General features: G+C 45.1%; 1 protein-coding gene across 2 annotated transcripts; it reads right to left on the bottom strand.

The window, feature by feature from the left end:
* Window positions 1-113312: 113312 nt before the first annotated feature.
* Window positions 113313-538707, bottom strand: KYAT3 (kynurenine aminotransferase 3). 2 transcript variants are annotated; one of them, XM_086953965.1, is made up of 15 exons: window positions 538571-538707; window positions 485843-485922; window positions 396318-396414; window positions 369717-369775; window positions 322075-322219; window positions 312165-312314; window positions 252564-252650; window positions 234526-234654; window positions 234314-234434; window positions 192955-193031; window positions 177918-178007; window positions 165271-165457; window positions 146417-146490; window positions 123090-123176; window positions 113313-113771 (listed from the first exon to the last, which is right to left on the bottom strand). In XM_086953965.1, the coding sequence occupies exons 3-15, from the start codon at window positions 396411-396413 to the stop codon at window positions 113709-113711; spliced, it is 1365 nt and encodes a 454-aa protein (XP_086810091.1). In that variant the 5' UTR covers window position 396414; window positions 485843-485922; window positions 538571-538707; the 3' UTR covers window positions 113313-113708. The 2 variants fall into 2 exon arrangements, with proteins under 2 accessions (XP_086810091.1, XP_086810092.1); XM_086953966.1 differs by lacking the exon at window positions 396318-396414 and having other exon boundaries at window positions 538571-538703.
* Window positions 538708-576716: the final 38009 nt, after the last annotated feature.

Below are 576716 nucleotides of genomic sequence, written 5' to 3'. Positions count from 1 at the left end.
GAGCGAATCTCACGCAAGGTCCCTACTTGTTTAGCGATGCAAACCCCACGTAAGGTGGCCTTGAAACCTTCCCATAACGTGGCCCAGGAGGTGACAGAGCCGGTATTAATGTCCAAATAGTCGTCGATGGCAGTGCGGATGTCCTCTTTAAAAGTCGGATCCAGCAGAGCCCTACCAGGGAATTGCCACTGCCTCTCGTAGCCCCCCAATCTGGGGACCGCTAAAGTTAATGCAATGGGAGAGTGGTCGGACAGGGTGCGAGGAAGTGTGGAAAGGCCATCCACCCAGCCCGCAATGCCCGGGGAGAGGAGCCAATAGTCAATTCTAGTACTGGTATTGTGGAAGCCAGAATGATGTGTATAATCAGGTGTGAGGGGGTGTGGTCTAGCCTCTATGTCCAATAAGGAAAAGTGAGAGCAAATTTCCGCCAGTACTGAGTGGACCCTGGGTTTGCTGTCCGGAGAGGGAGAAGTACTGTCCCTGTCAGGATTCATTAATATGTTAAAGTCTCCCCCCAGAACCAACAAATCAATGTCAGAGTGAAGCAGCGTCATCTGTAGGTCCTGGAAAAAGCCAGGGGAATCCACATTGGGGCCATAGACTCCCACCATTGCGATCTTATATCGAAACAACACTCCCATTATAAGCACATATCTGCCCTCCTCATCAGTTTTACTGCCAGTCAATACAAAGGGGACACGTTTGTGCACAAGAATTGCAACACCTCTTGCGTATCTGCTGTAACAGGAAAACACACTGTGTGATCCCCAACCCCTAGCTACTGAGACCACGTCCGACTGCACCAAATGAGTCTCTTGCAAAAAGAGGACATCTACCCCATGTTGCGCTACATAGTTCAGTACCTGTTTGCACTTCCTTGTGGTGTTTACACCACAAACGTTCCAAGACATCAAAGTAAGTCTGGAAGGACCAGACTGTAAACCTATCCTGGCCATAACTCCACAGTAAAGATAATCTTCGGCATACGACAGTCTACTCCAATGATTCTCGCAATTTCTCACAAACATATATGTCCACTGAAACAAAACGTATCCCAACCCCCACCCACCGCCCAGCCTCCCAGAGTCCCCAGAGAGGCGATCCCCAAACAATTGCTGAACAGTAGTGCAAATTACAAAAATTAGTGACCATTCAAGGAAACAGTATTGCTGCAAAAAAAAAAATATGTTAAAGCCCCAGAAAATATAAACAACAAGGCCTGCGCCATAGGGGGTAGCAACGCCACGCCAAGCGGGTGTCCCAACAAGCGGTTTCCGAACAGGAGACCAGTCAATAAATGTTGGAAGGTCCACATCCAATAGACAATATGACGAGAAGGGTGCCAAAATTAGTTAACGTTAAGCGATCAGCCCTGGCCAGTTTCAGCAAAAAGGTCAGCACTGGACTGTGTGTCGCTGCGAGGTGGAGTATGCAGCGCTGAGCCAGAAGCTGCAGATGAGCCCTGCTTCTTGTAGCCATGGCAGAAATCTTGAGCTTCCGCTGGAGAGTCAAAAATGCGTAATCTACCGTTCACATCCTTCAACCTGGCTGGGTACAGCATACCGTATTTCAGACCTAAATTCCGGAGGGTGGATTTAACACCATTATACTTGCGACGTGCCTCCTGGACCATCAGTGTGAAATCGGGGAAAAAGGACAGCCTGCTGCCCTGCCACTGCACTTCCCCAGCCTCACGTGCCGCACGTAACACTGCGTCGCGGTCGTTCATGATTCTGGCGATAATGGGTCGTGGTAGTTGGCCAGGGCGAAGCCTAGGCCCCAGAGACCGGGGTGCATGCTCGACAACAAAGCCAGCAGTGAAGGTGTCTCTGCCAAATAGTTCAATTAGAAGGTTTTCGACAAAGGTGTCAAACCGGCCCGTGGCTGTCGTCTCCGCCACGCCAAGAATGCGAATGTTATTGCGTCGACTACGCGCTTCCAAGCCTTCGTTTTTGATGGCAACGTCTTTAAGTATTTTCTCAACCCGCTCCAGTCTCTAAGCGACTTCGAGGCGCCATCTTCTCTGTCCGATATCCTTGATTCAGCCACATCGAGCCTTCTGTCATGGGCCTGCACCTTGGTGCCCATGTCCGCAAGTTTTTGCTTTAGGCTGTCGAAGCGGGTGTCAAGCGCCTTGAAGCCGGCGCGCATTTCACCCATCATGGTGGCGACCAGAGCCGTGGCGTCCCCCAAGACTGTTGAGTTGGTAGCTCCGGTTGCCGGACCAGGTGGAGGGTCTGTAGCAAGAAGGGGGGTCTTATCGAAGCTAAGCTTCCTTTGGTTAGGGTCTCTCTTCCCCATCTCCGCGGTAGCCCAGAGAGTGTAATTGGGCTGGAAAAAACGTTTAAGGCAACTCGTTAATGGGGGAAAGTGGTAGAGCAACCTCAAAGCTCCAGACAGCTCCACAAACAGGTAAGTCTTAGCGTCTGACTGTAAGTGGCGGTTAATCGAGGTGAATGAGAGCCAGATCAGCCTCTCGCGCGGAGGGTTATGGCGTCAGGCAGCATCCGAGGCCCAGTTCCAAGTTGCAGCGTGGGCCTAGTTCCAAGTACGAAATGCACCCGCTGTGTTCAGTGGAGCGGGGAGTGACCCTCTCCTGTCGCTTAGAGCAGGAGGAATGGAGGGATTCGAAGATCCCCTCGAGTGCGTCCGAGGCGGGGCCACCGAATATCACTTAGGAGCGCCCCCCGGCCACCCAGCCGCCGCACTTCCCCACCTCCGTCGTCCCCCAGCGAGAGTACCCGCCCGCCGCCCAGCACCCGGCCCAGGCCCGCAAATCGAGGCCCCGGTCCCGGCACTCCCCCGGGCCAATAGGCCGCGGTCACACCAGGAACCGGTAGCCCCCACCCGGGAGCCCACAGCGGATGGGCAGCGCGCGAGAGACCCCGCAGGAGACGTTCGAAAGGGTGAAGGCCTGGCGACCAGGCACCGCGCGGCACTCACCAGCGATCCGGCGCAGTTAGAAAAGATGGCGCCGAGGTCCGAAGCCCTCGTTTCTCCTCCGCCGTGCACACTCCACAGGCCGCTCCCACGATCCCTCAAGTCACCCAGATGGTCGGGACGACATCAGTGTTCGGATCCGCAAGGATGTGGAGGACAGGAGTAGCGGACTACATCTCAGTCACCGCCGTCAGGAGCCCGCATGGAGGAGCTTCACGGAAAGGCGGCCATACCGATCGCCGCCCAGAATCCTGCGTACTTGGCAGGGCGACAACAAGGGTACACATGGACGAAATCTCCCAAATAAGAAGGTAAGGCACATTGCGCTCCTGCACAGCTCAGGCCAGTCCATAAATCGAAACCAGACGTGGCATAACCAGGGGTAACATCATCATTAGGGCGGTGGCCATAGCACCGCTAATATCTAGAACGCGCCGTACTCCAAAGACAGGTGTCTAGCCAAAGTGGGCCAGGGCACGCATCACAGAGTAGGTATTAAGACTTCATAACATGAACTCGTGGGCCTTTAAGCAAGGCTTAAGAGACATGGCTTAGTGAATCCAATGGGCCCTTTCATTTACCAGACACCTGCATGATAAATTGGCTTGGAGATAGCCTTCGATGTGGGGAGATACAACAACACAAAATAGCACCAAGCAGCAGCCATCTGTAGGAGCAAGTCTGACAAACCTCCCGCCTAGCCTTATTTAAAACCGCAACTAGGATTTACGGCAGAGAAGAGCGAAGGGAAGCATCCGATAGAGACAGGGGTGTGACCTTATCCGTGGAAGCTTCCAGGCTAGGTCCTGTTGCGTCTGTAGGTGAGGGGGACTCCCCTAAGCGCACGACTTCCTACACACATAAACCTGAACTCCCACAAGCATCTGGAGATACAGTGAACTTAGCGACCTATCATTAACCTCCACGAATAATCAACCACACCCCAGGTGGGGGCTGCTCATTTATTATTCACTGTACTCCATGCAAGGAGCACCCTATAATGCCCTAGGGCTTTTTAAAAATATAGTTTGTCTTACTGGTGGTGCCTCTAGAAGAGGTAGGGGCACCACCAACAACTTTTTTTCTTCTAATGTTGTGGGTCTGCAGGGTGTGTGGTAGTCCCCTCAACAACATTACAGAAACACAGTAATTCTCCTGGGTCATTGAATCCATGACCCCAGGAGCGCTTACCACATTGTTGTTATCACATTGTCGGTGCTCAAAATATATGCTTCAGCTGGAATGCAGGGAACCCTTGTGGATTCTATGATTGCATTTTGTGGCCTGAAAAACTCTTTAAAAAAACAGACTCAAAGGCATGTTTTTTTGGTAGGGGTTTATTGGAAATATTTTATGACTATCTCTTTTATTAAACATTGCAACGTGTACATTCAAAAAAAGATATATCTCATAGTTATTGGTGACTTTTTGACAAAGGGAAAGATATTCATTATATATGCTGATGGGCTGTCCCCTTGATAAAGCTAATAGACTTGCTTTTTAGGTCTCGCCTACGCAGCCCACATGTGCTGTTCTGCTAATTTTCGAAGCATATACTCATGCTTGTGGCGGCATCCACCTTGGGAGAATGAGCAGAAGCGCGCCACAAGCATGAGTATGTGCTTCTAAAAAGAGCAGACTGCAAGGCACACACAAGCCTGAGTGCCTAAAAACAGCGGCTGCTTGTTGCACGCACACCATTCGCAGGACGCTGCAGCTGCATTTGTAGCCTCGCTCCAAACCTCCAATCCTAGAATCGGCAGTGTGACTCAGCCCACTGTATGTTGTCACTCGCTTTAATTCTAGCTCTCCCACCTCCACACAAATTTATGGGACACCAGAATAAATTCCATTTCCAGCAATGAATATCAGCGCAGAATTTTACTGACAGTATTTTAAATGAGACTGCGGTCCTTTGTCACGTTATGATTCCCTCTGTCCCATCCACATTTGCCTAGAGCTGAGCTCAGCATAGCTATCCAGATGCTTATCTCACAAGCGTGGTGAAATTTAGGAAAAACATATTTTATGAGCTTATAAGAAGTTTCCTTGCAGTGGATTGGTTGTATGGAGGCTTGTCAAGGGGGTTTCTTGGAACTCCTCGTTGTTCATTGGCTGTTGAGCTTTACGGTTTTGAGATTGGCTGAGAGACGGTCTTGCCAGTTGTTCATTGGCTGCTATGGGATGTCACTGAGAGTGCACGTGCCCCAGCACAGTCTGCCTGCTGTACATCCAGTATTTCGTTAGTGGGCGGGGCTCCCTGGCTCTCTCATGAGTGACTATCACAGTCCCACTCATTCAGCCTGAGTCCGGGCAACTGTGAGACTGCGGTACTCTTTAGGCTCAGCACAGGTGAACCGACTCTTCGCCAAGAAAGTCAGACTGTTAGGATTCTGGCTCCGAACCCACCTTCTTCCCCAAGCCGAGGGTGGTGACTGACATCCTGTGCTGTCCCTCCGCACCTAGCGCTGCAGGACGGGGGCTCTACAGCCCTTTGTGGGGGCTGGGCAGCCCACTGCATCAAGAAAAGCGTGTGGTTAACCCCCCCTTTCAGAAAGCATTGCACAACCATGCAAGGGGTCCTGTGAAAGTCCACAGGAATGCTTTGCAGATGAGGGGGCATGGGCACCTTCTCTTTGGGAACTTAACCCTTTTTCCACTATATAGCACTTTGGGCATTTTTCAACCCTGATATGAGCCCCGGATAAAGTAACATCAATCATTTTTAGGTCGGAGATGACCTTTATAAATCAGTCTGCTCCTTTTCACTCATGCTTGTGCTGGCATCCACCTTGCGGCTCGTGCTTTGTTTGCCTCTGCTCGTGTTAGTGTTTTGTTCTTCAGTAACCTTTAGCTAAGAGGCTACTTTTCACCACTCCTAACGAGTTCACCCAAGGGTAGCTACTGCACCCACTCTCCCCCAGCAAAGCTTTGTGGTGTTCATGCATTTGTGATGTATGTTTTAAAATATATATATAACAGTGCGAACTCCACCACAAGGTATCGGAGCATGTTTCACAAACAACATTTGCATTTTTACCCACAGATGGTGTTGAGCCTTCCCAGGCACGCAATGCACATTGTGCTCAAAGGTCTTCAGCCACCCACTACCCCCCGTTGTGTGTGGCAGCCTGGGCTGAGACAGCTTCCCGGGCACACAGCCACACCCAAGCACTTCCCAGGTCTTTAAAAGATCATTTGCTTGTTAATGAGGCTCTGTTGTTTTTCACCCCTTCTTAGAGCCCCCACATATCCACTCTGTCGATTGCGTGAAGAATTAGCCACCCACCCCGAAATGTTTTCTTCGCCCCACCAGAATTTTGCTCTAGTTGCGCCTCTGAGCCTTCCTCATATACACAAGATCAGCATTTAAAATTGTTGTACTGCTTTGGAACGCACAAAGAATATGCATTCTTAAACAGCGCCAGCCATCTTGTTTCCAAATGCTGCAGTCCAGTGTAATAGATTGGTGCGTTATGCTTCCGGGGGAGGACACTCACATATCTTACACTTTGGCAGCACCTACTTTAAATCACTTTCAGTAGTGCTTTGAATTGCCCCTGCAAGAGGGCGCCGGACCTTCCCTACAAGTGTCTGCCTAACACTCACATGGGTTTTAGAATGGAGGCCTTGGAAGGGGCTTGTTGTCATAGGAGTTCGAGATAACATAATTCGGACGTGGCTGTGCGTGCACGCACCCACAACACCAACCCACCTCACTGCCATGCATGATATGAGCAGACCGGTCAGTTAATGCAGATGAGTCATTAGTGCCTGTATGTTCCACCATCCACTGCTGCTTGCAGGCATGTCCAATTTGCTTTAGGAGTTGCTGGGAAATCAGGGACCAGAGTTTTTGCCTGTGCACCAAGTGAGGAATCTTACCTTTGTGTTGATCCATCATTGGTACTTTTTACTTTATCGTTACATCACCGACTGATGCAGTTACTGACAGCAACATTATTTTTATTCATCATTTCAATTCCTTTACATGCAGACTTGTCATATCTAGGCATGAATTGCATTTCCACTGTTTATTAAATAGCATTTAATTTTTATAAATGTTTTTATTTAATGCATTATTTAAGCATGGACATCCAACCTTGGGTGTGTGGCCATTCACAAGTGGCACATGAAGTAACAGTAGATGTTGTAGCACCAAAGAACATGTGCTACATGGTTAAACACTTATAAGGTCCCAAAGGCGAGACCTATTGGCTATGCCAATGCTTGTTATATTTATGTGTTCTGACCCTTTGACAAAGTCAGTAGGACTGCCTTACTTCAAATGCCACGATTTCCATTATTACATCACATAGTCTGACATGTTCGCCAGAGTGGCCTGCAGCCATGCCTTGTGCCCAACCACAGGCGTGTGCAACTAGGGTTTCCCATGTATCTGTGGTTGATTGTTAATGTGAACCAGGCTACCCGTGAAGTTTCTGGTATCGGGTCGCACATAACATATGCATGCTACACCTAAGGGAGTTGTATCTGTGATGGCACTAATGATGCTTTATATTATTCTGAGCTATTTTGTACTTACTTTCAGGCCTCTTATTCTGTGCTAGTTTATAGTGTAATGTATACAAAAGAAGTTTGGACGATGTCACCAACAAGGTCATTTGAGATGTCATCAGTGATGCCATAAATTATGACATAGAACATGTGACGAGGGATGTAATGTGCGAGGTCATAAACAGTCAGTGGCCGGAGGTGCAAGTTATCATTAGCTGTGCTAACTATAACTGGTGAACATCTGTGGTTTTGTGAGTTCAAAACATTAATGTTGTCACTGACGTATTCACCTAACTATAATGTTACTTTAACCTCTTTTTTTGTGTGAATATATAGATTGCGCTTTCTGCTGGAAAATCTTTCTTGAAAGTGATTATGGATGCATGCCAATCTTTGCATGCCCTATGGACAAGGTGCTCTGCAGTCTACCCCAAAGCCAATGACCAGGCTAGTGTGCTCGCAACTTCTCTTTACCTGTGCTGCAGTCCCACCCACCCCAGAGAGATGGCTTGGAGCACATTTCGCTGTGTTGGCCACTCTCCAGTGGCGATACGTCCATAATTGACTATGGGAGACTGCTCCTTTCCAGGCCCTTCACATTTGGGTACACAGTTACAGGAGACTGGGCTTTCTCTGTGTGTTTTAACAGAGAGCAGGCTTACCGGAAATGTTAACGTTCTTATTCTCAGTTTCACCCTCTCGTCTTTTTTCAGTGCTGCATTATATGCCGAGTTTACTTATGTAAACGTATTTTCCCAAGAGCTGCAGCATGTAAAGCCATGTATTCACACATGTATATGTTTTCTGTTCTCTGGCCTCCTCTCAATCGTGCGTTGCCTGACCAACTTATTTTCCCCTTGCCTCCTACCTAAGTGATATTTATGCACAACCTTTTAGACCATACATTTAAAAACATAAAAAATTAGACCATTCAAAGCAAGCAAGCGGTATAGGTAAACTTTATCTATAATTTTGGCTCATTCGAGTTAACGCTTTAGCAGTTCAGCAGGTCCTGTGTTTTGCCGTTCTCCACCCCGGTCTTCCTAGAGAAACGGCTCACTTACCTCTGGTGCCTGGGGTCATTGTCTGGAGCCTAGTCCAGCCCTCCCCCATTTTTGGTCCCCAGAATCGTCTTCATGCCAACAATGCTTAATTTGTAAACATACTGAATAATCAGTCTTACAAACTCTTCTAGCAATAAAAACATTGCAAAAATGGTCTGTCGTATAACTTTGTACAATTTGCACAGATAATAGTATGTTAAGGTATATTTTCCCTTCAAGAGTTCCAAAGTGTAGTGTCCAAAATATAATTTTGTGAATACGGTATAATGGATTCCGTGATTATTAGAAATGATTTGATTTAAATATTTAAGGATTTTAAATGACTTCTTTCTAAGACTAGAACGTCGTAGATAGGTGAATTTAAGGAATTCGCTCTAGTCTGATCCTGTAAAAGTACATAAAATCAAGAGGTCTGCCACCTGTAGACCGAGCATGTAAAATGTTTGTAATGTGCATAATATAATAGCCTGATTATTAATCCCCGTTTAGGCCAACGGCCGTAATATCTTTCATAGTCAACCCGAGCAATTTGTTTATCCGCAGCCTTCGACACGGTCTGTCATAGCACCCTTTTACAAAACCTCAGAAACGTCGGAATCCAAGGAAAAGCACTGGAATGGATCACCTCGTTCCTCACCGGAAGAACCCAGAGAGTCCGCCTTCCACCATTCAAGTCAGAGGCCACTGAAGTCATCTGCGGCGTACCACAAGGATCTTCACTCAGCCCCACCCTCTTCAACGTGTACATGAGCCCCCTCGCGGTCATCGCACGCCAACACAACCTCAACATCATCTCCTACGACGACGACACTCAACTGATCCTATCACGTAGCCGAATGGATGAAGCACAGCTGTCTGAAACTGAACTCAGACAAAACAGAAGTCCTCATCCTAGGCACCTCCCCCTCCGCCTGGGATGACTCTTGGTGGCCAGAGGCCCTTGGAAAAGCACCCATCCCGACGGACCACGCACGGAACCTGGGCGTCATCCTGGATTCCTCACTCTCGATGAACAGACAAGTCAACGCCGTTTCTTCATCTTGCTTCAACATTCTTCGCATGCTCAAAAAAACATTTCGCTGGATCCCCACCGAAACTAGAAAAACAGTCACCCACGCTCTGGTCACGAGCCGACTGGACTACAGAAACACCCTCTACGCCGGTACCACCGCAAAACTCCAGAAAAAACTCCAACGCATCCAGAACGCTTCAGCCAGGCTCATATTAGACATCCCGCGTAAAGAACACATCTCTGGTCACCTGAAAAACCTCCACTGGCTCCCCGTTAATAAGAGGATTACTTTCCGGCTCCTAACCCACGCACACAATGCACTCTACGAAATCGGACCCGAATGCCTCAACACATGTCTGTCCTTCTACACCCCCTCCCGCCAGCTACGATCCTCCAACCAAGCCCTTGCCACTGTACCTCGCATCAACAAAACCACCATGGGAGGTAGATCCTTCTCCTACCTGGCAGCTAAAACCTGGAACTCACTTCCCACTCACCTTCGCCTTACTCAGAACCACCTAGCATTCAGAAAGCAACTTAAAACGTGGATATTCGACAAGTAATTCCCCACCCTTCTTCAAGCGCCTTGAGACCCTCTGGGTATGTAGCGCGCTATATAAATGTATTGACTTGACTTGACTTGACTTGACTTGACTTGATCTGGACTACTGGCATGGAACAGCATACAGAGGCAATACAATTATGACTCTTATATATCGATGGCTGTTTATTGTGGAAAGGAGATTTTAAACAGCATATGAATTTCTACAGGAATTAGGTGGGAGTACTATGAACCGGAGAACACTTACACTACGAGCTATATAAGTGTTACATACCTAGATGTGTGCCCAGAGGTCAGTGATGGCAATAAGGTAACGAGATTGCATAGAAAATAAAGAGCAGGCAACAGCCTGCTGCATGCCAACAGTCATTCTCCCGATTGCCTAAAGTGGAGAATCCCCTCCTTGGGGCAAAAAGGGATTGTAGCTTGGGTGAGGCACATGAAGCGGAGAAAAAAGGGTATTCTATTTATGGGATCGCAAAAGTATCAAGCAGAGTGAACGAGGCTAGGAGGGAAACACTATTGCTACCTATGGGCAATCAGGCAAAGCAGAGTGTCAACTGTAAATCTGCACAGATCTGTAATATCCAGGGTAAAAGGTGGAATACCTTAATTTGCGAAGAAACTCTGGTAAACTAGATTGGAGGTAATCCTAATATACATAGGAAAGGCAGTTTATTGAAAGATCAGGTGATAAGCCATTACAGAGTTAAGACTGGAGCTTGTATGGACAAGAAAAATAAATAATATTACAGTTATCTTAACCAAGCCATGCAGCAATAACAACATGTAATGCCTGTTTGCATAAGTGGATACAAGGAGAAGTTTACAGAAAGGTATATGTTCCTATACACCTTACAGAGTGTTTGTCCTAGATTGTCCATGCATGGAGTGGTTTGTGGGGAGCATTAATTTCCGAGTGAAAAAAGCTCCCACTCACAGACCCCACTCAGACACTAATGCACCCACTGACAGACCCATTGAGAGGAAAAGGTTAGTGATAACTCTAGACGTGGATATTTCATAATGATTTCACGATTTATCGCGAATGTGCATGCCAAAAGAAATGCTCTGATTGGGTGGACGCAACCTGAACAGAAAGTTGCAGCCGTTATTTTATCCATTCAGAATGGTTTCCAAGGCTGAACATTTGTGTGAAAGCTGACATAAGGGGTCAGGGTGGAGGTACTCTGACCCCATGTTTGAGAAACGGGGGTGTTAGTGACACAAGCTATGTGTGCAAAATGTATTTTTTTAATCATGAGCGATATTCGCGACGATAATGCGGTCGGCAGCTCAGCCCCCTATGTACCATTGCAGGGACGTCGCAACTAACGGCGTCATCGCGAGAATTGGTGAAAATATGTATTTTTAAAGATCTCTCTGTCTCACTATTGACCCATTGAGAGATTCATTCTCCCACTTGCATACTCACTGAGATGGTCATGCACCCAGTGACATACTTACTCAGACTCATGCACCCACTAACATACTCATTCAGAGACTCATGCACCCAGTCACATACCCATTCAGACACTTATGCAACCACTTACAGACCCACTCAGTCATGCGCCCACTCGCATACCCACTCAGACTCATGCACCCACTTCCAGTCATATACCCAGTGCACCAACTCGCATATGCACTCAGACACTCATCCACCGACTCACCGACCCACTAAAAGACTTATGCCCCCAGTCACAGAACCCCTTCAGAGACTCATACACCTACTCACAGACCCACTCAGACATTTGCAGACCATTGAGGGCCTTATGCAGCCACTGACAGACCCCCTCACAGTGACCCAGTGTTATTGTCATGCAGTCACTTCCTCTTCCTCTCAGATACTCATACACCCACTGAGAGAAATACTGATAGACTCATGCGTTCAAACACTTACTTACAGACCCACTAAGACACTGATGCTCCAAGTGATAGGCCCACTCAGACACTCTTCCACCCAGTCACACGCCTAGTCAAAGATAGATGTGCCAACTGACAGAGACAATAAGAGACTTTTAGTGCCACTCATATACCCACTAACAGTCCTAGTCAGACACTAATACATCCATTCACAGTTTATATTCACTGTCATGTACCCACTCAAATACCCATTAAGAGTCTGATTCGCCCACTCCGATAGTTATGCATCCACTGACACATCCGCTCAACACATGTATCAACTCACAGATCCATTTAGATCCTTATACACCCACTGAGAATCTCATTGACATGTTCATACAGCCAGTCATATAACCCAGTCAACCATTCATATTATTTAGATAGTGATGTATCTAGTGTGATGGTTATAATGAATTATATAGTTATACATTTTGAATGTGGTGATGGATATTGAATTCCTGCTTTTGTTGTGTGTTTTTGCAACGTATTTGCGATCGTCGCAGCTATCAACATCATCGCGACTCCCGGTGTCACTGTGAACATAAGAAATTTGTTCTAAAGATGGTTTTAATAGAAACTCACTAGAAAAATGACTTTAAACAGTACAGTAATAAATCCCTGGAGTCCAAAATAATATTAAGTGTGCATATACGTGTTTTACACTTTGTGAAAAAGGCGCAATCATCGTGGTTAATGAGATCTTAGCGGCTTCCGGTGTCACAGCGAAAATAGAAAATAGGTTTTAAAGATGGATTTTATAGAAACTCAGTAGAAAAACATGAGTTAACACATGTTTTTATACAGTCATGTAGATAGTAGTGTGTGTAGTGTAGTGTTTAGAATGATTTTTTGTTATAATTTATGAATGTCCTGGTGGCCGTTGAACGTGTGCTTTTGTTGTGCAATTTCACGACGTGTTCGCAATGTCCACAACATTGTTGCAAAGATTCCCAAAAGCTAAAATAAAAAAAAGGGTCTTTATAAAGAAAATGAACACTATTTTGGGCACTAGGGTAGCTCGGACAAGAGCCTTTGTGTTGATTGTGTATATATGACAGCAACACATAAAAGTGGATGCAGAGTTTAAGGTTGCTTAGAAACACCCAGTTGCCTTCGTTTGAAAAGTGCACTCCATCATTTCTATAGATTCCATATTGAAACACAGGGTGTTGTTATAGATAGAGCCCGTGTTATGGTCTCTGAGGACTACAGAAACACTTTTATTAACAGGTTTCCTGGCTTTGTCAATCTTCGGACAGAATGGATTAGACCACTTCCATTTCTACCTTTGGCATATGTTGGAGTACACAAAGACAATGTGAGGGAAAAGCATCATCAATTTGCAGAGGTATCTTTTATTAGGATTTCCAGTCAATTTGCGTGGGCCATTGCTACCACAGTGCACAATCATGAGGTATGGGGCTGGTGAATCCACAATTGTTTTAATAAAAAGCAAGAATTGATTATACTTTAATCCTCTAAATCCAAATAATGTCCACATTAGTGCCTGTCAACACTTCTCTTTCTTGCAGCCTCACCAGCCCAATAACATGGCTGTTGATCACAATCCACACTCTAAGCATTTTGAATGAAGGAGGAGTAGCACACAGGACAGGTCTGCAGCTGAATACCACAGTTGGTACAATGAAAGACAGTGACATTGCATGTGTGCTGGTGTTTTGAAAACAACTAAAACATTGATTGGATGGACGGAATATGGAGGTGAATAAAGGTAGGTAGCATTCGGAAATGATTAATAAATAGGTGTTTCATTGGCCCTGGTAAATAGAAAAAAATGTAATAGAGAGAAGAATATGCTTTACAGTATGTGCAGAAAACCACACCTGATGTAGTTCATGTTGTAACTAGTATGGTCCTACTGGAATGTGCTGTGAACTAGTGACCTACTGGTTCTAGTGTGTTTCTATGGAGAATGTGCTGAGGGTGTATTGGGGAAGGGTATTAAAGAGACAAGAATTACTTTTGACAACTTGGAGAGATTTAGGTTCATTGTTTTATAAGGCATGAAAGATTACCTAGTGAGGATTTTGCAATAAACTGTACTATAGTGTTAATAATGTATAACTATACAGGAAAGTAGGCTTTGAAATATAAAGAAAACGTATTAAAAAAAGTTAAGATGGTTTATAACTGATAGTATGAGTGTCTTTATATATCTAATAATATGTGAGTAAGATATAGGTTTTTTTTGGCATTTGATCGATTCAATTGGCAATTTATGTTTCAGACCCTCCAATGGTTTGGTTTTGGGTCCTCTTTTATTTCATATATTAAATTATTGCATTCCTGTCCCCGTGCCAGTATTTTTGTCAATAATCAGTTTTCCAAATACTTCTCACTATCCCGTGGTACAAGGCAAGGTTGCCCCCTCTCTCCCTTATTATTTATTCTATGCCTTGAACATTTCCTAGAGCGTATCCGCAATAATGATATGATTACTGGCTTTAAGTTCTCCTCTGCTCACACAAAACTTTCTGCATATGCGGATGATATCTTAGTTTACATGTGCAACCCTGTTGATTATTTGCCTCATTTCATGAATGAAGTCCAACTTTACTCCTCTATCTCTGGCTTTAAACTCAACTTATCCAAAACTGAAGTTCTGCCCTTGAACTCTGATTGCTCCCAATACATGTTTAATGATACTGAATTTACTTGGTGTCCCTCCAAAATTAAATATCTGGGTATTTGGTTTTCTTCTTCCCTTACAGATACTCTCAAATATACCTTTAATAATTTGATCCAGAAACTGCAAGCTCTTCTCCTCCTGTGGTCCCCGCTTTTTCTTTCCTGGTGGGGCAGACTAGATACTATTAAAATGATGATTACTCCCCATGTGTTGTATACAGTCTCCATGCTTCCCATCAAAATCCCTAATGTTTATTTCTCCCGCATAAACTCTATATGTACAAAATTCCTCTGGAATAATAAACACCCTCGTATTGCCTTGCTTAAACTTACTCGTCCTAAAACTGAAGGAGGTGTCCGATTCCCTCTTTTTAAAGCCTACCATTCAGCTTTTTACTTAAACAATCGTTTTCATTAGCATATGATTTTCAGACCACGCCAGTCCCCAAATGGGTTCTTTTTGAACGTTCCCTTTTGAAGGATTTTCCTTTTAAACAGGTTGCTTTTATGTCCAACTGTTCCTTTATATCTCAATACCCCATTTTGAAATATTCACAAATTCTTATCTCTAATACCTTTTCTAAGGATGTAAACCCCTTGCAATGTTTTTTATCTTCCATTATTTGGTATAATACATTTCTCAAATATAAGGGTAAATCTTTTTACTACAAGTATTGGAAGGAGAAGAATGTAATGAAATTAAATGAAATTAAATTAAATGAAAAATTCCACTTATATAGCGCATAACTGCCCGGAGGCCTCGCAGCGCTAGTGACTGATTACTGTGTTCGACTGCAGGGCAGAGTTAGTACGCTTTTGAGAACAGGTAGGTTTTTAAGTCTCTCCTAAATGACATCAGATTGTCATTTTGTCTAAGGGACAAAGGCAGGGAATTCCATGCCTTCGCTGCTGAGCAAGTAAATGAATGGCCACCCCAACGGGCTTTCTTGATTTTTGCCGTAGTTGCCAAATGCAGAGAGGCCGAACGAAGAGTTCTAGGCGGCACATAAGGCGGTACTAGGGGGAGCAGCATTGCCGGGCCAGTTTGATGAAAGGATTTGTGCAGAATGCACATGGCCTTGAACAATGTTCTTGCAGCCACTGGGAGCCAATGAAGCTCCTTTAGGGCAGTTCTCGCTGACTGCCAACGGGGGATGTTAAACAGTAAGCGCGCGGCACACTTTTGAGTGACTTGGAGTTTTTTTGTCACTGATGCCGGAGCCCCTAGATATAAAACGTTTAGATAATCCAGGCGGGAGAGTATCAGGGCCTGTACCATGACCCTACTCGCCTGGAATGGAAGTAAGGGGAGCACTTTCCTGAGCATTTTCATTAGCCCCACGCATACGGAGGCTGTTTTAGTGGCTTGAAGCGAGAAATCCAGTGCTCTATCCAGCCAGATTCCCAAACTCTTTATCTGGTCCTTTGGGAGAGGAGGGGCGCCGAGACACGAAGGCCAGTTCAACAGGAAGGTAGGAGAAGGGTTACCTAGTAACATGATCTCGGTCTTCTCCCCGTTGAGTTTGAGATGGGAGAGTTGCATCCACTCAGCAACAGCCTCTAGACACGGACCCAGGGTGTTAGACGAACCCTCCTTGTGGCCCAAAGAGACCACAAGTTGGGTATCGTCAGCGTAGGTGACAATCCGCACACCGTAGGGGAGAACAATCTTCTCTAGAGGCTGCATATAGACATTAAACAGTGTGGGGCTCAGGGAGGAGCCCTGAGGAACCCCACAGCTGAGCGGATGCTTGGATGATACCACCTCGCCCTCAAATACCTGGAAAAAGCGTTCCTCCAAAAAAGAGGTCAGCCACTTTAGGGCCGCGCCCAACACCCCCATGCCCTTCAAACGATGTAATAGGGTGGCATGGTTAACAGTGTCGAACGCGGCACTGAGGTCCAACAGTTTGATAGCAGTTTTTCCACCTTGGTCCATTATTGCTCTGGCCGCCTCTGTGACCGCCAGAAGGGCGGTCTCAGTGCCATGTTGAGGACGGAACCCTGTTTGGGAGACCTGTAAAAGTTTGTTGGACTCCAAGTAGTCCCCTAATGTTTTATTGATATGTCTCTCCAACAACTTACTCAACCACGGAAGCAGCGAGGTAGGGCGGAAATTGGATAAGTTGTTGGAATCCAAGTTCGGTTTTTTCAGCAAAGCCCTAACGCGCGCACACTTCCACGTAGAAGGGACAGAGTTGGAGGTAATGGAGGTATTCAAAACCTCCAGCAAAGACGGGCGAATAGCGCCCATTGCTTTCACTAGGGTCTGGGGCGGGGCTGGGTCGTTAGGAGATCCTGAGGTGAGCTTCTGGACCAAAGTATCTAAAGCATTAGAATCCAGGAGTGGAAACGTGACCAGAGAGCATGATACATGCGAGTCTGAGTCTGAACCAGAGGGGGAGAATATGCCATTGCCATTTGTCGCAAATTGGGAGTAAATGGCCTGAATCTTCTGAGAGAAGAAGGTAGCGAGATCCTCACAGCGGGCCTGTAAACCCTCTGATGGTGGTCTTTCAGATGGAGGTGATATCAAAGATTTTGCAATTTAAAAAATTTCCCGGGGGGAGTTGGCCGCCATATTAATTTTAGTTTCATAAAACTCGGCTTGGGCAAGAATGTATCATTTGTATATCAATTCCTCCATAATTTCAATATTGTTTCCTTCCAAGATTTGCAACTTAATTACCAACTTCCTGATGCTCTTTTTGGCGAATACACTATTATTGTGACTGCTATTCAATCCTACTTAGCTACTTTCACACTTCCAACTGAGTTTCCCATTGTAACCCCTTCATCTCCTTTATATCCTTTGTTCTCTACTCACACTCCTAAGGCTTCTCTTGTTTATAACATTTTGCTATCTGATGCTCAAACCTGTTCTAAATCAAATGTTGAACTTACTTGGGAAAACTATTTATCTGTCTCTTTTTCTATTAATCTGTGGGAGAAAATTTGGGCAAAGTTATTTTAAGTTTCTGCAGCTGCCTGTGTGACTCAATCTCTCTATTTTGTATATTGTAGAGCGGTTATTACTCCCGTTAGCATTTGTAAATTTTCTCCTAATTCCTCTCCCTTATGTTGGTCTTGTTCTAATGCTCCAGGAACGTTAATCCATTTGCTATATGAATGTGCTACGGTTTCTTCCTTTTGGAATTCAGTTTGGAAGGTTTGCATGTCAATTTTTAAGTTTAACAATGCTTTATCTTTTTTGCATGTTTTTCTAGGATCCCTTTCGCCTGAAATTGATATAACCTCATCTGAATCTAAATTGTTTGACCTTTTTATTGCTCTAGCCCTTAAGGTTATTCTATCATCATGGAAAGATAATTCCAAAATATCTTTATCCATGTGGTGGAACTTTATTTGTGATGAACATAGAATTGCTACTGTATCCTCTTCCTCCATTTCTCAAAAAATAAAATCTGATCTTCTATGGCTCCCCTTTGCTTCCTATGTTTCCTCCACTACTCTATCTCACTGAGTCTTATCTACCTTTTTTCTCTTCTCTTCTTTCTTCTTCCTCTTTTCTCCTCTCTCTTCTTTCTTTCCTTTCTTTCCTTCTTCCTTTCTCTCCTTTTATCTTATTCTCCCCTTCCTCTGCATCTCCCTTTTTGCTGCATTTAATCATATAATATTATGTCTGATTGTATCTCCCTATTCCTGTTCATATATTTCCATTTTTTGGCATGTACTCTGTTCTATTTGCAAACATTTTCAATAAAAATGTATTAAACAAAAAAAAAAGATATTGTTTTTTTCAGGTGCATATTGGGTGACTGTGAAGTTAGCTTACAAAGTGTTTCCATGGGGTTGTGTATTGCAGTTGAGCTTCTTTAGTCCAGTCTGTAAGTGATAGAAGAAACGATTGCATACTAATGGTTACAGGTATGTATAATAATGTACTATAAGATGTAAAAGTTTTATATGTGTATAAATGATGTGCTGGTCACTAAGAATGTTTTTATTTGAATTGTGGGATTTGTAGTTCTATTTGTAACCTTATAAACAAGCATTTGCAATGCAATAGATCTCACATTTTTTAGAGTTCGATATATTGGCGTTGTAAATCTTTTTCACTTCTGTGTTTTGTAATGGATGGATGTGATGGCAATTGTGTGTTTACAATTAATCTAAAAGGAAGTGTGTTGATTGTGGGTTCTGGTGTATAGGGCTTACTGGGATACAGTTCAAAGAAATACTGGATTCTTTTAGCAAATGGAAACTATGCAATTATTACGGGCACAACGAGAATGCCTTATTATATACAGGGAAATGCTGGGCATGGACATATAGAATCAAAGAGAATTGGGGGTATTTAATAGCGTTAAGCAGTATGATGGTGCTACCTTTACTAGGGTTTTAACACCACAGTGAGCAGCTTCTATGAGTTTGGTGGAATTACCGTCATGAAACCACAACGAGCAGAATAAAGAGAAAATTCCTGCATGTAACCGGTAGGTCTGTGCACAAACCAATGAAACATTGCCTGAGGTTCTAATGATGGGACGAGCATGGAGACAGATCCGTGGGTGCGGACACAGACTGAGGATGCACTGGGCGGATAGGCATGGGGAGCGGAGGCACGATGAGCAGATCTACATTGAGACAATGTGAGCTGAAGCAGACACAGGATTACAGGTTATGAAGGCAGCAATCCCATGTAGTGGGCACACACTACACACTGGGGGCACAAGGAGGAACCACAAACCAAAGGGGGTGCATTTGTGGGGTGGGCACAAATAGGGGCATGGTGTATCAACCAGGCATAAGAGGAGGATGAACACCCATCCAGGCACAGAGGTTGGGACCCCGTTCAGTGGACACAGTGAGAGTGGAAACGACTGGTGAGATCTGGCATATTGCATGGAGGCAGGGATACCAGTGGGCACATATGTCTGGTGGTCTGCAGATAATAGGCAGAGGACATGGAGGCTGGTGGTAAGAGACAGAATGGGGCTGAACGTGCAGCGGGTCATATACATAGGGCATTCAGGAAGCAGGTGAAGGGTGATTATACACTGGAGGCATGGGTACAGTGATAGAGGGAGTAGAGACAACAGATGTATTAAGAGTTTTACCAGATTCTGGAGAACAGATCTTGAAAGCAGCTATTCCAAACAGTAGATAGACACTCGGGGCACAGTAGGCGATTGGGCAAAGAAAGGACATTGTAAAAGAAAAACCCTGGGCTGGTGAATCACATTCTGAATGAAATGGAATCATCATGTAAACCTACCTTGTCAGTAAGGACTTTGAGGGTGGAGCCATGCCAGGTTTTCACAATATCCACCTGAAACATATTTACATGCGTTACTGAAAATGGAAACCAGAATGGGTATGTAGTCTTACCCTCATCAACCTGCGTTGGAAGACCCTGATTTATACAGAATTAGAAAGAATTATCAGTATGCTTCCTCAAGAAGAGTAGCTATTTTCTTTATGCTAATAATCATATTTAAAATTAAACTGACTTTTATAAATAAATAAATAATACTCTAGCTAGGAAGGCATGTTTTATTGTTATGTATTGAATGACTAGATAATTGTCTTATTAAAAACACAAACATTTTGAGAAAACAAGTTGCCTGCCAAGAGTGCTGGTTATTCCTTCCTCCTAAAGTGTCACACACTGCTCAACACTGATGGAAAAGTACCTGAACCCTGGAACTGGAAGGGATTTAGTGTGTGTCATCTATACAGATGGTTTATTTCATAAAGGTGAGTTTTTAGCATAACACTGGTTTGAGAGAATACTTCAGAGAAATTAGCATACTTCGGAACTCAAAAAGTTCGAACACCAGTGGGGCTGACTAAGACCCTACTTCAAGGGGCATGCAAATTTGGCTGTGATAATACTGCTCAATATCTAGGGGTGTAGGGGGAAGGTACCTGGTAGAGCCGCCCCCCACTCAATCACAAAGAGCCCTACCAAGTCAAAATGCATCAAAATCCTAGATCAATGGGGGGTTCTGATATATCATCAATGATCTAGATACCCTTAATGTGTAACTTAACACTATACCCAACGTCAAGATGCATAAACTTTTAACAACAATATATACACAGGCCACTCTTCACTTACACTAAATTGAAAAAAATCAAAAGAAATGAAGTGAACACAGAGAGTGCCTCACGGTCGTACATATTCGGTCGTGTGATAATACTGCACCAAAAAATGTGATACCGCAGAGGGCAGTATTTATTGGATGTAATATTACAACACTAGAGTGATATTTGGATGCCTGAATGGGATAACTTAGAAATAGCACATGTTTAGCACCATTCCAAATTCCTCAGTCTTGGAGCCCGGGCAACGTGTCAATTCGATTTGTACCAGCATTGACCTACCACAATGTGTTTGAGAAAACATATGTGGTGTAAGTAATTTGTACAACACTTGTAATCCCGGATTAAGAGCAAAAGTTCATTTATGTGTCGTTTGGGATCAGCCTGGGCCAATGACTGAGGACTTAAAGCTTTCATTTTTCAGAAGTGTAAAATAGGAATTCAACTGTTGGAGAATAACACTTATTTTTCACAAGATAATTACATTCTATGCACATTATACAGTACAGCTATGTGAATAAACTCAGCATCTGCTTTCTTTTAGCTAAGCATACTTGTCACAATAGCCAAATCCACAGAAGCCCGTGCCATAAAATAAAGATTTACTGAGAATTTCTATGCTTGTAGGAGATATTTTATTTTAATCCTTAGCACCAAAGAAACACAACTTTTTGGAAAGCACTGGGGGTAGTTACATTCAATGCAATTATTAAAAAGTGTAAAAAATAAAATAAAATAAACTAATTCAACAAATCAAGCATAAGTAGGACTGAATGCTTTCAAAATGAGTTATTTGCCAGAAACTTGTTGAAAAAACATATGCTTGCAACTCTGGTTACACCTAAATCCTGGGGCAGAATCCCTTTTTAGGTCGTGCAGTCGAGACCTCTTGTATATACTTTAGTATATACTTATTATATACTTATAATGTGTATATACTATGTGGGCTCTGGAGATCAGCTTAGGATTTATCTGCTTCTGCTTAGAGACTTTTTTTCTGTTCAACTGCCTCTATTTAACGGTCTTGATAGAGAACGGCCAGCAGAGTTCAGTAAAATACCAGAATTGCTCTCTGCTGAGAGACTTTCTTTTTTTAAATTTATCTGGGAACTGCCTCTATTTAACTTTCTTGATAGAAAACGACTAGCAGAGGTCAGTAAAATACCGGAATCACTTTAGCATTCTCTAGATTCCAGTCCATAGAAATTGTCTTCCACGAGCACCCGTAAAAAATAATATTTTTTCCATTTGTTTCCATACCTGGTGTGTCACGCATTTGATGCTTACTTTCCCTCCATGTTAAAGAACGGTAGATGTTTCAGCACCCAGGCTAATGTGCTGCATAACTAAATCGATTGCATTGCAAATGCTTGTTAAAGGCGAGCTCGAGTGGTGTACATAGTCACTGGATTAGCTGCCTAATTTCTCCAAGTCATTTTCAGACAGACCTGGAGCTTTAGCCACAAGCATGTTGCATGTGGTAAGTGTAGCTTTTTACATTGAACCATCTCAAAATCCCGGCATGCAACCCTAAAAAACCAGGACTGTTTCAGGATGTCTCTGATGCCAGTTTATTTACTTTATATTTCAGAGGGTTTTGTAGGGTGCTTATTAAGGTCTAGTGGCGCTACAAGATTTGGGAAATTGTAAAAGTTTCAGGCCCCAGAGAGGCCCGAGCAATACTAAAAAGAAAAAGAAATTAGTAAAACAATAGCAAAGTTATCAGCTCTTTCCAAAATGAGAGAAGGGGAATTATGCCTCGCAGCTGGGTTGTGAGTTTCATCTTCAGTTAGTCTAGACCTTTTAGCTAACAGCACTTTGAATTTTTTAATTTGTAGTTTTATTTGCTATATTGGAAGTACATGCTTAAAGAATATGTGTAGAAAGTGCTACTAGAAAGGAAGCCAGGACTTCCTTACAGTGTCATGCCTGAAATGGGTCACTTTGCATCATTTATTTATTGCAAGTACCAGGATGCATAGCAAATAAAGCACAAGTGTGTAAACTTGTTACACCTAACATGGATGTGTTTTGTGTTTTCCTGGTGAGAACAAAGGAATACATCTTGGCTTGTCTGCTGACATTGCATTGCATTCTGGCACATGAAGTTCTAACTTTTCCGAATAATGAACACATGACAATAAATAACAAAAAAACATAAAGAAGAGAGCTCAACAGCTTTGGCAGGGTGAACAGCCCAGCCCAGACAGAGGACAATCTGAGCACCCTCTTTTGATTTGGGTTGGTTGGCCACCTTGCTCCATGTCATCAAAGACAGTGTCTTAAGGCCTGGGCTTTTAACTTACTAATAATAGATTTCAGGTGGATTAGTGGAATTAACTCTATGAAAGAAAACAAAGATTTCAATACCCACAATGTGTTCGGTAAATGAAAGTCTGGGATTGGAAGCAGTCTCCATGAGGAATTCGAGTAAGGTGGCCGTCTATTTGGGGCAAACAGCACCTTCAAGTAGGACTATCTCGGGTAGATGGAAAGCAAACGTGCAGGAGAGCAAACCAAGCAGGAAAGCATCAGTTGGAGTGGTTGGGGAATGGGGAGGAGTAGCGCGTCACATGAAGGGGACATCTGATGTGCTTGCACATTAAAAGGGAGATAAAAAGTAGTCACCAGGCGGCAATGAACACTGTCACCGAGGGAGTGTGCGCCTTCTCTGCTGCAGTGTCCCCTGTAAGCAGAGGGACTCCTTTTTTAGTGATTTTTTTCTCTTTACTAGAAAAACTAGTTGGAGAGAACTCTTGTTTTACTTTTTTTTCCATAAATTATTGCTTTTATTTGTATTCAAGAGAATAACAATATTGGATTTTAGAGGAATAGTTTTTTTAGATTTACTGTTTTTTTTGATAATTTAGTTTACTGTTGCAATGGTTTTTAATTAACCACGCAAATAAACGTACTTACTTGCATTGCTAAGCTCAACCAGGATCCTTTTTAAAAAAAATTAAAAATGAAAACCTTTATTTATAAATTTTTGAGATATAGAGAATCACAGTAATTTTCACAGTGCATTATGTGCAACATAAATAACATTAGGTCATAATACCATGTCCATTTCGATTTCTTACATCAGTTGCAGGTGTCGTCTCTTATCCGTCTCGGTTATATATACCATCAGCAGTTCGCACTATACAAGACAGTAATGATGTACATGGGGACAGGAATAAGATGGTAGTTACAACGCATGACATTCCATATCATAAGATGTCCATCTTAACAGTCCACTATACATCAAAAAACAGTACAATTGGTTATGCAACCCAGCCATAGGTCCGTCCGGCAATAGCAGTGTCCATTCCAGTGAACCTATAACAAGAAGGTTACTCCGAACCCTCCCCAGCATCCAACACGTGAACAATCCCCTGTGATGACGTCTCTGATCCCCTATTTGCATTTCGTAATAGATTAGCTTGCAGTGGCCCCCATATATTTCTGGGTATAGAGGCCAGTGGTTGTTCTATATTGTCAAGAGCAGAATGCTATTCATGCAGACACACACCTCTTAGCCATGTCTTAAAATTCGGAGATCTCCCCCTACCCCAGCGACAGGCCAGTCTCCGTTTAGCTAGTAGCAAAGTAGTATCTAAAAAATTCCAACAATCTTCAGGTACCTGTGCAGTGTAGCCCAGCAGCATAACCATTGGGTCTCTCTCCAGTGTGGTTTCCAGCATATTCTCGAGGGCCACGTGTACTTGCGACCAGTACTCCCATATCCCGGGGCACTCCCACGCTAAGTGCAAGAATCCCGCTCCAGCGCTTCTACACCTGTCGCAGTGATAATTGTCTGATAATTGAAATCTATAATTTTTGGCGGGGTGTAATGTAGCCGTTGTAAAAACTTGTAGTGGATAATTCTGAATCTACAGCTAGCTGAGATATGCTCTGTGACCCTACAACAATATAGCCATTGGTCATCTGATATTTCACTTCCCAGATCCTCGCTCCAGTGTATACGAACCGAACTTTCAATCCCCGAACGATGTGCCCCGATACTGCAGTATATACCAGACACCAGATGCTTCCCATCTTTGGAGCTGAGCATAAGTTGCAGTGGAGCCAGCGTGTCCAGGTCTCGAGGGAAGTCAGGCAGGACTCCCGTCAACCCCGGTCTCAGCCGCACATATAAAAAACCTCCAGTGGCGCGGAACGCGTGTCCCTAAAAAATAGGTCCATGGACCGAAACATTCCCCCGAGAACAGATCACCCCATGTGGTAACATTAAGCCTCCTGCACAGCGCCTGAAACCCTTTTCCTACAATAATACCAATTTTGGGTGATAGGTGAGAGGGAGCCGCGGATAATACAAAAGTGGAACTTGTAGGACTTTCGACACATGCCGCCAAGCATCAACCGTACACGTTACCGTTGTGGGCGGTGCCGCTAGAACTCCGGCAGGTCCATGTATAAGTCCAGTTAGGGGGAGGGGGTGTGCCAGCCAGTTATCAGTTGCTGTCTGGGGCAAAAACAGCACAGGCACCATCCAATGATATGCAAAATGAGCTTGTGCGCTAATATAATAAACTAGCTTACCCGTCGCGCATTGCTGCAATCTCAGAAGAAAGGACATTTAAGGAAACTTGTTATGATAACATTCAATTCACATTGTGTAATGTTTATTGAAACTTATTCATTTTAATATGGAAAACATTTTAAAGTGTTGTTTTAATTCTGTTTATTTATTCGAGTGCTTGTGGATACATGGTATTTTTTGCTTTTTCATCTGGTGCGTACACAAATAAATCAGAAGGTTTTCCGGAGCGTGAGCTGACCACATACAGTTGTCCATGTGAGAAGCACGGATTCTCCAAATCTAGTTCACACACTTGCAGCGATTGTCCTTGTGCTTTGTTGATGGTCTTTGCAAAAGCGAGTTGCACTGTAAACTGTAAACGTTCAGTATTGGAAAGATTATAAGGGCCCTGGTGGGCCGGGGGGCCGATATTTAACACATTTTTCTTTTTCTTTTTTTGCCAGAAACCTTCGCGGGAGTGTACTCAACAACTTCCCAAAGTTTCATGGCGATCGGATGAATGGTGTAGTAATGCATAAAGGACAAACAGACATACTTTCGTTTTTATATATATAGATCTCAAAATCGGGAACATCAAACCCACCATTATCATAGGGTTGTGTAATGACCGACCATTTCAATCGTGGCTGCTTACTACCCCACAGTAGTCGAATAAGTTCCGTCCGCAGGGTTTTGAAAAAAAAAGGTACCGGGGTAATAGGGAATATTAAGAAATAAATATAAAAATTGGGGGAGAATTACCATTTTGATGAGCGAGGCTCAGCTTGCCATTGATAATGGCTGCGAGATCCTTCGTGTGACGTTGGCTGTCAATTTCGTGATCGCTGTGCCATAATTTAATGTAAGCATTTCCTCCCTGTCCCTAGAGACCTGTATCCCCAGGTACCAAAGGTCAGCGTGACACCATTTGAGAGGGAAATCCAGTGGTAAGTAAGTGACCGCGGGCGTGAGCGGGAAGAATTGCGATTTGCCCCAATTTATGTGGACACCGGAAAGCCTGCCAAACACCAGGAATTCTTGCAGCAGGGGGTTTATGTTCTGCTGTGGGTCTCTAATATAAAGCGTGACGTCGTCAGCATATAACAATATTAGAATTTGACACTGAAAACATTGAAACGCTCTGTCCTGATGAAGTTGTTGCAATCTACACGCCAGTGGTTAAATAGCTATAGCGAAAAGCAGCGGGGAGAGCGGGCATCCCTGCCGAGTACCCCGCGATATGGAAAGCGATGGGGACAGATGAGCGTTGATTAGCGCCCTGGCAGTAGGTTGGTGGTACAACAATTGCACCCATGAAATAAACATCTTAGGGAACCCCATTCTCTGTAGGACTGCAAACAAGTATCTCCATTCAACAGAGTCGAATGCCTTCGAGGCATCAAGAAACACTGCCGCTACCAGGAATTCCGGCGCCACAGTCTGTATTAAAGAAAACAACGTGCACAAATTATGATTAGTGGCCCTACCCGGGACAAAGCCAGACTGATCCGGGAGTATGATCTTAGTCATCAGAAGAGACAACCGAGTCGCCAACAGTTTGCCTAATATTTTTGTGTCACAGTTAATAAGTGACAGCGGGTGAAGGAATCACAGGCCGGGGTGGGGGGGTTTCCAGGTTTCAATAGAGACGTAATGACCACCTCACGCATCGATGGAGGGAGTACCCCCACCTCAAGGGACTCCCCGAAAACCTCCCGCAACACCGGCACCATAACATCGATATAGCATTTGTAGAACTCCGCAGGCAAGCCATCAAGGCCGGGTGCCTTACCACTCTTCAGTGACATAATAGTCTCCCTAATCTCGTATATCTCTATTGGGGAGCTCAGGAACTCCCAGTGTACATCACTGAGCCAGCAAAGTGCAATATCCCACATAAAATCATCAAGATATATCTCGCCAGTATTCTGTGTGGTGTACAAGCTAGCATAATGTGATGTAAAAATGTCCAATATCCCTGTGGTGTCCCGACACTTCCCTCCATTCGGTCTGTCAATCTCCAACACACTGGTGTTAAACCATGGACATCGTGTAATCTCAGAAAAAGCTTTCCCAGGCCGCTCCCCCTCCCCTTATCTTCGCGCCACCCAGTAACGCCCCCGAAATTTAGCTTCCCTGGCAGCCTCCTCCTCATATTCGGAAAGTTTGGCCCTGAAGTGCTTTTGTGCTTGTCCTGAGTCCCCTCGCACCATTAAGTCCTCCAACCTCCGCAGGTATCGCTCTAAGGTCCGCAGTGTACGCTGTATGTCTTTCAATACCCCGAAACTTTTAGACAGACAGGATCCTCGTATCGTAACTTTAAAAGCCTCCCATATCACCTCAACACTGTCTACTGATCCCTTGTTGCGTGAGAAAAAATCTGTAATCTCCTCCGCAAGCTCAGCCTTAAAAACTGTGTCTAGCAAAGCAGTCAGTTGCAAGCGCCATGCCGGCCTAGGCCTATCAAATCCAGGTATATTAAGTGCGACCTTAACAGGGCAGTGGTTCGAGTAGGTCCTAGCCAAATGTATAGCCGCGCAGAGGCCTGTACTCAACCCCCTAGAAATCAGACAATAGTCTAGTCGCGCCCAGGTGCCAGTATGTGATTTAAAGTGAGTTCCTTCCTTTCGTATAGGGTGCAATCGTCTCCAGCTATCCACTAGGCCCCCTTCCTCCACTATACCCACCAACATGTCACGAGATTTATTATGATAATGTGCTACACCATCTGCCCTATCCTGGGTAGGGATCATTGCAACATTAAAATCACCCCCCAGATAATGTGCATAGACCCTATATCCAGTATTTTACCCCACACGGTCGTAAAGAATTCTGGTGTGCCCACATTAGGTGCATAGCAATTTGCGATGGTGAAAGAATCCCTACCCATTCTCCCCCACACAATAACAAATCTCTCCAGGGGATCAGATATTACGCCAGCAAGCGCAAAGGGGACATTTTTTTAAATCAAAATAGCAGTACCTCTGGAGGAGAAGGAAGAGAATGAGCCGACACACGCCCATCTGCTGGCAAAGTTATTGTAGGATTGTGGGTGTATATGGGTCTCTTGTAGCAGTGCCACCTGTACCTGCTGTCTATCCAGGTAAGCCAATATCTGCCTGCATTATCTTGCATCGTTTAATCCTCTAATATTCCAGGACATCACAGTCAATGCCGATTCACCCCCGCCCCTGCCATACCGTCTCATATATTCATGGTGATAAATCTGCATCATAATGGATAATATTACACCTTTCTGCAACTTGTCGTATGGTAGAATTACGCAATGCACATAACTGTCATATACGCAACATTCTTCCCCCTTGCCACCTCCCCCCACCCACTGAAGCATCCCAATTATGCCAGTGACAACCCATACCACGCCCCTCCCCCTCAACAACCCAGAAAAACAATACAACAGGGGTATTCCCATTGGGGGATTCCCACCAGGTGACTAACGCGTACGTCGCGCCTATATAGGAGACCAACTGCACTGTTCAGTCCCCCCGTAGGCAGCAAGGGTGTCCGGTTCATCTCATCCGTCGTGTGACGCCCATCTGTATCAGATCCAATCAGCAGTCTACTATTATCATGCAGTCAGAACAGGAACAGGAAAGAAACAAAGAACCATGTTGATCCCCATGCATTGACAGTCTGCAGCTCACTTCCATGAGATCACAGGTTAACACAAATTTGGAATGTAGAAGATCTCTCCACGTCAGACAATTGCGCCTCCATCGTATCATTTCGTTTAGGAGTTGCAGCCTTTCAGCTCTTGAGTTTCTTCAGGAATTCCTCCACAGGTTGCGGCGACGTGTAGATAGTTTGCTTTCCCTTATATGTAAGCCAAAGGCGTGCCGGATACAACAGGGCATAGTCCACCTGCGCCTGCCTCATCTTCTGCTTCACACTGTTGAACTTTCGTCTCTCCTCCTGCACCGGCGTTGTGAAGTCAGGGAAGATAGTAAAGGAGACGCCATCAAAGTTGAGCTGCTTCTTCTCTCTCTCCACCCTCAGTACCGTATCCCTGTCCCTATAATTAAGGAGTCGCGCTATGATGAGTCTGGGCGTACTCCCAGGCGGAGGTCTCGGGCCTAGAGATCTATGGGCCCTCTCTACGATAAACTGCGAAGAAAGCATGCCTGCATCGGTAACCGCAGCCAGCATTTTTTCAACATAGACCTCCGGACATCCCGTATTGGTACTCTCGGGCACGCCTAAAATTCGAATATTATACGGCGGCTACGGGCTTCAATGTCCTCGTTCTTCGCGTGTATGATCCTCATTAGTTTGTCCATGTGGGTCACAGCAGTTTCCAATTGTTCTGTGACATCCTCCCCATCCGATATCCTGTGTTCCACTTCTTTCAGGCGTGTATTGTGGCCCTCCAACTTTTTTGCGATAGAATCCATTCGAGTAGTGAGTGTGTCCACCTTGTCTCCTATCGTTGCGAAGCCTTGATGCATTTCCACGAGTATTGTGTGCATATCACTGTTAGACCCAGTACTTTGTTCAGCAGACTCCTCCTTCGCGCCATTCCCCTCCTCCGTAGCCTGCTGTCTCGCGTTTTTCTTGGCCTCAATAGTGAGACGCAGTTGTCGTGAGTCCATCCTGCCCATGGTGCAGCGTCTGAACCATGGAGGGTGCCACCCAATCACGCTATAAAGACCACACTTAAAGGCGCATCACAAGTACTATTTTGTACCTCCAGCTGCAGCAGCACATCCACTGTGTTAATGAAAGTGATAGCAGGTTTCAGATGACAGAGGCCAGTATCACATTAAACTATCATCAGAATCCCCAGCATCCTTAGCTTCCAGAGCAATCCTGACGTCACAATGCGAAACAGCAGCACACTTTATAATCGGACACTGCGATCAGTTCTCCGCCGGCATTCTTAATGGACAACAATGCCCAAACAGCTCGCCCCTGAAGCCTGCAATTCCGCACACCTGTGAGGTCCAATTGCTTTTCTCCACAGGCCCCTAGGAGCACTGTATGTCCCTCAACTCCTGGCAGTACAGCTGCATATGCAGGCGCTTTTGTCCGTAATGCGTAAGGGCCCCTGGTGACCTATATTACAGTTCCACTCTGCACCCGCCAATTGCAGCGCCAATCAGCTCACACCCGTACCCAGTGTAATGTCATCGCACGCCTTGCTGTAGAGCCGTTAACAGCAGCCCGCAGCCACCGTTCTCGGCTGCCAATGTGTCCAGAAGGCAGCCTGTCGCCAAATGTCCCGCAGCAGCACACTCCAAGCCGTTATTATTGCCGCTCCGTCACAGCAGCCGCCATGTTGCCCCAAACGTGACAGCACTCACCCGGCCCAGCTCCGCCACTCAGCAATATCTACCGATCCTTCAATCCCCGCGTCCGCTTTTCATATACGTCCCGCCTCACCTGTCCTCCCTCATCAGCAGGCGCGGACAGTGTCTACAGTCGTACACACCCACCGACACACCTCGTGGCGTCCACGGTGCTTGAGTAGACCTTTCCTCCAGGTGCCGGCTCCGCAGCGCTAAAGTGATTGCCCCGCAGCTCACTGTGTGCAGAGATCTGCAGCCGCGTCTCAGAGGGCAATAGATTTAGCGTCGCTAGTACCTCCAGCGCCTCGCACACTGAAGTAGGCTTAGGTACAGCTCCAAAGGTAGACGCACACCCAGGATAATAGCAAGATTAATTACCGGGCGGCGAGAGCCTCACAAACTCGCGGCCATTCCGCTTGCGCGCTACCTAGAGCCCCTCAGCTGTTGTTTTACTTTAAGTTGTGATGGTGTTAGATTCTCATTAACTAAGATTTTAGACATGTATCAAAATAAATCATTCATACTGTTTAATTTTTTTTTTTATTGATTTTACCCCTTTTTTGTAAGGATAGACACAAACATCAGGCAACAAGGTTATGATACAGATCTGAACAAAAAAATAAAACAAAAGCGAAATACATAAAAAACGGAATTGAAACATATCTCATATACAACCAATGAAACACAAATCGAAATAGGAAACATGCAAAACAGAAATTTCATCCGCTTTAAATTCATGACTTGATCAGAGCAGCCTGAAACCAAACCAGGTTACACCTAAATCCATTCAGTTATGGGAGACCAGATCTTAGCTCCCATTGCGCTCTTCTTTATCCCTTTGGTTTTATATATTGAAAATTCTAGGTTATACATGGCTAATAGCCCTGAGTGCCAACTCCAGAAAGTCGGGGGATCAGGACTAATCCAATCCTAAGTTATACAAGCCCATACCACTGCCATACAGAAAAACAAGAAAGATATGTTGGCTCGCGATCTCGTCTGAGCTAAAATGTCCGACCCCACCCAATCAAAACCAATTCCCCAGTTATACACACAGAGGCTCCTGTTATTATGCTTAGAAACTGCTCAATTTCCCTAAAAAAATTCCCCTAACTTAGGACATGAAGAAAACATGAATTAAATCTGCTGCAAAAAGGCCACATCTATCACAATTGACGCCAACGGATGTCCCCCATTTAGAGATCTTGCTTGGGGTATAGTACAAATCATAAAGGGACATATAGTGCTGAGTGCGCATCCTCCCAGTCATCAAAACTTGATTTGCGAGCCCTAAAGAATCCCTAATGTTAACCTCCTCAACCTCCAATTTTCTTCCCCAGTTCCCTTGACATAGATGTAAATAATCAGGGAATATAAATGTGTATAGTATTGACCTCTAGGTGTTTTTCTCTTAATTTTTTCAATAAGCACAATCTTAAACTGATGTTCGTATCCAGGCCCTTGCTTAGTTAGGAAACTACGAATTTGAAGATATTTGAAGAACTCTTGTTTAGCTAGACCATATTTCAACTGCAAATCTACAAACAATACAAGTTGGCCATCTTTGCATAAATCACTTAGGCAGTGAATTTCCTTTGATCCCCATCTGTGGGCCACTTGATCACAAAAAACGAATGGAAGAAGCCCGGGAGCTGCAAATGGGGTATAAGCATTAAGCTTAGAGACACCTAGCTTGCGCTTGACTTGTCTCCAAACAGAATATGCTGCTCTAAGAATTTTGAATTTGGTTTTCTTGAAATAGCTTGGTTCTATAATTTTGAGTAAACATTCATTAGTCTCGTCACCCAACCCAAATTCATATATTGATGGACTATGACATGGCAACATTTCTGCACGATCACCAACTACCAAGGGACTTATACACTGCATCATTGCTGCCCAATAATACTACATAAAATGTGGAATACCCCAGCCACAGCGATCTTTTGGAAGCGCCATTTTCTTATAAACCCTTCTCTGTTGGCTGTACCCCATAGGAATCTAGAGGAAATCCTTTCCAATCTATTAAAACATAGTACAGGGAATTCTAAAGGAATTGTTCTGAACATGTATAAAAACTTTGGCAATAGCAGCATTTTCAATACATTAGATCTCCCATAGAGGGAGAAGTGTAGATGATCCAACCGCTCCAGCGTTGAATTCACCCTTGCCAACACTGGATTCATGTTCAATGCTGGAATATTCCCAACTGGCATTGAGATTTTGATTCCCAGATATGTGACTTCTGGAACAGTGGCCACTTCAGCCTGAGGATCACCACCCACATAGAGAACTTGGGTTTTAGAAATGTTTAATTTATAACCGGAGAAGCTCCCGAACTGGCTTGCCAATGAATTAATCGCGGGGAGTGCAGAGACAATATCTCTTGTAACGACAACAATATCATCGGCATATGCTAATGCTCTATACTGCATATGCCGCAATTGAACTGGTTTTATGTTTATATGCTGGTTCAATTTATTTAAAAAAAAAATCAATTATTTAAGGCAAATAAGAGGAAAACAAGGGCAACCTTGCCCTGTGCCTCCTCTACCTATCTTAAATGAACCGGACTCCTGACCGGATATTAGCATACTTGCTTCTGGTCAAATGTACAATGCCCGAATTGCTTGCCGAATCTTAGGACCAAAGCCCTTTAGTCTTAAAACCTCCGACATATATGGCCAGGAAACCCTGTCGAATGCCTTCTCGGCAAACAGGATTACCCCCAAAGTGGTCTTGGTTGCTTGTGCCCAATCCAAAAGAGAGATTACACGCCTTACGTGATCCGCAGTACCACTGCCAGGGATAAACCTGTGTTGGAAGTTAGAAATCAACACAGAGATAACTCCAGCTAAGCGTAAAGCAATGATCTAAGAATAGACTTTGCTGACAGAATTGATTAATGAAATTGGTCTATACGATGTAGGCAACAATTCAGGCTTATCCTTTTAAAAAAAAACAATAATAGTAGTTTTACACCAGGACGCCGGCGCAATTCCTCTTTGCGCTGCCAAGAATAAGGTCAGAAGTTCAGATTTTAGAACTTGGTGAAAGGTCCGATAGAATACAAGGGGATACCATCAGGACCCACGGCCTTGCCTACTGCCAGTGATGTTATTGCCGCTTCCACTTCCTCCCAAGTAATATCTTCATCTAATACATCCATCTGGTCATGTGTCAATTTTCAAACTCCATATCTGAACAAAACTCCTACAATTTCTCTTCTACTCCAATAATTGCATCCGCTGTATACAGCTTATGATAAAATTTACTGAACACATTGAGCACTTCAGCTGAGGTTTCCTGTACCTGCCCAAGATGATCCTGAATCTTATTGGCTACCTCTTTCTGATGTGTTTTTTTTGCTAACATTCGACCAGAGTTCTCACCGACCTCATACAGTTCAGACCTATATATAGCAATTTTAGAAGCTAATTTACAGGCAAAATTCTGATAAATCTTCAATTTTTTGAGTGACAATATCACTTAAAATTTGTTCCGTATTTTGACCCCTGATTACCACCCCCATGAGTTCAATTTTCAGTAACCTTAAATTATTCATCCCGCCTGAATTGCGGCGCAAACCTTCTGCTGTTTGTCAATGGAATAATTTAGCGTTTCCCCTTGAACACCCCCCCCCCTTAAATGCGTCCCAAACAATAGAATCTGAGGCAGAGCTCCGATTATTTAAAAAAAATTAAATGATCAATTTACTCATTTGTTCACAATATACAGGATCCAATAAAAGTTTCAGTTCAAAAGTCTAAGCTCTTGGTAAGCATCGGCTACTACATTCCAGTTCCAACACAATGGGATTATGATCTGATATAATTTTAGGCATAATATGAAACCTAGCTTTTCTTACTTTCTCTGGTGTTAAAAAGAAATAGTCTGAAGGCAGATGTTTTCTATGGGGTGCGGAATAAAAGGTTTCCCCCGAAGCTCCCTTACCCTTAACACACCATGCATCCACCAACCCAATTTCTTTAACTACCCCTCTGGTAGCTTTGCAAAATTTAGTTTTCTTCCCATCATATAATCAATCACTTGTTATATCAAAATTACCCTCCGAGTGGAGATTAAAATCCCCACACATAATTAACAGGGATGGCCATGCCGCTAACTCAATACTCAAAAAGTACAACATATCTGGATTAGCCAGATTAGGACCATACATTGAACATATCGTCATTGGGATTCCCTCGATCCAAAATTCAATGATAACCCACCTTCCCGAAACATCTCTTTAACACGCTTGCAGGTCCCCTAACCAAATTTTTTCAAAATCGCTACCCCTCCAGTAGTCGAACTCTGCCGAGTACAGCCAAGTAATTCCATACCCAGATCATTCAACCACTTCCGGTTGTTCCATGCAATGTGGGTCTCTTGTATACAAAGCAGATCAACCCACATTGTGGTTAGAATTTGGGCCATAATCCACCTTTTTACCATTTAGGCCACAGACATTCAATGAGCTCACTGAGAATTTACCCATCATAATAAAGCTTAGAACAAAACAAGTTGCACTTTACTTGCTCGGTCTGCCCACATCCTAAGATGCATTTCAACAATAAAAAAAGCATGATTGCCAAAAGTTTAATCACCATAACCTTGATGCCAAACACATACCCTGCCCGTACTGCACTAATACTTACCCCTCCAGCCACCCCTGCCACCCCAAAAACATCCACCCCGTCCAACTCCCACCCGAAAGAGGCATATGGACTGAATAGTCCTTTTGGTGATGGAGAGAGAGGATTGTGTACACTCCTCTAGCCCCCGACATGAAAGAAAACAGAGAAAAGAAAGAAAGTAAAGAACAGACCAACTTATGAGCAACAATCTCACTATATAGTACTATATAGTGCTTAAAAAACTCCTTTGTAGCAATCTCTGAAACAAAGAAAAGAGTTTTGTCTTTATCAATAATTTTAAGTCTGGACGGGTTGGGGAGGAAGGCCTGTGCACCTTTAGCTTGGAAAAGTGGGATCTGCTGGCGAAAATGCCATATCTGTTGGACAGTGGCCTGGCAATGATCAGGACGAACAAAACATTTGCAACCCTTCCCACTTATTTTCCGATCAGGCCTTGCTAAATCATACAAAGACTTCCTGAGCAGAAAATTATTTAAACAAATCAGAATAGCCCTGGGCTTCGCTTCAGGACCCCAGGTACCTCGCTGCGAATGAAAAGGGAATCTATGAACCCGCTGCAGTTCTAAATCCCACTTCCATTGACTCAAATCTGGAAAGGCCTCTGTAAATAAGTCAATGACAAACTGTTGTATATCTTTGCCTTCCTTTCCCTCTGGAACACCTAGTATGCATAGGTTGTTCCTTCTTGCACGGTTCTCTAAATCAATGAGTTTCCAATTGATATCGTCTTTTCTAGATTGTAAAGAAGTTATGTTGATCTCATCCTCAATTATGGAAATTCTTGCCTCTGCTACCCCAATCCGTCTAGACATTTCTGTGTAGGACTTTATAACACGGCGTACTGCATTTTGGAGTTTGCGGACCGCGCCCTTTGTCCGTAATCCCTCTGCTTGGGTCTCCTCCCGATGTGTCAAAATGGCTTGATAGATAGTAATCAGAGTAATCTCACTTTCTGCCAACACCCCGGTATAGTTAATCTCTCCGGATGCGATGGTGCTGCTGCCACCTAAGCCTCCATTGATCTCCCCAAGTTGTGGTGAAAATTAATAATGCTGTAAAGAGCAAGGACCCCCTGTTTAAGAAGAATAATCCGTGGTACAGGGAAATGAACAATGCGAGAGAAATAACATGATATCAACACAGAAAATGAGAGAGAAATTGTATGGAAAGCACACAACCAAAATAATTAAAAAACTAAATTGCATTTATTGTCTATTCTTATTAAAACCATTTCATAAAAATTCATATTAAACCAGAAATTACATAAGCAACTTAATGACAAAAATTATGTACATATATCACAATTACAAGATGAAAATCATAAATAACAATCACATGGAAAAAAGTCATAAAAAGGTGGCAAACAATGTAATTCGACGCGCGTTTCGGCGTTCTTAGAAACGCCTTCTTCAGGAGCCACAATAAAATCGTAATGATACGTCACTAGCAAGATATGTTGAAAAACGTCTCTCCAGATGCCCGACGCATAGTTATATTCTCATCCAGTCATTGTCATTAAGTTGCTTATGTAATTTCTGGTTTAATATGAATTTTCATGAAATTGTTTTAATAAGAATAGACAATAAATGCAATTTAGTTTTTTAATTATTTTGGTCGTGTGCTTTCCATACAATTTCTCTCTCATTTTCTGTGTTGATATCACGAAAATTAATAATGCCACACTAAGGACCCAGTCTTAGTAGATATTTCCTTAGAGGCTAAGATGGAGAGATCGCTTGCTTTCCACACAGTTCCTTTAGCACCAGAGACATCTAAGCTCTTTTCATCATCATCAACCTGCAAAACATAGCTAGCCTCACTTCTCTCGTCTACCCAATCTCCTCCAATACTCTCATTCTCGGAAGAGTTAGATGGCTCTGACATCGAGTAAAATTTACCACTAGAATCCACAGAGTCCAGATCTTTTATCAGCTCTTTATCCCCGTTCTGGAACCAGTATCTTGTAATATCACTCGAGAGTTTTCGTTACCAAGTATGTAGATGGTATGTAGATGGTGACAGAACTGCCTCCTGAGGATTAGCAGAAGAAACTACCCCTGAAGTATGCGGAGGCAGAGCCAATGTTTCCGGTGAAGCTACAATGTCACCTGAAAGCTTCTCCGAATTCAGATTTGCATTATTGCTCACACCAGAGGGTGTTTCATTTTGGAATATATCCGATCCAGTACATATATTGCTATGGCCTAAATCTGGTAAACATATAATTTCCTCATTTGCTGTTAACACCGTCGCCCCTTGCTGCATTGGGGATATCAGAGACTTTTGCTTCGCAGCCAGCTCATATGTAGCATTTAATGGCACTGATAGCATTACAACTTTGTTGCCGGATTGAGTTTTTGTTAAGGCCCCCGGTGAGACAGTATCGGGGCTCTTACCTTTCCCTTGCGCTTTTTTGAAAATTCCCGGAACTTTTACTGATTTTCCGGCGGTGCTATCTCCATTCCGTAATGTCCTGGGAGAAGAGTTGTTTTTTTCCTGTTGTACACTGACAGTACCGCCACGTTCATTGCCTGCGAGGGCGATCACGGACACTGCCGCCCGAGCCATGGGACCTTTAGCGGCATTCTTAGGCTCCATCGCTCTGCGAGTGTTCCGGACCTGGGTTTCCAGCAAATCCTCTGCCTGAGCCGCCAGAGCCTCGCGCCGCCGAGACAGAACACTTCGTAATTCCACAGATGTTCAAGAGACCCCCAGCGCTTGTGATGGACAGCTCTCAGAGACCGCGGAGACCCCTCAGGAAACAGGTAGCGCAACAACCACAGCATGTCCATTAGTTCTGAAATTGTTTCCCGCTACATTTGTCGTTAGACAGGGGGGGAGGGAGTGTGTGGGGGGGTAATGCCGAGGAGTGTCCACAGCCTGATCACACGATCGCTTCCGCGGCCGCCATCTTGCCTCCCTGCAAAAAAAATCATTCATACTCAATGTATAAATCTAGGGACACTGCCATAGGAAGTACAATAATACCACAGATAAGCACAGAGCACTAGCTGCAGGGAACATGTAGAAGAGATAGATACACTGACAAGATGCGCAGCAAATGGTGAAACATATCTGGGGAATGCAGTAGGAAGATGAAGAAGCAGTGACGACAGACAGGTGAATGTAACTATCAGAGGGAGAACACACACCACCTGTAGCACAATGTAAAAGTGATCACAGAAAGAGAGAATTGCAGTAAAGGGTGCCTTAGGAGAATGGACATGCAACAAGTGTTTTAGCAGAACTGTGCAGAGGGCACTGAGCCAATGATTATATGCAGCTGGCACACACTAGAAGTGTAAGGATCAGCTAAACCAAGACAGAGGTGAGGTAAAGGGGTATAGGGATAGGCAGGGCACTGGGCATTCTCAATAAGTAAACTCACTTTCTCCCACCACCACCTTCAGCACGGACGGCAGCATCTTCTTTAGTCCAGCTTCTCACTTCCAGGTTTGTGGGCGTTGCCTAGGCCAACCCTCGCATAATAACAAACTCATGAAAGGGAGTGTCAACGCCACAGCCAGGCACGGCCCCCTTGCTAAGTTAAAGAGGATGTACAATACACATATGAATAAAACAAAAAGAAATATTAAAACTCTGCACGGTAATGTTGTAGAAGGAGAGCTTTTAAAATGCTCATAAGAATGGGTTTGCACAGATTTAAAGCAGCCTGTAGCTAAATATTGAATTTAATATTGCATGGACTGGGAGGAGTGAGTCTCTGAATCCCCTCTCGTGAGAGCGGACTTGTCCCGGAGGCATCGTATCGCATAACAATGGGGTAATACCATAGTTGGAGCGAGCATCGCCAGTGCATAATGGGAGGAAAGCAGGGGGTGGAAAAGCAATGGGCGGACACAACAATAAAAAAAAGTTCTCCTAAAATAACAGAAAAGTAATGCAAATGTAACAACACTGTACCAGACCTGTGCTCCTCTGCTGAAAAACTGTAGTGATGTATGAACTAATTAGGAGGCAGCAAAGAAGAGCCACACAGGAGTTGAACCAATAGTAAGTAGTAGGCGAGAATATCATTGTATCATTGATTGAAGCTGGTCTTGCAGACCGCGCATGCGCGCTGGCTTGGCTCAAACTAAAAAGGAGTAGAACTCTTAGGAAACCACGCTATGTAGTGGTTTATTAATTATGAATACGTCAAAGGTCACACGTACGTATTATGTACTGCCTAGTGTTGCTTTTGGAAAATTGCAGGGCTGGTTTGCGTGTGCATAGATGGTGAGATATTTTCTTTAAAGTTATTCTGAATGACGTGTAATAGGACACTGCTAGGCATATGCTGTGTTTAAACATAAATTCAGGTTGCTAGTACAGAGTGAGGCTTTTGACTCACAAACAGCATGTTAAATTAGTTTTTCAAGTATTAAATTGATGTTTTGGTACATATACCTGATTTCTGACATATGCTGTAGGTATACCATAATGCATAGTTGTTTGTGGTTAAAAAAAGCGACACTTGTCCACTTGTGTTTGTGCAAGTTAGTCATCACGTGCACACTGTTATGCGAAGCAGTATATAAACTACAGCACCCATGATGCAACTGATAGTTGTTTTTAAAGCATTTAGACTGTGTCTCACCCACTTATGAATGAGACACAGACGGCTGGTCAAAAATAAGGTGGTTAGTGGACATAAAGAACTTGTTAGAAGAGCTGGGCCTCGGTAAGGCGTGGCACTCTAGGTCCGCACCCCCTAAGGTGGCTCTGAAAAGAGTGTACTGAAACTGGGTAATGAACAAGAGAAATAATGACCCCAATCTATGCAAATCCTCTAGCGATTTTTTAATGGTAAAGGATGTAGCCCTCCGGGAACCCTATCTCGATATTATTTCAAAACCTAGAGATAGGGCCTTATATTTTAAATTCAGATTAGGTGTCCTTCCTGTGGGAGAACTGACGGCACGTTGGAAGATTCCGGTGCAAACTGTTCCTTATTGCTGTTTCTGCCCTTCCAGGACTGAGTCAGTGCCCCATTTCTTGTTCGAATGCCCTGCTTATAAAGTGCCCCAAAATAGATGGTTAAAACCACAGTGTAATGATTTGGGTACTAGAGACCACAGTGTGGCTATGCGAATTCTAAAATCTGACACGCGGCCCCTGTTTGTTTGTGGTATGGCGAAGTTTCTAAGTTGGGCATGGCTAATTAGGTCAAAAAGGCTTTTGCACATTGTTTAATTTAGGTCATTTGGTCTGACCGTTTTATGATAATTTATTACCGCCATTTTAATTGTATCTTACTCGTATTCTGTTTAAATGTAATGTATGGCTATGTTTTTATTCTCTTATTATTACTGTAATATGTATGCACTGCTTTTCAAGATATTTTGCATATCGAAATAAAGCCAATTTGACTGACTGACTGATGAACAGAAGCACTTATACATTCAGTAACATAGTCACCAAGTAGATATACATCTAACAGTATCAAAGGCACTTATAGGTATGTTTAATCTGACACAGATTTCCAGGAAACCAGTCAGGCAGTAAAAAACCCACTGACTGTGATAAAAACATCTAAACATTCTTTGATACACAGGCATAAGTGAGATCTATATACCGTACTGGGAATGAAAGCAGTTGCAGTCTAACTTAATACTAAAAAATCCAGGAGTCAAATCATGCAGCTCCTTACAGACACATGTAGATAACTTTAGAGGTTATAAAGAGAGATAGTGACTTACATGCACATGTGATCACAGCCCCATACAGGGACCGAGGCATATTCATATGTCTACAAAAGAACGGACACATTCAACTGTAACATGCACAGAAGTAGCATCATGTTCTGGCCCCTGAAGAGTTTAGCATCTGGATGCAGTTTTAGTACTAGCGTCACCTCCATATTTTCAATTCCTTCACAAGGCATAAGTTGATCTTTTTTTACATATGAGTAACTACTGAGATAGGCTGTAGCTAGACCACAGGAAGCGTGGCATGTGCTTAAAAGGTAATACATGTTACAAACTCATATGCCCTATTAAACATCCAGTTTGCCAACCAGAGTTTAATGTGACACACCTAACTAGAAATGCAGACAGGTAGTAAAATATCCACTGACATACTGATAAAAGCAGCTAAACATTCACTGATATAGACAGGTATACATGATATCTATATACTGGTAATGAAGTTAGTTGCAGACACAGCTAAAAAAACGAATACTAACACACCCAGGAGCCAAACTATGCTGCTCCTTACAGACACATGTAGATAAGCTAACAGGTTATGAAGAGACACAGTGATTTCCTCACAAATTTACATGCACGTGATCACAGCCCCATATAGGGGGTGAGATACCTACTCATATCTACTAAAGGACTGACACTTTCAACTGTGACATGCAGAGAAGTAGCCGTTGCATTACGTTTTGAGCATTGTATAGTTCTGGATGCAGTTTTACTCATAGCCTCACCTTCATATTTTAAACTCTTTCACAAGACATACATTTATCTTTATTACATACAAGTCACTACTGAGGTAGGCTATAGCTAGGCCAAAGGGAGCTTGGTATGTGCTTAAAAGGTAATACATGTACTTTGAAGATTTACTGATCTATATGAACTCATACAAACTCATATGCCCTATTAAACATCTATTTTGCCAACCAGAGCTTAATGTGACACAACCTACTAGGAAAGCATACAGGTAGTAAAATACACAGTGACAGTGATAAAAGGAGCTAAACAATCACTGATTTAGACAGACATAAGTGATATCTCTATAGTGCTAATGTAAGCAGTAGCAGACACAGCTAAAACAACAAATACTCTGTAGTATATTCAAGAAGGACCGATGCAGTCCCTTAAAGATACATTTAGATAAGGCAAGAGCTTACAAAGAGATTTACCCACAAACTTACATACATAAGCAATCACAACCCCAGATATCGGTGAAACATTCATTCACATATCAACTAATGAACTGACACTTCCAAGTGTAACATCCATAGAAGTTGCTGTTGCATTATGGGTTGAGCCTTGTAGAGTTTAGCGCCTGGATGCAGTTATTCAGCTAGTTCAACGTTCATATTTTAAACTGCCCCACAAAGCATAAACTGATCTTTTATTAGATATAAGTCACCACTGAGGTAGGCAGCAGCTAGCCCATTGGGCAGGCTGGTATGCGCCTAAAAGGTAACACATGTAGTCTGAAGATTCACTGAGATATATGCTTTATACAAACTCATGAGCCCCATTAAATCCACTGTACCAACCAGAGTTTAATCTAACACACATTAGTAAGAAAGCAGATTAGGACTAAAACACTCACCAACATAGTGACAGAAGCATCTGAAGATTATCTGATATAGACAGCCTGAAGTAATATCTGTGTAGTGCTAATGAAGGCAGTTGCACACACACACCTAAAAATCTAGTACTCACTAAGACATCCAGGAGGCAAACCATACCGCTCTTTACAGACACATTAACATACCCATTGAGGTTACGAACAGATATGAGTGAGACATTCATTCACATATCTGCTGAAGAACTGGCACTTTCAAGACTAACATGCACAGAAGTAGCCTTTGTCATCATCTTTTAGACCCTATACTGTTTAGTTGCTGCATTCAGTTTTACTGGTTGCCTAACCTTTATATTTTAAACACTTACACAAGGCATAGACTGATCTTTTATTAGATAAATGTGACCTCTGAGGTAGGCTGTAGCTACGCCAGAGGGTAGGCTGCTATGTGCTTAAAAGGTAACACATGTACTGTGAAGATTCACTGAGCTGTATGTGTTCATACAAGCTTATATATCGAATTAAACATTCACCTTGCCGACCAGAGTTTAATCTGGTACTGCTTAGTAGGAGTGCAGACAGGCACTAAAACACCCAGTGACATAGTGACAGAAGCATCTATGTATGTCACGCTAATGAAGGCAGTTGCACACACCCAAAACACCTAATACACAGTAGCACATCCAGGAGACAAACCATGGAGCTCCTTACAGACACATTTAAATACCCTTAGATTTTACAAACAGAGATCGCACTTTACCCACAAACTTGCATACACATATAATGACAGGCCCAGATATAACTAAGACCTTCATTCACAAATCTGCTAAAGAATTGCCACTTTCAAATCGAACATGCACATAACAAGCCTTTGCATCATGTTTTGGGTCTTGTAGAGTTTAGTATCTGGATGTAGTTTTAGTTGTGGCCCAATCTATATATTTTAAAGTCCTACAAAAAGGATAAACTGATCTTTCACTATATATAACTCAGTACTAAGTTGGGGTGTAGCTAGGCCATAAGGCAGGCTATGTGCTTAAAAAGAAACACATGTATTCTGAAGATTTGTGGAGCTATATGCGCTCATAGAAACTAATGTGCCCTATTAAACATCGATTCTGTCAAGTAGGCTTTAATTTGACATACCTTACTATGAAAGCATACCAGTAGTAAAACACCCACTGAATGTGATGGAAGCACCTAAATACTGATTGATATAGAGAAGGACAAGTGCCATCTATATAGTGCTAATAAAGGTAGTTGCACACACACCTCGAAAACCTAACACTCAGTAGCATATCCAATAGCCAAACCATGCAACCCTTCTAGACCTATTTTGAGAAGAATATAGGTTATGAAAACATATATTCATTAACCATGAAATGTACATACACATGCACCATATATAGGGACTGATACACCACTTCACATATCTGCTAAGAAAATATACTTTTCAATCTAATGTCTAGAGAAGTATGTTTTTGGCCTTGTACAGTTTAGCCTTTACCTAAGTGTTGCACTGTATATAGGTTTCCTTTTAAGGCAGTTGTACGCACATATAAAACAATTAATACGAACACATCCATGCAGTTCCTTAGAGATACATTTAGAGAAATACGGAGGTCAGAAAAAGAGACATTCATTTACAGAGAAACTTACATACATATGCAATGACAGCTGCAGGTTCAAAGTGGGAAATGTATTCACATATATGCAAAAGAATTGACTCTTTCAAGTCTTCCATGCAGAGAAGTGGCCCTTGTATCATATTTTGGGCCTTGTACAGTTTAGCTCTATGTATCTTTATATGTAAAAAGGAGAGATAAACCCCTTGTTGTAGCCAAGGGAGTAGGATAGGGTAGGATACTCTTGACAAGCACAACAAATATGCCCTGGGGTTATGAAAGGAACAGGATACAAGGTTCAACTCACAACTAGGTCGTACCTCACAAGGCGCATAATAATACAATTCGTCAAGGAAAATCCCACCTAATATTTGAATCAATTGCTAAATAGCACTGAAGTTTTAAAACCTAAGTTTTACATAGGTTTTACAAAAATCTATTATTATTAAAAAAAATAGTTACAATGTTAACATTTCAATACACTTCCTATCTATCACAGTTTTATGCAAAACAATTGATAGAAATAATTCATAAAAACAATAAATGTAAAATCCCCAATTACAATCAGTTTACACAATATACTATGACATAAACATAGAACAATGGTTAGATAGTATACTTTGTCTTTCAAAAGGAACATATCCTATGGGACAGTTTAGAAACCTGGCCTGGATACACTCATTTTCGTATCTGCAGGTCCAAATTTTCCCTTGGATTATATACAATGATGCGTTGACGCGTTAAGATGGGTTTGATTATTATTCCATCTTAATCAATCAATCAATCAATCAATCAGAATACTTGTAAAGCGCGCTACTTACCCGTGAGGGCCCAAGGCGCTGAGGGGAGGGGGGGTGCTGCTACTGCTCGAAGAGCCAGGTCTTGAGGAGTCTTCTGAAGGAGAGTAGGTCTTGGGTCTGCCATATGTGGGTAGGGAGGGTGTTCCCGGTCTTGGCGGCGAGGTAGAAGAAGGATCTGCCACCGGAGGTCGTTCGTTGGATGCGGGAGACTGCAGCGAGGGCGAGGCTGGCGGAGCGGAGCTGGCGGGTAGGGGTGAGGAAGCTGAGTCTGCTGTTCAGGTAGGCTATCAACACAATAGTTAGTTCGTTTCTCTCTGTATTCCTTATTGCATAGCTTGGTTAATATGCCCGTATATAGCAAGTATATATATAGAGACTTTTTTGTTTAAATTACACAAAAATGCTAATTACAATGGCAATCTCAGTCTACAAAAAACCTTATGTTTTATTATATTTGCTTTGTTATGCACATCTTTAAAAACCAATTAAGCACCAATCAAAAACCAAAATGATTCTACACGATTGTTTTATACATGCAGTAAAACAACTCTAATTTCAACATTTGTAAATACACTGTGCCTCTATCTATAAAAAATGTAATTCATTGGAAAATTATGAGTCACATTTCTATAGTCATTGTCGAATGGATCTCATTATTACCCTAATCAAACCGAAATCCTTGCTAATTCATTACATAGGTCAGACCAAAAATTACACATCCAGCCACCTAGCTCCTTGATACAGGGTCAACTTGTCCCCCAAACTTGCAACATTTAGTTCATTACCTCTTGAGTCAAACTTTATAAGTGCGATCAGTTCTTCTACTGATTAGAACTGTTTTCTGTTTGATTTCTCTTCAGTCAATCCAATAAAGCACAAACTAAGCAGAGTAATTCTAAAGTTAGACTCTGTACGTTGCTCAAGTACTAATTATTACTATCTCACCTGCTTAGTGCACTCGATGTACTTATAAGTTCTAACTTCGTTTTGGCTGACCAGAGAGGTCGCTTCAACTTCCTGCCGAGTGGCTACTGTATTTAAATGCCTAGAAAGAGAAGGGGACTATTACTTTTGACCATAAACTCGATTAGGTCCCTGCATTCCTGCTCATAACTGCGCAATACCCTCAGCCCATGTCGTACCTTAATCAAGTATTCACTTTCTTGTACACTCTCCCGTGTCCGTTTGTTCACGAGGGTAAAGGGGCTTTTGATTCTACACCTCCTCTAACTTGTTGCACTAGAGGGCAAAATAAGAAGGCCCATTATATTTAGTACTGTGAATAACATTTCTACAATCTTTTATGTTAGTAGAAGTTCCATATTAGCCTCCCGCTCGCTACCTTCCTCAAAATAGACCTTTCCAATTCTCACCTCTTAAACTGCAGAGAATCAGCTAACGAATGCTCCTCTTCGTGGGCGGGTAAAGGAAACCCAGAAGAACAACTCAGGTTTAAATAATGCTACATGTCTTCTGATTGTTGCAATGTAAGAATAGGCCAGGATAACCATTTACATGTGCTGACTCTGCCTCTAATGAACCAGGATGTTTTTCTTTTTGTAGGTAAATTTAAATGTGCTGACTCTTTTGTAAGCAGATTTTAATATTGTAACCCATAAATACTAATACCGGACCAATCTAAATGTCAAAGGGCCTAGGCAAAGGACCGTGTAATTTATCTAACACATTATTTTTTAGTATCTAAAAGAATTGTGTGCATATATTTCTGGCACTTTCTGACTATCTCTTAGATTGTGTACTGATGTTTTAATTTTATCGAAATTAACATTATAAATGGGTCCATTATGAATGCTACTATAGATCTATCTGTCATCTTTCTAGGTGCCTCATTCTCTAAATTATCATAACTTCTACCCAATGTGGTTGAAGTGTAGTTCACAGTTACATAATGCTCTTATAGCAAAGGCAGAACTAACTCATTTATTTGAAAATAGAGACCAACCCGGTTATTGGTTAGCTACTATTTTCATTCAATCCTCACGTGAGTTTAGTCCAATATCTATTGTGTTTAGATGGTACATATACCACTGCTCCCGTTTTTAACTTATTGTATCCAATCACCTCCTCTTCTACTGATACTTATTTACAAGAATTAACCACCTGAATTGATTACAATCATGGTTCTATCTTGAAAAATGGTCTGTAAGCAGAGTATTTTCTTTTTTAGTTCTTAAGGCTGATTTGTGCTCCAGTAGGCGAGTGTGCAGTTCCCTGCTGGTCTCGCCCACATAGCCCAGCTCGCAGGGACATGTCAATAGATATATAACGTTTTTGCTACGTCCGTTGTTCAAAGTTTTCACGGTCAATGTTTTGCCTTCAAATGCCATGTCTTTTGCTTCAATGCAGTGCGGGCATATGGAACACGTTCCACAATTGTAATTTCCCACCGCCTTCTGTCCACCTAGTGTTCTTTGACGCTCTGACTCTGTGTTGTATGTTTTTAGTAAGGAGTTTCGAATTGTCTTATTCCGTCTGAAGGAAAACAGTTGTTTTGTAATTGTGTCACTGTTCCATGATTAAAATCTTCACTTTCTATTGACAATGTTTTTTTATTTTATTGCTTACGATGGAGAATGGACTCACAAAAACAATTCTTCTCATTTCTTTATCTTTTTTATCTTTATTCATGGGCTCTCTTGAGGGAGTGTTTAATAAGTCTTCTAGGATACCCTCGCGCTTTTAGTTTATTCTCCAAGATCTCTGAATGGTGGTAGGAGTCTTTAAGGGTTGTGCAGATACGGCGCAACCAAAGAAATTCCGAAAAGGGGATGTTGTCTCCTTGTGATTTGGGGTGGTTGCTTCCATAGTGCAACAAAGTATTTTATCAGTGGGCTTTCTAAATAGCTCCACATGTAATTCATCCTCTACACTTTTAACCGGATATCAAGAAAGTCCACACTTGTATTACTGAAATGCGCTGTGAATCTTACGTTTTTATCTCCCAGATTCAACCATTCCTGGAACAACTATAGGTCACTGCTGGCACTGTTCCAAATAAAAATGATGTCATCTATGAAACGATGCCAGCAGGTGACATTTTAGTAGTAGGGCGCCATTTCGTGGTAAATGTGGGTTTGCTCAAAGTTACTGACATAAAGACATGCCAGACTAGGGGCACATGTGGCCCCCATGCTGGTCCCCTTCGTTTGTTTATACAGTTCGTTTTTAAATAAAAAACATTGTTTTTTAAGACCATCGTGACGCATGCCATGATGAAGACTTTGTTACCTCCATTCAGATCTTCTTTATCAAGGATCGATGAAATCACTCGAATAGTATCATCCTGAGGGATGTTTGTGTACAGGGCCTCAATGTCCAAGGTGACCATAAGCTGGGTTACCCTGTCCCTAAAAAATGGATATGGTATGTGCTGTATCTTTAAGGTATGACCTCTATTTATTGACGTGTGGTTTTAAAAAAAATGTCTGCGTATTTACTCAGTGGCTCTAAAATCGAGCCTAAACTGCGGACAATTGGCCGCATTGGGGGATTTAACACATCTTTGTGTATTTTTGGGAGTCTATAAATGGCGGGAAGAACAGATGTATGTTCAATAAAAATTTCTACTCACTTTCATAAATCCATTCCTTTTCCTTACCCCGATATAGTAACTGAGCTACCTCGTTTTTAAGCTCGCTAATGGTAGAGAAATAATTAGTTTATAGTGGTTTTCTACATTGAGTAGTTTTCTCATCCTATTTTCATAATCAATGGTATCTAGAACCACTTTTCCCCCGCCCTTATCGGTGGGTTTGATAGTAATATAATCACATTCTTGTAGTGATTTAAGAGCTTCCCTGTGGTCTTTTTAGAGATTGTTGTTATAATTAAAGTTGTTCTCTCTCATATGCTTGATTTCGTTTTCCACAATTTTTTCAAATAATTCTACATTCTTGTCTACCTGGCACAAGCTTGGTTTGAAGGTTGATTTAGTTTTAAAACCTGTCACATTGGGTGCAGGTTCATATATTTTATCTTCAAAGAACCTATTGAGTATTTTTCTGAAGTAACTTTTTAAATCTTTCTCTAATTCAAATGTATTCGGTGGGGCTGTTGGGGCAAAACTGTAACCTTTCTTTAAGACCTCCTGTTCTTCTACAGTTTGGGCCTTTTGTTATAGGTTTATAATTGGAAATTAGTCTACCTCCAATACCGCTGGTTCCTGGTTTTGAGGTAATCTTGTGCTGTATGATTTTGAGGTGGCTGGTTCCTCCTAGGATTCTCCCTGTTGTAATTTCTTTTACCTCTCTGTCCCCAATTCTGGTGTCCCCCCTAAAAAAGGCTAGCGCTCAAAGGTGTGTACTGATCTACCTGCCTGATCTAGGGCCTGCTCATCCTCGCTGCTAGAGCCGGATGTCTCAGAGAAGGTTATACGCTTATTTCCCCCTCTGGAGTATATTGGTCTTTGGAGCTGAGGTTTTTCCTATCTCTGATCTTTCTTAGTGTTATAATATTCTTTTCCTAAGATATGGGTACACCCCCTCTGCACTAAATCTCTCCACATCCTTCCTCAATTTCTTCATCTTTATTGGTGAGGTACTCTCGATATCCATTCGATTCTAGTTCTAACTCTTCTATTTTCATCTTAGCATCTTCCAATGCTGTGCTCTGTTTAAATAAAGTTTCCAACTCCTCAATTTGCTTATTTTCTATAATGACTATTTCTTGAGCGATCTCAATAATTAGAATTAACCAGTCTCTGCTACAACTATTAGCTATGTAGGTCCAAGTCTCCAATAGTTTTAGTATTAGGCCAACCTTTACATTTCAAAGTCCTACACAATATATAAAGTGTTGTACTGTATATAAGTTTCCTTTTAAGGCAGTTGTATGCACACATAACAAACTTAATACCGACCAACACATCCCTGCAGTTCCTTGGAGATGTTAGAGAAAAATAGATGCTGGAAAAAGAGGCATTCATCTACAGAGAAACTTACATACAAATGCAATGACAGATGCATGTTCAAAGTGAGAGATTTATTCACATCTATGCAAACATATTGACCCTTTCAAGTCTTACATGCAGAGAAGTGGCCCTTGTATCATGTTTTGGGCCTTGTATAGTTTATCTTTATGTATCTAGACATAAGGGAGGTAGTTGCACACACACTTCAAAAACCCAATATTCACTAACACACCCAGTAGGTAAACCATGCAGCCCATTTTATTCTCCTTTAGAGAACCAGAGAGGTGACAAACAGAGGCAGGTATTTATCCACAAACTTAAAAGCAGATGCAATCAGAGCCAAAGATATTGGTGAGACACTCTTTCGGATATGGGCTAAAGAACTGACATTTTCTACTCTAACATGCACACAAGTTGCCCTTCTATCATGTTTTGAGGCCTGCTACACTTGTGCCACTGCATGATGTTTTACAGTTAGGACAACTGTCTGATTTAAAACTGCCACATAAGCCATTGACTACTCTTCTACCATATATAAGTTACCACTGAGGTACTCTGAATCTAGGCCAGAAGGGAGGTTGATATGTGCTTAAAAGGTAACTCTTGTAGTCTGAAGATTGAGTGAGCTATATACACACTCATAAAAATTAAATGTTTAAATAGTAAAACAATGGAATGTGACACTATATAATTAACTAGTGAATGTACTTCTGTTTTTCTGTTTTCAGACTATTTAGACTATTGCATATCTACTTAGCTACAGAGAGTTACAATGCCAGCAAAACCTCAGAGAAGAAAGCAGCAGCAAACACACCATCCTCAGAACTGAGAAACAAAAAGGGCAAAATGTAGAAAATGTACTCAAAGAGAAAAGAACCGCTGGTAAGAGGACAAAGACATTTCTTAAAATTATATGTGTACAGCTGGAAACAGTGCACAAACAAGTAAACAAAAATAAAAGTATTACACCAACTATCAAAGGAAAAAGGTCTCCAATATAATAAGTAAGGAATTGTCCAAAAAAGCAGAGGCTTAACCGGAAGGCAGAGGCAGTTCAAGAAATTCAGAGTTAGAATGTTCCGTACCTATTAGCGCCTATGAAGAAGTATAAAAGAAGAACACAAGCAATCAGACAAAAGGAATATGTTGAAGGTGTAGTCGATAGGTCGTTAATTCTGAAGAGGAAGCCATTTATCTTGATTTTTAACAAAATGAACACACTGGACAAAGTAGTACTGTGTATGAAGAGGCAGAGTCAAAAGAAGAAACTTGTTAATAGAAATAACTTTTGCAACGTTTTTAGTGGTGAATGGACACATACTTTGAGTAGCATGAAGAGGGTTAATTGCAAGACAACATATTAGTGTATTTCGTTGATGAATCTAGACAATATTATGATGTGAAGAATTGTACTGCTATTGCAAAAGAAATAATGGTACCTAGAAATGAAGAAGAATTGATTGCTGAAGAGGTGCAAGGGTGGCGTAGACAGGCCCCTATGTACAATCAACTGATATTAAGAAATTCCCTACATATCTTTTCATGCAGAAGTTTTAAACAGAAAATAAATATTTTACAAGGTTTAGAGCCATAAAAAGTAAGAAACTATACACATGTACAAGGGCACTCACTAGCTTGCCTATCAAAAAAAGTATGTCAAAGCACCTTGTATCATTTCAGAGTGTAAGGTGTACAGCACTCAAAAATGAGAACTTCGTTAGAAGGCTTTACTATGTTTAGGAAAAATTAATAGAGCTCTTTTGCAAAGTAGTGTAGTAGAAGTAGAAAATGTTTGTGATGATGTGCAATTCAGTTTTTTTGGTCCTGAACAGAAGTGTAGGGAAAACAAAGAGTTGTTAACAACAGGAGTTGTGGAAGACGACAAAGTTATTACTGTTGTTAGTTTTGAAATAGAGATTAGAAATGTTAACAGAGTCTGTTCTGAGCAACCAAACTGTGATTGTATATGTTGTTGAGACACTCACTACAAAAGTGAAACTCATAATGTTGATTTGTACATTAAAATTGAAAAAGATGGGGGAGGAGCCAAGATGGCGACCGGAGCGGACGTGTAGTCGCCCGGCTCCGCCGGCCCTTGAGCTCCGCAACGCTATCCTGACTATCTTCCTGGTTGACTCCGGCGGCGGAATGCGTGTGAGGACGAGCTGAGTGCTCCGTTCCTCTTTCGACTTTCTGGCGCTCCTAGGTGCTGGAGATACTGGAGGTACGACTCCCGCCCCGGACCCTCGCCTACATGGCCGCTTGTCGGCGGCGCCTGGATGCTTGAATGTGGTCGGCTCGGCTGGACGGTGCGGATAACTCAGTGGAGGCGCCTTCCCATCCGCGGCAATCACCACCGCACTGCTGCTGAAGTTCATCGCGGACTACGCTTGTACCAGAACGGCCGCTTTTGAGGAACCCGTCGGTGGTGTCTCTACTTTCCGCAGGGAAGGTGAGCGATGCACGGTATCTGGCGACCCACATCAGCGCAGACGATTGCCCTCTTCCCGCTGCTTAGCCGGGTGGGAGACGTCTTTTGGGAGGTGTACCTGATTTGACTTTGCCGCTGGTGGTCTCGAAGCTCCTCAGCGATACTCGCCTCTACTACACCCTCCCCAGTTCTGCTGCTTTGTTACCGGCGCCATGTCTCCCTTTGTTCTCCCGCGGCGAGGGAGAGCTACCATACCCCTGCCTGTGGACAGCCGAGCCCTGCCGGAGCGGCACACTGAACTGCGAGCACCAGCGCTGGCACCTGCCTTAAGAGAACATCAACCTGCACTATCCTACGGCATTATCCTGGCTGCCCTCCGTGATCTCCGGTCGGAGATGGTTGCTGGCTTCCAAGCACTGGGTGATCAGCTGGAAGCCATGAAGTCTACAGTGGCTCGCGAACGCAGCGCTTGCCCCAGCCGAGTGAGTGTTTGCCTTTGCCTCCCCATGATGAGACATTGTTTCCCTGCGCCTACTCTGCAGTTAGCCTTGTGGATGTCTCAATCGGAGCCGACGACTGGCAGCCCTTTCGTTCCGTGACTGCTACATTGTTTCCCCCTCCCCCTGGGCTTGCCTTCGTGTTGCCTGCACCGCCGAGTTCAATGGGTGACTCTGCTGAGCAACTCCTATCCTGCGTGTTGACTTCTGACAGGGGGCCTTCAATCCTCTCCCCGCTGAATCTGTACTTTATTGATGCCCTGACGGACCTAATCATGGAGGACAAAGGACTTTGTATTGATGGCTGGTGGCCATTTTGGGATCCTGCTTCTTCTCACAGGCAACCATGTTATCCTGATGTGCACGGGGGGAGGGGCTCTCCTGCTGTGGTTGGCGTGAAACTCCGTCCGCGCTCGGGCCAGGGCTAAGCTGCTCACTCACTGCTGACTGATTTTGCTGGCTGTAGGGGATGGGGTTGGATCTGACTGAAGTTTTTGATGGGCGCATATCGTATGATGTTTTTCCACACCCGCATTGTAGGCTTACTGGATGATGTACTTTACCTTAATAATGGCCGATGTTTCAACCGTGGGTCTCGGGAGGGCTGGGATATTAGGGTGTTTAGTAACGAGTGGGCTCCTCCCCGCCCTTTTCTCTCTGGGAATGTAGATTGATTTTCTCTCTCTCGCTCCCTATATCAAAGGTATTAATGTTCTTTTCTTTTTCTTTCCTTTCTTATTCTTTCTCGTCTATATTTCGGGTTTTCTGGGGCGACAGGCACTCTGTGGGGGGGGGGGGGGGGGGCAGGCCGTAGCCTCCACAATGTTGCAGGGTGGGTGGGGTAATTTGCTGTACTCTTGGTTCTATGGGCCTTTCTTTCTATTTTCTGTGCTTTAGACTCTGATTCGTTTCCGGGACTGGGTTGGGGTTGGTAGGGTTGGAGCGACGATGTTTGGGGTGCATGGTTGTTAGTAAATTGCTGCCAATGTTTTGCACCGCCACGATATACCTGTTGTTAACCTTCGTCGATGTTTTCAGAATATAACGTCGCCTGCCCGTAGCGTGAAGATATTGTGCGGACTCGAATCCTCTTATTATTCTTCCTTCACTGTATCTTTTGGTGAAAACGCTTTAAAAACTTAAAAATTAACCTTCCCTTCTCCTCTCCCCCGGCGATATGACTCATTCTGATGCAAAGTTCATTGCTCGCTAGTCTTATTGCAGCTGCTGGGGGGACCGTATTGCATGCACTTGTGCTGATGATGTTTCGTGGCCGGCCCGAAGGTTGTAGGCCCGTATTTGTTCTGCTGTTTATGCACAATAAAGGTTTGCAAAAATTTAAAAAAAAAAAAAAAAATTGAAAAAGATTATAATAATAAGTGGTGTGAATTTGCCTATTTGTGGAGGAACGGTTTGACTTATCCACCCGAAAAGCTATGTGTAAGTACTGCATTAATAAGTTAGAGGAAAACAAAATACCTGCTAGAGCAGTACACAACAACTTATAAGTAGTCCCTATTCTAGAAGTACTTAAAGATTTGAATGTTTAGGAATCCATATCAATATAGTCTATACATCAGTTTCAAGCTGTGGTTCATATGGAGCCAAATAAGAGGAAATTACCTCCAACTGAGCCTTAGAAAGGTCACAAAAGGTAAAGTTGTATAGTTGTCATTAGAATTGAAGAAAAATATTGAAACTATAGGGGTACAGAGAAATTTGGAAGAGGGACGTGTAATTTTAGTAAATGGTGTCCCTATGAAGAGTAAAAAGATATGGTAAGAGTTAGTTGATGCTAGTAAAGCTAAAACGGCAAGTTCATATCTAGTACAAAATAACATATATTACAAAAATGTAGATATTATTCAAGATATAACACATCTAGAGAACCACGATTCACCATCGACAGGTCAGATAGAAAAAGTGGATCGATCCAGAGTGGAACAAATTCATTAACATTATAGCATCCATCCCCCACATTCTAAAGAAATTGCTGATGACCCTATTGATCTAGATCAACTAAAACAAGCAAAAGGAGATCACTTAAGGGGATGGGGAAAAATGTTTAGAAGCTAGCTGTTTTCTACATCTCTTAACCTACTGGAGTAGATGGTAGGTATGATGCTCGGCCTGTACAAATACCAGATGCCGTGTAAAGGTCTGCTAGACTTTATTCAGAGGACCCTAGATTTTGTCAATGTATTCCTTACTTGTTTCGTCTATTTGAAAGGGACTTGTCTGCATTGTCTTATGCTGTAAATTACATTTTGAAAACAGATGTAAATCTACAAAAACCATCAGCAAGAGAATTCTTTGGTATGTCAACGCAGTACAAACAAGTATTGATATCGTCGTCATGGTGAGCTCAAATGTATGTTGCGAAACTTACGAGCTCCTTCATGGTTTCTAACACTCAGTTGTGCTGAGTATGCATGGGACGACCTTCAAGAATTCTTGTGAAAGGCAAATTCAAATATAAAAAGACATACATCTGAAAAACACCAGAAGAATTCTGCTCATTGGACCCTGCAAACATTTGCAGATATTTTAAAAACCGATCTCAAGCCATGATGGCTTTTATCTGCAATAAAACGAATCCACCTATTTGTGAAGTGATTGATTTCTTTTGGCGCAAAGAATACCAAGCCAGAGGTGCTCCACATATTCACATGCTTTTATTGGTTAAAAATGCCCCGAAGCTTGGAACATACACTGATGAGTCTGTGTTGCCTTTCATTGAGCAGTATGTGAAATTAAATTAAATTTGGATTTATAACGCATGCTAACACCCAGTGATGTCTAGGCACGGCTAATACCAGGAGGTGTCTAGGCGCGGTGACTTGTGTCTTCCCAAAGATGAGTGGTGACCAAATGTTAAGACAAGTTCTACTATTCCAAAATCATAGGTGTGGGAAATACTGTAGTAGGAAATACAGATTGAAAGGAAAATGTTATACAAGATGTCGTTTTGGATTCCCACGACCTCTGATCTCAGAAGTTAACAGCTTTTTGTCTGCAGTCAGACACACTCTTACATGGAAATCAATGAAGAACACATACAACCTCAGAAGAGCAAAAGGTTTAAAATCCATCAATGACTACAATCCTGTGATTTTGCAGATATGGAATATGAATATGGATATACAGTTGGTTGCACACAATTCAATTGCTGTTGCTCCTTATGTCCCTTCGTATATAACCAAGTCAGAGAAGACAGAGATGAAAGAGGAGAATTTGGCAGAAAAGAGTCTTACAAAGAAATTTTACAGTTTTAGTTTGAAAATGCTTTCCCACAGAGAAATAGGTTCTTATTAATGCGTAGGCAGGGTAAGCACAACTAGCTCATTATCTAAATCCAGAGGAGTCCTGTGGGTGAGTTTAGGGCTTGTTAACAGCCGTAATAGAGTATTGAAGAGTAGTGCAGTGCGAACGTTCTTGCCGACTTCCACACTTCCCCTAGACTCTAGAAGGAGAGAAGTTAAAGAACAACAAAACCCCTTCTTCTTTTAACAGAACTTTGATTGGACATAAAGTATTTTATCTTAAAATTGTATATATGGTTTTACTGGGTAATGGGTGCGCTGGGGGGGGGTGGTTGATGTTCCTTGTGTTTTATACTGTAAAGATTTTAAGTAATCGCACAGTTTAATAAATTTGATTTGATGAGTATTGAAGTATTTTCCGGAAATACAATATCTTGTAGAATTTCAGCCTGAGAGTACAGACATTCTGAAGACTAACAATACAGGAAAAGTACTATCCAAGAAGGAGTACTCATCTTGAAATATATGAAGTACTTCAACATTATACATATAGAAGTGATGTAAGTGAAAACATAGAAGAAGGACAATTTGCAGTCTTTGGATGTGAAGGACGTTTGGTCAGACATAACAAAGGAAATTGAATCAACCACAGAAAGCTAAGTTGGCAAAGCCCAGGCAAAAGAGAGTTTTTCTATATAGCACTGTTGCAGTTGTTCAAGCCATGGCATGCATAATCAGAGTTACTTGGACACTTTGAGTGTTAAGAAGACTCGTTCAATGCTGTAAACAACACCATTGAGTGTTCAGTGTTTCCAGTGTATCTTCAAATGTTGATAGAAGAGATTGGCATGAAGAAACAATTGCTGCAGAGATAGCAAGAGAGAGTTCTCAGAGCAGCCAAAGTTTAGTACCTGCAAGCCAAGATCCTCTTGAGAAACAATCATTCAAAATGAAGCTGCTATTGCTATGCGTGGGGTGGAGAATGCAGTTCAGCAGGCAAGACAAGAATCTGTGGATTTTGAACAAATAATACAACAACTGAATACCGATCAGAAATATTTTTTTATGAAGTAAAAGATAATGTAAAACATGGATTCCAGTTTGTGACTGTTCTATATATAAGCCAGTTCTACTAAACATAAGTGGTCAAGCTGGAACTGGTAAAAGCGTCTTGATTAAAACACTTACAGGTTATTTACAGAAAACTAGAGTCTAATTTATCATGTGTAGTTACTGCACCAACAGGATTAGCTGCATATAATCTTAAAGGAGTTACTCTTCATTGATTATTAATGCTACATGTTGAACAGGACAACAAATTAGAATACAATAAATTATCTGGTGATGCTTGTCATGAGGTAGCAAGAGTATTAAAGAAATTGAAGCTTTTAATTATTGATGAAGTGAGCATGGTGTCAAACTTAATGCTTGCTTTTAAACATATAAGGATGCAGCAGATATTGAAAACGGACTACAACGTACGTTTTGGTGGAAAACACTTGACAGTGTTTGGAGACCTGCTACAACTAACACTAGTGAAAGGACAACCTGTATTCAAGACACTACTACAAAATGAAACAAGGAATTCATTACGAAGTATTGGAAATGTACATATTTGGGAAAACTTTCAATACAATAAGTCAGTAAAAAGAATATGCCCAAAGCATCACATGTGCAATATGGAGATATACTCAAGGGCACAAGGGTGGGAGTTCTCACAAAAAAAGGAAAAAGTGCATTAGAAGGCAGTCTTATCAAAAATCTATTTTATGTAATGTTACAGCTGCTCAACCAATACATCTAGGGCCCTATGTATTAAAATCCTCTTTTGCGATTCTCAAACAACGATTTTTTGCGAATCTCTATTTGAGAATCGCAGAATGCTATGTATGTAGGATTTGCAATAAATTTTGCGAATCTTACATATTCCTTAATTGCAAATCTCAAATTGCGATTAGCAATTAAGGACTACCTCCCCATTCATTCCTACAGGCCTATAGGCCCATAGGAATGAATGGGAAGACATTCTCAATTTGCGATTAGCAATTAGAGAATCGCAAACTGAAAATGCAATCTCAACGATGCAAGGGTGTTAAAAGGACACACTGTTGCACCCTGAAATAGGCATGGGTGCACACGTGGCGCACATACATGCCATAAGGCATGCATGTGCTTCACATTGCACTTTGAAAAATGCAAAAAAGTGAATTTTCAAAAAAATCGCATATTACCACCAACTTGAAGTGGGTGGTAATTTGCGATTCCTTAAGGCCAAATTGCACTTGTTTGGTCCTTCCTACATTGCATTTAAGGAATCGCAAAATTTGCGATTCCTTAAATGCAATCGCAAAATAAGGAATCGCAAATTTTGCGATTCCTTATTTTGCACACAGATTTGCCTTCATACATACCATTTAGCAAAATTGCGATCGCAAACGTCGAAATTCTGCTTGATACATATTGCCCAATGTCATTAAAGAAGACAAATCTATAGTTTGTTTGATGCCAACCCTTCAAGAGTGTTCTAAATTCAAGGAACAATTACCACAAGTGAAAAAAGACAATATAGAAATTACAGCAACTGCTAAAATAGAACTTCAGGGAGTTACAGTAGTAATCACAGAAAAACTGCAATCAAAATTAGACACTTCAAGGAAGTCTGTTTCCAAAACTGCAGGATTAGAGAAAGGGTTACATGTCTGTAGAGAATGTCATGTAATCTTACCTCAGAATTTGAATGATGAAGAAGGGCTATTAAATAGCGCACTGGGTAAAGTTATAAAATGTATTCATTAACCAAACAGAAATGAAGTGGAATACTTAGTCATAAAATTTGATGAGGTCGATCTAGTTAAGCAGGTTGGTAGATGCATTGTACGTTTTTTACTCATGAAAGACATCCATGTCCAGCAAAAGCAGTTCCCACCATCTCTAGCTTATACTGTAACTATCCGCAAATCACAAGGTTTATGTGTAGCTGCAGCTTTCATTAATATTGGTTGCACTGTATTGAAAGAAGAAATGCCATATGGAGCATTGTCTGGTTTGTTTTTGATTAACTTTAATCTGGAAAAAAATAGTGCTTATGCTAGCTGTGCAAGGGAACACAATCGGTTAAGGAGTTTATCTGCGCCTCATATTGGCCAGTATCCAATTTATGAGAAACAGGTAATTCATCTAAAGTAAAAGAACAAAACAGAGTATAGATGATAATCAAAAGGAAGTACAGAAGAGAAATTCCCAATAATCAAAGAAGAGGAAACCTAATGATGAAGAATTTGTAGGTTTCCAAATCAACAACACTACAGGGATGAAGTGCTGTGTAAATGTTGTTGTCAATGCACTATTGCATTTGTCGATTTTGATACCAAAATCAAACAAAAAAGAGATAGGAGAGTATATAAAGTACTCTATGTTCTGCTGCACCATTTGCAAAGGGATAGAACTAGAATACATGCTGTTTCAGGACTATGACCTCTTATAGATATACAAAAGGGGGTGGTGATGGACGGAGCATCTGAACCAATCAAACACTCACACCCAGTCAACAGATCTGGGTTTAATCCATCACCGCTCTTTAGCCCACTCTGCCACCCCAGTTCAGACATGGCCATATGCAAATCAGTCTGACCCTGTGCCTAATGGGATTAGTCCAGCCCGAACTGCCAAGCCATGCCTTTCCTGGACTGGAAACAAGCTTCCGAGGACCGGTTTCTGGCATTTCAGCCGTCTACAGCCTGGCTTGCTTGAATCCAGTGGCAAAGTGAGCAAGGGACTCACAAAAGGGGGTGGTGATGGACTGTTCCCATGAGGCACAGGGTCAGACTGATTTGCATGTGGGTGTGAGTGTTTGGTTCAGATGCTCCGTCCATCACCACCCCCTTTTGTATCACTTGTTCGCCATAAGTTGCCAGGGTATGCTCAGACGTGAGTCCCTTGTTCACTTTGCCACTGGATTCAAGCAAGCCGGGCTGAAGACGGCTGAAACGCCAGAAACCGGTCCTCAGAAGCTTGTTTCCGGTCCAGGGAAGGCATGGCTTAGCAGTTTGGGCTGGACTGTTACCATGAGGCACAGGTCAGACTGATTTGCATATGGCCATGTCTGAACTGGGGTGGCAAAGTGGGCGAAAAAACGGTGATGTATTAAACCCAGATCTCTTGACTGGGTGTGAGTGTTTGATTGGTTCTGATGCTCCGTCCATCACAACCCCCTTTTGTACCTCTTATAGATATGTCTACTGGATCAATAGTATTTACTCCCAATATTCAACAAGATGCACAATAATTTGCTATGGTGATGCTCGGAGTATTGGAGGAAGAAGAAGTAAATATTAATTACCTATTTGGATGAATATATAAATGGGACCATAATTGCAAAGATTGTCAGTTCAGATCTCCTTCTTTAATCAATTCAGAACGATTCTTGACATTACCAGATTGTAAAACTGTGTCTTTTCAGCAACTGGCCGAAAAAAGCAACAAAATATGACCTGCCCAAACTGTAGATCAGACGTTTTAGCTACATTGTATCAACAAAGGACAGAAACATACATTGTAATAAAGTTACAAAGATGTAGAGCAGATGGTTCAAAACTGCATACTCAAATAACAAACTTTGTAGCTGGACAAACATACATTTCAGGAAGGACTTTTACTACTTTGGCAATCATCTTTCATGAAGAAGTAAATACAATGTTCGGACATTATAAAGTTTATTTAAGATACCAACCTAGATGGACTGAATGCAATGACACTAATCTAAAATTAAAACCAAGACTACCTATGAGATTACCAAACTATTATCTGCTATTTTTTCCAACTAAAGTTCTGAGGATTATTTGTAGATATACACTGGTGTACGGTATTGTTTAGTTAGAGCATTTATGGTCTATTAGACATTTTCAGCCTATTGGGGGTAATGTCATCAGAATATAGGAAGCACAACAGTCATTTTACGTTCAACAAAGGAGATTATACAACATCTAAATCCTACATTCTTTTATTACACTTAACTATTGAGGGATATAGTACAGTAACTGCACCCTTGATTTACCACCTAAAACTGTTTTTAAAAATAAAAAAAAACCTTTGTGTCACCAACAAGAACTTCTACAAACTGCTGTATGATATTTCGTGTACATGGATCATCACCATTTTCCATATTATATTACCTATAGGAAACAACGTTTTCAACAGCATTTGCTTCATAATTGTATGTCATATTGAAACCATATAAAAAACATTTAAAACCAATACTTCGTGGATAATTGTACTAATTTCAGAAAAAGCCAATAATTAGTGAAATATAGTGAGTGCTACACATAGTATTACTTATTTGAAAAGATGCACTATGCAGCATTGTTTTTAACAATCCATTGATTGCTTTTTCCCCACTGTTCATTGATGATGCTTCATACAGTGCACTGTTCATGGTGAACAAGTATGAAAGCTGAGAACAGTAAAAAGGAGAAAAAATGTTGGGTATATGTAGCAGCATACACAATGTATATTGGTATAATTTTGAAAAGAAAATGATTACAAATGTTTTCTTTTTCAGGCTAGAGTACAGCAAAATTGTAGGTTTCAAATCACTTTACTACAACTTAGGCCTTCGTTCAATAATCAATGAACTCATTCAATCATGCATGCCCCACTCATACCTTACTGATTCACTCATTCTTACATCAAATGCACCACTAATGCACTCAGTTAATCATTCACACACCATCCTTGCACTAGTTCAATCATCCAAGTACCACTCATATTCATTCAATTATCCATGCACCATTTATGCAGTCATTCTAACTTCCATGCACCACTCATATACTCATACTAATATCCCTGTACCACTCATTCCATCACATTTGTACCACTTATGCACTCAATCATCCATGCACCACTCATGCGCTCTTTCATGCAGCACTCATTGAACCATTCATACACTACTCATGCATTAATGCAATCATCCATGCACCACTCATGTACTCATACTAACATCCATACATGCACTCATTCAATCATCCATGCTCATCCTTACATCTGTGCAGCACTAACACACTCATTCAATTACCCATGCAAAACTCATTCAATAATTCAATGATCCTTATACCACTGATCCGCTGATCCACTCATTCAATCATCCATGTACCACTCATGCACTTCTCATGCACTCATTCTGACATACATGCACCTCCCATGCACTCATTCTAATATTCAGGCACCAGATACATTCATTCATTGATCGACCACTCATGCACTCATTCAATCATCCATGCACCACTTATGCACTCATTCAATCGTTCATACACCACACATCCATTTATTCCTACCCCACTCATTAATACTTCCATGCAGAGCTAATGCACTAATTCAATTACCCAGACAACTCATTCAATAATTCAGTCATCCATGACCACTGATGCACTCATTCAATCATCCATGCACCACTCATGCACTTGTTTAATCATCCATGTACCTGTCATGCACTCATTCAATCAGCCATTCACCACTCAAGCACTAATTCAATCAACCATGCAGCATTCATCCACTCATCCAAACATCAATGCAACTCTCATGCACTTATTCTAACATTCATGCACCACGGATGGACTCATTCAATCATCCATACATCACTCATTCAATCAACCATGCACTACTTATGCACTATTTCAGTCATCCATACACGTTTCAGGCATTCGTCCATACCCCTAACATTCTTACACCCATGCAGCACTAACACACTCATTCGATTACGCATGCAACACTCATTCAATAATCCATATACCACTGATGCACTCATTCAATCATACATGCACCACTCATACACTCATTCTATCATCCATTCACCACTCATGCACTCATTCAATCATCCATGCACTACTCCTAGTTATTCAATCACCCATACACCAGTCATACACGCAAGTCAAGTCAAACAAGCTTTATTTGATTTCATATATGAATCATAAAAGCATTACAGATATTATAAGACAAATATACTGACATCAGTATCACAATTAGTACGATTCATATAAAATTACATTATCATTTTGGTTAAAACAGTCGTCCCTTAAGATCTTCTTAAAATTAAATAAACAAACTGTCCCTCTTATCCATACCTCTTTCTGACTGCGATCACTCCTTTAATAAAATTGAGGACACAGTAACAGATATCAGCAGAAGCCAGAGAAAGAAGAAACCCAAATCTTTCAATATAAGACACAGGAGATGAGCCCTCAATAAATGGAACATAATCTATCTCTGTTTTAGACAGGGCACAAAACAAGGTATAGTGCTTTGTTTTGTCATGTCACTACATGGGCACAATGGAAGATTATTCGCCCATCTGCATTGCTGTGATCATACAGTCAATCAATCAGCCATGTCCCACTCATGCACTCATTCAATCGTCCATGTACCACTCATTGAAACATCCATGCACCACTCATCCACATATTCAATCATCCATGCATCACTCATATTAACATCCATGCACCACTCATGCACTAATTCAATCATCCATAAATAACTCATGTTTGTTCATTCATGCAGACCCCACCCATTGAAACACCCATGCACCACACTTGCACTCATTCAATCATCCATGCACCACTCATGCATTCATTCAACCATATATGCACCACTCATGCGATCATCTATGCACCATTCATGCACTCATTCAAACATTCATACACCTGTCATGCACTCATTCAATCATCCATGCACAAGTCATGCACTCATTTATTCATCCATGCACCACTAATTCAGTCATTCAAACACCTATGCACTACTCATTCATACACCACTCATGCAGTCATTCAACCATCAATACATAACTCATTCTATCATACATGCACTACTCATACACTGATTCTAACATCCATGCACCTCTCATGCACTCATTCTAACATGTATGCACCACTCATGCGCTTTCTAACATGCATTCACCACTTGTGCACTCATGCAATCATCTAGGCACCACTCATTTATTCATTCCTCTATGCACCACTCATGTAGCCATGCAATCAACTATACAGCACTCATTCAATCATCCATGCACCACTCATGCACTCATTCTCACAAAGGTGCACTTCTTGCACACTCATTCTAACATGCATGCATCACTCCTGCACTCATTCTAACATCCATTCACCACACATCCAGTCATCCACTCATTCAACCATTTATGCACCACTCGTGCAATCATCTATACAGCACTCATTCAATCATTCATGCACTCATTCAATCATCCATGCACCGCACATGCATTCAATCATTCTTCCATACCCCACTCATCCACCCATTTTTGATTTGAATTTGATTTGATAACTTGTAAAGTGCACAAAGTGCCCAACTGAGTCTAGGCGCTGCGCCGTGAGGTACCAGAAAACAGTGAGAGTGGAAAAAACTTTGTTAGTGAAGAGCCAAGCTTTTAGTGCCTTTCTGAAGAAAAGCAAAGTTGGGCGGTTTTTTATGTTGGTGGGGAGTGAGTTCCACAATTTCACTGTCCCCAGAACAAAGCTTCTTCCACCCCAACATGCTTTGTTGAATTTGGTGATTTGTAGGAGTTTGCTCTGTCCTGACCTTAGATTTCTGGCAGTTAAGTACTAGGTAAAGTGTTGTTTCAGGTACTGAGGACCATTTCTATGCAATGCCTTGAATGCTAGGCTTAAGGATTTAAATTCTATCCTTTTTTCCCCACTGGGAGCCAGTGTAGCAGTCTGGCCGCTGCGTTCTGCAGATGCAGTTTTTGCAGCCCATATAAAGAGCATTGCTATAATCGAGTCTGGACAGGGCTAGAACTGTCACCAGTGTTTTCACTGAATTTGGTGGAATGAAGGACCAGACTTTTCTAATTGTCTTCAGAATAAAGAAGAAAGCGGATGAGAGCTTGTTGATCTGATGTTGAAAAGTCAGGTTGTCATAAAAAATGACGCCCAGATTCTTCACCTTCTTTACTGGGACCGGGGAATCACCTAGACCGGCTGGTCACCAACTGTGCGACTAAAAGAGGTGTTGGAGCCCAGCCGGAGTACCTCAGTTTTTCTTTTGTTCAGCTTTAGGCAGTTGGAGCTCATCCACTGATTCACCTGGAACACTGGTTAAAGCGGTCTGCAGTTTCCTTCATATTACTAGAGATAGACACCACTAACTGGGTATTGTCTGCATAGGATATCAGAAGCCAAACTGCCTAATTATATAAGCCAAGGGAGTCACATATATGTTGAATAACGTGGGGCTCAGTGACAAGCCCTGAGGTACACCACAGGGAAGCATGAAGTGCTCGGATGAGGATGTTCCGAGCTGAACGTACTGAAGCCTATTGCTCAAATAGGATTTAATCAGTTTAAGGGTAAAATACTTTACCTCTGCCTCGGAAATTCTTCTGATCAGTATACCATGATTTACGGTGTTGAAAGCCGCAGATAAATCCAATAAGATCAGAGCGGCCTTGGCACCAATGTCCAGGATTGCTCGGAGCTGTTCGGCTGCCATGACTGATGATGTTTCCCTGCTATGCCTTTTCGGAAGCCATATTGCGAGGGATCTAGCAGATCCGCCGATGTTATAAAGGCTGTTAGTTGGAAATTCAAAAAAATTTCCAGAACCTTAGCAGGGAAAAGTTGGTCTATAGCTGCTGGTGTCTCACGGATCCAGATTGGGTTTCTTTAAGAGAGGTAGGATTGAGACGGTCTTCCAAGAATCGTCAAAGGTACCAGAACTGATCTCTCTGAAAATTATACCTAGTTGTTCACTGATGAGATCTGGTGCCAGCTTAAATATTTTTTGGGCGCACAAGTTCGAAGGTGCTCCAGACTTTGATGTTCTGACCACCTGGGGTATCTGTTCTGTATTCGGTGGGTCAAAGGACACCAATACATTGTCTGGTGTCGGAGATGTACCTGCTGATGTATTTCCAATATAGTCAGTGACATGGTCATTAATAGATCTGTACACGGTCTCCACCTTCTCCTTGAAGAACTGTACAAGTGAGCTACAAAATTCCTCACTGCTGTCCAAGTTGGTTGATTCTGGTGTTTTAACCAGACTTTTTAGTGTTGTAAAAATTACTTTGCTAGAGTTGCTAGCCTGCAGAATTCTATCTGATAAATACTCGCTTTTTTTCCAATTATAATTTTCTTGTAGTCACTCGGTGTTTCTGCATATAACGTTTTATCCGTTGCACTGTAATTCCTTTTCCATGATCTCTCTGACTTTCTACATAGTTGTTTCTGTACTCTCAATGCGTCAGAGAACCATTGCTCAGAGTATTTTTTTCGCCTGGTGGAGAAGGTTTTTTCCGGGGCTAGGGTGTCAGCTACTGCTTTGATTCAGTCGGTAAATCTACCGGCCGCCAGATTAGCCTCTGTTGTCAAATTGAGCTTTGAGTTGGACAAAGATGACCGCAGTATCGGAGGGTCAATATTCCTCCAATTGCGCCCTTCTAGTGATCTGCATGGATTGTGGGAACGAGGTAAGTGATGTGTGGTAGTTACTGTAAACAATATGGCTTCATGGTCTGACCAGGTGATTGGCAGAACCTCTACAATTTTCAAAGAAGGATTAGTTGTAAAAATGGCATCTAATGTGTGTCCAGCGTCGTGTGTGGATTGCTTGACCACCTGTCTCAAGGATACACTAGCCATCATGTCTACTAAAGAGGCGGTATTGTAATCCTATAATTTTTCTAAGTGGTAGTTAAAGTCTCCCAAGATCAAAAAGTCTTCTGAATCAATACTAGATTCAATAAAAGGGCTGATGACTTTCAAAAAACTGTTTTTAGGTCCAGGGGGTCTGTAGAACAAAAGTCCTTTGAATGTATAATTTTATTTTAGGGTAATTCTAAAAGATAGCAGTTCCCAATCTGGGCTACTTTCAGTGGAGGATCCCTTAAATGTCAAAGTATCTTTGAGGATAATAGCTAGACCCTCGCCCCGTTTGTCTTGTCGATCACCTCTGATGATAGTGAAGCCTGTAGGAATTGCTAAAAGCAGATCGGGGTTGGAGGTTCTTTTCGACCATGTTTAGGTGATAAAAGCCATGTCTATCTTATGAGTGGTCATCATTTCAGCGAATTCTACTTCATGTTTAATGAGAGACCTTGCGTTGATGAGCATACCCAAGAAGGTCTTGAGGGTGTCTGACGGGGACTTTCCAGGTTGAAACTGTTGCAGGCTCTTGTTTTTGTAAACTGCAGATTTAGTAAGCAGTGATTGCATGCTTTGGGCTCGCATGATAAGCCAGCAGGGGGCAACTGTGCAACTTGTCTGTTCTGTTAATGCTCATTAGTGCGCTCCTCGAATATATAACAATGGGTCTCTTACTAGGGAAGGAGCAGACATGGGTCGTGGCAATTGGCAAGGTCCAGGCAACACTCATGCACTCATTCAATCGACCATGCACCACGCATGCACTCATTAAATCATCCATCCACCACTCATGCACTCAAAGAATCATCCATGAACCACTCATGTACTCATTCAATCATCCATGCAGCACTCATACCCTCATTAAATTATCCAAACAGTTCTCATGTACTCATTCAAGCATCCATCCACCACTCATGCATTCATTCGTTCATTCATGCATTACTTATGCATTCATTTTAACATTCATACACCACTGCTGTACTTAAACAATTATCGATAAACCAGTCATTCACTATTGCAATCATTATAGATATACCTTTACAATCATTCATTCAGGTTTTTTTAAATGTAAAAATGGTTGGGTTTTTTTGGGGGGGGTTTGAGGTTTATTTTGTGATTTTTCAACTTTTACATTGTTTTTTCTTTTGAATGCAAAAACTAACTGCAACTGGCAGTGGGGCAACTTGATTAAGCTCTCAAAAACATGAGAATAATGTCAAGCACCCAATGACAAAATCAACATTCAACATCTGTGAATCTTGTCCGTGTTGCAGAAAGCAGTTGTACTTTGCTCACCAACACTAACCACAACGCCATAGTCGATACAATATGTTGCCATCCGGCTAAATTCTGGAGCCATATCTTCAGACTGTCTTTGTACTTCTGAAGGCAGTCTTTGTCCCGGTGTTGATGCACTTGCTAAAGAAGTAGATGGTTCTTCAGCCTCTCTTCTTTTTTTTTTGTAACATATTTTTATTGAGTTTTCTCTCAACCGTAGACATCTGGCACTGTACTTTACAATATTATGAGTCAATACAAATATTACATGGTCGTTTGGTGTGCTATCAAACCATTTCGTACATATACTCATTTATCACTCCAAATAGCCCATTCGTACCCATCTCCTTTTTCTGTTCTCTATGGAGCATCCAATATACCTTTCAGAATTTACTTCCTGCACACCCTCGACACATGGTGCAATAATTTAACCGATTAATGCAACAATGTCTGTATAAGCCAATTCTTCCCTGTTCCTCTCCCTAACCCTTGCCACCGGTGTGTACTCTTATAACACACTAATAAAGCAATCCACATTGTATAGTAATTACGATTAACGCAACTCTTCTGCCTCCTGTCTAATCAGCCCGATCCAACAGGTCCCTAGTTCTATACCAACGCCACTTGGGACGGTTTGGAGCTCACTATGCTCCACTTACCCTGGGTGTAGCTATCGGCATCTCCAGCCCTGGATCTCCATCAGACTCCGTGTCCGGCATCTGCAATGACATCACCAATCCCTCTCATGCCTTTGCTGTTCCTAGTGCCCTGTCATTATTGGACCGCTTAGTATGCTGGAAAAGGACTGTACTCTCGCTAGTTGCCCATTTAAGTAATTCTGCTTTCCAGCGCGCAACACTGGGCCCTCGTCTGGATTTCCAAAACATCGTTAGTTCTCTTTTAGTGAGCAACAACCCTAAATCCAAGAATTTACTCGTAACATTTGTGCTAGAGGTATGGGGAAACCACTGCAGTGTACACTTACCCATGTCCGGTTCTATCTGCTGGCTGTAACCTCGCAAGGCCTATCAACCACTTCCTCCCAGTACGTTCCCAGTTGTGGGCAACTACACATCATGTGAGGAAAGTCCGTCCCCACCAAATTGCAACGTGGGCATTGGGCTGAATTCAATCCAAAATACCTATTTATCTTGGCCGGTGTTAGGTAAACTCAATGCAATACATTGAAACCTAGCATTGCGCGTGCTCTTCCATGTTCTCTCAATTACTTCAGCCCATGTCATCTCAGGGATCTCTTTACCGAGATCTGCCACCCATTTCCATTGCAATTGGCTCAGGGGTTGCATCCCCTCTACGACCATCCATCTGTATAGACACGTTATAGCTTTAAAGGTCCACGCTGCCATCACCACATATTGGCATGCCAGAGACATCTGTGGTTCTGCTGAACCCTCTCCCCAGTGACGTTGGATTGCGGACACGAGAGCTGAATGCAAAAGGAAGTCACCCCTGGGAAGGCCGCACCTCTCCTGCAACACCTGGTAGGACAATAGCACTCCATCCTCGTACAGGTTGCACTAAACTTGCACTCCCAATTCCTCCCAAGCGGCCAGCGCAGTCCAATCACCCCCGTGTGGGAGAGCACTGCACATACCCAAAGGAATCTCTGGAGCGTATGGTCGAGTTATCCCAACTCTACTTTGGGTCCTGTTCCTACAGAGCCTCAACATCAGCTCTTCGTGAGTTAAAGACCCAAGATGTAGCCTTTTTATGATGCACAATAAAGGACAGTACATGACACGGAATCCACCGACCCATCCGGTCCGCTAAATTCCTGCACCACTGCCTGGGTAAACCATTGCAGATGAGCCGCTAAATAATATAATTCAAAGTCTGGGACGGCCCAACCACCCTCAGCTTAGGGTCGCATCTTTGTGGTCAGAGCCACCCAACGTCTGCCACTCCCCCACAAGAATCCTCCTATCAGACCGTGGAGCGTTTTGAAGAAGGAACACAGTATCCAGATTGGCAGCGTCCTAAAGTAGTATAACAACTGTGGCAGAGCCACTATCTTCAGGAGTGCAACCCGACCCGCTACTGATAACAGCAGCGTACTCCAGAACATTATGCTACCCTCAATCCCTCTCATAGCTCTACCTGTATTACCCTCCAGAAGGTCCTCCTGTGTATGATAGATGTTAGTGCCAAGGTAGGGTAAGCAGCGTGGCTCCCATCGTATACCTTCTGCCTGGATGGGGCTTGGCAGTGATATACCCACAGGAAATAGACAAGTCTTCGCCCAGTTCACCCGCAGCCCTGAAGCCTCACCGAATGTAAGCAGTAATGATGTTGCCCCTTGCAGAGCCTCACCCGTATTGGCCAGGAACAAATCTGCATCTAGTGATATATACTGCACGTCCATGCGTAGTTCTAGCCCAGTGTAGTACCTCCCGGACCTGGCTTTTGCTGCCAGTGGCTCGATCGCTAATGCAAACAGGGGAGATAGTGGACAACCCTGCCGCATACCCCGCCCAACCGAATATTCAGCCTCTCCTAATTTCTTATCAGCTTTGAATCAGTTGCTGTGGTAAGTTTTGATGTGGTAGAGCATTGACATTGTTCCACAGCAGATTTTACTTGTGCTTCTTGACAACGTTTTATCACAAATTGTTCATTGCACAATCTTAGCCACAGTTTTGGATTCTACAGATGGAATTGTGAAGAACTCTCATGTGATTCTGCTTATTTTCTGGGACTTCCCTCATCTTCAGACTCCTCAGAATGTACTTCCTGGTCATCCTGTTGCTGCTGGTCTCCCACCTGTTGTTGGTCTGGTGGCTGAGTTGCCATTTGCAGGACAAAGTAGAGAAAATCACACCAATAAATTACAGATACCTCCTCACACTACAGTACTTCCAGAGAATGAATCAGAAAGGTGTAAGGGTGTGTTTTTGCCACTCTTATAGTTGCAAAGTGTATCATCCAATCATATTCCTTTCTTTCCCAATCACATGATCTTTGCGACAATTGGCGTCTTCGTCAAGACTGGAAATTGAACAGAATAACATTTTATTTGAAAAGAACATTGCAAACATAAGTCTTAATTGTTATGTTATGTTATGTTATGTTATGTTACAGCGTTCTTTTATAGCGCACGGCTACTCGAAAAGAGTGTCCCGGCGCTTTCCACCTGCATCTCAGAATAAAAATAACACAACACAGCAAAAGAATGAGAAAAAGAACTGAAACTGAAGCAATAAGAACAGCCTAAAGATTAAAAAGCCAGGTCTTCAGGCTCTTCCTGAACTGGAACAAATTGACAGTGCTGCGCAGCGAAAGAGGAAGCGAGTTCCACAGCTGTGGGGCTTTGCAGCTGAACGAGCGCCCTCCCGTGCGGGCCTTCCTCACCCGAGGGACCACCGCTTTGTAAAGGGATTCCGAGCGCAAGGAGCGGACTGGTCGATAGAAGGCTAGTCTCCGCCGCAGGTATCCAGCCCCTGATTGACTCGTATTAAACCCTAAATGTGCATTATACAATGTAATATGTATAACTATGTATTATGTAATTCATCAAAAACACGCGTTCATCACCGCTAACAATGTTATCTCGACTTCTGGCATCGCCGCGATCACGCGAAACACCAAGTAAAAGGCATTTACTTAAAAAATTCTTACAAAGGTTAAGTTAGAAGAGTATATCAGTAACAACTTGTGTCAAATATTAATAAAAATATGTGTTCTTGAGTTTTAAAAAAAAGTGCACTTCACGACTACAGACAGCGCCACAGTCTGCAATCACCGCGAACACGTAAAACACCACAGTGAAGTGTTTAAAAAAAACAAAAAAACTCAAGTATAAACTCTACATTACTAAACAACTAGTGTCTCCTATTTTTTTAAATGTGTCTATATATGTATATACACATATATATATTTTTATATATATATATACACATATATATTGAATATTACAATCATAATAAAATGTTACTTGATATGATTCACCGATGCCTCCATAACAACAGATTTTTATATGATGGCACAATATACAGGCAAAAACAAGGTGTTGGTATGGGGGCATGCTTCTCTCCCAGTTACGCATGTTTACATGTGATCTTGTGGGAGGAGCATGTCCTCAGGAGGGAACACAAAGCCCTATATGAACGTCATGTTGTACGTCTATGGAGATTTATAGACGATATATTTATCATTTGGAAAGGCACAGAGATGGAGGCAATTAACTTTATGGAGGTTATTAATAACAACTCATGTAACTTAGAATTTACACACCATATTAATGCCACCACCATCAGTTTCCTTGAAATCCAGGTAAATATCATAGCAGGGCAAATTGAGACAAATTTGTTCCAGAAACCTACAGCAGGAAATACCCTGCTCCATGCAATCAGCTTTCACCCCAGCCACACCATAGCCAGCCTACCCTATGGCGAATTCCTCAGGGTTAAACGAGCATGTAGTACAACTTCTGCATGTGAGGAAGCACTCGCCCTAACTAAACACAGATTATTAGAGAGGGGCTATAAAGAGAAAAATCTAACTGCCACTTTGCACAAAGTTGCCTTAATTAAAAGAGAAACTCTATTACATCCTAGAGTAGAAAGCAATATTCAAGAAATTTCCCCTACTTTGAACATATGTGACGAAATAGAACGTTCCAGTAAAACTTGTAGGGTCATTTCAACCTTCAGTAGGCAATCTAAGACAATACGAAAAATTGTAAATAAGGAATGGCCAATAGTGATGACTGATGGTATCCTAAAAGATATGTATAGAAATAATCCCAATTTTACTTTTCGTAAAGCCCACTCAATGAAATCTGACTTGGTGAAAACCAGTCCTGAGACTTTTTGCAAAGATAACTGGCTTTCATCCCGCAACAGCTTTTTATTTAAGTGCTCCTCTTGCCGACCCTGTAAATTTGGCTCCAATACAACATCATACACAAGTGCATTCTCAGATCGGCCCATAAAGATAAAAGGGTATAATACCTGTAAAACTGAGTATGCTGTATATATTTTAACTTGTGTTTGCGGATTAAGATACGTCGGAAGCACCAAGCTTCCGGTACAAGCTAGGATCCTTCAACATCTAAGGGCCACAGTAAACTCGGACCCTACGTACCCTGTAGCCAGGCACGTAAAAGCTGAACACGGAGGTAATCTTAACGTTCTCAGCTATTTCGTGATAGATCATATTCCTGGTACTAAAAGAGGAGGAGACAGGGAAAAACAACTTCGCCGATTAGAAACCAGTTATATAGTGAAATTAGAGACCAAGAGTCCAGGGGGCCTTAATATTTGCATAGATTTACACCACTTCCTAGGATGATTCCGAGATAGTATGATTATTTACACCTACACAGGATCATTTTATATGTGGAGATAATTTTATGGATCAAAAGTTTTTATACTTTGTAATACATTGTAAATTTCTCACATTTGTAAGATAAGGTCTTAGTCTATTTATATATTTATTATTTTTTATACAGTGTTCTAAATTGTTGGGATATTGTGTAGCAAATAGATGATATTATTTATGGAAACCTTAGATGAAATACAGGTAATGTTATTATCTATTTAAAGGTTAAGTGTGTTAATCACGAACGAAAGCGATGTATATATCAAATGGTAATGTTGTGGTGATACATAAAAGTTTGAACTTAAAATGTGGGTGAATACAAGATTATAAGATGCATATCACAAAAGTTATGAGGTAGGAACCACAGATGTTTTTTCAGTTTATTGAATTGCACATTGTATTTGTACAGTTATAAATTTTAGCCATTAGATCTAAAATCATCTGCCTCCCCACCCTTGACCCCCTCTATTCTTACAAGAAATTTAGAAGCTCATATAAGACTTTACACTCCCGGCTGGGAGTAGGTATAATAGAACTTCGACATTTAATGTTTTTTTCAAATGTTTTGCACTTTGCACATATTTAGGTGAATTCCATAGACACATGAGTATTTCAAACGAAAAAGCACACTAATAGCTTTGAAATGTAATAGTTAAATTACACAAAACAGGCAACAAGTGATATAATAGGAAATGTAAAAAAATGTACAATTATCTATGTACAAGATACGTAAATTGCGTTTCTGCTCAGCCATTAAGTAGATTTTTAGCAGAGAATTATAATGTATATGAATTTATGATGTGAGCAGGCAGCATTTTAATAGCTGGAATCTGTTTTCTTATATTTTAATCTCTGTTGGACCCATTAATGCTTTGAAGTATTTTGTTTGTTTCCATTGTGTAACCTTGGCCAATCACATGGGTTTTAGTTCTTTTGAAAAGTAGGAGGGTTTTGTCACACAAATTACCAGCGAATACGGCGTCAGGGAATGCCGAAATGCGCTTGGTTTTTGGCACAGCAATGCACGACTAAAAATATGAAATAAAAATACCAGCGGCTGCTGAACGAAATAAGAGTCCGTCTCTCTCAATTCTTTGGAAGCGTGGTGGGAAAGGCTACGTGGAGAGTGGAACCTGGATATATATATATATATACACAGCCTGCTGGTCTTTGTAGTGCCTAAGTGTTGCTTCAGTGAGCTGCTCACATGTATATATATACATACATATATACATATATATATATATATATATGTATGTATATATATATATATATGCATGTGAGCAGCTCACTGAAGCAACACTTAGGCACTACAAAGACCAGCAGGCTGTGGGAGAGCCAACGCCCCCTGGGGCAGGTGGTGAGACTTTTATTAAGTGGTGCCTTTTGCAAACATGCGCTGTTCAGAACTGAAGCCTCTGAAGAAATGCGAGAGCGCATGAAACGCGTCAGGCTGTTTGAACTGTTGGTGGTTTTCCATCTACTGCGCTGTAACTTTTGCAAACTAAAACGGATGAATACCTACCTGTTTGTGCTCTCCTAAATGGGAAACCTGAGATGTGGATATATATATATATATATATATATATATATATATATATATATATATACACGTTTCTGACTTCCTCAAACATGCCCCCTTCTAATATAAAACAATATAAAAAATATACAAGAAAAAACCCCTAGTTTTTAATCCACAGAAGGAAATACAGGTTTAATAAAATACACGTTACAGAGCCATTAGAGATAGGAAATACAGTATAAAAACTTTAGAAATTCAATAAAAAAGTCATAGGTTGTAGGGACATTACAGTTAAGAAATAGAATTCTAAAAACTAAGAAATTCACTGGAAAAAAACCAAGGTTACAGGGACGTTATAGTTAGGCTCAGGTTTCTCATGTACAAAACCTGAGAAATGTAACAGTTTTAGTTACCTGAGCTAACTATAATTCTCCACCGTAATGCACTGCTTATGACCTCACATAATACATCACTCATGACATGGTCATTGACATCACTGATGGAATCTCAAATGAAATCACTGATAACATCATCCACAGAATCACTGACGTAGCACCACACACCCCCATTGAACCTTTCAAAGATTCACTCCAAGTCCCATAGAACCATTCACAAACCCATTCACACATCCATACCATTACTTACATATCAACTCACTGACTCATAGATCCAAACACACATCCCCTCACTCACCCATACAGTCACTCATACACTCACTGACTTGTTAATACAACCACTAACATCCACTTATACACCCACTCACGCACTTAGTCAGTCCCCATAGAGCTACTCACATACCTACTCACTCACCCATGCGCTTAATCTCACAGCCACTCACTCACCCATATAGTTACTCATATACCCATTCACTTACTTATACAGATAGTAACACTTACCTATACAGTCAGTGACACAAGGACAAACTCACCGACACAGCAACTCGTACATTCACTCACTCACCTATAGTCACTCATATATCCCATCAATCACCTATTCTGCCTTTCACATACCAGTTTACTCACTGGTATACTACTGACACATCCACTCGCTCACTCATACCTATGCTCACTCACTCATTCATACAGCACCTCAAACACTGCAATCACTAATCCATACAGCCACTGACTCACACATTCACTCATCCATATACGCAGTCAAACACACCCCTCATCCACACACACACAGACATTCAGAAACCCATACAGCTACTCACACAACCAATCACTCACATATACATATATACATACAGGCACTTATAGACCAACTCACAGACTGATAGACATTCCCTCAACCAATCACTCACCCACACATTCACTCAGCCATCTAACCCCCTCACTTATAGTCAGTCACATACTCACTGAATCATTCATACAGGCACTTACATACCCACAAATTCACCAATACACTTTGGTATATATGTTTAACACTCATAAACGTTTTAAAAACACCTAGTCACAGGATGATGTAATCAGTGATGTCATTTGAGACTTCATCAGTGATGTCACTGAACATGTCAAGAGTGATGTAATATGTGAGGTCATAAGTAGTGCAATGTGGGGGCGCAAGATATAGTTAGCTCAGGTAACTATAACTGCTGCATTTCTTTGGTTTTGTAAGAGGGAAGCCTAAGCCTAACTGTTACGCCCCTGTAACCTTTCACCTTTTCAGTGAAAATATATATCTTGAATCCAAACATATATTAAGATTCAATATAAAACTCAAAAAAGTCGAAAGAGCTACAAATAGGGACCCTGTCTACTGGCTTGCTTCGGGCACTAAGCAGGTGGATAAGGTGAAGGAAAACACTGACGGAGGAGGAAGTCGTCCCGAGCGATACAAAAGGGGATGATGGACGAAGCGTTTGAGCAAATCAAAAACTCACCCCCCTAGTCCCGAGACAAGCACAGACTAAGGTCGCACAGCTGCAAGAACAGGTAGCTGCCCTGTTGGATAGAGTGGAAGATGCAGAAGGAAAAGCCCGGCGTAATAACATCCGCGTAATTGGACTACCAGAAAAAAGCGAAGGGAATGATGAGACGACTTATATGGAACAGTGGTTTCAGGATCATATCACCAACGAGGGACTTTCCACGCAATATTGTATAGAGCGAGCGCACAGGACCCCTACTGGTCGCCCAAAACCTGGAGCTCCACCCCGACCTTTAATAGTGAAATTATTGAAATTTTGCGACAGAGACCTTCTCCTGCAAAAAGCCTGTGAATCATCCCCGATAAACTTTGAAAACACAAAATCTCACTATACCCGGATTACACAATGTTAGTTCAGAGGCAACGTTCCTCCTTCCTGGCAGTTAGGAAGAAGCTTAGAGACTTAGATCTGAAATATACACTGCTCTTCCCAGCTCAGTTAAAAATCCTGTACGACCACAAATCCTATTACTTTGAAAGCCCAGGAGATGTGGATTACTGTTTGGAAGTGATGGAACTAACGGAGGCCGCAAAGATGAACTCTCAAATCTCGGCTGCGAGCAGGAACAGCTCTGTGATCTCTACTGGAGGAGGGCAACGAAGAGTGCACCGTACTCACGCGCGACAGTATATCACAAAACAACAGATGCAACAGACTAAAACGAAGGCAATTATAGCGGCAGCCACTTTCACGCATATCTCGGAGGTGGCAGCTGAGTCCTCCTCGGCAGAGGAAGCAACGCACAGATCAGACTCTGAAGGCAATGTGGCTCTGATTCCGTCTGCAACCCCGCAAGTCATTAAAGACTTATATGGCTGATTGTACCCGCAAGTATACATTATGTGACTGCAAATTGATTTCCTGAAACATGTCCGCGGCACTGGCGGGTTTATTTGCAATGTATATTATCAGTTAGGCCCAGGTTCCGTAGTAAGCTTAACAGTATTGTTGTGTTGAAGTACGACACATGTGGAGCGCTAGCAATGTCCCCTATACGGCAAAGGCACGGTGCATGACCACTGAGTTTTTCCAATTGTTACAGTTAAGTTGCATGGTCCAGTATAGTTGGGCGACCAAACCGAGTATTGGGTCGTTAGGGGGGTGGGACGGTCTCACGTTACGGAAATGGATGGATGGGCTACTACATTTGCGTGCCACATAAATTTTCCTGCGAATACAAACACATTGCGATGACAACACAGGGTAACTACACCATAATACCATGGAATATACGGGGCATGGGAATAGTGCAGAAGAGGCATAGGATACATGTGCAACTACAGCGCCGCAGAGCACAAATAGTACATTTGCAAGAATCCCATATGTAGAGAGCGGAGTGGCGAAGCTGCGCAAAAAAATGGAGGGGGCAAATTTTCTCCACCTCCTACTTCAGCTATGCTAGGGGGACCACTATTTGGGAAAGGCATGGAGTGCCATTTCAAGCTATAGAACAAAGGGTGGACAAGCTGGGCAGATACATATTTGTGAAGGGTACGTTAGACTGATGACCTGTAATACTGGGCATGGTGTACGCTTTGAACGTAGACCAAGATAAGTATTGGGACATGATGAGCCGGGCGTTGGCAGGATGGGAATCACAGCCATGGATATTTGGAGGGGACTGCAATGCGGTGATGGATGTGGCCCTAGACAGATCACACCCGCCGCTACATGGAGCAGGTGAAGCAAGCTGGGGCACTGGATGGATGCACAAAAGGGTGGGAGCTGTGTGATGTCTGGAGGATGATACACCCCATGCACCGAGAATACTCTTATTATTCCGCGGTGCATGACCTGCATATTAGAATAGACAGAATATACTGCCCCACCAGAATAGCAATGCAAACACTCCATGCCACATACTTACTAAAAACCTTCTCCGATCATAACCCAATGGAGATTAGTATGGCTTGGAGGAGGGTGCCCACACCGGTCCCCACATGGCGGCTGTGGCCACAGATGCTGGAAGACCCGGTGTTCCGGAGTGACCTTTCCAGGACCATTGACCATTATTTTGCAGAAAAAGCAATACGGCAACAAGAAGGCTGATAGAATGGGACGCTTTTAAAGCTGTGATACGGGGGAAGGCAATAAGCACGACTGTAGGTGTCAGACAGGAAATGCATAAGGCATTAATAGAGGTAGAACATAACATGGGCAGGCTGGAACAGGAAGTAATCACGCACGCTGACCGCAAGGGCCCACTACAGGAAGCAAGAATAAAACATGTAGAACTACTAGAGACGCTGCGGGTCATTGACTACCAAGCATACACGAAGAAAGCCCACGCTGAAGCGGCTAGGTCTGGTGCACTGCTAGCCAAGTTGATCCAAGATGCTCGCCCTACAGTGGTTATACATGAGATAGCAACAGTGGAAGGGACTAAGGTCTTCACTCAGACAGATAGTAACACAGCCTTCCGACACTAATATGCCGCATTATACAGTGCCACAGATCGCGACATTGGGCCCCACACAGAGGCTTTACTTTCTGACTTAACATACCCAAGTCTCACAACTGCAGCTCAGAAAGACCTTACTGGACCCATTAACCAGTCTGAGATCCGAATTGCTATAAAGGGACTTCCGCAAAACAAGACTCCTCGTATGGACGGGCTCCCAATAGAGTTCTATAGTACATATGCAGTTTCCCTAGTGCCTCACCTGGAGTTTTTATATGAAACAGCGTGGAAGGAGGGAGTCTTACCGCCCACAACAGCACAATTGTTAGTTATATCACTTCCGAAAGCCGGGAGGGATCCTATAGATATGGCCAACTACCGGCCGTTGTCCCTACTAAACACAGAATATAAGATTTTAATTAAAGTACTGGCGAACAGGTTGCTGCCCTCCCTGTCCAAGGTAATTCACATTGATCAAACTGGGTTCTTACCGTCACGCAGCACATCATTGAATATCAGGAAATGACACCATCTGATGTCGGAAGCCCCGAGCCGGTATCCACATGCGGGCTGTCTTTCGCTTGACCTCAAACACGCCTTTGATTCCATTAACTGGGAATATATGTTTCAAGCCCTGGGGAAATTTGGGATGCCAGAGGGCTATATCGCTTGGCTTCGTCTATTGTATAAGGCCCCAGCAGCACGAGCCAGCACTGGTACCTACATCTCGGAAGAATATTCAATACATAAAGGGATCAGGCAGGGCTGCCCCTGTCGCCCTTATCTTTATACTAGCTCTGGAAACATTGGCCATAACACTGCGGAAAGAGTTCCCAAGCCAGGGTATACTGCTGGGAAACACACTGCACCTATTTTCTGCATATGCAGATGACATTATTTTATATCTGCAGGACCTAAACCCCTTAACCGCAATATATGATACGTTCCGTCGCATTGAAATCGTGTCCGGATTAGCCATCAACATAACGAAATCCCACGTTTTCTTCTTTACAGAGCACGCAGGAACTGCAAGTATAGATTTTGGGGACGCTCATCTAACGGTGGCCCCGGATACCTTTAAGTACTTAGGTATACAAATTTACAGGACACACAGATATGCTAGATGGTAACCTACACAAAGCAATCCGGGCTTTGCGCTCCAGTATAGTGTTCTGGACGACACTGCCACCTTCTGTTATGGGGAGGGCGGCCCTTGCAAAAATGGTGGTTCTACAGAGACTTTTATATTATTTTACTAATTTACCACTACTTGTACCACACACCACATTTAAACTACTGAACTCAATGCTCATTGACCTTATTTGGGATAACGGTAGACGTCATATAAGCCTGAAGAAACTGCAAGTAGGTATACGCATGGGCGGACTGGGCGTCCCGGACTTACGAGCATACTATTATGCATGGCAATTGCAGTGGCTATCGTACTGGACAGCGGGCCGCAATTTACAGGAAATAGGGTTCACGGAGGCAGATATAGACAGCGGTGCACTGCATGCACTGCTGTTACCTGGCAGCAGACCCCTGAGAGACCCCCCCACACTATTAGTCACAGCGCTTCGTTGTTGGAAGGCGGAGCTGCATTACACGCAAACGACCCCAGCATATGCAGGTAACATTCCTTTGTTGGGGATCCCCCTGGCGGGAGGTAAACTCACAAAGCGCAAATTGATGCCCTGTTCGGAAGCAGGAGTTAGCACAATGTTTGATTTATTTAGGGATGGGATACTACTCGATCATGACACATTTACTAACGAAACTGGGGCCCAGCACATTTATATCTCTTGCATGCGGCACGGATACAATACGTAAAAAAGCACTGGGCCCCGCAAAGGCAGGAGCCCTCTACCAATGACCTGGTTAAAATGCTACATTATATGGGAAGGGTTAGGCACCTTATTAAGTGGCTCTATACAGGCATCAGCTCACATACTGTGGCCATTCTAGACTCGCAGAGAACTGCATGGGCGAGAGATATAGGTAGGACCTCACGGATAAAGAATGGACAAGGGTGCTGGAACACCCTAGGAAGACATCGAGGAACACGAAATTTAAATTTATACAGATTATGGTATTGCACAGGGCCTACCTCACCCCACACAAGCTAGACAGAATGTTCCCCCCAAACACAACATCATTGTCCGAGATGTTGATAGAAAGTGCAGACCTACTTCATATGTTATGGGCCTGTCCAAAACTAAGGGAATACTGGGACGCCATCAGACACAGAACAGGAGAAGCGGTAGACCATGAAGTGCAGAACACGGTGGAGGAATGCATTTTTTTGGGTTGCATAGGCAAACATCCAAGTATAAAGTGCAGTACCGTTTTGTAGATCTAGCACTTATATTAGCTATACAAAACATTACTATGAAATGGAAGTCGCGGAAACCCCCGGAAGTATTGACTTGGCACATAGAGTTAATGCACTGGGGTACTGCAGAGAGCACTGCATTACGTAGAGAGGAACTAAGGGGCCTACGGAAAATACCAATAGCAATAGAGTGGGATGCGTTGCTAGAAGCCATAAAGTCAATAGAGGATGTTTAGGTCGCAGTATGAGATATATAACTAAATGTGCGGAAGAATAACCACATCCTGTTACAGAAGTATGCACAGGGTGTTCTCAGATATGTATACGTGACTATGTCACAAGCCTAGTCTGAATACTACATACTCAAGAGGGAAAAGATGTACGCGTGAGACCGGGGAGGGAAGGGAGGGGGGAGTTGGGGGTAGTTTGCAGTATTAATATGTTGGACTATGACCATCAGCAGCGATTGATATATTGTAGTTCACTTGTAGACTGCGCAATTGTGATGCAGCAGGAAAATGCTGTAGACGTATGTATCCTTAATAAGATATCCATGATGGTACGAAATATGTCATATGATGTTGTGATGTAAAATTTGAGAAACCAAATAAAACATGTTTGAAAAAAAAAGATACGATATAAAAACACCTGCATGGTTGAATACTGAATGTTCACTTATAGCTGAGAATTTGCACTGTATTTATGGCCATTGAGTGATTTGTAAAATATTGTACCTTGGCCATCTGTTCTGTGGAATGTATATATATGTATATATGTATATATATATATATATATATATATATATATATATATATATATATATATATATATATATATATACCTACTGGCGGTCGCCAGTAGGTAGTTATAGTTAGGACCTACTTTCCATAGGAAATCCACAACATTCTATTTGGAATAACTTTGGCGTCGGTGGACGAATCATCGCAAATTTCTCCAAGAAAATGGCCTGCTCGGTTCCGCTCCTTCCCTGGAAGTTTGGGGGTGATTCGTCCAGCAGGGGGCCGAGAAAAAAGGAGAGTCCCAAAACTAGTTTTCCCCATGCAATTTTGCATATGGACTTTTATCCAGGGCTACAGCCCGAACGGCTGAACGGAATTACACCAAATTTGGCAGAGAGGTAGAGTTCGGTTAGTAGATTGTGCTTTCTGTTAAATGGTGTAAATCAGTTCAGTAATTCCTTAGAAAATTACAAGTAAAATCATAGCGATATCTAGAGACGGAGTACAGCACGCGTACGGAAATGCGTACAATTACGAGCACGAGCTACATGTTGATTGGCTGTCAACTGTGTGTGAACACTCCAAACCAGGAAATGTTGGCAGCCATCTTGTTCGCCACTAGAAGCGACTCACAAGAAAACAGTAAAACAAAGTTGAGAAACAAGGAAAGGGGGCTGGGTAGAAACATCCTAACCCTCTAGGCTTGCTCAGGGGGTCGTACATGGATCTTTAGGCTCAATTTTTATTTTTTTTTAAATAAAGAAATCGGGGGGTACGCGTATGGTATACGTACGCAGTGGAAAAGGGAATTAAAAAATAGAAGTCCGTTTTATTCATTAGGTCCCGGGGGGCAAATTTCGGGGGCAATTTTTTTCATAGTGGGGGTTTGTAAGGTGCTCCGAGCAACGGGGAACGCCACCCCTCTGTGGTTTTATTTTGAAGTATGCGGGGGGGGGGGTTATGATCTTCTGCCCCTCAGTCTCGGGGACTGTCACACCGACTAGGCTTTTTTAAAAAATATATATTTTTTAAAAAGTGTGTTTTTAGCTCTCCCTCTCCCTCTCCCCGAACACATCGCTGGGACCGCCACCTTCCTTGGGCAGTAATATGTAAAATGACCTTCCAGCCACAGGAACCTGCACTCCCCGGGGTTTTTAATGTTGGGAGATGGTCGCGCTGCCCTCCTACTGGAACCTTTGGTGGCCCTGGGGTCCACCATCTCCCAGGGTCTGCTCTTGCAGTGTCTCGGGGTGCGTACTAGGGGTGCGTACTTCCGGGATACTGCTGTTTGGTATGGTAGGGCGGTACAGTCGCCGCTTTCACTTTACCACAGGAAACCGCTTTCCTATTTGAAAAAGAGAGCAAGTTAATCTGTTCTCTCTTTCAAGAAAGCAAAACGTTTTTCGAAAGAGAGAGCAGCATATAAGGTGGTGTCTCTGAAAAAGCAATGCGGGCTCACGATGGACGAAGGGGAGCAGTCTGCGATCATGGGGGCATTGGGGCTAAAAAAAAAAAAAGTTCCTTTTAAGAGCTAACTTTACTGGTCAAAAAAAGAGGTATATTTCTATGATAGTATGTAAAACTTTCCGCTTTTTATTTGTGCACCAGTTGTACTCTCTACGCATGCGCAGCCTCATTTCCAAGCCCACGTTTTTTTCTTCAAGTTCGCCAAGCAAACCTCTCCTCATTTCAGGTATTAAATTTGCAGCTTTCTTTTCCTGGGCCGTGTGTGTTATCCACTGCTATACTTTTGTAATATATTAATAAACATATTGTATCTATGTTTATTTGAAATGTAGTGTCAAGGCGCCAAACGTTGATAACATACTCCGTCCACCGCCATTTTAGTAGTTTTTCTCCGTTATTTTTATTATACCTGTTACTTTCATTTTACTCCCCGCTTATCTTCTCTAAGATCCATGAGATTTTCTGGCACAGACACCACAGTGTTTGTCCTTCGCCTCCGATCTTATGACTTGGTCACACGTATACCTAAAAACTGATGTGAAGGACGCCACCTTCCTGGGGCAGTAATATGTAAAATGACCTTCCAGCCCGGGTACCTGCACTCCCCAGGGTTTTTTAATGTTGGGAGGGGGTCGCGCTGCCCCCCTCCTGGAACCCTTGGTGGCCCTGGGGTCCACCATCTCCCAGGGTTCGTTCTTGCAGTGTCTCGGGTGCATACTTACGGGACACTGCAGATTGGTATGGTATGGCGGTACCGTCGCTGCTATTACTTTACCGCAGGAAACCGCTTTCCTATTTGAAAAAGAGAACAAGTTAATCTGTTCTCTCTTTCAAGAAAGCAGATTGTTTTTCGAAAGAGAGAGCAGCATGTAAGGTGATGTCTCTGATAAAGCAATGCGGGCTCACGAAGGACACGGGGAGCCGAATGCGATCGTGGGGGCATTGGGGCTAAAAAAAAAACAAATGTTCTTTTTAAGAACTAACTTTACCGGTCAAAAAAAGAACTATATTTCTATAATAGTATGTAAAACTTTCCGGGTTTTTTTTGTGCACCAGTTGTACTCTCGTTTCCAAGCCCACGTTTTTTTTCTTTTTCTTCAAGTTCGCCAAGCAAACCTCTCCTCATTTCAGGTATTACATTTGTCGCTTTCTTTTCCCGGGTCATGTGCGTCATCCGCTGCTGTACTTTTGTAATATATTAATAAACATATTGTATCTATATTTATTTGAAATGTAGTGTTGAGGCACCGATGATTACATACTCGGTCCTTCGCCATTTTAGTAGTTTTTCTCTGTTATTTTTATTATACCTGTTACTTTAATTTTACTCTCCGCTTATCTTCTCTAAGATCCATGAGATTTCCTGGCACAGACACCATGGTGTTTGTCCTTGGCCTCCAATCTTATGACTTGGTCACACGTATACCTAAAAACTGATTTGAAGGACGTAAGCCAGAGCCAATACAACACGTGTTATACAACACAAATATATTATTAAGATTATGCATTTATCATGCGTGGTAAATGTTTACTAGTTGTAAAAGCATGCATGGTAAAGGCATGCGTGGTAAAGCCATATGCGTGCTAATGCCTTCGTGGTGATGATCACGCGTGGTTATGACCGCGTTGTAGTAGCTGTTTCCCCCCAGGACACTGTAGGAACCGGGTCTGGGCGTGGTGGACTCCAGGGCACCAGGCGGAGGGCACGCAGTCCCTCTCATACAATATAGACATTTTTGTGGGGTGATTGTTTCCGTGGTTTGAGGGGCGTCATTGAGGCCCACACTTAATTTTGTAGGGTGGTAGGTTTGCATGGGAAAATGTCGCAAGAAGTTTGTAAATGTGGTACACATTGTTTCGTATTAGTTTGATTTCTTTACCATGTTGTAGTGTACCCAGAGAAAATATAAGTCAGTACTTTTCAATCTTACTCTTGAACATCTTACTATAGTACTTGAACATTATAAATATTATTTTTATTGTGGACCGTCAACCCCCCCACAAAAAAAGAAGTATGTCGTTTTTCTTATTAACTTTTATTAAAAGAATAACTGTAAACAAAACTTAATGATAACTATAAAAATAACTTTCAAAAAACAATATTATAAACAAATTGTGACGTGGACTCCAAAGGACGTTGGATTGGTAATTTGCAAAATAAAAAAGATAATTAGAGTTTAGAATTATGTAGATGTGAGTAAATGAAATGAAGCATTACAAGTCAAGGTAACAGTACGATTTTTCGTGTGCACTGTGCCGGGTACATTTTACTTCTGTTATAGTGCCGCGTTCAAGTGGTGTCTATATGGAAGTGCCTACTGCGTCACTGACACAAAAGTGGCACAATGGGATTGTAAATATGGCGACTTATTTCTAATGCATTGTAATGAAGGCATTGTATATCTAGGCCTCTGTGCTTACCGTTGTATAAACACTGCGGCCAGTGGAATTCAAAACTTGAAGACTTCTTTGCTTTTACATGTGAAAGCAGACAGCAATTTCTATAACTTTAAAAGAGAAATGATGTCACGGAGTGAGAGAGAGAAAGAGAGAGAAAACAACATTAAAACTGTCTCGCAGAGTCTGGAGTTGAGATTTTTTCTTGAAAAGTTAGCTGTAGATTTTGTGCCTCGGTTCTACTGAGGCACAAGATGGCTGCCAACACTTACGGATTTGGAGTGTTGACAGCCAATTAGCATGAATATCGTGCTCGAGAAGATACAGAGTACAGTACAGAGTGCAGTACAGAGTACGGTACTTCATCTATAGATATATCTATGATTTTACTTTTGATTTTCTCAGGAACTACTGAACGGATTTACACCATTTGAAAAAAAAGGGTAATCTGCAAACCAAACTACCTTTCTGCCAAATTTGGTGTAATTCCGTTCAGCCGTTCGGGCTGTAGCCCTGGCTAAAGGTCCCCAGTAAATGTGGCTTACTTCATTATTTAAATATGCATTATATATATAGCAATTTGCATTGAAGAATGAGTGGATATATAAAAATAAATATTTGGATGGAGGATTTAGTAGCAGTGTAATTGACTGTTTACTTTAACATTCTATAGTGTCTCACTAAATATAGTGCATAGTGATTAAACTGCGTGAATATCTGTATCACTTTGTCAGTTGTTGTGTAAACTGGTTCTGCAGTTGGTTACTAGCTATATGAAAGTCTATATTAGTTATAGATTAGTTAACTGAGTATTTGTATGGGAGAGTGAATGTGTGTGTGGTTCGGTGGGGGGGGGGGTGTGACAGCCCAAAGATGTGTGAATAGTTGATTAGTGTTCTATTTGTCATTGAAAGCATGTATGAATGAATCTACAGCTTAGTGATTAGATGTGTGTATACATCTAGGACTCACTGAGTGGGTTTTTAGATACTTGTATTGCTGTGTCAATGGATTCAAATATGATACTCTGTATTTTACAAACAGTGATGAAAGATTTTACTAGTGTATGAAAAGGTGTATGTGATTGTCACGTGGATGCAGTCTTCAGTGATGCCATTTGAGATGTCATCAGTGATGTCACTGACCATGTCATTAATGATATAGGAGCAATTTCAATGGTTTTTTAAATGCTAATTCCTAACTATATAAGGCCTGAAACCTATGTTTTTTTCAGTGAATATATATATATATATATATATATATATATATATATATATATATATATATATTACCTACTGGCGGTCGCCAGTAGGTAGTTATAGTTAGGATTTTTTTCAATGTTAAATCTCAAAATTCTATTTGGAATAACTTTGGCGCCGGTTGAGGAATCTGCCTGAAAATTTCCTCAAAATGGCCTCGTCGCGTTCCGGTCCTTCCCTGAAAGTTTGGGGGGGGGGGGATGCGTCAAGCGGGGGCCGAGAAAAAAGGGGGGTCCCAAAACGCGTTTTCCCCATATTAATTTCCATAGAGCGGTCGATTTCACTTTTAGCCCGAACGGCTGAATGGATTTCCATCAAACTTGGCAAAATTGTAGGGACTGGTAGCCCGATGTGCCTTTGCTATGTCTCAAGATATGTGCTCCAGTGGATTTTGAGTAATTTAGGTTAAAAAAAATATATATCTATAGGCGCGCCCGGGGACGCGCACCGGGCGCGCCACGCGACTTGCGCACGGAAAGCTGGTGTCTGTAAACAGTCGAAACAGTCCGGAGCGGCCGCCATCTTGTGTCTCGGTAGGATTGAGACACAAGAGGTGGCAAAAATCAAAGGGGTAAATGAGCAAAAGGGGGCAGGGTACACCCCCCCTGGCCCCCTAGGTTTGATGTGGGGGCAAAAAAAGGGTCCCGTAGAATAAATAAAAAATTTCGATTTTCGCGGGGGGAGCGCCCAGTACGTGTACCGGGGAGCGTACCATGGAGAAAAAAGAATTAAACTTTTGGTTAAAAAAAAAAATAGCATTTTTTTATAAATTGGAGGTAGTTCTGAAAATAACTTTTTTTTTGTTTTTGTTGTTTTATATTTTTTTATACTTTTTAAAACAATTTTATATATTTTTTGGATTTTTTTCAGGGGAATAACAAAAACAGGGATTCAAAAACTGCTCAACAGGAGCAAAAAAATGTGAAAATTTAGGGTCTTGGAGAGCAGCGGTGTTTCTGTCTCTTTAAAGCAATGAGTTCAACTGCTGCTCCCCATAACAGAGCAGTTCGTCACAGTCCTTGCATAGAAATTTAATGCCTGCAAAGACCGGCTGTACGTTAGGGACCATTCCTTCACGTGTTGTTCCTGAAGGTGCTGCTCCACCAGTGGAGGTGCTGCCGCCATCTCTTGGTAAATTCCGTGCCAGCTCCCTGGAATAATTATTTGGGTGTCTTCTTTTGACATGCCTAATTAAATTGGCATTTCCAAAGCTATATTTTTTTAGAGGATTTCCTCTGGATAAAATACTGCCACATATTTTGCAGGTTACTTTACCAGCATGAACTTTTTTTTGTCCTTCAGGGATGTCATAAAATTTCCAGATGAAGTGGTTCTTTTTTTTCTGGAGAGGAGGGTCTTCAGGCAAAAAAAGCATCTGAATCACTGCTGTATGACTCCCTTGCAGCCATTGATGTAGATCAGGAAAATTATGAGAAAACACACAGAACACCTCTTGCTCTCTCCAAGTGCAAATCAATAGTGAGAGAAATGGGTGGGTTTCTGAAAATTTTGAAAAAAAAAACTTCTGAACCAATGAAAAGTGTTATTTTAAAGTCACATGGCTTGACGCGCTTACGGGCGCGTAGCGTAAGCGCGTCGGGGCGCTTACGTTGCGCGATCATATACGCTCGGGCGCTTACGCGGTACGTCATAAGACGCATCTCACGGCTACGCGATACGCTCCTTCGCTGGAGCAGCTGTGCGCATTAAAATGCAAATAACATAACATAACATAAATAACATAACGTGTCTTATGACGCAAGGCGTGGCGTGGCGGCTACGCGATACGTCACAATGTGGTTTTCGTTCGCGGCAATAGCGCTATCGGGACGCTCACCGGTACGCGCCCCGGGGCGCGCCGTAACATTGCGCTTACCGGTGCGTTCACCGGTACGCGCCCCGGGAGCGCCTCGGGGTCTAAAATTAAAAAAAATAAATAAAAAAAATAACATATTTATACAATAGAAAATTAGTCTAAAAATTTTACACTTTTTATACCTATAAATATTTGCATATAATATTTAAACATTACTTGTTAATAGATGTATTTACTAAGATACACTTAATAAGCCAGTTAACCAATCAATTTTTTTTTTAAAAAAACATCCATGTAAACTCTTATTAAAACATTTATTCTTCAAGCAACTTTTACATATACATATATAACACATATTTATTTTTTAAAAATACACACATTCACTGGATGGTCTCATCAGTGATGTCATGAGTGATGTCACTGACCATGTCATGAGTGATGTAATATGTGACGTCATCAGCAGTGCATTGCACGCGCAAGTTATAGTGAGTCCAACTAACTATAACGTGTAATTTCAATGGTTTTATGTCAGTAAAATTTCCAAGTAACTATAACTGGTGTGAAACCTATGGTTTTTTCAGTGAATATATATGTATATATATATATATATATATATATATATATTCACAGAAAAAACCATAGGTTTTAGGCCATATATAGTTAGGAATTTGCATTTACAAAACCTTGAAAATTCACTGAAAAAACCATTGGTTATAGAACATATATAGTTCTTCTTCCAGACACTTATACATCCACTCATTCTTCAATATGTAAGACATATTTTAACTTTACAGAAACATACAGTCACTGGATGTTGTCATCAGTGATGTCATTTGAGATGTCATCAGTGATGTCATCAGTGATGTCATTTGAGATGTCATCAGTGATGTCATTTGAGATGTCATCAGTGATGTCATCAGTGATGTCACTAACCATGTCATGAATGATGTAATATGTGACATCATCAGCAGTGGATTGCGGGTGCGCGATATATAGTTAGTGCAACTAACTATATATGAAATTTCAATGGTTTTGTGTGAGTAAAATAAGGTTTTGAAAAAGCTAATCCCTAACTATATATGTTCTATAACCAATGGTTTTTTCAGTGAATTTTCAAGGTTTTGTAAATGCAAATTCCTAACTATATATGGCCTAAAACCTATGGTTTTTTCTGTGAATTTCAATGGTTTTTTAATAGCAAATATCAAAAGCTGTCAAATGTCAAGTACGCGATAGGTAAAAACTTTTTCGTGTTTATGCACGCTGATGTGCTTTGAACGCTGCCCCCCCCTCCCCTCTTTTCTCTTAGTAGTACTCTCTCTTTGCAGATAGTGAAGGGTAGTTAACGCAGGCCTTTACCCCCGTTGTAATCCGTCGTGCCTGCTTGTCTCTCCATTTGATTGATTGTTATCCAAGCATTTACTGTTTTATAATTGATTCTCTTTGGTTCATTCTCTATTTACAAACAAGCACAAAGTCGCAATACTCTGTTTAGTCTTTGCAGATAGTGAAAAATCGTGTAAAAAAATAAAAGTAATCGAGCAAAATCAGTAGGCCACTAATTGGATCTCTTTTTGACCTCGCTAAAATAGAAACATTAGGAACAACCCTTCATAAGAAATACGAAAATAGTGAGATGAACTGAGCTCCACACCATGAGGGCTGCAAGACAGCTCGGCTCCGTCACCCACCCCGCCCAAAATAACGACAAACCTTATGCAAATATTAAAAATATATACAACACACCAGCAAAGTAACAGGGTAAAACATTTTATTAAATAACTATTTACATAACTATTTTATACTTTTTGTTGCCCGATCCGGCTAGCTCAATCGATCGAGCATGAAACTCATGCACTCTGATAGCAAGCGTTGCTGCTGATGCTATACAGACCAAAACTGGTTTTCAGTTTGTACATTCTTCTAGATTTTTCCATCCAAGGTTGGTTGAGTTTGTAGAACGATGGCTTCAGATTTTCAACATACGGTGTGGTGGCGCGGACTGGGAGGGGGCGCTTGGCTCCTGCCCCCTCCCCAAGTAATATTTTCATACGTGAAAGTACGTTAATGGTTTTGGTCCCTGAGTTGCTTCGATGCCACTGCCATTCTCAAATGGCATAAGTTCTGGATGTTGGGTGCCATAGTTCAGAGTTCTGAGCAGCGCTTGTAACACTGTCTGAAGCTTATTTGCACCTACTGCAGCTTCACTATTCTCAAAGTAAGTGAGGGCCGTTTGTGGACCTGACTGCATTTGAAAACAATGTGATATGGTACCTCCCTAAACCGCTTGACGGAGGCCCCCGAGGGGCGGTGTGATGGCACGGACTCGGAGAAGACGCTTGGCTCTGACCCCCTCCCCAAGTCTTATAGCACTGGTGTAGCCTGAGATCGCCCCCGACATAGGCGGCTGGCTCCCGGGGTCCGGCGGAACTTTTTGCCTTTTGATGACTCTTCTATTCTGGACCTTGTCCCACAATCCGTTTGACCTGAAGACACGCTGTAGTGGGGCGCCCCTTTACCGTTTTAGTTGCCATTCCGCCCGCTTTTGCTACACTGTGCCTCTTCAGCCATTCAGCTGTTTACCGCCCGCTCTTGCGACTACAGCGTCTCGCTCACCATGTAGTTGAGTTGCTCCCGCTCTTGCGATGCAACGATAGGCGACTGCCACAGGACTCTCAAAATGGCGGCCGGCTCTTCAGATTTGGGCGTGGTCCACTAAAATGGCCCTGGGACACCTTGGAACTCGGACGCTTGCCTGATAGGGCTTGGGTCCCATTCTCGAAAGAGTCCCCTCAGCCGTGAAGATTCTACAAAAGTCTTGGGGGCCCCCAACTCCCGCAGGCTTCTGGTGGGGAGCGGCTGCCATGATTGCTCGTGGAATGGCCACGACGGAGCTACGAGATGGTGGTGCTCTCATGCCGACGCCAGCTTCAGTCTGAAACATCCAGAAACACTGTAGACTACCAATTCGATCAGTCCCGGTAGCGCCCCAACATGACCCGGTAGAGAAGAACTTGCCCTCCCCTCTTTGACTGATGGTTCTTGTTGCCTGTCCCCTCTGTTGTCATTTAACAGAACTTTTTGGACTGCTGAAAGGGGTTGTGTTCCGAACGCTGGTTGGTGGAGACATTTTGACTATATTCTTGACCTACGTTGTCGCGTAATGCGTTATATGACACGCCGCGTTAGCGCACCCGGAAGTGCTCCGGTGCGCGAAGCGCAGCTTCCCGGAAGCGATCCGGGGCGCAGCGCGTAACGTAAGCATAACAGGTCATGTGACTTGTTAATAAAACTTTTCATTGGTTCATTTTACTTTTGTTATTTTAATGATGAAAAGCTTGGTCATATGACCTAAAAATTACGCTTTTTATTGGTTTCGAACATTATTTTTTTTTAAACATATATGTTATAATGTTCCAGGCTAATGTACTTTCCCGGAAAATTTACAACTGTCCTGCAAGTAAAATATATTCCTTTTTCGAGAAAAAGGGTGTTTCTTCGTCCCATGACGGAGCCGTTGAGTAAAAGAGGCTCGGCCTGCTGTCTTAGTCGTCGATACGCCTGATTATCAGATTCTTATCGATCACTTTATGTTGCAGGAGTGGAAAACACAACTGCCCTTGACCATTTATCTTTACTGCGTTCCTACGTATTATACCTTTTATCCGTCATGTAATTGGACTGCTTTATTTCACTTGCCTTTTACTGATTCGAAAACAGTGACTAAAAGTAAAAACTTTACCAATGTAAATACTACTACCATGTTTTGTTTTAAAAACCTTTATTGTGAAAATGTCAGTATACAAATACGGGCCTATAACCACGTGGACCGGCCACGGAGCAAACTGAAATCGTATATGATGAGGAGACATTTACATTGTAGAGGAACGTAACGAGCGGGCCATTAGGTTGCAAGAACTAAGGTGTCTAACAGTTGCGGAATCGGTGGACGTACATTTTGTAATTAAAATACGACAGGGCCACTTACAAAAAAATTATCTAGATATACATTTGCGGGCAAGTACAATGGGTGACGTTAATTCGAACTTTCAATAGTACAGTAATCAATAACACATCAGAACTTAATATCAATAGGGATGTCAAAATATTCAATCAATTCTCGTCCCCGCCCGCCATGAGCATCAAAACTGCATTCATATCTCGTGATATCAAGGTTGTTCAACCAGTACACAACAAGGAGATACGAGTCCCATTTATACCGGCGCCATTTTGGGCGAGGCCCGGCAGGTCCAGGATATAATCAAAATGTCTCCACCAACCATCGGCCAGACCAGAACCCCTTTCGGCCCTTTATGCTACAAGATGGTGTCTTCCATTCAGAAAATATTGTTGGCAGCATTTTGAAAGGAAAGATAAACAGCCGTTCTCCTAGTGAGTCTCACATTGTTACATTTAGGAAGAATGTTGAAGAGTAGTATGTTGAAAATCTGAAGCCATTGTTCTACAAACTCTCAATCAGCCTTGGATGGAAAAAAAAATCCTGAAGAATGTACAAACTGAAAAACAATTTTTGTCTGTATAGCATCAACAGCAACGCTTGAGTCAGCTTTGTGTGAAGCCGCCATTTTGATTCAATCAATAACGTCCCCCTGCACACATTCAGGGACCTGGTCGTGTCTTCAGGCCAAACGGATTGTGGGACAAGATGCAGAAAGGAAAAGGAAAAAAGTTCCGCCAGACCTCGGGAGCCGGCCGCCTATGTCATGGGCGATCTTTGGCCACACCAGGGCAATAGTGAAGCTGCAGCAGGTGCAAATAAGCTTCAGACAGTGTTACAAACACTGCTCAGAACTCTCAACTATGGCACTCAACATCCAGGACTTGCCATCCGGATCTTGGCGCCTTGTGCTGGTTCCGGCCTATTCACACATCGGTCCACTACTGACATCACCTCATAAGCCAACGGGGCACCCCACGCCGACTTTCGGCGCAGCATTGTAGGATGGCCACACCAGTGCAGCAACTTGCTGGACACCACCTCGATGCCATCCGGATCTCGGCGCGTTCGAGTCACTGTACCGCAAGAGTGACCGGAACTCAGCTGGACACGCCGTCTTGCGGCGCAACATTGTAGGATGGCCACACCAGTGCGGCAACTTGCTGGACACCACCTCGGTGCCATCCGGATCTCGGCGCGTTCGAGTCACTGTACCGCAAGAGTGACGGGAACTCAGCTGGACACGCCGTCTTTCGGCGCAGCATTGTAGGATGGCCACACCAGTGCAGCAACTTGCTGGACACCACCTCGGTGCCATCCAGATCTCGGCGCGCTGTGCTGCCTTCGGCCTACTGTAGCCGCAAGTGCGGACGCAACTCAGTTGGACGGCGAGTGAAACACTAAGGGGCGCCCCACTGCAGCCGAGGAGCCTCCATCTTGGGGGAGACGCACAGCCCCCACTGACTGACGCGACCTCACAGGCCAACGGGGCGCCCCACGCCGACTTTCGGCGCAGCATTGTAGGATAGCCACACCAGTGCAGCAACTTGCTGGACACCAACTCGGTGCCATCCGGATCTCGGCGCGTTGTGCTGCCTTCGGCCTATTCGCACATCGGTCCGCTACTGACGCCGCCTCACGTGCCAACAGATTTTCTACGCTTTTTGTAGCCCTATGCCGCATAACAGGTCATGTGACTTGTTTATAAAACTTTTCATTGGTTCATTTTACTTTTGGTTTCCTAATGATGGAAGGCTTGGTCATATGACCTAAAAATAACACTTTTCATTGGTTTAGAACATTTTTTTTTCCCAAACGATGAAAGCCCCACCTTGTTTCTGGATGTTTCAGACTGAAGCTGGCGTCAGCATGAAAGCACCACCATCTCGTGGCTCCGTCGTGGTCATTCCGCGAGCAATCATGGCAGCCGCTCCCCACCGGAAGCCTGCAGGAGTCGAGGGCCCCCAAGACTTTTGTAGAATCTTCACGGCTGAGGGGACGCTTTCGAGAATGGAGCCCAAGCCCTAGCAGGCAAGCGTCCGAGTTCCAAGGTGTCCCAGGGCCATTTTAGTGGACCAGGCCCAAATCCGAAGAGCCGTCCGCCATTTTAAGAGTCCTATGGCAGCCGCCTATCGCTGCACCGCAAGAGTGGGTGCAACTCAACTACATGGTGAGCGAGACGCTGTAGCCGCAAGAGCGGGCGATAAACAGCTGAATGGAGGATGAGGCACAGTGTAGCAAAAGCGGGCAGAATGGCAACTGAAACGGTAAAGGGGCGCCCCAGTACAGCAGACGAGCCTCCACCTGGGGAGGCCCGTTCACGCCGCCTCCCCCACGCCCCCCCCCCCCCCGGGGCGCCCCATGCCGTTTTTCGGAGCAGCATTGTAGGATACCAAAACCAGTGCGGCAAGTTACTGGACATCACCTGGGTGCCATCCACATCTCAGCGCGTTCTGCTGCCTTGGGACTATTCGCACAACAGACCGCTACTGACGAGGCCTCCCCGCGCACCCCCCGGGGCGCCCCACGCTGTTTTTCTGAGCTGCATTGTAGGAAACCAAAAACCAGTGCGGCACCCAGGTAACATCACCTGGGTGCCGTCCAGAACTCAGCACGTTGTGCTGCCTTGGGACTATTCGCACAAAAGACAGCTACTGACCATTGTTACTTCTTTTTTCCAAAAAATGTTTAAATGTATTTACAGTTTTTGTTGCGTTCTATATATTTATAAGTTAATAAAGTTTTATAATCCTACTACTTTGTTGGAGTGCTATATATTTTTAAAAAATCGGGTGAATGGGGCCTTGAATCGGGTTATTGTCATGTGTGGGCTTTGGAAGTGTGCTGCTACAGGATCGGACATTTCAAACTCAAATGCACGTTCTTTTTCTTACCTTTCCGAAGCATGGAGCGCAATAGCAGGCAGAGAAAGGGTGATGCAAGTGTTGAACACTGCCTGGCCTGGCAAGTTGCTGGCAGTGCCCCCCCGCCCGCTCCTGAAAGAGGGCACACACACACCGCCACCCCGAGTACTTCACAGATCTTTAAAAGACCATGCGCTTGTTAATGAGGCTTAAATGGTTTATCACCCCTTCTAGAGCCCCTGCATCGGCCCTCTGACGTTTCCTGGAAGAATTAGCACATAACACAATACCAAGCCCTGTCAGCTGAAACCCCTGAGGAATCGGCTTTTTGCTTGCAGGAATCGGGAGGCGGGAGACTAGCACTGAAATCGGTAGTCTCACGCCTGAATCGGGAGGGTTGGCATGTCTGGATTCTCTACAGCTGGGGCCATAAACTACATCCGCAGGGCTAGGTGATAGCCTGGGACCGGCCTGGACAATCGGACACAGAGGAAGAGGAGTGTCAGAGGGTGCGGTAGTGAATAGGGTGAAAGGGAGGTGTCGGGCGGGCACAGGGTGTGATTCTCAGGGAAGAGCAGCGCAGATGGGGGGAAGTTTATGGCCCATGCATGAGAGAGCGGGGGTGACCAGTGCGTGGGGGAGATGATTCCGAGGGTGGGGAGCCGTGCTGAGAATCGACGGCGTGCAGAGAGTGGGTCTGGTCAAGGCATCTAAAATGGCTGCCGTGCACGACAAAATTGTGGCATTGGAAAAAAGGCAAGATGGCGCAGACAATGTTTATCAATAAGGATTCATTTATAACAAAATATTTTATCGCAGTGACAAATTGGCAGTCAACACTTCCTGATTTCCATCGAATCGAACGTTAACAGACGTCACGCAGCAAAAAAAAAAAAACGCTCACGCACAGCCGCTGGAAGACATGTATCAACATATATGAGCCTCCTCAGCCACCCTCAGAAAACATAAGGGATCAGGATACGTCTCCCGCACCCCCTTATACCTAGTAATTTAATTAAAACGAAACACAAAATGGCGAATTCCCGTTTCCCTACCAGTTTGCGGCCCAGTTCGGGCCCGGGAAGCGCTTCTACCGTGAAAAATCAATTTTTTTTTATTTTCCCCACGGGACCCTTTAATAACCCCAACATCATTCCTAGGGGGTCAAGAGGGGTCTACCTTGCCCCCTTTAATTAAATTCCCCCTTCGTTTTTCACCTGTTCTTCTCTCTCGATCCTACAGAGAGATAAGATGGCGGCCGCTCCGGACTGTTTAGAATGTTGACAGACACCGGAAAGCCAATCAGCTTCGCATCGCAAAGTTCCGTTTCGCGAAAAGTACGCGAACCGGAGAGCAGCCCGGAGCGCTGTTACAGATATATATCTTTTTTTGAACGTTAATTTCTCAAAATCCACTGAAGCACATATATTGAGACCTAGCAAAGGCACATCGGGCTAACAGTCCCTACAATTTTGCCAAGTTTCATGCAAATCCATTCAGCCGTTCGAGCTAAAAGTGAGGCCAACCGTCCTATGGAAATTAACATGGGAAAAACGCGTTTTGGGACCCCCCTTTTTTATCGGCCCCCCCTTGACGAAACCCCCCCAAATTTTCAAGGGCTGCTCAGAAACAGAATGTGCCATTTTCCTGAAAATTTCAGCCGATTCCGTCCACAAACGCCAAAGTTATTAGACATAGAATTTTCAAAAATCCCATAGGGAAAAAATCCTAACTATATATACCTACTGGTGACAGCCAGTAGGTAATATATATATATATATATATATATATATATGCATCTGGGTGCATTGCCCCTGCAACAACTTAAAGGCAGTTGTGGAGTTCCTCTCAGGCATCTCCAACTCTACAGTAGATTGGTATTCCAGATATATCTGGGACTCAGTGACTGGAGACATGGCGGGACCGTTTTGCTTCTTGCTTCAACAGCCAACTTCCTATCTTTGTGAGATCACACCGAGAGTCAGAAGCCTGGATAAAGGATGTATTTCATCAGAACTTGTTTCAAATGCATTGCCTTATTTATCTCTCCTTCCCAGAGTCGTCCTTTTTGTTAAGCACTTCCTTAGCAAAACGGTCATGATTACATCTCTCTGGTCCTCCCATGCTTTGTATTCTCATCTAACACAGTCAGCAACAGATTACCCTCACCTTCTCTTCAACTCACATCTCTTCTCTTGTCGTGGAAAATCTCGAGGGGATCCTGATAATGATCAGATTTTCTGGGAGTCCCTAGTTGAGAAGTGCTGGGCTCCAGGAACCAGATAGTCCCACAGCTCTACCTGGGCAGCTTGGTTTCATAGCATGGGGCAGGATTTTGACCCCATACATACTCTTCCTTTGGTCTAGCCAATTTCATCTCTTCTGAAGGCCTTTCTCACATGATGTTAGTAGTCACTGCTCAGTTATTACAGCTCACCTCCCTGTTTAGGTTTAGCCTGCACAGCGCTTGTGCTGTGCTTGAGAAATCTATTGTTTTTCATATAAACTTAAAAGGGACTTCGATCCCTCCTCTTTTACCTGGCATCTCATTGGTTCCAGTGCGTGCCACTTACTTTTCCTCCATTTCTATTGGCTGTAGCATATTTTCCTGCATTTATCAATGCTTGTGCCCAGTCTGCTTCTCTTAGCAGTTTCCAGTCGCTGAAATACTGTTAACATCCGCTTTAAGCGAACAATTTTTCATACAGTTTTGCCTCTTTTCACTCTTGCAGCAGATATATATAACAATTTATCACCAGTGAGATAAAGGGATTTGCATAGAATCACATGATGTTGCTGCTACCGAAACAAGAACCGGGATCCCCAGCTCTCGACTCACCAGCTCTGGCCGCTGCACCACATCATCTCCACTCCCGTGTTATTTGTCAGGCGGCTCTTTCCTTCTCCCGGTCGATAATTGATAAAAACAGTACTTTATTCATCAGATTGGCGAAACTAATGAATTACCAATGCTGGTTTTAAATATATCTCCTTGGGCAATGACTCATTTTTGCGGTGTCTCAAGAAAAGGATTTACCTCAAATGAACTCATCTTTCTGCTGTTCCTCGATCTGGGATTTCTTCGAATTTCTTTCCTTTTTGCCGGTTTCCTAGTCTCCTTGCTCTCCCTGAAGAAACTCCCATTTAAGTTTGTCAGACTGATGTGTCCCATTTCTGTAAAAAGCTCTTAGAGATATTTCTGTCTCTGGTATGCTCTCTTGGCTGATGGGGCAATTTTCTACATTTCAGCTCACACCAAAATAGTCTTTCATTAAATTGTCATCTTCTTTGAAGTGTAGATGATATTGTAATTCTTATCTGCGTTCTTGTTCAAACCTGCTTCTTCTTTCTTTTAAGTGTTGCAAGCAGTTCTCTTGCACCACCCTAGCTCATAATATCTGACACCAGAGCAGACACCGCCTCTTTGGTGATCATTTCATCCACAGAGCCATGGCTTCGAAAAACTCCTTCACTGGTCTAAGATTGGTGGAAATTTTTAAGGATGCATATTGGTCTCGTGCAGCAACCTTTAGAACTTTCTACCAGAAACCAGATGAAAACATACCCCGTTGTATTCTAATACTTGCCCTTTTTTCAGACTCTTCATAACCAGGTCATTCTTCTTGGTCAGACAAATGCTCAGATGGTGCAGTCATTTCCTAGCATCTTTATCAGCCTCATGCTTAAAACTGAACATCATGATCCAGCTGTCCCTGATTTACAGTTTACCTTCATCATATTTCCCCTACTCCCATGGCATTCTACAAGTTCGGTTTCCACACCGTCCGTTTTTGTATCCTGTTCTGCACACTTCCACTTGTTTTTACCCTTGGCAATGAGGGGATTACTGATGTGGCTACTCCTTACATCCCATGATGACATTGCAATTTGTTTATTTTCTCATCAACTATATTGCTGCTGCTCGGATAGTAGTATTGGTATTTTCTTATTAAACTTAACTTACTCTCTTTAATATAATAGCTTTCCTCTTCACTGCAGCTATAAAAATATTCCTTTTAGCAACTATTTACCAAAGATGAAGTGCCTTATTGCGAGTTTGGGTAAAATGGCCCCAAAGGAGTTTGTTTTAAGAATTAAATTTGATTGTATAAATGAATTCGGTACAGGTAACTTAATTGTCCTGGACAAAATTAATTTCAATAAATCAGATCAAACAACATATATCTCAGACTACCAAGACATGACAATACTTCACATTAAGACAATTATTGACATAGAAACAAGTAGACATGTGTATAAGCAAAAAAGTAGATTTTATCAAAGTTTAAATCTTGCAGGGAAAAATACAATAAACCAAAATGTGCAACACAGGAATACAAGACAAATGTCAGAAAATTAATCAAACTCTCTGTATAGCCTGTGCAAAGCTTATCCAAAAAACAGATGTAAAAATATTTTCTTTCGGATAAAGCAGAAGTCGACGTTTCGGTCTCTATGGGCAACTCAGTAAGACCATCATCAGGACAATGCAAATTAATATTGTAACTCCCTATTGAAAATAGAATAAAACAGTTTCAATACAGCATAAAAGGACAAAATCCATCAATTGTTATTCCACTATACACACAAGAGAACAAACAAATGACATTAGACTTATACTAAGATAACAGTGAATCTAATACATCATTGCAATCATAAGGACAAAAAACAACATTGAGACATAATTTACAGGTGAAACAGAAAATTCAGTAGTTCAACAGTATAATAGCATAAATTTAATTCAAAATTGGGAGCTGCAAAGAAGCTAATTATATTAGATCGATTATAGCAAATATAGAGTGTATAGTTTCAATCAAAGCAGCCACTAGGATTAATCTGAACAGGATTATCATCAGACGTTCACTTGATGACAGTGATCTTAATTTTTAGGGTTAGGCAGCAGCACATATATAACCTGAGCTAATTTGTACTTCATGGTTATATAGAAACATACCCAAAGGCGAGAATCACTACAGGTATCTTTAAGCTTTAGAATTTGGTGGCTTCAGTGATGGTAATTATTCAATCTGTAAATATTGGAAAGATTCTAAGTAATTTAATCAACTAAGTTGACATATTTAGTTAGTTATACTAACATCAAAAGTACCTTGGTTCAATAGCCACCTGTCGAAGTCTTTAACAGGGACTCAGGTATTGCGTGGAGTTTAATCTGTAAACTATAGGGAGAGAGGCGGGGAATTTATTAAAATTCTCCTCCATGGTATTAACACAGTAGTCTCACATAGGCTAACCTCTGTAATTACCTTCAAAGAAGTGAAAAGGAAGAGAATGATTGCTCTCCTTATTCCTAGCGCACGTCAAGGATAATCGAGTTGTAATAACACGATCGTCTAGTAATGAACGATCTGAAAAAATGAGAATTTAAAAGTGGTTAAGTGATGATCCATCCCCGAAATAACGGAGTATCGATGGGTCAGCAAACTATTCTGATCTATAATCAACATTTACCTGTTGGGCTTCTACGAGTTCAAGTCGCGGGGAATCTCTACCGTCACTCTGTAGGTAAAACACTACGAGTGAAAGTCTCGTGTATTTATCCTCACTTATGTTTGGAGATCGAAATGGGACTAGTTTTGAAGCGCCATCTTGTAGTGGCTAGGAGTTGAATTCTAACTAAGATAGAATACTTAGTGTTTCACTAGCATTTATCATGAAAACCTAATTAAATCCAGACATAAAGCCTGAACTTCTGTACTTAATAGACCATTTGTTGAAAAGTGCATAGCGGTATAGATAAACTCACCGCAACTCATACATAGATTGAGAGAGTGCATAGCGGTATAGATAGACTCACCGCAACTCATACATAGATGAATAAGGAACAATGATTTAGTATCAACAATCATTTTCAACAACATGTAATACAATACATGGAAGCATTAATAAGGAAAGCACCACATTTGCGCTCCATAAACAGTTAACAATTTGGAAATGGTGATCAATCCAAACAGTGACCATACATTTTCTGGTGTCAGTTGGGATCAACTCATTTTACATAGCAGAAATCATTGTATACTTTACAGCTTGACTGATCTAAATGTTATTTAGAAACAGTTGGTTTTTTGGAATACATAATACAATGAGAAAACCGTTGTGAGTAGCATTTACGATCTAGATAGTGTAGACCCAACTGAACTCATTAGGTTAGGCATGCCAAAGCCTGCCATTCTGTCGATGAATTTAATCCTTTATTAACAGTGTCAGTGATACATATCAATTTGCCCTCTCTTAAAGAGAGTACTCTATCCATATTGTTGTGTCTTTTATTTGGTTTGATAACCTCAAGCACCCACCACGTCATATCTGTTTCTTTATGACCAAAACGCAAGTAGTGTTCCACAAGTGGCGCGTTTTCTTTTTTGCACCTAATGCGTGATTGGTGCTGTAAGATTCTTTTTTTAACCGGTTGGATTGTTTTTCCAATATAGTGCAGTTGGCACGGGCACTGGATGCAATAAATTACAGTAGTAGTGTTACAATTTGAAAAACTTTTGGCTGTAAATTTGACACCGTTGATTTCACATGACTTAACTGTTATAGTTGTGAAACAGGCTGTACAGTTATTACATTTAAAATGCCCTATAATCGGTGTGGTTTGTAGCATGTTGGTCAGAGAATTTTTTACAACAGGTTCTTCATAGGCATGAACTAGTCTGTCTCGAATGTTAGTGCCTCTTTTGAAGGCAAACAGTGTTTTTTTTGATAATTCAGGGATAGATGTCAATAACTTCCAATTTCTGGTTATTATTGTCTTGATGATATTAGAGTGTGTGCCAAAGGTTGATACACATACTATATCATCTTTATTTTGGCGCTCACGGGTGTTTAGAAGAGCTTCACGATTGTAATACCAAGCACGCTTCATCGATTTACGAAGAAGCCGTGAAGGGTAACCGCGTGCCATGAGTTTCAATTTTAGCTTATTAGCCTCAGAGAAATAATCATTTTTGAAGGTACAATTTCTCCGCAAGCGGAGAAACTGACCAAATGGGAGGCCGTCTTTGAGGGCCTGGGGATGGTGACTTTTGTAACTGAGAAGAGTGTTTCTGGCAGTTTTCTTTGTATACAGAGTAGTGTACAAACGATTATTACCGCCATTTCTGATGGTGATGTCAAGAAAAGGCATTTCTATCGAACTGTGATCTAGGGTGAATTTTAAGTTGGTGTTTCTTGAATTCAACCATTGATGAAACAGTTCCAGTTCTTCAGTGCTGCCATGCCAGATCATAAAAACATCGTCGATGTAACGAATCCACTTGCGAATGTTATCAACAAATGGATTGGCTACATCGAGGACATGTTGTTCTTCAAAGGAGGAGACATAAATATTGGCTATGTCAGGGGCATAGACTGCGCCCATCGCTACCCCCTTTAATTGCTGTAAGTAGCTGTTCTGAAAAAGGAAACATTTTTCACAGAGAGATATTCTAACACATTCCGTGATGAAAAAAGTGGGTACTGAATGTGGTCGGGGTCTTGATTCTAGAAGTTTATCTAGGAGATCCAACACTTCGAGTTGGGGGATATTGGTGTATAAGCTTTCTATATCCATAGAAACTAGGATGTCACCAATAGGATCAAAAGTTAGGTTCTCTACTGCATTGATTACTGACATAGTATCCCTGATGTAATTGGGATTGTCTACTGCAAAGGGTCTGATGAAGAAATCGGCATATTGTGCCAGGGGCTTTAGAATCGAATTACACCCTGAAACAATTGGGCGGCCAGGAGGGTCCAACGGATCTTTATGTACTTTTGGCAGTAATTATATTACTGGGACCGTCGCATTTTTATTAACAAGAAAGGCAGCTTCTTTTTCATTCAGCCATCCTCCCTCTAGACCTTGTTTGCTGAGACTTACGATTTCTTTCATTATGCGTGTGGAAGGGTTTCCACTCAATTTTTTATAGTGAGATAGACCTGTCAACTGTTTCTGCATTTCTTTCTCATATTTTGATTTTTCCCAAAGCACAATTCCTCCTCCCTTATCTGCAGGTTTTAGTAGAGCTGTAGAGAGATTCTGCAAATTGTGTAAGGCCTGTTGTTGTGGTTTAGTTAGGTTTGCTTTATAGCCTAAGGGTTTTTTAAAAAGATTCTCAATTTCGATCAATGTTGCATTTTCAAACGTTGGAATCTCTTTGTGCACCATCGCATTTGTGGGATAGAAAGTAGATGGATTTCTTAAGTCTGTAATGCCTTTCTTGGGATCACTGATGTTGTTGGCAAAATAATTACGTAAACGGATGGTGCGGAAGAAAAGATATAGTTCAAGTTTGGTATTAAAAATATTGTTTCTGTATGTAGGTACATAGCTTAAACCCTGTGATAGTACAGATATCTCATGCTCTGACAAAAGATGGGTTGATATATTAAAGATGGGAATGGTTTGATCTGTTTCTACCATTCGTAGTATTGGTTCCGGGTTTGACGGAATCCTGGGGTGTACTGGTTGCGGTACCATCCTCGCTTCGGAGGCTGTGGTCTCCGAGGGGGTCTGGTTGATCTTTGGTCCTGGGCTAAAAAACCTTTATTGGACGTGGATGGCTGTTGATCGTACCGGTGGTAGTTGGGATCATAGGATTTTTCACTCCCAGATTCAGTGCCTGAATCAGAAAAAGTGACCCTTTTGGATGGCTGTAGGTTGGCCCCTTGGTTTGTGTAAAAATCTTTTCTAAGGTAGGGATACGTACGTTCTTTATTGTATCGCCTGATGTCGTTTTGTAATTTTTCAGTCTTTTTATGCGAGTTAAATTCTTCAAATTCTTTTACTGTTTGTTTAACCTTGTCAAGGAGTGCTTTACTGTTGGTAATGGTGCTATCTCCCGTGATCTTATTTTCAAGGGTTTCGATTTCTTTTGTAAGGATCTTAATTTGTCTGAGGGCTGTTTCGATGCTTAGAACCATCCAGGTTCTTGAGCAACGATTTGCAGAGAAGCTGAAACCTATTTTGAACTCCTCGTCATCGACAAAAATAATCGGAATGTTGCGAATCTGTAAACCCGCAGGTATGATGTTGGAATTTAAACAGTCGGTTAAGAACTTAGCGTGAAGCTCAGTTCGCACCAATTTTTTCTTTAGGCGTTCCAGTTGATTGATATCTGACTCATAGGGAAGCTGTGTGACGGGACCTTTGTTGCCTGTGTTGGATCTCCTAGATAAACTTCTAGAATCAAGACCCCAACCACATTCGGTACCCACTTTTTTCATCACGGAATGTGTTAGAATATCTCTCTGTGAAAATGTTTTCCTTTTTCAGAACAGCTACTTCCAGCAATTAAAGGGGGTAGCGATGGGCGCAGTCTATGCCCCTGACATAGCCAACATTTATGTCTCCTCCTTTGAAGAACAACATGTCCTCGATGTAGCCAATCCATTTGTTGATAACATTCGCAAGTGGATTCGTTACATCGACGATGTTTTTATGATCTGGCATGGCAGCACTGAAAAACTGGAACTGTTTCATCAATGGTTGAATTCAAGAAACACCAACTTAAAATTCACCCTAGATCACAGTTCGATAGAAATGCCTTTTCTTGACATCACCATCAGAAATGGCGATAATAATCGTTTGTACACTACTCTGTATACAAAGGAAACTGCCAGAAACACTCTTCTCAGTTACAAAAGTCACCATCCCCAGGCCCTCAAAGACGGCCTCCCATTTGGTCAGTTTCTCCGCTTGCGGTGAAATTGTACCTTCAAAAATGATTTCTCTGAGGCTAATAAGCTAAAATTGAAACTCATGGCACGCGGTTACCCTTCACGGCTTCTTCGTAAATCAATGAAGCGTGCTTGGTATTACAATCGTGAAGCTCTTCTAAACACCCGTGAGCACCAAAATAAAGATGATATAGTATGTGTATCAACCTTTGGCACACACTCTAATATCATCAAGACAATAATAACCAGAAATTGGAAGTTAATGACATCTATCCCTGAATTATCAAAAAAACCACTGTTTGCCTTCAAAAGAGGCACTAACATTTGAGACAGACTAGTTCATGCCTATGAAGAACCCGTTGTAAAAAATTCTCTGACCAACATGCTACAAACCACACCGATTATAGGGCATTTTAAATGTAATAACTGTACAGCCTGTTTCACAACTATAACAGTTAAGTCATGTGAAATCAACGGTGTCAAATTTACAGCCAAAAGTTTTTCAAATTGTAACACTACTACTGTAATTTATTGCATCCAGTGCCCGTGCCAACTGCACTATATTGGAAAAACAATCCAACCGGTTAAAAAAAGAATCTTACAGCACCAATCACGCATTAGGTGCAAAAAAGAAAACGCACACTTGTGGAACACTACTTGCGTTTTGGTCATAAAGAAACAGATATGACGTGGTGGGTGCTTTAGGTTATCAAACCAAATAAAAGACACAACAATATGGATAGAGTACTCTCTTTAAGAGAGGGCAAATTGATATGTATCACTGACACTGTTAATAAAGGATTAAATTCATCGACAGAATGGCAGGCTTTGGCATGCCTAACCTAATGAGTTCAGTTGGGTCTACACTATCTAGATCGTAAATGCTACTCACAACGGTTTTCTCATTGTATTATGTATTCCAAAAAACAATCTGTTTCTAAATAACATTTAGATCAGTCAAGCTGTAAAGTATACAATGATTTCTGCTATGTAAAATGAGTTGATCCCAACTGACACCAGAAAATGTATGGTCACTGTTTGGATTGATCACCATTTCCAAATTGTTAACTGTTTATGGAGCGCAAATGTGGTGCTTTCGTTATTAATGCTTCCATGTATTGTATTACATGTTGTTGAAAATGATTATTGATACTAAATCATTGCTCCTTATTCATCTATGTATGAGTTGCGGTGAGTCTATCTATACCGCTATGCACTCTCTCAATCTATGTATGAGTTGCGGTGAGTTTATCTATACCGCTATGCACTTTTCAACAAATGGTCTATTAAGTACAGAAGTTCAGGCTTTATGTCTGGATTTGATTAGGTTTTCATGATAAATGCTAGTGAAACACTAAGTATTCTATCTTAGTTAGAATTCAACTCCTAGCCACTACAAGATGGCGCTTCAAAACTAGTCCCATTTCGATCTCCAAACATAAGTGAGGATAAATACACGAGACTTTCACTCGTAGCGTTTTACCTACAGAGTGACGGTAGAGATTCCCCGCGACTTGAACTCGTAGAAGCCCAACAGGTAAATGCTGATTATAGATCAGAATAGTTTGCTGACCCATCGATACTCCGTTATTTCGGGGATGGATCATCACTTAACCACTTTTAAATTCTCATTTTTTCAGATCGTTCATTACTAGACGATCGTGTTATTACAACTCGATTATCCTTGACGTGCGCTAGGAATAAGGAGAGCAATCATTCTCTTCCTTTTCACTTCTTTGAAGGTAATTACAGAGGTTAGCCTATGTGAGACTACTGTGTTAATACCATGGAGGAGAATTTTAATAAATTTTAATAAATTCCCCGCCTTTCTCCCTATAGCTTACAGATTAAACTCCACGCAATACCTGAGTCCCTGTTAAAGACTTCGACAGGTGGCTATTGAACCAAGGTACTTTTGATGTTAGTATAACTAACTAAATATGTCAACTTAGTTGATTAAATTACTTAGAATCTTTCCAATATTTACAGATTGAATAATTACCATCACTGAAGCCACCAAATTCTAAAGCTTAAAGATACCTGTAGTTATTCTCGCCTTTGGGTATGTTTCTATATAACCATGAAGTACAAATTAGCTCAGGTTGTATATGTGCTGCTGCCTAACCCTAAAAATTTAAGATCACTGCCATCAAGTGAACGTCTGATGATAATCCTGTTCAGATTAATCCTAGTGGCTGCTTTGATTGAAACTATACACTCTATATTTGCTATAATCGATCTAATATAATTAGCTTCTTTGCAGCTCCCAATTTTGAATTAAATTTATGCTATTATACTGTTGAACTACTGAATTTTCTGTTTCACCTGTAAATTTTGTCTCAATGTTGTTTTTTGTCCTTATGATTGCAATGATGTATTAGATTCACTGTTATCTTAGTATAAGTCTAATGTCATTTGTTTGTTCTCTTGTGTGTATAGTGCAATAACAATTGATGGACTTTGTCCTTTTATGCTGTATTGAAACTGTTTTATTCTATTTTCAATAGGGAGTTACAATATTAATTTGCATTGTCCTGATGATGGTCTTACTGAGTTGCCCATAGAGACCGAAACGTCGACTTCTGCTTTATCCGAAAGAAAATATTTTTACATCTGTTTTTTGGATAAGCTTTGCACAGGCTATACAGAGAGTTTGATTAATTTTCTGACATTTGTCTTGTATTCCTGTGTTGCACATTTTGGTTTATTGTATTTTTCCCTGCAAGATTTAAACTTTGATAAAATCTACTTTTTTGCTTATACACATGTCTACTTGTTTCTATGTCAATAATTGTCTTAATGTGAAGTATTGTCATGTCTTGGTAGTCTGAGATATATGTTGTTTGATCTGATTTATTGAAATTAATTTTGTCCAGGACAATTAAGTTACCTGTACCGAATTCATTTATACAATCAAATTTAATTCTTAAAACAAACTCCTTTGGAGGCCATTTTACCCATTCTATTACTTTTCACCCAGCCCCCAAAGGTCTACTGGGTAGCTCACTTTATTCACTATATTATTGCGAGTTTGGCAGTCTTGCAGTGGGCCACCACGCCAGCACCCCGCTTCAAGACCCCCAAACCTGTAGTTCAACCACCTGCCTGATTATGAGTTAATCCTGTGAGGGTGGTCCTGCTGCGTTGGGCCCACATCGGTGCGTATCTAAGGCACAAATGTGTGCCTTAGACATGCACCGCTGTGAGCACGCTGCAGCCCATTCCTGCACGGAAAGCAATGCACAATATTGTGCATTTCTTTCTGTGCAGGAACAGGGGATGCAAAAATACAGGGGGGCATAACATGTGCCCCTGCATCCATTCCGAGGCCCGGCGACAACAGGGTGCCCTCTTAAAAGCACTCAGAGTTGCCTCACTGCCATCCTTTCCATGGTGGGCTCACCATCATGGAAAGGATGGCGGGAGGTAATTCGAAATATGCTTGGCAGTGCAACCACCGCAGGATCATAGATACCTGCGGGGTTGACGTGGTCCTGTGGCGGTTAAACCGCCAAAAGTAATAGGGCTGGTGGATTGCAAGTCTGGCGTTCCACGGATGCATCGTAATAAGGCAGTAAGTAACAACTGAGCAATTCCTGAAGGCAAGAAAATCAGCTCATGTGCAGATCCTTTAGAACAGCTGACCTAAACCTATGGAACTCGCCTACATATCCATCTGCACTTTCATCACCGCAACTCTCCATGCCAATAGCCAAGCACATCATCATGCGCTTCAAAACAACACCCTCCAGATGCACTGGTCTGCCGTCTGTAGCTTGGTCCATCAAAGATACAATCACTGTAATTGTGCTGTGGCTTGCATTTGTGTACATTCAAACTATGCAATGCAGTAGCATGTCTAGTTGGTAATAGTCTAAGGTAAGTCATAAACAAATTACGTATACGCATATTTTTTGACGCCATTATGAGCATTTCTCATTTTCAAACTGCTTGAGATGTTTCTACTATGAATGCACCACCATCTACTACTAGTCTGATCAAGATGAAAAAAAAAATATCAAAAAGGGCATTACTCCTGTTTTCTAATTGAGACAGTAAAGTAGGCCAGAAGTCAACAAATATTGCTTCATTTCTTTAAGAACAAGGATTTGCAATGCAATAGGTCTCGCATTAGGAAAGTTTGAGCTATTGGTATTGTAAATTACACATTTTTTAGTTATGTTTTGTTTTTGAAAATAGCTACATTAATAGCTTTGTCATTTACAATACCAATAGTTATAACTTTCGCAAATGTGACACATATAGCACTTGTAATGCAATATGTGTCGTATTTGCGTGACTTACATGTATTGATATTACAAATAACAATGGCTTTTAATTTTTTTATAATTAATACTTAAATAAAAGGTATTGTAATTTATAATGGCAATAGCTTGAACTTTTGTAAATAACAGTGTCTTATTGTGACAATAATCCTAGAACAGCAGTGAAATATTAATATCTTTTTGTTACATTTGAAATAAAGCTTGAAACATTGAGAGAACATATTTGAACTAGTTGTTGAATGGTTGCACAGATTGATGTTGTGGCGGCAAACGAGTGATGCGGGATGAGGGTGTGTGAGGGTGAGAGGGTGTGTGAGGGTGAGAGGGTGTGTGAGGGTGAGGGGGTGTGAGGGAGGGTGAGGGGGTGTGTGAGGGTGAGGGGGTGGGTGGGGGTGGGTGAGGGGGTGTGTGAGGGTGAGTGAGGGTGTGGGGTGGGGGTGGGTGAGGGGTATGTGAGGGTATGTGAGGGTGAGTGAGGGTGGGTGAGGGGGGTGAGAGGGTGTGTGAGGGTGAGAGGGTGTGTGAGGGTGAGAGGAGGTGAGAGTGAGTGAGGGTGTGTGAGGGTGAGGGTGTGTGTGAGGGTGAGTGAGGGGGCGAAGGGGTGTGAGGGTGAGGGGGTGTGAGGGTGAGTGAGGGTGTGTGGGCGAGGAGGTATGAGGGTGTGTGAGGGTTTGATGGTGTGAGGGTGAGTGTGTGATGGTGTGAGGGTGTGAGGATGTGTGAGGGTGGGGGGATGTGAGGGTGAGGGTGTGTAAGGGTGAGTGAGGGTGAGTGGGTTGTGAGGGTGAGAGGGTTGTGAGGGTGAGGGGGGTCAGGGGGTTGTGAGGGTGAGTGAGGATGAGGGGTTGAGGGTGGGTGAGGGTGTGAGGGTGGGTGAGGGGGTGTGAGGCTGAGTGAGGGTGTGAGGGTGAGGAGGTGTGAGGGTGAGGAGGTGTGAGGGTGTGCGAGGGTGAGTGAGGGTGGGTGAGGGTGTGATGGTGTGTGAGGGTGTGTGAGGATGAGGGTGTGAGGATGAGGGTGTGGGGTGAGGGTGAGTGAGGGTGAGTGAGGGTGTGTGAGAGCATGTGAGGGCGTGTGAGGGTGAGGAGGTGAGAGGGTGTGAGGGTGAGTGAGGGTGTGTGAGGGTGAGAGGGTGTGATGGTGTGAGGGTGACTAGGAGAAGGTGGCAGTGTAGTTCTCCGGTTCCACACCTAGTGGCACAACATCACTGAAAAAAAGAGGAATGGCAGTCCACACAAGTCAATAAATCGCATAATCGGACATCGGAAAAGGTGAGAATATTCGGACGCCGCTAACGAAGAAGGAAATCTTGCACAAACATCAGGATCCAGTGTGAGGGGCCCTGGAGCTGAACTGAAACCAAATTGGCACCGCAGCCCTAACTGAGACACCGTGATGTTCTACGGAGAATAGTATCCCCTCGCAGTGCACTATGGAACCTACACCCTACTCACAATAAAGAGGGAAGACATTTTAACAAGCAGAGTGCATTTAAACAGCACTTAAAATGCAGAACGCATGTGCGATGCATTAATCCCCGGCAAAGAGGCTGAGAGCGATTAGAATGATACGTGACGGCCCCTGCAACTCAGACACACCGTGTAGCATCCAGCATCAATAACAATAGCAGGAGCTGCACTCAGGGCATCACCCACCTTTCAAGCCCTCCCCCTCGTTTTTTCGTCCCACTTAATGCCCTGGGTGCAAAGGACGCACAGCTCTCAAGGCATCTTCAGCAAGTAAACACTGCGGTACATACACTATAATACAATCCTCGCACGGACTTTGCTGGGTTGTTCGGCAGGAATCTAGCCGTATGTAGCTCGAGAAAGCTCCTAGACTAAAGGCTTGGGGTGACTGGCACACAGTTCACTGCTGGTGAGTGGACTGGAGAGCTGAGCATCAGGGCAGCAGAGGGCGTGTAGGGGCACCCGCCTTACTTCCGCTCCGGCGGGGTCCACTCCCCCTGCTGCCGAGGGCTGCCACCTTTCCAACAAGCGGCTGCGGTGTCCCCAGCCCTGAGGGTCCCTTGTCGCAGCGGGGATCCCTCTGGCCTTACAGTTGTCCCTCACACTCGAGTCTGCGACGGGGAGGTGCGGCCCCGCCTCAAACAGGAACACATAAATCAATCGACAAGTCTGTGACAGCAACAAAGGAGCAAGTGAGTATCTTGGAGACCAGAATGACGCGAAGAATGCACAAGGCAAGCTGCACGCATCAATACAAACCGGGCGGGTAGCTCGGTGGGCTAATGCAGCGCACACATATATCTGTGCTCAGGTGTTGCATCCACTCCTGGTCTGATGTCAGCAAAGGCAAGATCTCAGCAGGTGACTGGATCCAAGGAGCTGGGGCTTTATTAGACTTTTATCCTTGTGAGACAGATAAGCTAAGTACTATCCAGCCCTAACGCCTGTTGTTTGCAGAGCTACGAAGCTCTAAGACCGTGGCGGCAAGAGCAAGCCCTATGTGATTGGGTAAAGCCAATGGGAGCACAGGTGATGTCACTGAAGTCCTGGAGACCTGCAGCCAATCCCGGCGCAGCCCTCTGATGACGCGGCGGGAATCGCTGAAACTTTGAGCCAACCACAGCGCGGCACGAAGGTGACGTAGGTGGAGCAGGCAACGGCCTCCCGAGGTTTCCGGGCCGCTGGGGGAGCTTCGAATGACGATCTTGATGCACTCTCACACGGCGGTGAAGTTGGGGGGTAAGTTCACACACTATAAGAACCTCGGGCCAGCAGCGGTGATATTATCATGTACATCGCTTTCCCTGCAGCGCTTCCCAGTTCCATAGACGCAGACTCCACCCTCCCTCCGCGCGTGTGTGTGTGTGCCTGCGTGTGTGCGCATGTGTGTGTGTGCCTGCCTGTGTGTGTGTGTGTGCATGAGTGTATGTGTGCGTTTGCCTGCCTGCGTGTGTGTGTGTGCATGTGTGTATGTGTGTGTTTGCGCACTTCAGGGAATGTGAGGCAGGAGATGTGCACGGCGCCGGCCTGGACGTGCGCGTCCACAGACACCAATCGCCGCGCGTGCCCGACCCCCGTCTCAGATTCCCAGGAAGTGGACAACATTAGATACTTCGCTGGACGCAATGCTTCGCATTGCTTTCTCCAGCTCGACCTAAAAAGGAGGTGCAGCTCACATTTATTTTGCATATTGTGTTTCTTTTTTTTTTTTTTAAAGCCTTTCTAGATCCAGATAATTTATCAAAACTTTTCCGCAGACCACTTCAGAAAGTAACATCACGATGTGCAGTTTCAAATTGCTGTAAGCCAACCATGACTTTCGATAGGATCTCTACCCCAAACAAAATGTCCACATATCTGGCTTGCAGCAGAATTAATATTTAAAATATGACGTGGACTAGACAGGATCTTATGAGTGATATTAGGTGGCGCCAAATTTTATTAGAGACAAAACGTTCACACCCCATTAGAATGGGCAGATAAATTACAGAAAACACACTATTCACCCAACAGCTCTAACTGCTGTGTTTCTGTATGTTCACCCTAAAATATGGTCTAACTGGTCATTTATATCGCAAATTACAAGAGTTTTAATTCTAAATTAATTCCAATTATTTGTTTCAAGTTAAAATGTAGAAAGCAGTAAAAGTACATTATTTTAAAGTGTATTTTGTCGACACAAAATGCATTTTTAATCTTTCCCAGAGATCAAATGTCAAATTTCATGATTAATGACCTCAAAAATTAAAATTATACAGCCATGTAAAACCACCATTTTCAGCCTAAAACAGACGTGTGACAGTCATCACGAATTCTCTTTAGTCCAGTTCCTCAGAATGGCCTCCGCTGAATCAAGTGTGCTGTCTTTCTGTAGGTGGAGGAGAGAACCGAAATAACACATTACACAAAGGTAATAGTGATGGCATTCTAAAGCTCATTTCTAAAACAACATCATTTCATTTACAAGAAGTTTATTTTCAAGCTTTAAAATGCATATTACATATACAGTAAATTTTCTTAGCCCTTTCCTTTCTTCTTCAAGAATAACAATAACATGAACTTTGTGTACTTAGGGAATCACTTTGCATATGTGTATTTTATTTCGGACCTGCAATGTTAAAAATAAAAACAACAAAAAACCCTAAGAGGTTGCCATTTTAAGTTAGATTACATTCTATAAAGACAATGATCAAGTGGCTCGTATCTTTATAAATAGGACAACGATGAGCATCAATAGTTAATTTATTGACGTTATCAGCTTGCATCAGCAGCACACCCCCGCAACACCCACAGGCGACACCTCCATTGTTGGTTGTCAATACAAATGCAACAAGCATTCCATGGACCTGTGAAAATACTTGGCCTCACCTAAAGGGCCCCCATCTACCTGCAGTTCCACCCCTACTCACCCTCAGCATCTACACAAAGGCAGAGCTTTGGGAAATCTAATCAACAGCCATTTACTAACAAAAATGTTTATTCAATTTGTAAAGGGAGCCCTTTCACCACAGGCTCACATTCAGCTGCTCCATTCGTGAAGGTCATTCGGCTGCTCTTGTCACTTCCCTGGAACCTGTGCCCAATGCTCAGGAGGCAGAAAGGAAGGTGGGAAGCAAAGGAAATACAAATCTGAGTGGGCTGAAATAGCAAGAAGGATGGAGGAAAAAGTGAACAAGCAAAGCAATTAAAAAGAGAGGCAATGGGAGGGCAAATATGAAAAAACATACAGAGTGGAATGTGATAAAGAATTTATGTGGAAAAAGTGGACAATGCTAAATTGGTGGTAATGAATATATCGTAGTTTATGAGAAGGAATGAGAGAAATAAGCAAAAGATAGCAACCAATGGAAAAAGTGAAAGGAGAGGGAAACAGCTTGAAACAAAGAGCAGGAAAGGAAAGAAAAGTGAAAGTAATGAAAATAAAAGAAAAGCAGAGAAAATATAGAAGCCCTGCGCGATTCAGTTAAAATATGAGAGATATAAGCTGAGGGTGATGCACCTAATGCAGAGTAGTTTGTGTAATCTATCTCACCCTCCACTCTAACCCTGGTAAAATAGTTCAATGGTAAATATAATGACTGCAGCCATAAACGTGTAGGCTGCAGGTCACCGGTCCTAAAAACATTCACAAAGCCTGATGGGTTAATGCACATACTGTTTCATACCTCCATCACAGGCTTCAAACATAGATAGATCATCATATTTAATACCCCTGCTGCAGAAATGTGCATGTTGCAGGTATTGGTCCTAGTGACAGGCCTCCATCTCAGGTACGGCACTTGCAGTGTGAGTTATGTATTAGAAGAGTCCTAGGGTTAAAAAGAAGTGGTTGAAAAAATGAAAGAACTTGTGCATTATTGCAACACTGCAGTAACCAAGAAAATGCATGCCCTATGGTGCACCGTGAAAACTAAACAGTAGTATGCATGATTTCATCATTGTGTGTTGGACTAATCTGTGGATTGCTACTTTGAATGTTCCTCTGCTAGTAAATATTTTTTAAAGTTGAGATGAGAAGCAATTAGTTTTAAATTGTCTAAATTATTTGGCCTATATTGAGTGGAGTGGTGTGGCTCACTTGTTAGAGGCGGCAGACCCGGAAGCAGAGGACGGCCTGGGACCAGGGTTCAATTCCCGACGCGGCAGGGTCGTGGACCAGGGTCAGCGGACTCGATAATTCTCGCCTCGGTGCCTACTCTAACCAGGGATCACACTTGGCAACTCTGGGCATTAGCTTGCCTCATCTCCACAACGGCCCCCAACAAACGCCGGGGATGCCTGGTTTCACCTTGGAGATACCCAGTAGGGACCATCTCACAGGGAAAGCCAGGACGGGTTCCCCAGCGGTCTACAGCGCGGAGATACCCCATGTGGGGTGATTCATGCGCTTTACAAGACATCATTACATTACATTACATTGACGTAGTGTAAATGTGATTCATTTACAACAGACTTCCTTAAACATGGCTCGGATTAGCGATAGTAATGTAGAGTTGTAGCTTTACTGTACTTCTAAATATACTACTAACTACAACATTTCAATTAAAAAGGATATTGTTGTGTTAGTCAAAGGAGGAGTAACTCGGCATCTGCCCTCTGTATATCTTTGTTGGGTGTGTCTGACACCATGTTGTCATGTTTGACAGTTATTGTATGTTGTGCTGTTTTGTCTAGGACTGTGGGTGCAGTTGTTGTAGCCTACCGCATCTTCCATGCAGTCAGTGTTAATAGATGTGTGTCAAGCTGACGCATCAGTTGTGTTTTATTTTCTGCATGTTGCAGTCCTGGGGTGTGGTTGCATGTGTGTATGATCTATTCCCATCTCTAAATGATGCTAGTGTTACCAGCACGTGTGCCTGCTGCCCCTTTGCTTAGACCCAAGGTGTGCCCATGTACAAAGAAAAAAAAACCTTCCCTCTCTCCAATGCACTGCTCCGTTCTTCAATATATCTCTCTCGTTATATCCTCTGCACCCACTCTTCCCAAACCTCATTCTTCTACTATCATCTCTAAAATAACCCTTTCTAGACGCGTTCATCCTCTGTCCCTCCTGGCTCACTCTAAACCTCATTGTAAAAGCTTTTCTTAGTTCTTCCCTTGTGTATCCCTCCTTTGACTCACCCCAAACGTCCTTTACTACTATGATCTCCCTAATCCCTTTTTAGAGACTCTTCCCTCCACCATCTTTCCTTTTTACTCATGCCAAACCTCATCTTACTACTATGATCTCACAAATAACACTTTCTAGGCTCTTCCTTGTTCTATCCCTCCGTTATCCAATTCAATCCAACTAACAGACTCACATGTCCACCGCTCAGATAAACTCATATTTCCATATACTAATCCCCTACTAATTCTTTTGGGTTCTGGAGTAGCGAACTACGTGCTGAAAAGGGGTAGTAGGTGCTATATAAATACAAATCCAGTACAATACTTCGACATTCCAAACCACTGGGAGCAACACCCACAAAAAATATATATATGATACCACAACGTGACACTTTGGAGCGCAGTGGTGTGAGAAAAAAATATTTGTGTGAAGCTTCAGATGAATCATCACTAAGGTGAAAGATACGTTTTAAGTAGTGTCGATAATTTGTTGTACTGTGAAGTGTACCTAAAGATTTAGAAGGTAGTTCATAGACTTGGCAGCCAATACAGGAGTTCTGTGCTCAAATGTATAATATTTAACTTACTGACTCTCGGGGCATTAATCTGCAGATGGATTCATCCCTAGTCCACTCAATGGTCTCCTTGCATATGGACATTAAGGCCAGAGTCAGGTTTGGGAACAAAGGAGAAGTCACTGATGAATTTAATTTCGTCCGGGGGTGGGTGTTTGCCAGGGGTGCATTTTAGCCCCACTTCTTTTTATTTTGTACATAAATGATCTTAGTAAGGAGCTTATTAAGTGTACCCCAGACGTGCCCATGGTGAATAGTGCCCCCTACCAGCATTATTGTATGTGGATGACACAGTATTAATTGCTCGCACCCCCAAAGCCTTGCATGCATCTAGTGCACTCCTTTGTCAATTGTATGGCCAATCTGGATTGATCAACTCATTTTACTAAATCTTTCACAATGACTTGTGGCCCAAGCTGCATGCAACCCTCGACTATTACCCTGGGTAAAGAAGTGCTATTAAGCACCTGCTTCGTTTCTTACCTGGGGGCCCGCTTTCAGCTTGTCTGGGACATGGTCTGAGCATATTGCACAAAGTAGGACTGAGTTTTCCAGGGCTGTTGGCTCACTGCTAAGTCTCCCATTACCCAAGTGAGAAAGGGTTCTCACACCCCTCTTGCAAATATATTCGGCACAGTGCGTCTCTATAGCAAATTATGGGGCAGGCATCTGAGGTCTGGGTGACTCTGTTAGAAAGCAAGTGCAAGTCTTCCGGCTATAATGAGCAAAAGAGAGTATCAGGGCTGAAAGACAAAAAGCAAGTGTTAAGAATTATTTATATTTTAATCCCGGGGCTATCCCTACCAACACCTGCTGGACACCAAGCCCAGCTCGACTCTCGAGAGTACCCATGTACTAACTTGCATAAACAAACTATGGTACATTTCCTCTTCTTCTGTGAATATTATAAAATGGATACCAAAACATTCCTCATGCCATTTCCGAAGTGTAGGAATCTGCGGCTTTGTATGCGAACATATCAGGTTTTACTGACATTACCAGATGACGAAATATGTAGTTGCGTGATTCTGTGTCTTAAAGCTGCAGTCAACTCCAAGAGGTCAATGATTTTAGGTTAATTCCAGGACATCGACGAATCAGTACTCGACTCTGTTTTAATTTCGGTTTTATTAATCTCAGCCTGTTTATGTCCCGATTGTCATTAATATCCCAAACCTGATTGTATGTATTTTATTGCATGCTTTAATAACTTGTATGTATTTAATTGCTACTTTTGCACGTCTTGCACACTTTTATAGCTGTTCACAGCCGAATAAAGAGAATTCGGATTGTCAAACCCTTTCCTCGAAATTGTTCGGGAGTGGCAGTTTCACAGATTGAAGCTTAAAGGTTCTATTGCATCCAGGAAGAGCTTTTTAAGCAGCAACAATAGCGTTCTTTAATGGTTTGGTCACCAAAAGCAGCACAGAACAGAGTGGCAGGAAAATAATGAAATCATTTTGGTTTGAAAATATCGAACATAAAAGCTAAAGGTCCACAATTGTTCTTGGCAATTGTGCAGCAGGTGCAGCAGCACTGGGACCCAGGAATGTGAAAACCAGCTGTCTCCTACTTGTGGCTTTACTTTACTCATAATTACTGGAAGGGTGGCCCATGTATCTGCTTGCCTGTAAAGAATTTCCTTTAACTTGTTAATGATGGCTTAAATTTAATCTACTGATGCGGTAAAATGGTGCACTAGACCCGTTGCTACATTAAAAAGTAGCGGACAACAAGATAGGCCCACAGTCTGAGTACCAGACTTAGGGGGATCTAAAATCACCTTCTGGAAAAATAATACTGCACCTTGTTGTTTTTCTCGGCAATTTTACTGCCCCATTTAGGGTTGGAATGTTGAGGAACTTGAGGATGTCCTGAAATATGCGTGCTTTCCCTTTACTGATTTGTTTTCCCTGTGTAAACACCTATAGGTACTAATTGTAAAGATGGTACCACCTGAAGGAATCTGTGCCGGGAAAACGACACTGAAATGTAGCAAAGTTGCACAAATCGGAATCGTTAATCAGCTCCTACCTACTTGGAAATGCCCCTGGCACCTGTAATAAGGGCCGTAATGTCGAATGACATTCCAGTTCCGTTTTCACGCATTCACATGATTCATGGTAAATCATGTTGATTGAGGAGAGAAGGGTCTGAAAAAGCACACCATACAAGAAATGAAGTGATGGGAGAGACTTTTGTAGGAAGATTCTCAAAATAGTGTTACGCGACGAACCGCCAGACTGGATAGGATTACGGTTCAAATAAATACGTCTTGCAGTGAGTGCCTAAAACAAATGAAACGATTTTCCACATCTGAATACCTGAACTGTCTAAGTTGCTGTGTAGCATGAAGTCCTGATGCTGCTTGGATACACCGTGCAAAGTCATGGCTACTTGGTAAGGTCTATTTTTCTGATGCACCGTTGAAGCTCCATCCATGTGACCGAGCTGTAAAGAACGTGGTCTCCTGCTGCTTTATGGCCTTGGGTGCATGCTTCTGCAGGAAGCATAGGCCTTGACGTCGGGGCCCGACCCCAGACACCTCAAAAAGATGTTGTGCGGATCCATGATGGATATTGTCCTTCACAGTTCATGTAGGGTTTGAAACCTGAACGTTCAGGGGGGACCCCCCTGTTCTGCATCGGTTAAGAAAATATGTAAAGTGACGAACATCATGAAGATAATTCCCTGCGGAGAGCAAAGCTCTGGATTGGCATTGATGGCACAGGAAAACAGGGACTGGTGCCAGGTCCCAGTGGGAGCATTTTAAGACTCCAGCGGCGTCCCAAAGGTGTCAATTTCAACGCTAAAGTACAGCCACTGCGCCTTACCAGAGTGGAGAGCTGTTGACACATTTCCAGATTCAGTCTGATGCATGGGTTATTGAAAAGGTGAGGAATCTGCAGCAAGAATCATCCACCAGAAGTTTCTCTTACTGCTGGCGTTAACAAGTTGGTGCCATTAAATTATGATCCATTCTAGTATCAAATTAAGCAAGAATCTGAAGAAGTGGGATTGAATATAAATAAGCATCATAACTTGTAATATTTTCAAAATTGTAATATTACAAAAATGTGTATGTCTCTTTACGGCAATGCCACTTTTTTGAAAAAAGTTATGTGCAGTTCTGTTTGGGGATGCAAGTGCTCCAAGTGAGCACTGAATTATGTAGTTTCCCCGTAAGAGTGGGGGGTAGGCCATGTCGAGAGTTATTTACTTTCTTTCGCTGAGCAAAGCCATTATAAAAATTCCACTTTAAGACAGTGTAATCAGCTATTAAAATCTGGTGAATTTAGGTTAGAGAGTTCACAATTGCAAAATGTCCTAACACTCTTCTTTGGCAGGTACCTTTCCTTCCAGATCCCTTTCGGGATCATTATTGTAAAATTTGTGGAAACTGTATTAAAAAGCTTAGTCAAATTTGACAATTAGGGATTTCTTTCAGAGGACAGCTAAAGATCAACTCAAGTTAAAGCAGAATTAAATACTGGAAACAATTTGAAAGCCTTCAAATGTAAATATTAAGGCACACTACACAACTTTTTATTCAGGGTTACCGCAATGACTTAGATATTCATGCAAGCTATCGGGGCACCAATCTGAATTCAATTTTTGAGCTTAAACTGTTTCAGCAGTCAACTGACTTTGGCAATAGGCTACTGCTCACATTAAATCTTACAATTCAATATTACAAAAACATCTTCTGACTCCAATATACACCGGAAAGATACTGAAGTGAGGGTACGTACCAACTCTGAATGTCCTCGTTGCCAATATCAATGCTTACATCTTGTTCACAACTCAAGAAGTATAGGATGCATAGGTTTACAAATTATCAAAAGATATTTAAGATAGCCTTATAGCCCGCCATAGCGGGCTATACTGGCTGCTAAAGGCCCGCTCCCGCGTTAAAGGTCCGAGGCGAAGGCGAGGGCCTTTAACAAGGGCGCAGGACTTTAATATAGTCTTATAGCCCGCTGTAGAGGGCTATACCAGCTATTAAAGGCCCTCTCCAGCGTTAAAGGCCCCGAGCCGAAGGCGAGGGCTTTTAACAAGGGAGAGGGACTTTAATAGCCGGTATAGCCCAGCTACGAAGGGCTATAAGGCTATTAGAACATTCTGCCACTAGAGGGCAGAATGTTCTACCAAAACAAAACAAAGCCTTATGGGAGCGTGAGGGGATGGGAATTCCTTCAGGCTCCCTGAAGCCTTTGTTCACAGCCAGAGCTGTGAACAAAGAAACATTGGAATGTTAGAGCTCCGGGCTTATACCAACCATTATAAGCCCGGAGCACTCCATTGTTTTCAATGGAGCTCCCAACATTCCAACGTTCTAATAGCCGGTGTGGCCCAGCTACGAAGGGCTATAGGGCTATTAGAACATTCTGCCACCTGAGGGCAGAACTTTCTAACAAATAAAACAAAGGCATCTTGAAGCCCGAGGGGATTTAAAACCCCCTAGGGCTCACAGTGGCCTTTGTGAAAACATTGGAATGTTGCTTTGCGGGCCTTTACCGGCCCGTAGAAGCGCAGAGCACATTCCGATGTTCTAATACACAAGATTCACTTTCAACAAACTTGTCATGCTGGGCACTTATAATTGTCATGCTGGGCACTTATAATGGCAATTTCTTTTTGTCATTTTATAAAAGGTGTATCCCAAAGTCATTTTGGTGGTGATTATCATAGCTAGAGTATATATTGTTCCAGACTGGCTAGTTTGATCCTGCAAACCTTTTGGCAATAATGGGAAAGATGTGTGTCCTGTTATCTTGTAGAACATTCCATGTATAAGAGTAAAGAGAAAGAAGGTCTTAGGAGAGGCCAAGAGATCTGGAGACCAGTAAGGTTTTCAAGTGATCAATATTTATCTATCGTCTCCGTACGGAGGTACAAATCCTATATAATATGCTGTTGAACGCAATGTAGCATATACTTTTGTATTGCCTGCATCTGCAATAATGATTTCATTATTGATGTATCAACTTTTTCACCCTAAAAATAAAATGCTAACAAATGAGTGACAAGAAAGATAAAAATGGTAAGCAATGACCTGACTCAAAGACCACTTTAATATTGGTAAACAGTAGGCGAGATCTAAACATGGCAAGCAGTTGCACTTCTCTCTACTTCAGCATGTTATTGTCTACTTTGAGAATGTCACAGAGGTGTTTTATGTATTTTGTAATGTCTCGGTGTCGCCCCCTACACCTTTTTGTTTGGTTTTACATCCAAATACATTTAAAGGATTAATGGTGTGCTTGATAATGTTGCATCTCTTTTGTGAGAATGTATGTCTTTCATTGAATCCAGCATGGCAAAAGACTGCCTTAAGCTGAATGACAAAGCACAGGAAATGATCTTCGAAGGAAAATCCTACCTGTGAACTTATAACTTCTGGCCACACAATACGGACACTCCTAGTCCAGGAACCACCATTCATAATTTGGGCTTCACGCATGATCCAGATTGATCCTTTTCAATCCTGGTTTAGTTGTGCCATCTTGGGGGCACATAAGACAGAGAAAATATGAAATACAGTGTTCAGGTAAATTTAACCGTACTTGAAAGGATAATGCTATTGGTACGAACGGGCACGATTTGAGGGTGGAAAGGCTTCTTAATCAGGCTTTAAATTATTCAGTTTACCTTTTTAAAGGGAAAACTTTATCTTTGAGAGCATCACACAGGAATAAGAGCATTATGTATAAAAAACATTCTGCAAAGGAAATCTAGAGAGATCACTTGGCCCAGGCACTATGCTGTTATTTTCTAAAACCAACTGTCAAAAAGAGTCTACTTTGTGGTGGAATGAGCATTTTGGGGGTGGGCTTAAAAGATCATTATTATTCTAGATATTAAATACTGTAGCTTGATTGGAGAAACGTGCAGATTTTTAGGTTAGCATTTTGCATTTTACTCTTTTCACAGACTCCGTGCAGGCATTTACAGTGGTTTACAAGATACGCTTATCAACAATTTCAAAAGTATCAACTTACTTTGATGAAGCAAAAACGTATATACTTTTCAAACTGCGTGGTAGTTTCTGGGCCACAGAATGCACTTAGTGGAATAGCTGCCAATTTCTACAAAAATGAATTAAAAAACGATTACAATGATCAACATTCTAACAGCCCACACTAATTCTGTTATGCTAGATGTCATTTGGCCTTTTTGTTATACATGCATATATTCTATACATTCTGAGTTTGGTGAATTACTTTGCTGGTAAAGCCTTAAGTGGTAAATGTTTTTACCATGGTTGTTCCCACTGTTTGGTTTCACTAGGGTATTGATGCAAGTTTTGTATTTTTGCAACGGAGGATGGTTTTACTGATTTCTAAAACAACATGTTTTAACCCTTTCCAGCATGTTTTGCACACACAAATTCTTCTGAATTATACGTGGAAAGATTTTCTGAGGGAAAACCGCTTGTGTGAGCATAAATTTGTACTGAAGAACAAGTTACTTACCTTCAGGAAAACTTTCTGGTGGATACTGTATCAACCACAGATTCCTAACCTTGTGAGTAACCCCCAAAGACTAGGCAGGTTCTGGAAATGTTCACAGCATTGCTCCTGTGCACCTTCGTCCGGCGTTGTGCAGCTCAGCGTTGGCTTCATCTTCCCCGCAATTGTGATACATAAGAACCACTCCTGCATGCTGCCATCAATTTCTTTTTGGATTCTGTCCACTCCATTGAACATAGAGTCAAACAATTGAAGAGATGTGACAGTGTGTGGATCTTTAGATTGGGATCTTTCTACAGACAGAACAAGAAACAATTCCACAGAATTGGGAGGTGGGAGGGTGGAGAGGAATCTGCAGTTAGAGTATCCACCAGAAGGACGCATTACCGGAGGTAAGTAATTTTTTCTTCCAATGGGATACTTCCAACTGCAGATTCCTCACCTTGTGAATAGACACCAAGGCAGCACCTCCCAAGGCAAACCCAGGCCGGTCGATAACGGGGTCCCATCAGGGTCATGCTTGAGCCCTATTTTATTTATGTGCCTCCCCTCACTAAAGTCATCAGAGCATATGGAAAGGGGAGACCACTCGGTCACCCCGAACTTATGGCCGGGTGCCCCGATCCCCCGGGAAACCGTTGCGGGCGGGGGGCGTGTCCCGGCCGGTATGCCCATAGCGGCGTGGTCGGAGCACGCCCCAGCCGCCTAAAAGGGTTGTCCTAAACACCCGCCCGGAAGTCCGTGCACCTATGGGCGGGATGGGGTCGCGGCCCCGCCTTTCCGCTGCTGGATAAGAGGCGCATATGCGCTCATATGCGCTCTGAAGGCTGCACCACTCGTCGCTCGTGAGCCCTCAAGGGAACAATCTGCAGTTTTTTGAACGTGTAATCGTTGTTTTTTCTGTTTCAGTCGTCAAGGCGTAGCTGGAGTATGAGTCGCTACTGGGTAACAGGCAGAGATAAAGCAGAACGCGGATATGCCTGGCAAGAAGAGTGGAAAGAGCTCCGAGATGGAACGAATGCTGCGCACACTGGTGAACCAAGTGTCGCGATGGACAGGAAATTTGGTAAAGTAGACCAGCTGGGTCGCGGCCTAGCGGCCCTCCGGAAACAAGTACAGGCACAAGCAGGGCCCCCAGGGCAACCTAAGAGGATTGTGGGGCCTGCTTTGCCAAACATTGGGGGGATAAGGGGAAAAAGAGGAAAGGGAAAGCGGGTCCTAGCGAGGCCCCAGTCCCGATGGAGGTCCCGATGTTCCCGGTAGCACTAGCATCCAGCCCGGTACCTGCACCGGATGGGGGATTGCCAATCCCTGTGGTTATCACACCGCTGAATAACGACCAAATGCCTCCCGAACTAGTGCTTCAGTTGGTCGCTGTGTTACCCTGGTTGAAAAAGGGAGCGGGGGGATCCGCGGCTGTGGAAGACCCGGCTGAAGAAGCTAGGCAGATTATCGAGCAGCTAAGGCAGACAAGGGGTGCTGGGACAGTGAACGTGCCTTCTATTCCCCCACAGGTGGCAAATCTGGTTGCGGGCGAAAACCGGAATAAGTCGACGGACACGGCTGGAGGTGCTGCGGAAGCCGGTAAGAAATCACTCCCAATGATGGGGGAGGGCGCGGTACCCTCAAGGCGGGAAAGCTTGGCACAACACATTCCTATGGCAACCAAGGAACTGGTGTGGGCTAATAAATAGATAAATATGTTTTCTTTGTTGACTGATAATCAAGAGTTAGAATATGCCAAGACTCAGAAGGATTTATGGCACCCCAGTGTATGGCGGGCAAAAATGGCAGAATTCAGGGTCGAAGAGTCTATGATGAACTGGATCAGGGCTTTTTCAATTTTTGTAGCAATTATCGCAGAACGAACACCTGAACTGTGAGTGACCTGGCTTGCTACCAGAGCAGGATCACGGGTTTCCATGAGAAGTATGGAGGAGAGGAATGGAAAGGGTATGACATGGCTTTTAGAAATGCGAAAGAGTTTAATGAATCATTGACTTGGGATTGTTTGGATACTGTATCTTGGCATGCGCAGCTCTTGACGGGATCAGGGTAGAGCACAAACGGCTCCAGGGCCTTTCAACAGCAACATCCTCAGCCCTTTCGACCGACCTATGGGGGGGGTAATCTCAGCCTAGACCAGGCGGGAACGGAAATAAGCAAGGAGTGTGTTGGGGTTTTAATACGGGAACGTGTAGCAGGCCGCAAGGAACGTGTAGGTTCAGGCATGCGTGCTCTAGTTGTGGTAACACCTCCCACCCCGAAACTAGCTGCCAATCCAGAGCCAATGGTACCGGAGGGAAAGGGGGCACCAAGCAGGATTGATACGATGCCGCGAAAGTCCAAACAATCGCCCGTAGATATTCTGGCTTTGACCCCGTGGCTGAACAAATACCCTGATCATGTGTCTGCCGGGATACTGCGAGATGGCTTCTCGTATGGCTTCAGGATCCCGGCGGGTGATTTTCGGGGGGCCCCCTCATGTAAGAACCAACTATCAGTTCAGCACAACCCGGCGGTTGCCGCCACGAAGATCGCCAAAGAGGTTGGCTTGGGGCGGGTTGCAGGAACTTTTAGTGACCCACCAACGGCCGATTTTGTGTGTTCCCCACTAGGGGTAGTGCCTAAAAAGGACCCGGGGGAATACAGGCTCATCCATAATTTGTCGGCACCAAGGGGGGCTTCCGTCAATGAGGCGATCGATCCAGATATTTGCAGTGTGAGGTATGCATCTTTCGATGACGCAGTAGTAATGTTGAATCGCTTAGGTCCCGGTGCATTGTTGGCAAAATCGGATATTGAATCTGCATTTAGGTTGCTTCCGGTGCATCCCCAGGATCAGCACTTGCTGGGTTTTACAATTCAGGGGAAATATTACATGGATATGTGCATGCGAATGGGTTGTTCAATTTCGTGTGCCTATTTTGAAATGTTTAGCTCATTCCTTGAGTGGGTGTTCTCGAAGGCCACAGGCCACCAACATGTGATGCATTATCTCGATGATTTCCTGCTTCTCGGCCCAGCGGGCTCTTGAGACTGTGCACGGGCATTGCAGGATTTCTGCGTGCTCATGCGGGGTTTCGGGGTAGACTCCGTGGAGGGTTGCTTCCGCTTGCTGGCGGAAAAGATCGCCAAATTCAGGGCTTCCTTGTTGCAGTGTCTTCGGAACGAGAAGGTGACACTGCACCAATTACAGGTGGTTGAGTGCATTAATCAGCAGACAGCACGCTGTAAATGGATATTGCGATTGTTGAAAGAAATTGTTTTGAAATGTTGGAGACTAAACGTACAATTCAGGGCAAAACATGTGCCGGGTGTACTGAATAATGCAGCTGATGCGCTCTCTGGTTTCAAAATGCAGGCTTTCAGGGATTGTCTACCCTCAGCGGAGCTAGTGGCAGCGCCATTTCCCGAAGCATTATGGCAAATTGGCGCCCCGGACTACAAAACCTCGTGGCAGCCAGTTTAGCGCCCAAGACAAGGAAGGCTTATGAAGGGGCGTTCCGCGCGTACTGCGCCTTTTTGGGTCCGACATGGGAGCATAGTTGGGGTTAGGAGGGGTCCTTTACCCAATTTTTAGTGGCACTTCATGAGGAGGGCCGGTCGGCGGCAACCGCCAGTCGGTATAAGGCCGCCATATCATTTATGGCTCAGCTCCATGGTATCAAGGACCCGACGGACTACTTCATGGTCAGAAGGCGCTACGCGGCTGGCAGCGCTTAGAGGGGCGCAAAAAGGATACCAGGCACCCAATAGGATTTGAGAGATTGACCTCCTTGTTGGCCAAACTGGAGGAGACATGCTCCTCACCTAGCGAGGTAGTACTATTCCGGGCAGCGTTCTCCTTGGCTTTTTATGGGGCCCTGCGGGTGAGCGAACTAGTGGCTGCTAACAAAAGAGACACGGAGGGGGGTCTGCGCAGGGATCACATGCAAGTGAGGGGGGATTCTCTGCTGATCACCAGCGCGCTCCATGTAGTCCCGGTTGTCCAGTGAGGCATGTTGAGGCCTACCTAAAACAGAGGTTGACAACGTGTGGGGGGGGTGGGGGCTTGCTACGACATGCGGACGGCACCCCGTTAACGAAGTTTCAGTTTCAGAGGGTGCTGGCAATCACGATTGCAGCTTGAACCCGAGTGATTTTGGGACCCATTCATTCAGGATAGGGGCCGCTACAGAAGCAACGGCTGGGGGTCTGCGGGCAGACAATGTTAAACAATTAGGCCGCTGGTCCTTGAATTGTTTCAAACGGTACGTGCGGCTGCACATGTTGTAATTTACTGAAGAAGTGCACTCATGCTTGTTGTCTTTTGTTTGGATTACAGTTTCACGAGCCTGTGACGCAGTGCCCAGTGTCAGCTAACCACCACTTCAGGAACAAGGAATGGAAGACGAGTGGTCTGGGTCGTGGGCCACTCATACGTGGGGCGTGCCGGGGACATATTTAAGAGAGGTGATGCGATCCACACATCTGAGGAATATGGTTTCAGGGTGTCCTTCCATGGGAAGGGCGGCCTGTGTATTGACTGACTGCAAAGTTTTGTGGAAGAATTATTAGGGCGGCACAGGTCACCGCCATCTGTAGTCACAATCCACATTGGGGGCAATGACTTGGTAAGGTTGGGCAGACGAGCTTTAATTGAGCACATACTTTCTGCAGATAGTTGGTTAGCAAAGACGCTCCCGGGTTGTACAATAGCTTGGTCTCACATGATTCCGAGGAAGGTATGGCGGGGTGGTTGGTCCACAACAGCGTTGAACCATTCGGTAAAGAGGTTCAACAATAAAATGGAGAAATTGTTTCGCTCTGATCATCTTCAAAGCATATCTCATGGGTGCATCTGGGGGGACCACTGTTATTCTAACGATGGGGTACACCTGTCCAGGGAGGGGAATGACTTATTGATAGGGGACATGATAGCTTGGCTAGTGGGGTTGAGGAGACATGACATATAGGAGGTGTGGGGGGGGCCAGATAGTCGGTCAACTATCTGGCCTGTGGCAGTAAGGTCATGATCGGTGAGCAGTGATTTCAAGGTCCCTAGGGGGGACGCCACCCATTATGGATGGGAGCGCCCGGGGGGAGGCGGCCATTGGCCCCTCCCATGGGGGGGGGCGGCACCCATTACGGATGGGTCGCCCAGGGGGAGACGGCCATAGGCCCCTCCCAGGGGGAGACGGTTGTATGCCCCTCCCCAGAATTTCCCGGGGGCCAGATATCCGCTCCGGCGGAAGAGAGTGCGGGGAAAGGGGGGGGGGGAGGGGAGTACACGCTGTCCTTCTTACGGATACCCCGCACGGGAACTCGGACGACCTTAAGATGGCGTCGAGTGAAAGGGGGCCCCCACGACAAGGGAAGTTACAGTTGGCTACGAGGGTAAAGTCCTCTGCGCATGCGCCACTCACACGTGAGGGCGGGTATTTGGTGATAGGGACCTGACACCGGTTAAGACCTTGCCGTTGGCCCCTAACGTTAGGATGTACAAATTCATTTGCAATGCATTATGTCATGATGTTAGACTCGGTTAGGAAATCTTTGTATTAGAGATTTGTTAAGGTTAGCCTGAATACCGGTCTTCATCAAATGTAATGGAAGTTGAATTTGTACCTGATACATGAAACGTTTTAATTTAAAGTTTTAAATTTTGTTTCATATTTTAATAAATACGGCCGGGGGGGTCGTGAGGCTCCCCTGCCTTCCAAAAGTTTAAACTGTGTCTGTCTCCTCCCATTGGGATTGGTGGTGGAAGGGGTGGCGGGCATCTCGGCCCATATGGGTTTGATATCCTGTCATATACGGACGATATTCAGCTGGTCAGGCCCTCTGATGAAGATTTTGACAAAGTGAGGCACAGCTTCTCAGCTGGTATGAAGGCGAGTGCAGAGTGGATGTCGAATACCTTTCTCCTGTGGAATTCAGGGAAAACAGAGATGATTGTTTGGGAAAGCCCAAACCATGTGCACTCCAAATTGGTGGCTGCAGGAGTTAGGCAAGGCCCCCATCCCAAGCAAGGTAGTAAAAAACCTAGGAGTCAAGATAGATCAGGACTTTACCATTAAAACAAGTCCTAGCAACCGTCGGTACCTGCTTCTACATGTTACACTTACTAAAGAAGGTATTTTCATTTCTTCCTCTATCTGCCAGGAAGACCTTTGCACAGGCTCATGTGAGCCGGCTGGATTACGGCGATGCTCTACTGGCTTGTGCCAATGAGTCATTATTGTAGAAATTACAGTTCGTGCAAAACACGGCAGCACTGTTGATTTGTATTCGACCACCCAGAACAGCCTCCTCTCTCCTTTTAAAATCTGTACATTGGCTGCCAGTAAAGAATAGATGTGGTGGAAGATCTTCCTCCTATTTGGCCCCCATCCTCTGGAACAAATTGCCATTTTCTTTTAGAACCTGTTCTTGACTACAGTAACTTTTGGAAAGCACTAAAAACGATAGTTTTAGATTTCATTTTAACCTTTTTGTGCTGACTGTGCGCTGAGAAAAGGTGGAAGAGGTGTGGTGCAGTGGAAGAGGTGTGGTGCACCGGTCAGGGCGGCGGACTCCCGAACACGAGGGCTCACAGTTCCATCCCCGGCGTCGGTAGCAGGTTAGCTCAGCACCCTGTGACTCTGGGCAATTGCTTGCTTAATCTTCCTGACACCCCCCAGCGCCGGAACAACTCGGTAGCTGCGCACTTTATAAAAAAAAAAGAGATACCCCTGCTCGGGTGATTTATGCACTATTTCAAATCATAACAAATGGTGAAGTGTCAGTGGAATGGCTCAGACCAAAAAGTCTTGCAGGATCGAATGAGCATAGTGCCCATACCTGGCTGTTACGTATTCTATTTATTTACGATTTGATCCAGTTTAGACGCAGGGATTAATTAGACATAGATCCATAGACAAGCACGGCTCCACTTGCCATAAATTACCACAATGATTTAATGATTATGAACACAGATAATTAATTAATTGTGTTCAGTTACATTAGTTACAAGTGAACAATTTAACCTAATTTATTGTGCTAGCACCATCTGTTAATACATATGAAAAACTCATATAAAAATGATCACAAATTGCAACACAATAGAATGCTGAACAGTCTAATGTAGCCGTGTCTTGAACATGATTTGTGGTATGGTACTGTTCGATACAGGCTTATTTTGAATCTTGGGGACCGACATCAATAAAACTGGTCAGTTCACTGTCCAAGCCGCTGAGCCATCCCCATTTGGGAGACACAATTTATCAGTACCCCACCGCTTCAATATTAGGCATCACTCACAGAGCCAGGAGCCGCCGACGGTATTGCTCTAACTAGTGCAGCACTCTGTCAGGGTCAGATCTATGACCCACACTCACCAATAAGACCAAGGCTTTCCTAAAGAGGCCCTACTATAACTTTTGATTACTTCATGCCTTGGAGCACCACCCAGGAGAGTCATAGCTCAGGACACAATTAATATATTTGGTGATATGAGGACCACAAGGAATTCCTGACCATGAGTAGGCTTCGCAAGAATCACTTTTTATCACGACAAACAGTAGATTAAGTCAAACTGATGTGAACAATGTGTGTCTAACTCCAAGAAAAGATACTGGTGTCCTGTAGTAATACTTTGGTTTTGCCGCAATGAAGCCCTCATTTGACTCCGGTCCCGTCACTTAGGTCGAAAAGTGTCAGCACCTCACTTGTGAATGAGGAGCATACAACATTTATGGCTCTTTTTAAATTGCTTACTGAATGTTGGGCAACTGCGGGTTTCATTCTGTAAGACTTTGGTCCTCCTCAAGGCACTACATGCACTGCAGCAATACATCTTTAAAAGTAGTCCTTAAAACATGTAGCGGGTGCAGACTACATAAGAGTGTTCAGTAGTTTTTTTTCTTCATATTGTTAAGTATGTGTAAAAATTGTGGTGCTATCATGTGGTGCTATCACGATAAATGAGGTTAAATTGCACACTTGTAAGTAATGTAACTGAACACAATTAATGAATCATGTGTGTTAGTAATCATTAACTCATTGTGGCAATTAATGGGCCAGTGGGAGTCTTGCTCTTTGTCTATGGGGCAAGCTATAAAGGCATTACTGCTTCAGGAACATCTGAATTGATGCCACCACATGGCTTATCGATGTTCTGAACACACACTGTGCATAGCAACGCAGTGGAAGCGCCCTTCATCTGGTCAAATGAGCATCAGGCCGTCTGCAGACTGCTTCCTGCCCGATAGATAGCAGATCGCAACACAGAGGACCATGCACCTTGATTTGTCCCTTTGTAAAGTGCTTTACCTTCCTTTGTCCCAGAGTACCTTACAAAGAGCTGATCATCCATTCAATGGTCCTTGATATTATCACTGAAAAAACCAAAGGCTTCTTTGACGTTCAAACAATGAAGTCTCTGCTCTTCAAGCAAATAAGTCTCTCCTCATCCTACAGAGGGTGAGGCAGAGCAAAAAATGCTGGAAAAGTAATGGATTGGCCAACATGAAAAGTAGTCACACACTTTGTCAGGAAGGTCACTCTGATCCCAAGCACAAGTCTGTTCAGAAAAAAATGACCATGGCGCCTGAATGGATGGAGCTTGTAGTGCACTCATGCGACAAGATCAAGCTATTGCAAACAGTATGACCATTTTAAGCGTCAGGAGACAAAAAGGACAGCAGAGTAGAAGCTCAAATAGAGAACCTATAAGAAATGTGAGAACCAAATCAAGGTCTCAGTAAAGCAGACAAAAGGTTTGGGTGGAATCACGTGAAATAAACCTTTAAGAAATCACACCCCAATAGGTGATTTCAATAAGGACGGTTGATCTGGCAAACTCAAAAAGGTCGAAAGGGTTGATGGATACCTTTAACAGTTCCCATGGCAAGTCTTTTCAGTGCTAAAGACTGCACAAATAACAAAAAATCGGACAACTTTATGTGGGATGGGTCTGTATAGCTGGAACTACACCAGGCTACAACACCCAACATCAGCACCCAACGTAAACAGATTTTGTAGATGGATGCTGGCCAATAGAATCACAGCCATGACTTCGGGAGGGAAATAAAAAATCAGTCAACTCTTGCGGCTCAATCTCCAATCATAGAGGTGTTGAATGTGCAGGTGCAGGACCGTGCCCTGCTGCCGCAACTGAAGATCCTCTTGAAGCGACAACCTGATTGGAGGACAGCTGCTCAAGCCTAGAAGTTCTAGGTCCACTGTCACCTGGCCCAATCCAGAGCCCTGGGAATAATATGGGCTTGGTCATTCTTGATCTTTTTTATAACTCAGGGTAAGAGGGGTAGCTGCATTAAGACAACGAATGTGTCTAAGACAAAAAGCCTTCTTGGAGCTCCAGTGTGCAAAAGTGAGGACATTGCACGTTCTCTGCAGTGACGAAGAGATCAAGCCAAGTTTCTCAACATTGCTGGAAGACGACCTGTACCACTTACAGATGGAAGTGTCATTTGTGATTTGCTAGCCATCGGCAGCTGAGTTCGACAGCCCTGGCATTCAAAGATCAGGCTAGGAGGTTTACATCCAGGGAGATGCCCCGGCAGCTCAGCCAGTTAAACATCAAATGAATGGCCAGTATCTCCAACAGACTAATATGAAGGCAGGTCTCCACCGAAGACCACAGTACTTTGATCACAACCTCTCCCAGGTGGTTTTCCTAACTCAGCAGTGACATCAGTCACCACCGTCCGCTCTGGGTTTAGAAAGAGAAAGACGTCTGCTGCTGGCCAGATTGTGGTCAAACCACGGAAGGTTTTTTGCAGTCTCCTCCTAAACCTGGTTGGAATCAGACAGGTTCCCTTGGTGCTGAGCCCACTGATACCTTAGAGACCCCTGCAAAGCCCACATGTGCCATATAGTGTAGTCCACATGCAGGATGCAAGACACCAGTAGGCCAAGAAGTCTCAGAGCCACTCTCACTGAGACCCAGAGCCGAGACTAAAACATCAGAATCACAGCACAAATGTCCTCAACTCATTGAACCAGAGGGAAAGCTCAATACTGCATCATTTCAGGAATGGTTCAGATTAACGTAAGCCTCTGTGAAGGAGTCAAATGTGACTGTGTCCACTGTTTTCTGTAGCTGACACATGAGCCAGTTGTCAAGGTAGGAAAAAACAGGTATACCTGCCCTCTGAAGGTGTACAGCGACCACTGCCATCACTTTCATGAACACAAAGAAACAGAAAATGTTTTTGGCCCAGCTTGGACCGCAGGTACCACCTGTGGTGGCTGCAGAATGGGAATATGAAAATAAGCATCCTACAGGTCCAGCGCTACCATCCTGTCTTATTGATCCTGGATCAGATAGAACCTGGGCCACCTTGAGTATTTTGAACAGGTCTTTCAAAGCATCTTTCTGATCCTGCATGTTCTACACTAAAGTAGTACATAACTGTCCACATGACTTAGCTGCCCATATCCCACAACACATACCAGTATATTCCAAAGAGGCAGGTGGCATTGACAGAATGAAGGATGAGACTGGAAGAAGACCCTATCCATTTTCTGAATGTCTCCATAAATCTTGGAGCTGTATGATATTAGCTAGTATTCAGCCGGCTCATAGAGGTCTGGACAACCAGGCTTTCAGGGTTATGATCTAGAGTCAGGAGGGCAGTGTATCGTAGGACAGGTCTGTGGCATCTGACCACTTGCATATTCACTGGGGAGAGAGAGCAAAATGTGGCCCAGGTGCCCATTAACATGTCAGTGAGATTGTCTTTAAAGTGAGAAGTGGTTCTATGGATACTGTCTGGGTTGCAGAACTTCCCCCCCGCACATTAGTCTTGACCTCAGTGGATGGTAACTCTAGGTCGTAAACGTTGGCTGAACGCAGAGGGAGAGGATTCCTCTATTGAGGGACTGGGGGGAATGGGGGGGACTAAACCCAGTGTCACTGGGGGTGGTCCAATCCACTGGCCTCCTGTAAATCAATGTACAACTTAACAGCATTGTAATATTGGGCATCATTCCCATCATCTCCATTTTTATCTCCAAGGTTATGCTCGTTGTAATCAGAGTCTGATCCAAACAAGTTGTGGAGGGTTTGGGGGTGACTCCCCAGTATGGGTAGAGTCCTGATTCAGAATGAGTTTGGATCGATTGTGTCAGTGTTGGCGCATGATGTATCTTCTGTCAAGGTAAAGTTGGATTATTTTAGGAGTCTGACAAAATAATTAGGTGCTCCTCTGGCATCAACAGTGTCAAGATCGGTGTCAATATGGCAGGAATCGGTGTCAGTTTTAGTACCAGTATTCAAGTCAGATTGGGCATTGGCACCAAAATCAGGGCAGACCCTATAGTGAGGTCAAGATACATAGGACAAACTGTACTACCCTTCTAGAAATAAAAGTTGATCAAATGCTTACAATACATAATTCAATCCTAGATATTAATACAACTCAGAACCCCTACTGGGAAAGTCTGAATTAAACAATAAATTAGACAGTCCAAAAATAAAGTACAACTTTGCTGGTTTCAGGAAAACATATTCAATCAAAACAATATCAAAGCATGCACATTGAAATAACCGTCAAGAGAAGATGGGTTTAAACATGCTTTATTGATAATTTTGTATGTGCTGTTTGAAAGGATAGGGTCACCTGCCATCAGAGTGCATATATGTAGTATTAAATAAACTCAATTTTAAGCTAACAAAAAAAAATCTAAAACACAAGATCAATTATCTAGGCTGACTAGCCTTGTTTGCTCCCAAAGTGCTCTCGCTAGGAGTCTCATGTACAAAGCCCTTCATGGTTCTTCCAAAACCTGCAATTCACAAAATCACAAGGTTTGAGACTCCAAAAATGCAGTTCACAATGTACAAACGCATAAGGCAGTGATCTCTACCCTTGTTTTTTCTAAAACCAATTACTGTAGTGGACTACTCCTTAATGTGCATAAAAAATCCCTATACACGTTACAGATGGTTCATAATTCAGCAGCAGATTACTGCTTGGGATATCTAAATACCAATCAGTCACCCATACTCTCCCATTACTCCACTGGCTTCCAGTGAAATAGCGGGTAGAGTTCAAATCTCTTTGGACTGCTTCCACGTCACTGCACCATGATAGCCCGGAATCCTTGAGGCAATACTCCCAGCGGTATATGCCATCAAGATCTCGAAGATCTGCATCCTTGGCTAATCTGATTATTACTAAAGACAAGAAAGCCTATTGACCAGTCGATATCACTAGCCCAATCAACAATCTTCGGTGGTCTCGGAGCCCTCCACAGCCGTGCAATATTTTGTTTGGCAACCATGAAACCTAAAGTAACCCAAATTCTCTCCTTGGCGTTAAGGTCAGTAGGATCCCATATGTTCATCAAAACCAATTAGATGTTACATTGTATCTGTTGCCCCAATATCTCCTCCATCATGAGTACCACCCCTTCACAGTATTTCTGAATCGCTGCACACTCCCAGAGTATATGGCTAAAGGTGCCCTCCTGCCGACACCTTCGCACACAGCCACTATCTTGTGTGTAATCCATATGGACATGTGAGGACCCTGATAAGTATGTTCTGTGGACAATCTTTAGTTGGACCAGTTGGAGTCGGGAGGAAATGGCAACTTCACAGGGAGAAGCCACTGCAGCCCGCCACTCATCATCCAAGCTGGCCACATTGTGGTCCCATTTATTTCTCAGAAGGGTCATGGGATCTGTCATGTTATTATTGAGCTTTTTGTAGATAAGAGATATAGTTTTTTCGGGTAGGTCGCCATCTAGGATCCTGTCTTCAAGAGGGGAAGAGTCAGGGACACAGTACTTTGTGGGAGAACCGCGAGCAGAGCGTGCCTAATTTGAAGGTACCGGAAATGTTCAGATTTGGCCATTTCATAATCTTGCTGCAGTCAGGAAAAGGGTATGACTTTGCCCAATTTCCAGAGATCACCCACCCTGGAGATACAGATAAGACCCCATTCATCGAAACCCTTAGAGCGAGATAGTCGACACAAATGATCACAATGCCAGAGCGGCGTGACTTGGGTGAGTCTGCCCTCCCAGCCCAGGATTCTATTTGCATCTTTCCACACTTGCACGCCATGTCTGGTCGGGCCAGACAGGGCAGGTTTCAAAGACCTTGCATATAACGCATCCTCAAAACTAACCCACCGGGAGGAGCCACCTGTCGATCCGAAAAACCGGGTCATCTTGCTGTCTATAGCTGCATTGGTTGATTGATGCGAGTCCAAATAATACCTCTTAATGTCTGGGAGCCCAATACCGCCATCAAACCAACCTAGTGTGAGTTTATGTGTAGCGATGCAGGGGATTTGCCCTCCCACAGCAGGTCACAAACAATACTTTCAAGTTCTCTGAAATATGATGCAGCGATTGGAAGTGGGGTATTCTGCGGTGCATATAAAATTCAGGGAAGGGACATCATCTTAAATGAGGCTGCACACCCCGGGAGAGTCAAAGGAAGCGACTTCCAGTGTTGGACATCAGATTTGAGATGCTCCAGTGTCGACCCGAGGTTATTGTCAAAGAATCTAGATAAGTCTTTGGAAACCCAGATTCCCAGATACTTGAAGCCTTCCCCTGCCTCAGTTAACTGGCAACCCCGGGGGAGCAAAGGTCGCTGTCGGTAGAGGACATAGAACACTGATTTAGACCAATTGATTGTATATCCTGCAAACCTACCAAATACACGAACAATGTCCAGTACCACATTGAGAGATACTGCTGGGGAGGCCAAATAAAGCAAAATGTCATCCGCATATTACGATATGCGGTCCTCCCAACCATATGTCCATTTGAGTCCCCTAATGGCGGGATCCTGTCGGATCCATGCCACCAGAGGCTCCAAGGCAAAGGCAAAGAGGAGTGGCGATAAGCGGCAGCCCTGTCTAGTGCCCCTACCCAGAGAAAAGACTGGGGATTTTGGGTTGTTGAAGACCACCTGTGCCAGCAGTTGACAGTACAGAAGGTGCACCCATTTAATAAATTCAGGGCGGAACCTAGTTTATGAAGCACAGCAAACATGTAGGGCCACTCAATGGTGTCAAACGCTGATGCAGCATCCAGGGATACCACAACAGCATCCTCTCTGATCGTATCCGCCCGGCAAAGTACTCCATGGAGCCTGTGGAGGTTGAGGGATGTATTTCTCACCGGCATAAACCCGGACTGGTCCGGGTGCACCAGGCGGGTGAGAACTTGTAGCAATCGAGTGGCAAGGACTTTCCCAAATATTTTGCCTACGCAGTTCAGCAATGAAATAGGCCTATATGACGAATACTGGTTGGCGGCTTATGAATGACAAGATTTTGGCCAATCTGTGATCTTCGGGAAGGACTTTATCTCTTTACTTCTTTTATACATATTCGTGAGAAAGGGGGCAGTCATGTTTGCAGTTATCTTAAATAACTCTATGGGGGTCTCGTTAGGGCTCAATGCTTTCCCCCCGCGAGATCATGTATGGCTTTCTCAACTTCGGTTACTGTGATTTCAAGATTGAGATCGGAGCTCTCCTCCATGGTGAGAACTAGCAGCCTAATATCACGTAGGAGAGAGGAAGCCTCCTCCTCCAAATATGTTGTGCTGGAAGCATAACATGAGTGGTAGTACCGACCAAATGCATCTGTAATGTCTTGTGGTGCGGTAATACGGGATTGTGGGTCAGTGGCAATTTCGACCACCATGCGCCACGCCCCATGTCTACGATCCAACCAAGCCAATAACTTGCCTGCCTTGTCGCCTACATTGTAGATCCTGCTGAGTGTAGCCCTGTATTGTGCCTCGGCCGCATCTGTGGCTAGGTCAGAGAACTCCTTGATTTTAATACGGAGCTTCTGACGCACTTCCTCCAAGTCCTGCAGTCGAACAGTGCGTCCTAGATCTAGAATTTCTCCCTATAAACGTACCATGCCTGCTGCTCTCTCTTTGCGCTGTCCAGCAATTTGGCCCAACACAACCCCCCAAATAACAGTCTTATAAGCCTCGCGGGCAGCAACCGCGCTTAATAAATTTATTTTCATTTCATTTCATTTCATTCTCAAAGTATGACGGACGAGCTCACCGATCCAAAGTTCTCTTGAAAATACAGATCTGAATCGTTCAGAACCTTCTCCCTGATTGAGGGGGTCGTGAGATACCAAGAATTAATCTGCGCCACCCAGCCGATCGTAGGTTCGCCCACTCCTGGGAATCATATAGTAACATTGCTAATTTCATTATTTTGTAAGATCCAAAACAATCTATTGAGACATCTCAATATCGTCATTTGAAATTCAGACATTTAGGAATGGCTGATCAAAAAATATGTCATTTGATTCACTCAACTACGTTTAACTTAGAGCTTTCCTCCTCCAACAAAGGTAATTAGATTTGCCTTTTTTTATTTGAAGATGTTGCAAGTGTAAAATCAGTTATATGTAATTCTTCATTGTTGTTTATACAGTTATGGTTCCAGTGTAAGAACCTAAAAACCCCTGAAATTTAAAGTTACTAATATGGTACACAATAAATCACACTCACCCCATACACTGCTCATGACCTCACACATGACATCACTGAAGACGTCTTAAGTGACGTCATTGATGTTCTCAATTATGAGATCACATAGAACACCACCAAATACTTCATTGACAAGGTCTCTGATGGGGACACTTTGGATATTATAATGATTTCCACAAACACATCAAAACATAATTTTTTTTATAACGCTCACTTTCAGATGTTTTATCTTGTGCCACCATTCCAGAAGTGGTAACACAAGTACAAATAACTTTCTTGGCATTCATGCACTATGATGTACATTGTTTCATCTACATCTACTCTTCTAGGTAAATATCCGTCACCAACATATTGCACTAATCTGAAGAATCTGAACACCAACTAGTCATAAGCCAAAATGAGTACCATATTTTCATTTGCACCTTCAGAACAAGCAATGTGAAGAAGAACGTAGCTGGTAATGGATAGCATACTGAATGTGCAGTTTTCAAAGAAACTAACCACTTAGTTTGGCTCTCCCATGAAGATGACCTATAGTGCTCAGCTGCAAGATTGTAGATGGGTTTGGCTAACTATGCTTCCTTTAACAACATTTTCTGTGGGAGAATACTTGAACCAAGTGTTAAACCTGTATACAATGCATTTTAATCTAAAACACATCCTACTTTGAGGGCAACTTATTTAGATTTTGTGTATACACAGCACACTTGTGCATGGTGCATATACCTCCAGTAGAACATTCTGCAAACCCTCGTCTTACTCCTTCTCTTGCACAAGATGTGTCCAAAACTCATGGTAAGATTAACAAGCCACCTGCATTCGGTGGACACTCACAGTCCATTTGTTACTAGAACATGTTACGAAAGTCCTACGTTTTTCAAATACACACTAGCATCATATCATAATTCCCTAGTATTTTCTTATAAGCAAATTGTATTTATTTTCAGTAACAGAGATAACATAATGCAGACAAATCTGAAGATCAAGGCAATGCAGTTACAATGTGAATAACAAAAGAAAGCAAGTATTCTTATTGTGGCTGGGAAGTGTGTAATTCTATTAAAGTGGCATGTTGAAATGAGCCCACAAGGGTCTGCAAATCTTACTGAGCTTTTCTGCACTGCTTCTAACAGCATGTGCAGCCTTTTTGCTATGGGGGCATCTATCCATATACATTATGGCTTATTTAATTATCTATCAGAGGTGTTTCGCCCAATCTCCAGTACCGTGGAATATCATGCTTAGCTATAAAGGGTCCAAAGCAAATCAAAGTCGGGAGGCCAGGCTGCGAGCAATTCCTCCACCAGACCGAAGAAGGAAGACTTGGAATTCTGTTCCAGTAGCCTTTTAGGATCTCTGCTAAGACCTCATGTGTCTGCAACCGAAATGTGTGATCATTGGGAATTCAACATGTCGTGAGTAAGAAATCACCTGCAGCAGCCACACATCTGGTGAATGAGACAAAAAAGCACATGCCAATTTTCCAGAGTACAGTAGATTCTCTGGAGATATTTCCACTGGAGCAATCTCAATCTGAAGCAGATAGCAAATGTCCATACGGATGTCTTCAGCACTCTTAATTCATCTTCTTCAAGTAAACCTAAATCTTGTTCCCTAGTGGACTATAGGAAACTTAGAGGATCTGAGGAGTTCATGAGCCACATCCCCCAGCGCCTTGAGACCCTTACGGATAAGTAGTTGCGCTTAACAAACACCTGATTTGATTTGAGATTAAGCAAATGGGAATAAATTCCCAGTGAAAACAACCAGGAATATTCAATCCCCAGAGAAGGATAAAATTAAGTCAGGAACAGATCAAACAATAATCCATTACCCTGAAAATGGGTCAAGGGGAATAGGGTATATCCTCAACAGAGGAAACTTCCTGAAAATACGTGGAACATACCAGGTTTGGAGCAAATCCGTTCCGCTGATATAGAAGGTCTTGCCTTCTTTCCTCCTGGGAATGGCCAGATCAACAAGCGCACCAAAACTATCTTCAACAGCCCAAACATTGTCAACGTTCTAAGAAAAAGATAGAAGCAGCTCGAGCAATGGAGCATAAAAATTGATGATGGCAAGGAAATATCCTGCCTGCTTCCTGGTGCAGGATCCATGTATAAATAAAAATACTGTCCAGGTGAACAACCCAAAAAATAGGCTATGCCCACCTGACTCAGTATTAAAGCAACTCCAGGGGATCCGGCAAAGGCTGGCACTGCCCAATACTCCACACCAATGAATTAGGCATGGCTATCAAGTGTATTAAACTCTCACTCCTAGTTCAGGGCCTCAAAACATTACAATCAAATACAGGGGCCCTATTTGAAAATAAGCTCATAGAACAGAAGAGGGTTAACAGAGTCAGCAGTCAAGAACTAGACCATCAAAGAGCTTTGGAAACAGGATATGAGTTTTCTTCAAGAAACTTGGGCACTAAATTCCTTCCTTGGCCGGACTTCACAGTACATGAATCCCCGCAAAGGCCCCACAGGCCAGGGGGGCATGCCTCTGTCAGGTGGGGTATCAATTTATGTTAAAATTGACTTAATGTCTACAACTAAGATATTAAATGTAGGAAAGGGGATTATATTATCCTGAAAATAATCCTGACTAGCGGAGGTCGTACAAGGACAAGGCTATCTCTCATCGTAGGCATCATATTATGGCTGGGTGTAGTTCGGAAAGTAGCGCTAAGCGTAGCTAGGCGAAGTGCACTTCGTGAGCTACGCGGAGCAGTACGCAAACTGCGTAATACCCTGTTCGCACTGTACAAGATGCCGTTTTTAATGATTGCACCTTGCGGACAAGCATCCGGCACTATGCAATCATTGAAAACTGCATCTTTTTTTTTTTTACTCGAGCAGCAGCTTTCTCAACGCGGACTGGTAGTTTCTCATCGCGAGCGGTCGCGAGCATTCGCGACCTCTCGCAATGAGAAACCTGACCTCCCCACTTTGAGAATCTCGCCGGGTGGTTTATTGTCCATGCTTGCGATAGGCAACTTGATGTTGCTGATCGCGAACGAGGAAAAAGTCTCGCCGGGATGTAATTTTGCTTTCTCGCGGTCGCCAACTTGACGTTGAGGACCGCGAGCAAGCGAAAAATGACCGCTACGCTATGCGTGTTTGCACTGTGCTACGTGCAGTTCGCGTAGTGCGAAGTAGAGCAAACTTTGCAAACTACGCTAGCGTAGCGTACTGCTTTGCCCAGGGTTACATCAAATACTTACATCCGATCAGAATAAAAAGGGAAACCACCTTCACATCTATGCTCCCGATAGTGCGAGATCTCAGCTCAGCGAACCCAGATGATATGTGGATAATTGTGGGTGACTTCAAAACCAACTAAATGCAATATGACCTAAACAACAGCTTAATAGTTCTACATGATGAGATTTGGGATATCCATCCAACTAAAGCGCAACACCAAAGAGCAGATAAGCAAGGCAGAGTGCATGCAACACAACTAAACCATCTGGGCCTTAACGCTATAAACGGCAGAGTGACACCGGATATTTTAGCAGCCTGCACACATTCCTCCCCTTTCCGGATGGTCACCTTAGGTTCCATGGGCCGTCTTTGGACCGCATCCAATGCATTGGTAATTTCAAAGTTTTTACCATCTTAGCCAGCGATCATGTCATCCTTTTCGGAAAGCAAAATGAACTGGAATCCATCAACAGGGTAAGGGGAGACATGGACAACCAAGAAGGGTATGGCAAGAAGTGGATGCCTTCCTGGAGGTGCTTGTGACTGCAGGCAATGAGTTCCTTAACGTAAGTCTTTGGGAACAAATGAGCACATTTTTAAAGGAGAAACAACCTGGATGCAATGAAGTCAGCAATAATGGATGCTCTCCAGTCCAGGTCCACAATAAGCTGCAAAAAACAATCCAACGCTCTAAAACAACAATTAAATAAAATCCTGAAAACTCCCAGATACAACAAGGGGGGAGTATAATTGCAGACGACTGCAGATGACTACGCTAAAGAAAAACACAAAAAAGCCCTCTACATCCAAAGAAAAGAGGAGGAAGCCAGAAAATGGGCAGAGTCATTTATGATATTAAAACCAAAAGATCTAAGGGAATTCTGGAGGAGAATTAGTAAAAACCTTACCCAAGCCTCCAGGCGGCAATGTTGCACCCTCCAACTGGGAACCATATGTCACAACCAAAATAAAAGCAAGGCCCTCGGCATGATCAACAACTTGCCACCAGGATCAGCTAATACATTGACCTGTGACATGACCACAATAAGTCTGACACAAGTAACCATGGGAATCAAAGCAATGCGCTCAAGTGGTGAACCAGGCCCAAGAGGTGTCCTGGTTGCAGTATATAAATGGGCCCCATATTTCAGCAGTATCTGCTGGGGTCAGCTATCCCGGAGTCATGGAGAGGCTCACTTTTGGCTCCAATACACAAAAGAAGTTCTCCAGGTCAGCCCCAGTAAACTACAGACTTATTGCACAACTGGATACAGAAGGGAGGTGCTTCAACCTAATCCTGATGAACCAAACAGGCTTTCATAGAGGATGCCACATTAAGGATTATCTTCTCTGTCTGTCCCACCTGAGCGAAGTAACCATGACAGCCAGGTGGATGGCCTTGTACAGCGGTTTTACAGACTTTCAAACTGCATTCAATAGCGTATCAAGAAAGAGGCTCTGGACAAAACTGAAAGCCTGGAGAATTCTGCCTAATTTACTAATATACTTTAATGCTCTCCAGACAGATACGCGTGTTCAAGTAAAAGTTAGTGCAGGATGGGCAACCACGGCAAAATCAAGACAGACAAAGGGCTTAAATAAGGATGCATATTGGCTCCACTATTGTTTAACTTTTATCTGGCTGATCTGCCAACCCACAAATGGCAGGCACCAGAATACAATTGCTATAACATGGAGACAACACTGTACTCCTCAACCGGACACCCATCGGCCTGCAACGCCTCCTCAGCGCAGTAGCAGTTTACTGTCAAAGCAATACCCTGAAGATAACTATCAAAAACAAAAATCTTGATAATTTCGTCAAAATTGAAACAAAAACAGGTCCTGTCCATTGAAAGGAGCTTGGTTGAAGTTGTGGAAGCATACAAATATCTTAAGAGTATGGCTGTGCCACAGGGGTCGCATTTCAGCCCACATCCATGTACAACAGGCAGCTGCAAATTTATTGGAAAGGGCCTTCCGGAAATTACGCAAGTCAAAGGCAAACCCTGATCTAAGGCTGCTGGTAAGGGTGATAGACAGTAAATTACTTCCAACAACGCATGGCGCAAGCACTTTGAGAGAGCAAATTGACTCAACAGGGTTCAATCAATATGCTATTACAGAGTTGTTTAGTTCCCGAATCGTACAGCACATGCCCAAAGCCAGGAAGACTTGATTGATCTTGCAGCTCTCGGCACTCAAAGCAAAATTCTTAATACACTGTATGCAGGAAAAACCAGCAAATAATACCCATAAAAGCTAACCCCCAGATTCATCAAGAACACATTTTGCGATTCCTTAATAGCGAAAAATACCCATTCGCTATTAAGGAATAGCAAAATGCTATTCATCAAGAAATCCATTCAAAAATAGAGATTTCTAATAATTCCTTAATTGCGACACGCAAATTGCGAGTCGCAATTAAGGAATATCTCCCCATTCATTCCTATGGGCCTAGAGGCCCATAGGAATGAATGGGAAGACCACCTCAATTTGGTAATCGCATTTAGCGATTCGCAAATTGAGATTGCGATTTCAAGGGTGCAGGGGTGTCCAAAGGACACCTTGTTGCACCCCTGAAATTGATGTGTGCAATATGTTGCGCACACACATGCCCTTAGGGCATGTGTGTGCGCAACATGAAACTTTGAAAAATGCACTTTAGTGCATTTTTCAAAGTTTTTGCTATTTACCACGTAGTTAGACTTCGTGGTAAATAGCGGCCCCAGATTGCGAATTCGCAATTTTTAAATGGTTCATGAATTGCATTTAAGGAATCTCAAATTGAGATTCCTAAAACGCAATTCATTGCAATTTAGCGATTTTTATAATTGCGATTTTTGCATTTGGGATGATGAATTCCAAATGCAAAAATAGCGCTCGCAAAGGCCCAGATTCTCAGAATGCATAAAATAGTCAGAGCGAGATCAATAGAATAAAAGAAGTCCATATATGCATAGACAAATATTAAAATGTTAAGTTTTTAATTAGAATTCTGCTACACAACTTAAAAGAACAAACTTAATGATCTCTCAAAGTTTCATATTGCCAGCTATATCTTATATCCAATCAGTTTCATAAGATGCCATAAAACATAATAGTTTTCCTACAATGTTCCTTATCGGCACTGCAGTGAAGAAATTAGTATATCATTTCACGTATATATTCAGTTTTAATAAACTGAAGGTAATAATGTGCCAGCAAGCATTTTCTAATATTCAATACCCTTAATAGTGGAATAATAAATTATTTCCATGGTTTCGATTATAGGCGACAAAAAAGATAAAGTGCAGCATATTCTGGGCTGATTTAGTGTCACATGGACAAGGATCCAGGAGGGAGTCGGAATATAGTTTGCTAGGGTAGGAAACCAAGAAATATGCAATGCTGAACCTAAATCTGATCAGATAAAACCTTTTGGAATGGCAACAAGAAACCAAAAGGTAAGGTTCTACGCTTTCAGTGGTGACCAGAGTATTTTGTGCATATGGTCAAGACCTAAGCAGTCCTGGATTATTGCTCGATTGAGTACAGGTTCCTCTTTAGACCAGATAGATCGCCATAGCATAATTAGGGCGGTTTGGATACAATGTAATAAAGGCACCACACCTAATTCCATGTGACATAGTATAATTAGTAAACTAGTATGAACTTCCAAAAGGAAAATAGTCTATTATCTGCAAAAGTGAATCATTACAAAAGCCGCATGTGTCTAATCTAGTGCAGATCCATCCAATGTCAAAGTTAAAAGCAAATCAAACATGAATTTCTCAGGGGTACTGCAACCTTTCCTCAGGATTAAAAATTGCGAATCTGGGGAAACTTTTTTTAATATAAAGAGAGCTGGTGTACTACAAGGGACCAAAGGGGCAAAAATAGACCGACCAGGAGAAAAAACATTATCTCATTTACCGCATAGCACGGTCTGAAAAGTTAGCAGTGGAAGAATAAAAGTAACTCAATTAAAACGTTGAGACCGAAAGATCCCTTTTGCAGGATAAGCACAAGAATAAAGGATACAGACACACAGGAAATTCATCCCACCATGAGCAAGCGGTGTGACCACAGCCCACAATAAAACTTTATTTAACCAAGATTTTAAGGATTGAGGTCACTGGTAACGTATATGGGACCAGAAAGCCAAATAGGAAATATATAGTACTGTACCTTAGTTTGAATCATCCACTTCACAAATTTGTAGTCATATGGCTCATTCGTTTTCACATGGGAGAGATCCACTTCTAAAAGAAAGGAACAAGTTTACCATATTGCATATAGGGCTTTTGACAATTTAGGAAAAGGTGACTCATGTTTTATTTAACATTATCTTTATGAACAAGTTACTACCATTGTATAATGCTCATTCTAGTGGATACTCCACCTAACCACAGATTCCTCACCTTAGAATATACCCCACAGAAGCCACACTGGATCTGGAGGTTTTTTCATATAATGCTCCTACTCGCCGCTAGGTGGGATCGTGTGGCTTTGCCGCATTTCAGTGTCACATATGCATGCAGATATACATTTCTTATCTTTACCCTTTCCGCACACACAGACGCAAAGATTGAACAACTGTTTGTAACAGTGTGTGGAATACTAACTTGAAACCTTTTAGATGTTAAAAAAGGCCACTCCAAAGAAATGCAAGGTCTGTGAATAGTCTGCAGTTGAAGCCTCCACCTTAGATATCAGAGCAGTACCACCCCAAGATGGAAGGTGTGTGAAGTGGGTTCAGACAAAACAGTCTCATGCTGGAGTGAGGAGATGAAATATCCTTCCTACTGGACATGGGTGTCAAGGCAGTAGTGATTTGTGACATGCCAATGCAGTGGTAGCAGCCTTAACCCGATCGAAATGCTGTTTCTTGGCAGATCTTGATGCAGAGGGCTTTCCACCTCACTAAGGTCTTCTTCTGCACCACCTTCCCTTTCTTCGCTCCAGAAAACCCCACAAACAGCTGATTGTCTACTTGATGGTCCTTTGGAGCAGGAGTGGGAGTGGAACCTATGCGAAGGCGACAACTTCTTGTGTTTTTCGACATTCAACTTTGCTTACTGGTCTCATGTCATTTTCAATCAATCAATCAATCAATCAAACAAACTTGTAAAGCGCGTTACTCACCCGTAAGGGACTCAAAGCGCCGGGAGGGCAGGGAGTCGCTACTGCTCCAACAGCCAGGTCTTGAGTTGTTTCCTGAAGGAGAGATGGTCCTGGGTCAGTCGTAGGTGGGTGGGGAGGGAGTTCCATGTCTTGGCCGCCAGGTAGGAGAAGGATCTTCCTTTGGCGGTGGCTTTGCGAATTCGTGGGACGGTGGCGAGGGCGAGGCTAGCGGATCGGAGCTGCCGGGTGGGGGTTTGTAGAATGTGAGGCGGATATTGAGGTATTTGGGGCCTATGTCGTGGAGAGCCTTGGGTGCGTGGGTGAGGAGTCTGAACCTGATCCTCTTGCTGACGGGGAGCCAGTGCAGGTCTTTCAGATGGGCGGAGATGTGGCTGTGACAGGGGATATCCAGGATGAGTCGTGCTGAGGCGTTCTGTATGCATTGCAGTCTTTTCTTGAGTTTGGCTGTGGTTGCAGCGTAGAGGGTGTTCCCGTTGTCCAGACGGCTGGTGACGAGGGCCTGGGTGACTATCTTCCTGGTTTCGGTGGGGATCCACCGGAAGATCTTTCGGAGCATGCGCAGGGTGTTGAAACACGATGACGAGACGGCGTTGACTTGCTTGGTCATCATGAGGGAGGAGTCCAGGATGAAGCCCAGGTTGCGTGCATGGTCCGTTGGCTTGGGTGCCGAGCCCAGGGCAGGGGGCCACCAGGAGTCTTCCCAGGCAGAAGGGGATGGTCCCAAGATGAGAACTTCCGTCTAGTCTGAGTTCAGTTTCAAACGGCTGAGCTTCATCCATTCCGCGACGTCTTTCATTCATTCCTGGAGGCTGGCTCTGGCGGTGGCGGGGTCGTTGGTGAGGGAGAGGATCAGCTGGGTGTCGTCAGCGTAGGAGATGATGTTAAGGTTGTGTTGGCGTGCGATGGCTGTGAGGGGGCTCATGTAGACGTTGACGAGGGTTGGGCTGAGCGAGGATCCTTGCGGGATGCCGCAGATGACTTCGGTGGCCACGGATCGGAACGGTGGGAGGCGGACTCTCTGGGTTCTTCCAGTGAGGAACGAGATGATCCACAACAAGGTCGTTCCTTGGATTCCGGTGTTGCTGAGGCGCTGTATTAGGGTGCGGTGGCATACAGTGTCGAAGGCTGCTGAGAGGTCCAGGAGGATGAGGGCAGCTGTTTTCCCGTTGTCAAGCAGGGACCTGATGTCGTCGGTTGCTGCGATGAGGGCGGTCTCAGTGCTGTGGTTTGCTCGGAAACCGGACTGCGAGGGGTCGAGGGAACCGTTTGTCTCGAGGAAGGCGGAGAGTTGTTTGTTGACGGTCTTCTTGATGACTTTGGCAGGAAAAGGGAGGAGCGAGATGGGGCGGAAGTTCTTGAGGTCTGTGGGGTCCGCAGTGGGTTTCTTCAGGCATGTTTCCAGCTCTCTAGGAAGGTGGCGGATGCAAAGGAGCTGTTGATGATGTACCGAAGTTGGGGTGCGATGATGTATCACGTGACTTGGGGCTGTGTCCTGAGCCCAGACCCCAAAGACACACCTCATGTGAGTCTGTGACAGACATCGGCTTCCTGCAGTCAAAGCATGGCTTGAAAGTTGTTGTTTTCAGTAGAGACACTGTTCTCTAGCACACAGTTAAAATGCTTTGAAAGTCATTTGAAAAATGACAAAATCGAGAGCAGAGCTCTGGATCTGTGTGAGTAGGCATAGAAAGAAAGGAACTGACATTGGCATGCAACGGTGTTGCTTATATGCAGCTCTGCTGCATCACTTCTGGGGCGGTGTGAACCAATGGAAAGCTGCACAGTAAATCCTAGTGGGACGTTGGATCACTGCTATGAAAAAATCTCTGCATACATTCTGACACCAGGGGGATAACCTAAGGTGTGGAACCTGCAGTTAGAAGCTATGGATGGGGAGTAGAGAAAAGGTAGAACACAGTCTTCTGAATTATTTGCAAGACCCATCTATCAGCATGATGTGTATGGAAATGCCTCTTTTTGCATAATCACCCACAAAGTTTTGAAATGATGCGGCTGGTTTTTCGAATATGGAGGTGCACTGAGGACTGCTAACCAGACCTTAGTGCCAGTGTTTGGACCCTTACAAGGTGTAGGTCTGAATGGCTCACCCACAATTGGCATAAGGTGACTTACTAATAAGTCTCCAGTATATGGTACCAGGGGTACCTAGGGCCTTTAAGTTAAAGTGTTCCCTGATGACTGCAGCACTTATTGTGACACCATAAGTGTAACAAAACAAAATATGACTCCCAGCCTGCCATTGCTGGCTGGCAAGGCAGTTCTCGAACTGCTAGCTCGATTATGCCCTTCAAAATAATTTAAATTGCAGACCTTCGCTTTAAAATATATAGGGCAGCCCCTAAGGAAAGCCTATTGAGCCCCAAATTGTTTTTACTATAGAAAGACTAGTAGATCCATTGGCGAGTACAGAGTTACACGCTCACAACTCAGCTGTGCTAACTTCTGAATGAGATTACCAAAGTTAGTACTTCAAGGTATCACAAGAATATTTGCATTGAACAAATTACTTAACTTCGGTAAAGCCTTATCTGGTAGCGACCATCTGGCTGCAGATTCCTTACCTTAGAATTATCTCTTGTTGTCAGGCTGGAACCGGAATCTTTATCGTGAACAGCACCCCTGTGTGCCGGTAGGTGGTGTCGTTTGGCTCTGTGTGGCGTTGTCCGAGCTGGAAGTGATGTAGGCGCCACCCCAACGTGCTGATGTCAGCTTCTTTTCGCAACTTTCCACCCACACCAGGAGAGTGGAGCCACGAAGAACACTTACCACTTGTGTGGTAAACTAAGTTCCTAAAAGGGGAAAGCCCTTTCCCCAGAAGCCTGTTAGCAGAGCAGGGATGATGGGTGGGTCAGTAAGGAATCTGCAGCTATACCGAGTCCCTACCAGATAAGGTGTTACCAAAGGAAAGTAACCTATTCATCTGATAAAGACTTCCAGCTGCAGATTCCTCCCTGGAGGTGGGTGTAGAAAACGGATTCACACTAAAAAAGTTCTGCAGGACCGACTGAGCAAAGTGCCCCTCTTGACAAACCTTACTGTCCAGGTAGTAATGTTTTGTGAATGTGTGTAGGGAAGCCCACGTTGCTGCCGGGCAAATATTCTGGGATGGAACTCCGCATGCTAACAGAGGTCGCGGCCTGAGCTCTGGTGGAATGAGCACGCAAACCCTTGTGGGTTTGCTGCATGGTCAGTGTGTAGCAGATCTTAATGTAGAGGACAATGAAGATGGTCAGTTTCTGAACAGCCTTTCTCTTCTTTGCTCCGACATACCCCACAAAGAGTTTGTCATACACTCGGAACTCTTGTGCGGCCAAGGTAGAACGACAATGCTCTTTTTGGGTCCAGTCAGTTTACTGGCTCCTCTTCCTAAGAGGGATGCTGTGGAGCGTAGAAAGTAGGCAGGGTGATGGACTGGCCTACATGGAAAGAAGTGACAACTTTCGGCAGAAAGGAAGATTTAGTGGGAAGAAACAGCTTGTTTGGGTATATGTTCAGATAAGGAGGCTTGGATGACAAAACCTGAAGCTTACTGAACCTCCGGGCAGATGTGATCGCCACAAGGAAAGCAGTCTTGATGGTAAGGAGCCCAAGAGGACAATTGTGCAATGGCTCAAAGGGAGAGCACATCAAAAAAGTCAATTCCACATTAAGGTCCCACTGAGGCATAATGAAGGGTGAAGGAGGAACGTGTTGCAAACCTTTCAAGAACCTATGTACAACCGGGGATTTCAAGAGGGATGGCTGATCAGGCAACCACAGAAAGTCTGAGATGGCAGAAACATAGTCCTTGAGGGTGCCCAAAGCACAGCCCTGCTGGGCAAGAGAAAGGATCAAGAGAAGGAACTGAAAGGGGGGGGGCAGAAAGATGGTCACCCTGTTTTTCTGCTCACCATGCCACAAACTAGCCCTAACAGCAAGTGTGTACAGTCTTGGTGTAGTGACGCCTGGCTACCAAGATAACAGTGCAGTCTTTGGGCGAAAGGTCCAAAGCGGTCAACTCAGTCTCCGTGCATGTAGGCGGAGCTGACAGGTTCGGTAGAGCACTCTCCCCGGTTGCTGCAAGACAAGATGCTCTCAGAGGCAGCCGGATTGGACAATGGATGGCCATGCTCAACAGCTAGGGGATACTAAACTCTCTGTACCCAATCGAAGGCAGAAGAATGACTTGGGCCCGGTTGTTCCTGATCTTCTTGAGAACTCTAGGCAGAAGTGGTATGGGTATGAAGGCATACAAGAGGCCCGAGCTCCACTCAAGACTAAAAGAGCCTTCGAACGAGAGCTGCCTTGGAAACTCCAGTGTGCGAAACTGCTGGCATTGTGTGTTCTTGGCGGTGGTGAACAAACTAACCAAGGCTCTCCCCACCACTGAAAGAGACCTTACACCACCTCTGGAAGGAGAGAGATGTCATTTGTGATCAGATAGGCATCTTCGGGCTGAAGTTGCCTTCCCTGGCATTCAGATCACCCGCCAGGTGTTGACCCACCAAAGATATGCCCTGACGTTCCAGCCATGCCCAGGACTTCACTTAGTCCGGTTTGTTCTAGTACCACATGGCTGTGGTGTTGTCCGTGAACTCTTACTCTAGCCTTCCTTTGTTAGAAAGGCTTTCAATGCCAGCCGATCGCCTTGAGCTCCAGTAGGTTGATGTGGAATCTGGATTCCGCCAGAAGCCTCTGAGCTCCACCTCTCCCAGATGGCCAGCGGATTCCAGGACTGACCTCTGTCACCACTGTCAGATCTGGTTGGGGAAGGGATAGGGGTTTTCCGCTGCCCAGATATTTTGCAGTACCCTCCGATTTCTCTGATGCTGCGCCCCCTGAACTTCAGGTCCCACTGCAGAGCCCACATATGCTGCATTCAAAACCCCAGCACTCGCCTATAGAGCATAGGAGCATAAAAGCCCCGCCTATTTGAGGAAGGGATTAATTCCACATAATCACACAAGAGCACTCCGGTCCAACGAGCAAAAACTTCTATTTGTCCTGAGGATAAACAAGACAAGAAGATGTGGAAGTTCCTTTTCTTACCTGACCGCCAAACTCTGGAACTCCTTAATGTCAATCCTTCGTTTTGCACCCTCTGAATCAACCTTCCGCCGATTGTTGAAAACATACCTGCTTGATAAACAGGCTCCCTATTACAGTATGGACTAATCCGTCAGCACACCTAAGAACCGATAGTGCAGAGAAGCCTCTTCGGAGGCAGCTCAGCGCTTTATACATTTAATTGTATTTTTCTTTTAACTGTATATGACTGCGGGCATGTGTCACAATCAGAGACAGTCTCACCGAAATCCAGTTACAGAGGCGAAATATCGGTATCATAGCCTGAATATCAAAGACTGGCCGCTCGGGATGATGGGACCGAAACTGCACCATGTCCAGAACAGCTCTGATGAAATTGAGCATCAAAGGGGGTAGGGTGGGGGGGGATGGATCAGGTGTGACTTTGGCATGTGGACAGTGAACTCCAGTGAGTGCAGGAGTTCCACCGTAGTCTGGATGTGGGAGACAATAGACTGGAGCAAGGCCGCCTTCAATAACCACCCGTTGAGATAAGGGAAGACTGGCACCCCTGGTTTCCGCAGGTGAACTGCAACCACCGTCACCACCTTTCTGAACACCATAGGGGCACTGGTAAAGTTAAAATGAAAGCTCAGCGAAGTAAAAGTGCTTGTGGCACACCATGAACCACAGGTAGCACCTGTGGGAAAGCAAGAAGGGAATGTGAATGTATGCATCCTGCAAGTCCAACGCTACCATTCAGTCTCTGGTCTAGGGCAGACAGGACTGGAGTGAGTGTGAGCATTTTGAACTTCCTCTTGAGGAAGAAATTAGAAGGGTACAGGTTTAGAAACGGACAAAGGCCTTCGTCCTCCTTGGGCACCAGAAAGTAGCAGGAATAATTACCACAACCTACTTCTGGCATCATTATCTTTTCTATGGCCCTATTGGCCAAGAGATCCATCACTTCCTGGAGAGCAAGGAGAGATGGCCCTAAGTCAGCCTGTTTCAAGTGGGTGGCATTGGTGGAGGGGTAGTCATGAAGGGGAGAGAGTAGCCCCTTCAGACAATACTTAGAACCCAGCAGTCTGATGTTATAGACCTCCAGTGGGGCACATGATGGTGTACCCTGACCGAAGGGGGCATGGCTTGGAGCCGAGGATGGCGGCCGCCTAAATTGTGGGCTCCGCAGCTGAGCCCCTATAAATCCTGATAAACCAGAGATCCAGACTTCCCACCTCGACCAGAGGAAAGGGGAAGGGTTTGTGCTCCTGTTGACAACGATTTGGGACCGGGACCTGCCCTAATATCCTGGTGTCGTCCGTCGGAAAGCTAGCCGGTGCCACGATCGGAACAGATCAAGATGGCGGCCATGGCCTAGAAACGAAACTAGAACCATCACAGATCGGCGAAGCAGCTGAAACTGGTGGAAGACCCTGAGCGCAGGGGAATTGAGTGGCGCTATTACCCGGAAACCTAGAGGACATGCTACTATAGCTCGAAAAGAGGTGCGGGGCTTCTGAAGAATTGAAGCTCAAAGCAGACTTGTGGTTTCACTACGTAGCGCCGGAGACCTGTGGGACGCTGCGGCAGGGATTACTGCAGACACCCCACAAGGAGAACAGCTATCAGGAAAGCCTGACCCGGCGAGTAAAGGAACTGGCGGTCCTCCCTGGTGCGGGCACACATGCACAGCGGGCTGGAGGGGCAAGAGAGCCCCCGTCCACCGGTGTTGGACCATGGGCAAGCCAAAAGGGAAAAAAGATGGAGCTCAACAGCTAGCGGACGCTGAATCGTCGGGTCGAGAGGAACAGGAAGAACATGAGCAGCTAGACGACCCCCAGTTACAGCGTCAGCTGGATAAAATCCTGGCAGCGATAGCGGACTCCTGAACGGCGCTACAGCAGGACATAGCGCAGGTGGCCACGGGATTGGGCCTACTACGCGCTGATCATGGCAAGTTGGCGGACAGAGTCAAGACGGTGGAAGGAGCGATCCGCACCATTGAACCTCTGCAGAAAGACCTCAAGGCCACAATGACGAATGTTCTAGATCGCATAGGAGCACTAGAAAAGCGGGCTGAGGATGCTGAAGGACGTAATCGTCGGAACAACATCCTAGTAGTGGGCCTGCCAGAAAAAGCGGAAGGGAGAGACATGCTCCAATACCTCGAGAACTGGCTCAGAACTGTGGTAGCGCCCGAAGGCCTCTCTACTTTCTACACTCTAGAACGAGCGCATAGAATCCCGGCCCGACCACCCCAGCAGGGCCGGACTCCAAAACCGGTGGTGGCAAGGCTGTTGCATTTCCGTGATAGAGACTTGTTGCTGCAGAAAGCACGGACAAATGTTCCCTACTACGTGGGGAACAGTAAATTTAACTTGTTCCCTGACTACACGTACGAAACACAACGACGTCGATCCTCCTTCCTAGCCGTCAAGAGGGAGCTGCGAACTGAGGGACTCCAATACTCCCTGCAGTTTCCGGCTAAGCTGAGGGTAATTGTTGACGAAAAAACATATTTTCATGAAACACCCGAAGAGGCGTGTGCGTGGCTGGAGTTATACAGAGCTGGGAAGGAGGACACCGACCATGGAACGTAGCATATTGCAGGTCAATTGCCTCAGAGAAAATAGAGGAGACTTCAAAACAGACTGCGGAGGCCCTCGCTGCAACAAACAGAAGCGGAACGTCGAGATGTGCTCGAGGTGGCATCGGCCTTGTTGGGGGAACATGAAGGAACATCACTGGGAGGGTCGGACTCAGAAGGACGGCGATCGCACCGATACTGAACATTCCGAGGTAGACAGTGTGCATTTGCCAAAGGTTACACCATCAACAGCAGAAGGCATGTTGGATGGGAACTAAAATGGCTGCTGGACTGTATTGATGACGTCACCGCTAACAAACCGGACTTCTTATAGTAGGTTCTACACAGGGACTATGAGTCGGGGGAGGACGGATCGCTATAGTTCTTATTTCTCCGGGGCTCAGCTGGTAACGAGAAGTACACGGACACTGGGCGGCTGCCTGTTGGCGCCTGGTCCCCCTCATTGCCCTTATGGCGTGCCCTCAGTGACTGCTGATGGGCTTAGTAATGTGTTACAGTTGTTATTGGTTTGGATGGCAGCTAGCGGTGCGTTACTAGGTCCTGTTCTGGGGGGGAGGGGCGGGTGGGGTAGTGGGGGACGCATTTGGGGGAAGATGTTGACTGCTCTAGAAGCAAATGTATGGTCAAAGAAGCAGATGTTACTTGTGAGGAATGGGAGATACCGCTGATTTACGTTGTATTACCTGGAATGTGAGGGGCCTACATACTATGACATGTCGCCACAAGATTCATGCGTATCTGGTTCGCAGAGGGGTCCACATAGCATTACTCCAAGAAACCCAATTGACTAAAGAGGTGGGCGTGGCATTACAAAGACGGTGGAGAGGGCAGGTATATATCACCACCTATTCAGCGTTTGCACGAGGGGCTCTAATCTGGATACGTGCTGGGGTCCCTTTCCAACTCACACGCAGACAATAGACCCTTCGGGCAGATTTGTGGCCATAGGGGGAAGACTTCGGGGCAGGGATGTAGCGTTCTGTAGCCTTTATGCACCTAATGTAGATCAACTAGGTTTTCTGACACAACTTTCTGGCATGCTGGCATCCTATCTTGCGAGCTCCTTGATATTTGGTGGAGATTTCAACTCCATAACGGATATATCGCTGGATAGGTCGCACCCCCCATTAGCTGACTCACCGATACACAGACTGACTAAAGGCAGACAGGACTGGCAGAATAAGTGGAATCTGGTGGATGCCTGGCGTATGCATCACCCACTAGACCGGGATTATTCTTATTACTCCAGGATGCACGATCTTCATGTCCGATTAGATACGGTGCTATGTTCCCCAACGGTGCTGCCAGTGTAGTACGAACTGAATACTTGGCCAGAACGAACTCCGACCATAATCCACTGTTATTCACCATGCACTGGATGATCGGGAAATCGAATATCCGCACTTTGAGGCTCCGCCCTGAGACACTGGAAGACCCGATTTTCCAGAGAGAAGTGAGCGAGGGGATCACCCAATATTTTGCAGAGAATACTGGCTCTGCCTCCACAAGGGCGAATGAGTGGGATGCTTTTAAGGTGGTGATCAGGGGCATGTGCATAGGGAAACACGCGGGAGTGCGGAAGGTGCTTCTCCAGGACCGTGAGCGAGCAGAGACTAAACTGCGTAAGGCAGAGTTGGAGCGACCTACTCAGCCTGAACTTTGGGAGGAGATCAAGACAGCGAAGGAAGAGGTAGCTGCAGGAATAGAAAGATTACCCTGCTATGACTATAAGGCCTATACTACAAGAGCTCATGCGGAGGAAACAGGGCGGGGACGCTGCTAGCCTGGCTGGCCAACCCGACCAAGAGGGGCTCCCCTGTTTTGGCTCTGGTTGATGATGACGGGGAGTGGGTGTACACCCAGAATGGGATCCTGCAGCGTTTTCTGCCCTACTATGAAGAGCTCTACAAGAGTTCACTAGTGGCGAGAGACCTAGAAATTGGCTCCTTTTTGGAGGGACTTTCATTACCAGAACTGGATCGGGAACAGGCGACGTGCCTTGGTCGAGATATAGAGTTAAACAAAATTAGAAGTGCTATTAAACGTATGGCTAGAAATAAAACGCCGGGAGTTGACGGGTTGCCGATAGAGTTCTACTCCCAATATATAGATATACTGGCACCAAGACTCCTAGAAGTTTATAGAGAGGCAAAGGAGCTGGGCAGGTTGCCTGCTTCGATGCTAGAGGCCTTAGTGATTCCCTTCTTAAAACCAGGGAGGAAGGGGACAGACCCAGCCTCCTACCGTCCATCGTCGATGCTGACAACCGACTATAAGATACTGAGCAGTATATTGGCGACCGACTGCTGCAACATATAACCACACTGGTCCATGAAGATCAGGCTGGTTTCATCCCAACGAGGTAAACATCCACGAACATCAGGAGATTAGTGAGGTTGGTTGAAGAAGACCAGCCGGAGGCCCCACGGCCAATGGTGTTATCGGTGGACATTGAGAAGGCTTTTGACAGCCTGGAGTGGCTTTATTTATACATCACGATGGGTCGATTTGGCCTCGGGCCGGCTTTATCAGCTGGACAAAAGTGCTCTACACATCGGCTGTAGCTAGAGTGTGCGTTGGATCGCTGATCTCCACACAGTACCCAGTGAATCGAGGCACGAGACAGGGATGCTCGTTGTCCCTTTTGCTGTTCGCATTGGCGGTGGAGCCGTTGGCGGTGAAGGTTCGACTGGGAAGCCACTCCGATGGGCTATGGTGTAGAGGAAGTCAGCAGTACATTTCCTTGTACGCTGATGACCTGCTGCTGTTCCTCGATAATGCTGGTGGGGCATCCAAATAATAGGGGACCTGTACGAAGACTGGCCTTATTGCCCTTTCAGACATTGCAGGAGAGATTCGACCTGCTGAGGGGGATTCCTATTGCACGCAGCGCTAACTGGGGCACTCCAATTACACTGGCGGGAGGGGCTAGCGGAACCTAAGACGACCATGGCATGCCAATATACCATGATGGCGGCTGGGACTTTCAAAGCGGTCACATGCCTTTACTCTAGGATGCTTACTGGGGGATTAGCTCCCTTGGAGGTGTTGAGAGAAAAATGGGAAGTTGACATAGGAAGGCCCATTCCTGCCCTGGCATGGTCACAGATCTTGCGCAGAGCCTGGAAGAGCACGAGAAACGCGAGATTCCAGTACATTTTTATATTCTTCATAGAGCCTATTTGACACCAAAGAAAATTCAGAAATATTTTCAGGCGCAGGAAGCGGCGTGCCCTCGCTGTACGAGAACAGGTGCTGACCTACTGCATATGCTTTGGTCTTGCCCTGAGATGGGGGACTATTGGAATGAGGTAGGAGAGATACTGAACACCATTACGGAGCGACCGCTGACCTTTGATATAGCCACTGGTGTACTGCATTGGTTTCCCCACACATCGAAAAACAAAATCACAAGTAAATTTATAGATATGGGACTATTACTAGCGAAACGAGAAATAACAAGACGATGGAAAGCGACGGTGGGTCCTAGCAGTGAGAAATGGAGGACTGAATATTTGAAGTGGGCGACAAGTTAAAGCACGCTTAGATACCAACTGGCCCGACGATTAAACATAGAAAGGGCTTTGGAGATGGCAGCGGCATGGGAAACATTAGTACCAGCACTGCAGGACTACCAGATAGAAGAAGACAGTGAGGTGATTGTAGAAATGGCATGAACCCCGAACTAGGACAGGTATAACTAGAAGCTGCATATGAAGTGACTCCTGTTCCCACACGACTGTATAGATCCGTGAGATAGTACACACTGGCAACATGGGGGGAGGGGAGGGGTCGCAACACAAGTTGGGGGGATGTTGGGATGGTAAAAGAATTGAGAACTGTTTATCATCATTACGGTTTCCACCACAATGCGGAGATTGCATTTTCTTCTATTATGTTTCTCCTACTGTATAAAAGATGGTGGGATTACATCCTGGAACGGGGACTGAACTAACTAGATAACTGAAGGATTGAATGTAACATGTATGATGTTTGTATAAAACCCAATAAACTAAGTTTTCAAAAAAATGGTGTACCCTGACCTCACTAGAGGCCCATGATGGTAAGATGGCATAGTAAAGGGGTTTGGAGACTGCAGGTGCCAAGAGGGTGGTACACTGACCCGACCCCAGGCTGCCTGGCCCATGAGGTTTGTGGGTATTGCGCCCTTGGTCAAGCAGAGGCTGGGAAGCCTGCGTACTGTGGTGGCTGGATTGGTAAAGACGTGACTGGAAGCCCCCTCCGTGGCAACGAAAAGAGCGAAATGCAGACTGGGGTTGGTGAGGGGCCATGGAAAGGCCCAAGAACATGGCCATAGCCCTGCAGTCCTTGAAGAGCTGCAGGGCTGAGGCCGCCTCGGGTCCGAAGAACTGGGAGCCATCAAAGGGCATGTCCATAAGCAATGATTGGACAGCCTCTGAAAAGCTAGTCGTTCTCAGCCAGGCGTGGCACCACAAGTCCACTATCAATAAAACTGATCTGCCTAGCGAGTTGGTGGTATCCAGTCCATATCTGATCGTGAACGTAGCTGCTTATCGCCCGTCAGCAACTGCTTAGGAACGTATGGTCCGGGCCTCCTCCAGAACCAAGGGCAGCACCTGCGCAATTGAATCCCATAACCCGTGGGAGTAACAGCCCAATAAGCACGTGGTGTTCATGGACCGCAGCGCTAGGCTAGTGAAAGAAAATATTTTCTTGCCTCATGGATTCTCTATCTGATGGGGCAGTATGGAACGCGCCAGGATTTATACGAAAAGTAGAGGCTTGTACAACCAAGCTCTCTTCGGTAGGGTGTTGCATGAGGAACTGGGGGGCCCCCTGGGGCAGGGCGGTGGCAGCGGACAACTGTCTTGTTCACAGGAGTTCCTGTGCTGGGCTTGGACTAAGATCCAGGACCTTCTCACCATCACAGCAAACAACACTCTCTCCTCAGCAGCTGTGATATGGGGAGAAAGCATGCCAGTATTTGGGGTAGTGTCCAGTCCACTGGCCTCCACTAAGTCCTCACACCAGTCCAGTGTGGGATCTAGGGGCTGCTTTTCTTCAGGGTCCGGCGACCCCTCCCAATCCTGCCCAAATCCTAGCCCATAGGACTCCAGCCTGGAAGGCATGGCTCCAGTCGGCGGCGAGATTCAGCATCGGACAATGCCTCTCCAGCTCCGTGTTAGAGTCGGGGATTAGAATAAGAATGGCAGTGCCGGGAGCATCGGGTAATGTCAAAATGGTACCAGTCTGGATCAATCTGTGGATCCAAGGCCCAGACTGGCGTGGAAAGAAAAGAACTGATGCTAGTATGCTGGGGTGGCGTCTATATAGGCACCGCACACATCAAACCGGCACAGACGATGACACGCTGAGCAGAATGACACCACTTAACGATGCACAGGGAAATTCACAAAAAAAATCCGAATCCAGTCTGATGCCTCGAGATGATGCTACGGTAAGGAATCTGCAGGTAGTAGTCTATATCAGATAAACTTGACTCGCTGCCCACTTCAAATTTAATGCAACTTTTATGTAAATGACAACTTTAGAATGTTATGTCAAATGGGTATGCAGTTTAAGGAACTGCTACCCTTATGACAAAAGTGAAATGTATTAGGGGCACGTATGCTGGACCTACAAGCGCACCTGGTCCCCTCACCCTTTTTGATACAACTTTAGAAAGTTAACACTATCTTGTTTTCCAGTGACTGTTTAGGGTTATTGGCCACAAGACATCAATCTGTCCTTCTGGGGAGATGTGTGAATACTTCTTAGGAAGGAACACAGAGGGCCTCCTTTGGAAGATGTGATACTTCTTACTGTCAGAAAGGCCAGTCAGGGTGTGAACCCAAATGGTGAGCTTCAATTGAAAATCCTGTTTAAAGGGCAAATGGGGGACACACATGAGAAGGGCAGCTCTTTTGTTCTGGTAGACTGGTTGTCATTGATGGCATTAAAGGGTAAACAGCTGCCAAACCAGTTTTCCTGAGAGCGTGTAGACCTCTAGGGTGGGCTACCAAGCTCCAAACATCGAGATAGGGGCTCTACCATCTTGGAAGTCAGCAGAATATTGCATTCTGGTATAGCTAAATACCACACTTTGCAGGAAGTCATCATCAGGCGTGAGGGGACCTGGTAGCCCATTGGCTAGTGGTCACCGTATCCCCAGAGGGAAATTTCTGGGTATAAAAGTGGTACCCCTCTCACCCAGACCTCATATCAAGGATGCACTGGAGAGGAAACTGAAGAAGGACTGCCCCTGTTGTATCTTGAACCTGGCAAAGAGGCTGCACCAAAGACTGGACTGTACCTGCTGATCATTGGGCTAGCAAAGAGAGGACTGTGCCTGTTGGGCCCTCCTCGAGGTAAAGTTGTTCATGAGCCCCAGAAAGAAGCGACACAAAGAGTCAGTTGATGGACTTCCTCTTTCAGCTACATGGCCACAAAAGCTGAAGAAGCCACCTTGGTGAGTTGGTAGCCTCCGCTGACCGCCGAAGCACATAGCCTGGGAGATCATGTCTCTGTGTTTAAAAGTTGCCCTGAGTCTGCTGGACCCGGGAGAGTCAGAGTGCTGTTTAGTCTCCGAAGATGTACACTACCGGGTGGCCTGAGGAATACCTCCTTCATAGGATCAGCATCCTGTATCGCTTGCATCAGGGTCACCCCATTGAAGACTTATACTAGTCGCCGATAGAACAAGGAATTGGACTGGAGGCTTTCTTTGACTGCGAGGTAACTGTCTTCATTGGCCCCTGTGACTCACTCCCTGTTAGATTTAGTCACTCAGACCGGGACGGAGTAGTCATATTCAACTTTACAAAAGTTTTCCAAGTAACTACTAACCATAATAGTTGCCAATGCTTGTTTGGGATTTGAATAAAAAGCAATGATGTACTATCTGCTTACTATCTGGAACCCTCCAGTGCATTTCATTAATTATAATGTCTAAAAATTAATACAAATAAAGGCTAGTTTTATATATTGGCGTCAGATGTTCTTTGTGATGTGTTTCTTTCTTATTCAACTGCTTTGGTACTTCTAAATGATTTACACTTGTTCCATTGACGAAGCTTGACTGCTTGAAGCCACAGCTACGCAGGATTGAGCTAAGGTAGGTCAAACAACCACACCATATAATAAATCGCTTTCCTCAGATGTTGAATATCCAACACTGGAGAAAAGGCTGTGAGAAGGAGGGGTTGGAGTGGGGACGGGGCGGGGAGAGGTCCCAAAACACATTCCCCCCATAATTGTTTCCATGGGAAAAACCTAAAAGAGGATAAAGTGAAAACGGAACCAAATTTGGCAGAATGCTAGATCTTAACCCAAAAAGCATACTTAGTGATTTTGACAAAAATTTTCAAAACTAAGGTTCAAAATGTATATACCCATTAACAGTGCATACAGTGAAACTCCCACAGGATGCAAATTCAAACATTGGAGCAATCTGAATTGTTGCAAGTGCTTTTTTGTTTTCCTTTTGGCTGGCTCACTCCAGAGAAAGCAAAACCAAAGGGGATGATAGACGGAGTGTTGAACAATGCAAGCACTCACCCCCAGTCAACTGATCTGGGTTTATGTTGGCAGGGTATGCCCAGACGTGGGTCCCTTGCTCACTTTGGCACTGGATTCAAGCTAGCCTGGCTGATGACGGCTGATTAGCCAGAAACCGGTCTAGAACCACCCACCGCATGTCATTGGGAGTATGGCCTTTTTCCAAAAATGTGTTGTCATTTTTGTGTTGGAATGTTTACACCTGATGTTACTTCGGTGTTCCACAATGCGTGTGCTGACCTTCCTTGTGGTCATACCAACATAGTGCAAATTGCACGTACAGGTAATTATGTAAACCACACCTGTTGTGTTGCAAGTGGAAAAGGACCTAAAGTCCCAGGTGACTCCATTGTTACAGAGTACTTGTTTTGTTGCTGTGGTCAAATGACAGACACTGCAATTTGTGCATGGGTAGTGACCTGATGGTAAGGGATGTAGTAGGCGTACAGGTCCTGCAGAACCCACTACTTCCTTAGGACGTGTGTGGACCATAAAATCTCTGAGATTTTTATCTTTTCAGGGGCTGAACATTACCTGCGCGAAATTGAGACCACCACTATTCAGTGTTCTCCAATGTTTTTTTTACAATTTTGGCTACTTGGTCAGAGGCTACATTGTAAGTTGTTATACAGATTGGTCTCCTGTTTTTATCTTTGTCAGTTTGATCAGTGGTCTTGTGTTCCAAAAGAATTAAACAACAGGGGGTGGTGATGGACAGAGTTTCTGAATTAAGCAGAATACTCTCACCCAGTCAAGAGATCAGGGCTTAATCCAACACCGTTTTTTAGCTCACTGCACCATCCCAGCTCAGAACCGGGCTATATGCAAATTAGTCTGTCCCTGGCCCAGTGTATCATGGGAACAGGGCAAACCAAACTACCAAGCCAATTCTTTCACTGGGAAGGAAACAAGCTAACGGGGACCGGTTTCTGGCATTTCAGCCGTCTTCGGCCCGGCTTGCTTGAATCCTGATGGTGCAATGAGCTAAAAAACGGTGTTGGATTAAGCCCTGATCGCTTGACTGGGTGAGAGTATTCTGCTTAATTCAGAAACTCTGTCCATCACCACCCCCTGTTGTTTAATTATTTTGTCCACCACAAGCGTGGAAGGGTATACTCAGACGTGAGTCCCTTGCTCATTGCACCATCAGGATTCAAGTAAGCCGGGCCGAAGACGGCTGAAATGCCAGAAACCGGTCCCCGGAAGCTTGTTTCCTTCCCAGTGAAAGAATTGGCTTGGTAGTTTGGTTTGCCTTGTTCCCATGATGCACTGGGCCAGGGACAGACTAATTTGCATGTAGCCAGGTTCTGAGCTGGGATGGTGCAGTGAGCTAAAAAACGGTGTTGGATTAAGTCCTGATCGCTAGACTGGGTGAGAGTATTCTGCTTAATTCAGAAACTCAGTTGACTGGGGGTGAGTGCTTGCAATATTCAACACTCCGTCCATCATCGCCTTTGGTTTCTCTTTGTTCGCCCTAAGTTGGCAGGGTATGCCCAGACGTGGGTCCCTTGCTCACTTTGCCACTGGATTTATGCTAGCCTGGCTGATGACTGCTGATTAGCCAGAAACCGGTCCCAGGATGCTTATTTCCGGTCCAGGGAAGACATGGGTTGGCAGTTCGGGCTGGACTGTTCCCATGAGGCACAGGGTCAGACTGATTTGCATATGGTCATGTCTGAACTGGGGTGGCCGAGTGAGCTGAAGAATGAGATGGATTAAACCCAGATCAGTTGACTGGATGTGAGTGCTTGCAATGTTCAACACTCCGTCCATCATCCCCTTTGGTTTTGCTTGGCTCACTCCAGAAAGTCATGAAGTGGCAAGCAATTTGATTGGTTAGCCCCAACATGAAAGAAAATGTAGCAACTGCCATTAGAGGAGGCATGGACTCGGTAGGGGCACCCTGACAACCTGATCCTTAGGGGACAGGGGCATTCCAGAGGGCCCTTCCCCCTGGGCCAAAAAAAGAGCTCCTGTGGAAATGTAAACAAAAAGAGATGTGGGGGAGGGTGTCTGTGGCCGGATGGCTGAAGGCTGTGCTGTATGAATAGTTGTGCTTAGGATTGGATGCAGAGCCTGGCTGCAGGTCAGGCCCTGTGGACACCCACACCCTACCCCCCTCAAGGGATTGCATTATGATATTTACCAAAACAAAACCTACGAAATTCACTGAAAAAACAAACATTAAAGTGGAAGGTAGAAATATTTTAACTGCCGTTAAAAAAAACCTTGGATATTAACTGAATAAGCACTACTGTTTAAAAAACTAAAATTCAAATAAATTAGCCAGTTATACGTAACGAACAAAGGTATAATTTGCACCATCACTGATTTCAGATGTCATGTCATCAGTGATGTAATATGTGAGGTCATAAGCACCGCATCACAGCAGTGCAAGTTATACTTATGTCAGTTAAGCATAACTGCTGAATTTTCCTGTTTTTGTTTGGGGGGAGGGTGATTAAACAATAGTGCTTTCTTAACCTTAACCTTTAGTTTATTCAGAGAATAAACATTTATTTTAAAACTTGTAAAGGTATATTTTCTAAAAATATTATTCACAATAAAAAAAAGCATGACAGCCACTGAACTGAAATAAAAGAATTTAGTAAACCCTGGAAAAGGACTATTCTTTTTATGCCAAAATGTGTAATCACCGTTCTATTTGAAAATCACATCTCAAAAACCACAAACTCTAAAAAACGCTCAAACAGCTACTTACTAAGCACAGAAATATCAGCTATCATGAAGTACCCTCCTTCAGGAACAACAGGATTCAATCCAGCTTCTTTGAGTAGACTTGCCATCCTGTCGCGTTTAGTTTCAAGTTCCCGAGGCAGTGAATTAAAATAACACTCCGGATCATCCATACGGTCCACATCTTTCAAAATTGATTGAGCCAAGGCTTCCTGCAGATGACATGCATGAAATAAAATTGGATTTCATGGTTTCGAACTCATAGTGTTTTGTTACGTGGGTATAGCAACATTTGCAAAAGAACACATAATTTGTACTGTAATAATAAAGATCCAAACAGATATGGTACATACATGCCACAATCAAGAATGCTGTATGCCCCCGCAGCTTTGTTTACTGAATGTATGGGAAGCCACAGACCTGATTCATATCGATCGTACATGGGCATCTCTAGGGTTTGTGCTGGCTAAAAGAAATATAGCTCAGGGGTGGGGGACGGGTGTCCTACCGAAATACTCGAAATGGGCCAATGATATGGACAATGCCATGATTGCGGAAAAGGATGTGTTTAAGAACAGAGGATGTCGGGGGGCGTGGCTAGCTGCATGGCGGAGTAAGACATGCCTCGGCAACGCTCCCGGCAGAGCTGCTTATGATCCGGCGATTTCTAAGCCCTTAGCCTACAAAACTCGGAACAAAACACGGCGGAGGAGTGGGCGGAGGTAGGAGGTGCAGGCACGTTCCTCCGGTTTGCCCTCCCGTTGTGGGGAGACCGACTTGCTCGAGAGCCTTCCCTAGAGACCCGAGGCGCCTAAGATGGCGGAGACGGCCGGAGCCGGGATCCGGAGCTGACGCGGCTCTAGGGCTGCGACGAAGACGGGCGGACCGCTTCCCCTCCCGCGTGAGTGCGGTTGCTCCAGAATCGGCGACCGACGCCTGGGAGCCCCCCCCGCTGACGGACCGCGGAGGCGGATTGGGGCCTGTGGAGCCGGGGACTGAAGTTGCTGGCCGCAGACCGCTCTCCCTGGAACGGGAGCCAAGTAAGAGGCGCTCGCGCCTGAGCGCAACGCTGTCCCGCCGGGGCCTGCACGGGGCTGTGGGGTGGTAGTCCCCCCCCTCCCCCCCCCCCACCACCTCTACACACGGAGCCCTAGTGGGAATCCCGGACCCCAGTGCCACACGGGCGCAATCCGTCATCTTGCCTCCCTATTCCCCCTGAGACACGAGGGGACCCGGTGACGGCCTGGCTCGGGGGGAGGTGCCTGGCCCGCGACGCCTGGAAGTAGCGGAGGTGGGGGCATCGTAGCGGAGTTTGGCGAGACCCGGGGGTCAGCCTCGGGGGCAACACTGAGCCGGTCTCCCGGCGGCCGGACTGCGGGCATTGGGCCCCCCCCCCCCCCCGGGGTTCAGAATGGGTAAAGGGAACCCGCCACAGCGCTCCACCAGGCAGGGGTCCATTGAGTCCTTCACCACCACCCGGACCCCCAAGGATGTGGCCGCAGGGGCGCGGGACACGCATGCGGACACCGCCATGCTCCTGGAGGCGATCCAGGCCTCCAGGACTGATATTCAGGACTCCAGAGCTGCCCTTGAAACGAAGATTGGAGAGGTGGGATCAGAAGTCCTACTGCTGCGTCAAGACCTTCGGAACTTATCGGACCGCGTGGGCGCAACAGAGACCAGGATTACGGAGACGGAGGAATCTGTTTCCTCACTGAAGAAAGATATGGCGGAACTACAGGCCTCCCACAGACAACTACTGTGGCGGGTGGACGATGCGGAGAACAGAGCCCGCCGAAACAACCTGCGCTTCGTGGGCCTGAGGGAGGGAATCGAGAAGAACGATACGGCGGCCTTCCTCCACTCCTGGCTCAGGACCATGTTTCCACAGGCACCCTTCTCTTCGTGCTTCCTGATCGAGAGAGCGCACAGGGCGCTCCTGGCTAGGCCTCCGGAGGGGGCGAGACCCCGCCCGATAATTGCCCGATTTCTGAATTATGCGGACAGAGACCTTATCCTGAGGGAGGCCCGGAAAATGGGGGAACTTAAGTTTGAGAACACGGTTGTGATGATATTCCCCGATTATAGCCAGGATGTGCAGAAGCAGAGGCGCTCCTATGATACTGTAAAGGCTAAGTTGCGGTCCCTGAACATATCGTACATGCTTCTCTTTCCCGCCAAACTCAAGGTTCTTTATAAGGGAAAATCGCTTTTCTTTGCTCGACCGGAGGAGGCCTGGCACTGGCTAGAGGAACGGCCCTTGCTGAGAGAGGCGGAAGAGGAAGGTCGTAGGATCCGGGAGGAGCTCGCGGCAGCTAACTTCGAACGTGCTCGCAGTGGATCGCAGCGCTCTCGCCAACAGCGAGTGGACAGGAAATCTCAACGGAACCCGTATCCATCGCGCCAGGGTACCGCTGGTGGGAGAACGGGAGACGCAGGCGACGCAGCGGCACGGGACCCAGAAAGGGGATCAAGATTCCGGTGTTTGCTGAACGGGTCTGGCAATGGCGCGGACCACGAGGGAGAAGTGTCTGCATCGGACGCGGAAGACCGCACGGAACCGTCCCTCCACCCACTGGCCGTGGCCATCCACGACTTGGAACAGGGTGGGCCACACGCCGTGGAAGGTACTGATCCTGAGACACAAGATTCGCATTCCTGAGGGGCTAAGGACCTGAGAATCTGTTTTGGCAGTCCCCCTGCCGGGGACGCACAGGTACTTTTTGCTTTGCTCTGAGGGGTGGAAACACTTCGTACTGCTACGTGACTTTGGACAACTAGGTACCCACTAGGTGGGTTTTGTTTGGAGGGTGGGCGACAGACCTTGCTCCCTGGTATCCTGAACCGTCGATGGTTGCACGGGCGGGATGGCCGGGTGGCGTAGGTGTGGTGGGGGTGGGGGGGATGGGGGTTTGTTTATGTTGTTTGGTTGTTCTTGGGGGGGATGCGGGGGGAGTCATGCTTAGAAGTCCGGAGAAAGGTGTGGTTCCATCATTGCAAATGTGTGCCCGACTACTCGGCCCCATGCCCTGGGGTGCGCTTATCCTATCGCTATACACATGGCCCAAGCAGCGGAGTCTGGGGGGGCCGCACTTCTCACATCGAGCAACACAATGGCAGGTACACTAACTGAACCGTCTCGAGATGGGCCCGGGGTGAAGGTGCTCACTTGGAACGTGAACGGCCTGGGCTCCAAAATCAAGAGAGGCCTGGTCACGGCCTACATTAAACGAACAGCGCCAGACATTATCTTCCTACAGGAAACGCATTTAAGAGGGAACAAGTGCGCTTTTCTGGCACGGGGCCAATACGTAGTACTAGCACACGCGGGGTACACCACGGACTCACGGGGCACGGCCATACTCATCAGGAAAACGACCCCTTTCACCTCCACGCGCACATGGTTAGATCCCCAGGGGACGTACGCGGGGGTGCAGGGGACCTGGAGGAGGCGCAGGTATACGCTACTGTCGGTCTATGCCCCACCCAAACTTCAGGCGCGCACACTGCAGGAGATCACTAACATACTACTGCACACGGCTGATACGGTCCAAATTATAGGTGGGGATTTCAACGATGTGATGTGCACGGCACGAGATAGGTCCGGCAACACCCATGCAGTAACAACGGACACGGCACTGGCAAGTCAGATGGACACGCTTGGCCTCACTGATGTTTGGAGATGGCTCCACCCCACACAGACCGAATACTCTTTCTTCTCCGGGGCACACAAAGTCTTCTCAAGATTAGATTACATCTTCACCTCGAGACAGGAGCTATCGTTGGGGGACCAGGCTGAGTATAGGGCAAGGGGCATTTCAGATCACTCCCCTCTGCTTGCACACATAGGGCGGGACGGGGGTGGCAGACGGGCCCGCTGGCACATGTCGGCATGGGACATACAGACGCCTGAAATTCTGGGAGGTATTAGGGCGGATATCCGAGTGTATGTGGCGGAAAATGAGGGCTCCGTACAGTCCAGGGTTACGTTGTGGGAGGCCATGAAAACGGTCCTGAGGGATCGCTTCCAATCTAGGGTGGGTGAGGCTCGGAGGAAGCGTGATGAGGCAAGTGCAACTGGGGAGGCGACCATACTGTCTCTAGAGACCGAATACCATAGCACGGGGAGTGAGTTGGACCTTAGGAAACTGCTCGACGCCCAAAAGGTTCACAGGGAATTGGCAACGAACGAGGCACGCACGCAGGCTTTGGCCACCCTACACCGTCTTTACGATGTGGGTGACAAATCAGGGAAACTTATGGCCTGGCTGAGTAGGCGGGAGAGAGCTGCTAGGTGGGTGGACGAGATCAGGCTCCAAGGGGGCGCGCGGGCGTCCACAGATGACTCCGTGGCGGAGGCCTTCGCGGCCTACTTTGAGAATTTTTATCGGGCTAGAGACCTAGGGGGAGCGGAGGTAGTGCGGGCCTATCTGGGAGATATGGAAATCCCGCAGTTGACCCCCGAGGATTGTGAGACCCTGGAGGCAGACTTATCACTTAACGAAATTACGGAGGCGCTGGCGCTTTTGAAGCCTGGGAAGGTGCCGGGCCCCAACGGTTTTCCGGCGGAGTTTTTCAAACGGACGGGAGACCTCCTCTCGCGCCACCTGCAGGGATTGCTCGTCGAGGCGTTTGATGCCGGGCGGCTCCCGCCAGATTTGACCCTAGCCACCATAGTCCCAATTTATAAGGAGGATAAACCCAGGGAGGAGTGCTCCTCCTACCGCCCAATCTCCCTCCTTAATATCGAGACCAAACTGTTGGCCACTATTTTGGCGCGACGCCTACGACAGGTCATTCCAGATCTAGTGCACCCGGACCAATCTGGGTTTCTCCCGGATAGGGCCACCAAACTCAACTTACGGCGAACCCACAATTGGCTCCAGGAGGTCTGTGACAGGGATGAACCCCACTGGTTCCTCTCCCTGGACGCGGAGAAGGCGTTTGACGCGGTACATTGGCCCTTCTTGATGGGCACGCTCGAACGCTTTGGGTTAGGGCCTAAGTTCTTAGGATGGGTGAAGCTGCTCTATTCGAACCCCAGAGCGAAGGTGAGGGTCAATGGAAGGCTATCCAGAGAGTTTGCGATAGAGCGGGGGACAAGACAGGGGTGCCCGCTATCCCCACTGCTTTTCACCCTCACGATTGAAATCCTGGCGATTCGCATTCGACGCAACCGGGACGTGAGGGGGTTTCACTGGGGGGAGTCGGACGCGGACCAGGAGAAAATCTCCCTCTACGCTGACGACGTTTTATTGTACATCACGGAGCCGACTAGGACTATCCCTGCCCTATTTAAGGAGCTGGGAGACTTCGGGGCAGTGGCCGGCCATACCATTAACTGGCACAAATCGGTCATTTACGATCCTCAGGGGGCCCCTAGAGGGGAGTGCTTGCCCGAACAGCTCCTGCACACCACAGAGGGCTTCCGATATCTGGGGGTTTTCATCACCCGAGACGCCCGTCGTTCCTATACTGCTAACATTGACAGGATCCTGGTGGCCGCGAAGGCGGAAATGGATCGATGGCGACAACTCCCACTCACCATCCTGGGCAGGGCCGCCCTGTATAAAATGATCCTTTTACCGAAATTCTTATACGCCCTCCAAAACGAATATTACCCGCTGCCAGCTGCAACTACATCGAAAATACACGCTGACCTCCGCTCCTTCCTGTGGCTGGGGAAACAACCGAGAGTGGCACTAACGACTTTGCAGCGGCACCAATACAGCGGGGGCATCTCGCTACCCAACTTAGAGGCATACTACTGGGCTGAACACCTGGCCCCGGTCAACGAGTGGATACATGCCCCCGCAGATCACCCGACCTATGCGCTAGAAAAATCCAAATGGGGCGCAAAGACGGTGCTACACTTCCTATACGGGGGTAAGGGGGGTCGTAGGCTTCTCCCGGCAACTAGAATCACCCTAACGGCGTGGCGTAGAGCTACGGTGAAAATGGGATGGCAAAATAGACCCACCCGGCAAACCCCCCTGTGGTCCTGCAGCTGGTTGACCGAACTCCACAAACTGAGGGGTTTCAAACAGTGGGATGACATTGGCATCTCTACGATCGGGGATGTCGTGGCGAGGGGGGAGCTGAAAACCTTCCAGGCACTGCAACAGGACTTTGGTCTTCATAACACACAATACTTCCGATACCTGCAATTGCGACATGCGTGGGGCGCACAGAACATCTCCCTTACTGACATTCCCCAGTATGCACCACTTGAGGGGCGCCTGCTCCAGGAGCGGATACACAGAGGGGCGGTATCCATGATCTACAAAACACTGACAAACAATATGCTAGGTGACCTACAGGCTTTGAGGGAGAGATGGGAGGGTGATGTGGGCACGTTTGAAACCCTGGATTGGGAACTCATCCTCATGCACCCTAGGGAGGTGGCCATCAAATCACGGCTTCGCCTCATCCAATTCAAGGTTCTCCACAGGGCCTACTTTGATAGGACACGACTCTTCCGGATGGGGAGGGCCGCTGATGCCTCCTGCCTGAGGTGCCAACATCCTCAGGGTGATTTTTACCATATTATTTGGGGTTGTTCCGTGATTCAGGGGTACTGGAATGAGGTCTTCACAGAATTATCAGCAGTTCTGGAGGTTGGCGTCCCCAGGGACCCTAGGCTGGCACTCCTGGGCTTGTCGACTGAGGTGGATGTCGCACGATACTCACTTATCTTCCTGTTGTTGGCGCTGGTAGTCGCCAAGAGAGATATAGCTAGAATGTGGGGGGCACCAGGACGGCCGAATCTGGATGACTGGAGGCGAGGCTTAGACATGTACATGGCAGCTGAGAGGGTTACGTATAAAGCGAGGGGGTGCCCGAGGAAATTTCGAAAAATATGGGCCAAGTGGAGGCACTATCACGGACTCGAATAGGGGGGTGCACTGTGGAGGGGGGGGGGGAAATTGAGGGTTACGATATGGCCCACAGAGGTGGTCTCATGTACGAATGTTTTGCACCTGTTGAACCTGGAGGACCCGGAGGATGAGTCGAACTAATGCTTGCGGCTTCTGCCATGTGGGGTGTGGAAGACATGAGATCCGGGGGGTGGGGGGAGGTATGGGGGACGAGCTGTTTGGGGGGGGGGGGAGGTGAAGGGCGGGAAGGGGGACCTCGGATAGAGGCCTCTCAGTTGCCCGGGGATGTTCAGTGTGGAAGTTGGGAGGGGGGGTTTGGGGTGAAAAGTTGGAACACGAAATGATCTTATCATGATAATTAACGTATGCTACTGTGTTCAAAAGTTGCGTATAACCGGGGGTTGCGGAATGTTGACGCCCCCCCCGGATTGCCACACTGCTTTTCTTGATGATCCGTATGATGCAACAATAAAAAGAAATTTACAAAAAAAAAAAAAAAGAACAGAGGATGTCCTGTGAAGTGGGATCATAAATGGGCAAAGTGAAATTGCGCAAAAATGCTAATGACATTGATGCTCTTCCTAGTATTAGAATGTGCTGTGATGTAATGGGAAAATGTGTATGGCTGCCCTGTCTTTGCTATGTTGCTGCCAAGTGGTTTTGTGACCTGTTATGGTATCATCACAATTGTTTAATAAAAAGATTTTTTTTTTTAAGTATGCTTTACGCCCTAAGTGGGATGGGTATGCCTTGATGTGGGTCCCTTGCTCGCTGGCCACTGGATTCAAGCTAGCCTGGCTGATGAAGGGCGATACCCTGATACTGGTCCCAGGGTTCTTGTTTCCGGTCCAGGGACGACCTGGCTTGGCAGCTCGGGCTGGACTGTTCCCATGTGAAGCAGGGTAAAGGTTTATTTGCATATGGCTAGGTCTGTGGCTGCGGTGGCATGGTGAGCAAAAGTAAAATGGATTTAACCCAGATCTCTTGTCTGGTGGTGAATGTTTGATTTGTTCAGTATTCCATCCATTCTTTGTGTGTGCAGCTTTTTTCACCCTTAGGGGCCGATGACAATGTCGTTCGGAAAGGCTTCAAATGGGATTCGGAATCTCAGAATCAGATTCGGACGTCAGTTCCAAAAGGCATTCGGACAGGCAGAGTCTTTCGGAGCCAAATCTTACGGCTCTATGGACACTATTTCCGAGCAAGCGATCACGATGACCGATTCAAACAGCTGTTCCGATTTGGTGTGCCGGACACAAAACTGCTGTCGGAATCTGATTTTGGGGGCCTGTTGCAGGCCCCCCTTCACCCTTAAGCCTCCAGTTGGGGTCCGTGGGGGTATCCAAGAGACCGCTCTTTCCAACCATGCACAGAGTGGCAGGCACCATGGGGTGCCTGCCGCAGGGTGCAAGGTTTCCCCCAACCACCCTTTTTATCAATGGGAGCCTGTGTTCTTGTTCGCAACACAGGCTCCCATTAAAGTCAATGCGAGTCCATCGGAACTATGTTGGGAAGCATCGTAGTCGGTCGGTCGGACTCACAGAAACACTATTTGATCAAAAACTATTCCGAGACCAATTTGGTCGAAAGAGTTTCCGAACGACATCGTAATTGTCCCCTAAGTGGGCTGGATATACGAATAACATAAAAAAAAGATTCCAAGGTTTTGAACTCCTATTGTTTGGTTACGTGAGTACAGTGAAATTTGGAAAGGAACATATCATTTGAACTGTAATACATAAAGATACGGTTTGTACATGCCACAATCAAGTATGCAGTACGCCCTAAGTGGGATGGTATGCCCAGATGTGGGTCCCTTGCTTGCTGTGCCACTGGATTCTAGCTAGCCTGGCTGATGAGGGGTGATACCATGATCCCGGTCCCAGTATGCTTGTTTCCAGTCCAGGGAGGACCTGGCTTAGCAGTTCGAGCTGGACTGTTCCCATAAGAGGCAGGATCAAGACTGATTTGCATACGGCTGGGTCCAAACTGGGGTGACATGGTGAGCAAAGGAACAATGGATGTAGCTCAGATCTCTTGACTGGGGGTGAATATTTGATTTGTTCAGTATTCCGTCCATCATTTGTCTGCACAGCATAGGAGCGTGCAGCATACTTTCAGGGTAACTGATTTACCCGGAAATCTGAGCTTGTGCTGCAGTTCTCCCTGACATTTGCAAGGGTATCTTAAGGACCACACAAAAATGATTGTGGCTGCAGGCCAACCAAACCTTAAGGGGGACCCCAGGCCAGCTTTTAAAGGCAGAAGTGTGTATGAGCAAATTGTGCTACCACAACACTTGCTCCAAGGTTTTATTTTAGGGCACACCAGACCCTAACTTAAAGGTGGCAAGCTTCCCTAATCCACCTTCTCCATAGGCTGTGAGGTTTGTGGGATCATCCATGGCCCCTTTTAAAACCCCTTCTAACTTTAAATCTTCCTAAAGAAGCTGCATTCACATATACCCTTCACTAGGGGCTAATATATTTAACGCCAAGATAAAAATTGTGCTTCCACATGCTTCTGTAATGAGGGCGTGTGGAAGACAACATAGTCAGTAATATAGGGTGTCCTGTTTTAAATGTTGCAGAAGAGTCCTTGAACTTTCATGTGGCTCATTTAGTGATACCATATTGTGTACTAAGTGTTAAATTCAGTGATATTGCTGATTGTGCTCTGTACTCTTAATTTGTAGTCGGGCTCTTAGTTGGAAGGTTGTAGGTCATTTATTGAACTGGGACAAAACCTCAGTGTTCTTTCTTTTGAGCATTTATATGCAATTGCACTTAGTCTGAAACAAGTCAAGGAGACAACAACGTGATTTACAGTTAGCAAAAGGCAATACAACCACTGTGACAATAAATCTATATAATTCTTAAAGTTTCTTTACATGGCATTACGTATTTGTACTATTTTTGATGCTTTCCTTTTATAATGGCGTGTGTTTCTCCTGTGACATGAATTTTAAAGTTCATGATGCCTAATGATATCATAGCATGATTTTCTTCAAGGGTCAAACGTTGCTCCGGGTTATGATGTACTACTATCCTATAAATTGAGGTATGAAATCTAAAACAATAGTTAGTTCAAAAGCAGCAGAGGTAAAAAAAAAAATAGAGCTGTTTTGAAACACTGATGCTGAAAAGAGTCCATCACTGGATATTTTCTGAGTACAGTAGGGGTGTTATTCATTATCTTAGGCACTGCCCTAGATTATCGTCCGAGTATTTACTGCTTGTTGAAGTTTTATTTTTAAATACCGTATTTTCCAGCGTATAAGACGACTTTTTAACCCCTTAAAATGTTTTCAAAAGTCGGGGGTCGTCTTATACGCCGGACACCAAATTTTTATGAGTGGAAGCAACGCTCCACCGACTTTGAATTTGCACCCAGGAACCCTCCAATATGACCTGGGCTCTACTCGCGCGTTCACACTCCCTGTGCCGTAGCAGGACTTTACCCGAAGGTGTCTGCCCGCTTCACAATAGGACCGGTAATGATACATCAAGAACAAGTACACGTTTACCGGTACATTAATCTAAAATTGCACATGATTTAGTGCACAGTTACTTACCGGTACAGTCCCGTAGTGCTGTAGTGCCGATGGGAGAGGGTCCACGGGGCATTTCGGTATTTTCTTACTGCGTCTTCAGCCTAGAGACACAGCGGTATATGCGCTGATCTGGCGCCATAATCCTCACGTTCATCGGAAGTAGAGGAGCGTTCATGGACATGGAAAGGGGACTGCAGAAGGTTCCAGCCGGCAATCATCGGAAGTAGAGGAGCGTCACTAGCGCACGTCATCTACTCAGTTCATGGACATGGAAAGGGGACTGCAGAAGGTTCCAGCCAGCAATACAGTACCGGAACATAATGTTTGGAAGTGGGGGTCGTCTTATACGGCGAGTATAGGACGAAACCTACATTTCATCATGAAAAGTAGGGGGTCGTCTTATACGCCGGGTCGTCCTATACGCCGGAAAATACGGTAGATGAATTTTCCAAATTCAATTGTCAATTATTCTTTACTTCTGAAGATTTTGTATGCCTGAATAGTAGGCAGAGGGTAGTTCATTATAAATATATACAAAGGATCTCCTATATTTCCATGGGGCTGGCAGGGTGACTTGAGAGAAGATGCAAATGCGTTCTAGTGCCCAGGAAGCAGGTTCCCACATCTGGCGTCGAACTGCCCTGTGGTGGTAGATACTGGCCGTAGGTTTCAACACCTTATCTCGAATGGTGGGGATGACGTATCATGACCTTTCGGTGTATGAACAAGATGAACTGGGAAAATACATGTCAACTGCATTGCTACATCCAAAAGGACAGGTAGTGATGAGTTGTGGAAGGGGATCCTGCCCCATTGGTTCAGGATAGGCTGAAGGATTTACATTATTACAACAACTGTATGGAAAACCAAGTGTATTTGTTCCCACAATCAGGCAAACCAACACATATGGGTCTCTTTATGAATTTATGGAGTGAACCAAGACCAGCTCATCCACCTAAATTATTTGTGAAACGTTGAAGTGCATGGTGTGCCATAGAGATATTATTTAGCAGTCTGCAGAGAAAACACATAGCCGGAACCCAATGACTTACCGACAAAATGTACAGATGTGTATACTATGCTGCTCTCACACTGGGTTTCTACATAAACCAACTCAAATACTTATGGGTCTTGACCACTGTAACAGAATGTCAGCAAGTACACAATAGAGGAACTATATGAATGCATGTATTACGTTATACATTTCTTTGTACAAAATGAATAAAATAGTTGTCCCGTCTAGTTTTGCCTTGTTCAGTTCATGATTATAAAGAAGTTTCTGCCTATTTTGTTACCCATGGCTGGTTTTAGTGCATTTAAATTGGGAATAGACGGCCTTAGCTTCTGCATCCTTTCTAACGCTCTTGTGGATTTTAGGCCTGAGAGGTAAATTCTGTTCCACTCGCGGAATTTGGTTAATTTCGCGTTCCGCGGAGAACACTAGATTGCCCAAAAGTCTGCGTTCCGCGACTTTGCGAAATGTTTTGATTGTTCGCGTTCTCAAAATGCGTGTTCGCAAGATATTTCCCCCCAAGCACGCAAACAGCAACTGCAAACAGGTAAAAAGCATTGCGAACAAGCAATTCTGCATGTTTGCAGAATTTCTGCGTGTTCGCGGAGATTTTTTACCGTTTCGCGGAGATTTGCGTAACGCGATTATGCAAATTCCGCCCACCCCTAGTGGATTTCTTTTCATCAACATAGTTGGAGAACCATGCAGCTCCTTTTTATTCTTTTTTTGTCATTTGAAAATTTGTGCAGCTTTTCTTTTACAGCATAAATGGTTTGTTGTTATATGATTATTGTCTGTTTTACCAGACTGTAAGGGTAGTTTACCTGATATATATTTTGGCAGAGCCTTAGTATTTTGGCTGACTAGTGCTCACCGAGGATAATCCATACTGGCTTTGGTTGAAAGGTTGATCAGTATTCAAATTATATGACAATCTGAGACAACTCAGGATGATATTTATGTAAGAAAATGATCTGGACATGTAGTTAGTTTGTCTTCTAATTTTGGTGCTGTAGACACAGCATGGAATATGTTTTTTAAGACCATGCTTAACCTGTAGTTTCTGCTCTACCTTCCTATCATGTTCTGATATTTAACACGAACAAAATAAAAAGAGGGTTAAGCTTGAACTTTACAAAAGCAACAACACAATACACATTTAACACCTAAAATAAAAAAATATCATGAATTAAGAACAGGTAACACAATATAATGTAATTAGTACTTACTTGCAAAGGAGTTGCACAAGTATAAACTGAATTCTGCTGCACAGTTTGCAAATGTTTAATCAGATGCGGTGGACCAACTGACCAGCCAAGCTTAAGAAAAAAAAGCATACAGAATATTACTTGCACATCTAAATAAGGTATACAATCTATATATGACTATACCTTCAAACTTAAGAGAAAACATAACTTCACATCATTAATGTCAGTGATGACGTCAAGTATCCTGTCAAAACTGGATGATGAAATGGTGTGTCCATAGAAAGGATACAGGGTCAGGTTAGGATGTAGGTGAGAAGAACTAGTTGTGTAAGGTTGGTAGTAGTAGTGGAAAGAAAAGAGGAGGATGGAGGCTAGACAGGGAAACAAGAGAAAGGGAAATATGAAGAAGGTGAAGAGGAAATTACATGGAGAGAAATAAAAGCACATCACCCATACTCTCTTTGCTCCAATTGCTCTAATTTTCCATCTCAAATATGATTGTGTTGTATCAAAGATCATCGGTAAATGGGTTGCGTCTTAATTTTCCATTTCCTAGCTCTGCAGCCTTAACATTTTAGATGGTTTCATCAACTCATACTGTTCCCTTATTCTAAATGTGTAATTTCTGTTTTCCCATTAAGGTGCTGTCCCTTTAGAATTGTAACTGCCAATCATATAATATTATGGCGCCATGTAACCTTTATTTGGTAGAAATGCCATGATATTACAAACCGTGAAAGGTTTACGCTCTCATTACTAGTGGCCCTAAGTTCTGATGGCCTCAGTAACGAGGATTATAAGGTCTTTGGAAACACAAGGCAAATGTCTTGTTTCCCCCAGTGTATCTAGCTGTTCAAAACAGTCAATGCTTCTGGAGGAAAGTGTAGGGAGGAATGTGAATCTACCAAGTGAGTCAGACCTGGAATTATGGGCTCACCTCGTAATTTCTGTTTGTAAGGGGAACCTCAATATTTCACTCAGAACACCCATTGACTCTTCACCCTCGGAAATAAGAGAACCATCGATAATGTTAACTCTAGGAGTGTGGAATTACTGGGTGTGTGCACAGGGCTCTCATATTGAGGCTCTTAGAATGGTAGTTGGATGGAGAAGTGAGAATGGAGACCTTTGCTGCTTTCAGGCCTCTGCTGGAGGACAATAGTCAGGTGCTTGAAACATAGGACAGAAATTACATCACATATGTTATCCATTGTTTATTCGTGATTTTGTGTGAATCCCTGAGCCACAGTTTTCAGGGGGAAATGTGTAGAAGGCTGTATATCATTATGTAGTGATAAGTATCAACATACAAAAATATTAAATCCATAGTATCGACTAAAATTATATTCAAATGTTAAATTTATATTGGGATGATACATTTACTAATATTAACATCTACTAACCTTGAAATAGTAGATTTGGTATTTTTCTCACCCTCTTTCTTATTTGTCTCTTTCATTACTTCTTCACTGGTCTCCCCCTCTATTTATCCGAGATATATTCCAACCGTCTGCCTCTTTGTCACCTCTGTCACACATCTGCCTCCCCCTCTCTCCCTGTCTGTCCAAAAGTGTCTTTCTGTTCTGCCCACTTTGTTTCTTAACTGTATTTCTCATCCGTTTATCACTTCTTTCTAATACCCGACTCACCCTCTCTTTTTGTTACTTGTTCTGTCTTTTCTTCCTCTGTTGTTAGTATGTCTTTCTCCGCTCTCTCACGAGTCTCAACCTCTCATCTGATTGGGGCGGGTGCTCGGGGGTACCTCAGGAGTATAACTCCCAGGTCAAAAATGGTGCAATTGCCAGGATGTTACATGGGCATTCCTCTCTGAAAGAATGTATTCTATTAAACATACAGTCCTACCTGTGGTAACAGGCTACCAAAAGAAAACAAGGGTCACGAGAGCCTTGTTTAACTTTAGTTCCTGCCGCTGGCTTTAGAATATCTGAGGCCAGAGGGTCCTAAAGGCAGTGCAGGGGTAGCAAGGGGCACGCAATAAATTACGCCCAAGACTATAGTGTGTGCAACAGACATCTGTTACATTTTAACGCCTTAAAATTCGAGGCTTTTGTAAAGAGGGTGGAATCACAAAAACAATATATTGTTCCATCCATCAGTCCCTTCTGGTCGCAGGGATATATTGGGTTATGCCGGTTTACCAAAACCATTTGACACCCAGAGCCAACAAATGAGCTGCAGCTTACAATGATTTTTCATCGTGTATCGACCAAGCAACAATTCATATTGTAAAATCTAATGTATCAAAACGGAGTATGCAAGAAACCGATGTTCTTCAAAAAATGTGCACAAGATACTGAGATCAGAGACCGTTTTTATTTGTACACCACTGAATTTGGAGTTAGCCATACTATTCAGTGATTCAGAGAGCATTTTGTAAAAGGTGTTCATCAATGCACCCTGAAAGTCAAATGCACAAAGAAATCTAATTGGTGACACAAATGTTCAATTATTCTGTACTTCCAAGCATCTCCCGATAAAAACAGTACCCCACTTGTGTAGCTGGCCAGGGTCTCCATGACAGAAAGCATCCTAAAACGAGATATGGAGACATCCCTTACCACCGATCAAAATCAATTCTTTTTCGCAAAGTACCTGTAGAATGTGGGCCCGAGCTTGTCCACCACACCTAGGGAAACCTACCAAAACCGAGATATTTCTAAAAAGTAGATGCTCACTGGAGTTCATGGTGGTCTGACTCTTGGATTCCACATTTTTAAAAACATTTTTTTAACAGAGAAGGCCTTGAAAACATCACTCATTTTCCTCATATTTCTGTGAAAGAACGTTACAGAAGCTGTGTGGATTCAAAACATGTGTGCCACCCACCGTTCCCACAGGTCTAACAATAAAAACAGTACAGCATGATGTGGCTGGGCTTAGCGCCTGCAGCTCAAGGAGCACAAAAAATGACATGGAGACATCACATCTCACTTGGTAAAATCCACACTTTTTTGCAATGTGGGTAGAAGTGGAATTTGGGCTTTTGGCTCAGTCACCATTCCTGGAAACCTACCAAACCAAGACAACTCTAACCAGTAGACAACCAGGGAAGTATGACTTGCATGGATGCCACAAGGTTTTTTCTATCTAGTCTTGCAAACCTCAAACGTTGGCTACATACACCCATTTTCCTCACATTTCTGAAACAAAACGATCTAGAAGCTGGGGATCACAAAATGACTACAAACATTCATTCCCACAGGTCTCCTGATAGAAAAAAATATGGTCCCGCTTGCATGGCTGGGCCTAGCGCCCGCTACAAGAATGGAACAAACCAGGGACCATGTGAAGACTATATAGACTTTGTAAGGTCCTGTTTCGAATCTGTTCCTGAAGAAGGGGCCATGCATTATGGGTACGAAAACGTGGGGGTTCCACTGGATTCAAGCTAGCCTGGCTGATGAGGGGTGTTACCCCGAAACCAGTCCCATGATGTTTGTTTCCGGTTCAGGAAAGACCTGGCTTGGCATTTCGGGCTGGACTGTGCACAGGGACAAGGCACAGGCACAGGGTCAAGACTGATTTGCATTCCCTGGGTCTGAACTGAGGTGGCGAAGTGAGCTAAAGAACGATGATGGATTCAACCCAGATCTGTGACTGGGGGTGAGTGTCTGAAAAGTTTCAGCACTCCGTCCATCATCTCCTTGTGTTTCCACAGACGTCACTCCACCCTGGACTTCTCCAGAATTGTGTGGGTTTAGTAACTTTTTCTGGTTGCCAGTTCACCCCAGTCCGAACAGTGCAACCATTCAGCATGGCAAGTGACAAAACTGAGATTTACCCATACTCTGCTTACCCATATATGGAGTGGGGTGAAATCCCACCACCCCATCGTTTTCTTACAAAATACCCCTGGGGCAGATTGGAGGCAAATTTCGCCTATCCCTGAGGTAGTGGTGCATAAAGACTGTTGGTGCTTTGCGGGCATGTACACTCGAATGCCTGGGTGGGGTACCCAACTCTTTTTTTTACCCCACTGTAAAATCCTGGTTGTCTAATGTGATTTCTGACCCCGGGGCCAACTGTGGTAAAGCCCCATAGGCCCCAGAGGAGGCAGGAAGACTTTGATGCTCCTTTTCAGGTGGGGATATGGCCCTATGATGGGCGAACTCCCAATTCAGGCTCATCTCCTATCCACTGTCCAGATCTATTGCCCCTTCTGGGGTGGTGGTGTGGCCCAATGCCAGGAAGGGCTCCTCCCATCTTTTTTCTCTTTTGGCGCCATTTCAAAATCACTGGCGTGTAGTGGGCCCTGTGCCAGGGTGGGCCGTCCCCACTTATTTTACAAAAATTGCCCATAAAATCCACATTGTCATTTAGGCCTGAGGCGTCAAGATAACGGTCGCACTCCAAGAGTGCTCCAGACCCCCTCCGTCATCCATCTTGAATCCACCTGCTCTCAGCTGATCCGGAAACTCGGCACCTGTCTGCGGCGGCACCCCCTTCTGTTTGCTGTGCCCCGATCTCCCTTTTGGGGCTGCCCGGTATCTCTGCTGCCCCCACCGATCCCCCTCTCCCCCGAGGCCCTGGATGTCTAAGACGGCGTCCGCCTCGCCATCCCGTCATCGGACCTGAAGTCCTTGCCCTGACGGTTCGGCGCCTGGCTCGCCCCCGCTGCCTGAGACTTACCGGGTGGTAAACTGTGGCAGCGCCCGACGGCTTCACCTGGGGACCCCAGGCTGTTGTGGGGGACCGATGTGAGGAGGCGCCCCCGTGCTGTGTTGCTGCTGGCGGGCGGGGCGGAGGACCGCTGGACTGTGCCCGGTCGCCATGCCCGACCCGCGCTGTACCAGTCCCGAGGAAGACCTTGTGGTGAGTGTGGCCAGCGCCTGTGTGAAGCGGCGAGCTTGCAGTGGTGCCAGGCGCGAGACGGACGTGTGTGCCGCATGGGGCCTGGAGGCCTGGCAGCGGCTGAGTGGTGGTGCGGGACCTCCCCGCAGTAAGAGCATGGATCGAGAGCTTTCCCTGAGCGCTGCCCTGCATCGCTGAAGCCACGCACGTGTGCACACCCAGTATGTGCATAGAGTGGCTGTGCACTGCAATGCTACCCTGACAGGCTAGCTGCCCCTGAGGCTGGAAGGACACTGTGTGCCATACTGCTATCAGAGGTGCGCCTCGCTCCTGGTTCGGGGGGACTGACCCGCTGAGACCCTTTCCGTGCCTGACTGCCGCTGATTTTCGCGCCCCGCCATTTTGGGAATGCTGGGCCGGGCATGGAGGGTTGCTGGCTTTGCTGAGTCCGCTGCGCCTTGGGCGCTGGGTGGTCACTGATGGCCGGCACGGACGGTGTTGCCTTCTGGCGTACTACGGCGCCTCCAGTGGGAGCCAAGGTGTTGGAGTGGCTGGGGGCTCCCCCCTCTGAGGCCCGTGATACCGGTCGGCCCCGGGGGCCCTGCTGCGGTTTCCCGTTCCATATCCCCCCCTGAGCAGCCGGGCGCTGCGCGGCGTTCCGGGTGGGGGCAAGCAGGCCATCGTATCGGGTGGCGCGACTAACCACCCCCCCCGCCTGGGGGTCCTGGAGCGCTGTGGCTGGAGACCGGTGAAGGTGCTCTGAGGGCTTGGGGCCATCGGGGTTGTCTGAGACCGCCATTGTCACCGACTGTTGGGCCCTACTGGAAGCCTGTCTCCTTTCTTCACCGGTGGTGCGCGGGAGTTGGGTTCGGTCACTGCGCCGGGTGGCGGAGGCTTTAACGGGGATGCTGGCTTCCCCCCTCCCTCCTCAGGCCGCATTGAGCAGATTTCTTCTACGGCATGGGCAGAACCCGCACCACCCAGAACCCCGTTCCTCCATCCCAAACAAAAATGGATCAGTTCACTAAGTCGGATCGCGACCCAGGTAGAGCAACGCCGGCGGTGTATGGAGCTGCCGGAGGGGATCTCTCCACCATCTTACAGGCGATAAGTACATCGCAGGCCTCTGTAGAGAATAAGATCGGGGAGGTGCGGTGGATGTGGCCCTAATCCGCCAAGACCTCCGCAAGGCCTCGGAACGCATCACAGAAGCCGAATCCCGCATCTCCACTGTGGAGGACGAGGTGGGCACCCTCAAATCCCAGGTGGCCCGCCTTCAGATGCAGACCTTGGAGCTACACCGCAGGGCCGAAGATGCCGAAAATAGGGCGCGAAGAAACAATCTGCGCCTCCTGGGATTCCCGGAGGGGGTGGAGAAGGGTCATACTGCCACCTTTATAGAGACCCGGGTCCGCTCCTGGATGCCCAACGAGAAGCTTTCCCCCTGGTTTGCGGTGGAACGAGCCCACCGCTCACTCCCTCCCAAGCCCTCGCCTGGGGCTCCTGCTCGCCCCATCGTCCTTAGGATCTTCAATTTCCGGGACAGAGAAGCTATTTTGGGGGTGGCCAGGAAGCTGGGTCCGCTGCATTTCCAGAACTCCAGAATTATGGTCTTTCCAGACAACTCCCGAGAGGTGCAAACCCAACGTCGATCCTCTGACAAAGTGAAGCATAAATTTAGGACCATGGGTCTTCGCTATGGTTTCCTCTTTCCAGCAAGGCTCAAGGTGATCTTCCAGGAAAAGTCGTTCTTCTTTGATACCCCCCAAGCGGAATTACCCGCCTACCTGGGGTGTCCCTCTTTCCTGCTCGGAAGGCCCCGACACAGCCAAGACAGGACGAGCCATGTCCCAGCGGCGGCACACCGGGTACCGGAAGAGGGGTAACCGACGGGGTGGAGCATCCCGTTCATTGGAGGCGCAGCCCCAGTGCTCTCCGCCCCAGACTCTAAATCAGGGAGCCGCCTCCCCCACCCTGGCCTCATCACTGATTGATCTGGGCAGTGTTCCCGGACCCGAAGAGACTCTACGAGGGGCCATGTCAGACTCGGATCTGTCTGGGAGCCCTGTGATCCGCGGATCCGGTGGGGATGATGGAGTATGACCGGTGCCACAGGTTGTGCAACTTGCAATGCTTGATCTCAGGCCTACGTCAGATGGGTGTAAAAATCTTTAACTATGCAGATGACATGCAGCATATTTTCACCCTTGACAACTCTGTAGATTCCAAGGACTTTGTCAAAAAGTTCATGCTGTATGTCAAAACTTGGATGAGTGAAAATCATCTAAAGCTAAACTCAGAAAAAACTGAGATCATTGTCCCCCACAGTAAACCTGACTGTGAGGCACCCACTCCTAAATCCACTATAAAAAGCCTTGGTCTTCATATCGATGCAGACCTCTCTATGTGCTCTCAAATTGGTTCAGTGACATCAGCATGTTTTGTCCAACTGCGCAAATTGCGCAAAATCAGATGTTTCTTCAGCAAGTAAGCCATCACTCAAATTGCCATAGCCCCCATCCTCTCTAAAATCGATTATGGAAATGTCCTATACATTGGACTTCCACAATTCCAGAGACATCACTTGCAGATGATTCAGAAGCAAGCGGCCAGAATCATCTTTCTTAAGGATGGGCGTTGCCACATCACCACTCTGCTCAGAGATCTTCATTGGCTCCCAGTGGAGCAAAAAACCTTGTTCAAGGCAGGTTGCACACTCTTTAAAGCCACCCAAGATACAGGTCCAAGATTCATTGTATCTTTGATCAATAAATATCTACCCAAGCGCACTCTGAGATCCTCACACCAGAACCTTCTGACGGTACCTAGAATCCGTCGCAAACGTATCGGCGGGACCAGGTTCTCTTTCCTGGGGCCCAAGATCTGGAACAACTTTCCAGCTTTTCTCAGGCTTGAAAAAGATTACCTGCGGTTCAGGAAGCTGTTGAAAACTTGGCTCTTTACTATGGCCTATAACTAGCTGTCTCTGGCATAACACTGCATTCATCCACCAACTTCTACAATGCCAAGGAACCTGTCGGTGTATGTTGCGCTTTATAAATCCCCATGTAACATAACCATGTAAAATAACAATGCGCCCTTGGGGACTCTCTGCATCGTAACTGTTCTTGCCCCCACAGGCTGGGGCCGAACTGGCTCTAGGAATGATCCGATGGGGTCTGATCCTTCAGTGCAGTCCCGGGTCTGATACTCTGTTCTTGCATGCTCATTATCTACTGAACTCAGCTGTTAGCATTTTATCTGTGTACATGGAGGGGGTCCAACTCAGCCTTGTCCTGGCTCGCTTGTTGCTAACCATTTTAGATTAGCGATTCACCTCTTTGTGGGGTAGTTGGTGTTTGGGTTTTTCAGGGCGACAGATGCTTCCACTTCAGAAGTGTAGGGTGGGGGGAGTTGGGGGGCGAGGGAAAGGAGGGAGACCGTTGTCTCCGGTTAGTTTGTTGTTTTTAGCCGCCCACGGGCCGCTGTTTTTTGTTCGCATTGGTAGCTGCGAGTTCCTAGATGTTCCTGCTGCCGGCAAACAGATCGTCCACGGGCGACTTGGCGGCTGAATGTCTGGTTCCTGCAGGACTCTGCGCTGGTGGAGTCCCTCAGGCAGGAATTGCGTCACTACTTCGCTACTAACAGCGGGGACGCTGTGGGAGGCAGGGTGTGGCCCGATGACTAGTCCACGCGAAACGTGTGGAGAAGACCGCCCAGCTAGTGCAGCTGGAGAATCAGGCAATACACCCAGAGAGAATTTAACTGACTAACGGCGACGATGACTCCTCTCGACAACTAGCATTGGTCCGTGGGGAGATATAGTTGGAGTCCGCTAAAATGCTCTGGCGCTCCTCGGTGGCGCGTATTTATGGGTGGGGCGACAAGAACGGCAAGCTTCTACACAACCTGGTGTCCTATCCCAAAGTTAACCGTATCATTCCCGAGATTCGGTCCAGAACGGGGGTTCACCTCGTAACATCCTCTGCCATCATGCAAACTTTTGCTGGCTACTACGTGACCCTGTACGAGGCTCACTCCCCCCCCCCCCCCCCCCCTTACTCCTCTGACGGACCTGCTGGATGGGACCGGTACTCGGCTGCCATGCCTCCCCTAGGAGACTGCAGATACCTGAGACCACCCCCTCACCCCGGAAGAAATTCACGGGGCGATTTCCCTATTACACCCAGGCAACATGCCCGCGCCTGACGGCTATCCCCAGGAGTACTAAGCGGCCTTCCGCGAGGAATTGGTTCCCCACCTAGAGAAGCTCTTCAGTCACGTGGTGGAGGAGGGTTCCTTCCCGCCTGAAACTGACGTGGCTACCATAGTAGTCATTCCAAAGACGCAACCGCCCGCCCTGAACTGTGCGGACTACCGTCCAATTTCGTTGATTAACACAGAGGTTAAGATTTCTGCCCCCGCGATAGCCCAGCAACACCGCTCCCTCCTACAGGATTTGGTCCATCCCGACCAGTGTGGGTTCATTCCGTCCAGGGGTACCTGCCACTGCATTCGTCGTCACCACTTGGCTATGGCCCACCGACACCACCTGACCCCGTGTCTGGCACTGCTTTTCATTGACTTTGAAAAAGCCTTTGATACAGTGGATTGGATTTACCTCGAGGGGGTGCTGGAGCAGATGGGATTTGGCCTTCCCTTCCACCGCATGATCAAGGTCCTTTACAGTAACCTCTGGGCCTGTGTCCTCATTAATGGTGAGCATTCTGATACCTTGCCAATCCGAAGGGTTGCCCGCTCTCACCGCTCTTCTTCGCGTTGGAGCACCTGGCGGCGGTCATCCGCCAAGACCCTCTCATCCGGGGTTGGGCCTAGGATCGGAGTCAGGTGGACAAGATAGCTCTCTACGCGGACGACGTCCTGCGAAGGCAGCCATTCAAATACCCGGGCGTATGGGTTGCACTTCTACCAGATCTTGAATGGGCCCTGAATGTTACACCTTTAGTCACTAGGATGAAAGCAGACCTCAAGAAATGGCAGACCCTTCTCCTCAACCCCCTGGGCAGGAGTGCACTTTTTAAAATGATGATCCTTCCCCGTTTCTTTTACACTTTGCAAAACATCACTGTCCACCTCCCAGGTAGTTGGTTCCGGGAACAAGATGGCGTTCTCACCTGGTTCTTATGGGGAGGAGGGAGGCCGCGCATGTCCCTGGCGCACTGTCGTATCCCCCACTTCGACGGAGGCATGGGGTGACCAATCTCCACCTTTACTACCTGGCCTCGAGACTCATTGTGATCCACGACTCGTTTGTGGGCGGCTGGTCCGACCCAGCGTATCGGGTGGAACTTAGAACACTGGCCCAACCACAGATTCAGGCATTTCTCTATGGTTGCCGGTGCCGCAGACTCTACCCCCGGTCACTAGGACGGTGCTCACGGCCTGGCGAGCAGCCCTTCGCCACGTGCAATGGGATCATATTCTCACCAAGCAGACGGTGCTGTGGTCTGGGGCCTGGTTGCGGGAGGTCTCGTCCCTGCAGGCATTCCACCGTTGGGACCTCATTGGGATCTTGCTGATTGGAGACGTCTGGGTAGGAGACCACATCCGATCCTTCGCTGACCTACAGCAACGCCAAGCCCTCCTTTCCTCCCAATTCTATAAATATCTACAACTTAGACATGCCCTCCACACCCACATTCCATCCCCCACCTCTCTCCCAGAATTCAGCCCCCTGGAGGCTCAGGTGATGATGGGAAACCTGGGGCTGGGGGGAGTGTCCCGAATCTACAGGTCACTGCTGAACAATGGTCCTGCGTCCCTAGACCGACTCCGGGCTCGCTGGGAGGGGTGGCTGGGTTCCCTGGAGGAAGCAGATGGGCGGGACACCCGTAATGGCGCCTAAAACTTTGACAACATCCTCCAAGTTACGCCTGGTCCAACTTTACTACCTCCATGCAGCTTACCTCACTCGCGCCTTTTCCGGGCCCAGATGAGATCCCCCCCAGCATGCGCGCGCTGTGACTCCACTCCAGCAGATTTCTATCACATGGTAGGGCAATGTCCAGCCCTGGCGAATTTCTGGAGAGGGGTGGAACTTGAACTTACGCGGGCCTTAGGGTTGGAGGTTCCCCATGAACCGATGTGTTTGCTATTGGGGGTCTAAGACGGCCAAGACGGCTCCAGGGCTGACAAACATTTTCTGGGAACTGCAGTGGCAGTGGCGAAAAGAGACATAGCTGCGCTTTGGTCCCAGGCTAAGGCATCGACTGTGCGGAACTGGAAGAGGGGAGTGGACTGGTGCGGAGCACAGTAAGAATCTCTCTTCGAGGCCTGGGGTTGCCCCGAACTATTTGGCAAAGTGTGGGGTAAATGGTTTAATATGCTTCCACTGTGAGGGCCTAAATACTTTTGTACACTTGCAAGGGTTTGGGAACTCCACGTCCGGTCCAAATGAGCCACCTACATTGTCTTGTCGAGTGTTTGGGATGTGCTGTTTTGTTACTACGCTGAATCTGTTACCAATGACATTCACTGTTATTCAAAAAACAATAAAGTTGATTATAAAAAAAAAATCCACATTGTCCAGTGGGCTTTCTACCGATCCTGGGTTTTGGGTATAAGCAAAATTGCAGCGAACACCCCAACCTGCCTGTGCAATGAGAGGAGGGGGCATAAAGAATGTATTGGCCCCTTTGGGGTGGGGGCATGGCCCTATGCCAGTGTGGACTGTTCCTATCCCTTTCTTTTATCAGAAAAAGTTTCCCTGTTGTCTACTGGAGGACATGCCGAACTCTCCCTTCTACCGGCCAGGCCAGGCATGAATCTGAGAGGGCAATCTAAACGGCTTGTTTGAGTTTGAGAACTGGAACTGAGACAGTGTACCACACAATATCCCCTTTCTTTACACTGTCATTTCATGAAGAGACAATACCATATGGTGGCAGGGAAGGGGACATCTAAACCATTGTACTGAATGAGTATCCAGATCCTCTCTGGAGACTTCAAGTAGGTGAAGTCCATAAAGTAGTGTCAAAATACCATAGGATATCAGCTGTAGCCTTATTTTTCTTTGGCAGTGGGAGAGGGTTGGGGGTGTAGGGGGCATTAGTGCCTCTCAGGCAGTTCTCTTCATGAAGCACCGTCCCCTCCAAAGCCCTACCCGTCCTCCCACTGTGATACTTTTTCTTTCAGTTGGCAGGTCTGGACCCGATCTCTACACAAACAGTGGAATGTTATATAGCATGCTCATGTCTATTCTGGATGGCGTGACACCAGCGACAGACTAATGAAGGCTTCTCCAACGAGCTTGTGAGCTACTTGTAGCTCACTATCTACCTTTTGGTAGCACTCTTGTATGCAACCTAGCCTAATTGAGAGTGTGTTTGAGACAAAACATGGTGTATTTTCAAAACGAATAAAGCTGGCATTTAGAGTAAAACGTGGAATGTCCAAAATATGCTTAAATCTGATATTTGAAAGATCAATCATGGTGTTGCGGAGACTATTGTTAATTGTAGTACCTTGGTGCCAGGAGCTTTGGACCTATGGCATTCCTAATTGACAAATACATTTTTACATCACTGCTGGCAGCCCTACCTAATGCACAGAGGTGATCACAGCTACTAATTTTGCATATGATGGCCACCATTGTACTCTTGTCTGGAGTGGTCACTGTTTCAACACTAATAATAGTAGAAGCTCAGGATGATTTTCTTTGAACAAACTTTTACTGAAGAAAAAGTTGGAGACCACTCGATTAATAAATAATGTTCAGGAAACAGTGCAGCGTGTGAGTTAACTGGACATTAAAAGACTGTAAAAAATAAATAAAAGAAAGGACCCCAAAGTTTCCATAGAGAAAATGTCACCGCCCTGACAATTATGCAAGAATGCAGTTTCTTGGGCCCTTTTTTGATACAAATATTTAATTTCTCAGCACTTTAACTCACATGAACGTTATAAAATGCATATTTAAATCTGTTAAATATCATATTTGTCTGTTGTAACAGGAGTGAAAAAGTTATTTTAGCTCTCACTGAAAAACTTCCATAGACATGACACTTGGACCACTGTAAAGGCTTACAGATATCTTTGTAAACAACCCTAACATACATAGATTATTTGTGGTTAAAGTCAATATCTGATAGACAAACGAGTCATGCATAATGACTGCTGCAAGTGTAATTGACTTCTTGGAACTATTTCCACTACATCCGTCGAGCCAGCCAACTACTCCATATTAACTTTGACAACTTTCAGCCTTGAGAAAGTCAGGGTGGTGACGAAACGCGCGTTGGCTGTTTCTCATGTTCTTCACAACAAGGACTAGACTACTATTCACAAAATAGAAGAAACTTTATGATTGTGTTAACAAATGGATATGTTCTAGTCCTTGCAACTTTTTGTACTACAAAATAAATCAATGACTGATTAGATGACTATTTCCCGTGTATACTGTGTTACAATGACTCTCTCTTCATTCCATTCTCTTTGGGTTAGATTGACAGATTATGGTCATAAATCTATTTTAAAATATTGTGAGTGCCAGGGTTTTCTTGTAAATGTTTCACAAGCTATGTATGTTTATTGTGTCATCTACACCTTAGGTAGTGGGGTATTTTACCCTGAGTGGCACCAACCCTACTTTTCTGTATGAAGTTCACTTCCCAATATTCATTCTATAAACCCATATTTTTAGCAATTTTGTGGTACGACCCTTGTATCCACTACTACCTTCCGTTTGTCTTTTATAAAGAAATATGCGCCACAGACATATTGTTATGCTAAGGAGAAAGGCTGGTTTGAGCTTACTTGTAAGCAAGTAAAAAAACGCTTGAGAAAGGCAGCCAAACCAATTAGGCAGTCTCCAGAAGGTGATTTAAATCAAGAGCTGTATAGGTTAAAGGCCTGTATAGGCAGCTGGTTAAAGAGAAAAAAAGCCTCTTTTTATTATAAAAAGTGGGACAATAGGATTAGGGTATATAATTTGGGGGCCAATGACAGTTCTTGTCTAAAGTAAACAAATTCTTCAGCCCCCATGGGGGGGATCCTTCCATTTATGATCGCTGAGGATATCTAAGCAACACACCTACATGGTCTATATGGAAACCCTCCAACTTTCTCTAGTGTTAACTGTACACCCTCTACAAAGTTGCCTCTTTCGAGGTTTTCAATGAAAGAAGTAAAGGTGGTAATTGAGTGGATTAAACTATCAAGAGCCATCGGTCCCGATAATATCCCGGCAGGACTAAGTCCTGTAGCACCTGGTGGGCAAGGGTGCTTTCTCTCCGGTTCTGCTGGATAGCCTTACAGGTAACTACGCCCTTTCCTGGACGGGCTCAATAGTGAAACAGGGGAATGGTTCAGACCCTTCACATTATAGATTAATTAGCCTTTTGGTCATCTCTGTGAATGTATTCTCAAAGACCTTACTCTCGCGGCTGGATGAATGGGCACTAAAATGACAATAACAAATCAATTAGTAGAGCCAGGGTTATGAATTTTTAAAGTTTGAGGTAAAAAGTAGCACCTAAAAGATCAAAGCACCAGCCATGGACATCTAGCTGTGCAGGGCTGTCAAAGTCGAAAAATATGGCCGATGGCGATGGAGTAAGAGTTGGATACAAAAAGTGGAATGGGGCCGGTTGGCGCTTAAGTTCAAACTTAGAAGAAATGCCAGGAAAAAGTTGTCTGAGAAGGTAAAGTTCAGCAAGGCAAGGCTGCAGGCAGTCTCTGATGAGGAGGCGAAGTTGTCAGGAAGCCGATGGATGAAGTCGCAGAGGTTTCCACGTTTGATCTATGGTTCTTATTACGACTGCCGTAGTTGAGGTGGCGGTCTGTGGTCAGGTTTCTCATACTGTCTAGTTGACGTCACAAACAACCCCTCAATGAAAAACATCCCTGTTGATCATAGTTATAAATCTATATTTTGTTAATTTACAAATGCTTATTTACACAATTACAAGAACTGTAAAGGTAATACAGGAGCCCATTTCTGAAACCATTCTGATTTTCTAACTGTATGCGGACTTGGTAGATGCAATTTGGTTTTAAGTACATTGATGGAATTTAAAAATAAAGTATATTTCTGATAAACCAAATGTGCTTTTTTTTAAAGCTGAAAATGAATTCAGGCACGACAAATGCAATTTTTGAGACCAAAAACTTCTGCGGAAGGTGATTGTATTTACTCCAAAACTTAGCAATAGCCCTATAAATGAAAAGATTTCAGAGTTGTACATATCACAAATACCAATGGAGTATAAATTCTTCTTACACATACCTTCCAACCTGTAACACTGTATGCCTTCCCAGCACTTCCAATAGTTATTGTTCTTTCCCACATACCAGGCAATGTAGCTACAAATAAGAAAATATGTTAATATTTTGTAAGTGAATAATACACTAAATTAGACTTTTTCTAAAGTTGGCAGTTCTTCAGAAAAATGAATCAAAATTAGCTGCTGTTGTTTTCTGACAATTGTTAGGGTCCTGTTTACAAGGCTATAGTTTTTCCAACCATTGTCCTCATCATAAAAGAGGATAATGTGTATGAGCTGTAGATAGACCCAACTTACAAAGGATGCTACCTATTTTCCATTATGAATAGAACAGTGTTTATAATGTGGGTTACTGGTGTCGGGAAAACCTGCGAGAAGGAGTCTACTTCTGTAACGGTGGGTGGACGGGCGTGGTCTAATTTGCAAGGGGCCATGCTTTTTTAAAGTGAGGTCCATCTCAATTATGTATTACAGAGGAGGCAATGAAGAACATATTGCTCCAAATAAGACTAGCATTATTGGTCTTCTTTTGAGAAGTTTATGTCAGACAGCAAAGGATCTCCCAGAATCTTGCAGAGCAGTGGTGTCACACTGAGGGGTAAGCCTTAGACCACTAAATATTGGCCAGAGACATCCTTACCAAAGATGAGGAATATTATACTTGTACCACCTGGTTGGCGAAGACATTTCAGGACAACAAAGCAGAGAACCACTGCAAAAGAAAGGCCTGGACATGCAGGAAAACTGACTGCTCTGACCTTTTTCTTAACCGCAAGCATGAACAGAGACGGGTTATTTTTAGTAATCCTTCTCCACCCAGGCATTACCGTCTGGTGAATACAGGGTAATAAATACACTACAATGAGGCCCTATATGTATAGACATAGCAGTGACTTCATCCCTCTCCTTCCCCAACGAAGGCTCAATAGACCGCATCACAGTTCTCAGGATTGAAGCCAGACGTTTGGATGGTAGTTCACTTACAAAATAAAATGGTTTAAGAAAAGTAATCTTGATAAAAGGCAACTTACTACTGAAATTCCTTTAATTCAAAAGAAATGTCTTGTTTCTAAACCAAGCTATAGAACCGATTAACATTCATAGTAGGTAAGCCTAGGTTATGAAACCAAAGCAAATGCAAATGTTTATTTTGCTTAGCATCAGACACTTCTGAGTCATGGGCAAAAAGGCAAATTAATATCTTGATAACCAAAAAATGTTAGCTGAAGCAATAGGTGAGTGAGTGCTGTCTAGAGTCCAGGGCCAGACGTCGAGTGAAACACTCAAAACACTGGAAAAGCTCCAGAAATTGAGGATAGACCCAAAAAGGTATAGCTCAATGCTCCAGGGTCCTGCTAGCAGGAGCCGGAAAAAAGAACTGAAAGTAAAAGGCCTTTGGCTGTGCATCCTGGGATACCGAGGGTCTCTGGAGAGTTCCTTAATGGCACGGTATCCCTTTTCCAGACCCATAATGACAGCCTATGGGGCTTGTCTGTCCAACCCTTCCTCTCTATCATGAAAAAGGATTTTTGTGAAGGGGAGGTTCTCTAGGTGTGAAACTTTACAAAGTGTGTGAAATTTAATATTATTTGGCTATCTTTTCCACTTCGAGTTGAAGTGCTGGCCAATGTAGCCTTGTAGTTTAAGGCTGCATTATTTGTCTTTTATTTTCTCTTATGTGTCTATGCAGGACTGCAGAAGAAGACAACTTAATAGACTATTTCGATTGCTCCGGGGTCCACGCACATGGGCGGGACTATTTACAATATTATGTCTATACACAGAGATCCCCTACTACAGAAGCCATGCTATAAGAGAAACGGGACGACGATGCACCAGAGATATTACCGACTGCTGACTGACGCCGCATGAGCTCAGCATTTGACCTTTTACAGGAAACCCATCTAACGTGTGGGAAATTCACCAAATTGCACACCAGATGGCGAGGCCAACTGTATGTCCCTGGCAACTCAGCCTACACCTGGGGGGAGGCACTATGGCTTATGGCAGGGCTACCGTTTGGGATGGCAAATGTAGATCTAGAAAACGCCAGCCACTTCACCCAGGAGCAGGGCCACTTAGATGGCACACATTTAAATATTGAGATGGTTTATGTTCTCTTTCTGGGGCCGCCTGTCCACCCCGTACACACCACAACACCGACAATGGTTAGCACATTGGGATCTAGCCGACATGTGGTGCTTGGGAAACACTCCCTGCTGCGAGCACTCCTTTAATTACCCTGTGCACAGTCTCCATCCTGGTTGTGATAGGTGTCTTTGTTTATACTCTGTTCATAATAGAGTGAAATCGACCTCCTATCGCCCTCGCACACACTCCCCTAGACATGGTATTAACCTAGCGCAGGACATTGGCCCGGTCATCACTTAGAAACTGAAAGTATCTATGAGGAAGGATCTAGTGTTCCAAAAGATGCTCCTAGATCATATAACTGTATTTTTGTGTGAGAATAAAGGCACAGCCTCCTCTCCCACCATTGAGTGGGAAAAGTTTAGAGAAGTTAATCGGGGTTTAAACATCAAAACTACTGCAGGCGCCAGACAAGCTTTAGGCCGAGATATTTTGTAATTATACGTTTCCCTACAGGACATTGACCACCAGACCCTATCATCACCTGCCCACCTTCACTCTGCATGGGCTTCTTATTTCCATACTTTGGAACAGCTACATTGCCACGATTTCTCAGAATACTGTACTAGAACACATAAAGAGGTAGATGGACCCAGCTTCTTATTGGCGCAGCTATTTTCCGCCATCCTCAGATTACGATTTCTCTTAGCATTGTCTGAAGTTCACGGAAAATATTGTGGTAAAAATTATACATGCCAAAAATATTGTGTCAAAAATATTGTTTACCATAATATCGTGCTTCTATACTTAGAATGGTAACTACAAAAACATCGAAAAAATATTATTGACACTAATATCGTACAAAAATAGACAAAATATTGATGTTTTATTATAGAGTTTAAAGTAGTAAATATTTTTATCTATAAATTTCATATAATGTAAATAAAATATTTTTCACCAATATTCAAAAAATATATATATATATATATATATATATATATATATATATATATATATATATATATATATATATATATGTTCCAAACGAAAAGCACCCAACCATTGGAGTTCCATGCACATCATTTCAAGTAGTTTAATTTGCCGGGCAGAGTTGCAAAAAAAATAAAAAAATAAAAATATATATATATATATATATATATATTTATATATATATATATATATATATATATATATATATTTGTATTTATATAAATATATGATAGTGTAACATTTAATTAAAATATTTATTTTAAATTATATTACATTTTTTACATATTTAATACCATGAACATCTATATTATATATAAATATATTTTTTAATAAAAAATATATATTGTACATTAGGTTTGGTAATAGTTTATATTTGGAGTCTAAGAATATTAAATGAACTATTCCTACTCTAATTTATGAAACGGTAGGAAAAGTGTTGGATTTGGGAGAGGTTAGAATTACTATTTCAACTGCAGTCACCGTAATAACAGGGAAAGTATTGGAGTTTGGAGTAGATAAGATTTACTATTGCTGTTCGGAACAGTAGGGAAAGCACTGGACTTTGGAGGGGTGAAATTTACTATTCCCACTCCAATCGAAACAGTAGGGAAAGTGTTGAATGTTGGATGGCTAAAAGTTACTATTCTTACTCCAAACAGGGCAAAAGTAGGTTAAGCGCTGGATTTCAGCGGGGTGAACTTTACTATTTCCACTCAAAAAAACAGTTGCAACTGTACGCAAAGAGTTGAATTGTGAAGAGGTTCATTTTACAATTCCTACTGCAGTCTAAGCAGGAGTAAGGAAAGTAATTTACTTCAAACACTTTACATATATGAGTAAACCCATGAATGTAGAAAAGATATTAAAATGATACTATAAAAAATATATATGTAGAAGCAAGCCCAGCCCGGTGTTCCGCGGCCACATCATTCAACTTTATGAACATCTCTCCCCTGTCACCCTGCGAAGGCGACGTGACTTCATGCCTATTACCAACAAACTGAGAGTTGAACATTCACTATCAATGAGGTCACATGTTTGCTCTTGTTTCCCTGGGAAGGCAAACACGACATCCGGTCCCTGGTGGAGGCAAAGCATGTCCTGGTACTACCAGCCGATCCTCAGGGCATAGACCCATCACCGCTTGCCAACTAGAGAAGGACTGTGTCCTGTCTGGACCACGATGCGGTCCCATTGTATGGACAAAAACACAAGGAAGCAGCTTCGCAAGAGACCAAATGTGACATTATTCAGCATCTTCATAATATGGAAAAGGGTCCCTCCCCAGCTCCTTCTACTTCTGGCTCTTTCTAGCACTGAGACACTCCTGTAGTATCACCTGTGGCCTTCTTCTCAGCAACAGACACCGTGACCTCCAAGACTCTGGATTATGGATGCAGGATACCACGGGTTCCGGAGTTCACCCTGATCACGCAAGCATACGAAGATTCAGATTGAACGGATGAGCCTGCCACCCAGAATTTGCACCCCAAGAGGGTGACTCCTCATGCGGGATTTGTACATACTCATGCGATCTCCCCGGGACATTGAAGACTCAGTTGGGCCCTGTTCGTCCGTAATTTTTTGGGTTTCATTATTGGTTTCCCTTTCTTATGTCAACCACTGATGGAGTGTATTGCTCACTCTTTCTGTGCTTTACACACTGTTAGAAAATGACCCTCAATGAAGGATGACCCCAAACTTTTTGCCTTCCTCCTCTTTTTGCTGAACTCTTTATGTTGGGCGCTTAAGTGATTGTGCTTCTCCCCTAAAGCATGATGGCAATAGTGTATACCTTATTGGCATATTTGACGTACTGGTAAGTCCCCTGTAAAGTGGTATACTATATACCAAAGGCTTGTCCTTCGAATGCTACTAGTGGGCTGCAGCACTGTTTATGCTACCCACAGAAGTAAACAAAAGAAAGTGCCAGTGCTGATGTAAATAATATTCATGCAACTAATGACCAAAACAGAACTCGAAAAAATCAGGAACGGGAGTAACTATTTAATAGTTTTTTTATTTTAACAATGTTTAGAAAAGAAGGAAATTCTCTATTTTTCATTTACAAAAGGACATATTTACAAAAGGACACATAAAACTAAGGGAAGTGTTTGGAGTTCGTCAATCATACAATATTTCAAGCATATCACATACATTCGAAACACATTCGTACCACTCAGGGACGAGGGAAGTGTGGGGCACAAATAGCAATAAAATCTGTACACTGAGATATACTACAAAATAAACTAAGCAATAGGCCACTGTCTGCGGACACAATTTACAGAAAAATGACAAAAGACAATCACTATATACTGTACAATCCTGAAATGGTCTATAAACAAAACTTTTCCTAATAGTAGAACTCGGTATTGTACTAGCGACTAAGGAAAAACTATAGACTCTTGTCGCTCTCGTAGACACCATGTGGCAGGGGCCTACGCGTTTCGAATCCCGCTTGCTTTCCTGGGATTCTCTTCAGGGCCTTGTGTAGTATCGATGGAGACTAATCCAACTTAGAATGGCACGGGGGGACACAATACAGTTGTCTTTATATCTGGTGTCCTAGCTTTGTAGGCCTTCGTCATAGGAACTGAGGATGGTGGAAGCACACGCTGAAACCGGAGCAGAACACGGAATTTTTCATCGGCACAAGGTAGCCGTATTTTCAAGCTTCAAACCGGAGTACGGTAATTTGTACAGTCGTTCTAAGCCGGTCTGGAGGTGGACCGTAGAGCAGTTTATCAATTCCTTACAGATGCAGGGAGTTAGCGATCGCTAACTGTGACCAAGATATGGTTATCTCTGGTGTCACTATCATTCATTTGCTGGAAGGACGCACGGACCCGCACGGTGCACACACACTCACTCCGGACATGCGCACTGTACCTGCACCCCCGCCCGCCCACTCCCCCCCCCCCCCCCAAGGTCATCACCTAGCTTTGTTGCTTGCTTGCAACATTAAGCCTGGGGGCATACATTAGCCAATGCCAAATTAGCCAATGTGGTGGGGGTCTCACAGGCCGTCATTTGTGTAGCGCGCGAAAACGCTACCAATGACGGCCCTGGGCAGCAGTTGCATTGGTCAGCCCCCGCGCGCTTCCCATATATGCGGGGGCTGACGTGAGCACTCTCTCTTTCGGTGCGGGCCCCCGGGGCGGCAGACGCGGTGTCGGTGATGAGTGGTGGACTGGTGCCTGCGCCGGTGGTGACTGACAGGCAGACTGTCCTCGTTGCACTGCGGGCGGGCGCACTCCACTGACTGCGAGTGACTGACGCCCCGGGCTGCTTGCTGGAGAGGAGCGGCGGTCGGGAGGAGGACTCGTTGTGAGTCAGTGTGTCACTGCTGCCGCCCACCGCTGCCTCACACCCAGGACACACCAGAGTCAACTTGCGGCAGCGCCCAGGCCCAGCCCCAGCCCCAGCCCTAGCCCTTGAAGAGCACAAGACACGGTGCGCAGAGCGTCCCTTGTTTGCCCGTGGTGAAAGTAACACTGCACACCTCTGTCCCGCCAGGGATCCAGGTACAAAGATGCTTTTGACCCATGTGTCGTTAATGCAAATGTCTCGCATTTCAGTTGTTTGTGTAATGGCTATATTTGGAGAAACATGGAAATGTAAAGCCCGCGATTTCGCTTGGGATATACTGTGAGGTATAGCACTTTCCATTCAAACAGCAGTCAGAGGGCCAATTTTCGTCCTTGCACTAGGGCTGGTGACACTGGCTACGCACTCAGAGGACATCTCTTCACTTGTCTGAAGAACGCTGCTTGCTCATTATATGGTTTCAGTAAGAGGCGAACTAGGGAGAAGAGGCAATGGTTTGAATGGTATGGAGATGAGCTGCCCGCACCCCGATCTTAACCAGCAGGTCCGGCCTGCAGTGTGTGTGTGTGTGTGTGCAGATAGCACTGAGGGGTGCAGGGTCGACAGGTGTGGTATGGAGCAGGGAAGTCAGTGGTGGGGCAGGTGAGAGGCTGGCAGTGGTGGGCAGTGCAGGATGCTGACAGAGAAAGCTAAAGCTGGTGGCCAATGTGAGAAGGCAACACTGCGGGGCAGTGTGGTAGGTGCGGGCCTATATATGTATGTATATGGTATCTATATACCCAGGGCCTACTCCAAGGCAGTAGAGTAGTAGAGTAGAGTAGAGTATGTGTGTGAGATACTTCTGAGAGTAGAGTTCCTTAAAGAGGGGAAAGAAGTGTGTCTTCAGCTGTTTCCTAAATTGGACTAGGTGTGGGGCAGTCCTGGTGGATACTGGGATGGTGTTCCAGAGCCTGGGTGCACAGGCGGAGCGGCCTGCAGCACACTGCTTTTCCCTTTCTTGCACTTTCTTCTTTTCAGTCTGCTGTTGACCTGGCTGCAGGTGTGCCAGAGAACCATCTGACATGGGGAGCTAGTCAGTGGGCGAGTTGCTGGTAGTGATGGTTGGAACTTGGAAGGATGATGCAGCCAGTTTTGAAGGTGGCGCAGGCAGTGTTTAATTTGAGCCAGTGTGGTTGCAGGTACTGGGACTTATTTTTCGACACTAGACTTTCCCCCAGAATTAAAGCGAGAATGGCAGAAATGGGGAAAGAAAAGGCAGTGAAAGATGGAGAAGGCAGCACAGGGAGAAGGAAGGGATAAAAAGGACCATGCAAGAGAGAGATAAGGGCGCAAGGAGAATATGTAGTGAATGTGGCGCCTTCCCATGGCCCCACCCCATCCAGATTTAAGAACATTTCGATATACATTTGGCATGAACATCAATTCACCTAAATGCCCGGGCTAGTGGAAGTGACATCTCATGCCATTTGACCCATACTTTAACTTACACAGACTTACTTACATACACACACTCTCAGCAAGGATGTATGACGTTACAACGCAGGCTATTACAACGCCTGCCTTTACAACGCGGTTTTTACATCGCGTACCTTTACAACGCATAGCGCTTAGAGGTGCTGGATAGTGAAAAGTTTAATTTTCTATTCCAACTCCAGTCCCCGTGGACACTAGGGAAGGTGTTGGATAGAAAATTAAACTTATTCCCTATCCTAGAGCGCCCCCCAGCGCAATGCGTTGTAACGGTTTGCGTTGTAATGACCGCGTTGTAATGGTAGTGCGTTGTAAAAGTTTCGTTGTAAAGGCTGTTTACCCTCAGCAAATTTCACATAAACACACTCACCCACAAACATGCACACAACATACATTTAAAAACATTTTTTTTCCTACCTCAGCTACCAGGGACGGCCATATTCCAGCAAATCATACTCCATTATTGAATGCACTAATAGAGAAAATGGTAGCATTATTCACTATTAGTGTAATAAAAAATTAAGGAAAGAGGATTCCCAACCAATGTCCACAAGGACAAGCTGCCTATTTCTTCCAGGCACTGGTTTTGCCACCTTTGGGCCAATGATGCAACGGTAGCGACTGGGGTCTCTTTTAGGAACGAGCCAAGGGTCGCTGCTGCGACCCCTGGTGACTCCTAAATAACTGCCATGTCCACTGGGTAATTCTTGATAAGAGTCAAATTGAAAATTGTGTACAGAAATCACACATTTTACAGGGCATGTCAACATTGACAGCTCACGCAGGATTCAATATACCAAGAGAAGCTGCTGGAAATACTGAGAATAATAATTCCTTCTGAAGATTTGTGCTCAAAACAGTGACCTCATATAGGTCCCCCCCACCGCGGTGCGCGGGCCGAGCTCTATGTGGGGGGCAGGGGGCCTTATGGCAGTACCCTGGCCTTAGAGCTCCTGGGTGAGGGGGGCGAGCTCAGGGAGTGGGCCCTCAGCTCAGTATCCTGGCCTGAGAGCTGCTCCGTCGGTGACGCACTGACTCAGCAAAGGTAGGCGAACTGAAGCCAACACCAGCCTCGGCCCCAGGCCACGCCAGGTCCAGCGGCCCAGCCCCCAGCAGGCCCATCCTTATTTATTTTACTTTATGTATGCGTTTTTATATAGCGCGGACTTTACCCGAAGGCGTCAGAGCGCTTCACAATAGGAACAGTAATGATACATGAGGTCAAAAATTACAAGCAAACAAAGTACAAAAGCAGACGTTAAGTTACATGAGGCAAATGTGACAATTGTGAGCAAACAAAATACATGAGGTAGCAAACACTGCATTACAAGAGGAAAAAGTGACAAGTGTGCAGGTTACAAGAGAAAACAAAGTACAATTAGAGGTATAATACTGCAATATATGCTAGACACTCAGGCACAAGAACAAACGTTACGTAGGCAATGGTGGCGCTTGTGCAAGTATCAAAAGCAAACAAAATTTGAGAGGTAGCAATCTGTAATGTAATGAATAATGAAAACACTAAGGGCCAGATGTATCAAGATACCGTTTTGCAAATTCTAAATAGCGATTTTTGGCTAATCGCTATTTAGAATTCGCAAAACGGTATGTATGTACAAAATCGCAATTTTTTTGCGATTCCTTATTATTCTTTATTTGCGAATTCGCATTTTGCGAATTCGCTAATAAAGAATAATTTTCAATGCATTCCTATGGGCCAGGAGGCCCATAGGAATGATAGTGCAATAATTCTCAAATTGTGAATTCGCAATTTGCTAATCGCAATTTGAGAATTATTTCAAGGGTGCAGGGGTGTCTCAAAGACACCCTGCTGCACCCCTCAAATCTACATGTGTGTGCATGTGGCACATATACATGCCCTATGGGCATGCATGAGTGTCACATGCCACCCTTACAAATGCCAATTAGGGCACTTTTAAAAGAAATCGCAAATTACCATCAACTACAAGTTGGTGGTAAATTGCGATTTCTTAACACAAATTCGCAAACCAAAAATGTGTCACACATATCATTTAAGGAATCGCAAAATTTGCGATTCCTTAAATGCTATGGAAAATTAAGGAATCGCAAAAAATTGCGATTCCTTAAATTGCGATTTTTTGATACATATCAAAAATCGCAAATCGGCCGTTTGCAAGTTGCAAAAGCCGAAATTCTGCGAATTTCGGCCTTTACGAGTCGCAAAAGCCTTGATACATCTGGCCCTAAGTGTTACAGACTTTATTAAAATACAATTTAGAGGGAGCAGTAAATTGCACAGAACACTATTTTTGCCTTGCTTATTCTTTGTTTTCTACTATAGTATTCTCAGCGGTCCCTGTTTCATATGACAAAGTCAGAGTAAGGACTGATTTTAAAATTGAGTAGCTTTAAGGTAGGTGCCCAGTTAACGCCCTCCCACCATCTATATGTTGAATACTATGTACATTTGTCCTTAAAATTGTTTCTGATGATAATTTGTGCATAATTTCAGACTTGCTAATTTGGGCTGGTTTTTGGGCTGGAACTGGTCTGATTGGGCTTCTTTTGGGCTTCTTTTTGAGCGGCTTTGGGCTTGGACCGATGTAGTATTCTCATTTGGAATACTCTTCTGACTTGTTATGTTATCTCTGCCTCTGAACATTCTATATGTGGGAGTTGGACAGAGAGAGAGTTGCTTTTGTGCACTGTGGATATATAAGCTGTTTCCTGCAATAAACGTATTTTTCATTCAGAACATCTCCATCCAATTACTTCAACCGGGTCTAAAAATCTGGCAACACTGTTTGAAGAAGGGCGACGCAGGAGTTCTATCCCTTTGGCATTACAGATGCAGAATCGCGGTCCCTCAGTTAAGCGCTGGGAATTCTCTCGTTCACACTCCATCTCTCCGACTTTAAGCTTTCTCAATAGTCCACTTTACTTTGGCATTTGACCACAGCATATAGGCAGCGTTTTCCTCAGCTTTGACTCGATATTAGAGCACATACGAGACATAGGGAGTGGCACTCTTTTTATTCGACCATGAGCACGTTTAGATGTTCCCTTTACATTTTTCTTTTTCTGAAGCGCAAAGATGGCAGGTTTAAGGTTTCTCACTCATTGTGCCTTTCTTGTATTGATATGCGATATACTACAAGGAACGTGTAATGGAATAAAGTGATAACAATTGAAAATAGAGTTTAGCTATAAATGTAAATGTAAATGTCTTTGTACTTGTATAGCGCACAGCTACCCGCAGTGGGTCTCCCGGCGCTTGTACGAATACCGCAAGGGAACCCTTCCTGGTTTTCCATGTGGAGTGTCCACTCCTGGGCACCCCCATGGTGAAACCAGGCATCCCCGGCGCTGTGGGGGCCGTTGTGGAGACTAAGCAAGCTATTGCCCAGAGTTGCAGCGTGGGACCCATGATTAGAATAGGCACTGAGGCGAGAATATCCGGTCAGAGGAATTTATGAGCCCAAGACCCGCCGAGGCGGGAATCGAACCCTGGTCCCTGGCCAGAGCTCTGCATCAAGGTCTGCCTGCTCTAACCATTGAGCCACACTTCTCCACATAGAAGTGGCTAACCGCGCATTCGATGCACGGTGCACTTTTTTCTTGACTCATGGTTCATTTTCTTTACCCTCTCTGTACCAATACGCGACACACCAAGTAACGCTAACTGATATGGTGCTCTTTCTTTACTTTCTTTTTACCGATACGCGACATACCAAGCAGCGTTAATTGCTAGAAATTTTAAGTTGAGCTCAGATAGCGAAGCGGCTGAATGCACTTTGAAATGCACGGTGCGCTTTTTTCTATTTTTCTTCTTGATTCTCATCTTATGTGTTATATCAGATTCTCAAATACGCATTAACTGAGGCGAAATGATTCCAATTATTCAGGTGTGATTACACATTTACTCTTCTCAGCATACTGTTTTCCTCTTGCCCTTCATTTGGAGCACATCTTTACTACTTTCTCACCATATGGCATTTGTGAACTTTTCCCTTTTACTTAGAAGACTATATTAACAATTCTCTTTTCCTTCCTTTAGGCCCTATTTTGGCATTGGGTTAATTCCCCTTTTTTCTCCAGAGTTACTGCCTGGAGCCTCTACTACGGTGTTTGTCTGTGTAATTACCATATAGGTTAACTTTGTGATCTTTACACCTATGACTATTAGCTTATTCATGTATTTTTATATGATATTATGACAACCCTGTTATTTTTACTTTAGATTCATCATACACCCATATTGCTAAAGAGCACTTTTGGATGCCTTTTATGGAGATTGTGTGTCTGTTTTATTACGACACAGGTTCATTTCGTGATTTTTATACCTATGGCTACTGCCACCATATGAATTCTGTCACACTAAGGTTAGACATATACCGATGATTATTGTCCGTCTTATGCTATTTCAATGATGTTATGCCAACCCTGACTTTCATTGAATTAGACTCACTACACTTCTGCTTTTTGGAAGAGCCTTGTTGGATTTCTTTTACGGATAGTGGGACCGTGACCACAATTCGAATTCTGTTGCATCAAGGTTAGACATTTTTTCTCTTTTACTACTTTTGCCCAAAAAAACGTAGAACTCTTTTTGACGACCTTTCATTTTCGTTACTTACTAATAAGATAAATTTTTCTGATTCATTTTTCCCATTTTAGAATACCACTCAGTTCATGTTTTATGCGAATTCCTACAACGCATGCAAATCTACGCAAATTTCCCTTCAGAGGGGTTATTACCCTGAGAAGGTGAGACTATTTTTATGTAAAGCACACGTTACTTACCTATGGTAACGTTATATCTGTAAGAAACAGTAGTTAGTGTTAGATTCCTTACCTTAGAATCCCCAGGCGTCAGACTGGATCCGGAAAGTTTTGCGTAGCAGTACCCTTTCACGTAGGTAGGCTTCGTCTGCGGCTCCGCGTCTGTCGTCGGCGTCGTAATCGCCGGGATGACGTTGTCGGAGCACTTAGACGCCGCCATCGTGCGCTGACGTCAGTTCTTGTACAAAGCTTTCTGCGCCAGGAACGCAGAGCCATGCAAGAGACCGACACTGGTGCCATGAAACTAGGGCCCTCAAAGGGAGATACCTTAACCCTAGGTATTGGTTCTCAGAATGGGGAGGATGGGCGGGCGGTAAGGAATCTAACACTAACTACTGTTTCTTACAGATATAACGTTACCAAAGGTAAGTAACTTGTGCATCGGAAAAAAACAGGTTAGTGTTAGATTCCTTACCTTAGAATAGATACCCCAGCAATACCAACCAACCAAGTTCACACCAGAAAGTCCTGGAGAACGGAACGGCCGAAAAAGCCATCTCTCCGTACTTGGCTGTCTGAGCAGTAGTGTCCAATGCAAAAATAACAGTTGATGGACAGAATGAAGAACAATGTCATACATTCACCCCAGTACAGAGATCTGGGCCTAAATCCATCGTTTTTATGCACTCCACACCACCCCAGTTCAGACATGGCCATATGCAAATCAGCCTTGACCCTGTGCCTCATGGAACAGTCCAGCCGGAACTGCCAAGCCATGTCTTTCCTGGACCGGATTCAAGCATCCTAGGAACGGTTTCTGGCTATCAGCCGTGTTCAGCCAGGATAGCTTGACTCCAGTGGTGTGGAGAGCATGGGACTCACGTCGCAGCATACCCTTCCCACTCGGGGTGACAAATGAAAAAATAACAGTTGATGGACAGAATGCAAAACAATGTCATACATTCACCCCAGCACAGAGGTCTGGACCTAAATCCATCGTTTTTTTGCACTCCACATGGCATATGGCCATGTCTGAACTGGGGTGACAGAGTGGGTAAAGAACGGTGATGGATTAAACCCAGATTTGTTGACTCGGTATGAGTGTTTGATTGGTTCAGATGCTCCGTCCATGACCACTCCCTTTTGTACCGCTTTGTTCGCCATAAGTTGGCAGGGTATGCTCAGACGTGAGTCCCTTGCTCACTTTGTCACTGGATTCAAGCAAGCCTGGCTGAAGACAGCTGTAATGCCAGAAACCCGGTCTAGGAAGCTTGAATCCGGTCCAGGGAAGGCATGGCTTGGCATTTCGGGCTGGACTGTTCCCATGACGCACAGGGTCAGACTGATTTGCATATGGCCATGTCGGAACTGGGGTGACAGAGTGGGCTAAAGAACGGTGATGGATTAAACCCAGATCTGTTGACTGGGTGTGAGTGTTTGATTGGTTCAGATGCTCCGTCCATCACCACCCCCTTTTTTACCGCTAGGCAGTAGTGTATAGCAAACGTGTGAGCGAGGCCCACGTAGCTGCCTGACAGATGTCCTGCAAGGGGACTCTCTGACCCAGGGCAGTAGTAGCCGCCGTGGCCTGAGTGGAATGGGCGCGTAGCCCTACAGGAGGCTCCTTTTTGGCCAAAGAGTAACAGACCTTGATGCACAAAATGACCCACCAAGAGATGGTTCACTTGTGTACCCTCCGTCCCTTCTTAGCGCCCACGTAATCAACAAAGAGCTGGTCGTCCACCCCGAACTGGCGGGTGCGGTCTAGATAAAAGAAGAGCGCACGTTTTGGGTCCAGACGGTGGAGCCTCTCTTCCTCTTTTGAGGGATGCGGAGGCGGAAAGAACGTGGGCAAGGTGATGGATTGCCGGATATGAAAGGCTGTTACCACCTTGGGCAGGAAAAAAGGACGAGTTCTCTAGATAACTTTGTCTGAATGGACAGAGAGGAAAGGAGGTTTAAAAGAAAGAGCCTGGAGCTCACTCACTCCTCTGGCAGAGGTGATGGCAACCAGGAATGCAGTCTTAAGAGTCAGAAGACGAAGAGGGCAATTGTGAAGTGGCTCGAAAGGAGCACACGTCAAATAGGTTAGAACGAGGTTCAAGTCCCACTGAGGCATCACGAAAGGAACAGGAGGAAACATGTGCGTGATGCCTTTCAAGAATCTATTTACAATAGGGGACTTGAAAAGAGAAGGCTGATCAGAAAGCCTTAATAAGGCTGAAATGGCAGAAAGGTAGCCTTTGATAGTGCCCAGAGCAGAGCCCTCCTGGGAAAGAGAAAGAAGAAAGATGAGAACCTCTGAAAGGGGCAGAGAGTGGATCCACAGCCTTTGCTGTGCACCATGCCACAAATTTGTTTCACCTCGAGGCGTATACAGATTTTGTGGAGGGACACCTGGCTGCCAGAATCACATCACAGACTTCAGGCAGCAAGTCAATTGGCCTCAACTGCCGCCGCTCAATCTCCACGCATGTAGCTGGAGAATGGACAGGTTCGGGTGGAGGACCGTCCCCTGCTGCTGCGACAGAAGGTCCTCCTGAAGAGGCAGATGAATCAGGGGATAGACTGACATGCTGAGTAGCTCGGGATACCAATATCTTCGTGCCCAGTCGGGAGCCACAAGGATGACTTGGGCTCGGTCGCGCCGGATTTTCTTCAGCACTCTAGGCAGAAGTGGTATAGGCGGAAAGGCGTACAACAGACCACAACTCCACTTGTGACGAAAAGCGTCTCCGAGCGAGCGCCGCCTTGGAAGGAGTAGTTTCTGTCCTGTAACTCCAGTTCTGTAGTAGGGGTATCTCTGTTATAGTCATAATCTAGTGAATAGTCCCGCCCATGTGCGCGGACCCCGGAGCAATCAAAAATAATCTCTTAAGCTGTAAAAACATGCAGACCTGCATAGACACTTAAGAGAGAATTTAGAGACAGATAATGCAGCCTATATCCACAGGCTACACTGTCCAATACTTCAACTAGAAAATCCACCAAAAACCACAACAGCACAGCCTGTCCAGGGTTTTCCACAGAGAAAACCTTGCCTTTAACAGCAAAACCCTCTGGAATGATAGAGAGGAAGGAGTGGACAGACAAGCCCCATAGGCTGCCATTATGTGGCTCAAAACAGGATACTGTGCCTTTAAGAGAACTTTCCAGAAGCCTCACAGTATCCCAGAATGCAGTGCAGGTCCCTTTCACCTTCAGTTCTTTTTGAAGGCGTAACACGCCAGACCTGTAGCATTCCGTACATGAATCTCTCTCTCCACCGGGGAGGAGGGCGGGCGCTTATGACTATAACAGAGATACCCCTACTACAGAACTGGAGTTACAGGACAGAAACTACTCCTTCTGTAGTAGGGGATCTCTGTGTATAGTCATAATCTAGTGAATAGAATGGCAAGCCCATCCCCACACCAAAGCGGCGGTGGAGAACCGAGAAATAACACCACTACTGTGCGAACCGATTTCGCAGCGAAGCCTGCCCAACCTGAGCATCTGCCCTGGCATCAGAGTCCAGACAGTAATGCTTAGCCAAGGTATGGACCGACTTCCAAGTGGCGGCCTTGCAGATTTCTGCAATCGGAACATTAAGTAGCAAAGCAGTCATGGCAGCTTTGCCCCTGGTGGAATGAGCCTTAGGTTTACCTCATAAGGTCGTATCAGCCTTTTGGTAACACAATTGTATACAGGACATAATCCACCTAGAGATGGACTGTTTTGAGGTAGCAAGACCGGTCCTGACTGATCCATAATTGACAAACAATTGATCTGAACCACGAATATCTCTAGTTTTAGCCAGATAAAATTCCAACACCCTCCTAACATCCAGGGACTGTAGGGACCTTTCCGCTGGAGATGCAGGATTCTGAACAGACGTAGGCAAAGTTATTGTCTGGTTGACATGAAAATCAGAAATAACCTTTGGAAGAAATTTAGGGTGAGTATGCGTAACAACCTTAGCAGCATGAAATACAGTATAAGGTTCTTGGCAACACAACGCCTGAATATCACTCCCCCTGCGGGCCGATGTGATGGCCACGAGGAACGCCGCCTTCCAGGACAGATGCTGCAACGAAGCCTTATGAATAGGTTCAAAAGGCTCCTTCATCAATCTGGACAGCACCACATTCAATTCCCATGAAGGCGAAGGAAGCCAGACAGGAGGGAATGCTTTCTTCCAGCCTTCCAAAAAGTCTTTGATCACAGGGATCTGGAAGAAGGAAGTCTGAAGGGCATTTCCTGTAGGCAGTCAGCGCAGCAAGATGAACCGTAATGGATTGGACATTAAGGCCCAACTGCGCCAGGTGTAGAAGATACGGAAGGATGACATCCTCCTTACACGTCGTCAGGTCATGGTCCTTGGACTTGCACCAGATGCAAAAACCTCTTCCACTTGTAAGCATAAGAAGTCCTAGTGGAAGGATGCTTAGCCTCCTTCAGTATGTCCATACAAACTTCTGGTAGATTCAAATGGCCATATTACACTATCTCAGGAGCCATGCAGCCAAACTCAAAGACGAGAGGTTGGGGTGCAACATCTGCCCCCTGAACTTTGTGAGAAGGTCCGGCCTACAAGGCCGCCGTATGAGAGGACGGAGAGACCGGTGAAGCAGGTCCGTGAACCACCACTGTCTGGGCCATTCCGGGGCAATCAGGATCATCCGCGCCCTGGACTGGGACAGCTTGATGAACACCGCCGGAATCAAGGGAAAGGGTGGAAAAGCGTACAGAAAGCTGTTCGACCAGTTAATCCAGAACGCATTCCCCAGCTTCCCCACAGGCAGTACCTGGAGGCGAAGTCTCGGCATTTGCCGAAGACTTCTCCTAGTACTTCGTCGTTTATGACCCATTCGTGGTTCTCCTGAATCAGTCTGCTCAGCACGTCTGCCTGAACATTCTGCACACCTGGCAGATGGGTAGCCGTTAGAGTCAGTCCTCTGGATAAAAACCAGCGCCAGATCGCCCGCGCCTCCTGCGACAGAGTGCGCGATCTCGAACCCCCCTGCTTGTTGAGGTAATACATTGTGGTCATATTGTCCGTCTGTACAAGCAGAGAGTTGGTCTGGAAGGACGGAAGAAACGCCTTCAGTGCCAAGTGAACAGCTCTGAGGTCCCGGAAAATGATGTGATACGTGGACTCCATCGGGGACCACGTTCCTTGTATCTGCAAGTCTCCGGAAAGCGCCCTCCAGCCTTGGGGAGACGCATCTGTTACGACAGTCTGTGTGGAAATGTCCTTGTGAAAGGGAACCCCTCTTAGGAGATTCTCCGCTGAACACTACCACTTCAGAGACTGAAGAGCACGCAGAGACAGTCGTATCTTGTCGCCCAAAGATCCTTTCCTCTAATCCCACTGATCCTCCAAGCACTCCTGCAAAGGTCTCATGAGCAGCCGTGCGTGTGGCGTGAGGAATATACAAGAGGCCATCGACCCCAGTAGAGAAGACACCGCCTTCACTGTCGTAGATGGGGCGGTCACAAGAGCCTGAGCCTTCCTAAGGAGAGATAATCGTCTCTCCTCCGAAGGAGACACGCTTGCTGACAGCGTATTGACAGAGGCTCCCAAGTACTGTATGCACTGGACCGGAATGGGGACAGACTTGGACATGGTGATGTGCAACCCCAGCTCGTTCAAGAGAACGCACGTCCTCTGGAAGTGTGCCTGAGCTTCCGAGAAGGAGGAGGCCTTGATCAACCAATCGTCCAGGTACGGTTAGAGAAAACACCTCGTTTTTCCTCAGGCATACAGCTACCACTGCCATGCACTTCGAGAATGGTCTGGGCGCAGACTTCAGCCCGACTGGCAGTACTGTATACTGATAATGATGGGCGCCGACTTGTGTTCGTGTGCAATGAGCACATGGGAGTATGCATCCTGTAGATCTATGGCACCGAGCCAATCTCCCTGTTGCAGCTGAGTATAAACCTGATGCAACGACAGCATACGAAATTCCTCTTCTGCAAATCCACTTGTTTGCTTGTCGCAAATCCAGAATGGGCCTGAACTCGTTCTTGTCCTTCTTGCGAACCAGAAAGAACCGGGAGTACAGACCTCTTCCCCTTTGAGACAGAGGTACGTCCTCTATCGCCCTTGTCCTAAACAGGATAACGGCCTCTGCTTAGAGCTCGCGCAGCTGAAACCGCGAGCCGACCGGAGGAAGTGCTGGAGGAGGGCCGATGAACCGAAGACTGACTTAGACCCAGCCGTCCTTTGTTCGCCGAGGAGCAACAAGCTCTCCCGCGTATGCGCACAATATACTTGTAAAGCATTAAATGGCGGCCCGGGACCACCGGCAAATCCTGGGAGGAAAAACGCCGCTAGAAAGGGCAGAAGGCCTCAGGCCGTTCTCCATGCCCCAAACCTACAGCCGTCCAAAAGTCTCCGATTCAGACTTCATGCAAGCCACTCACTACTCTCATGGCACCCCAACGGTTGCCCAAAGAACGGGAGAGTAGAAGCACCCTGCTGAGCGGCAGGCTGCAGAAACGTCGGGCGAATAAAAGTATGGCAACGTAGGACAAACCCACAATACCTGGGGGTTGGCAGGAGAGAAAAACTCCGCTCCGACACCGATGCCTAGATCCGAAACTATCAGGCCCATTAGACCACCTCTTGTAAGGCTTCCCTCCTATCTCTCGGCAGAGGAACCACAAATCGGTGAAGAAAACACCCCCACAGAGAGATCTCACAACAACGGTCCAACAACAGCGGGCCACAGCACGAGGTCTACATGCCGCCACCCCTGCGACCAAGTCAGGAGCACGGTCGGAGCCAGAACCTCCTGTCAGGCGGTAGTGGACGAAAGTTAAGTCCCGCCAACCAGTAAAGAGTCGGAGAGAGACTCCCCGTACTCATGGAAGACGCATCCCTGGCATCAAGGCACGTAGGTTCGCAGACTGAGGGGCCAAAGGCCTCTGGGGTGGTGGGCGGAAGAGGGAACCGAGAGTATTCTGAAACATCCCCGGTGGTCTCACCAGTAGTGGTTGAGCAGGAGGCGACCTAGCAGACGTGCAGGTATGCAAGTACTCAAAACTAAGCAAAAGGACCAATGTCCCTCGCTTACACGTGGTGAGTAACCACAAACTACCCATCAGAAGGGTTCCTCGACGCTGATCAACTGCTCTGCGTCGTGAGTGGAAGGTGCCAGGAACACAAAGTCCCCTCCTACGAAGGGAGGCTCACCAAGGAGCGAGGCCTGGAACAAGACCAAGGCGTCAAGAGCCGGCAGTATTCTGCGGATGTAACCCATGACGTCGACCTCACTACGACGTCACCATCACTAAGACAGTGACTGTCTCTACGACAACCAACACTCAGACGTCAAAATGTCACTACGGTGTCAAACACGGAGACGCCGAGCCATCCCTAACGGTGACGTCCGGACCCAACGGAAGAGAGCAGAGCCCAAGCGACCAATGCCCCAAAAGGAGCATCACTGCTCCATGACGTCGAGCCTCACCGCTCCATGACGTCGAGCCTCACCGCTCCATGACGTCGAGCCTCACCGTCCCATGACGTCGAGCATCACTGCCCCATGACGTCGAGCATCCCTGCCCCATGACGTCGAGCATCCCTGCCCCATGACGTCGAGCATCACCGCTCCATGACGTCTAGCATCACTGCTCCATGACGTCTAGCATCACTGCTCCATGACGTCGAGCATCACTGCTCCATGACGTCGAGCATCACTGCTCCATGACGTCGAGATTCACTGCTCCATGACGTCGAGCATCACTGCTCCATGACGTCGAGGCACCCCATGACGTCGATGCACCCCATGACGTCGAGGCACTCCATGACGTTGAGGTACTCCATGACGTTGAGGTACTCCATGACATAGAGACACTCCATGACGTCGACGTCGAGGCACTCCATGACGTCGACGTCGAGGAACTCCATGACATCGACGTCGAGGCACTCCATGACATCGAGGCACTCCATGACGTCGAGGCACTCCATGACGTCGAGGCACTCCATGACGTCGAGGCACTCCATGACGTCGAGGTACTCCATGACGTCGACGTCGAGGCACTCCATGACGTCGACGTCGAGGCACTCCATGACGTCGAGGCACTCCAGACGTCCAGGCACTCCATGACGTCGAGGCACCCCATGACGTCGAGGCACCCCATGACGTCGAGGCACCCCATGACGTTGAGGCACCCCATGACGTCGAGGCACCCCATGACGTCGAGGCACCCCATGACGTCGAGGCACCCCATGACGTTGAGGCACCCCATGACGTCGAGGCACTCCATGACGGCCCAGACGCAGACTGGAACCGCGTCATAGCTCAGACGTGCCCTTACTGGGGATAACCCCAGAGATCACAGCATGGGACTCGGTAGAGGACCTACCCTCACCTCACCCAGAGGCTGAAGATGCCTTCAAACTCCTCTGTTTGAAACCTGGAAGCCTAAGCCCCCTAGAAAAGAAGGTACAGAGAAGACAGGTGTCAAAAGACACAGGCAAGCACAGAGTACAAACCCTGTGAGCTTCAGCTTTGGCCTTCAGTTCAGCTGCAGACAAAGCACTTGTCAGACTAGAAATAGTCTAAAGACAAGAAGACTGCAGAAATTCTGCCAAAAAAACACAGCAGAATGCAGATAAAGGCCAAAGACGTCGAGTGAAGCTACAAAAATCCAAAAATATCACAAAAATTGTACAGAAAAAACTCAAAAAAGAAGAGCTAATGACCTAGGGTCCTGCTAGCAGGAGCCGGAAAAAAGAACTGAAGGTGAAAGGGACCTGCACTGCATTCTGGGATACTGTGAGGCTTCTGGAAAGTTCTCTTAAAGGCACAGTATCCTGTTTTGAGCCAATAATGGCAGCCTATGGGGCTTGTCTGTCCACTCCTTCCTCTCTATCATTCCAGAGGGTTTTGCTGTTAAAGGCAAGGTTTTCTCTGTGGAAAACCCTGGACAGGCTGTGCTGTTGTGGTTTTTGGTGGATTTTCTAGTTGAAGTATTGGACAGTGTAGCCTGTGGATATAGGCTGCATTATCTGTCTTTAAATTCTCTCTTAAGTGTCTATGCAGGTCTGCATGTTTTGACAGCTTAAGAGATTATTTTTGATGGCTCCGGGGTCCGCGCACATGGGCGGGACTATTCACTAGATTATGACTATACACAGAGATCCCCTACTACAGAAATTTCAACGTGCAGAACTGATGACATTGTGCGTTCTCTTCTGTGGCGAATAGATCTAACCAAGGCTCTCCCCACAAAGAGGCCTTGCGCCACGTCGGAGTTCAGACGCCATTTGTGATCCATCATGCACTGGCGGCTGAGTTTGTCCGCCCTCGCATTCAGGGAACCTGCCAGGTATTGAACCACCAGGGTGACGCCCAGGTGTTTCAGCCATTGCCAGAGGTGCAGAGCCTCCTGACAAAGGGTCCACAACCCCACCCGCCCTGTTTGTTGCAGTACCACATGGCAGTGGTGTTGTCCATGAACACTTGCACTACACTTTACCGGATAGAGGGAAGGAATGCGTTCAGTGCAAGCCAGATCGCCCGCAGCTCCAGAAGGTTGATGTGGGGCCGGGACTCCGCCGGAGACCAGAGGCCTCTGATCTCCACCTCTCCCATGTGGCCCCCCCCAGCCCGGAGGGACGCATCAGTCACAACTCTTTTGAGGCCCCAGTACTAGATCGCGGGCTAGAACAGGAGCAGTTCTTACTGTCCTCGGCCCTCAGAGATGTGATGTGGAGTTCTGACTCGGATAAGCCCCCTCTAGGGATACCATCAGAGGAGGTTCTGAATGTGGGGAATTCTACCAAGGCCCACACATGCTTATACTGCACGCTGCGGCAGCGGCCCGCTGATGAGATTGAAAGACTGCGAGATTGGTGGAAACTGGCACTTGGAACTAATATCTCAGACAAAGTGTGGGGCCGATTCCTCCAGCCAGTTAAGCAGGTGACACGCAATGTACGGTTTTGCCTCATTCAGTTTCACTATCTCCATCATGCAAATCTCATCTCACAGAGGATTGGTAAAATGTTTCTGCGTGCAACTAGTAAATGTCCCAGGTGTGGAGTTGAGAAAGTAGATTTTCCCCAAATGGTGTCGTGGTGCGTGGTGATACCCTCCTTTTCGTTGCAGGTTAAACAAAATGTGTCAGAGGTGATGCCTATCTGTTGCCGCTGGACCCTGTCTGGTGCCTACTCAATGTAGGGCATGCCACTAAGAAAACAAAGGGTTTGTTGTTATTCCAAAATATGGCGCTGATTTTGGCTGAACGTTATATTACTATTGCCTGAAAGTCGGACAAGGCACCCCCACTGAAACGCTAGCAGGCCAACATGAGAAGATGGACGCTGGCTTAGCTGGCGGTCCATAGACTATTACACACAAGGGGGATGGGGCAGACCCACTGGAATGCTGGGAAATCTATGTGGCGAAATTAGAGGCGGATGTGGAGGATCGCCCTCCTTGAGGGTACTGTTGCTGGCCGTGTGCGAATAGAGGTGGTGGGGACCTCACTCGGTTTACAACACTGCTGACCATTTGGAAAGATCAAGGGAATAGGTGGACATATGTACTGGCCAGAACCAAGGGACACCTGTAGGATCCATGACTGTGAGACATCCTGGCCAATGATGGAGTACTACAATGGGCCTACTGGAGCTAGAGGTAAGTAAGGGTACGTTGAGATTAGTCACACGTACACACACACTCACATGTGGTTCAGGGGGTGTGGGGGTTGATACTAGTATTTTTTACATGTTCTCTTGTTCATTTGAGATGTAAATGAACTTGCAGCAGTTGGCTTCTCTTTGTAGAGAAGATATTTTCCCTGCTTGTTATTGGCAAGTGCCTCATATTATCATGGCCGGGTTCTCTAGCCCTTCCAGGATAATGAGTCTCAGTAGGACAGTGAGCCAACCCTGCACATTGTACCATAAGGTATTATGAACAAATGCGTTCGAAATGTATTTGACTACCTTCCTCTGATATGGACTGTTGCTATTGTATGACAATTGTGGTTCTGTTGACCATGGTAAACAAAAAATCAATAAAGATATTGGTTTTAAAAATGGTTGCATTACCACACTTGTTATACTACTTTATGAACCTTCCTTTATCCTTTACGTGTTCCTTTATCCGAGACTTTTAATCAAGCCTTGTAGCCTTCATTTGGGGATCAGGAAAGCATCAAGTGTGTCACTGCAGTGTCGGCTAGAAGAATGGCCCTTCTGGATATTGAGCACTAATACTTAGCCTCACATCTCTAATGGGTGGCCTGATGGCTCTCTGGCCGATCTCTTGCAGAGAAACAGGTGACATTCTGGTGGATTACCATGAGTGTAATCTTTAATTCCACTTTGTTCCCAGGTGCAACTTTACCTTCGCGACCTACAGGACTGCTTCGCACAACACTCACATGCCTCAGCAGGGCACAAAAACTCATTTCCAATGCAATACTGTCTGCACCCGCTGTTGCTCTGTTAGGGCTTTCTACCCACATGGGGCAACTCCAACAGGGGCAGATCTGCCAATGGTCCACAGTGGGCCTGTCCTCAATAGATGATTTAGCAACAACAAATTGCTTGATTTATGGGAGATAAATTATGTTTGGTCTCCCACCAGGACAATTTCTCACCTACGAACATATACAACAGTCCCTTATTACCCTTTTCAGCATGCGCTACTGAGCTTCGCCCACCCATGCTGTGATCCAAACACTGTATCTTGGGGACCGCTTGCTGCATGGTGAGGTGGCTCTACAGGGCATTCCTGCACAGATGGAACAAACTCAGACACAGCTCTGATCCACTTGGGAAACAGATCTTGTCAATGCACTACATGACACCGACTGGGTCAAAATATTAGATTACCATCATAAAATATCACGCCAAGCCTGGTTCAAATATATTCAGTTTTGAAGGGGAGTGGCTAAGTCGCGCATGGAGTGAGATGTGCTTACTTGGTCTCCGCTCTATGGTGTTTGACTAAAGCTGCCTAAGCCGGTCGCCGGGGCTCCTGCCTGGTGTCCTACTGCGGCTAAAGGATTGGGGGTGCCGGTGCTGTTCGGTTCTCTGTGCGAAATCCTACCGGTCATGCCGATCCGGTATCCGGAGAAGACTACCCACCGCAGCTTGGTAGCCGCTATCTTGCGCAAGCCTCTCTGGGGTGCAGACCCTGATGGATCGCCTTTCTCGACCCAGGAGTCAAAGCGGCTAATGCGGTGGCGGGGTAAGCCCCGCTTGAGGTGCCCTGGTGAGTGAGATCAACCTGGTGTAGCTGGACTGCCAAGCTGGTATCCCGCGCTGACCTCACCGAAGCTAGGTAGCTACCATCTTGGAGGAGCCCTCACGCAGCATGGACCCCACTGGGCGGTCTCCCTCGATCAGGACTCGCAGCGGTTGGAGTGGTGGTGGGGGAGAACCCCGTTCGTTGTGTCCTGCATGGTTGGAGCAGTCTGGTGTGGCGAGACGCCCAGTTGAGCCCCGAGGACCAGTGGGTTCTCACGAAGGCTCCGTTTTGCATCGGAGGACTTTGCTTCACTGCATACGCCGCAAATTAGGTGAGCTGGGCACCCGTGCACACCTGACCCAGGAGACTTAGCGGAGTTGGGCGAAAGGACCCCCCGGGGCTAAAAAATTATCAGCTCTGTGTTCCGATACTTTAGCAGTCCTTTCGGCGCCACTTTGGAAGATAGCATTAAGCAGCATTAAGCACTATCTCCCCAGCTTCTATGGAGCTTTTAACCGGGGGCCCCTGAGAGCCACTTTAACCCAGTTGTAAGGGAGATACTGGGGGCACCAACACACTAACTTGATAGTGCTGACGGATGAGCCTTAGGGGAAGTGCTGGAGGCCTCAGACTCTTTGTCACCCCGCAGAGTGGAGGCTGTGTGTGAGGGGGACAGGTTGACACTGAATGTTGCACCAGAGGCTGGCAGCGAATGCTGAACACAGCAACCTCCTTGTGGATTTACCCCTTTGTCTCTTGGGAGTTTGCACTGAGGGGCCCGGATGAGATTTGGTGACCTCTACTCCTACCATTCTTTTGGTCCTGCTTACGTGACTTGTCCTGACCGGAGTCCAGTGGCACACAGAGGACAATTATAATACTTTTCATCAACAACTAGTGTTCCTTGCTGCGACTGGTGACTCAGGGGCTTACTTGGAGGTCTGATAGATTTTTGGTGTCATGACTGCACCGTGCCTTATGGGTACTGCTGATTCTTTCATGCAGTGAATGTCTACCCCCCTAGACAACTTGGACCAAAATCATTACCAGGGGCAGAGGGAGATTGCTGGCAGCTCTCTGGAGTCCTTTGCATTCTGCGCTAGCACCTGGACACGGAGTGGGGTGGAAAGCCTGAGGCCACAGCGATGCTTTGTAGGAACCCCCTTACTCTGCTCAGTGGATTCCAAGGCAGTCTACATCGTCTGAGAGTATGGAACAGGGTGAGTTCTCCTTTGGGAGGAGCTTGAGTGAGGGTTGCCGGTTCTGAGGTCCCACCGGTATCCTCTCTGCTGACTCTCTACCCCTGGAGGGGGCACATCTGTCGCATTTGCCCTGTCCTCTGTGGAAAGACTCCATTCACATAATTGCTACATTACTACCCCCCCATATTTCAGTCATGCCCCCCAATGCCAAAGCCAACAAGGACCCGGACACGGGGTCATCCAGAGATAATCCAGTAACCTCTCTATGGTCTAAAACTAGCACGCATTCGCAGGACAACCCTATGCCTTCGGCCGCTGCTCCTGACCAAGCTGGACTTGGGGTACGATTACACAGGCCTTCATGGCATCCTTCCTTTAGGAGATCAAGGACAAAATTGGCTCCCTCAGACAGAATTTCAATGCTGGCCTTCAAGACATCTGAAGGGAGGTCACAGAGATAGGCAAAAGGGTGGACGACCTCGAGTGCACAATGGATGCTAGATCCGAGGATCACAAGAGTTTGTGGAAAAGAATGGCTGAGCTCCAGGACCAAAACATCAGCCTGCAGCTGAAGCAAGAGGACTTGGAAAACCGCAGAAGGTGAAACAATCTATGTAATAGAGGAGTCCCGTTGGGGGCGGAAGGCAAAGACATCATGGCCTATATGGCTGATCTACATGCAATCCGAGAGGGGGAGGAGACATCACCCCCTATGCTGGACAGAGCTCATCGTGTGCAGGGTCCTCGCAATAGACCTGACTTCATTTCTGACGGAAGGCAGACAAAATATCGAGTTTTAAATATCGACATAGAATAATGTTGATGTTTAAATATCGAAGGGACATAATATAGAAGGTAAGTTATATCGATGTGTTTAATATCGATGTTAGTAATATCTATGTTACTAATATTGATGTTAATATTATCTATGTCACTAATATCGATGTTACTAATATCGATGTTGCTAATATCGATGTTGCTAATATCGATTTTTTTGTACATAATTATGTATTTATTATGTATTTCATTTTTATTTATGTAATTTAAGTACATTTTGTATTTCAGTACCGTAGCGGGTTCTGGGTTTATAGGGGAATAGGGTGGGAAGTAATTTAATTATAATGAATTAATTATTAATTATTGGGAATTATTAATTAATTTTAATTAATTGGTAATTAATTTTAATTAATTGAATAATTGATAATTATGTTCTGTAGCGGGTTCTGGGTTTATAGGGGAATAGGGTGGGAAGTAAGTTAATTATAATAAATTCATTATTAATTATTAGGAATTATTAATTAATTTTAATTAATTGGTAATTAATTTTAATTGGTAATTAATTTTAATGAATTGAATAATTGATAATTGTGTTCTGTAGCGGGTTCTGGGTTTATAGGGGAATAGGGTGGGAAGTAATTTAATTATAGTAAATTAATTAATAATTAGGAATTATAAATTAATTTTAATTTGGTAATTAATTTTAATTAATTGGTAATTAATTTTAATTAATTGATTAATTGATAATTATGTTCTGTAGTGGGTTATGGGTTTATAGGGGGATAGGATGGGAAGTAATTTAAATGTAATTAAGTAATAATTTATTTTAATTCATTGTTTAGTAAATTATATTATTGTTAATTATTAATTTGTAATTTATTATTAATTGGTATTTATTATTAATTCATTTGTACTTAATTATGTATTGCTAATCATGTTTTTAATAACTATGCATTGGTATTTGTAAATAGTTTATATTTATTTAATAATTAATTTTTGTATTATTTTAAATTAATAATTTATTTATAAGTATGTTATTTTTACCTTCTACGCTATCCAATACTTTCCCTACTGTTGCACTCTCTGGAGTTGAAATAGTAATTTTTACCCCTATGCTATCCAACACTTTCCCTACTGTTGCACTCTCTGGAGTTGGAATAATAATTTTTACCCCTACGCTATCCAACACTTTCCCTACTGTTGCACTCTCTGGAGTTGGAATAGTAATTTTTACCCCTACGCTATCCAACACTTTCCCCACTGTTGCAATCTATGGAGTGGGAATAGTAATTTTTACCCCTACGCTATCCAACACTTTCCCTACTGTTGCACTCGCTGGAGATGGAATGGTAATTTTTACCCCTACGCTATCCATCACTTTCCCTACTGTTGCACTTACTGGAGCTGGAATAGTAATTTTTACCCCTACGCTATCCAACACTTTTCCTACTGTTGCACTCACTGGAGTTGGAATAGTAATTTTTACCCCTACGCTATCCAACACTTTTCCAACTGTTGCACTCACTGGAGTTGGAATAGTAATTTTTACACCTAGGCTATCCAACACTTTCCCTACTGTTGCACTCACTGGAGTTGGAATAGTAATTTTTACCCCTACGCTATCCAACACTTTTCCAACTGTTGCACTCACTGGAGTTGGAATAGTAATTTTTGCACCTAGGCTATCCAACACTTTCCCTACTGCTGCCCTCTCTGGAGTGAGAATAGCAATTTTTACCTCTCCGCTATCCAACATTTTCCTTACTGTTGTTTTTTGGGAGTTGGAATAGTATTTTTTTCCCTCTGTTACTTAATTTTTTTTTGTATTGTTTTAGTTAATGTAGTATATAATTAATTGAAAAAATATTAAAAATAAATGTCTTTATTTTAACTTGTTTTGCATAATTATTTAATTTTTATTTATGTTATTATTTTATGTGTAAAGATGAATTTGTAATATAATATTTTTAATTATTTATAAGTTATTACAATAGATATTGCAACTGATTATTAACCCCTTCCATGCGGCCGCGATTCCCCTGGTGTGCAGTAAACAGCACGAACAGGGGCGGGCTGTGACGAACCCCAGCCGTCATCAGCACACGAGCACCGTAGTGCATGATGGCTGGGGTTCGTCATCAGTATGGAAGGGGTTAAGTATATATATATTATATATTATATTTATGTTTAATTATTTTTTTATTACATTATGTATATTACTTATTAATTTTAAATAATATAATATATTTTGTACTATGTTTATTATATTTTTAAGTATTTTTTATTAATTTTACATATTTTTTTATTTAAAAAATGATATTTTTTAAAAAAAACAATATTTTTGACATCAATATTTTTGTTCGAATTTTTGTACTTACCTTTTTGTAGATAGGATGTCGATATTGTTGACATCGATATTATTGCTCTGATATTTTTGTAGGTCGATATTTTGTCTTTCTATATTTTGTCTTGGATCCATTCCTGACATCCTTACAAGAGTGCATTTTTTTGTGGACAAAGAGTCTATCTTGAGAAAGGCACAGGGAGCCAAAGACATTTCTTACAATGGTCTGTCGATACTGATTTTTCAAGATTTGGCTCCAGCTACTCTGAAAAGGAGTAAGGAATTTAATGTAGTCACAGATAAACTCTGAGATCTTAATATCAAATATCAATGGGGCCATCCCTTTGCTCTGTTGGTCACCTGGGAAGTAAAGCGGCGAGCTCTTCAATCGCTGCTCGATCGAACCAGAAGATGCAGACTTCCCGGGACAGTCCTGGAGGACCCTTACGCCCTGACTGGTCCACGGTCAGACCACCCAAGCACAGATGACGCCTGCAGGAGCAAGACTCTTCTTAAGCCAAGCAAGAAATTATTAGCCATATCAAGGACTTGAGTGACTCCTCTTCCCCATCTAGCTCGCTGGCTCATACGGAATAAGGTGACTCGATCTCGCCTCTTCTCTAGGTGTCTCGCTGCCCCCTGTGTTGTCAGGCCAAGGGGGGGGCAGAGGGGGGGGGAGGGGGGAAATCCAATTGGGACCTTGGTCGTCCCAATTGGATCTTCCCCCCCTAAATGACTCTGTTCAGTTGTTACCTGGTCATAGGACATCATACGTCGGTAATACAAAACCGTCACCAGGAATGCACTCACTGCTGGTAAGGTCCCCTGGGCACTGTCTCCTCTCGAGCCATTACTGCCAGCATCAGCGGTGCCCTGGTTGTGGGAGGACTTTACAGTTGATCCTGGACAACTACAGCCAACTGGATGCGGAGACCCACGAGACACCCTGCACTAGCTGCCTCCCTTTTTCTACAGGGAGCTCTCGGAAAGTGGCTTTTCCTGAATGGCCTGTCCTCTGGACTATTTCTCAGGGACTCTGACACAGTTTGGCTCACTTTGCCACATAATTTAGTGTTCTTTGTTTTAATTCTTTTTCTATTCTTTCTCTTTTCTTCCCCAGTAACGATGATAATGGAGGGAGGCAGACTGGCATGTGGTGCTCTTGAACCTTTGGGAATCCTTGGGACATTTCTAGCAAACCTAGAAGTGTTGAAGCACTTCTGGAGTCTACTGTTGCGCTATGGGGTGAGTATAGGGGGGCGGCAGCTGAATCAGCCATGTTGGCTTAGACATAGCTATGGGCGAATTGTTAGTTTAGAATGGACCCGGCTGAGCCTGTGCAGTTTATCGCATTGAATGTAAAGGGACTCAACTCTCCCAATAAAAGGCGCCAAGTATGGCGGTATTTACTTCAGCATGATCCCGAAACCCTATTTCTCCAGGAGACCCATCTCCTCTCCTCTGACACTCGTCTCATGACACTCCCCAAGTATCCCCGACAATTCTGGGCTTGTGCCTCTATTTAAACAGGTGGGTAGCTGTTTTCCTTAAAGCCGGATGGGCTGTCCAAAGTGCTAGGGTTACAAAATATGAGAGTGGGGGTATTTTAAAGAACCAAATAACCTGGCGTAGGGGATCCCCGACTCCTGTGAACATTTATGCCCCCAATCCGAATCAGGATACATACTTGCGCACCCGTATCTATGACCGCCTTCACTCACTCATCACACCGATCATTCTTGGGGGGATTTTAATTTGGTCTGGAACACGGAATGGGATTGTACATCGCCTGCCCTCAACAATACTGGAGCAATGTCAGCAGTTTAAAAAAATGCTATCATGGACTTGAGACTAATAGACGCATGGAGATACTTACACCCGGACTCTAAACACTACTCCTTTTACTCCCACGTACATTGGTCATACTCATGTATTGATTATTTATTTCTCTCTTTACCATTATGAAACATGCTCGCCAAAGCTGAGATTTCCGATACCTCTTTGTCAGACCAGGCGCATCTAATGATATATTTACAGTCCCCCTGGCCTCATGTGGAGGCCGCCCCTAGGTGGAGGCTCCCGCCTCAGGTTCTATGAGACCCTGGCTACATAGCTGACATCAGTAAGGAGATTGAGGGCTTTTTTGGGTGAATGACCTCATGGACACTTCTGAGGCCATCAGGTGGGATGCTTTTAAGGCTACCATCCGGGGGTGTTATCTCTACTTATCTCTACTATCTCAATTGAGAGAATCCGTGAATTCCGCCTTGTGGAGAACACACTCACTGCCGACATTAAAACATTAGAAAGGCCGGCCACCTCCAGCCATCCCTTCGTAATAAACGTCTACTTGCAGAGGCATGGGGTCAACTACGTTTACATCGCACAAATAAGGCGGAGAGATTTTTACTTGCCAGTAACCAGAAATTTTATGTGGGTGGAGACACGGTGGGGGCATGTCTTGCGCGGCCTCTTCGGGCTTGGAACACGAGAGCGCATATAGCCAAACTCAAGCGCCTGGATGGTACATGGGCTATCTCGGAATACGATAAGTCTACGGTTCTCGTGGATTTTTATGAGACACTTTACCCGGACGCTCCCAGCCCTCATGAAGCAGTCAGGGATATTTTGGACTCCTGCCCTTGGGACACCATCAGTTTCCTCATGAGGGTCTGATGGAGGAATCCATTTCGCAGGAGGAAATAGCGAAAGCTTTGAAACAACTCCCAATGGGGAAAACTCAGGGACTCGATGGCCGACCGGTAGCCTTTTATCTGATATTTTACCCACAACTCCGAGAACATTTATTACACCTTTTTAACAGTTTTACAGAGGCTTCAGGGATTACTCCGACTATGGTGGAGGAAGAGATCGTTCTTGTGCCAAAACCTTGCAATGATCACTCTATCCATCACTTGTACCGCCCTATTGGCCTCTTAAACACAGACGCTAAGATCGTCACTAAGATTCTGGTGAACCGGCTAGAGCTCCATCTTCCGGGTCTGATTGACCCTGGCCAGGTCGGGTTTATTCATCAACGGCAGGGAGGAGACAACATTCGTCGAATAGCCCATATAGTGGGAAAAGCGCAGATCAGGGATATACTGGCTTGTCTGGTGTCCCTTAACGCGGAGAAAGTCTGATCGGGTAGACTGCTGCTTTCTTCTGGAAGTCCAATGGCGGGTAGGTCCGGGTCCACAAATGATCTCCAGATTGATGGCCTCTTACATGCATCCTACCACCCGTATCCAGTTTAATGGACGCCTCACTGCTTCCATCCTGATTCGTCCCGGTACCCAACAGGGATGCCCTCTGTCCCCTCTGTTATTTGCCCTCATGGTAGAACCCCTTGCTATTGCCTTCAGACGCAATCCTGAAATCCGGGGTATTCCTTTTGGGGGATATGAACATATGGTTTCGATGGAAGGGTCTCCATTTGGCATGTTTGGGAGGCATTAATGCTATAAAAATGTTGCTTCTTCTGAAAATTTTGTATTTATTCCAATCCCTCCCCACCCATCTTTTGCTTCTGCTGAATTTCACTTCTTTCATATGGGGGCAGTCTCATCCGCGATTTTCTAACAACATTCTGATGTTACCTCAGGACCGAGGGGGACTCGCTTGCCCTAATCTTTTGGAATACTATTGGGCATGTCACCTTTGGTACATTTCAGAATGTGTATTCCGAGAGAGTGAGAAACATTGGTTTCATATGGATCGAGCAGTTTCCTGTAGGCCCTTATGGGACATGACTTGGCTTTTACGTGGAACTCGTCCATGTAGTGAGAACATTGCTACTCCTACTAAAACTGTTCTAGAGATTTGAAAAAAGTGGCGGTATCTCGTAGTCTGGATACTTTCCCCTCCCCTAATACTCCCATTTTGCATAATCCCATGTCCCCACCCCCCGCATTGCAGTCTCTGTGACAAATTCCTCCCTTTTGATAAATGCAAACGGTCCTTCCACCTCACAGAGGGTGCTCGGATTGTAGTGTAGTTCCTATATTCCTAATAGGCTCTGCGCATTGGAATAATATATCCTATAGATTAGATGTAGGACTGAGGTCAACTAGGTCTCTATTGAACAAACACAACAACTTTGTTTCCCAAGAATAAGAAATATATCTCTGGAGTCTAAACGCTATCCGAATGAATCATGAAAATACATTTATGAAATGGCTCTTAAATACAGAAGAAAAAGTCGAGACCATTCCATGACAAAATATATAAACTGTTTTGTTGTGGACAAGGTCAAATATTGTCTCTCAGAAGTATTCACAGAATTCTTGTTCTCTAGGAATACTTCTACTTTGAGCGGATTACTTTGTTGTGCCAAAAAAAAAAAAAATTGGGGGAAACAGTCAAATTCTAGAAAAATAGAGTTCCAAAATTAGAAGTTTGTTTTGGAAAGTGAAGGTCGAATTCAGAGTCTCACAGAACACTGTGTGCTAACTTCAAAAGTCAGTGTCATTGTTTGGCGAAAACATCAAATCTTCTACGTTGGTAAAGAATTCGTCTACTACTGTAGGTGAAAATTGGACTACCTCGTTAAGCAGATCAATTGCACATAGATGAGAAGCATCACCGTCCGTGTCAGCCGCATTAGCAATGTTCGAAGTAGATGGTACCTGCGTGCCTGTTGCTCAACGTATCTCACCGTCTGCAGTTTGGGTCTGTGAGATCTCAACGAATGCCGTCATCAGGATTAGTAGCCGCTGGGGACAACACATTGCATGAGCTGTTACAGGTTCAAGCAAAGCATCAACTTCCGTAGGCAGGACTGATGGGAGTTCGAACTACCAAGCCATGTCTTTCCCAGACCGGAATCAAGTATCCAAGGACCGGTTTCTGGTTATCAGCCTTCATTCAGCCTGGATAGCTTGACTCCAGTGGTGTGGAGAGCCTGGGACTCACGTCTGAGTATACCCAGCACACTCGGGGTAAAAATTGCAAAAAACACAGTTGATGGACAGAATGTAGAACAATGTCATACATTCACCCCAGTACAAGGATCTGGGCCTAAATCCATCGTTTTTTGCACTCCACACCACAATGGGTTAGACACTGGCTATATGCAAATCAGCTCTGACGCTGTGCCCCATGGGAACAGTCCAGTCCGAACTACCAAGCCAGGTCTTTCCCAGACCGGAATCAAGCATCCAAGGACTGGTTTCTGGCTATCAGCCTTCATTCAGCCTGGATAGCTGGACTCCAGTGGTGTGGAGAGCCTGGGACTCACGTGTGATTATACCCAGCACACTCAGGGTGAAAATTGCAAAAAACACAGTTGATGGACAGAATGTAAAACAATGTCATACATTCACCCCAGTACAAGGATCTGGGCCTAAATCCATCGTTTTTTTGCACTCCACACCACCCTGGGTTAGACACTGGCTATATGCAAATCAGCTCTGACCCTGTGCCCCATGGGAACAGTCCAGTCCGAACTACCAAGCCATGTCTTTCCCAGACCGGAATCAAGCATCCAAGGACCGGTTTCTGGCTATCAGCCTTCATTCAGCCTGGATAGCTTGACTCCAGTGGTGTGGAGAGCCTGGGACTCACGTCTGAGTATACCCAGCACACTCGGGGTGAAAATTGCAAAAAACACAGTTGATGGACAGAATGTAGAACAATGCCTTACATTCACCCCAGTACAAGGATCTGGGCCTAAATCCATCGTTTTTTTGCACTCCACACCACCCTGCGTTAGACACTGGCTATATGCAAATCAGCTCTGACGCTGTGCCCCATGGGAACAGTCCAGTCCGAACTACCAAGCCATGTCTTTCCCAGACCGGAATCAAGCATCCAAGGACCGGTTTCTGGCTATCAGCCTTCATTCAGCCTGGATAGCTTGACTCCAGTGGTGTGGAGAGCCTGGGACTCACGTCTGAGTATACCCAGCACACTCTGGGTGAAAATTGCAAAAAACACAGTTGATGGACAGAATGTAGAACAATGTCATACATTCACCCCAGTACAAGGATCTGGGCCTAAATCCATCGTTTTTTTGCACTCCACACCACCCTGGGTTAGACACTGGCTATATGCAAATCAGCTCTGACCCTGTGCCCCATGGGAACAGTCCAGTCCGAACTACCAAGCCATGTCTTTCCCAGACCGGAATCAAGCATCCAAGGACCGGTTTCTGGATATCAGCCTTCATTCAGCCTGGATAGCTTGACTCCAGTGGTGTGGAGAGCCTGGGACTCACGTCTGAGTATACCCAGCACACTCGGGGTGAAAATTGCAAAAAACACAGTTGATGGACAGAATGTAGAACAATGTCATACATTCACCCCAGTACAAGGATCTGGGCCTAAATCCATCGTTTTTTTGCACTCCACACCACCCTGGGTTAGACACTGGCTATATGCAAATCAGCTCTGACGCTGTGCCCCATGGGAACAGTCCAGTCCGAACTACCAAGCCATGTCTTTCCCAGACCGGAATCAAGCATCCAAGGACCGGTTTCTGGCTATCAGCCTTCATTCAGCCTGGATAGCTTGACTCCAGTGGTGTGGAGAGCCTGGGACTCACGTCTGAGTATACCCAGCACACTCGGGGTGAAAATTGCAAAAAACACAGTTGATGGACAGAATGTAGAACAATGTCATACATTCACCCCAGTACAAGGATCTGGGCCTAAATCCATCGTTTTTTTGCACTCCACACCACCCTGGGTTAGACACTGGCTATATGCAAATCAGCTCTGACCCTGTGCCCCATGGGAACAGTCCAGTCCGAACTACCAAGCCATGTCTTTCCCAGACCGGAATCAAGCATCCAAGGACCGGTTTCTGGCTATCAGCCTTCATTCAGCCTGGATAGCTTGACTCCAGTGGTGTGGAGAGCCTGGGACTCACGTCTGAGTATACCCAGCACACTCGGGGTGAAAATTGCAAAAAACACAGTTGATGGACAGAATGTAGAACAATGTCATACATTCACCCCAGTACAAGGATCTGGGCCTAAATCCATCGTTTTTTTGCACTCCACACCACCCTGGGTTTGACACTGGCTATATGCAAATCAGCCCTGACGCTGTGCCCCATGGGAACAGTCCAGTCCGAACTACCAAGCCATGTCTTTCCCAGACCGGAATCAAGCATCCAAGGACCGGTTTCTGGCTATCAGCCTTCATTCAGCCTGGATAGCTTGACTCCAGTGGTGTGGAGAGCCTGGGACTCACGTCTGAGTATACCCAGCACACTCGGGGTGAAAATTGCAAAAAACACAGTTGATGGACAGAATGTAGAACAATGTCATACATTCACCCCAGTACAAGGATCTGGGCCTAAATCCATCGTTTTTTTGCACTCCATACCACCCTGGGTTAGACACTGGCTATATGCAAATCAGCTCTGACGCTGTGCCCCATGGGAACAGTCCAGTCCGAACTACCAAGCCATGTCTTTCCCAGACCGGAATCTAGCATCCAAGGACCGGTTTCTGGCTATCAGCCTTCATTCAGCCTGGATAGCTTGACTCCAGTGGTGTGGAGAGCCTGGGACTCACGTCTGAGTATACCCAGCACACTCGGGGTGAAAATTGCAAAAAACACAGTTGATGGACAGAATGTAGAACAATGTCATACATTCACCCCAGTACAAGGATCTGGGCCTAAATCCATCGTTTTTTTGCACTCCACACCACCCTGGGTTAGACACTGGCTATATGCAAATCAGCTCTGACCCTGTGCCCCATGGGAACAGTCCAGTCCGAACTACCAAGCCATGTCTTTCCCAGACCGGAATCAAGCATCCAAGGACCGGTTTCTGGCTATCAGCCTTCATTCAGCCTGGATAGCTTGACTCCAGTGGTGTGGAGAGCCTGGGACTCACGTCTGAGTATACCCAGCACACTCGGGGTGAAAATTGCAAAAAACACAGTTGATGGACAGAATGTAGAACAATGTCATACATTCACCCCAGTACAAGGATCTGGGCCTAAATCCATCGTTTTTTTGCACTCCACACCACCCTGGGTTAGACACTGGCTATATGCAAATCAGCTCTGACCCTGTGCCCCATGGGAACAGTCCAGTCCGAACTACCAAGCCATGTCTTTCCCAGACCGGAATCAATCATCCAAGGACCGGTTTCTGGCTATCAGCCTTCATTCAGCCTGGATAGCTTGACTCCAGTGGTGTGGAGAGCCTGGGACTCACGTCTGAGTATACCCAGCACACTCGGGTGAAAAATGCAAAAAACACAGTTGATGGACAGAATGTAGAACAATGTCATACATTCACCCCAGTACAAGGATCTGGGCCTAAATCCATCGTTTTTTTGCAGTCCACACCACCCTGGGTTAGACACTGGCTATATGCAAATCAGCTCTGACCCTGTGCCCCATGGGAACAGTCCAGTCCGAACTACCAAGCCATGTCTTTCCCAGACCGGAATCAAGCATCCAAGGACCGGTTTCTGGCTATCAGCCTTCATTCAGCCTGGATAGCTTGACTCCAGTGGTGTGGAGAGCCTGGGACTCACGTCTGAGTATACCCAGCACACTCGGGGTGAAAATTGCAAAAAACACAGTTGATGGACAGAATGTAGAACAATGTCATACATTCACCCCAGTACAAGGATCTGGGCCTAAATCCATCGTTTTTTTGCACTCCACACCACCCTGGGTTAGACACTGGCTATATGCAAATCAGCTCTGACCCTGTGCCCCATGGGAACAGTCCAGTCCGAACTACCAAGCCATGTCTTTCCCAGACCGGAATCAATTATCCAAGGACCGGTTTCTGGCTATCAGCCTTCATTCAGCCTGGATAGCTTGACTCCAGTGGTGTGGAGAGCCTGGGACTCACGTCTGAGTATACCCAGCACACTCGGGTGAAAAATGCAAAAAACACAGTTGATGGACAGAATGTAGAACAATGTCATACATTCACCCCAGTACAAGGATCTGGGCCTAAATCCATCGTTTTTTTGCAGTCCACACCACCCTGGGTTAGACACTGGCTATATGCAAATCAGCTCTGACCCTGTGCCCCATGGGAACAGTCCAGTCCGAACTACCAAGCCATGTCTTTCCCAGACCGGAATCAAGCATCCAAGGACCGGTTTCTGGCTATCAGCCTTCATTCAGCCTGGATAGCTTGACTCCAGTGGTGTGGAGAGCCTGGGACTCACGTCTGAGTATACCCAGCACACTCGGGTGAAAATTGCAAAAAACACAGTTCTACGTTTGTGGCACATTTAGCCCTTGAATTGCTCACTACATAATCACGCTGATACCAAATTCACCCGGGTTTGGTAGCCCCTAATACGACATCTTTCTGGTATGGAATACTCTCGATTGGTTCCCCCTAAGTTATGTGCCCTGCAGCTGTTTGAAGACTCTCTCGAACCTTATGTGAGGGACCAGAGGCAATGACTCTCCTGAACCGAATTCTTTGTAGAAAAGGCCTCCCCTCATTCTCTAAACCAGGACCGCTGACCCCCTCCATCCACAGTATATAATTAACGCAACTTCCCTTGCTCCCTTGCTTGGCTGAGCCGTTTCACCCCCTCCTCTTTCATGCTCTTTTCCTTTTCTTTCTTCTTTTTTATTGTTTAATGTGAGATATATGCCCCTGGTGTCGCTCAATTTGATCTAATAGATTGTTTAGTGCATGAGCAGGTGAGCAGGTTATCTTTCTGGTTGCATTATATAAAACACCCAATGGTGTTGGCTGGGGACAATCTCCATAAGACCGTAGACCGTAGTGATGTCTACTGCCTTCCCAGTATCTACCTCGAACTCTGAGAGAAGTTATATAATTGAGACAGGATCAGTGGCATATTGTTGCCTGACACTGTGGACTAGGGTGTGACAGTACTAACTCCTTTTTTTCTGTTTTATTTGAAATGCACGGACACTCAAATTGAGTGACAGTTTTTTAAATGTCTTTTTGGTGGAGCTACATATGTTTCACTTGTGTGTTACATTTTTAATAAACAGATTTGAAACAAATATATTCAATTTAATATTCTCAATCAGACTTACCTAATGCCCAGCTGCCCTTCGCAACAGCATAATGTCCTCGCTGTGCCCTTCTAATGCTGATATATTGCATATGCTTTGGTCTTACCCATCCCTTGCTCTTTATTGTCAGAGGGTCCTTGCATTGCTATCTAATATGACAGGTTGCTCCTAGCCTGCCACCCCTGAGGCAATTCTGCCGGGCCTCTACCCATATTCTGATCTGGGCAGAGCCACAAGTCTTATCAATCTCACTTTGTGATTGGCGAAAAAAACTGTTACAATGCATTGGAAAAACACAATACCCCCAGCCATTAACACCTGGTCTATGACTTCACTCTCTTGGTCCCGGTCGGAAAGGACCCTGCCACATAGAGAGGAAAGGGGAGTTGTGGGGTGGGCAAATGGGAGGTGGGTGCAACATTACATCAACAAAATTGCAGTCATACATTAGAGTATTGTAACTTTAAAACAGTAATGTAATGCATGTCGGCAGTTTTGTGTACATACATTATGATACATTAGATACATTTAAAAAAAAGAAAAGAAAACTCACTTACCTTGCAGCACAACAGAGCTCCCGTCGGCTGTCCTTCACTTCCCCAGGAAACTTCCCTAACCAATCCTGACGCAGTTCTCAACAAACATGAGAGCAGCGCCAGGATTGGATGGAGCAGGCTCTCTCTGAGCTCCTCAAAAGCACTGGAGGCCTTTGGTTGGTCTCACCCCACCTGTCCAAGATAGATGGGTTGAGAGGTTTAAAGTGCACGTCTCGCTGGCCATAGAAAGACGGCCGGCCAAAGGGACATGCGCACTTTAAACCTCAGTGCCCTGCCCATGACTTCTTTCTGCTGCTGCCAGTCAGTAGCTGCCCAGCCCACATCCTGACACTCGGATCGGGACAGGGATATAGAAAAATTTGATTATAATACATTAACTGTCTCATCATTTTATTTTTCATCGCTGGGGCCTGAGGGGCATTTTAATAGGTGGGGCGACACTCCTCTGCCTTAATGGTAGAGACGCCCCGGTTTATAACCCAAACATGGGATACCCTAGTAGAGGCATTCAGTGTGGCTACTACAGATGATGAACGCCCACTGTAGAATTCCCCTGACTTGACTTCTATCTATGTTTATTTGTGTTGTTCAAGCTAAAAAGGTTGATATTTTATCTACCACTTTTTCTACGGAGACAGACAACCAATTGAGATACAGGGTGCTGACTATTGGGGTTCTTTAAAGACTAAGGGGCCCATTTTGATAACGGGCGGATCGCCACCGCCTATATGGCGGTTGCAACTTGCCCGCTGTAAACCACCGTCCGCTCCCTAATTTCCCCACCAGGACCCCGGCGGACAGAAAGACCGTCTGCCGGTTTTCCGCCCGGTTGCAGAGTCGACTGGGCGGAAAAGCAGCTAACATGGTGGCGGTGTCTGGGAGACACCGCCATCCATATTAGCATGTGTGCAGGAAAGTGCCTTTCAGGCACACAAGGCAGGTAGTTTCTGCCATTGGGGGCCCGTTGTGGGCCCCCAGGGACTCTGGGGGGTGGGGGTGCAAATGGGGGTACCTATGGTACCCCTCAACAGTTCCATGCACAACATGGCAGACACCGCACGGTGCCTGCCATGTTGTGCATGGAAGTGCACAACATGCCTTCCTGGCATTGTGGCGGGCGGTGCTGAGTGCACTGCCCACCACAATGTCAGGAATGCTGCATGTGCCCGCCACTGTGGCGGACGCATCGTAATGTCCCCCATGAGACCCCTGCCCTTATGGCGGGTGGTCCCTTTTTTGCGTCGGGATGGCGGGCATGTGCCCCTAAGGGTATGTCTGACATCTTATCCTTTCACATCCATAGAGCAATGACGGCTGGAAAAGGGGGAGGGTGGTATGGAGTTAAATGTGATGATGTTTTTATTTTACGTTCGGTCGTTAGTCATAAAACGAAAAAGAGACAGGCACTTGTGTTCTCCGTATTGAATGAATCAAGGTACACAAATAGATATAAACTGTTTCGCTTTTATGTGCATAATATAAATGTGCAGCATTGGACTCTATACCTCACCTGTCAAAATAAAAACTAGATATAAATAATTTTTGAAAACTCCATTGAAAGTATAGTGGTAAATCACGTTTTGAATGCAAGCACACACAAATTAGATCAATAACCACAGCGACTAGATTTACAAGTAGCGGAAAAGTAATCATACCTATTTTTATGTGTTTATTACCAGAATACATAAGCCATTCGTACACCTCATCACTGATGCACAGGGCGTCATGTTTAATACACAGGTCAGCAATAGCCTGCAGTTCATTTTTGTGAAACACCTGAAACACAAATATTTAAGGAAAACCTTTTTATTAGTGCAGCAAAACCGAGCTTTTGACTATGTATGGAAATTCAGAAAAAAAGTCTTACCTTGCCCATGGGATTATTGGGTGTATTCAGTATGATAGCTTTGGTCCTAGAATTAAATTTACCAGCTAGTTCTATAGGGTCTAATTCCCAGTCCGCACTAGACAGTGAACCACTTCCATCCTTTTGTTTCTGCAGAAAGAAAAACATTCATTATTGTGGTTCATGCATCTAAACACATATTTCCAGTTAATCACTAGTGGATACATATTCTTTCTCCAAAGCAGGCTGCTAGAGACATAGTCACGCATAGCTTGTCGAAAAATATGCTAATGTAAACCAATCATCAATTGGCAGAGGGAACATGTTTTTGAATTCTGTCGGAGGGGCTCAAAGCAATGCTGCTTTGCGGTTCAAGGCAATCATAAAACATACATTTTAATGTATAGTAACAATGCATTAGTGATTAAGTTGAAACACAAAAAACAAACGATTTTGCACTGAGTCTAAAGTATTTACTTGGAGCATTAATGTGCATTTTACGATAAGGCTGTAAACAATTCAATTAAAGATAGGCGTGACATTAAATATAGTGAGAAACGACAGTGGTCAGTGACATGAGTGAAGTGAGTGTCATATATACATGAGTGAGACAAGTTATGTACAAATTACACACGGGAGAAAAAAGCTAAAATGGTCAGTAAGAAAGGGGTACCAGTGTCTTTCTAAGATTGCACAATTGCTTGCTAATTTGGAACCAGATGACTTGAAAAAAGGGAACCAAAAAACTACGTTGACGTTTCGACCCTAACGTGAGCCTTTTTTAAGAAAGCGTTATGGCGGGTCTTTGTTCGGACAAGGTGAAGGATGAAGGGGAAAGACAGCCTAAAAAGAAACAAATTCCTGTGTGTCAGGTAAGTTCCAACTATGAAGACATGAACTAAAGAATCATAGGAGGCGATACCTCTATCATGATACTCACGCATGTGGGATAATACTCCTAAAACTGCATTAGTGGTTGTTGCAAAAATGGCCAGCAATCTGATGGGATTAAAATGTATTAAATTATGTTAAAAATGGCATGGTTAAGTTAAAACGGGGCCAAGTTGTTGCGTGAGGAGGAAGGAAGATCTTACCTGAAGGATTCAGGAAGACTCCAAAGTGGGAAACCTCAAAAAGAATTGGTAGACTTTTTCCATTCAAGGCAGCACCAAGGATCACTGTACTGACATTCGGATATTTAGATACTTCATGAAAACATTTTGCTCCTTTTCTTTCCTTTTTCCCATCCTTATATAGGGTTTATAAGCATGTTTAGTAGTTGATCTAATTAGTTCTATTACAAGGACAGAAATTTTAGAGCGTTTCTGTCACTGATTGTCAAAATGGGTGACTCATACACATCTTGGAAAAACCACAGTTGATGGACAGAATGCAGAAAAATGTCATACATTCACCCCAGTACAGAGATCTGGGCCTAAATCCATCGTTTTTTTGCACTCCACACCACCCCAGTTCAGACATGGCCATATGCAAATCAGCCTTGACCCTGTGCCTCATGGGAACAGTCCAGCCCAAACTGCCAAGCCATGTCTTTCCTGGACCGGAATCAAGCTTCCTAGGACCGGTTTCTGGCTATCAGCAGTCTTCAGCCAGGATAGCTTGACTCCAGTGGTGTGGAGAGCATGGGACTCACGTCTGAGCATACCCATCCCACTCGGGGTGACAAATGCAAAAATAACAGTTGATGGACAGAATGCAGAACAATGTCCCCGACCACCTCCACGGCGATTTCCACGGCCGCCACCGCGCTGGATGTTAGTCTGCGGTGCGTGGCTGGCAGCACGTGTGGGGGCGCCCCTTCCTTGGCCACGAAAGGAGCGAAAGGCACCCGTTTGCTGGCGCTGGGCCGGGAGGCCCAAGGACTTGGCCGTAGCCCTGGAGTCCTTAAAGCGCTCAAGCGCATGATCTGTCTTGTCGCTAAAAAGGCGACAGCCATCAAACGGCATGTCCATCAGTGTATTCTGGACATCGGCTGAAAAGTTGGCGGACCTCAACCAGGCGTGGCGACGAATCGCCACCGTCGTTGCCATCGCTCTACCTAGTGAGTCGGTGGTATCCAGCCCACACCGGATCGAATATTTTGCTGCATTCCGGCCTTCCACAAGGGCTTGGCCGAGTTTGGCCGTACCTCCAAAGGACACTCTGGTAGCAATTCTGTTACCGTATCCCACAGAGAGTGGGTGTAGCGGCCCAAGAGGCATGCGGTGTTGGAAGACCGCAGTCCCAGACTAAGGGAGGAGAATACCTTTTTGCCGTACTGCTCATACCTCTTGGATTCCCTGTCCGGTGGAGCCGACGGGAATGCGGTCTGGGAATTTGATGCCTGGATGACCAGGTTCTCAGGGGTGGGGTGGGTGGACAGGAAACATGGGTCGCCCGGGGGCAGGCGGTGGCGTCTGGCCACGTTCCTATCTACGGGCGAACCCGTAGCGGGCCTGGACCAAGTGCCCAAAAGAACGTCGGTCAAGGCCTCATTAAACGACAGCAGAGGCTCGGCCGAGCTTGACTGCGGTTTAAGGACCTCAGTGAGGAGATTAGTCCTCACGTTCGCGACGGGGAGCTCAAGGCCCAAGGCCTTGGCTGCCCTCATCAACACCACGCTGTAGGTTGCCCCCTCCTCCGTAGCCACGGTAGGAGGGGAGACAAAACCAGTGTCTGGTGATGTGTCCAGACCACTGGCATCCCCAAGTCCACCTGTACAGTCCTCTTGAGACTGACACTCTCAGGTCAGAGGGTCCTCAGACCCCTCCCAATACTCCTCTTCACCCATCCCCTGATAGTCAGGGTTGTCAAATGATGAGGCCGGTTCATAGAAGCTAAACTCCCAAAGCGGCGTCGAAAGCGGCACCCAATGGCACCGTTCCGACGCTGGAACCGGAGCGAGGGAGGCATCGGGGACGGCGCTGCCCGAGGACAGCGCCGGAGGTGACACCTGAGGGACCGGCGCCGGTGAGGTCGTTAGGTCAACCGGCGATGACCCGGATCCCGAAGCGGATCCAGTGGGGCCCTGCGGCGCCGGGCCCAAAGGCGCCGGCGGCGTCGGAGCCGAAGCACCCGACGGTGTCGGGGCCGAAGCCCCCGACCCGCTAGGGGCCCCAGACGGGTCCGCTGGGCCCGAAGGCACCGTGGAACCCGTCAGGGAAGAGAGGTTCCTCATGGCCATGAGGAAGCGCTCGATCTCCCCCGGCATCGCGTCTTGCCCAGGGACCGGAGGGTGTGGAGCAGGCCGCGACGCCCGCGACTTCGACGGAGCCGCGTGGGCGGTATCACTTGAACCCCCGGTCGCGTCGCGCGAGCGTCGGGGGGAGTCAGAAGAGCGATGACGTCTCTTCGACTTCTTGTGCTTACCGGACGACGACTTCGACCCAGAGGAGTGATGCCGACGCAAGGGGCTGTGATGGCTCCGACCCCGCAACCTGTCCCTCGACCTCCTGTGGGACCGGGACCTCTCACGGCGCGGGGCCGACTGCAAGAGTTCGAGTCGCTTGCGGGACCGCTTTCGAAGTCAGTGCCCGGCAGTCGGGGCAGGCCTTGTCGTCGTGTTCGACGCCGAGACAGTGGAGACACCGACAGTTAGGGTCGGTGACCAACATCAGTTGGTCGCAATCCTCACAAGGCTTGAAACCAGGCATCCCTATCGGCACCGTCAGGAGTCGCAAGACTCAAGAAAAAATGATCAAAAGGGATCAAAAAAGTTTAGTCAAAAAGTGACTAAAGGTACTGCTTTTTCCAGATCTGCGATGCCGGCGCGGAAAAAAGAAGAACTGACGTCAGCACGCGGAGGCCGCGTCTAAGTACTCCGACGACGTCATCATGGTGCCCACGACGCTGACGGCAGACGCGGAGCCGCAGCCGACACCTACTGACGCGCAAGGGTACTGCTACGCAAAAATTTCCGGATCCAGTCTGACGCCTGGGGATATTCTAAGGTAAGGAATCTATCACTAACGTGTCTCTTTCAGATTCCATCGTTTTTTTGCACTCCACACCACCCCAGTTCAGACATGGCCATATGCAAATCAGCCTTGACCCTGTGCCTCATGGAAACAGTCCAGCCCGAACTGCCAAGCCATGTCTTTCCTGGACCGGAATCAAGCATCCTAGGACCGGTTTCTGGCTATCAGCCGTCTTCAGCCAGGATAGCTTGACTCCAGTGGTGTGGAGAGCATGGGACTCACGTCTGAGCATACCCATCCCACTCGGGGTGACAAATGCAAAAATAACAGTTGATGGACAGAATGCAGAACACTGTCATACATTCACCACAGTACAGAGATCTGGGTCTAAATCCAACATTTTTTTGCACTCCACATGGCATATGGCCATGTCTGAACTGGGGTGACAGAGTGGGCTAAAGAACGGTGAAGGATTAAACCCAGATCTGTTGACTGGGTGTGAGTGTTTGATTGGTTCAGATGCCCCGTCTATCACCACCCCCTTTTGTACCGCTTTGTTCACCATAAGTGGGCAGGGTATGCTCAGACGCGAGTCCCTTGCTCACTTTGCCACTGGATTCAAGCAAGCCTGACTGAAGACGGCTGTAATGCCAGAAACCGGGTCTGAACTGGGGTGGTGTGGAGTGCAAAAAAACGATGGATTTAGGCCCAGATCTCTGTACTGTGGTGAATGTATGACATTGTTCTGCATTCTGTCGATCAACTGTTATTTTTGCATCATACACATCTTGGCCCACAAGTCATTATCTGTAACAGGACAAGCGCCAAACACCCAACGCTTTAGTCATTCACTGCAAGGCGTAACTACGGGTACTTTTCGGAAGAGCTGGTACCAAGTGTGTAGGAGAGAGATTTTCCACACATCAAAAGAGGGTACTACAAAAACCTAAAGCTATTATATGTTCCCATGTCAGGTGTGGGATCTTCAGGCAGCCCTGGCTTCTAAGCCAACAGCACTTTCTATGTTTAAGTTTGTGAGCCCCTATTTACAATGTGAATAACAATACTACAAGTCCTGGAGTTTACCAGCATGCTTTTTGAAGCGTCGGCGCTAGCTAAAGGGGTCACAAATGGCAATGGAGTTGCATGGTAGTTTTGAATAGCCATACAAAAGTACCAACGCTTTAAGGCTTGTGCAGAAATGAGAAACACAGAGAGATGCATGCTGATATAAACTTGATTTAAGTGTTTAAGGAAGAAAATCTGCATTTAATATGGTGCAACTCAGGTTAATAGTTCCACGTATTGACATATTTTGGAAGGGGCTTATACCATTTCAAATGTTAGGCTATTCAGAATCATTCTATGAAACAATGTACAGACATTAGTGTCTTAAAGAAATGTTTAAAATGACAGTCATGGTCCACTAATAGCCATTTAAATCAACGTTGTCCTGTGAGTGAAAGAGTTAGAGGCATGGAGTAAGTAAGAGAGCTAGAGACAGAGTACAAATAGAAAACAAGGAAAAAGTCTGTGCTTAGCAAAGACTACAGAAAGCCACTCAACCCAATTCCAATCGAGAGAATATTGTAGATTCTTCATTATGCTTAAAAAAAACATTTTTTTATTGTAGTGTGTGTAAAATATGCATACCTCTTGGACTGTGAGAAATGCTTTTTTAAAAAACTTTTTGGGGCATAGGTTTCATTACCACCAACACACACAAATACACAAAATACAGGTAGCCAATGGAAAAACCACCAGAATTAAGAAAAAAGTAAAAGCTTGAGAAGAGGAAAAACACAATAGGAGTAACATGTGCAAGAAGTGATGATATTACATGAGGGTTTTTGACCAAGAATGGTGTAATGAGAAAGTATTTTGCTCGGGACTGCAATGTAGATCCAAGAGGACAGTATTCATGCAGAATATCAGGATAACTACTATGTTCATTAATTCCATCTAGATTAGCTTTACTTCTTAATCTTATGTGTATTTCCCAAGCATCTATCATGGATCTGACCATGTTGCATCCTCCTGCTCTAAGGTAACACTATGCCCTACCACTTCCAGATCAACAACCTCATTGGAGGGGGGGGCGTGGCTAAGCGCTGAATATGGCGGTCGCCTGTTAGGCGAGCTCCGGACCCGGGCCTTCGATATCCTGAAACAAATCCGCTAAATTCACACAACACAATCTTTACTGGACACCCAAAACCGCTAGAAAGGTAGATGGGACCCACCTATACCGCCGGCGCTGCAGAGCTGTGACGAGATTCGGAGTACTGAGGAGTGGGCCTGGTGGCGCAATAATAGAACGGCACCATCTTAGACTACCAATACGGAGGACGCAGAGGGCTGCTGCTAGCCGATGTGGAGCTGCGGTGAGGGGCCATCGTCTGAGGGAAGACACAAACCAACACTCGGCACCGGTGAGCGGAGGCGGAGCGAGGATCGGCTTTCGGGTGTTGCGAGGAGTGAGGGATGAGCCTCCATGGCGGACGGCAACATGAAGTGAGACAGGGGCAGCGGTGCCGCCTTGCTCTCCCGCCTCCCCTACCTGCTGCAACCTGTCACAGGCCCGGGTGCGGAGACATGGGAATGGGCACTGCCTGCTTCCTGCCCTTGGACTGAGAGTGCGGGACAGTGATCGCGGAGTGGCTCTGGTTCCTGTGCTCCCACCCTGCCCCTGACACTTTGTCCGGTGCCCTTCTGGCATCTGGAGCGGTGGCTGCGCCCTGGATTGTGACCGCGGTGTGCACACACTCCTCCACGGCAATTGTTCCCCCGACTGCGGAGACGAGACGCGGCTGCCCCCGGGATTGGGGCAACATTGGAAACTGCTGCATCGAAATCCGGCGAAAGTTATAGATCCAGGCAGTCCAGCGGTGCGGAGACCATATGCAGCGCGGACACTTATCTTCGCATCACGGCGTACACCAGAGGTGAGGGGCTTATCAGGACTTGCACGGCGGCATGGGCTTCACGTACATATACCTGAGACTGAGTTAGTGCCTCACCTGTCCTTCAGGGGGTGCAGAACCTGGGTCAAGGGAGTCTTAGATGACCAGGGTTAACATTTTACCACCCCCAGGGCCCGTGGCGGGGATCCTGCGATGATCTTACTCGGAGTGCGACATTAGCCCTGAGGAACTGGCAGAAGGTAGGGCGCAAGTAAATATCGTCATACTAGGACACTGGGTAGATGGTGACTAAGTGAGCTAGCTGAAGCAACTCTTTTGGGACTAAAATAGAGCGGAAAATACAGAACACCCACTGGCTACACTGTATAAGGGACTGGGATTTTTGCAACACCTTGACTGTACCCGCGGCGTGTTGTCATCTTTGGAGGATACTAATCTCCTTGCCTAATATTCCATCTACCAAGAAAAATGGGTCGCAACAGGGCGAAGCAACTGGATCATGGTCGCACAGACCCTGTGCCAGGCGTAACAGATCAAATAGACAGTACACTTGCCTCTAGCTGTGTCCTGCCTACGGCTGTCACTGCGCCCGTGGATAAATTGGACCTTATCCTACAAGAAGTGCGGGATTCTAGAAAGGCGATCGAGCTTCAGATTGGGACCCTAACATCTGGCCTTAACCTGCTCCGGGCGGACCATGCTAAGACGTCGGACAAGGTAAAGGAACATACGACAATACTGGCAGAAGTGGTGCCGAAGCAGAAACAAATTGAAACGGACGTGAAGCAACTGCAGACACAGGTGGCCACTTTGCTTGATCGCGTGGAGGATGCAGAAGGAAGGGTGAGAAGAAGTAACATTCGTGTGATGCCAGAAAAAAGTAAAGGGACCGACGCATTACATGGAACAATGGCTTTGAGACCACGTCACGGCGGAGGGCCTCTCCGAGCAATATTGTATTGAACGCATGCACCGGATTCCAGCGGGACGGCCAAAGCCGGGGGCGCCGCCGTGACCAAATATAATCAGGCTGTTAAATTTCCATGACAGAGACATTCTTCTACAAAAAGCCAGAGAATCAGCCTCAATACTTTGAGAATGCGCAAATTTCATTGTGTCCTGATTACATGACATTGGTGCAGCGGCAACTGTCCTCCTTTATGGCGGTAAAACGGAGACTTAGGGATCTGGACCTGAAATATGCTTTACTCTTTCCGGCACGCCTAAAAATAATGTACGAACGGAAAACGTATTTCTTCGAGAGCCCCGGAGACGTCGAGGTCTGGCTGGAGGTGATGGAATTGACCAATGCCGCAAAGACGTCCACGCAGATTGCAGACGGGAGCCGGTCTTCGGTCGGCACTGCTGCGGATGGGGTGAGCGGCTGCGCCGTACTCCGGCTCGTAAATATGTTACAGCGCAACAGATACAACAGACTAAATCCCAAGCGATCATTGCTGCAGCCACCTTCACGAATACTCCAAGGCCAGACCCTAAGTCTTCCTCGGACGACGACATGACACATGAATCTGACTCTGAGGGCAGTGTGGCCCTGTTTTCATCGGCCACCCCGCAGCTGATAAATGATCTGTTTGGTTAACTGGACTGGTGCAAGTATCCTTTCCTCATTGTAACTAAAATATGTACTACTGACTGTCCCACTGGTGATATTAGAAGATTCATAGTGGTAGGCGCAATAATATTATGCCCCAGGGCGCCGTGGAAGCTCCAGTGTACTGTTGTACGATCGAAACAACCCCATGAGAAGCGCTAGCGCGGTCCCCCACAAGGCGAAGGCTCTTTTCATGAATATTATGTTTATATTGGTTACGCTAAGTTTTGTGGTCCGGTATAGTTTAACGACCAGACCGAGTATTGGGAATGTAGGGGGGTGGGGAATGGTCTCACCTCGCCTATTGTTCTTGTCCTGATGGCCTACCTGGGTTACGTGCTGCTAGATCATTTCATACAGACTGAATTGCAATGCATACATTGGGAAAATACACAGTCATAACGTGGAATATACGCGGTATGGGCACAATGCAAAAACGCCACAGAATACATGCACACCTACAACGCCGTAAGGCACAGATAGTATATCTACAGGAATTGCACATGGTTGAAGGTGAGGCTGCGAAACTCCGAAAGAAATGGAGGGGTCAAATCTTTTCAACCCTTTATTCTAACTATGCGAGGGGGCTACAATCTGGATTCGTTACGGAGTGCCTTTTGTGGCGCAGGGTCAAAGAATAGATAAGCTAGGCAGATATGTTTTGGTGAAAGGGACATTAGATGGTCAATTGGTGGTACTAGGTACGATATACGCCCCTAACTTTGATCAGGATAAATACTGGGATATAGAAAGTGGGGCTCTGGCGGGATGGGAAGCACATCCATGGATAGTGGGGTGGGGGACTGCAACACAGTAATGGAAGTGTCCCTGGATAGCTCACACCCACCCTTGCATGGCAATGGGGTACACAAGCAAGCTGAGGCATTAGGAAGGTGGGCGGAGGGGTGGGGGCAGTGTGATGTGTGGCGGTTACATCCAACCCATAGGGAATACTCCGACTACTCTGCAGTACATGATCTCCACACTAGGCTTGACAGGATCTTCTGCTCTGATAGGATAGCCATGCAGGTGCTTAAGTCCACGTATCTACCCAAAACTTTCTCAGACCACAATCCACTAGAGGTGTTCCTCACATGGGCCAGAGTGCCCACCCCGGTCCCGACGTGGTGCCTCTGGCCACAGATACTTAATGACTCAGTGTTTCGTAGTGACCTCTCTGACGCTATTGAATGCTATTTTGCAGAAAACAATAAAATGGCCTCGAGCAGGTTGGTGGAGTGGGACGCCTTTAAGACAGTAATAAGGGGGAAGGCAATTAGTATGACAGTGGGAGCGCGACAGGAACTGCACAAGTCTCTCATAGAAGTCGAAGAAAAAATGGGTAGGTTAGAGCAAGAAGCAGTGTACGATGTAGAGCAAAAAGCCCCACTGCAAGAGGCGCCCATACGACACGCTGAGCTGTTGGAATCGCTACGGGTGATAGATTACAAGACATATACACAGCATGCGCACACTGAAGCAGACAAGGCGGGTGCATTACTCGCTCGAAAATTTCGAGACACTCCCCCAACGGTGATTATTCCTCAAATTGACACAGGGAACGGGGCCATGGTGTCCAGTCAGGGAGAGATCAATACCGCATTTAGGGGCTACTACAGCACTGTACGGGATGCCTGACTATGCCAATAGGGAACAAATGGAAGCTTTCCTGTCCACCCTAACATTTCCAACACTACCGACATCGGCTCAGAAGGAACTCACGGGACACGTCATACAGCATGAGATTAAGGTAGCTATCAAAGGTCTGCCACATAATAAAACCCCTGGCATGGATGGACTCCCCTTTGAATTCTATGCAATGTATGCAGATGCCCTAGTGTCCCAGCTAGTGGAACTATTCAAAACGATCTGGGAAAAGGGTTCTCTACCCGCCACGACAGCACAGGCTCTTGTCATATCACTACCGAAGCCGGGAAGAGACCATACCGACATGGCTAATTACCATCCATTATCGCTCTTACCCACCGAATATAAAATATTAAGTAAAGTGCTGGCTAATAGACTACTGCCACACTTATCGAAACTGGTTCATATAGACCAGCCCGGGTTTCTACCAGCACGCAGTACCTCACTCAACATTAGGAAATTACATTACCTAATGACAGAGGCCCGAGACGCTACCCACATGCGGGCTGCATTTCACTGGACTTCCGGCAAGCATTCAACTCCCTTAATTGGGACTATATGTTTCAGGCGCTATCAAAGTTTGGACTACCAGATGGGTACATATCCAGGTTGCGCTTATTGTATAATGCCCCAACAGCATGCACTAGAATGGGGGGTTACATTTCAGAGGAATAAACCATACATAAGGGGACCAGACAGGGATGCCCCTTGTCGCCTCTCATCTTTATTTTGGCACTAGAACTGTTAGCCATAAAATTAAGGCAGGATTTCCTAGATTGGGGGATTCTGATAGGGAATACGACCCATTTATTCTCGGCCTATGCCGATGACATTCTTATGTACGTCCAAGATTGCTGACGACCCCTCACCCCAATGTTTGAGACAAACCAAAATTTTGAACTCTTGTCAGGTTTGGCTTTAAACACTACCAAAACACATGCATTCTTTTTCACAGACCATAAGGACATTTCTGACCTAGCATTTGGGGACACCAGAATTCAAGTCACACCGTCCACGTTCAGATATTTGGGCATCCAAATATATAGGACACACAAGGATATGCTAGATGGCAATTGAAATAGAGCCATCAGAGCTTTACGATCGAGTATAGTTTTTTGGACTGCTGGACTGCACTGCCACTATCTATCATGGGACGAGCAGCAATTGCAAAAATGGTTGTCTTACCAAGACTACTATATTACTTTACAAATTTACCGTTGATAGTGCCACAGGCCACTTTTAAATTACTAAACACCATGATCACGGACCTTATCTTGTCATTTGAGATGTCATCAGTGATGTGATGAGTGATGTCACTGACCATGTCATGAGTGATGTAATATGTGATGTCATCAGCAGTGCATTGCGGGCGCGCAAGTTATAGTTAGCTGAACTAACTAGAACTATAACTAACTATAACAGGGGGATTTTTTTATGGTTTTGTATGAGAGAAATGTCCAGCTAACTATAACATGGGTGAAACCTATGGGTTTTTCAGTAAATTTCTAAAGTTTTTTAAATGCTAATTCCGAACTATAACGTGGCTGAAACCTACGTTTTTTTCAGTGAATTTCTAAGGTTTTTTAAATGCTAATTCCTAACTATAACGTGCCTGAACCCTATGTTTTTTTCAGTGAATATATATATATTCACGGAAAACTAAACACCCACTTCCTTGACAAAGAAATGGAAAGTTTGCATCTCTGCAACCTCTCTAATTTTTCACCTTAGTCATCTTTCACTCAATCAACACAGCAACCACAAATACACACACCTACTTGCTACCATTCTTGCATAAGGTTATCAATTATTCTTCTTTAATTCAAATTCAAACTGCAGGCCCTTTATTCAGCCTTTTTGGTAACTACTACCCGTGAATAGCAGTGGGTAATTTGCACACTTCTGTCCTTTCTTGCGTCTTTTCTACCACACACTGCGGAAGGTTTACAAGTCCCTTGCGCCACTTTTGCATAATTTTTCCCACGACCTTGTATACCTGCCAAACTGTGTGTACTTTATGCACTAGCTTTCTTCCTTAGTTGTTGTACTAGTTTCTCTTGCTCCCACTGCGGAATCCAACACCCTATCTGTGTAATGACCTGGAAATCCAAAGATCCACTTCACTGACAATGCAGTGGGTAGTTTGCGTCTCTCCAACCTTTCTTATTTTTCACGTTTTTTATCTTCTAATCAATCTACTCATCATCCACACATACACACATCTAATTGCTGCATTCCTAATCTGTGATTATCAACTATTCTTCTACTTTGTATTCATATTCAAAGTGCAAGCCCTTTATCGAGCCTTTTTGTTGTAACTACTATTCCAGGAATTCTGCTCATACACAACACTGTTGCAAAAACAACAGTTGATGGACAGAATGCAGAACAATGTCATACATTCATCCCAGTACAGAGATCTGGGCCTAATTCCATCGTATTTTTGCACTCCACACCACCCCAGTTCAGACATGGCCATATGCAAATCAGCCTTGACCCTGTGCCTCATGGGAACAGTCCAGCCCGAACTGCCAAGCCATGTCTTTCCTAGACCGGAATCAAGTATCCTAAGACCAGTTTCTGCCTATCAGCCGTCTTCAGCCAGGATAGCTTGACGCCAGTGGTGTGGAGAGCATGGGACTCACGTCTGAGCATACCCATCCCACTCAGGGTGACAAATGCAAAAACAACAGTTGCTGGACATAATCCTGAACAATGCCATACATTCACCCCAGTACAGAGATCTGGGCCTAAATCCATCGTTTTTTGCACTCCACACCACCCCAGTTGAGACATGGCCATATGCAAATCAGCCTTGATCCTGTGCCTCATGGGAACAGTCCAGCCCGAACTGCCAAGGCATGTCTTTCCTGGACCGGAATCAAGCATCCTAGGACCGGTTCCTGGCTATCAGCCGTCTTAAGCCAGGATAGCTTGACTCCAGTGATGTAGAGAGCATGGGACTCACGTCTGAGCATACCCATCCCACTCGGGTTGACAAATGCAAAAAAAACAGTGTCTAACCCAGGGTGGTGTGAAGTGCAAACAAACGATGGATTTAGGCCCAGATCCTTGTACTGGGGTGAATGTAGGACATTGTTCTACATTCTGTCCATCAACTGTGTTTTTCGCAATTTTCACCCCGAGTGTGCTGGGTATACTCAGACGTGAGTCCCAGGCTCTCCACACCACTGGAGTCAAGCTATTTAGGCTGATGAAGGCTGATAGCCAGAAACGGTCCTTGGATGCTTGATTCCGGTCTGGGAAAGACATGGCTTGGTAGTTCGGACTGGACTGTTCCCATGAGGCACAGGGTCAGAGCTGATTTGCATATAGCCAGTGTCTAACCCAGGGTGGTGTGGTGTGCAAAAAAACGATGGATTTAGGCCCAGATCCTTGTACTGGGGTGAATGTATGACATTGTTCTACATTCTGTCCATCGACTGTGTTTTTTGCAATTTTCACCCAGAGTGTGCTGGGTATACTAAGACGTGAGTCCCAGGCTCTCCACACCACTGGAGTCAAGCTATTCAGGCTGATGAAGGCTGATAGCCAGAAACCGGTCCTTGGATGCTTGATTCCGGTCTGGGAAAGACATGGCTTGGTAGTTCGGACTGGACTGTTCCCATGAGGCACAGGGTCAGAGCTGATTTGCATATAACCAGTGTCTAACCCAGGGTGGTGTGGAGTGCAAAAAAACGATGGATTTAGGCCCAGATCCTTGTACTGGGGTGAATGTATGACATTGTTCTACATTCTGTCCATCAACTGTGTTTTTTGCAATTTTCACCCCGAGTGTGCTGGGTATACTCAGACGTGAGTCCCAGGCTCTCCACACCACTGGAGTCAAGCTATTCAGGCTGATGAAGGCTGATAGCCAGAAACCGGTCCTTGGAGGCTTGATTCCGGTCTGGGAAAGACATGGCTTGGTAGTTCGGAGGGGACTGTTCCCATGAGGCACAGGGTCAGAGCTGATTTGCATATAGCCAGTGTCTAACCCAGGGTGGTGTGGAGTGCAAACAAACGATGGATTTAGGCCCAGATCCTTGTACTGGGGTGAATGTATGACATTGTTCTACATTCTGTCCATCAACTGTGTTTTTTGCAATTTCCAATCGAAATCGCAGCTCAGGCAATGGAACACAGGTTGAACGCATGTGAAAAGGAAAATCAAAACGATAATCCATAAGATATCGTCTGCTGCAGGATGTGCATCCATATTTATGTAAACAAATTAATAAAAGTACACCGGCAACTAATGTGAGTATTATGCGCAATCCACCAAAGATGCTGGAAAAAATCAAATGAAAAAATCTCAAAAAGACACCAAATATACTTTCTACAGATGTCACAAGGCCACTGCTTCTAACTTTAAAAAAGTAAAGTAACTCCGTAGTGAAGGACACATTAAAGATACTCTAAATTAACTCCCCAAAATTCAAGAGCACTTCTGTATTTAATAAATCATGCACTTCTGTGCGGGTGTTTGCTATATAAAGTACAAATGTTTCTGTACCAGATATAAGAGCGACCTCTTTTTGAGACAATAGCGCTCTTATACGACTCATTTGGTTGACTCTGCTTTCAAGGTCGAAATCGACCGCCAGATGGAAACATCCAGCTTCCCATGCAGAGGAGTTAAAACAACTTTTTTTAATCAAACCACACGCTCAGTTACCGTAATCATGTAAGCGATGCCTGCTAACATTGCACAACAATCTCCATTATTTCAAAGTAAATAACTCCTGTTTCCAGTAAACTGAACGTTGTTATGATAGCAGGTGTCGGACTATCTTTCAAAACTCAGTCCAAATCAGGCGCATCTTGTATAAAAGAGCCATGCAATTGTATGTGTCTACAAATTAAGGTGTGATCTGGTACTATTGTGCAATCCTCGCCATTCACATAGACTTCTTTTCCCTCCCTCAGGCACCTATATGTAAATGGTAATAACCAAGCTTCATGGACATAAGCGTTGCCAAAACATCCATATCTGCCTATAGCATAGTATTTCATGCAAACCTCAAACTTAACCAGGTTAAAAAATAACGTTATTATACTGTGGATAAGCCACACACCTGAATTGGATCTCCAATGAGTGACCACTTCTAACCATTCTCATAGCGCACCCTGTGCTCTGATTTGACAGTGAGAGAGTGATCGCACCATAGTTTATACTGCTAATCATTCTTAGCGTGCGCTACAAATACGCTTCGAGGTTACGCGTCGCATCAAAGCCTCCGTGTGACGTCATGTACGGCGCACCGTACAAAAAAGACGCAAATGTTTACAATTGTTTAAAAACATATATTCATGTATTTAATGAACATACTAACAGAAGACTTAATCTAGGATAATTATGGAATAATTTTTTTAAAGTTTTAAATATCCTATATTATTTCTATATTGTATGAGTGCAGCTGTGTGCCCCTCCGCCTGGTACCCTAGACTCCACCACGCCCAGACCTGGTTCATAAGCATGCGTGATCGTCACCACAAAACCATTAGCATGCATATCGCTTTTCCACACATGCTTTTACAACTAGTATGCATTTCCCACACATGATAAATGCATAATCTTAATAATGTTTTTGTTGTTGACCAACACGTGTTGTAATGCCTATGCCTTACGTCCTTCAAATTAGTTTCTAGGTATACTTGTGACCAACTCTGATAAGATCGGAGGCCAAGGACAAACACTGTGGTATCTGTGGCACCAAATCTCATCAATCACAGAGAAAATATACGCAGGGTGAAATGAAAGTAAGAGGTATAATAAAAATAACGAAGGAAAACTACAAAAATGGCGGTTGGAGGGAGTATGTAACCAACGTTTGGTGCCTCGACACTACATTTCAAATAAATATACATACAATATATTTATTAATATATTACAAAAGTATAGCACCGGATAACACACATGACCCGGGAAAACAAAGCAGCAAATGTAATACCTAAAATCAGGAGAGGTTTGCTTGGCGAACTTGAAGAAAAAGAAAAAAAAGTGCACTTGCAAACAAGGCTGCGCATACGTAGACAGTACAACTGATGCAGCAAAAAATAAAAGGAAAGTTTCACATACTGTCATAGAAATATAGCTCTAAACATTGCCCTGTATTTTGCCCCCGCCGGGACCTAATAAACAAAACGGGCTTCTAGTTTTTTTTCACCGTTTCCACCGCGTACAAGTACTGCACGAGTATGCCGCCATTTTTATTTTTTTTTAATACAAATTGAGCCTAAAGATCCATGTACCACCCCCCTGACCAAGACTATAGGGTCAGAATGTTTCTACCATGCCACATTTCCTTATATCTCAACTTTGTTTTACTGTTTTCTTGTGACTCGGCTCTTGCAACAAACAAGATGGCTGCCAACATTTCCTGTTTTGGAGTATTGACAACCAATCAGCATGCAGCTCTTGCTCGTAATTGTACGTCTTTCCAAACCCGTACGCCTCGATTTTCCTTTACAAAAATTAAAATAAATAATAGAGCCTAAACATCCATGTACGACCGACCCCCTGAGCAAGCCTAGTGCGTCAGAATGTTTCTAGCCTACCCCCTTCCCTTATTTCTCAACTTTGCGTTGCTGTTTTCTTGTCACTCGGTTCTAGCGAGGCACAAGATGGCCGCCAACACTTCCTGGTTTTGAGTGTTGACAGACAGTTCACAGCCAATCAGCATGCAGCTCGTGCTCGTAATTGAACAGATTTCCGTACGCATGCTGAACTCCGTCTCTAGATATCGCTATGATTTTACTTGCAATTTTCTCAGAAACTACTGAACGGATTTACACAATTTAACAAAAAGCACAATCTGCAACCAGAACTCTACCTCTCTGGCAAATTTCGTGTAATTCCGTTCAGCCGTTCGGGCTGTAGCCCTGGCTAAAGGTCCCTTTGGAAAATTGCATGGCGAAAACACGTTTTGGGACCCCCCTTTTTTCTCAGCGCCCGCTTGACGAATCACCCCCAAACTTTCGGGGAGGGAGCGGAACTGAGCAGGCCATTTTCTTGGAGAAATTCACGAAGATTCGTCCACCCGCGCCAAAGTTATTCCAAATAGAATGTTGTGGATTTCCTATGGAAAGTAGGTCCTAACTATAACTACCTACTGGCGACCGCCAGTAGGTAATTATAGACAGACTGAGACCAGGAAATGAAGAGTGGGGGAAAGTTGGGCAAGGTTTTTATAGTTAAGAAAGATAATGTGTACAGATACAACCTGAATGCACAGACGTCCTGGAATGTGCCGCAGAATAGCGTATAAAGATCATGATTTGTACTGAAATCATTAAAACTCGGAAAAGAAAATATTGTACCTTGAAACGTTACGAGATGGATAATGTAACCTGGTTATTTGCACTCAAACAAGAAAGGATGTAGGTCATGCTTTGTAAAACTTCAATAAAATGTGTTAAAAAAAACCTCTTTGGAGAGAGAGGCAACTGCTACAGTGAATTGGCTCCCATTCCCAGGAGATTGCTGGAGTCAGGACTCGCACATAAGCGAACTTTAATTACTAAAACATGCAGACAGCAGTAAGTTGATTCAGTGCTGCTGGGAGGAATTAAACCTTCTGGTGTGCACTGAAGATGTGTTGACAGTGGCATGGTATATCTTTATCAGCCATCAATCAAGAGCAGCGAAAAATATTGCCAGTGATGTTGATGGAATAGAGGTTTATGGCAACATATCTGGCAGAAACCAGATAAACTGCCTTAAACTCCATGATCATTATTTCGAGGGTAATGATTTCTAATTTAATCACGTCTGACATTATAAAATGAAGGGATGAACGGATTTACAGAAGGGTAACATATGAATGGCATCAGAAAAAAAAGAATAACATTCACTATAAACATTTGGATAAAGATAATTACCAACTTGTGCAAAATTAATTTTAATGAAACATTCTGCATGTCATTTTCAAAGCAAAAACAAAATAGCATGCTTACACATCGCAAGGGGATATAGACAGGCGTTGCTCCCACCATCTTCACCATAGGCATATAGCAGTCATAAAACGGTTCTATAATAATCACCTACAAAAGAAGAATATTAAAAAAAGATTGAAGCATTATGTTTCCAAATAAATTCTTGTTTTCCAATCGTTCTCTTAAGCCTAACTCTCTCCAGTATTGATACCTAAAGCTGGCTAGTAATAATTAGGTCATGGGGTTTCAAAACATCACTAATCAACCATAAACACATTCTGAAATGCAATTTTATTATACAAGGAGAAAACCAGTACCATGAAAACTCGAAGTCAGGCAGTGGAGTAATGAACGTTAAGGAGGCCCCCTGCAAGGTAGACAGAAGGGCCCTGCTCCACAGGGCTTTAAGTAAGAAAAAAACTGGGGGTGCTCTAAAAGGAGCGTGGCAAATTTCGTAAAGGGGTGTGGCCTGTCCGAGTAGGGGCGTGGTCTAAATCAGGAGAACTAGCATTGTGTGCTTAAGAAATTCATGAAGTCGCATCCAGCAAAGGATGATAAAATAGGCAAAAAATAATATTTATTACGTATAAGCCATAAAATACCAAACGCTTTAAAAAAAAGATGTAACAATTATTTACATTACTTAGAAATCTATTGCAGGATTTCCCAAAGCCCTTAAATATATTCACTGTGTCTATTTTGCTTGAGTTTCTCACTACAATTTTCTTCAGCAGACCTTCTACCTTTTGCCAGCAAACTCTTTGCGTCAAATGTTTCAAATGGATAACCATTGAGTTTTACCCATAAGCATGAAATTGACTAAGCCCTTCGGCTTGGAGGACTCCTGCTCCTAGCGTGTGAAACGTTATTTCAAAACGAATGTGACTGAGATGTTTTTCAAAAATGCCCCAGATACACTTGTGGAGTCACAGAATCACCCAAAGTAGCGTTTCCCATATATCACAACTGTAAAACACCTTCTTATTATACAATGGATTAGTTGGGGCAACTAATGTGTAACTAGAGATGGGGTCAGCAGAACGCACTTATGTCTCATCAGAGAGGTATAGCTTGGTTCCTATGAAAATTGAGCATGGTACCCACAACTGGGCGAAGTCGCTGCAACAACCAACAAGGTGATGGGAATAATTCTAACATGAATTGCTGTCAAGTTTCGGACTCATGAATCCACTGAAAGCACGTGCCACCCCTCAATCTCTGCACTAATGCACAGGATGGAAAGTGCCAACAGGTGCACAGGAGGGAAAGTGCCAACAGGCCCAGAAATCAGGTGAGAAAGAGAATCCCTCTGTCTTTAGAGAACCGGGAAATGGGAGCAGAAGAGCAATGGCGAACTGGAGCCCACCTCCTTTGCACAGCTCTGTTTCAAGAGACAGCATCACCTGTCTTGGTGTTACAAGGGGAGGAAAGCTGACTGGCTGTATGACTGAGGGCATGTGCTGTACAGATAATACTGGGCATATTACAAGGAATATATTCCTTATGAAACAAGCTGTACTGGTTTCAGCAGTGAGTGGTACAACAGTGACCCGGGGGCGTGCCAGGAATCTGACTGAAGGACCCGGCGCACTGCTGCAAACACACGTGTAAGACCCACCAAACAAAGTAGGCAAGAAGCAGCACTACAAAGGGGCATGGTAGGAGAGGTGCTAACGGTGACCCAAGATATAGAGAGGGCGACAATGAGCAACTGCGAGGGCTGCCAACCAGATGTGAACTGAATTATAAACTGGAAAGCGAGGGCAGCTATTGGGCTAAATGCAGAAGAAGTCTTGAATATGGATCTCCCCCCAGTGGTGTAACATAGGCTCCCCGCAGCCCCTATGATGTGGGCTCCCCAAGCACCTGAGTGTAGTCAGAGGGGGGCCCCCTCCAGGTACTTTGCAGGGGGGCCCCTCAAGTTTCGTTACGCAATTGACACGTAAGTAGCAACTGGGCGACCTGTACAGAGAAGGCAGGGCCGCCGTTAGCGTGTGTGATCATAATCTCCCCCCGTGCAAACTCCAGTTACCGGTTACCTTAGGATGTGAAGGGGGCTGTGCGGTCCGCGCTGATCTCCGGTGAAGCCGCTTTCGCCGGTGGGACGTGCCTCGGCCTCAGGTTCAGGCAGCTCGTTTCCTTGATGACGAGCGTGAGGGAACCCTGGTCGTGCCTCTCCAGACGCAAGGTAGCACCGCCTGACGAACCTCCGCGTTGCTGGGGGAAATCCTTGTTGCTGTGACCAATCCGAGCGTGGCTCGGAAATGACGATCCCGGGCCGGTGGTGGTGAATACTTGCAGGGTGTTTTCAAGGCTCCTTCTCAGGGCGCTAACCCGGCCTCGGGCACACAACACAACTCGAGGGGCAGTGGTGGAGTCAATGCGCACACAGCGCTCGGGGGCAAAGCAGGCGCTCCAAAGTTTCTCAGCGGTGCGTTAATCCGCACACACAGAGCGCAAGGGACTCAATCCTGGGGCAGATGACGTTTGAGGCAGAGCAGGCCTCACAACCTTATGCCCCAGCTGTGTGCCGATGAGCACACCGAGACAGATTTATCAGGGGGGCAGCTTCACGAAGGCACAGCGCAGAGACCTACACAGCAGCTGAAAGGGTGGGCGCTAGAGAACTTTTGTATCCCTGTGTTCCCAGCTCTTCTTAGGCCCTTGGTGACAGGCAGGCTTCAGCGAGGCAAAGCACACAGCACAGCTCCTCTTCAAGTTAGGGGGACACAGCACATAGCAGACAGTCGCTTCCTCAGCAATCACAGCAACTGTAGGCAGCTCTCAGACACTCAGCACAGATTTCTTCTTGATCATAAAGTTTCCTAATCTATTTTTACTGGGGTTCCAGTCCTACTTTTATACCCCAAAAGTCTTTGTTCTTCTTGTGTGATGGTTCCTGGACCCAATCTACACCAGTTATGGGTGCACTCTGCCAGTGCACCTCTTCTTCCTTTGTGAGTGTGGGCCAGGGCCATCAGACACACCGCATAAGGTGGAGCCAGCATTGTGGCAGGCAGGCACAGCCCTAGGTGCTACTCCTCCCACCACTCTACATGCAGATGGGTCTATTCAGCCAAGTGCTGACTCAGCCAGCCTCCTGTAGCTGCCCCCAGCCCCTGTCACTCACAAACCAGACAGTCAATACACAACCAGGCAGAGGCACACAGGAAGAAGGTTGAACAGGAAAATCGCCACTTTCTAAATGTGCTATTTCCAAACTTAGAATTTAAAAACCATCTTCACTAAAGGATGTGTTATTAAATTCTTAGTTCAGGGGTACCAGATTCCATATGTCTATCTTGCCGTTATGGGAAGATATGCAGGTAAACATGTCACAAAGCATTCCCCATGTTATCCTATGGGTAAGATAGCCTTTCAATAGTGAAAAACGAAATTGGCAGTATTTCACTATCAAGACATGTTCCCCACACCAGTAACACCAAACAAAAATCCGGGACATCTGCTCATCCTACCTTTGACCTTTGAGGCCCGAAATTAGCGCCCCCTTTTGAGCCCCCCCAAAAAAACTGGGGGGGGGGGCTCAGCCCCCCAAACCCCTCCCCCCACTTAAAGCCCTGCTGCTCTGGATTTAATTCATAGCTTTTAGGCTTGGGGATTGTGCTGAGGGGGCCTCCTGCAGCAAAAGTAGCAGCGGAGACGAGGGCGCTGATGTAGGAAATAACGCATAACAATAAATGACATAATACATTCCAGCGTGAGCAGGTCCAAATTAAAGCTTATTTACATGCAAGACCTAGGGGGCTTCTACATTAAACTAAAGAGGTGCAGGCTATTTACTGTTCGTGGTTGATACAGAAATTAACTAAGCACATAATAGAGAATCATCGTTGGATTGGGATTAGAAACCGGCCCCGGCGCGCAAAGAAAAGTGGCCCACATTTGCACATTGCCTTTCCGCAAAACACTACTTCGGCTAAGTTTTATATACACCTGAAAACAAGTAAGGCCACTTCTGCTCAGGCCCCCTACCAGCGCTCAGTATGCACACATTACCTGAAAGGCCCAGCGAGAGAAAGGTAGTGACACCTTTCCCCGTTGATAAAATGGAAGTAATGGACGCCCATCTGCCTCCAGAAAGGACATTCAGGGCCTCACTGGTCCGCTGGCCACATCTGAACACACCAGACACAGCCCAAATCGGCTCCCAGATTGCTAAACAAGCATTTGCAATGCAATAGGTATCGCATTTATGTAAGTTTAAGCTATTGGCTTCGTAAATGACAATGCCTTTTATTTATGTTTAAAAACTAAAACAAAAATAAAAGGCATTGTCATTTACGTCAATAGCTCAAACTTACGAATATGCGAGACCTATTGCATTGCAAATGGTTGTGCTTCTATGTCTCTGCCATCCTCCTGTTACGTCTGTATCTCGCTGCCTTTCCCCGTGTTGCTTCTGTGTTCCATTGACCTCCCCAATGTTTCTTACGATTCCCCCTGTTGCTTCACCCCTTGTCCTCTCTGTTGTTTCTTTTCCCCTGATGGATTTTAAAAGAATTTTGCTAGTTTTATTTTTAATTACCGATCTTACTTGTATCAGTAACTAAAGACAGAAAGTGTCCATGTATGCATGGTGCCTACACAAAGAGGCTAGCAGCCACGCAAAGTATTTTCACATTTTACTTTAGCAATGCTGCACAGCATTGCTGACGCTGTGTAGCATTGCCACAAACCATTGGTGAGACATATTGGCTTTGCCAATGCTGGTCTTGTATAGCCCTACACATCCCAATGCAGGGTGTCAAAGCGATTTACATCAACACGTGCATATGAAATGTACAATAAATTATATACGTTTGTAAATGAATGCCCAGGATGTGTTGCATAAAACTGGGAGATTGCAAAGGGTAGAAGTCACATATCATCTTCCATAGCTCACTGTGCTATTATCCTTGCAATGCGCTCAAACGTACACATGATAGACCTGCTAAACATATATGTGAAGACTTTAGATCTGATGTCACTTCTTGTGATGCCACTTCCTGTAAAGTCGTGGCTTGTGATGCACTTTCTATGATGTCAATTCCTATGATGCCCTGTGTGATGTCACGCGCTGTGATGTTGCTTGCATACTGCCTAACTAGGTTAGTCCCCCCACTTTTTTTATGACTTTTGCCCTGACTAGAAGCCAGATCGAACAACAAAGAATAACTGAGCGTCAAAAAGTAGTTCTCATTTGACTATTTGGCTTGTTCGTTTTAAAAAACTGAAACCTGGTCACTAGATGGGAGGCAATATTTACTCACTCCATAGATTGCATTTACAACATTTCTAAACAATACTCCATCATGACATGGAGCACGGTATACATGAGAAAGCGGGCTAGAATGAAAAGAGCTGTTCGGAAAAAAAAAATATATATATTTTTTAAAACACCCACACGGACCAGCTAAAAGCACCTTCGGGGATATTAAAAGGACTAGTTTGCATTTGGCAAAACAGAGTAGTAGTAGCAGCGCCATGGGCAAGTGCTGGCTTGTAGCAAGCTTCCCTTCACATTGTATTGGAGCGTGTTTTAACTACAAGTAAGAGAATGGAAAAAGAGAATGGAAAAAGACAAGGGCCATAGCGGGACTTCCATGTCAAAAAGGAATCGATTTACAAATCGGATGTGGTTTGTCAGCATCTACCAGCTTCATGATCAGCATCAGACACAATTGAACTTCCCAACTCTGCACCACAATACCGTGGAGAAGTGTCTCTCCCAAAAGAAAGACAAATCCAAGGAGCCTCGGTGAAGAACAGCCTTTAACCGAAGCCCGCTCGAGGCTCTCTCCCTCATGTGGTGGCCGCTATAGAACTTTTACTGAGGGGGTCTGGGTTTTCTTGGGTTGCGCTCAAAGGGTGAACAGCACCAGCATGCGAATCCACCAGCCCCGCCTTACTATCAAGTATATACAGGAGTAATGTTTACATGGAGCACACCCCATCTCCTCTCACACTTCTAATAGGCACTGTATTCACACTGGCATCAACCCGGTGGATGCGACACAACCAGGCCACATGCACCAGCCCCAACTCTTCCTTCCATGATCCACATACCTCTCCTAGAAGGCCTACAGGCTCGCCATTAGTCGCTCCAGACAGTTCAAGTGCCAGACCGTCCACCACACGAGCAGGCTCGGACTGGCCTGTAGGGCAGTCTGTCAGTGCCAGAAGAGCGGCTCTGACTGCTCCGTGTGGGGCGGGGTTTTGTCCGTTTTATGATCGGGCCCTGTGGGCCGCTTTTTACTATAGACTCTCCTGATATTACCACAGCCACTGCATGCAGCAAGCACATATGCCTACAGTCTCCTATACCTTGAAAAACACCCAAGGCCTGTCTCTACAAGTTCAAAACAGCCATAGTTTTCAGAATGTGGGCCACGATTTTAAAAACTACTAGACCTTTCGGTGCCTTGGTGTTCTGAACTGTCCCAGTCCGAACCGGCACACAAGTGGCAGATAACATGAAATTGTGTGGTAGAAAACTGGGATCTTCCATAGTTCAGCTTTCCAGAAAGACCTATGACACCAGGTACCAGAAGGGCGATCAGAGGGACTCGTGAAGGCATTGCAGGACAAGAGTGAAGAATCTAAAAGATACAGGCAACAGACCTGGCTCCAGATGGTCTACCAAATAGACCCCCTCCCAAAAAACAAGAATGCATATGCACAGCAATTAAAATGGTTTATGAATTGCATTACGGAATCCTCATTAAAAGTCAAAATCCGCTCCCGCAGCCTATTCTCTACAGGCCACTCCTGGAACCTAATGCAGGATTTTGGGAGAATGACCGAGTTTATTTGATGTAATCCGTTGCAAGTGAACAGACCGCCTCAAGAAAGTTCTTGATTTGTGATACACTTGTTTAGTGCTTCACAAAGACAAGGGGTGCCAGAAGGTGTTTGCATTTCTCAGAAGGCCCCACCCACACCGCCAGTGGCCAAGAAGAGCAGAGAGATCACCAAGCCCCAGAGCAGGGTCAGTGCAGCCAAGTTAATGAGCCAGCCCAAGTTGTATCATGTGCCACGCGGGGCATTTAACCACTTCTGGCCGTTTGATATTCTGATTGTGCACCCTGCAATTTAGTTTTATTTACTTGAGCCCAATACTACTAAGAAATATGGAAAGTAAGAACTAGAGGTCAAATGAATGGATCTATTAACATATATTGGATGAACATCACAACCCTCATGAAGAGTTTCAAAGTAAATTTATTAATACAAATTAATAGCAGAACTGATACAATACAAAAACAATTCAAAGGAGAAAAGAAATACAAGTAAACAGTCGGGATTAATAATTATACATTAAATTTGAAAAAGAGAAACAACGTTGGCACGTCAAAAAGATACAGGGTTGAAAAGTCATAAACACATACCTCATGAAGGGAGCAACAGTTTCCGCATTTTAATACATGGTGTGGTCGTGGGCAATGCACTCTGTGGTGGTTTGAGCCCAAATGGAGGATCCTTTTTGTAGTTTTTACTTGCACTCAAAAGTTACTAATTTTGTCATGAAATGACATAGGGCCCTTCAAAGCTGGGGGGGGGGGGCAAAACAGCATGAGCATTACCTAAAACTGGGGCAGGGAACAGGCCTGAGATTTAAGCAGCGGTTGAAATGAAATCATGATAGTGCATGTACTCCTGGTGACAGAATACCTGTGTGCTACTGAGAAGTTCCAGTACTCTTCCATTAAAAGTATTGAACCCCTGCTGAGGAGGAGTACAGGGACTCTCCTCTTAAAAGTCAAGTGCAGGTACAGATTACCTGTGAGTGCATGCCCATTTAAGGCACTGGATTTAAGTCTTCCACTCAAGCTCTGGTACGTGAAAGCAGGCTAATCTGATGTATTCAAAGGAGCGCTTAAGGTAGTGTTCAGGCGTTATAACGGCTCGGCCTCACACGGTCCCATTTGACTGCTCCAAACGAAGGCTCTTTCATTTCTAAATGCAATATAGGGACTAAGTAAAAACCCCGCCACACAGACTCCTCCCATCCCTGAAGTTTCAAACGAAAGAACGTTAAAAGTATGTCGTGTAACTAAAACAATTAGAAACGCATACCACGTACTCCAGTGCCTCGTCAAGGGATAGTACTGTTTGCGCTATATAAATCAAATTACAATACAGCCAAAAAAAACGGTTTACACTTGGGTGTAACTTTAGTAAGTTTACAAAACGAGGTCATACTACACAAACATGGCGTAAAACTATTTTTAAACTAAAATTCCATCTCTAAGACTGGTTTCTTTGTGGAACTTAAAACGGGAACGCGAGGATAAGAGAACCCCTCCCTTTTACGCTCAGACCTTAGGGAAGCCCACTCAGTGGGGTAAGAAAATGAAACAACCCCTCCTCCCCCCAAAGTACATAGAAACCAGGGCCCCCCCTTCGGACTTAATTGAGATCTCTCCGGTCAGGGTAATGTAAATGTGCTGAGGGCAGGGCCTGGCAGGCACGCGCTCTCCCCGCGGAGGAGTATGTTACGCCACAGAGCCTACTGACTAACACGTAGTGGATGGAAGAGGCGGTAAAAGATGGAACAGGTCCAGAAAGACAGTTTTTACAATTCCACACTAGATTACACTGTGAGCAAGAGACGTATACAAGATGAAAACAAGCAACGTCGTTACCCTCGGGCGCCGTGCTACAACATATAGCGCGGTGCCAGTGACTAAGAAAGTTATGTGCATAGCGGCCCGTGAAGGGCACCATGCTGATTTAAAACAAATATAAATAATGCTGGAAAACCGTTATCCTCGATATACAGGAGGCTAAAAAACCACACAGCATAACAAAACATGCTGTCGCCATTGCGCGAATGGAAAAAGTGGTTAATGACTAATTGAAGGAGACAGTACAACGCCGAAAGCAAACAATCCAGTCCTGATAGGCTAGAGGTCTTCAAACTTTTGTAGGTTGAGCCCCCCCAGCTGAATTTTTGTAGACGGTGGGCACCCCACCACCTGACAGAAATTTCTGGACTCGACCACCACGCGCACATTCTGGGCATATTCAGCGAATAACATTCAATACAATAAGAGTGTTTAGTAAACTATGAGTGGGTGGGTGTGGTGAAATGACAGAGGCTTATTACACAGCTCAAAACACCACTTTCCAAGATAAAATGTGTGCAAATTGTTTTTACTAGGATGCTTTGTTTTACATATGACATGGATTGATAATAACACCACCAACATAAATGTGATAGGTGGGTCTGTTTTTCAGAGACGGTCAATCTGTGGATGGATTTTTGCTGCTGCCATCCTCAGGTTGTGCTCCACATCCAGCCTTGAACAGTACTTAGTCTTTAATACCGCAAGTGCTGAGAACCCAACCTCACATAAATAGGACGAGCTGAAAGGCAAGACAGTTTTGATAGCAGTTTCTCCCAAAGCTGAATAGCCAAGACAGGGACTGTAAGGGGAGACAGTGTCAGATGTTTCCAGAACTCCCTAGCTCAGAGCTGGAAATTGAGCATCGTCATCTGGACGGCGTAAAACGCCATCCATATGGATTACGGGCCGGTATCCGACTGGCCGATGGGCTTCTTGAGTCCGTCAGAATCCAGCCAAAATGACAAGCCTGTTTCACTTCTGGCTGCCTAAACTGTCATTTTTACGACCAAGATCGTAATCAGTCCCTAAATGTTTTCAGAAAGTTACTGCTTTCATTGCACACTTTTTGTGCGCTTCCTGAACTACTCACACTTGTGAAGTTGATGATGGTACTTTGCATGAAATGAATTTGTAATTATAGTAAATATGGCCCCTTAAGGATAGACTTTCAGATAACTCATGAGAGTATTCTGAATTCGGCCTGCAGGTCAGGAGGGGGTTAATTCATGGCATAGTCCCTTCAAATCGGTTTCCTCCATGAGTACGTTTGGGTGGGGGAAGTATCTCCTCTCAAAGATGGTACCTGGAGCTTGAGGCGCTACATAAAATTTGCATTCTCATTTGAATGAATGAGACAATGGTTAAAGGTAGTGCTGCAGCAGAGAGTTAAAATTGCCCTCTTTTAGCAATGTTCATCACGTCTCTCCCATTAAAAATTTTAAAATCGTGGCCTCAATGACTTGATTTGTCTGTTAAAGGTATTAATATTTTGCAATAAGATGTGCACTGTAGATTTCCTGGCCCTGGGGGCCAGGGTGACATGAGATGTAAGCATGTGGCCAACCCTTGGAAGTGACTATATTAAAGTCTTTTTTAAACTGTTTACTTACTTGCTCTGTTACAAAACCCACCAGCTCATAATCCAATTCCAAATGTCTTTAATACAAACCACCTAACTGCCCTTGCCTTCCATATAATACTGTTCTAATAGGTAGGTCTGTTATTAAGGTTTTTCTTCCATTCCAAACGATGAGTCTCCGTTCCTGCTTTCCAACTGCCAAAAATAATGGAGCAGCCGCAGTCCTTTCCCTGTAAATCCTCAGAAGCGATGGGAAGGCATTGAGGCACTTGCCCTTTGCGCCACCCATAAGTTACTTTTTCCCCATGTTAAAAGTGACACACTGACGGCGTCCGAGAATTACAAATAAGACCGTAAGTCTGGAATGTTAGCGTTAGCTATGGCTTTTTTTCTCAACTAGCGAGCCACGAGAGCCAGGTGAAGGTGATGTGTTACTGTTAATCTACTGCTTCATTGTTAGCTATTCTCCTAAAATAGGCTGTAGTTCATCGCTTTCAATTAGCACATTTAATTTTGAAGGTATTATAGCCTTATAGCCTGCCGTAGTGGGCTATACCGGCTATTAAAGGCCCGCTCCAGTGTTAACAAGGGAGCAGGACTTTAATAGCCGGTATAACCCAGCTACGAAGGGCTATAAGGCTATTAGAACATTCTGCCACTAGGGGGCAGAATGTTCTAACAAATAAAACAAAGGCTTCAGGGAGCCCGAGGGGATTGAAATCCCCTCAGACACCCTGAAGCATTTGTACACAGTCTCAGCTGTGAACAAAGACAATCATTGGAATGTTGAAGCTCCCGGCTTATACCAGCCATTATAAGCACAGAGCTACTCCTTTGTTTTCAATTGAGCTCCCAACATTCCAATGTTCTAATATAGACATATAGCCCGCCATAGCAGGCTATACCAGCTATTAAAGTCCTGCTCCCGCGGGACGGGACTTTAATAGCTGGTATAGCCCTGCTACGAAGGGCTATAAGGCTATTAGAACATTTTGCCACTAGAGGGCAGAATGTTCTAACAAATAAAACAAAGGCTTCTCGATGCTCGAGGTCTGAGAGGCCTTTGTAACACATTGGAATGTTGCCTTTGCTGGCCCGTAGAAGCAGGGAACACTCCATTGTCTTCAATAGAGCTCCCAACATTCTAATATTTTTTCATGTCCTAAAATGCAGTACTGTTTGTTATTAAACATTTCTTCCAAATTGAGAGGTGTTTTAAAAAAAGTTGTGCACAGTTGCCATAATGCATGTTTTTCATACAAATAGCATTACACTTTGCAGAGTAGAGGACTATTGTGTTTATTTTACATATTTAAATCGCCCTGCATTACTTGAAGTATATAAAACAGAAGAGCTTTTCAAAATAAGGGGTATTTCATGCTATACAAAATACTACAGAAAATAACACACAAAGGAGTTCTTTATTTTATTAAGGTGGAAAGGGCATATTTATTACATATGTAAAAAACATTGCCATTTACAATGCCAATTGCTCCAACTCCAACAAATGCGAGACATATTGCATTTACAATGCATGTTCTGTCATCTTCTCCCCCTTCCATTTCTTTCACACTTCCACCTCCCAGAACTTGGCACTGGCTTGAATGAACCGAGTTGTTGGTGAATCAGGTGATGGGGGAAGAGTGGGCGGTGTGTGTATTCAGCCAGGCCTGCAGAATGAATATGAAAGCCCCCAAAAGTACCTCTGTTGTCACGTTTTACTCAGCAGCAGGGAAGATGATGAGGTAGGACATGACAGTAGGGAGCCAGGCAGGAAGATTTCAATTTGGAGCAGCTGAAGCTCATTATTTTCTAAACTTAAAAACGTTTTTCTCTTTCTGTTCAAATAATGTTAGCAAACTTGCAGCCTGATTCATCAAAGACCCGTTTTGCGAGTCTATAATAGCGATTCATAAGGAATCGCTATCACAGACTCGCAAAACGGGATTCATGTAGGAATCGCAAAATAAAATGAGATTCCTACATATTCCTCATTTGCGATTAGCAAATTGCTAATCGCAAATATGGAATAACTCCCCATTCATTCCTATGGGCCAAAAGGCCCATAGGAATGAATGGAGAATATTCCTTATTTGCGATTAGCAATTTGCTAATCGCAAATAAGATAGCGATTTAAAGGGTGCCAGGGGTGTCCAAAGGACACCCTGTAGCACCCCTTAAATGCAAATTTAAACAGGTGTTGCGCACACATATGTCCAAAGGACATGTGTGTGTGCAACATGCAACTTAGAAAAATGCTTTTAAAAGCATTTTTCTAAGTTTTCGCTATTTACCACGAGGTTTGACCTCGCGGTAAATAGCGGGCCGAAATTGCGAATTCGCTATTTAAAAATGGATGATGAATTGCATTTAAGGAATCTCAAATAGAGATTCCTTAAATGTTATTCCTCGCAAAATAGCGAAATCGCTATTACCGATTTTTGCATTTGGGATGATGAATCCCAAATGCAAAAATCGCACTCGCAAAGGGCCAGATTCTCAGAATCTGGCCCTTTGCGAGTGCAATTCAGCTTGATGAATCAAGCTGTTAGTGTTATATATTTAGTGGTATTCAATTAAGTTTTGGTGATTCACTTTGCTTTCTGGCATTTGCATTTTTGTTTGTGCTCGCTATAAATGAGGTGTCTAGAGCAACATGATGCAAAAAGAACATGTTTTTAAAAAGCCAACGTTGTAAATTGTTTGTAGTTTGTTCATCTTTTATATGAAGTTGTAGGCAACAGCTAGGACAAAGTCATGGTGGGTTGGCCGGGTTGGGGGGTTGAAGTGTGATTCCGCCCAGTGATAGGACTGAGCAAAGGCCAGCTCTGTTTGAGGGTGATGTACCCTTCAGCAGGTGACGGTTGCGTGAGTCTGTGTTGCCTCCCCTCCCAACATGCCCCCCTCCGGTTCGAATTACTGGTTGCCACAGCTGTAGCCCCTACTACAGAGCAGAGGGGCTCTGGCCCTCTTGTGAGAGAACAAGCCTTACCAGTGGTGTAGGAAATCCAGGCAATTCATCACTTCAGCAGCCATAGTGGAAAAGCCACTGGGCCTGACACTGGCAACACAGAAGGCGGGGCTATAATGAAAGTATAATTAATGAATTGGGTCATCCCCTTCTGTCAGTTATTTATGCAGAACCACATATATAATATTTTACACTAATGCCATGAAGAAATTTGTTGGGGGGGGGGGGGTGGGAAAGGGTTGCAATGAACCTACAGAGATGGGTACACGGAAGAAGAAATTATGAAAACTGTGAAGAAAGTAAGGAAAAAGACAAAGAGCGTGGGGCATACATGAAAGGAAACAGAAAGCAAGAAGGTGAGAAAAAGAAATAAGAAATAAGAGGGCAGAAAGCGAAAAGGAAAGGTAGAAAACTGTAGAGTGAAGTAACCCACTAACATGCGCAGTGTAGGTAAACCTCCGCACAGTATGTAGTGTTTTTAGGTCTTCGTTATGGGAAGAGCTAACTCTCCCAGGAGGGGGTTAATTCATAGAGCTGAAATGATTCAGCTGCAGTGGGAGGCGAGGGGTCTCCTCTGCTAAAACCGAAAGCGTGTCTGTTTGTTTGTTTGCTTTCGGTTTTAGCAGAGGAGACTCCATGCCTCCCACTGCAGCTGAAGCTGTCCGCTCTGTGAATTAACCTCCTCCTGGAAGACTTAACCAGACAAAAGAACGGGCTCCTCCTGCCCCATCGATCTCCCCTTCCTCCCCCTTCCACATACCAGAATCCTACAAGAAGACTTGCACGGACGGAGGACGCAGGGAACAAAGGTCAGATTGAAGTGGATTGTGCGCCACCCTGGGAAGGTGTCGCGCCCCACAGATTGAAGAACACTGTGATAGGCGGTCCCAAAAGGATACAGGGTGGTAACAAGGAGGGACTAAGAAGCTTCATTTTCAATTGGAAGCCAGCATTTACCATGGACGATGACACCAGCCAATGAAAAAGATGGGCGGCACTTCCACTTGATGGAGCGAGTTTCAGAAATTATTTTATTCTGGCTCGTGAAATTAATTCTCTGTAACATGAACTAATGTATTAATGATTTATCGCATTAATATTAATATTCTTTCCGCTGAGGAGGCCCGATCTTTTGTGTTGTCCCCTCCCAATGAAATGATCTGCCATAGAATATTTCAATTTTTTAAAATATTTTTGGTTATTTATTAGAACTTCTGAATTTTAGTTTAGTTGGTATGTGTAATGTTTTGCCGATTGCTTAAGGTAGATTTTTGTATTTGTTATAAAGCATGTTCTTTTATTGTATTGGTGTATTTTTGTGGACCTCCGTTGGAGTTCCGTAACAAATAAACTAATTGAATTGAATTGATTTATCGCATGATTTGATGTACTAAACCAATCTAGATTAAAAATACTTCATTGCACTACACGTGGGATTAATATTAATGTGCTCATGTTGCATTTGCAAGTATGTTTTATAATACATGATTAATGTTGTTTTGTTTGTCCTATTGTCTTTGTCAACACTAATGCGGCTATTTAATTAATGGCATGTGCTTAAATTATATGTGCTTTTGTTTATGTTGTGTCTTTTTTGGTAATGTTGTGTTTGGTGTTGTGTCTGTCTATCTTTTAACTCTTTCAGATATATGAAGAGCCAGCTGGACTCTATGAAGAATGGTAGATTTTAAATGTGCTGCTTTATTCGTTTGCTTGTGCTAGGTGACATATACTAATGGGTTAATTGTTAGCTTGGAGGGTGGGTAACAGAAGGGTTTGCATTGCTTGAATTAATTACTCTTTTGTGTTTGTTTAAATACTAGCTCGAGTGAAAGGCTTAAGGCCTAGTTCTGGAGAATCTCGTTTAGCCTGACTAAAAGGAGCCAAGCACAGCCATGTTGAAGCTTTTTCATGGAATATTTTCTTGAAATGAACTGTAGCTCAAACAAAGACTTTTGTGCTAGGATGTGCTCCAAAAAGTTATTCTTTCAAGACCGAGGAAGCGTCCAGAGGCAGCTTGACCATGTCCTGGAGGAAATGTGAACTTTCAGTATAATGTTGCTAATCCTCGGAAGCTGGTGTCGCTTCATGTCAATGAACAATGATGAAATGACTTTTTGACTTTTGGAAGCGATGGCCTCTGGTGGTCTGACAGGCAGCAACCAATCAGGATGCTGGAATTTATTAAAAATATATCGTTTTACTAGATTAGTAAGTTAGAAAAAGTATAAGAACTGAGCCTTTTGAGGGGAGCGGGGCTGACTGTTCCTGAGGGCGAAGTGCTGTCCGTTTTTCCTTGGACATGTAAGGCAAATGCAAAATTATATTTCTTTTTCTTTTCAGGTCAGAAAGCTAACTTGGGGAAATAGGGTTTATGTTTAGTTTAATTCATTAAATCTTGAGCAATTTTGAAGTGCCAGACCCCTGTGCCAATAAACTAATGTTTGATTCTAATTTAATTAAAATGTTTGATATTAATAAAGAGCTAATAAAGATTTGAAATTGAAACTTTGAAACTTTAAATAAAAGACTTAAAACGTCAAGCTGGTCTTAATTAATTTAGTCGTTACCATCAGTTGGCTCCATCGGCCAAGGTGGTTTAATTACATTTTATTTTTTACTTACTTATGAATAAAATGTTATACTGCAGTTGTATATAATGTACATATGGGTTTGATAGTGTGATTAATTAGGCCACAATGGTTCAGCCTCTTGATTTTCTGTCTCAGATCTATGGGCCTTGTTGAATATTTAGTAAGGTGAGTAATAGGTAGTGAATGGTGATGCTGTAGAGACAGAATTTCTATAGCCACGCTGGATCAATTCATTGGTAGCAGAGTTTGGTTGCTAAGGTAACATACATGTTACATGGTAATTACATAGGATACATGTCTAAAATATGTTGTTAGGTTTGTTCACTTGTTGTATGTAGTCGAAAGGATTTTTCCAGCAGTGTGAAAAATTCCTGGTTGTTTGCCGGCAAAGAGTAGTGTGAATAGAAGAGTTACACAGTGCACTTGTTCTGTTTCAAAATTGTGGTATAGAATATATCGCAAGGTGTTGTGGACGTACAGCAAAAATTTAGGGGCCTTAGATGTGACTGGATAAATGTGTAGTGAGAATTGTCTATGAAATCGTAGCATTAAGCATAGGGACCTGGTGAGCCCGTTTTAAAACTTTTTGTGAAAAAAGTAATAGATTTATCTGAACTTGAGTGAAGGGTAAGATGGCGTCATCTATTCTTAGTAACGTTTGACGATCTCTGTGGTTGGTTAAAGTCCTGCCAAAGTTTTCGTGTGTGCGTGATTAGGGTTCTTCCGTTTGAATGTGTGAGCGATTTCGTGAAAATAGCGTCGTCTATTTCCTGCGAAAAGAATTCTGAATGTTTGTAAAACGAATTTCTTTATTTAGCGAAACAGGCAAGTGGTTTGTTTATTTGTAGTTACTAATTTAAATTCATTGGAAAAGCATTGTTTAAAATGGCGCTGTGACATTTTTTTGTGAAGGAGGGGTGAGTTTACGGAGTAACACACAGTGAAACTGCAGCGGCAGTGTACATCATTTTGGTTCGTGCTGTGATTGGCTAACATACGTCACAGCAAGCGCACTGATTGGTTCACGTGACAGTGACGAGCTGATACCAGATTGGTCAATTCTGAATACTGTATTTCTATTGGTTGAGCAAAGTGGTGACGTGGCTTAACCTGATTGGCTTGTTGGTGTCTTTCGCGCACGGATTGGCTAGAATAGCGGATCACCAAGAGAACATTTAGAAGCTTTCAGAATAAGCGATTTTGATTTTAAAACATGAGTTATTGGAACGATAGTGAGAAAAAGAAGCCTTCATGGTTTCAGAAAGTGAAAAATTTATTTAAACCTGACAAGAAAATTGAAACACGTGGTGGTAAATTACTTCAGAAGTACAAAACACCTGCAGCCTATATGGAAGGTGAATATGGTTATCATACTGTAATTTGGTTTGATAATTGGATGCATTACACAAAAGGTGATGGCGTATTAGCATGGCCGGAGGATGGGTCATTTAATATGAAAGTTTTGAGAAACCTGAGAGAAAAAATGATGGATCTTGTGCCAAAGCCGAGACCTACACAATTTGAGGCTTTAGTCGAATGGGAAGTTGAGATGATGGAGCTTGAACGTGAGAGTAAATGTTCAGCACCTAAATATTCAAAATACGTTGTAAATAGAGAAACACATGACGGCAAAGTGAGACGTTGGAGAAAAGCAGACATGTATGATGGTCTGTATCCAGTAAGAATAATTATTACTGAAGAGCCAGGTCAAAAGAAAATTCAAAAGAAGAGTAGACTTGATGAGGAATTAGATGATGCTGTTTTAGAAGATATTTATTCTACTAAACGCAAACCGCCACCTTATCAAGTAGATTCACAAACTACCCCGAGAGTTTCTACAGGAACTTCTCCAAGTGCACCTCCTAGGGAAGCTGATGAAGGTTCGCCCAGATTTTTAAAATTACCTGAAAGAGTAGGGTCAATAAATAATTCTAGTACACCCAGAGAAAATAGAATTTCGGATCAGAGAAATAATTTTCCAAGAAATCAGGAAAGAGCTCTTGCAGATATGCCAGAAATTTCCACTTATAATAGAGAAAAGGAAGATTTAATTCAACAATTAACAAAAAGCATGGAAGCAGTGATAGTACCAGTAACAATTGGTCCTGTTGTACCGGTTTTTGATCAGGGATAAAATAGACATTCTGCCTTGACAGTTCCACTGAATGCAGAAATTCAAAAAGTGGCTGAGAAATTTTATTCGGAACTTTCAGAGATTCATAGAGAAAAATCTATGATGCCAAATTTAACTTTAAATCGAAGTTTAACAGGTTCAGAAACTCCCTCAGAAAGAAGCTTAAACAGAATAGATTTAACACAAAATGCATTGTCTCCAGAAGCACCTGAATTTAAAAAGCTTGATGTTGCAAAATTAAAGGCTGATTTGGAGGAATTAATTATTGGCACAATTGGTACTGACAGTTTGAAATTGTATCAGGATGATGAACTTCTTTTTATTTATAAAAGCATCCAATGGAAGACGAAAAACAGGTATGAGCAACTGGAAGAAATGGCTGCTGAGTTAGAAATTGATTTGAGCAAACAAAAACATTTACAGAAACATAATAGAGTGGATTTTTCTGAAAAGGATATTGATAATCTCAATACCGCTGGAAGAATGACTCATATTAAAGAATTGATAGCTTTTCTTAAAAGATTAGGTGAATTAGGTAAATGGAGAATAAAATGGTCAAAGAATAAAGAACAGGACAAAAGGGTCAGAGGTGAAACAGTTTCAGAATTTCCAATGAGGCAAATAGCAGGTGGAGGGTACGTACATGTCCCTTGGTCAAGACAAGATATTCTGTTGTTTACTAATGATTTCCCTAGGCTGAGAGAAAAGCCAGTTGAATGGTATCGACAGGTAGACAGATTTATTAAGGTGTCAAAAGTTCTGTGGATTGATCTGGATGGATTCTTTGACATTGTTGTCCCATCAGATCTTTGGACAGAATGCAAAAGTTCTGTGGATTGGCCAAAAGAAGACCCTGCCCGAGACACAATTACAGGTACCCCGTCAAAAGATGTCATGGATATATATAATAAAGTAATTTATTGGCTGAAAGGAAAAATTTCCCCGAAAGAAGTAGACTGGGTTAAAATTGACAGAACAAATCAAGAACCAAAAGAATCAGTACATTCATTTTATGAAAGGTTGCTGTTAGTATTTAAACAGTACAGTGGCTATGAAAAACTAAGTGAAAAGGACATGAGCCACTTTATTTACAGATTTGCTTATGGCCTTGAACCTGAAATTGGTGAGATGATTAAAAATGGAATTGTGTGCTGGCAATCACTTTCAGTTGATGACATCCTGAGAAAGGCAAAATATTGCAGTGATGAGATAGACGCCAAACAAAAGAACCTGAAGGAAAAAGCAATGTGGGCACAAGTGAAGGTAGCTGAGCATCAGCAACAGCAGATGGCTTTAGAAAACAAAAATATGCAACAGAATCAAGGGAAATTTAAGAATAATTTTATTAACAAACCTAAATTTAATGTAAATGTTGAAGAGCTAAAACAGAAGCTCCCTTGTTTTAATTGCGGCAAAATTGGACACTGGAAACGCGAGTGTAAAAACCCGCCCAGGAATTTTAAAAATACCTCATTGAATCCACAGATGCAGAGTGAGTTAAATCAGCAGCAACAGCAACAGCTACAGCAGCAGTTAAACGAGTTAAGTCAGCAGCGACAGGTAGCGAATCAGCAGAGCCAGATTCAACAGAGCCAGTTTCAGCAGAATCAAATTCAGCAGAGCCAGATACCACAAGCACTATTTCCTAATAGTGTAAATGCTCAAAGGTTTACACCAGAAACAGGTTTCTGTGGAGGTAATCAGGTAAATAATGTGTCAAAAGTGAATATGTCAAATGCTTCTCAGCAGATCTGGTTGAAAAACAAAGAAGAAAGTGATTCATCAGATGATTACTCATGACGGTGCCTGAGAGAGGAAGAAGAGTGTGTGCTTGGACATACTCTTGAGGTAGATCAGTCTGGTCCATTTGTTAATGGTAAAGTGAATGATGTTGAAGTCACTTTTCTTGTGGACACAGGTGCTACCCGTTCTACTGTTAGATCAACAGAAATAGAAAACCTTCCTCTCTCTGGTGAGTCTATCCAAGTTGTAGGTGTAGCAAATCAGCAAATTAAAACAAGTCTGACAGAGCCTGTAAAGGTCGAAATTGGAAAGTACAAAGATAAACACAGGTTTCTAGTTTGTGACAGCAGTCCTGTAAATCTGTTGGGTCGTGATATATTGTGCAAAATGAATTGCAGGATATATTGCTCACCAGATGGCATTGAATTACAAACATCAGAAGTAGATGGTCTTTACAAATTGACAATGTTGATGGTTGAAGAAGAAAAGAAATTATTATGTCCTGTTTTTGATAAAAATAATTTGCCAGAAGAGCTCAAAAAGCCAGTTAAACCAGAAATGTGGGACCTACCTGGAAAGGATATGGGTCTTATGAAAAATGTAGATCCAGTTAAAATTACTGTAAAACAAGGAATAGATTTCCCGAATGTTCCCCAATACAAAATGAAAGCTGAGACAATTGAAGGTGTCATTCCAGTGATTGAAAAATTCATTAGTCAAGGTGTTCTAAAAGAAATTGAGAGTAGCCCATGTATTTCACCGATTATGGGTATCAAAAAGCCAAATGGAACGGACACGATTGTTCAGGATTTAAGAAAAGTTAACCAAATTGTTGTTCCATGTTGCCCAATTGTTCCAAACCCTGCGGTAATTCTTTATCAGATTCCGCACGATACAGAATGGTACACGGTCATTGACCTGTGTAATGCTTTCTTTACAGTTCCACTGCATCCAGACAGCCAACAAATTTTTGCATTTAGGTTCCAGAATCGCATTTTAGCATGGTGTCGTACTCCACAGGGGTATACTGAGAGTCCGTCCATCTTTAATCAGTTATTAAAGAAATCCCTGGAAGATCTGATTTTACTTGGAAATTCAACATTGATACAGTATATTGATGACTTGCTCGTGGCAGCAAAAACACGAGAAAATTGAGTAACTGACACCATTACTCTTTTAAATCGATTGGCAGATGAAGGACATAAAGTATCACCTGTGAAATTACAATTTTGCAAACAAGAGGTAAAGTATCTTGGTCACAGAATCGCAAAGGGAGTCAGACAGGTGACTATTGAAAGAATTAAAATGATACGAGCAATACAGCCTCCGACAACACAAAGACAGGTCAGAATGTTTCTGGGAATGGTAGGATACTGTCGCCAATGGATTAGTGGATTTTCCGTAATTGCAAAACCACTACAGAGACTGACAAAGGCAGACATAAAAGATCCAATTAGGTTGTCAAAAATTGAACTAGAAGCTTTTGAACAGTTAAAAAGAAGCTTATGTGAAGCTCCAGCTTTGGGAATGCCAGATTATGAGAAAGAATTTGAGCTGTACTGCAGTGAAAGAGAAGGTTGTGCATTGTCAGTCTTGATTCAGAGACATGAAAAACTGAGAAAGCCAATTGCTTATTTCTCAGCTGTTTTGAACCCTGTTGCAAAGGCTTTGCCAGGTTGCTTAAAAGCAGTGGCTGCAACAAGTGTAAGTCTTGAACAAAGTGAGGGTATCATTATGGGATTTCCTGTAAAAGTATATGTACCTCATTCGGTTGAAATTCTTCTTACCAGAAGCAAAACTCAGCATCTAACCAGTAACAGATTGACAAAATATGAGAAAACAATTCTGGGATCAGATAATCTTTCTATTGCAAGATGTGTGAATTTAAATCCTTCCACATTATTGCCAGATGGTGTTGTTACTGAGGTTAATGAAACGGACATTGATCATGAGTGCTTAGATGTTGTAGATTACTGCACTAAGCCTCGTCAGGACATAAAAGATGTTCCTCTTCCTGAATCTGATTTGGTTTACTTTGTTGATGGTTCCTGTCTAAGAACAGACAAGGGAATTCTGAGAGCAGCAAACTCAGTATGTACAGTTTCAGATGTTGTAGAAGGTTCACCTCTTGATGGAATTTGTTCAGCCCAAATAGCAGAATTAATTGGTTTAATTCGAGCTTGTGAAAAAGCAGTTGGTAAAAAGGTAACCATAGTGACTGATAGTCAGTATGGATATGGCGTAGTTCATGACTATGGTCAGCTCTGGTCTCAAAGGGGTTATTTGACCTCTGCGGGAACGCCAATCAGAAATGCAAAATTGATCAAAAGATTGATTGATGGCATTCAATTACCATAACAAATTGCTGTCGTAAAATGTGCAGCTCATAAAAAGGTGAAGATTACATTACTAAAGGTAACGCTTATGCAGACGAGATCGCAAGATACTGTGCAAAGAACAATTATTCAATTAATTGGGAAAAAGACAAAAGTCACATGTTGAATTCTCTCATGCTAATATCTGTAGTTGAAACATGGCAAGGAGTAAAAGAATTACAAGATGACGCAGATGATGAAGAGAAAAACACATGGTTAAAAGCAGAGTGCAGACAGCGAGAGGAAGATGGAGTTGGGGTCTACAAAGATGGCAGACCAGTAATGCCTAATAGCAGGATTGCTGACATGGCACGGATGTACCATGGTCCAGGGCATTTAGGGAGAGATTCAATGATCAGACTATTCAGAGAAACATGGTTCAGTCCAAAATTCAGAATCACAGCAGAGTCACTTTGCCAAAGATGTTTGACCTGTCAACAGATGAATCCGAACAGGAAAACTGTTGTAAGTTTGGGAACCATAGGACGGGAGGGTGGTCCTTTCACTAGATTACAGATGGATTTCATTGACATGCCAAAGCACAACAAGCTGAAATATGTGCTTGTATTTGTTTGTCTGTTTTCAAGATGGGTAGAAGCTTTCCCAACACGTCATAATGACTCAGTCACTGTGGCAAAATTGCTTTTGAGGGAGATCATACCTAGATATGGCTTTCCGGTAACTATTGAAAGTGATCGCGGAACGCATTTTGAAAACAGATTGCTAAAACTGATTTGTGAAGCTTTAAACATTGAACAGAAGCTGCATTGTGCATACAGACCAGAAGCATCAGGTGTTGTAGAGCAGATAAATGGAACAATAAAAAACAGGATTTCAAAAATGTGTCTAGCCACAGGAGTGAACTGGACAGATGCTCTTCCACTTGTTCTGATGTCTTTAAGAAGTACTCCAGAGAAAAAGACAGGCCTTAGTCCTCATGATATCTTAATGGGCAGAGTAATGAGGCAAGCATTTGTTCCAGTTGGCAAGCTTATGAGTATTAATGATAGTGCAATCATTGAATACTGTCAGAACCTCTCTGATGTAGTTAATTCTGTATTTTACCAGGTGGGAACAGATGTGATTACTAAAGAGAAGGAACAAGCTCATGATCTGTTGCCCGGAGACTGGGTCAGAACCAAAGTTCATCGAAGGAGAAACTGTTTAGTACCTAGATGGCAAAGGGCAAGACAAGTCATTCTTGTCACAACAAATGCTGTTAAGTGTAGAGGTCTGAAAAGGTGGGTGCATGCAAGCCATACTATTCGTGTACCACCTCCTGATAATCTTGACGAAGAAAGTGAGACAACAACTGATTCAGATTCAGAAGGAGATCCTGAAGATCAAGAATCTGATGATCAGCAAGAAGATCAACATCTGGAGAATCTAGATGCAGATCAGGCCTTGAATGAAAAAGATCTGGAAATTGTGACTGGAGATCAAGATGTTGATGAAGATCTGTTAGGAAAAGAATCTCAGAAAGAAAAAGAAGATTCTGAAGCAGAAAACTCTGAGCAAGACAAAAATCTAATTCAGGAGAGTATTGAAAGGCAAAGGAGTAGCTCTGTGTGCAGGAGCAAGAATTCTGAAACTGGGAAGCTGAAGGTGATCCCTGAAGAGGAAGAAGAATTGCCAAGTACCAGCTGTAAGGATGATGTTCCTAATAGAGTGAAGCTGCCGAGTAAAGAAGTTCCTAAGTACAGATTTGAAGTCTCAGAGTCAGATGCAGATCCGAGTGATGAAGAATCTGAAGTAAGAAAATTCAGGAAAAGATCTTGGAAAACTGAATCCAATGAAACTGTGCCAAAGAAAAAGATCCTGAAAAAAGGAGATATTTGGCCGGAAGATAATCTGAAATTCAGATTGGTTAAGAAGTCAAAAGAGCAAATTAATGAAGTTTCTAGTCAGGAAGACTCTGATAAGAAAAACGAGAACAGTAAGAAAATCGAAGTAATTACTCGTAAGACAAAAAGAGTGATTAAGCTGAATCAAAAATATAAGTCACCAGAGTGGACTTATATAATTATCCCACCAATTGTTGAGGTGGAGAGTAGCAGTCAAGAGGATTTGGAAGAAGCAAGTGACTACGATTGAAGTTGTGTAATTTTAGATATAGGGTTTTAGTTCCTGACACAAGGTCGAAGAAATTGTGTTAGCTGGATAAACACTCGTACATGTGCCATAAGGTCGAAGAAAAGCTGTTTTAGGGTTCATATTTCAAAAAATAAAAATTTAAAAAGGAGGGATATTTTAGTTTTGGTTTTTGATTTAATTTTGTATTACTTACATTATTTTAAATTTTTGTTTTAATTTAGTTTATTCATTTAAAGATGCCTAGCTCTGAAACATCAAGGTGTTCGATCCTGAAGAGATGTTGTAAGATGTCCTCAGTTTGTGTGATTCTTTTAATACTGGTTTGGTTAATTTTAGCTGTAGTATACCCATTTGGTATTGACAAGCAAGCAGAAACTAAAGACTAATATAACAAGTAAGGTAGAGACTAAACAAGAAAAACATGCTGGCAAGTTTAGCAGAGTTATCGAGCATGATCCAGAGATTCATCAAGATAGATCTGTTGGAGATTTTTCTAGCAATTCATTTTCTAGGCTTTTGTCTGAATATGTTAAAGTAATAAATGTTAAGGATTGCTATGTCTGTGTGAAGCTGCCTGCTTCTGTCTCAGAGGGGGTTACTTATAACATGCTACCTCTCACTTATGGTATCACTTGCAGTGTAATTGCTAGCCTGTTTTATCAAACTGGTCGACTGGAGTATTATTACTCAGACTTTGATTAGGTTTTTGCAAACCTCAAAGTTGTAAATAGCTTAAACAAAGTTAGGCCTGTGAAACAGATGCGGGAATTCTTTTTGGTAACTAATGAACTTAATTATGAATATGCTTATAGAAACAATCTAACATGCAAGATGAGAGCTGAGGTAAAGACTTTCCTGAATATGGTGGAGGAGAGAAGGGCTGTTTACAAAAGAAATGAGGTGCTTAAACATGCTAAATCCAAGTTCTGGCAAATGGAGGACACTAAGCTTAATGGTGTTAACACAAATGCAGCTATTCATATAGATGATCCAGTTAGTGGTAAATTTTGCATTAGAAGAGATAACACATTATATGATAACTTTTTTGTTGGTGCAAGTCAATGTGAAGATACCGTTCGTATCATAGGGGGTTGGGGATTTAAAGGTGGAAAGGATCCAATTTTTCCTGGGATTTATTTTATCTGTGGCAACAAGGCGTATTTTAGCCTCCCAGACCATTGGTATGGGACGTGTTAATTTGGATTAGTTTTTCCAATTTTTTTTCATGTTGACAGAAATGAGAAAGGTACCTTTGAATTTGGAACTCACCTGAACAGGTTTAAGAGGGAAAGTTTTACAGAAGTCATGGGAGACATTTTTGGTGCACTTATCCCCATGGTTGGAATTACCATGAATTCGATTAAGATTAGAAAAGTTTCTACAATTGTAGATAGATTGTCAACAGATACTGCAAGTGGTTTTCAATTAGTGAATACAGAACTTGTTGCTACTAGAAGCATGGTTATGCAGAATCGTCTTGCATTAGACATTCTGCTTGCAAAGGAGGGAGGAGTCTGTGGGGTCTTACATGTTCAGCATTGTTGTACTTATATTCCTGACAAGAGTCAGAATATTGAGTCGCTTATTAAAAATATAACCGAATTTCATGAGGAAATAGAACCCCTGGAGAAACAAAATTTTACTGAACGATTAGGCAAAAGAATTGAGGCAATTAAAGAATGGTTTTCAGAGATTGGTAGCTTAATCATCGGCAAAGTGCTTGGTCCAGTAATTGTCATTATTATAGTGATATTGCTGCTAAAAATTAGTTGCATGATTCACAAGAGAAAGAAGCATCAGAAGGAAAAGAGGAGGATTTATAAACTCAGAAAGGAACAAGAGAAGGAATATGAGTTAGAGGAAATGCGAAAAGCTCAGTTTGAAAGTATCGAGCAAACAGCAGAGACAGGGGTTTAGGGAGATTAATACTGAAAGAACTCAAAATGAGACTTCTCTAAATTGGGTTCAAAATTTTCTAAATTTTGGGAATTGTTTGGTGATTTTGAAATCACCAGATGAGGGAGTTGATGGAGCGAGTTTCAGAAATTATTCTATTCTGGCTCGCGAAATTAATTCTCTGTAACATGAACTAATGTATTAATGATTTATCACATGATTTGATGTACTAAACCAATTTGCAAGTATGTTTTATAATACATGATTAATGTTGTTTTGTTTGTCCTATTGTCTTTGTCAACACTAATGCGGCTATTTAATTAATGGCATGTGCTTAAATTATATGTGCTTTTGTTTATGTTGTGTCTTTTTTGGTAATGTTGTGTTTGGTGTTGTGTCTGTCTATCTTTTTACTCTTTCAGATATATGAAGAACCAGCTGGACTCTATGAAGAATGGTAGATTTTAAATGTGCTGCTTTATTCGTTTGCTTCTGCTAGGTGACATATACTAATGGGTTAATTGTTAGCTTGGAGGGTGGGTAACAGAAGGGTTTGCATTGCTTGAATTAATTCCTCTTTTGTGTTTGTTTAAATACTAGCTCGAGTGAAAGGCTTAAGGCCTAGTTCTGGAGAATCTCGTTTAGCCTGACTAAAAGGCGCCAAGCACAGCCATGTTGAAGCTTTTTCATGGAATATTTTCTTGAAATGAACTGTAGCTCAAACAAAGACTTTTGTGCTAGGATGTGCTCCAAAAAGTTATTCTTTCAAGGCCGAGGAAGCGTCCAGAGGCAGCTTGACCATGTCCTGGAGGAAATGTGAACTTTCAGTATAATGTTGCTAATCCTCGGAAGCTGGTGTCGCTTCATGTCAATGAACAATGATGAAATGACGTTTTGACTTTTGGAAGCAATGGCCTCTGGTGGTCTGACAGGCAGCAACCAATCAGGATGCTGGAATTTACTAAAAATATATCGTTTTGCTAGATTAGTAAGTTAGAAAAAGTATAAGAACTGAGCCTTTTGAGGGGAGCAGGGCTGACTGTTCCTGAGGATCATGGTCATGGCTGGCAGGCACTCTCAACACTACTCGGCTCCTATGCTGACAGCTCAACAGTGAAAGGAGCGCGACTATGTGTCCCCTAAAGATTTGCTCGTGGAACATAAACGGTTTAAACAACAAAATGGAGGACCAAGCGATAATCTCCTATCTTCGAAAATTCGACATATTATTACTACAAGAGACATGGCGATCTGAACCGAAGCACATAGAAGGCTTTAAAACTCATCACACTCCAGCCCAAAAATTGAAATCTTCGGGTAGAGGCAGTGGCGGCCTGGGGATCTACATTTCAATCGACAACGCAATTGCCTCATGGGAGTTAACGAGTTCATCACACTCCCTCCAATCCGTGGGCATTTCCTACACCGTGAACAAAGGCAAGCGCAGGTCTCTCGTCCTAATGAATGCCTATGTCCGCCCAAATTCGACATCAAGGCAATCTTTCACTGAAGAGGTAACAGCAACAATACTAACAGTGAAAACTGGATCCCCCAATCCAGAAATAATACTATCAGGGGATTTCAACATGTGGCTAATGTCTGATTTACATAAAAACGAAGTAACCAAATCACACGAAAGCAATTGGGTCATACCACCGCAGGACCACCCAGGATGGAACAAGGACGACCTGAGGGGCCGCTCTCTACAAAGCAACCTTGAGAATCTGGGTCTTAGAGCCCTAAATGGGCGCTTTCCTCAAGACAAGCCACCTTGCTTCTCCTACGTATCGAAGACCGGTGCCTCGCTAATTGATTACACCTTTGTTAGCCTGTCAGTTCTTCATGAAATAGCAGGGTTCAGTTTTGGAAGCAGAACGGAAGCGATCACCGGCCTCAAGAAATAACGCTTATCTCCGGACTAACCCAACATGAAGAGGAAAGGGCACTGCCATCCGATAGGTATACGATCAACCTTAAACGAATTAAGTGCTCCTTCAGCAACTTCCAACAAATAGCAACTGAGGCCAAACAAATTATCGAGAGCACTAGCAGAAACACCATCGACCATATTGCAAACTGGTCAAATTTTGCAATTGAACTGATCAATAGACACGCCAAACCGATAAGACATGCCAACCTGAATGGGCAAAAGCTGACGCCTTGTAGGAATCTCGACATACAATCTGCAACAAGAACCATGAATCGGTTATGGTGGGCTTTAAAAACAAATCCAAAAGACCCGCTAATAATAGAACAATGGAGAGAGGCCCGCAGCTACTTGAAGAAAGCAAAAAGAGAACAACGTAGAATTCATTGGAACTCCTTCTGGGTCAGACTACAGCATGACATCAAATCAAATAACTCTGCAAGGTTCTGGTGCACTATCAACAGCCTATCTGGGCGCGCTCAAAAAGTCGCGTCGTCAACCATCTTGGAGTCCGAGTGGGTCGACTTCCTAAATACTCATTTTAATGAACGAAAAGATATAACCTTTTATCAGAATTCCATCGCTGAAGGCACTAAAGCATGGCCTACTGATCAGGAATCCAAATTGATTACAATGGAGTTATCCCTCAATTCAGATCAAAACATTGAAAGAACAACACAGGGTCCCAGGAACCGAAAAGGGAAAGAACCAAGTATTATCCAGAAGGACCAAATCGAAAAACTAATCAAAAAGGGTCGCAAAGATGGGGCGCCAGGCCCAGGCGGAATTCCTCAGGCTGTGTTTAAGGAGGACGTTACCTTCTGGGCCTCGAAGTTAGCCACCCTTTTTAACACCATCCTACATAACAACATCATTCCGCCCTCTTGGCAGGGGTCAATTCTTGCGCCAATTTTCAAAGGCGGGGATAAAACATCACCTGGGAATTACCGCCTCATAGCCCTCATAGACAATGAGGCAAAGTACTTTGCCGGATTGTTGCTGAATTCACTTAGAGCATGGGCAGAAGACCACTCAGTAATTCCTCCAAATCAAACCGGCTTTACAAGCAATACTGGCACCTCTGTCAATCTAATGACCCTCTCCTGTTTGATTGACCAGGCGGAGGCCAGTTCCAGCTCACTCTATATGGGATTCATCGACTATAAAGCCGCTTTTGATAACGTTAATAGAAGAATGCTTTGGCAGAAGCTCTCCAGGTTAAACGTCCCAGAAGACATTTTAAGAGCCATACAGCTTCTGCATCAGGACACATGGGTGAGGATCAAGATTGGGGACGGCTCTAGGTTATCACGCCCAATTCTGACAACAAAAGGCCTAAAACAAGGATGTGTTTTGGCCCCCACCCTTTTCAATTTGTTCCTATCAGACCTTCCTGATGCCTTAAATAAGGTAAATTCCCACGCTCCTAAAGCAGCTGGCTTCGTTTTGTCAAACCTGCTATATGCTGACGATGTGGTCCTCCTTAGTAAAACAAAGATTGGTATGCAAAGACTATTGGACGCAATCTCCGAATATTCAACCAAAAATGAGCTTCAGATCAACAACAAGAAGACAAAAATTTGGGCGGTGCGTCCAGGAAGGGCAAAGAAGCTGGTTTGGGTCCTGAACCGGGAAAGCATTGCTGAATCCAGCTGCCATAAGTACCTTGGCGTCTTTTTTAATAACAACGGCAGATATAAAAACCACCTTGAAGAACAAAAAAAGAAGGGAGCAGCACTTGCTTTCGCAATCAGCACCCTACACAAAAAGCTACTTGGCCCAACATTTGCACCAACAATACAGGTCGCGCATGCAAAAATCATTCCAACATTAACCTATGGTAGCGAGGTGTTAAAAGGATTGGACAGTGGCAACTTGGATAAAATCATCGCAAAAACTTATAGAATAGTGTTCAAGCTACCAAACCAAACATCACCGGCGCAAATCAGGCTGGAACTGGGCATCTGTAACCAATCATTGGCCAGAGCCAAGAGCTTCTTAATATGCTGCCACAAATTGAGGTCATCGAAGGAAGGCAGCCTAGGCCAACACCTATGGGCCAGTCTTAACAAGAACCTTTGGCGAGCAGGACATGACTATTGGGAAAAAGGGCTAAGAACCCTAGGTTTGAACGACCTTTGGAATCTGCAAGTAAGCCAAAATGAATTCAAACGATTAGCAAAAATAAGCGCTAAAAAACTTTCTTTAGTGGAAGACAAGGCTCGGCTAGCAAAAAGAAGTCACGGCTGGATGACCTTGCAATCCTATGTCCAGCTGTTTCCACAGCCGTACCTAACCTTAACATTCACTGCACGTACAAAACTAAGCTTCTTAAAATTAAGAATGGGACTCATCAACTTGTCGTGTCACTTGCCAAAATGGAAAAGAGTCAATGGCCACGAACCCTGTCGACTTAGTGGGAAACACAAAGAAGACATCACACACATCCTATGCCTCTGCCCAAACCTGTTGGACGAAAGACTGTTCCTCTTAAGGAAACTTTGGAACAAAAATATGGTGAGATCATGCAGGGCTGCAGTTCTGGCATGCTTTGATCCCCGGAACACCGAACTAAATTGTGCCCTGGTCAGGTTCTTGGACCAAGCAGAAAAAAGAGTTTGTGATGTGATCGATCCAAGTGACCTTCCATCAGCATAATATTTGCTACTTTTATTTATACTGGACTGGAATTTGCATTCCTTTTTTTACATATGTACACTTTTAAATACTTTTATCTTTTGTAACTTGCAAAGGTTTTTTTAAATCAAGCAATAAAGTATAATATATTTTCTAGAGATTTTCTAGAGACTGTTCCTGAGGGCGAAGTGCTGTCAGTTTTTCCTTGGACACGTAAGGCAAATGCAAAATTATATGTCTTTTTCTTTTCAGGTCAGAAAGCTAACTTAGGGAAATAGGGTTTATGTTTAGTTTAATTCATTAAATCTTGAGCAATTTTGAAGTGCCAGACCCCTGTGCCAATAAACTAATGTTTGATTCTAATTGAATTAAAATGTTTGATATTAATTAAGAGCTAATAAAGATTTGAAATTGAAACTTTGAAACTTTGGGGGCGTGGCTTGGACGCCGAGGAAGATGGCGGTTTAGAGCGTCTCTCCTCCCGGCACGAGCTTTCCCATCCGGATTTGGAACGCTTGTCTGAGGCGGCAACTTGGATGTGATCACAGAATCAGGCATCGGATCACTCCCTGACTGCAATGGTCTGTCCTGCGTGATCGTAGCTGCAGCGGATCGAGAGCTGCGCCGAGCGAGGCTCCGGACGTGCATGGCGGCAATGCGCGCTGAGGAGAAGAAACGGAGCATGCAGTGATCTCCAGCGTGGCGCAGCGGTGAATCTGCCATAGCGAGGGGGACTGTAGGAGGTGGAAGCATACACGGACAAATGCGCACCTGAGCGGAAAGGCGAGAGTTGATCGCGTGAGTAAAGTGCGATCGGCCATGTCGGGGCTTCCTCCGCCTTAACCTTAAGGGAGTAGGCATCATCCTCCGGCCCCATGGTTTAACGACAGCCTTAAAATTGAAAAATCAAAATGTAAAGTACTAGAACGCAAATGGCGTAAAAAGTACGACCCCAATGCCAAAAGAAGCTATCATGAAGCTAGAAATCATTATCATGCTGCTTGTACAAAAGCGAGAGCTGCTTTTGTCTCAAAAACAATTATCGAAGCAACTAACATGCCTAAAACCCTTTTTTCCAAAGTTAAGGAATTGGCGGGCGCACATACCACAGCTGCTGCACCCCCCCCTAAGCACTCAACAATGTCAGGCGTTAGCTTGTTTCTTTACTGAGAAAATCGATAAAATTATCTCAGACATCAAGACTAAAATTTCTGTTTCCAACCCACCCCCTCCTTCTGACCCAATTCTGCTTCAACCCACTGCTTTGGATGAAAATTTACTGGAATCCTGGCCGACTCTTTCATTAGAGAATTTGAAAGGAATCCTAAAAACTGTCAAATCCGGCTCCCCTAGGGACCCCATCCCTATTAAAATTATTAAAAAATTGGATGACCAGTCTTTGGAAATCATTGCCAATCTCTTAAACTCGTCCCTCGATCTCGCCACTGTCCCAGCCTTATGGAAGCATGCCATGGTGACACCCCTTTTGAAAAAGCCAACTGCAAACCCAGAAATATTGGCCAATTATAGACCTATATCTCTGCTTCCTGCTTTTTCTAAGTGTCTTGAGAGACACGTACACTCTACTTTAGCCATTTTTGCAGAAGAAAACTCCTTACTCCATCCTTCGCAATCTGGCTTTAGGGCTGGTTTCTCGACTGAAACCGCCCTATTAGGTGTCACTGAACACATCAGAAAACTTCTTGACCAAGGCCAGACGGTCGCACTTGTGTTATTGGACCTAAGTGCGGCGTTCGACACCATCTCTCATGAAACGCTTATTAAAGAGCTATATACAAATGGTGTAAGAGGAAAGGCTCTGGATTGGATCAAATCCTTCCTGGCAAACAGAACCTTTCAGATCGCATCTGCACAAGCCGTGTCAGACACCCTACCTGCATCTCATGGAGTGCCTCAGGGGTCCATCCTGAGCCCTCTGTTTTTTAATATCTACCTTAAACCTCTGGCAGAACTTGTTGAAAAGCTAGGTCTAACGCTTATGAATTATGCCGACGACACCCAAATCATTTTTTCCCTATCTGAATCTTGTCCCCACTCCCCGTCGTTACTCAAGGAAGGACTATTAAAAATACTGAACTGGATGACAACAAACCAGTTAAAACTGAACGGCGACAAGACGGAAATACTGATTTTGGGAAAGGACCAAGTTCTCTGGAACCCTGCGCATTGGCCGGACCAGATGGGCACTTTTCCTACCCCGGTGTCCCATGCTCGAAATCTGGGCTTTATATTGGACAATGCCTTATCCATGGACAAACAGGCCAGTAAAGTAACCGGCCTGTGTCTCACCATAGCTAAATGGTTGAGGAAGATCCTGTGGATGTTGCCAATGTCAACACAAAAGACCGTAGTCAATGCCCTTATCACATCAAGGCTTGACTACGGCAACATCCTCTATCTGGGCGCAAACAAATCTGTCATCGGACGACTACAGGTAGCGCAAAACGCTGCGGTCAGACTCCTTTGTAATATTCCGAAGAACTCTGGAGTCTCGAACCATCGTCGGGATCTTCATTGGCTCAGGATAGAAAGCAGAATCCGTTTCAAGGCCCTGAACTACATGTTCAGAATAAAAACAGGAGTAGCACCTAAATACCTCCAATCCCTTGCCTGCCTCTATACGCCCAAGAGAAACCTCCGGTCTCAGACAGCAGCTTGCTTCTGTATACCAAGGTTTAAACGTGCAAGAACAGGTGGCAGATCTTTTGCCTATCTTGGACCCTCCCTGTGGAACACGCTTCCCCCCGGTATCCGGAAGGAAGAAAACTATTGTAGGTTCAGAAAGCTTGTAAAGACCTGGCTGTATGAACAATAACCACTTAACAGTCACCTCCTTTTTCTGTCCTCATTCTAGCTGTGTCTAGGCGCCGGGAAACCCTTTTTGGGTAGCTGTTGCGCCCTATAAATTGATAAAATAATAAATAATAATAATAACCAAGATGGCGGCCGCCACTCGGTAATGTTCGAATGTCCGAGGTAAAGAGACTCTCCACATTAATTCTGCCCAAGTTAGCCGGTTTTCAACACCAGGTGAGCGATGCTGACAACTGCCCTTACGTGTGGGGAAGGAATTAAGCACATGTTACCAATCTGGCCATGGGAGACTGATTTTGCAACGCTGTGTGCATGGAGTGCCTGCAATTAGACTACAATGTGTTCACCAAGGGCATAGTGAATGCTCCGTCCACAATGACTGACACTCGGATTATGGGGGCTTAAAGCTGCTGCGCTGAGCACCTGGATTGCCTGACATCAAGCTACAGTGGGCTCCCTACTACACCAGTGATATCCCCAAATGATGGCAAGCGCCTAGAGCTCAGTTTTCTCCCTGCTGCTTAGCAGGCTGTATACGGTGATCTCTCCAACGACAGTGCTATCCTCATAGTGATCTTTCCAATGCCACTGCACGCACCACGTGCACATTCTGAATGAATGCATGAGGCGCCCTGTACTTCAGATCCCATTTATGATGTGTTACTGCTACCAGTGTACCGAGATCTGACTGGCCACTCTCCTGTATAGACTTGTGCTGTATACTCTGACCCACGTGATTGCCGTAGGGGAGCTTTCAGGGCACCGTTCAGAGTTCTAAACGATTCAGTGGAAGGATCTAATGGTCACAATGGATACCAAAGACCAAGGTACCCTTAAAAGACTTAAATCAGATCACTCGAACCCAGGATCGTCAAATAAACCGAAGAAAGTCACTCCGGACGCACTTGACATGATACTGAATAAGCTAGATGAAGTGAGGGACCTAGCCAAGGTCACTAAAGAAGAGGTGGTGGCAATCCGTCAAGATATCCGAGACACTAATGCGCGTTAACAGAAACAGAATCCCGGATCAGTCGCCTAGAAGACATAGAGGTTAAAACTTCCACGGCTCTGAAACACCTACACATCTCCTCTGATCAGACAACTAGACGACTGGCCGAGTTGGAAGACAGGAACAGGAGAGGGAACCTACGCGTTTTTGGGATTCCGGAAGGGTCCGAAGATTCGGAAGGATCATGCGCTCAGTTCTTGGAATCTTGGTTTACTAAAGCCACGAATCTGACTTTCACCAACCCTCTTGAATTTGATAGAGCACATAGAGTGCCAGGAAGAATCACTAAGACGCAAAAAGGTACAAGGCCTATAGTATGTAAGCCATTACGCTACCAGCATGTGGAGCAAATCCTTGCCTTCGTGCGGAAGCACTATCATATCCTGTGGAAAGACGCCAAGGTCTACATTTCTCAAGACTACAGTAAGGAGACCGTAGAAATAAGGAAGGCCTTCCTTGCCCTACGTCCACAATTGTCTTTGAAGGGATATCAATTTGGTTTTGTGGGCCCGGCAAGGTACAGGGTGACAATACGTGGATCTTCTCACTACTTCACGGACCCTCTGAAGCTGAAACGCATGCTTGAGGATTTAGAAGAACGAGATATGGAACGCGACATGGAAACCAGTAACCCGGACAGTATGGCGGCTTCAGCCTCAGGATACAAATGACCACATCTGAGCGTTGGTGCTCTCATAAGGTTGTCTCTACCCTGATAGATCTACAGGCCTAGCGGGCCTGTCAATTGCAGGGCAACTACAGGGTGAGGTCTCAAATTTACAGACGCCTTCTAACACTGGAAGCTCTATCGTGAGTTGTAATGTGACGTAAGGGTTCGAACTCAAGCCCCGGAAACTCCATTACTTTCCTTTTCTCGCTTTGATCTGGCATCATTTTGCTGTTAATGTTCTAAATTCTTGACCTAAATCCTTGGATTTGAGCTGACTCGCCTTGTTGGTTTCTTACTGATGCGGGTGTCGGGAGAGATGTTACCCGTAATGTTCTATCTGTGTCCATACTCCGGCACACCAGCAGGATACTTCGGAGTTGGTCGGATCTCACACCGACCATGCTGAGACTCTTTGACTAAGTGTTTGTTCACGGGCAATTGTTTGATTTTTGTTTAGGATACCTATCATTAATGAATAGGCCTAGAGTCTACTAGCCCTTAAGGGCACTTGAGGAAGGGTATGAAGCTATAATACCTCCAAATGTTCCGTGTTGTACTTTATATGGCCTCTACACACCGTTCTATAGTTATAGTCTAGTGGGTATTCTGGTTTATTTCTGGCTAGCAAGAATATACAGTGGAGGTGCGCAAATGGTTCCAGGTTGGTTTTACCACACCAGTTCAATGTTCCACTGCCTACGTAATGTTTATACGCATTATATGCATTATGCATTATGCTTAGCTGTTCCAATGTTCATACAAGACTAGTTTAGACGGGAGGGTTACTGCGGTTTGTATTTTTTCTTTTTCCTTCTTTCTCTCTTCTTCTTCCTCTTCTCTTTGCTATTCCTTTCTCTTCTAGTCTATCCCTTTGCTCTTGACTGGACAAGTTGTATCATGCACGTGTTGTATCTGTATACCTGCACTCAGACCATTCGTGCTCTATCTCTGGGCGCCCAAACGTCTGCTCATGGTTTCTGCCCGTTTTGCAACATAGGGGTCAAAACAGTGTGCTCTTTGCATAAAGCGCCGTGTTACATGTTTTTCCTTGGGTCTCATGAAGCAATCATGATACATGCACTATTGTAAATGCCACATACAACGCTTTCCACTCCGCTTGGGACAACCTCACTTGACCGACTGAAGATTCTGTCTATGAATGTTAAAGGTCTGAATCAGCCCGTTAAAAAACCTGAAGATATTAGACTATGCACGCAGACAGAAGGGGGACATTATTCTGTTGCAAGAGACCAAACTAGGTGTTAAACAGTTCTACACTCTGCGCAACAAGTTTTATTCGGAGGTTGTGGGATCTAGTGCACTTGGTAAAAAGAATGGGGTTCTGGTATTATTATCAAAAAGGTCCAAGGTAGAATTGTTGTCTTCCTCATCGGATGAAAAGGGACGCTGGGTCACAGTGAAACTTGCTAGGGACAACACGGAATTCTTTATCACTAATGTTTACGCACCTAACACTAATGACTTAGAATTTTGGCAGGACTTAGTCAAGCAGATTGCAACGATACCTGATACGGCGGTACATATACTTGGGGGTGATTTTAATCTTCCATTTGACCCGGCCCTAGATAGAGATTCGAAGTGTGTATTTAGACCGAACAAATCACATAATGCTTTCATCAAATTATGTCAACAGTTCCATTTAATTGATACATGGAGAATACAAAACCCTACTGATAGGGATTACACGTTCTACTCTTCTCCTCACGATTCGTTCTCCCGCATTGCTTACATTTTCATTACACAAAATAGCGTTGCAAGAATAGAGGATACATCAATTGAACCAAGAGTGCTATCAGACCATTCATGCATATCTCTATCCATCAGTAACATTAAACCGTCCCCTAAACAAACGTCATGGAGATTCAATGAGGAAATCATACACAAAGAACAAAATAGAACTGAAATTCTAACAGCTATTAGATCTTATTTGGAGATTAATGTGAGAGGGGACACCTCAGATCTAGTGCGATGGGAGGCTTTGAAAAGTACCATAAGGGGGGTGTGCATCAAAATTCGTTCAGCAATGAACAGAGATTGCAATGCAAAGTTGGAAGGGTTAGAGGCTGAGATAGCTAATCTGGAGAACAAACCCCAAATGACAAGGGACCGGGAGACATTCAATATCATGACTAACAGAAAATACAAATATAACAAGCTAGTGAGCGAGAGGGCGGGGGTGTGGCTGGACAGAAGGCGAAGATTTAAGCTCTGTGAATCTAACAAGGCCGGTAAGAGCCTGGCAGCATACTTAAAATTCAAGGTGCAAAAAATGCTATTAATGTTATAAGAGACTCTGCGGGAGTTGCCCACTCGGACCCCCAAAAAATAACTGAGGTCTTTAAAGACTTTTATGAGGACTTATATGCTAAAAACGAATTGGTTGCTGAAGACAAGATTCAGGGGTATCTACAGGAGTGTGCACTGCCAAAAGCTAGGGCCGGAAGAACAACTCAGTCTTAATGAGCCGATCTCGGCCACTGAGGTGGAAAAAGCAATCAAGGGGATGAAATGTGGGAAAGCACCGGGCCCGGATGGCTTTACGGCCAAATTTTATAAAAGCTTTGCAACGGATTTGGTTAAACCTCTTCTGAACCTCTTCCACGAATTCACGGGGTCAGGGGAGGTGAGGGGCACATTAGCAGAAGCGACTATTGCAGTTCTGCCTAAGGACGGCAAAGACCCGTCGTTACCAAAAAATTATAGGCCGATTTCCCTGATTAATCTAGATTGTAAGTTGCTAGCCATGATTTTATCAGCCCGTTTACAAAAAGTCCTTCCTACCCTCGTACACCCATCTCAAGCGGGTTTCTTAAAACATAGACTGTCTAGTGATAACACCAGAGTACTAGCCCACGCCCTAGAAAAAGCAAAACTTCTGAATACTCCCACGGTAGCTGTCACACTAGACGCAGAAAAAGCCTTCAACAAGGTAGATTGGACCTTCCTTGAGGCAGTTTTACACAACTTTAACCTAGGAGAGACGTTTACTAAACTTGTAATGGCTTTGTATGCCGGCCCTACTGCTAAGGTCAGAGCGGGTGGCTCCTTCTCTTCTTTCTGCTTGAAACAGGGAACAAGACAAGGATGCCCACTATCTCCATCTCTGTTCTTACTAGCGATAGAACCCTTTTTGTGGCATATTAGACATAATGAAGCCATTGCTGGTGTTCCATTTGGTGACTGCACTGTAAAATTGACTGCATACGCCGACGATGTGCTGATCCTGACAGAAAAAGCTGACCAGGCTATCCCGGCCTTAATGGACACAATTGAGGCGTTCTCTAGACTCTCAGGGTACAAACTGAATAAGGACAAAACAGAAGTCAAGTTACTAAACACCATCGGGGGTAAAGAAATTCTGGGCTCGTCTGGCCTCACCTGGCAGCCAAAAGCTTTTCAATATTTGGGCTTAGATTTTGAGAAAGACTTAATTACGACTCTGAAATTAAATGAAGACTTAACGTTAAAAAAGATATCCACGCTGTTAGATAGCTGGTCACCAAAATTTTTGTCCTGGTGGGGTAGGGTTGAGACTCTTAAAATGATGTGCACGCCTCTAGTTAACTACCTAGCTTGCATGCTCCCCATGACTTTCTCCGACGAATTCATCAGGAAAGTGGACAGGTTGTTTGGAGAGTTCCTGTGGCGAGGGAAGAAAGCCAGGATATCACTAAAAAAGCTGCAATTAGCAAAAGAAAAGGGCGGCCTGGGCCTGCTTTCGTTCAGGAACTACCAAACAGCCTTCCTCTGTAAGCAAGGGGCCCTTTGGCTGGTTGATTCTACATCCTATACTCCAGTGTGGCTAACTATCGAGCGGTCGTTACTGGCGCATGCACCCCTCTCAGCTCTCCTCACCATGGACTTGGCCCATGTACCTCACTCTAAATACATTCTACTAAATACCAGAAGAGCACTCCTCCGGCTTGACCAGTCCCATAAAACTGCTTCGGTGATAAGAAATCTACCTTACTCTCGTTATGGTATAACCCTATGTTCCGGATAGAGGGAAAGACCCTTCACTGGGAGCTGTGGGCTACAAGGGGCATCCATATAGTGAATGACCTTTATGAAAATGGCAGGCCCCTTCCCTTCTCAACATTGCAAGAGAAATTTAATTTACCACCCATAGAATTCTACGAATTCTTGAAACTGAAAGCCGCTATCTCTAAGTGTTCCCTCACTACAGACTTACCTTGGTTGGTGACCCGTCTCCGACTATTGTACCATGCTGACCATTTTGTATCCAGAATATATAAACTGCTCCTCCCCCTGCCCAAGAAGCCACATAAGTTAACCGAAAGTTAGTGGGAATCGGAGCCTAACTCGACAGGTATAACGATAGATTGGGAGGTAATACACAGCACCGCATTAACAAACAAGGTATCCCCGATTCTTTGTCAAACGAAATGTATGTTGCTGAACAGAGTGTTCTGGACCCCCCAGAAATTGTTTAAATGTAAACTGAGGGATACGTCTAACTGTTGGAATTGCCAGGAAGCACCTGGTGACTTGGCACACATGCTTTTTGATTGTCCCCTATTACGACCATTTTGGAGAAAAATATTTGCATATATTCAACAAGTATTTGGAATCGCGCCTATCCAGGAATTTGTATATGTCATTTTGGGTCCTTTAGAAGCACAACTGCCGGACATTCATGACAGACAATTGCTTGATATCATGTTGACATTGGCGTGCAAGGTCATCCTTTATAAATGGAAAAATTTTACTGAAGTCAACTTTAAAATGTGGCTGGAATGGCTTTCCTTCTTAAGAGGGGCGGACAATCCTGCGCTACAGTCAGCCACTTGGAAGCCTTCGAACAACAAACTCTGGTCCTCCCTAGATGCGTCATCCTCCCATTTTGAGCCCCCATGATGCACACCTCAACGGTCAGCTTGTTTATATAGAATTTATATAGAATTTAGTGTGTTTGACTGTGTATGCTTACTGTATACTTCCTGTTGCACGCACTGCGAACCAGGTCTGGGTAAACCGATTGCTATTGATCTATGGATACATCTGTCCTCTCTCTTTCTCTTTTCTCTTTTTTCCTCTCTTTCTCTCCCCTCCTTTTCTTCTCTCTTCTTTCTCTGACTTTGACTTTGATTATTGTGAGTGTCATTGTGCCAACATTTTATCCATCTGTACCTTGGAAGATTTATTGTATTGTCTTTATTTTCAACTTTACCTTCAATAAAAAAAGATTTGAATTAAAAAAGAAACCTTGAAACTTTAAATAAAAGACTTAAAACGTCAAGCTGGTCTTGATTAATTTAGTCGTTACCATCAGTTAGCTCCATCGGCCAAGGTGGTTTAATTAAATGTTATTTTTTACTTACTTATGAATAAAATGTTATACTGCAGTTGTATATAATGTACATATAGGTTTGATAGTGTGATTAATTAGGCCACAATGGTTCAGCCTCTTTATTTTCTGTCTCAGATCTATGGGCCTTGTTGAATATTTAGTAAGGTGAGTAATAGGTAGTGAATGGTGATGCTGTAGAGACAGAATTTCTATAGCCACGCTGGATCACACTCCACTTCTAAAACATACCCCACTACGATATGCCTCGCAGAGCGAGCAGCACATGCACGCTGCAACGCTAGGCAAGACCGAAAAAAGCAGCCCACAGCTGGAAATTCAATACCGAGCCCTGGGCCATTGCCCATGTGCCTGCCGTATCAATCTGACCCTGTGGGGTTTTCTGCTTCTTCGACACCCTGGCAGAGGGGATGGACTTCTGCAAACCCCACATGTGGGTGGGTCTGCTTCCGGGTGGGCCACTCCGGAACACAAGAGCCCTCCATCTCTTCTGCGCATCCCCCTCCAGTTTGACGCTTACTGCTCTATCTGATCCCTTCTGCAGCTCTCCTCTCCTCGGTGGTTATGTTCGTGCTGGCATTCTGCTCGATGCCGGCAGTGGGAGACACACTTAGTCCGGTCACTCCTCTCTGCCAGTTGTACTTTGCTGCCCGAGATCCCCACTCCTATCCGCAAGTCTCTGCCATCATGCGGTCCATATCTTCTGAGGCATTGGATCCACTCACTGGTGTATACAGACTTGTTACACATGGGATTATTTAGCAATTATTCATGTTTCAGGGATTTACTGGATGTTTTACTGTCTGGTTGGGTGAAGGGTAGGGAACAAGTTCCTACAGAACGTTTCATTTATGTCCGTTTTTCCATTGTATATTGGATCTTTGATGTGCTACATATTGACATGGTACGTATTAATATGTTCTGTAGTTCTAAATGCCGCACGTGATGCTCTGGGAGGGTGGCTGATATTCAGTTTATCACTTGGAACATTCGTATAATCAACAACCCAAGCAAAGACAAGCAGGTACTCTCATGCCTACCCTGTCATGGCGTTAAAATTAAAATTAAAAATTACTTTTTTACAGGAGACACACCTCCACCCTGGGGGTTCTCATGAGTTTGATTTACTTTGGGGTACACATTGTTAAATCCCCTGTTATAGCTCCTACTCCAGGGGGGTCTGTATACTCATAAATAAGAGTGTCCCCTTCTGTCTCCTCACTAGCTGTCAATTCAGTCCACCCTCTGGGGAGCTTGAAGTCCTTCACCAGGGGAGACTGCATGTTCAAACATGCAGGCATTCTTCGAGACATCCTCACTTAATTGACCGAACCTAATCTGCCCTGCACGACATTGATCGGAGTGACTCCCACCCAGGCTCCACCCCCAACTACATGTCCGCTTGGCCCAATTATAGGGTTCTGGGACTTCGGACAGGAGCGGTGAAGTACATGGTGGGGGCATGCCACTGCCAGACGCTGTGGGGAGGGGAGCGACCAGGCTGTACGCTTGCTTCTTCCTACCATCTCAGTGGGTACATTACCAAACTCTATACCGCCAATGGGACCTGTATTCCTGATATGGAAAGCATATTATCTAGTTTCCAATCTTACTATGAACATATATACACCTCCCGCTCTCCGGCTACCGAATCTGAGATCGCAGCATATCTTTCTGAGATTGCCATGGTGTGGGTGACAGATGGCCAGCGATGCTTCCTAAGTGAGCCAATAACATCTGAGGACATTTTACAGGCCACAAACGCCTTAGATGGCTCCAAAGCCCTGGTCTTGACAGCCTTATTGGTGCTTTCACAAGTCTTTTAAAGATCAAATTGTTCCACATTTACTCGCTTTGTATACTGTGGCCATGGATATGGGCTCCCTACCTTCCACACAGCCTGAGGCAGTGCTTACGTTCCTCCTGAAGCCTGGTAAAGACCTGCATTTCAGCTCCTCCTACCAACCACTTTCTCTCCTTAATTGGATAATGAAAAATCTTTGCCAAAGTAATTGCCATCCATCTTTCTCTGCAAATGCAAGTTACTTCCCCTGTACAGTCAGGCTTTGTTCCCCACAGGTCCACCTCCCGTAATTTGAGAACAATATTTGCGGCACTCAATAGGATCTACCCCACCATCCCTGCACTGGTGGCCTTTTTGGATGCTAAGAAAGCATTTGACTCCCTTGAGTGGGCATTCCTCCGAGCGACTCTGACCAAGCTGGGCCTTCCCCTTGCCTTTATCACCTCAGTTATGCTTCTTTACATCAACCTGATGGCATGGTCAACAGCTCCCTTACGGACAATTTCCCACCAGAGGGACCAAGCAGGACTGTTCCCTATCTCCTCTCTGTTTCTCATTGCTATGGATATTTTGGTCCGCCAACTCCCAGAGTGACACATGCACCACAGCCTCCAACTCACCCATGATTCTCTCCTCCTTTCATTATATGGCAATGACATTTTATTGTTTCTCGAAATCCCTCAGATAACTTCCCCCCTTTGAGTTGGGAGATTATATATTTTGGTAGTTTTTCGGGCCTCCTTTATCAACTGGGCCAAGTCTGAACTTTTCCCATTAACTACTAGCACTCACTCCATAGATGTCAAATATCCTTTCTCATGGACCACAGACTCTACCAAATACCTAGGCATTCATTTACACTTTGACAAATAACAGATTCTTCGCTTCAATTATAGACCAGCTATTGACAAGATGTCAACCCAGGTGGAACGTTGGCTACGATTACCACTTTCCATGGCGGAATGGGTGGCAATAATCAAAATGGTCGTCCTGCTCCATTTTTTGTATCTCTTTCTCAATATCCCAATACCGCTCATGCAACATGTCTTCACCAGCCTTCGCAGCCTTCTTCTGAGGCTCATCTGGACCATCACGGATCAGATAATACACAATGACTCTCCCTTATGAGCGTAGGGGGAGGGGGGAGTGGCGTGGATATTGAGGTCCCAGACCTTCACCTTTATTATCTTTCTGCTCAGTGCAGTATGCGCACCACTGGTACCGCCCACAGCCCCTATCTTAAAATGGAGAGAGGTCAACGTGGTGAACTACCCCTCTCTTCTATACTGCTGAAAGGTATTCCTATGGAACCCACTGATGTTTAAGTTATCTACCACCTGTTGGGCATGGTGGAAACTTTGTTGTATATTGGGTGGGGGTATTCTTTAGTCTCCAGCTCTTCCACTGACAGAAAATCCTTAGCTCCCCCTCATGGGTGAGGAACACGTACAACACACCCTGAGGCGCTATGCTCTACATACCATGGGATATGTGTTCCCTGATGGACATGTCCGCACACATGCCAACGATGCCCGCTTTCAGAATGGATCATTTTGTTCTAAGGCGACTACATCCCACTCTGCGCTCTTGTCTACCTACATACCCTCTTGCCCCGGACGAATTTCCACCATTAACACCCATTGTATCTGACTCCGACAGAGGTAAACCAACTTCCAGGCTTTATCACACCTGCTTGTCCATAAAACCAGATTCCACTAAACAGGTCAGGGAGGCCTGGAGTGCTGACTATGGCTATCCACTTTCTGACAATGTGTGCTCCTACTGCTGTTCCCAAACAAAATGTGTCTCTGTTAACCACAAACAAACTCATTCACTTCAAGTTCCTACACTGGGCTTAATTTTCCCCCAGCAGATATTGCGCGCTTTGACCCTTTCCGCTCGTCACAATGTCCCAAGTATCATGCTTCATATTCTGAATTTGCCTATTTAACCTGGTCGTGCACATACATGGTCCACTACTGGACCACTGGATCTTTTCTCTCATAGCCACGATGATAGGCACCAGAATTTTTCCTGACCCTACAATGGCATTACTTGGGTACACTTATGATATCCCTGAAGCTACACACAGATTTGCAGCTGTAGCATTACTACTCGCTAAATAGGAACTGACTGTACATTGGGGCACCAGACATGTTCTCACAGGTGCAGCCTGGCTCAAGTCCATGTTATATGCGACAGACTCAGTAAAGATTTTGCACAGCTACAACCTCTTACTTCTAGGCCTAGGGGTGTTTGGCAGTCCTTGCAAGACTACCTCCTCACCTTAGAGACAGATGATCCCGGTTGAACTGCTTAGCTGTTAAACTCACTGCTTACCCTAAGGGCTATATCCTCTGAGCCTCCTGCACTGTTCCACTATCTGTTGAATTTCATGAGACACGTGCATAACTGCCTATCTCCTACCTCACTAACAAGTTGCAGAGCGTGGCACTGTTCATATGTCCTGATGTCCTGGATATACAAAAACTGTGCCTCTTTGCAATGCGTTTGCCTTATTTATAAAAGCTGAATAAATAAAAGTTTCTAAGCACATTATCTATCTGACTATATGAAACAGAAACACCTTATCATATTATGAACATTTCAAAATGCCATATCAGGAGTCTAAAAAACAAATTGTTTGATTTAATGTTACATCCTGTGAAGCACTTGACTAGAGGTTCCTAACCTGAGGTCCATAGACCATGGGAGGACAGTGACACTCACTCAGGGGGTTCTCAACTTTTTGAGACAATTAAATATTAACAGACTATTAAGCTACATGTAGATGAAAAAAGACAAAAAGCTCTGTAAATGTGAGGGAATTTGAAATTGGAGGCTAAAAATTAACTTGGTTTTCAAATATCCCACCACAACAGGTAACTTAAATAAAATAGGCTGATCCAGTAACCATAAAAAGCTGAAGGAGATGATAAATAGCCTTTATTGAGCCCAAGGTAGGTCCCTGCTGTGCCGGGGACAAAACAAATACCAAAACATCAGAAACTTGGCTTGTAGTGGGCTCATTTGTCAGGTGCTGAAACAAACTACAAATTTATCTCAACAAATGGCATATACCGATTTTGTGGAGGGATACCTTGCCACTAACCAACGGCCTTAGGAGAAGGGCAAAACCGGACAACCGCTGCCACTCAATCCCCAAGCAAGGAGATGCAAGTTGTGCAGTTCTGAGTCCAGTACCCTGCTCTGCTGCTGTGACAGAAGATCCTCCCGAGCAGCAGCTTGATCAGAGGACAGATGCTCATGTCCAGGAGTTCAGGGTACCACTCTCTTCTCACCCAATCTAGTGCCACTAGGATGACTTGGGCGGAGTCATTCCTGATCTGCTTCACCTTCATCAACTTGAACTTGGGTCTGGAGGTAGCAGCACGAGGCATACAGATGTTACGAGTTCCACTCTAAAGAGGAGTTAAGCCTCCACCGGAAACCTCTGATCTCCAACTCTTCTAGTTGGCCTCCCAACCTAGAAGCAATGCTTCTGCCAGCACTGTCAAATCTGAATGAGGTAGAGAGGTCTGGCACTGCGCCAATTGTGGTCCAGTAGCCACCACTGACGATATTTTATATTCTCCTGAAAAATCGGGATACAGTCCGACAGATACCCCTGGTGCTGTGCCCACTGGAACACATACAGCCCACGTATGCCCTCTGGTGTATTTGACCAGCAGGATACAGGAGACCAACCAACCCAGCAGCCTCCGAACCATGCACACCAAGCTCCAGGACAGAGGCTGAAACATCTGGATCATAGACTGGATGTTCGGCACTTTCTGCTAATAGGAAAACGCACAAAACCATACAGTAGTCAGAATATCTAATAAATGGGAGCATATGTTAAGTCAGGTGTGAATTTGGCATGTTGATTGTTAACCACAACAATGTTAGTAGGTTTGCGTTGTCTGAAGGAGGTATACGACTGCTGGAGCGAGCCCACCTTTTTTTTTTGTAAATAATTTTCATTAGCATTTTGTATTTTAAATAGATCACATTTTGTTACATACACAACACATTTTTCATACATTTCGTACGTCTATTTTTCATGTAGTGTTCGGATACACTTGTGCATAAGGGCATTGAACCATTCACTTACTGTGCACTATGTAATCCCCCGAATCAAGCAGTGACAAAGAACACTTTACGATCAGCCCTTCTGAATTGTAGATCTCTTCTGAGGCACTCATTGGAAGTTAGTCTCCTTATTCAGGAACATGAGTTAGACATTCTGTTTTTAACAGAAACATGGCTTATGCAAGGCTCAGAAGCAGACATAGTGAACGCCCTTCCTCCTGGTTTCCTAATCTACACTCAGGACCAACCGGTGGGTCGAGGGGGAGGTGTTGCTATCATGTATATGTACTCGTTGGTATGCAGAGCCCAAAATGGGGTGGTGGAGGATTGTGAGAGCTGTAAGTTTTCCTTTCAAATTTCACCTATTGTGGCGATGTCTGGGTTATTAGTCTATCGCCCTCCAGGAAGTAATGGAAACTTCATAGGCTCTTTTATGGAAACGGTAATGGTTCTTGCCGCTTCTGCGACTAACTTCATTACTCTGGGAGATTTTAATCTTCACTTCGACGACCAGGAAGATCGGTCGGCAACAGCCCTTCAATGTGACCTAAAAGCTTGCGATGTTAACCTCATAAACCTGGAGGCTACCCATAATAAGGGTCATCTACTTGATCCTATTTTTACAAACATCGCTGCTATGAAAGCAGCCTCCCCGATCCCCCTCCCGTGGACGGACCACTTCATGATCCCCTTTGCCTGCCAAACCGAGCTGGAGAGTACCCCCTCCATTAGTGTCTGTGCGCCTGAAAGACCCTGGTCTAGGCTGTCTGTGGAAAACCTGTCACGCAGACTGGAGGGCTGGTGCCCTTCGCTAGCTAAGCTGAAATGCCAGAAACCGGTCCCCGGTAGCTTGTCTCCTTTCTGGTAAAGAATTGGCTTGGTAGTTTAGTCTGCCCTGTTCCCATGATGCACTGGGCCAGGGACAGACTGATTTGCATATAGCCAGGTTCTGAGCTGGGATGGGGCAGTGAGATAAATAACGGTGATGGATCAAGCCCTGATCTTTGGACTGGGTAAGAGTGGTCTGCTCAATTCAGACACTCTGTTCATCACCACCCCCTTTTGTAAACCAGTACTGGGGGAAGCAGATTTCTGCAGATGGATGTCTAATACACTCGACTCCGTTCTTCCCTTAAGATCGGCAGGAAGGAGGGAGAAAAGATCGTGCTCCGCCCTTTGGTATACGCCAGAGCTGAGGGCCATGCGGAGGGCCTGTAAAAAATTAGAACGTGCTTGGAGGACGAATTGGGAAATAGCTTGTAAGACCGAATATCGAGTGGCGATAAGGAATTACAAACTTACCATCCGGTGCGCCAAAACTCAATTCCGGGAGAAGAGAATCAGCAACGCCTCCAACTCCTCCAGAGAAACATTTCTAGTGGTCAAGGAGCTTCTGAGGGTCCCGACACCACCTGCCTCCACGGTTAACTTGGAAGAAAAATGCAATGATCTAGCAGAGTACTTCCACACTAAAATTGAAAAAATTCTGACTACCCTGCCCCAAATTAACATAGGAGCTGAGCCCTCCGAGGACGGGGGAAGACCCCTGAAGACTCTTGAGTCTCTTGGACCAGTCTCTGAGGACGAAGTTCTTAAGGTCCTGGTGACCGTTAAGAGTGGTTCTCCCCGTGACGTAGTCCCCATGAGGATTCTCAAACTGGTTGCCCCTTCCATTGCGGAACCTATTACTGAGGTAATCAATGCCTCGCTGGGTGCCGGTGTGGTGCCATCTAATTGGAAGGGTGCAATTGTAAAAGCCCTCCTAAAAAAACCTAGCCTTGATCCCCTCGACATGGCGAACTTCAGGCCCATTTCGTTACTTCCGGGACTCAGTAAAATCACGGAAAAATTGGTTAACTCCCAGCTATCCAATTTCCTGGAGTCCAACGGTTTACTGAGAAGTTCTCAAACGGGCTTTCGCCCGGGTCAAGGCACTGACACCACCTTGCTGGCAGTCGTTGAAGAGGCACGTTGCATTTTGGATTCAGGAGGATCAGTGGCAGTGATCCTCCTGGACCTTAGTGGAGCGTTTGACACTGTGAACCATCAAGTGTTACTTCAACGGCTGTCAGATGCCAGAGTGCGGGGGATAGCGCTGAAATGGCTGAGGTCATTTCTCAGCGACCGGACCTTTCAGGTCTGGGAAGGGGGCGCACGATCGGCATCCACCCACCTCCACTGCGGAGTGCCTCAGGGCTCCACTTTGAGCCCCACATTATTTAATGTGTACATGGCCCCTTGGAGGATGTGGTGGCTCCATTTAACATCAAAATCGTGAGCTATGCCGATGACACCCAGCTGGTGTTTGCCCTTTCCCAGGCCACGGAAAATCCCCAGGTGCTGCATTCTTGCCTATCCAAAGTCCATACCTGGATGGGGGAATCAGCACTAAAGCTAAACGGTTCGAAGACCGAGATAATGCTGATGGGAAAGAAAAGTCCCTCACTCCCCCGGTCTGTCTGGCCTAGCTGTCTGGGATCCCCTCCTAACCCAAGGCTGAGATCAAGAGCCTTGGTATTTGGCTGGAGCAAGATCTTTCCTTCAGGACCCAGGCTACCAAACTGGCAGGTGTCTGTTTTGGCCTTCTCCGATCGGTGCGCAAAGTGCTGCCCCTGCTTCCATTTCCATCTCAGAAGCTTCTGATCCAAGGCCTGATGATATCAAGATTAGATTTCAGCAATGCAATCTATCTGGGCGCCCCTGAGATCACTCTGAACAAATTCTAGCAAGTTCAGAATGCGGCGGCACAAATGCTCTATAACATCCCTATGTCACGATCGGCCAAACCCGCATTGAGGGCTCTGCATTGGCTTCCAGTGCGAGAAAGGGTGAAATTTAAATCTCTCTGCCTTGCACATAAAATCCTGCAAGGTAAAGGCCCTCCCGCCCTACAAAAGCTGGTGACCTCTTATAAGGCAAGCAGAAGATTCTACGCTCAGACCAACAACATCTACTTAAGATCCCTAGGGTCAAAATGGCCCGTTCAGGAGGGAGGAGATTCTCCGTAAAGGTTGCTACTCTCTGGAACTCACTCCCTCTAGGTTTACGCTCTGAGCCATGCCTTTTGCGTTTCCGTAAACAACTGAAAACTTTTCTCTTCTGTTAATCCGCTGGGCCCCTCACCCACTTAAACTCTCCCTGTTTGGTTAAGCGCTGGGATGCTCCAGGGTAACCATGCGCGATACAAGACAGTTTTAATAATAATAATAATATACAACAATTAGCTTGGAATAGTACCTGCTTAGTGTAAGGCATGGACTTGTGTCTGTGTCTTGTTGCGTTGTTGTATGATCTATTACATATATAAGTGTACCTCCTTCCCATCGAATAGCAGCCTGTTAACTACAGGTGTAAGTTCTCAACTGCTAACTGGGGGATATAACTGGGATGGGTTGCAGGTGAGGCTGAGAATTGCGCACAGGCGGGCTTTGTATGCGCGGGTCATCGTACCATTGGCATTATGTTGCTACCTATATCTAGGTGGGGCATGGCAGTTTCCATGGGTCTGCTCACGTGTCTGGTGTTCAAATGGGTTATCGTGGAATGCTACGTGCTTGTGTCTACTTGGGAGTTAGGGCTCATGTCTTCTATTGGGGTCCGGATCGCTGGAGCCATGGGGATCGGAGATGGTGTGGGGCAGTGATTCCCAAACTTTTGACTTCTGAGGACCCCCACTGAATCACTACTGGAAGCCGGGGACCCCCAAGCAATTTGCACAATTTAAATTTCTTTTTTAAAACGCCTTTTGAAGCAGAGACAATTTCAAGAGGGAGACAGCCTGAATGTGGTCTATTGGCATGGACATGTTGCATACAGCAGTGTATTATTTAGTGGTACAAGTCTCCTGCTCACAGCCATAGCAGCACATCTACATTCTCATTCCAGAGCCTTAGAGTGGTGACCCTTCCTTACAGCAAAGAGGTTGAATGATTGTGAATTATGGGCAATTTTACCTATTCACAGTTTAAGAAGGTCTAAAATATTATACAATTATGAAGAATTTTATAATAAAGACATGCCCCAAGGAGCAACGAATATTATGAAAATTCTAACAAGATAGTGCACAAAGCGATGAGTCCAGTGTACAGAGCAAACTCAAGGTCTCTATTAGGAGTTCATCATGGAAGTGCAAGAGATGGCAGGAAGGTATCTGCACAGGAGGCATATTGTTTCAGCGAGATCATGGAACAATGCTATGCCAATTACCATAAACCTCTGTTACACATAATCTTGAGTCACAGACAGCAGAACGACATTTTACCACCAAGGGGTGAGCAGTGCAGTTAAGGCATATTTCAGAGAGGCCTCGCATGACCCTCTCCTGTTAGGATGCCCACTGCCCCGTCCCTTGTCAACAACAAACTGCAAAGGCTACACAGAATAAGAGCTTGATATGTCTGAATATGAAAGCTTGACAGCACACATAATTCACCCAAGGGCTTGTGGAAAGTGAGCAATCAGACTGCAGCATGAAAATCCTACTGCTGATCCTAGCTGCATCTATTTGTACCTGCCTGCCAAGTAAAGGTAACCTATACACATGTGCCTTTCAACGCTTTATTACTTTTATTGTATTGCCTGTATTTTCATTGTTGTGTCTGTGACTGCTGTTGTCTGTCTTCCCCCGCTGCCTGTACGTGGTCTGTGCCCCTTTTTCATCCATCTGTTCCCCTCGCTGTCCCCGTGCTCTCTCTGCCCAGTCTTTCCTTCTGTACCCCTCGCTGCCCCGTGTCTCTGCCCGGTTTTCCCTTCTGTTCCCCTCGCTGCCCCTGTGCCTCTCTGCCAGTTCTGCCTTCGGTTCTTGGCTGCCCCTATATTTCTTGTTTTTGTGCCCTTCAGCCCTCTGTGCCACTTGTTTTTCCGTTGTTTTTGTGCCCATTTTGCCTTCTGTTCCACTCGTTTTTCCCTCGTTTTTTTGCCTTTCTGCCCTCTGCTCCCCTCGTTTTTTGTGCCTTTCTGCCCTCTGTTCCACTCGTTTTTTGTGCCTTTCTGCTCTCTGTTTCACTCGTTTTTCCCTAGTTTTTTGTGCCTTTCTGCCCTGTTCCACTCGTTTTTGTGCCTTTCTGCCCTCTGTTCCACTCGTTTTCCCTAGTTTTCCCTCGTTTTTGTGCCCTTCTGTCCTCTGTTCCACTCGTTCTTTGTGCCTTTCTGCCCTCTGTTCCACTCGTTTTTCCCTTGTTTTTTGTGCCTTTCTGCCCTCTGTTCCACTCGTTTTTCCCTCATTTTTTGTGCCCTTCTGCCCTGTTCCACTCGTTTTTTGTGCCTTTCTGCCCTCTGTTCCAATGGTTTTTCCCTCGTTTTTTGTGCCCTCCTCTGTCCACTCGTTTTTTTATGCCCTTCTGCCTTCTGTGCCACTCGTTTTTTCCTTGTTTTTGTGCCCCTTTTGCCTTCTGTTCCACTTGTTTTCCCAGCCGCTGTGCCCCCTGCCGCCCCGCCCCCTGACTGCCCATTCGCTGCCCCTGCCTCCCGATTGCATTGTTGTGGTCTCACCTCCCCTGCACCAACATTCACAGCTCTTGTGTGCTGTGAGGACTCATGGGTGTTTCATTTTTCACGACGACGACAGGCACTGGAGTCCTGCAGACACCCTGGGAATGTCTCACGGTCCCCTGGGGGTCCGTGGACCACAGTTTGAGAAACGCTGGTGTGGGGGATTCATTGTGGGTTGTCTGTTGTTTAAAGTGGTGCAGGAGTAGAGTCCACTCCATGGATATGTGGTGTTTGCATATTCCTCTCACTTCTTCATTTCTAATCACATCTTCTGCTGCTGCTCCCCATTTGTTCACCGCTCCCACCCATGCCGCCGCTGGAAGGCCTGTCGGGAAACGCCAGTGCATAGCTATTCCTCTCTTAGCTAACAGTACTGCCAATGACGCAAAGCTTATTTGCACCTTATGTTGTTTCTGTCGCCGGAATACTCCAAGTGCGAAGGCCTCCCATGTGTTTATTTCTGATAGGCCTGTAATTTCCTGCAGAGTCTCGTGTATGAAGTTCCAGTAGAGTTGTATTGTGGGACAGTTCCAAAACATGTGCTGAAAATCTGAACCTGGTGTTTGGCATCGGGACATAGGAACTGTGTGTCCGGGTAATACAGCTGGAGGCATGCTGGTGTTAGGTATGCCCTATGTAACATGTAAAACTATGTTTTTAAAGCGTGCATTGCGGGACACTTTCTTTGGGTACTCAATTGCATTTTCCCATTTCCTGTTGTGTAATGGGCCCCCGATATCGTCGTCCCATGGCTGTCACAATGTGTTTAGTGGTTTGTTTATGAGTTCCTGAATGGCATTGTATAGCCAGGTGAATAAGTGTTAACCCTCTCCCAAATGGAGGATAGTATGTATGACCGGGTGTGTTGTGGGTTCCCCTTCTGTTAAGTCGCAATATTGGTAGGAACTGGCGACGAGCTGTCTAGGAAGCAGGAATTGCCCGGGGTCAGGGAGAACCATATCTGGATGAATGGGAGTAGTTGTCCATCTTAAAAAAGGGATTCCATCTCAGAAAGGGAGTGGTTTGTCCATGCCTGTAGCATGCGAGTCATGTAGTATGTCTCTCATCTGGGCAGTCCTATTAGAGGTAACAGTGGGGAGTAGAGGGGTTTCCCTATGGACAGGTGGTGTATCCTCTGCATACATGTGTGGGCTGTTGACCCCTGTAACGGATTTGTCCGTCTAGGTTTAGTGCCGGGTAGAAGCAAGCAACGGATCTCCGGTAACGGTATAGGTCCTGTCTCCAAGTTGGTTTCCCCTGTGTGGTACCCTGCTGTCCAGTATGAGAGCCACTGGAGTTGTGCAGCTAGTATGCTTCAAAAGACAGGGCCCCCAGGCCGCCCTGATCGGTGGGTAATTGCAGTTTGGCCAGTGCGACCCTGCGTGTGTGCCTGTACCCCAGATCAGAGAATCTAAGTCCCGGAAGATGTGGACAACCAGGTGGTTGGTGAAATGGTTGAGTAGTCGGGGCAATATAATCATTATAACCAGGGCCACTTGTCCTATTGGGGGCAAGGGAAAGATTTTTCAGAAGCCCACTGCTGCTCTTATCCCTGCCAGTGCTTTGCGATGATTGCCCTTGAATATGTCAGTGGGGAATTGGAATAACCGGCCCCCTGATTATGGGGGGAGGCGCTCTCGCTCCAGGCGAGATCTTGTCTCCCTATGTTGATGGTCGGGGGTAAGATCTGGGCTTAGTGGATAAATTATGGACTTACCCCAGTTTACCCTGAGTCCTGACACCTCCGCAAATTCTGCGAGTATTGTCCATATTGTGGTCAGATCTGTTGCGATGCCCCGTACATATAATAGTAGTTCGTCTGCATATATCAACACACTATGTTTAGTGCCTGCTATGGGGATACCCCAGGCTTCTCCCTCTTTACGCTGGTGAATTGCTAATGGCTCTACCGCCAGGGTGAATAGTAGGGGGTAGAGTGGGCAACCATGTCTTGTGCCTCTATCCACCCGAAAAGGAGCTGATATGTATTGCCACATCCGTATTCGTGTTTAGTGTATAAGAGTCGCGTGTATGCAAGTAGGATGGGGCCTATCCCTTCCCATTGTAGGACAGTAAAGAGGTACGGCCAAGTGAGGGTATCAAATGCTTTCTCCAGTTCTATGATGAGGCAGGCAGCTCTGGGATGTGTGGTTCTCACTCTCTTGTGTGTGGAATAGACGGCGTATGTTTTGGGAAGTGTTCCTACCCAGGACAAAACCACATTGATCCGGGTGGATCAGTGGTGGAAGGATTTGTGTGTTGGGATCTGCTAGTATCTTCCCCAAGATCTTACAGTCCGCTGTCAGCAATGTAATGGGCTTTTATGAGGCAAGCAGCTTTGGGTCTCGATTTGGTTTTGGGAATACCACCACAGTGGATTCCCTAAGGGATCCCGGGAGCTTCCCCCTGTTTAGTGCTTCTGCAAACATTTCTACGAGGCGGGGTATCAGTAGTGTGGAAAAGGTGGTTAGTATTCCAGGAGAAAGCCATCCATTCCAGGGGCTTTATTTCCTACTAGGGCTCAAATAGCTTGGGGTTATGTCTGTTTATTGAATCTCAGAGAGGTTTGATCTGCTTTTGAGATTTTTGGTAGGACAAGCAAGTCCAGGAATTGTTTCGCTGCTCTGTGCATGTTCTGTGATGGATTACTATATACCCTGGTGTAGTAGTTCAGGAAGATCTGCAATATTCCTGTTTGTGAGTAAACTGGGTTTCCGGCAGGGTCTAATATTTCAGTGACTGGTTTGACCTCTGTGCCCTGTCGGGCTAGCCAGTCCAGGAGTGTCCCTGTTCTATTTCCCTCTTTGTGTGTCCTAGCCATGTATGCCTTGAAGTTATATCAGCGCAAATCTACTATGGCTGCTGCATATGTTGTTTTCGCTTCTGCCACATGAGTCAGGGTTGCTATGTTCGAGTCTGCTTCTTTTGTCAGGGTAGCTAATGTGGTATCAACCTCTGTTAACATGAGTTCCAATGTTCTCCTGACCCCCACTTTTTAACTAATGCATCCCCCCTGGGCCACCACCTTGAACACACCCCACTCCAGTAATTTGGACATTGCTGTCCCTGAATTTTTGGCAAAGTATTCCTGTATACTTTGTCCCTGCTAGCCTTTGTCAGTCAGGCACTCATGCGGTAGTCTCCAGGTGGGCACTGGAGGGTGAGGATGTTCCCATCCGATGGTTAGGATGTGTGCGTCATGGTCTAAGATAACACAGCCCAGGTAATCAGAGGATTGTAACCTGGGGACTATCGTTGTGGAGCAGAGAAACCGGTCTAGTCTCACCCATAGATTGTGTGGGATGGAATGGAACGAGTAAAGTTTAGTGTGCGGGTGTCGCGCTCTCCATGCTTCTGTACGTGCCCAGTGCAAGACCCATGATTGAAAACACTCTGCCTGTCTGTGAGCAGGAGGGTGTACTAGTGGGGGGTGAGATTTAACACGCAATTATAGTCACCACCTTATATCCATGGTATGGAGGTATATTGAGCTAGAAATCTCTGTGAGATGCTCCCAGAAATTTTTACTGGTCAGTGTTTGGGGCGTATATACTGACTAGGAGTATCGGGAGTTCATACAGCAGTGAATACCTCCTGTCTTTGTCCACCGTCCTACGTTCCCGAAAAGGGGTCCACGGCCTGATCCAAGTCAATGCCCCCCTCGAATAGGCAGAGTATGTTGTGGCACATATGGTTCCTGGCCATCTATTACGTAATCGCTCCAGCTCTCGTGCAGTTAGGTGTGTCTCCTGCAGTAAGAATACCTGTGCGTGTTGTCGTTTGGTATAGAATAAATGGCATATCTTTTGCTGGGTGTATGCATGCCTCTGACGTTTAACGTTATGAAACTGATGTCCTTGGTTATAGTCTTGTTAACCAGGTTGCAATATCTGTGAGATCTAGCACTCCATACCCCAGACGTTTAGTGATGCCTGGCATTTCCCTGTTGTAATGATGGCTAGTGTCGTATTGGAGTGCCTCCCGCCTGTAGTGCTTTTCTGGGAGAGGTTGCGCTGTGCTCTCGGGGGAAAGGATTGAACGTAACAATGGGACACAGTGCCCACTTTGAGGACTTATCACGCGGGGCAGTACGTTGAAACTGAGCATTTTATAAATACTTTAGTGCATTGTAAGAGGGGGTCGTGGTTTCTAGCTACTACTGTGCAAGGTCTATGTAGCCCATGTTGGCTAGTGTTATAAGCATGGTGCTGGTGGCTCCTGCAATCATTTTTCCCATCGCCCCAATTAGCATCTGTGTGTTTCGAATATGGTGCACACCAGGCTGTTGGTGGGCGTGAGCATGGAACATTAATTCTCGGTGTGGTGAGGGGAGTATGTGGTGTGTTGGGGACTATAACTTAACATTACTAGTCATTCAGATGAATGTGTCTGCTGTTTGTAGGGTCACCTCTGGTGGGGTAAACGAACCCTCCTAGGAGGTGTTAGTGTCACTAACTTCTTCTTCTGAGGAAAAGATAAGGGGGCCTCTTTCACCGTCCGAACTTCCTATAGTTGGGCCCAGCTCTACTGCCACCTGCAAGGCCTTCTGGTGCTCCGCAATTATTTGTTCAAGGTCTGGAGGGCCCCTCGATGTTGCCCCTTTTCGCGGCTCAGTCTGTGATTGTGTAAGTCTTTCCGGTTGTCTGTGTTTGCCTCGGGGCCTCCACGTGCATTTTCCTGGGGTGCCACATTTTGCAGATGTTGTTCTGCCCAGTCGTAGGCGTACTTTGGGACTGTGAAAAAGTTGGTGTGGCCGTCACGTATAATGTTAATGCGCACCGGGAAAAACAGAGTACTGGTCTGCCTTTTGCCGTATCATGTGTTTGACCTCCAGAAATTAAGCATGTTGTTGTTGCACCGCCGGGGAGTAATCTGGGTATAGCATAACTTTGTCTTCCACTCAAATGGGTCCTTGTTGTCTGGCGGCTCTGAGTACTGCATCCTGGTCTCTATCAGCAACAGAGGCCTGGGTACGAGCCCTGGGGATGGTTTTCGTGCTGGGACTCGATGCGCCCCTTCCACCGAGAAGTAGAGAGTCCGTTTCGACTCCGTGATGAATGATTTAAACCATGTCTCTACATATTCAATCAGGTCAAGGCCTTCTGCTTCCTCTGGGAGGTTTATCGCTCAAATGTTGCTCCGCCGTGAGCGGCTCTCCAAATAATCAGTTTTTTCTTCGAGGGCCTGAATGCGTTTTTTGTAGGTCTTTCAACGTTTCCTGCTGTGCCTTGACTTGGGGTTCTATGATCTGAAGGGTTTGTTACCTTATCTGCCAATTTCCGGTGGTCCTCTCTGAGCATGTTGAGGTCAGTGACCAACGCTCCGAACCTGTCCATCGTGACTCTTAAATCTTAAATCCTCAATGGCCGCCAACACTTTGTCTAGCTTGTCCGACATTGACGCCCTTGCTTCCTCTTCTGCCCTGATTGTCTTGTGTGGACTGGTGTCTGAATTCCCAGTTGCACGGTACCTACCCATCTTTAGGGTGTGTGGGGGTGACTTTTTGTCTGGTCCGGATCGTTCGTGTCTGGGCGGCGTGTCAGTTCCCTGGGTCTTGTGTTGGGTCCCTTAATTATTTTCAGTGGTTGTCTGTCCTGCTGTTATCGGGCTCTGTTCTGTATGGAGGATTTCCCTCTGCGTTTTATTGTTTGGAGTGATTTGTCCTCAACGAGGTCGTGATTCTATTTGTCTGCTTTACTTTCCAATCTCTTGTGGCCTTGTATTATGCGATGTCAATGGGAGCCTCTTGCAGTTACACGTCGGGCCCACTTTGCGTGTTCACGTGTTCCAGCTTATGCTTGGGGGTTTCTGCTCGGGCCCCTTCTGTTTGACTCTCCCCCTCCCAGGGGGCTGGGTGGGGGGGGAGTTTAATTACTGCCTGCTGTCTGTTTCCTTCGTGGTGCCCCCCTCCTTTTTGATCCTCCACCCCCCCCCCCCCCCCTCCCCCCGGGACGTCGCTCCTTCCCCCTTGAACCTTTGCACCTCGAGACCTGGCGCTGATCGCTGAGGATGCTATGTTCGTATATGTGTTATTTCCTTTATCCAGTTGATCTATTAGGCGATCTACCAGCGATTGGGGGGTCCTTCCCCTGGTGTCTCCGATTGTGTAGCGGCTGCACCTGATTGTGCGAGTGCCGCGCGACAGTGTGCGCGCACGATTGGAAATCTTCTCTGTCTCCCCCACTCGCGCTCACCTCTGGTGTTCTTGCCATTGCTGCCACTTGGAATTAGCGGACAGTTTCATTTGGTTCCCATTCGCTGGCAAACTCTGTTAGGCACGGATGTGGGATCTCTTGCAGTGCCGCAGGCTGCCCCCGTCCCAAAGTCGTTTAGCAGACTTCGGGTGCCGCCATTTTGATTCGATCCCCGGCTTGCCTGCTGATTCTTTAGCTCCCGATATCCGCTCAGGTCATGCGATCCTGGCAATTATCGGCGACTTGAGTCATCAGCTTCTTCCCAGGTCATTTTGCAGAATCCACCGGTACCGATTGTTGCCGAATCTCGGGCCACCGATCGGAGCTTCAGGCAGACGCGTCCGCCATGATGACTCTCTTGGCCATGCCCCTGGAGCGAGCCCGTCTTTAGCAACCAGACCGCAAGGAAGGGGAAGATTGAGGTCACCCTACCTCCAATGTTACCACCATCATCACTTTCGTCAACACCCTAGGGGTGCCGGTGAGGTCAAAAGGGAGCACTACAAACTGAAAATGCGCCTAGCCCACTGTGAACCCCAGGAAACAACTGTGGGCCTGAAGGACGAGAATATGGAAGTAAGCGTCATGTAGGTCTCTTTCGCACAACAATAATGAATATGAATACATTTTTAAGTGTCCTCTTAAGAACCCTTCCCATTCCTGCATAGAGAATTTTAGTAGGCAATACAACTCCCAAGTCTCTCAAAGTTTAGATAATTGAAACCCAGTGTTATAGTTCAAATAAGATTTAAGGAATTTTTCAAAGGTTTATTTTTAACAACACAAGAATTCAGGGTACTTCTCTGTAATCCAAACTGCCCATAGCACAATCAGTTAGAAAGCAGCAGGTCTTGGGCATCGACATTCTATATCCTTGTAGCCAGGTCCTGGCTGCAGTCAAATTGTAGCACGATTTCCTAAGACGAACAGTGAACCAAGAGAAAAATTATAATGGAGGGTACAAGATGGCCACTCTCTCTCTATTCATGAATGACTTTGTGGCCTGCTATGAAGCATAGTTCACTCCCAGCACACTGTCATGCAGTATGTCCTCCACGTGTTCATAGCCCGAATCCAGTCAGCGACAGAGCTCCATGATGACCAGCATCATTTCCTTTACTGGAAGGCACTTGGCAAGAGCATCTTCAAATTACTGTTTCCCCGCACATAGACCACACTAAGTGCTAAACAGTACCTCCAACCCAATTACCTGACAACCTGGCACATACTTATTTTTAATTAAAAAATGTGTCAAGAAAAGGTGGCATTTTGCATGCAAGTCTCAAAAACATAGCAGTATCTAATAAATAAGATGCAAGATGTTAGTTGGGGCATATCTGAATTTTAAGAAATGCAATTTCTACAGTATTGAAACAAGAGAAAAATTTAGCGAACTCGACCAGTGAGGTTTAAGATACAATGTTAAGGTTGACTAATAGTTTTATTTTATTCAGTGTTAACGAAAATCAAAACGGTCTACCAACTTTGCATTTTGCTAGTATGACAGATCAAAGTAATGTGCTTTTTTTTCTTCTAATGCTACATTTTAATGCACTCAGTTATTTCAATAGGAGACACAACTCAATGGGACTTACTTCATCGCCTTCTTCAATGAGCCCCTGTATTGAATTAAAAAGGGATCCATAAGCACCGACTGTCACAAGAATTTCTTTGTATGGATCAATCTCTCTGCCACAAACTTTACCATATACTTGAGACAAAGCTTTCACTAAGCGTGGGTGTCCCTGTGCAAAAGAGAAACACACATTTAACAAACAAGGAGACATAGCTGATTAAATACAAAAATAGCTTCACACTAGTCAGCTCAATTTCTCACATACAATTTACTGGGAGTATACTTATTCTCTACAGCTCAGAACATAGTTATATATGTGTTATTTTCTTGAAGACGTGCCCTCTTATTGGCTGGAATACTCAGGATGCCTAATAAGCAATAATTCCACAGACCAGCAAGTTATCAGAAACAGAAACGCATCTTGGGCAAAATGTATCAAGTTTGTGGTAGCAAAACGAGGTCGCAATTTGTGACCAAGGTGAATTCAGGCTTCAGCTCTCACAGGTGAGAAGGCCATCACATCTTAATATAACCTCGGAGTACTTTAGAAACTGTTTCTAAACAACTTGGCCTTTAATATGGCAGTCTAATAGGTGTAGAGCTAATTGTTGGTTCAATTATCCATTTCTATACCCATTTCAGGAGTCAGTAAAACTTTATTGAAACCTAAAATGTTTTTGGAAATAATAAGTAGCTTCTTTGAAGTGGCCGAACCGCAGTGCTTGTAGCCAGAAAATAAAGATGTGTACATCTGGCTCCTTGTAAGTATGAGCTAGTAAAGGAAGCAAAAAAAACACAAATCAAGAAAAGCTGCTAAATAAATGTTTTACATATGTACCTTTTGTTGCTTGTTAGAGGCTGTTAAACACATGGAATCTTAAACAGTTGGTATTATTTTGGAAAACTAAAACTAAACGTTGAGTTTCAATTCTCTTTCAAGGAGGCCTCCCCTGGCACGCCACACAAACATTATTCCCCCTGCCATGCCAGTCCTGGAGTTAAAGGCAAGTGGGGAAAAAATGGGGCAACGCAAGCACCAAGTTAAACATTGCTATTCCCAAAAGATGACATGCATACTTTGGCCTATACAACAGTAAATCCATAGGAACGAGCCACTGAATTAACTCATCACTCCCCAGGCTCTCTCATGACCATTTGTTTGCATCTTTACTAGGCCTCTACATTTGGCGTGTGGTAATACAGTGGAAGGAGCTATGTGTGAGAAGCTGGCCTGGTATATGATGTCCACTATTCGAGTGGGCAACCTGCACCAGTCCAAACGACCCTTATTGATGGTAGGTTATAAAGTCAACCTTATAGAAAGCTACCCTAGTGTTAGCTGTGGAGAGTAGCCTTCAGGCTAAGACTTGGAGATGAGTTAAGCAAGTTGTTTTACCAATTATAATCTCTTGAATGATCAAATGAAAGCACACCACACAAGGTATATATCAAATATATATGTATTTATTCTAAACACAACCCCTCTGGACTCTTTATGAGGTCAGAGGTAAAAGTACAATACAAGGAACTTAATTAGCATACGATAAGTTGCTCAGTATAAGTTATGCCCTAGGGGCCTCACAAACCATATACTTAAATAGTGGTATAAGAACCACGAGTGGGTTAAAAAGCAGACCTAGGGCCAGTGGATTTGCTGGGGCTGCCTAGAACCACCAAAGTTTAGGATGTAGGAGGCCCACGGGAGACATGTGCAGTGTCTGAACACAGCCGCGGCTTACCATTGACTTTCTATGGAGAACGAACAAGTTAAAAATGTACAATTTAAGGGCACTTCTAGGTGAACTACGATGAAACCCTTTTAGACTAGGACACTCGAGAGTCAAGACCCACAGGAGCACCTGAGTACTCATGTTACCCCACCCAGGAAAGCCGGGTGCATAGGTGTCTCTTGGTGTCGGGTTTCATCGTCAATTCCAAAGGAAAGTTGCGAAGAAGTGCTGCAGGCGACCAGAGGAAAAGTGTCCAGGTGAATCCAAGGGTGGATCGGAGATGTGAAGAACCTGAAAGCGGAGGAGACAGAGTCTGGGTCACTAGCCAGTGACCAGGATGGCGATAGGAAGATTCCAGACGATGTTGGGTGATTTCAGGTGAGAAGGTGAAGCTGGTCTCTTCAGCCACAAGGACCAGAAGGCGCAGACGACGACCTGGAGCTGGATTCGAGCTGTCCCACGAAGTGTCTAGTTGACTGCGGTGTCGGTATCCGGATTGGACCCAACACGCCTTGGCAAACGCAATCCCTGCAAGATGTCGAGATACGCTTCGGTGCAGACCAGTAAGGTCTGAGGAACTCGTCCTTTGGAGAGGAGTAGGAGCAAGCCTGTAGCAACCAGGAAAGCTAAAGAAAGTGAAGATTGGTCTTCGTGGGGGCTCACTAGCCAACGGACTAGGAACTGCGAAGACGCGTTGAGCTGAAATGTACAAAGCAGGCCCACGGGACACTCGTGGAGTGTGGGCCTCTGAGCTTCGGTGCAAAAGGTGCTCTTGGCAGGGGCTTCAAATACCCCAACGCAAAACAACAGGATTCTTCGAGAAGTAGGTGCAGTAGCAAAAATGCAGGATGTCCAGGAGTTGAGGTCCCACGTCTCTCGTGTCCGCCACAGGTCTCAGCTTTTTATGTTTACACAGCTGCCTGAACGTTGGTGACAGGAGCACAGGGTGTAACCAAGACTATAGAATCAACTAAGGTAATAGTCTTACGCCAGTGAATGGCTTTCCCCTGACCCATGTTGACTCAGGCCAGTGGACTTATGATGCCTGTTGTTATTGTTAATTTCCTAGGTATCTCCACCCTGGTACCGGTGCTGTATGGAATATTGTGCCTACTTTTCACCTGATGATAGAATCATCTATGAGTAAGGTAACAATTTGACCTTCGGTGCTCATACACCTTAGTATGGACGGATGAGATAGATTTATAGCTGATCAAGTCCATACGTTTTGTACAATTCTGTCTTACAGGAGTATAATTATATATCGCTGATTGAGGACACATACCTCGTTGGCTCCCCGCTTTAGGGTTAGCTTGTGGCTCCCTTTGTTTGAGTTCTTTGAATGATTTGTTAATGCCACTACAACTGGGTAATGTCCCCTCTATCTTTTGTAGGGTCATCGACAACCCTTGGTTGCCACCCCTCTTTGTCCTGATGAAGACTCGCATGCCCCAGGTTTAAATGACCAGTTGGCCCTAAGTCGAGTCGAAACGTCAACGCTAATATTCCTACCTTGGACCTGTTTCTTGACATTACAAAGTGCACACTAAGGACATGGATGTCTTTTTATATTGTTTTGAATGTAGTGGGTACTAAATAATTGTGTTTGGCCAGGTAGACTCAATACGGCAAAACTGAAACACCGTTATTGAATAAAAATTAATGTGAATATGTTATGATTATTACTTTGGATTTTCTTTTCCTTTTCTTTATTCACTGAACACTCTCTGATCACTCTCTTCTGCACGCCCCTTTGGGCAGCCTTTTATCTCTGAAGCAATGAAATATTGTGTAAAATGAATTTAAAAACATGAGACAATGAATTAAATACATTGTTACTCCGTTCTTGTTGTAGTGGCTGCTGTGTTTTTTCCAAAAATCATTAGCTATACTTGTAGATTGGAGCAGATTCAGTTGAAATGCTCTTGAACATTTGAATTAATGAATGAAGATTGATTTCGTCAATTAGTAAAGGAATAGGTTTAGGACCACTGTTTATTTGTATCGAAGAAGTATTGAGCAGTAGCATGGCTGTGAGTAGTAATTCTTGCCCATAAATAAATGCAATCTAGCTGTGCAAGGCAAAATGCAGGTTCAATGAGTTTTGAAGAAGTAATATTAAAGTCAAGAACCCAAATAATAAAATTCCAAAGCAAGTTAGTAAAAAGGAGAACAAACACTTTAAAAGCCAAAATGACACATAAATGGTCAAAGCTCAATTAACAGAATCAGAAATATGATTTTTTTAAATTTAAATTAAGAAGTGCAGAGAAAACACAAAGCTCGGCTGGGTCTAGAATCTACACTCAATTTCAGGATGACCTTGGTGAAGCTAGAGTCATAAGCGTAGCTGGTCACACTGGTATCAAGGTTTTCCTAAGCACTCAGGGATGTTAATAAAGAACAAGTTGCTTATCTTCTGTAACAATGTTTCTGGTGGATGGGGAAACTTCTAATAGCAGATTCTTCAGCTTAGAAAAAAAAACACAAGCAGTATCTTCAAAAGGTGGAGTGTCTGAGAAATAGGCACACAACAAAAAGTCCTGCAGGACTGAGCAGACATAATGGGCCTCTCTGTGGACCAGACTGTGAGGCAGTAGTACTTTAAAAAAGTATGCACGTATTCCCATATTGCAGCCTTGCAGAGGTCTAGGACAGGAACACCACTTACCATTGCCGCTGATAAATCCCTGGATCTGGTGTAATGAGCCCGTATGCCACAGTGGGATTTCCTCTTGGTCAGGGCATTGCTAGTTTCCATGCTCAGAATGATCAATCCGGATAGTGTTTCTTTCTGTACCTCCTTACCATTTTTAGCACCAGCAAATCCCACAAAAGCTGGTTACTGCTCTATGGAGAGGAGGAGACCTCTAGTTGGGTCTAACTGATGAAACCTCTTCTCTTTAGAGGGAAGAAGTGACAAGAAAAATGCAGGAAATGTGATGGGTGTAGGAGGCTGGCTTAGTATATAGTGCTCACTTATGTAAGTGTAGCACCCTGCACTAATCCAGACAACCCTGACGGTGATTTTAGTGGTCTTAGGCAACCTTGGAAAGCTCTTTAAGAGGTAGCTGTGGAGAGCAGCCTTCAGGCTTAGTCCAGAAGAAGTGTAAAGCAGCTTGTTTTTACCAGTACTAAATCTTATGATATAGGTTAAGTGAAAAAGAACCACACAGTGTAGTTATAAAAAAGATGTATTTATTATAGACACTCACTAAAACATTGCAATATCTCCTACCCGGAGATATAACAACAATACACACAATACTTTGGGAACAGAACGTGTAAGTAGCAAAAATACAAAGACTAGACCCAGAAGATATAATGGAATCTGGGAGCCAAGGGACCACCCAAGTGATGGCAGGCCTTGAGGGAGTTGCAGAACCACCACCTGTGTTGCAGAACCTTTCGGAGTCTGTAGGAGCTTAGGAACAGCAGACCAGTCAGCTTCGGTGCGGTGTCTGCAGATGCAGGGGAGTGACTTCTTCACTCCAAGGAGGATTCCTTTGGGTGTCTTGGATGTCCACAGGCCTTGTGAAAAACATGTATGGAGCACAGGCACAGATGTTGTAGAAGACCTGCAAGACGACAGGACCAGGAGCAGCACGAGTATTCCCATTTGTGGTCTCGGTTCCCAAAGCGAAGTCCAGAGTGCCCAGACGGTTGAAGTGGTTTTAGATCTGAATCTTGTCCCACGACGAATCTCGGGTCCCACCCACAGGTAAGCCCTTAAGTACCCTAATGAGAGGGTTGGGACAATTCAGGGGTCCCTCCCACAGGAGGGGATGGACAGTGGGGAGGATGCTCCCATGTCCTTTGTTCAGTTTCACGCCGGAGTGGGAGCCAACGGCTCCATGAACTGGTTTCAACTTGAGTATGCACGGAGGGCCCCAAATGTGCCCCTCATAGAAGTCTTGTGACGCTGGCAAGCGCCCCCACCATGTCCCAATACACCAAGTCCTGTCTGGAAGGTGGTCAAACCTCCCTGTGACAGGAAACCTATTGTACTGCCTTCTCCTCCTTGAGCTTGGCTCAGCAGCCGGAGGGCAGAATCATGTCTCTGGTCAGCAGCAGCCATAGTTTGCTGTTCGGGTGTAGCAGACTGGTACCGGGAGCACTGAGGGCCTCCCGGAGGAGCTTTACAGTGCATGGAATCATATCTCCCACACCATGGATATCAAACACAACAGGGTTCTTTACAGCCAGTTTAGAGATAGGTATCACGTAATGACGCATGGCCACTATGTATCTTAATGGCTGATGCAATTACAATCCGGAGAATGGACTCCGAGGGTCGTAGTGGTTTCCTGCTCATGCAGGGTCACCCTCACACTTAAGAACCGAGCACCCTGCCTTCAGGATTCAAAGGCCTGCTTCAGGGATGACTTATAGGTTTTAAATGCAGTGACCTCAGATAACAGGAAACATATCTGTTGGAAATGGTGCTGGCACCAGCTTACACAGGCTTCAACGGCAGGCCTTTAGTCACAATTTGAGTGGTCTCTCGTGGGTGGCATAATACATGCTTCACCCCATGGGAGAACCCTGGTGTACCCTTGCACTGGGTACCTTAGTACCATATACTAGGTACCCCAGGAGCCAGTCTGGAGTGTAACTAAGTGCTCACCATGTCCAATTTAGGGGCAAAGCACATAGATTGGGTTCCTGATTAGCATGATCCCAGTCGGACTAGTCAGTAAAACATAATGACACTAGCAAAAGTGGTGGTGAGCATGAAAGCAGATCCTACTTTCCTTCCTACAGAAGGTTAACCCACATATGTCAGTCCTTTTAGTAATCTCATCCCAACGGGAGAGTTTATTTATTTATTTATTAATGCCATTTGTAGAGCGCGAACAATTACCCTTGGGCGTCTCGGCGCTAAGAATGCAAAATGTCTCACCATGATCAGGAAATGCGGAGATGTGGATTACTGATTGAATAACCATGTTTTCAGTTTTTTTCTGAACTGAAGAAGTGTGGGACTTGTTTTTATATGGTTAGGTAAAGTGTTCCAAAGTCTGGGGGCCGCAATTAAGAAGCGGCGATCGCCCCAAGAGACTGTTCGGCTTCGTTGAACCACTAGTTGATTAAGAGAAGTGGATCTGAGAGTTCTGGATAGGTTGTAGGGAATCAGTTGATTTTTGAGAAATCGAGGTCCTTGATCCTGTAGAGATTTATATACAGTACACAGAGATTTAAATTTTACCCTGTTGTGGATGGACAGCCAGTGGTAGCTTTTGAGCGTGTCCGAAATAGGTGCAAACTTAGGTTTTTTTGACAGAACGCGAGCAGCAGCATTCTGCACGGTCTGTAGTTTTTTGGTAACTCTGCACTGAGCATTGAGCAGTAGACCGTTGCAGTAGTCTAGTGATGTAAGCACTAGAGAGGTGACTAATGTTTTTGCTGCTGAATCTGGTAAATAAGCTGTGATTTTTCTTATCATTCTAAGCTTGAAATGGGCGTTAGCTGCCACCTTGTTTGCATGGGCCATAAAGTTGAGCTGGTCGTCGAAAGTAACACCTAGGTTTCTAACTTTGACCGTGGGGCTGGGAGGTGTGCCTAAGGCCGATGGCCACCAGGTTGCCGACCAGGCTGGGGAGAGATTACCAAAGATGACCACCTCCGTTTTATCGGAGTTAAGCTTTAGGCAATTCTTTGCCATCCACTCGCCGATAGCAATCATCCCACTTTGGAATCTCTCTGCCACCCTCTGTCCATCGCCCTTTATAGCCAGCACCAGCTGAGTGTCGTCAGCGTATGAGGTTAGGCCCATCCCGTGTGCTTTGATGACACTAGCAAGGTCCGACACATATATATTAAATAGTGTCGGACTTAGGGATGAGCCTTGGGGTACCCCACACGGTAGCGACAGATCAGCCGACTGGAAGGGGCCCACTGTGACCGCCTGAGTTCTGTTGGCCGGAAAGGAAGCAAGTAAGTCCCTAGCCGTGAGCGTAATGCCCATCCTCTCGACACGGTTGACCAAGATCTTATGGTCAACCGTGTCGAAAGCAGCTGACAGGTCTAGGAGAACTAGCAGAGCAGTTCCTCCCTGATCACGGATGACTCTTATGTCATCAGCTGCTTTGATAAGAGCGGTTTCTGTGCCATGATGATTGCGGAAACCGAACTGCGTATCATCTAGCAGATTGTTGTTTTCTATGTAGGCTGATAGCTGCTGGTTCATAGCCTTTTCTATGACCTTGGCTAGAAAAAGGAGGCTTGCTATAGGGCGATAGTTTTTTAATTCACCTTTATCTAACCCAGGCTTTTTGAGCAGAGGCTTGACCAAGGTATTTTTTAGTGAATCAGGGTAAGATCCAGATGCCAGAATTATATTACAGACTGTGGGAATAATGGGAATGACTGTATCTGGTACAGTGGCGAGTACGGAAGTTGGGCATGGATCGAGGGCTGAGCCAGCTTTAATCGTTGTTACTATGCCCTTAATTTGGTCAGTGGTAAGGGGGCTAAAACAGGTCATGGTGGAATTGGAAATGACCATGGAAGTAATAGCACTACTACTGGCCTGATCTAAGTTGAAGGCTTGATAGATGTCATTAACCTTTGCAAAAAAGAACTCCGATAAAGCATCACATAGTGCTTGCGATGGGGGTGGGTTAAGATCCGGGGCATTGCCTGCAAAGGTTTTGGCAATGTGGTATAGCTGTTTGCTAGAATTTTTAGCAGTTTCTATATGACGTGTGAAAAAGTCTTTTTTTGCTACTATTATCATAGCTTTATAAGTAGCCAGGGCTTTCTTGTATTTTTCCTTATTTTCACTATCATAAGTTCTTCGCCAGTGTCTTTCCCTGTTCCTGGTTAACTGTTTTTGGATTTTAAGTTCTGCCGTTGAACAAATAACGCGGATCAGAAAAATTTAAAATGACAGCAAGAACTGCATTTTGGAGTATATTTAATAGTAATAATCGTGCTACAAAATATTCGCTAACCTATGTGCGGAGGTCTCCACCTCTCCTTTTACGAGCAAAGATCTCTGATCCAACTGTGTGATTTCCACACATTTACGCCTACGTTTTAGTAGTAAACGTGGGACCGACAGGGGCATTGGCTGGAAAATGGAGAATACAATGCCTACATTTTAGTAGTAAATGTGGGCGGGAGAGTGGCTGAAAAGATGGGAATACTTACAACAAAATGAGTGGGGCTAACTGAGGTGAAAGGAGGGGTTAAAGAGGGGTTTAGGGAAGGACATGCAATTACCCACAAAAGAGTAAGTCAATTCCTATTCACAAACAACACTTCTAAAGTTATTACAGTAAAAATGGACCCAAAACAAAACATCTTCCTATATTATGCAACATACAGCTTTGCTTCTCGGTCATGGATCACCTTTAGGTGCAAGAGAGCACATTTATTTCCTTCACATAGCTCCTTGAATCCACACACCAAAGACACACTTTATGCGTATCTGTGATAAGCATCTTCTTTCTTCAGTCACAGCATGGTTTGAGGCAAAGAGAAGCCTGTTGCACCAGCTTACCAAGCACACAATTTGAAGTCCTCTATAATCTACCCGAGGTCTGCCACATTCTGACATACTAGGGAAAGTGGCAAGAGTGTGTGACCCTCAGCAGGCTTCCAGAGACAGTGCATCACTTGATTGTATTTCCAATGTTGCGAGCGATCACTGCCAAATTCTTATCTAAGGTCTTGGAATGTTTTTCAGTGTGTAGCTCAAGAGCAGTTGATTTATGCGGACAATATCTGCTGCCTTTCACGCGGTCCAAGATAAACTCCCCCCCCCCCCCCCAATGTGTGTGCCTTCATTATGCCAATATATTTTGGTATTAGAATGCAGGCTTTGGAAGGGGAAACAATGCCCAGTCATCACTATAACGTATGTCTGTTTAACTCTAACGTTGGACTTCGGAATGCACACTGGTGTTATGTTATATTGTAAAACTTTCCATAAAGTTTTTTTTTAAAGTACATATGTCGTTAGTGGTGAAGTAAAATTCTTACAAACTTGAAGGAGCATTTCCCACACATTTATTTTATGGGGTCAGATGTTGCAAGGTTTCATAAACGCCTCATATAACAACCATACTGGCTGAGACAGTTGGATACATTTTGACTCAGGTGAAGGATTGTTAAAAGATTCATTTAGCAAGAATGGTAGGAAACACGACAACATATTTCAGGATTGACTTTTATTAAAAATGAATCACTTACAAAACCTCGGGTATATTGATTCATCATGTCAACCGATGCGGCTTTCATCAAACCTTCTTTCACGTAACTTGGCGGGGATATATCCGGAAACCCCTGGCCCAGATTCACAACGCTGCTGTCAGCAGCAAGAGAAGTAAATTCAACCCTGGAAGAAAAGGCAATGTTTAAGACTGCACTGAGCGCATCTAGTGATCTCCGACATTTTAACATTTGCAGCACAATGCTCTACAATTTGCAAGTTTCAATACATTATTCAACGGCTCTCTGACCTTGCTTGACAGAATATTTCCTCGGATGTATGATAGAAATAAAATGCCGAAGAAGATGCTACCTTTAATTTATAGAGGACACAAGGCATGCCATATGCTACGCCTGCGTAGTTTGTGCTTTAAATGTCATACTGGCAAATCTCAGTCTGAGGTTTCCTTATAAGTAAAGGTTTCTTTCAAACACATTTTTTTTTTTTAAATAATGCATAGTAAATACCTGCCCTGGGACATCAGCTGGTGTATGCTTGATAGACACAAATCTGCATAGCTTTCAATCAGGGCCGGCTTTAGGATGGTGGCGTGGCCGTGCCCGGAGCGACAATGCTTCTTTGCGCGCCCTGATCCATGGTGGAGGTGGTGACCACCTCCACCCCACCACGGATTCCCTCGCCACCACCTTTTAACAGTGCCCCTCAAGTCTCCGTAACTACTCTCTTTCGGATGCATTTAATTAGTTATATAGCGTCACCCATACCAGTGTAGGGTGTCAGAGCACTTTGCATCACACGCATTACACAGAGACAATCAGTTATACATGTATAAATTAACTTATAGGAAATGTAACATAAGCCAGATGACTACAAGGTGTAGGAGTGACATTACCTCGCAGCTCAACTGCAGCTCTTCACACAAGAAGTGGCGAGTGTGTTCCGTGGCCCGGAACAAGAAAGGGAGAGGGGTACGCCACGTCATGTACTAGCGTACATAACTCTGCAACAGAAGATTGCCCTGAAATACCTAACTCTTGAGGAACAGATGTTCCGTCTGTGTTGGAACCGATTGCAACGCCGAGCGGGTACACAACACCTGTATGCCCCAGAAATCCCGTTAGGGATGGTGACAACGCTCCCACATGGGGGAGATTGGTCACAGTTACAGCAGTGGGAGGATGCGGAGTTACAAGTGATTGGCACCTATATGGGGAAGGGGCACTGATACCCTACCAGGATCTTCAGGAGCGATATGACCTTCCGCAAGGAGGTTATTTATTACATCCAGCAGTGACGAGGGCCATCCAGGCACACTGGAAAGGGGGCTTGACGGAACCAACTACCACCATGGCTTGCCAATATACAATGATGGTGGCCGGGACTTATAAGGCAGTAACGTGCCTATACTCCAGAATGTTACGGGAGAACCTACCGCCACTCACGGCGCTAAAAGCCAAGTGGGAAGTAGATCTCGGCAAGGATATCCCGGAAACCACCTGGGCCCAAATAGTGCGACGGGCTCGCAAGAGCACAAGAAACGCGAGATTCCAACAGATTCACTTTTACATATTACATAGAGCCTACATGATACTGGACAAAATTAAGAAATACTTTGGGGTATCCGAGGCGGGATGCCCACGATGCACTCTAGAGGGAGCGGAGCTGGACCATATGTTATGGTCCTGCCCAGACCTACATGACTACTGGCAGGCGATTGGTGAGACTCTCAACGAGGTCACGGACAGAACAGTGAACTTTGATATGGCGACCTGCATACTGCACTGGTTCCCACATACACCTGAGAACAAAACCACTAGTAAATTTATAGATATGGGATTAATTCTAGCCAAGAGAGAAATTACGAGGGTATGGAAGGCGAAGGTGGGTCCTACACACAGAAGATGGGTGAACGAGTTACTGAAATGGGCAGCTTGTGAAAGCACGATCCGATACCAAGCAGCCCGTAGAAAGCCAGACACAAGAGCAATGGACACAGCGGCGGCATGGGAAATGATGGTGCAGGCACTGAGAGATAGCACATTACAGGAGGACGAACAGGCCCCGAATACAAACACTGACAGCCCCCAGGGCACACCAGGTACACCACTCGACTAAATGAGCACTAGCTCCTGAAAAACCCATAAAGGCAGTCAAACAGGAGCATTCCTACGTGGATGGTGGGATCAAGGGGGAGGAGGGATGGAGGGGATGGGGGGGATGTTGAGTTAAAAGTATTCTGGCAAGAGCCAATGGGGAGGGGGGCGGGGAGGGGGAACAGTTACAAAAGCAGGAGTACACACTTTCCTAATGAAAAGAACGTAATTGCTGTGATACTAGACATTTGGCATATCCTTCTGCAGAACGCCGCCCGACCTCCGGGATGTGGGCTAAATGGCTGTGTACGGAACAAAATAGCAGGGAGAACGAAAGACGGTTGAAAAAGCAATGATTACTTTGAAATATCAGATGTATTGTAAACCTGCAATAAAAATTACTTAAAAAAAATAAAAAAAAATAAAAAAAAAAAGGTGTAGGAGTGACATGTCACCCATATTGGTAGACAGTATAGTTTATGAGTGCTTGGTCTGGAGAAGCACAAAGAATCAGAATTGAAAACGAAACACCATAGTTGGGGGTTCTCTTCAATAATAAGAATCGATTTCTACCCAAATTAACCATTTTTTTCAACATCAATCTATGCTCTGAATTATTAACTGTCATCAAAGAACTGCATACACACTGCAAATAATAGATTACTGTTCTATATTAGGATTTTAACTTATTAATTGCTAATAAACAAAGGAAATCTCTTAGAAAAGAGATAACCCACTGACCTACCTATTTACATCATAAGCACTTCGTGGTCAACTAGACAAAACTCTGATCTCTCTCTTGGAAGAAGACTGATCATCAGAGTTATCTTGACATTTGTATTGTTGCCTGGAAATTGCTGGAGGCAAGGAACGCGGCAGCAAGTGCTTTTAAAACCCAAATGAACTTGCAAAAAACGGCGCACCCTGAAGTCAGCACCCAGTGCGGTGGCACTGGTCGCACCGCCCTACTTTCAATAACAACCCATAGACCCCCTAACTACCTCGCTCCATGTCATATCTGCCAGCCTGAAGTCAAAGTTTACTATCGCTCCATGGCCTGCGTTTGAAACCCTGCATACAACAAGCTATATGGAGATATCAAAGTTACGTTTCTCTGTTCCTCACTCACTGAAGGGCGTGTAAACAATGTGTCACTAGTAACTGTGAAGGTTTCATGGGGGTGCAGCGGAAGGTGTGTGAAACTTTTTTATCAGTTATGAGACCCCACATCTTTGAACGCCAATCACTTATTGTGGAAGACTGGGTGTAACTCTATTCAAGCAACTGTCTGACTCTAGTAGCATGTTAATACATAACATCTATGTGTAACAATGGAGAAGGCATGATAATTTGTAAAATATATATCAAGGGATCAATGAATATCAATACTTCTACCACTTTCAACTACATACCACTGCATTAAAATGTCCACGGCTTCAAAAAAGCCTATGCCTCCCTCCAACATATGCATACCCTTACTTAACTTCATTCTTATCACATCTACACTACCTCTCCACCCATCTGTAGATCTGCTTCTTATGGTTACCCCCACTTTTTGCTGGATGTAATGCTGTTTTTGACTAGTCTGACTAGGATCCTGCTAATCAGGACCCCAATCTATCTGCTTTCTCCCTAAACTGTTATGCTATGTATCTAGGTACACCCCAGATTGGATGCGGGGTACCCTTGTCAGTACCAAGTAATTGGAACCCATGTACCCAGGCCATAGGTACCCCAGAAGTCTCCCATGGGCTGCAGCATGTATTATGCGACCTATGAAAGACCATTCAAAATGGACCTATAGGCCTGCCATTGCAGACTGTGTAGGCTGGTACATGCACCACTTACTTAAGATATAGGTTTACTATATCTAAGGGTCACTGCACTTAAAACCTATAAGTCACCTCTCTAGCAGGCCTTTGCAATCCTGAGGGCAGTGTGTTTGGTTTTAAGTGTTTGGTTTTAAGTGAGAGGGTGCCCCTGCATGAGCAGGACACCCCTGCAGCCTACCGAGTCCATTCTCCTGGTTTGCCAGTGAAGCAGCCATATACTAATATAGAGGGGCATTACGTGACCTTGCGATGACCATCTCGAAAACGGCTGTAACGAACCCTATTGTGTTTGGTGTCAAACATGTTGGAATCATATCCCCACACCAGTAACCGGTGTGGGGGATATGATTCCACCCACTGAAAGTACCCTCCGTTAGGCTCTCGTTGTTCCCGGTACCAGCCTTCTAGTCCTGGACAGCACCCCTGCTTGTGGTGAGTCTCCTGGACCTTGCTGGTCCTCTTCCTGCATTTTCTTCGACTTCCTGCGTGGGTTGCTTTTGCCAAGGCCTGTTGGTGCTCCAGCCGGACACCGACCCCTTAGCACTCGACATCCTTCGTGGGACAGCTTGTATCCAGCTCCTTGTCATCCTCAGCATCGCCTGGTCCTCGCAGCCGCAGAGTCAAGGTCATTGACATCTATCCTGAAGCACCCAACATCTGTGGCCATTCGTCTACCGAACCCCTGGCAACCCAGTTCAAGTGACCCAGACTCTGTCCCTTCTGCTTTCAGGTACTCTTCATCAAGAATTCACATTTGGATTCCCACGGACACTTTCTTCTCTTCCAGCAGCAGCACTTTCCTATAGTCCCCTATTGAGTTTGACAGCAGTTTTCGACGCCACTTCACACCTAAGCACCCAGCTTCCCTGGGATAGGTAACTTGGAGTGAACGCCAAGAGGGTACACTCCGTATAGCAGACCCGATGGTCGCAGACCCGATGGTCGCAATCCCCTGACGAAGGGTCTATTCTTTTTGGACCCGAAATGCATTGGGTGTTAAAGATGTATTGACCATTGGCAAGATAACCGTTAATGAACTGTTTTACAAAACCATAACGTATGGATAACTAAATGGAACTTTGATTTACAAACGTTGGAATAAACATAGATGAAATTTAAAAAATGTGGTGAAGAAACCTGAGTGTTTCATTGCAAATCGAGCGCACTCATTTGTGGGAGGGAGTCTCTTTCCACACTACATACTGTATAGGTAACTTGGGTACCACGGTATTCACTGGTGGGGTACCACGGTATTCACGGGTTGGGTGCCTCTCCAACCTTCTGTCTTTCCCTGGGTTTCTTCAGGGTCCACTGTGAAGGGTCAATAATCTTTAAAAATCCAACTGCAACTTGCACATAAACTTGGACGTAGCACGCGGTTGTATACTCACACTGCACATCTTCCCCATTGGGCCCCTATCTACTCACCTTGGTGGTTCCTTGGGGTCCCAGCAATTCTACATCCTCTCGACATGGTCCTGCCTCAAGTCGTGGTTCTTATCCACTTTTTAGTATATTTTTCGGTCCCCCCTGGGGCCTGCTGTGTATTAGTGCTATTTACTGTGATGTCTTCGCTATAGGATTGTGTGCTTTTTGTATAGCTCCGGGTGGGAGACACTGGAACGTACTAGAGAGTATTATATAATAAATACATATTTTTATAAATAGCTTGTGTGGTTCTCTTTCATTTATTCTATACTATAAGATTGCATTCTGGTAAAACAAGCTGCTTTACATTTCTTTAAGACTAAGCCTGAAGGCTGATCTCCACAGCGATCACTTGGATAGCTTTCTAAGGTTGTCTGAGACCTCTTAAATCACCATAAGGGCTGTCTGGACTTACATTAGTAGACATCATATACCAGGCCAGCTTCTTACACTATCCTTATCAGATCCTTAATGTTACCCAAAACATCACACATATTATCCCTAACTGTACCCCTAACTCCAATGTTCTCAAATAATAAAACATTAGCAAGTGATTCCTGGATTTTTTCTGTTTCAAAGTACATATTTTATATTCTTAAAATTGACCTTTTGTTTGATTTTTTTATTTTAAAGTAGCCTACAATCTGCTTATTCAAATAATGTAAAAGCTGAAGTCCAGATGATATGGTTGAAGTAACAGTATAATTAAAATAAGGAGTTATGATTTTAACACATATGGCATTGGCAAGGCTACTACTACATCACTCTCAAGAAAATAACTTTCCCAAAAGTTAACAATATTCTGATAACTCATCAAGACAGTTTCCTCATTCAGCAGCCATATTTACTACCTTCTAAGCTGGAGTGTAGTACCATTAGAGTGAGTTCTGAAAATGGTTGTGTGGGTTTTGTCAACCCGGGGACTATACTCTCTCAGTTGCATACCGAGCAACTTGGACAAAGCCTATTGGTATCACCAGAGAACAGTCGGCCTCTGGAATGCTATGATCTTATTAATGGCAGAGAATGCAAATGCTACTTACCAGTATGCATCTGTTCTTGGCATGTAGGGCTGCTGACATTCATATCTGTGCATAGTCCGCCACCTAGTGTTGGGTCCGGATGATTGCACATTGTTGTCCTGGAAGAGTCTTCGAAGTATCACGAGATAGGTGGCTCCTCCCCTGGACTACAGTGCGCATGGGCATCGCCTCCATCCCCAGATTGTTTTTAGCCATTGGCAGAGATGGAGTGAAGAAAGTGAGTGATGACCATGCTATGAGCATATGTGTGTATATGAATAAATACTGCAGCTGCTACAGGCGCCGGGGAGGAGGGTGGGCGATATGAATGTCAGCAGCCCTACATGCCAAGAACAGATGCATACTGGTAAGTAGCATTTGCAGTTCGAGGCATGTGGGCTGCTGAATTCATATCTGTGCATAGAATACATAGCAGTCCCTCCATTAACGGCGGCCGCCCGTGCCAGCTGCAGCAGTCTGAAAAAGCGTTTTTAGAACAGCCTGACCAACAGCTGCCTGCTGTTTGGAATGCACGTCTACACAGTAGTGCTTAGTGAAAGTATGTGTGGTAGACCATGTGGCTGCTCTACAGATGTCTTCTAAGGGAATGTTACCTAAGAAAGCCATAGAGGCCCCCAACTTCCTAGTGGAGTGGGCCCTCTGTGGGATAGTGAGAGTGCGCTTAGCTTTAGCGTAACAGATCTGAATGCACTTTACTATCCATCTAGCAATCCCCGCTTTGGAGATTGCATTTCCCTTGTGTTGTGTAGCAAAAGCAACAAAAAGTTGTTTGGTTTTGCGGAAATCTTTTGTCCTGTCCACATAGTACATCAAGGCCCTTTTCACATCAAGAGTGTGGAGCATACGCTCCGCCAGCGTCTCTGGGTTTTGGAAAAACACCGGCAATTCAATTGTTTGGTTCATGTGGAACTGTGAGACTACTTTGGGTAAGAATTTAGGGTTAGTGCGGAGCACCACCCTGTTAGCATGTACTTGGAAGAAAGGTTCTTGGATGGTGAGCGCCTGCAGCTCGCTAACCCTCCGTAGCGATGTAATTGCTACTAAGAACGCAACCTTCCAAGTTAAAAACTGGAGCTCACAGGAGTGCAGTGGCTCAAAGGGAGGACCCATCAGTCTTGTAAGAACCACATTGAGGTTCCATTCCGGAGCTGGTGGAGTCCTTGGTGGAATGACCCTTTTGAGTCCTTCCAGAAAAGCCTTGATAGCAGGGACCTTAAAGAGTGACAGGTGCTGCCTATTCTGGAGGTATGCTGCCATAGCAGACAGGTGAATGCGGATGGAAGAGTACGCTAGATTACATCGATACAGGTGAAAGAGGTAGCATATGATGTTTTGAATGGAAGCATCTAGCGGGTCAATGCTGTGGTCCACACAGTAGATGACAAACCTCTTCCATTTAGCCGCATAACAAGCTCTAGTAGTGGGCTTTCTTGCCTCCCGAATGATGTCCATGCAATCGGGAGGAAGGTTAAGGTAGCCAAACTCTAGGACTTCAGGAGCCAGATCGCCAGGTTGAGCTGTTGCGGATCTGGGTGCTGAATGTCGCCATGGCTCTGCGTCAGAAGGCTGGGAGTGAGATGAAGCCTTTGATGCGGTACCACGGACAGTTCTAGAAACGTGGTGTACCATGGTTGGCGAGCCCACGTTGGAGCAACTAGGATGAGAGTCATCGAGTGTTGCCTGAGCTTGCGTGCCACCAGCGGTATCAGAGGTGCTGGGGGAAAAGCGTACGCAAATCTGCCTGACCAGTTCATCCACATCGCATTGCCCTGTGATTGGGGGTGTGGGAATCTGGCGGCGAAGCTTTGGCATTTTGCGTTCTCCTTTGTGGCGAACAGGTCTATCTCTGGATGACCCCACTTTTGGAAGTACGGTTGGAGTACTGATGGATGTATCTCCCACTCGTGCAGCTGATGGCTGTGTCTGCTGAGCAGATCTGCCATCTGATTGTCCTTGCCCGGGAGATGCTCTGCCATGAGGAAGATGTTCCTCTGAATGGCCCACTTCCACATGCTCTGAGCCAGATGAGACAGCTGTGGAGAGTGTGTACCTCCCTGCTTCTGTATGTAGTACATGGCCGTCATGTTGTCCGTCCGGATCAGCACGACCTTGTTGCACAGATGTACTTTGAACGCCTTTAAGGCCATGAAGATTGCCATCAGTTCCAACACATTGATGTGCATCTTCCTTTGCTGAAGTGTCCATAGTCCCTGCACAGTGTAGTGGAGTACATGCGCTCCCCATCCTTGGAGAGAGGCGTCCGTCGTCAGGATGATCTGTGCGACAGGCTCTTGGAATGGTCGGCCCTTGCAAAGGTTTTGTGGATTCCACCAATGCAGAGAGTTGTACGCCCGACCGCTCACCAACACTAGGTCCGTCAGTTGCCCATGAGCCTGAGTCCACTGACGTGCTAGGCACTCCTGAAGCGGACGCATATGTAGTCTCGCGTGCGGGACAATGGAGATGCAGGAGGCCATCATGCCTATCAACTGCATGAACACTCTCGCTGGAAGCGAGTGTTGGGGTCTGAACCGTTGGATCAGCGCCTGGATACTGGCGATTCTCACTGAATTCGGCTGCGCAGTGGCTGCCAGAGTGTTGATTGTCGCGCCCAGATACTGTCGCACGTGGGCGGGCTGGAGATGGGACTTTGGGTAGTTCAGAGAGAATCCCAGATCGTGCAGGAGGTGAATGGTGCGTGACACATGGTCTACGCACTGCTGTTCCGTCTTTGCTTGAATGAGCCAGTCGTCCAGGTATGGAAAGACGTGGACGTGTTGGCGACGGAGATGCGCTGCCACAGTCGCTAGGCATTTCGTGAATACTCTTGGCGCCGTGGTGACCCCGAACGGCAGGACTCTGAACTGGTAATGCTGGTCTAAGATCGTAAATCTGAGATACTTTCGGTGGGAAGGATGCAGGGGAATATGAAAATAGGCGTCCTTCAAATCCAGCGTAGCTAGAAAGTCCCCCTGTTGAAGCAGGGGAAGCACCTGCTGTAATGTGAGCATATGGAAGTGCTCCGAGTTGATGTACCAGTTCAGGGGCCTGAGGTCCAGGATCGGTCTGAGTGATCCGTCCTTTTTGGGGATCAAAAAATACAGGGAGTAAACCCCTGTTCCCCGCTCTTGCAATGGAACGAGCTCTATCGCCCCTTTTTGCAGCATGACCAGAACTTCTTGCTGCAACAAGGTCAAGTGCTCGCCGGACATAGCACGGCTTCTTGGCGGTATGTCCGGTGGAATGGACGTAAGTTCTAGACAGTACCCGTACTGGATAAGAGACCTCACCCACCTGTCCGTGGTGATGGACCTCCACGCCGGCAGGAACTGCTGGAGTCTCCCCCCGACAGGTGTCGTGTGATCGGGGGGCAGTGACAAGACGTCACTGCTTGTTGGTGGTGGTGGACCTGGAGCCATTGTTTCCACGTCCCCTGCCTTTGATATTATTGCCTCTGTAGCCACCCCTGCCCTTGTTGTTGTTATACGAGGTCTGGGTGTTACCCTTGTAGTATTGTGTGGACTGGGATGCCTGTCCCCTTGAGGTGCCTCTTGAATTGGAGCGGCGAAAGGAACCACCCCGAAACTGCTGACTTTGCAAAGCCCCCATAGATTTGGCAGTTTCGGTATCCTTTTTCATCTTTTCTAGGGAGGCATCCACCTCAGGGCCAAACAGATGGTCAGGATTCACTGTTTGACTCAATATCGTGGTTTGGATGTCGGGTTTGAACCCTGAGATTCGAAGCCAGGCATGGCGTCTAAGTAACACACTTGTATTGATAGCCCTGGAGGCAGTGTCTGCCACATCTAGGGCACATTTGATGGATGCATTTGTAATGAGTTTACCCTCCTGAATGAGCATCTCCCCCGCCTCCTTGTATTGGTCAGGCAAGTGTTGCAGAATGGCCTCTAATGTGTCATAATGGGCCCTATCATAACGTGCAAGCAGGGCTTGGGTGTTAGAGATCCTCCAGATGTTAGCTGTCTGTGCAGCAATGCGTTTGCCTGATGCCTCAAAGACCTTGGACTCTTTGTCTGGGGGAGGAGCGTCACCAGTAGTCTGCGAATTCGCCCTCTTCCGAGCGTTGGAAACCACCAGGGAGTCCAATGGCAAGTGTCCCTTAATATACGTGGGATCCGTGGGCGCCGCCTTATATTTCCTGTCGATGCGAGGGTTGACCACCCGCGCCCGGGTGGGCTCCTTGAAAACCTCTTGTGCATGTTTCAGCACCCCTTTAAGCATCGGTAGAGTCTTGACTTGCTTTTCGGCTACCGAGAAGGTGTCGAATAAGAAGTCCGCATCCACGGGGTCCGAGTGCAGTTCGACGTCATGGTTCGCTGCAGCTCTCTCTATTAAGGCATTGAAGGCCGCCGAGTCCTCTGTCGGGGACGTCTTGGCGGCGAAAAGTTGAGTGTCCTGGCCCGACTGCGGGTCTTCTGCGTCGCCTCCTGCGGCCCAGGGCACATGCTCCTCTTCCGGATCCGAGTACGCAGGGTAGGTGTACTCGGCATCTTCCTCGTCCGCATCAGGCGCGGGGGAATGCGCCGGCGAGTGTTCCCAGGCCTGTGGGGACACAGGTTCCATCAGAGCCGAAGAGTCCGCAGAGTACTTCTTGTTTTTGAGCGGAATCTTAAAAGGTTCCAAAGCCGGCTCCGACTTGAGGAGCGACAATTTTCCGGTGTTGGCGTCGATGATCACCTCACGACGTTCCTCCACCGCAAGCGGTTGGAGCCGAAGCTTCGACACCACCAAGGCAGCTTTCGGCGTCAATACCTCCTGTGCGTGCCCGCCCTGTTTCGGCGCGAAGGCCTTCGGCGCCGACTTGGGTGGAAGGGTAAAACGAATGGGCGTCTGCTCTTTAGTAGGCTTAGGCGTGAGCTTAGGCGCTACGGTGTCCTGAGCAGGAACCTCAGTGGACTTCCGGATCCGCTGTAAGGAGTCCCCCACTTTTTTCGTAAAGGCTGCCGAGGGCTGAACCGGCTCGAGCGACCCCTCGTCTTCGAGAGCCTGATCACCGGTAGACTTCTTCTTCGGCCCCGACGGCCCATGTCTAGTCGCGTCGTCGGCCGGACGTTTCCTCGGAACCGTCTTCGGGTCCATGACCCCCTTCGGTGCCGACGCAGCTGCGTCGGGGACCTTCGTCTTCGGCGCCGACCCAGAGGGCTTCGGGTCGGCCATTTTGGCGTGGCTCTTCAAGTCGGCCATTTTAGTTTTCTTGGAAGTTGACGCCTCCAGAACCTTCTTCACCAGCGCCACTTTCAGTTTCGGTTTCGCATCCGAGGGTGCGTGACCCGTTGGCTTCACTTTCGTTTTCTTCAACATAAGTGATGGCTTAGAAATGTCCGTGACCGGGCCCGTAGGCGGGGACGTAGGACTCATAGGTAGACCTTGGGTAAGGCCCGAAGGCGATCCCTCGACCTGGGCCGCATGAAGGGGAACAACCCCTGAGTCTGTATGGAGATGCTCCTCCTCCGAGCTATCTCCCATCGTGGCACAAGCCAGGTCGTCGTCCCCTACCTCGTCGGAGACTTCGTTACAGTCCTCCTCACCCGCGTCGTAGGTGTCCTCCTCGGACGCGGGCCCAGAGTCCGACCCACGCACGTCGTCTTCTCCCTCGACAGATTCCTGGAAAATGTCATCTGGTGGGGGTGCCGAAGCAGACAACTGAGCCTGGAGCCGATTGGCCCGGCGGATCTTTAAAGTCTTCTTGCTTCGGAACTTTGAACACGCCATACAGGTGTCCTCGCGGTGATCCGGTGACAAGCAGGTATTGCACACAGGGTGCACGTCGAGGTGCGAATATTTAGAGTGACACAGCGGACACTTTTTGAACGGGGTCCGCTCCATAGCAAAGGGTGTAGTGTAGGCCCGTCCGCGTCGAAAGCACGTGGAAGGGCAGACAGAGATCGGAGCTGAGAGTCAGATAGAAAACCCGTACGCAACTATACCGACGCCCAGCCTAAAGACCTTTTGGTCTCGAGTATAAAGTAGAAACAACTATCGGTTCCGACAGAGGGAACCGAAACACATCCGAACCCAATGGCGGAAAAAAACAATCTGGGGATGGAGGCGATGCCCATGCGCACTGTAGTCCAGGGGAGGAGCCACCTATCTCGTGATACTTCGAAGACTCTTCCAGGACAACAATGTGCAATCATCCGGACCCAACACTAGGTGGCGGACTATGCACAGATATGAATTCAGCAGCCCACATGCCTCGAACTAAACTGCCCCTTGCCCACGCCTGCATTCGTACCTGAAGTGGTATACAATTGAGTGTTACATAAAGAAGCAGGTTTGCATCTAGAAACTAGGGTCTCCATTTTAGAAAAACGGTTGCCTTCAAGTAAGAGTCTGATTTCCACTGCTGAGATAAATTCTTCACACCATTTTTGGAAATGTTATTGATCCTAAAGTATGCCTTTCGGTGCAGTCCCAAATAACCACCTTTATATGCCTGGTGTGACTTTTGTTTTACTTATTAATCTTGCCCCAAACTTCAAGCACAGCTCTAAACACTAGTGTAAGAACCAGACTCCCTAACGGTAAAGCGCCAGGCCCGGATGGGTACACATCCGAATTCTACAAGAAATTTGTGGATATCATTGCCCCATATTTGGTGGACATGTACGGCACCTCATTTGAAGGTTCACTGCTCCCCCCCACGCTGCGCGAAGCTATGATTATTGCACTCCTCAAACCGACCAAAGACCCGGAGAGTTGCGACTCCTACAGACCCCTCTCCCTGATCAACGTGGACTCGAAAATACTTGCGAAATTACTAGCTGTCAGATTGTCCCCCCTGATGACTCGTCTAGTGCTTCCGGACCAAGCGGGGTTTGTTCCCACAAGGTCCACCTCACATAACACCAGGTCCTTGTTCGCTCTGGCGCACTATCTCAAACCCTCGGTTAAAGCTGTGGCCGTAATGCTCGACGCTGCTAAAGCGTTCGATTCCATCGAATGGCGTTACATGTTAACCGTCCTTAATAGGATGGGTTTTCCTAAAAGATTTGTCCAGTGGATTTCTCTGTTGTATACAAAACCGTGTGCGAGAGTCCGGATAAATGGGTACGTTTCGGCCCCATTTGACATTGGTCGGGGAACGAGACAGGGATGCCCCCTATCGCCGCTGCTCTTCGCACTAGCGCTAGAACCGCTGGCGTGCATAGTGCGCCAAAACTACAGAGAATCGGCATTGCAATTTGTGACTAGACCACTGCACATATCGCTATACGCGGACGACATGTTGCTATATGTTCGCGATCCAGAAACACATCTTAACCCGCTCCTCAGGGAGTACATCCGATTTGGGGGCCACTCGGGGTTGGCAATAAATTGGTCCAAGTCCTCAATAATACCTCTCACCGATTCCACTAATTCCTTCGCAATAGAATACCCGCTAGAGTGGCAGCAGGACCCGATACGCTACCTGGGAGTCATGTTTCACAGAGACCCAGATGAAGTCATGCGTGCGAATTATGGAGTAGTGATCACCAAACTGGAGGACAAGGTCAGGCGTTGGATACACCTGCCATTATCCATGGCTGATCGAATAGCGATCGTCAAAATGAACATCCTGCCTAAGCTGTTATATCTCTTCAACAACATTCCCATCACGCCTGCGCGGGAGGTCTTTCGGCGCATAAAATCCCTGGTACTAACACTGATTTGGGCAGGTAAACAGGCCCGCATTGACCTGCAGACGCTAACGCTCCCGATAGCAAAAGGCGGCTTTGGGGTGCCCGATTTTCTCCTATATTATCTCTGTGCTCAGGCACAATACGCAGCATACTGGTACCATGAGGTCCCCTACATAACACACGTGGCCATTGAGGAGGGAGACGCCCACCCGGTCCCCCTGTCGGCGATATTGTCCCACACTAGACCCCCGCTCCACTCAAGGGACATCAACACGGTAGACACCACGATTAAGGCATGGAACAAACTAGGGCAACTGGCTCACAAGACACCATTATATGCACCGAACATGCCACTACAACGTCATCAGGCTTTGTCTGTCACTAGCGAGAAGGTGGGGATGTCGCTACTGTCCAGAGCTGGGATCGACAAAATGGGAGACGTATTTCAGGGGGGCACATTTATGGAACTTGACAGCTTGACCTATATTCAAAATCAGACTCTCATGTTCCGCTTCACATACTATAGATTGACGAGGGCGTTAAGAGGACTTTACCCTTCGTTTCCTGAGGAGCCGGCAACCCTAGCGCCATTACAAATGCTGATCACCACGAATGATCTGTCTCACTTGGTATCCAGACTCTACACTGCTGCACAATCAGACATAGCAGGACACACTCTTAAGGCTAAGGAGAGATGGGATGCACTACTAGACACTCCACTGTCAGAGGTAGAATGGTACAGTTCATGCGCACTGACACAAATGCTAACACCTAACGGAAATCTAAGAATTATCCACTTCAAATACATCCACCAAAGCTATTACACTCCGGTGAAAATGCGCAGATATGGGCTTCAAGAAGACGACAAATGTAAGCGCTGCAATAGGGATGGGGCGGACTTTGTGCATTTGGCATGGAAGTGTGAGCGAGTAGCGAATTACTGGGAGGAGGTCACTGCTGCGCTCTCGGTCATGTTGGAAGATGAGGTGAACTGCACGCCACAGATATGCCTGCTTGGTATTGTGCCCCAATTCAGAGCGCTAAAACGCAAATTCTGTGCTATCGCACTACTATTAGCCAAAAGACAGGTGGCACAATGCTGGCACAGCCGTAAAGTGCCTACTGCAAAGGGGTGGTTACATAGCATGACTACTTGCAGGGATAAATTACAAACGTATGAGGAGTACTTGCCTGCTAAATCGAGACCTAAAGATATGTGGTACTTCTTGACGGACTATCTGAATTCATTGCGAGGAGACGGGGAGGACTAGGGCGATGCTAGAATGTGAATGACTGATGTGAAGGTTATGACCCCCCGAGGGATGCCTTGAGGAAATGTTGGAACACTGCTTAACTCACTGTATTGGATGGGAATGTGAGCAATGAGAGGTCTTCAGTTGGGGAAGTTGAAGTTCGGTTGATAAAATTACAAAATGTAAGACTCATATTGATTGTTCAATACGTGCCCTGTTTGGAACACACAGGGAGGTGCTATCTAACATTCACATATGGACTTATAAGTTTGTCTACGATTGCACTAAAACAAACATAGTAAAATGGCGAGCCGGCCTCAGGGTTGTGGGCTCATGCTGTGTATTCTACTTTATGTTAATAAAGGTCTTACACAAAAAAAAAAAAAAAAAAAAAAAAAAAAAAAGAACCAGACTCCAGCCTCGTTTTCCTACATTTCCAGCAAATGTTTCACAGCGATGACTTAGACAGGAGGTATATATAGTTAGGACCTAGTTACCATAGGAAATTCCAAACATTCTACTGGGAATAACTTTGGCGCCGATTGAGGGATCTGCCTGTAATTTTCCTTAAATTTGTCCCGCTCCTTCCCTGAAAGTTTCGGGGGGATTTGTCAAGCAGGGGCCGAGAAAAAAGGGGGGTCCCAAAACGTGTTTTCCCCATGTTAATTTCCATAGGGGCATTCTGACAAGGCTACAGCTCGAACGGCTGAACGGAATTACACCAGATTTGGCAAAATGGTAGGGACTGGTATGCAGCAGTGCCTTTTGTATGTTTGGTGTAAATCCCTCCAGTAGTTTTTGAGAAAATTGAATTTGAAATTTTTCAAATGGCATTTTCTATGGGACCTTTGGACACGGCTACAGCCCGAACGGCTGAACGGAATTACACCAAACTTGGCAAAATGGTAGGGACAGGTATGCAGTAGTGCCTTTTCTTTATTTGGTGAAAATCCCTCCAGTAGTTGGTGAGAAAATTGAATTTGAGCAAATTATATATCTATATGCGCTCAACATTCTATTGGGAATAACTTTGGCGCCGATTGAGGAATCTGCGTGTCATTTTCCAGAATTTTGGCCAGCTCCGCTCCGCTCCTTCCCTGAAAGTTTCGGGGGGATTCGTCAAGCAGGGGCCAAAAGGGGGGTCCCAAAACGTGTTTATCTCATGTTAATTTCCATAGGGACCTTTAGACACGGCTACAGCCCGAACGGCTGAATGGAATTACACCAAACTTGGCAAAATGGTAGGGCCTGGTATGCACATGTGCCTTTGCTATGTTTGGTGAAAATCCCTCCAGTAGTTGTTGAGAAAATTGAATTTGAGCAAATTATATATCTATATGCGCGTACCGTACGCGCACCGTACGAGTATGGTATGCGTCCCGTACAAGTATGTGCGCGTACCCTTACGTGCGCAAGCGAGTTTCTGATTGGCTGGCAGTCGACTGTCAACATTCCAAACTGTCCAAACCAGGAAGTGTTGGCCACCATCTTGTTTTTCAGGAGAACTGCGGCACAAGAGAGCTCAAAACAAGAGTTGAAAACACGAAAAGGGGGCAGGCTAGAGACCCCCCAACCCTCTAGCCCTTCTCAGGGGGTCCCAGAAGGACCCACAAGGGCAAAAAAAAAAAAAAACCTTCGAAAAAAAAAATCGAGGGGTACGCACACCGTACACGTACGGTACACGTACCGTGCGCATACCCCGTGATTTAAAATAAAAATTGTTTTGCACTTTGTGGTCCTTTTGGGACCCCCTGAGAAGGGCTAGGGGGTCAGGGGGTCTCTACCCTGCCCCCTTTTCGCGTTTTCCACTCTTGTTTTGTGCTCTCTTGTGCCTCACTTCTCCTGAGAAACAAGATGGCTGCTCAGGTGGTCCCAGAAGGATAATAACATATATAAACGTTATCCGCTAATAGAATTAGCATTTACAAAACCTTTGAAATTTATTGAAAAAAATATAGGTTTCACGCCTGATATAGTTAGGAATCAGCATTTAAAAAACCTTGCAAATTCACTGAAAAAACCATAGGTTCCAGGCCTTATATAGTTAGGAATTAGCATTTAAAAACCCTTGCAAATTCACTTAAAAAAACCATAGGTTTCAGGCCTTATATAGTATTATAGTTAGGAATTAGCATTTAAAAAACCTTGCAAATTCACTTAAAAAACCATAGGTTTCAGGCCTTATATAGTTAGGAATTAGCATTTTAAAAACCTTGCAAATTCACTTAAAAAACCATAGGTTTCAGGCCTTACATAGTTAGGAATTAGCATTTAAAAAACCATTGAAATTGCTCCTATATAATTAGTTCTACTAACTATATTTCGCGCACCCGCAATCCACTGCTGATGATGTCACATATTACATCATTCATGACATGTTCAGTGACATCACTGATGACATCACTGATGACATCTCATTTGACATCACTGATGATATCATTCATGTGATAATACGATGCACCTCCTCACACTCTAATATAACCTTTGATACACCCAGTGTTAAATACAGACTACCATTTTTGAAACCAATGACACACCAATACCAGTTACTACATACGCACTCACTGATCCCTAGGTCTACACACACATTCACTCATTCACCCATAGAATCACTCATACATACAGTCACTCATCAAGACAACACTATCATATGCACTCATACACCTATACAGACACTCACACACTGCCACTCATCCATGGAGTTACTCACACACCTAGTCAGTCATGCAAAGAATCAATCACACTTCCATTTCCTCAACTATACAGTTATACACACAACACCTTACTTATTCAAACATATACTAACACATACTTACTCTCTTATACAATCACTGATACAAGTACACAATGATCCATACAGCCACTCGCACATTCACTGGCTCTCATGTATAGTCATTTATATATGCCAACTCTCACATGCACTGTGTTTTACATATGTACTTACTTGGATATGTAGCACTGAGATATCCATTCACTCACCAACACACCCATGCACACAGTCAACCGCCCATATAGCTGTTTCAACATGCACTCGAACTCATACACCTAGTGAATCAACTGCTCACACATCTATGCACAGAGTCACACACCTCCCAGCCACCCACACACACACTCAGTCTCCCATTCAAATACTAGGGCAACCAATCAAAACCCATATAGCCACTCATATAGCTACTGATCAACACATGCGGCAGCTTACACAACAACAGACATACTGATGCACACATTCAGAAAGTTTAGTCACTAACCCATGCATTTAGTAAGACACATTTAATCACTCACTCATACAGTCAGTCACGCACCTACTAAATACTTCATCCAGACACTTCTACATCCACTCATTCTTCAATATGTAAACCATATTTAAACTTTACAGAAACACACAGTCACTGGATGATGTCATCAGTGATGTCAAATGAGATGTCATCAGTGATGTCATTTGAGATATCAGTGATGTCACTGACCATGTCATAAATGATGTAATATGTGACATCTTCAGCAGTGGATTGCGGGTGCGCGAAATATAGTTAGTACAACTAACTATATAGGAGCAATTTCAATGGTTTTTTAAATGCTGATTCCTAACTATATAAGGCCTGAAACCTATGATTTAAGTGAATTTGCAAGGTTTTTAAAATGCTAATTCCTATCTATATAAGGCCTGAAACCTATGGTTTTTTAAGTGAATTTGCAAGTTTTTTTTACCTAGGTCCAGATCATCCATGAACTCTACAAACTTATAAACCAGAAGTATTCATCATTTTGCCGTTCTGGCCATCAATACGGCTTAGTCGGAATATAGCAGGGTAGGCACGCTGACAGACTTTACCCTAGGCAGGTCAACCTCATTCTCACTAAAGTAAATATTCAGGTTATTAATATATAATAAAAACAATATTGGAGCCAACACACCTCCCTGCCTAACCCCCGTGGGAGACTAAAAGATTTAGTTGTCTCCCCCTCTGTGCCGTATCTTTCGTAGGCATCTACGTCCATGTGTAAAGCTCTAATAAATGCGATCAACTGGGCTGGCAGTCCCATTTTTCCAAGGATATCCCAAAGCTTGAACCTAATCACCTGGTCGAAGGCACTACTGAGGTCCATAAAGGCAAGAAAAATAGACCCCTGCTTCGCCACAACATACTTCCCTAAGATAAGGTTAAGGTTAAGGTTCAGGCACTGTTTCAGTGTGTCCATCTCTTCCCTGAATTCATACTGGACAGGGCAGATAATATTTGCCTGGGCCCAAGCTTCCACTCGCTAAAGGACAGTAAGCCCACTATCTTTACCACTGAACTTACCAGGGAGATTGGTCTATAGCACGTAGGGCCCTGCCTGTTACCCTTCTTGAACACTGGGACTATAGTAGCAGATTTCCAAATCAGTGGTAAGCTGGGTCGGGGCATTAAGAAGATTGGTCAGAACTGTGGCCCAGTGAAGTGGTTCAGCCTTATATAGGTCCATGGGTATCCCACCTGGCCAAGGTGCTTTGTTGGACAGACTACCCATGATGGCCTCATATACCTCCTCATACTCAAAACCGTATCTCTAGTGGGTACAATTTATCAACATCATCCTAAAGAATGCAGAGTTCTTTGCCTAGGGCGTATACATTATGGTAGTGGGCAACTCAAAGGGCTGGCGAGAGAGAAGAACCTATATCATCTTGCACAGCCACTCTATAAAACTTGCCAGTTTCCAAAAATCTATACCAGGTTTCTTTGCATTCTATATGGCCTTTGACAGATGGAAACAGGTGTGTGGTGTCTAAGGGCCAGGTTTGAGATTCTTTACATGGAAATCTGTACCCAAAATTCCTGTTACGGTTGCGATTTGAGTTGGCAAATCAGTCATTGTGTGGCAGAGAGGCCGTTATTGTGAAAGCTGGGCCACGATTTGCATTGAATATGTCAGTCATTGTTGTGGTAGGAATTCAAAACTAACATTGGCTAAGATAACAGGTCTTGCGTTGGCAAGATGGTGTCATGTTTATTTTGTATAGCGAGTATATGCAACCAAAATAAAAAGAAGGAAACAAAATGCTGCTGTCTAAACCTGGTGGCTATATGCTCGCAATTCAACATTCTAAATTAAAAAAATAATAGCCATAACATATAAAATTATTACAACATAGGGTAAACAGTTGGGAGGTATGTCTATTACATCTCTCACCCGCTTATTTGATCTGGGCATGCTAGTGGCCAAACGCCTGATTACATAAAGGTGGAAGTCACCTGACCCTCACGCCACCAAAGCCTTAAGGTGCTCGTTATTAGTATGGGCGAGGGTGGATAGCGTGGCACTGCATACTGAAGACACCCTAGACCTCCAGAAAATTCCCATTACTGCGAACTGAGACACTATTTTACACGATCTAAAGGGGGAACCATCACAAGATGCACACACTCCCACCACCACGGCATCAATGGAGTCGGCCAAGTTTGCCTAGTTAATATTGCTTTGCCCAACCCTTATTCAACCACCCCCCACTACCTACAGGTACAGAGGGAACAGATACGTCACACTCGTTGCGCAAGAATACTTCCTGTACTAGCACTGGCCTCTGCTGATGCACACACCCAAGCGAAGCAAACTTCATACACCTGTCCTCGCACACCATCCCCCGTGCGACTAAGATTAACATTGGAATGCATTGCAAAGGAAATACTGTATATTGTATGACACTGTATTGTATCGGACACTGGTGTTGCAACGAGTGCTCATCACCTGCACTTGTAACTGTTTTAATGTGTTTACACACGAAATAACAACAACAGATTTAAACAAAAAGTGGGTGCTTTAGGCAGGTGTACTTGGAAATGGTACATAACCCGAGAGGAAAATATGAATCCTATCGGTACAGAGAAAAAAATGACCTAATTTAAGCACAAGAATGACTAAAAACTAAATTAAAGCCAGACATGCGTGCTTGCTTTTTCAGCATTATAATTATCGGGGGAGAAACCGCATTATAGAATATGATGCTGGATAAAAGCCAGGAAAGTCCAAAGTTGTGAGACATTATACGCAGATATTTGGTGATGGTGAGTGTGCATGTAAATGAGTGTATGTGGGAGAGAACACGTCTGTGTAAATGTGTACTGTTGCTTTCGTGTTTGTCATTGTGATTATTAAAAGAGACATAAGCTGGACCATATTCTCTATTTTTCATCCTTTGTAAAGATCTTAGTACAGTAACAATATTAGCAAAATCGACGTAAAACACTCAAATGTAATTTCAAAATCAAAATGAACAAGCATTGGCAATGCAAATAGGTCTGGCATTAAAGGAATGTTGCATGATGGTGTGAAGCATTACGAGTAGATAGCATGGGATGGATACGTATTTGTGTAGAAGCAAAGTATTATACAATAATATTGCTGTAGCGTAAGAGGTAAGGTGAGAGTTGCACTGTCAAGCCAGACCTAAAACTCCATGTAGCTTAACCTCCTCTCATCTGTGCTGCTGCCAGATAAAGACCGCATAGATTACCTACTTATCTAAGACACTTTAATCACATTACAATGTTGTGCCCCTTAACATTCAAGCCCAGGCAGCTGAATAAACAAATAGATCACATACTGTGCGGAGGGCAAGCACTTATTTGTGAAAGCACATAACTTCTGTCCAATCAAAACATGTATTCCTAGCAACATTTGGGGGGAGACAGACCTCTCCCGCAGATGCTCACATAATTCCCTGACAACAGTTGCATTGTCAGGCCAGACCATAAAAATATTTCACTGAAAAAAGTGTTGGTTGTATTTTTCGAGTATTTCAAAAGGGTTTCCAAGTAGCGGGGCGCTTCGATCTGGACGGGAGGAGAAAAGTCATCTGATTCTACTAGCGGCGTGACAATAGGTTCCTCCCAGTAGTAATCATCTCCCAGCTATGCAGACCAGGACTTGGCATTCATCTTTCAGGGGATGCACGGGATCCTATTTAATCTCCTTATAAAAAGAAGTGTGCTGATAAGGACCAGTTAACATTCAAAACAAACAGCAGATACTACTTTCAACAAGATCACACACTTCTATCCTCGTAGACCATGGTCACTCGTTACCTTCCACCTGGTCTTCCTTTCATTATTTTCATGGAGAAAAAACACACAGCTTGAAAAAAACTCACTTGCATCAATGAATTGACATTAAAAAAAAAAAAGAATTGGGCGCCATGTGGAAAAGCAACCAAGCTGGCGTATCACAAAATGACCTGCCTGCAGAACGCTGAACAGTATAATTTTTACTTTTTTGCTAAAGGAGATCAATATCTGGCTGCGTAATATTGTGTTCTTTCCCTTGAAACGGAAAGTGTTATGTGTCCTGCTTCTAGCTTTTTGATATCGCTCTCTAGGTCCGTTATCTTTTTGTTCCTTTCCTTGTTCTGTCTTCCCTTGATACTTATTATGGTCCCTCTTACAGTGGCTTTCAGTGCGTCCCATAATGTCCCTCTTTCTGTGTCCGCGGTGTCATTGTTTGGGAGGTAGTCCTTAAGGGCTAGTTCTATTTCGGCACTGCTGCTATTGTTTTTAAGAAGGTCATCGTCAAACCTCCATCTCCGTGGTGGGTGCTCGTTGTGTCTGTCCGCTAGAGTTAGGCAGATGTGAGAGTGGTCTGAGATCGTTCTCGGGCCTATCTCCGTGTGCTCTATGAGGTGTGTGAGTGTCTGAAGCAACCTTACACAAAATAAAGGAGAAACTAGAGGGATGGTCACCAAGATTCACTACATGGTGGGGAAGGGTTGAGACCATCAAAATGATGGTCACCCCTATGGTCAATTACATGCTCAACATGCTACCACTAACCAACACAACTGACTTTCCATAGAAATGTGTTCAGTAGTTTGTCCAGTTTTTTGTGAGAGGAAAAAAACCTAGGATCAGCCTTCAGAAACTCAGACTCCCCAAGGCACTAGGAGGTCTGAACATAACAAACTTTAGAACATTTCAAACAGCCTGCATGGCAGCACAGGGTCTGCACTGGATATCACCAAAAGGCGACTACACCCCGGCCTGGCTCTCCTTAGAGCGGAGACTACTAGGGGGAATGGAACCCGTGGCATTACTCACAGCGACGAAACACCCCGCGATCAAACAGAACGCAATTCTTAGGAACACACAACTGGCTCTACTAAAATTAGACAAACTACTAGAAACTAGCGTCAGACAAACTCAACTAGAGTCGCTCTGGCACAACCCTAGAATTAAGTATAGAGATAAATCACTGGGCATGCACACTTGGTACCGGCACGGCATAACAACGGTGAGCCAGATACAGGAGAAAGGGAATCGAACAGCCTTTGACACACTCAGAGAACAGTACAATTTTGACAACATAGAGCTCTATAACTTCCTTAAAATAAGAGTGGCGATAGCCAAAGCCAACATAAACATGCTCACCCCATCAATAACACAATACGCTAACAGCCTGAACATAACAGGGCACCAGATAGCGCACATATACAGAGCCATGAGCCCCAAAACCTCCAAACTAAACAACAGAACGTTAAGCCAATGGGAAGCAGTAACAGGGAAAGAGCTAAGCGAGAAGGAAAGGACAGATTTGTGGTCCTCCACATCAAGGAGAAAGGTGACAACTACTCTAGATCAGACAAAATTCTGGCTAGTACACATGGCCTATTGGACACCAGCACGCCTAGCCGCCATGGGCATCAGAGAGACCGACTCCTGCTGGAACTGCAACAAGCAGAAGGGAGACCTGGCACACCTCCTCTTCCACTGCTCCAAAACAAAGAAGTTCTGGAACTCCATATACACTCTAATCAATGACGTAACAGGAGCCACACTATCAATGGAGTTCCACCACCTAATTCTGGGATACACCGAGCCATCCATAACATCCGAAAATGACAGAGACCTGATTGACCTCCTGCTCACAGCGGCGGTCAAAACGGTGTTGAACAACTGGAAGGACACAGCAAAAGCCACCTTTAAAGCTTGGTTCAACTGGGTCATTTTCCTAAGAGGAGCCGACACCATAACAACCAACAGCCAAACGAACTCAGAGAAAAAGAGTGAGACATGGCGGTCACTAGACAATTACCTGTCCTCTCATAAGCCACCCTAAAATGCCAGACCCGACAATCCTACATAAACTACACACGCATCCTACTCTACTAAACAATGCGCCTATCTCTCTCTCTCGCCTCTCTACACCGCTATTCTTTCACCTTTCTCTCTACTTACACCACCAGGGGTGCGGGAAGATAACCGGACAGGTTGCAAGAGGGCACGGGGGAAACCGTAAACGTGCAAGCCGGACTAGAAGAAGATGAAGCAAAATGGACAATGGACAGTCAAGAGCCAAACTAATTTAAGCCAATCGAGACAATGCTTGCCCCTCCCCCCCCCCCCCGGTGCGCTCTCTATTGTTTCCCTATCTCTTTCCTTTCCCCCATGTGTTTCACCCTGTACCATGTAAATATGCTCTTTATTTTCAATAAAAAATTACTGAAATCAGAAACGGAAAGTGTTCACTCCATCAGGCTCATTCGTTTGCTCTGCCAAAAAAATGAAGGTAAGAGGTATACAAAACGGGGGAAACGCGAGTGAAGAGAAGGGGAGAAATGGAAAGAGCAAGACAAATGGAAGCAGAGGAATAGGGGGACAGTGTGAGAAAGAAAGGGTAAAAAGTAAAGTGGCAGAGAGGCACTAAAGGAGGAAGACAGGTGTGTCTGGGCAATGAGAGACGCGAAACCAGTTCGGCTCCAAAACACACATTCACGTCGTAATGTATACCAATGTTGCCTGTACATCATTGGTTGACCTCTTGAGCTCTGTAACCATCACTGTAGCGACCAATAGTACCATGTGCAATTTACAGCACACTGGTACCCTCGGGTCAGTCATGTACAATGTTCCCTCTAATTTTGTTCCTCTGTGTGCTGCAACCAAGGCTATGGGTGCCAGAAACCAGGCCTCGCATGTGGGTGTAGTGCCAAATAATCGCTCCAAACATTTGCTTAAAACAAGCATTTACAATGCAATGGTTTCGGCATTACTAAAGGTAGAGCTATTGGCATTGCTCATGACATTTTTTTTCATTTTCTTTTTTTTAAAAACATAAATAAATGGTATTGTCATTTACAATGGCAATAGGTGAGCATTAGAGAGTAGTAGAGAGCATTCGCGGACACAGAGCCACACACACAGAAAGCAACACACACACACACAGAGCCATACACACACACACACACAGAGCCACACACACACACAGACAGTCACACACACAAACAGAGCCCTCCACACACACACACACACAGAGCCCCACACACACACACACACACACAGAGCCCCCCACACACACACAGAGCCCCAAACACACAGAGCCCCACACACACACAGTTCCACACACACACACAGCGAGCCGCACACACACACACACACACACACACACAGCTCGTGCCTGGCGGGAGCTGAGGCATTATTAACCACAGAACTCTACGCAATCAACCTCTAGTCTTGGAAAGAGTCAGTAAACTAGAGCGTGAACCCCAAAACTCAGCTGGAGATGGAAAATTATGGGCTCCAAGCCAAGAGCTACCTGTGAGCGCAGCTACAGCAGCGGCGCTTCATTAACCTCGTCATCTTTCACGGAGAGCTGCACCCCAGGGATGGCCGGGCAGCTCCTCTGACTGGAAGAGAATTGGGGGGGGTGGGGGAGTAATCCCGGTCAGAAGTGCGAGGCGCTCTCTTACCTCACTGGCCCATCTCCGGAGGCCCTGGTACTGGGCTGTGTGTCAGGCGGACTACAACCTCCATGGCAGAGACGGGTGCCGTACCACGGGGCTGGCTTAATCTGTTCGTGATGCCAAGGAGGATGCTTTGATCGTTACTGAGTTAAGCAATGGAGCCTGATCCGAGAGGCGAGGAAGCATACGCTCCAAGGAGGGGGAGCCCTTTCAGCAATGGGCGTTGCGCGCCTGGTGTGGATTGCCAATAATGCTTTGGCTATACAACTCCCAGGCCACTCCAAATAATTACAATGAAACGTTAGAGTGTAAACTGTAAACTAGGCGTTGCAAAGACGAGCCGTCCACCCATCAGCACTGTATTGTAGTGAGAAACCGGAACCGGACACAAACCGAAAGAAATTAAGATACAATGCGCATGCCACTTCGGACATAAGGCGCAACTGTTGTCTCAAAGTAAGGATGCCAGTGGCGTAATATTAGCAACGAGGGGGAGGGGGCCCTCGGCATTGTGCACAGGCGAGGGCACATGGTCTTAGAGCTCCTCCTGATTGGGTCCAGGTGGGGAGGGAGTTCATGTACTTTGCAGTCCCTCCACGCAAGTTTCGTTACCGCCACTGAAGGCGGGGGTCGTCAAGCACATCATGACGAGCATATTGGAAGGCAAGGGGCTTTTTTACACATCCCTTGCGCCACTAAATATGGGGAAAAGTAATGCACCAGCTGCGCAATGGGCTAGTAAATAAGCCCCTAGCGGTGAGGTGGGTGAGTCGCTAAAGCTGCAGCCGAGGCTTCAGCGGCTTCTGCCGGCCACTAACACTAATGTGACTACAGAACACCTACTCACGCCCGGCTTCCCCGCTTGACCCAATTGTGGTCCCAGGAAAACCCATTATTTCTGGACCTTTTTTTGTACGCTAATATACATAAGAAAACTTTTAAATAGGTGAAATAAGGGCACACGGTGTACAAAAATAATGATGTGGCTTCATCTCTAATAAGAATCAACCACGTGTAGGGTACAGATGACAGGGTTCGACAGTCTTATGCTAGTGAGGTCAGGGTGAGCAGCAGAAAGCTTGCTAGTTTCGTGTTTAAAAACGAAGTTTTAATGCATGCTTTTCAATGCAGTATAACAACCTGTACTGCTAAGGATAAAATCTTTCCACATTAAATTCATTGAATCATAAACAGAGTTGATCATATTTTAAAAGATGCGTGTTGCAGGACTTCTGCCAACTATTATCATGGCTCAGGCTAGTGAGCAGGCTCTAAAGAGCCAAGCCAGCCCCAAACCTTGTCTCTCGCTTAATGTGTTGGCTCGCCCCCTCTGTAAAACAACTCATTTTGGGATACATGCCAATAGACCCGAGTCAGCAGGGAGACTACCGATTTTTCAAGCCAAAACATGGCTTTATTTTAGGAGTCTCCGGCCTGAAATTGCATTTTCTACAATAGAAGTCAATGGGGAATTTTCATTCTCCTGATTTTTTATTTTAAATCTCCCACGTCCCGGTCTAAAAAACGTTGGCATGTAGGTTTAGGATCTAGAGAGAACTCTGGGGTTATTTAGGAGAGTGGGTGTGTGGGGGGGGGGTGGGGGAATTTTATTCACCACCGCTTAAGGTTCAGCTGAATTCTTGGCTACAATCCCTTAAAGGTATCGACCCCTAGCTTACGGTACAGGGGGTTGTTTATACATATGTGTGACTCAATAACCTTGCACGTATCATAGCGGGAATTGCACCCGGCACTTTCACGGTCACTCACAGGTAAGACTCCAACGCACTCGGGAGTGGCACACCAACGCACTCGGGAGTGGCACACCTGTGGTATCCTGGTGCACGTGCATGGTACGCACCAGTGGTGCAGCTAGCCTCGCCCTCCTTACCTGATGCCGAACTGGTTGCACGGGAAGCCCAGGACCACCACCCAGCGATCCCCAAAGGTCTGCTGGAGCTGGTTCATCTGGGTGTAATCCCGCACCGTCGTGCCTCAGAGCGACGCCACGTTCTCGATGAGCACCACCTGGCCCTTGAAGGCGTTGAAGTTGAGGATCTCTCCAGACGCCAACAGCCGCGCGGACGAATCGTGGAAACGTTTTCCAGACATAATTCACCTGAGAGCAGATTCAAACTGCAAGAGAGTGATCCAAGGAGGAGCACAGCACCAGCTATTAAAGAAGTCTGACACCGGCATGCGCATGCGTCCAAACTCCTCCCTGGTAGGCCCCCAGTAAGGACAACGTCATTAGAGCCACCCTGTTGAGGCCGAACCTAGCGGGCGCGCACTTGTCCGTTTTAAGGTACCCTCTTCTTCTACGTTAAGCTGTTCTGGTTGTGCCCCTCGTCAATTTGAGTGCAAGATAAAATAAAACGACTAAAACACTGCCCTGAAAAGTGCTGACTCAAAAGGAAATCACTGGTGCCACAATGTCATCTAGGGATGTAATTTAGCGGATGGGCCTACTCTTGTCCTTTGATAATTTCGAAAACAAACCTAACAAGCAATGTTAAAAAAAATGACTGAATTCTCAAAGGCAAGAAAGGAGCGCTCCACACAACCATGTTTCTCTGAGGCGAGGCAGGAATGCCTCGGAGAAAACATCGTCTTTTTCAGATTCGGGGGCGTGGTTTTCGTTCTCTCCTCTTCCCATTGGCTGGAAGGTAAGATTCCAACCAATGGGAAGAGGATAGAAAAAAACAAGAAAGAAGAGAAAAAACACGCCCCCGAATCTGGAAAAGACGGGGCTTGAACCGAGTGACGCCCCTCTCCTCCATTGGCCGGCCTCCGCTTAGGCAGCCAGCCAATGGAGAAGAGGGGCGGGTTCAAGCCTCCATACTAAAAAACAATAAATCTTGGCTACGCGAGCACTGCTGCGCAGTGCAACGCTAGTCCAAGACCTAAAAAGGCAAAAGATAGTACATTTCCACACATACAGCGCCAGGTGCAGGGTCTTAAGGCAGGTTTGCAATTTGGATACACATGCCATGACGTCTTATGAATTGGTAAAGTAATTTCTCGTCTGACATCAATTTAGCATCACATGTGATGTCAGGTGAGCCGATTCACATCTGGGGCCAGTGGACGACAAGGGGGGGGTGGTGCAGCCTGAAAGGAACAGAAATAAATGCCTCACGCCTGATGCAGCTCAGCTGCTGCTTGCATGCTTAGCTTTGTGGGTGGAGGCGATATCTTGTTTAGAACGAGTCCCTGTTTAATGGATGGGGAAAACATTGGTTTCCCGGTGAAAACGACGGAGAAATTCAACATCACGATTTTTTACAAACAGTAAGAAGGAAAATATGTAGAAACAAAAGTTTAGGACAACATCAATACACTCTCTCGGACTAAAACGTGCGCTTTGTGACAACTTAATAAAAGAGCACAAAAAGACAAAGATTGACAAAGGAAACAGTTTGGGCTTTTGTGTTATGATGTTTTCGAAGGTAGCTTAGTTTAGCCCCATAGACACTTTGGCAAGCACCAGGATGGCTGGGGTCACCAGCACTAAACCTGCCGCGGTTCCATAGTCCTGGTTAAAGAAATTCAAGTCCAACTCGAACTTTCCACTCAAATGCATTGGCCTGATTGGATAACCATTTTGTAAAAGTGGTCTTGTTTTCAGCAAAACTGTGCGTAAAAATTAGGTTAACCATAAACAAAGGTTAATTTGTGAATAATGCGAGAGGTGCAGATGCCTGTGCCAGGGCCACTGAAATGCCCACTTACGTATTGCTCTGACTGGTACCGGGCAGCACAGGTAGGAGAATGTGACTTGTGCGAGTTGACATCCAGCCAAAGGAAAGATCGGGAGAAGGGGAAGCTGCCGGATGCCATAGGGTAGACTAGACATGGTAATGGAAGAGCAGAGAAAATGAAAAAGGGAAATAAAAGAAACACAGTTGGCACATCAATAAGGCAAGTTAAAGCACTACAACTAGGAAGCCCTAAATTACAAGTTCTGGGGACCTGAAAATGTCCTTATTAGATGACGCGAGCACTTCAAAGGTAAAATGCTGTTTTAATCGGAGCGCGAGATCTTCTGCAAGCGACTAAAAGAATAAGTCTGCAAAAGAACAAAAAAGTGAAAAACAGGAAAAAAGGGGTACGTTCCTCACCCTGAACAAACATCAACATGCTAGAAAAAAAGATACAGAAAGTAGGCAGATCTAAACTTTGGCAGGAACAAAAAGGTAGTTTTGTTTGTATATCTTTTTTTTCACTCAGAAATGCCATTTGTTTTTATAGGGCTGTATTTTGGGAAGACAGATTGACATATGGAGTTGGTACATTTCCCAAAGTATCATTTCTGAAATATGAAGGTCAGAGGAAAAGTTGTCATTCTTTGTTAAGCACTGGTTTGCATTAAACAGGATTCTGCACTATGCTCATACCAGCATATAATGGGGCATGTGACACAGCAATGGACATGCTCTATTGTGAATGCAGAAAATATGAATCCTACTTCCTTCCACAGATACCCACTCCCATTAGTCCAATGAAATGGTTAGTCTCTGTAGCGCTAACAGGCATTACATGTAATCTAATCAACTCATCCCGGCCATTATAGATTGTTTTGACCCACAGATGCATTCTCGTGGTCCTCAGGTCTGGGTGTTGGCCATTCTCACTTTATCCGAGGACAATCTCTATGGAAGGAAGAACGGATGTGGATGATGCTTAGAGTTTTTCCACTGGGCCTCTCGCTTCTAAACAACTTCTTCTGCACAAGAAATTGGCATTTTCTGGAACACTATTTATGCTGCTTAAACACTCACATGTTTACAATATGCCTCTTTCACCGCCAATCCCAGAATCCATCTCAAGATGAGGTGAGCCGATCAAATATTCCTTGCAAACTTCTACTCAGCCCAGTGAAGGTTGATCTAGATGAATTTATATTCTGATGCTGTTTGTAGGACAATCAATATTGCACTTCCTGGACCGTAGTGCCCCTCCTTGAGGAATAAACCCCCTCTCTTTATTTCCTCTATAAGTATGTCGCGCACAGTATGATTGGTGTAATTATGGTCTTGGACTTGTTAATTATACTCTTGCTGGTGGCGGGTCAGTGGTTGCCTTTGCCAGCTGTGAGTGAAAGGGAATGCACGTGACCACAACACTGAGTGGTGTTGAGAATATCTCAGCCTGTCTCTCATGGTTATCAGGTCCCATGTTGTGAGAAGGACTGTTTAGTGAGGGCTGCTCTCCAGCTCTTGTTGTGGCGGCAAAAGGCACCAGTTGCCTCAAATCACCTACCCAACATGCCCATGGCGCTGATAGAGTTCATTTAGGTGAGTGAGTTCTGTGTGAACCAGTCAGTCAGGCATTCATTCTATCAGGTGAGTGAGTCGATCAGTCATCAATCAATCAGCCATCAGGAGGTTAGGCATTCAGTCATTCAGACATTAAGGGGACATCCAGTGTAGAGAAAAAGCACACAGCTCTCTTCATTCAGTCCATCTTGTTATGAGCCCCAATGACCCCCAATATAGGCCTAGGTAGTTGCATGACTCTTTACCTACATTTGTCCTACCTTGCACTACATAACGGTTCAGGCACCAACCTTTTTCCTAGTTAGGTGCCGAATAAATGTTGTGTGGTTTATTCAGAAAACTAGCCTCATTTATATGCATAAGGATTCTTAGTATCACAGCAGGTTTACCATCTTCCGTATAATAACTCTGTATAAGGGTCACTGCTATTGTCCTCCTTGGCCGAAATGCCCACAGTACCATGGCACATCTAAGTAGAACCCCAGAAGGTACCTTTTGGGTATTATAAGTACCATATCTTCACTGGGCAAACCAGTGGAGAATAAGCTTCCATGCTGACTCGAGATGCGGAAGTCCTACACACAGACACTACCACGCAGGGGTCTAACATCACTTGCGGGGCGTCCAACTCGAGACTAAGACAGGGTCCATCGCTATCTCACATTAGATAATGGGGTTGGCGGTTTCCTAGGGGGATTCTTGGCTATACACCTACATACATGCTAGGTACACTTAGGTGCATCTAGTTAGGGTTTGCATCGTAGGGGCACGCATTATTACTGCCATGTATCTATATGCTGGCATATATTCCCTGTTTTAGCACCATTGTAGAATCCTTCCTTTTATTTACTCTGTTGGTGCTTGGAATCGTTTATATCGGTTTCGGTCTTATGGTTGTTGCAGCGGACGAATTTTGGGCTAGAATGACGCTGGTTCAATAAATACTCATTGAAAAAGTCCCCACTGTTATTAGGTCTTGCTGAGTCAGAGCATGCGCTGCTCTGCGAGACATTGTGTAGGTGGGTTTTAAAAGTGCTGCTGCCCCACGTTTTGGCTGGCCTAGTGCTTGCGTTCACGCAAGCGTGCACGTGCACAGCCGCCATCTGTCTTTCACGGATCATTATATTCGCGGCACCCGCGTTTTACTTTTAACATTAAAAGTAAAGCGCAGGTGCCACGATTATAGCAAAAGTAAAGAAATAGAAAAACCATCTATTTCTTTACTTTTGCTATAATCACTGCACCCACGCTTCATTTTTAATGTTAAAAGTGAAGTGCGGGTACCGCGATTATAGCAAACGTAAAGAAATAGATTCTTTTTCTATTTCTTTACTTTTGCTATAATTGCGGCACCCGCGCTTTTCGTGCCGCGATTATAACAAAAGTAAACCGGGTTAGTTGAAGAATTTATTTCTTCCAACAACGGAGCACTACTACTACAGCACCACAAACATTGACAAATACGTAAAAAAATTGAAGTGTGCATTTTTGGATTATTTCGGGTATATTTTGTGGAGAGGCTCCTGCTTTAGACCAGTGTTGAATGCAGGATTATGCACCAATCTGGACACTATACATTGACTGCACCACAGAGGAATGAGGCATGCCAGCACATCACTAACGTTGTGACCGTGAAAGATACTCGCTTGAGAGTCCTCTATTGGTAAATAACAACACTGAGGGAGTTGATCTTTCATCACCTCATCTTGCCACTGGGACCATCGTTGCCCTTGCTTACATCGAAGTGCTGTTGGACTCGGGGGTCTGGGACTGCGAGGCCCAAAGCTCAGCGCGCCGGTAACATCACGCGCACCTGCTGCCTCTTCCCGTGACCCCTCCTCCTTTGCCTATTAGAGGTCGGCCCATCACGCTATCGCGGGCCGAAGCGCGGGGCGAAGCCTGGGCAAAGGGCGGGCCGTCTTAGGCCGTCCGAGGCCGATAGAGGTCGGGTTGGGTCACCCCTCTTATATGTGAGACTCAACCTATTGTGTTGTTACCTTGTTATACTGGGGATTGTTGAGTTTCCCACTTTAATATTAAAAAAGTTGAGTTTGCTGTATCTGCTTCCCACATTTGTTGTATCCTTTGTTGTATCTTTGAGGTTGGATATTTTGAGAGGGTAGAATGCCTTTAAGATCTGGTAAAAAAAAAACTTGTACAAGTCTCGACAACAAATGGGGTATTTACAGCCACCATTGATCACTTTTTCAAACGAACTACATGTATTTTGGAAAAGGAAATTGCTCTAGCCGAAAAACGATTATCCATCGACCTTGTAACCGGGAAGCGGTCATCATTGGGGAAAATAGGGCAGGTAGCATCTCCGGTTCCATTAAGACAACTTGATCCTAGTGTTGACACAAGCATAAGCCAGGATTTGGTGTCAGTGGATCCTGAGTCCGACGTAGCTGCCCAAACCCTGGAGATATCATCAAACAGCTCCCTTCTTAATGATTTATTGAATATTGATGATCGTTCTGTCACATCTAGTTCAATATCTAGCCCGGGGGATAATAGTTAAATTACGGTAGAACCCCGGAGACCAAAACCTAGTAAGAGGAAGAGGACAGATAAAGTTCAGAAGGGGGGGGGGGACTGCGAAGATATCTAAAAACAACTGTATAACAAAATCCACACTAGATCCAATTATACCCCCACCAATACCACTGTGCTTATAGATACCATCGATCATCCCCCATCCAATAATACTGACGATATTCTCTTGGGCAAGATAGAATTCTTGGTCAAGTCTCTAATGTTGCCATTATTAGAACAGACAAGGTTGTTAAATGACAAAATGGATCAGTTGGAGACGTTAGTTAGAGAAAACAAGGTCACTCCGAATAAGATAGCTAAAGCTCCTGTAAACACAGGAGATGTCCAATCCAGACATCAGAAACAGCCTAAAATTGATACCCTGGGGATAGCGCCACCTGCGAAACAAGTATCCTTGCTGCCACAACAAGAAAAACAAAGGCAGGAGAAAAGTAGGGACACTAATAAACCCAACAGGGATAAAACTTCAAAAGAAGGTGTGGCACCTAAAATACAGCCTGCCCCCAGCAGGCCAGCTAATGCAATGCGGCCATTAGGACAAGGTCACCTGGACACAAAGTCTGCTCATCGTAAGCCACCATGTGTTAACCTGCCACCTGAATCAGCACTGTGCACCATTATTTTAACTGGAGTTGTTCCTTTGGAGGACAACTACATAACAAAGTCAAATTTTGGTTCAATAAGAATAGAACCCTTCCTCCCATGTGCTCAACAGAGATTCTTAATGTAAGAAGAGTAAATTGGGTGGGGTACTGTAAAAAAGACTTAGAGGGGGACTGTATTATAGTTAGCTTCAGGGAGCCCTGGGTGGTGGATTTTATCCGTAGAAACCCAAGATTTGGTAAAGTGGGTGAAGTACAATCGTTATCCCTGCACTATTTCTATCCCCAAAGAGGCAGGTATAATGGCCTATCTCACCATATACCACTGCATCACAATAGTAGACCTAGAGGAAGGCATCCCCTTGATTTGGCATCACACGTTCCGTTCTTCCCCCAACTTTTGAATCGGTACGAACCGCTCTGTGGTCTGGAAGGGGTTGATTGACCTTTGTGCAAGACAGCTGACAATAACAGTGTGGGTAACACAACTAGTAGTCCTGAGGTTCTTCGTTCATCTCCAGTCACGGTGGAGGACACTAGTGCCATAGGACAGTGTAGTAAAGTTGTGGTGGTAGCAAAGTCCTTGAGGGGGGATATAGTGAGGAGAATCGTAAAGGTAGTATTGTCAGAGATGATTCCGCAGATAGACTGCTGATGGTTGGGGAAGGCAGTCCAAGAAGAAGTTCAAGGGGAGACACTGACCAAATCAACACAAATGTACCAGAAAAACATGAATCATCGATTAAACTTGCTTCTTGGAATATTGCAGGATTGAAGGGGAAACTAGATGGTGTTGAATGGGGAGAGTTTATAGATCAGCACGATATTTTAATTTTTCAAGAAAGTTGGGCACCTGACCCAATCTTTCGTATAGGTTACATTAATTTTTATAAACCAGCCATCAGGGGGCAAAAGGGTAGACCATCCGGAGGTTTGACAATTTGGATTAGACAATCCCTTGGCTATAGGCCACAGAAATTGATAGTCCAAAACCTGGATATCCTGGGACTAAAACTTAGTAGGGAAAACCAACAGGATATATTTATAATCAATATCTACGCAAGGGGCTTACCAGGTGGGCGGAGCCCAGAAATCATTGTTGATCTTGATCTTTTATTGGACTCAATTGGGAGGGATAAGTTCATTATAGTGGCAGGGGACTTAAACTGCACTTTCGAACCCCAGCCTAGTGAGGTTGAAGACAGCTATGGAGAGGTCGACCAGCTATGGAATGTACCACTCCTTGCCCTAAATCCCATTAAAAGGGTTACTGAGGCAGCTCTGCATTGGCTGGGCTTGTGCCTGGAGTGGGGCCTAAGAGCAGCCAATGGACGAGCTAATATGGATAGAACTGGGAAGGTAACTTTCGATAATGGAACTAACACTAGCAGAATTGATTATTTTTTAATCAAAATGGAGTTCAGGTCAGTTCTAGACGATATGGTAATCACCGCACAGCCTGAGAGTGACCATAACCCGCTGATACTAAGTTTGAAAACTGATGGGGGGCTTGGCAGAACCAACGCCACAAACTGCATCACAGCCGAGGCCCATTTAACAAACGATTGTCGTAGGCTACGTTGGAGTAGAGTCTTGGATGACCCAGTCTCCTTAGATAAAATATCCAACGAAGTTTCATCTTCTATAAGTAAAGCCAAGACAGTGATTGCAAATTCAGGCCCACTAGAGCAGATTTGCTCCTTACATGAGCAACTGTTTGATAAACTGAAAACCCTCTTCACAAAGCCAGGTACTTCTGGGAAAGCGGGGGGAGGTTTTGTCTGCACCAAATGGTATGATAAAACCTGCCATCAGGCTCACAGGTCCTTGATCAAAGCTATTAAATCCAGGGTGACATCAGATATTAAGGCGGAAAGGTTAAATTATATGAAAGTCCAAAGGAAGGCGAAGCAAACATGGGACGACTGTCGTTGGCAGGACCTGTACGAAGCCTGCTTGTCCTCTAATCAGATACAATTCTGGCAGGTTGTGAAATGGGGAGGGACGCAGGACTCGCAAATACCCTCTAACTATCTTTCTGCGGAAGATTGGGTGGTCCATTATTCATCACAGTTTTGTGGTTTGGAGGTGGGACTAAAGGAAGCACAGAAAGTCCCGTTGACATTGCCTATAGTTCAATGTACGCCAGTAGTGTTTGAAACTAATGAGACTGAGAAGGCATCAAGTCTGGTTCAAGCCGGTAAAGCTCCCGGAATGGACTGCATTCCGGCAGATCTTTTTAAGTATGATCAGTACAACTGGGTGTCATATATAACGATTTTAGCTAATGCCATCGCAACTGGGGCTAAGGTTCCAGAATCATGGAGAGGGATGGAAATTTTACCTGTTTTTAAAAAGGGAGATCGTTCGTTACCAGGGAACTACCGCCCAATTTGTCTTATAGATGCCCTGCAGAAGGTCATAGCAAGAATGGTTTTGGCAAAAATTCAGGCATGGATGAGTGAAGAAAATATATTATCACCGATGCAAGCAGGCTTTAGGTCATGCACTGGCACAATTGACCAAGTGTTAAGATTTATTTTGATATATTGGAAGGTTGTGTTTTTAGGAGGGGGTACTATTTATGCAGCGTTTATGGACCTCAAATCCGCATTCGACCTTGTTCTGAGAGAGAAGATGTGGGTTGCTTTGGGCAAAATGGGAATGCCACCAGAACTCTTGGAGCTAACTGCAAGATTGCATGAGAATAACTTTGCCAGAGTTAGATGGGGCAGGCAGGGACAGGTGACTGAGCCTTTCCCAGTTACTTGCGGTGTAAGGCAGGGATGTGTGCTTGCTCCTACCTTGTTTTTATTATTTATTAATCAATTAGTGCAGTTTTTAGAAGACATCCCTACTGATGCACCAGTCCTGGGTGGCAGAAAGGTTCCTCTGCTAATCTTTGCAGACGATACGTTGATCTTGGCAAAAACCCAGATGGGGCTACAGACAGCTATAAATAAGTTTGTGGATTTCTGTAAAAATAACGACCTAGAGATAAATGTCTCAAAAACGAAATTCATGGTCTTAACCAAAAATAAACCACAACGGAACCATGTTAGTATGAATGGCATTGACCTTGAACAGGTGGACGTTATGGCTTATTTGGGGGTGGTTTTAGATTACAGGCTGCGATGGAAGCCACAGATTGAGGCCCTCTGCTTAAAATGTGCCCGCTTAACGGGGTGCTTAGTAAAGGAGCAACGATGTTCACTAACCAAAAGGATATTTCCAGCATTAAAAATGTACAACGCAAAAATAAGATCTGCAATCCTTTATGGAGCAGATCTATGGGGCTTTGTGGATCTTGCCCCTTTGGACAAAATGCAAAATAAGTTTTTGCGCAGCTTGGTTAGCCTTCCAAAATCCACCCTGATACTACCCCTTTTATTAGAAATGGGCTGTCACTCTATTAAAGATTTAGCTCGTTTTAGGATGGTAGCTCTGTGCAGACGCATATGGTCCACACCAGAATTGGTCTTATTTGATAAGGAAATCTTAGACTTAAGGTCAATTATGGGGTCAGGAAATCTTCTGTGGTTCCGGGTTGTGAAGTCCACATTGCAAAATATGGGCCTAAGTTTACAGTGGTCAGATCCGGAAAATAATGTTTTTCCATCTAAACAAGAATTCAAACTACTATATTGGGCGACTATAAAAGAACAATATGTTATGTTATCACAGTCTGCTAACCTGACAGGCTTGTTTTTGAGCCACAAGGTAGATTCTAGATCAGAGCCCTATTGGGATAGCATTACTAAAAGTTTGGATATAATACTCCATCATCAGTTTAGAGTTGGTTCATTACCTATAAGGACGTTCACACACAAATGGTGTGGACAGCAAACAGAGTACTGTCCTTGGTGTAGTGGCAAAGGGAATCCATAGGTCACATTTTCTTTGCCTGTCCAGCTTACATTCCTCCCCGGCGCAAATGGCTCAAACCCATTTATAAGAGGATAAAGATAAGGGGGAGTATGGAAGCTCTTTGGGTTTTAAGATCTAATAACTCTGAGTGTGTGACCATTGGTGTGGCAAAATTTTAGGGTGGGTATGGGCCATCAGAGCTAAGCATCCATTAGTTATATGACTAGGCAACACTTTTTATCTTTATTATGAATGAATTTCTGTACGGCTTTAAAAGCCAATTTAATTAGGTTTTAATGGATTGATGACGTTTTAAAGATTAATGTGATAATTTTATAATTGTAACATTGATTATGTATTGAATTTTGTATGAATTTTGTATGTATTGTTTATGAAGTCTTTTATGATCTAAGAATCGAAATAAAGACGTATGAAAATGAAACTGGTAAATGACACCCTAACTCAGTCCATTTCCCACCCCACCAAGACTTTTCCACAGCCCCTTCTATACTGTGATCGCCTTGCTGCGCCCTAATGGTCTTGCTCCAGCCTCCACTTAAAGAAAATAACTTGCCTGGGCTGCTCACCTAATTCATCCCTTTGACCATTTGGGTTACCATAGTCCACTCTTTGATTCCCACACTCACTTAGAACTGCAGCTCCATTCCACCTGCTCACACTTTACGATAAGAAAGCCAGGGCCCATGCTTGTTGGCACCACCTGCTCGTGTCAATCTTAAAATGCTGGTCCAGGCAAACTGCACATACCACACCATCAGTGAGACAACAACAACAAAAAGCATTGGCACAGCCAATAGATCTCGCCTTTGGGACCTTAGAAGTGTTTAGCCATGCAACAGTTGATGTACCAAGGATATTGTGCTGCATAACTAAATACTTATAAGTCCCTATTGGCTATGCCAATGCTTGTTGTGTGTATCTCTCTGAGACAAAGTGAGCACAAGTGACTGAGCGAAAAGCACTGCACTGTTTTCATGATCTCTGAGGGGTCAGAGTTATCATGTTCGATAGTTGCCAGAAACTATTCGCACCTTGGTAAGGTTGGGGGGCTCATAGTGGCACTCTTTAGGATGGTCAATAAATGTACAAAACAAGCTCCCTCGCGGCTTTATTTCTTTTACTATATTGAAAAAATCTAGTGTGGGCTAAACAATAATATACACAATGTTATAAAGCAATTCACTTCTTCAAAAATATATTTTGTTTATCATAGTTTTATTATTCAAAACAAGTATATCAAAATACATGGACTATCAGACCCAGTTGTACCAGTCCATCCGACAGCGTTGTGCAGATTAATTAGTTCTAAGTCTCCCTGTGACCCAGATATGAATGTTGATTTGGGTGAAGTATGAATGTGTGCGGCTGCGATTGAGTTTGAGATTTGATAATTGTTTGGTATCATTTGATTACTCTGGGGTCCAGAGTAGTATGTTGCATTAGACTGCAATGTGTTGGCTGATGTACAATCATGTATAAAGAAATAAACCAAATACAAAAAGAAATGAATATATATTGTTTTATAAAAAAATCAAAAAAACAAATATATTATTCAAAACAGTTATATCAAAATACAACTATGATAAACCAAATATATTGTTGAAGTAGTGAATTGCTTAGACGTGTATATTGTTTAGCCCACACTACATTATTTCTATATAGTAAAAGAAATAGAGGTTGCGAGGGAGCTTGATTTGTACATGTATTCTCCTTTTTGTTCTCCCCTCTTCTCCCTGACCTTACTTCTCTTTGGAGGGGGTTCCCCTTAATACTAATACTGAGCTATCTGGTCTACAGGCTAACATATACACTGGGGGTGTCTGGAATCAGTCTGGACACCAATCCCTTAGTTTATGTTTTCTAAATGTGCAGATCCTATATAGATTTGTAGGAACTACACAACAATCTATAACAATCACCCAAAAAATAGACATTCCAGAATGTTCCTTTTCTATGGTGATGTCTGCTTGGGTTTAGAGACCTACTGTGAGATCAATAACTAGCTGGCCATGTTAAATCCAGCAGGCGAGTGAGTAAATGAGTGTGTAAACAATTGAGTTACCAGCCTCTGGGAGGTGAACGTATGTACGAAACCGTTTCTTTCACGGATAGCTGAAATTAGACACCTCCATCCACTTTGTCTTGACATTAAAGCAATCATATCTCCCTAACATAACATTTTCAAGGTACGCACAGTTTGGTCTAATCATTGCTAGATGCGCCATATGCACAGATGAAGTGAAGTAGTTGCAACACTATATGCAGATGAGTACTAGCCAGGGACAGTTGTCAAGGTGGTTTCTGCAAAGTTACCCTTTATCCTATCAAGCGAAGGGATGATTAAATCATATTACTGTTTTGGAGCGCGGCTTCGGACTGGTTGTTGGAGTTTGTGAAAATAATTTTTGTTAATCGCAGCACCGTTATGCACTGCAATTAACAAATATTTTCACAGACCCCACAATCAGCCCGCAGCTGCGCTAAAGACATGGAGCATCAACTTCAAAAGCACGACATATAAAGCACACGTCGTGCTTTTGGACTTGCTACATTTCTTTTCTTGGACTTGCTGCATTTCTTTTCTGAATAGAGGGCGGCTGCGAGCTGATTGTTGGCTTTTGTGAAAGTATTCCTGTTAATTGCAGCACCGTCATGCGCTGCAATGAACAAATATTTTCACAACGGCTCAGAATCAGCCCGCATCCTCGCTCCATTAAGAAAAGAAATTCAGCAAGTGCAGGAGCCACTTGCTGCTGAACGCATGCACAGGATGCCCTAAAAAGAAAACTAACCAGCCAATCCCTTGTCTTCTCCTCTTTTACAGTGTTCCCACCGCCTCCCACAAGTAATAAATTACAGTTTTCCGTGCCTCTCACGTTTTAAAAACGGTTGCATGAACGCTGTAGCGGAATGTGCTGTATGTGCGCACTTCACACAGTAAACTGCGCGCTTGGGGTGAGGAGCGCACATGCACCTAACAGGGAACACTGGTTGTGTACATGATCAATATATCTCGCTAACAGATGAAAATAAGTTAAAACTAGGTTTTCTTGCACTAAATATATGTATGCAAATGGTGAGACAGTGATAGACCGCCCCTGCTGAGGCTGATATGCAGGTGGGGCTCGACAAATGATGGCAAGGCCCTGACCGCTGTGCCCATCTCTGTCCTTAGGGGTAACTTGGCTGGGCCGTCCAGCCCTAATCATGGCCGAAGTGACGGCAAGGACACACTCCGGCCTGCAGGAGTCTGCAGCCGTGGCTGGCGTATAGAGGGTAACCCGATTAGCGTGCCTGGAGAGCTCCAGCACGGGAGAGTTAACGGAGAGATTGATGGTCCCCCCCTGCTGAGGCCTGTACGTGGGTGGGTATACACCAAATGGCAGCAAAGCCTGTGGAGGGAAGGTGTCAGGCAGAGGGCACAAGAGGTGAGCACGAGAGTCAGGGTCAGGCTGCAGGTACCACAGAGAGGCCACGCTACCAACCTGCAGGGGTGTCCTGAGACGTGCTGCAGGTCCTAAGGGTGCCACAGGCCTGGGACCAACTCCCCTGCACCGCGAAAAGGGGCACCACCGGGAGGGATACCAGGAGAAATTGAAGCCTGGGAGCCCATTATTGCCGGATGACTTCAGCCCTGCCCAGATCACCGAGCCACCCCACGGCCTGACCACAGCCTGTTGCGGAGACCTGGTGGTGGGCACTTGCTGGGGCTACTGTTGGTTTGTTTGGTCTGCTCGGCCATGGCTACAGCTAGAGTGAAGAAGGACTGAAGCGTCAAGGAGATGCTTTCTAGACCACTCAGTGGGGCTACTAGGGACCCCCCTCGTCGGTTGTCTCCCCAGGTACCTCACATGAGAAGGGACCAGAAGATCCAGAAACGCGCTCCTTCCTCAAATCTGTTTACCTCCCTCAGAGAGGACTTACAGAAGATCAAGAGGGACCTATCCAATGACATTAGGGAGCTCAGGAGAGACATGGACTCGCTGGGGGAGCGAGTGGCCAACCTGGAAGAACATGACAACAACCACATGGAGATGTCGAAACACTGCAGCAGGAAATCCTGCATCTCCATGATCAGCAACTGGAACTTCAGGCGCAAGCTGAGGATCCGGAGAACAGATCTCACTGGAACAACATCGGGATCAGGGAAGTATCCATCAAAAGGGTAGGCAAAGACTTAGCTGGCTTCGTCACAGATCTTTTCTGAGCAATCCTTGACACTTCCCCAACCACGACTTCCAATTGAAGAAAGAAACGTTACGCAAGACCTGGGAGAAACACCTCCTCACCTTCTGGGATAAAGCATCTCTATCAGGAACTGGTCGCATCTACCTTACAAAAGAGGCGTGCTTTTAGACCATCAATGTTGCACCTTGAAACCTGGGAATACTTTTCATAGAATTTATATAGCGCACTACATACCCAGAGGGTTTCAAGGCGCTTAGGAAGGGGAGGAGGATTACTTGTCAAATATCCACGTTTTAAGTTGCTTTCTGAATGCTAGGTGGTTCTGGGTAAGGCGAAGGTAAGCGGGGAGTGAGTTCCATGTTTTAGCAGCCAGGTAAGAAAAGGATCTGCCTCCCATGGTGGTCTTGTTGATGCGAGGTACAGTGGCGTGGGCTTGGCTGGAAGAACGTAGTTGGCGGGAGGGGGTGTAGAAGGACAGTCGTGAGTTGAGGCATTCTGGACCGATGTCGTAGAGTGATTTGTGTGCGGGCCATCCATTTCATCTCATTTCTCGATGGGAAGGAAAGCTCCTCCAGCTGAGATTCCTTGAGGAAACCTGCAAGGTTCTGGGTTATCGACCTGTCGATGGAGGATTCCATGACCCAGGATTCCCAGTCTTGTCCTACTGATGGTCGTCCTAGGTGGTGAATCCGAAGGTCAGGAAAGAAATCTGCTCGACCAGAACCTGTCGCCATCGCCAAAGGTCAGCAGGCTGTTCTAGACTCGATACCAGGGCATTAGCTATGACTGACTCCTCATGATACAACTAGGCAACTATCATCATAAACTGCACAGAGGGTGGTTGGGTGGCGGGTCTCGGGGGGGGAGGGAAATGTGGTCACAAACTAACCCCTATTCTTGATGTTTGGAACTGTGGACTGCATCCTGTTTGTTCGGATATCCACATTCCTGTTTGAATTTTTGCATGGGTTTTCTCATGGGGTTTTGTTTGATTTGGGAAAGCGCTCATACATACAGCAGTTTCAACATGGGACACACAAAAGGGAGTTGGGCCCCTCTGGATGCCAAACTATCTTTTGCTCTTCATATCGGACACCAGGTTCCGTTCTCGAGCCTTCCTGCACCATTTTTTCTCCTTAAGGCATACTAAAACAGCAGAGGTGGCGATCCTGGTAGCTCACATTTTCAGGGGGCAAACTGCACCCAAGGTGGCGGAAGTGAAGGGTCGTCTCCTTGCACTCACACTCTCTCTTAATGGCTGGTAGTTTGCAAAAGCGTCTACTTATGCTCCCACTGAGGGTAAGGAAGCATTCCTGCACACAGCCTTGTCAGAAGTTTTACATACTTCAGAACGGAGGACCCTAATGGGTGGCGACCTCAACCAAGGTCTTAGACATCGACCTGAATCGCTTGACACAGACAGGGCCAGGCATGGGCATTTCCCCCCCATGACCCACCGGGCCTGGACTTGGCGGTTGAGAAACACCCTATATTTGTGCACCAAATTCACCAGGCTATCACGGACTATCTTGCTCTAACGTCACACCTGACATTTCCATTGCAACACTATGGGAGGCCCTTAAAGCGATCATCCACTGGGAATCCCTCGCTATTTCGGCAGTGGACAATAAAACTACAGAGTGAAAAGAGGGACCAGCTTTCTAGGCAGGTGAAAGAGCTTGACGGTATACATCAGCGCACAGTTGCCACGAGAATCTGCCATCAATTACCTGCTGCTTGTGCGCAATTGGCTAGCACTGAGCTTGACAGAGCGGAATATGTATGCAACTTTTTATGTTGGGGATGACAAGGGTGGTCGCCTATTGGCAGACAAGCTGCTCGTTTAGCAACAGAAAATGGGTGTACACTCCCTATACGATGGCACAGGGACTCAAGTCTCGGATGACATAACCGTTGCGGACACCTTTAGATATTACTATGCAGAGCTGAACTTTGGCCAACACTTGGAAATGCCGACGGCACCTTCTACTTTGCGGACACCCACAAGTCTTCCCTATCTTTAGACCAGACTGACTCCTTGGACGAGGAGATCCGGGTGGAGAGGGTGATCTGTCAAAAGACCCTGAAGTCCCTGTGCCCAGACGGATTCCCATCCATATTCTATGAAAGATTTTGCCACATCCTAGCCAAACTCTTGACAACTGTTTCAGCTCCAGGGGTATTGCCCCATCAATGCTGACAGCCTTGCTGATGGTAATCCCAGAGCCTGGCAAAGATAAGCACGAATACAGCTCATACCGCCCAATATCTCTATTGAATGTAGACCTCAGACTGCATATGTGGACCCAGACGGGAGGCCAAGATGCTGGGGAACAGTTTATCATAGACTCAGATCAGGCGGGTTTTATTCTTCAGCGTCTCATAGAAAAGGCCTCACGAATGCAGGGAGAGCATATGCTCCTAGCAATCGACGCTGAGAAAGCCTTTGATGGGGTTCACTGGCCCTTATTAGAATAGGTCCTGACCCATTTAGGGATAGCCAGGAGATTTCGATCTGGTGCATTGAATTGTAATGGCTCTCCCACAGCGACGGTCAGAGGAAAAGGATGCGTCTCTACCCCTTTCTCCATTGGTAGGAGTAACAGACAGAGTTGCCCTGTTACTTCTGCTGTTTTCCCTCTATATGGAGCCTTTAGCTCAAAGGGTCTGAGATAACCCTGAGTTCATCGGGACCACGATCGTGGGGGAGGGGTGGGAATAAAAAAAATTAGCCTCTATGCGGACGATGTGCAGGCGACATTAGACATTCCGGAATTGGCCCTTTTTGCATTTATGACGGAGCTGGAGGCAAACAGCCTTGCTTTGGGATCTCTCCATGCCTTCTGCTTTGGAAACACAACTTGTGGAACAATACCAGATTATATGGGTGACGTTGGAAGTCTTATACCTGGGGATTCAACTAGCCTCTACTGTCCAAGGAACCTCTTTGCTCAGCTATCAATTCCTATACAAACATATCAAGTCTGAACAGGCCCGCTGGAAACGGCACACAATCTCCAGGTTGGTAAGAGTTGCTGCGATTGAGATAACAACCCTGCCCAAAATTCTGAACCTTTTTGAAATGCTGCCTCCGACGCCCCCAAAAGGGATAACTTCTAAACTGCAATCTGAACTGCATCAATTTATCTGGGCAGGGAAGAGCCCGTGAATGAGGACAGAAATCAGCTATCTTTTGCCAGGTGATGGGGGGCTCGGGATACCAAACAACCAGCTATAGTTTCAGGCAACCAAACTATGATACTTAATAGAATGGAATAAAGAGGAGTCAGAACGGCACTGGCTCTTTGAGGATCAGGCTGTGGTGGGCACTTACTTGTGGAAGATTTCCTTCCTGAAGAAGCTGCCTAGACCCCAGAATCTTTACCTGTCCCCGATTACAAAAGTCACAATGGAGGCCTGGGACCCACGTGGCACTCAATTTGGATTTTCTCCACCGCTGACACCCCTGCTTGATAATCCAGATTTCCTGCCTGGGAACAGCCCTGGGGCATTCCATAGATGGAGACAGATCCCCTGCCGCTCAGCGGGACATATGATGGACGAGGAGGGGGCAATCCCCTTCAAACAAGTGCAAGCGGACTAGGCTATCCCAGGGACGGAACGGTTGCATTATTGGCTTCTTCACCCTGATAATAAGGAGGCGGTGCAGAGATGCCTTAGCCCTTATGAACGATGGCTGGCCTCCAAGACCTCTGACAGACTGTTAATATCTGATCTCTATACCTTCATAACCCAACACTCTAAACATATCTACAAACAGAATAAGATCTGATGGAAAAAGGAACTAGGGAGACACCCGACCAGTAAAGAGTGGGAGGATATATATTAAAGTGCGCGTCACACGGCCCGCAACACTGCCCTCACCAAAACATTCACTAAGGTGGCCACAATTTGGTACCTAATCCCCAAACGCTTACATAGGATTGACCCGAATAAAACTGCAACCTGTTGGAGGGGGTATGGATAGGGAGGGACCCTGGTTCACCTCCTGTGGGATTGCCCACATTTCCAGACATACTGGGCCCAAGTGCTAGATGATCCTGATAAGCACTTAAGACATACACATTCCCCGATTTCCTTCATACACACTTCCGGGTCAGCTTAACCTGGTTACTTACCCCTTGAAGTCAAGGCGAGGGCGGCAGATTGGTGTGGATCTGGGTGCAGAGATTTAGAATATAGTGTTACACTGGGGAACAACACTTTACCCACTCATTTGGGTTGGCTTCACCACCTCTGGCTTATACTCGGTATGGAAAAGATCACGTTATCTATGACCAATCAAGGGGAATCCTTTTGAAAGCTATGGCACCCATACTTATCATTCCTTTCACAAGACTTCCGAGAATTAACCTGTTCAAAGTACCTTCTTATCCTCCGGCTGTCCGAATTGATCCCCCCCCCCTCTTTCCCCCACACCCACACTGGAACTGTGTCCACCTTATTAACCAAGAACTGATAACACTGCTGAAGCAACGCTTTGGGAAAGTGGGGGTAAGGGTAGGGTGCAAAACTGTTGTGATTTATTTCTTGATTACTTGAACCAAGAATTGTGGCTTCTCACCTAGATGATGCATATTACGTCAGCTACAATGTACTTCTTGGAACACTATATGAAGAGATTAAACCATAAATCTGACCAGATCATATCTGACGGTACTTATGTGTTTTGTAATTTAATTTAGCGCCTTATCCCAATTTCTGACCAGGTGCTCCTCTCCACAGTACTTTCCCATTCTTGTCTTACCAAGAGTAGATCTATCCTCGGATAGTATCTTAGAGACTTGTAATTGAACCCTCGGATAGGAATGAATATATCTTTGTGAGTGGGTGTGAAAGAGTGTGGCCCCTGGAATGCAACGTGAGAAATGTCTTAGTGCCTTGGATATCCTACTTTACTACAGGAACAACCCCTGTCCCATCTCAAAGGTCGTCCAAGACTTTCATCAAAGTGAGAAATCTTTCATTCAAAACCTTCTTCCTCATCTGTGCCATTATATGGGGTCATGTGACTGCTGAAACGTGCTTGCAGATTATTTTTCAAGATGCTATACACATTGAGGTGCCTATTTTAATGTCATTAGAGTCATAACATTTTAAAGTCAACGTTTTTGTCCTCGCTTACCATATATTACTATCAATGCCTTCAATTCGTTTAGCATTTTTGTGCTTTTGGGACATGATCTGAAAAATAAATGAATATGGTCAAAATAAATCGGCAAATTGAACAAATGCATTAGAAATGTTTAACATTTTCCCTACATAATGGTGGTTGTTGCAACACTGGACTCCTTCTAGTAAAGCAACATAGTCTGCTATTCTTGTCAACTGACATTCTATTCTCATCTCTTAGTTATGGATGTACGTTACTAACTTCTATAATATCAACCTAACATTGCTGCAAACAACAAAAAATACATAACAAAAAATGACCAAAGGAGGAGAACAGCGTAGAAGGTTGCACCGTCAGTAAATGGCTAAGTTTTCATTTTAAATGGGGGTGGCTAAATAAACAAGTTCTCTTGATGCAACAGACCATATACCATGTATACCAAGTGCGTTATTTGCAATACTTACGCAGAGGGTCGTAAAAGGAAGGGACTTTTGGTTGCCAGTGGAGTAAAGCGACTATTACAGCCATAACAGTGACGTTAATGGGTAGTTTCTGGGGTTATACCACATTAAAACAATTAAAGCATTGCATTGTTTTCTACTGTATGTATGTAAAACATTGTACATATTTTTAGCCTCTAAACTGTTTCATAACTTTACCCTAAAGGTATCCTAGCCAAATGTGCGTCTTTTTACCATACACATATTGGGGATAGTAAAGTTACCCAGGGTTTGTGGAGTCCCCTGGAAGGAACCAAGAAAATAGCCAAAATATAACAAAATAGACAGAATATAACAAAATTGTATATCACACACACATATATATACATATATATATATATATATATATATATATATATACACATACATATATATATATATATATATATATATTCCGTGAAAAAAAGAGGTTTCACAATCGTTAATCCTTCATCCAGACACTTATGCATCCACTCATTCTTCAATATGTAAAACATATTTAAACTTTACAGAAACACACAGACACTGGATGATGTCATCAGTGATGTCATTTGAGATGTCATCAGTGATGTCATCAGTGATGTCACTGACCATGTCATGAATGATGTAATATGTGACATCATCAGCAGTGGATTGCGGGCACGCGAGTTATAGTGAGTCCAACTAACTATAACGTGGGAATTTCAATGGTTTTGTATGAGTAAAATGTCCAGCTAACTATAACTGGTGTTAAACCTATGGTTTTTTCACTGAATTTCAAAGGTTTTTCATAAGCTAATTCCTTTCTATATCGAGTTCGTAACCTACGATTTTTTTTATTTGCTGTTTTGTGTAAGTATTAATTATTAATAATTTTTTTATAATAATATTTTTTACATTTTTTTTATCATTTTTTCCTGGGGCGCTCTGGGTGCGCGCACCGGTAAGCTCTCCGGAGAGTGCACCCAGAGTGCTATTTCTGCGTTCGTGTAAAAAAATATGTATGAAAAGTAAATAATATCGCAAGACATTTAGTACCATACTTCTAACAGCAGTATTTTTGATTTACGAAATGAAAATGATTTTGCATTTCCGTGAAACTATCGAAACGTCACTTAGGCGCGCCGCGTAAGCGCCCCCGAAGGCGCCTAGGTTCGTGCCGCGTAAACGCCCCTGGGAGCGCCTTCGTTCGCGCCGCGTAAGCGCCCCCGGAAGCGCTCCGGTGCGCGCAGCGTAAGCGCGTCAAGTCATGTGACCTTAAAATAACTCTTTTCATTGGTTGCTACGTTTTTTTTTTACAACTAATGAAAACCCCACCCTTTTCCTTCACTTCTTCTTTCACTTTGGTGAGAGCAAGACCTCTTTTGTTTTGTGCTAAGAATTTGTGGAGAGAATGGCTGCCAGACCATCCAGCAGCATGGAGGACTTAAATGATTTCATCGATGAAGAGCCTCCTCAGCCGAAGGTGAAAGAACATTTCATCTGGAAATTTTTTTCTATACCCGACGGGCATAAAAAAGTAAATGCACCAAAAGTTGAATGTAAAATCTGCCAAACTGTACTTTCCCGTGGAGACCCCCGAAAGAAGTACAGTTTTGGTAATTCAACTATGATTCGCCACGTAGAAAGGAGGCACCCCCAGAACTATGCCCGGGAGAGTGTTAGGGCTCTAGCACAAGAGGCTCCCAGGGATGGGGCCTCTACATCAACCGGAGGACCAACAACATTGGTGAGGGGGAGATCGCAAGAGCTGATTCCGAACATTCAGCCTGCTTTTCACAAAGGCGTTCTTAAATGCAGAGACTGTGATCAGCTACTTTGCTATGGGGAACAAAGGGTTCTGCTCATGGTTCGAGTATTGGAGAACCATCGCTGCCGTTCCCAGCCTTTATTTGGTTTTTTTTGTTTTTGCTCCTGTTGAGCAGTTTCCCATTCCCTGTTTTTGTTCCTGTACTGAAAAAGCAAAAAAAAAGAAGAAAAAAAAAAGTTCTTTTCAGAACTAACTCCAATTCTCACCAAAGAGGTGTGTTCTTAAAAAATTGAAAAAGAGTAAGTGAAGTGGAGTGGAGTGCATTGATAAAGGAGAGGAAAATGAGTAAGAAAGCACAGAAAGGGACGAGAGGAGAAGGGAAGTGAAGTAGGGGGACGAAAAGAAGGTGAGTGTGGGGAAGGAGAGTGAGGAGAAGGAGAGTGAACATGGTGAATGTGGATATGCGAAGAAAATGTAGTAAAGGAAAGGGGGTGTGAAAGGGTAAGAAAATAGCAGTGATGTTTTGGAAAGAGTGGAGATACAAACTGGATAAAGACAAGTAAGTGTGAGACCAGGTAAGTAAGGCAGTGAAGAAACAGAGAAAGTGAAAGAAAAAAATAAGAGTAGAAGACTGACGGCCTCATTTATTAGGCCATGCGTCACTTTTACGCCACCGGTACGTCACTTTTTGTGACGCACCAGTGCTGTAAAAAATGCACCTTGTTGAGTCATATTTAGAAATTGGCGCATCTAGGTAGATGCGTCACTTTGTAAATCCCTGCGCCACATTATACCTACGTCAGGTGTAATGTATACAAAAGGGGTGTATTGACGCAAGAAAGGGTCGTAGAGGTGACGCAGTGAAATCTAAGAGATATCACTGCGTCACTTTTATGACGCTGTTGCGTCCAAATTTTGCGCCTGTATCACAGCAGACGTAAGGCTGATGCAGGCCCTTTCACATGGGCCTGGCCCCATGTGAAAGGATGCATTGCTGGAGTTGCATCATTTTTGTGACCCACTCCAGCAATGCATCACTTTTGCGCTTACAGATACGTCTGAAATACTGACGTATCTGTAAGTACTTGCAACATAATGCGTCATATATTTATTATGACGCATGAGTAGAAGACTGAAGGCCTCATTTAGGAGGCCATGTGTCACTTTTACGCCACCGGTACGTCACTTTTTGTGACGCACCAGTGCTGTAAAAAATGCACCTTATTGAGTACTGCCGTCATGTTGAGAACTTCGCTACGCCTCGCCGTGGCCGGTACGGGAAAATCGTTCCTTCAGCTGCTTTTTGGAGCACAAAAGGGGTCCTCTGCAAACAGCGCACCCGCATCTATAGTACGGGAGAATTTCATGGCATTTGGTGCACTGTAGGTTCCGTAGTCAGGGGCCTTGGAGTGGAGCCGATCCGGATCATGTCAGCGCAGCAATGATGCTTGGCCACGCCCCCAATTTGCCTTTCCTTGCTGTTTAATTCAGTCAACCCTGCCACATAATTTGGTCCTTCGCTGCCACATAATTCCAGTAGCTCTACATATACTGTGCTTAATACAATTTTATGCTTATACTGTGCTAAATACAATTTTAAATAATAACATTTTTATTCATAGTGCTTGCTTTTACCTGCTTGGACTTCTTAGCACTGTAAATACACAATTCATTGTTCGACCTGCGCCAACTAGTATTCAATTCTAGGACTATATGGCCTCACAGACAGACATTTGGAGTGCTCGCAGTAAGCAAGTGAGATTTCATTAAATAAGATTACCTCTCCCACCATTATTTTAAATTGCATTTATTTACCACTTACACATGTGTGCATTATACTATATGCCGTTGTTTACAGGTGAAAAAAACAACAAAATACTTGAGAATATTTTGTTAACTTTAGCTACCTCTTTGACCCCACCACCTCAGAGTTCTGGATTACAATTGCCATGCTTGTTTTATGGAGTTGAAATGCTGGATGTAAATGAAGATGGCCTGCAAAAGCGACACATAATCAAAGTCTGCCTTTTAAACCATCTTCATTTACAAGTATTTAGAGGTATTTGTGCCCCCCTGGTAACAAGGCCACAGCCCCCTAGGGGGGCGCACCTCACAGTTAGAAGACCTCTTGTCTATAGCAGGCAGGTTTAAGATGATCTCTCTTTTTATAAAATTAGGACAATGATTGATTCTGCACATACAAACCTGTGTTACAGCATGCCCAAAGCATCAGTGTCAATAAGGGGCCCCAAAAAGAAGTATTAGCTTTAAACAAATCCACTGCTAAAGCATTGGGGCAAGGGTTTCAAACCCCTGTTTGCATTTATTGCCCCATTAACCTAATTCCAAACTAAAAAGCAGACTGATGGGACCTTGAAATGTGGTTTCAGTAATAGTTTTATTAGTATCCTGGTCCATTTCCGGTGTACTGAGGGGATTTCAATAGATACCTGAGAAGTGTGTGATTCTCCTCTTTTAAGAAGTGCAGACCATATATTGTAGTACTTACACCACTTTTATTGGAATATGCACAATGGACAGTTGTTCCATGTTTTAGCCTCTTTGTTGGGCAGTAATCCATACTTTTGGCATGTGTTTTGGGCTATGCACCTATATTCGGTTGTTATGCACATTGATCTCTGTACCCACTTTTACTTGGTTATGCGAGATGGGCAGTGGACCCATATTTTCGGCTCTGTTTAGTTGTGCTTTGGGTAATGTACCCCTTCTTTGGCCTCTGTTAAAGTTGTGCCTATATTTTTATCTGTGTTTGAAATACACGTTGGCCTTGTACCCATCTTTGATTATTATTGTACAATGAGTCATGTGTCCTTCACTCTTGTACCTTTGAAATGAATGGTCTACTCTACACTTGTTTATTATGTACGCATCATTTAATGTGTACCATGAGTTCCCTAGTGTAGGATACTTAATGATTTGGTATTTACACTCCGCAGGTGTTCCCCATTCTATAAACCCGTGGACTCTCTTGCCGCGCATGGCACCTTCGTGGAAACATGCTGGATTGCGGGAGATTTACCTCCAAATTGAAATATTTCAGAAATCTATTTTTTCACATATTCACAATGATGTATACTTGAGAATCTAACAGAATGCAAAAAAGAAATTGAATTTAGCCTTGAGAAAGCCCTGGCGCAAATCGCCACAGAGGGCGAAACACGTGTCGGCTGTCAATGTTCAATTCTGCACCAATAAAATTCTACTTTTTCTAAAACTGGAGCGACCTTATCATTTGATTGGTAATCGGAATCAATGATTACAGGATTTAACCTTAAAACAATACGTATACAAAACTGGACAACATACTCTCTTTTCCCCTAAAACTGTTCCATTTTAAAACTCTAAAAGGTCCAGAGTTTTGAGTATGTTTCCACCATTATCTAAAAAAACTTTTGTGAAAACAGATATAGTTTCTAGAGTCCTTGGACCTTCTATCCTTAGCTGTTATGAATCCACTCTGCATGTGTCCCGAACTCAGACAGGACTTCGGTACCAATTCCGCTACAGCTAAATACACAAGCCAAAAGTCGTATTTCCAAAAGATGATGCTTGTAAATGGCAGGAAGTCGGCTTCAGTCTAAGGATATCCCATCACTGTGGTACTTTCTTTGATAAAACAATGCCAGCAGTACGTGATGAGAGGCACTTACTAACGGTTAAAAGTCAAATCCAGTGGATTACAACTCGCAGGAACACAAGGCCTGTGTGACCTCAGGGAATATAAATCCCATCCTCGTTCCCACTTTTAAGAGGCGCAGACTATATATATTTAATTAAGAGGTTTATTCAAGTTAATAGGAACAACCCCTAGATCCGTCCTATCTCCAACTGTCTCCTCTTCTCTGGTCCAGCTCCAGCACACTTGCATGCTGGTAACCATGGAAAGAATACAAGTGATGTTGCTAGGACACTAGCTAGGAAGTAACACCCTCTAATTCCAGGATTGCAATCTCCATCCTAGGGTGTTCCTCTGCTCTCAATGGTGGAGAGTTTATTACCAGCCAGAAAGCATTAGTCTGATGACTAATACTTGGTGTACAAGGATTCCTCAGGCATATTTTCCTTTGCTTCACAGCCCTTTTATAATCTGTTCTACATGCCTGTACCCCAAATTTACATTTAGGAGATTTATGCAAAACCTCCTTGAGCGCTCTTATGGGCCTTAGAGCATTCAGAGTCAAACCACCCTTTTCTCACATGTCTGAGGTGCTCTCTAGCAACAAAGAGGCCCTCTTTTATACCTCGTGTATTTGCCTTGAAGGCCTCAAAAATGGAATGTGGGTCAGAAGTATTATATAGACAAACCTCAAAAGCATCTCTATCGGTCTTAATTAACTTTGAGAACCCCTCTGGCACTACCTGTGACCAGCGCAAGGTGTAATTATTTAGCTCAATATCTTTGGCCAAGCTGGTAGCTTGGCTACAGGGCCGGCAGAAGGTGTTGCAAGGGAAAGTTGAATGCTTTGGGGGAAGTGATCACTTAGTGAGATATCATGAGTAACAAAAGTATATGCGCATGCTGTGTTGTTGCTAGACAATGAAACAAAGTTGATAACAGTGTGAAAGTCCGTGACATTAAAAGGTTTTTAAATGGTGCACAAGGGACCAAAATTTCATTGGAAAAAGCACGATCGAATATATATAAAAATTGGTTCAACTCTCTGTATTGGTTATGGGTAAAGTGGGATTGAGAGTCATTTTCCAAATTAGTTAGGCCACATTTTTTCAGAAGGCATTTTACACAAACATATTAAAATCATCCCCCATTGGATAATCAAGCGCTTACTGTTTCTTGAACAAAGAAACTCCAGATCGTTATCCAGTTGTCGCAAGGTAGCAATTATATGTGAATTGGTAGTATTATTATAGAAATTACTCATTGCTAGCCTAACAGATCCCAGAATGTGGCAAATAATCATTTGATAATGAGAATCATGTGTTGCCGTAGTTATTTTAGTAAATGGGAGCTTATTGGAGACATAGATACATAACGCTTTGGTCTTCCATGATTTGAAGCAACTGTAGGAACATATGTTCTGAAGCAATTCACATGTATAGAGTCTATTAGCCAAGTCTCCTGTAAGCAAAAGAAGTGAAAACCTGCTACAAAATCTATATTGTTGGTTTTGTTCCAGAGGCCTGTTACGTTCCAAAACAGGAAACCTGTAGATATAAAGTCACTTTAACCTTTTTAAATGTTAAGGTTTTTTGAATATCTAATATAAAACTGTCACTATAAAATGCGTTTTTCTAGAGAATTTATTTTTATTTTTAATGTAAGTCACGGCCAATATGTAAAAGGCTTGCCTATTGGTTTTGTCAAGGAGTGAATACATTAATAGACAAGACAAGACCATTGGCTTTCTCAAGGAATCATTGGAATTTCTGTTGAAACATTTAAAACATTGATTTGTAGCCAAAACAACATTAAACAGATGCTAAAGTTTTTCTTTTGCACTCTTCAAGCCACATGATGCAGCCATAAGACCAAACACAAGGGTTCCCTGCAATCCGAAGCTGTAGAGCAGAAGCTCCACCTCTGAAAATGCTTAAAAATATCATCAAAGTTCCTGGGGTTATGCTCTACAGACCTCATTAAATCTTTTTCAGAGTATTTCTGTGGGGCTGTTGCGCTGCCTGTAGCAACATCCACCCCAGAGGAAAAATTAAAAAGACGCTAGTGGTAGCCCTACACAGACTGACGCCACCCTGCAGCAAAATGCATGTAAATTATCCTATGAAGGACATTATGGGGCGCCTCTTGCCAGGAGCAGTAAATAATAAATGAGCAGGTCATTTATTATTCTTTCCCTAGTTTTTAGAGGTGGGGTTTCTGGGTGTACTAGTCCCACCCAGAGACCCCTTAAAGAAGGTCCATTCTGTGGTGCTGCGCTGCGAAGGAGCAGGCCACATTTGTTTTTTATTAATTGGGTAACCCAGTCTCACCCAGGCACCCAACGACATTTTTAAAGTTGGGTCAGTAGCCCTGCGAGCTCCCTTGCCAGCACCCATCTTGGGTACAGCAAGGAGCTCCCTCCATGGGGGATTTGGGGGGCAGCCGAGCCTCGAGGTCTGCCCCCCGGGCAGGTTTGGGAGGGGGAAGGGGTTTCATGGGCGCGGCCATTTTGCCGCCGGATGGGCTGCCTGGGAGAGCCCAAAGGCAGCCCAAATCCTACTAATTAAGCCCAATTAACGGCTCTTATCGGATCTCCGCTTCCGCCCAGCCACCATTTTAGGTATTGTAACCTGGTGGCTGGGTGTGTAGTTCTGTAGCTTGTGGTAAAGTTCGTGAGGTGGTAGTTGCGTCGGTCGTTTTGTTGCCATGTCAGGTGCGGAGGATATACGTGTGCTCGAGGCCATCCGCCTGCTGAGTGAAGCAGGGCGGATGGACCTCTTGGTGGGGCCGCGGGAGGCGCGGCCGGTGAGGCAGGCGTCGTTCGGGGTGGCGGCGGCCGTTCTGGCCTGCTCGCCACCGAGGAAATCCCAAAAATTGCAGGTGAGTCTTCGGGGCCGCGCCGATGTCAGGAGCGCGGCCCCGGATGACGGAGGGTCGCGTGCGAGGCGCGTTGCCAGGGGCGCCTCGCCGCGTTTCCAAGGGGCGGTAGGGGGCGGGGAAGCGGGCGGGCGGCGGGATGTGGCTGACGAGCGGGCGCGCGTGGAGTCGCGCGGCCGCCCGGGCGTTGGTGGAGGCAGCGGGGGGGCCGTGAGGCGGAGCGGGCCCTCTGTAGAGAGCGAGAGGCGCGAGGGGGGGGCGGGGGATAAGGATGAAGAAGCGGGGGCGGGGCGGGAGGGGAGGGGGGAAAGGCAAGGACGGGGAAGAGGAGTGGAGGAAGGCCAGGCCATGAGGAGGCGTACTGAGAGCCCCTCGCCGGCCCGGCAGGGGGCGGGGGAGAGGGGTAGGAGCGAGGCCAAGAGAGGAGGGAAAGGGGGAGGGGCGGGGGCCGCAGGCAGGGGGGGGGGCAGGTGAGGACGGCTGTGGGGGGGCTGGGGAGTGAACAAGGGCATAGAGGGGGGGGGTCCCCGATTCTTTTGGAGTCAGAAGAAAGCGAAAGGGAGTGGGAGGGGCTGGATGTGTTTTCGTCATGGGAGGAAGGGATCAGGGAGGCCCGCATGGCGGCGGAAGGGAGGGAGACGGTGGTGGAGGAGGCAGGTCCGTCAAGGCAGGCAGGGGTGGTCTATGGGCGGGTTGGCAGCGGGGACCGGGCGGGGGAAGAAACCGCGGGCGACGCAGGGGCAGGTGTAGGCGGGCTCTGTTGGAGCGAGGACGAGGAGGAGGGGGGGCAGGGGAGAGCTGGGGGAAGTGGCGCTGGGCAGACGAGGCGGAGCAGTGGCAGGGGACCAGCACACCAGCAATACCTTTTTTATTACAGGCAGGTAGTCGGCGCGGGGAACCAGACTTGGCACGGCTTGGGGCGGCCCAGCGACGCCAAGGAGAAGGGAAGGCGGAGCCTCCGGCGGCAAGCCTGGAGACCACGCGGGATCGCGGCGCGGCTGGCTCAAGAAGGCCCCAGGCGGGCTCGCCGGTCCCAGCACCCACAGGGCCCAAGCGGCTTGGGGAACAGCAGCATACCTGGAGCAACGCCAAGGAGGACTATTTTACTTTGAGCGGGGGCAGAGGCGAAGAGAGGGCCTCTGGCAGGTTTAGGTCGGCGCCGCCGGTGGCGCGCCGGAAGTATAGATGGGGAGGTGTGGAGTTGGTGGAAGGAGAGGATAGTGCAGAAGAAGGTGAAGTGAGAGAGGGGCCGGGCGGACGGGGGTCCGGTAATGGTGTTGGTTCTTTGTTACAGGTGTCACGGGGCCTGGGTGCTGCGGCGGCCCGGACACAGGCGAGAGGTAGATCGGCGGACTGGAGAGTCGAGGAACGACGAGGGGATACGTTGCTTGCAGGTAAAAGCGGGATGACGCCACGGATGGTGTCGGTGGGGGTGGGGGGGGGAGGGGAGGTGGGGGCGAGTGATCGGTTATGCAAGGGGAAGTATGTGGCGGACCGGGGTGTGGGGACGGATGTGGCTGCGCTTGGGGGTTCGGGCGGGGACACTACGGGGTTGCCGGAAGGGAAGGTGGAGAAACCGGAGGTAGGGGGCAAGGCAGGCAGCGCGGCAGCGGGCAGCGCAGCAGCGGACAGCGCAGCAGCGGGCGGCGCGCCGGCAGAAGGAGAGGGCGCGAAGAAACCTGACAGCAAGGAGTTAAAGTTTAAACGACTTCCGTATATGGGGGTCACGAAGCCGCTAGGGGCGCATTTGATGGCGGTTACTAAAGAAAAGATATGGAAGGGAGAGTATGTGGAAATGTTAAAGCTTCTACATAGGGAAGTCCGGTCGAAGGAAGGGTCGAAAGAGGAGGAGTACGAACTACAGAAGCGCCCGAGGGTGCCGCTTACAATTGAAAACTGGACGGCGGCATTCCTGATTTTCGCGAGCGTGTATTGCGAGAAATTCCCAGAGAGGTCGGTGTCCCTGTTTAAGTACATGGACGTTATCAGGAAGGCTCAGATTACTGGGGGGGGGTATGCGTGGGCGCAGTACGACGAGGAGTTCAGGGCGAGAATGGCGTGGGACACGGAGGCACAGTGGGGCGAACTGGATTCCGATTTGTGGCAGCACACGATGGGTCTGGCGGGATCGGGCAAAACTATCTTCACCGCCAGCGGGCTCCCGATCATATATCAGCCCTTTCAAGGGCGCCCCACCCGTGGAGGGGTGGGGGCGGGAGCCAAGAGCCAGCCCGGGACCGCGGGCCCTGCTGGGATTTTAATAGAGGGGCGTGTGCCAGGGAGCACTGCCGTTTTCGACACGAATGCTCAGCGTGCGGGAGGTATGGGCACCCGGCGACGCGATGCTGGGGCCCGACCGGGCAGCAGTATGGAGGCGCACACACGGCGGCGGGAGCAACACGACCCGGGGGCGGGCAGCAGTATGGGGGCGGTCGGGGTGGAAAGGGACCTGGGCCGAAGGGCTCATACGCCGGTTAGAGTGGACAAGTTGACGGCGGCCCTACGCAATTACCCAGACGCGGGGGCTGCGGAACGTCTACGGAGCGGGTTTCGAGACGGTTTTCGCTGGGTTACGAGGGTCCGCGGGTGCGTCGGTGGGCGGACAATTTGAGGTCAGCGAGGGAGCACCCGGAGGTGATACAGGCTAAACTAGACAAGGAAGTTCAAGAGGGGCGCATGGCGGGGCCTTTTGAGGACTGGCCAATGACGGACTTGATAGTGTCCCCTATAGGTGTGGTGCCCAAGAAAGAGGCAGGACAGTTCCGGCTCATACAACATTTGTCGTGGCCAGACGGAGGGTCTGTTAATGATTTTATCAGCGAGAGCGAGGCCACAGTGGTGTACTCCTCGGTGGAGGCGGCAATGGCTTTGGTGGTGAAGGAGGGTAGAGGCGCAGTGATGGCAAAATGTGACATCAAGTCGGCTTTCCGGCTACTGCCTGTTCACCCAGACGACTGGGGCCTACTGGGGATCCAGTTTCACGGCCGCTGGTATGTGGACAAGGCGTTACCGATGGGCTGCTCGATGTCCTGCGCGCTCTTTGAATGTTTCAGCACGTTCCTGCAGTGGTTCTTTACGGAATGCACGGGTCACCAAGGAGTCACGCACTACCTGGATGACTTTTTCTTGGTCGGGGCGCCGGACTCCACGAACTGCCAGGTAGCTCTGGACAGGTTTCAGGAGATCATGGTGGACCTGGGGGTGCCGTTGGCACCGGAGAAGACAGTGGGGCCAGGCACGGCGCTGTCCTTCTTGGGCATTGAGATAGACTCACAAAGGATGGAGGCACGGCTGCCGGCGGACAAGAAGCAACAGATGCTGGGGCTGCTGCAGATGATGGTGGCCAGGAATAAGGTGACGGTGTTGGATGTCCAAGTGCTGCTGGGGCACCTCAACTTCGCGTGCAGGGTGGTGCGGGTCGGTAGGACGTTTTGCAGGCGCCTCGGCCGGGCTTTGGCGGGGAGGAGGCCTCCACATCATCGCGTGCGCGTGTCGGCGGGGGTGCGGGAGGATTTGCGGATGTGGCGTTTTTTCCTGCACCAGTTCAACGGAGTGCCCTTACAGCGGGACGTGGACTTGGTGTGGGATGTGCAGATCTTCTCGGACGCTGCGGGTAGCGACGGTTTCGGGCTCTACTGGAACGGGAAGTGGTGCGCAGAGAGGTGGCCCCCGGAGTGGTCGGGAGGCGGGAGGAGCATTGCGTTTCTGGAGCTCTTCCCTTTGATTGTGGCGATCTGGCTGTGGGGAGAAGTGCTGGCGCATCGGCGAGTGACGTTCAATGTGGACAATATGGCAGTGGTGCAGGTGGTAAATCGCCAGTCCGCCAGGGATGAACAAGTGCTGAAGCTGCTGCGGGTGTTTGTGCTGGGCTGTTTGCGGCATGATATTGCTTTTCGCGCGGTACATGTCCCAGGAGTTGACAATGACATTGCGGACGCTCTATCTCGTTCGCAGTGGGGGAGATTCCGTGGGTTAGCCAAGGACGCGGAACGGGACCCGACTCCGCTGCCGGCGCAGATGTGGGACATAGGCAACACCGGATGTTGCAGCTGGTTCTAGGATCCTTGGCAGAGTCAACCAGAACAGCGTATGTGGCAGCCTGGGGGGAGTTTGTAGCGAATGGGGCGCGGTGGCGGCCGCCCGGCAGGGACAGGCAGGAAGAGGTGGTGCAATATTTGCTGGAACTGATTGGAAGGGGGTTGTCGAGAGTGACGATAGCGGGTAAGCTGGCAGGGATCGGTTTCATGGGTAAGCTACTGTGGGGATACGCCCCGTCTGCAGGTGAATTGGGGTCCAGGATGTTGGAAGGTTGGGCGCGGGAATGCGGGCGGGGGGGGGAAGTGCGGCGGCCGGTGTCAGTGGAAATGTTAGGCAGAGTGGTGCTGATGCTGCCGCGTGTGTGCAAGGATGACAGGGAGGCATGCTTGTTTGGGACACTAATGGTGTGGATGTTTGCGGGGGCCTTTCGGGTGTCGGAGCTTTTGGGCTCCAAGGCTGAGCGGGGCGTGGATTGGGCTGAGGTCCGAGTGTCGCAGTCGGAAGTCGGATTGTGGTTACGAAAGTCCAAAACGGACCAGAGGAGTGTGGGGGCCTGGGTGACCATGGAGAAAAGGGGGGAGGGCGGTGAGTGCCCGGTGCTTTGGGGCAGGAGATGGATGGCGGTGGGGGATGCGAATGGTCTGGTGTTTCGGCACGCGAATGGGAAGGGGGCGACGGGGCGTCAGCTGTTGGGAGTGTTGCGGAAGGCATTGGCGAGATTGGGAGTGGATGGGCGAAAATTTGGCACGCATTCTTTTCGAATTGGGGCGGCATCTGAGGCGCACCGTCAGGGACAGGGGAGGGGGGCCATCATGCGCTTGGGTAGGTGGACGTCTGATTGTTATCAACGCTACGTGCGCGGAGCTGACCCGGCGCGTGCGCGCGTTTTGGCATTGGGGGGACAGTGTTGATTGACATATGTTTCTCATTCCAGGTTCGGTGGCGGGACCCTCGTCCCGTGAGATGTTGATCTGGATTGTGGGTCACTCGTTTGTGAAGAGGGCGAAGCTGCAAGCGCAAGACAGCTATTTTGGGGATGGTTTGGGGTTCAATCCTGATTTGTTCAAGGTGTTTTGGTCAGGGAGGGGGGGGGATGAGATGGAAAGAGTTGGTTACCACCCTGAATGGTTTAGTGTGCGGGGGGCGGTGCCCCGACGTGTTGGTCCTCCATTTGGGGGAGAACGATTTGGTGCGGGAGACAGGTTTGGTGCTGATGAGGGCGATGCGGCGGGATCTGGCAGAGCTGCGCAGGTGTTGGTCGGGGTGTACGGTGGTGTGGACTGAGTTGGTCCCGCGCAGAGTGTGGCGAGGAGCGGTGAAGCCGCAGGCAGTGGACAAGGCGAGGCGGAAGGTCAACGTGGAGATGGTTCGCTTTTGTCGTCATGTGGGTTTCACGCGCATATGGCACAGAGACATTAAATATGATGCGCCGGAGATGTTTAGAGGTGATGGGGTACATTTGTCCCGGATGGGAATGGATCTATACCTGTTGGAGCTTCGGGAAGTGTTGGCGAAGTTGTTGGGGGTACGACGGGAGTAAGGTGTTGGTGACGGGCAGTGAAGTGAAGGGGCGGGGGTGGGGGGGCAGGGAAAGGGGGGATGAGGTGTAACCACCTACCCCACTTTCCCTGGGTGGCGGAGTTTGGGTTGATGTTGGCCAAGTTTGGCTGGAGTTCGGGTCTTTATATTGATGTTTGGGGATTTGGGGAGCGGGAGCGGGGAAAGGGAAAACAGTTGTGGAGTTACATTAGAGGGGTTAGTTACAGTTGCAATAAGGCAGATAGGTCTGCAGGTTTTACAAGGTTTGGAGTTAAGATGTAGGGGAGAAAATGATACATGACGATGTTATGGAATTTGTATATCTGGATATGCAGGGTGGGGGGATTGTATCATGTGGGGATCGTAGGGGTGGAGGGAGACACAAACCTAAGGGGTCAGGTAACTAGATGTCTAGAGAGGTTTAGTTTTGTGAGGCGGTTGCCAGGGGTTAATACATGTGATGTGCACCTGTTTCAAATAAAGCGGCCTTTTACACACAAAATGGTAGTCGGTCTTGATTGCCCCCTTCATCCCTCCCAAGGGGGATTTGGGGGGCAGCCGAGCCTCGAGGTCTGCCCCCGGGCAGGTTTGGGAGGGGGAAGGGGTTTCATGGGCGCGGCCATTTTGCCGCCGGATGGGCTGCCTGGGAGAGCCCAAAGGCAGCCCAAATCCTACTAATTAAGCCCAATTAACGGCTCTTATCGGGTCTCCGCTTCCGCCCAGCCACCATTTTAGGTATTGTAACCTGGTGGCTGGGTGTGTAGTTCTGTAGCTTGTCCCACCCGCCCACCCTTAAGTGAGGGTTTTGGGGGGGGTGGAGTTTGGCGACGGTTAATATAGGGCAGGTGGCATTTGTTTGGGACAGGTGCGCAGGGAAAATTTTGCTGTATGGTTGTGTCGCTTGGAGCAGGTGCAGGCGGAGTTTGGGTTGATGTTGGCCAAGTTTGGCTGGAGTTCGGGTCTTTATATTGATGTTTGGGGATTTGGGGAGCGGGAGCGGGGAAAGGGAAAACAGTTGTGGAGTTACATTAGAGGGGTTAGTTACAGTTGCAATAAGGCAGATAGGTCTGCAGGTTTTACAAGGTTTGGAGTTAAGATGTAGGGGAGAAAATGATACATGACGATGTTATGGAATTTGTATATCTGGATATGCAGGGTGGGGGGATTGTATCATGTGGGGATCGTAGGGGTGGAGGGAGACACAAACCTAAGGGGTCAGGTAACTAGATGTCTAGAGAGGTTTAGTTTTGTGAGGCGGTTGCCAGGGGTTAATACATGTGATGTGCACCTGTTTCAAATAAAGCGGCCTTTTACACACAAAATGGTAGTCGGTCTTGATTGCCCCCTTCATCCCTCCCAATACTTTTTTCCCATCCGGCGGGAGCAGATTTTATTCCTGCTCTGGCCAAGCGGAAGCAAATCGGTTTCCTGCTCGAAAGCGAGCGGACATTTAATAAGATTTATATTTCCTGCCCGTACAACCCGGGACAGGGAAACATGTCCACGTTCAGGGGGATTGGGTCCGAGAGACACTGGCTCGGGGAAGGGGCCACACAACGCCCCTAACCTTCAAAATGAAATTGGCCCCAGGGAATAGGTTCCCAGGGGCCTACCAGTGGCTTGAGGGGGAGCAAACACCCTCCACAAAAATCCCCCACGGTCTTTAAATGACTCATGGAGGGGGGGCTGCACCCCCTCTCTCCAAAATAAATATATAGGCCCCAGCAGATGGGGTCCCCAGGGCCCAATAATGGTTCAGTGAGTGCACAACGTCCATTCCTCAACAAAATTAAACTGTCCTCAGGGGAAATGGCTCCAAGGGACCTTCCAGTGGCTTGGGGAGGAAGGCTGCAAGCCCCCTCCCCAAAAATCCAAAAATAAAGGTTGTCCAGTTCCCCCGGGCCCAGGCCAACATTAGGGGACTTTTATTTGAAACGGGTGGGAGCCAGTCTTTCTTACATTTTAGTTTTGTAATCTTATCGTGGATCTGCTGTACCGTAAAAATAATATATACATATGTACCTACACTGCCCCCTTTTATGTTTTTTTATCTTTTTACAGGACTGAGGACTGAGTCCCCGAATCCTAATATGGCTGCTGCAACATCTTTAATGATGTTGTGGCAGCCAATCAGATCACATCTTTTGATCTGTCGGGCGGGGATCATCTGCTGCGTGAAATACACACATTTTTCACCTTAATTTCTCAAAAACGACTGAATCGATTTTTGTTGACAAAGAGGACAATTTCATACAATTACACTGTTTTTCTGATGTCCGATGCAGAGGAGCCAGCCTGGATTCTGCATTACCTTACTGTAAGAAATTGGAGTATTAGTTGAGGGGGAGGAGAACCTCCCTCAAGTAATATTCATAATACTTGTCAGGGTGAACCACAGATGTAAATAAATAAACCTTTGCATAGCCCGATGGTAGATTGGCACAAAGCAGTCAGGTTTAACTTAAAGGCAATGCTCAAATTATTTATGCAGTACTCAATATGCAGTACTCAAACAGTAATAAAGTGCACAACGCATGGAAAAGAGTATATTTAAAAAAATAAAATGAAAGCAAAATGGCCAAAATTCAATAAGTAAAACCGGAGGTGAATTGTTAACGTTAGAATAATAAATCGTGCCAAAAAGCACCAACCATGATTATCTGGTCGAGCTAGACCAAGTCAAAATTAAGACAGACTGCGATGGAGCGCGGATCGGGTACCGCAACCAAGTTTGTCTGAGTAGAAAGTTTCCCTTCAGACTTAGAAATTTTTATGGAGAAAAGGTGCTTGTTAACCAGTCTTTGGCAGGGCAAGCTGCACGCTGAATATGATGAGGGGCTCAATGACAGCTAGTTGCTGATGAGTGGGGTCCCAGTGCTGTTTTCAGCAAAGGTGAGAAAGTTCTGACCGGGTGAAGGCCGAAGTCTTTGCCCATTAAGGCTTAGACGGGTTGCTGTATGGCGTTCGTCCCAATGAAGCTCTCTACGTTTGGACTTAAAAACTTTTCTGTAAGTCGGATATCCTTCAGCGAGCCAAACCAGACAGCTGGGACTGACCAGTAATAGGACGAAGATGGCTGCTGCTTCAACGGCAATCCCAGTCTCCGTCAGTTCACCAGGCAGAAAGTTGGTAAAAAAAAATGTAAGTCCCAGCTTTTGCAGTGTGTCAGAAGGAGTACACTTTAATGGCAGCAAAGGGTCCAAGACCTGGGGGAGGGGGGCTCAATTAGGGGTTAGGATCGACTCAATCAATCAAAATCCTTTATTCGGTATTTAAGAAATACCATAAAAGTACGAGTTATACATTTAAAATACATTAAAATACAATTCATGACAAATTACATTGGAGACAATTAACCAGAAATTCATTCAGCTCAGCCCTCTGGAGTTCCTGAGTCTTAAAGCAAACTTGATAAAATTCATAGTACATAACAGTGTCAAGGGATCATTAGCCCTTTGCAAGAATAAAAGGGCAACCTTGGTGTGTCTAAACTTTGCTGGTTTTAAAATTCTTACTAAAAAGCTACGCCTGGGTAAAGCATAAAATGGACATAATAATACAAAATGAAGGGTGTCCTGCAGAGACCTATTGTCGCAGCCGCAGGGACCCTTCCGCTCAACCGTAGCAGTAAAACCTGGTGGATCAGCCAGTAAATGATGTAAAAGGTTGAGCCTAAAACGAGTGATTAAAAATCTTTCCTGTGCATTATACATGAGAGCTAGGAAAGGTTCCATTCCTTCCCCTGTCTTTACCATTCTATAAGCGCAGACTGTGGACTTCCTGCCTTCCGCGGCAGCTTGCGTGAGGCTGCCATATCCCAAAAAAATCTTTTAATTCTCAGTTTATCTTATGGGCACAATTACCGTTGGGTTAGTAAAAAGATCCTTACACCCAATTCCTTCAAGGGTAGTCTTCGCGTATTTTAGCGATGGAATACTCATTACTTTGTCCTTATCTATGCAATCTCTAATAATTTGTCTACTCAAATCTGCCTCCGTGTTGGACCAAATTTTTAACCAGGCCATGAGAGGTCTGGCCTTGATCAAGTCCTCAATATACACCCTACCTAATTCCTCATGAATAATACAGGCGGGTGTGCTTTGTGGGGTTTTGAGCACCTTTCTCAGATATTTATTCTCCTCTATCTGAATCTGATTAGTGCTTACAAAACCCCACACTTCAGATCCGTATACCACTTTGGAGCAACAGATTGAGCTGTATAAATTTATAACCTGTTCCGGCGACCACCGACCCAACCTGCGTCCATAGTTCATTATGGCCCCTGTCGAGGCCACTAGTTTGGAACTGGGATATGAGTGACTGAAGTCAAAACTGACTCTTCAATTAAAAGTTTAAAATTTAAAAACCCATCAAATAGCATACACAGGTAGGAGAAGGTCTGTACCTGCTCCATTTTATGTGTGCCTATTTTGTAAGAAAACTTCTTGCAAGGTTTTAATCCAGCCAGCATAACATAGGACTTGGTTAGATTAGCCGATAGATCTAATGTATCCATAAAACTGACAAACCCATCTATCAGGCGCTGAAGACCCTTAGAGGTGCGGGCTAAAAGAACCGCATCATCAGCGTACAAAAGCTCTGGGACTGGGCGGGAACCTACTCTAGGGGAGTCTACTTTCAATGTACCTGGTGCCTGTTCTAAATTATTAATGTACAAGGAAAACAGGAACGGGGCCAGGATACATCCCTGTCTTACCCCACTAGTGCAAGGGAAAGATGCTGTTGTACCCCCTTCAAGGTTAAAACGCACTTTGGCAGAGGTATTCCAGTGAAGAGCTCTCAAGATGTTTACCAGGCCCTGGTCTACCACTAGTCTAGTCATCAAAGCTCAAAGCTTCTCTCTATTGACATGGTCAAAGGCTGCAGTGAGGTCCATAAACCCTAAATATACTGCCTCATTGCTAGCTAAAGTATATTTGGCCACCAATAGATAAAGGGTCAGGCACCGGTCCGTCGTAGATCTTCCTGCCCTGAACCCATTCTGGGTATCAGTGATAATTGGATGTTCATCGGCCCAGTCCATAAGACGCATTAAGACCACTCAACCCAGAACTTTAGCCGTTACATCGATCAACGATATGGGACTGTAGCACAGGGGGTGGTCTCTAGTCCCTTTTTAAAAAATAGGGACTATTGTTGCCGCTGACCATGAATGCGGAAAGCCGGTTGCAACGGCCACATTTATTACTCTTATGAGAATGGGAGCCCACAGTTCTACCTTGCTTAAGTAAACGTCTGGTGGAATGCCGTCTGGGCCTGGGGCTTTGTTTTGTGTTAGACCTTTAATGCCCACTACAATTTCCTTTATCGTGAATTCGATTGACGCGACCCACGGACAGCCCTTTCCATCATCCTGGTTGTTCCCGGCAGTATGATTATATGAACTTTTAAAAATGGTCAAACCATTGTTCTGGGAGAATGGTTGTGCCACCTTCTGGGGCATTGGCGTCCTGGAAACATGGTTCATTTATTATTTTCCAGAACGTACTGGTGTCCCTTCTATCTGCTGCGTCCCTTAGGTCTTCCCAAGCTTGTGATTGGAGGGAAAATTTCCTGCATTTGATCGCCTTTCTATATGCAGTCCTACACTGTGCAATTCGCAACTTATCCCTTGGGATGGTTTTCAGGCTCACTTTTAACTCTTTCTGAGCCCGGGAGTAATCTTTATCAAACCATCTGGGGGTGACGTTAACTTTCCCATGCGAGGTGGACTTTAATAGCCCGTCTATCAGGTACACCACTGCCTCAAATGCTTTAATCACAGCAGGTCTCTCCACGGATAAATCAAGGCACACCCCAATCACCTCATTACCTCACTTCATTAGGGATTTATAGAAAACATCCCGTCCACTTTTGACCATCTAAGTCGTCTTCCCTGGTCTGTTATCCTCTTGATGCTAGCAGCCACTACACCTCTCCTTGCGCCTCTGGGGGACAGGTCTCTTATTTTCAAGACTAGGGGGTTATGATCGCTAAATATGCTCCATCCAATCTCGGCCCCTCTTATCCAGTCCTTGAACAGACTGGAAACCACTATATAATCTGTGAAAGAACGGCACCCTTTGCCCTTAAATGTTGGGGTGACCTCACGTCCACCATCTAGGGCCACCAAATCGATTGTGTGCACTAAAACATGACTTTTCAAGAACCTGTCTAGTTCCGTCCCCTTCCATAGAATGTTCAAAATGCGGACCTTTTTCTGCCATACAACGAGACCAGTCGCCGTTAATAGGTCTTAAATTAGGGCACAACTGACAATTCAGGTCACCCACTAAAACCGCACACAGGCTAATGCTCCCTTCCTCAAGGCAATCTCTGCGGTTAGTCAGTTGTCTAGCTCGCATATTACGGAACCCTTCCCCTTCACTGCTGCTGCATTGTACAGGTTAATCAGCATCACATTTAACCTGTTTGTGTGAAACCCAAGGGCCTGTATATTATTAGTGTTCCAATTTAGGTTAGTCCACACACCTTCTAACTGCAAATCCACATATGTGGATAACCCTCCCATAGCTCTTCCCGAGGCTGATTTCTGTGCAGGCACTAAGAAACACTTGTAGCCCGCTAAATGAAAGTGACTGCAGTCCACTGCCCAGGTTTCCTGCAAGCTAATTACCTGGAACTTGGTAATGTACGGTCTCCATTCCTGATTGTCAAATTTGGATGACAGCCCAGCTATGTTCCATGATACCAGTCTGAGCTCCTCCTGCATTTGTCTCTTTTGTACCGCTTTTGGCCGCCATAAGTGTGGCAGGGTATGCTCAGATGTGAGTCCCTTGCTCACTTTGCCACTGGGTTCAAGCAAGCCGGGCTGAAGACGGCTGGAATGCCAGAAACCGGTCCTCGGAAGCTTGTTTCCGGTCCAGAGAAGACATGGCTTAGCAGTTCGGGCTGGACTGTTCCCATGAGGCACAGGGTCAGACTGATTTGCATATAGCCATGTCTGAACTGGGGTGGCAGAGTGGGCTAAAAAACGGTTATGGATAAAACCCAGATCTTTTGACTGGGTGTGAGTGTTTGATTGATTCAGATGCTCCGTCCATCACCACCCCCTTTTTGTACCGGCCTAACCAGCATGCCCGCAGGAATTCCTAAGACAAGGGAAGTTGTGATGAATAAAACAAGGATCCTGTCCGAGGGCTCCACGCCTGAGGTGAAAGGCGTGTTCACTGCAGGGTAATGAGGTGGAATTGCAGGCGGGGAAATAGCGTGGGTGCTACCCTTTTCGGGAGGGTAATACTTAAGAGGGTCCTTAACACTCTTTAGTCAATCCAGCTCCTCGAGAGACATAAGGGGATCGAATCGGTTTCTCAAGCTTAGTGCACCCCGGTTTCCAGGGATAACATGTGGCATCGGGTGGTAATGGCCCTTCCCGCCAAGGAGGCTATCACTTCTGCTTCGGTGGACAGGGTGTTGACCAAGGCTACGGGTTCCCTTTGGATAAAAGAAACTCAGGGGCAGGGATCTAATGTTGCTTAATTGGCTAGCCGGCCCCCAGCTTAGTATATGGTCTGCTGCTCTACGATTCCTAAAATTTACCACCACACAGTCACCGGAAGCATCCTTATGCCTCTTCCCCAACCAACTCACCCTCCGCACAAACAACATTTCCCCCTGTTCATTTTCTGTTAATGGCCTATTCCTAGTTAGCCAAAACATGACTTTTTTCTTGAGTTCATCGTAAACTTCTGTATGGTCGGGCTTCAACTCTAGGACCGTGAGAATGATGACATATGGGGCCGCCTCTGGGGGTAAGTTTATGCAGGGTAATCGGTTAACGGTCCCTTTGGTTAATGTCTCTTTAGGTTGGGACGGATGTGGCAAATTAGTTGGCGGGGCAAGTATTGCTTCACCTGAGCTCGAAACGTGTCCGTTAGGGACACTACTAGAGTGTGGTTGATTATGAATTAAAGCAATGAGCATATGTTAACGGGAGTTTGCCCAGCTGGAGGATTGACTCAAACAGAGACCAGCAGCAGGTCAGGATCTGGTGGTACTGGTCAGCTGGGTAGTTGCAGGAAAAGGGTCTCTGGACGCTTCTTCTGTCCCTCTAACTTAAACAAGAGGCCAGCCAACTAACTCTTGGAGTGATGTCTCGGGACTTGTGTTCAAGGGAAGCAGGTACAGTCTTCCTTCATGTTCTTCAGAGCAAAGCAGTCCCTCTACTGATTCTTCACAGGTCCAGGAGTGTTCTCATTACAGTACTGGGGCACCACAGTTCTGCCCAGTGCTAGCCAGCACTTTTAAGAAAATCCTGGCCACTCTCTAACCAATGGGGTTACCCTACCCTCTTTGTAGCACTTACTGTGTGTTTTATTATAAGTTATTGTACAGTACCTATCTTTCCCTAAACCCATGGCTAAACCCTTCTTCCCCGAATCAGAGCTCTCTGTGCCTACCCAGAGAAGTGGCTACAGAAACAGGCACATCCTTCTTTGTGGTAAGTGTAAACCAGTTCTGGGGCAGTTCCCCCTTCCCACTGGGTTTGGACTCAAGTTGACTAGGAAGAAGTAGGTAGGCAAGCCTAGGTATAAGCTACACCTGCCAGTGACAGGGTTCCTTGAAGCTCAAAAGAACTAAAAGAACTTACGTCCGTTAAAAGCCCACCAGAGGCCCCAAAAACCAAAGAATGGACAGAAGATCTTTCAATGTTCCTAGACGATAAGATCACAAAAATATGTCAACCATTCAATGCAGAAAATACATCTCTCCAACACCTGGACATAGAACTACACATGAACAAAGAGGTCTCTTCCTCTAATTGGTCCACTTTTGAATTACTAGACGATGATAAAATTCTACGTCTAGGACATAAAATAAAATCCGGATCTCCCTGTGACCACCTAACATCCAAACTATTTACTACCCTCTCTCCAGTGTTGGCCCATCCCCTCTCCTGCCTCCTAAACACATCCCTGAGAGAAGCGGAATTTCCTCAAATCTGGAAAGCGGCTAGAGTAAAACCTCTACTAAAAAAGCCTGGTGCGGATGCAAACACCTTTTCAAACTATCGCCCCATCTCCTTGCTACCTTTCTCGGGGAAGGTGCTGGAGGCATTTGTAAATGAGCAGTTGAGAAGCTATCTCGAGAAGAACAATCTACTTGACACCTCACAGTCAGGTTTCCGTGCGGCACATAGTACGGAGACAGCCCTGATAGAGGTGACGGATAACATCAGAGGTGCCCTTGACAAGCGCCAATCATGCATTCTGGTACTTTTAGACCTATCAGCTGCCTTTGACACCATCTCCCACCATATCCTAATCAGACGATTGTGGGAGTATGGTGTCAAGGGGCAGGTCTTAAAGTGGTTCATTAGCTATCTGTCAAACCGAACCACCACACTGCAATTAGATGAAACTTTAGCCAGCACACGGCCAGTTACAAGGGGTGTGCCACAGGGCTCTATTCTCAGCCCCTCACTTTTTAATGTTTATATGGCCCCTCTGGCCAATCTCATTAGGGCACATGGATTTGACGTGTTATCATATGCTGATGACACGCAAATACTTGTTACCCTTGAACATGATATTAATGACACCAAAAAACGCTTTAAAAAGTGCCTAATAGAGGTTAAAAACTGGATGAGTCTAAACCATTTACAACTAAACGGCGCAAAGTCTGAAATAATGACTTTCGGTCAAGCCAGCGCACACTGGTCTCAGGACTGGTGGCCCCCGGAAATGGGGGAATGTCCGGTCCCAAAAGAATCTGTCCGCAATCTTGGAATCCACATGGATAATAAATTATCCATGAAGGACCACGTGAACCACACTGTTGGAACCTGTTTTGGAATCATGCGAAGTCTCCGTAGAGCCTTTAAATGGATACCAAAAGAAGCACGTAAAGTTCTAGTTCAGGGCCTTATTATAAATAGGCTAGATTACTGCAACTCCATTCTGCTTGCCATAAATGAATGCCACATAAAGAGACTGCAAGTTGTTCAGAACACTGCTGCTCGTCTGATTTTAGGACTCCCAAAACGATCCCCCTCCCTTCCTAGCCTGAAAAATTTACACTGGCTACCCATAAAAAAGAGAGTTATTTTTAAAACCATGTGTCTGGTCCACAAACATATGCATGGCACTGGACCCAAATACTGGAACCAAAAACTGACTTGGTACCAGCCCGGACGAGAACTGAGATCTAGCTATAAGTTCCAACTTACGCCATCTAGAATACAAACAGTCAAGAATGGGGGACGTGCTTTCTCACATATGGCACCTCTCCTATGGAACAAACTTCCTCTGAATATTCGTGCAACGACCGAGCACATGAGTTTCCGAAGACTGTTGAAAACATGGCTCTTCAGCTAGGTCTCCGCCTTTTTCGCAAGATTTCTCTCCTTTTTACTCCGGGGTTGTCCGCATGCGCCATGAGACTCCCTCACGGGACGTGATATGTTTTGCGCAATACAAATTTCCAGACTAGACTAGACTAGGAAGGGACTAGGTAAGCCCATTAGGCCATCCTGCTAAAGGAAGAAAAACATCTCTCCAGACCCAAGCCTTTTGTCCATTGTCTAAAAACAATCAACAGTCAGGGGTCACTGGACCCTGGTAGAAATGCCTTTAGTCGTAGGCAGATTAATGACAACTTTCTAAAAGTGTCATTTCTAAAATAATAATATAAAATCAGACTACACCATTAAGTTGGATTTTAAAGTACTACTAAAATGAGTCCTAGAATAACGTTTAAAGCTGCTCCCAAACTGAAATTAAGTATTATACATTGTTAGATTGTAACCCAGTGTTTTCCTATAGGAGAGACAGATTTTCTACAGTGAAAACCTTTGGGATTGTTTCACTGCCAAAATATGTATAACATTAAATATACATGTCCTGCTTTTTAAATACCATGCCCCCTGCCCTATGAGCAATTGGGGCCTTCCTTATGGGTGACCTATCCTAAAATGGAAGGTTTAGTACTGGCAAATGTTTCATTTTGCCAGGTCCGAATGAAATAGCAGTTTAAATCCCAGGGGCATGCTTTACAGTGGTACTTTAATGGATTCCACAATGAGTGCTGCAGCACACTAGTAGCATAACATTTACACGGCCTGGATATATGTATTGCCACATACTGGGGCTTATAAATTAATTAAATATGCCAATTAGGAATATGTAAATTTTAAAATGTTTCAAATGAGAGCAAAAACATGTTAGCTCTGGATAGCAGGATTAAAGTGCACAGAGTCCTATGGACAACAAAATCGAAATCAGCAAAAAGAAGGCAAAAATCTGGGGTGATCTTACTGAAAGGGCAGATTTTCAACACTCCCAGACAAAACACACTGACTACACAGCATACAAAATAGGACTTAACACACACACCTCTCTTAGAACCGACCAACCTGAGAAAGAGGGCTAGCTGATAACTGAAGATTAAGTGAGTAATGGACTTGGCCCCAAATGTGGCCCCTCAAGAGATGTCGATAGATTTCCACACTCTACTGGCCCAAGAACCTTGAAATCAATTTGATGCCATCTGGCCCACATCACCTACAACTGGTCATCATGGTCTTCGATATTGGAAAAACATTTCATAGGGTGTGCTGAGTTGATCTTTCGCTACCCTAAATGTTCAGCATTTGTGCGACTTTTTTAAAAGCAATTCTGGCTCTTAATCTCAATCCAAGTGCAGGCTTCTGCCAATAGACTGCCCTCCCTGCCCTTTCCAACCTCATGCAGGTGGGCAAAACATTTCTCAAAGACACAAGTGGCAATACAATTTCGTCTTTGCGTTTCTTTCTGTGTCTTTCAATTCATAATTGTTTTAGTATATCTGCTCTACCTTGGAACGAAAGCTTAAATTCATTTAATCTCCTTCATCTAGATCATTTCCTTTGTGTTCTCCCTGGTTATGTTATGCGTAATTCCTTGATGAAGTGGGTCATATTAAGTGGGCCATGGAGACAAACAGCACACTACTTTATTTTCATTCTGCTTCTTTACCATTATTGCGTGAGGTTATCAAGCAGAGATATATTAAGTCTTTCAGTCTTCAAGTGCTCATCATTTAGTACTGCATAATAGGACCAAAAACAAAAATAGGAATGCCAAAATCTTTAATAAAATTTCAATTTTCAATCCTAGCTAGCTATAGAAATTGGGATTAATACCGGACAATGTTGGCAATCTACACATTTTCACAGTCACTACTTTACAGCTGATGTATTGCATTAGCATTGAATTGTTCTTTTTTCAAACCGGAGTGAACAGATTACTGCACCCTTCCTTGTATACCACATCAACAACATTCAGAAGCCCATTAAGAGTAATAGACATACATACAGTACAGGTGGTGATTGTGCGGCTTCCAGACTGATGCATGAGAAGGGGTATGTTGTTAAGGTTGAATCTGAATGCACCTCGGAAAACAATAAACATACTGCAAGGAAAGAGAAAAAGTCCTTACGAAGAGAAAATGCAGCAGCTGATGCAATGCAGGTACTGGCAATATTTTTGGACCAGTTTGCAAAGCATTTAGTTTACAACGAGAATGTAAATGAAGAGTTAAAGCTAAACACTTGAATAACATAACGGACTAGGGGCAGCCTACACCTTGCGACACATCTCATCGTGGGCCTGGAATAAATATGATAGCATCACCTATATCCTGGTGGAACTCTATTGGCTCCTCTTGCCGGCCCACACCATCTTCAAAACTAGCTGTGTCATTCAAAAAGCCATCACAACTAGCAGCCCGCTTATTTTGTTCACAAGCACTCTACCTCTGGTGGTTCTTGGCACACCCGCCAGCCAGGACACCACGAGCCTGCAGAGTAAGAAGTGTAAAAAATAAAAAAAACAAGAACGCAGGCCTTTTCCAACTATTCACCCATGATCTACAGCAATAGCTCTGTAAGAAATGCATTGTTGGTTGATTGGAGTGTAAGCCCTGGTCAAGCAGCAACCACAATCCTGGTCAGGGTAAGGCACAAGCAAACCCCAAATTAACCTGTGCTCACCCCCCCCCCCCCCCCCACACCCCCTGCCCCCGATTGCGCCCTTGTCCCAAAGGAAAGGTTGGATACATCAAAAGTGCAACTGCATACCCGTCGACCACCCAACCAACATAGATCCAGCACATACGTCAGTCCGGCAAGCGTACGTCTCCCTCCTGTGGTGGGAGCTCCCATCCCAATACTTCGACAGGCAGGAGTACACCCCCTCCAGAAACGAAGCAATGAAGAACTCAAGACTGTGTGCCCTCCTCCCGCTGACAGCGGAGACACTCGGGAGATCCGATCATTCCTGCCCTCCACAAACGCACTCTAGTGAAGTATACTCTGTGTAACTATTTGTGTAACTATTTGAATTGGACCAATCGCAGGCGCGTAGCTATCGCCGCCCACCGCGGGCTCGCTAAAGCCTCAGCCCAGTCCTCCTCCTCCAAATCACCCACATCCGTTTCCCATGTTGTCTTAATTTTCTGCAGATTGGCGGAGCAGTGAATAACTAGTGTCTGGTATATGTGGTAGATCTTGTGGTCCGGTAGATCCCCCATGAAGAGCTTAGCCTCTATAGGGCTGAAGTCAGGGAGAGACTCCGGGCCCTCCAAACTAGGGGCTAGGACATGTCTGAACTGTAGGTAACCCCTTTGGTTGTTTGGCACAGAGAAGTCAGGCTTATCTTAAAGACAATGCATAAAGTATTTGTGCAACATTCTAAACAGTAAAATAATGAAAATATACCACAGAAAGGAGCCTACAACAGATTTAGAAAAATAGAGTCACTTTTAATAAATAAAACAAGACCAAGACAACATAAATCCAATTCCCAGAACCGGAAATATTGAATTTTAGAGTTTTGTGTACATAGCACCAAAGTACAAAGCGCCAATTGGGGATATCTGGTTGCGCCAGACTGGGACAAAGTCATAAGTTCAGGTCGACCGCGATGAAGCATGGCCAACTACAGAGACCCAGTTAGACCCACTAAACAGAGTACCTTAAATCCTGGTAGCGGAGTGTTGCATGGATCCGGTTCGAAGATGAGCCGCAGAGTCAAAGCTAAGTGGTACAAAAGGGGGCGGTGATGGATGGAGCATCTGAACCAATCAAACACTCACACCCAGTCAAGAGATCTGGGTTTAATCCATCACCGTTCTTTAGCCCACTCTGCCACCCCAGTTCAGATATGGCCATATGCAAATCAGTCTGACCCTGTGCCTCATGGGAACAGTCCAGCCCGAACCGCCAAGCGATGCCTTCCCTGGACCGGAAACAAGCTTCCGAGGACCGGTAGATGGGATGACATGGCTTGGCAGTTCGGGCTGGACTGTTCCCATGAGGCACAGGTCAAGGCTGATTTGCATACGGCCATGTCTGAACTGGGGTGGTGTGGAGTGCAAAAAAACTATGGATTTAGGCCCAGATCTCGGGACTGGAGTGAATGTATGACATTGTTCTGCATTCTGTCCATCAACTGTTGATTTTGCACTGGTCACCCCGAGTGGGATGGGTATGCTCAGACGTGAGTCCCATGCTCTCCACACCACTGGAGTCAAGCTATCCTGGCTGATGACGTCTGATAGCCAGAAACCGGTCCTAGGATGCTTGATTCCGGTCCAGGAAAGACATGGCTTGGCAGTTCGGGCTGGACTGTTCCCATGAAGCACAGGGTCAAGGCTGATTTGCATATGGCCATGTCTGATCTGGGGCGGTGTGGAGTGCAAAAACGATGGATTTAGGCCCAGATCTCGGGACTGGGGTGAATGTATGACATTGTTCTGCATTCTGTCCATCAACTGTTGTTTTTGCACGCAGAGTCAAAGCTATGCGTCGGGTCAGAGATGCGGCAAGGCTGTGGTGCGTGGTCCTGTCGCACCATCGAGGCTCCCGTAGACAGTGCTGGCGATGTAAAGTCCAGCACTGGGAATGTGACATGCAGTAGGCGGTGCATCGGTTCTGAGGAGCTGCGAGACTGCGATGCAGTGTCCGATGCCGTAGTCGAGGTTGCAGTTAATGAGAGATGTGAGGAGCTTGGCAGTGGAAGTGCAGTGCCGCCAGGGCGATGCGTCGGTTCCAAGGACTGAGATAGACGATGCAGGTCTTTGCAATGGGTCCAATCCACACAGCAGCGGCAATGCATTGATTCTGCTTAGGGATGTGCCACTCAGCAGGGAAAATGCATCGGTTCCACTGGCAAGCACCTTAGACCCACTTCCAAGGGTCCAGGACTGGGGTGGCACCACTTGGCAGATGGCAGAGTCCAGCTGCAGTTGCAAGGTGGTTAGAAGCCTATTACGTCTCTGAGGCTTCAGATCGGGGGCCAGCAAACTAGCCCTTGGAGTCACTCTGGATTCTAGGGTCAAGAGATGCAGTTCCAGTCTCTCTCACTCAGTCAAAAGAACAGCACGTCGGAACAGCAAAGCAGGAGTCCAGCAGAGCCACAGTTCAGAAGAGTGACAGTCCTTCAGCAGCACAGATGTTCAGGTCCAGAAGCATACTGAAGTGGTTGTGTTTACCAGTTGTGCCTTTAAAGTGGGAGAAGCTTCTGGAGAGATGCCATTGAAGTCCACAGATGCTCTGCCTTGCCTGCTCTTGCTCCAGATCAACTACATAGGGTATGCAAGACCCAGCCAATTCATGTGTGAGGCTAGGCCCAGCTCCTCCCTCCCATCCTGCCAGTGATGTCCCACTCAGCCACACCTAAGCTCCCATTGTGTGTGGCTGTCTAGGAGGAATACACAATGCCCCACTGCCAACTACACCTAGTCAAGTGAATAGAGACAGGCTGCAGACAAGGAATGGCTGCGGCAAGAAAATGTCTACTTTCTAAAAGTAGGCCTGAAAAACCCGAAGTCTCTGGTAAAAGAACCTAGCCAAGGTAGAATTTTCAGAACTCAATCAGAGCTTGAAAAAAATCAGGAAAGAAAACTTTTCTTTCTTAAGTCCCCTCACTCACACGTGTTTTCCCATGGTGACATGCTTCATTATAGGGGCCATCTCAGTCCTCTACGGACTGAGGCATGCTACGACTTGCGGAATTACATAGGAATACTATTGTGAACAACTATGTGTAGTACAGACAGTGGAGTGGAGTGGGATAATGTGAGTTTAAAAATACCTAGCTAGTGGGCGACACAATTTTATTCTTGCTCCTAGTTGGTATAGTCTAAAAACAGGGTAGAAATACTAAATGGCCTAGCTACAATGGGTTAGGTGCTCCTAGCATTATATTTGTCAACATGTTTCGAACATTCCCCAAGCTCTTCGTCAGGACTACAGAGGGACCAGCCCTGTGTACGCCACTCCTAGTTAACCTAACTGAGGTGAAAAAAGTATTAACTTACGCTGCAACTAAAAAGCATGCGTTAGTACATACATACATTTGAGCATTGTCACATAGTATCTGTAGGGTACAAAAAACGAACATTTGTTAAGGGGACAAACTGCCCCCAATGTCCCTTATGGTTCCGGCTATAGTAAATTCTGCACACATAATCATAATAGATGCAGGTAGAATCAGCTTTCTCTGTGCCCCTGTGTGGGTCAGAAATAATGTAAAAAAAATGACTCAAACCATTTCAGTGTTACTAAAGTAAAAAAGGAATTCGCGTTAAAACCAAGTGATCATGACACACAATGTGAAACACACACACAAATATATGTAGCGAACATACATTTAGGAAGCATTAACTGTGCCCCATGGTCTCGGAGAGGCTGTGGGTAGCTAGTGTACCTGTAATCGGCCAAGAAAGGAGGAGAAGAAACCAGAGGAAAAACAGAGCTGTGTTAATGGCTTTTAAATGCAGAAAAACTATATAAGTATTGCCTCGTAGCGGGACTTGGTTGCAGGGATCCCAAGACCTATGTTCTGTCTAGGAAGGAAAACACTTACTTAGTTCGAGATGCTCTTACTTGAAATGACCTGGCTGGAACCCTCCGTACCGCATATTAGCGTGTCCTCCGGCGGGGCCAGTATTTAAGTGTGTACTTCCACGTTGTAATTGCGGTGAACGCCTAGACCAGGGAGAAAGGAAAAAGGAAAAAATGGCCGCCAACCCGTGGCTACGGTGTCTGCCATATTGGGTGGATAGTGATAATGTTTATGGTTAATAACTCGGACAAAATTGCTTGTGGTGCGTCGATTTTTAACTATAAATAATGCGATGCTAAACGACGCTTGAAATGTTATTTTTACGTCGCTCTCTGATAGGACAACATTTCTCATAAATATAAAAAACGAGTTATATTTTTAACCATGATGACGATCTGTTAATAAAGAATAGCAATGGAAGTCCAAACCATTGCTGGAGTGTTATGGAAACTCTGTATGTTTGAGATTTCATGAATCTTCAAGGAAAATGGCCGCCATATGTATGGCTAATGTGGTCAGTACTCTTATGCAACTGGTTTTTGGCAATATAGACAGTATTATTGGGAAAAGGGATTTTTGGCAATAGTAACTCCCACTACAGTGCAAATGAAAATGGCACTACAGACCGTGTCTATGGGGATGAGAACGTTATTTCAATGGAACCCACCACTAGGAGTTGTGGGATTTAATTTATTTATTCATTATCGAGCAGAGACTAACCCACCTTGATGTCAATATGGGAGGGGTAGGGTGTGTTTCGGTCTTATATTCAGAGCATGAGATAAAAAGAGTTCAAGGGCTCATGACTGTACTGATATTAGGTTTGTTAAGAAAACTGTCCCCATGGACTATTGACATTGAGGCCCTGGGTATCAGATCGTAACTTGAACACCCAGCGTTGTTCTTTTTCAAGGAGTTTTTTCCCAATATTTGTACGGTTTTCAATATACTCCTGTACCACCCAACTCAGATCATTAGAGGTATGTTGTCTCTCCAGGAAATGGGTGGTCATTTTTGTTGTGGTGCGTTTACACATGATATTACTACGGTGTTCTACTATTCTTGTGCTCACTTTTCTAGTAGTCATCCCCACATAGTGTAGATCACAGTTGCAGGTGATGAGACACTACACCTGCCGTGTTGTAGTTGGTGAAAGTTCGCAAATCCCATGTCATGCCATTATTGCATACTACTTTTTTGGTAGCTGAGGTTAGGTGGCATACGCTGCAATTACTGCATGGGTAGTGACCCTCGGGTAGGGGATATAGTAGGCCTAGTGGCCCTTCAGTAACAGCTGTGTTTTTGGGTCGTGTGTGCACCAAGTATTTTCTGAGATTGTTTCCTTTTCTGTGGCTAAACATGGGTTGTTGTATGTTCAAGCCTCCACTGTTCAAAATTCGCCAGTGTTTCTTTACTATCTAAGTCACCCTGTCAGATGCGAGGTTAAAAGTGGTGATGCAGATAAGTCTTTTGTTTTCAACACTTGTCTCTTTTAAGCCCATTATAGCTAGGCCATCCAGCATTTCTACCCCGTTTTTAGACTATACCAACTAGGAGCAAGAATAAAATTGTGTTGCCCACAAGCTAAGTATTTTTAAACCCACATTATCCCACTCGACTCCACTACACTGTCTGCACTATACATAGTTTTTGACAATAGTGCTCCTACAAAATTCCGCTAGTCGTAGCACGCCTCAGTCCGTAGAGGAGAGAGATGGCCCCTATGATGAAGCATGTCACCGTGGGGAAACCCTGGTGAGTGAGGGGACTCAAGAAAGAAAAGTTTTTCTTTCCTGATTTCTTAAAGCTCCAATTGAGTTTGGAAGTTCTACATTGGCTAGGTTCTTTTACGCAAGACTTTGGGTTTTTCAGGTCTACTTATGTTTGGAGGGTGGACCTAGCCTATACCTCTACTTACCCCCTTCCTTTTTGAATATTACTTTATAAACATGGGATTTTCAGAATTGCAATTTAAATTCGGACTTCACCACAAGTTAGGATTTTACATTGGGATTCCAGATACATGAAACTTGAATCTAGTATTTCTTCCCATTTGGGCATTTCACTTATAAAATGTAATAAAGGAATCAAAATGTTATCCTATTGGACATATAGGCATTGCAGTAATGAAAAACTAATTTGAGAATCTTTCACTACCAGGATATGTAAAACTTAAAAGTAAAATTCCAGCTTTTTAAAAACATTGCACCCTGCCCTGTGGGCTGTCCAGGGCCTACCCTATGGGTGATTTATCTGTATTAAAAAAGCAGGTTTAGGCCTGGCACTAATTTATACATAAGAATAACATTATATAAATTTAGTCGAACAATTGTCTTTTCTTCCAATGTCAAAAGAACGACAATACATTGCTAGTTTTAGAATGATTTTGGAAGTAACATATTTCAATTCATTTGTCGGTCCTTAATATAGCAGCGCTTCTTTGTACATTAATAAAATCTTCCAAAAAACTATCAATACTAAGTTGCTTTATAAAATCCTAATTTATAATGCCATAGATTAAGTGCCATTAAATCTTTGCTTTCTAAAGTGCCAACTTTACTGAAATTAACGTTCTATTTCAATATTTAAAATTAGAGTGTTTTACACTGTTCAACATAAAGCAACGCTTCTTTATATATAATAATAGCCGTATTGTTGGTAACTTGAGAATCATCGGCTTCTCTTGCTGGTGGAGACTCGATGGGTTCATTACATTTGGTATAATCAGGAGGTTTCTGTGGGCTGTTTAGTGTGCTTTCTTCCCTTACTAATTGGTTTTCCCTTTTTTGTCCTTCCTTATAGATGGAATTGTATTCTGTTGCTGGTCTTTAGGCCTAAGGGATCCCTTTATATATTTGTCGATTTTTTTCTAATCCCATTTTTATTCATAGTGTTCATAGCTTGACTAGGAGTTGCCGCTATTAATGCTTTGGTATCAAGACAAAGGCAGTGGTCATAATCTGTTGCGCCGACTTGGTCTTTAGTAATCCTGCCTGATATTGACTTGACCTACACCACCATAGAGCCTACTATATTTAGTAGCTCTGAGATTTTATCGAACGTATGGGCACAGGTACATGTAATCAGTTGGTTATCTTTATCAGATTGTGAGTTTACTACCAAATTTGATAAATGAATTAACTTTGAGTCTATCCCGGCAACGCAGAGGTCTAGTGTGTTTAAGAAGTCCACCTGGATGTTCAATTTAGCTAAATGGAAATTAAGAGCATTAGTTATAGTGTCCGTGGTATTAAGCAGACTATCCCATATTTCATTATTAATCTCTTTGACCCTCTGGAACACGTGCACTTGCCCGAATATTTTCATCATATTTACCGAGTAATGATAAATCTGCTGAATTGAGAGGGTTGGTGATGGAGTCGGCTTGCTCTACTTTACTTTGTCCATTTGAAATGAACACATTCTCTTTGTAAATTTTTTCTGGAATCAAAGTTAGTTTGAGGTCATGCGTAGTGAATCCGGTTTCCAATGTTAGACTAAATAGATCAGTTTTATTTGACATCTTTGGGCTTGAAAAAGCTTTGGGTATCATATTTTCTCCAGTTTTATTTGAATTGAAAGAGATAAGAATGGGTGCCCAGAAAGGGAAGACAAAAATACCTCATCACTTGTATTTTGATCAAACCTGGATAATATGTTAATCACCGTGTTATTCAGATTTAGGCTGATGTCCTGTTGCATTCTGTAAACTTTATCAACACTGTGGTATGTCAATCACTTTTTCTCCAGTACAAAAGATGTAGGGACAGTTTTTGTTGCGTTCAAATGTCCACTAAATGCACTTCTTTGGTGAAGCACTCCTGTTGGGAGTACTAGGGGTATGAACCTGCACTTTTTATCAAAAGTGGGCCAGAGCCTATCTCTGTGATAAAGACCACATTGTCAACTTTAGTTACAGTGCAAGGGCTCTTATGAGCTGTTGAGGGGTTGTTTGCCACTTCTTTGTTCCCTGGAAAAAATGAGTCCTGGGTTTTTTGTAGCTTATGTCCTGCGTTGTATTAACTTTGACCATAGTTGTTTGCACTCCATGATCTATAATGCCTTCCCTGGGGTCTTTATTAATACTTTCAAGAGTTTTAAAATATCCTGTGATAGTTGGTTGGCAAGCCACAATATGATTTTTTGAATATTGAGCATCTTCAGGTGGTGTTGATGATAAAGCTGTTAAATTATCTGTTTCTTCTGTGGAGTACTTTGGCTGCTGTGCAGATGTCCCTCCCCATTCTTTCTCCGCCGCTTTAATTGTGGTCAGGGCAATGTCCCACCCAAACGTCCTGACCTGATAACTATATTCATTTGACGGAGAGAGGGTCTATGAGTCTGCGAGTTGTTCCAACCAAACCAATAGAACTAAGAGGGTGCGAGGCAGCGTCAGGGATCTGACTCCACTTCCTTTGCTTTAGACACCCCTCTCCTTCCTCCTCTCCCACCTTCTCTCTCCTCCACACCTCCCTGCCTTCAGTATACTGTTTAGTGGGCTGCCAGTCCGCTGTACCAGTCCTTAATCACATTCCTCCTGATGCAATACAGATGTCGATTGCAGGTTTGGGGAAAGCAAATCACCTACCGCACTGTCAGCTGCCTGCTTCTTGTGTTGCCCCCCGCGAGCCACAAGCTGCACTAGGTCTTTTCTCTGCAAATAGGGCTACTTGAGTAACTTAAGTATATAGTTTGGATGAATTAGTTGGCAGCGACTCATCCACAGGCTTCTCACAGTGATAGGGCGCTGTAGGCATTGCAATAACTATAGGGGAAATAAGATCCTGGATTCTGAATTCCAACTGCTTCTTCAACCGTACAGGGTCTCGTTACATTTCTCTGCGGCACCTCTAACCACTCAACTTCATCCACTACGCCCCCTCGGCCACCCGGCTAATCAACCAGCCAGTGGGAGCCACTAGCCAGCCGCAAACTGCACCCAACCTAGTCAGGCCGTCTCCGCAGCCAGTCTGTAGCCCACACTCTGCAGCTACCCACTAATGGCAGCCGCACTCGCTAGGCAGGTGTTTTTTTGGGCAGGTTACTAAGGATTATGCAGGTGGATATGGTGGAAAATGATGGTTAGTGGGGGGAGAAGCATTGTAGCGGTAGCTGTTAAATGGCCGTCACCGCTGCAGCCGCTGTAAACAGCCTCGTGTTCCTCAGAGTCCCGGTCCCAGTGGATGACACGTAAGGCTGATGGGAATTGGCTGACAGCCCGGCGTGGACAAAGAAACTGGCGAGAAACTGCCAAAGCCGAAGCAGCAGCCTGGCTCCCGGCTCCACCCTTCGCTGCGTAGCGTCGTCCATGTCCTCGTTCACACTGAACAACCTTTCAAAAGCAGTTTGTTGAAAACGGTACTCCAGGATCATCCCACCGCCACCTGGTTCTAAGTCATACAAGTATGCACACACTTTGGGCCTGGCAAAAGGCTTATTTTGTCGGGTTAAAATGGCAGTTTAACCTGCACACCCAGGCTCTGCAATGGTATGCCTGAGACATGTTTAAAGGGCTACGTAAGTGGCTGGCACATTCAGTGCTGCAGGCCTACTTCTAGCATTTAATTGACAGGCCCTGGGTACATGTAGTGCACTTTGCTAGGAACGTACAAGTAAAATCAATATGCCAAGTGGGTATGAGCCAATATTACCACGTTTAGAGGAGTGAGCACATGCACCTGTGAGATACCCTGCCGGGGCTAACTCACAGGGGAATACCAGGACGGGTTCCCTAAGCAAGCGCTTAGATACCGACCTTGGTTGGTGATTTGCGCTATATAAAATACATATACAAATACATGTACCTTGTGCTCAAAGTCCTAAGGCAAGCAAAAATGAGGGAGGCCCCCCAAGGCTGATAGGTCTAACAATCCCCAAATCCATAAAGATCAACAAAACGATGCTCCAATTTAAGAAAGAGCAGAAGACTCAACTCTATAAAAAAACAAGCATTGGCATATCCAATAGATCTCGCCGTTTAGACCTTATAAGTGCTTTGCCAGACCTATTGGCTTTGCCAATGTGTTTAGGCTATGTTGTAGAGAAGTGTACCTGCTGTGCAGCATGTTAACAAATTATAATAAAGTAATAAGCATTTTTTGTTACCTTATATGGCCATCCTGTCAATGATGACACAATTGGTCTCAGACCCATGGCAGACATAATCAAACATTGTTGGCGATTTTTGGATATGTAGTGCCAGCACTAGGCAAGGAGAACTGTTTTTCTCTTCCCTGGATGGCGCCTTTAGAACACACCTGTGTTATTAAGTGTTGTGTTCAGTGATGTGGGATGTTGTGTGATGTAATATTCAGAGATGTTATCATTATGCGAATTGGTGGTTCTAAACCTTGGAAAAGCATACTTCTTTCTGGTACTGCAGTCACTGAATGAAGAGCAGAAAGAGCAGTCTGCTGTTAACACGCAAGAGTCACTACTCAACAAGAACTAAGGTAGTGAGGGATGGGGTCTGCGAGTGTGTAAGATTGTGGGTTTTTGTGGGTAGAAGGGAAGGTGGTGTGTATGAGTGAATGAGAGTGAAAGTCCAAGTGAGTGGGTGTCAGTGATTGACTGCAAGTGATCTAAAAAGTGGACTAATTTGGAATTATCATCTGTCTTGGGGACGTGGGGGGCGTAAAAAAGGGGGGAGGTGGAAGTATCAACAAGCGCGTTCAGCTGGGAGTAAAATGTGTGTAGTTTGACACCAGTATGTGATAATATGCAATTCGCACGGATCCCAGTGACCCGTGTGGATGCAGGGGCTCAAAAGGCTATGGTAATGATAGCCTCACGGGCACTTGAAAGTATTGCGCAACACATCACGGCACCCACATTAAAAAAGTGAAAAACATGTGTGCTACAACCTCGTTAGAGCGAGGTAATATGAAACATATTGCGTGAACGTACGCCCAAAATAGACCGGCGTTTGGTAGCATCGAGCTAAACCCCTCAAACTGCAGGTAGTATCCGGGAATTCATTAAGTACAAACACTTGTGTGTGTTTACAGTGGAACAAGAAAGTTTCAAGAATCAAAGCGTGCAGCAAGAGCTGACACGCCTTACCTCAGTCAGGGCAACGGTGTGAATGGGAAGCTGGCGCCAGAGGGGAAGGAGGGTATTTGAATTAACACCAAATGATAAACAGTAAGTCTCTGTAGTTGCGTACACTAGCGGTTTCCAAGCACTCGTGCTTGTGCTGGCATTCACCTTGCAGGAGAGACCCCAGTGCCGAGAAGCTATCCGTTTTCAATTAGCGTGTGCGCCGCTGTTCGCTCCCGCAAGGTGGAGGCCAGCACAAGCACAAGTGCTTGAAAAGAGCTGACCAATTTCTAAAGGTCATCTCCTATAGCAGCGCATGCGGGCTGCCTAGACGAGACCTAAAAACGACTTAACAATGCTTTAATCGGCCACAACCCATCTTCCTTTATTACTTGTTAACTTTATGCTCGTCTTTGACCATGTACAGTGCTCCGCTGCTTTTTGACAAGGTTTGCGCTATAGTTGGAACACATACTTACAACAGACAGAATCTTAAACACCCCTAACATATTTTAAGGCAAGTTCACATAAGATCACACGCATCTAATTAAGAAACAACATGCAAACCTAGGTCACAGAATGTGCTGCCACAGAAAAAGAAGCTGCTGGACATAAGAACTTACACATCCTTTAGATTCTGTTGTAGCAAAACAAATATTTTTGCCTGTGCTGTTAGAAGTTCTAAAGTGAGGTATGCTCCGACAATGATTCTTTATCTTCCCACATTTTATCTTTATATATTTTTAGTGTTTTAGGTCAATACAAATTGGACCAGTCACAGTAAATAAACAGAAAACCCAGTAGTTAGGATTTTATTAACCAAAGAAAAATTTTAGTATGTGGATTAGTCAAATAGACATGGAGCAATTGAATGGGAGGCTTTTTCTGACCCCTCGGTGGAACTTCGCCATAGACTACTACTCAAACAACGGGAGCTTCGCTCCCTATCAGAAGAGGAGGCACGGGCTTATGCATTGGCCACGCAACGCCGGCTGTATGACGTGGGAGACTAATCCCTAAAGTTGCTGGCCTGGCAAGAACTGCAAGATAGGGAGCGCTCATGGGTAGGACAGGTAATGGGCAAGTCGGGGTCTCTAGTATCTAACAGTATGGCCATAGCAGAAGCGTTTCCGTCCCATTTTGAAAGGGCGTATTCACCAGTGTGCACTAGAACTGAGAGGGACTGTGCCGAATTCCTGCAGGACTTCCGGCTGCCGCATCTGTTCAGTGAACAGAGCGACCGCCTCGATGCAGACCTCACAGAGGAGAAAATTAGTAGAGCCCTTAACTCACTAGTTGGGAAAAGCACCTGGGCCCAACGGGCTTCCGCTAGACATCTACAAAAAACAGGCAAATGTAAGCTAGAGAGAGGGGCAAGCTCCCCCCCGACCAATGGGAAGCTACGATAATGGTTATTCACAAAGATGGGTAGGCACCGGACCACTGCTCCTCGTACCGCCCCGTCTCTCTTATTAACGGGGAGGCCAAGGTTCTGCTTGTTCTGCGACTGCTGTCGGTCCTTCTGATGGAGCAAGGATTTGCACGGAAAGCGACTTGCTCTGATTCAAGAACCTCGCCTAACTTGTAATCATATTAATTCAACCTGTCCGTCCTTTATTTTGCATTTTCCCCAACACGCGGGTGTCCCCAGGAGGCTTGCCTGTGTGTCTTTTCATCCTAACAATGCTTGCACTACGGAAATGGCTGCTTTGCAGAAATCCAGTCTGCGCATGCGTCGGTCATACTCACGTGATGTGACGCACTCGCATTCTGGAGGGATTATGTTGCTCATGCGCACTGTTGCAAACATGGCCGCTTGTCTCTCACCACGCTCTCTGCTTGCCACCGCTGCTTCTGCCTATCTGTCTTTTTGCACTAAACTTTAATGCTATAGATATTATAAAGTAAGGGGTGCAGTGAAGTCTATAACGGTATACAGTGTGATCATTTTTACGTATGATTCTAATTTGTTTTCGCTTACTTTACATGTACCGCGTATCTATGGGCTGGGGAAACGGGAGCTGCGCCATACTTGAAGCTCTTCTGAACCCTGTCACGTGACATGGGAGAAACCCCACTGCACAGAAGCTAAACCAAGCCAGCTGGCTCCTGAAGCAAGATGCGCCTGGGAACCCATCTCGAAGATACTGCAGTCTACCTTGACCGCGCTACACTGTTGCTATATACTGTGCACTTGCATTGTCTTCTATATTCCTATGCCTGGGAACGTGAACCCAAGGGGCGGGTATGCAAAATTTAATAATAATGATGTGAACACTGAATTCTAGGAGGTGACAATGACCAGGTCACCTCTCCTGACCAATCATAATGTGGGAAACCGTCACTTGCAACATTTGTGGGTGGTCTAAGGGTCCCCAAACCGTATAACTGGCCTAGTGTAGCTTAGAGAAATTGTCCGACTTGTCCGAGTAGCAGACCTGTCACTGACCCTACGAACTCTATAGGTGATCAATCTAGAGTGCTGCGGAGCACTCTGTCCATACTTTCCACAAGCTCCTAGGGGTGGAAATAGTCCTAAGTGCTGGCGAAGCACTTTGCTGGGGAAATTCGAAAACCCAATCGGGGTTACTGGCGGATTACTTGCAGAGAGGGGTAACGCAGGCGTTGCATCCGAAGCTGTGGGTGTTGGTCGTACCTTGGTGAGCCCAGTCCTGACCCAAAACCTGAGGGGTATCCTGTCCTGACTGTCCGTGAGCTGTACCTGCTCGCATTCTGGTATTCCATTCCGTGAGGGTCCTTGTCCCCGTCTTTCCAAACTGACCCGTGGCCAGGGTTAGTCCTCATTCCTATCTAGGTAATTATTAATCTGTGGGTTTACGTCTTTCTATCTCTCTTTCTTCTCTTCTTAATAAAGCACTCTTGTCTGTGATATTGCCCTATCACCTTTTGAATGCAAATTACATGCAATTGTTTATTAGAATCTTTCCACTTCTCTCCCTACCTGTAGGATATTATTAAATTGTCGTATTATATTAGTATGTTCCATTTTCCCCTTTCCTTTAGCATGGTTGCAGTGAAATTAGTAAGAATAGCATAAGTAGCCTAGTTTAAGTGCATATTTTAGGTCCTGTTTATGTCCCATGCCCTAGTGTAAACTTGCGGTGAATAGCTCTGTTCCTAATACTCTTACCCTGTAGTGTTCCCAAGTATTCTAATGGTACTTGCCCTGATTCATAGTTACATTGTGGCTTTGATCCTAATGGTTGATGTGTTGATTTGTATTTGCCTCATTATCTTGGCATATTCATTCTGAAATTTCTTGATAAATCTTTAAAACTCATCAGGTGTCTGTGGTCATTTTACAGTATAAAGTGTGGATAAATGTACTTGGTTTATAAAAGTTTTACTTCCTCTTGGAATCTTGTCACCTATCCACTGCTAGCTCCTGATCAGTCAGGAGTAATGTGCCTGTGGTAAGTCAGGTACATGAACAGTAAGTGGTGTGAAAGTCACCCCCGAATTACTCATAGTAGCGTGCGAAGGATTTCACCCGGTTCACGCAAACACTGGCAGTCATATGCACGCCAGGGCCCAGTGCGTGGAAAATTGGTAAAATGGTGCGTTCATCTGTGAAAACCAAACATGGATGCATGATCCAATGAACCTGACTCCAGGGCTTTTCAATCAAATTCAGCTGGCCCAAAGAGGCCACATGAACTAACAGCACTACACAACCTCCTGTCCTCCTGGACCACTGTAGATGATTGTAGTATGAAATATCGAACATGAAATATTGAGTTACTTTAGTATCATAGTCAAAATATTGAGTGCAAAAATATCAACCGTTAAGTGCACAGAGGCAGGTACAGTTTTACTATTCTCATCTCCACTTCTCGCTCTCTTGCACTCACTCACACACACACACGCACACACACAGACTCCTGTATAGAGCACCCTTCAACACCAGCAACACTCTGAATTGCCACCTCAAATGTCTGATAGCTGCGTAGATGTGGAGTTAGGTTTACAAAATCTATACATACTTACCTGTCGATATTTTTGGATTCACTACTTTGGTTATGATATTAAGGTAGCACAACATTCCATCCTGGTTATTCCTGACCCACACACTGCGGGATGCCGAGGTTCTCATTAGCACTTATCAATTTATCCGTTCTCTCTCCACCCCTAGAAGAAGCTCCTAGACACATGAAGCAAGCACTTTACAAAACCAAGCGATAAATAAACTGGTATGTTGACACTCGTGGGAGGCTGGAAGCTGTGCACAACACGTGACCATAAAGTGTTACACCTTAAAGAAAATGGGTGGGCGGGATTGTCTTGGCTCCTAATTGGGCACCTCTTATCCATTCTCCTCTCCCTCCCCAAGTGTTTGCCACCCAATTATTGATCTGCAAACTGCTCCCCAGGCACCACTGCTTCCATCGTCACATCAGTGGAACAGCTGGGTCCCATTTCCAGCCCTGATGTGTTCATTTGCCCTCCACGCTCCAGAGAGATGTTAAAGCCAGATCTCTGCTGAGAGCAGGCTGCTGGGGAGCCATCCGTCAAACAGCACGGAGAAGGTCGCTGCTTTAAACCACTGTGGGAAAACAACTCGTTCATTCTTTGAATCCCTACTAAACAAAGCGAGTGCGTTGCATGATTGCATCTCTCTGGGCAAGCTGTTGTTATCCACTCTCCAATTTACACATCTCTGTGTCTCCATCGCTTACTGTTGCCTCGGGCTCTGCCCGGGTGTAATGAGACATGCGTCATGCGTCATGCCCTACAGCTCACGGGTCCAGGCCCCTTTCAGCCACGGCATGAACAGCGTCCAGCTTGTGCTGCCAGATGCCAAGTAAGATTGTTTTTGCAAGAATTCACAGAAATAGAGAGGCCGTTTTTTCTTCTGGAACATTCGGACGTTCTTGGTTCTTCTCCAAAAGTGCATTGAGGCTAAAGTGGGTCAGTTGAAGAGCCCGAGTTCAGCAGAGAAGGATTGCCCACACTGTCATAGACATGCTAGTTTGGATTGGACACGACCCTGCACTGCCAATCTGCCATGGTCAGAATGCAGGCATGGAGCATTCTGGGACATGTTCACCTCGATGCTCCAGAAAGCGCTGAGAAGTGGAGTCCAATGACTGTGTGTTCATGTTCATGTGTAATTTATTCAGCGTGGTACGTGATGCAGTAAACCTTTTTGCAGGGCACAAGTCCTAAAAGTGCATCAAACAGGGGTGCAGGAGCACTAATAAAAACGGCATAAACGGGGGCAGAGGCAGAGGCTCAATGCTCACCTTCACTTCGGTTAAAAAAAATGGCGGCCGCAAGCTTCTGTTTTTTTCGGAATCGGGGGCGTGGTTTTGTGGTTCTGAGTGACAAACAACGTCACTCTCTAAAGAACAGTAAAACTTACGCCCCCAAATCCGAAAAAGACGGAGCTTCTTTGGAGGGACGGCTCTCTCCTCCAATGGCTGGCCTCCGTTTAGGAAGCCAACCAATGGAGGAGAGACGAAAAGAGAGGCGGGATAAAGCAGCCTACTAAGTAACAATAATTCTCCGGACTTCCGGCTTGGCCTACGGCCAAGCCTATGGTCCCTCGACCTAAAAACCCACACAAAGCAGAAAGACAGATGAAGAGAAAGACCGAAAAAGGTCACAAAGCAGGAACCTTCACTAGCTAGATAAAGTGGCAGGTCAAGGAGTCTCTGGGAGTGGATCAAAGAGGCATGAGGTGGATTTAAGGCTACGCAGACTTGGTTATCGCGCTCCAACATTTAATTGCACCGGCTGCATGCTTGAGAACTGAGCTTATGCATTTATTCTTTTGCAAATTCAGCACTTCTCCTGAAAGTCAAGTATAGCAATTAGGGCTGAGAAGATGTCACTCATATTACCCAAACTGTAGGGCCGGTATGAATCTGCCTCAGTGAGGTAATGCAAAATGATGCCACCCCTCCCTGTGCCCATCGCCCTCACCCCCTCATATTGTGGTGAGGGGGCCTGAGTCTCCAAAATCTCAAAGACATATATAGGCTTAAGGAGGGGGATAGTGGTCATTGGTCCAGCAGCAGGTGCAGTGCCCTTATATTTAATAACCCTTATAATTAATTGCTGCATCTTACCAGCTGCGCAGAAAACAAAGGGCCAACTTTCCCTGCTAGCACCAGGACACATGACATCTTTGCTACTGCCTGGGTTACAACCCTGCATCAGTCATATGTCACACTCGGCTATGCATCGTAGAGCCAGAGCAACTAGTCACCTCAGGCATACCTATGAAAATCAGACAAAATAGGGGAATAGTCAATGTAACATTGTATCTAAAATGCTGGCCGGGATGGGGCAAACAGAGTCATATCTCAAACAACAAATTGTAAAAACAATCTCCATTCGGAGCAGGTGGTCTCAAAGGGATTGCGTCAAAGAATCAGGCACAGCACAAAGAAGCCCGATCCTGCTCTTTGGGTGGAATAGGGGAGTCTTGCGAGAAGTTTGCGGGCTATGTGCCGGAAAGTAGCTGCTTGTTCTGCATTGTTTTGTCTTCAATACATGTTTACCACAGTTTGTGTAACTAGGACGAGAGGAAGGGAGAGTCCCTGCAATGCCGGCCGCTCTGTGCCTTTCTTCCCAGACTACTGTGCACTGACCATGCATTCGGTACCCAGGATCTGACTGAGGGTGGTCAATAAAGACGGGGGTAGGATTCTGGGAAGAAATAACACCTCCTGTAGCATGCTGCGCCCCAGGCCTGCCTTTCCGTGCATTTGCCACTGTGACAACCAGGAACTGTGTCTATTCCTGTGTCCTGGTCGCTGACTGACCAGGAACCAACATTTTTAATATCGTCAGATTTGGCTCAACTCCTTCTGGTTTGCTAATTTGCAGACTTTTCCAGTCGCCCCTTGGGCACCAGGACAACAGGCAAACACGTAACAGGTCATATTGTGAAGGTTGTGCAAATATGTTCACAGCAGGCGTGAACATGTCGCCAATACCAAGAGATTTCTCCCATCAATATCGAAAGCAGAGCTAGAAACTTGTCCATCCATGATGGTAGGGTAAGAGACGCATTTACAATGCAACAGGTCTCGCAATTGTGAGTTTTTAACCTATTGGCATTGTAAAAGGAGCGTGGTGTCCCTGAAGCGGGCGCCACGCTCAGTATTAAAGCTAAAAAATAAGAAGAAGAAGAATAAACAGAGCGCGGTATACCAGAAGCGGGCCTGCATTCAGTAGTAAAGTTATAAAATCATAAACAGAGCGCAGTGTCCTATAAGAGAGCATCGTGCTCAACATCAAACGTTTAAAAATAAAATGTATACTGAGCGCGGTGTCCCTAAGGCGGGCACCATGCTCAGCATGCAAATACAACAACAACAAAAAAAGAGCAGCCACTATTGTCCCTATTAATGTCAATAAACAAAATAGTGCTCACCCACTAGATAAAGCAGATTGTGTAACAAGCCAAGTAAACGGTTCAGCCCTTATTGCGGAAACAAATGGAGACAAGGCGGTACCAAGGAGGGACTAACATGCCTCATAATGAATCGAAAGCCAGCGCTTACGAAAGACAATGACACAAGCCAATTTAAAATATGGGCGGAGAGTGGGTGTGCTTCCAATGCATACCTATTACAGCATGCCTAGCAGAGCCAGCATTGCATGCATGCTGCCGCCAGGCTCGACCTAAAAAGTGCCTACCAGCATGGGTGGCATGTGAATCCTACACCTTGTCTTTGTCTCATGTAACATTTTCTATAAACTGATCTGCACATGTGTGATTCATTATGTTTGTGTGTGATTTAAAATGCCCTGACACCCTACACTAGTAAGAGGGGCTAAATAAAAAAAATAGAAAGACATGTGAGAAAGGGGCTGTGGAGACGTGAGAGGCACTGGAGGGTGATAGTGAGGGAAATTATTGAAGAGACCCATTAAAGACTGCTGTATCCTGGTGCACTGTAAGGTCATCATTTACAATGTTTTGAAAATAATACAATTGAATATATAATGAAAAATGTGTTGTAAAATGCACCATTTTTGCCATTTTTTCTTGCATATTCTTGGGGGGGTAGAACCCCACCAAGCCACTGTGTAGTGGTCAGGCTCCCTATGCACCATAAGGGTGCTGATCTGACAACATTAGCCAGGGCTGATTTGGATTGCCAGTCCAGCCATGCAAACAAATGGCAGATGAATGGCACTGATTTAAACAGTCCCCCATTGGTCTTCAGGCAGAAGTAAACAAGAGATATCTATTGTTTTTTGTAAGGGGTATACAAGGCAAAGGACACTTGGATTAATTTACTACGCATGGGTGGCTCCTCCGCTATGGAGGCGGAGCATCGGCTTAATGCTTTCAAGCAGTGTAAAGTAAAGGAAACATAAAATGATAATAACTCAAAGTTGTTATAATTTTATGTTTCTTGCTCCTTTGCGGGTGGGCAGGGCTGCTCTGCGCTCGGAGCAGGGGAGGAGTGGTTTACCCACTCCTAAGTGCACATGACTGTTTGGTCAGCCCAAAACAGTCATCCACACTTTCCCTGTTCTCCATGCAGGCTGCATTGCAGCCTGCGTGGAGAACATGCAAAGGCCCCCATTCCCTGGCTGAGCGTCGAACCAGGACGCTCAGACCAATCACAACGCTGCATTGCAGCGTTGATTGGTCAGGGGAGCCTGGCTGAGCTTCCCATGCCTCAGTCCAACGAGGACAGCAGAAGCAGAGACGTGGGACCTGGCGTGGCAAGCTAAGTGTTTTTTTTATTGCACACCGCTCCCCTACACACAGCCCTAGCCCCACTTCCAGGTGCACCCGCACCCACCCATCACCCACAAACCATGCTGGCCGCCACTGTTACTATGTTGACTATTGGTATAAGGCAGTACAAAGAAGCCCTGAGAAGCTGTAAATCAGAGACCACTCCCTTTGTGGTGTTGAGTCTTGATGTATCTTCAAACCCTTTGGCATGGGAGATCTAGACTTTTTGAGAAGTGCCAGATAAGGCCTCCAGCAGTTGTTTGTTCTGAGGTCTAGGCGAGTTACTGTTTCATACCTTGCTACTACAACTAGTGTTAGAAAAGGCGGTCTCTAGTTAGAAGAGGTAGGTACCTTTGTCTAAATAGAGACCCTTGCCTCTAGTCAGGGTAAGGGAAATACACACTTTAGATAATCCTTGCTCACCCCCTTGATAGCTTGGTATGTGCAGACTGGCTTATCCCAAAGGCAATGTATACATTATTTGTACTAGCACTCACAGTAACATAGTGAAAACACCACAAATGGACACCACACCAGTTTAGAAAAATAAAATATCTTTATCTAAACTTAACAAGACCTAAACGACAAAAATCCAACATACACAAATATGACTTTCAAACGGTTTCAAGAAGTTGTACCATAGAAAAGTATGGATGTGTAACTTTTACACAAAGTACCTGTAGTTGCGTCAAAATTGACAAGGACAAACAGCCGCAGAGTGAAAATGCGTCAAACACAAAGATGCAGCAGTACATGAGACATTGGGGAGGCGATGGGAAAGTTCTGCGGCATGCAGGAGAAGTGATGCGTCGAATCCGGTTCTGTAGGAGGAAGCAATGGGTCGATTCTTCGTGATGGTTCTACTCCACAGGTGATGCGTCGGGAAAACTTGTCGCACAGGTGCAATGCGTGGAAATCCAGGATGCGCTGGTAATCGATGCGGCATCGAGCAGCGCTGCGTCGGTTTTCTTCAGCCACGACCCCTCAATGCATCGATTTTTTCAGCAGCGACAGGCGCTGTGTAGGTTCTTGTGCCGTGGATATGTGTCAGAAAAACAGCCACAAGAAGAGCGAGGCGTCGTTTTTGTAGTTCAATTTCCTTCTCTCTTCCAGCTCCCAAACTGCAACAAGAATCTCCAGAAGTCCAATGCTGGCACAGGCACCTCCTGGCAGGTCAGAACTCACAGCTGCAGAGTTCAGGAGAGTTGGGGGTGAAGTATTTGTGACCCTGAGGCTTCAAAACAGGAGGCCAGCACACACAGGCCCTTGGAGATCTCCTTTAAGCAGGGGGTACAGCACACAGCAAAGTACTTCTCCTTTCCTTGGCAGCAACTGCAGGCCAACCCCACACAGCAAAGTGGCAGTACTTCTCCTCAGTATCTCCAGTTCTTCTCCTTGGCAAAGGGTCCTCTTGAATTCCAGGTATGATCTAAAGTTCAGGGGTTTTAAGTCTTATACTAATACCCTAAATGTCTTTGTTCTCTTAAGCAGGGATCTCTGAGCCCAGTCCAAACCAGTTCTGCCCTCTTTTGTGCAACAGCCTGGCAGGAGGTAGAGACAGAATTGTGTAAGGCAGACAGGCCCTATTCAGGTGCAAGGGAAATCTCTTTCCACCACTCTAAATGCAGACTGGACCTATCCAGGTGCTAGTGAAGATTCCCCCCCTCCTCTGAATACCGACATGGTTTATTCAGCTCAGCCCGGACTCATTCAGGAAAGGCAGGACACACATCAACCCCCCCCCATCCGGTGGCTGTCTGATATGATAAACCTCCCCAGCCCCTGTCACTCCAAAACCAGACAGTCAATACATAAATAGGCAGAGGCACACAGAATGATTAAACCAGAAAATGACTACTTTCTTAAAGTGTCATTTTCAAACACACAATTTAAACACCATCTTTACTAAAAGATGTGTTATTAAATTCTGAGTTCAGAGAGCCTAAACTTTATTTCTCTATCTTTTTTCAATGAGAAGTTATATTTATAAGAGGTTATAAATAAACTTCCATTATATTCTATGGGACAAGATAGCCTTTCAATAGTGAAAAACTAAATTGGCAGTATTTCACTATCAGGACATTTCACACACACACCAGTACATGTCCTACCTTTTACATACACTGCACCCTCTCCATGGGTACCTTAGGCCTACCTCAGAGGTGCCTAACATGTAAGAAAAGAGAAGGTTAGGGCCTGACAAGTGGGTGCACTTGCCAAGTCGGCATGGTAGTTAACATCTGCGTACAGACACTGCAGTGGCAGGTCTGCATTACCTTTTCAGAGCTACTCGTGTGGGTGGCACAATCAGTGCTGCAGGCCCACTAGAAGCATTTGATTTACAGGCCTGTGCACACTCAGTACACTTTACTAGGGGCTTACAAGTAAATCAAATATACCAATCATGGATAACAAATCATGTTCACAATTTACACAGAGCATATGTACTTTAGCACTGATGAGCAGTGGTAATGTGCCCAGAGTCCTAAAACCAACAACAGGTCAGGAATAAAAATTAATCGGAGAAAGAAGCAAAAAGTTTGGGGATAATCCTGCAAAAAGGGCCAAGTCCAACAACTAGAAAGCAACCAAGGGGTTGTTGTAATAATTTAAGTGGAACTGTAGTCAGCCATTATTGTGTCCTGATGTCCAACTGATGTTATTGACTTTATTTTTTTTAACTATTTCATTTTTGTGAGAAGTTAGCCTGGCAGGAGCTTGTCTCTTCCTTTATCTGAAAAGGAGAGCCATAAGATTTCTGCCCACTGACTCTGGGGTACCTGCTATACTCTGTAGGCCCTCTCCAAAGCAGTTATCCACTTGTGGATGTCATCCCCACACTTGTAGGGAGGGACAATCTTACTTAGGTTTTTATGGTCATAAGACCCTTCCCTATCTCTAGGTACTGTGCTGCTCTATCCCACACAATTTTCTCTCTCTCTCTCAAGAGCCAGGGTCTCTTTTGCAAGGGCAACTTCTTACCTCTTGATTCTAAGCTTGGATTCCCTCATCCTAGCCTTATGATCTCTTCTCTGGGGTGAAGACATTCTTGCCAGAGCTGAGGCATGGGTCCCTACTGAGTCATCAGAGTGGTTGGACTCACCGGAGAGTGACCTTCCTCTTCTGTGCTCAGGGTTAGGCCTACTTGGGTGTCTGGATTGGATTCTTCCTCCTCCAGTCCCAAATAGTCCTAGGTTAACCTGGTTCAGGTCCCCGACTTCTACCTGGTTAGTATCCATATCATCATCAGACTCCCCTTGGTTTTCACCAGTGGGATCCTCTGTTGAGGGATGGCCCCCTCTGTACTACATGTCTGATCTGGGGTAGATGCCTTTTCCACATCATACTCCACTAAAATATCTACCAGGTGGATAAAGGTTGGACCCTGTCCTTGCCTCAGCTTTCTAGCTGCACACAGGGTTCTCAGTTCATGAAAAGTAAATGTGTCATATTTAGAAGGTGCCCTGGGAGAGTCAGCTTCTTGCAGAGGCTCACTAAGCCCTGCATCCAAGGACATTTTCTAGTGAGGTGTGGTGTGTGCACCTACCTACACTAAATGTTATCTACTAGAACCTCTCTAGGAGCTGTAGTTATGGTGTGCTAAGCCCTTATCACCTACAACTGCTAAGTTCAGTAGAACTTAAAGTATTATAAGAACTTGATTTATATGTACCTACAGGTACCTTAATGTGATCTTTCAAATGATATCTTAAGATTATATGGTAAAACAGCAAGCTCTTATCCCATCTGCTGCACACCAATGTGAGAAGTTAGCCTGGCATATGATGTCCACTATTCTAATCGGCACCTTGCACCAGTCTAAACGACCCTTATTGGTGGTGGTTGTAAAGTCAACTTTATAGACAAGCTATCCTAGTGGTAGCATGGACCAGCAGTCATAGGCTAAGACGTCAGAGAGCATGTGAAGCAAGCTGTTTTATCAATTATAATCCCTTGAATACCAAATGAAAGGACACCACACAAGGTATATATCAAATATATATGTATTTATTTCTAACACAACCCCTCTGCACTCTTTATGAGGTCAGAGGTAAAAGTACGCACAAGTTACTCAATTAGCATACGATAAGTTGCAAAAATACAGTTATGCCCTTAGGGGCCTCACAAACCATATACTAAGTAAGTGGTATAAGAACCACGACAAAAACAGTGAGTAGGCCTAGGGAATCGCTGGGGCTACACTAAACCACCAAAGGTTAGGAAGTAGGAGGCCCGCGTGAGACGCGTGCAATGTCTAAACACAGTCACGAGTTACCATCGACTTATAATGGAGAACGTCAAAGTTACTGTTTAAGGGCACTTCCGGATGGACTACGACAAAACCCCTTTAGACTAGGACACTTCGAGAGTCAAGACCGAAGGGAGCACCGGAATACTCGTGTTACCCCACCCAGGGAGGCCGGGTGCATAGGTGCCTTTTGGCGTCTGGTTTCGTCGATGCTTTCAATGGAGATCAGCAAAGAAGTGCTGCAGGCGACCAGAGGAAGAGTGTCCGGGTGAATCCAAGGATGAATCGAAGATGTAAAGAACCTGAAAGCAGAGGGGACAGAGTCTTCCTGGTCACTAGCCAGTGACCAGGAAGGAACCAGGCGATGTCGCGATGATCTCAGGTGAAGAGCTAGGTACGCCCCCCCCGCCCGTCGAGCTCGGTAAAAAGCTTGGGCGTCACCATCGATACCGACCTCTCTCTTAAATCCCATGTCGGAGCTACCACCTCGGCCAGCATGTTCCAGTTAAGATAAATTCGGAAAATCTCTCACCAACTCTCGCATGATGCATTGGTGCAAATTGTCATTTCCCTTGTTCTCTCCCGTCTTGACTTTTCCAACTCTCTTCACTGGGGCCTACCCAAGTCCCTGCTTCATCGCCTCCAGATGGTGTAGAACCAGGCAGCAAGGCTCATTTATAAAGTCCCAAAATGGCAGTCAGCAAGGCCCCTTCTGTCCAAATTGCACTGGCTGCCTATTGAACAAAGAGCCGCTTTTAAGATCGGTTGCCTAATCTACAAGGCCCGGCAGTGCAAGTGTCCGGCCTTTCTGAAATCTCTTATCACCTCGCACTGTCCAGCCCGTAATCTTCGTTCAGCCCATTTCACCTCCTAACCACCCCGGTGATTAAACTAAAGAAACTGGGTGGCCGCAGGTTCAGCTATCTGGCACCCATACTGTGGAACTCCCTCCCCCTCGGAATCAAGACCTCTGACACCCTACTGAGCTTCCGGATAGCTTAAAAACCTGGCTCTTCTCGAACTCCAACTAGCCCTCTGCCATCACCCACTATCATCTTTATCTCAGCGCCAGGAAACCTACGGTGTCAGTGCGCTTTATAAGTGTAGCTTAACATTAACAGAGGTGAAGCTGGTCTCTGCAGCCACGAGGACCAGGAGGCGTCGACGACAACCAGGAGCTGGATTCGAGCTGTCCCATGAAGGATCTAGTTGACTGCGGTGTCGGTATCCGGACTGGACCCAACAAGCCTTGGTAAAAGCAATCCATGCAGAAAGTGAAGATGGGCTTCGGGTCAGACCAGCAAGGTCTGAGGATCTTCTCCTTTGCAGGGAAGCTGGAGCAACCAAGAAAGCAGTTTGGTTTCAAAGGTTTGTCTTCAGGAGGCTCACTAACCAACAGGCTAGCAACCGGGAAGACGCGTAGAGCTGAAATGCAAGAGCGGGCCCCACGCGGCACTCGTGGAGTGTGGGGGGCTGAGCTTCGGTGCAAATGGTGCTCGTGTCTGGGGCTTCTTGTACACCAATGCACAACTTCGAGTTACCTCAGGAGTCGATGCAGTTAGCAAAATGCAGGATGTCCAGGGTGTCCGGTCCCACGTCTCATGTCCGCCACGGGTCTCGGCTTTGCTGTGGATGTGGGTCGGAGTCAGAAAAGTCTGGAAGTCTAGTTCCTGTGTCGCTGAGTCTTCGGGTTCCTGCGGGAGCGTCGACAAAGCAGACCGGCAAGTTCCTGATGGTGCCTGTTTGCAAAGGGTGGTCACTCCTTGACCACAAGGGAGATGGCTTCAGTCTTCTATTCGAAATAGAACGTCGAAGGTCCAAGAGTTCTGTATCAAAGTTTCGTTCCAGGATAATCTAAAGTCCTGGGGACACAGCTCCTATACTTATACTAGGAAAAGGGGCTGGATTACCTGCTAGGTCCCTCCTATGGGTGGACCTGGGAAGGGGGTGGTTACACCCCTTTCCCTTTGTCCAGTTTCGCGCCAGGGCGGGGCTGGAGTGGCCCAGCAACTGGTTTTAACCAGGCTATGCATGGAGCACCTTGTGTGCCCCAGGCAGTGTCTCAAAAAGCATCTGCTGATGCAGCCCTCCCTGTCCCAATACAAAGCTGCCTGTCTGGGGAGGTGCTGGCACCTCCCTGGACAGGAAACCTATTGTCCAGGCCTCCCCTGCCGGAGTTTCGGCCAGCGGCAGGAGGTCAGACTTGTGTCTGTGGCAGCAGCATCCATTTTGTGATGCTGGGGCTCTGTTTAACTTTAACCGGGTAAAGCAGTAACATACATGTCTTTTCCCTCTAGAAGGGTGGAATGATACCCCGCCGCCAGAATTGGCAGGGGGAGGTATTATTCCAAAGTGTTTGACACCTTACACAACATGTTTTGGTAAAGCCAAACCAAAGGTAGCATTAACCGCGAGGATTATAATGCACTTAAGAGTATATGGTATGGCTATATCATAGAACAGCTATAAGGAGATGGTTCCGAAAGCTGCAGAGGGGCTCGGCTCTAGGGCATCCTCTCACATAAAACCAAGCACTCTGCATCCAGGATTGTTGAGGCCTACCATAGGAGTGACTTATAGGTGCATATGTGTCTATATATATGGGTAGATATAGGTATACTATATCTAAGTAAGGGTTGATTACACCACCTTACCCAAGCTGAGTGATCAGCCTGTGGTGTCAGTTTGGATGGCCAGCCAGGGGTGGCATAATACATGCTGCAGCCCCTGGTAGGCCTTGGATGCACCTATACCCTGGGTACCTATGGTACATTATACAGGGGCTCACAAAGGTGACCCAATACCCAATCAGGTATGTACCTAAAGTACATGTTATCAATTTAGAGAGAGAACAGTTGCGCTCTGGGTCTGATTAGCAGGCCCACAGCCATACTAAGGTCGAAAAACCAGAAAATCACAGCAAAAAGTGGGGTGACCATAGAAAGCAGACCCTACTCTTCTACAATTTTATCTAGAACATGTGCACATTTTGAACTGCTAAGACGGCCTTTTATTATACATTGACAAGTTGGGTTTGTTGTCGGTCTCAGCTCTGCTCCAACAGTTTAAAGTGTTGTAACTAAGCATTCTGGATTACATGATGCTTATGGAAGTTTCTTGCTGTAATTGTATACTTTTTTTTAACTATGAAATTTAAATGAGTGCTGGAATAAAATTATTCACAACAAAGCCATAAACAATTGTTATTCTCAAAAAAAGCCTATTTGTTCCAATTTCTGTGACTTTTCTCTATTTTGGGCTTTTAAACAGTCAGTGACTGTTTAAAAGCCCAAAATAGAGAAAAGGCTTTGTTGTGAACAATTTTATTCCAGCACTCATTTAAATTTCATATTTTTTGTCGTTTGTAATGGTATGAGAGAGGGATGATTGATGGCTTGAATTACGATTTTTGAAATGTATTATTGTTATTGTAAATAGGAAAGTTGTGGTTTTTACTTGTTGTGTACATAAGGTCTTAACAATTGCAAATTTGTAAAAATTGAAATACCAAATAGAAGAGCATTAAATAAAACATTGAAGTAAATAAAATAATTGAAAATAAAAACACAAAACATAGCGTTTCATTTGGATGTTTTGAAAAAAAAACATTCCAGGTTAATTGAGTAGCGGCACGTGCACCTCTTTTTGTTCATTATTAGCTTGTGGCAAGCTGTGCTGTTGGGAGCTCAGTGGTGGTTTTACCTTTTAATATTGAGCACTTGAAACTGCATTTTTGACAAATTTGTAGGTGCTCTTCAAGTCTCAACCAAAAGGTAAACAAGCATTAGCTATGCCAATAGGTCTTACTTAAAAGAGCTATTGCTTTGTCAACGTTTGTAGCAATGTTGTACAGCAGCGTGTCTGTTGTGTAGCATGGCTAAAAGTAATTAACAAAAGGTTAAGGAAGTGGCCAACGCTGGCAGCATCACTGCACTTTTTTATGGCTAGACCCTAAGCAACGCAGAGGGAGGAAAGAGACTGACAAGGACGTGAATGGGGAGATTTTTTTTTTTAAACCTTATGACAAAGCCATAACTAGATGCATCACAGTTTTGTTTTTTCATTATTCCCCCGAGCCCAGAGGCAACACAGGGTGCAGAAGAGAGAGCACATGGACATGGGGCTGTGGGACAAGCTGCTGGGAAGCACACGGACAGAGGGAGGATGAAAAAGAGGAAGGGTCTTATGGGCAATTAGACAGGCAATGAAGGGTCACGAGGAGAAGCTATGAGCGCCCAGACAATAGGAGGTGGTCGGCAGGAGCTGGGTAGAGCAGAAATGCAATGGAGCATAGTTGGGGGCAGCCGGAGACAAGAAAATGGACAACAGAGGGTGGGAGGGAGGGGCTGGAGACAAGGAGATGGATAAGAGAGGGTTGACAGGTGGAAGGCACTGTAGGAGGGACATGGAGGGGGAGAGGTACTTGAGAGAGACAGTTAAAAAAACATGCACTCTCGTAGAGTGCTTAAACAAAAATAAAAAGGTAGCACCTGGAAAGTGTGCAGTGGAAGGACACAAGTAATTTGTCCATGGGTTGGACAAAACCAAAAGATGAGGAAAGAAGCCTATGGAAGTTGGCCAATAAGAAGCAAGCAAATGAGACTAACAATGAACCTAACCAATGATATGCAATGGCCGGCCTACAAGACTACTAAAAGATAACACAAGATCTTGCAAGTGGCAGCGCATGATCTATCTTAGCTGTGAGCTAAAAACATTTGTATTGCATGTAGCAAGATATAATATGCCAAACCAATAGTAAACATTTTGCCGAAGTAAAACAAAATAATGTGGTAGATTTATTGAATGTAAATTGCAATATATGAGGTAAGTTGCGGATTATTTACTTCAAAACCAAATACCATCTTCAAGTCTTGGGTTTTCATTTACCATTAACACCTTAGCTGCTTCGAACGTTCAGCACCCAGTGCTGAACGTTCGAATAACGAGCGCTGGCCCGTCGGCCAACGGTCGTGCGCAGCACTGGGGAGGTAGCGCTTGTGATGACCGTTGGCCGATGGCAGCGCTTAAGGGGTTAACAAATCAGAGGTTTCTGGGAGATGTAAACTTTGTTTACTTCTTTTGACCCAATTGCACGAGCACAATTGACAACCAAGATTTACATTTGGAAAGTTAACGACTTTATGAATATTGTGCAGAGTACATTGAGCAAATTGCACCACAAATGTGAAATAAGTTCGTCCTAAACAGAGGGAAATTCTGAGTGGGAGAGTGTGAGTGTGTGTTTGTCCATATAAAGGATTAAAACAGTGCAATGGGCATAAGTAGTTAACTCTTGCATGTAACAAGACCGTGCAGAGTAAAGAGTACAAGGATAGGAAGATAAGAAAACAGAGACTGCAATAACCCATTAGTAGTGATTTATCCAGGGCATATCCAATGGTTGAATGGACATTGACAGTCCACTACTTCTCCACTTCAAACATAACTTCTGCAGCAAACTAGCTAAATATGGAGTTAATGGAGCACGAATCTCCACTAAATAAATGAAGCATTCAACTATCAGTCTATCTATCTAGTCAGCTCTGTCCCTTTGTCATAGACCTCCGTGAGCAAGCCTGTGTGCTATCTGAGCATGTGTGTGCTGTGTGGAAGTGCTTGCGTAGATATTGTTTGTCGGTCTACATGTAGACCTGATGGGTTTGAGCAGAGGTGCATATCCGTTTGCTTACTTGGGTACAGTATGGATAGATGTAGATCTGGTGTGAATGAATATTATAAGATGGATAGACTTGTGTTTGCATGGATGTCTGCAAGTGTGTCGCTCCGTTTTCTTATTGGAATTGTGTATGATCTATGCCAGTGGGCGTCTACATGTTTTGTGCCTCTCCTTTATGCATGCACCTTAGGAAACAAGCTGGACCAATTATCTCTGTCAACGCGAGTTGTTGCTATAATTACAATGTGAAGGTCATTTCTTCGGATGCAAAAAAGAGTTACACAAACAGGATACATGAGGAAAACGGATTGCTGGGAACGAAGCAAGACTGATGTGGAAAACAGATGAAGTCAACAGTCAAGCAAGCGAGGAAGTAGAAGAAGGAGTACGGAAAAGAGCTTAAGGACCAGAGGTAATTGGATACATGGCGGGGCCGTAAAGCAAAAGAGAAGAGCGAAAGACAACTAGACACGTGGAGAAGAAGAGACCATTGTTTAGGACGGGGGGCGACACTAAGTATGGCCACTGTGCAATGTAAAAAGAGTTTGCCCATTGTAAGATATAGGATGTTGTTCACACTAATATATTTAAGGAACTATAGAACACGAACACAGTGCAGGGCTGCACAGGTACACTAAAACCGCCCCGTTGACGGCCAATAATACATGCAAAGATGTGATTTTGATTGGCTATAAAAAACGTAACCGAATTCCCTTAGACGTGTTACCTTTTATATCAGTCAGATTTTAATTCTCATTATGGGGTCCCATTCTATATCCGTCCGGACCATTTGTAAACCTATTTAGAAGTATCCTGCCTGCCTTGGAGGTTTCATGTTCCCAAGACATATTATTACAGGTTAACTAGTTTGAAGGAGTGCCCTCTGCCCTTACTTGCTAGTGCAGGTTGACAGAGTTCTCTGGGTTCAGCATTCTTGAATCTTTTTAACAGCCGGTGTTACTTTTGGCACATGAATTGGTATACAAGGTAGTAGGAACAGTAAACTATTAATGATATAAAAAGATGAGTGACTCAAATGTTACAATACAGTTTTTTCACTGTATTCTTTTCGCACATAGAAATTGAAAACAAAACGATGGGCTAATTTTTAGGCCGAGCCTAAACAGCGCTTGCGCTGTAGGCGATCTGTTGTATCTACATTTTGTATTGTATTGTAATTGCATTTATATAGCGCTTACTTCCCCTGACGAGGTGTCAAAGCGCTTTTTCGGCGGGACCCATAGAGGATTAGTGTTGAATTAGTATAGTGAAACATGCAAGTACATTTTAAGTGGTGGATAGGTTAGTCAGTAATTTGGATTTGGAATGATAGCAGAAGGATAGAGGAGGAAAAAAGGTTTGTATTTATATAGCGCTTGTTACACCTGATGGGGTGTTGAAACATGCTATTCAGGAAGCCCATAAACCCAAAGGCCGCGCACTGGACTGGCCTTCGGGTTTGTCTTTTTGGAATCATAGCCTTCAAATGGCTAATGGTGGGTGTATGTTCCACCTCTTTTCAAAAGTTCATTCCCACGGCGTATTGCTGTGGGAGTGGGCAGCAGAGCGCAGGTATGTAGCGGCTCCATGCACCGGCGTAGCTAGGAGGGGGGTGGGGTGGCGGTGGTGGCGGTCCGCCCCAGGCGACACTATTTTTGGAGCGGCGGCCGCGCGGCACTGGTGGCCCGTTGCGGAGGCCTTTATAATTTTTTGGGGGACACTGACACTAGTGTCAGTGTCCCCAAATAAATTATAAAGGCCGCTTCAACGGGCCACCAGTGCCGCGCGCGCAGCACTGAAGTGCAAGCACACCGCCACCTGCTGCCTGCAGCGTACGCACGCCACCACCAGCCTTGCGCTCCAGCTGTTCGCGCCAATATGTGCATGCCATCCTACGTCAAATGAGGCACAACAGACTCCCCCCCCCCCCCCCCCCACCCCCTCTCCATTTGGGCGGGGTCCCATCCGCTTCAACACATAACCATCGGAAGACAGCCCGAGGTTCCTGAACAGAACATCACAGGGCCCAGTGCACTACGACCTCACGGCTGCTGAGGAGATCTACGGCGCTCTCTAGGAGCAAGGTACTGCAGAGGGGGAGGTGTTTCACTGTTCAGGGCTAGCCTGGCACCAGGTACTGCCGAGGGAGAGTGACCTCGCTGCTCGAGGCTATCATGGTATCAGGCACTACCGAGGGGAGGGGGGGCTTCACTGTTTGAGGCTATCCAGGCACTGCCGAGGGGGAGGGGCTTCACTGTGTTCGAGGCTACCTAGGTACTAGGTACTGTGGAGGGGGGAGGGGCTTCCCTGCTGAAGCTATAGGCACCATGCAAGTGCTGAATGCTTGTAGCTGCGGTCTAAGAACAAGCGCCAGGTGGGCTGAACAACAACCAATACAGAGGACAAGGTGGGTATTTGAAGGCAAAACTTTTACTTTTGTTCCAACTAACCTTTGAACTTTAGCTCCAACCCTGCGTTGATATGGTGTATTTACCAGTATTCCGGTATTTCCCGTGGTAATACCTAAGCACAGGGTGAGGTATTCACTCCACTTTCTTGAGTTGCTGTTGCTCACCTCAAAATGGGGGATAAAGCGGTAATACAACACGCCATCCCAGAACTAAGACATTCTCAGGACTATAACAACGCACCGCTAAACTGACCATCAACATTCACAGCTATTTAACTAATGAGATATTAAGAGATGTTACAGAAGCACCCCTGTCCTGATTCGTATAATGCACTCGTGTTGAAGCCTTGATTCGTATAATGCACTCGTGTTGAAGTACTGACACATCCACATAGCGCCCTGCTGCACACGGCTGCTCAGTGCATCATGCACTTCTCTGCAAGATCCTAACTATCCAAGCTGTTCTTACAGAGTAACCCTGTCTTGCCCCTGAGCATTCATTTGTACGTCAATAATTAGACATCGGCAGAGTTTTCAGAGTGCACCCTGATGTCATGTGCCTTAGCATCCACAAGGCGCTTCAATGCATCTCCTTCACAAAGCGCCTCTATCTTAATATTTGGTATGCTCGGTCATTCCTCTCCTGGCCTATGCACAGAACTCTCACGATGCACCGCTTGACAGATTTACACTATGCTCTGTATAAATAAATAGTAAAACAGGTTCGCCAGTTAATACACCTACAGAAAATACCTTTGTGCACCTGCAATGGTTTGCTTTCTAGTGCCACCAGTAAATCTAAGTTGGCCTATGCGCCTGTTGCTAATATTTAATTTCTTACCTGCTTTTAGCCAATTCAGTCTCAGTAAAATAGCTCAGAGTTCATTCGCCTGCTGCAAAGTCTGCTTTATCCAGCAGATTATAGATTAGAATCCCGAAGGATAGGGTTTGAGGGTTCTGTGTAGTGCCTAGAGAGAGTTGAATGGCATGTGAGCTATTTACCTTAAGAGTTTTTACTTGTGAGAGGAAAGGAACATAAAAGATTGAGATACAAGATACAAGACAAGAACCTGGTATTCTCTGATCCCAGGGCACCAGGGCCTAGGTTGCGAGAGCTCCAGTTGTGATCTCAGGTTGCCAGTGTGATTGCTCCAGTCAGTCAGCAGTTGTCTAGGCGCATCCAGGTCTGTGTACCACTAAGGTTATGACGCTTTTGAAATGCGTGAGGGATCTGATGAAGGGCTTTATTCCCGGATGTCTGGGAGTAGAGCAATACCAGTAGTAGCTAGCTACTACCCTCCAATGATAAAGCCGTGGATATACTGAAACACACATGCGTAAATGCACACATAACTAACTTCGTATCCAGACTTCTTTTAAGTGGCTATTTTTCTCCAGACCTTTGGTTCTGCCATGCCAAGACGTGTGTTACAAAAACGTGTGTTACAGAGCCTTGCTGTTCCATACTAGAGAAATTATTATGATTTTACTGTTTTTGAGAAACTTTAACACTGTTGGTATCATGAAAGTAATGTGAAAACAAAATCGCTGAAAAATGTAATGTTTCTGGTTTTTTCTGATTATTCATAGAGTGCCAGATCAGTTTGTCCTCGGCCTTGGATAGGGTTGAACATGTTCCCATGGCCCCTACAGCTGTGTTTAAGGATTGTGATGATAATGTATCGCCCCTCCCTGTATTTTAGCTTTGGGCCCCCTGGGCAGGCTGTGCACCATGTGTGTGCTGAGGCTGCTCTGAAGGAGAGATGCACTATTACAAGCTTGCTTTGGGTCCCAAGAGCACACGTCCTTTCATTCTCAGGGAGTTGGTTGCTGCTGCTTAGAAGTAATGACAGGGCGCAACCCCTGGTTGTTGCCTCTGGGCCACCAGAGCTGGCTTTGTATGTGGTCTGTGTTGGCAAGGTTGTGGATCTGACTGACCCCTTTGTGCTGAGTTTAGTTCTAAGGGCACACAGTGAGTCATTCCCTGTGAATAATTAATTTGCTGTTTTTGAAAACTAAAGAATCACAGGTTTCAACACTGTTAAGTTGGTTTTGGGTCCCCAGAGCACATCCTGTTTGTGCACGTCCTCACTGCTTTAATGGGGGGGACCATGATGTTTAGTCATTTAATGTCAGCTGTAGATGACGGATCCCCGAACAGTGTCATGTATGTGCATGTTTGCATTGTGCTGAGGTGATTACCTGGTAATTGTTCACGCAGCTCTCTAATGGATGAGACATACGTTTTTTTTAAGTCCCCATATAGATCATGCAGTTTGTGTGTTATCCTTTGTACTGCCGGTCACCGGTGTATTCAACTGTGTAGCCTTGGACAGTGTCATGCATGTGCATGTAACTTGCATGATCGAGGTAACTATTAGCGGTGATACTACGTGTCTCGCAGACCTCTTTCAAGGGCTCACCGTCCTTTTTTACCCAGCACCCCTCCCACCCCCCCCATTGGGCGGCAATCTGAGGGACAGCCCTGGGCCCCACAAGCTCTAGCTACGCCACTGCCTCCATGTCTCCATGTGCCCGCCCCCACCTCTCCTCGTGTCCCTGTGCCCGCCCTACCAGTCCTCGGAGATCGCTGCATAGTTTTGGAATTATTTAAATTGGTAAAATATATCTGGGCATGCGGAGATTAAATGATTTGCTCAGATTCACAAAATGTTGAGCAACACCGTCGAGGCTCAAACACGGACATCCCACTACCGAGTCAGCCATTCTTTTGCTTTTAACGGACCCGACCAACGCGTATAAACACGAGCAAAAACCAGCAGGATGAGGGGGTATGTGGGTAAAAATGGAGAGGGGAGTGCGCCACTGCTTGTGAGGTAGTTTTTTTTTTCCCCTCACCCAAAAATATAATTTCACGGTAGGAATGTTTTTCTTTTCCTAGCGTGGTCACTGTGTAGGTTTGCCTACTTTTGGACGTTTTGCATAGCTTGTTGCCCTTCTTTTTGTGTTGCCGATTAGACATTCTGACTCATGCTGCGCAGCATGAGTCAGAACGTCTAATCGGCAACACAAAAAGAAGTGAGGCTGCTCCATGCTTCCAGTATGTACGCTGATAGGCACCCTGGCTGCCCTGTGGCTAGAGTGAACACTGCCCCCCGTATGTCCAGAGCAAACAACTGTAGGGTTGAAAGCTCCACTCGGCCCTGCGTAAATCGGGCGTCTCACTGAACATTCAGGGACAGCTGCTGATGGGTGAAAACAGGGATTGCAGACTCCATGAGTAAGCAGGAGTAATAATGAAGGGCGAGACTTCAAGGAGGTACTTTGGGAGCTGCTAACGTGTCAGAGGCCGAAATTCGCTCCCCTCAGTAAAAGGATTTCATGAGATCCTTGTAGTCTACAAGGGCAGTGTTAGTTTAATACCGTGTTGGGTCGTTTTACTTCCAATGCGGTTGTGATGTACATTTTTCTAACGATTCTACTTTGGACTAAGTCTCTTTATTTTTCTGCAGTAGGCCTGAGGCTATTTTTGCAGTACTTTCCGAAAAACTTAATTAAATAAACCAGTGATCTGAACTATTTTTCTTCCCATCCCCCCTTTGTTCTGTAGACATATTTATAGTTCTAGTTCCTGAATCCTGCATTGGCATCCGCTCGCCCTTGCTCCTATTCAGCATAAGATCTTGCTTTACAAATGGAGCTGCTGCAATTCTGTGGACCAGAACAAGTCTTAAGCTCACGGGCCATTTGGGCAGGAAAGACTTTGGGCCTTTGGCATGAACACATTTCCCATAGACACAGAATGGGCAATACCCTTTGATGCATTTGGCCCCATGCCTCTTCCTTTGCTGCCCCACTTTATTGGACTTTCTTTAAACTCCTCCTGCTCACCAAGCCTTCTATACATAGAATATTGCAGTATCGGAGAAAGTGAAAAGTGTGCCATGCACAGAACTACTGTATAATGTGTTTTCAACACATTCGGTTTCCTAGCTGAACTTTGTATTTTTTATGAATCTGGATTTTGTTTTCATCTTCAGTTGACTAAACATACTTGTCACTCTTAATAAGTAGGGGTGTGCTGAATAATATATCTAGCATTTGGCCTAACGCAGAAAAACTGGTCAAGTGCTCTGTTGTGAGTTGAAGCGTGAAGAGTTACTTTTTTTAAATAATGTTCAAAATCAAATGAAGAAACTTTCTAAAAAGTAACAGCAAAATCATATGCCCTTTCGTGTTTTGTCTATTAGTCTTATTTTCATATTTACAGGATAAACTGAACAAACTATCAGAGGTACAATTTAAACTTATAAATTGATAGTTCTAAAGGAAGATGTAATCTAAAGAATACAAATTATGATTTGTCATCCTGGTTTCATTTTAGCATAGAGGAATGTTGGTGCTATTTAAAGCAACACTATTATTGCTGGATATGGGTCCACCACTCAGGTGCTGTAGGGAGCATCAGCAGTGGAGATAACTACAGAGACTCGGGGGGCAGTCTCGGGTTTGAATCCTAACATAATATTCCTTGTAGAGAGCTGAACATCTAGTCATAGGTGCTGGGATAACAGCAGGGCAAGCTCAAACATTTACCTATTTAAATGTGCACAGCTGGCAATCCTGTAGGTAACATCTGCAGCATGCCGCCACCCTTCGGGCACCTGCTCCTGTTGGTAGTGTTAATGTTAGCCTACCTATCAACCTTCTATGATGTGTAGTAAAAATTCAAAGGGTTTCCAGCCCTGGGCCCCACCCCCCCAATTAGTTCCAAAGACTACAACTTCCAGAGTGCACCATATTCTTAAATGCAAGCCCAGCAATGGATGCAGGGGGCTGTGTCAACATTGGGCATTTTGGCATCCCACCAGTGCGTCCATGACGTCTCTGCATGCCTTTGATGGTGCTCATTTGCGCTCTAAGGGAATGCCACTGACCTGGTGGATGATTGCCACAAAGTGAACTGGAATGCTGCACAGAGCTGCGCAAAGTTCAAATGTGATATGCAGTTTCACTGCTGACGAGGAGGGAAGTAAAGGAACAGATCCAGACTGAGAGAAACCACTGTTTACTAGGTGAGGCGTGGATTGCTGGTGAAACCCCAGTGTCGCCACATTATAATAACTATAGTGCCGTTTAAAAAGAACATTATTCATGTGGGCCTGGGAGCGTCCTGGCATGGTTGATGGGAAAATCTTAATGAATGTTGGCAATGTTTGTGTCCCCTGCCCCTGCTTGCTCCCCACGCACACCCCTACGACTGGCACCGGTTTCATGTTTTCTCACCGTCGCCCGCTCTTTTATCTTGCTTCACTGCTGCTCACTGTTCACCAAAACTTATTTTTTAAACTGAACTACCAAATTTTTTATAAACACACTGTAAAATCATTCTCTGTATCAGAGGGGTCTCTACTGAGAGAAGCCATAGGAGCAGAAAGAAACTACAAATTCTTTGAGAACCTAATAATCACCAGGCCTCGGGCAACAGCCCAACTTGAAAGGAGTATAGATGAATTTAACACAATCAAACGAGGGATCAAAGACAATAGGAGGGGTTTTCAAAAATGTCATCTTAACTCGCAATCCTGACGAACCAAAGTACCACAAGAAATTCAAAAACTGATCAACATTTGCTCTTGAAATACCCACGGTCTAGAAAACCTTATAGGAAACCACGGTGCAGTGGAATTCCAGCAAGAACACAATATCATCTTAGCCCAAGAAACATGGAGCATAACACAGAACAATATTATAGGCTTTGCCGGCCATCATGAGCCAGCAATAAAATCAGCAAAATTTGGACACCCAAAGGGCGGCCTGTCATCTTATTTCTCTACCAAATTGGATTGGACTCTAGAAAAACTACATATAGGGACGAATTGGGTACTTGTATCCAAAGTGGAACAGCATAAAAGCAATGGGTCTGTAACAACATTAATACTACCTAATGTTTACATACATCCGAGTGAGGAGACAAAAAGACGAGCACATGAATACGTTGTTAGGAATAATAAATTCACTACAGCGGCTGTATTGCCAGGTACAGTTCATCATTTCCGGTGACTTTAATATTAAATTATGTATTTCCCCAGGGAATATGAATAAAAAGGGAAACAACTTCAGACGACTCCTTGAATCATTAGGACTGATTCCCCTCAATGGAAATACAAAAGATGATTCACAGGCGGCAATACCCTTTTTAAGTGGGTCCAAAAGCTCAACAATTTATCATACCTTAGTGAGTGAATCGGTAGCATGCCAAATACGAAAATTCCTAATTGTACCAAGCATAGAGAGCGATCATATGCCACAATTATTGCAATTGGAGCACTTTACAGCCAGGCTGACAGCAGCAAAAAATCTTTTTTCCACGCCACATGCCTACAATTTAAAAAGACTGAAATGCCGTGGAATAGGGATTGAAAAGGTGATTGCAGAAGTATACCGCCAATCGGGTACAAGTGAAGAAATTTCAGTGGAATCTGCAAGCCCAGATCCACCACAAAGCAGGGAATGTGAAAGAGTAAGAGCCTGGGACATCCTAACAGGATCCTTAATGTAACGCTTTTCGGCTAACAAAAGTGAATATTCAGCTAGGCACCAGGACCAAATGGCATTCCAAATGCCCTCTTCAAGGAAGAAGCTTCATATTTGGCCCATTATTTTTCCCCACTCTTTAATGAATTGTTTGAAAAAATTGAATCCCTGAATCCTGGAGGGGAAGTATTATACAGCCAATTTTCAAAGGGGGAAATTCAACAATGCCGATCAACTACAGACTAATTGCTTTAAATGATGTCGAAGCAAAGCTATACTTAAGTTGCCTACTAGCCAAACAAAAAAAATGGTCCGATGAAAACAACCGCATCCCGAGATCTCAAATAGGGTTTCGGGCGGGAGCAGGAACTCTAACAAATCTTACGGCATTAACATCGTTAGCCGAAAAAGCTAGATTTAAGAACACCTGCCTGTTCGCCTGTTTTGTGGACCTTAAGCAAGCTTTCGACAGCGTGCCCCGTGAACGTCTTTGGGGAAAACTGGGCAGCTGGGGTGTCCCCATAAATCTGTTAAAGGCCATCAGAGAGTTATATTCACGTACATGGAGCCGGGTAAAGGTAGGAGATAGCCGGTGGGTAACAAAGAAAATAAACACCAAAAATGGTCTGAAACAGGGGTGCGTGTTAGCTCCTACTCTCTTTAACCTGTATATATCTGATCTTGAAGATGCCCTTGTGGAAATCAATAGTCACTCACCATCAATAGTTAATGAGGAAATTAGGTGCCTTCAGTACCCCGATGATTTAGTACTTATAAGTCAAACGCAAATCGGATTACAAAGAGGAATGAATGCCTTAGCCAAAGATTTAACAGTACAAGGGCTAGAACTGAATTTATCAAAAACAAAGGTCGTACGGCTAGTAGATGCCAAAAAAAAAAAAAGAAATATACATGGTATATAGAGGGAAAGAAAGTCGAAATAGTTGCTTCCTACAAATATCTTGGATTTATGGTAGAACGAAAATTAACCCACAAATCACAGCTCATTTCAATGAAGTCAAAATCTCAAAATCGGATATATGGCTTCCATGTATTAAAAAAGAAATTAAGCTTTCCATCATATGGCAACTTATTGACAGTTATGCAGGCACAGTTAATGCCAACAGTAACCTATGGCACCGAAATAATGAAAGGATGTGAAATCACGGCTTTGAACATAATACAAACAAAAGTATATAAAAAAGTCTTCCATATCCAGCAAAGCGCATCGCCTGCTCAGGTGCGGCTAGAGTTTGGCTTACTAAACCAGGAGTTTTGCAGCAAAGGAGCTTTTATAAAACTATGCTGGAGGTTACGTGCTTCTGCAAGCGGAACCATAGATCACCTATGCTGGAAAGAAATAGAAAGACAAAAAGGAAAAAAAACGGAAGGATCCTGGGGGAGTTACTTAAACCAGGTGATAAAGGACCTCTCTGCCCTAGATATTTGGAATCTTAGTGTAGGAAAAAAGGCATTCAACAAACTAATTAACATCACAATAAAATGTTTGTCTCACTCAAAGGATGAGAACACCCTACTGCAAAGACGGCATGCCTGGACGGTTATTAATTCATATGGGTAAAGGAAGCCTCAAGAATATTTATCAGCGTATTTCTCACTTACTCTAAAACATCAATTTATGAGGTTGCGTCTGGGCATGTGAAAAACAAAAGACTTAATCTCAGCATGGAAGGACAAATGGGAAAATCGAGATTGCAGACTATGCGGATATAAAGACGAATCTATTCAACAACTTTTAAAAATAACAGCCAATCAGAAAATTAAGAAGAGTCAAAGTGCTGTTTTTTTATAATAATGATGTTAGAAAGACATGATTTCTCTTTTTAAACTTTTGTTTAAAAAATGAAATTTTAAATATTAGACGCATAAAAGTACTTTATAGATTATTTTTGTAGGATTTAACAAACTAGTCTATGTGTTTATATGTAGTAGTATTATTTAAAAACTGTTATTTGGTGTTGTGGTTTTTGTTTTTAAAAAGACCGATCACCCAAAATAAAATCTTTCATTTTCTATAACTAAATTTTCTCATTAAAAAAAACCTTCGCATTTTCGCATGTTTATGCTAATTTTGCATATGAATTCCCGTAACACAAGTAATTTCTCTATCGCACAGCAGCATCACTATTCTTTATATCGTGATTTGTGACTTCAAGCCACAAGGCTAACCAGTCTTCACAGACCACAAACTGATTTAAAACTCTCCAGACCTGTGTTGTAAATGGGCTGGGGAAGGGGTGCATTTTTTCATTTCTACTTCATTTCACTAATCCACAAGTTTTGTTGCTGCTGAATAGACTATAAATATTTCACTCCCATGGTTGATACTGCAGGTCTCTAACTCTGTATGTTAGCCATTACAATGTTTTTTTATTTTTCATAGAAGAAAAGCTTATTGCAGTCCTAGAGAGTGAGCTACTATGTCTTTCAACTTTCAGTATAAGCAATCTCTGTACTGCACTTCTCCTATGTTAACAAAGGTGCTGTGTCATATTTGACTCCTATGTTCTTTTTTGGTTCATTGTGAATTGGAGCGATGCCTTCCATCACCCATCTAGGTTTTTTTTTTGTCCAGTTGACTCTCTTTCCTTGTAAATGCAATAGTACCTCTTGGTTTCCTCCAGGTCTCTTCTGCCTATTCTCCTAGTTGCACAAGTTTTTTGCAGCAGAAGTTATATAGTTGCATGTCATCTGCTGCCAGTTTACAGGCCTGTACTTAACATTGCTCAAATGTTTCAGCGGGTATCTGAGTGCTGCAGCTGTGTCTCTGTTCCCTGTGGTAATTCCTCATTCTTAGTCCTCTAGCCAGCGCTGCTAGCTGCTTCTCTAGTTACAGTGGTAATTCCTCATTCTTCGTCCTCTAGCCAGTGCTGCTAGCTGCTTCTCATGTTCTGTCGGCAATTCCTCATTTTAAGTCCTCTCCACAGTGCTGCTTCCTTCTTCTGGGCTCCTATCGGTAATTCCTCATTCTAAGACCTCTAGTAGTGCTGCGGTCTCTCTGTTCATACATCCACTACACTCCAAATCAAAACACATAGCTAAAATAAATTTTCGTTCACAACGCCAATAGCTCCAACTCTAAAAAATGCGGGACCTACTGCATTGCAAATACCGGTCTTTCTTATTTCAGTCTCCTTTTGGCACCTTTGTCAATTGCCTTCTTGATGGAATGGGGATAGGGGTTCGGGGGAGGGGGTGGGTCTGGGGAGGGTTCAAAGTTGGGTGGGGGAAGTAACCGGGGGTAAAAAAAGAAAATTAATCCACAGTATTGTTAAGTTTGTGAAATTGAGCAATATTAAAGGATATGTAAAAGAATCAAGCAAGGGATGGTATTCATATCTACCTTATGGTTAAATTAGGGCTTCGAATATATGTTTGTTCAATGTCTGTGGGCTTAACAACTACAATAAAAGGCAAAGAGTTGCTGCAGAGCTTAGGGTGATTCATCTAGATCTTGTATGTATTCAGGAAACGCACATACCATAGGGAAAGCGTTAGGTTGTATCAGAGCTGGAGTATGTACTTCTAGCTACTTCACAACAGACAACTAATCATGGGGTGGCTTTGTTGGCCAAATCGACGATACAAACTTCAGGACGTATAAATGTAGACAGCCACGGATAGTGGGCAATCATGGAATGCATTTCGGGTGGTTCCAAATTTATGTTATGCACAGTATATGGGTTCAATTTGAATGAAGCCCCTGTTCTTGAACACCTAAATGTTGAACTTGCATCCTGGCCCACCCCTCTTGTGTTATGTGGCAACTTTAATATCAATTTGGTACAGGGTGAACTACAAGCAGGTATTCAGAGCTATATTGGTCGTAAACCTAGGGTGTTTAAGGCTTTATACCACCTAATGTTGGATCATGGTTTAGTTGACGTCTGGGGTGTGCTTAAAACACCAGACTCTGGTCACACGTTTTATTCTCACCCGCATGGTAATTTAGTTCATCTTGATTATATTTTTTATCTCGCCATTATGATTCACAGAAGCTCAAATACAGGTTTTCCCCCGAATTACCTCTGATCACGCGCCACATGTTCTGTACATTCCAGCTCTGGGCAGCAACTCAATACCAAGGGTATTTAACTTTGATAGAGAACTGCTCCTTGACAATGTTTTCATCAAGTATATGAGGAACTGGGTAAGGGATTTTTTCCAAAATAACTGTGACTCTACAAATTACGGGAATGTTTGGGATACCTTCAAAGCTTTCTTTAGAGGGGGAGTGTTGAGCTTCGGATTATATAAATAGAAACAGGCTAAACCTATAATCCAGAAGTTTTATGATAAATTGAAAGCGTCGGAAGAAACCCTAACACGCAGGATTCTGTCTGGCAGTAATATCACTGATATGTATAAATGAAAGAGAGGGGCTCGTAATAACCCGTAGGGAAATGGAGCACCAATATACTGAAAAGTAAAACAAGAAGTTTTTCCCTATGGGAGATATTATTTCCTGCTCCTAAATCAGGACTCAAACTAACAAACACAATCCATAACATTCATTTTATCTTGCATCCTGTTGAATGGGAGAACACTTACCAGAAAGGAACACAAACAATCTATTAAAAAAGTATACAATTTATTATAAATAAAAATACATAGGTATCAATGAGTGGTCAATTAAAAAACATGGAATACGCAAATAAAAATACACAAATAAAACCACCTAATGTGGGTGTGGAGAAAATTATCGAAAGAGACACTAGTATCTGTCTTTTTTTATGTCATTTCGGGCCCTTGTTTGGCAACAATGGGGGAATAATATTCCTTTAGACCAAATTGTTTGTTGGCAACGCCGAATATGACTTGGCAAAATTGCGTCGACGCGTTTCGGAAGCTTAAATTGATAATGGCTTCCTTCCTCAGGACAGTCACTATAGGTTTTCTCCACATACCTAATGCACAAATAAAATACAACTATTAGATCCTGACTTTACGATGACTAATTACACATGTTATCTTATTCTAAACAAGACTAAATCCACTTCCATTTCTGAATTTGTTCCCAAATCTTGGACATGATTATAAAAACAAGTAAAGGGGCCTATCTGTAATCCCAGAGAGTCTATGTGTAATGGACAATCCTTTATATGGTTATACATTTCACCACAATGTCCCGGTTTTGATCCTAAAGAGTTGTAAAGAGTTGGCATAAGACAATTATGAAGCTTTCACGTCTTACTGAATATGCACTTTTTTTAATGCCTTACATTTCTGAAACCACCTACATATCAAAAGGTATTCAACATAAATCACTAAAATTACTAAAACAATCATATATTCTCAATTAGATAACCATCTATGTATATCAATGGTGTTCCCACTGTCCTAAAGACATTGTGCAGAAATTCTGAACCTTCCGGTTAGTGTTATCCACATTCTCCCGGCACACATACAAGGCACTCATACACCCATCATACAATATATTATTGTTGTTACTAACCATTGTGGTTATTTTTCCAGAAGAAATCTACAGGATGTGTAGTATTTCAGTGGTGATCGCCTCTAATGGTCACAGGCTCCCACAGTCCTATACGTAATTAGGAAAGATACAACATTGAGTGTTGGCTATTGGCATACCCTGACATTATAATTTGAAGGGCATTTGGTTTATTTACCTCAATATATAAGAGGGCGCTTTTTTCCTCAACACAAATATATATAACAACTTGTTCAATGGTGAACTTATCGTCACTTTCCTGCATAAATTACAGAATGCTGGTTAGTCATTGCCATAATGCATTTTAGTCATTGTGGACGCTAAATACATGAACCTATTATCAGGTTTTTATCACAAACGATTTACCTTGTGTGATTCACAAAAGGGCGTAATTATTTTGATGCCTCCAAGCGAATCTTAATGCTGTATTAACACTGCAATGAAATTTAAAAGGAGCATTTTACTCATTTTAGCGGGAGACATTAACTATCCTTTTTGCCGAACTGCATTTGTTTTCAAGTTTATTCCTTACCAAGAGTTACGGGTCAGGTTAGAGGAAATTGGGGTCCTTTTGCGCAGCCGGGTAATATCGTGCTCGTGGCTGGGTAAAAAAATGAAAAAATTGTGTAACGATATCTGTGATTTTAATTAGAGAATGTAACTAATAGTTAATAGTTACTCGCTAGTTACGGGGTCTTTGCTTAGTTAGATACTGACCCCAACCCTCTGCCTATGTCGGCGGGTTCCCCTTCGTTAATCCTACTGCTCCCCCCGCATGGTTAGTTATTGCTAGTAGGGGGTTCTTCTTACCTGTTGTGTGCACACGGCTGTCTTTCCCGGAGCTGCTAAACGTGGCGTCTATGCGGTCACCGCTCGCGTAATGTTTTGTCGGCTCACCGAGCTCCAAGCGTCGCTTTTAAAGCCCGTCATGGGGTCACGTGGTTTTAAGTTCGGTCCCCGCGTCTTACCTAAACTGCTTATGTTTCCTATTTAACTTTTTTTGGAAATGCAAAAAAACTTTATTGCTCACTTTTTGAATGGCATTCCCTGTGTCACATATGTTCTGTTTACTATATTTCCTGTTGGGTTTATTTTAAATTTGGAGAGGCAAACAAAAACTTTATTGCTCACTTTCTGAGTGACATTCCCTGATTAAATCTAAGATGGTAACAGGAAGGTATTTTGTATATACATTATTTAAGTGGGACTATACTGAATGCAAGGGTGTAGTGAATAACAACAGCCTCAAATTGAAAATCGTTGATGGAGAGTGAAACAATCATAAAATTATAGACCTGAAAGTTGGTCGAGTCCCAAAAAAGATCGCATATTTATTTCCAATGTATTGGCATATTATGTCTAAAGTATCAGGGAGGTCTGGTATCCCAATGTTTGACCTTTACAGTACTTATAAGTCTATGTCACCTGTCACATATGTGACATACCAATTGTGAACAAATAGTATGCTAAAGTAGTGTGTCTATTTCATCCTGTGGTCAGTTCTATGACACTATTCGCATCCTGTCCTCTTTCGTGTTCAAGCCTCGATTTACAGTATCCAATGTGGAAATATACCACTGTTCCCTATTTTTCCGTTTTATGTCGAGATTGCCACCTCTTCTTGAGGCCGTGATTTTCTCTATCACAAACCATGAGAATTCTGTATGTTTGTGTTGTAATTTGTTAAAATGTTCAACCATGGGAGCATTCTCTTTGTTGGTTTTAGTGCGGATCTGTGTTCCTGGAGACACAGTCTTATTTCTCTGCCCGTCTCTCCTACATAGGCTAGTTGGCAGGGGCACAAGATTATATAGACAAGATTGCTGCTTCTGCAGTTGTTTAAGGTTTTTGAAGTCATGGTATAGTTGTTATAGGTCAAGGATTTACCAACAATGCAGTTCTCGCATATCGAGCAGTTACTGCACTTGTGGTTTCCCACTGCTTTACTACCATTAATTGTCAGCTGATTATTTTGGTTCTGCTCTCTGTATGTATGGACCAGATATTGACGGATGTTTTCATTGCGTCTAAACGCAAAAATTGGTTTAGAAAGTTTGACCTCCTTACCATCGTTTAAGATATGCCAACTTGAATGAATTACATTCTTTAGCTTATTGCTAATATTTGAAAATTGGCTTACAAAGACTAATTTTGAATCAGTTACAGATTGCTTCTTTGAGACAGAGTCCGGGTGTATCATACTATCTCGGTTATAGAATCGCGCCCTTTTGCATGAATTCTTAATGAGTTTTTTGGGGTATCCCCTATCTTGTAATTTCTCGCTCAATTTATTTGCATGTTTTGAATAGTCTTCCAAATTGGAACAATTCCTTCGAAGTCGAAGAAATTGTCCAAATGGGACATTATCTCTTTGGGAGCGGGGGTGGTAGCTGCTATAGTGCAGTAAGGTGTTTTTATCTGTAGGTTTGGAATATAATTCCACCTCCAACTTGTTCTCCATGTTTTTTATGGTAATATCTAGAAAATGTACTGATTCTCTGTCATATACTGCTGAGAATCGGAGGTTCTCATCTCCCAAATTTAACCACTCCAAGAATTCCTCCAGGGTTTCCATTTCTCCTTCCCAAATGAAGAAGATGTCGTCAATGAAGCGCCGCCATAATGAGATGTTCTCAAAAAATGGCGACGCCTCATTGAACACATGTTTCTCCTCGAACCTGGCAACGTATAAACATGCCAGGCTCGGCGCGCAGGTGGCCCCCATGCTGGTCCCCTTACGTTGGAGAAATAGCTCATCTCTGAATAAGAACATATTGTTTTTCAGAACTAGTTATGCATTGCATTATAAACTCCAGATTAGCGCCTCTAAGGTCTGCATTTACTAGTATCTCTTCCACCACATTGATCGTATCATTTTGCGGTATGTTGGTGTACAACGCCTCTATATCGAGGGTCACCATGATCTGATATTTGGGGTTGTACACCAAACCTTCCACAATGGAGATCATATGTGCCGAATCTCGCACGTATGAATCTTGTTTTAGTACAAGGGGTTTTAGGAAGGTATCAGCGTATTGGCTCGGTGGTTCAAGGCGTGAGCCAATACAGCTCACGATAGGTCTCATGGGGGGGTTTTCCACACTCTTATGAATTTTGGGGAGACCGTATATCGCTGGTGTCCTAGCGTCTTTACTGTATAGAAATTCAAATTCTGCTTTGCAAATCAGATCTTTATCGAAGGCATTTTTCACTATTTCCCAAACCTTTTTATTCAGAGTCTCCAATTTGGTGAAAGGAACTCTTTGATAGTGTTCTTTGACATCTAGAAGATCCAACATTTTCTTGTTGTAGTCTTCAGTATCAAAAACAACTACCCCACCACCTTTATCGGCGGGTTTAATGGTTAATTGCAGGTTGTTCTTTAGGTCTGTCACAGCTCTTCTATGTTCCTTAGACATATTATTCTTATCAGGGTATGTGTGTTCTAAGATCTTTTTTATCTTTGATTCTACAACTTTTTCAAACACTTCCACATTTTTACCCACCTGTGAAATGGCTGGGGTGAAAGTTGATTTTTGTTTAAGTCCCGAGATGTTATTGGGGGGGTTATAGTCTCTCTCTTCAAAGAATTCCTTTAGTCTAATTTTGCGGAAGAATGCTTTAAGGTCCTTCTCTAAGTTAAATTTATTGACATTGGCCGTAGGGGCAAATGTAAACCCTTTTTCCAGGACTTCTAGTTCAACTTTATTCAGGGGGTAGTGTGAGAGGTTAACAATGGGAAATTTTTTTGAGTCGTTGGGAACTAGTTTGAGTTTGAGTTTAAAAGTTCTTGTTAAGCGCACGTATACCAGCGGCTTCTTGGCGCTATAGCTAACGGGGACTGAGGGTGGAGGTAGGGAGGTCAAAGCGGGCAATTAGTCAAAGGATTTTGTAAAAAGATGGGTTTTGAGGCTTTTACGGAATTGTGAATAGAGGGGGATGGAGCGAAGTTCAAGGGGAAGGGAATTCCAGAGGGTAGGGGCGAGGACAGCAAATTTAGATCCACCCCACTTCTTTCTCCGGAAGCGTGGGATGGTAAGGAGGGACTGGGTGGAGGATCGTAGAGCCCTAGTGGGGACATAAGGGACGATCTCAGAGGAGATGAAGGCTGGCGCCGAACTGGAGCGGGCCAGGAAAGTAATGCATGCGAGCTTGAATTGAATTCTAGCTCGCATGGGGAGCCAGTGCAGTGATTTCAAAAGAGGGGTAGAGTGGTGGAATTTAGGGAGATTGAAGGCCAGGCGGGCCGCCTGGTTCTGTATTTGTTGAAGGCGACGCAGGCTGTATGCAGGAATGCCGGGATACAGGGCGTTCCCGTAGTCCAGGCGGGACACCACCATGGCCAAAATGATGAGTTTAAGTGCGGAGAAAGTGAAGAATCGGGACACCCTGCGAATAGTACGCAGTGAGAGAAAGGAGGAAGATACCACAGAGCTAACCTGGGAGTGAAGGGTGAGTTGAGAGTTGAGTTTTATGCCTAAAGTTTTGACTGAGGGAGAGGGAACAGGAGAAGGACCAAGAGAAGGGGGCCAGAAGAGAGGGGACCAGGGACTGGATGAACCACCCGTCAACACCAGTTCTGTTTTATCAGGGTTGAGTTTAAGGTGGTTGTGGTTCATCCAGTCCCTGGTATGAAGCATAACAGTTTGAAAGTTAAGTGTAGCAGAAGGAGAAGAGAGATTGAAGACCAGCTGGAGGTCATCCGCATAATTAAATACGGTGACCTCCATCTGTTGAAGAGAGAAAATAAGAGGGGCAATATACAGATTAAATAGGAGAGGAGAGAGAGAGGAACCCTGGGGAACCCCGCACTGAACTCTTCGGGTGTCCGCTGTGTAGTCACCCAGGCGGACAGCCTGGGTGCGGTCACTCAAGAGGGAGGACAACCAGACCGCGATACGGGAAAGTAAGGTGTTGTGGTCCACCGTATCGAAAGCGGCTGAGAGATCGAGGAGCACAAGCGCCTGGTGCTGATTGGTGTCCATACCCTCCCTGAGGGTGTCAAGGACCGACATAACAACAGACTCCGTAGAGTGTGCGGGGCGAAAACCGGCTTGACGGGGGGCAAGGGCACTGTGTTTCTCCACAAAGGAACTCAGAGCGCAGGTGACATGGCGCTCGAGCACCTTAGCCAGGAAAGGTAGGAGGGAAATGGGGCGGAAATTGGCCGGGACAGAAGGATCTGCCCCCGGTTTCTTCAGAATGGGCACAATGACCGCGGATTTCATGGAGTTGGGAACTATGCCTTGAGAGAGGGAACTGTTGAGGAGGTGGAGGGGAGGGTCTGGGCAAGAGACAAAGACGTGGCGGAGGATGTGGGCAGGACAGGGATCGAGCGGAGAGCCGGATTTGATCAGTGGCACTACAGAGGTCAGACTTTCCCGAGTGATTTCAATAATTAATAGGATCCAATCCCGGCTACACCTATTTGCAATGTGTGTCCAGGTTTCTAAAAACTATGTTATCCGTAAAGAGACCTGGTTCATTGCGGACCTGTAGTCCCATAGGTATAACACCTGTTCTTGCGTACTGTATTAAGAACTCAGCATGGAGTTCGGTCCTCACTGCCTTTTTCTTAAGGTTCAGTATGTTACCCCATTAATTATTGAAACTGCACAAGACAGGGTAATATTAGAACGGAAAGAAATAGAGAAATTAGAACAGGCACTTCAGGAAATGTCAGCGGTAGATGATGCAAAAAAGAGGTTAGACGAACTAAATGCAGAAATGGATGGATATAAAGACTATCTGTTAAATAAAAAAAACATAAAAAAGATGTGAACAAATACAGCATAGAGTTAGTTTACCCTTACATAAATAAGGACTACTTCCAACAACCGAGAGAAGAGAGGAATGTTGAAAATCGACCAATATACAATAGGGGAGCCAAGAAGAGTGTCACATTTTCCGAAACGTCTGGCTCAAGCAGCGAAGACGAGGGTTCCACTACAGGGAATGGTGGTTATAACAGTGAACAAAATGGAGGTAACCATTTTTTAGAGAACCGCCAAAGGAGAGGTGGGAAACCATACCAATACAGGGGACAGTATCAGAGAAAACAATATCAGGCCCCAAGGGGTGGATACAGGACGAATTACCAACACAACCAGGCCCCTCAGGAATATCCCAATACAAGGAGTCAACGGTATCGTCAATAGTTCCCAACGACTCAAAAAAATTTCCCATTGTTAACCTCTCACACTACCCCCTGAATAAAGTTGAACTAGAAGTCCTGGAAAAAGGGTTTACATTTGCCCCTATGGCCAATGTCAATAAATTTAACTTAGAGAAGGACCTTAAAACATTCTTCCGCAAAATTAGACTAAAGGAATTCTTTGAAGAGAGAGACTATAACCCCCCCAATAACATCTCGGGACTTAAACAAAAATCAACTTTCACCCCAGCCATTTCACAGGTGGGTAAAAATGTGGAAGTGTTTGAAAAAGTTGTAGAATCAAAGATAAAAAAGATCTTAGAACACACATACCCTGATAAGAATAATATGTCTAAGGAACATAGAAGAGCTATGACAGACCTAAAGAACAACCTGCAATTAACCATTAAACCCGCCGATAAAGGTGGTGGGGTAGTTGTTTTTGATACTGAAGACTACAACAAGAAAAATGTTGGATCTTCTAGATGTCAAAGAACACTATCAAAGAGTTCCTTTCACCAAATTGGAGACTCTGAATAAAAAGGTTTGGGAAATAGTGAAAAATGCCTTCGATAAAGATCTGATTTGCAAAGCAGAATTTGAATTTCTATACAGTAAAGACGCTAGGACACCAGCGATATACGGTCTCCCCAAAATTCATAAGAGTGTGGAAAACCCCCCCATGAGACCTATCGTGAGTTGTATTAGCTCACGCCTTGAACCACTGAGCCAATACGCTGATACCTTCCTAAAACCCCTTGTACTAAAACAAGATTCATACGTGCGAGATTCGGCACATATGATCTCCATTGTGGAAGGTTTGGTGTACAACCCCAAAAATCAGATCATGGTGACCCTCGATATAGAGGCGTTGTACACCAACATACCGCAAAATGATAGATCAATGTGGTGGAAGAGATACTAGGTAATGCAGACCTTAGAGGCGCTAATCTGGAGTTTATAATGCAATGCATAACTCTAGTTCTGAAAAACAATATGTTCTTATTCAGAGATGAGCTATTTCTCCAACGTAAGGGGACCAGCATGGGGGCCACCTGCGCGCCAAGCCTGGCATGTTTATACGTTGCCAGGTTCGAGGAGAAACATGTGTTCAATGAGGCGTCGCCATTTTTTGAGCGAAATACAGGAACCCTATGTCAAGGGTCCAGAGACCTGGTAGGTGTTTGTATGGTCACTGCTTATTAAGTCAGTGTGTACCAAAAAATGTGTAAAAAAGAAAAATTTCTTTTTAGAGTCCCCTCACTCACCGGGGTTGCCCCACGGTGACATGCTTCATCATTGGGGCCATCCCAGTTCTCTACGAAAAGGGGCGTGCTGCGACAAGGCGACTACGCTGGAGCACTGGTTTTGTGAGATGACTATGTGTGGTGCATGTGTAGTGATGATGGAGTGGGTGTGGAATTAAAAATACCGTGCTAGTGGGCCTCAACAATTTATTTTGCTCCTAGTGTGGTATAAAAAATTAAAAAGGGGTAACACTGTATTCCAACTTTTACTGAGTTAGATCAGTGTCAAGGTCAACATGTTTCAAGCTCCCCCAAGCTTTTCTTCAGGACCATACAGGGTCCAGCCCTGTATTGCCACTCCTGTTTTTCAAATGAAAAAGTATTGCTAAAAAATACTCATTTACAATGAACGCTGTTGTTAATAAACATGCGTGTTGTTATACATACGTTTTGTATTTCACTTCGATTTCTGTAAAATAGAATAACAGTTGTTATTGGATGGACAACCCCTTCCAAGAAGGGGAACAACTCACATGCATCTCACTCCAACTAGGGCGTGAGTGTGCCCTTGGCATCATAATGATGCGTGCTGGTTTTCAAACCGGTGTAGAAAAATAAATCACTGTGAATAAAGTGGTTTAGTGGTTTCACACACAAAACATATAGACTTAATGTGACTATTGACAAGACACACAACACATACACACGAAATAATATGGCAGATGGTTATATTTACATAAAAGAGTGTATGATTACACCCCATGGTCTTAGGCAAGGGCAGGAACGCCTCGTGGAAACATTGCTGAAAAAGGATTATCAAGGTTTAGAGTTAGAAGGCTCTTTTCCTGTTTGCCCTTTAAAATTGCCGGTTTCCTTGCAATCTATCGCAGTTCATACACTTACTTCCTATCGGCAGACCCGCTCGGTACTACCTGGTGCTTCCTCACCCGACCGCATACTGATCTAAACCCGGGCTCGCGGTGTATTTAGAACGCGCGAGCTTCCGGGTTGCCGGGAAGCTAGAGCGCTCACTTGGGGCGGCCATCTTGGTGGGATGTGATCGCGCTCGGCGCGAGTGTTACCAAAAAGTAGGGATAGTTACCAAATATTGGTGGGTTTAGGGATAAGAAGTATTTTAGAGTGATACTGTTAACTGGGGCATTTTTATACACTAATTTAGAACACAGGTTTTTCCTCGGGTAGATGAAGTTTTTTAACAAAGGACTAGGCTTTATTTATGAAAAAACGGGTATTTTTTGCATTTGATAGATAGGAGGGCTAGTACCTATCTTTGTTGGGAAGGCTGTGCTTGGTCTTTTAATTTTATGGAAAAAGTATTTATGGTGACAGGGTTTGTTATTCTGGGGGGGAAGTATTACCATGATATTAAAGCAGGTGTGGTTCATACCATCCCAAGTTGATTCATTAAAAAATGGTCTATGGGCGAAAGGCTCCCCATGGGATTTCATCATTAAGTCCCAGGGTGTCCGTATGTAGACGAAACACCCATCTTTGTTCTTTTTCGTGGAGGATTCGTTCCTGATTGTCTTTGTTCTTCACTGTTTCTATGACCACCCAGGTTAAATCATTTGGGGTATGGTTCTGTTCAATGAAGTGGGTGGTCATTCTTGTTGTGGCTCGCCTGCACCTGATGTTGCTTCTGTGCTCTACTATGCGAGTACTGACCTTCCTAGTGGTCATTCCTACATAGTGAAGGTTGCACGTGCAGGTTATTAAGTACACAACCCCACTGGTATTGCAATTTGAAAATCCCTTCAGTTCCCATCTCGTAGTGTTGTTGAAAATTACGTTTTTGGTTGGGGAAGTCAAATGACAAACACTACAATTGTTGCATGGAAAATGACCATCAGGTAGTGGTTGGGATCTCACTGTCTGGGTTGTGGGTGTGGGACGGGTATGCACCAAATAATCCTTCAAATTTTTACCCCGCCTATGACTGAACATGGGAGTGGGTATGTGGAGGCCGCCGCTGTTAAGTATTGGCCAATGTTTTTTGATTATTTTGGACACACTGTCAGAGACTTGATTGTACGTGGTGATACAGATTGGTTTTTTGTCCTCAGGTTGCGTTCTCTCTTTGGGTTCTAAAAGTGCTTCCCTATTGTTGTTAGCTGCCCGTTTTTTAGCCTCTTTGATTAGTTTATCTGGGTATTTTCTGTATCTCAGCTTGTTGCTTAGGTCTTCCGCTTGGGTTAGGTAGTCGGATTTCTTGCTACAGTTCCTGCGCAAACGGAGGAATTGCCCAAATGGCAGGTTTTGTTTGAGATGGCGAGGGTGAAAACTGTCAAAGGTTAAGAGGCAGTTTCTTGCTGTCTCTTTAAAATGGGTTGTTGTCACCAGTCTGCCTGACTCAGCATGAATGTTTAGATCTAGAAAGACTAGATCGGTCTTGCTAATTGAGCAGGTAAATTTGAGGAAGGGATCCTGTGTGTTAAGCCAGGAGAGAAAGGTCTGTGCTTCTTCTAGCACGGTATTTTTAATTCCACACCCACTCCATCATCACTACACATGCACCACACATAGTCATCTCACAAAACCAGTGCTCCAGCGTAGTCGCCTTGTCGCAGCACGCCCCTTTTCGTAGAGAACTGGGATGGCCCCAATGATGAAGCATGTCACCGTGGGGCAACCCCGGTGAGTGAGGGGACTCTAAAAAGAAATTTTTCTTTTTTACACATTTTTTGGTACACGCTGACTTAATAAGCAGTGACCATACAAACACCTACCAGGTCTCTGGACCCTTGACATAGGGTTCCTGTATTTCGTACACAGACTGGAGGCCGACCTGGTCTGGTTTAACCTCCTTCTCCCTCCTTTTTTGTTTATGCATTTAGCAGCCACGAGCTGCGGGAGTTTCTCTCTCTTAGACGCAGGTCAATTGACTGGTATACACCAGGTTGATCTAAGGACTAAGACAACACACACATAAAAACACTCACAGAAAAAATTATGGCACAGAACACAGGACTATCCTTCTCGGAGGATGAAGTTGATAGAGCCATTGCCTCCATGTTACCACATACAGGAGCACCCACAGGAGAAAACAGTGATGCGAGCCAGTGTTGGGATGAATTGACTGAATTAAAGAGAACACAGATAAAAACATTGATTCATGGCGTCATGATGGCGGAATATTTACAAGCTAACGCAGCACCAAGGGGCCTCATAGTCAGGAATGAACCTTTCATATTCCAGCACGACAAACAATTCAAGCTGAACTGGTCACAAATATCCTGGCACTGTACCAGAGACTGGCTGGTCTTGATTATTAAAACCGCGACCAGATTAGTAGATTCCCTAAAGGAAGAGATAAATTCCATGGAGATACGCCTCAAGTCTTTTCAAACTCCAGCAGAACTAACAAAAAGACTTAATGAGCTAAATAAAACGATGTCTGAATTCGAAATCAGTCTGAAGGATTCAAAATACATCAAATTATCCAAGGATAAAAAAGCATTTGCTCACGAAAAAGTGTATCCTTATATTAGGGACGATTACAGAACCAGCAATAAGAACCCTGGATACAACACTGATAGTGATGGCTCTGACACAGGATCAAATAGCTCTGGGGGATCAAGCAATTACAGCACCACCCCCAACAGAAGACCCAGAAGAGGAAGAGGTAATACAAGGGGTTTCACAGGCAACCAAGCACCGATGTGGCCCATGTACCAAGACCCATATAATTATTGCCCTCCGCCCCCACCTTTCTTCTATGGCCCACCCATGTACAATCAACCCAACTACCAAAACTGGGGAAACGACCAAGGAAACCAAGGAAACCAAAGGAAACCTTTTTTAGGGAGAGGCCGCCAGGCACAAAGAGCAAAAAACAAACCCAGCCAGGGAGTACAATGGGCAGAACCAGTGGTGACAACGACACGCCACACACGGAGCAAAGGCCCGCCGGAACCGACCACGAGCACCAGCTCGATTTAGTAGTAAATTTATCATCATTATGCCTCACGGCTATACAGATCCAAGTGCTTAACAAAGGCTTAGGATTTGTACCCACCCCAACCACAGACAAGTTCAAACTATGCTGTGAATTTAAAGAATTCCTGAGGAAAATCAAATTACAGGTATTCTTTCAAGACAAAGACCCCACAGAACAAACAAAGAGTGACACAGGATTACATAAAAAATCAAACTTTGTCCCTCCATCACACAGCCTACCTGTGGAAGTATTAACTTTTGAAAAAGCGGTCATGAGAGAGGTTCAGGAGTTAGACCCACGAACTATCAAAGTATTTCATAACACCAGCAAAGCTGAACAATCCGCGTTACAGGAACTGTCAAAAAACAACCAAATTACCATAAAACCAGCCGACAAAGGCGGGGCAATTGTATTACAAAACACCACGGATTACAGGAATGAATGTCTCCGTCTACTAGGGGACACAAGAAACTACGCCAAACTGGATGAAGACCCAACAGAACGTCTAAGAATCTCAATTGCATACCTGACAGAGGAATGTCAAGCCAACGATTGGCAAAGTAAAAAAGAAATTGAGTTCTTAACAAACAGAAAACCAACAATACCATACTTCTATACTATCCCCAAAATACACAAGAGATTGGAGAACCCACCAGGGAGGCCCATAGTCTCGGGGATAGGCTCCATTCTAGAGCCTCTTTCACAATTCGCAGATGCCTTTCTCAGACCCCTTGTGCAAAAAACAGACACCTATCTGAGGGACACCAAGGACGTACTGTGCCTGTTACAAGACCTAACCTTTGACGCGACATCCAGCCTTCTGATAAGTCTGGATGTCGAAAGTCTATATACCAGCTTGCCACACAGAGAGACTTTGCAGATTCTAGAGGAAGTATTGTACGAAAATGAATGGGAATTCCATACTCCTCGCCATGTAGTACTCGAATGCTGCCAACTAGCACTATGTGAAAACTTCTTCCGCTTTGAATCTACCCTATATAAACAACAGCATGGGACCAGTTTGGGCAGTACATTTGCGCCGAGCATAGCCGGGTTGTACGTCCATCAACTGGAGAAAAACAAAATACTGAATGAAAGGAATCCACACAGACATCAAATCCTACATTGGAAACGCTATATCGACGATATTTTGTTGATATGGCAAGGCACAGAAGAAGAAGCACAGACCTTTCTCTCCTGGCTTAACACACAGGATCCCTTCCTCAAATTTACCTGCTCAATTAGCAAGACCGATCTAGTCTTTCTAGATCTAAACATTCATGCTGAGTCAGGCAGACTGGTGACAACAACCCATTTTAAAGAGACAGCAAGAAACTGCCTCTTAACCTTTGACAGTTTTCACCCTCGCCATCTCAAACAAAACCTGCCATTTGGGCAATTCCTCCGTTTGCGCAGGAACTGTAGCAAGAAATCCGACTACCTAACCCAAGCGGAAGACCTAAGCAACAAGCTGAGATACAGAAAATACCCAGATAAACTAATCAAAGAGGCTAAAAAACGGGCAGCTAACAACAATAGGGAAGCACTTTTAGAACCCAAAGAGAGAACGCAACCTGAGGACAAAAAACCAATCTGTATCACCACGTACAATCAAGTCTCTGACAGTGTGTCCAAAATAATCAAAAAACATTGGCCAATACTTAACAGCGGCGGCCTCCACATACCCACTCCCATGTTCAGTCATAGGCGGGGTAAAAATTTGAAGGATTATTTGGTGCATACCCGTCCCACACCCACAACCCAGACAGTGAGATCCCAACCACTACCTGATGGTCATTTTCCATGCAACAATTGTAGTGTTTGTCATTTGACTTCCCCAACCAAAAACGTAATTTTCAACAACACTGCGAGATGGGAACTGAAGGGATTTTCAAATTGCAATACCAGTGGGGTTGTGTACTTAATAACCTGCACGTGCAACCTTCACTATGTAGGAATGACCACTAGGAAGGTCAGTACTCGCATAGTAGAGCACAGAAGCAACATCAGGTGCAAGCGAGCCACAACAAGAATGACCACCCACTTCATTGAACAGAACCATACCCCAAATGATTTAACCTGGGTGGTCATAGAAACAGTGAAGAACAAAGACAATCAGGAACGAATCCTCCACGAAAAAGAACAAAGATGGGTGTTTCGTCTACATACGGACACCCTGGGACTTAATGATGAAATCCCATAGGGAGCCTTTCGCCCATAGACCATTTTTTAATGAATCAACTTGGGATGGTATGAACCACACCTGCTTTAATATCATGGTAATACTTCCCCCCCAGAATAACAAACCCTGTCACCATAAATACTTTTTCCATAAAATTAAAAGACCAAGCACAGCCTTCCCAACAAAGATAGGTACTAGCCCTCCTATCTATCAAATGCAAAAAATACCCGTTTTTTCATAAATAAAGCCTAGTCCTTTGTTAAAAAACTTCATCTACCCGAGGAAAAACCTGTGTTCTAAATTAGTGTATAAAAATGCCCCAGTTAACAGTATCACTCTAAAATACTTCTTATCCCTAAACCCACCAATATTTGGTAACTATCCCTACTTTTTGGTAACACTCGCGCCGAGCGCGATCACATCCCACCAAGATGGCCGCCCCAAGTGAGCGCTCTAGCTTCCCGGCAACCCGGAAGCTCGCGCGTTCTAAATACACCGCGAGCCCGGGTTTAGATCAGTATGCGGTCGGGTGAGGAAGCACCAGGTAGTACCGAGCGGGTCTGCCGATAGGAAGTAAGTGTATGAACTGCGATAGATTGCAAGGAAACCGGCAATTTTAAAGGGCAAACAGGAAAAGAGCCTTCTAACTCTAAACCTTGATAATCCTTTTTCAGCAATGTTTCCACGAGGCGTTCCTGCCCTTGCCTAAGACCATGGGGTGTAATCATACACTCTTTTATGTAAATATAACCATCTGCCATATTATTTCGTGTGTATGTGTTGTGTGTCTTGTCAATAGTCACATTAAGTCTATATGTTTTGTGTGTGAAACCACTAAACCACTTTATTCACAGTGATTTATTTTTCTACACCGGTTTGAAAACCAGCACGCATCATTATGATGCCAAGGGCACACTCACGCCCTAGTTGGAGTGAGATGCATGTGAGTTGTTCCCCTTCTTGGAAGGGGTTGTCCATCCAATAACAACTGTTATTCTATTTTACAGAAATCGAAGTGAAATACAAAACGTATGTATAACAACACGCATGTTTATTAACAACAGCGTTCATTGTAAATGAGTATTTTTTAGCAATACTTTTTCATTTGAAAAACAGGAGTGGCAATACAGGGCTGGACCCTGTATGGTCCTGAAGAAAAGCTTGGGGGAGCTTGAAACATGTTGACCTTGACACTGATCTAACTCAGTAAAAGTTGGAATACAGTGTTACCCCTTTTTAATTTTTTATACCACACTAGGAGCAAAATAAATTGTTGAGGCCCACTAGCACGGTATTTTTAATTCCACACCCACTCCATCATCACTACACATGCACCACACATAGTCATCTCACAAAACCAGTGCTCCAGCGTAGTCGCCTTGTCGCAGCACGCCCCTTTTCGTAGAGAACTGGGATGGCCCCAATGATGAAGCATGTCACCGTGGGGCAACCCCGGTGAGTGAGGGGACTCTAAAAAGAATTTTTTCTTTTTTACACATTTTTTGGTACACACTGACTTAATAAGCAGTGACCATACAAACACCTACCAGGTCTCTGGACCCTTGACATAGGGTTCCTGTATTTCGTACACAGACTGGAGGCCGACCTGGTCTGGTTTAACCTCCTTCTCCCTCCTTTTTTGTTTAGCCATTTTTTGAGAACATCTCATTATGGCGGCGCTTCATTGACGACATCTTCTTCATTTGGGAAGGAGAAATGGAAACCCTGGAGGAATTCTTGGAGTGGTTAAATTTGGGAGATGAGAACCTCCGATTCTCAGCAGTATATGACAGAGAATCAGTAAATTTTCTAGATATTACCATAAAAAACATGGAGAACAAGTTGGAGGTGGAATTATATTCCAAACCTACAGATAAAAACACCTTACTGCACTATAGCAGCTACCACCCCCGCTCCCAAAGAGATAATGTCCCATTTGGACAATTTCTTCGACTTCGAAGGAATTGTTACAATTTGGAAGACTATTCAAAACATGCAAATAAATTGAGCGAGAAATTACAAGATAGGGGATACCCCAAAAAACTCATTAAGAATTCATGCAAAAGGGCGCGATTCTATAACCGAGATAGTATGATACACCCGGACTCTGTCTCAAAGAAGCAATCTAACTGATTCAAAATTAGTCTTTGTAAGCCAATTTTCAAATATTAGCAATAAGCTAAAGAATGTAATTCATTCAAGTTGGCATATCTTAAATGATGGCAAGGAGGTCAAACTTTCTAAACCAATTTTTGCGTTTAGACGCAATGAAAACATCCGTCAGAATCTGGTCCATACATACAGAGAGCAGAACCAAAATAATCAGCTGACAATTAATGGTAGTAAAGCAGTGGGAAACCACAAGTGCAGTAACTGCTCGATATGCGAGAACTGCATTGTTGGTAAATCCTTGACCTATAACAACTATACCATGACTTCAAAAACCTTAAACAACTGCAGAAGCAGCAATCTTGTCTATATAATCTTGTGCCCCTGCCAACTAGCCTATGTAGGAGAGACGGGCAGAGAAATAAGACTGCGTCTCCAGGAACACAGATCCGCACTTAAAACCAACAAAGAGAATGCTCCCATGGTTGAACATTTTAACAAATTACAACACAAACATACAGAATTCTCATGGTTTGTGATAGAGAAAATCACGGCCTCAAGAAGAGGTGGCAATCTCGACATAAAACGGAAAAATAGGGAACAGTGGTATATTTCCACATTGGATACTGTAAATCGAGGCTTGAACACGAAAGAGGACTGGATGAGAATAGTGTCATAGAACTGACCACAGGATGAAATAGACACACTACTTTAGCATACTATTTGTTCACAATTGGTATGTCACATATGTGACAGGTGACATAGACTTATAAGTACTGTAAAGGTCAAACATTGGGATACCAGACTGTTATGGCTGGATTTTCTGAGTAGGTGGGATCAGCCCCTAGGGGCCCCTCCAACCCAGCCAGAACGTAATCACATCCCTCCTCAGGACCAACTATCCAGGCACCTGGGCACCCACCTGAAGATGGGGAACTCGCAATATACAAGCTCATATTATTAAAAACACCACTAAATCTATAGGGATACTAAGAATACTCACTGATTACTAGGGATATCCATACCCTACACCACACTTATATTCACATCAGTTGGTCTCGCGGCCACTCAGACCCAGACCGGTCTACCCTAGGGCAGATATGACACACAATCCGGTGCGTCTACACATGGGCCTGCAGAACCCAATGCTCCCTTTTCCAAACTGTTCGCAATCCTGCAAAACTACACGCCAGTCTCCTTCCTGGCGCTCTCACTTATTCAAGCCACAATCCTGTGGGTATCAGCGCTGGTAATCCCCCCCAGCGTTCTCACTAACGCCGTATATCAACGACGACCACATTCCTATGAACACCTATATATATATATATATATATATATATATATATATATATATATATTGGGAAGTCTCTACACTAAGGGTCTGCTACTACGATAATATTATGGGATGGTGTACTAACTTAGTCCCTTAGTTGCAAGTCTCCTCTCTCCCTCACTATTACTTACCTGATCAGGGGAAGCATCTGTTCAAACAGTAATACCTACCAGGAAAGATTACCCTCACTGCATGGGGACAAAGATATACACACTATGTGATTGAGTTATTTCTTGATTTAAGCGCTCCTACTCCCTTCTGATCCATCAGTGGCTCAACAGCAACTGGCTAGAAGCCAGGATAACTTTATCATAAAAGAACTCATGCACACTAATTCACTAATTAATGGGGTCATTTATTTTATCAATAATAAAGCATACATATACAAAACTATGGGGTCTCTATAACTAGCAGTAACTTTAACACACCGCTGAGAGAGAAGGATTAATTAGACATCCTAGGGAATAAGAACAAGATTAAGGTGTTGTAAGTGTAACTAATTCAGACTACCTCACCTATTAGAAGGAAGATTTCTCTCTCTGCCTCTGGTGGGATTAGGGCTCTCTCTCTGCCTCTGGTGGGATTAGGGCTCTCTCTGTCTCCCTCCTTCACCACATCACCACGCCTCTGGTTCAGTTGCTCCAGCTGACAGCCTTCTTTGATGCTCTCTGCACTGCTTTCTCTCTCCTCATCTTCAGCAATCGTCTGCCTTCTTTCTCCATTTAAGAACTGCACTCTATTCTGCAGCTCCAGCAGACATCCTCTCTCTCTCTGCAAGCTGTTCTGAGCTCCAAGCTGAACTGAGCTCCCAGCTGTTCTGTGCTCCAAGCTGTTCTGAGCACCACGCTGAACTGCACACCACGCTGGACTGAACTCCAAACTGAACTGACCACTCCTCCTCTCCTGTAGCTCACTAATATGGATTCCTCTCCCCTCATGGAAATTTCCACCGGAGGGCTGTCTCCTACCGAATTCCTGTGCCAGCTCCCAGGCTTCCACGCAACCGCAGTGGCCATCTGCTTGTTACGTCTGGGCCCAAGAGAAAAACACATTTCTCGGATAAGAAGCAGTCCTAACTGGATTTTCCTCTAGCACACAACAGCCTTAACTATAAACATTGCCTTTACCCTGAAAAGCCTCCCAGCTTCATCAAGATGGAGTCCCTCTAGCTCTAGGCCTGTAGGCCTGAAAGGGATGCAGAATACCTACATAAACCATACCAATGTGTCTAATATGTCAAAGCCAATAGGCAATAGACAGGTTAAAGTCAAGAATAAAGGCATATTAAGCAGCGATCCTCTTCTAGGTCTGGAAAAAAGGGCTTAAACGGGCCAACACAGGCTAAGAATACCTATACTAGATGTGAGCAAGATTAATGATCTATATCACTGCTAAATAAAGCCAAAAACTCTGCCATTACACAGACCTCCCTGATACTTTAGACATAATATGCCAATACATTGGAAATAAATATGCGATCTTTTTTGGGACTCGACCAACTTTCAGGTCTATAATTATATGATTGTTTCACTCTCCATCAACGATTTTCAATTTGAGGCTGTTGTTATTCACTACACCCTTGCATTCAGTATAGTCCCACTTAAATAATGTATATACAAAATACCTTCCTGTTACCATCTTAGATTTGATCAGGGAATGTCACTCAGAAAGTGAGCAATAAAGTTTTTGTTTGCCTCTCCGAATTTAAAATAAACCCAACAGGAAATATAGTAAACAGAACATATGTGACACAGGGAATGCCATTCAAATAGTGAGCAATAAAGTTTTTTTGCATTTCCAAAAAAAGTTAAATAGGAAACATAAGCAGTTTAGGTAAGACGCGGGGACCGAACTTAAAACCACGTGACCCCATGACGGGCTTTAAAAGCGACGCTTGGAGCTCGGTGAGCCGACAAAACATTACGCGAGCGGTGACCGCATAGACGCCACGTTTAGCAGCTCCGGGAAAGACAGCCGTGTGCACACAACAGGTAAGAAGAACCCCCTACTAGCAATAACTAACCATGCGGGGGGAGCAGTAGGATTAACGAAGGGGAACCCGCCAACATAGGCAGAGGGTTGGGGTCAGTATCTAACTAAGCAAAGACCCCGTAACTAGCGAGTAACTATTAACTATTAGTTACATTCTGTAATTAAAATCACAGATATCGTTACACCATTTTTTCATTTTTTTACCCAGCCACGAGCACGATATTACCCGGCTGCGCAAAAGGACCCCAATTTCCTCTAACCTGACCCGTAACTCTTGGTAAGGAATAAACTTGAAAACAAATGCAGTTCGGCAAAAAGGATAGTTAATGTCTCCCGCTAAAATGAGTAAAATGCTCCTTTTAAATTTCATTGCAGTGTTAATACAGCATTAAGATTCGCTTGGAGGCATCAAAATAATCACGCCCTTTTGTGAATCACACAAGGTAAATCGTTTGTGATAAAAACCTGATAATAGGTTCATGTATTTAGCGTCCACAATGACTAAAATGCATTATGGCAATGACTAACCAGCATTCTGTAATTTATGCAGGAAAGTGACGATAAGTTCACCATTGAACAAGTTGTTATATATATATATTTGTGTTGAGGAAAAAAGCGCCCTCTTATATATTGAGGTAAATAAACCAAATGCCCTTCAAATTATAATGTCAGGGTATGCCAATAGCCAACACTCAATGTTGTATCTTTCCTAATTACGTATAGGACTGTGGGAGCCTGTGACCATTAGAGGCGATCACCACTGAAATACTACACATCCTGTAGATTTCTTCTGGAAAAATAACCACAATGGTTAGTAACAACAATAATATATTGTATGATGGGTGTATGAGTGCCTTGTATGTGTGCCGGGAGAATGTGGATAACACTAACCGGAAGGTTCAGAATTTCTGCACAATGTCTTTAGGACAGTGGGAACACCATTGATATACATAGATGGTTATCTAATTGAGAATATATGATTGTTTTAGTAATTTTTGTGATTTATGTTGAATACCTTTTGATATGTAGGTGGTTTCAGAAATGTAAGGCATTAAAAAAGTGCATATTCAGTAAGACGTGAAAGCTTCATAATTGTCTTATGCCAACTCTTTACAACTCTTTAGGATCAAAACCGGGACATTGTGGTGAAATGTATAACCATATAAAGGATTGTCCATTACACATAGACTCTCTGGGATTACAGATAGGCCCCTTTACTGGTTTTTATAATCATGTCCAAGATTTGGGAACAAATTCAGAAATGGAAGTGGATTTAGTCTTGTTTAGAATAAGATAACATGTGTAATTAGTCATCGTAAAGTCAGGATCTAATAGTTGTATTTTATTTGTGCATTAGGTATGTGGAGAAAACCTATAGTGACTGTCCTGAGGAAGGAAGCCATTATCAATTTAAGCTTCCGAAACGCGTCGACGCAATTTTGCCAAGTCATATTCGGCGTTGCCAACAAACAATTTGGTCTAAAGGAATATTATTCCCCCATTGTTGCCAAACAAGGGCCCGAAATGACGTAAAAAAAAGACAGATACTAGTGTCTCTTTCGATAATTTTCTCCACACCCACATTAGGTGGTTTTATTTGCGTATTCCATGTTTTTTAATTGACCACTCATTGATACCTATGTATTTGTATTTATAATAAATTGTATATTTTTTTAATAGATTGTTTGTGTTCCTTTCTGGTAAGTGTTCTCCCATTCAACAGGATGCAAGATAAAATGAATGTTGTGGATTGTGTTTGTTAGTTTGAGTCCTGATTTAGGAGCAGGAAATAATATCTCCCATAGGGAAAAACTTCTTGTTTTACTTTTCAGTAATATCACTGAGCTACAACTGACTTGGCTAGATATAAAGCTAATATCAATATGATATGGAGCAAATAAATTGCCACTAAATATCAACTCTTTAAGAAAGATTGTTATGAGTATGGGGAGGCGACAGGCCACTGTTTAGCTCAAAGGATATGTTCTAAAGAAGCAGCACATAGAATAGGAGGCATGAAGAACGTTTGCGGTAGCTTGGTACATGATCCCCAGGAGATCTTAGAGAAGTTCCATAGTTTTTAATCAAGACAGGATGGAGAACTTGACAATGTGGATTTTGGGCTTTCGGATGTGCAGTTCCAGAGGCTAGCTCATGAACATTAAATAGCCCTATCATACTGGATGAATTGGAGCAGGCTATTAATGGTATGACTCTGGGTAAAGCAGCTGGGCCAGACAAGCCTCCTTCTGAACTTTATCAGACTTTTTTTCAAGACCTTAAAATTGTTTTTTTAGAGGTATGTCAGGCCGCTCAAACTGGCGCGGCACCACAATCATGGGACGATGGCACTATTGTTGTGTTTAAAAAGAAGGACAAGCCATCCAATCTCCTGGGGTCTTTTCGCCCAATTTCACTTTAAAACCGTGACGGGAAGATTTATGCCAAAATTCGAGAATAGACTGGCTAAGATCATATCCCCCTTAGTTTCACTAGCACAGCATGGGTTTATTCCCAGCAGGGGGCCGGTGAATTATATTGCTAGAGTCATTATCATACTTGATATTGCGCAAGTGGAGGCCAGAGACGTAGGAATAGGGTTGCTCAATGCCGAGAACGCGTTCAACCGCGTCTCGTGAAATTTTCTTTGGAGAATTCTCTGTATGAAGGGCTTTCCTCAAGGTTATATCCAGGCTCTGCAGGTTCTAGATCATTCACCTGTGGCTCGGATCTGTTCTATGGGCTTAACATCTAAGGTAGTTCAGATTGCGAGAGGTACACGTCAGGGCTGCCCTTGCTCTCCGCTTTTGTTTGCGCTCAATCAGTTCTGGACATGCTTGAGCTGAGTGCTAGAATAAGACAGTTTATGGTGGGGCACGATCAGTTCCGAGTCTTCACATAAGTGGATGATATAGCCATAATAACATCTGACCCAGTGATGGTGCTACCCGAAATTGAACATCTTGCTTCAAAATGTGGTCATATGGCCGGCTATAAGCTCAACACGTCCAAAACTCAGATTCTAGGGATTAATCAAACCAATAATAATGATCCTAGAGTTGTTAAGGAGGTTATATATCTGGGTATCAAGATACAGGTTTGTTTGAAAGAGCTGGTTGATGCTAACTGGGGGGGCCATCATCGGAAATATTAAACAAGCTCTTGAGCTGTGGCAGTCTCTCCATTTTGTCTTTAGTTGGGAGAGCCAATATTCTTAAAATGAACATCTTGCCGAAAGTGCTATACTTTTTTTAGATCAGTACCTTTGGAAGTATCGCATGTGCAACTACAACAATTACAATCTCTCTCATCCAGATTTTTATGGGCTCCAGGGAAACCACGTAGGGTGGCACGATACATGATTTACCCCGTGACAGAGGGGGATGGTCAGTTCCAGATTTTGCAATATATTATTATGCTTGTATTATAGCTAATATCCGACTTTTGTTAACCGGAGAAGAAGTGGATAATCCTGTCAAAGCCCCATCAATATATCAGATGGCACTTGGGACTGAGTCTAAAATTTGTCTCTTCCTAAGAATCGATGGTAGTTATTACAAGAGAACACGCTTCAAGATCCTGGGGGCTGTAAATCTGGAAGACGGTCCAAAACTTTTGCAAAATCGATGGACTATCATTTTATACACCCTTGTTGGCTGCAGGGATTCTTCCATCAATATTTCACGATTATGTGGCAGGTAAATTGAGACTCTCTGGTATGACACAATTGGGACATTTTATGGAGGCGGGAGGGCAGTATTTTTCTTTCTCTGATCTGGCGTTTAAGTACCAGCTTCCCAAATATCTTCAGATACGTGATTTACTTAACAAGCATGTCAGGACCTTAAAACCACATAAGATCTCAGGAAAGAATTGAGGTTCTTTATAATCTATTACACAATGCTAAAACTGATGAACTTGAGAAACATAATCTTAAGTGTGGGAACTCTCTTGGAGTGCAAGCCATGTTCTTGAAGGACTCGATTGACCTGGCAGGAAACATTTTTATGGCAGCAAACTTAAAAACGCAACACTATAAAACGATATTCAATTTATATTACACTCCTGTAAAGATGAAGAAATGGGTGAATCTGTATGATGCGAAACATTTCCGTTATGGTGCGGCATTTTAAATGTTTTTTTTCATGCATTCAATCAATTAATCAATCAAACATTTGTAAAGCGCACTACATACCCGCAAGTGTCTCAAGGCGCTGGAGGAGGGGCGCTACTGATCGAACAGCCAGGTCTTGAGTATCCTCCTAAAGGTCAGCTGGTCTTGGGTCTGTCGTAGGCTCATTGGGAGGGTGTTCCAAGTCTTGGCGGCGAGGTGGGTGAAGGATCTCCCACCGGTGGTTGTTCTTCGGATGCGCGGGACGGTGGTGAGTGAGAGGTTGGCAGAGCGTAGCTGGCGGTTGGGGATGTAGAAGGAGAGCAGTCTGTTGAGGTAGGCTGGGCCGGTCTTGTGGAGTACATTGCGTGCGTGCGTGGGTAAGGAGCTTGAAGGATATCCTCTTGTTGACGGGGAGCCAGTGCAGGTTTCTCAGGTGGGGGTTGATGTGGCCGTGGCGTGGTACGTCAAGGATCAGTCGTGCCGAGGCGTTTTGGATGCGTTGTAGTCGTTTGATGAGCTTGGTTGGGGCTCCCACGTAGAGGGCGTGTCCGTAGTGGAGTCTGCAGCTGACGAGGGCCTGGGTGACTGTCTTTCTTGTATCTGTCAGGATCCATCTGTAGATCTTGCGGAGCATGCGGAGGGTGTTGAAGCAGGAGGAGGAGACGACGTTGACGTGCTTGGTCAATGAGAGCGTTGAGTCAAGGAGGATTCCCAGGTTGCCTGCGTGGTCCCAGGCTGAAGGGTTGGAGCTGAGGATGAGGACCTCCATCATGAAAGAGTTCAGCTTCAGACGGCTGGTCTTCATCCAGTCGGCGACGGCCTTCATTCCTTCGTGGAGGGTGACTTTGGCGGTGATGGGGGTCCTTGGTGAGGGAGAAGATCAGATGAGTGTCGTCAGCTTAGGAGATTATGTTGAGGTTGTGCTGTCGGGCTACGTGTGCAAGCGGGGCCATGTAAATGTTGAACAGCGTCGGGCTGAGGGAGGATCCCTGGGGTACGCCGCAGATCATCTCGGAGGCTTTAGAACAGAATGGGGGAGGAGGACACCCTGGGTTCTGCCGGAGAGGAAGGAGGTGGTCCAATCTAGAGCCTTGTTTCGGATCCGTGCGGCGTAGAGGCGTGCGCGTAGTGTGCGGTGGCAGACGGTGTTGAAGGCGGCAGAGAGGTCAAGGAGGATGAGTGCTGCAGTCTCGCCATTGACCAGCGGGGTCTTGACGTGGTCAGTGGCAGCGATGAGGGCAGTCTCGGTGCTGTGGTTGCTGCGGAACCCTGACTGGGAAGAGTCCAGGATCTGTTCTTCGAGGTATCGGGTTAGCTGTCTGTTGACGGTTTTCTCGATGACCTTGGCCGGGAAGGGGAGCAGAGTGATGGGCCGGAAGTTCTTGAGGTCTCTTGGGTCTGCCTTAGGTTTTTTGAGTAGGGCATTGATCTCAGCGTGTTTCCAGATCTTTGGGAAGGTCGCGGTCTCGAGGGAGAAATTGATGACTTTGCGCAGGTGGGGTGCGATGGAGCTGCTTGCTCTGTTGAAGACGTGGTGGGGGAATAGGTCTGACGGAGAGCCGGAGTGGATTTTGCGCATGGTCTTGATGGTGTCATTGATGCTCATGCTGGCCCAGGCTAGTAAGGGGTCGTGGTCGATGGTGTGCGGAGGGTCTATTGTGTTGCTGTCTGTTGGGACTGTCTGTGTGTTGAAGCTGTCGTGGTTGTCTGCTATCTTGCCGTAAGGGAAGAAGGTGGCGATGGAATCACACAGGACTTGCAACGGCAGGATGTCGTTGGTGTTGGAGCTGGGGTTGGAGAGTTCCTTCATTTGTCTTTGTATATACAACACATTGAGAAGTTTCTATCAGAGGTTACAGGTGTGGTTAAAAAAATGTCACCTTCTGTTCTGTTACTGGGTACAGGGGAAGATTTGTGTCAAGGGACATTGATCCATAAATATAGGTATCTTATTTTTGTTGCTCTGGGGGTAGCACAGTTATGCATTGCTTATACATGGCTTCACCCAGAGGCACCTTCCTTTGAAATATGGCAAGCTAGGTTTTATAATATATTCAATGTAGAGTTCAGCTTGTGCTCGGTCAAAGGTCCAAGGAAGCGTGTGCTGGGCATGCAAATATGGGGTCCTATGCTTCATCATTTGACTGATTGATATTATGTTTTCTAGTATGGAACAAATTTAGACGTATTGGTTCTTGATTTAAGATTTATGTGTATGTAATGCTTTAACATTGTGTTTTATACTTTGGATTTGCAATAAAAATAAAATAAAATAAACCTTGCATGGCATCCACTTTTACCCTTACTTTATCAGTACCACAGAATCAGTACTTCGAGGTTATTTTTTGTCCAAATATTCTTAGGGGGGACAGTTCCATGGATTTACAACACAGTCAGTAAATCAAGGCCATTACACTACAAGTCTGTGCTCATAGGCAGGACCACTGGAATAACGTAATATTGTGGCTGCCGCGTTCTCGGAGTATTTACATATTTTCCACACTTGCTGCATGAGTCAGATCTTCTGTATCAGTTGCAAACATTGATTGTAGCTCAGATAGATCGAAAGAGGCTTTAAAAAGCATTTGCTGTGGTCCCCCGGGGGGACAGGCGCTTTGCAAAGATTAACGGTCACCATTTTGTTGCTGACAGCTGTATTTGAGTGTTAGAGTGCTGCTAATGAGGAGAAACGTTTGCCCAGACAGTAGTACTGTGTTGTAAAATGACAAAATAGCAAAATATTGCGACTGAATGTGCCACATTACGCTGCATCATTGCATCTCTTCTGTGTCTGATTATGGTTGTACCTCTTCAGTCCCTGCAGCACCTGTTCTGACCTGGGTCTCAGGTTCTAGAGCAGCTCTGCTGACCTGGTTCTCAGGCTTTACTGGTCCTGAGGCTCTAGAGCAGCTCTGCTGGCCTGGTTCTCAGGCTCTTCAGAAGCTCTGCTGGCCTGGTTCTCTGGCTCTACAGCAGCTCTGCTGACCTGTTCTCTGGCTCTACAGCAAACAGCTCTGCTGACCTGGTTCTCTGGATTTACAGCAAGCAGCTCTGCTGACCTGGTTCTCTGGATCTACAGCAAGCAGCTCTGCTGACCTGGTTCTCTGGCTCTACAGCAGCTCTGCTGACCTGGTTCTCAGGCTCTACAGCAAACAGCTCTGCTGACCTGGTTCTCTGGATCTACAGCAAGCAGCTCTGCTGACCTGGTTCTCTGGATCTACAGCAAGCAGCTCTGCTGACTTGGTTCTCCGGCTCTACAGCAGCTCTGCTGACTTGGTTCTCTGGCTCTACAGCAGCTCTGCTGACCTGGTTCTCTGGCTCTACAGCAGCTCTGCTGACCTGGTTCTCAGGCTTTACAACCGCTCTGCGGTCCCGGTTCTCACACTTTACAGCAGCTCTGCTGACCTGGTTCTCAGGCTTTACAGCAGCTCTACGGTCTCGGTTCTCATGCTTTACAGCAGCTCTGCTGTCCCAGTTCTCAGGCTCTAGGGTGGCTCAGCTGACCTGGTTCTGGCTCTAGAGAGGCTCTGCTGGCCTGGTTCTCTGGCTCCACAACAGCTCTGGTGACCTGGTTCTCTGGCTTTACAACAGCTCTGCTGGCCTGGTTCTCTGGCTTTACAACAGCTCTGCTGGCCTGGTTCTCAGGCTCTAGAGCGGCTCTGCTGACCTGGCGGCTCTGCTGACCTGGTTCTCAGGCTCTACTGACCGGGTTCTTAGGCTCTAGAGCGGATCTGGTGACCCAATTCTCAGGCTTTACAACAGATCTGCTGACCCGGTTCTCTGGCTTTACCACGGCTCTGATGACCTGGTTCTCTGGCTCTACAATGGCTCTGCTGACCTGGTTCTCTGGCTCTACAGCTGCTCTGCTGACCTGGTTCTGTGGCTCTACAGCTGCTCTGCTGACCTGGTTCTGTGGCTCTACAGCTGCTCTGCTGACCTGGTTCTGTGGCTCTACAGCTGCTCTGCTGACCTGGTTCTGTGGCTCTACAGCAGCTCTGCTGACCTGGTTCTGTGGCTCTACAGCAGCTCTGCTGACCTGGTTCTGTGGCTCTACAATGGCTCTGCTGACCCGATTCTCTGGCTCTACAGCAGCTCTGCTGACCTGGTTCTCTGGCTTTACAGCAGGTCTGCTGACCTGGTTCTCTGGCTCTACAGCAGTTCTGCTGACCTGGTTCTCTGGCTCTACAGCAGTTCTGCTGACCTGCTTCCATGGCTCTACATCAGCTCTGCTGACCTGGTTCCATGGCTCTACAGCAGCATTGCTGACCAGGTTCTATGGCTCTACAGCAGCTCTGCTGACCTGGTTCTATCGCTATACAGCAGCTTGATGACTTGCTTCTCTGGCTCTACAAAACCTCTGCTGACCTGGTTCGCTGACCTGGTGCTCTGGCCCAGTTCTCTGGCTCTACTGACCTGGTTCTCTGGCTCTACATCAGCTCTGCTGACCTGGTTCTCTGACTCTAGAGCCGCCCTGCTGACCTGGTTCTCTGCCGCTAGAACAGCTCTGTTGACCTGGTTCTCTGGCTCTACAGCGGCTCTACTGACTTGGTTCACTGGGTCTAGAGCAGCTCTGCTGATCTGGTTCTCCGGCTCCAGAGCAGCTCTGCAGACCTGGTTTTCTGGATCTACAGCCACGTGCTAAAACCCCGAATACAAGTACCAGACCAGCGTCACCATAGTGAAAAAAATATGGTGCTTACCGACTGATTAAGAAGACAGTGTAACGCCGCAAGTAAAAGATCCAGTCCTGATGGGCGGTCCCAAAAGTAGACAGGGCGGTAACAAGGAGGGACTAAGAAGCCTCATTATCAATCGGAAGCCAGCATTTACCTTGGACGATGACGCAAACCAATGAAACATATAGGCGGGTCTTCCCCACCACTTCTAAAACATACCCTAACACAGCATGTCTCACAAAGCCAGCAGCGCATGCGCTGCACCGCTAGGCTAGACCTAAAAAAAGGATTGAGTGGGGGTGAGTGGGGGGGGGGGGGGGGTGAATGTTTCCTTACTTTCTGCCTTCGAATAAATGGTTTTGTATATGTGGATGTTTAAATGCTAAACTTTAGCAATGCATTTTGCCATTTAGTGTATCCAATTCTACCCGATTTAATAATGTTCCTAAACAAAAACCTTCTACTGGGAGATAAAGGTGTTCAGTTATGCTTCTATTCTTTTGAAGGAAGGCGAAGACTGCATTCCTCTGTGCATTTTTTTATTTTATTCTCAGAAGAACGTATTAGTAAACGTAAATGAATGTTTGCATTTGTGGTCTGATTTAATAGTAGAATGAGCTTACCTTTATATTGACACTATTAGTCTCTATACCTAGACCTAAAAAAGAAGAGACTGCCAGCACTTGAAATCTAACAGCAACTCCTTGCTCTTTTAAACATCTCCTTGTTCCCACAGCACTCCACATTATGTTCCAAAGCACCACTCCTACTTACTGCCCGCGGTGAATGCTAGTGCCCTTTGGTGAGCTACAGGGTCTTGGTAATCTCAGCAGGGGTCAGGGAACAGGAGAGATCTGAGGTAGGATCATAAATATAGAGCTCATGATGATGGAAGTGACACAGTAGTTTCTGCTCACTAACATTTAAAAGAAACAGTAAGATAATGCAGGTATGTTCATTCTCATAGTCATTTCCCATATTTGCAGTGGTGCTATGGAGCATGGTCAGAGATCTAACTAGGGCACAATGAGGATGGAAAAGCAAGAGAAGAGAACTCCATACCACTGCTTCAGAGGCTGCGTGTGGAAGGGCTCTGGTTACTCCATTAGCAGAAAGCAGCACAAACGAGCACATTACATACCTGTTGTAATACTCTTTCTGGTAGGTACTCTAACTGCAAATTCCTCAACTTATAAATATCCCACAAGCACCAGACTGAATCCAGAGAATATTCAGCAGTTCCATACAGACCCATAAGGGATGGAGTGTAGTCGCGTATAAGCACCACCCCTGCTCACTGACAGTTTCTAGTTTTTGCCTTTCTGTACTATTAAGCTCAGAGCATAAAACAATCGTTGATGACAGTGTTGATCTCCAACTTGGGATCATTTTAGATGCAAGATGGAGGCCACCCCACAGAATGGGGAGGTGGGGGGACAATGAGGAATCGGTAGTTAGATCAGTGGCGGTGCGTCCATTAGGGGCGTTGGGGCGTTGCCCCACTTAGCCATGGACAACACGCTGCAATTAGGAAGTAAAATAGCTTAAAAAATAAATTATCCTGAGCGCACTTGCAGTTTGCGGCAGAGAGAGCCAGCTGTACTGGGACAAGCCCGACAGCATCGGAATCGCGGAAGGTGTGGGGGCGGGGCTTCGGCAATGAGTGACAGTGAGTGTGGCCATCTGAGCAGAAATAGGTAGCGCTGCGCGCAGCAGGCACTTGTGTGTGCGCATTTCGAACTAGTCATTTTCACGACTGGCCCACGCATGCGCACACCCAGTAGTACCTTTCCTCCTCCTTCTCCCTACAGCACTTAAACAGGCAGGGACCCGGGTCCCCCGGGTCTCACAATGGGCAGTATTAAGCCTGCACTTTAGCCAATCCTGGCGCAGTGGTGCTGGTAGCGCTGCACCAGGATTGGCTGAGACACCGCGGAGACTTCAGCACTGGTGTCGCGCTTGGGTGGTGGATGTTTTCTAAGTGTGGCCAATCACGTGTGGCTTATGTTAAGCCATTGAGTGGTGATTGGCCATTTCCCCATGCTGTATGTGCACGTCACCGCGCCTGGCGTGCCCTTACATCAACAGTCAGAGAGAGTCACGAGGAGAGTGTGTAGTAGACCCTCGTGACTCGTGCATGCCTGCAGCAGTCAGTGAGTGTCTCTTCATCGTGTCTGCAGTCAGTCGAATGAGTCACACAATTCCACATAAAAGTAAACGTAAGTTTTTTGTGTACAACAATCACTATTATTCACTACAGAAGTGCGTCGGTGTGCGTGGGGTCTTTCTCTACATATGCGTGTGATTGCAATGCATGACCTGAGCACTAGTACAGTAGCACATTTCCTTGCGGTCAGAACTTGCACTAATGCAAATGCACTTTTTCTTAAACGTGCGGCTGCTGCGGGGAGTACTTGTGCAAGGGAACATATGCTTCGTTATAATTAAAACGGTCTTTCTTGTGGTTTGTACTTAGAGCGGGCCTCACTGGTGCAGAGGCACCGCACGGCACATTTCTGGTTTGGCGTGGCACTGGAAGAACTAGCACAGAAGTCCACACCAACCATTGTGTTTAGAATCTGATTCTAGGAGCACAGGGCGGGTGCGCACTTTCATGTGCGCAAATAACAGCTGGGTACACTTACACAGATGCTCAAATCCCTGCGGTCAGGACTGGCACTTAAAGAACGAGTCCACAAGCATGGTGTCATGTGCACTAGTGCCCACTCTCTTCCATGTGCTTGTACCTACCGCAGGAAGATCGGGGGCGGGGTACCCTTTCATTCACCTATGTGTATGTTGGTGAGATGGTGACTGCTTGAACCCATGTGCGTGTGCCATGATCGTAGAGGGTATTTAATTATATGCAAACCGTGCTTGCCGTAGGCCTCTGAAGTGGTATCAGTGCTAGGATCATAGGTGTCAAGAGCATGCTTATGAACCTTGAGCAGGCACAGACAAAGGCAACAGGGACCCTGGAAGGAAAGCAGCCTCGAAAAACAAGTGCTTATTTTACAATGCAGTTCTGCATGAGTTTGTTTGAATGTTCGCCTTAAGTGCAGGTGGAGGAGGAAACTAACTGTGTATATTTATCATGGCTTAGCACGCTCCCAGATCCAGTAGGTCTTTGTATGTGTGCGACAGCATGCGCCTATGCGGTGCTCTCTGACACCAATCGTAGCTGCGCTTTACTGTTTAATTGGTGACATGAGGTCTCATTTTTTGCTTGCTTCCACTGGGACCCATGGCACCCTTGGTACGCCGGGATTTACCCACCCCTGCCTCGCTTTCATTCGCAAAAAAGAGGCCTTGCATTCTTTCATTGTCAGCCTTAATTTTGTGCTGTCGGGCAGCTGGTATAGTTATTAGGAGAGTTAACTAGTAGCTTTTCATAAGTGCCTTCGTTGCATTTATAGCAAACAGGTGGCATTTTATTGTCTTTGCGCTGTGCTTCAAAAACAGCTCCCAACATTAGGAGGGCCAGATCAGCTCAGCCTTCCATTTTCCCTGCCTCACGAATGTGTTTTAACAGTACACTCTCGTAGAAGGCTGTCAAGGCAGGTGCCGGTTTCATGCAGAGCCGGAAAGAAAGCCACATGGCCCCCTGATTCTTCAGGTCCGGAAAAATGTTCAAACGCCTCATCTAAAATAACAAAGAAAACCGTAAAATATTTTAAAGGGCCCACGGGCCATGTTTAGTAGTGGTCTCAGAAATGTCTTATTAATCCTGAAATTGTTGCAGTTCTCTCTGATCGTCTCAGAGTGCCCAGAAGCTGCTGCAAGTAAATGTGTTGACACTATAAGAGTGATTTGGATTGATATTTATTGACATCTTTTTTGTTTAAAAAAAGGATTAGAAATAGGAAAAGCACCGTTTTTATTTGTACTTTTTCTTTTCCTTCGTGACTTTTGTACCCTCGATCCCAGAAGCTCTAATTGTTCTAATCCAGCTCTTTTTAATCGTTTTTTTTATGTGACATGGTCTCTTCTTCTGCAGTTCACATGTCCACAGACCCAAACCCCTGGCAAGTTTAGCCTACAGATTCCCTGCTCCATCGCGTGTCCCTCTGTCTACGACCTCTTGAGGCCCCCAATAAATCTGAAGCGCTGAGAAGGCACTGAGGCAGAATTTCTGCGCTTTAGTAGGAGCCCCGTGGAGAAAAAGTGTCAGAAGTAATAATAGGAGCTGGGGGAGTGTTTGAGGGGGTGAGCCCTTGTTTACAGTTACCCACACCCTGTTTGGGCATGAAAGTGCCTGCAGCATTGTTGGCATTACACAAATGAGTCTATTTTGGTGCGCAGAGGCCGACTGGATGAAGGGGGCAGATATTCCTATTTTTGGACTCAGATTTTGGTACTTATTGATTTCTTTTTTTCTGGATGCATAGCTGAATCTGCCTTAAGGAGTCAGAGATTGCCGTGATCCAGGAGGATGGCTGCAGAGAGGGCGATATATTAGGTCTGTGTGCACTGCTGTTCCTGCAAACAGACATGGTGGGGGCCCCTCTGGGTACCACAGAGTTGCACAGGGCTTCGTTGATAGTTTAGGTGGAACTTGCGACTGCTTGAGTGGTTACTACGCTTATATTGAGCACTATGTGGGTTTACATCACTAGGTGTGACGTATGATCATTCTTCTACTAAGAACTGCCAGTATTTTGATTTTGTTTAATTCATGTCAGCGTATTGCACAGCAATGTAGATGAAACAACTTCAATGTTAATTTTTCTCAATGCACATCAGCTGGATATTTAATGTAATCATGGCATTTTACATCTTCATGCTTCCTCAACCAGCCCTTTAATTCACAGATGAATCCAGTTATCTTTTTCATCCCTCGATACATTTGTCTCTGCAGTCATGCTTCCGAATAACATTCATACACCCCTGCAGCATTGCTCTAATCCACTGCTTGCTCAAAGCCATTACGCAATTTACATTTGGCTGCCTCCTACCCCACCGGCCATGCAAGCGCCATGCCAAACGTCATTATTTCAATGAAGCCCTAGTAGCTGTTGCAGATATTCACTTAGTTGCCATGATGAAGAACAAATGACGACTAATCTCTGAACCCTGCCCACCTCAAACGATGCATGGCCTTTCGTTTTGTTTCCACCATGCCTCCCTCCATATACAAAAGAAACACACTCACACTTCTTTGTGTGTAGGGCTTTAAGTTGGATGAAAAAACTGGGAGGGGGGGGTTGCTCGTAGGGGAAGCCAATGTAATTATGAGCATGGCTTAAAACTGTCAAGCTAAAAATCTGTAATTAGCATAGTTTGCGCCTCACTGGTATTGTGCTTCTTCTGTCATTGCCTCCAGATATATAATACAAGTGACATTAAGCCCACAACCAACCAGGGCGACAGGCTTTGTCAATGGTTGTAAGTTGCATAAGATAAATAAGAATAAACTGCAGCATTTTCATTATTATATACAATGAAAACAGGTGGTTCAGAGATGTGTTACAGGTGGGAAACACTTAGAGGGCCTGTTTCCGTTGGTTGTATGTGCCTGGCTTGGGGGTCCTTTTGCAAGCAGACTAGTTTGAGGATTGGGCACATTTCTGATTTGATTATAATGTTTTCTTCACACTTGTGCTTCAAAATGCTATATTGGATCCCCATTTTCTCAACAATTTGCAGTAAATATGTGGTGTAAAACCCACCATTTGAATCCATTTTCTCAATTTTCTTGCGGGGTGAATCCCCCGCACCCTGCTTTTGCAGTTCAGGCTCGCTCGCTTCGCTCGTTCACTTATTACATTAGGATAAAACATTTTCGCCCCACCACTTTCAAAATCCACCAGCCGCCACTGAGTTAGATACAGTTTCCAAAAGAACGTGTGTTACAGAAGGAAACTTGTTCTTCTAAAGGATACTTCTAACTGCATATTCCTGGACTTGGTGCCCCAGATTTCAAATTATATGCTCTTTCAGCCTCATGCAGCGGTTGAGGCTGACCTTGCGGCCCCCTTGCCACTCCAGACAGCTATCTTTGCCCCCGCCAGACCTCCGTGCAAGGAGATCGATACGATTGAGACTCTGCGCTGGGCCTGGGACGGTCTTCGGAAATTTTCCGTGTTGGACTTGGCCCTTTTTGCAGGGTCATCCTTGAACTTTTTGCCTTCCTCCTGTATTTTGTCTACCTGTTTTTGTTGGTATTATGACTCTGGGCACTTTACCACTGCTGATCAGAGCTAAAGTGCATATGCTCTCCCTATTGTAAATTGATGTATGATTAGTGACTCCATGATTGACTTATTTGCTTTACTTGTCAGACCCTAGTACAGTGTACTGCGTGTGCCCAGTGCTTGTAAATCAAATGCTGCTAGTGGGCTTGCAGCACGGATTGAGCCACCCACCGGAGCAGCTTGTAAAGTGGATCTCAGGCCTGCCATTGCAGAGCCGGTGTGCAGTCTGTTACTGCCATGTTGATTGAGCAAGTGCACCCACTTGCCAGTCCCTAAACCTTCCCTTTTCTACATATTAGTCACCCCTAAGGTAGGCCCAAGGGCAGGGTGCATTGTATGTAAAAGGTGGGACATGCTCTGATGTGTGTGGCGTGTCCTGATAGTGAATTACAGCCATTTTCGTTTTTCACTATTGCAAGGCTACCTGTACCCCATAGGCCAGAATAGGCAGTTTGATTATAACATCTTATAATCCTAACTGACTCAGGGAACTAGGTAGAAATTAGAGTTTACTATGCCTTAACTCAGAATGATAAAACCAACTGCACTAAAAGATGTATTTTATCATTCTGTGTTTCAAAATACCGCTTTTAGAAAGTAGGTATTTTCTTGCCTAACAGTCCAAGCCTGCCTCTGCTAGGCTGTGTATCCCTTGTCTGGTATGTGAGTGACAGGGGCTGGGGGATTACAGGAGACAGGGCTGAATAGACCCATCTGCAAGTAGAGTGGTGGGAGGGGAGCACCTGGGACCTGAATAGGGCTGTACCTGCCTTCCACAATGCTGGCTCCACCTCCTGTGGTGTGTCTGATGTCCCTGGCCTACACTGTCAAAGGAAGAGAAGGAGTCCTGTAAACAAAGTGCTCCAGGACTGCACAGAACTGGTTTGGACTAGGCACAGACACTCTCTGACTTCAGAGACACAGGATTTTGGTGTATAAAAGAGGGGACCCAGACACCAGAACTTTAGATCTCTTCTGGGAATCAAGACAAACCTTTGCGGAGGAGAAGAACCAGGAAACTGAAGGAGGATACTACCCCTATGCTGCATGTTGTTGTGGTTGGCCTGCAGTGGTTGCTTCATTGCCAAAGAAAGGAGAAAAAGGACAGAGTGTGCTTTCATCATCTTGAGGAAGATCTCCAAGGGCTTGAACTTGAGCTTGCCTCTTGCCTGAAGTCTCAGGGATACAATACTTCACCCCTTCTGCTAGCCTGCAACTAGGTCTGCGGTTTTAGCTGCTGCAGAAGGAAATTGCAACACTGACTCCCGCGACCGACGCCATCTTCTGCACCGAAGCCGTGAGCGCTGCTCCGACTTGAACTGTAGACCCGATGCTGGCCGCCGTGCCACATAGACGCCCGCGAGCGACGCCGTAACCTGCCTGAAGCCGTGAGTGCTGCTCCGACTTTTGCTGTGGTCCCGAACCCTGCTGCTGGGCCGCATCAACTCCGAAGCGGACATCGAGGAGCCAATCCCAGAGGTGGGTGACCGAGAATCCAGCAGCAGCACGACATCGTGAGGAACCGCGGTTTCTGCGCCATTGTGACGTCACCTCTCCGACGCAGTAAGGAACCGTCGTCTCACCTCTCCCGTGCTGCAGTAAGGAACCAAGTCTACACCTCCACTGGGGTCGTAAGGAACAGACGCCACACAGCGTCAACTAAACCGCACTTCCCCGATGCTGTGAGCTTTGTTTTCCATCGCTTTTCCAAGGTACTGTTCTTTGGGGGTCTGTTTGTCTCGGGCCCAAAGCCGCGCACCTCGCAGTCGGCGCCGTACTTGGATTTCTCCTGTCACGACGTTGTGATAACTCACGTTGGAGTTATCTGTTGCTAGAGACCGATTTTAAGTGAACAACCTATTTTTAAGCATATCTGGAGTACAGTATTGTGGATTTTGTCGTTTGGTCTTGTGTTAAGTCTATATAAAAATACTTATTTTTATAATACAACCTGTGTGGTGTCCATCTGTAGTGAGGTCATTGTATTACAGTATGTGTTCACAAATGCTTTACACAGTGCCTCTGAGATAAGCTTGCCTGCTCGTGCCAAGCTACCAAGGGGGTGAGCAGGGGTTATTTTAGGAGTGTAGCCCCTTACCCTGACTAGACGCAAGGGTCCCTATTTGGTCAAAGGTATCTACCTCTACCAACTAGAGACCCCCAAATCCAACACTCCGGCTCTAGCTTGCTATCCGCCAATACGATGCCCATCGCATACCATCCAGTATTCCCTTCACAGCAAACGGCCGGGATAGTATTACGTGCGACTTGCCTGGGTCTCTCCACGCTATCTATCCTTTACCCTGCCGGTGACTTCCTTTCTCTTCCAGCCGAATCCGGGCCCATGGACACCCTGCTCTACTTCCAACTTAGAGCGGCCTATCGGGAACTGCACCCCACGTTTCCACAGCCCCCTCCTTCAATGGCTGCCCTCGACCTTGCATACACTTTTGCTTCCCCCCGTAAGCTGGTCTCCAGACTCTACGACCTTACACTGGCAGCTTCCTCGATATCCGCTGACCGGGCCCCCATTGCGTGGGGTGAGGACCTAGGCACTGACCTCTCCCAGGAGATCTGGCTATACGGTTGCAAGCAGATTAAACAGCTGTCCCCAAACTATCGCCTGCGCCTCATACATTTTAAATATTTGCATAGACTGTACTGTTGCCCTTCCCAGCTGCATAGAATAGGCCTCGCTCCCAGCGATCTTTGTCTCCGTTGCTCTGCCCCTGCCGCTAACTTTTCTCTTCTCGCATGGCTGTGCCCCAGGGTCTCTTTAAATTGCCGTGATGTGTGCACCGCCATCACGGAGATTACTTCCACACCTGTTTTGCCTGACCCGTTGCTATGCCTTTTAGGTTTTGTGAAACACTGTCCCGATGCCTCCCATCGGCTCACCGCCATGCTGCTTGTCCTTGCACAAAGCAGGGTCGCAATGCATTAGGGTCGAAGACCCACGCCCAAGGTTGGAGTTTAGCTTGAGGATGTGGCGCGTTGTCCAACGCTTTTGTCCGAATTCTGGGACTGGACGCCAGCGACTAGCCGGCTGCTTGACATCTGGAGTCCCCTTCTTTCATACTTTCAACGCCAGAGCGCCTCGCCCTCTGCGACATCTCCCGTGCTCCCTGCCGGTTACTCACCAGCGGTGGCTGCCGGTGCTGGCTCGTAGAGGATGGCTTCCCCTTCTCTGCTCCCTACTGGCGCTCTGAGGCCTCTCCTGTCTGCGCGTTGCCTCTCCTGAGCACTCCACCTGGTCCTTTCTGCTCTATCCCCCACTGTTCCCTCTCGTGCACTGATGTGGTCTACCAATGTACAATTGCTCTTATGATGAATGTATCAGATGTGTCTCTCCTTCCTAATTTGCGGACTCCACGCCTGTATAATTTGGAACTGGATGTGTACGTTTTTCAATAAAGCTCTTTAAAAAAAAAAATGGATATTTTTCACATTTTGAATAGAAACTGAGGCAGAACATTCCAAAGGCGGAGGGGTCTGAAGAGTGAACTCAGATCAAAAAGTGCTGCAAAACTTAGCAGATGAAGTGTCCTTCCCACTGGCCCTGGCTGGTGTGAATGTATACCCCGACACCCATGTCAAAGCCTGAGAGATGTGAAGGACAGGAACTCCTAATGCCAATGCGGTTTTAGCAGCCTTAATCCTGGTTGAATGGGCTCTCAAAACCTCAAGATTATCTCCTGGCCAGCCCATTCCAGTTCGTGATGCTGAATACGGACCTTTTCTTCACAGCATTTGCTTTCTTCGTTCTAGAGAACTCCCCTAACAGCTGATTACCCACTTGATGGGCTATGGTGTGATTGGAGCACTAAAGGTTTAAGTGTTTTATATTAATCGATGAACATCTCCTCTTGTTTGAGGGGTGAAAAGGAACAAAAAATGCTGGTAGAGGGACCGATTGCCTACCAGGGAAGGGGGGGGGGGGGGGGAGGTGGGGGGGTCACAACTTTGGGTAAAAAGGCACCAGAGTCCTGAGCACCAATTTGGTCAGGAAAGAAGATGGTATAAGAAGGCCGACCTGAAAGTGCACACTGTTTACTCACGCCATGACCAGACTTAATAGCTATGAGGAAGACAGTTTTCAGAGTCCAGAGATGATAGGCCCAAAGAATGTAGACATAAATGTCAAGTCGAAATTAAAGTCCTATGGAGTATCAAAATTGGTTTGGGAAGGAATGTGTGTGTCAAACTTTTAATACACCTTAATAGAACTGGTGATTTCGACAAGGAAGGCTAGTGTAGCATATCTGGAAAAAATGCTTACTAGAAGGTTGCTTAGCTAAAGAAAGTACAACAGAATCTGTGAGTTTAGCCTTTAAGGGGTCAGATTTCCTGACATCACAAAAGGCAGCAAACTTATTCCAGCGCCCATCACAGATGGATTATGGGGAAGGGTATCTGGTAGCAAGAAATACATCTACCACCTCAGATGGCAACTCAAATGCAGTCAATTGCCATAACTCACTCTCCACTTAAGAAGGTGTAAGTTGCAAAGGTTCCAAAGAAATAACCTGCCCTGTGGCAAGAGGTGCTCCTGAAGTGGCAGCCTGATCGGGACGGCAGATGTCTGTGTTCAAGTGTTCCGTGTTCCACACTCTCCTGGCAGAGACCAGGACAATTGGGATTGCTTGATCTTCTGCAGGTCTTGAGGCAGAAAGGAATGTAGAAGTTCCTTGTCCCGCTCCCACCGGAATTAGTCTGCTTACAAGTGCTCTCGTCGAAACACCAACACACATAATCACTGCCACTGTGTGTTCGATGGTGACAAATAGGGCAAATACGTCCCCAAGTGTTTGGTAGATAGCAAGATGTACAGCTGCTTCAGTCACCTCAAGATGCGTAAAGCACCCCACTTCGCAGTGCTTGATGCAGTAGCACATGGCAGTGATGCGGCCCATGAGAACTTGCATGAGCACAACTAAGTACGCCGGGTAGAGAAGGGATAATAGTATCTGGCAGGACAAATTCGGATCAGTCCGCCACCATTGAAGATCTTGGGACGTCTCCTTCGTAACCCGTATGGAGTCAGAGAGGTATTATTGATGAAGAGCCAACTGGGATCTGGGATCCATTGAAGGTCCACATGTACCACTTGACAATGACAAGGAGGATGCACGAGGCCAAAATACCACAAAGCCTCAGAGCCATCCTTACACAGATCCAGGACTGATCCAAAAACATCGGGATCATAGCTCAAATGTCCATGAAGTGCAGTTGTAGAGGAAAGGCCTGTAACCTCACCATTTCTAGAATCACCTCATTAAATGGAAGCCTCTGTGCAAGAATCAGGAGGGACATCAGCTCAGTTATTGTGAAACTCAACAATGTCTAGAGTTCTGCCATCGTCCAGATGTGATCTACGACTGACTGATGCAGGATCACCTATTAAGGTGCAGAAATTGACAGAAACTTCAACCTCTGAAGAAAGGGTGCAACCACTACCGCCATCAGTTTTGTTGACAATTAAGGGACGGAGTGGGGCCAAAGTAGACCACAGCAAAATGAAAGTGTTCCTGGTACATCCTAAATGGCAGGTAATGCCTATGGGACTGCAGGATAATTATTTAAAAATATGCATCCTGCAAGTTCAGGAACATAATTCAGTATCCCGGGAGAAGGCAGATCCAATCGGATCCAATACGAGCCATCACAGGAAGGCATTTAGCCGTCAAAGGTCCAAGTTAGGTCTGAGACCTTATTCCTTCCCAAGACGAGGAAGCAGTGTGTATAACAGCCCTTGGTTCTCACACAGTCTGTACAATGGCACCCTTGCAAAGTAAAGATGTACATCATGAAGTAAGGATGGACAAATGCTTCTTCGAGATTCATTTTGGGGGTGAGAAAAAGTTAGCGGAAGAAGGAAATGAAAGGCAAGACAAAGCCCCTTGTGACAATCTTTAATACCCATCTGTTGGACAAGATTGCCAACCTGGAAGTAAATACTGAATCCTTTCTCCCCAGCGGTTGGTCAGGAGTCTTTGGTTACAAACTAAAGCAGCTTGGTGGCCTTGGAGCAGGGGATGATGAGTTGTAGGACTTATGCCACTGCTGTCCTAGGCCGTATCTGTTGGTGCCAACTACGTGGCCTACCAGCATTGGACTGCCTGCATGCTCCATTGCCCATGAAGGCTGCAGTTGTCTAAAGGCTAATTCACTGGAATAGCCCCTTAATTTGTGAAAAAGCTTGGCGATGGCGGGTGGTAATTGATTCAGTCTTTAAACTGTTTCAGTGTAGAGCCTGCCTTCTCTTTTAAGAGTCTAGAGCAGAGTTCTTCAAACTGTGGTGCGCGCACCCGTGGGGGGCCGTGGCTGTATTCCTAGGGGGGCACAAATGGCTCAACAAGTACTTGTAAATTAAGATGGCATGCAAGCGCAACTTGCCACGTTTCCAGGCTGTCTTCGTTTACATGGAGTCCTTGACGTGGTTTAAAAAAACACATACATGTGGACCTCAGTGTAAAAGAGTGTATTTCCGTTAGATCAGCTTAACTTGCATTTATTTTTCGTATTATATGCAGGTAACTGAAATTGTAAAAAACAAGACACTTACATGTTATAGTGTTCCTTTTAGCCACATTCTGGTAGGGTCAAAAGCGTGGCTAAAAGGATAAACATATTCTTTAACGGTTTTCGTTTTTCTCTCTCAGTTAATTGAAAATAAAATAATGCAGAAACGTTAAATGAAAAATAAATGCAAGTTAAGCTTATCAATTAGAAATTCATTCTTTTGCATCATTAAATTGAAATTGGGCAATTTGACCACTGTGGATGTGAGGAATAGCGACGTGTGCATTTATAGCTGTGCTACAAGGTCCCACCCTGGGGCAGAAAGCACTGCGAGTTTTCAAGTCATTATGTTAAAATGGTATTATGCACAGCATAAGGTAGACCGCTACAAAATGATTTGGTGTTTTAAGATAAAGCAAGTGCTTTCAACAAATATATTTTAGTAATAGGTAAACTATACATTGTGCAAATATTGGTCTTTTAAAAGTACACTATCTAGACCTCAGCCTATAACATCGAAAATAAGTATAAAAAATAATAACTCATTGTCCCCTTGAAGCCTCAGCTGACTCCATCAATTAAAGCCTAAACTAGTTTCCAAGTGCCTTTACATTTGGTGATTAACCAATTGCACACGTTTACATTCTTTCAGCTAGTAGGCACCCTGGTGAGAATGCCGATTTCGTCATTCGTTCTGTGTCCCTCCCTGAGCGTCACAGCACAGGAAAACTCCTCCCCACCTCAACCCTGCTCTCCCTTCACCTTTACGCAGAGGCACTTCAAGGGTCTCAATAATTCTTCAGGGATGGTGGTTTTTAACAAAAAGTATGGGAACTGATTTTGTACAAGTAAAAAGCATGGGGCATTTGGTTCTCCTTAGATCCCTTCCAGTGAGACCTCTGTTTACACGCACATGTCCTTCAAGGTGAGTTAAGGGGATGACAGGGAGGAAGCCACGAGGGTCACGTTCAAACAGAGCGCTCCAATTGTCCAGACCCCCTTGGGCCTCAGGGTAATGGTCTAAGAGAAAGAGGAAAGTAGTGAGATCCTTGGATAGCATCAAAAAGATAGCCCAGAGTCAGTGGCGCTATATGGGGAGGAGGGGGCTCATTTTTTTTGATTACAAGTGATAAACACAGCTTCCTCTGAAAGATGCCTTGATGAAGTTGGAGAGGTTTTAGTTTTTTTTTTTTTTTTTGTTAAGAGCTTTTAGTGCAGCAAGTGCAGTTGCATTGGGACCCAGTCTCACAACACCCCAATTATGGGGCTTAGTGTTTTTGGTCCATTTCTATTTTGGTTTGATATATTTGTACTTTTATAAGTCTCACATATAGAATAGAGGAATACCCCTGAAATGATCTCCTTAATGCAGTCTTAGGGCTCACCCCTGCCCCTCCCACTCTCCCTATTCTTGTCATACATTTTTGGAGGGGTTGCCCAGACTTAGAAAAAATTCGCATAGGGGGCTCAGAGCAACAACGTTTCAAGACTTCTGGTCTAGAGCCATCTAAATGCATATCCATCAGTGATGCCTGCACGCTGTTCGAAAATCAGTCAACCTCATCAATGTGAGTCTTCTGATCATAACACTGGTACCAATAGCTCTGCCAATACAATTTGTGTTATCTAGACTTGCACAAATGGCACACTTCATTGTATCTTGCCTATCACAAATAGTCGGAGGTTGGGAGCCCCTTAAGTACTCTGGGATCTCCGGCAAGATGTCACTGGCAATGTTCTAAAGGACAGGTGTGCAGCACCCTTCGAGGCAGACTGCTTTTATAAACCACAGTGCTAAGCTGGCAGATGAAAACATATTTTTGCTAAAAGCATCAATTTGCCTGGATTCTCGATCTGGGGGACTGGTCTGAAATTAACCTTACTGGCCAAGTACTGCCCAATGAAATTTTTTAGGTTCAGGTGCATGCTGAGGTAGTTGTGTTCCCCGGCCGCAGGCCTGTGTCATTAGTCAACTTGTCAACTAACGGGAGTACAAGCACAGGGTTTCAACCATGCATACATCAAGGTATTTGTAAGGGTATCATTGAATGGGAGTAACTGACCTCACCAGCGCTTCTTTATAATCCAAAACAGTGAACAATCGCTAAACACCCAATTCGCCTAGCTGCAGACTTTAAACTGGGGAACCAGGTTCGAGCGTCGGCATCGGATCAACATCCTGTGATTTTGGGCAAATCACTTAATCTCTTAAATGAATGTGCCCTTGTATAACGCAACTGGTGCTCATGTAAAGCACCCCATACCTTCGGGTAGAGTTTGTGTAATATAAAAAAAACTGCAAAACAAAAAAAAGAATCAATAACATGATTTTAGTTTAAACCAACTAATTATATGCACTCAAGTATACTTAAGGCTCTATTCATGGTATGCCAAATTGTCACTAAACCCAAAACTCCAAAGTCTTTCGGCTACAATTTTATTTCGAGCACGAAGCAGGCACGTGTGTAAGGTATGACGAAACACCTATTGGCTAGAAAATAAAGGAACACCCTATCACTCTACAAAGACTGTGATCCTTCTTTTGAGGACTGAAGAGGAGTGCTCGAGGGACCAATGTTGAGCTTCTAATAGAATTAAGGCACAAGGACTAAGACTCGATACAATGAAAGGCTCATTTATGTGGGAAAGTTTAGAGCATAAGATAGCCTGCATCATCTTTGAAAAGTGATCATTTTTGAGCAAGTAAATGTTTTAAGGATTATATCACATTTTCAAATAATTGGTGCAATAGTTCTCTACATCTTCAACAAGCTTGCATGTTTTGACCTACAGAACCTAAAAGTGAACTCATGAAATACTGACACAGAACAGAACTAACTTTCCAACCAGTTTACAAGGTTATCATGTGGAACTTTCACCAAAAAGTGGTGGAAGCCCCATCTGCCAGATTTACAAGATATAGATCTTCTATGCACTCTAACTTATTGATGGATGTTCAGCATCTGTCGAACTCTAAATAAAGCAGTCTATCTTCTAATCATTGCTGGAAATTCAAGAGCGCCCACTTCCGTGTTAACATGGGAAGAAAGCTTATTTAAATGTTGTTTAGAAAGAAAACACATTTCTCATCATCTCTCTACTGGTATCTCACACAATTTAAAATCCTACATATTCCGATGAAGTTTGAATGTTAATGTTTGAAAGCAAGACAATAGTGTTCTACTAGTGCTCTGCGTCTTTCGTCACATTGCCACAATGCAGCAGGAGTACATTTTTCTTGTTGCACAATCACAATCCAGCTATATCATCTAGTGATCCATGACAAACAGACTCGATTACAAGAAAACCCTGAAAAAGTCTGTTAGAGGAAACATGTGTACTGTATCAGATGTATATAGAGATGTTGCAACATAACACTGCTCGAAAATTTCTTTACGAACAATAAATCTTAGCAAAACAAATTCACTGGTGTTTACTTTGAACGAACATACATTATGGCTTTATACTGAAATTTTACTTCAATGGGATTCAGGTGCCTGTATGGTGAGTACCACCAATTCACGCAGGTTTTCATCGACGATCTTCAATTCCAGTTACCCTAGCCATTTACAATTCTTCTTTTATGAGTAACTCCTAACTTTCTGCTACCGCTGCATTAGTAATAATGGCAAGCAAGATCTATCTAATATTGTCAAAGAACTGCTCAAGTTTCCATGAGCAACTGTTTCAAGCTCAATAGACACAAACCAAAAATTTGTATATGTGGTCTGAAGTCCCCAGACTGGTCTCCTTCTTGATAGTCCACTAAGGCCTCCACCAGACCCGGTCTCTTTGGCCAAACATATGGACATCATCACTGAAAATCAACTCACATTTGGAAAATAAATCAACCAGGTATCCAGAGCATGTGGCACTCTTATCAAACGGCTCATTTTAGGCCTTTTTCCCCACCAGGTCACCGCTTAACCCTTGTTCATTCATTAATTACTTCCCGCCTTGAATATGGTAATTCCATCTATCTGGGGATTCCAGACAACCTCACTCATCATCATCATCATCAGGTCATCCAGAACTCAAGCAGTAAGTTAATTAAAAACAAAAATCTTCTCAAACAGATATGTATGCTTTACACAAACACTTGTGGTATACAAACATGAATTAACATATTCACACCAAACGTGACTAACATAAAAAAATTGAAATTTACAGTTGTTGCACATCAACACCCTCACTTGGAAGTCTGCATTGACTATAGAGGCAATCCAGGACTCTAACATGACTAAACAAAACCAGGGAAACGTGATCATGAGGAAGGAGGGTGGAAGTGTCGACAAAATCTTGACATGAGGTGTACCAAGATGCTTCATTGCAGTAGGGTTTCCACAGCAAGGTGGAGTATACTCAACAGTAACATACCTATAAATGCAAAACAGCAACTCAACAAGGTCTAGAGTTCAGTCACAGAGAGACTTACCTTAAGAATAAATTTGGCTTCTTTGCTGTGTGTAGTTTTAGCCGATCAGGAATGTTTCGATACTGCTTCTTGTAGGCAATCTAAATAGAACACATTTTTTACAGTTGGTTTAAGATATGGGCTTTGGAAACATGATTCCACTTTAAAGCAATGGCATTTCAAGGCCCTTTTCACACACTCCTTAATCTTCCTTCCGTTGTTCCTAACTATGTTACTATTGAGCAATGATTAAAAGCATAATTGAGTTTGAACTGAAAACTTCAGTTTGAAAAAAGGCAACTAATAAAAACAATGATGTGCAACACATATAGAAATTAACAGACAGTTGGTACACGGTCACTTACACAGACACTTGGTGGCAGCTCAATAAGTGTTATAATGGTCTCCCTTAATGGTACTCCTTTTCATACCATAAGAAAGGTAAATGGCAGAGAAGGTCACCGAGACTACTGCCCATCCTAAAGATATACATTTGTGGCAAGACCTAATTATCTCTAAGATCTTACTTACTGAAGGGGAAATAAGGCAAGGGGGAAGAGGTAGGTATCAGGGAATTTTAAGATGCACTGACAGTTCTAGGCTCAGCTGGCAAATGTAAGGCAGAATCCAATGTTTCCTCTGTAATCCCCACAGACGAAACAGTTATACTGTGGCCACAACAAAGTGCAAGTTTTTCCTCCAGTCTCACGACACTAGGCCAGCCAATTAGCAGCCAAGCAATAAAACTGTGAGGATTTAAGCCCAAGCAATTCTGGTGGAGCAAGTCATGCTCACTGCCCTAGTAGCTGCCCCAGCAGCACAGCTGGTCCTACGTGGGGATTGGGCTGAATTCTTCATATGCAAGCACGACTGAGCACAGATGGTAAGTCCTGAGAGCATGAAAGAGGCAAAGTGCTCTGGAGGAAAATAAAGGACAGATTTATAGGAAACAGTCCAAGTACAGCCAAAATAAGATCTACGTTTTACTGGATTTTGGTACATGTCCCAGCCACTAAGTTAACCATAGTTTTAGAAGCCCTGGTCTACCCGGTGCACTTTTTGCCACTCTTTAACCTGGCTGCCCCTTCCTGATTCCAGTTTGAAAACTCTGCATCACCAACAGAGTAATGCTGAGAGAGGAGAGGGCAAAGACAGGAGTGCTCAAGGGGTGAGAATCCATTTGAATGGTCAATTAGAAATTTACTGCTATTAAAGAGAGAAAGGACTTAAGAGAATTTACTATATTGGAATGTGTAGCAGCCAATATCTTTACATGCTTCCCTTTAACTGGAACGCTGCCTTTTCCTGTGCCCTTTATTGGGATCTTCCACACTGCAAACAACTGAGTAGCATGGAGTATTGAGTAGGGCGTCTCTTGAGAAGCCGACCAAATTTAGAAAAGAATTAGAAATGTACTTCATTCCTGTATACTGTGGGGGGAAGGCACTTACGAAATTACTGAAATCAAGGTTTCTAACCATTTTAAATAAACAACTTTTTCAAAACAAATGTGTAAAATTAATTAATTAGGCACCTTGTTGCAATATGAGCGATTCAGGGAGTCCACATACACAACACTATCTTTTGAGAAGGATGCTATTGATTGTGAGTTAATCTGTATAAAGAACAAATTATGGATGCAGTGCTGAACAAATCGAACACTCCTCCCCCCAGCCACCGATCTGGGTTTAATCCATCATGTTCTGGTTCACCACGCCACCCTAGTTTGGACCCAGCCATATACAAATCAGTCTTGTCCCCGCTCCTCATGAGAAAAGTCCAGCCCAAAACTGCCAGGCCAGGTCCTCTCTGGAATGTAAACAAGCATCCTGGGAGTGGTTTCGAGGTATAACCCCTTCATCAGTCAGGCTAGTTTGAATCCAGTGGCACAGTGAGCACGAAACCCACGTCTGGGCATACCCTTTCCACTTAGGGATATGAAGGAAAAAAGAACAAATGATGGACGGAATGCCGAAGAAATCAATCACTCATCCCCAGTCACCCATCTGGGTTTAATCCCTCATTTTTTTCCTCACCACGCCACCCTAGTTTGGACCCAACCATATGCAAATGAGTCTTGACCTGATGTTAATCTATAGCACAGAAAACACAGAATTGGGAATTACTCCCTCTCCAACTTACGTACCACTACCAGACAACACAATAAATAATGGTGTCACTTGTGGGTTCAGAAAGGTTATCTTGAATGGTAATGCAAGCTGAAATGGATTGGTTGACTTCTTAATGACGGCCCTCAAGTTCGAAGACAAATGTCACCACAGCAGCAACAAACTACAAATGGAAATGGAAGGTGTTGTATTATTTAACAGGATTGACTGTGATAGGTCTGTCCAATATGCTCATAGGCAGGGTTCACGGTCAGTATTAGACAACGTATTAATTCATAGAACTACGTTTCCTAATTGCAAGGATTTCTGCAAACTTGAGTGTCACTTACACGATCATCTTTTGCAAAAACATTGCTGTTAAACTGGGATATTACCAACTGTAATAATTTAAGAGAATGTGTCACGCAATAGGATAATTGGCACTAAGAAAATCAGTGGAACGAAAAAGGCAGATATGTGCGGGATATTTATTTATAAGGCTTAAGGAACATGTCTGCCTTTCTTAGTGCACACTGGATATGGAAAAAAAGAGGCTGATCGGACCTTAAACAGTAAAATAAACAAACATATTTTTAAAAAACCCAAAAAGAAAAAAATCAGGGGGCTAAAGAGAGATAAAAGAGATTTTATGGTAGAAGTGACATAGAAAAAGAAACAAGTTTGCTACAAACTTAAAAGGCAGTTAGGTATAGAGACTCCAGGATGTTTGGGAAACCAATTTAGAAGTGCAAATGTACATTCATGTCCCATCATAATAAGACAAAGCTGGAAAGTTTATATTTGGAATGTTTATGCCCAAGTGCTGATGTTTATTATAAATCTCTAACTACCAGGGGGCATATGTATCAACCGAATATTTTGTTGCAAATGCTGGGAATCGCAAAAAACAGCATTTGCGATTAAAAATTCGCAATTTCAGATGTATGAGGCATCACAAAATAAGAAAATCGCAAAAATAGCGATTTCTTACATTGTGAAAAAATGACATCTGCGAAAATTCTTGCGATTTCCTATTTTGCAATTTTCTCTGTTAGCGAAAGTCGCAGACAGAAATTCGCAAAATAAGAAATCGCAAGGAAATGTAACAAAAATTCGCAAATTGCAATTTGGACAAAATCGCAAATTAAGAAATCGCAATTACCACCAAGTGCATGCAGGTGGTAACCAGGTGCAAGGTATTTAAAGCAGCCCACAATGCAACAGAAACTTCCACAATGGCAGCTCTATATGTGATAGCCAGGAGGCTGCGTATTCATGCCCTTGCACAGAGGAGAATGAGACAGGAACGTATTTTCAGGCAGACTGAAGAGGACATCCATGGCAAGTACAGGCTGCACCCACAGACCCAAAAAACAAAATGTGTGTGGAGGGTCGAGGGGAATATTTAACGACCTGTCTGCTCATCCCCCTCCTGTCAAGATTGCAATATACACAAAAGAACAGACCAGCTCTAAAACGATGTGTGACTTCACCAGTAACCGTGGACTAATGTAGTGCTTGTGTGAATGCATGTCGTTGTAAACAGAAGTCATTGGAAACAAATTGACAACATATAGAAGACACCGGCTAGAGCAAATCCCATCAGACCACCCTTATGGTGGAGTATACATCATGTGGGAATTTGCTGATCATACCTTTCGACCATATAGTGTCGGTGCAGGTATGGATAACTTATGTAATCATAACATTCTAAAATAATATTTGATGAAAAAGTGCAGTGCTAAAGTGGTAGTAAGGAATAAAATTGACTACACAGACTTCTAAACATTTAAATAAAAGTACATGTGCCAAGAGTTAAAAACACGCCAAGTAGTACGACTACCCAGTGGCGCAGTGCAGAACGGTCGACATGTTTCAGCCAAGGGGGCAGATTACCCCGGCTTTCTTCAGGACCTATAAACATAGAATGGCTACTGCAACTATATTGAAGTGAAAAGTACTGGAATGTACTACACAAAAGTTAATTATCTGTCAGGAACTTAGATACTTAAGTGTCCACTGGAGGGAGAGCAAACATCTTCTTCCTATCAGAAAACAAGAAAACAAAAAAACATTGTCAAGCAGCACTGGCTTGCACACAAACACAAACACACACACAAACACCCACACGCGTACACAGAGACCGTTTAGCCACACCTGCAAGAATGATTGACATTCCGCGTTTATAAAAAGCATACTAGCTTAATCTCCCCAAATTGAATATTGACTGTAAGCTTTGCTAAAAGACCCTAGTACAATAGTATAAGAAGGGGGTACTTAGAGGCGACCATAGAGGTGAGCCGCCATTTAGCCCTGCTTGGCTTTGTTTTGTACTAGTCAGTTCCTTCGTGTAAGACAGGATATCTCCACTAATTCTGAGGAAATAAAATTCGAAGGAGCCAGGATGGTCTGGCATCCCTATGATACTTTGACATTAGGTGGGGACTTTACAGTTTTTATGTTCCTCAACAGTTAAAGGATCTTTTGTTTGAGGGTTGCCTTAGATGATTATCCATGGTCGCCTCTAAGTACCCCCTTCTTATACTATTGTACTAGGGTCTTTTAGCAAAGCTTACAGTCAATATTCAATTTTTCAAGGAAAAGTGGTTTGTAAACGCACTTTATTGCTTATACCATGTCCTGTGACATGAGCAACACCGCAAGATGTGCGGTCTCTGTGCACAATATGGTGTCCGTTGAGTGTCAGTGCATAAGGTTCTTGGCAGTTGGGTTAATATCACACGTCTGTTGGGTTATATGTGTAGAGCCATTGGAGGGGGCTCTGTAAAGTTGTGTGCTTACTGTGCCCTTTTCTCTACACTCTAGAGCGGGACCTCATACTCCCGAGCGGTCGCCGGGTGAGGTGAGGTCTTCACCCACACAAAGCTGGGTGAGTATCCCTTCAAGGAAATGCCTTGGGGAGATTAAGCTAGTATGCTTTTTATAAACGCGGAATGTCAATCATTCTTGCAGGTGTGGCTAAACGGTCTCTGTGTACGTGTGTGGGTGTTTGTGTGCAAGCCAGTGCTGCTTGACAATGTTTTTTTGTTTTCTTGTTTTCTGATAGGAAGAAGATGTTTGCTCTCCCTCCAGTGGACACTTAAGTATCTAAGTTCCTGACAGATAATTAACTTTTGTGTAGTACATTCCAGTACTTTTCACTTCAATATAGTTGCAGTAGCCATTCTATGTTTATAGGTCCTGAAGAAAGCCGGGGTAATCTGCCCCCTTGGCTGAAACATGTCGACCGTTCTGCACTGCGCCACTGGGTAGTCGTACTACTTGGCGTGTTTTTAACTCTTGGCACATGTACTTTTATTTAAATGTTTAGAAGTCTGTGTAGTCAATTTTATTCCTTACTACCACTTTAGCACTGCACTTTTTCATCAAATATTATTTTAGAATGCACGTTATGATTACATAACAGTTATCCATACCTGCACCGACACTATATGGTCGAAAGGTATGATCAGCAAATTCCCACATGATGTATACTCCACCATAAGGGTGGTCTGATGGGATTTGCTCTAGCCTGTGTCTTCTACTTGTTGTCAATTTGTTTCCAATGACTTCTGTTTACAACGACATGCATTCACACAAGCACTACATTAGTCCACGGTTACTGGTGAAGTCACACATCGTTTTAGACCTGGTCTGTTCTTTTGTGTATATTGCACCCACAGACCACCTTGGACCTGATTGAGGAGCTGAAACCCTTGTTGGAACACCCAACACGCAGGACCCAAATAAATCCCATCCATGTGCAGGTCTTGTGTTCACTGCACCTCCTGGCCTCAGGGAGTCATAGCAGAGGTTGGCGGGGTGTCACAGAGTGCCCTATCTCGCTATTTCCATGCCATTCTGGATGCAATGCTACAGAGGCTATCACATCAGATATACTTCCCCAGCACCCAACAGACATTACAGTAAACCAAACTTGACTTTTACCAGATTGCACGTTTCCCCCATGTCATTGGCTGCATTGATGGGACCCATGTGGCCCTCACACCCCCAGCAGCAACTGAATATGTGTACAGGAACCGCAAATGCTACCATTCCCTGAATGTACAGATTGTGTGCAATGCTAAGTACATTATCAATGACATTGTACCAAAATCCCCTGGCAGCACACACAACGCTTTCATATTTAGACATAGTGGGATACAAAGACGTCCGAGTGCTAGAGAGTTTGGAGAGGGATATCTGCTAGGTAAATCAATTGCACACACACATCCATACACTACATCTCTGGGGGGATGGAGGGGGGGGAACATTGACTTACTGTTATTTGTATCCCTGAAGGTGATAGTGCCTACGCAGTGCGAGACTTCATCCTGACCCCGTATCTGGAGCCAGCAAATGCAAGGGAGAGGAGGTACAACAGAGCACACAGATCTATGAGCAGCATCATAGATCCTAAAGAGCCGTTTCAGATGCCTCCATAAAAGTGGAGGGGCACTGCAATACAGCCCTGAGACATGCACTGCAATACAGCCCCGAGACATGCTGTAAAATCGTGGAAAGCTGCGCAATGCTCCATAACATGGCTATGAGGAAAGGCACCACAATTGATGTGGGCGACACAGACACATCAGATGACGATTGCCCACCTCCCCCTGGCAGGGCAGCAGCAGTAGGGGCAGCTGCCGGACGTCAGAGACGGACTGATATCACACAAAACTACTTCTAGGTAAGAAATGAAGCTGATGAGCCAAAATGATTTTTTAAATATGTAATGTGTTTATTCACACTTCACAAACATTAACCACATCGCTGCTGGTCTTATTCCTCTCCTGTGCTGGGCCACAATGAAAATGGGTGTGGTCATGACGAGCTCAGTTCGTCATGAGCACCTGAGAGGTATATGCCATGACGAGCTGAGCTCGTCATAAGCACCGAAGGGGTTAATTGTTGCTGTACCCAGCACATGTTATGTACACAATGCAGGTACTCCACAAGAATGTGCACAATCTGTTTTTGTGGGTTGCTTCACCCCTTGCCACAAATGTGTCAATGTGCAGTTCACCTCCTCTGGTGACGGATTGGTGCTGGTCCGTGGCCAGCCAGAGTCCCCTCCGTTGAGTGCCTAGGTGCTGCACCTGGTCTGCTGGTCCTGGCAGCAGTGTGACATTTGCAGCTGCATTGTAATGCTGCGACGGGTGAAGTTGCCGGTGGTGGTACAGAGGCAGTTCACCGCCTTTGTGTAATTGTGAAGTAGTGTATGTTGGGCAGCCCTGTCCCTGGCATCTTCATTTTGTTTTAGAGTGTCACATAGGTCACGTACGCCACCTGCCATGGCCATGATGCCCTCCCCCATCAGGGCTCCACAAATCCACTCGACCGCTCGCAAATGCGAGTGAATTTTCTGCAGGTCGAGTCAGTTTCAAGGCCTACTTGACCGGCCTGGCGAGTGCCTCTGAGGTAGGTGCAGTAGCATGTGGACGGCTCTAGGTGGCAGCATTGCGGTGCAGGGTGCGGTGCGCGATGAAAGGCTTAGGGGGCAGCATAGCATGTATCACGCACGCGGGTGCGGTGCGCCGTGAAAGGCTTAGGGGGCATCATGCACGCATTGCCTATTGTTTGGGTGCCAGGGCCGTCAATCTTGTAGCGCGCGAAAGCGCTACCAATGACGGCCCTGGCCTGCCCCCGCGCTATGCTGCTTAAAGTGCAACAGTGACGTAGCACGCCACCACGCGCTCTCCTCGGTGGAGTCGGGACTCGGAGTGCAGGGCGATTTTGGCAGAGGTGAGTCCGCCGACCGCAAAACTTATCAACTAATCATTTGAGTAGACTAGTGTATTTTTGATTTCACTGTCTGAGCTAGTGCCAGTATTTGTTTGTGCGCCGCTGCCTGTGTTGTGTGCGAGTAAATACAGCTTGGGGAAAAGACAATTAAACTGGGCCGACTAGCTGTAATTTGGTCTTCTCTCAAAACAAATTCCAACTTAGATGTGCCGGTATGGATTGTCCAGCATGATATTGGGAAACTGTTAATCAAAACTATTTATCAAAGCACTTCATTTCTTGCAATTAACTGGATTTTTTGTAAAGGTATCCATTAACCAACACCGCACTCATGAAACATACAGCAGACAGAAGTAAATGGCCTGGTTTAGGAGAAATTTGCGTTATTTTGCACACGTTCGTAATATGTATTTTTTAATAGGAGGGCATGTGAAAGATCTTCGATGTGCCGGTATGGATTGTCCAGCATGATATTGGGAAACTGTTAATCAAAACTATTTATCAAAGCACTTCATTTCTTGCAATTAACTGGATTTTTTGTAAAGGTATCCATTAGACAACACCGCACTCATGAAACATTCAGCAGACAGAAGTAAATGGCCTGGTTTAGGAGAAACTTGCGTTATTTTGCACACGTTCGTAATATGTATTTTTTTATATGAGGGCATGTGAAAGATCTTGCTAACGATCAAAATTTTCGAATTTCTTTTTTTATTCTGGTTTGAAGACCTATTAAATAATCACTGCTACAGGTTTAGCCCCTGCATGAAAAGAGGGGTGGGGGAGGTGGAGATTTTGTTCGTACACAATGCTTTACCTTTATCTGGCAGTGTCCCTTCTTAACCCCTTCCATGCTGGTGACGAACCCCAGCCGTCATGCACTATGGTGCTCGTGTGCTGATGACGGCTGGGGTTCGTCATGGCCCGCCCCTGTTTGTTTGTTTACCGCACGGGGGCGGAAACGGGCCAGCAGGGAAGGGGTTAAAGGGCCAGGTACGTGTGAAAATATTTTCCAAATCACAGAGAATGGGTAAATGCCAAGGACTGGAACAAAGGATCGTTTAAAATATGTTTCTATTCGTGGGGACACTAATCCTTGCTCCAACTGCATTTCCCTGAGCTGGGGCAGTGACTACCAGAGGTGCAAAAATATTTATGAATACTAATTCTTCTCAACACAAAATTCAATATGCTGTCTCATTACACAAGCCATCCCAATTGTGAATGGATGAGAACACTGAGCATAAATTAAAACATTACGTTCACCGTGCATTCTTTTCAGTCCGTGAGTGATTTATTAGTGTAATTAGCAGCCTTTGCCTGCAAGTAGACTGCTCACCTCGGGCTCGGTGCGATAGTGGGCATTCAACCTTAATTTGTAATGGCGGATGGAGATCTAAAATGTAGTAATGAAAATGGACAGGCACCATTAATAATACAGAGGGAAACTTTTTTTTTATTGTTTTGAAATGAGTGTATATTATTTTAAATTTTTTATACTGGCAATTACAATTTAATCATTTGCGTGTAGTTCGGGATTTATAGGACCAGTCATTTAGACTTCTGGATATGTCGCCCTATATCTGGTATCTTTCAAAAGGTGTGCCCGGCGTGTCTAGGAAGAATGGTCGTATCAAGTCTGGCAGATTCATATTTTGCTGAAAATCCGACCATATCCAGTGGCCGCATATCTACATGTCAATATACTGCAATGTTTTTTATACACAGTGCTTGATAGGGAGGTAAATGGGTGAAATTTGCCGTTTATTTGGGTGGCCAACGTTTTCCTAGGTTGTTGGCGCTGCAAATGTTTTGAAAAAAGTCCATTATGCGATCAATTGTGGGTCGAGTGCATTGCTGTTAGGTCGAGTAGAAAAGTCTACTCACTCGACCTGCAGGTCAAGTGAGATTTTTTAGATTTGTAGAGCCCTGCCCATGTACCACTGATTTCAGTTGAGGGTGCTCATCTGCTTGTTAATGGAACATAATGATTTTAGTTGCAGGCGCTGAACTTCAAGCATGTTGTTTTCAAGTCCTGCAAAAACAGTATGCTCCTTTTTGGTGGCAGTGCTGCTCCTGGGCCTTGACCTCCGTGCTTCCATTGCTGCCACACTGATTTATGGTCTTTCATGTCTACGGGTGTCAGACACTCCCTGCCTTGCCTCTCTGTCCTCACTTGCCTCCTCAGTGGCATCTAAGTCGTCCTCCAATGGAGCCAGTGGGGGCACATATGAGCGCTTCCTGCGCGTGATGGTTGTGTGCTGTGAGTCATCACTGAAGTAGTGTGGCTCACTGGTTAGAGGCGGCAGACCCGAGAGCAGAGGACGGCCCGGGACCAGGGTTCGATTCCCGGCGCGGCAGGTTTCTGGACCAGGGTCAGCGGACTCGATAATTCTCTCTCCTCGGTGCCCACTCTGATCAGCGTTTACACTCGGCAACTCTGGGCATTAGCTTGCCTCATCTTCACTAACGGCCCCACCAGACCGCCGGGGATGCCTGGTCTCACCCTGGAGATACCCATTAAGGGACCATCTCTCAGGGAAGCCAGGAAGGGTTTCGCAGCGGTCGAAGCGCCTTGGGACCCTCCGGGTAAGTAGTGCGCTATATAAATGCCTATACATACATACATACATACATCACTGGAGTCCCCATCATCAGAGTGCTCCAAAGTAATTGGTACATCATCTCCCTCTACACTATCCTCAAGTGCCCTGGATTGTGCTGTGGAGGTAAAGGGGAAAACAAACAAGATGATGAACGGAATGTTGCACAATGGCAAAAACATTCACCCCCAGTCACAGCTCTGGGTTTAATCCTTCGTTATTTTGCTCACCAAGCCACCCCAGTTCAGACATGGCCATATGCAAATCAGTCTTGACCCTGTGCCTCATGGGAACAGTCCAGCCCGAACTGCCAAGCCATGTCTTCCCTGGACCGGAATCAAGCATCCTAGGACCGGTTTCTGGCTATCAGCCTTCTTCAGCCAGGATAGCTTGAATCCAGTGGCCTAGTGAGCACGGGACCCACATCTGGGCATACCCTTCCCACATAGGGTGAACAGCAAAACAATCAAGATGATGGACGGAATGTTGCACAATGGTAAAACATTCACCCCCAGTCACAAATCTGGGTTTAATCCATCGTTATTTTGCTCACCAAGCCACCCCAGTTCAGACATGGCCATATGCAAATCAGTCTTCACCCTGTGCCTCATGGGAAGAGTCCAGCCCGAACTACCAAGCCATGTCTTCCCTGGACCGGAATCAAGCATCCTAGGACCGGTTACTGGCTATCAGCCGTCTTCAGCCAGGATAGCTTGACTCCTGTGGCGTAGTGAGTTTGTGTTTTTTTCTGCATTTTGGACTCAATAAAGTTTCAAACTTTTCAGTTGTCTGACTTCTGACACTGTCTTTTTCGTTTATCTGTAACCCACATTTTAAACATGATTTCCTATGTGTCATTGACACACTATCCTACATCCAACTACAACTCCCATGATGCATTGCTGTGTGTGCTGTAAGGAGTGCACCGGAGTGACATGTGTTGTTTCTATTTTACAAAATCTGGACAGTGTGCATGCTATGGGTTGGTGTGCAAAAATATCTTACCTTGACTGCTGGATGCAGGTTCGGAGCTGTCAATGTCAGCCACACCAATTACACTCTCAGGCAGGAGAGTGGATTCCACAAGCTCTTCATGGGGTGTTGGCTGTGCTGCTGTGGATGTTCCTCCCCCGGTCTTGTTTGACTCCTTTAGTCTTGCTGCCACCCTTTGGCACATATCGTACCACCTCTTGCGAAGTTCTTCAATGGTATGATGAGTAACACCCACAGCATTCACTTTCTCCTGTATTTGCAACCAAATTTTCCTTTTTCTTGCTTCTGGGACTTTCAAAGCTTTCTCACCAAACAGGAGCTCATGGCTGCAGACCATCTCCTCTATCAGCACCTCCTCCTCTTGGTGTGAGAATTTATTTTTCCTTTTCCTCTTCTCACCCTCCTTGCCCTCATGTGACCTCTGGCACTCCATTGGGATTCTTGCTGTGCTGTGTGTGCAGCCTCCTCACACACTCCAAACTGCCTCTAACTGTGGCTCAGGCAAACAGGTGCAGCTAATCACTCCCACTTCCTGGTTGTGATGTCCTCAAGCTGCACCTGTATTGCAGATTTCCGATTTTGAGATTTCTTAATTTGCAAATTTCACAATTAAGGAATCGCAAATCAATATTCTGAGATATTTTTGCGAGGTTTAAGAAATCGCAAAAAATAGCGATTTTTTAAATACATCCCGTTTTGCAAATCTGAAACTCCGAATTGCAAAATCTCGCTATTTGAGATTCGCAAAACAGGATATTGATACATATGCCCCCAGGTACGCAAACTAACAAAAAAAAAAAAATCTTGGAAGAGGGTAGTGGTTTATATAACTCTAATTGTAGATTTACCAACTGACTTCCACTTGTTTTTTTAGAGTGGAACAATCTATACAGGAAACCCTTCTGGTTATTAAGTAATGGAATGTTTTTTAACATGTAATAGTGGCACAGTGTAAAGAGTCGTTAAAAAGAGAAAAAAAAACTCACTGCAGCACCAAAGGAAAGACAGTGATACATGAAAAGCTTCCCAGACTTCTCATCAGTGCAAAAGTCACTCAAAGCTTACATTAAGGTAATTCAAACTCGTATTAACACACGTTACACAAGCAACAAATTAAAGGTGCCAGCTTGTCTTGTTTCTTTTCCCTCAAGCCCTGACCATTCCTCAACAGTGCTGTTGCTGCCCAATATTATCATTCCCTAATCTGGCCTCATGTGTGGAGAAGTGTGGCTCAATGGTTAGAGCGGCAGACCCTGATGCGGAGGTCTGGCCTGGGACCAGGGTTCAATTCCCCGCCTCGGCGGGTCTTGGGCTCAAAAATTCCACTGACTTGATAATTCTCGCCTCGGTGCCTATTCCAATCATGGTGTGCAACTCTGGGCAATAGCTTGCTTAATCTCCACAATGGCCCCCTACAACGCTAAGGATGCCTGGCCTCCACCTTGGGGGTGCCCAGGAGTGGATGCCTCACAGGGAAAGCCAGGATGGGTTCCACAGCGGTATTCGTACAAGCGCCTTGAGACCCTTGCGGGTGAGTAGTGCGCTATACAAGTATCAATTTACATCCTCCTGATATGTGAGGAGCAACTAAGGATCCAAATTAGGTTTCAAAGATTGACTTAAAAATGTGTCTGGCATTCACTCCCCACTATTCAATATAAGCCAGCACATAATGAGCATAAAAACACAACACAGTAACTTAAACAAAAAATTGAGCCATCCACTCAGAGCTCCAATCCTGATGGCTTGGCAACATGGCAATTTCCAATTTCCTTCATCAAGGAGAACCTGGAAGGTTGGACCAGCGTATTGTAATACTTTTATGAAAATGTAATTGGAGCTTGTGAGGTTCCTCTAAATTTAAGCACTCTATTCTTCAACTAATTTATAAGTGTGGTCTAAAACAGACCTTACCAGTTATAGTTTAATTGAGTAACCTAGTTCGGAGGACAATATATTGTGTTAACTGAGCTTGAAAAGTTAAACAAGAAGGTCTTACTAACCTCACACGGATTGACTTTGAAAAATATTTCAAATTGATTGCCAATATCATGTCTGTTTATGATAGCTTTAAATGGAGGGTAACTAAAGAAAAAAAGACTTTACACCTCTTTTATGGACTACACATCTTTGACAGTGGAGTTCGGGGCAGCTGCGGGCCATCCTACTAGCATAGTGGTATGAAATAGGGACTATATTTTTCAATGTAACTACACAATGATACCTATAGGATAGGATTGACTTTAATTATGGATGTGGTCTACCTCCCAATATATGCAAGTACAACAGTTAAAACATGGGTACATACATCTACATTTGTTGTTTTCTCTTAATATGGCTGTTTTAGAGGGAGCCCTTGAAAAAGCAGGTAGCCCCCACCTATCATGAGAGGACTCAAAATAAGGAGCTTAACCTGTGTCAACGGCTTACTGTCACATATATGACTGGCTGTTAACAAGGCTTGATTTGTACAATCACTCCAACACACTTAACCCCTTGCGTGCTGATGACGGCTCCCGTCCGTCATGCATTACGGTGGGCGTGTGCTGATGACGGCCGGGAGCCGTCATGACCACACCAGCGATCGGAATCTGCCGTACAGGCGCAGAATTCCGGCCGTGGGCAAGGGGTTAAGGTTAATCACAGCATAATAAAAATGATGGCTTCTGTCACCTGAACAAATTGAGATTTAAGGAGAACAAATATAGTATTAAAGAAGCAGATTAATATTGCTATTTAGGTGTTTTCACTAATATATTTTTCAAGGAGAAGGTTGACAACTAATGTTGTACAAAACTGTTTAGACTGCCAAGCCATCTAGATTGAAACTCCTAAATGGCGGTAGAGCTACTGGAGAAGATTTTAATACTTTCAAGGTCAAACTAACCGCAATCATATTGTATGAAGTTATAGAGTTGACTGAAAACTCTATTGTCAAACATTTTGCTTGCCTATCCAACTGGCACACAAGCTCCTGTCTTTGAGAGAAGTGACAACCCAATTTAGAATGCTGTTGCAAATTCTCTTTGCATTACTGCCTTATCAGAAAGACAAATATATATATATAGTTGCGGTGCCGGACTTGGAGGCTTACTCGGCTGAGTGGACACAGTGAAGGCTGCCACATACTGCCGCTTGACACGAAAGGTACGCAAATAAGAAACAAAGCACAGGTTGGGAGGTGTGCTTTTCTGCAGCCCGCTACAGGATTCATATGGTCAGGGGGTGAAAGCAGAAAACTTTTGATTTACACAAAGCCAAGATGTCTGCCGACACGCTTAGGAACCACGAGTTAGCCGCGGAGGAATGTTTTCAGATTCCCCAGTAGATCAGTCAAATGCCAGTAACGGGGGAACTGAGGAACAGAGTGTCAGAGTCAGTGGATTAAAGGAAAAATGTTGAATGCTGAAAAAGCTTAAACGCCAGGAACAATCAAAATGGTGGGAGGCATGCTTGCTCAAAAGGTATCTGGATATGGGGAGGATCCCCAGGGGCCTCCGCATAATGATCGCCCCCAGCTACGAGGCGCCTGACCTGCTTATGATGGTGGAATGGGGAGAAAGCAATCTCGAATCGTCCTGCAGACTGGTGCAGATACTGGTCAAGTATGCGGAGATCGATAGAGCGGAACTGAAGACCAGAATTGAAGCTTTTGAAAACTGCATCAAACAGCAGAAAGGAGACTCCCGTCCCGGACAAAAGTTGCGGGAGGAAATGACAATGAGGCTTTCAAAGGATGGAGAAAATATTAAAGCAAGAAAGGCGTACAAATTCAAAAGGGACCGTGAGGACTATGCCAACGGACAATTTTTTATATTTGCTAGACGCTATGACTCACTCAGAACAGCAACTGCGAATAGATGCATTTAAGCAGGCAGCCAAGGGGACAAAGGTCAACCATGAACTGAATTGACATCGATATCTGATTTAAGTTCAGTACCAGAGAGCTAATCAGATAATAAAAGTACGAGAAGGAATATCAAGCACGGTGGTATCAAGTTCACTCTGGGGGAAGAGTTGGACAATTTAAAACGGGGCAGAAAGGAAACGTTGCAGCCTCGCAACAAGGGATCAGCCGCAAAACCAAATCACAAAGAAGAAGGGGGAGACACCAGGCCTGTAGGAGGCACGAAGGCCAAGAAACGGGGTCGGGCCGAGGCAAGCATTAATAAATGAGATGATTGGAGAGGGCAATGAAAGTTCTGAGAGCAAAACAAAAAAGGAGGGTGCACATACCATCATCAATTTGGCCAACATAGACCTGTCTGCATCAGAAGCCCAATTATTATTATTGGGATTGTCTCATTTCCCCGAGTCTAATTTCAATTACACCAGGACGAGAGCGGAAATTTACCAGTACATTAGGAAATTGAAGCTCAAGAAATGTCATCAACAAAGGTCAACATCGGACCAAATGAACACTACAGTACCCGTATTGAACAGGGATGGCCCCCCCTGGCCTAACGGTCCCTGATATAGGCTTATATCAGGATCTGCGTGAATTGGAAAACTGTATCAAGATGGGCAATCAGGACCAGCCCCTATCCCCACTAGGAGTCAATTTAGGACCATCAACTCTCTTTAGGACGAAATCTAAATTTGTTCCATTTATGGCCTGAGATGGCTTGGATGTCTTCAGCGAGCATGTTGTGACTCAAATTAAAAACGGACCTTCACCATCAATGGATCAAATAGAAAATACACTAACAAGGAAAGGAAATACAACCAATTAATTGCCAAGCTACAAAAAGAAAATGTGGTGATTAGAAACTCTGACAAGGGCAGTAATATCGTCCTATGGCCATCGGAAGAATATATGAAAGAGGCATATATTCAATTAAATGATCAGCAGTGCTATAAAAAAAGTTCTCACCAAAAATTCAAAGGTACACAGGACTCTTTGTTCAAACACCTATTGACATGCAAAAGTCTAGGACTCCTCAGTTGGGGGAATATAAGTTCATTAAAAAGGACCATCCCCTGGTCCCGGTGATCTATTTTATACCAAAAATTCATAAGAACATTAACACACCACCGGGCAGGACTATCATCGCAGCTTGCGATGGACCATTAGATAACTTACCCAGATATATTGATTATTTTTTGCAGGGGTTTGTTAAAAAGCTGAAGTCATACGTACAGGATACATGTGATTTTCTAAGAAAGATAAGGGATATAAGTTGGAGATCTGAATACTTGCTTATAGCGTTGGACGTATCCTCCTTGTACACATGTACCCGAAACAAGGACAGGATACTAGCTGTGGAGTACTTTTTAAACACCAGACCTATTATATATGCACAGCACACAAAAATGTTATTGGACATGCTGCTCTTTTGTCTAGAAAATAATGTATTCCTCTTCAATGGCCAAATGTTTCAGCAAATCCAAGGAGTAGCAATGGGGGCCAGCTTCTTCCCCAGCTATGCCTGTTTGTTTATGGGCTGGTGGGAGGAGCTGGTCCTCATGAGTCAATATGAGGACATTTATGACACAAAAGTAATTTCCTGGCTGCATTTCATTGATGATCTGTTTATTTTGTGGAGAGGAAGGGAGGAAAGCGCTACTGAATTCATTGATCAGATCAAAATGATATTAATTTGCAATTTACATCTACTATTAGCAGACATACAGTGACTTTATTAGATGTGCAGGTCCAAGTTGAAAACAACTTTTTAACAACCACTCTCTTTAGAAAGCCCACAGTCGGCAACACAGTGCTGCACGTGTCGAGTGCTCACCCTCCCCATCTTATAAAAACTATCCCTTATGGGGAGATGTTGCGCATCCGACGCATCTGTAGCAGCAATGAGGATGCTAAGATTAAACAGTCAAAGTCGGGCCCGGGATCTGGCCAGGTGGTATAGGACAGAAATTGTTGATGCCGCCATAAGAAGGTCCAGGGTATGGTCCAGGGATGACCTATTAACATATAGGCCAAACCGACAAATGGTGATGCCAACATTGAAACTGAAGTCCTACAGCCCAATAGGCTTATCCTTTCGTACTCCAGACAAGAAAGGCAAATAAGAACTATAGTGAGGCGCAATTGGCATTTTATCCAGGATGATCCAGTGATCGGGAGGTTAGTACCTTCCAATTCCTCCATAACGTTTAGGAAAACTAGGAGTATGAGTAATATGCTGGTGAGTAACAGTCAGGAGTAACGCCATAAGGACATGTGGTTAACGGCACTAATATGAAATCTTATACAACTGCCTTTTCTACTAAGGCTCAAGAGATCAAACATCATCTCACTTGTAAAACAGAATTTTCTGTTTAAGTCCTCGAGTGCAGTTGTAAACTTAAATACATAGGAAGCACAAAACTAGCCGTCCACAAGAGAATCCTGCAGCATATCCGGGCTATAACAAATAACGATCCAAAATACCCGGTGGCTAGGCATTTCCAAGCTATCCATGATAGCAATCCTAGACACTTAAAATATTATGTCATTGAAGCCATTCCTATTTTTAAAAGAGGTGGTGATAGAGAAGCAAAGTTAAGACGCTTCGAAACAAGCTTTATACTGGAATTCGATTCAATGCATCCAGGTGGTCTCAACACTACTGAGGACCTGCTCACATTCCTATGATTTTGATCTTTTAGAAGTGTCCTTTTAGAATTTTATGTAATTTTGGAATCATCAGTATCAATTGGTCACTTTTAGTCTGCAGTAAGAAAATAATTGGTCAATGAGGTCTATTTATATACTAGTCTTGTGTGTTTTGTAGGGTTTTATTGGTATTTATATATTTATAGATTTTAATGGTTGGTCTAGGGCATATTGTCATATTTTATGTGTCTTACTTCTAATCATTGAGGAATAGTTTTTTTATGTATATTAATTTATGAATATATTTATTGATGAATTCTTGAGCCATAATGTTGCTTCCTGTGAAATTATTTTTATTGAAACATTTTTCTATTGATCTGTTACTATAGACGCAAGATAGTCGAATATATTAGATCTCTTACAATTTGCAGCCTTTAAAGACCGAGACCCCCAAGCACTTTAAAGCATATTGGCACTTTACAATTAGGTACTGTAGCGCATAGTCACTTTTTTTCGTGGGAAATATGTGGGACTCATTTACTCTAGGGTCAGAAATTTGGAGACCCACAGAAAATATAAAGATGTTAAACAATTGGACTATTTCCAACATCTCTAGCCACACAAACTATGGAAGTCAATAAGGTGTTATTCTGAAGCACTGAGTGCCAGACCTAACAAGTACCGGTTTTCAATTTTCAAAAAATTATATATTTTTTTTACTTTCATTTTTCGTTTCCACACTTATGAGGGGGCACTCTTTATGGTCACTTTCATTTTTAGGTCTCGTGTGCAAATGCAGGCAGCTGCTTCACTAGCGAGACTATTGCTGCCGCTTTCTGTCCCGAAGGGAGACAGGAGGTGGCACGCGCGGACAGGAGATGTGCATTCGTACGGACAGCTTGCAAATCTAACCGCACGTTGCACCTCCTGTTTCCGTTCGGCAGAGAAGCCGGCACATCGTGCGCTTTCACTTTCCCTCCCCCCTGTCTTCTTATGTTCATTTTCAGCGCACTTCTACAAAGGCGGCACGCATATTTCTTTCTCGATGGCTCGTTCCTCAACTGGATGCGAATATATTATTGTTCACACGTGTTTCCTTGGACTCGGGCTGACTTGAGGCAATGCAAATGTTACAAATGGAGAAATAACAGCAAACGCTATATAATACGGGATTACATCATCCTTCCGTAGAGGTGTTTGAGGTCAAGTGATCTTCTAGGCGATGAAAAATGTGGCGAAAGCAAAGTAATCAGGAAACTGGAACAAAATAGGAAGTGTAAAATAGAAAATGTGAGAAACGATTCAAAACCACGTGCCGCCCCCTAAAAAAAGTCTTCACCCCTCTATTCCATATTTACAGCAAATCCCCTCTTTAAGTTTTACACAGGTATCGCATGCTTATGCCAGCACCTGACCTGCCAATTTTAGAGGGAAAAAAAATTATGAGTAAGGAGGCGAGGAATTTGTAGGTGTGGGGTTCCTTCTAAAAACTTCCTGAGAGGCACGTCTGCTCCCTCCACCCACCATGCCGCCTTAAAAATAAAAGCCTTGCTGTAGCTGGTGCTGATGCCCCGTGGTGTTTTACATCCTTTACGAATATTGTTGGAGTGGGGAGGGAGATCATCACAGGAAAGTTAGAAAGCACGAGGTCAGTGACGTGGGTGGTGTTTCCCGAGACAACCTGCTCCGTCAACCTTTAAACTGCATACCACAGAGCAAGAAGGCGCCTATTATCGGTTCCGAGACACTGAGTCAGAGGGCGGCAGCGCGCTAGGAACCGATCGGATCCAGGGACAAGATATTTGCAGCAGGGCCAGGCAAGCTGCTAAAAAAAGGTAGGTACTCGAGAAACACCTCTAAGGTAAACAGGTTGGACGCTGCCCGTGACCTTTAGGATTAAAGTAACCTGAGGGGTAGTTCTGCTGTCTGTCTGTGTCATCCGCCTTACATGGAATATAAATCTACTCTGTCTGTTCCTAGTACAACCCAGTAGCACTGCATATATTGTGGCATAGGTGGTCTGTTGGAGGCCTGAGCCCCCACAATCTGTGTAAATTGAGGGGTAGCTCGGCTTTATGAATCTTTCAGCTGTATGCTAAATGTATTCGTGGGGATGACGCTGTCCTGTGAATCCTTAGCCTTAATGATGTGGATAACTGGAGAGATATCTCTGCTGTCAAAAGCCTGAGTTTTTAAGGTTTGTTTTCAGAGGGAATATTCAGCTGCAAGAGAATGAAAACATTGTAATTATTTTCCCCTTTTCTACCCACCACGGCTTTCCTAAAAGCTTCTTTATTTATATAACTAGCAGCCCGCCTCAGCGTTGCCTGGGGCAGAAAGGGGCTGGGGGCAGTACACCCGCTCCCGCCCCGACACCCTCCCGCACCGACTCCCCCCGCCCCGACTCACTCGCGCCGCCCTCCCGCCCAGACTCACTCGCGCCCCCCTCCCGCCCAGACTCACTCGCGCCCCCCTCCCGCCCAGACTCACTCGCGCCCCCCCTCCCGCCCAGACTCACTCGCGCCCCTACCTCCTCCAAAACTGCCGCCTCCACACCTTTCCTCGGGCCCCGCAAAGATCCCGCAACCTTCGGCAGCTCTGAGCCGCGCGGCAGATGTCAGCGGCAGAGGAACTCTCCGTTCAGTGCGCTCAAGTGCGGACCCTGCGCTCCACCGCACTCGTCGCTCGGACTCTCCAGCCCGGCACTTGGCTCCCCCGTTGTCGCCATCTCGCACACAGCTCGCCGCAGAGCCGTAGACATAGAAGAGAGACACGGCCCTGAGAGACTGAAATCGAGGCATTACTGCACCGCCCTCCTCCTTGTCGTCATCACGCACGCCGTGTCGTGGCCAGCGCTAGGTCCCGGCCGGCGCTACTTTCAGGGGACTACTTTGTTTACAAACGTAATTTTTTTAATTTACTTTTTTATTTATTTATTTATATAGCCTATGTCCATCTACACACCCTGACATTTTCATAGATGTATCGGGTGTGTAGATTGGCGCTGTGGTTCCCGAGTTTACCTGGCCAAAAGGTGCAAGTTCTCTCTTTATAATAGTAGTATAGATATAGATTTGCAAGCGCGCTCAGCTTTAACTATAGTGGCTGCGCTTCTTTATTTATTTAGTTTGCCAGCGCAGTCCGCTTTAACTATATCAGATGTGCTTCTTTATTTATTTTATTTGTTAGCGCGGTCAGCTTTAGCTTTAGCAGCCGCGCCAAGTAACCTTTGTTATTTTACTGTGAGAGCGCCCCATACTGAGCTTTCACTTTAATGGTGTTGTCGCCCGATCTTTAGATGCTTCTTGCCGGATTCAGGTTGCAGCAAGCCGGGTCTAAAGAAAAGGAAAAGTCCACCATTAACGTGAAAACGCAGCATGGGGCGCTTTTACAAAAAACAAAACAAATGGTTTTTTTCGGTGGATAAGAGTCCCATGCTGTGCTTTCACTTTAATGGTGGCCGCGCCACTTTCTTTAGATGCGACTCGCTGTAACCTGCATATATTGCCAGAAGCGTCTAAAGAAAGGGGTGTGGAATCATTAAAGTGGCCTCACATTTGCTAGAGTTTAAGCTTTTGGCTTTATAAATGACAATGCCTTTTATATGTGTGTTGCTTTTCAAAGCACATAAATAAAAGGCATAGCCATTTACAATGCCAATAGGTTAAACTCTCGCAAATGCGAGACCTACTGCATTGCAAATGCTCTTTAACTTTGGACTGATAATGGTTTTTTCTAATCAAGCATTCAAGCAGTTATAGTTGAAAAGCAAACATGGTGGATATCTATGTCTGGCAGAGAAACTCCGGCAAATAGGGCTGTAGAAGTTGCCATTTTTCTGGTGGAATGTGCATGTACTCTGGATCGAAGAGGATTACCAGCTTTGTCATGGCACAGAGAGATAGATGAATTATGGATGTGGTCTACCTCCCAATATATGCAAGTACAACAGTTAAAACATGGGTACATACATCTACATTTGTTGTTTTCTCTTAATATGGCTGTTTTAGAGGGAGCCCTTGAAAAAGCAGGTAGCCCCCACCTATCATGAGAGGACTCAAAATAAGGAGCTTAACCTGTGTCAACGGCTTACTGTCACATATATGACTGGCTGTTAACAAGGCTTGATTTGTACAATCACTCCAACACACTTAACCCCTTGCGTGCTGATGACGGCTCCCGTCCGTCATGCATTACGGTGGGCGTGTGCTGATGACGGCCGGGAGCCGTCATGACCACACCAGCGATCGGAATCTGCCGTACAGGCGCAGAATTCCGGCCGTGGGCAAGGGGTTAAGGTTAATCACAGCATAATAAAAATGATGGCTTCTGTCACCTGAACAAATTGAGATTTAAGGAGAACAAATATAGTATTAAAGAAGCAGATTAATATTGCTATTTAGGTGTTTTCACTAATATATTTTTCAAGGAGAAGGTTGACAACTAATGTTGTACAAAACTGTTTAGACTGCCAAGCCATCTAGATTGAAACTCCTAAATGGCGGTAGAGCTACTGGAGAAGATTTTAATACTTTCAAGGTCAAACTAACCGCAATCATATTGTATGAAGTTATAGAGTTGACTGAAAACTCTATTGTCAAACATTTTGCTTGCCTATCCAACTGGCACACAAGCTCCTGTCTTTGAGAGAAGTGACAACCCAATTTAGAATGCTGTTGCAAATTCTCTTTGCATTACTGCCTTATCAGAAAGACAAATATATATATATAGTTGCGGTGCCGGACTTGGAGGCTTACTCGGCTGAGTGGACACAGTGAAGGCTGCCACATACTGCCGCTTGACACGAAAGGTACGCAAATAAGAAACAAAGCACAGGTTGGGAGGTGTGCTTTTCTGCAGCCCGCTACAGGATTCATATGGTCAGGGGGTGAAAGCAGAAAACTTTTGATTTACACAAAGCCAAGATGTCTGCCGACACGCTTAGGAACCACGAGTTAGCCGCGGAGGAATGTTTTCAGATTCCCCAGTAGATCAGTCAAATGCCAGTAACGGGGGAACTGAGGAACAGAGTGTCAGAGTCAGTGGATTAAAGGAAAAATGTTGAATGCTGAAAAAGCTTAAACGCCAGGAACAATCAAAATGGTGGGAGGCATGCTTGCTCAAAAGGTATCTGGATATGGGGAGGATCCCCAGGGGCCTCCGCATAATGATCGCCCCCAGCTACGAGGCGCCTGACCTGCTTATGATGGTGGAATGGGGAGAAAGCAATCTCGAATCGTCCTGCAGACTGGTGCAGATACTGGTCAAGTATGCGGAGATCGATAGAGCGGAACTGAAGACCAGAATTGAAGCTTTTGAAAACTGCATCAAACAGCAGAAAGGAGACTCCCGTCCCGGACAAAAGTTGCGGGAGGAAATGACAATGAGGCTTTCAAAGGATGGAGAAAATATTAAAGCAAGAAAGGCGTACAAATTCAAAAGGGACCGTGAGGACTATGCCAACGGACAATTTTTTATATTTGCTAGACGCTATGACTCACTCAGAACAGCAACTGCGAATAGATGCATTTAAGCAGGCAGCCAAGGGGACAAAGGTCAACCATGAACTGAATTGACATCGATATCTGATTTAAGTTCAGTACCAGAGAGCTAATCAGATAATAAAAGTACGAGAAGGAATATCAAGCACGGTGGTATCAAGTTCACTCTGGGGGAAGAGTTGGACAATTTAAAACGGGGCAGAAAGGAAACGTTGCAGCCTCGCAACAAGGGATCAGCCGCAAAACCAAATCACAAAGAAGAAGGGGGAGACACCAGGCCTGTAGGAGGCACGAAGGCCAAGAAACGGGGTCGGGCCGAGGCAAGCATTAATAAATGAGATGATTGGAGAGGGCAATGAAAGTTCTGAGAGCAAAACAAAAAAGGAGGGTGCACATACCATCATCAATTTGGCCAACATAGACCTGTCTGCATCAGAAGCCCAATTATTATTATTGGGATTGTCTCATTTCCCCGAGTCTAATTTCAATTACACCAGGACGAGAGCGGAAATTTACCAGTACATTAGGAAATTGAAGCTCAAGAAATGTCATCAACAAAGGTCAACATCGGACCAAATGAACACTACAGTACCCGTATTGAACAGGGATGGCCCCCCCTGGCCTAACGGTCCCTGATATAGGCTTATATCAGGATCTGCGTGAATTGGAAAACTGTATCAAGATGGGCAATCAGGACCAGCCCCTATCCCCACTAGGAGTCAATTTAGGACCATCAACTCTCTTTAGGACGAAATCTAAATTTGTTCCATTTATGGCCTGAGATGGCTTGGATGTCTTCAGCGAGCATGTTGTGACTCAAATTAAAAACGGACCTTCACCATCAATGGATCAAATAGAAAATACACTAACAAGGAAAGGAAATACAACCAATTAATTGCCAAGCTACAAAAAGAAAATGTGGTGATTAGAAACTCTGACAAGGGCAGTAATATCGTCCTATGGCCATCGGAAGAATATATGAAAGAGGCATATATTCAATTAAATGATCAGCAGTGCTATAAAAAAAGTTCTCACCAAAAATTCAAAGGTACACAGGACTCTTTGTTCAAACACCTATTGACATGCAAAAGTCTAGGACTCCTCAGTTGGGGGAATATAAGTTCATTAAAAAGGACCATCCCCTGGTCCCGGTGATCTATTTTATACCAAAAATTCATAAGAACATTAACACACCACCGGGCAGGACTATCATCGCAGCTTGCGATGGACCATTAGATAACTTACCCAGATATATTGATTATTTTTTGCAGGGGTTTGTTAAAAAGCTGAAGTCATACGTACAGGATACATGTGATTTTCTAAGAAAGATAAGGGATATAAGTTGGAGATCTGAATACTTGCTTATAGCGTTGGACGTATCCTCCTTGTACACATGTACCCGAAACAAGGACAGGATACTAGCTGTGGAGTACTTTTTAAACACCAGACCTATTATATATGCACAGCACACAAAAATGTTATTGGACATGCTGCTCTTTTGTCTAGAAAATAATGTATTCCTCTTCAATGGCCAAATGTTTCAGCAAATCCAAGGAGTAGCAATGGGGGCCAGCTTCTTCCCCAGCTATGCCTGTTTGTTTATGGGCTGGTGGGAGGAGCTGGTCCTCATGAGTCAATATGAGGACATTTATGACACAAAAGTAATTTCCTGGCTGCATTTCATTGATGATCTGTTTATTTTGTGGAGAGGAAGGGAGGAAAGCGCTACTGAATTCATTGATCAGATCAAAATGATATTAATTTGCAATTTACATCTACTATTAGCAGACATACAGTGACTTTATTAGATGTGCAGGTCCAAGTTGAAAACAACTTTTTAACAACCACTCTCTTTAGAAAGCCCACAGTCGGCAACACAGTGCTGCACGTGTCGAGTGCTCACCCTCCCCATCTTATAAAAACTATCCCTTATGGGGAGATGTTGCGCATCCGACGCATCTGTAGCAGCAATGAGGATGCTAAGATTAAACAGTCAAAGTCGGGCCCGGGATCTGGCCAGGTGGTATAGGACAGAAATTGTTGATGCCGCCATAAGAAGGTCCAGGGTATGGTCCAGGGATGACCTATTAACATATAGGCCAAACCGACAAATGGTGATGCCAACATTGAAACTGAAGTCCTACAGCCCAATAGGCTTATCCTTTCGTACTCCAGACAAGAAAGGCAAATAAGAACTATAGTGAGGCGCAATTGGCATTTTATCCAGGATGATCCAGTGATCGGGAGGTTAGTACCTTCCAATTCCTCCATAACGTTTAGGAAAACTAGGAGTATGAGTAATATGCTGGTGAGTAACAGTCAGGAGTAACGCCATAAGGACATGTGGTTAACGGCACTAATATGAAATCTTATACAACTGCCTTTTCTACTAAGGCTCAAGAGATCAAACATCATCTCACTTGTAAAACAGAATTTTCTGTTTAAGTCCTCGAGTGCAGTTGTAAACTTAAATACATAGGAAGCACAAAACTAGCCGTCCACAAGAGAATCCTGCAGCATATCCGGGCTATAACAAATAACGATCCAAAATACCCGGTGGCTAGGCATTTCCAAGCTATCCATGATAGCAATCCTAGACACTTAAAATATTATGTCATTGAAGCCATTCCTATTTTTAAAAGAGGTGGTGATAGAGAAGCAAAGTTAAGACGCTTCGAAACAAGCTTTATACTGGAATTCGATTCAATGCATCCAGGTGGTCTCAACACTACTGAGGACCTGCTCACATTCCTATGATTTTGATCTTTTAGAAGTGTCCTTTTAGAATTTTATGTAATTTTGGAATCATCAGTATCAATTGGTCACTTTTAGTCTGCAGTAAGAAAATAATTGGTCAATGAGGTCTATTTATATACTAGTCTTGTGTGTTTTGTAGGGTTTTATTGGTATTTATATATTTATAGATTTTAATGGTTGGTCTAGGGCATATTGTCATATTTTATGTGTCTTACTTCTAATCATTGAGGAATAGTTTTTTTATGTATATTAATTTATGAATATATTTATTGATGAATTCTTGAGCCATAATGTTGCTTCCTGTGAAATTATTTTTATTGAAACATTTTTCTATTGATCTGTTACTATAGACGCAAGATAGTCGAATATATTAGATCTCTTACAATTTGCAGCCTTTAAAGACCGAGACCCCCAAGCACTTTAAAGCATATTGGCACTTTACAATTAGGTACTGTAGCGCATAGTCACTTTTTTTCGTGGGAAATATGTGGGACTCATTTACTCTAGGGTCAGAAATTTGGAGACCCACAGAAAATATAAAGATGTTAAACAATTGGACTATTTCCAACATCTCTAGCCACACAAACTATGGAAGTCAATAAGGTGTTATTCTGAAGCACTGAGTGCCAGACCTAACAAGTACCGGTTTTCAATTTTCAAAAAATTATATATTTTTTTTACTTTCATTTTTCGTTTCCACACTTATGAGGGGGCACTCTTTATGGTCACTTTCATTTTCAGGTCTCGTGTGCAAATGCAGGCAGCTGCTTCACTAGCGAGACTATTGCTGCCGCTTTCTGTCCCGAAGGGAGACAGGAGGTGGCACGCGCGGACAGGAGATGTGCATTCGTACGGACAGCTTGCAAATCTAACCGCACGTTGCACCTCCTGTTTCCGTTCGGCAGAGAAGCCGGCACATCGTGCGCTTTCACTTTCCCTCCCCCCTGTCTTCTTATGTTCATTTTCAGCGCACTTCTACAAAGGCGGCACGCATATTTCTTTCTCGATGGCTCGTTCCTCAACTGGATGCGAATATATTATTGTTCACACGTGTTTCCTTGGACTCGGGCTGACTTGAGGCAATGCAAATGTTACAAATGGAGAAATAACAGCAAACGCTATATAATACGGGATTACATCATCCTTCCGTAGAGGTGTTTGAGGTCAAGTGATCTTCTAGGCGATGAAAAATGTGGCGAAAGCAAAGTAATCAGGAAACTGGAACAAAATAGGAAGTGTAAAATAGAAAATGTGAGAAACGATTCAAAACCACGTGCCGCCCCCTAAAAAAAGTCTTCACCCCTCTATTCCATATTTACAGCAAATCCCCTCTTTAAGTTTTACACAGGTATCGCATGCTTATGCCAGCACCTGACCTGCCAATTTTAGAGGGAAAAAAAATTATGAGTAAGGAGGCGAGGAATTTGTAGGTGTGGGGTTCCTTCTAAAAACTTCCTGAGAGGCACGTCTGCTCCCTCCACCCACCATGCCGCCTTAAAAATAAAAGCCTTGCTGTAGCTGGTGCTGATGCCCCGTGGTGTTTTACATCCTTTACGAATATTGTTGGAGTGGGGAGGGAGATCATCACAGGAAAGTTAGAAAGCACGAGGTCAGTGACGTGGGTGGTGTTTCCCGAGACAACCTGCTCCGTCAACCTTTAAACTGCATACCACAGAGCAAGAAGGCGCCTATTATCGGTTCCGAGACACTGAGTCAGAGGGCGGCAGCGCGCTAGGAACCGATCGGATCCAGGGACAAGATATTTGCAGCAGGGCCAGGCAAGCTGCTAAAAAAAGGTAGGTACTCGAGAAACACCTCTAAGGTAAACAGGTTGGACGCTGCCCGTGACCTTTAGGATTAAAGTAACCTGAGGGGTAGTTCTGCTGTCTGTCTGTGTCATCCGCCTTACATGGAATATAAATCTACTCTGTCTGTTCCTAGTACAACCCAGTAGCACTGCATATATTGTGGCATAGGTGGTCTGTTGGAGGCCTGAGCCCCCACAATCTGTGTAAATTGAGGGGTAGCTCGGCTTTATGAATCTTTCAGCTGTATGCTAAATGTATTCGTGGGGATGACGCTGTCCTGTGAATCCTTAGCCTTAATGATGTGGATAACTGGAGAGATATCTCTGCTGTCAAAAGCCTGAGTTTTTAAGGTTTGTTTTCAGAGGGAATATTCAGCTGCAAGAGAATGAAAACATTGTAATTATTTTCCCCTTTTCTACCCACCACGGCTTTCCTAAAAGCTTCTTTATTTATATAACTAGCAGCCCGCCTCAGCGTTGCCTGGGGCAGAAAGGGGCTGGGGGCAGTACACCCGCTCCCGCCCCGACACCCTCCCGCACCGACTCCCCCCGCCCCGACTCACTCGCGCCGCCCTCCCGCCCAGACTCACTCGCGCCCCCCTCCCGCCCAGACTCACTCGCGCCCCCCTCCCGCCCAGACTCACTCGCGCCCCCCCTCCCGCCCAGACTCACTCGCGCCCCTACCTCCTCCAAAACTGCCGCCTCCACACCTTTCCTCGGGCCCCGCAAAGATCCCGCAACCTTCGGCAGCTCTGAGCCGCGCGGCAGATGTCAGCGGCAGAGGAACTCTCCGTTCAGTGCGCTCAAGTGCGGACCCTGCGCTCCACCGCACTCGTCGCTCGGACTCTCCAGCCCGGCACTTGGCTCCCCCGTTGTCGCCATCTCGCACACAGCTCGCCGCAGAGCCGTAGACATAGAAGAGAGACACGGCCCTGAGAGACTGAAATCGAGGCATTACTGCACCGCCCTCCTCCTTGTCGTCATCACGCACGCCGTGTCGTGGCCAGCGCTAGGTCCCGGCCGGCGCTACTTTCAGGGGACTACTTTGTTTACAAACGTAATTTTTTTAATTTACTTTTTTATTTATTTATTTATATAGCCTATGTCCATCTACACACCCTGACATTTTCATAGATGTATCGGGTGTGTAGATTGGCGCTGTGGTTCCCGAGTTTACCTGGCCAAAAGGTGCAAGTTCTCTCTTTATAATAGTAGTATAGATATAGATTTGCAAGCGCGCTCAGCTTTAACTATAGTGGCTGCGCTTCTTTATTTATTTAGTTTGCCAGCGCAGTCCGCTTTAACTATATCAGATGTGCTTCTTTATTTATTTTATTTGTTAGCGCGGTCAGCTTTAGCTTTAGCAGCCGCGCCAAGTAACCTTTGTTATTTTACTGTGAGAGCGCCCCATACTGAGCTTTCACTTTAATGGTGTTGTCGCCCGATCTTTAGATGCTTCTTGCCGGATTCAGGTTGCAGCAAGCCGGGTCTAAAGAAAAGGAAAAGTCCACCATTAACGTGAAAACGCAGCATGGGGCGCTTTTACAAAAAACAAAACAAATGGTTTTTTTCGGTGGATAAGAGTCCCATGCTGTGCTTTCACTTTAATGGTGGCCGCGCCACTTTCTTTAGATGCGACTCGCTGTAACCTGCATATATTGCCAGAAGCGTCTAAAGAAAGGGGTGTGGAATCATTAAAGTGGCCTCACATTTGCTAGAGTTTAAGCTTTTGGCTTTATAAATGACAATGCCTTTTATATGTGTGTTGCTTTTCAAAGCACATAAATAAAAGGCATAGCCATTTACAATGCCAATAGGTTAAACTCTCGCAAATGCGAGACCTACTGCATTGCAAATGCTCTTTAACTTTGGACTGATAATGGTTTTTTCTAATCAAGCATTCAAGCAGTTATAGTTGAAAAGCAAACATGGTGGATATCTATGTCTGGCAGAGAAACTCCGGCAAATAGGGCTGTAGAAGTTGCCATTTTTCTGGTGGAATGTGCATGTACTCTGGATCGAAGAGGATTACCAGCTTTGTCATGGCACAGAGAGATAGATGAAGAAATCCATCTAGAAATACTGGCTCTTGAAAGTGCCAACCCTTTTCTTGGACTAGAAAATGCTACAAACAGCTGGTTTGTTTTTCTGACTGACTTCGTCCTGTCAATGTAGAAATTTAGATATCTTTTGACATCTACGGAGTGTAGACATTGCGCCGCAGGTGACGAAGGAGCCTAAAAAAATGTAGGCAATAACACAGGTTCGTTGAGATGAAATATGGACTGAACTTTAGGATTTGTCCTCAAGACCACCTTGTCAGGACGAAATTGGAGAAAAGGCTCAGAAATCGAGATAGCCTGAATTTCGCTTACTCTCCTCGCCTCGCTGAAGTCAGGCTTTTTAAAAGCAAGGCTGTTTTCCATGAGAGAAATTGCAAATCCGTTTTATGTATCGGTTCAAAAGGAGACTTCATGAGTTGTGCTAGAACCGTGTTAAGCTGCCATGAGACTGTTGGACTGGAGGAAATGACCTGAAAAGTCCCTTGAGAAATTCTTTTATCACTCTCTGTGACCAGAGAGATGGACGGTCAGGATGTCTTCTGTATCTTGATATAGCTGCCAGATGCACCTTTATAGAAGCATGAGAGAGTTTTGCTTTGGCCGGATGCAAAAGATAAGGCAGGATTTGTTCTGAAGAAATATTAAAAGGATGAAGATTTTGAGAAGCGCACTGTTGGACCCGGCCCTTTTGGGCAGGTTCACCCCTAGACTTTTTGCTTTTTCCTAGCCTGTTTCTGGAACCTGGTGTTGGTGATTCTAGGCCTCTGCGCACTTTTTTCACTGTGGTACAGTGTAAAGCGCTTGAGCTCTCTGTATGAAGAGTGAGTGACCTGCCCTCCCATAGGAATGAATGGGGGATATGTATGCCCATGGTAGTTCCTGTTGTGTGGGGAGTGCAGGGGTCGAGTTTGATATGTGTGAACTCGTGAGAATGAATGCTGCAAAATGATGTATGCAGCTTGTTTGTACCTAGTCTGGAAGTACTACTTTTGGAAGTTGGTATAATTGTGTAAGTTGGTGCTAGCGTGTGATTGGCTGGTGAGTCTGCCCAGGAGTGCCTGGACCTGCTGGTGGATGGACTGTCCGGTTTGAGTAGGACAGGGTCTGCAGGGTCTGCAAGGCTCCAGAGGAGGGGGGTCTGAGACAGCCATAGATGAGAGGCCCCTCTGCTGTCAGGGATGGGAGGAAAGAGCGTCTGGTGGTGCCGGGCCGTGCCTGTCGGCCACCCTGCTAGCTCTCCTTCCTGACGGCTCACTGTCACCTCTGGCCCTGAAGCTGTCAGGAAAGACGTAAACCAGAAACATTCCAGTACTCGGGGTCCCTTGCACGAAGTTCTTCAAAGGCATTCCTGGGTATAAGAAGGAGCTGTGTCTCCCTCCAACTTGTTCTTGTTCTAGCTCGTGTGGCTGACTTGGATCTACCAGGGGTGGGCGCTGCCCAGCCCCTGGGTGCCTGGATTCCTGGACTCCTGGGGGACCCTTCTGCCCTGCCTGGGCTGAAGGGGGGGACTTGGCTTTGCCCCTGGGGAAGCTCTGGGACCATGGCAGCATGGAGAGGCTGCCCTTTTCCTGGGGAGAGCGCTGGAGTTGGTTCCTAGCGCCTGGAGGCGCTGTGCTTTGCCTTGAGCGCCTGGGAGCGCTCTGCCTGCTGTCTAGCGCTTTGGAGCGCTTCATTTCCCCAAGCGCTTGAGAGCGCTTTCGCTGGACTTTCTAGCGCTTAGGAGCGCCTTCCTGCTGGCTTATAGCGCTGGACGCGCTGAGGATTCTTGGCCGTGTCACCGTCGCAGCCCGGGGTCAGTAACCCCTGTGGAAGTGCCCTGAACCACCCCGTGAAGCGCCATCCTGATCGGAGCTGGCACGGCGAAGAACGAAGCCGCCGCGCTCCCATTGGTGGAGGGAGCCGAGCCCCCTCACTAACGCCGCGACGGGATTGGCCCGTGCGGCGCAGCGTCATCCGCGTGGTGGGCCGTGATTGGCCGAAGTAGCGGAGCATCATCCCGGGAGCCGCTCTGTCATTGGCTGACTCCCGGGCACTGAAGGGGCTCGACCGGAGGGCCGCGACGCGATTGGTTGCTCCGTCCCCGAGGCCGGGGCTCGAGGAAGAAGGCGCCGAGAAGCATGGCGGTGGGTCGGCCGGGCTCCCGTGACCTGGGGGAACCCGGCGGCCTCTGAAGAGGCGTGTGGTCCGCTGCTGGGGCTCCCGTGTGCCGAGGGAGCCCCAAGTGAAGGAGGAGCGGCAGGAGCAGAGAGACCTCGCATGCAGCCGCCGCCCGGAGGAGCCCCGCCCCGAAGACAGCCCGGTGAGTTGGAAGGGCTAGGGGGGGGCTCGACGCGGCTGTGGTGGGTGCCGGAGAGCGGCACCAGAAGCGAGAGCAATAGGGCGGCCCCAGCTGGCAGTGGGCCGCCCCAACGTCGCGTCTAGTGATATCGCGAAGCCATGAGGGCTTTAAGGGCGGCCCCGGTGGGCAGCGGGTCGCCCCAACGTGCACGAAGCCCGGAGAGGCTCCCCGCCGCATTTTTGTATGTGGAGCCCTGAGAGGCTCTGGGGGGCATTTTGAGAAGCTAGAGTCCCCCGTAGGGGACTCCACCGTGAGGAGGGCTTCAAGGGCGGCCCCAGTTGACAGTGGGTCGCCCCAACGCTTGGAGAGTCCAGGGAGGCTCCAGGGGGCATGTGTTTTAAGAGCCTCTGTGGCCCCAACGTTTGGCTCAGTGTTTTGAGAGCCTGTGTGGCTCAGGTGGCGCAGTTCTGTTGTTCTCCAGGTGCCCAGCACTTAGTGGGCACCTGCCACGTTTAGGCTTTTTGAACATTGAGACTGGCGCTGCATGGCAGCGCAACCCTGACACTGAGACTCAGGGCGTCTGAGCCCCAACAAGGCCGTTGGCCTAGGGACTGCCACAGGTAGTGGCTCATGTGAGTTTGCGCAATGGCATGGTTATTGCACCTCTGAATGTGATCTTTTGCATCATGTGTTATTCCTGCACCTCTGAAGGTTTTTAGGCCTCATGTGATTTTTGCGCTATTGCTTTACTCTTGACACCTCTGAATGTTTGATGCATTATGTGTCTTTCTTTTCATGCGCTGCACCTCTGAATGTTTAGTCATCATGTGTCTTCTTGCGCTGCACCCCTGAATGTATTGTGATTACATCATGTGCTCTGTCCTGAACACCGCTGAATGTGTAGGTCTATACATCATGTGTTATCTTTCTTTACTACTCCTCTGAATGTATATTCATGCATCATGGGTAGTGTGTTCTGAGTTATACCCCTAAGTGGATTTCATCCTTAGGTGGTTGTTCTTTCTAGTGCAGGTGGTCCTAGTGAGGTCCTGGGTACCTGCGTGACATGCTCCTAAGGTGTTTAGGGTTGCGTAGGGCGTACTTACCTGTTCCCAGTAGTTACTGGATGTGATTCATAACTGTTACTTTGTGCTACAGTGATTTTATATGCTTATTCTAATTTCTGACAAGTATTTCTATTTCGGAAAGTGTTGAATATGACAGTGGCCCATGTGGCCCTGTCTTGTGAATAATCCCATGTGAATATTGTCCGTGCCAATTGGCACCATGTATATGTGTGATTTTATCTGATGTGCTTTTACAATACAAAGGGTATTTTTATAATAACCTTGTGTGGAGTCTCTTTTGTGGTGTACCTAGTATGTTGTGTCTATTGTGCGCTGACGCAAATGCTTTACACATTGCCTTCGAGTTTAGCCTAGACTGCTCGTGCCAAGCTACCAAGGGGGTGAGCAGGGGTTATCTTGGCGTGTGACTTCCTTGCCCTGACTAGATTGGTGGTTTCTGCCTGGCTTTGGCATCAGCCTTAGCCTACCAGAAATAGCCAGTTCTAACATTGGTGGCAGCGGTGGGATTTGGACTGGTGTTTGCGAAGTGCCATAGCGACAACTGGCTACATTACAAAACTCTGCAATTGTTTTTTTCAGATAGTCACATGTTTGGGATTATTGATTTTGATTTTTTTTTCCTCGAGTGTCATTTTCAAATGTGTTTCTGCGCTTTATGTTTAGCGGCAGATGAGAGAAAGTGACAGGGCGGGACGCCAATAGAGGGGAGGTTCCCATAGATTAGGAATCCCTTGCTGGGTCCCTTGTCCAATCCCAAATCCTGTACCTGTGTGGGTAGATAGGAGAGAGAGGGAGTGTGAGGAGAAAAGACTAGCTCAGGGGGGTAGTTGTTCCCTGGGTGTAGTGTGTGTGTCTGGATTCCCCAGTGTGGTAGGATCCAGTGGTGGCAGCTTTAAATGTGTCCAGTGTGTTAACTCCCATTCCCCGCTCCCAGAGTTTGGTACCTGTGTCACGTGTGGTCAGGTTGAGTGATCAGGGGTGGTAAAAACTGCCTTACCAGTCCGAGGGGGGGGAGTGTGCGCATGAGTTATGTGCTGAACTGGAGGAGTTGGTGTGAGTTTTCTTTTTGTTAAAGAGCTTGCATGAGAGGTTTACCTCTGGTGGTGTGCACGAGGTCCTGCAAAGGAACTGGACAAGAAGGTGGATGTCTGGCGGTGTGCTAGATGTCTGGCTGAGGCTTTAGGAAGTGATTTTAAAAGGAGTGGCTTGTGTATCTGATGATCCTGTGTAGGTGAAGAGGTTCATGTGTAGCCCTGCTAGATCCCAGTAGCATGGTAGGGGTGTAGGGGCTCACGTCCTGTCTCAGTGGAGGCGGAGTGAGTGTGGGACGGTGTGTCCCACGTTGGCCTGAAACCTTATCTCAGGGCCCGGAGGGTTCCCTAAGGGAGCGCCAGGTCAGGGGCCTAGGCTGTACATACAAGTCATTTGAGGAGGATTTTCCTGTGTCTAGAGGACGGGGAGTGTCTGTAACCAGAACTCCGGCGGTCCTAGTGTTGGGCAGTACCGCTCCTAGTGGAGGGTGCAGAAGTCCTGGCTCGCTGAGCATTTGACCGTCTAGAGTGCTTGACCATTTGTGGGGCCTCTGGAGGTCGTTCCCCGAGGAGGGGGGAAAGCCAGGTTGGGGTGTGGCCTGACCTGGAAGGAGTACTGGAGGAAAGTGTGTCACTGATACGCCGCTGGCGTGTGCTCTGTCTAGCCTTGGACATACTGAGAATCACCCTGTGATAGGGAGTACTGAAGGAGAGTGTGTCACTGATACGCCGCTGGCGTGTGCTCTGTCTAGCCTGGGACATACTGAGAATCACCCTGTGATAGGGAGTACTGGAGGAGGGTGTGTCGCTGATACGCCGCTGGCGTGTGCTCTGTCTAGCCTGAGACATACTGGGCCTGTAGTCATGGAACTGGAAGGGGGTGCAGAGGGACAGTGTCCTTACTTCTGACCCCGGTGCAACCTGAGGGTTTAGGTCTTAGGTTGGGAGATTAGGAAACTTCTAGGTCAAGAGGAATCTCTGCCCAAGTGGATCAGCTGAAGAGACTGAGGGGGGCTGCCCTAGCTGTGTGATCTGGGGCTCACCTGCAGTTGTTGTTTCCACTAAGGTAGAGGAAAGGGGGCTTTGCTGTGGACTGTGTCCCCCCACCTGCTTGAAGAGGAACTGTGCTGTGTGCTTTGTACCTCAGAAGTGAAATAGTTTCCAGGTGTTAGACCAGTGATGGAGTGAGGTCCTGATCTGGTAGGAGACTTGTGTTCTGGTGAATGCTTCTCTGTGAGGGTGCGGAAACCCAGAAGTAGAGGTAGGGTGGGGCATTCTTACCCGAGACCTCTGGTCAGCTTGGGGGGTGTGGACCCTAGGTTGTTGGATCAGTGGTAGTTGTAGCTACACTGAGAGAGAGAGTGGAGAATGGCTATTGTGTGCCAGGGGTTATTGCCCCCCGCTCTGTGAATTGGTTAGGACCTGTGATTTGGATGGTCTTGGCTGTGGATGACTAGGGAGTACCAGTGGGGTGTCCTAGTTGTGTCAGAGAGTTATTGTGTAGAGGTAACCAGGTAGGTTCAGAGTGGCGAAAAACCAGAGGGTTGTCCCTGCCGGGCAGGTCCGTGTCCGTGGTTTTTGTCGCCCAAAGCAGTGAAGCCCATCAGTGGAGTGATTGGTCTACCCTGCGTTTTGGCTGGAAGGGGGCTGTGTTGGACCCGGCCCTTTTGGGCAGGTTCACCCCTAGACTTTTTGCTTTTTCCTAGCCTGTTTCTGGAACCTGGTGTTGGTGATTCTAGGCCTCTGCGCACTTTTTTCACTGTGGTACAGTGTAAAGCGCTTGAGCTCTCTGTATGAAGAGTGAGTGACCTGCCCTCCCATAGGAATGAATGGGGGATATGTATGCCCATGGTAGTTCCTGTTGTGTGGGGAGTGCAGGGGTCGAGTTTGATATGTGTGAACTCGTGAGAATGAATGCTGCAAAATGATGTATGCAGCTTGTTTGTACCTAGTCTGGAAGTACTACTTTTGGAAGTTGGTATAATTGTGTAAGTTGGTGCTAGCGTGTGATTGGCTGGTGAGTCTGCCCAGGAGTGCCTGGACCTGCTGGTGGATGGACTGTCCGGTTTGAGTAGGACAGGGTCTGCAGGGTCTGCAAGGCTCCAGAGGAGGGGGGTCTGAGACAGCCATAGATGAGAGGCCCCTCTGCTGTCAGGGATGGGAGGAAAGAGCGTCTGGTGGTGCCGGGCCGTGCCTGTCGGCCACCCTGCTAGCTCTCCTTCCTGACGGCTCACTGTCACCTCTGGCCCTGAAGCTGTCAGGAAAGACGTAAACCAGAAACATTCCAGTACTCGGGGTCCCTTGCACGAAGTTCTTCAAAGGCATTCCTGGGTATAAGAAGGAGCTGTGTCTCCCTCCAACTTGTTCTTGTTCTAGCTCGTGTGGCTGACTTGGATCTACCAGGGGTGGGCGCTGCCCAGCCCCTGGGTGCCTGGATTCCTGGACTCCTGGGGGACCCTTCTGCCCTGCCTGGGCTGAAGGGGGGGACTTGGCTTTGCCCCTGGGGAAGCTCTGGGACCATGGCAGCATGGAGAGGCTGCCCTTTTCCTGGGGAGAGCGCTGGAGTTGGTTCCTAGCGCCTGGAGGCGCTGTGCTTTGCCTTGAGCGCCTGGGAGCGCTCTGCCTGCTGTCTAGCGCTTTGGAGCGCTTCATTTCCCCAAGCGCTTGAGAGCGCTTTCGCTGGACTTTCTAGCGCTTAGGAGCGCCTTCCTGCTGGCTTATAGCGCTGGACGCGCTGAGGATTCTTGGCCGTGTCACCGTCGCAGCCCGGGGTCAGTAACCCCTGTGGAAGTGCCCTGAACCACCCCGTGAAGCGCCATCCTGATCGGAGCTGGCACGGCGAAGAACGAAGCCGCCGCGCTCCCATTGGTGGAGGGAGCCGAGCCCCCTCACTAACGCCGCGACGGGATTGGCCCGTGCGGCGCAGCGTCATCCGCGTGGTGGGCCGTGATTGGCCGAAGTAGCGGAGCATCATCCCGGGAGCCGCTCTGTCATTGGCTGACTCCCGGGCACTGAAGGGGCTCGACCGGAGGGCCGCGACGCGATTGGTTGCTCCGTCCCCGAGGCCGGGGCTCGAGGAAGAAGGCGCCGAGAAGCATGGCGGTGGGTCGGCCGGGCTCCCGTGACCTGGGGGAACCCGGCGGCCTCTGAAGAGGCGTGTGGTCCGCTGCTGGGGCTCCCGTGTGCCGAGGGAGCCCCAAGTGAAGGAGGAGCGGCAGGAGCAGAGAGACCTCGCATGCAGCCGCCGCCCGGAGGAGCCCCGCCCCGAAGACAGCCCGGTGAGTTGGAAGGGCTAGGGGGGGGCTCGACGCGGCTGTGGTGGGTGCCGGAGAGCGGCACCAGAAGCGAGAGCAATAGGGCGGCCCCAGCTGGCAGTGGGCCGCCCCAACGTCGCGTCTAGTGATATCGCGAAGCCATGAGGGCTTTAAGGGCGGCCCCGGTGGGCAGCGGGTCGCCCCAACGTGCACGAAGCCCGGAGAGGCTCCCCGCCGCATTTTTGTATGTGGAGCCCTGAGAGGCTCTGGGGGGCATTTTGAGAAGCTAGAGTCCCCCGTAGGGGACTCCACCGTGAGGAGGGCTTCAAGGGCGGCCCCAGTTGACAGTGGGTCGCCCCAACGCTTGGAGAGTCCAGGGAGGCTCCAGGGGGCATGTGTTTTAAGAGCCTCTGTGGCCCCAACGTTTGGCTCAGTGTTTTGAGAGCCTGTGTGGCTCAGGTGGCGCAGTTCTGTTGTTCTCCAGGTGCCCAGCACTTAGTGGGCACCTGCCACGTTTAGGCTTTTTGAACATTGAGACTGGCGCTGCATGGCAGCGCAACCCTGACACTGAGACTCAGGGCGTCTGAGCCCCAACAAGGCCGTTGGCCTAGGGACTGCCACAGGTAGTGGCTCATGTGAGTTTGCGCAATGGCATGGTTATTGCACCTCTGAATGTGATCTTTTGCATCATGTGTTATTCCTGCACCTCTGAAGGTTTTTAGGCCTCATGTGATTTTTGCGCTATTGCTTTACTCTTGACACCTCTGAATGTTTGATGCATTATGTGTCTTTCTTTTCATGCGCTGCACCTCTGAATGTTTAGTCATCATGTGTCTTCTTGCGCTGCACCCCTGAATGTATTGTGATTACATCATGTGCTCTGTCCTGAACACCGCTGAATGTGTAGGTCTATACATCATGTGTTATCTTTCTTTACTACTCCTCTGAATGTATATTCATGCATCATGGGTAGTGTGTTCTGAGTTATACCCCTAAGTGGATTTCATCCTTAGGTGGTTGTTCTTTCTAGTGCAGGTGGTCCTAGTGAGGTCCTGGGTACCTGCGTGACATGCTCCTAAGGTGTTTAGGGTTGCGTAGGGCGTACTTACCTGTTCCCAGTAGTTACTGGATGTGATTCATAACTGTTACTTTGTGCTACAGTGATTTTATATGCTTATTCTAATTTCTGACAAGTATTTCTATTTCGGAAAGTGTTGAATATGACAGTGGCCCATGTGGCCCTGTCTTGTGAATAATCCCATGTGAATATTGTCCGTGCCAATTGGCACCATGTATATGTGTGATTTTATCTGATGTGCTTTTACAATACAAAGGGTATTTTTATAATAACCTTGTGTGGAGTCTCTTTTGTGGTGTACCTAGTATGTTGTGTCTATTGTGCGCTGACGCAAATGCTTTACACATTGCCTTCGAGTTTAGCCTAGACTGCTCGTGCCAAGCTACCAAGGGGGTGAGCAGGGGTTATCTTGGCGTGTGACTTCCTTGCCCTGACTAGATTGGTGGTTTCTGCCTGGCTTTGGCATCAGCCTTAGCCTACCAGAAATAGCCAGTTCTAACACGCACCATTGACAAAACCTCCTCCATTTTGCTGTATAGGTTTTGTTCGTAGAGATCGTCCGTGATTTGGAAGGAATCTCTCTGCATTCTTGAGAAATATTCAAAGATTGAAACTCATGTTCATGTTCCATGCCGATAAATTGAGTGGTTTCAAATTCGGGTGAAGAATTTGACCTTTGTTCATGGAAATCAGATTCTGAGAGAGCGGGAACTGAATCCTGGGTGTCACTGAAAGCTTGAGGAGATCGAAGAACCACGCTTGTCTCGGCCAAGCTGGAGCTATGAGAATCAAGTGGCATGGCTCTGATTTCATTTTCCGGATCACTTTTGAAATTAGAGGGAATGGGGGGAAATGCATATGCGAACATTCCCGTCCAGCACATTTGGAGGGCATTGCCCCACGATCCCTTCTGATGCAATCTGCTTGCAAAGTGTTTGCATCTTGAGTTGCGGAAAGGTCTAGCGATGGGGTTCCCCATAGACGGAAGACCTGGAGAAGGTGACCCTGATGTAACTCCCATTCCTGAGAGCCACTTGGAGATCTGCCGAGAGCATCTGCTTTCGAGTTGTTCACTCCCCGAATGTGCTGCACTTGTAGCGAGATGTTGTGGAGAAGTAACCATCTCCAAATCTCCTGCGCTTGTTTTGAGAGAAGTTCTGATCTTGTACCCCCTTGTTTTAGCAGGTAAAACATGGTAGTCGTGCTGTCGGTCCTGACTAGGACAGTGGAACTTCTGATCCTGGGCAGAAAAGCTTGTAATCCCAAGAATACTGCCTTTAATTCCAGCAGGTTGATGTGAATATGCGAATCCGTTTCTGACCAATGACCTTGAATCTCCAAGTCTTGAAGATGAGCTCCCCAAACTTGCAGAGATGCGTCTGTCATCATTACATAACTGATGTTGAGGCTCAAATATCAGACCCTTTGTTAAGTGTTTTCTGATTGTCCACCATGACAGGGTTCTTTTTATTTGAGGAGAGATGGCCACTCGATCTTCGAAAGATCCTAGAAATTGGATCCACTGTTTGTCCAGAAGCTCTTGAAGAGGTCTCATGTGTAGCCTGCAATTGGGAAGCAACGGGATACAAGAAGACATCATTCCCAACAATGACTTGTAGATCCTCACTGAAGTGAACTGCTTTTTTCGCAGAAGGGATGCCAGATTTAGAATCTTTTGAACTCTTTCTTCGGAAGGGTAAGCTTTCGCTTCTTTTGTGCGAAGCATAGCTCCTAGAAACTGAAGAGACTGAGATGGGCGAAGACATGACTTTGATGTTGACTCTCAAACCGAGACGACTGAAGAGATCCATGCAGCGCCGCAAAGAGCGCTGCGTTTCCTGAAATGAAGCGCCTTTTACGAGCCAGTCGTCCAGGTACGGGAAGACCTGAAGACCTTGAAGTCTTAAGTGAGCTGCCACTGGTTCCATACATTTCTTGAAAACCCTTGGGGCCGACTTCAAACCGAATGGCAATACTTTGAATTGTAAGTGCCGCCCCGCCACCATGAAGCAAAGAAATTGCCTGCGTTTTAGGTGTATTGGAATATGAAAATAAGCATCTAAGAGGTCCAAGGATGCTAGATAGTCTCCTGGGCAAAGAAGTAGTAATATTTCTTGAAAGGATAACATTCGAAATGACATCTTTCATCTTTTTGATGAATTTGTTCAAACTTCTTAGGTCCATTACCTGTCTCCATTTCCCTGTAAGCTTTTTCTTTATTAGAAAGAAATGCGAATAAAAGCCCCTGCCTTGTTGATGACGTGGCACTTCCTCTATTGCCCCCTTTTGTAAGAGGGATAATATTTCCATTTTGAGAGCGGACAGGTGTTGTTGCTTTCGGTGGATAGGGGGTTGATGTGGAGGCCTTTGTATAAAATTCCAGGGTATGGCCCTGATGGATTATGTCCAAGACCCATTTGTCCGTTGTAATGGACTTCCATGTGTGGTAGAATAGAGCCAGATAATGGTCGTTGAAGTTTGGACAGGTGGTGGGCGCATTGTTGCAGTCACTGTCTTCTATGAGACTGTTGAGCCTTGCCTCTTGTCGATGATTTTCCTCTTGTCTGTTGCTGGTATGAGGAACGAAATTGCTGAACACTTGAAAACTGGCGATATCCCTGTGGATTGTAAGGTTGATATCTGCCAGACTGGAATTCCGGTCTCTGGATATATTGTCCTCTTGACCCTCTCCTACGAAAGGAAGAAAACTTTCCCTGTTGCAAAGATCCAAGTGCTTGTGCCGTGTCCGTGTCGGCTTTGATGCCCTGAAGGGACTCATCGGTATGTTTACCAAACAGATTTTCTCCGTCAAACGGCATGTCAATTATCTTAGTTTGCACTTCAGGTCTGAATGAAGTAGCCTTAAGCCATCCCGGTCTTCGCAGCGCTATAGCCGCTTCCATCGGACGAAATGCAAGCGACGACATATCCATAGCTATATCGATTGACTCCGAAGCCGCTCTGGAGCCATCCTGAATGATGGTGGATGCCTCATCTTTCTTATCTTCTGGCAAGTGAGACAATAAAGGAGCTATGTCAGACCACATCTGGCGATTGTATCTACTGAGTAGAGCTAAGGCATTCGCCACTTTAATTGCTGCTGCCGCCAGGACAGCAAAGCGTTTTCCCGCTCCATCCATGCGTCTTCCTTCCTTGTCCAGAGGCGCTGCCATTGTGAACACCGGATTCTTAGAGTTGCGCTGTGCCGCCTGCATCACCACAGATTCCGCCCGTGGATGCCCAATTAAACACGCCGGAGAAGACTCAGGTGCTCTATACTTTTTTTCAATCCTCAGAGCCGAGGCTGCAAAGGAGGCAGAGTTTTTCATCAATTTCAACCCCTCTTCCCAAATAAAGTCAATAAATCGGTATTGATCGGACAGATTTACATGAATCCTCTTTAAAGTCATAAAGGAAACATTCTGCCTCCTTGACTGGAAACAGAAGCTCAAAGCGCTTTAAAGCCTTTTCCATTATATCATGGAATCCTCCAACATCTTGAGGAAGAGAAGTAGCTGGCGATGGAGATGGCGTTGTAGGGAGAACATAATCATCCCATTCAGTCCCAACTGGGCTATCCTGAATAAGTTCACCTTCCTCTGGCTGATCTCCGTCACTTTCAATCAGGTAATCTCTGACTGTAACAACAAGAGGAGAGCGTATCTGCGTGGGAGGCGTAGGCAGAGGTGGAGGCAGAGTCTTCTGAACCTGAACAGGACTTGAGACCGATTTAGAGGTGACAGTATTCACTTCCGGAAAGCGGCGAAAGTAGTCATTTATCATATGGCGAAGGTCTGTTACTAGAGAGATTGGCATAGCGACAGTCTCCTCTCTCACTTCTTGATGAGCCTCCTCTTCTACTTCTTAGTCCTAAGACTGCTGAAAAGATTCATATCTTTTTTCTGGCACTGGACGATCCTGTAAAGAAAAGTCCTCTTGTACCTCCTGGTACTCCTCCTCATCAGTGTCCTGACTTTTTATTTGTAGCTGGGATGGGCGATAAGCTACTCCAGACTCCTCATCCTCTGACTGCATTTCCAACAGAGTTGAAGGTGGCAACGGTGAAACCTTGGTCCAACTGGTAAAGTCAGAAGATTTTTTCGTCGTCGACGAGCCCGTCGATGGGTGAAATGACTTTAAAGTAATAGAGGATTTTGATTTCGGAGACTTGAAATGGGTCGTCGACGAGTCTCCCGTAGACGAAGAACCTCTCATCGTCGAGATTTTGATTATCGTCGACGGCATTAGTGTCGTCGTGGACGGCGTCGAAAAGGTGGTCGTCGACAGCTCAGTCGTTGACGGCGTTGAAGCAGATCTTCCCGTTGACGAGTTCGACGTCGAACCTTTAGTCGACGACGTTGTCCTCTTCGTCAGCGAAGCTGTCGTCGTTGAAATCGTCGAAGTTGTCATCTTTTTAGAGCTTTCAGCCATTGTAGTTAAAGGAAAAAACAGTACCTCAATCCAGAAATAAGAAACACTTTCAGTTGAGCAGGGTGAAAAGTTCACAGGAAATAAACTGAGCAGAGCTCAGGGAGACTCCTTTTCACACGAAGGCAGTTGGAAATCTGAGCTATGATGGTTCTACTGGGGAGTATGATGTCAGGGCTGGAAGCTGATTGGCTGAGTTTTGGTCCAAATAATGAGGAGGTTTGGCAACCAAATATAATGGTCCCCTATGGGACTTTCTGTGCAGTGTTTTACTCTATGATACTGCTATAGTCATTCTGTTACTGTGAGACTCCCACCATGACGACGGGGAAGATACAAGCATGTGAATCTATGAAAGATTCAATACAAGAGAATTAAAGGCTTCCCCACCCCCATTGATTCATCAGCTGCCAACCTTTCGAATGGTTCAGTAGGTCAAAAGCAATGGTTCAAGCCATGAAATCCATATTGATCGATTTATTCTTAGCTTTAATGTATTTCTCAGGTAACAAGTGGAGATGGAGGCATGCTCCACTGTACCCAAACCCTGGTAGAATCAATTTTGGATTTCAGAAAGATACCTGCCCTCTGTAGCCCCTGCCTTTAACCTGGCAAAGAAAACTTCCCAAATGTTTCACTAATAAGTAGAGTAGTAATTTGGGCGATAGCAAGTAGTGAGGTTTTTGTCACTCATTTTTAAAATGGGGACAATAGTTGTCACTCTCCAAGTATGTGGAATGGGGACATGAAACGCATCACAGAACACATTTGCCAGCTGCGAGGCCCACAAAACGATATTAGATTTGAATACATCAACTGGTACATCATCCTGTCATGGGACCTTAACCGATTGACTGCTTAACAGAGAAAAGCACACTTCCAGAACATTGTAATGGAAAAGTGTGCCAACCCCTCCATTTCAGACACTACTTCCTGGTGCTCTGATACACCCTGGCAATCTCTTGGATTAAACACTTGTGGAAAGTGTTCCACCCATTTATCGTCAGGGATTATAGTATCCGAAGAAGAAATGGTATGGCTGAAATATTGTGCTTTAACCTCAAAAAGCTGCACTGTCCTTAAATTTGGCAGCAGCTTCAAGATCTTTGTGGGCACTAATCTCATCTTTCCTCTCTTTAATCGGATTATAAAAAACATGTAAAGCCTACATTCCCTAATTTCATTCCAAGATCTTGCCACTTTTTTTTTAAGAGCTGCTAAAACTTGTTTGTGGGCACTAGAGCAAGTATAATTCAAATGTCCACTTCCATCTTCCCGAAAAGGTTCATAACGGTTTATTTAGGGAGAATGGCAGTTCAGAGAGATTGAAACATTTCAAGATCCAAACATATCCCAAAAGCGGTTCCTTCATCACCCAATATATCATGCAGGAACCTTGAAGGATCTATTTTCCCCCACTTCAACCGGACATCATGATTTTCTGAACATTTAATCGACAACCCCTTCTCCCTCTTCACACCCAAATAAATGGTCAAAGAGGACTATGGTCACCAAGGCATTTGGGTATTACTTTAAAATTTGACACTAACACACTTCTGGTTGTTAAAATCATGGGTGCTTCTTAATCCTTCCCCTGTGAATGCTGGGGACCTGGAGTCATCAACTACAGTGTTATCTTAGTAGGGGAAACACGAGTTATTTTTCTTAATTACATTATTTAATGATTCACCATATGCATCATGCTGGAAGTAGGACAAAACAAAACCATTAATATTGGTAAAACCACAATACTTTTTAGTGCAAGACCTGCAAGTCGAGACTTTAAAAGCACATACCCACATAAATAGAGGTGGAGTTTGAAATTTGATTAGCTGCTTGTCTATATTGAAGTCTAGGGATTTCACTACATGCATACAAGAATTATCAAAAATATTAGGATTAAAAAAAATGTAATTGCCCCGCCGACCCCCAAGTTTAACTAGAGCAATGGATAATAAGGCGAGGCAGATAACAGGAGCTTATGAAAATCAGACTGATTGACTGACACTAACGCAGCACACCCGCCATTGGCTCTGCCCCCGGATGAGTGAATTGCATGATAAAGAGTAAAAACCATTAACATGGGAATCAGTGTTTCTTGGAAACAATTCAAGTCTTAAAAACTTATGAAGGATAAACAACATTGATTAGGTAACTTGAAGTGTATCACTGCGATATGCCACGATAAAAGGTTAATGTCAACCTGATGTACAAACGTCTTTATACGAGAGGAAACTATCATATTCTATAACCCCCTCACCTCACCACCAACCCTCACAGTACAGAATCAACCACCCTGTCATTAAAAGTTGTAGAGAGTCAGTCGATTTCATTTACATATTGGAGTGGTTCAAAGGCATTGCCAAGTGAAATATTAAAAAACAGCTACTTAATTAAACAGACCAGAAACAGAGGCTTTGAATTATGGGACTGTATCACACCCCTTGGATAAGGATTACAAAAGTAGCCTAAGGGCACACCCTTAATGCTAGAAGTAGAACGCACACATTGCACCTTATGAAGTCAAATTGCAACCAAGCTGGGGCTTTTAAAATTTATAACACAATTCCTAGGGATGTTTTAATTCCACAGCCAATCAAGGGTACCCTTCTGACCATGTTGAGCTCGTCATAGAGGTCTCACGACCAGCCAGCATGCTTATTACGCCAACATGCAGCCTTAGTCCTTAAATCAGACTGACCCTCCTTGCAACCATCAGCTAACGGCAGCACATTTCAAAAACAATGGCATAGGGGATACACTCGGAGGGTTATTGTAAGTTGCCCACAGTTCCTCCTGAGCTGCAGGCACAAAGTAACAAGTTCACCAGGAAGAAGACAATTTTCGATAGACGTGCGTTTTCCTGCCCATGACGTGCATGTGCAAGCCCTTCTACAACACACATGCACGGAGTACAATTAAACATACATCATAAATTCCACGCCAACATTCATACATGATGAATGCAGGAGAAACAGGACCGTGGATGCCCAAAGCCACACAGATCCCACCTCTGCCTTCTGAATGGCCATACACTACCAGCCAAGACTATTCAACAAGCAGCGGAAGGTAAAAAAAAATAAAAAATCTTACTGTCAGTGCCGCTCAGATAAATCCATAAATCAATAATTGCATAATGGTGCACCTTGCTCTGCATGCTGACAGTAGTGCTCAACTATGCAGAACACCAACACAGCAAAAATCGTTTTTCAAACTCAAAGGTGCAGTCAGATCCCTTTGAGCCTTTCAGAGGGAATCTGGAGCAAAATGTGAGCGGTTCAAACCCAGCAAGAACCCCGCTGTTAGGAACTGGGTAGTTGGCTGACTTGGGTAGGAGCCTTAGTAAAGCAGTAACCACAATCCTAGTCAGGGTAAGAAGCACAAGCCGGATAAAGAGACCCAGTGAGGCCCTCAGAACAAAAGTACCTTGACCCTGGCTGCGTCAACATAGAATCGGTCGTAGCCAAAGCAATGGGTCAGTATCGATCGACTCGGGATGCACCAGTTCCAATCGGCGCAGCGGTGATGACGTGTTGGCTCCAATGAGCTGCGATGCGGAGTTTTGTCATAGAGGATGCCATTGACAGAGATGCAGAGACCTTTTGAAGTGGTGGTTCCAAAGGTGATGCGTCTGGGACGATCCATACAGCAAGGGCGATGTGTTCGTTCCGGTCATGCAACATGAGCGATGCGCCGGCTCCGATCCACGCAACTAAGCTGATTTGAAAGAGGATGCATGGGTTTTGCTGAAGAAAGCACCTTAGGACTCATTTTGCAAGGGTCCAGTACAGGGCTGACACCACTTGGCATGGCAGACTCACTAATGGCAGATACCAGGTGCAGAAGCAGGTAAGTTGGCTTGAGGCTTCAGGTCAGGAGGTCCGCCAGCTAGCCCTTGCAGTCACTCTGGGTTCAAGTGATGCAGGTCCAGTCCTTCTCACCCAGTCAGGGGAACAGCAGACAGCAGGGCAGCACAGCAAGGCAGGATCCAACAAAGTAGAGGTTCAGCAGAGTGGCAGTCCTTTCAGCAGCACAGCAGTTCTTCCTGGCAAAGTGGTTGCAGGTCAAGAAGTGTACTGAAGTGGTGGTATCACTACGAATACCCAGTTGTGCCTCTGAAGTGAAGGAGACTTCAAAGAAAGGTCTTTGAAGTGCACAGAGGTCTTCCCTTCCTGCACTGGCTCCAGACTAACTACAGGGGAGTAAGCAACCCTTTGTGTGAGGCTCTGCCCAGCTTCTCCCTCCCATCTTCCCAGAAAGACCCAACAAGTCATACGCAAGTTCCCATTGTGGGTGGCTGTCAGAAGGAATACACAAAGCCCAGCCATCAGCCAACAGAGACAGGCAGCAGGCACCAAATGGCTAAAGTAAGGAAATCGAACACAAGGAGATGATGGCCAGAGCGCTGAAACTTTTCAGACACTCACCCCCACTTAAAGATGTGAGTTGAATCCATCACCATTCTTTAGTTAACTTCGCCGAGGGGGTGAGTGTCTGAAAAGTTTCAGCGCTCCGTCCATCATCTCCTTGTGGTTGCTTTGTTCCCCCTAAGTTGGCAAGGTATGCCCAGACGTGGGCCCCTTGCTCACTTTGCCACTGGATTCAAGCTAGCTTGGCTGATGAATGGTGTTACCCAGAAACCAGTCCAAGGATGCTTGTTTCCACTTCAGGGAAGTACTGGCTTGGCAGTTTGGGCTGGACTATTCACATGAGGCACAGGGTCAAGACTGATTTGTATATAGCTGGGTCTGAACTGAGGTGGCGAAGTGAGCTAAAGAATGGTGATGGATTTAACCCAGATCTGTGACTGGGGGTGAGTGCCTGAAAAGTTTCAGTGCTCCATCCATCATCTTCTTGTGTTTGCTTTGTTCGAACTAAGTTAGCAGGGTATGCCCACACGTGGGTCCCTTGCTCACTTTGCCACTGGATTCAAACTAGCCTGACTGATGAAGGGCGTTACCCAGAAACCGGTCCAGGATGCTTGTTTTCGTTTCAGGGAAGACCTGGCTTGGCAGTTTGGTCTGGACCGTTCCCATGAAGCACAGGGTCAAGACTGATTTGTATATAGCTGGGTCTGAACTGAGGTGGTGAAGTGAGCTAAAGAATGGTGATGGATTCAACCCAGATTTGTGACTGGGGGTGAGTGAAAAGTTTCCGCGCTCTGTCCATTAACTCCTTGTGTTTGCTAAAGTAAGGAAATGCCAGCTTTCTAAAAGTGGTATTTTCAGAATGGTAATTTAAAATCCAACTTCACCATAAGTGTGATTTTAAATTGTGATTCCAGAGACACCAGACATGGAGGTCTTATTTCTTCCCAATTGGAAAATATACTTACGAAAAGTAATAAAGTAACGCCTTACTGTAGTGAAAAATGAATTTAAGGTTTTTCACTACCAGGACGTGTAAAAGGTAAACGTACATGTCCCAACTTTTTCAATACACTGCATCCTGCCCTTGGGATGTCCATGGCCAATGTTAGGGGTGACATATGTATTGAAAAAGAAGGGTATGCCAGGCAAGAGGTTTAACTTTCCAGGTCGCCATAGTGGTTTAAAACGGCACACACAGGTTCGGCGGTTGCAAGCCTGAGACATGGTTAAGGGCCTACTCTAGTGGGTGGCACAACCCCTTGTTGTAAATATTTTTGTCCACCCTAAGCGTGGAAGGGTATTCTCAGATGTGAGACCCTTGCTCATTGCACCATCAGGATTCAAGCTAACCGGGCCGAAGACGGCTGTAATGCCAGAAACCGGTCCCCGGGAGCTTGTTTCCTTCCCAGTGTAAGAATTGGCTTTTGTAGTTTGGTTTGCCCTGTTCCCATCATGCACTGGGACAGGAACAGACTAATTTGCATACAGCCAGGTTCTGAAACTGGGATGGTGCAGTGAGCTAAAAAACGGTGTTGGATCTAGCCCTGATCTCTTGACTGGGTGAGAGCTTTCTGCTTAATTCAGAGACTCTGTCCCTCACCACCCCTTGTTGTAAATATTTTTGTCCACCCTAAGCGTGGAAGGGTATTCTCAGATGTGAGACCCTTGCTCATTGCACCATCAGGATTCAAGCAAACCGGGCCGAAGACGGCTGTAATGCCAGAAACCGGTCCCCGGGAGCTTGTTTCCTTCCCAGTGTAAGAATTGGCTTTTGTAGTTTGGTTTGCCCTGTTCCCATCATGCACTGGGACAGGAACAGACTAATTTGCATACAGCCAGGTTCTGAAACTGGGATGGTGCAGTGAGCTAAAAAACGGTGTTGGATCTAGCCCTGATCTCTTGACTGGGTGAGAGCTTTCTGCTTAATTCAGAGACTCTGTCCCTCACCACCCCTTGTTGTAAATATAAGCAGGCCCAAAAGTAGCATTAGTATTTAATTTACAGGCTCTGGGCACTTCTAGTGCACTTTACTGGGGACTTACAAGTAAAATAAATATGCCAATTGGGTATGAGCCAATGTTATCCTGATTAGAGGTGAGAGCAAATGCACTTCAGCACTGGTAAATAGCTCACAGCTCTAAGGCCAGCAAAAGAAAGTTAGTGAAAAGAGGGGGAGGAAGGCAAAGGGTTTGGGGGTGACCCTTCAGAGAGCCCATTTCCAACAAATTGAAAGTGATATTTTATGGGGCTCTACCTCTGAGCGCCAGAATGCATGTGTCAATTGGAGTTTGCAGAGTCCTATCCGAAAACCGTGGCAGTTAAATGTCTTCCATTATAGTAAGGAGAATGCAGGGTCATTAAGTCAGCAAAAAATACTGTGGGACTTAGTGATAGTCAATAAGGAGAGGGCCAATGAACAGGTTATTCTTGAAAGAAATATTAAGTCCTTAACTGGGGAATAGGTAGCACACCTGACGGAGTTCAAAGGGAAAAAAAATAATAATCAAACTGCACAATCTTTAACCCTCAAAAGCTGCATATATGTTTTACAGGCTAAACGTCCACCTTTACGAACAAGGTGAAAAATAGGGTTACTCACTGAGACAGCAAGAAGCAATGATATGCATACCTGCCAATATGAACAGCACTGGTGCTTTGTCCAGGAACTGCAGGATATAGCGTAAACCTTTGCTGCCAACTATGGTAAATTACATAGCGCAGAACTAATGCGAGATGAGAAACGGGAGAATGGATTTTTTGACAACATAAAATTACCTCATCTGAATAATGAGGGACAACTTCTTCTAGAAAGGGAAATAACGAAAGAGGATATAGCACTTACCATCACACACCTTTCCTACAACAAAGCCCTAGTGGTGGACAGCTACCTAGAGGGGTTTTATAAATGGACTATAGATGAGCTTGTAGATACTCTCTATGGAGCCTTTAAGGAAGCAGACCAATCTGGCAGCCGTGCAGCTCGCCCTAACAGGGCTCTGCTTGCCATTCTCCCAAAATCCAGAAAAGCAAAGTGGGGATTACTGTCCAATCCCCCTGCTAAATTTGGAAATTAAGGTAGTGGCAGGTATATGGATGTCCATGATAAAACAGCTAATACCAACACTAGGTCACCACTCACAAATGGGCTTTGTGCCTGGATGTATGTCATGTAATCACATGCACACCTTACCACATTTACTCTAGTTTGGCAAAGACTCCTATGATGGCCCTATCTCTGAACACTAAGAAAGGGGTGACAGTATTGAATCAGCATATTTGTTCACAGTTAGGCGATTGGACCTGGGAGACGAGTTCATCTCCAGAGTCAAATGGCTGTATGATTCTTCTACTGCACAAGTGAATTGTGGGGGTGTTTTTGCATACCCTTTTGTCATGAACAGAGGCGTGAGCCAGGTATGCATACTCTCACCACTATTATTCCTGCTTGTGTTAGAGTCCCTAGCAGCTGGTATTCATTAGTCTCCCAACATTGTTTGTACTTCCACACCAGGGTCACTAACCAAACGACTGGTACTAATAAGACATGACTGACTCCCCTACACTCTTGAACCAAGAAAGGCATTTCGTGAGCCTATGCAATAACTGCAGCCAAGAACTGTATCTTGAAACATTGGTGACTCCCCCCCACCCAGACAAGAAGAGTGGATTATTGAGTTGTACAAGACGGCTTTGTACGTAAAACTAATTTATGAGGTTCAGGTCTTAGAGACCGTTTAATACATCTCGTCCCTATTCCTCGCACACATCGGATACCTCCCCAGAAAGGGTGACCTCATTAAGCTACAAATCCAGACTATTGTTTGTTGTTCTACCGGACAATAAGTTACAATCATCTCACTCTTTTCTCGTGTCTATATTTCTGTATGTCTTGGAGTGGATGGATGACATCTGCTGCTCGGTATCCCAGGAAGATCAAGCATGAATCAACACATACGGGATCTCCATTGGCTTCCCGTGGCCTGCCGTGCCCAGTTTAAAGCCCTTACTTTGGTGCATGGAGCTCTACACAGATTGAGGCCACTTTAATTTAGGAGACGCTTCGCCATCTATGTTCCTCGAAGGCGTCTGCGTTCCGCTGCGCAGCGTCTGGCAGTCATCCCCCGCTTCTGCCTTACTCGTTTGGGGGGCAGCTACCCATCTTTTAAGGCAGCTGAAGCTTGGAATACCCTTACACTGGAACTGCGCAACATACAAAATACTAGGCTGTTCAAGAAGCATCTCAAAACCCTGCTTTTTGTTTAAGCCTCTGTATTCTTAGCCTCCTCAGCTTCCAACAATAGCACTCCGTGCCGGGACACTCTTGAGTATCCGTGCACGTTATAATTGTATCATAACATAACATAGTATAACATGGTGATTGTGGTGTCGGAGTGGTTATCTTTTGGCTGATGTTTGTTGGTTGTTGTGGCTCCGCAAGCATGCCTACAAGGTGCTATACAACCAAGGACCATCCTACATCAATCATAGACTAAACTTCCACCTACCCACAAGACCCCTGTGCTTCTTCTCGTACATAGCTGCCAAGACCTGGAACACCCTGACCCTACCCCTCCACCTCCAAACAGCAACCTCCCTGGAAGACTTCAGAAAGAAACTCAAGTCCTGACTCTTTGTCGGAAACAGCACCCAGATACCCTTAGAGGTGGCAGGGCTGCGCTCTGCAAATGCTGACTGATTGATTTGATAGATAAAGTTGAATACTAACTGTGCAAAGGCCGACCAAAACAGCTCATTCATTTCGGAATTGAGACGGGTTATATGCATGTAGATTTGACAAAACAGAAAGGTCATTCATTATTCATAGCAATTTATGTACCAAGCACCACATATGAATAATGACGAATGCTCACTACCTTAAAGGCAACTCTCATAGTAAATGATGGGCACCTAAGATTTCTGTTGAAATTCATATAAAAATAGAAATTAAAATCCAAATGGGTCGAAAGTTAACCTTTATTAGCCTGAAGACATAAACACCACAAAAAACGCAGTACTTCTACTAGCCCGGTTTAGCAGTTCCACCATGCCGACCTTCCACAATCAAGACATTTCCCAAAAAGTTACTTACCTCCTCTCAGTACTTCTCATGCATCCTGTCCCCTCTAATGCAATTCTGACTTTTAACTGATTGACAGGCTGAGGGGCGGTGCTACGAATGCTTCCAGTAGAGCCTCCAGACAAAACATTCTGACTGGCTAGAAAAGTGACCCGCCCCGAACATACGACACTCCCATCCCCAAAAGAACCACGCAGGTGCCAACCGGAAATCCAGCCCTCACTGTCCCGGAAGACTTCCTCCACGGGGTTACAGACTTGAGTACGCTCTTTTCACAGTGAGTGCCCTGGAGGCGTACAAACCGTGACATTGGGGGCCATTATTTCTGTTGTCTAATATCTCGCATCTCACCTAAAACGTATTTGTCCTGCCCTTCGGCTATTTTCGTAGCTCTGCCCTATTGGACGACTGCGCTCTAGCCACGCCCATTGTAGAAGATGCCCCTTTAGCAGACAGAAGCAGAAGCTCGCCGATCTGAGGTACGCTGTCCAAATTGGCCCTCTGGCTGCATCTCTGTAAGGCGCTGAACAGGCTCAGTTTTTTTTACCTTGCCTTCGGAGCTGATTTCTTGCAACGACAGTCTCGTTCAATGTCTAATAAATGCAAAAAATAAAATGCGAATTAAAGGAGGAAAATAAGAGGAGACCGTGACTACCGAAGGAAAATACGAGCGGAAAGAAATTGACACGAGGGGAAGATAATAGTAATTGGTGCAAACAAACGATTGGGGTGAGGGGGAAGGACAATAATGCAACGAGAAGAGAGAGAAACAAGGTAAAGGCGTGGGAATAAAAAAAGAATGGAAAATAATGTACATGAAGAAAACAAAAACGTTTTGGCTTTTCAGTAACAACTTTTTCGGAGCTGCTTTACGACATTGCACGGATACAACATGAACACAACCAAAACGCGCTGTATTTGCGGGGGTAGAGATGGCCCTTATTTTGTGTGACAAGTCTAATTTTTAACCTGCAATTTCATTTTTTTTTAACATAAATAAATGGTATTGTCATTTACAATGGCAACAGGTGAGCATTAGACAGTAGTAGAGAGTATTCCCGGACACAGAGCCACACACACACACACAGACAGAGCCACGCACACACACGGCTCTCTGTGTGTGTGCGTGGCTGTGTGTGTGTGTATGGCTCTGTGTCCGCGAATACGCACTACTACTCACTAATGCTCACCTATTGCCCTTGTAAATGACAATACCGTTTATGTTTTTTTTAAAAACTGTCATGAGCAATGCCAATAGCTCTACCTTTAATAATGCAGAGACCATTGCATTGTAAATGCTTGTTTAGGGTCTTGACCTGAGAAAATCTACTATGTGTGTGTGTGTATATATATATATATATATATATATATGTATATATATATATATATGTATATAGAGATAACTCACTAGTATATGCAGTAGACCTTTGTACTATCTACCATTCCTATTTGACTCTTAGAGTATATTCATTCTTATCTCTTCCTTGAGTGACTTTACTACTTGTACATTTGCAATTTTTCTTTCTGTTTGTATCTCTTCCTTGTGTGACTTTACATCTTGTAAATTTGCATTTGTTTCTGTTTGTATCTTTTATGTAACGCATGTAATCCTAAATCCTTATGTTTTGCAACTGGTTCTTATGGAAAGCGCTCTGACCCCTTCGGGTAAAGTTCGCGCTATATAAAATTGCATTAAATAAATAAAAAATAAAGAACAAAGGTTTCTAACATATCAATTCATTTTCCCAAGTGCTGCTAAAATATACATATTCTTTCAACGTTGAACAATGACAATGGCCACGAGCAACAAGCTTTGGCATCATTTGTTCCTGCACTTGTGTGAAAAACTATTGAATTTGTGCACATCCTGGATGATGCGCTATTAGAGCAACGTGCACAAATAAATATTCGTTGATGTGTGCAAATATGCAAGATAGATTAAGTAGCACGTCTCAAGAATTCTTCCTGTACAGTTATCATCTAGCCCACAGTGCGAAGTACATTTAAATTAGTATGTTTTTAAATGAAAAGTTGTCCAACGCCGGATTGAAACTCGGTTTCCGAAATGTATTTTAGGAAAACTGTTGAATGTGGATTGTTGATTTTAAAAAAAAAAACTTCCTGACTGACTTTAATCGGCCCTCCTTTGGGCGGAGCTCCGAGGGTCACAGAAAGTGGACAGGCATGAGGGTCACAGAAAGTGGGCAGGCATAGAGTCTGTGATGGAAAGACAAGTATGAGAAAGAGAACAAGGTATGGAGAGAACCAGGATCAATGGAAAGGCTTAGAGTCCATGATGGAAACAAGCATTGGCAAAGTCAACGGGGCTGAAATTAGCTGTCAGACTATTAGCTTTGTTGGTGCTTGTTTTGTTTGCTATTTTTTTTGCAAAACGTTTTTGTTGGGGCAAGATGCTGGACCTTGCCCATCTAAAACACATTGGCTAAAAACAAAATATGATTTGGTTCCAAAAAGCACACATTGCCACAAGAGACCCTGGCACTTAAGGGAACTAATTTATGTTTGGATCTGTTCCTCATGAAAGGGAAAATGCCGTCCCTCAGAGAAGTGAACCCTCTCTGAAGCGGGCTGACCCCCTGCTCAATGCTATAGTAGGCAGATTTAAAACGAGAATGCCCAACAACAACCCATCAATGGATGAAAAGGGCTGGATGAAAACCCCTTTGCGTATGTGCATTATATATGTATCATGTTAATAAAATGAACAGATGGCAAATTCTAGATCTTGAAAGTGTGAGTGGAGCGAGATGAAAGTAAACGCAGGAACCTGACAAGGACAGGTATTAACGCAGTGGAGTAACAAAAGCCCCCGCACCCCCTGCGGGGGGGGGGGGATAGAGCTTGGGAGGAGGGGTCCCTGATCTGAGAGCTCCGGACTGTCCACGGACCATGGAGGGGGCTCCCTGCTTGTACTTTGCAAGGGGGCCCCCACCACTGGCATACCGTTACTCTTTGATGGTAGTGATGGGTGTGGAGAGGAGCTTTATGAATTCTGTGGTTTGAAAATAAAACGCTGCCTGTGGTGAATGGACAAAGCAAACAGGAAAGATGAGACTGTGACAACAGGGTGACAGAGTGACAAGGAGGGACCAGACTGTAATGAGTGCACGTCTAGCTGTGGTGCGCCTGAGCTTGTGGTTGTGAAGGCTACTAATACAGCACTGCCCAGTTCCTAGCGCCTTGCAGTGGAGGCTGGGTTTACTATCGGAGCTGATCGCCTCAGATAACGCGTCTACTCACCGAGTGTAGTTTCCCAGGGCCGGCCTGTGCGGAAATGCTGCCCCTGTGGAGTACGGCGTTATGGAAACAGAGGTTCCTAGCTTATTTAGAATCGTCACAATACAGTATAGAACACAATAGGCTGCTATACACGAAAATCTCCTTGCCCAGCCGGACAGGGAATTTATTTATGAAACAGTGTCAATTATAGTTACAGTATGTTTTTCACAAGTAGTGTGGCACAAGCCTGTGCCATACTGAAGGAGAAAGAAAAATAGAACAGAGTGAAAGGGGTGTTTTTCAGGCAAGAAAAAGGAGCAAAACAGGGCACTGTAAGTAAATTAAAAGATAATGACAGTGTCGCCTGGAGTGGAACATACACAATCACCTTTACAATATACTGTATGTATGCCCACTCATGGGTGTCGACGTTTCGATCCCTATTGCTCAATTACATAACTGGGATCATCATCAGGACTTAAAATTAGATTTGCCTGAATGTAACAAAGCCTCTGATTGAGAGGTTATGAGTTGGGGAAAAGAACTGGTCTTAGATTGGAACATCCGGGTGGGAAGTTCTTTGGATATCCAAAAAATAGTGGATAAGGAACCGGCATCGAGACAGAGTATCCTGTTCCTACGCGAGCTCCAATCCGACTTGCGTCCCATTCCGACATTGATCGTGAAAAAAGTAGACGGCCATTGAGCCCTACTCGAACAACTCAATATCCTTATCCACTATTTTAAGCCCGCCAAACCAGGCGCAATTGAAAAGAACCAGGATACCTTCCCTCCAAATTCCCAATGGATTCTAATAGGAGTGTAAAACATAGCAACTAACGGTCCGGCTCAATGCCGCAACGGGATACATGAGAATATATCCAACGCTACCGGCGTGTATGCTTGGATATCCAAAGAACTTCCCACCCGGATGTTCCATTCTAAGACCAGTTCTTTTCCCCAACTCATAACCTCTCAATCAGAGGCTTTGTTACATTCAGGCAAATCTAATTTTAAGTCCTGATGATGATCCCAGTTATGTAATTGAGCAATAGGGATCGAAACGTCGACACCCATGAGTGGGCATACATACAGTATATTGTAAAGGTGATTGTGTATGTTCCACTCCAGGCGACACTGTCATTATCTTTTAATTTACTTACAGTGCCCTGTTTTGCTCCTTTTTCTTGCCTGAAAAACACCCCTTTCACTCTGTTCTATTTTTCTTTCTCCTTCAGTACGGCACAGGCTTGTGCCACACTACTTGTGAAAAACATACTGTAACTATAATTGACACTGTTTCATAAATAAATTCCCTGTCCGGCTGGGCAAGGAGATTTTCGCGTATAGCAGCCTATTGTGTTCTATACTGTATTGTGATGATTCTAAATAAGCTTGGAACCTCTGTTTCCATAACTTAGTTATACCCATGGTTCTTAGCTACCCTCTGGGTCCCCCTTGTTTCTTGAAAATACCTGTGGAGTACGGCGGCGCGATGCACACTGGTGTCCGGAGGTTGGGAGAGCTGTCCGATGCGGGAGCGCACAGACCCTGCTGGGGACACACGGATGTCTCTGGTGAGAGCACGCTTGTGTCTTCCGGGTGATGGGACGCGGAGGGAGCGAGCCACACTCTCCGCCCCTGCCCCTCTTGTTATAGACACCCTCTTTCACTCCTGCTGCGTTGTTCCGTTGACCAGAAAATACAGAGTGCAGTGAACGAGTGCCTGCGACTCGTCTCCCTCTCTGCACGACGTTGGCGCTTTAGCTGACTTTGGATGCCATTGGAGCGGACTTGCCTTCCACTCCCTCTCACGCCTCTCTCTCCCGCCCCTTACACAAACCTCACTCCTTCCCTACCCCTTCTCACCTTGTCAAGTTTCTCCTTTCATCGCCGGAGCTGTCACAACCCTCCCCAGCGGCCAGAACTTCCCCACGCTTCTTGTTCATGTTTTGAACTGCTGCGCCCTCACAAGCCTCGCCCCGCTCTAGAGCGTTTCCGGGATCATCAATGTTGGAAATGAAGTGTCTCAATCCCCTCTTTTGGACTTCATAACTAAAATGTTTTCTCGGCAGCAGTGACCTTGATTAACACAGGTACTGGCGTTGCCGATACACAGGATGCAGGGAGCTGTCGCAAGGAAAGGTAAACAGTAGTGAGAGCTGCTGTGTATCTGTGTATCTCCGCAGGGTGTGCCTGCCTTCATGTGGGTTTCGGTTTGTCCAGGGCTGCTCAGGTGCATGGCTCCCTAGCCCCGCCTGTGGGCGCCATTCACGTCAACAAACAGACGGGCCATTTATAAGAAAATTGTTCCCTGGACTAACACTCTGCTCATTGCTATCATGAGAAAACACATACCTTAAGAATACGAATGTGTGGTTTAACGTACATAATTAAGATTCTCCCTCCACGTCCACGGTGCAGCAAATCGTGACTGACGTTCCACAAGTCGTTTATCAGAAATGCTATAATACTGGCAGAGAACCGGTTTAAAAACAAATAGTATAATTAATAATAAGCGGATGGATGTAAGGGCCGGACGCGGTCGGGCAGAAATGGCTGCCGCAAAGCTCCGACATTTTCAGAATCGGGGGCGTGTTTTTTGTTGAGTGACGGATGATGTCACGGTGAGAAAGAACCCAAAAAACACGCCCCCTATTCTGAAAAAGACGGGGCTTAAGGAGAGTGACGCCCCTTTCCTCCAATGGCTGGCCAGCATTTACGAGGCCAGCGAATGGAGAAGAGGGACGGGTTCAAGCCCCCTAACCTAAAAACATTCAATCTCGGAGATCCGCATACACTGCTACGCAGTACGACGCAGTCCTCGACCTAAAAACAAGCATTAAAATGCAACAGGTCTCGCCTTTTATTAAGTTAATGCCATTTGTTTTGCTATACAATACCATTAGCAACGCAAATGGCATTAACTTAATCAAAGGCGAGACCTATTGCATTTTCAATGCTTGTTCTTGTTTTACTCCCACTTAGCCCCCCTTCTCTTCTCCCCTCCGCCCTGCCACCCCAGATCGGTGCTGGCCACTCCTGGTACAGTTGTGGTTAAGGGTTGGGAATTCCAACCGTAGCGGCTTGCTGTGTGCTCTGCAAAGACCTTGGGAACATCACCCTGGTTGAAGAAGGCCTGGGGCTTCTGTGTTCAGTGATAGGTGCACGTGGTCCGCGAAACACTGCATCTGAATCAGAGAGATTTGTTGTGTTCTCACGTATGTGGAGGCAGATGACGGTGTGTTCACTGCAGGAAACTTTTAGTGTTTGCATCCATTTTCAGTGGGCGTGGCCAGTTGTAACACACAGCTCAGTGCAGGGCATTTACTGTCACAACAGCACATTGATATCAGGTTATTTTCCTACCTCCCCTACAGCATGGGTACACCTTAGCACCTTAGACACGATCTCTGGCACAACACGGCAACACCAGACAGTTGGCTTTTAACCTCAAGAGCACATGATCTGAAGCGCGAAGATGAGACAAAACAATCGTGCCAGCCAGGAGGGGGCACTGCCATGCCAGCAGCAGGGTGACGCTGACGAGCGCATATACATCAAGAGCACATGATCTGAAGCGGGAGATGAGACGAGAGGATGATGCCAGCCAGGAGGGAGTGCTGTCATGCCAGCAGCAGGGTGACGCTGACGAGCGTGTGCAATTCTTCTGTCCGTCCGTACGCGTGCACATCTAGCTGCGGAATCGGTATCGATTCCAAAAGGCCTTCGCATAGTGAGCGCAACGCATGTGCTCTGCCAACACCAGGCGAGACCTAAAAACTCCTGGATCGTATACATTGGGGTCAAGTTGTGGCAGCAGAAAGGGGTGAAGTCACTAGGAGCAGAGAGAATCTGTGTGCAGGCTCATTACAGGTTTCCCTCATCATAAAATAGCATTGAGGGTTAAGTCAAGTCAAGTCAAGTCAATTAATTTATATAGCGCGCTACATACCCAGAGGGTCTCAAGGCGCTTGAAGAAGGGTGGGGAATTACTTTTCGAATATCCAGGTTTTAAGTTGCTTTCTGAATGCTAGGTGGTTCTGAGTGAGGCGAAGGTGAGTGGGAAGTGAGTTCCAGGTTTTAGCCGCCAGGTAGGAGAAGGATCTTCCTTCCATGGTGGTTTTGTTAATGCGAGGTACAGCGGCAAGGGCTTGGTTGGAAGAGCGTAGCTGGCGGGAGGGGGTGTAGAAGGAAAGTCTTGTGTTGAGGCATTCAGGTCCGAGTTCGTAAAGTGCTTTGTGTGCGTGGGTTAGGAGGCGGAATGTTATCCTCTTATTGACGGGGAGCCAGTGGAGGTTTTTCAGGTGACCAGAAATGTGGTCTTTACGCGGGATGTCTAGTATGAGTCTGGCAGATGCGTTCTGGATGCGTTGGAGTTTTTTCTGAAGTTTTGCGGTGGTACCGGCGTTTAAGGTGTTTCCGTAGTCCAGGCGGCTTGTAACCAATGCGCGGGTGACCGTTTTTCTAGTTTCGGTGGGGATCCAGCGAAATGTTTTTTTGAGCATGCGAAGAATGTTGAAACAAGATGATGAAACGGCGTTGACTTGTCTGGTCATCGAGAGTGAGGAGTCCAGGATGACGTCCAGGTTCCGTACGTGGTCCGTCGGGATGGGTGCTTTTCCAAGGGCCTCTGGCCACCAAGAGTCGTCCCAGGCAGAGGGGGAGGTGCCTAAGATAAGGACTTTTGTTTTGTCTGAGTTCAGTTTCAGATGGCTGTGTTTCATCCACTCGGCTACTTCTTTCATTCCTTCATGTAGGTTGGTTTTGGCGGTGTTAGGGTCTTTGGTGAGTGAAAGGATCAGTTGAGTGTCATCAGCGTAGGAGATGATGTTGAGGTTGTGTTGGCGTGCGATGGCCGTGAGGGGGCTCATGTATACGTTTAAGAGGGTAGGGCTGAGTGAAGATCCTTGTGGCACGCCGCAAATGACATCAGTGGCTTCTGACTTGAATGGTGGGAGGCGGACTCTCTGAGTTCTTCCGGCAAGGTGATCCATTCCAGTGCTTTTCCTTGGATTCCGATGTTTCTGAGGCGTTGTATAAGGGTGCTGTGGCAGACAGTGTCGAAGGCTGCGGAGAGGTCAAGGAGGATGAGGGGGATTGTGCCTCCGTTGTCCAGGAGTGTTCGAATGTCGTCTGTTGCTGCGATGAGTGCGGTCTCGGTGCTGTGTTTGGCTCGGAAGCCGGACTGTGAGGAGTCGAGGGATTTGTTCGTTTCGAGGAAGGCGGCGAGCTGGTTGTTGACAGCTTTCTCGATGACTTTGGCCGGGAATGGAAGGAGCGAGATGGGGCGGTAGTTTTTGAGTTTGGTGGGGTCAGCTGTGGGTTTTTTCAGAAGGGCGCTGAGTTCGGCGTGTTTCCAGCTTTCCGGGAAGGTGGCGGAATTGAGGGAGCAGTTGATGACGTCTCGGAGGTGCGGTGCTATGATGGAGTCTGCTTTGTTGAAGATGTGGTGAGGGCATGGGTCTGTGGGGGATCCTGAGTGGATGGAGTTCATCAGGCGGATGGTGTCCTCAGTGGAGATTGGGTTCCAGTCATTAAGGGTGTTCAAGGGGGGTGAAGGTATGGCAGAAGGTTGGGTGGGTTGGTCTCCGGGTTGGTTGTCGAAGCTGTTGTGGATGTCTGCGATTTTGTCGTGGAAGAACGAAGCTAGGGAGTCGCAAAGGGTTTGAGAGGGAGTGATGTCGTTGGAGTTGGCAGTGGGGTTGGTAAACTCTTTGACGATGTTGAATAATTCCTTGCTGTTGTGGGCGTTGTTGTCTAATCGGTCTTTGAATGCGGTTTTCTTGGCAGTCCGGATCAGTTGGTGGTGTATGCGGGTGGCGTTTTTGAAGGCGTCCCTGGTGCTGGTGTTTGGTTAATGTGTCTGCTGCAAAGAACAATGTCTGTATTGCTGTATCGCAGAGTTGCATTTAGCCAGTTTAGTGGATTATTGCTTTTATTGTAGAGATCACTGTGTGTCTTGCAGGTTACAAGGTACAATCCTTGTAACATAACGTAATGAATTATGAACCAGCATTTATGCATGCACATCGCAAGATATGAATTTAGAAAATTACACTTTTTATTCTCAATCTTTCATTATCTTATGGTTGCTAAACAGGTTTCCTTTGAGTCATAATACATATTAGTATGTGCTATATAATAACTCCTATAGACATATACAACTGACATTCTTACAGTGCATTTATATCCCTTTTATAAAAGACTTGGAAAACTTAAAATCTGCCCCCAATTAGCCTCTTAAGTGACAAGCTGAGTGCCTTTGTTTCCTCAGTGGCATTAGCATCAGTGTCTTAAGTTCCAGGTATCTCCCAGCCAGGAAAAGACATAAACAGGGCTGATTGTCGTTTAAGTGTGGCATTGTAATGGGGCCAACTAGAAATGTAAACAAGCATTGGTAAAGCCAATAGGTCTCGCCTTTGGGGAACTATTGGCTTTGCCAGTAGTTTTTAGCCAGATACAGAGCATCATGCCAACATAATGAAAAAAAAAGACTTTTGATGTGGGTGGCAGCGTTACTTGGTAGGAGCTTGACCCGTGCATGCAAACGCCTACAAAATTACACAGGTGCCTTTTTAAATCTTTTGTTACAGATGCAAATTGGATCTGTAACTAATAAAGAAAACAAGCATTTGCAATGCAATAGGTCTTGCATTTGGAAAGTTTGAGCTATTGGCATTGTAAATGACACATTTTTTATTTATGTGTTGGTTTTGAAAATAGATACATTAATAGCATTGTCATTTACAATGCCAATAGCTTAAACTTTTGCAAATGTGACACCTATTGCATTTGTAATGCAATGTGTGTTGAGAGTGAGTGAGTGTTTTTTGTGTTTTGATATGCTATGCTATGTTTTGTTGTGTTTTGCTATGCTATGCTATGTTTTGTTATGCTATGCTATATTTTGTTATGCTATGTTTTGTTATGCTATGCTATTTTTTGTTATGTTTTGTTGTGTTTTGGTATGTTATGCTATGTATTATGTTATGCTATGTTTTGTTATGCTGTACTTAGTTATGCTATGTTTTGTTTTGCTATGCTATGTTTTGTTTTGCTATGCTATGTTTTGTTATGCTATGTTTCGTTTTGTTATGCTATGCTATGTTTTGCTTTATTTTGTTATGCTATGCTATGTTTTGTTATGCTATGATATGCCATGCTATGCTTTGTTTTGTTATGCTAGGTTTTGTTTTGTTATGCTATGTTTTGTTATGCTATGCTTTGTTTTGCTATGCTATGTTATGCTATGCTATGTTTTGTTGTGCTATGTTTTGTTGAGCTATGCTACGCTGTATTTTAGTTGCGATATGCTATGCTTTGTTATGCTATGCTATGTTTTGTTAGGCTATGTTTTGTTGTGTTCTGTTAAGCTATGCTTTGTTATGCTAGGTTTTGCTTTGTTATGCTATGCTATGCTTTATGCTATGCTATGCTTTATGCTATGCTATGTTATGCTGTGCTATGTTTTGTTGTGTTTTGTTATGCCATGCTTTGTTTTGCTATGCTATGTTTTGTTGAGCTATGTTTGGTTGTGTTTTGTTATGCTATGCTCTGTTTTGTTGCGATATGCTATGCTATGCTTTGATATGCTATGGTATGTTTTGTTATACAATACAGAAGGGATGGCTGAGTGGGAAATTGCGTTGGGTTGTGACAAAATCTGTAGTCGCAATAAGGCAAGCTCCAAGGATAAGGCGATGCCCATCCACCATCAACCAAAGGTAAAGAAAAGTCAATACCCAATGTAATCAAAAAAGCAAAATAGATCCTGAGCTAGTAGCAATAGTCAAACAGGTCGTTGAATAAATCACAATCAAAATGGTCTTCGTCGCGTCATTTATTATGATGTCATTCTTCGTAGCAAAACTAGCCGCCAACACGTGTTTCGCTTAAGTCGTATAGACCACAGACTTCTTCAGGGCTATTGCTGTTCTAACAAGTTGTCGTTGAGAGGAGAAATCTTATCAACCTCTAAATAATGTATTGTCACAATTATAGGATCAGGTGACTCTTGAAAAGTAGATCACGAATCTGGTAAATCTTCACAGTCACAAAAGAGCCCCAAAACGACCTCGGACACGTTGTAGTCCGACGCATCTATCAGCAAACGGCGTTTTATGGTGTTTTGTTATGATATGCCATGCTGTGCTTTGTTTTGTTATGCTATGTTTTCTTTTGTTATGCTATGTTTTATTGTGTTTTGTTATGCTATACTATGTTTTGTTATGCTATGTTTTGTTTTGCTATGCTATGCTTTGTTTTGCTAAGCTATGTTATGCTATGCTATGTTTTGTTGTGCTATGTTTTGTTTTTATGCTATGTTCTGTTTTGTTGTGTTTTGCTATGTGTGGGGTTGTGGTTGTGTGTGGGAGGGTTGTGTGGTGTGTGGGGTTGTGTGTGTGGGGTTGTGTGTGGGGTTATGGGGTTGTGTGTGTGGGGGGGTTGTGTGTGTGTGTGCGGGGGGTGTTGTGTGTGTGGTTGTGTGTGTGATTGTGTTTGTGTGTGGTTGTGTGTGGGGGGCTCTTTGTGTGTGGTTTTCTTTGTGTGTTTGTGTGTGGGGGAATGTTTGGGGGTTGTGTGTGGGGGGGGGGTTGTGTATGTGGCGTTGTGGTTGTGTGTGGGGGGGTTTGTGTGTGTGGGGGGTTGTGGTTGTGTGGGGGGTTGTGTGGGGGTTGTGGTTGTGCGTGTGGGGATGTGTGTAAGGTTGTGGGGTTGTGTGTGTGGGGCGCTGTGGGGTTGTGTGTGTGGTTGTGGGTTTGTGTGTGTGTGGGGGTTGTTTGTGTGTATGTGTGGTTGTGTGTGTGGGGGGTTGTAGAAGTGCTCACCGTTTTAAATTGATTTATTAATAAATGCAGAGTACTATATATACATATTTCTAGGTGGATGGGAAATTAGGTCTGTTGTGACATAATTTTTCTAAATTACGCTCAAGCCGAACACTTAAAAAGCAATATTTGTGCTGTTGTATGCAGTACTGTTATTATGTCCCTTTGTTGAATGTTGATCTTGTGATGTACTTTTTAATACAATAAACAATGGATGCCGTGGTAGGAACAGCACTTCAACCACATGATCCGAATGTAAGACAATATTGGCCATGTTCGAGCCAGTCAGATGTTCCCCAGTATACCTTTTGAAGCACGTCTTGAGAATACTTTTGTGCTTTAAATAAAACAGTATTTGTTATTTACAACAGTGCAGTGCTGCCTGAGTTAGGCTTAATGTGCACCATTATGTGTAAAGTGGCAAGGGGCAAGACTGATATAAGGCAAGGTGAAGTGAAGGACATAGGGAACAAGCCCAAAGATGTACAGCATTGACAAAAGTAATTCACAAAGCCAACAGGTTTCAAAAGCGCAAGACCTATTGGCTTTGCCAATGTTTTTTTTTAATGTAAACACACATACAATGCCATTGCCATAGTGACCAGGATCCCCCTCCAGATCTCCAGAAACTCTCAGGTGGTGTGGAGTATTGTTACTACTCCGGCACTTTAAGACTTACCAGGTAAGGAGTTTCAACGCTTATTTACACTGAACCTCCCATCATAGTTTCCGCTAGAGTGCATGTTAGAAATCAAGAACTTCTCCTCAACCAACTCGTGGTTTAAATTGGGCATGATTGAGAGTCAGCCTATGATCGGTCCACAAGTCCAGTTGAACCATTTTGGAGATACATCCTTCGGGATGCAATAGTGGTCTTGTGGAGGTACAGTTCTACCTTAGGAACCAAGTTTCTCCCATAGGTGGGGAAAGATCTTTATTGCTTTCTTGAATTCTAGTTGACTTCTGATGATCCATATTCTCTTTATGGTTTTTTCCAGTCTATGCATGTTTGCTCAGAAAAAGCTCTAAGGAATGCAGGTTTTCTGATGAAAAAGAGGAATTTTCTGGAGTAGAGCTATTCCCAATGTTAGTTGTAGAATCTAAGTTTAGATTTCAGGAAAGTTGGACCTGTGCCACAGATCATGCAAAGATCTGAAGGCTTTGAAGGAGGCTCCTCTTCTGATTGGACGCCATTGTAGGACCTCCGGCACTGGGGTAATGTAGTCATTACTAATCAGGTTTAGGACTTTTCTGGCAGCAGAAATTTAGATCTGCTATAACCTGCTGATTAGTTGTCAAGAGAACCCAAAGTTAAGGCCATCAGAACAGTCATTATATGAAACTACTGAAGGCTGCATCTTCCAAGTAAAGGAAGATACACTATAAATGGTTCATTGTGTAGAAAGTGCATCAGATCACCCTAGTCACCAGCACTTTTCTACTTTGAATGGGGAGATTAGAAATGAGGCTATTGAAGGAAAACGTGTAAAATGAAATGAGTTTGGCACCTGGAAAGTATTATACAAATGATAACAAAATGGCGAAGTAAGAGGTTTATTTTCAAACCTTTGCATAGGATTGTCAAATAGAGGTTACCATTGAAATAGGGATACTTGAGTGTAGAAGGCCTGAGAGTGACCTTTGGCTTTTAGTATGCACTCAACCTTCATGCAAGGTGTTGCAGTTTTGTAATGTCTATATATTATGCACGAAGGAGACCTTGGTAAGATGGGGCAAGTGGGTATGAAATTATGATGGGAGTTCTTCACCAAAAGAGAAAGCAACGCATATGTTAGTAGTAAAAGAAACTCCGACACATTCTCAACAAGAGGGACATGGCCTGGAGAGGTACCACGTAGTGAGTTTGTGCACACAAAAGGTCAAAGGGAGGAGAATCGAAGTGCCAGTCTCTGTATGGGCGAAGAGGGACACGGGAGAATTAGATAATATGGGTGGCAGGCAGTGTGTGCATAGCTGGAGACCGCCGTCCGAGAGAATGATGGGCAGTGAATGGTCACATGGAGGGACGGGGGTGCAGCCCATAAATGCTTCAATCTGCTTTTGGAGCGTTGTCAGGCACCGAGAGTGCGCCCACGGGAATGCGGGGTCTGCCTTGCCATGGGCATACGAATTGAGGGTATGTGGTACTTAAAGAGGTGCCGGAAACTGAGTAGTGGCGCGTAGGTGGACACATAGAGAGAGTGGTCCAGAGAAGAGGCAGACACTGAGTGAGGAATGCGTCTGTTATGTGTTCTTGGGCGCTCACTATGCACTGGTCTGGTGCAGTGGAACCAGGGGGGAGGGAGGGCTAGAGAGTTGCTAGGTCCTGAGCCTGGGCATCGGAGCAGGGGAAGGGGTCCATGAGAGGTGCAATGTGAGGCACTTTGTGTTCACATCGTCAACAGAAAGTTAGAGTAGAGTACATAGTGTGCACATGGTGCCAGACATGAGGTGCCAGGCTGATGTGTGGAGACCTGGGACGGGTTCAGTTCTAAGCACGATTCAAAGTTACTACACCCCACTCGTCCAGGCTGTTTGCATTCTTGTGAGAGCGCAGTGATTCGTGCCTGCCAGGACGCTCTCTGAGCAGCACAAATGCTTCCAGGGAGGAAGAGGGAGGAGGAGGGTGAGCCGGAGGAGGAATAGTGCGCGCCGGAGGAGGAATAGTGCGCACCGGAGGAATAGTGCAACCGGAGGAATAGTGAGCACCGGAGTAATAGTGCGCCGGAAGAGAGGGCGCCAGAGGAGGAGAACGAGCCGAAGGAGAAAAACGAGGAGGAGGAAAATGAGCAGAAGGAGGAGGGCGATCCGGAGAAGAGGGAGGGGAAGGAGGAGGGCTAGCCGGAGAAGGAGGAGAGCGAGCCGGAGAAGTAGGAGAGTGTGCCAGAGGTGGAGGAGGAGGTGGCCGGGCCAGAGGAGGAGAGCGAGTCGGCGATCTCTTGTGTTTCAGGTTGGTATCCCTTGGGAGCCGAGTGCAGTTTCAATTAAACACTGGTGGCTTCTGTGGGAGGCAGCAGGAAACCTGAATATGCTATTTAAAGGTTAGCCGCTGAACTGGTGGCTGTGCTGACATAACAATGGTTTGTGGTGCCTGGGAGGACATGAAAGTATGGTGGGAAAGAGGCCGGCGAGGGGGCGAAACAAGCAGATCAGGAGGTGCAGTAAGGTAGGGCGTGGCCTAGGAACACGAGCAGCGGGTGTAGGATGGACATTTTGAAAACAAAAAACGCAGGCACTGTTCTGAAAGCTTGAGCGTGGCGCCCAGGGGCTGGGACGGGGATAACTGGATGCGAGCCTCGTGCGCCATTGTTAAATGTGTGCGCTAGTGTTGTGAAAGTAAAAGGAGGTGCCGTGCTCAACCATTAAGTGCGGCGCTAGTAGGTGGGACCGGTATGACGGGTTGCGATGTGTGCGCCCGTGTTGTGAAAATAAATGCAGGCGCCTTGCTGAAACATTAAGCGCGGTGCCAGATGGCGGGACTGCGATGAGGGGCTGCGCTCCTTTAACAAAACAAGCGCAGCTGCGAAAGCGCCGTGGAGCAAAGCCAGAAACGGCGGGGGAGCGGATTTCTTTGATCTGAAAGTTCAAAGAAAAGCAGAGAGGCGGATTACGGCGTGCGCGCACGAAGTGGAAGTGTCTAGTGGCAAATGGGAGCTGTGCACAATGTGCGTGGTTGTGCTCACATGCACTGTACCTTATACACACTTTGGTTGCACTTAAGACCTAAAAAATATCAGGTAGCAAAGCAAAATGTGGGGTGCAAGCAGGGAAGCAAAACAGGATCACTGGCAGGGGTGAAGAAGCGTGGTTGATGGTAACTATATCGGAGGGGCAGAAAAGCAGACAACGAGACAAAGCAACATGGAGGAGCAGTGAAGCACAGTGCAAGATGGAGGAAAGCAACACAGGGAGAGAAACAACATGGGAGGAGCAGGGAAGCACACGGCGAGACAGAGCAACATGAAGACCTGGCGGGATGGGAAGGGGAGCACAAAAACATATGGCAAGACAGAGCAACGCAGAGATCAGGGAGGGGAACAGAGAATTACATCACAAGACATAGCAGAGATAGAAAGGGGGCAGAGGAGTACATGAGGAAGACCACAGGAAAACGTGCATTTCTGCCAGTGCGCAAGCACGTAATGTTTGAAACCCTGACGCTGGTCCACCGAGGCCTCCACAACAAGGGTCCCTCGTATTTTAATTAAGGGGTCAAGGAGTACAGTCCAGAAATGTCGCTGCGCTCTATTAACACTGGCTTGTTAACAGTCTTTTGTTTTAAAAATCAACAGAGAGGGGGGTGTTTCTCCACGTCAGGGCAGCATGCATGTGGAACCCGAGGCCTAGCCATCTGAGACCGATCACTGAAGAAACAGCCTTTAAAAAGGCACTGAAAATGTATCTTTCAAACTTTATGGATTCTGGATACCTGATGGAATCTGCCACCGCACCTGTTTCTGATGCCTAGTGCCGGGACACTAAACAAGTAGCTGCACTTTATAAAAGCCGCTCATTCATTCATTCATTCATTCATCCATTCATGCATTCTCGTGGAGTGATTAACTACAAAGAAAAAGTAGAATAAAAAAAGTGTAAGGACACCGTAATGCATCCATGCTTCAGGGGAGGGACATACTCATGACATAGGAAGTTAAGTCCTCACAAACTACTAAATAATAAACTATCAAATGAGAGTAAGCAATGGACAGGCTCTAAACCTACTGTAAACAGTCTCCCAACATATAGCGCATGCACTTTCTTTGGCGAGACCTAGCCATACCAGCCATGGGAGCAGATCAGCATAGCAACACCACCTCAAGGCAGTGCCGGCAGAGAGATGACCGCAAATGATACTTGTGCAGGAAAGGGATGAAAGTTGGGAGACTGATTCCCCTGTAACTTAATCTTTAAAACACTGGGTTCTCAGACATTATATAGTAACGTGTAGGTTTTGGGCAATCCTGTATAAGATGCAGCAGAGTCCAGGGTGACCTGCAACCTCTCCAACAATCTGCGCTGCGCAATGGGTTACTCCTATGCAGCCTTACTGGGGTACCAGTAAGAGGCTGTTTTAGTAGCTGTCTCAGTGCCTGCAGTATTTCACTCTGAAATAATCTCTCCCCACTCTTTGTGTGTTAGTGCCCGCCCCAGTTCAAGTTCTTAGCTCTACTGACCTGCTGTTTTAACCACCAGTGTGGCCTGTTGGAGGATAGCATGGAGTTCTGTTTTAAGACTACTGTTAGTACTCATAGTCACAAGCCACTTTTTAGGTCTCGCCTACACAGCGCAATGTGCTGCATAGGAAGGAAACCTTTAGCCATCGATTCGCCTTTTGAGCCAGAAACGTGTATGCATTGCATTGCCTTCAATGGCAACGCGTGCACGTTTGGCGATTCCCTTGCGGGAGCGAGCAGGAACCATCTGTCAATAATTACAAACAGATGTTTCCCGCTCGCTCCCGCAAGGGTAACTGGCGCAACACCCCACACCCCCGCTGTTGCGTTTGCTTATTATTATTCCATGGTGCGAGCTGTCACTGCTGAATCTGGTATCAATAGAGCTCAGGGTGTTCCTTGCGCGCCCTTTTACTTCCACGCTTACAATTCTGCCTGTTTCTCTCTCTCGCAGTTTCTTTTTCACAGTTCTTCTCAACTCTATCTTTCGCCTAATCTTACTTTCTCTCTCTCACCTGCATTGGGTCGAAATCTGATGATGAGAAACAAGCCCTGGTCCCCAAAAACTAGTATCGTGCCCACCACCCCCACAGATGAAGAACTGGCTCAGCTGCAGCAGAAACGTGCCCCTTTCCCTGTATCCGGTTTCTCAGCAGTGCCATGATGTGGAAACTACAGCGCTTTTCTCCAAGGAAGAAAATGGACAGTGGCAGGACTGTGGTTTTGGATAAGACATGATGCCCCTGACCTCAGTGGTGCTGGAGCACTTCCGAAAGGGGATTGTGCTGATCACTGGTAACAGCTCACTAAAAACGGGGTTGAGAAATATCTACTCTTTAGCAAGTGACTAGGCAGAGGAGCCACAGTACTCCCCTGTGGAAGACTGTTTCCAAAATATTGATTGATGAATATATGGGCGTCCATGGTGCATTTTGAAGCATATTATCCTAAAGATATTGGTAAAACTGCACTTGGGTATGTCGTAAAGTTGTGCCTGGTCATTTGTGCAAATCCCACTTTCTAAGTACAGCAGCTTATTTTATTTATTTATTTATTTAATTTATATGGCGCGTTATAACCACAGGGGTCTCTAAGCGCTGTCTGTCCAGATTTACGTGATAAGATGTTACATTCACTTGAAACCAACTGTGCACCTAAGATCTGCTCCATGCTTGTTTAAACAATACAGTTTTTATTTTTTTTCTGAAGAAAAGTAAGTTACTTTCCTTCCTGAGCTCTGGATCCAATTTGTTCCATAAAGCTGGGAGCGTGTTGGAAAACGCACGGCCCCCCACCGTGGTCAATTTGAAGCGGGATTGGGACAGAAGAGTGGCGTCCGACGAACGCAAAGTCCTACCCGGTGTGTAGGGGGATAGTCGGGATTTCAGGTATTTTGGTGCTTTGCCATACAGAGCCTTGTGAGCGATGCACAGTCCTTTGAAGACAATTCTCTGACGAATTGGGAGCCAGTGCAGCTCCTGCATCAGGGGAGAGGCATGAGCAGTCCTGGGTTTTTTAAATATCAGCCTCGCTGCATCATTCATAACTCCCTGTAGTTTGTCCAGCAGCCGCTGGGGCAAACCTAAATATAGGGAGTTCCCGTAGTCCAGCCTAGCCAGAATTGTGGCTGAGACCACGTGTCTCAAAGTAGGGAATGAAAGTAGGGCAGAGATCTTCCTTAGTTGTCTTAGGAGGCCTATGCAGGTGCCCACTACGGTGGTAACTTGTTTTTCCATGGATAATTTGTTATCCACATATAGGCCTAAGCTTTTGACTGCGACTGCCGGTTTTGGTGGTGTGCCCAGCTCCCTAGGCCAAAATTTCTCGCTCCAAGGGTTGCCCGAGATGGAGATGGGCAACACTTCCGTCTTATCCGGATTGACTTTCAGAGAGTTCTCGGACATCCAGTTGACTGTGGTTTTCAGTATGTCCTGTAGCCTAGTGGATGCTCCCGGACCATCATCCAGCCGGATGATTATCTGGGTGTCATCGGCATAGTTATACACTAGGCAGTCCATCCTATTCAGGAGAGCAATTAGTGGCTGCAGGTAGATATTGAAAAGTAGGGGTGACAAGGCAGAGCCCTGTGGGACCCCGCAGGTGATCGGAGCAGGGGTGGAAAGTAGATCACCCAGCTGCACTCGTTGTGTCCTACCTTGCAAGAATGATGTAAGCCATGCATGTGCTGTACCCATGACGCCAAAGGATCTCAACCTCAGCTCATGTCTGAGAGGTCCTTGCTGCAATAAAAGTGTTCACTGTAAAGCACCCTGCTTCTCGTTTGAATTAGAGGTGTGCAATGTCAAATGCCAGAAATGAATAAAGCATAACCAGATAAGCACTGTGAAAAAATGTGGGCATTTCCAGATGAGATGGAAGCATACATCTGACATAGGACTCAACAGTGGTTTGTTGCAAATCGTTCCAGCCTCTGACTGCCTTTAAAAGTATGTCACTTACTGCAAAAAAAACCCACAGTAAATGCTTGTTTATTGCTCATTCTCCTGCCAAACTCAGCAAATTAATTGAGGGTGCTGCTGCACCTGCCACACTCCTTCTTCCGGCACCAGTGTCTGGCTTGCGAGAAATCAGGATTCAGCCTGCCAGGTTCTGGGCACTCTAGGGTGGGCCACGGGCTGAGGCAGTTAGTACCGCAAGGGTTCCCGATGCGTAATCTTCATGACCCTTATTCACCTTCTTCTGCCAAGAGCGTGCATCCCTCCTTACATGCATCTCTGATCTACTCACATTTCGTAAACGTTTAGAAGCATGACTGTTTTCTTCCATCTAATTCGGATCCCACTTTTCTCTTCTCCCTGTATCTTGCTCCATTGTGGTAGCTATGCCTTTTTTCTAGCACCCAGATTGAAGATCCCTCATGTGGTTGAACGCCTGCCCTCAATAAATAAATACATACATAAATAAATAGAAAATCGGCCTTAAGAAGTCAGAACTGGAGCCTATAACAAAATAATCCCTGGAAAAAACCAGTCCACTGCTGCTAGAAGCATTGACTTGAATGGGGCAGTGAGGACTTCTATGAATGTCTTAAGTAACCGGAAATGACCCTCTGGTAATATTTCCTGTGAGCCGCTAGAACGTTCACCGGCTCACCCGTGTATCATCCTGGTACCATCTGCCTGAGTAGCCATGATGGTATCCTACTGCAAAATGAAAGACCAATGAAAACTGATGAGCCTGGGGAGCGTGCATCGCTTCTGTATGGGTTTTCTGTAGGCACACTATCTAATGCCATGAACCCTGACATTCCCCTATTACTCCCACTGACTGGTTTGGCCTACCTACCTGCATTCAATACACACGTTTTACTGGATTATCTGTCTCCTGGGTATAGGCCTGCCCACTATAATGTTTGGCAGTCATAATGTCACCCATCACGTAAAGCAGAGGCAAAGTCTTGAGGAAACTGCTCTCTTCGCTGGTTTTGGGTCCAAGCTGGTCACTGTAGAAGTTTCCAGTGCTGTGAGGCATGGAAAAGCAATGCACTGTTTTGGAAAAAGAGGCTGGCTCTGTATGGCTGTCACACCCATGTAACTGGTGAGAACTGGAGGCAACTGGTGCCCAGGGTCGTGCTGCAGCAAACCGGTTCTACCGGAGCCCCAGGCAGCTGTGGGCGAATGACAGGAGCACGCTGTGGAAGAGGCAGGTCACGGAACTAAGGGACGTCTCCGGGAAATCAGAAGCACCCTGGATAAGGACCCCCCCCCCCCGAGTGAAGAGTGGCACCCCAGGCAGAGTCCCTCTTCCATCCCCCTGCCAAAGAGGTGCGAGAATTGGTCGACAGGACTACTTTTCATAATATAAATGCGCTACCTACACAGTACACATCGATTCCCACAGTACTTACCAGGCCTGGCTCCAGGATTTTTTATCTGGGTGGGCCATAGAGAAGTAAGGGTGGGCCATGAAGATGATTGAGTACCGTTAAGTATATCAGAAATTTGATATTTTAAGTGTTGGCATTGTCATCTCTTGACATTTTTAACACAATAACCACCCATAGATCTACCTTGGAAAAGGGGAAGGACGTTGCTAAATGGGGAGCGGATGTTGCTTGTCAGAACTTTAACCCCTTCCCTGCTCATGACGGAACCACGCTGTCATGAGCCACGGTTGCTGTGTGCTCATGACGGCGTGGTTCCGTCATGCTGTGGCCACTCCGCCGACGCGGCACTGATTCCCCGCCTGTGCGGGCGAATTAGTGAGCGGGCAGGGCCGTGACGGAACCACCGTCATGAGCACACGCCACCCATGGCTGATGACGGCGTGGTTCCGACACGAGCATGGCGGCGCCGCGCTCACCCCCCACCCCTGCCAAGTGCGGTGGCGGAATTTGCGCAGCGGCCAAGGGGTTAACGTACAGATGCAGAACGTTAAAACTGAAGCATGCTCTGGGTCATGTGCAGCAACAGAAACCTTTCTGCTGCCACACAGGGCTGCTTCACAGCTTTACATTTTTGAACATCGTAGCAGCTACAATCTTTCAAGAATTTCACACTACTCTCGAGATCTGAAACTAACGTATGTCAAAGGTGGTAATATTTAAATAAACAACGAGGCACAGCCCATAGAACCTCATGCGTGGTGAAGCATTAGGGTCAAAAACGCTTTTTTTTCAACTCTTAATGGCGTAGGTTGGGCCAGGCTGTTCCTTGGGTGGGCGTGGCCCACCTGGCCTACCCTCTAGAACCGGGCCTGGTACTTACACTACACCCACCGAGCATTCTGCTCCCCTCCCAATCCCCAGAGATCTCCGCAGCGCGTGCATTAACGGCTGAGCAAGACTAGCGACATCCAGTTGTGTAACCAGAGTTTCTCAGACTGGTAGCTCGGAGCTATAGGCCGCATTACAGTGCCATATTTTCACCCAACAGCACCAGAGCTCCCAGGTTTTCCAACTCCACGCATGGGTAGCTCAGAAAGTACAGTTTTTCTTTGCATTCTGGTACTTGTAGATAGATGGGCCTACAAGTTCCAGAATGCAATTAAAACACCAGGGTTGGATTGGATGGGATGGGCACTGACCCAAAAAAGGACTCGGCATGTCGAGGTCTGTAATTCCTAGCATGCCAAGTGCTGTTGATTGAAATAGAAGTTCCCTCTTGACATAGCGAGGGGAGATGGCTGCGCCCCCCAGGATTATCAGATAGATTCGTGTCACAGGGATCCAGTATAGGATTCAATTTAGCATTCAGAGTTAGACAGTGTGCTGAGCCACGGCTGATCTGCTAAATGACAGCTCAGATGTGGAAATGTGGTACCCCAGTGCCATTCAGTCCCTTAGAATCCCTTGTCCCTCACACACAAAGCATTTGAGCAGTAGATCAGAGTGATGTGTTTTCGGCGTCTTCTGGACTCTCGTCAGAAGTCCGCCACTTGCCAGACACTGGTACTTCTGCATGCAAGGGCATACACTCTGTAGTGCTACATTCACACTTTCACAAAACAGTGGATGCAGCCAGAGAGGGAAAAGAAGCCATGCCCTTCCAAACTGCATCCGGGTGTGCACCCAAATGTGCACACATTGAAACCCTGCTACATGTTGACTTGTGATAGTTTAAGCTGCTTCTCATACATGCCAACCATAGCAATCCAGGAAGCAGGCTGCAGCTCTTTTCAGCAACATTACAGCCTCCGGTGTCTCCGTCATCCCACTGATTTACAGAAGCTGTATATTGAACTCATTGAAAGGTCAAAACCAGCTCCATGAACAAAAAGAGAATTACTGAGAAACATCCGAAATTCGCATGGAATTTGAAATGCAACCCTGGAGTTACTGACTGACACCATTCATGTGATTGCTGATGGGTTGATGAGGTAAAGCTGACTTCAGTGCTCAAAAGCCACTCATTAAATCATTGGATTTAATTCTGATCAAACCGGTAAGTCCCAAATCACGCTTGTTTTCTCTGATTTGGGTCCAGTGTCATGTGATGTGACTTCCTGTGATGTCTTCTTCGGGTCTAAGGTCAAGTGATGTCATTATTATCCAAATAGACGTTATTGAAACTGCCGAAATCTGTCCTCTTTAATGGTCACAGAAGGTGGGTAAAGTGAATAACCCAGGTGCTCAGGGATCTCTGCAACTGATACCGCCACCCCGTGGCTTTCTTTCTGGTTTTAGTTTGCAATCAGATCCTAAAACGCAGAGCAATCTTTCTGGGGTTTGAACCCGTGACCTCCGTTTAACACACATATTTTGGCAGCAAGCCCATTAACCCACTGTGCTATAGGATATTGCTTAAGCTTCAGACCAATCTTCTAAATATACACAGATCTCAACTACAAGTAGCTTTACAGAAACATAGACAAATCTTTACTTTAACGTTCCTGGAATTTCCTTGATTACCGAACGGTGCTATAAAGAGAAACATATCTCATAACTCCAGACATGCCACCAGAACACCGGACATGTCTTAAGCAAGCATTGGCATAGCCAAAAGGTCTCGCTTTTTGGACCTTATAAGTAGTTATGCAGCACAACATCCTTGGTGCAACAATATCAACCGTTGCATGGCTAAACACTTATAAGGTCCCAAAGGCGAGACCTATTGGCTATGCCTATGCTTGTTTAAAGGGTGCAAGCGGGCGCTGTGTTCCAGGACGAATGGCTGGATGGGTGACCCAATGGCGGACCTTCAAGTAATACATCCTCTCCGACTCCGGCTGTCCAAAGTCCTCACAGAGCTGCTCAAAAGGAACAGGATCTGCAGAGTCGAAGAGTTGGCTGATAGATTTGTAGCTCGCCATTTCCCATGCCAGGAAAGTATTCCGATACAACCTCGGCATGAAATCTTCATTACCCATGACCTGGGTCAGAGGGTATGGAAACGATGTCAGGGCCTTTTGTGTAGCCTACTTCTAGGGAGGCTTTAAGTGACAGGGAAGGAAGATAGGCCCCATGCCTCTGTCAAAGAAGAAGTATGGGACTACACTGGTGAAAAGATTTGATTGATTGATGGGCAGAACCAGTGAAAATAAATAGTAAACCAGATGCAATATTTTCTATAACCAGGCAGCATATACTTACAAAAGAGGCAAAGGAAGGAATGAAACCAGTGATTGAGAACATTATAGCAAACACAAGATGATGGGCGGAGTGCTGACCCTTTTCAACCACACCCCCAGTCACACTTCTGAGTTTAATCCATTGTTCTTTTACTCACTATTCCAGCCCAGTTTGAACCAATCCATATGCAAATCAGCCTTGACCTGGTTCCGCTTGGGAGCAGTCCAGCCCAAACTGGCAGACCAGGCCCCCCCTGGACTGAAAACAAACATCCTGCAACCGATTTCAGGGTATTACCCCTCATTAGCCAGACTAGCTTTAATCCAGTGACACAGCAAGCAAGGCACCCATGGCTGGGCATATCCAAAAACGATGGATTTAGGCCCATATCTCTGTACTGGGGTGAATATTTGACATTGATCAGCATTCTGTCCATCAATTGTTCTTTTTGCCTTTGTCACCCCGAGTGGGATGGGTGTACCCAGACGTGGGTCCCATGCTCTCGATGCCACTTGAGTCAAGCTAGCCTGGCGGATGGGGGGTCGAAATCCCGAAACCGGTCCCGCATCCTTGTTTCCAGTCCAGGGAGGACCTGGCCTGACATTTCGCGCTGGACTGTTCCTGTGAAGAGTAGGGTCAAGACTGATTTGCATACGGCTGGTTTTAAACCGGAATGGCATGGGGAGCAACAAATCGATAGATTTAAGCCCAGATCTCTATCCTGAGGTGAACGTTTGACATTAATCAGCGTTCGGTCCATCAATTGATCTTTTTGTATTTGAGAAACTTATAGAGCAGAGAATTCTCGGAGGAGTACTTGGTAGTCCTTGCAATTCTCCAGTGATGGGAATTAAAAAGCTCAATACCAAGTAGAGAGTCATACAGGATCTCCAAAAGAGAAATATAATTGTAGTTCTTTGTCCGGTGGTACTAAATCCAGCAGTGATATTGTTTCGAATTCCATCAGAGGCAGAATGGAATACAGTCATTGAATTATGCCAAAGGTTCTTCTTAGTTCCATTACATGAGGACTCACAGTTCTCTTCGCGTTTCGATTCCTGACCAAAGATCTCGTGTGAAGTTTAGAAACCAACCAGGGTTTCCTGAAAGTCCTTCAATGTTTTCTCAAATACTGAAGAAAGATTTAGAGAGTCTAAAATTACTAGAAAAACTGCGAAGCGTGGCTAGGTTAAACCTTGCGCAAACCAATACCAAATAGTAATATAGCCAAATTTCAAGAATAAATGCTCCGGGGAACCCACGTGCCAGGAAAACTCTTCTGTGATAAGACACAGAGGATAGACTGAAAACAAGGTATTGTCCCCTAGCAACCAGAACCTAATAATAAATTCAATTATATCAATTTCATCAGTCCAAATGAACATCCAGGTATGTGGCTGGCGTGAAGGTTCACCCCTGCCACGCGCTCAGGAAGCCCGTTACCTCTCTCTAAAGAATTGTGAACACCTTTTCCCTGGCCTGAGTCCGCGACGAAGAGTACTGCTCGATCTACCCGCCGCTCGTTGGATTGTCAAGAGCGGGCGGGAGAGCAGTCAGGACCGGCCGGGGCTGAGAGTGTGTCTGCTCTGCTCGACGCAGGAGTGATCCAGAAATCATCGGTGAGGCGCCCTTGCAGGGCCTGGGGGAATAACGAGCGTAGGGCTGATTCTGTGCCCATAGCAGGGTGGCATTACATTGGCTAATAATTTGAAGAGCCGATTTGACCAGAGAACAATGGTAGTATTTTTAATACTGAACTAAAGAGACTTGAGACTTGAGACTATTCTTTTTATATGAAAACTTCCTAATTACTAGTGCAACCACCAAGATTAAGTGCAACCTTTCTACAAAGAAGCAACCGTTGTGTATTGTTGATTTTTAATTGCTGCAAATAGATAAAGCTATATTTTTATAAATATACTTACCTGTGTGGTCTCAGTTTGTGGTGGATTGGGGATCATTGTTTGTGTTAAGTGCATTTATTATACACATTGCCTTGGGGACAAGTTTGCCTGCTCGAGCCAAGCTACCTAGAGGGGAAGCAGGGGTTATCTACTGTGTGTATTCCTTCACCCTGACTAGAAGCAAGGGTCCCTACTTGGTCTAAGGTACTTACCTCTGCCAGTTAAAGACCCCCAGATCTAACATCATGTTTACCACTTTCGGACTTAGTCTAAATGAGGGCCCTTTTGTCTAAAAGCCAATTGTCATTGGCTTAGCATAGCCCTGATTAGGATTTTCTCACGGTGGCCATTTCGTGATGTGATGTGCAAACAAATCTTTTTCCTCCCCTGTACGCGCACATCTTGTCACTCGCTATCCATAAATAATAGGCCAATACACTGAGAGCAATGCTTCCAGAAGCCCCTTAAGCTCCTCTCCAATTTCCCTAGCCAGTGAGGAAGGTTCCTTCTTGACTCACAGATTCAAATGGCTTTCTGGACGTCTACCATCAAAAATATTTTTGCTTTATTTAAGGCCAGCTAAACTGTTGCAGTCACTTCCCATATGCGTTGCAATGTTATTCAAAACTGTTCTATTTTCTTCCCTTGATCAGCTTTCATCTGACATTCAGTCGATTTCGTTGCCTGTAGTTACATGTACACAGTGTTCCCGAGCCCTGCATAATTTATTCACATATAGATCAATCTCAGTATCAGCAGCCCTTCTTGTCCAAGTAAATCAGAAAGGCATTTTACAGTCAGTGTCTAACAATTCATGCTCTTTGTCCATGAAATGGTATTTATAATCACACTCTGTTGTGTGACTTACTAAATATTCTCTTTCAACAGCAACATACAGACGAAGGCACAAACAAGCATGCAAGCACGGTCATGTTTTGTTCTTCTCCATAGCGCTTAAACATCTGGGGTTTCAAAGCGGTATTTTCTACTGCACTGTATCAATCAATCAACGAGGATTTATAAAGTGCGGCTAATCGCCCAATAGGGTATCCAGGTGCTTGCAGGTCCCAGAGACTTATTCAAACAGCCAGGTCTTGCCGGTCATTCGGATTTCTGGAAGTGAGGTGATGGTCCGGAGGTGTGTGGATACACTGTTCCAGGTCTTTGCTGTAATGTTGGAGAAGTAGCGTCCTCCACTTCTGCTTCAGTAGATGCAGGGAGAATGGGAAAGTGAAAGGGAGGAGCGTAGTCGGCAGTTGGTTGAAATTCAGGCTGTGGTTAATGTAGGCAGGTCCTTGGTTGCGTAGAGACTTGTGCGAGTGGGTCAGCAGCTTGAATTGGCACAACTTGTAGGCTAAACAACTCAAGAGTTTTTTGGTGAACAAAAACAGGTGATCTGTAAGGAAGGCTTTCAAGATTTTTGAATAAGTGTGTGCATTGCTGTGGTGTCTTTTTTGTTGATTTGCTTTTTTTAGATTTGACATTAAAATGTATTACCATTAATCTCAATGATGTTAAGTTCCTATCTTTATCACAGTCCTTATACATACTTTTGGAGGGTGACCCCATGCCTTGTAAACAAGCACAAAGATTTCCTTAGATAAAAATACGTTCTTTTTTTCAGAGAATGCACTCTCGGGAGTCCCCTGAACAGAACATAATTCACTCTAAGCCTCCGGCCTCATCCACCCAATTAGTATCCCAATTGCCACACAAGAGAATAGCATGCGTTTACCCCTATGCAGTGCCTTTCCTCTTCAGAGTACAGGCACAAGGCATCGTCCATTGGATAGATGTGTAAAATAAAATAGGTTGAGTTGCCCCCATGGGATGTGAACAAGAATCCGAAGAAAGCATACCTGGAATCAAAACATGGTGCTGGGCTTTTAAAAAGAAAACGTTTTTAAAACCTTAAACCTTTTACTTTTTGTGCACTTTGCACATACCGGTCCCGACCTCGGTCCACCGCTGCTGCTGCCGATTGAGTGGAGGGCAGAGACCGGATCAATTGCCCACCATTGCTAGTGAGGCATTTTTGGGTCATGGAGGAGGCGGGCGCATTTCACTGCTCCCACCATTTAACCCGCATGCCACCACCGATGCGCAGCGGACATGCCTAAGGCAAGCCCGTCTGTGCCCGTCCGCGCCTGTACGTCGCCAGGCGCCAGGACCCCTGGTCTTGGATCCCTCCAAAGGCTATTTTACCCACAGGAGCTGTTGCTCGCCTTCCAACCCAAAGAGCCATGCGAGTACTACAAGTGGCACCATGACACTCCCCAGAAACAATGCAATCTGTGGGTTTAAAGTCATGTTGGGCCCTAGATGTCCCCACAATGTCTCAGGTTCAACTCATTAATATATAATACAGCCTTAACTGTAGGTCACTGGTAAAACAGCATGCTGACATATTCGATCTTCTCTTGAACACTGCCCCGGATATATTATTTCTGACGGAAACCTGGCTAACCACGGATTCCACGGCGATCCCCGTCTTGGCTTTACCTGTAGGTTATAGGCTGCTTACTCAGAGCAGGCCTAGCGGAAGAGGGGGTGGCCTAGCAGTTATATTTAAATTCGTTTTTTACTGTTCACTGACCCCACAGACTATTCCTGACTGTGAAAGCGCCCTGTTTAAAATCTCTATATCTCACAACTTCACTTTTACTGGGCTGCTTATTTACCGCCCACCAGGTCCAGCCAAGGCTTTCCAAGAGGCTCTGGTTCATACGGTTTCCACTCTTGCCCTAGAATCAGCAAATCTAAACATAATAGGTGACCTTAACCTACACTTGGAACGCCGGGACTCACAGGAGATTTCCAAGTTCCTGGGTGATTTGGAGGCTGCCAATTAACTCAGTTAGTGGAGGGACATTCACATCAGGCAGGCCACCTACTGGATCCAATATTTTCAAATCTTCTAAATTTGTCAGCTAATACTCCCCTCCCTTTGACTCGGGCAGACCATTTTCTTATCTCCTTGCGTCTTGATACGGCAGGCACTATCCTGAGGCCCCCTTGTCAGTCCCTTATGAAGCGTCCTTGGCACAAATTGGATGATACCACTTCCCTATCTGCCTTAAATTCGTCCCGTCCAGACTGGCCTACTGACATGGAGGCAGCTAATAGAGCCTTCAGGGGCTCGTTTAAGAACACGCTTGACCATTGCATTCTGAAGAAACTGACAGGAGCTAAGTGCATGCAAATGCACATGTGATACAATGAGATCCTACGGGCATAAAAGAAAAAATTTAAAATTCTGGAACGGGCTTGGAGGCATACTTATGATGCTATTGCTAAGAATACCTATAGGAAGGCTATAAAAACCTACCACAAATTAATTCAAAAGACCAAAGGCCGCATTCTATGCAAATTCGATCTCATTGAGCTCCAACCCGTCCAAAACCATTTTTCTCGTATGAAAGTTAGGTTAAAATCTCCAACAGTAACCAATGACACCATATCTTCCAACACTCAATGTGATTCACTGGCAAGGTACTTCATTAATAAGGTAGAATGTATTTACAATGCACTAGATATGAGGCGGAGTACCTCTGAACCCATGGCGACCCCTACTTCAAGAGCACCCCCTTACTCCCTACAAATTCGGCCACCCATATCTCCTGAAGACTTAGCTGCCCTAGCAGCTAAAGTCAAATCAGGCTCTCCCGATGATCCTATAAAACCGGACATCTTTAGGAAATTTTATAACTGCCTTATGATTGAGGGCCGGGAATTAATCCACAGCTCGCTTCTGTCGGCAGTGATTCCTAAGTCATTGAAGCATGCCAAAGTCGTCCCATTGCTGAAAAAGACCACACTTGCAGGAGAATTTTCAACCAATCTCTTTGCTTCCTTCCCTGGTCAAGATCATGGAGTCCCACATCAACATCACTCTGACCAAATATCTGGAGGCTAACTAGATTCCAGACAGATCTCAGAATGGGTTCCGATCCAGACACAGCACTGAATCAGCCCTTTTGGCAGTCACAGAGCAGCCTTAGGCCACGCTAGATGAGGGTAATACTTCCGCACTATTTCTACTTGATCTTAGTGCAGCGTTTGACACGGTCTCCCATAAGATTCTTCTCCAACGGCTTGAGGAGATCGGGGTCAGAGGTATGGCTCTGGCCTGGTTTGCCTCGTTTCTATCAAAGCACTCTTTTCAGGTACATGCCCCCCCTATCTGTCTAGTAACTACCCTCTTAGCTGTGGTGTTCCCCAGGGTTCGGCCTTGAGCCCCACATTCTTCAACGTGTATGTCCGCCCTTTGGCCCTTTTGGCCAAGGAACGTAACATCAAAATGGTATCTTATGCAGACGATACCCAGTTGCTATTCACCTTTTCCAACAACCCGGCTCAGGACCAACTGAAATTCTGTGCGGATGTCCTGGCCATTTCAGATGGAAAACAACTATCTACAGCTTAATTCTGCCAAGACGGAGGTGCTCTTGGTAGGCTGTGATACCCACAAATGGGACTACCAAAGGTGGCCCGCGACCTTGGGCACATCTCCCCAACCGAAAAATGCAGTCAAAGATCTAGGGGTCTTGATTGATACCACCCTCTCTTTTGAGCTGCATGCAAAAAAAGTGGCTAGTACTTGTTTTGGCTTGCTGCGCGGTCTAAAACCCATTCTGGGGTTCTTTGACGTTCCTACTCGCCAACTGATAGTTCATTCAGTTGTTCAATCACACCTAGATTACTGCAATGGTCTTCTGCTTGGCATAAATGAATCAGTTACTGCAAGACTCCAAAGGGTACAGAATGCAGCAGCACATACTCTCAAAGACCATCCCACACCTCCAATCTCCTTCATCGTCTTCATTGGCTGCCAATTAAACATAGCGTCCAGTTTAAAACCCTCTGCACCACACATAAGATTGTACACGGCCAGGGTCCTCAAATCCTGCAGGTACTTTGCACCGCATATGATCTATCACGAGCACTGCGCTCCGCTGACCATCACCTGTTGTGCGTCCCACGGGTTCGCCGGTGTAGAGCAGGAGATCGCTCCTTTAAAGCTTAGGCCTCTGCGTTATGGAATTCTTCCCACTGGCTGCCTGCAGTACCCACGACCATTGGGCATTCAGGAAACTGATTAAAACTTGGCTTTTCTCCTCTATCTAGCCTCATTTCTTCTGCTCACTCGTCCGCTAGCACTGGGACGCCCTGTTGCTGGGGCAGCCATGCGCTTTATAAATTACCCTAACATAACATAACATAACATAACATGGAAGAAAGAAACTGATGTAAATACCTAGAGGAAGACGAAAACTGTAACAACTCCACCTCCAACAATTCCTGTTGAGAAAATGAACCCCTCTCTCACCCGGAACCCTCACACTTTTGCTGATAGCATGTTCATGAAGAATGAAATCCCTCTAGGTAGCATCAAGAGTCCACAACATAAAAATAAATTACACTCCATAAAGGTTATATGATTTGAGTTGAATACATCGCAAGTTTCTAGTGCTAAGGAGGAGTAATCTGGAACAAGTTACATGATATAATTAATATTCAGAGTTTAGGTTAATGATTGGTCGATATCTAGTTGGAGACTCATCATCGTCTAAACGCACACAAAAACAATAGGGAAGGAGGATACTGAGCATAGGTTGGAAACTAGCAGTCTTGGTGTGTAATCCATCCACAGTAGCAAAGGAATCAGTTCCTGGTTTGAATGGCTTTCATAGGCTACCCAAGATATCTTCAGCTGTGTAGAATGGACATTGTGCACAGGGACACCCATCTTGACTGGGGACTGCACACTGATGGGCATCTTGTGTGGCATGGTCCTATGTGCAGAGGGGGCATGTGATACCAGCTTTGTTTTGAGAGATTCTTGGGTGAGCACACATGGGGTAGATTTTGTTTAACGCATGAAGGGAAACAGTAGCATGCACAGAGATATATTAAAGAACAATTATTCTATTCAGCAGATAAAAAGATTGCTTAAGGGGCAGCAACAAACCTAGTGAAATAGCCCTGACTTAGACGAGACAATTCAAACTGAATTGCAGTATTCGTCACTATCTTATGATGAAGTGTCCATGATGTCATTGATAGAATGCTGATGCTGTGAAAGAACATGAGGAAGTTGGCAGTAGGCGGCTGGGTAGGTGTTGGGGTCTCACCCTACAGAGTGAGTGCTCATAAATGCAGTGACTAGATGCCTGAAACTATTGCCATTATATCAATTAGAACTTTGAGTAATTTTTAGATTTGGGGGTCTCTAGTTGGCACATGTAGGTACTTGAGACAAATAGGGACCCTTGCCTCTAGTCAGGCTAAGGGGGTGATCTCCTAAAATAACCCCTGCTCACCCCCTTGGCAGCTTGGCACGAGCAGACAGGCTTATTTCAGAGGCAGTGTGTATAGCATTTGTGACCACATACAGTAATCCAGTGACAACACTACAAATGGACACCACACAAGGTTTATATAAAAATAAGTATTCGTTATATAGACTTAACACAAGACCAACAGAAATCCACAATACCATACTTAAAAATGGTACTTTTAGCTTAGTTCAGTTCAGTTCTTAAGATGCGACACTTTGCGTCAAAGTACCTTAACCCGTTCCGTGCTGCCGTTGTCCGTTGGCCGACGGGAGCACTACCTGTCTAGTGCTGCCGTCGGCCAACGGCCGACGCAGCCCAGCTCACCCTTTAGAACGCCCGCACCGCGGCGGTTCCGCCCCGGTTAAAGCATTAAGATGCGTTGCCCTTCCACAACAAGTAATGTTGCAGCGATGGAAATGCAGCAAAGTTCCGGTGCAAAGAAATAAAGACGTGAAGATCTTCCAGATGCGGCACGCTTCTCAGATGATGCAAGAAGTTTCCATTCAATGCGTCAACTGCAGCGGCGACACCCTCGTTCAGCGATGCGACGGCAACCGCTTCAGCTGTGACACTCTTTCCCGACGTTTGCGAGAAGCTTCAGCACAATGCGACAACTATAGCGGCAACATCCTTGTTCAGAAATGTAACAGCAGCAGCTCCGACGGCAGCGCGCTTCTCCGGGGATGCGAGGCACTTTCCTCAATGTGGTGCAATGTGACACTGACAGCGGCGACACCCTTGTTCAGAGATGCGATGGCAGTCCCAGCGACCACAACAAGCTTCTTCCTCATTGCGAGACACTTCTCTTGATGCGGTGCAATAAGACAGCTCCAGCGGCGACACCCTTTTTCAGAAATGCGACGGCAGCAGCAGCAACGGAGACACGCTTCCTCTTCGTTGCGAGACGCTTCTCTTGATGCGATGCAATACGACAGCTCCAGCGGCAACACCCTTGTTCAGAGATGCAACGGCAGCAGCAGTGACGGCGACACGCTTCTTCCTCGTTGAGTTGCGCTTCCAGCTCCTTGCGACACGCAGATCTCAGAAGGCCCAAAACAGCAGGGACTTCCAAAGAACTCTGGAGAGCTGGGGGGTAAAGTCTGTTGTCCCTCAGACTTCAGTAGGAGGCAAGCTCCATTCCAAGCTCTTGGAGATCCTTCACAAGTTGAAAATAAAGCACACAAAGTTCTTTCTCCTTTCTTTGGCAGTCAGACAACCACTGCAGGCCAGTTCCCTAAGCAGCACTTCAGCTTAGGAACAGTCTCTCCTCAGTTTCTTCAGGTTCCTCTCCTCAGCAAAGGTTTCTTCTTGTAGTCCAAAAGTGATCTAATTTTTTGGGATCAGGGTCCCAGTATTTATACCCCAAAATCCTTTCTTCTCTGAGGGGAGGGGGGCCTTTGCCTAGTCCAAACCAGTTATGTAGCACTCTGTTTACAAGACTCCTTTCATTTCACAGTGCAGGGCAGAAACATCAGACGCCCCACAGGAGGTGGAGCCAGCATTGTGGAGGGAAAGCTCAGCCCTGGAGCACTTTGTTGACAGGATTCCTTCTCTTCTTTCACTGTGCAGGGCAGAGACATCAGCCGAACCCCAGGAGGTGGAGCCAGCATTGTGGAAGGCAGGCACAGCCCTATTCAAGGTTCAGGTGCAACTCCTCCCACCCATCTAGATGCAGATCTCTCTATTCACCACTGGGCTGACTCATTCTGTCTCCTGGAATCCCCCAGCCCTGTCACTCACAAACTCCAGACAAGGAATGCACAACCTAACAGAGGCAGGCTTGAAAGGTTAGGCAAGAAAAGACCTACTTTCTAAAAGTGGTATTTTCAATCACAGAATGTTAAAACCAACTTCACTAAAATATGTATTTTATCATTCTGAGTTCAGGCATACTAAACTTGAAATTTCACCATGTTCTCTGAGTCAGTTAGGATTATAAGAATGTAATAATCTAACTGCCCATTCGGGCCTATGGAGAACAGGTAGCCTTGCATTAGTGAGACAAGAAAATGGCTGTAATTCACTATTAGGACATGTCATACACACCAGAGCATTTCCTACCTTATACTTACAATGCACCCTTCCCTTGGGCCTATCATAGGGGTGGCTGTTATGAAGGAAAGGGAAGTTTTAGGGACAGGCAAGTGGGTGCACTTGCTCAGTCTGCATGACAGTACCAGAATGCATGTAGGCTCTGCAATGGCAGACCCTAAACACACTTTTACAGGCTGCTTCTGTGGGTGACACAACCAGTGCTGCAAGCCCACCAGCAGTATTCGCTTTACAAGTCCTGGGCACTCCTGGTGCACTGTACTAGGGTCTGACAGGTAAACCGAACCAGCCAATCATGGAACCACTGATTAATACATTAATTTACAGTAGGGAGCACTTGCACTGTGTCACTGGATATACTCAGACATGAGTCCCTTTCTCACTGCTCCATCAGGATTCAAGCAAGCCGGGCCGAAGAGGCTGAAATGCCAGAAACCGGTCCCCGGTAGCTTGTCTCCTTTCTGGTAAAGAATTGGCTTGGTAGTTTAGTCTGCCCTGTTCCCATGATGCACTGGGCCAGGGACAGACTGATTTGCATATAGCCATGTTCTGAGCTGGGATGGGGCAGTGAGATAAATAACGGTGATGGATCAAGCCCTGATCTTTGGACTGGGTAAGAGTGGTCTGCTCAATTCAGACACTCTGTTCATCACCACCCCCTTTTGTAAACTGGACAGCAGTGGCACAGTGCCCAAAGCATCTAACACTAGCAAAAACACATGAGGCAACAGCAAAAATGGAAGGGAGACCCACACCAATGGTGCTAGCTGTAACAGTAATTATAAACCACTCCTTAGGTCACTAAGCCCTTGAATATTTTACTATCACAAAATGGCGGGGCACTCCTGCAGAATGTGATGAGGAGCCCCCAAAGTATCCCTCATCTCACAGATATTAATTTGTCTGTAGCTGTGGGGGGGGGACACTTGAAGGGTTGGGAAACCCCTGAAAGGTTGGGAACCCAGCCCACGCTCCAGGGGTTGTATGGGCCATTGTTACGCACCTGCCATCAGGAAGCTTGTCATGGCCATGTTAATGGAAGGGTGTACAGTCTTTGTGGGGATTTAAAAGAAGGTTTCTGTGAGTGTGATTTATATTTCCTCCAACACCTCTTGTCACATTTTAATTCTTTTTTGAGGAGGCAATGGCAGCCAGTGAACCAACCCATGTAGAAATCATTTTGAAAACGCATCTCTATCCAAGGGACTTTCTGGAACTGCACAACAAGGTGCTTCTAGTAACAGAGCAGTTATCAAGAGGTCAGAACATTGTCTTGTGGACAAAGCCGGCCTTAAAGGTGTGTGGTTGGACAACTTTAAAGACAACAGACAGGTTTATCTGAGGGCTTCAGTTGGATACTTATCTGCCCCTTTCTACATTTAAAACATTGTAAATAGGTACACTGAAGAACGTCCCTCAGCTGCTTGTCTGTCAAAAATCCAGTTGCATCATGCAAAAAATAAATATCTGACCATAACTGTGAAGCTCATAACTTGTTGTTGTTCTTATTGGCATTTGTACAGTGCAGTGTTTTTGCAAACATACGGTATATGGAGAAGATGGCAACCATATTAAAAACAGAAAAATAAAAGATTTGCCCAGCACCTCAAAAACATCAGCCCTGACATGACAGTGATATGGTGGCTGTGAATACGGGGGCCTGGAAAAATGCCATCACTCACAGTGCAAGACAGATAATGCATTTAGTAGGCTGACCCACTGCCTCATGCTGTATGCTGTGGCGGGTGAGAACAAAATGTGAATGACACTTAAAAAGACCAAACTGAAGAAGAGAGGGGACCAAAAGTCCCTCTATATATGCGATTTTATATTATCATTTTAAGTAAAAATTATTCTGGCAAAGTGTACATCGGCACGCCCCACAAGAAATAATGGTGACAAAACCATAATGCTGCTCAAACATTGTTTTTTTTACATTTCCATCACCACCAGGTGAAAGACCATCAATGGCAAGTATGTGATTTCAAAATGCACATCATTTTTAGGTCGAGCCTAGAGTCAGGGTGCAAGCGCTGCTCTGGTGAAGACCTGGGGTAGTTCAGTACGGAGATAAGCTCCGCCCACTGTCCGGCCCTTATTTTTTATTGGCTTGTGTGTTTGTCCTTCCTAAATGTTGGCTCTTGATTGGTAAAGAGGCTTGTTAGTCCCTCTTTAGTACGTCTGTGTCCTCATTTGTAATGTCCCATGGCTACTGGCCCCTTTACTTCGGTTGTCACAGGGTTCGCCTTCCTGTAAGCACTATTTTCTTCATTGAGTTTCTGTTCGTTTTCATTCAGAGCGCCATTTTTTCAAATAAATGCTCAGGTGCTGTTTCTTGCATGATGGCTCGGGAACTCAGCCAGGAAGAGGTGCTGGACTTCCTGTGCCGGGCCGGGAGGCAGACTACCAAAGCGGCGCTGTTCAGCCATTTCAAGTGCTTCCTGTCCTGTGGGACCCCACGTTGCCCCCGGAGCTACGACCTTTGCACAGCATGTGTGGGATGTGGGACTCGGCTGAGTCCGGGGCAGAACCAGAGAACAGCGTATGCGGCGCCTTGAGCTCTGGTACAGCTGCCCTCGCCCCCGAGGAGCTGGCGCGGCTCAGAGAGTGGGTCTGGAGCTACAGTTCCCTTCATCACGAGGACAGTAAGCTTAAAGCAGACGGGTTATGGAGAAGGCTACCCCAAAGGTGGATAGAGCATCAGCGTCCTCCAGAGAGTGACCGCAAGTTATACAGATACATACATGCAGCCAGATGCACGCCTCTTCCTCTCCTCGACTGCTGAAAGCATCATTATACACTCCTGTCAGACTATTGTGTCAGCCCCTAGTAGTCACTCACATGTCCTGTACCATGAGGTATTTGAAGACCCTGTTCTCTTCTGTCCAGGCTGAGCCCCTTTGCCTCCCCCATCAACCAGCTGTCACTTATTTTTCCAGCCATAATGGGTGCTTTAATGCTGTGGCCATTCGGAACAATCATCCTGTCCAATACTTTCATTAGAGTTCAGTGGGAGGCAAGGGCTGAGACAAGACTGGAGTTCACAATATGCCAGTATTTTCTTTGTAACCTGCATTTTGTTCGCAAGGCCTTAACAGCACCGTTAGTTCACAGAGCCTGATGGTCTGTCTATGCGCACTTCTCGCCAGAGTTTTCTCGAAAAGTGTTCTGGTTCCTGCTCTGACTCTCCGCCTCTGTTATTCAGTCAGGCCAATGTTTCTCAGTTGAAAGTTTTCATTGTAATGTGTAAAGTTGCAATCAATGACTCTTCGTCCACGTGCACTAGTAAATGTGTTCAGCATGAGCTGAACCCAGCTCAGGGTGCGTTTGTGAAAGGAAGAGACCGTCTCCGAAACATTAGGAGTTTTTTTCCACTTAAATAAAATCAATGGAACACCTTATTAATTTTTTTTTTGATAATCAACTTTATTGATTTAAAAAAAGCGAACAAATTCATTGGTAGCAGATCAAGCATTATGAATGAAGAAATTACATTCCATACTTTTGACAAAGGAAATTAGCTCTACTGGATCAGATGTGACATTCCCAATACAAAGGAGACAGACAAGATCACTCGACCTCTCAC

This window comes from Lissotriton vulgaris, chromosome 1_1 (assembly GCF_964263255.1).
Source record: "Lissotriton vulgaris chromosome 1_1, aLisVul1.2, whole genome shotgun sequence".
In the NCBI taxonomy this organism is placed as follows: domain Eukaryota; kingdom Metazoa; phylum Chordata; class Amphibia; order Caudata; family Salamandridae; genus Lissotriton; species Lissotriton vulgaris.
This window is presented reverse-complemented; position numbering and strand designations above follow the sequence as displayed.

Coding starts and splice junctions, on each gene's coding strand:
- KYAT3 (XM_086953965.1), bottom strand. CDS start 396,413: ATGTTTATTGTTTTCCGAGGTGCATTCAGATTCAACCTTAACAACATA. Junction 178,008..192,954: donor ACAGTGTTACAGGTTGGAAG/GTATGTGTAAGA, acceptor TTTTTTCTTAAG/CTTGGCTGGTCAGTTGGTCC. Junction 146,491..165,270: donor AGCTGATATTTCTGTGCTTA/GTAAGTAGCTGT, acceptor CCTTTCTTTTAG/AAGTGGATCTCTCCCATGTG.